Source organism: Harpia harpyja, chromosome 6 (assembly GCF_026419915.1).
Source record: "Harpia harpyja isolate bHarHar1 chromosome 6, bHarHar1 primary haplotype, whole genome shotgun sequence".
In the NCBI taxonomy this organism is placed as follows: domain Eukaryota; kingdom Metazoa; phylum Chordata; class Aves; order Accipitriformes; family Accipitridae; genus Harpia; species Harpia harpyja.
The window spans coordinates 20,692,888-21,131,839 of NC_068945.1; the positions used below are offsets into that span (position 1 = coordinate 20,692,888).

General features: G+C 43.5%; 6 protein-coding genes and 1 long non-coding RNA gene across 12 annotated transcripts; 1 reads left to right on the forward strand and 6 right to left on the reverse strand.

Moving 5' to 3' along the window:
- Nucleotides 1-263: 263 nt before the first annotated feature.
- On the reverse strand, nt 264-84,005 carry CREB3L2 (cAMP responsive element binding protein 3 like 2). Of its 2 annotated transcripts, none has more exons than XM_052788840.1 (12): nt 83,739-84,005; nt 39,840-40,056; nt 25,046-25,212; nt 23,339-23,426; nt 21,321-21,499; nt 20,492-20,638; nt 18,716-18,774; nt 17,285-17,353; nt 10,049-10,148; nt 8,982-9,108; nt 8,071-8,296; nt 264-7,127 (listed from the first exon to the last, which is right to left on the reverse strand). In XM_052788840.1, the coding sequence occupies exons 1-12, from the start codon at nt 83,844-83,846 to the stop codon at nt 7,052-7,054; spliced, it is 1,563 nt and encodes a 520-aa protein (XP_052644800.1). In that variant the 5' UTR covers nt 83,847-84,005; the 3' UTR covers nt 264-7,051. The 2 variants fall into 2 exon arrangements, with proteins under 2 accessions (XP_052644800.1, XP_052644799.1); XM_052788839.1 differs by having other exon boundaries at nt 21,321-21,502; nt 83,739-84,004.
- An 8,143-nt stretch (nt 84,006-92,148) lies between these two features.
- On the reverse strand, nt 92,149-97,206 carry SSBP1 (single stranded DNA binding protein 1). Of its 4 annotated transcripts, none has more exons than XM_052788814.1 (7): nt 97,079-97,177; nt 96,439-96,525; nt 95,798-95,867; nt 94,698-94,838; nt 93,946-94,033; nt 93,632-93,720; nt 92,149-92,322 (listed from the first exon to the last, which is right to left on the reverse strand). In XM_052788814.1, the coding sequence occupies exons 1-7, from the start codon at nt 97,100-97,102 to the stop codon at nt 92,276-92,278; spliced, it is 546 nt and encodes a 181-aa protein (XP_052644774.1). In that variant the 5' UTR covers nt 97,103-97,177; the 3' UTR covers nt 92,149-92,275. The 4 variants fall into 4 exon arrangements, with proteins under 4 accessions (XP_052644774.1, XP_052644775.1, XP_052644772.1 ...); XM_052788812.1 differs by lacking the exon at nt 92,149-92,322 and adding an exon at nt 92,336-93,536 and having other exon boundaries at nt 97,079-97,188; XM_052788815.1 differs by lacking the exon at nt 96,439-96,525 and having other exon boundaries at nt 97,079-97,204.
- Nucleotides 97,207-97,536: 330 nt separating this feature from the next.
- On the reverse strand, nt 97,537-118,141 carry WEE2 (WEE2 oocyte meiosis inhibiting kinase). 2 transcript variants are annotated; one of them, XM_052788807.1, is made up of 12 exons: nt 116,792-118,141; nt 111,563-111,934; nt 108,217-108,416; nt 107,280-107,328; nt 104,588-104,760; nt 103,813-103,934; nt 102,369-102,515; nt 101,453-101,554; nt 101,040-101,125; nt 99,969-100,139; nt 99,740-99,882; nt 97,537-98,838 (listed from the first exon to the last, which is right to left on the reverse strand). In XM_052788807.1, exons 2-12 carry the CDS (start codon nt 111,893-111,895, stop codon nt 98,682-98,684), a joined length of 1,683 nt encoding a protein of 560 aa, XP_052644767.1. In that variant the 5' UTR covers nt 111,896-111,934; nt 116,792-118,141; the 3' UTR covers nt 97,537-98,681. The 2 variants fall into 2 exon arrangements, with proteins under 2 accessions (XP_052644767.1, XP_052644768.1); XM_052788808.1 differs by having other exon boundaries at nt 111,563-111,937.
- Nucleotides 115,950-133,866, forward strand: DENND11 (DENN domain containing 11). Its single transcript, XM_052788810.1, has 9 exons — nt 115,950-116,237; nt 122,337-122,436; nt 123,518-123,676; nt 124,370-124,523; nt 124,784-124,922; nt 125,395-125,526; nt 125,716-125,866; nt 126,351-126,419; nt 127,543-133,866. Exons 1-9 carry the CDS (start codon nt 116,000-116,002, stop codon nt 127,736-127,738), a joined length of 1,338 nt encoding a protein of 445 aa, XP_052644770.1. The 5' UTR covers nt 115,950-115,999; the 3' UTR covers nt 127,739-133,866.
- LOC128142637 (uncharacterized) lies at nt 121,139-128,537 on the reverse strand. The gene is made up of 2 exons (XR_008235463.1): nt 128,429-128,537; nt 121,139-126,658 (listed from the first exon to the last, which is right to left on the reverse strand). It is a non-coding gene; the product is annotated as an uncharacterized LOC128142637 (long non-coding RNA).
- A 296-nt stretch (nt 133,867-134,162) lies between the features above and the next one.
- Nucleotides 134,163-172,084, reverse strand: AGK (acylglycerol kinase). Its single transcript, XM_052788809.1, is given in 16 exon segments — nt 134,163-134,631; nt 136,367-136,451; nt 140,795-140,865; nt 143,135-143,232; nt 144,350-144,497; nt 147,042-147,099; nt 149,186-149,265; nt 150,048-150,117; nt 152,160-152,254; nt 154,233-154,265; nt 155,219-155,311; nt 156,674-156,749; nt 158,020-158,099; nt 162,700-162,739; nt 171,686-171,957; nt 171,959-172,084. Coding segments are annotated over 16 exon segments (1,548 nt in total). The 5' UTR covers nt 172,070-172,084; the 3' UTR covers nt 134,163-134,493.
- Nucleotides 172,085-190,236: 18,152 nt separating this feature from the next.
- TMEM178B (transmembrane protein 178B) lies at nt 190,237-428,365 on the reverse strand. Its single transcript, XM_052790169.1, has 4 exons — nt 425,980-428,365; nt 363,798-363,911; nt 222,077-222,214; nt 190,237-203,706 (listed from the first exon to the last, which is right to left on the reverse strand). Exons 1-4 carry the CDS (start codon nt 426,359-426,361, stop codon nt 203,456-203,458), a joined length of 885 nt encoding a protein of 294 aa, XP_052646129.1. The 5' UTR covers nt 426,362-428,365; the 3' UTR covers nt 190,237-203,455.
- Between the last annotated feature and the right edge of the window lie 10,587 nt (nt 428,366-438,952).

The window sequence follows — 438,952 nt, forward strand, 5'->3', positions numbered from 1 at the left end:
TATCATTATTAAATGCCATCAGCCTTCGCCTAATTTCCACCCATTATTGACAGATGTAATTCTCTGCTAATCTCAAAAAAGGGAATGGACAGCCAGCTTCAGTAAAAACCCACACCCCTGCTTTTAACCTTCTCTTTCTAGCAACGTGCTAAATTACCAGGGTTCTGCCATGTTGAAGACGGACACATTGCACATAGCAGTGCACTTGGGAAAGCCAAGGGACCAGATCTTTTCCAACCATCAGGAAAGCAAACAAGTTGTACTTGCTTTTTCTACAGAAAATATTTATTTGCAAGAAATGAAAAGCATAACATACTTAGCTACATACATGTTTAGGCTACAAAAACAAGTAGTCTGTTCTTTCGTAGAATCAAGCAGAAGATTTAAAAAGGAAAAACAGCAATTTCTTTCCACCCAATGGACATGTTTGCAGTGTGAACAATCAGGTGGGACCGTATCCAGATGACTGCGCTTGTACAAAAAGAGAGAGGCCATTGAACACACTTACACAGAGTTAAACAGACTTATGGCAAAAGAACAGAGACATCTGCAGTCAGAAGAGGCCCCAATGCAGTTTACCAAGGAGTTCAGGGGGATGTGCTTTTGCACTGTCCTTTTCATCTTAGATAGTTTTAAATGTTTGCACAAGTTCATACTGTATCCACATGAACGGAGGGAAAGATCAGCTGAAATGCCTTAGGGGTGTCACACGCAGAGTGACTCAGAGTCACAAGGTACTGTTTTGCACAGTCCAAGGCAATGGCTGTGGCCCTGGACGTGTATTTCTCTTCAAGAGGGTAACACCAGGTAATTTACTCTTGGAAGGCCCAGCAAATCTCAGGGAAACTGTGATGTACTTACATCACGGCCTGGCCCTCGGAGAGCAAACTGTTTCCCCTCCCTGGCATCTTACTGCATCCCTGGGGTGGTTAGGGTAGCAGGGCTCCAGGGGAAGGAGAGATCTTTAGGTCCTCTCCCAGAAGACCAGCTCAACAAACTGTGTTCCTTGAGCTGTCAGCTCCCAGGGGCCACTTTTTAAGGCTACCTTACACCATTTAAGAAGAAAAAAAAAAAAAAGCATTCGAAGACATAATTCTGCAGGACAAAAGTGACACCCAAAGATACAATAAAACCTAAAGTAATTACTTTTTTTTGTACCAACCCAGAACTGTTCTACAGAAAGGCCAGACAATTTATGCATACACACACAAAGACACAGTGCAACAACTTTCAGTTGAAAATTGCTAATAGGACAGACTTCATACAGCAATTCACACTACAGTTTTACACGTGCTCGGTGATGTGGAATGTGAACAGGCTTCAGAAACACCTGGACTTTCTGTTGCACCAAGTGGAATGTGCCCTGTGTGTTCAGGTAGATGCCTTTATTTAGTGATGCTTACTACATTAAAAAAACAACTCTGCGGGTATTTTTTTAATTGCTCACCATGAACACGTGCACAGATACACACACGCTCACACTCGTTCTTGCTAACTGTACAAATGAAGAAAGCAAGATGCTGTTACATCAGCACCATTGAATTAAAATCTGATATGGCAAAGTCAGACACGAGCAGAGTTCTGTTAAAAGAAATTGATTACTTGCCTCTGCTTCCCCCTCTCCTCTCCACTCCCTTAATTATGGGCTGCTAAAGTTCAACAAGATTTCTACCTGCTGGTTGGAAGGAAAAATGGCATATACCATAAAGGTCAAATATGCATAAACAGGACCACATAGTATGAAAGAGCAAGGGGAAGAGCAAAGCTAAAACAAGGGGGGAACTAATGAAAGAGACTATCATTGCTGATTTATTGAATCAAGAACTAGGAATTTTCCCTGTGATGTCAGGAGTCCCCTCATTGGCCATTTCTTTCATCTCTTCTGTAAGACAGGTCTGCAAATCCAGCTTTCCCATGTTTTGTTCTCACCTATTCAGTTCTGACTCTTAAAGGAAGAGTATGGAGATGGGCTTTAGGGCAGAGAAGAGACTACTGGTAATAAAAAATATTGAAACTCCATTTTAGCATCACAAATCAGAGTTTCCTGCGAGATGCACTCTTTTCTATGTTGGAAGCCTGTTCAGTTATATGCCTTGGTAAAGCAGAAAAAGGCCTGACGTGACAACCACAAAAACAAATGGCAATTTCCCTCTCAATCTTGGGAGTCTCCAATGGATGCTGATCACCTAAGCAATGCAGTAGTAAATGAGATCACACCCTCAACAAATCCCTGAATGCCCACTGTCATTTTATTGGCCATGAGAAAGCTACAATATCCTGGCCCATTGATTGAATCCTTACATCTTATTTGTAAAGACCTTAACACGTAAGCCAGTTCATTCATCTTTGCAATCCCCAAAGTTGTTTATCCTTAACACTATAGTGCAAAGCAGCAACACAGCATAGCACTACACTACTTACATAGGCAAGTATAACTTTTGTAGTTGCAAAGTACTGACCTACCATTTCACCTTCAGAATACAAAATGTTCCCTTTCTAATTAGTGACTTGAGAAAGAAATATTTTAGTCACCAAGAGTATAAAAATACTCCATATACTTCTGTTCTTAGCTGCGTGGGTTTTGTACAATGGCCTCTTGGCATTAGCTAGAATCTAGAGCCCAAATACTCAGTGGAAATCCCTCCCAACATAGCAATTAGTATCATTCATTTACTTGACCTACATTCTAAATGCGTCTAGACAGAATTCACCGCTGATAGTTTGGGGGGATGGGAGCAGACAGGTGGGTTGGTTTTTTTAGCAGGAAAAAAAACAAAGAAGAAAAGTTTTTATATTCATTTTCAGCTCTATGTTAGAAAAATCAAGAATACACTGAGACACATTGTTACACAGAGAGATATGGAAGAGGCCCCCTGCCAGTATAAATCAGACCTGCAGCCTCCAAAAGCATTAAGTATGAAGCGTGCTGCGTTGTATCAGCTAGGATCTGGCCTAAGAACCTCAGCCTAATCCATTATTAGTCTGTGCTGCTGAAAAATATTGAATGGTACAGATGAAATAAGAGAAATGCAGCAAAGAACTATAAATAGCCTGGGAAAAAAACCCCCAACATTATCTACACACTGGTAACAAGGTTAGAACTGTCACATGCCCTGTGCTTGATACTTTTAAAATATATATATATAAAAAAATAATGCCCTACATTCTTTTGTAGCTTATCTCCCTAGAAGCAAAGACCTGACAGATCTAGACATGCTTTAAAGCTATAGGCCAAAAGGTAAGTTTACTAGTGTGTATAAAATTGTCCTGACAACCAGCATAATGTTACAGCTGAAGACTCTATGGATCACTTAAGTCCTCTAGTGGAAATGGAAATTAAGTAGCACATTAAGGCCTTAGCCTACCCTGTCCACACACACAATATTATTCTACAGCACCGAGTCACTCATCACTGGAAAAAGTATACTGGCAGAAGGCTAAGACCTCAAGTAATATAGCTGAGCTAATTAAAAGCACTTATACTGGCATCCTCCCTGAATACACCTTACTACTCCTTCCCTATGCCCTTAACACAGAGCACATACAGCTGCCTCTCCATGTGGTCTGCTGTGCATCAACATTCACACTTGGGTCACCCCTGGACTGCTAAGGCTGGCAGTGCAATTGGATGTGTCCTGCCTCCTCTGTCCCCCTGCTAGGTACGTAACACGGGCAATAAACTGCCTCTGGAGATAGTGAGGTCCTTGTCGCATAACAGCCTGTGGGTAGGTGATGACAGGAGATTCTTTGGCCCCTAGTATCTAGCAGAGAAACCTATTCTATTAAGGCCCCCGAATAAAAATGATCACAAACATACCAAAGTAAAGCAAAGGTTTTCCTTATTATAAAGAAGTAATATTTAATATAATAAATCCCCAAGCAATGTGTGTGCTAGGTCAAGAGATTCCCCAAAAGAGTACCTAAAAATAACTTAAAGGATTACACAAACTAAGATTATAGCAATAGATTATCAAACATTTACAAGAAAATTGGTATGGCCATAATGGCTTGGATGAATTAGTTTAGAGGCCTGACCCTGACCGTGGCCAGTTTAAAATGCTCCAGATGAAAACATGACTATCTCCCGATCAGATTTGAACTGACATGCCCAAATTAAACAAACAAAAGGGCAAAGCTTTAATGGTGACTAGTGCAGTAGGTTTCAGAGAGGGGGGTTGTTTGGGTTTTGTGAAATCGTCTGTCTAAGTATTGAGAAATAATTCAATTTTGGTTTTAATACAGTGAAGTCAGCTTTATCTGCAATGGGAGGTGATCCATTTAACTGGTAATAGGCATGAGCTCAGGCAGAGCAGTCTCCTGCTTATGCACAGTGCAAGCTGCAAGACTAGTAAGAGCAAGGTTATGCTCCGCAGCTGGGGGCCTCTTTTGCAGAAGACTTAACCATTCGGTTGTCCTCAGAGGTGACAAACCACGGGTTCTCTGAAAAAAAAGACCTTTTAAGGAACTTTCTAAGCTATGACCTTGCCCACTTACAATGCCTAGCCATACGGTAATGGAACGGTCAGTCCCAGTTTTGTCCTGTCACTTTGCTGACCTCATGTGGCTACGGAATGCAGCCATCCCTTGTGGCACCCACCAGTGTTCATTATTTATGTGAAGCCTTAAATTGTTAAAAAAAAAAAATCATACAAAAGTTGTGGGTGGATACTGGAATGATTCAGAGGACCCAGCAGGATCACTGTGAAGGGAAAGAGACTTTAGGGAAGAGGCTGACCCATGCCAAGAAGAAGGGAACACTTGCAAAATAGACTACAACAGCATTTCTCCTCTCATTGCCACCAAAGATAAAATAATAAAAAGGCACTTACATATAAGAATAGGGCATTACCTAGAAAGCACGTCTGTACACCAAAACTCATTACCAGCTCATGGAGTCAGGCACATGTTTCACTGTCACTAATGTGAAACACCTTAAAATGGCACAGTGGGGACTGATCCACAGCTCCCTGTAATTCATCGAATTCTTTCCGTTCATTTCACTGAGTTTTGAGTCAGGCCTGAGGGTGGCAAATAGGATATTGAAGGAAGAAAGTCAAAGGAGAATGAAGAACAATAAAGGAGCTGGTGTGGCAGCTGCTGTAATAAAATACAAATCCAATATTTTACAAAATAGAATACTTGCAGGAAATATCTACTGTACATGGTAAAAAATTACTTGTAAGGCTAGGTTAAGTTTTTCCCTTATTTATCATTAGGAAAAAAATAATAAAAAAAAAAGAGCTTCAAAATTCTTTATCCTTTTTAAAAATTGACTTCTTCTGGTAAACTGTAAAGTAGCTATGCTAGCCTGCTGAATGAGGATTTTCATATTAAATCCATCCTCAGTAGAGTCTGAGTGCCCTTCTGTAGTAACCAGATAAAACCCTGCTCAAATCCTGGGGTAGGTTCGACTGTGCCACTGCAAGGACAAATTGCAAGAAGCACAGCTCGGGCAAAGGCGTGACCAGGGTAGTAAGAGAGGGAGAACCCTTAAAGGCAACAGCTACATGAGACAAGGAGGAAACAAAGCAGGGAGAAAAGTACTGGACCAGGATCAGACCTGAATACTGCTCTTGGCTTTTCCACTGAACTTGGTCCAGTCACTTCACCTCCCTATGTGCCCATCTCATCCCTCTTTTGCCTTATCTCCTGCCTACAAACGCAACTCTTCAGGTCAGAGGCTGTCTTGCCATAGAGTTAATACAGTATCTACCACCTCCAGGCCTGAACCGTGCCTAGCTGAGGCTACCTATAACCCTATCTTTTTGGCTAAGCAGCTGGTCTAAGATCACATCTCTGGAAAAGGAGGTAAGAGGAAGATAAGACACATGGCTTTATTTAGGGCAATTCAAGTCTGAAGGGAGGGAATGGGTGTTCAGTGATATTTGTGTGTCCGATTTCAGAGTCTGCCCAGACCACTTGCAGGGTTAGGGAAGCTCAGTTCTCTTCATTGCGACTGCCTGAACAAAATCTTGCAAAGCTAATAAATACTATTTACAGTAGTAACAGGAAGATGGCAAGGAAAGGAAAACACAAGACAGTCTGAGACCGGGTCTCCATAAGAAATTCCATCAATGCATCTAGAAGCCAATAAATTAAATCCATATGGTCCTCTCAGGAGGCACTTCTGGTTTAAGCCTTACATTGATTTAGTTTGTTAGGAAGGAACTGATTTAAACTAAACAGATCAGACTTAAGCAGACTAAAGGACATCCATCCAAAACATTGCATAAATTTAACAAAACCTGCTTTTTAAACAGATTTAGTTAAACTAGCATAATTCTCCCACACAAAGTGTGACAAGACAGCGACTGATCTTTGCTTGAATTCCACAAGGGTTGAAGCAGTAGGGAAGCTTACCAGGACTGCTTTCAACCCAGAAAATGATACCCCACTAAGTGATAAAGAGGCTGGAGGGGAGAAGAGAAAGATCAAGAGGAGGACAATTCAGTAGCATCATTGCCCTTCCCTCTCCTGCCTGTGCTGTTAACTCAGCAGTGTCAGGGCCCTTTCTAGTCCCTTCAGAAGCAGGCTACACACATGCTTCTCAATCCCCCCAAAAGGCTCAAGTGCTGTAGACCAGTAGGCATGGAGCTGTGGCTAGATTCTGAGCAGCATCATGCTGCATCTCCTCTTTCTCTCAAATACCTTCTCCCAAGAAACCTATCACCCACATGCTCCTATCAGTTTTGCATATTTCACTCTTCTACAGAATGTCTTTGTGCTCAGATTAGGATGTGTGCACACACACACACACACACCCCCACCAGTCACCGGCACACTGCTGGTGTCATCTGCCATCATAATTCAATCCTGTCCTTGCAGTATTAGACAGGAAAGGAATAAAAGCAAAGACAGGGACTGTGTGTGAAGTGAGGAAGGGAGTTACAAAGACAAGATATCCCATCTGCAGTCACAGCCTCACCAGTCAATGCGGAAGTTGAACTCCCTCTCTTTTGTGCTTTGGTTCACTGAGGATGACAAGTCAGGGGGACTTTGGTTGAAAATACGTGGGAAAGAGGGAAGGCAAGAAAAAAGGCCTTTTTTATTTTTAAGAGGTGGCATTGACTCTTCTATCTATTTCAATTATCTTCAGTGTTTCATTTCCTTCTAGTTCCGAGTTGACTCTGCAGGGAACAAAAAAACCAAAACAACAAAGGTTAACGCTAATAGTTAGTCATTTTTAAAAGCGCATATCCTACTTGAATTGGCTAATGCTAAAAAGGCACTCAGTATTTACCAGGTACTTGTCAGTTGGAGTATGGTAACACACTGAATTAGTCATCTCTTTGGCTCTAGGTATAACTTTGACACAAGAGCTCAGAAGGTGTGCTTGGGGTGCTATGGCTCATCCTAGCCCTCAGAATAGCATGCTTCCAAACAAAATCCCTCTCTCCACTGTTTGGTGTGCTTGCTACTGCTTGTCAGCAGAGACCAAGACCTGGGCCAACAGGACAGTGGCAGGATAAGAAAAAGTAGAATGGAAAGAAAACTGCACACATGTATTTAAACCAGTGAATCTCTCTCTTTGCAGAGGCCCCAAAACTTACATTTATGCTAAAAAAACCAAAAAATAAATTACAAAGAAGCTCTGTGTTAAGTAGTTCAGATAACTTTACAGGTCTGTCTCTTAAGACCGAGTCCTGCAAACTTTCCACCATAATGCTTTAGTAAGATCACTGCAGCAAGAAGATCCAGCTCTTCACACCCTAACCTCATAGAAAGCGCAGTGAGTCACAACTTCACGCTTCCACCCAACTGGCAAAAGCTTATTCCTTTAGGAGACACAGAAGTAAGTGCTTAAAGAAGTGGGTAGGCACAACAGGCTTACAGGGGTTAGGTTTCTGGCAGAAGCACCGAGTTTGGCAGCTGTATTACTACAATATTATTGCAACCACTTCTCCAGAGTAACAATAACTTTGCCTATAAGCTCTCCAGATGAGACCAAACTCTTACTTCATGTTTCACAGTGCCCAGCATAGCTGAGCCCCTAGTCTTACTGCTGCGCTCCAGGCACAAATGACAGTGACGCGAAACACTCATATGACAAGCAGCCCACCCTGCACTCACCTGTGCTGCTGCAGGCCCAGCAGCACCGATTTCTCTAGCCTCGTCTCGTTGGCTATTGTGAATTGCATGATATCATCCTGCTGTGTCCCTGGCATGGCTTCCAGGGACAGTGCTGTGTACTTGGAGGTGTCTGCTTGCCTGTCATTGCGATCTGCAAAGGAGATTGGGCTTGATGACTCCTCCAGTTGGTGAGGCTCTTCGTAAATTAGCAGACTCCTTGACCTCACTGCATACAAAGACAGAAGGCAAAAAGAGATGAGAAACAGGCAGCTCAGAGAACAGCCCTGGACATTTCAGGAAATGGAAACCAACAGAGCAGAACTAAAGCTGCAAAGGTCTTTTCATAGTGATTAACTGGTAATTTGATAGCTGAGGAAAGATACCACAGCAATGGTCCAGGTAAGGATCAAAAAGCTCTGAATTATTCACAACACAAGAAGAAAATGAAACAATCACTTTGATAATATACATTGAAAGCAACAGGTTCATTACGCATTGTTATAATGCTAACAGTTTCCCATGCAGTCCTTGGACTCTTTGTTGACATTGGCAAAGGACACACCAGCTGATACCAGTTGCACATTTTAACAGTACGAACATTTGCTACCGAGTAGAAATCCTGCTCCTTTTTACAGACCACTAGCTTTAGTTCCACAAACAGAAAAAAACCTGCTTTAAACAGAAGTACCAAGCAGGCTAGCAGGCAAAGGCTTTGCCCATGTCTATGAAGTCTTCTGCCATCAGAACAGTTTGCCAAGTTATCCTTTGAAAAACATAGGTATACCAAGGAATGGCTAGCTAAGGAGCAGAAAAGCAAGAGGTGCCTGAGGAGGGGGTTAGGGTTGGGAGTAGAAAACAAGGGCCGAAGCACAATCAAGCAAGGGACCAAGACTGGGATAGTTGTCACTTACCAATGGAGTCTGTGTAGGACTCTGGCGAGGAATGCTGCCTGGGCAACACCATTTTTGTAGCAGAAGGATATGGCCCATAGCTCTGAGAGAAGCTGCCAAAAACTACTGCAAAGCACAGCACCACCATCTGGCAAAGGGAGGATACAGAAAAGGTAAGTGCACTACCTCTTGGCACACATGTGCACATCAAAACTAAGAATCAACACAAAGCAGATCTGGTACTTTTTCAAAACAAATCATCTGAGGCTATTTTCATCACTACATACAGTGTCTTAGCAAAGGCACATATACAGTAACAAGTCAGTGTTTTAAAGGGTAGATTTCAATGCTGGAGTTTGTTTTCAACGTCTGCCACCATTTTGGCCTGTAGCTTTATTTACTCCCAAAGTTGAAAAGCAGACACAACCACCATATGTGTTTTACAGATGCTGTTGGGAATCTCCAAGGTTATTTCTGCTGCTGGCCCCAGTCTTTCTTCGAACTGACAGAGAGGCTGGCAGACTAGGAGAACAACTCAGGCCTTGAAAATAATTTCCATCAATTTCTAGCACAAGTATAAAGCAAACTTGCTGGCTGAGTGTAGGGAAGGAAAAGGGAAAAGTTTCATTCTAATCCTTTCCTTATCCTGACTACTACTACTGAAGTAGGACAGAGGTAGATTTACAGCCTTAGTCATATTTTTATTTGGATGAGCAAATTCATTCTTACTGGTATCAAAACACACCCTCATTTTCATTTTACAACCCTAGACACCATTTCTCACATACAATATTGTAGGAAATAATACAACAGGTCACTCAAGAGGAGCAGTGCTCCTTCTTTCATCATTGCAGCACCCAATCAAAAGCACAGGCCCAGCCTCCTCCAGAATTTAATGCCTTCCCACAACCATTAATCTTCATCAGCCAGGAGTCTCACCTACCTCAAAATTAATTGTCAAATTACGAAGAGAAGTTTCCCAAGCTGAGAATTTGCAAGTGAGGGGCTGTGCAGTACAAGGGATGTGACTTTGAGCAGTGGAAAGAGATTCTCATGCCCCTACAATTCCCAGCTTTAGGGACACTCACCATAAGACAGGTCCCTGTCTGTGTACTAGCTGCCTTACACGAACGGGACACTTTCCCAGCAACCATGGCTTGGAGTCTCTGCAACTGCTGCAGAAGTGTTCTGGAAAGCAAAGACAACAGACAAGCATCACACACACTGATCTACTTGCTGGTTAAATAGCTTTTTGCTTCAAATTCCACACCTGGCAATAATACAGCATTTATGATAAGGTACAGATAGTTAAAGTCCTCTCCTTGAAGTTAGTAGCAAGGAATGTATTTAATTTTACAAAGTTTTAACATGTATTAACACTGGAACTTTCAGAAAGATCTTTTTTCTTTCCCTCAACTGATGTCCCTGAACAATTACTTCTTTAGTACTTTCAGAAAGCTCTTATTAATAAAAATGGTGTTTTCAGTGTCTCTACAAGAAACGATTCTGGAAAGCGTACAAACAACTTAAACTGCTCTACATGCAAGTGACTAGATGCATATATAACCTGATTCTATGTCATGAATTCAGCAGGAGTTTCGCCATTATTTGAAAAGGTGCAGAAGCAAGTTTATAACTGCTCTAATTGGTGGTAGAGGTATATGGCTACCTCCTTTTTCTGAAAACCTGCTCTACAGTGCTTTGGACCACATGCTGGACCATTTTCAAAGAGAAGGTCTTAAAGTCAGACATAGGCACAGACTCCATTTCTCAAATTCATTTACTAAATAAAGCACTTTATTGCTATTTGCTAAATACTCCAGGAGCTGACAAAAATCACAGATGCTTCAAGCGGCTACTGTGACTGTGGCTTTCAGAGGTCCCAACCACAATGGCAATTCTCTTGCAGTTGGAGTCAACAGTCGCAGACCAGAAGGATATTCTTTTGTCTTTCTGGCTGATTTTCTTCTGCTGTATCATCAATTCCTACAGTCAGGACAATAGTCATTTAAATGGGAAATGATCTCAAAGTATGATTGATACAGGGTTTTCACAGCAGTTTTCATTTTGTTTTCATTAAAGCTTTTTAACAGGTAAGGAGTAACGCAAATGCCTGTCCTCGACACAAATATAGTACAATTTTGTATCAAGATGTTAAATCTGCTGTTTGTTTCCAACTTTACTTTTCACTTCTCCTGCAAGTCTCACAATCTATTGTGGAGGATAACCCCCACAAAACTCCAGGCAACAGCTTTGGAGGCTGTGACGTCAAATGCTAAAGCAAGAGGCAAGGTCAGAATGTCAGAGAAAATAGAAAGATTATTTTAAGATCAAACTGGCTAAAAGCTAATTGTAGGCCAGACCCAGAGGTGCCTTCGCAGCTCAATATACGCTCGTCTGCCTATTATTATAGATTTTTTTAATCATCAATGCTCGTTGCTAATTAGGGTTTAATGAATTCAAGGACTTCAGGAATGCATTCTGAAATGAGCACAAGGCATGCTCACAGCACAGATTTATCTGGGCCAGCAGATCCTTCTCAACTTATTAAGGAAGGATGTCTGGCATGCTCTTGAGAGCATGGTTTATTCTGCAACTCAATATTTAAAAAAAGAAAGTGATTCATCTAATTCAGTCCTTTATTCACTATTAGAGACCACAGGCAAATTAAGAAATTGAAACACTGTCCATCACGTAAATGAGACCATCCTAATTCCCTGCTCCCTTCTGCATCTCTCCCAGTTCCTCCTCACATCCACTACATGGCGTAGGGTTCACAAAGACTTGTGTACGTGGTATACATCATTTTCCGGCACAGAACACACTGCCTACAGTATTCCCACCATATGCCTCTAGCTATGTTATACAGCAAGGCCTTTTTAACCCTGCAATTTCTGTGCTCTTATAGAAGACTAAATCTTTCTCCCGTTTCAGGCCTGAGTCACTGGGCTTGACACAGAACAGCTCTACAGAGCGAGGAGGGAGCTCTCCTCCTCCCCAGCTCGGGGGTTGCCAGCAGCAGCCTTGAAATGCTGATCATTCTTGCCACTTTTTGTGGAGGTGTCAGAGAGAAAACAGCTAATGGCTGGTGAGGAAATCAACAGAGAAGAGGCAATTCTCCTGATTTTGCTAATCTCTGCCTTTTTGTGTCCCGATTTAAAAAAAACTGTTGGGCAGAGTGGGCCCAGAGAGCTGATTCCAAAACACTATTTTTGGAAAGTAAAATTAGGCAGGTATTCTGAGGTCTCTTATACACAGAGGAAGATTCATCCCCCACCTTATTTACCAATTACTTTTATATAAAACGTCTTTCTCCTCCAAGTCATTTATCTGTTTGAGCAGAGCTACTGTCGCCTCCCCACAGACAAGGACTCAGTATTGAGAGCTGATAGGCTACAGGTACATTTTCAAACTAAGAGCAAGAGCCAAGGCAAGAGCAAGAAACAAGTTTGTTCAGAAATGATACCAGTTTACCCTGCCACCACCAAAATGGGGCAGTCCTTGGTGCTTTTATTCTCTATTTGAATCTGGAATGGTGGAAGACTGGATTCCGAGATCAAAAGATCTCTCCCACACAAAAGCTGCATTCATTCTTACTGGCCAGCTGCAGGGATGATCTGGACTATGAGAGGGAAAAGGAGCAACTCTCTGCTCTGCAGAACAGGGACTTAAGTTAAACTAAGATGCTCCCTCTAAAGAGCAGCAGGAAGGCCATGAACGCTTTTAGTGAAACATGCTGCCTATGGCTAAATCCTAACAGGAGAAAATGCAATCCCAAGGCAGCATGCATAAGGGGGTTTGCACCCACAGGGATTATTTTCATTGTGTCTGACACATTTCCCAGTGATATTCAATTAGAGGGTCACCTCCGTAGGAGGTGTGAACGTGCTTTCACACTTTTCTCTGCCAATGGAAGCACCTCATAGTAAAGCTGTAAAGTGACTGAAGACTCCTGCTCTCCCTTCCACACACTGCCAGCAAATTCACTCTGCCTGTGATGTCTTGTTTTCGTGTGCACATTCACATATTCATCTTCAGAAGAGCCCCTCTCTCTACCAAAGTTAGGAACAAGTCAAGGCTTCCCCTCTGCTTCCATTGACACTTTGATTAAGAAGAGAAAATCTGACACTCCAGGACCTAGCCACCTGGGAGGCTTCTTCAATTCAGTGTCTATGTTTAAAATCCAACAGTGATTTAAACAAAAAAAGACAGCTTCTAAGGGACACCAAACACTGTTTATTTTGATCAAGATTTTTTAGAGAATTTGTCTACATTGTGAGGAACAAAACCTAATTTTGATATGGAGAGAGAAAAACTATTCTGTCTTCCAACTCTACACACAGATTCCTTTCTGTGCCTGTCCTATTTGTAGGAAAGACAGCAAATCCCAAAGTAAGATTTCCACTGAAAGACCAGAATACCACAGAGCAGAAAAAAAATCCATAATTATTCCTCATTTGAATTACAAAGAAAAAAATCCAGAAATTTTTCATCAAAGATGTTTCAGCACAAAAACCACTGTCCTGTTGCTTTGAAAACAAGGAGTTGCTCCAGGGCTGCCACACTTTGTCAACTATTATAAGGGTGGTCTGAAATGAAGTGCAAGATATCTCATTGCAACTTAAATGCAGATCCATCACTCTTTGAAAATGACTTGGTAAAATGACTTTACCAGCCTCAAATAAAGGAACAGCGAAGCAAATCAGTAAAGTCTGGCAGCTTTGGTGCTGATAAACCCTTGCGGGGGTCAGACTGATATGCAACTTGATCTTTAGATGACTGGGAGTTGTAACAATAGCTTGAACGGGAGCATGAGAAATGGAAGAACATCCCAATTGTATTTATAAAGCCATTGCCTTTAAGGTGCCTGTCAGAGTGGAGATCTACACAACTTGCTAGTCATTACTCCATGGGAGCAACTCTAGCAGCTACTTGCATGCATTGTCCATGTGTGACACACTCAACCATATGCTATGTCTATCATTTCTCCAGGAAAAGTGACCATCAATATATCTATAAATACAGACTCAACAGAAGTGAAAAGCAAAAGTACTTCTCATATGTCATACACAGTACCAGATGTTTCAATATTGTCTTTAAGCCCAAATAGCCATGGCTCCCAGCTAGACAACGCTCATGTCAGAGACCATATGCAACCCCCTAGATCACTGGCAATTTCTGCTTTCGGTCCCAGTGCCAAAACGCTAGTGAATCAAGCCTTCTTGGTGACTGGGACAAGTCGGTTCAACTCTTGGTGCCAACTTCTTCTCACACCCTTTGCTTTCTGAGACAGGAGTGCCCCACATATTCAGATGCTACTGAAACCAATGAAAGCCTGTCTCACTTGTGGCTACAAGACATAACAGATATGCATGTAATAATGTGCTTCCTTAGTTTTGAGAAAACTGCCTAGAAAGGAACTTGGATGGGTTTCTTTTAAGGGACTGAGTCACATAAGTTAGGAGAGGAAACATATGCTAGTGTTCTAATACTAAAGATGCCAAAAATGCTGCAGTCACCCACTCAGAGTAATGAGAATTAAAAACTCCCCTGCATCTTGATCCCCAGCCTCCTGCCTTGCCTTTTAAGATGCATGAATATCAAGGGAAATGCTTCTGGATGCAAATTTTTTGACCACACTTGCACCTTTTACATTACATCTTTTCAGATCCAGAATTTCAGACTAAGGCAGGCTCTCAGGGAAGATTATTCTCATTTTTTTCATGTTACTGAGAATAATGTAGGAACATTTTTACCAGAAGAAATTCTAGTGTTTCCATGGTTTGGATCCAGACTTTGAAATGCAAGCAGGGTTTCCCTGAAGTCTTAGGTATGTATCTGGGCAAATGTGTTCTATATACACAGTACCATACTTTAAAAAACTGATTGCACATACTGAAAGGAAACTCTGCTGTTCAATAGTTGTATGTTTTGGAAATTGCCCTTCAGTTCCTCTCAACTCCAATCAGACTATAAAAACATGATACTGACTGACAGCACATACATGTGCATTAACTTTTAGGTAAGCAGCTATAGCCCAATTTTCCAACAAGCTAAAAAAACAACTTTGTCTTCATCTACACTTGAATGCATGAACATTTTTACACGTAATCACTGCTCTTATTTTGCTGCTACCTTTCTTCCACCGTTATAATTTTTCACAACAAAAGAACAGCGCTAATGTTTGTAGATCTACTTTTAGTTAATACCTTCAACTACGTCTTCATTTTTTACTGCATTGAACACTCAAAATTGCAACTAAAGTCAAATGGGGCTCTGCTTTGGGCATATTAAATAAAATACATGTGTGTAACTGTGTGCTAGGTACTTTGAGAAATAAAGTCCTAAACATACAAATTTGTGCATTCAAGAATAAACTGACAGTGCATAATTTTGACCATCACTGCTTTGCACTTTGTCTCCTCACTGTACATAGGAGATGGAAGTATCAGCTATAGGATGCTGTGAAGACAAGTTCTGAAACATTTGAACAGTTTTTGGGTGCCACATCAAGGTTCTGTGCATATAGCAATGAGGACACCAGACATTTTGAATTCACCATAGGAAGTGGATTATGTACATTAAACAAGGGCCTGGAACCATTCTCTGAATAAGATAGTTGCACAATTATACACTAAATAAGAAAAGTGGCTCTTTGGGGTTAAGGTGAAAAAACCCATCATGTGTTATGTTACGTAAGTCAGGCTTGATGAAAGCAGGCACTTTTACAAATTTCTCAGTACTTCAATTTGAAGCTTTAACAGATTTTAGATACAGTTTGTATCTAAATAGCCAAAACAGCATTGCCATGAATTACAAGAATTTCTGTGCAGAGGGTCAGGAACATCTGCTTCTCTGCAGGAGATTACAAATCAATATAAATGCTATTGCAGAGTGAAGAAAACAATGCAACTCATCCCACATGCCCAAAGTATGAAGGATTTGGACATAATATCACTTAGCTAAGTATTTTTAGAGGATTTAGTATGAGAAATTAAGATCATCAAATAATAGAGAAGATGCTAAAGGTCCTGTGTAAAAGGATGGACAATACCAACACAGCTGTTCTCACATCCACATGCACAACAATTCAAGAGATGAAAACAGCTGGCCAAATTTAGCTGAACTGGGGAGAAAAACTCTAGGCTTGACAGCATGTTGTCCCTGACTGGTGCACCCACGGCTGCACCTTTCCTTAGAGCAGCTGGCTTCAGCACCTCCTGGGACAGATCCTGGGAGAGAAAACCCTACTCTACACCTACAGAACAATTCCTGGTTCTTTTATGTAAAGCCCTGAAGGAAGATACAAGAGGGACAGAAATGGCTTGGCTCTCTTCAAACAAACAGCAGATGTCTTTATGCATGAGCAGTGTGTGGGAGACACTCTACAGCAAATTACAGTGCTACAGGGTCTGGCTCCATGAAATCAGAGATTGGATCCGGAGATTAGAAACAACACATGCCACTCAATTAGCAATACACTGGCTGCCAGACAAGCTCTAAGGCCATTTTCCATGATTGTGGGTCTTATCTTCATGCTACCATCGTGTTCAATGGTAATATTCAAGCATCACTACAAATGCCTCTAACTAGAAGGTGTTAACAGTGGGCTTATCTAGTACCTACTCATAGGAATTTGCCATCATTAGAGAACACACTGAGCATAAGCCATGACTGACACTCCACTCTCAGCTAACATCCGATTAAAAGCTCAGCTATTCAACCCATATTCATGGCTATTTCTGCCATGTGTCCTTTGAGAAGCCACCACTGAGTCACCCATTTCTTCAGAAATGAAGAAACAAGAAGTTGATTTTCCCCCTCCAAATGAAGGAAATTCTGGGGTGTGAGATGGTTAGAAGGGTGCACAATAATTGCAATGACATCTAGTAGTCCAGAAGGAACTAATAATGACTCTTGAGCTTCAGCACTGTAACTCCTGGAAGTGTCATGCTCCAGGTCAATGTGTCCTGTCAAAACAGTCTTTCACTAAATAAAGACAATTTGGAGAGTCAGGCTGTAGGTTTTGTTTGTTACATATCACTATTCGTGTTTCCTTGGGCAGTGGAAGAGCTCAAAGAAGAGTACTAAAAGGTTTCTCTAGCACCCCACAGGCTAGCGAGACAGTTTAAGACCTGACATCAAAGTCTCTATGCTTTACATCACACTGTAGTCACGATAGCTGGCCTTCCTCATCTTTCTTTGACATTAACCAGATCAGATACAGCTATTCTTCACACTTCAATTGATCTCTTAACTTCCAGATTTTCAGTTTTCACTGTAGTATCATGCTACAGTTTTGTTTTATTCCCTTTGTACCTTACCTGTTAGTATTCTCCAGGACTTCAACCTTCTTACGCAGCTCACTATTTTCATTTGAACAAGTCTCAACTCTGGAGACAACACAAGAAAGAGGAACATAAAAAATCAGTTATTTATTAAACTTGCTTTCACAGAGATCTCTATCATCTTGCCTACATTTAATGAAAAGTTAAACCAATGAACTTTAGTCATAATCTTTAATCATACTTCATGGTGTAAAAGACATTGCAAAAGACACTACTGGCTGTGGAGCACCTGCTTACAGTGCTCAACTACATCCCAGCAGGTGCAGCTCATTCAGGGTGGGCTGTAACTACTTTTTGCCTCTTGAAATAGCTACAGCAAAGACCCTGCTCTGACTTTCTCTGTGCATCAGGCCATGGGACAGATACTTTAAAAGTCACAGAACGTGCTGTATTTATGTTGTTAGCAAGTATTTTGTGCAAAGGTGTTCAATGTGTGCATTTCATTGCTAGGATGAGGCACCAAGCAATTTAGTGAATGCCACTTTTCTGAAATCAGATTCTCGAATTTCAAGTTTAGGAAGGTCAATAAGCAAGGAGGATTCATTTCCAAGAGAGTGCTTATTTCCACACTGCCCCTGGAAACTCCCTAAACTAAAGTTGGTTGTCATATGACATGCCACATACGAGGTCCAAGTGAAAAATATGGGACTCCTAAAAAGACAAACATGACCAGTCAGAATAGCTTCAAGAAAGGAGAAGGTAAAGGGAAATAGCTTTGATATCTGTATGTATGTAGTGGAATTTCACAGGAGTAACTCTGAGAAAGCAAGATTCATCCATAAAGAGAGAAGAATAAAAAAAGGAAGTTACATCAAGGATATCACCAAAATTGGTACAAGGGGTTTAACAGATCCATCTGGTGAAGTGCATAAGAGAAACACTAGAACACTTGTCTGTTGAAAGGAAGATTAACTTGGGATATAAAACACTAATTGAGGGTTTGGCTCCTTCTTGCTAAAGGAAGTCGATGGGTCACATGCTGTTTTCCTAAGTCCTGCTTATTTTCCCAGGCAGTCTTGACTCACCCACTTCCTATTTCCGTCACCATCTGCACTAGAAGAGAGAATATATTCACTCTGAATCCACCTTTCCCTGGACACTGCCTACTCACTAGGCCAAAAGAATTGCATGAGGGGGAGGGCAATAGCAGATGGGTCTTGCCTTATTTAAGGTTTAAAGTCTTTGTTGGCACGTTAGCAACGTGTTGCAGGTAGACACAGTTATGAATGCAGCACCCCAGCACGCATACAAGCAGAAGCCAGAAAAAGGGGCTTTTCTCAGTCATAACCACGAGATGGCAGCTGGCACTCTGTGCACAAAACAGTCCCAGCATCAACAGCTGGATCCCTTCCCAGTCCAGCAACTAGTGCTATTGGCCCGCTTGAAACAGGAAGGAGGCTGGCTTACTTTTTTTCCAGACTGTCCATGTATTCTTTCTTTTTTCTTCTACTTTCCTGGGCAGAGATCTAAGGAAAAAGGAAGAAAAACACCAAATATTTGCACAAAAAAAAAAAGCATTGAGATGAATTAATAAACTGGTAAAAAGCCCTGATGCTATTACATTCAAGCGTCCATGCTGTTCTCATTTCTATTCCTGGCAAGCAAAGCACTGACTTGGTCTGTTTCCACATCCAGAAGCAAGACTGCTCCTCTCACTAGTAGGAAAAAGATCATTCCCTGCTCTTACAGAACTAACCTTAAAAAGTAAATCAGATTCATCTGGAGAGAATATCCCAGGACAAATACTAAAAGATGATCCCAGGACAATGCCCTGCATCTGGGAGAGGAAAAGCCCATGCATGCTTTAGAAAGCGGCTTTGTAGAAAAAGGCTTGGGGGTCCTGATAAACAAGTCAAACATAAGTCAGCAAGGTGCCCCTGTTGCAAAGGCAGCCAACCAGATCCAGGTCTACATTAACAAGATTGTCGCTAGCAGGTCGAGAGAAGTGGTTCTTCCCTTCTATTCAGCGCCTGCAAGACCACAGTTGAGTACCGCATACAGTTTGTGGCTCTGAAATAAATACTTTGGATGTACAGAAGCAAGGCCACAGGAGGACCACTGCTATAATAAGCATGCTGGAGCACATGACATATCAGGAAAGGCAGAGAAAGCTGGGTTTGTTCAGGTTTAAGAGAAGGCTAAGGAGGGAATCCTATTGCTGTCTTCAACTATCTTGTGTAGCGAAGATGATGTCAGAGTCTTCTCAAGAGGCATACAGCAAAATGGCAAGAGGCATCAAATACAACTTTCAAGGGAAATTCCAGTTAGACGTTAAGGATTTTATTTATTTGTTTTTACCACAAGAGTGGCCTAATATGGGAACAGGTTGCCCGGAGATGCTGGGGACTCAGCACCCTTTGAGACAGTAAAACATGACTGGACAAGTCCCTGAGCAACTTGCTCTGAGCAGACCCTGCTTTCAACGCAAGGAGTTTGACTAAAGGACCTCCAGAGATCCCCTCCAATATAAATGATCCTGATTATATGAAAGTGGTACATAAAATGCACAAGGTCACTTCCAAAAATTTTGAAAAAAATATTACAAGACCAAATTCCAATTCAGTGTGGGTAAATTTACACCTCTATCTGCAAAACCAGTAACAGAATGCATCAACCATCAAAGATGTGCTAATATTCTCTAGAACAAGTGAGCTGCCCAGGTCTGAATAAAAATGCTTGCCTCCCTATCACTAGGCTGGCTCTTCCCCATGTTGGAAGAAAGAAAAGACCTGTAGGGCGTTTCACAGCCTTGGTATCAACCATTCATTTAAAGGTCATGGAATTCAGTGATCAAAAGACTGGGGCACTGAAATACACAGTCAGATTTTAAACATGAAATAGTGGAAAAGAACATCTTCATCACCACAGAAAGAATACAGAGGTCTTTGCCTACCATAAGGGTAGGATTGTACTGTTTGTAAATGGAGTCAAGCAACAGCAACTTGATACCCTGCTTGCTAAATACTCCATTGTTCATGCGTTCAGGTGTTCACCTAGACAGAGGCACACTGTCACAGTGACAGAGAATTTGATGGATGTGTTTAGGAACAAAGAAAAACACTTTTTTAAAAGACATCTTACAGCACTGAACAGTACCACAGACCATTACTGCAGAATTGTTGCAGCGTTTTTTTAAAATGAAGGATGAGTAGGAATTACCCAGCAAAGCTAACTAACATTTACCTTGTTCTTTATTTTCCTGCGGATTTTCTTCAGCACTTTCTCCTCCGCTTTTGTCAGGGGCAGTTTGGTAGGGATTGGGTACCCCTCTGCTATCAGCGTCCTCTTCTCCTCCTCTGTCAGGATGAGTGGGCCAGTCCCCTGTAATTTCTGCAAGTGTCATAGAAATGAAATAACATAACAGTAAATGCACACAGCCCTAGAGAAAAGGGTGTTAGGGAGGAGGGGCAGCAGCTTTCCCGCTTCAGAGAGGACTCTGCCTACTAAAACAGCAGCCTCTTGGAATTGGGAATGCATGGAAGGGGAAGACCTTGTAGATAGGTTCCATTCAGAGACTGAACCTTTGGGACAGAATTCCCTCAAAACAGTTGTTCTTGGCCCAGCTCTGCACACATTGAGGCCAACAGTAAAACTTTCCTTGGCTCAAACAGGGAAAGAGACAAATGGAAACCACTACTGGAAATCCCTCCCTGAAGATCACCACTTGCTTTCGACAAGACAAGGGGACAGATGCAGATCTACCAGGGACAGGTTAACCCAGCCAGGCTGGGCCCTAATGCAAAACACAATCCATGGTGGGAGAAACCTAATAACACTGTTGAACCCTGTCTCAGCTTAGAGGAGAGGCACACTGTTCTCTGTGGGAACAGAACAGACCAGTGAGCAAGAATTACTGGATCTGCAGTTTTGACCAGAGATGGATTCATCTAAAGAACAACAGAAAGTTAGCAAGTTAGCAAATCCATAGCAAAAACAGTAATTAAATAAAAAAAAAAGAAAGAAAAAAAGAGAGACAGATAGATAGATGCTGGAAAAAGCCAGTCCAACTTACATGTGGTGCAGTCAGGAGAGGGGAATTGGAGAGCGCTGAAGCTGTGCGTGATGTCATTTTAGCCGTGGCTTGTAGCTGGATTGGGCTTGAAGGAGGGAGCGATCTAGCCGGGCTCTGCCCTCCTTCAGAGTCACTGCCATGGCTGCTGGGAGGGGTTGGAGGCAAATGCAGGGGATCCACTGCTAAATGGCAAGCGACACATATAACACAAGGTTTTGAGGTGCTAATTTAAATTTCCACTAGAGCCGCCACCACCACCGCCACCACCACCACCACCCAGTTTCCAAGACTAGGACTGTCTGTTAAAAAATGGATCAAGCAAAAATGGCAACTTGGAAGATTTTCAGAGCATGCAGGTCTCCAAAGAAGGAATGAAACGCAGCAGCTATCTTTAAGTTCAACAGACAAAACAGGGCTCTGCGCATATGCTCCAGTCATTTCTACCTACACTTCAGTCTCTCCTGCAAATGCTTTGAGTTTTAAGTATAACCCTGCAGTATAAGTCCCCTGTCCCCAGGAAACCACATTAACAGAGGGGCTCTGAGCCAGCCTGCTTTCTCTCTAAAAACAATAGCCTTTCCTAACTTTGCTGTGGATTAAACAAATCGCCAGTATTTTTTCAAGAGAAGGGATCACGTCCAAGGTGTTATATGAACAAGGAGGAGAGAAATAATCTGCCTCCTAAGGCCCTGGTTTGGCACAACTGGGAGGAAGTGACAACCTAATGACAGCAAAGGCTTTAATGTACTGATGGAGCAGGAGCAGCATAGGCAACCACCAGAGGTACCTCTCACACTGTGCTATCCAGGGCCATAAGCTAACTTCTACTGCACTTGCAGCCAGAAGAACCTGTGTTAGAATTGGCAAGCAAAGCGCTTATGACCAAATGGGTCTGGACAAGAGAAACAGGGCAATGTCTCACCTACTCATATTACATGGACAATTTAGCAGATGTCCAAAACAGCCATAACCAAGTCATTTTTTCTCTGAGGTAAATTTATAGCAATGAAAATTGGGAGTAGAAGATACAGGGCTGAATTTGCCACCTTCCACTTCTGTTATACCTTGCAAATTTGAGTTGAAAAGATCAGATGGGCGGTGGGGGAGGAAGGAAGAAAAATAGTGAGAAAAAAAAGCTATTATACATGAGCGCTTTTTGTCTAGCATCTTAACTCTAGTAGTTGCCAGAAGACACACGCTTGAAAAACAGCAAGGCCCTTAATCCCACAAATTGAGCAATCGAATTTATGCCCTGGGTTGAGATATAGCCTCCCTTTTTCCACCTGCTACATCACTTGCTTCTCTCCCTACAGCAGTTCTACTTACCTACACAAATGAGTTCACTAACTAATTCATTCATCAAGTGTTCCTGAGATGCAGTTATGTGCTCAAATTTCAGCCCAAATATTTGGCTCTTTCAAACTTTTCTTGGGTTAACAGATTATGTGCCACAAAAACGTGTTTAACTTTCAGGGCAGGGATCATTGCTTCTCCATCCTCATTTACAGATTAGCGCAAAGTGATTCTGGTCATTCTTAAAAACTCTCCTAAAACTAATATGCTACAAAAAGACGGACCTAACTTTTAATTTCATATCAACTCACATCCTTGCTTTTGTATCAGAGGTTAAAACAGTAAAGTTTCCGGTTATGCTCTTCATGCTTTCTATGCCTTAGTTAAGTCCCCTCAAACTGATTTCTCTTCTAGCCTAAATAATCTTGTACTTTAAGGATTCAAGCTCCCTCCAGCAACTGTACGATTAATAATATGCTACACACAAAAAAAGGGATCATTTTCTTTGTGATGAGGAAGGAAAAAAAAAAAAAAAGAAAAAACACATAAACGGGTCAGAGAGAGGCTGGCTCTTCAGCAGCCTGAGTTGAGTCCCTAGAAGGCAATAGCTTCAGCCTAAAGATTAACATGGCAAATGAGGAAGCCAAATATTTAATCAGGGTAAAGTACATTTATTGTGCATTCTGGTCATCTCCCCCTGCATTTTGAGTTGGTAATTAACAGACCTTCCTTAGAAGAGAGGTTCAGGAACTGATCCACTTCATGGGGCTCCAATTTAATCTCTGGAAGAACTTTCTGGCTCAGTGGTTTCATCTAGAAAAGAGAAATTAACAGCATGAAAACCCAAAGCATACCTCTTAAAAATCTTAATAGAAGGATACAAGGACGACTTCTCCATAAATGGAGAGGTTCCCTCTCCTCCTGCTCTGCTACAGGCAAAGCTTTAACTGCTTCACACTGTTTGCTAAATGAGGCTACAGAGAATACTGCCCTCACTACTCCCACTATGGCTTTTCTTACTACTATATTTAGCTAAATAAAAGATTATGCCTCAGAGATGACATTTCAGACTGAAAGCTAGCATACAACCCACTCAAATTACTTCTCTTAGCAACAGATCTGCTGCTAGGATTTGCCGGACCGCACAGTCTGTTTGAGTAGAGACAGAAACACTCCTGGCAGTGGGGGAGAGCCTGTTCAAGACTGTTGTCATATGGGAGCAAGAGCAAGGTGCCAGTCACTGAGCTCCAGATTATCCAACCCAAGTTAACTTCACAGTGTGGAGGAGCAGGAAAAGAGACAGTCACAGCTGACCAAAGTTTGGAAGACATCTGTCTTGCCCTGTTGACAGGGCTGGGGAACCTGGCTGCCAAGCTGTTGCTCAGAGTCTGCCTGTGTGCTACAGTCCCAGGCTTGAGGAAGTCAGTCTGGCACATCAGCGTGTTCATTACAGCCAAAACCTCTCTCAATAACCTGTGTAACTAATCCATGCAATGGTAATGATCCACCAGCTAGTCCCAATATACTCTTTGAAAATCATGGCATCCCAAGCTACAGCAGGACTCCATACCAGGGACAGCACATTCAGACTAGAAAAGAATTATGGGAAACTTGTGTTTAATTTTTTCAGTTTCTCATAAAATAATTTCTGTTGCACATATTTCTGATCCACATTCAAGTGGAAACATTTATTTTCAGCGTATACTAACTCCACCCAGCCTGGACCAACATTGCACCCTGGGGATTGAGAACAGTCATGCTTCTTCCTCCACTGACAGGGGACTCTGGTGAGCCATCAGCTGCTGCAGTTCATTCTCCTTAACCCAACCACAGCCAAACTAAGCCCTTGAGAATGCCCACTGGTTGCTCCAGCTGTGGTCAGAAAGGCATCACAAATGCTCCTTACAAGGCAGGCTGGTCTGGAAGTAGCAGCAGATCGAAATGTCAAAGCTTCACAGATCTGCCAAAAGTGACTTAGCAGACAAACAGGGAAACTCTCCAGTCATTTCAAGTAAGCAGTCTTGTTCTGATTAGGGGAAGGCACAGCAGCACTAAAGCAGGTTATTATGGAAGATACTTAACTTGTCACAGGCTCGATAGGGCAAATGGGTTAGTCAGTTCAGGTGGGACTGATTCATTAGAAACCATTTAAATATTTCTAAAAACACATGAGCCCCAGGCTTTGGGGCTAGCACAGAAGAGAAAGTTTTGCATCCAACCATTAAGACCTGAAGATGCAGGTAAGTTTTTTGAAACACAAGCTCTTACAGCAGTAGTGGGACACCAGCAAACATCAAAAACCATTAAAGCAGACTGCAGTGCGCACCCTGAGTTGACAAGTTTTGGCACCAAGGAGGCTACACTGGTATGCAGAGTCTTAGGAGAATCTGTAGCTAATTGCGCAGAGAGGAGAACAAAAAGTCTGCAAGTACCAGGGCATCTGTCTGTAGCTCAGGTTGTTCTCCCTCCAGCGACGTGGCTGTGACAGTGAGACTGACTGAGGGAGCAAGGCCTGATGTCTCGCACAACACTGGCTCAGTCTTTATTGCTGCTGGAGTAAGCTCTGTAGCCAGACACCATTCCTCATTTTCCAGGTCACCTGCCAGGGAAGGAAATTGGACACCACATGTTTAGGTCAGAGACAAAAAGACTACAAATGAAAATAATGTCATTCCTCCTCCAGAGAAGGGAAACAAACATAGAAGGCATTTCAGTCTATCAACAAAACTCTGCCCTTACTATTCAGCTCTCCATCAATGCAGACAACCATGCCATTTCAGGGCTGTAACCTAATCCTAGCCCCAGGATACAGAGAGGAGCAGTGAGGAAAGACACAGAGCACTAATCACTGTACATTGCCGAAAGCTGCTAACACATAACAGAACAAGACTGAACAAGCCATTGGGTAAAGCAGCCAGGGAGCCATGTCCTACACATGCTAATGCCTGCTGACTCAGTTTTATTCCTGCTTGTAGAGATACCATTTAGCCAGACTTCTGCTCCTTCTACTGCTTTCAATCATCAAATAGCCAGAGCGGTGATACTATACTTTTAAGAACAAAGGATTTTTCACTCTCTCAACTTCAGAATTTTCCCCCCAAGGATTCATTTAGTAAGTATAAAAGAGGATAAAGGCTTTGATGATTTCACAGGACCACCACTGCCATTGTGATCATGCTAATTTCCTCTCCAGAGCCTCTGGAAGTCACAGCACAGGATGCATATTTTTACTGGCAGCAATGAAACATGCACCACATGTTGGCAGAATTGTCCCCTAGCCCCACTTACTGAAAGCTCACTCATCAGGAGAAGTCATGCAGCTTTTCACTGGACAAAGCTGAAAGGTTTGCCTCGCACTGTCAAGAACTGGGAGAAGATTGGCATGGTAAGTTGGTAGCTCCCCATTTCCATTCACGAAAAAGCCACTGTTTGGCTTGCTGAGAAGGGACTTATTCTCCCAGGTCTAAAGTATGATAGAGGATCAAGAACTTGGGAAGACGCAAACTTTAAAACAATTCCACAAGGCTATTAACAACCCCACTTAGAAAAAACAAAATAAAAAAATCAAATGCATTTTTGGCAGTTGCAATTCTGCCTTAAAAAATTTCCCATCCCTACTGCTAGAGTTCAGTCATATAAGTTCTTTTCCCTTGCAGGAAAGTACCCTACACCAGCTGTACTGCATCCCAACAGCATACAGAACAGTCCTCTGCCACAACTTGTCAGTAGTTGTGAGAAGCACGTCCATTAAATCAAGCAGCTGAAATCTAAGGCCAAATATACATAAGAGAAGAGTGTTGATCTTTCTTTCAAAGCTTTCTCCTGTCTTCATACAGAGTATTTACTGCATATATGGAATTAAAGCAGAAAGCACGCACGTACACCACACAGCTAGTAAACAACAAGAGAGCTTTGAATTAACTGCATGCTGCATCAACACCATGGGAGGCAGCCACGGTGCTGTGGCTGTGCCACCAGCAGTCTGCAAGGCTAACGCAAGACCCTTACACATCTGAGCATATCAAGGTGTTGAGATGCCAACAGAGTTCAGCTGCAAACAGGTAACAAAAATAAGAGCGGGCTTACAGCCTCCATGCTGCTGTCTGCCCTTGCTATTAAGACCACACACATATACAGCACACAGGCACTGGGCAGAAGCTGGGTGACTGGAAGAAGGGAGAAGCATGTACATCTCCAGTGCTAGTAATTACTTCGTGGTGGGACCTAACCTCCACCGCTGGCAAGGAAGGAGGTAATTTGAGTAAAGATACACCAAGGAATTAAAAATGAAAAATACCATTCCTGTAATCAGAAGCTCAAGAACAGTGAGCCCAGCTTTGCCAAGAGAAGTAACTGTACAGCAAGGGCTAAACACCGTATTTAAGTTTTTAGAGAGCTTAGTCCCAAAGCTTTCTGGGAAATGCAGAAATACAAAAATAGAAGTATTTATGAAAAAAGAGGTAGCATTGTCTAAATATTAACTCAGGAGAGAGGACATTGCTCTCTTTCAACCCTCCCTGAGCGTCTCTACTCACAAACACGAGAGCACAGCTCCCTCCCTGCTGACTGCAATGAAATATTCAGTGGATCCCTAGCTTTCTGTGTGTGGATCATTTCGGGTAAGAGCTTTAAAGTGGTATCTTTGCCTGGAAATCCAGAATCCCTTGGCAAATGCAACTTTCAAATGCTTGTTTGGATAACTTCTGCCAAAACCTCCCCCACATCGTGTTGTGCAGAGCCTCCGCTTGCTGCCTGTTGCACCTCTGGGTCGAGCTATACCACGGCAGTGCTATCATCTGTAATCTACTTCAAACTCCCTTTGGGAGGGAAGGCTACATATAAATGAGACTTACCAGTGAAGCAAGTAATTAGCCCTGAACTTTCTGAGATTTGTATCATCATGCAAGTAGAAGAGAAATCTAGCCATGGGTGCCCAGCGAAACAGGGCATGTCCTCTAAGGCTGCACTTTCTGATGTTTATAACCTCTAATCCCCATACTCATCATGAGGATTCAGCTGCTGTAAGACAGCAAGATATGCTGGCCTTCAGCTGGTCATTTTACTCCTCTGGAACCTGACTTTGCTGATTAACCTGACATCCCCACCATCACCACTTAGATCCGCACAAACTGCTCGGAGTTATTCTAGGCTTTAAAGCCAGTCTAACCAGTTTGTAGGGTTACAGACGGTTTTCAGCAACAGCAACATGCTGCATTTAACACTGAGATAACTTTGAAGAACTGCATCTAACACTTTTTTGACACTGCCTTTTATAATGCATGGTGACAGCTGTCATTCCAGATGAACAACCGTGTGAAAGCAAGAGATGGAGCAACTGGTCAAATCCCACCTTGATACTCCCCTCTCCCCACTTTTTCCAAGCCCCTGTTATGCATTCACTATCATGGTCAGCGCTGTGCAACAAGTTACTTTTTTTTGACACATTCCAGCTTCAGAAGTCACCAACAATCTCTCCTCTGCTCCAAGAGAGAGCTGCAAGGACATTTCCCAACAACTCTCCTTTCTCCTCTTCCTGAGCACAGTGGGTTGACATTATCTGAAAATCATTCCTAGTTTATTTTTATAATAGCCCCTTAGCACCTTAGTCTAGTCTGCCAAGCACTGTACTAGCAGAACAAAGTGGCAGCCCTTCTCCCAAAGCCCTTGAGAATGTTGCACAAAACCAGAAAAATTTAGGCAAACAGGAAAAATTGAGCAGGCTACAGAATACTGGTCATATTGAGAGGCATGGCACACCTGCCAAGACAACAGTATTTCTGACAGAGGGGTATGGGAAACCGTGAGAGAAGTTTCATGGAATAATGAGAACAAGCAAGAAGGTGCACATGAAATACCGAAATGAAAGGACAATGGAGGCTGTCTCAAGGGACCCACTGGAGGAAAAGGGAGGTGTCTTCTCCAAACCAAGCAAGACATGCTGTAGAAAGAGCAGATGACTGGTGTCAAGAAATTGAATGTGAGTGTTTATATTTATATTTGACATGATCCAGGAGGTACACCTGAACTATTGAGACAGAGTCCAAAACAAAAGGCTGAGAAAATTATCTTGGTGATGGTATTCTAGACAGATATGAATAGGCAACACTGCATTGCTAAGGTGAGACAAAATATGCTGCAAATCATTCATATATAGAGAGAAGAAAGCCTAAACAAGAGATTTAGCTATCCAAATGGCTAGGAAAATCCACATCCTCAAGATGGTCACTTTGGCTGTTAAAAATCTCTTCTCAGGCTTCAAAGCACTGATTCCAAAGTTGAACAAGGGATATTGGCTGTCAGACCCCTTTCCCAGCTGAAATTTCCTATAAACTTCAGAGCTCTATTGTGCAATGACTGTTTAGATGAGAAGCATTCCCCTTCACCTACCCTTTCATAAATCCGTGAATGCTAGGCATTTTGGCATGCAAAATATGTCTTTTAAGGCGTCTACGCAGTACTTAGCAAAATCCCAGCTAACGCTTCTGTATGCAATGCACTAGCACTGTTAAATTCCACATGCAATGTTAACTGAACATTAATGTTGCAAAGCACCCAGGTATTAAGAAATACCTATGAAGGTTTAATTCAGTGTACTTTTGCACATTATATACACCTAAAAATAGGAATGTTTTAATAATGTGTTCAAACAATTTCTCTGCAGAACCTGTGCCATACCCAACAAGCAGAATGCACAGCGCTATTCCATGTTTTGTTATTCTCATTGTCTCATGCACAGCCTCATCTGTCCTTTACCGAATACAATTCAACTTCTGTTCCCACAGAGCTGTTTAATTCCCTCCTAGGGAAACGCTCCACCAACCTGAATGAATTTCCATAGCGGTCCTGAAAATTCAAGTGAGCCATGGAGAGATTAAAGCCAAAAAGTATCTAGTAATTTAAAATGGCCAACTGGAAACAACTAAAATTGGATTTTCCAGATGATTTAGCACTGTTGTTATACTTTATCAAAATACAGTATGCATTGAGTTTTCAGGTGCGGCTGTAAGCATCTACCACTTCTGCAAGTTAAACGTCAGTTTCAAATCAAGCATCCAAAAAACCCATTCATCACAGCAACCCAGAGTTTGTGACACATGCATCTAAGATTTTATCTTCTGTGTCCAAGACTAAAATTACATTTCTTCAGAAAGCTTTTATGTGCTGCTTCTGTCATCAAGCTTGTCCCACTCTTCCTGCAGACTCTTGTTTAGCAGGCATTTTCCACTTTCTTTTTTAAAAAAACAAGGCAGGAGCCTTACAAAATGCCAAAGTAAGTTCAATCAGTGTGCTAAGCAATGTTGTCATTGATAGGAAAAACTTTAAACATGTTCTCTTCTTTCCCAGCTGCACTCATCACAAGTCCGGCTTGGTCCCAGATACAACATGCAATGTGTTGTAAGATGCTGTGTACGTGATAATGCAAGAGAGGAAGCTCAAAATGGGATATAATTCCCTCAGTACTGTAAGTATAAGCACTGCATGTCATGCATACCTACAGCAAGGTGTCCAAGTAGCAAACAAACTCTTTCTGTCCTCTGTCTTTATTTCAGAGGCCCTAATCCTGCCCCAGGTTCCATCACCTGCAGTTAAGATGGGCAATGCTGGTAGCATCTATTCAACATACCACAAGTGGACTTTCCCTTTTCACTTTCCTTTTTCCAGATGACTACACCTGAAAGGGAAAAGGCTATGCAACATTTTGTACAATGAAAGCTTAAGATCTTTAAAGTCCATTATGAAGACTGGGTTACGCACAAGTGCTTAGTTTTGGGTGCACAACACACCCAAGTCAACTTCTCTCTATCCTGCACACCACATACATTATGATGATAGTTTTCAACAGAAATGGATTTCAGTGCTCCTCTAAGCATCACAGCTGTAGTAAAAATCAGTATGTGTGATTTAGGCATACATGAAAAACACACAACCAAGAAGGGCTGTGTTTGTACATAGCAGAATTAATATATGCTACTGCTGTGTTTATTAAAAAAATTTAATATATCTGTATTTATATAGAGATATAAAAAAAATTAAACATAGTCTCTTAATGACACCATGTGCAGCTTTCTAAGACACTCATATTTCTCTGAAGAATGGCAACATTTTGCTTCTTTCCTTGTTCCATATAATATTATGGGAAGGCAGGGTAGGAAAAGTGGAAAATAAGGTCAAAAATGCTTACTTCAACTGTACAGTTTTTTTAATATCAGAGTTCCCAGCGAATTTTGCTTTCCTTTTTTTCATTATTTCTATCCAACATTATTCTACCCAACTAATTCTTCAATCTTGTCCAACATACCACCTCCTTTCCTGAGAAAAAGTAAATCTTCTCCAATATAGACTAAATTTCACCTTCTGTGATAGATGTACAGAGGAAACAGAGCTTACAAAATAACTAAAAAGATCTCCCTTGCTCCCCACATTCATTTCAGCGCTATTCATTACAGAGTTTAACAGAGGCACTTTTTGCATGGATAACCAAGTTGCATCAGTGAGTTGCTGTGTATTTTTAAATAAATGTAATTAGAGATGCACTCTGTATCTCTCCTCACCGCTCCCAAGTACAGAGAATGCAAGTATTCAGAGAAACAACATGATTTTCACCTTTTTTTCCCCTGCAGTAAAAAGGAAGACAGCACCACTAGGTAAACAAACATGCATGAGGGGTGTACCACTGGACCTAGGGGAAAAAAACAACCCCATACCACCATTACCACCATGACAGATGGTAGTCACACAGAAAACAGATGCATGCACAGCATGTCATTTGAAAAAAAGCCTGCAAATAAGACCTGTAGAAGCATCAAGGGATATCCTTATCTGTATAAGCAGAATGAAGAGGCAGCTCTCACCTCCTCGAAGTTCACTGTCCAAGCAACAGATAAAACAGCTAGAGAAACTTAAGAAGACCACAACAGACTACCAGGCAAAGCGAGTTGCATGGGTATCAGAATAGACATCTCTGGACAGGGTAATGCAAGAAGATCCCTAATGACTCAAACTGTTCTCCAGCCAAGAGTATTTAAATAATACCGCTCTTCAGCTGCGTCATGGATTTGAGCAAAAGGGCTTCAACCAATTCCTTTTGATCCATGACAGACCTTGTACTGCCATCATGGATGCACAGCCCGCATGGCTTCTGTACAGCCGTGCCATGTACAACAGTATGCAGTCTCAGACTCGGCTCATCACATGTTAATAAGACACTTTGACTCAGATGGTGCTTAAACTTGCATCAAGGGTCCACATTTATAAAGCTGTATTTTGGACAAGTGTTTGGTCCTTTCCTGGATCCTACCTCTGAGGTTGCCACCTCTATACAGCTAGCAGCAGGATCCAAGGGTGCTTACTAGCTCTACACCGCAGAAATACAGCTGCAAACCGGGAGCTGGCTAACTGCAAGGGAAAAACAACTCCTGGAAGAGGCTCACAACTTGTTTGCAGGGGAAATGGCTGCTCACTCTCTGTCGGCAGAAACACCTCACCACGAACCCGAAAGGGCCTCTGCTGATACACAGGTTCTGGGCGTGCTGCTGGACATGTTGCTCGCAGGGAAGTTCAGCATCCCCAGCTCTGCAGTCTGAGCCTTTCCAGCCTCCCAAAGGCAAGTCGAACCTTTCTGGAGGAATAACTGCTTCCTTGTCTTCCCCCTGGGCTTGCACCATTCCCAGTGCCCAGCTTTGGGCTCACATAACACCCCATGGCAGACACAAGCCCCATTTATCATGCCTGAAATGCTGAACTCCAATGCCACTGCTGCTACCCCCCTTCTCCTCCATGAGGTGAGAGCCCACATTCATCGACAAACAGTTTCTCTTACAGATTTTCCAGATGGCATTTCCCCCTCCCAGCATGCACACACACTCCCACCGCAAATAATGAAACCGAAGCCCTCGAAACAGCCTCGACAAAGGAGATACTGTTTGACTACCAAACATTTGGGTCCTTTTTAAAGTGCCAGGAAGGGAAAATTAAATAAATGGGCAAAGATGAGCAGCAGCGATACACAGTAATCACAAAGCACAGCAGAAGTAGCCTTTCTCCTAACAAAGAATCACCAGTCACACCGGCACCCCCCACTTTGAGTGGCACGGAGTCCATCTAAAACCCACAGATTATTTGTACCACTATCAAAGTTATTAAGATAGAAACAAGGACACATTGTTCTCCCATACCTAAACAATCAGGGTCAATACCCTCTTTCCTGCAGAGAATTTGACAGTTTTCAATCAGAATCATCTTGTCACATACAACCAGCCAGGAGATGTCTTGGGGTTACAGGTTCTGCTTTAACCTCCCTTCAGACTAAGACTTTACACAAGCTTAGCTATCAGTTGGGATACTGTCCCTGATGTTCTTAATTATTTTGCTTAGGGGTAGAAAAATGTTATTTTTATAGCATCGCCCTTTATATATATGGGAGTGAGGCACAGACTGAGATGGTAGCTTGGATTTACAGCCTTAAAGCTTGATACTGTTAAATGTCCTGTAAAAGACTATGTTTTGTGTTTTGGGTTTGTTTTTTTTTTTAAAGATATGTGAAAATTATCCACAGAAGCACTGTGTTCAAATAAAACAGTTCTCTCTCGCCTATCTGTATTTTTCTCCCCACACCCCATGTGGATGTTGTGAAGGCATATATCTATTATGGCAGCAATCAGGCTTCAACACACATTAAAAGGACTTGATGCTCACAGCACATAACTAAGTGAGCATGAACTCCCAGTGCAACACTACGGAGAGAATGAGATCACTGGTTTCAGAAACAGCAGGACTGGAAGTAGGAGGAGCATTCCCCTAATATACATCATTAGGGAAACTATTCCTGCGAAATCAGCTCCTGTGGTCACTTGACACAGAGTTTTGAAAAGGAACTGCAAATGTCCCTTTGTTTAGAAAGGAACTGCAATAGCTCAATGTCCAGAAGAGAGCCCCTGTAGGGAAACACCAAGGAAGTGCAGTTCATTTAAACTGTATCCAAGCAGAAATCAAGAGGGAACTTAATCACAGCCTACAAACACCTGGGGAAAGAGGTTTCTGAGAGCAGATGGTTCTTTACTCCAGCAGGAACAAAGGCCATAAGGAGATTTCATATGTGGAACTGGAAGCTAAACGAGGTCTGACTGCAAATGAAGTTGTCAATTATTAACAGTAAGCATAAGTAAGCACCAAAATGCCCACCTCTAAATCAAAACTGACATTTTTCAGACACACTGCTGCCCAAGTAGAAGTTACAGGCCTGATTCAGAGTGACGTACTGAGATTTTGGACCTTGGACGTGTAAAAGTTCAAAAGTCTTCTCATCCTTTAAAACTGCAGATGCTGACAAGGACTGACTGCTGCGCTTCCACATAAAAATCACCCACATACAGGCTATCATGACCAAATGGCTTCCTCCTCATTTCCTAAATAAACACACAAAAATAAAAAACCGACACAGAAAAAAAGTTGCATTGGAATGTGCTCACAAAAGTTATTAGTATGGCTTTGACAGCATCTTTTCAAAACACAAGTGAGTTTCTTTGTCCAGTTCCATTTTCTTTAAAGTCAGGGCAGAGGAGGTTCCATGTTCATTGCTCACATTTCACTGATTCAGTATTTGGAGAAAAACAGACAGAAGCAGGACAATGCAACCCTCTCTATATACAGAGCCTATATAAAAAAAATAAAATTAGGATATAAAATATAACCTACTGTACATAACAAATATATTATGACTTATATATATACACACATATATTATATGTTTGTATATATATGTATACATATAAAATATATGAAGACCATCCTGAGCCTCAAGCCCACAGGTGCCTCTACATGAAGAGACAGCACATGACATTGATTACTGCTTGTGGACTCCATACATAAGCAAGCATTTTCCTGTACAAAGCGCTGCCTGAGATGAGGGCTGGATTTATCGTTGACAGGCTACTTGCCCTGGAGAAGTGGGAGCCATATACAATGATTTTCGGGGTTTTGTTTGTTTTGGGTTTCTTCTTTGCTTGTTTTTTTCTTTTTCAAACCATGTAGGGAGATAAGAGTTGAAGCTTAAAAGGAAAATTTGGGTTTTAAAAGCACATTACAGGAAAAAATAACCTCAGCAGTAAAAAACCCAGTAACAATACAGGTTATATTCTGGGGCCAGTCCCAGTTTTGGCACAGCTAAGCATAAAATAGAAACATACCATTTCTGCAATCAGTCTGTCAAACCTTTAGCCAAGACAAGCCGCTTCAAATCCAACAGTAACTTCAAAGCATTCCTGAGCAGGAAAGCAGGAACAGGAGGGGACCAAGACTAGTCTCAAAAGCAGAGCCCTCAGGGGATGGGGAAAGGAACGCACCCAGCCACCTGGCCACATTTTGAGGAGAGAAACCATACAAATGACTAGTCGGCTCTCCACTGTCTGAGCCCCACCAGGCTCACAAGCTAAAAAACACACACAAAAAGCAAACACATGTCCACTGCAGACCAACCTCTATCACTTGAGCTGATCCAGAGGATGAAGAGCCTCACGCAGTTGCTGCAGCCTCTGCCTCCACATTCCTGCTGCACACCAGCCCCTCAGTATTACTTGTACTTGGTTCTCCCCTGTGGATCTCACACATCTCTCACAAGGAGCAGCCACCGTCCTAAAGTTTGTGCCTATGGCTGACAAGATGAAGCATCGGAGGGCAGGCAAGGACCCTAAGCTCACATCTCAAGTCACACAGGAGGCTAACCATAGTCCCTGCTGAAACTTGGTTCTTGCCTTGCTCCTGGCTGTCTGATCCACAGGCCTCCCTTTCCAAAAGGCTACAAAGACTGGAAAAGTGAAGACACACATGCACCAGCTGTAATAGAAAATAAAGCTTTTTTCCCTAACCATTTACAACTGTCAGAAGTGAACCTGTGCCCCAAAAGGCCCCGATGTGCAGCAGAAGGTCTCCCTTACCCATCAGCCCTATTCCCAGCCTCCCCTCCCACCTTCATTTGCTTCCAGGAAGCATTTTCCACTTCACAACTACCCACTGTGCTTCTTCGCAGCTACTCTGCAGTTGTCTCAAAAAACCCAGGGCTCACAACTAGAAAGTGGAAACCTGCTGTGAAAGAAACGGCAGCGCAACTGGTGTGGCTCATCGGTACCTGGGATGCAGCCTCCTTTTTCATGTTCCAGCCTGGAGTCCTCCCCAGGCCAGGTGCCTTATTCACCAGTTCAGGCAAACAAAAGCACATGATCAGCCAGCTGCAAGCAAGCAAGTCAGGCCTATAAATATCTCTCTCTAGTATCTTTAGTCTTAAAAGTTTATGCAAAATTGAATATAAGAATAGATTCTCAGGAGGGAAAAAAACCAAACAACTAAATGCCAAACATCTTGCTCACATCTGCTTTAAAATAGTTACTCTTGCCAATGCTTTGGCTGGAGATTTAGGGACTGATGCGTTCAGAGACCCCACACTAGCAACAACCTGCGACTATTCAGAAAAGTTCTTCTGCACAAGGCTGGGGAAATACCCTCAATACAGTGAAGTCAGAAGAGCGAATAACTGGGGAAAACCAGTGGTGGGACCTTGATCTTACGGCAGCACACCGGTGCCAGCACCACAGGGCTGGGACCAACAGCTGGGGTCACCCTGGGCCCACACAGCCAGCAGGACCCTGCCCCAGGATGGGCCAGGCGCCCCCAAGCATCGCTCCTGCCCCTCCAACAGGCCTGTCACCACGATAGCAAACTTCAGGTTTTAAGGCTATTTTTAAAGGCAGACAAGTACGCTTCCCTTTAGGACACCAGACTCGTGTGGTACAAGCCACCCCCTGTCCCCCCTCATGGCAGGCGGCCTCCGTCTGGCAGCGTACCGCTCACCGGCAGGCCGGGCCGGCACAGAGGTCGGCAGCCACCTGCCTGCTCCTGGCACAGAAATGGCACCCGAGGGCTGAGCAGCTGATTAGCGTTACACAATTAACATGCACTGAGTTAGAAGTGACACGGGGGGCCAGCTTGCATCTCAGTATACACCAGCACATGGCACCCAAAAAGTTGCCTTTGCTGAAAGGAGTTTGCAGCTCCAGGTCACGCTAACAGAGTAACTGCTGGTGTGACAGCGACAATAAGACCTGTAACAGCCGCCATTTCCCAGTACGCAGTATCTAGCCACATGGGCTAAGGGGCCTAGCCCTAGAAAATCCTGGGTTTTCCCTCTCCTCACATTTCCCCTGCCTTTGCCTGCCCATAAACGCCTACTGGCCTGGGAGGGGATGGCATTTTTGTACACTCTGGAAAGCAACCCGTCAGCGCTCATTGCCAGGACAACCGCCAAGAGTTACAAAGAAGAAACATCACGTTACTCACTTCACTGCAAAGCAAAAACAAAGCTTGTTTGCCACGTGCTTTGTGCACACCACCAGGCCCTTAGTCCTCTAGAGCTAAGCGTGAAGCTCTGAAACAGCATTCAGAATGAGCTTAACTGCTCTGTGCCATCCTCTTCCTCCTCGCACTGCTGCTGACTGCAGGCACGCAGGTCCACAGCACGTGGGTCCACAACACGCATGCACACACACATGCAAGTGTCATACATGTGCCTCCTCACTAGCCTGCTTCTACTCCCAGTCCTGCGACTCCAGGGTCCTGCAGAATCATGAAGCCTCGCCATGGAAAAACCATCAAAACACAACAGCTGTTAAGAGCTCACCAATCTGCCCAGTGCGGTGGTTATTTGGAGAATGTAAATTTTTTGCACGTTCTTTACCTAAGTCCCTCAGCCAACCTCATTTCTCAGCCCCTGCTACTCCACAAAACCACTCCCAGTTCCTCGGCAGTGGGAGATCATGCTGGAGCACATGGACCTTCCCCTCCACGCCCTGTACCTTCTGCTCCCCAAAAGCACTCTGATGCTTCCAGCATCTGTCCCCTTACTCCACCAAGGGGACTGGCATTCACCAGAGTTGTCAGGAGCACTGTGTACCTCCACTGTCTAACAACAAAGATGCTTTTAATCTCCAGTGTCAAACCCTGCAGTACTGCCGCCCACAAAATCCCCCTCTCCTGCTCTCACGGACTCAAGGACTGAAAAATCATCAGGGTGATGCCTTTGAATATCTATCAACCAGCCATGTTAACTGTAATTCTGCAATTTCCTCAAGTATTTCTCTGAGCTTCACTGTTTTGAAGTCAATAGATATTGAAAGGTCATGAGCGTGATTCCAGGGTTAAGATTAAATAAAATCCCAAACACCAAGCACACCTCCTCCTCCTCCTCTGTTATGAAACACTCTGCAGAGTGAACAGAAGATGAAATGCTTTCCATTCATTTTCTATTTTTAAACCCACTTGTTAATGTTTCTTGGCTTTTTAAAACATCATTTGACTAGAGCTCTATTAATTACCCAGTGGTCTCAGCAGTATGAATTTCTTCAGGATTTTTCCCCAAAGGAAACTCCCCTCACTTTTAACCTAGTTTGAAGCTTCTTCCTGTTAACTTCCAGAGAAGCTTCGTTTCCGAAGTTTCTTCTGCTTGTTTCTCCTGCCACAATTAATATCTTCTGTATGTATTAACTTAAAAATACGCACATAAAACAGTTAGGAAATATAAAATGGGAAGGCTTTATGTAGATGATGTTTCAGGAACATCTCCAAAAACCCTGCCCCACATTGAAAAGCCTTCTCACAGGTTTTTAGTTGTCCTCTTGTGAAATCTCTAACAGACAGCATCTTGTTTTAATAGAGTGCTTTGGACTACAAAACTGTCAGCCTTTGAAAACTCATGTCCTGGTGGATCTTCATAAACAGCTTAGCTTGTTAATGCTTAGACATAAGCACTAATCTCTTTCCCTTTTATTGTGATGCAGCTTAGTATTCTACTGCTTTTCACTGTAAAGCTAATGTTGAAGACATAAACCAATTATTAGGAGTCAAAGTCTGCCATGGTGATTATTCCTAATAGCTACCAGATATTCATGGCCTTGCTCCTCCACCAACCACTAGCTTTTACCTTGAACTCCCCTTCCTCCCAGCAGGCATCTTCACACCAGAACAAGCAGGTTGGATCTCTTCCTCCCACCATTCCTGCATTTCCCTTTTTTCCCCCTCCAGATGTTTATAACTGCTGAATTAAAGATAACTGCTAAAAAATGCTGTTGGTTTTCATTATTTTCTATGCATCACCATTTCCTACAACCACAGAATCTATAAAATTGCAATTATGTCTTTAGAAGGTCACCGATAACTTCTTGATGGGCATTATTTTTTTTCTTTGCCTTTTTATTTTCTAAAAAGGAAAAAAACCTCTAGGACTTCAGCAAGACAGGTTCAGCAAGACTGGGGCAGCACCTGAAGTTACATTCCTACGTGTGTATTTAGAAACATAAACACGATGACCTGATTTTCATTTTGGGATACCAGAAAGCTCCAGATACTCCCTACTGAAAAATAAGTGTAGTTTAAAAGGTTGGGTGGTTAGTTTTTAATAAACCTGAAGTTATGTAGCTTTGAAGGGACCTCTGGAGACCATCTTGCCCAACTCCTCATTCAGTGTATGGCCAATTTGGATCAGGTTGCTCAGGGCCTCGCCTAGCTCAGCTTTGAATATCTCCACAGATGAAGACTTCACAGCCTCTCTGGACACCTGTTCAAATGTCTGACCCACTCTCATGGTGAAAATGATTTTCCTAACAACCAACTGGAATTTCCTTTCTTGCAACTTGAAACCATTACCTCTTGTACTATCACTGTGTATCTCAGAGGAATCGAGCTTTGTGTTTCTCTGCACCCTTTCATCAGATAGCCATAGACAGCAATAAGATCTCCCCTTTGCCTTTTCTCCAGAAGACCAAACAAAACCCACCTCACCCTTTCCTTACATGTCACGTTCTACAGTACCCAGACTTCACGGTGGTCCTCATTTGACTCATTTGGTTTATCAGTCTCCACTTATCTTCAACAACCACAGATTCAGGTACATGTGTATTTCTGGCCCTTCTCCCATTTCTTTTTGATGGGCACTTTACTTCTAATTCAAAATGTTTACAGTGCAAACCTAGTAACTTCTGCTGAGCGCAGTTTCCCTGTCTATAGACAAGTTTCTTTATTCACAGTGCCTGCAGAGTTAAACAAATCTCTTCTGTGATTTCATTGTAGTTATATCAATTGGCAAAGAGCATTCACATGCAGCCCTTGTGCATCATCATGCCACCAGGAACATTTCATTACTGCATCATCACGACAAATGAACAAGGGCTCAGTGCATAGTACCTTCATTAAAGTTGTCATCGGTCGAGATGTGGGTCAAGGGAGACTGGGGTCGAGAGTCCCCACAGAGGGAGTAGCTGTGTTCTGCCTGGATGAGGGGTGCTGGGGACGCTGGAGACAGTTCCACCTCCATTATTTCATTCTTCTCAGACAAGAAGGGATCATTCAAGAGCTGGCCTAGGACATCGGGTGAAAACTCATCCAGGAACTCTGTGAAGTGCTGTGGAGATAAAAAGGGGGGAAAAAGTTTATCTCCTTGCCTGTCTGTCATGCCAACAACAGGAGAGCATTGATCAGAACAATTCCAGTATCTGCACCGGGCATCTGTGCCAGTCAGCAGCAGGATCTACCAGCCCTGCCTAACGACCTCCTACTCCAATCACTACTTCAAGCTGAAGAGCTAAAGCTAGACCAAAAGTCCTCTCAGAGGCATACATTATAACAGAAGAGCTTGTGATTAACTTGCAATGAAAATGGAAAATAGAAGCATGGTAGTCACGTCCTGAAGCAGCCTCCTCCCCGCCCCCCCCCCCCCCCAAAAGGTACTCACTACAGCATGCCACTAAAAATGGGAAAGCACATTTCACTCAGACAGTGTGAAAGATACTGCAGGATTTATCACCAGAAGACTCTGTGCATAGGATAGAATACATTGGGTTAATGTTCACTGAAGCAGAGAAGAAAAAGGAAATGCACTCAGACACAGACTCTGACACCACATATGACTATTTTAGCTGAACAGAACATACAGCACACTCTTAGGAAAACAGGTCCATGCACGTCCCCAGCCAAGCAATTAACGCATTTGCTATAAAATGGGTTTCCTGGTTGATTTATCTATTTTAGAAGTTGCATTCCACCTAGGACTAGAGCCCATATCCAGCTTCTAGGCCACAGAGCTAAAGCTCCTGACAGCCAGTACTAATTACCACTTTATCTATTACACTTAATTCATTACACTGACAGCGCATGTTATGGCTGTGTGTAGTAGGATAACTTTATGTTTGTTCCTTATTCAAAATGAGCACAAACCAAATCTTGTGATCTACTTCCTTGAGACTCCAATGCAGTTCCCATCAATAGCCAAAAACTCTGCATCTCTTTTTGGTTTTGTTTCCAATGTCAGAAGACTACATCTTTGACAGACCAAGAAACTGCATTGCAAGAAACCATTCCTGCTCATCTCGTTCTCACAAAGAATTCTATTTTTGTACAAAAATATTTGTACAAGGAATTGTAACGAGCTTTTCCAAACAATCAGGCATTATCTACCATCTTATATAGGAGTCTTTGTCGATTGGGGCATGATCCTACAAAAGTCTAAATCTGTTTGATTTGCTCTGTTTTTGCAAGCAGTATTGATCTTGGCTCTTCCTCTTGCTCTCTCCTGCAGAAACAAACACTGAATTCAAGATTTGGCTTCCTGTAGGCTAAATTAAGAATCAAACAAGTCAATATTGTATAAACCCATGAGGGAAGCGGTGTGCTCGCAGCCCCATGCACACATATTTCACAGCTCCAGCAGCACCTGTGGCCTTGAAGCCTGATGCTGGAAAACACCGAGCACAGCCGGCTCTCACAGTCCCCTGGAAGTTTGAGCGCCTCTTCCAAGATGCTCACGAACGCTAACTGTGCCTTCTTTCAAAATTAATAAGGCTTCAGTCAATTCTGACTGACACTCAGGAAAAGAAAATATTTACTAAACATAAGGCAATAAAAAAAGGACCACAGTTGCTATGCTGGAATAGCAAGCTAGCTCAAGTAAAGCCTTTACAAATGGCAAAACAGATTTGTAGCCTCATATTTACTTACTTTAAATGATAACACTACTAAACAAACTCTCTGATGACTCAGCAAGAGGGTCATGACCACCTTAGAAAGCCTTGTTTATTTTAATTTTGATACCCAAGGACTTGCTAGCACTTCACATCCAGGGCTGCCTCCCAACATCTGCAAGGATAAACATATAAACTGCAATTCCCCACTATGCAAAGAAGAAAGAAAAAGGATGCTCAAGACTAGTTGAACACCCTAGTGCATCAATAAAGACACTGAGTAAAACAAGGTAGGCAGCCATTAAAGTGTAAACAAGCACAGAAATGCTTCCCAACCACGACAGAAGTCAAGGATGAACTTATTAAAAAGCAGTGCCTTTCTTAGGCACAATTTTTCCCCCACAGTCTACATACTTCTTTTCATTTGGGCTAATGGTGAGAGTCAATTATATTTGTTTGCATATTTTCCTAAAGCTGGTTAGAACATTTCCCTCTTTCTAATTCTTGCATGCATTATTCTGACTGATGACTAGCAGATGCTGAAATAGGGCTGCTACAATATTTGTACCCTGGTTTCTACACACAGCTACTTCATCACCAGCGTCATCCAATCTGAGGATGTCATCCTTGAAAATATCATACCTAAGTGTTGACTTAGTCTGACACTACTTAGATGTTCTAATTTAACAGACTCAACTGAAAGACAAAATGACCACAGGCTACTCAGCTATTTTTGGCAAATTCACAAATAAAGATTTCTATTAGCCTTCTGTCTATTACTGCTTTGATATGGAAGAAATTCATATCAAATGTTATTTTACTTCTTCCGTTTGATTAAAGTTAGGTAGATTAGATTTTTTTTTTCTTTTTTTTCCCTTTCTGAATGGGAAATTTTCCTAAAACCACTTGAGAAAAAGCAAAGAAGGAAACAAACATTCAACTTCCCCAAATTAGAGAGAAAGAGGACCTTGGGGTGGAAAAGGATGTTCAACATGTTCATCAGCATTTGTGCTTTCTCCTTTCACATGCAGCTGCAAAGCAGCAAGCTGTGAGGAAGAAAAGAATTTGCATTTACAACAGAATTGTCTGATAGCAAATAAATGGTCAATCAGTTTTTAAAATTATTCTCTAGTTTCATTATAATTTTTAATCTTTTTTTTAATGGTCTGTGATACAAATTTGAATACCAGTCAATAGAGAAGACTCAAATGATTGCCACAGGTCAGACTGCACAGCTACCTAACTCTGGAAACAGAGAATTTTAGGGATCTGGACTTCTTCTCACCCAGTGATTACAAAAACCACCACCACTTGATTTACAGGAATCTTTCGTATGTTATACACACCTCTAATACAGTGAATGCTTAAAGCTAGTTTGCTTTATTTTTTTTTTCCTTAAGAAAACAATTGTCTCATTGAAAGCGGCTCCATTTGCCTAGAGAATTAAAAAAGAAAAGGCATCTGAGCAGCAGCTACAGCAGAAACCATCCGAGAGCAGTTAGGCCCCCAGCTCCTCAAACTTCCCCCTACACCTAAGCTGTTCCCTCTGTCTTTCCAAAGCACGTTCTCCCATTGCCAACCGTCCTCCTCCTCCTCTCCGTGCTCCCTTCTCTGCTTCTGCAGAGTGGTCATCAGCCACTTTGAGAGCTGGAAAGCCACAGAATAACCTTCAATTCTGATATGGCAGCAACTACTCCTGCACTCAGGAACAGGAAAGGGCAATTTAGGGAGGAAACTGAGAATTTTACCCATAGAACCTGTATACATATTTGCTTGCAAAAGAAAGAAATTCTTTGTCTGTGGCTTTCAGCTTGGCATCTTTCACACAGAGAGTTCACCTTTAAAAACAAAAGAGAAAAGAGCACTTGCATTGAAAATATGCCTTTTTTTTCTTCTTTTCTTTTTTTGTTTTTAATACCTCTGTAGACAGCTCTGTTGCCAGCTTCCTGCTAGCCTCACATCCCGCTGGCAGTCACAGCACTAACTGCAGACATGTGTTGGTACAAGGAGTCTGCTTGAATTATTAAACTATTCTCTCTACATAGCAAAGGGATGTGTTCAGCTGGGATTTTAACCTCTGTAAAAAGTCACGGATTTAGGACAGATGTAACCTTATCTTCTGCTTCTCCTTTCCCCAGAACCTTGAAAAGACAAAAAAACCAGCAGCACTCCTGTTTACAGAAAGTACGTTGCAGCCCCACAGAGTTTCACCACCAATCTGGTTGGACATTTGCTCCTGCCTATAACCTGGGTGCTTTTGGGGAACACAAAACACCTACAGACATCACCCCACGGTAAGCAAACAGAGGAGAGCTCTCCTATCCTGGTGCACAGCGGATTTTGGATAGCTCTTCGAAAGTAGTATTTGGCTGCAGACCAGCTGGGCCACGGGCTGTAGCTCTCCACAGCATCTGCCTGTTCCTGCCACACAAAGGCCCTTTTCTCCAGCTCCGCCTAAGGGATGAGGTGGGTTTTTTTTTTCTTTCTTGTCTGATGAAATGAACATCTCTGAAGTAAAACAGAGACTCAGGCTTTGCTAGGTGCATGGCAGTGCTGACTTCTCCACCAGATGACTTGAAGCCAGATGAGAGCAGCACTAGCCCCAGTTGTCTAAAGATGTGACATTATCATGACTAAAAATGAAAGCCATGTTCAGAAAATTGACTTTCTAAGAACTCACAAACAAAGGAATGAAGAAAAGTCAAGAGCCCCACATGACACTTCATAACTATATTTAAATTATTAAACAAGTGGCAGGCTTTGCTGAGCCTGTAAAACACACTGCATCAGCTGCAAGTCCTACACACTGACTGTAGCAGCACAACCCACCCTTTCCAGCAGAGCCACCCCAGAGGGCAGCTGCAGCAGCAGCACCCTGGCACACTGAAAAACAAGCCCTGCTCTCCAAGCAGCCTACATGCAACATGCTGGGGTGAGAACCACCCACAAATTCAAGATATTCCCCTCCTGGAAGTTAATAGCTCCCTCCTGGCTCACCCTGAGGTCTCCCCATCCTGGAGGGATCAATCCTCCTCCACAAGACGAACTGCCCAGGTGGAAGCACCCCTTCTACCCAACAGGCACTCATGGGATAAAAATGAAGCCCACCATCTACCCATAGGGACAAAACTGCCTGATACTTATCTCTTGTTAGGTTTGAGTAGCAATAATGGGGGGTGGGGGGCAAGGGGATCAAAGGAATCAGAGTCCACGTAACGTGTAAGGCAGTGCTCCTGAAGGAGATGAGGAAAGAGGGGAGAAAGGGGAGACCACAAACCAGCCCCCATCCATGGGGAAGTAAACATGCACCACAGGCATGAATTTGCCCCGCCCTTCCCCCCCTCAATTTCCTCCCGCATTAAGATAACAGGGAGAAAAGCTAATAATTTCTTCAGCAGCTCTTTGTCGTTCGCATAAACAAAGGTGCGTAGGAGATAAAAAACCAAAATATCACAAAAGATAGCAGCATTTCTAGTTAATAGCATCAAACAGATCAAGGAGTGTGGCTACATGGAGATACCATCTCCTTTTCAAGGAACCAAGCACACGTTTCATAGACATCTGGCAGCTGCTTATATGGTAGCTGAGGAGGTCTCAGTAGGAGTCACAGCTGCTATCAAAAGGCTTCAAGCTCTGGGGCATCCAGGCAAGGTGCCAGTTGTTAAAGATGGCACATACGTGCTGGTCAACCTTCATGGGTTGAGCTCTAGACTTGACTGCATGGCAAGAGCTGTAAAAGGCATCACGTGCCTCACTATCAGCTCTGCCTGGGTTTGCAAGTGCAGCATCTACCCCCTAGGGGCTTGGAGCAGAGACCTGCCCTTTTTAGCTAATGAAGAACCGTGCCTAAAGATGCTGCTCATAGAGGACTGCACACACCAGCCTACCAATGATGACAACACAGCAGAGAAATCTGTGACTTTCTGCGTGCCCAGCCCCAAGGTTAAACCCCAAGGCACAGGTTAAAAAGCTTTCTCAAGGCAGGTGTTTTCTTCCCAGACATGTTGCTGGTGGTGCTGTTGACTTTCCTGTTCCAAGTTCATTGGTGATGGACTGGAGGTGTCAGTGTGCGCCAGCTTCCAACAACCAAGACAACTGTTCTTAGTACTCACTGGCACTCAGGAATCAGCTAATTTTCAGAGATTCAAACACAAATTGTGCAGATTTTCAGGTACATCACTTCTCTCAACTTCTTCCCATTCCAGAAATCCTTTATGTTTGCAGCAGACAAGCTGGCCACCACTCACCCTTCTCCAAACTCAGCCACGGCTTGTATCGCATGGTACCCATCTTTGTCAGCTTTGAGAAAAGCTACTGATGGAGCCTCACTCTGCAATTCACTCACATATGCCCTGCAGGGGACAGAAGAGCTGGCATGGGGTGCATTGATACATCACTGTTATGAGGCACAGATCCAAGCTCCTGCTGCATTGCTCTTACAAGGGTGAGAAATGAAGGACAGCCTGGCAGCAATACAGTATTTTTCCATAAGATTGATTCCAAAGATGGGGGCTGAAAGAGAGATAAGACCAAGCCCACAGAGTCATTCACCAACATCCCCACAGGGAGAAAGAGTGGAAGAGCAGAAGGCTGCACCCTATACAGTTTGATATACCAGGGTGCTTACCTTTATTAATTTGGGGGGGGGGGACACCAACTGTATTTGGCAGTGAATATTTGAAAAAATTAATGCAACCACACCTGAAATAGCTGAAATCTGATTTGCCAAGAGACCCCTTGGACAGACCAGAGCATTAAGCATGTGACTGCAGGCACATCTGACTGCTTACTCTTAAACAGGACACAGAGATTCTCACTCTCAGCCTGATGGAGGACCAAAATAGCTGGAAGAGCTTTCTGATGGCAGGAGAAAAGTCTTAGATGCAGCCACAGCAGAGAACAGAGAGACTGAGGACTGTAAACAGTCCCCCCAAGTCACACCTAAAACATGCTAATAACACAGCAGAGAGATTTACACGATGCTGGCTTACGTACCTGCCAAGGGCAAACAAAGGGAACCTCAGATTTCTAGGTGTTTATCTTCTATAGTGTAAAAATCAAAACCAAGACACCAAGAAATAGTTGCTCAATTATTTTACTCCACTGTAAAATTCTTTACTCTCTGGTCATTAACTACACTGAAATTGCCTCATTTGCGGGAGGGTATGAAGAGTAACATGAAATTGTTATTTGAAAACAGCAAAGAGATCCACCATAACAGCAGATATGATCATTTGGAGTCTCACACCAGCAATTACTCATTTTAAACACACAATCCCCCCCCCCCAAAATTGGACAGATTAAAAAAATCCACAAAGTTAATAACATTCAGGTTGTGTCATCACCAAAACAAATGCCAGGAAATTCAGAGCTAATAGATTTACATGGTAATTAAATCTGCACATCTTCCCAACTTGCTCAGGTTACACAGCTGGAAATGCTGAAGTTCATGCTGAGCAAATCTTATAATCCACTCCATTATGCACACATGCATGCACACGCTTCCATTGCAAACACTCAAGTATTTCCAGCCCACAACCAACAAAGAAGAGATGTATTTATTTTTAACTAATCGGGGGGAGTTTTCAAGGACTGTGGCCCTTCCAAGGCCTTTCCTCGTTCCAAAATATTCTTTCACTTTCCTTAACACCACCCCCATCTCCACCCCCCCAAGAAAAAAGTATTTGGATTTAAAAAGAGAATTAAAAACAAAATTAAACTCTACAATAACTAGGACTAAATATGGGTTGAAAAAAAAGAAAAGAAAAAAAAACCAACAAAAACCAGAAGCCCTTGTGCAGTTGAAGCAAGGGTGAGAAACAACCCTGAAGTTCAGTGTCTCTTAAGCCCACTGTCTGCAAGCAGAGAAAAGGATACCATTGCTCATTCCCAGCCCAAGCCTCTTTGGAGTCATATAAAATAGGAAAATCCTTCTCACATTCTCCTGCCCTTCCCCCAGTGCATAGTTCTTGGATCTAGTCTAACTTTTCAATAGGCTAGGCACATGTTTTGCTATTTCCCACCCTCTCTCCAAAAGAGCCAAACTCTGAGAGGAGTGAGTCACGGGGGCCAGAGCACCAGAACGGTGAGTCAGCTAGCTGGAAGCTCTTCAACAAGGCTCCCCCCATCTGGGTCCCTGGCTGAGACCTCAAAATACATTATTAATTCTGTGTTGCAAGCAAGCGTCTGGATTATGCTCTCAGGTCAGATGCATTCATTCTTTTGTCTCGGCTACTTTTTTTTTCCCCCCTTATTTTTTTTGCCTCTTACACCAGGCTTACTGGTATGCACTTCATTTGTCTTGTACATCAGCTCTCAGGCTGCCAGCTTGAGCAGCAGAACCATAGAAAACTGAAACTCTCCATCACTTTTCCCCATGCCCTTCTCTTCACCTGGTGAGCAGCAGGGTCACAATTCTTTACCACCAGTGATTGCAGAGGCTGCAAGACAAGCCTGACTGACAGGTCTGCCTTTCACGAGCTTCCAAACCACCAAAAGTATGGGCAAGCCTCTCCCCACCACCTCCAGTTAGCATGACTCACCCTAGACAGAGAAGGTAGCTCATCTTCCAAAACTTAGTCATTGGTGTCTCTGATGATTTTTGGCACCCAGGCAAGATACTTAAAGAGAACAGTTATGTTATTAAAAATTATCTAGTGAAGAAAGGAATAGATGCAGTTGTTTGGGGGTTTTTTGCCCCAGCTATGCTCCAGGCATGCAACGCCAGTCGTAAATATTTGTTGTGAGATAATACTAATTTGCTGGGTTATGCCCCAGGTACACCTACAGGCTCTTTAGAAGGAACTTGCATTTACCGCAAGTTTTACATCTAACTAGTGTCTTCTGGGTAACTACCCAGTGTTTAGCCAAAAAATAAGCAGCAAAAGAAAGTTTTCAGACAAGTTGAAACCTTTGTGTACAAATTTTAAAATTCACCAGTGGGCTTTTATGGTCTTGTTTGCTGCCCAAGAGCTCGGCAGCAGGGATAACACATTTTGTTCTTGCACAGCTGGTTTAACTTACAGCCACTTTTGAAAGAAAACAGTTACTCCAGTTTCTTCTTGAGTGCATGCAGATAGATCTTAACATTACAGCAGCGTTTTACAACATTTGGGCGCACTGCACTTGGTTTCATTTATCTTCCCTCACCATGGAAATGGGAGGGGAGGAAAGCAAAGAAGATTAATCTCAGTCCTCATGTAACAGCATCCCTTGTCAAAGGACACAGAAAGGGCACAGCCAGCACAATTCCTGTATTTTAAACATAATCCACTAGTCTTGCACCCATTTTAGAGATCAAAGAATATCTCAAGTTGGAAGGGACCCATAAGGTTCATCAAGTCCAACTCCCAGATGACTTTACGGATATAACAGAAAGGAGGAAAGGATAACCAGGGACAGAAGTCTGAAGTCACAGGGGCTGTCCAGCTGGCCTACACAGAGACAAAACCACCTCCCCATGGATGGCTAGCAGCATGCAATTCAGGGATGGTTACTTAAAACAGAGATGCTGTAACCTGCCTTGCAGGCCAGCAGCAGTTTGCTCATCTGCTCACCCTACAAGGTCTCATCACAGCTCCCACATGTTAATCAACACTTGAAACTGCCAGCCTCTGCCCATGGGCACAACCTCCCAGAAACAATAACCATCCCAGTGGGCATGCTGTGCCAGGATGCCATTAGGAGAGCCCAGCAAAATCGTGATTTCTCATGTAAGTTCCCATTAGTGCAGGGGACCTCCTGCAGAATGCAGATGCTCTCCAGCTCAGCTGTTTCATGTTTAAAGCGTTCGCAACAGCCTCCCTCCCTGAGGACCAAACCAGTATCTTTCAAAGGAGGATCTTAAATTAGTCCGAGCAGCGTAGGTAGGAAACAACAACTTCTGCTCTGTCAGCAGAGCTCGCTGCATGGTCTGGCTTGCCACTCCTGACTGACAGGACACTTGACATTTAAAATAAAAGTCGTTGCTTTCTTCTTCAACAATGTTACTTCTTTAATTTTATTTCATTTTCTTTCATTTTATTTCACTAAAGAGTTAGTAGGTTTTGTTTTGCAGATTTATTTTTAGTACTGGGGGGGGTTCTGCTGGTTTTTTTGTTTGTTCATTTAAGAGTAGAAACATGGAAGCTGAGGCTTGAAAAGAAAGGACACAAACTTAAGCTCCTAAATGTTTATTTAAGTGCTCTTAATTTCTGAAGAGTCAGACTATCTCTTCAAGTGCCTAAATGAAGACTCCCTGAGTTGATTATGGAAAATAGGAATTAGCTTTTATAAATGCTGCCTAATATTGATAGACGTAATGGTTAAAATTGCAGATGCATGTAAAGTTTTAAAAAGAAAAAACACACCACACATATATAACCCTTTCTTGAGAGACAGGTGCTTGAGCACAAGAGAAGGTGGAAAAAAAAAAAAATAGAATGCTTTTGCAAAACAAATGTGAAGAAATCCATAGGTCATATCACCTTACCCAGGAGATTAACTCCCCTGCCTGATTCAGAGCTCAAGGATCAGCAGCCTTTGGCTAGCAATGACCGACCTTAGCTGCCACGGGTTTTAGACCCTGCCCAGCAGAAACTGCTGCCCCCTCTATCATACAGATACCTACTATCAAGGCAAAAAGAAAAACAACACTGGCAGGACTTTGTGTTCAGTGCTGCTGTCACCGAGCGTTACACATTAAGCACCATGCACTAAAAAAGTTTGATGTCAAATTCTGTTCCAGCACGTGATCTCAACAGATAGTGGAACAAACAACTACATTAAAGAACCCCATTCCAGTAAATAAGTCCTATACCTTGCTTTCAGTAGAAACATCCTGGGTTTTGATCTGGATCTGACATCTCTCTCATCCTTCCCATAAACTTGCACTAAGCCCAAACACTGTGTATGCATACAGAGCTGACACTTTGCCAACAGCCGGTACAATCAAAGACTTCTCATCCCAAACTGTCAAAACGTTTCCAGCTTGCAACTTTGCAGCATGCTTCATGTCAAACCAGCTACTGCCCCAGAAAGCTAAGGAAGAGCAAAGCAATAATACTTGATGATGACAACATCAGGGAAGAACATTCCTACTTTGTACCTCAAGCTGTGACACTAGAGCTGCTTTGGATGAGCCAGCCCTGCCCAAACCCATTCCACAGCAAAAAGCCTTCAGTTTTGAAGTCGCCTCCAGTGGTCCTCCATACCACGAGACGGATACTTCCATGTTGCCCACGCTGCACTTGTACAGCCTTAACTCTGCCAAAATTCACACAAGAACCCACAGAAATCATTTTGGCACCTCATTTTGTATGGTCCAGTACCTCCATCAGCACTGGTACTTTGGCACCTTCCCTCTGAGGAAAGAGGCATTTCATTTTATGTCACCACAAGAGTGGTGGGGGTCACTTGGTTTTTACTCTTGTCAAAGGCAGACCAGTTTGTTTTGAAGCTCTACTGAAAGCTGTAGAGAGAAAGGAAACAAGACAACAGGATGTGCACAAGATCAAATAAATATATACTCGAAAGTATGTGTAGCATTCGTCTAGACAAATTATTTTAAGATACCCCGTACTTGAGAGCCAGTATTCCAATTTCCTGTGACAAGTCTTTTGTCACAGTGCCAGAAAACATTACTTCAGTCAACTTTATAAAAAAAAAAAAAGAAATAGGAGTGGTACTGGATTAAGGTTCAGGACCTAAAATAGCAGTAGATAGAAACATCTGTATCCTAAGACCAGGTCTTAAACAAAAACAAAAAACAAAGTTGTGTGCTTACTTCTTCTCTATGCTTCTTTCCAGAAATGCAGGGACTAGTGGAACAGCTTATTTAGTAACATGTGTGCTGGCTCTCTCCCCTCATGAGTCCTCGTAATACAGGGGAGACTTTCAAACTGGCGTTGCCTTCATTTACCTGTGAACAGGCATTTCAGCTTCTTTCGTCTCCCCCATTGAGAGCACCCCCTTCCTTCATCTGTACCTCCCTCTGTACCTTCCATTTCCAGACCTTTGCTCCCAAGCATGTAAAAGAGCGGCCTAAGCTCCTCATCACCTTGCAGGACGTAAAGATCAGCAGAATCGGGAAGGAAGCCACAAGCTGCAGGCGAAGACACTGGAGGAGCAGACCCAGAAGAGTAAGGGTGCAGAGGAAAAGCAACAGGAGGAGGAAAGTCATAGTGCTTTGGAAGGGATAAAATAAACCTACGACAGATAAACAGCATATTAAGGTTGTGCAAGAACTTCCTCTGTCCCCAGTTGCACATTTTTGCCAAGTGTCACTGACTTTTGTGCCTTGTCTTTTAAAACTGCCCATCCTAAAGTGGTCATTCTCGCGACTCCTACGGACTTACCCTCGTTTATTCTTCCCCACCCAAAAGGCAGGTTCAGGAAGGAAAGGAGACTCAGTAGAGGCCGGCACTAGACTCCTGCGCCCCCGAATCAGCAAGACAGAGGCACGCCGCTGCAGGAGCAGTGCCAGTGTGCCATCGCACAGTGCAGCCCTACCCTTCTCCTGCAACAAACATATCCCCCAGCCCATGCTCTGCAGTCCTAAAGACATGGTCAAGCTCTTCAAGCTGCCCCCATAAAACAGAGGATCAAGGGAACCTAAGAGAAGGTCTTTAACCAAGAAAGCATCAATGTTGATTGTAAATCATTCATGAACATTTCAGCACATGCCTAAAAAACAAAAATGAAACCCCTACCATCTCACCACAGCAGGTGAAGAGAAGGCCACACTGGCAAACAACCCTGCTTACATAACCCCACTTGAGTTATGGCCAAGACACAGAATAAAAAATATAGAAATAAAAGCAGAAGTGAGATGTAAAGCTCTTCCCCCTGGTATTACATATTTGGGCTACTGGAAGAAAGGAAAAATTGTTGAGAAATAACATAAATCAGAACCTAGAAAACAAGAAAGAATTAATAGAAAATACAATTCAGAGGAAAAAAAGATTGCTTCTGAGTTTCTCAGGACCCAGAAGAATGTTAATTACAGATCAGGCCATTGCTTGGCTGCAGTTATTGGGGGGGGAGGGAGGAAGATCAAAATGTTTAATTGAATATTCCTGGGAAGGGGTGGTTCTGAATTACTTGCTCTTTACATGAGAACAGATGATATAGCCATCCCACAGGATGGTAATGAAATGATTTTCATCCCAACAATAATGGAAGAGAATCTAAAACCAACAGCTACTCAAAGCTGGACATTTTAATTAGCAGACTTAGAAAACCTCCATCTGAAAAGTCTAAACAGAGAGTCTAAGGAGCTCTTGAAACTATTTTCCATAGGAGACAATACTAATGGACTGTAAAAAATAGCATGAAAATATTTAGGTGTAAACAAGGCAACCAAAGTAATAGCAAGTTAACCTACCTACTGTTCATTCCTAAGGGAAGAGATGGAGAAGGGAAGAGAGTAGTTAAGAGTCCAAGAATAAAAGGAAGAGAAATCTAATTGGTGCTTATAATTCCACAATAACTGATAATCTAGGTTCCCAAATTTTATCTCTTTTTGTAATAATATTACAAGATTAATACACCTTGTCTCTCGTAAGACAACTGACTTGGTGCTGTACAAAACGAAGCTGGTGATATGAAGTCAACAGGCCACACATTCAGTGTGATAAAGAAATAAGAAATCTCCAGATGCAAAATGCAAATCAGCTTGTTGCACCACAGGTTTTCAGTGGGTTCCCACAGGGAACAGTTCTTGGCCCCAGACTCTAATATGTAATCAATGACATGAGAGGAAAAGTCACTACTGCTGAAGTTTGCAGATAACACAGCATCAGCAGGAGCAACAAGTAATAAAAAGGTCCGGTCACAAAACCAAAACACAGAGTACTTGGTAAGCAGCCATAAACAAGTGACATGTTTTAAATAGAGCTGAAGGTTAAAAAAAAAAAATAAAAATCTTATTGCTGCAAACAAAAGGCTGCAGGTCATGCTCAGGTGACTGACAATCAGAAGCAGAGATCTCAAGAAGGACTTGGGACCCTGGGAGAAATATGGCTGAAGGAGTATCTGTGGGACAGGTACCACAAGCGCTGGGTGCACAAAGGAAGTCCTGGGGAGGAATTACTGCAGATGCGTGCTTGTGCTCCGAATGCAAGAGACCCCTTGCTACACCCCAGGTCGAGCCCCTCAGCCAGAGCATCGAGGTCTCATGCAGTCCCAGGAGCAGATGAGTGCTGGGGACCCTCGCACAGCCATCCCATGCTTTGAGGCCAGTGCTGGGCTTACGCAGCCAAAGAACAGCAGGGAGGTAATGGTATTGCAGAAATTTTGCCTTTTTTTATTTATTTCAGGGTTGGGCTTTTTGTTTGTACTTGTTTCTTAAATTGAGCCTTCATATTTAAAAGAAGTCGCCCTGTAAAGCTCAACCCACAGCTACAGCTTTGTACTACAGCCTCATGCCAATCGCACAACCTGCTGCACAAGCCTGTGTCCCCTGCACAACCCAGAGTACATGGGTTTGAGTACTTCAGAAAACAGAGGGGTGTGAAGCAGGAATTCATTTTCTCCATGCTCATGGTGGATGCAGCTGCTACTGGCCACAGCCAGGTTCCAATGCTATACTGCCAAATTCCAAAAAAAGGTGTTGAACAACTGGAGAAAGTTCAGAGAATCACAAGAATCACTATGGAGCTGGAAATACTGCCTCAAAAATAAAATCAAATAACAAAAGAAGAGACCAATATATTCAGCTTGTCAAAGAGGAAACGAATGCAGAACATGAACTTTTTTAAGTACCGAAACAGGGAATAAGACTTAGAGAATGGCTCTACCAGCTTGCAGCTAAGTTTACAAGCTGAAGCCAGATCCATTCATTGTGGTTATAAAGGGCCACTATTAAAAAAAGGGAGAACAATCAATCATGAAGGAACAGTGTGAATTCTTCGACTCGAGCCATTTTTAATTGAAGACTGGAGGTTTCCCTACAAAGGTATGCAGGAATTCAAACAGGAAACAATCTGGGGAAGTTTTATAGCCCACGATTTACATAAGGTTAAACTAATTAATCATAATTGTTTCCTTTGGCCTTCTTGCAGCAAAACAAGCCTGTTTACTAGAGCGGCAGCATGTTCTGGAGAACCCGATACAAACCCAGAGTTGGGAAACCTGCTGATGCTGCTTTGCATTCCTATATTCCAGGTAACTCAATATCCTTATCAGGAAGGCAGCTGGTGAACACAGTTCAAGAATCTAGGTTTAAGACCAAAGGTTGTTCACGTTAGACACAACCCACCTGCTCACAAGCAAGCTCCAAACACAGCGCTCAATAAACTTGAAGTGGCCGGCACATCCTGCAGCACTAGCCCATTGAAAGCCTTTTCCTTTCGTTTATTTTTAAGGCTGGGTTCTCGAGCCCTACTGCACCAGTGAGTCAGCTTTCCTCCCCATGTCCAAGCTGGGCTGGTAAGGGCTGCGGACTCCCCAGCACTGGCTGGGAGAGGGAGCCCCTACCGCTTGCCATCACCCCAAGAGCTGCACTTCAATAGAGAGCTGGGAGAGGGTCACAGAGGAAAAATTTGGCAGCCTTGCATTGGACTTCAGGGTTTCTCAATCAAAGAGATTGAAAACACAAACACCCAGCAACACCCACACATGCAAACTATACCCTATCCTTTTGATACTGATCTGTTCCTCAGGAACAGAGGGGCAGCTGCAGTCATGCCAAGGCACAAACAAATGCCTGCAACAAACTGCAAGGACTCACAAGCACACAGGGTTGTGATTGTTTTCAGAGTCCACGTTTAGTTTCCAAACAAACCACATCCGGTAGATGGCTGATGTCAGTGGTGATGGAAGATTCCCCACGAGCTCAGGCAAGGGGAACGCCAGGGCGCATGGTGGAATTAAAAGGGAGCTTCCATGCGGAGGGACTGACTTCAAAAGAAGTCATTCAGCAGTTGCTCATTTCCAAGTCTCTTTTACAAGGTCTCCTAGTTAGCAAAGCTGCACATGTCTGGGCATCTCCTCCATGGCCTATCGTCCTTTCCAAGATTGCAGCAGCAGAAGGCTGCCCATAGCAGAGACAGCAGAGGCGAGTGGCTTTATTCTTGCTTTAAGCCTGAGAAAAAGCACAAACACAAGCATGTAACATGCAATCCCATTCAAATACATAGAGAGAACAAGGTAACTTGGACTCCTATTTTATGTTAGAAAAAAGCTCCTTGTTTTTTTTAGTTTGATAAACATTAAAAGCAAACAGCTGACAGGAAGGAGAGGGAGCATTTAAAGGAAAGGAGGAGTTTCATCCTGTTTTAAAGATTAATTACAAGATTAATCCCACCAGGCAACGCGAGTTCCTGGCACTAAAGCAGAAGGGTGCTCTAGGCAATGCCTCCAGCCAGCACATACACACGCACCCCTGCGCAGCGTCTTCCCAGTCTATATCCCTCAAACGCTAATGCACAAACAAAGCCGCTTTCACTTGCAGCACTGCAATTTAATTAATTGGATATATTGAGCGAGTGCGCTGTGCGGCATGGAAGACGACTCTCCCGAGACTGCCAAAAAAGCCTGCCAGCGTCCTGGGGATAGAGACAGGCGGAGGGAAGTTTCAGACATTGCATAAGCACAGGCACACGTAATCACTCATTCGCGCTATTCCGGCCAACGCTAACTCAGACCCCTGCGAGCCGCAGCCAAGATCTACTCAAGCTATTGAGAGGCGACTGGGTGCCCGGTGAGCAGGCGGAGAAGGGAGGGAGAGGCCCAGCCGGGTGTGTGTGTGTGGGGAAGGACACAGGGCCTGCTCACAGACGCCTGGCCTGTCCCAGCACCGAGCTAGCGCGAGCCCCGAGCCTCCAGAGGCCCCTCGGCTCCTGCTTGTGTAACCGTTACCCCAGAGATTAAAAGAAAGAAGAAGAAAAAAAAAGTGTTTTTTCCAGGCTCTGTCAACATTGCTGTAAGGAAAGAAATACAGCCTTGTGGTTAGAGGGCCAGGCAGAAGCCGAACATGCCGTGTGCTGTCCCACACCGCCTGAGCGGGCCGGGGCCTCTTGCCACCTGGCGCGAAGGTGCCCTTTGCCTCTTCATTCCACATGTCCAAGGGCAATAACAAAGCGATACTCTCCTGTCACGAGGGATTTCGAGGATAACGGCACGGAAGATTGCATCACATTCAATGCCAAGATTATTGGGATCATAAAAAAGCCGAAGAGGGAGCCCCTCACAGCCGGGCTCGGTGCTGGACGCTGTGCCGAGGCCTGGAGGGAGGGATCCACACAGCCACTTCAGGCTTTGAGGGCTATCAGAGGTAAAGAGCAAGCTCAGGAGCTCAGAAAGCATAATTTGCATTCAAATGTCAGGTTTTGTGATTTCTTCTGTACAGCCTGGAAGCCATCTGTGGTGCGTGGCCACGCGAAACCCGGGCTGCTGAGCACCAAGCCAGTACAGCCCCCGCATTACGCAGCTCAAGCGGAGAGCACCTGAGTGGGGGGGGAACACTCTCCCAAAGCTAAATGAGTCTGTTCAGCTCTAAGGAAACACAGGTACATAGCCAGAAAAATAATCGCGGAAACCTTGTACTGCTTGTCAGCAATGAATAACTCCAGAGCTAGTTAAGGCTATATATACACAGAGATATATACGTGTCTGTGTGTGCATGCTTGTGTGTCTGTGTGTATTAAATATAGCTCAGTTTTTTAATATGGCGCCATCGGCCGCGGAACAGTTCGGATGAGCATCTGCTACAGACCATCTGGACCAGGAGGGAGGGAGAGCGAAACACTATGGGACTCTTGAGGAATTTGAAACTTGCAGCGGATTTTACACAGAAAACTGTTGCCTAAAGTACACCGACAAATGTGTGATATCAGGAAGGTCCTTTAGCTAAAAGAAGAAAAAAAAAGAAAGAGGAGAAGTGATCCTGAAACTGCTGCTTCCTGCAGGGGTCGGAGTTGTCTACAGGCGACAGTACTAACCTCATGCCGCTGAAATACAGCATCATTAAAAGAAACAAAACCAAGTTCTCAGGACATGCATCAGTATGGGAGAAGATCTACCACTGGATTGGTGTTGCCTCAATGAACTGAAAGTGGTACCTGACTTTCAGTGCGTTACCATGGAGTATCTTAAGCTTCCATCAAAAAACCAAAAGCTCATAAAAGCCACAGAGAGTTTTTGTTCATTGAATTAACATACAAGAATAAATGGTTCATGTGTAAAGCACTCGGACATCCATCTGACTAAGATGGCTTCATATTCCTAATGTATATGCACACATGGAGATATTATCAGTATTCTTCTCCAAAGACTACAGCAAAATTCTATGAACTAGAAGATTTTCTAAATCAAGGCTCACAACGACCATGTCTTACACAGAACCAATACAAACACTCAGCCATACCAAAACTAAAATCGACAGTTTTTCAGAATTGCTGAGCACCCTCTCCTCTATTTTTTTTTTTTCTGGTTGCAAGATCTACAAAGGGTAACAAAGGAAACTACAAAACAGGAAGTAAACTCAAGTTTGCAGAGTCTGCAAGCTTCCCTAGAAAATTGTTAGGTGTGCAAAAAAGACAAGGGATTGAAAATCACTGCTCTGATTCTACCGACAAGTTGTGGTTCCAGATGGCTCAGGAAGATCTGGTCTTCAGCAAGAGTCGAAATGAACATGGCTGGCACTAATGCCAAATGGGAACTCGGCACTTCTGGGATTTCCATAAGCTGAATTGTACCTGTTCTGTACCAGTAGCAAGTTGCTAGCATGCACACACTGGGAACTCAAGCATAGGACAGACAATATGGAGAAATAACAACTCTTCTTTTGGAAAAAACAGCTGTCCTTTTTTTCCCCACTACCAGTCATCTTTATTTTTCCAATGCTGCAATAAAAAAGTATCTAATAACACTTCAAAAGGTCCAGTAGGGTAGCATTTTGTAAAAGGAGCCCACTAGAAAGTTTTACAGAAGGACCTAATAGGTCTGTTCCATGAAAGGATCCAGTTACACAAGCCTCCAGTTAGCACTTTATGGGGACAGCCAGCCACGCTCAGGAAAAGCCTGCAAACAGATCAAGGTAATAGAAATTTAAATGGACCATCCAGCTTTCTGTATAACCACCGTATGTGGTATTTTATCAGTTGCCAGGCAAGTGGGAGAGGGGGGAAGGAGAAGAACAGATCATCAGTCTCCCCATCCTGTATACATTGCTCCAATCTCTGGCTCATGTAGCAGCAGTTAAAACTATTCCCCTTTTGACAGGATTTGTTAAGCCAGTCGGGAAAGGTCAGGACAGAAAATGGAAACGGATTTAGACCAGATGCCCATGCTAATAGTAATTCAAACTGCATATTCTCCCCACCTGAAATGAAAATACTAAATAAAAGCACTGACAATCTAATACGCTTTTAAAGTTTTAGTGCTCTAGCCATTTTTATTTAAGCAGATGATTTGTCTGATCCTGATGCAAATCCATTTTTAAAAGTTCAAGGAGCAAATAGAGATACATGTTGAGAAGCAGCCTTTTTTGATGTGTAGAAACTTGTATTCATGGCTTTTTTGCTGGTAAGATAGAGGCCATACACACAGAGCTGTAACTGCAGGAATAAAAGCTTGATAGGACTTCTCATCATTGTAAATAAAGCTCCCTATTATTAGACCACACTGCTACCATACACCTCCAAGAGGGGCAACCAGAGCAATAATAAGCAAATTGGCTATAGACCCAGCCAAACAGCGTGAAATCTCTCATTGTTAAGGGATGCCCACACGCATATTCAGATGCTCTCCTGGTACAGTCTGAAGTTGGTGTTTTGTTTAGGGAAGAAATCACGCCGCTAAGGACTACAGAGAGGCTCCCTGCCAGGACTTATGAGAACCACAGCAGTGACCTGCTAAAGCCTTCAGTGATGAGACAGGCAGAAAAGAGGCACAAAGACACAACTGGGGAACAGGAGAGGAATGTACATAGCTCCTTATCTTGCTTTTCAACACTTAAATTCCCATGGCAATGACTCTTTTCTTACCCCAAAAACAAGAGGACGCTTGTGTAACCAATGCGGGAACAGCCACAGGCAAGCCTCCTCTGCTGATATACCCAAGCTTCGCCCTTGGCAAAATAACCTGTAGCAGCAAAAAGGTCACACGGTCATTCACCTCGTTCAGCCTCTGCCGATAGTGGCACAAGAGCACGCTGCCTGTGATGGGAAGAGCCCTGGGGATGTTCAGGAAAGGGACAACATTTCGCCAAGAGCCATCCAGAGCACCCCAGGTGCTTTTTGCGTAAGATACCCATCTAGCCCTGGGATACCCACACCCTTCAGTCACTGCCCAAAAACTCAGACAAACAAGTTCTGGAAAAAATATCCTGAAAAACAGCCCTGGTTTAAGACGACGTTGCCCTCTGGCTCCCTGCAAGACTATTGCTCTCTCACAATGGGAAGAGTAGGCCTTCACCCCAGCCATTTCTGTTCACAGGAGGGGACAAGGTGCCCAACTCGCCATCCTCAGCAGTGTAAGCTAAAAGACCGGTGCATAAGGCCTGGGCACCTCTTCCCATGGCAGCCACCAGCAGAGACGCAAGACAGACAACTGCAGGCAGCACCACGGGAAAGCAATGCTGCGCGCACAGCTCCCCCGTCACAGCTGTCACTGGGCACGCTTTAAAACACGTATTTTAAATTAAAAAATTGTCAATGCCCAAATGATACAGTTGTTCACCTTTCCTCAACCATTAGAGCAACACCAAAAGCTGTTCTGTTAAGCCATTTATTTTAATAAATTAAGTAAATACAGCTTCTCTCATACCCAAAACCACTTGGAAGAACCTGCATTTTGGAAACCAGCAAAGAAAGACCAAATATGTGCCCAGAGCTGCTTCAGCCCTAAGCACAGACACAGAGTTGTTGTCCTCAGAAAGAGGCAAGAGCATCACTACAATTCACCCCCGCCAAGTCCCAGCCCTGCTCTCACACTTTATGTTTAACTGCTGGTAACCAACGTGTTAAATCCCCCCTGGATTTACATCATCCCTTTGGTAGAATAAAACCATATGGATTCAATGGGTTTTGGTTAAAAGTTACACACGCATGCAAGGCTCAATGGTCCCAGGGTCTCAAAAGACTGACTGTCGGCAGCACTGACCCCTGCGCCTTCCCCACCAACCCAAAAAGAAACACAGAGACATTTGTTGTAAATTGCTCCACCACAGGCGCACAGAGCAGGAACTGTGCAGACAGGGTGTAAAGCAGAGGTGGGCTCCCCACTGGAGGGGAGCTGTGCTCGGTTTCCCTTTCAGACTGATTTCTGAGGCTCTTTCTTCCTTCAGCACAGCGTGTCAAAGGCATATAAACAGAGAAAGTGAGACATTTCTGAGCAGAGGCAGGACCTTGGAAACCCCATCGCCCTGTGGAGACAGAGCAACAACCCCAGCTTCCCCCCATCTGTTAACAGCTCCCCGGCAGAGCCCCTGACCAGAGAGGGGGCTGGCGGGGGTCCAGCCCACCCGGATACCACGCCAGGAGCCTGCAGCTGCAGGAATGTCTGGGACTGGGCGCACGCAGCTTTTTTTAATTGCACACTTCTGCTTTCACCATCTCAGTCTGTCCTGGTTGGGTATTTTTGGGGGTTGGTTTCTTTTTTTGTCGTCTTTTTTCTTTCCTGCGTTCAGCTTTTAAGTGGACGGGCGAGAGGAGGGGCAAGGGGAGCAATTATAAGGCAGGCTATTGCGATGGCAGACTCCCCTCCCTATTCTTAGGCTTTGATGGGACACCCTCCAGACTGCATGACCACAGTCTTATCTTACTCTCATTTTTGTCTAACAGTTGGGTTTTTTCAGACTCTGAGAAGTCAGCTTTCTCTGTCGATAGTGGTGGAGAAAGTAGGGCTCTCAGATGACACAAACCAGTGCGAACAAAACTGAAGGAACACATTTCAGAAAACCCCGACATGCTTGAAAAACCAGCGTGCGGGGAGGACTGTTATAACAATATCAAGCTATGAAACATTCTTTGGCAACTTATCTTTCACAGCTCAAGAGGCTAAATGCTGCCCATATGCAATGGATGAGAGCACATCTTGAAAACCTAGCAAGTCCTGGCAAAGTCACATGCAAACTACTCAGATACGCCAGCTCTATCATTAAAACTCAGACTGAGCACAACAAAGAGGCACGTTCTAACTGCAATACTGAGTTTGAAGCCATCACACCAGATTTCAAATGCAAAAGGATTTCAATAAACACGCAATCTCTAACACCCTGACCTTACGTCCTGTTTCACCAAAAGGTGTCATTCGGCTGTCTCAGCCTCTTTTCAGCAACCTATGGCATCAGTACTGCACACGAAGGAGCACTGCCAAGAAAATCCTAGTGTTGCTGTGCCACTAGGAATTTTGAAACAAAAAATGTTTAACAAGCATAACCTGCAGAGACGTGTGCCTTTCTGCCAGAAACTGTGTTGGATTATTATTCATGTTCAACAGAAGTCATCATCCTTCCCAGAGGTCACCGTTCCCTCAGAGAGGATGGCTTAACTCCACATCTGCTGCTCCAACCCAGTTCCATCAGGATGGATTTGAGGTCCACTGTTCAAGCTAACACAGACCACCTTGGCAGAGCAGTACGAGAGAGCTACTCCAGGTTCAGTTATGCTAGCAGATCTAAAGGGGCCAGCCAGGGGTCTAGTGTTCTCAGCAGAGCACACCAAACCAGAGCTAAAGTCACTTGTTAATTTCTTGCTTTCTCTCCCAAGGGTGATTCCTGCCTTATTTCTGACCTGCCTGGCCGATCAGGACAAACTCATATAAGAGGTCAACTAGGTTCCACAACATTATAAGAGTTGCTTATCAGCAGCCCAAGCATCGAGCCCCGCACAATTCAAGCTCTCCCAGGAAAGATGGGATTTTTTTTCTACCCACCTCTCAAAACTGCACTGCTTACAGCAGCAGCCTGCTTCACAGAGAATTTCTTCTTGGACCGTGCTGCATCCAAGGTCTGCCTTTTAGCTGTAGCACTCCCCCAAAGCTTGATCCCTCCAGCAAACCTTCATTACAAAGTCACCGAATCCAGAAGATGCCAAAGAGGTTGCTTCATGGGAAGTGGCGCAAACACCAACAATGGGGTAAAATCTAGTCAAATCCTGCGTGGCTTGTTCTCGAGAGCAGATGCTCAGCCATATCTGCTTACAAACCCACCACCCACACAAGCACTGCCTCTGCACCAATGGTGCTACCAGATGAGACCAGCTTCCATGCACAGAGCTGCCTCTGTCTGCTCAGGCTTTGGCTCCCACCAAGGCAAACCAATTAGCAGACACTCTTAACAGGAGTGTCGTTTGAGCAAAAGGAGTTTTCCTCCAAAAGCAGAAGTCAGATCAGTGGATGGGAAGAACTTTACAGATGTCCTTGTAGCTGCTGTCCCCTACAAATAGCACTACCTTGCACAGAGCACTGCTCCCTTTACAGGTATTATGAATGACATAATTTGTGATTTAATTGCAACAATTAGCCTATTGTGGCTGAGGTCAGGTCCACAGAATTTCACTGATGTGAAAAATGCACTTCCATTAAGAAAATAGAAAATAAGACCCATATTCTTGCAGCACATCATTTTCAACAGTATGGGCGTCTCTTCATTTTCTGTAATTATTCCATAAAACACAACACTGAGGCATGTTAGTATTTGTTTTCCAGATAAGGCAATGCAAGATGTGACATCCTCAAAATAGAGCAGCGTTTGGCATTGGAAATGGAGCAAGAACTTAAGTATTCCTGTACTGGGATATGTAAATCTACCTATCCGTATGTGTAAGGCTGGAACACAGATGCTTTGTCTTCAGTCCCAGGAAGAAAAAAAACTAGTATAAAAAGTAGACAACTTTAAAGGTTCCCCACAGTGAATAAATTCTTCTTACATTCATGGCCTGAGCGATTTGAGCTCTGTCAAAGACTTCACAAAATTTCTTTGTGTGAAGACGCACTTTAAAGAACAATTCCACTGAACTGTCATCCCATGATCAAATGAGGAAAAAACGCAGATTGACTTGGACATCTTATCTGAGTTTGCATTGCATACTTGTAACATCTCCAGGGTGAACAGCTCTTCCTTAGAGAAGACTGTGTGGTTTCCTATCCTTATGAGCTCATGGATCGGCTTGAAATGTCTCAGGCTACAGTGCATCCTGATGAGGACGTACTGTCTCTTATGTTGCAACAACAAAATTTAACCGCCTAGTAGGATTTTGCAGGCTACTTACCACAACCCTGAAATCCCTGATGGGTGGAGCTGTCAGAACTACCATAAATTGGCAGAATCAGTCCTGCAGGCTCTATTTACAAGACTGCCACTGCAAGCCTTGGGAGAGCACCAGCAATGCTGCTTGCTCCAAAGTGTGTGCGCCTGTGTGTGTTGGGGGACGCACACACATGACTATTCAAGCCTTCCTACTGAAGGGAACATCTGCTTCTGGCATATGATGTTCCTAAATGCCATCAAAAAAGACAACACTAGGTAGCAAAGTACTTTATGATCGTTTATGATCACCATGGGCAGCCTCAAACTGAAGTACCTACTTATCTCCAGACTATTTGCCATCCATCAGACACAAAGTACCCGACTTGTTTCTTACCACAGAAACAACCCAGACACGCTGAAGCAATTGGAAAAGAAAATTCAGCTGAGGTTCTTTTGGTAAGCCACCTGACCAGTGCAGTGTTTTTTTCTGGTCTTCCATATATAGTTGTGACAACTGCAGTAAAATATTCACTCAGCCACCCTCCCATAGCCAGCCGAATCTGTAACCACCCACCCACACCACAGATGTATTCCGAAGTTACGAATCCGTCCCTCCCTATTTACACAGCATGACAAGCTGGGATGCCACTGCTGCAGCAGCATTAGTGCTCCAGCCCTCTCACAAGATACCAAATCTGTGTCTCCTGAGCAAGGGAGCATCTATGCAATGCCTAACGAATAGGACGAGCGATGTGGATGGCATCTTAGGTTCAGCAGCAGTGTACTTCCCACATTGTTCAAGCTCACTGTAGAATCAGAGCTGGCTGGCAACAACCAAAAACTCGTAACAGAAATGATTTTATTTTAATAGTTAAGTCACATTTTAAGCACCACATATACAGGGGTAGATTGTAAAGTATTTCACGCTTCCATGTTTTCTTCTTCACATATGCTTCCATCTAGCAAAATCCCACAATATTAATGAGCAAGATCTTCACCTTCCCTTATTGCTATGCATAATTATAACTAAGCAAAAGATGCACCTTCCACTTACAGCTTCCAAAATTTCTTAAAGTTACCTAAACTACACTATTTAAACATTATTTTGCTAACATGCAAAGTGCAATATTCTGATATATTCTGCTTTGGACAGTACACTCCCACCCTTTCCCCAAATTACAGAAATTGTCTCCAAAATAATGGCGCACCTCCAACAAAAACAACACACCAGTGGACAGATCAAGGTTTCTTGCCAAGGCTGGGTGCACTCCTTCCCCTGGTGAAGAGGGAATCAATTTGGATCGTCTGAGGTTTGCATCACTTTCTGGTAAAGGCACATTTTATCTTCTTTTTTTCTTCCTTTAATCCTCCTTAACACTATAAGCCCAGCCAGAATCTCAGCCAAAGCAAGTGGCTGAGCCAGCTTGCACTACACTATCAGTCAGCCTTTGACCAAAGCAACGCAGACTTCCTAGAGGTGCCTACAACCAGCAGGCCCAGTTTTCCAAAGTGGCATTGATACGCACAACTGCATGATGTCTGCCAGAGAAAGATAAAAGAAAGCACAATTTGTAGATAAAGATTCTGCTGTTAAATTGCAGGTTCATCACGCGTATACTAGAAATATGGAGTAAGAAGAATCCAGCCTCATTTACTGATAACGCCTGTTTTAAATGAGATTGCAGCCAGTTTCTACTTTCTTAAACCTTCCTGGTCAGTCCAACTAGTCTTTATTAAAGTTTTAAGCTATGAGTCCTCCTCGCTATTTTTTTCCCCCCAAATTCCATCACTGACTGTTGTCCAGTCCTTGCCCTTGCCCTGTCCCTCAGTCTGAAACCCCTGAAGAGCTCTCCAAACCTTAATTCTTAAAGGTAGGAGGTTCTCCTATTTAAACTTAGCCAGCAGCAGCTGGCAGGCCTGGGTCAGATACATGAAAATTTAACAACATAAGCTCCACAAGACAACCATTATCTACCAGCAAGGTAGGGAGCAGAAGCAACACCCCTCTGCAGTAGTCTTGAGCATCCTCCTGCATTGCATGGTTTCTAGGTATCATGGTTGAACCCCAGTCAGCAACAAAGCACCACACAGCCGCTCACTCGCTCCCCACCCCTACCCAGTGGGATACGGGAGAGAATCGGGGAAAAAAAAAGTAAAACTCATGGGTTGAGATAAAGACAGTTTAACAGGACAAAAAATAAGAAAATAATAATGATAATAATAACGAAATTACAATAATAATAATAACAGAATTGGAATATACAAGTGATGCACAATGCAATTGCTCACCACTCGGCAACCGATGCTCAGTTAGTTCCTGAGCAGCGATTCTCCCCCCCCTCCCCGGGCCAACTTCCCCCAGTTTATATACTAGGCATAACGTCACATGGTATGGAATACCAGTTTGGGTCAGCTGTCCTGGCTGTGTCCCCTCCCAACTTTTTGTGCCCCTCCAGCCTTCTTGCTGGCTGGGCATGAGAAGCTGAGAAATCCTTGACTTGGTATAAACACTACTTAGCAACAACTGAAAACATCAGTGTGTTATCAACATTGTTCATGTACTAAAATTCAAAACATAACACTATACCACCTACTAGAAAGAAAATTAACTCTACCCCAGCCGAAACCAGGACACTAGGGCAGGAATTGGCTGAAACAGCACACATTTGTCAGTTGCTCTTCTATTTCCTTCTGCCTTTCCCTGGACTCCCTCAACAAACCCTACAGCTATATCCTTTCCAAATAAAATACTATAAGCCCTTTTTACTCTCCAGAGTTGTTACACTCGTGCCCTTTCATATGAGCCTGTCCACCAGTTCAAGAGACTGTGCACTAGACAATAGTGGAGAAAAGACCTAAATGAGGCAGAGCTGCTCCTCACATAAAAATATAAACAACATTTTATAACCTTGTTTTCCCTCACTGTCAGAGAAGGATGGAAAAACTCTCTCCTTTCTCCCCCCCCCACCTTTTTTTTGTTTTTTTGTTTTTAAATGAACACTATCAGGACAGAAAGATTATTTGCTAAAAAGACGACTCTGAGAAGTTAACACTGATCTTGAGCATTTATACTGTCAGTACACTGCCCATAAGGTCCTCGTATAGAGGCCCTACCGTTCATTCCCTAGGCAGGGAACATCCCTGTTTGGCTTGGCTCAGCCTCCTGAAGCACTGCGTCACTAACTGGAAAGAGGCGGGTTTGCACAGAGCTTCCAAGAAGAGGCTCAGAGGAGCAATGCAACACGGGCACCCCCCCTCAAACCAAGCCAGGGAGAAACAGGGAACGCTCAAGGAATCAGGTCTTTGCTGGGTCTCCAGCTAAACCAACTTGCAGCATGTCCTGGGAAAAGTGATATAGTTTTGTCTGTATGTGTACTTAGGTGTGTTTGTAGATTGCAAATGGGACTACTGAGAGGCACGGTTAGGAGCCTGAAAGCGCTGGTTACATTAATCATGCCCTTGTACTTTACAGAAATCCTTAACAATCTGTTTAGAGACAAGAAAACGATGATGGCTTCCTCCTCCCTGTTGCTATGAGACACTGCACCAAGTTATATGTAACCTCAGGGCTATTTCTACACCAGGCGTCTCTCCCCTCCAAGGTCCTGAGGAAGGTATCAGCATCTGTATGGGTACAACCTGTCATGGGGAAAACCCATTCCAGTCTGAGATGTGTCAAATATCTCTGCTTAATGCAAGAGGTCTGAAGCAAAGCATTGCACAGACACATTTTAGATAGCCACAGCGCTACCTTAAAGCTCACAGACATTGTGGCATCTGCTAGTGACTCAGCTTTTGAAAGAGCCCTTTCCCAGCACCAGTCCTGCACAGCCATTTCTTTTTGGTACATATTGCAGACTACTGAAGTCACGGCCTGGTTTGCGCACAACTCATTACACTTCCTTGCCCCATCTGCCTCCAGGCTTCTTCACATCCCTACTTGGTCCAGATTTTCTCTGGCATCCACTCACTCGCTTCGGATCACCTCCTCAGCCAGGCCTTTGACTTACATTCCTTCCCTGCTGCTAGACTAAACTGACAGAGCACAGCCTGCCTGGCTCAAACACCAGACCTCTTCTACAAAGCGTGAATCAAGATTTTTGGGACACCTGCCTGAAAGTGCCTTAAAAGGGCTCAATTAAGAGAGGACATGTAATTGAAGAAAGTCCCCTCCAAGGCATTCTAGCAGTACTCTGAAAAGTCAAAGTCTTTTAAAAACCACTCCCTGTTGGGGGGGGGGGGGGGGAAAGACCTTTACATCTCACTTCTGCTTTTATTTCCATATTTTCTATTCTGTGTCTTGACCGTAACCCAAGTAGCCAACTCCCCAGCGGCTGCTTCAGGGGTAAGGGCAGCAGCTCAGAACAGCAGAATGGCCCTGCCACGTGGTTTCTGTATGGGCACACCTGGTCCAAGCAGAGATCTGTTCCTCATCTGCCAACTGCACGCTGCAGTGCCTACTGTCGTGAGGAGCTCAGGTCCACTACATATGCCAAGCAGAAATGAGATGAGGCAGCTCTGCAAAGATAAACTGCTGTGCATCAATCACAGGAGTGGGCTAAGCACACATCCAGGCTCCAGGCACCTAGAGCAGTTTAAGGCGTTGCATGTCTTGTACTATTGCTCTGCTGCCGCAGGTTATCTTTCTGCAGCAGAATGGCAAAGGCAGTCACAGGAGTATTCCTCTGCTCCACAAATTAACTAGTGCCGAAGGACCAAGGCTGCTCATCTATTATGCCCTCAGACAGGCATGAGTGGTGACTCCCAGCAGCACGTGTAGCCTCAGCCTCTCCTGGCAGACCCAGCAGAGCCTGACCAGCCTGACAGGATCATAAAGCTGAGGAGCTTCATTCCCAGCCAGACCTGTTGTCAGTGCTTCTCCAGGAGGCACCCGATGCTGAGCAGCAGGTCAGGAAGAGGCCACTTCACAAGCACAGCAGCTCACACACACGCAAACACACAACAGGCGCGCTGGGAGCATTATGCCAAAAGGAGAAGCAACACGGCTTTAGAGAAGCTAGGCACTCTCCTGGTGATTGCTCCGTTTCCAATACAGCTTTTGGACATTTTCAAGACACATCTGCTGTCCACACTATAGCTGAATAAAGCATTTTTCCTGCTAGCACATTCCAAAGAAAAAACAAAACAGCACTATCACTAGGGAAGGTTATGCCATAGCATGGAAGCAGTTTAAGGCAGCGCCTTCTGTCTGCCAGCTACCTAAATACAGAGCATGTCAAAAAGAAAAATTACTCACCCTTTCCAAACGTCCTGAGCACTCTCTGCCTCCTGTCTCAACCTGCATGCCAAAATTAAACTTAAGTCCCCTATAAACTATGGGGAGACTGACCTGCATCACATACAAACTACGAGGCTCGTTAAAATGCCACAAAAGTTCTGGATAGACATTAATAAGGTAAGGCCTGCCACAGGCAATGGATTTCAAGCTTCCTGCAGCTGGTGGTGTAGAGAAGCACAGGCTTGTAGTATCATAGCAAAAGCAGCAGAGGGACAACAACAATCTTCCACTGTTAAAAACTGGGGTAAAAGTTGGTACCATTGGTACAACTGGGATCATACCAGCTGCCACCTTCCACTAGCTCTACCTTTAAATGAAAGCTAGAAACCTTCCTTTTTCACTTGGCTATTCATCCCACCTCCTCATACGTTCAAGTCTATTGTTTTTTCCTCATACCTCATCCTAACTGCTTTGCTTGCTTTCTTTCCTTTGCCTTCTTTCACCTGCCAGGGCTGAAGACCCTGGACAAACTGACATCGATCAGGTGTGTTTTAGCCAGTCTGTCCCAGACAGAGGTACAAGGAATGGAAGGCCATCTTTGATACTGGACTCCAAGAGGGAACGTACATAAAGGTGGCCTTATATTTTGGGACAAATGCCTTTCTCTACCAGAAACCAATTGTCCATTAGCAACTACTTTGAGTCAACCCTTTAATTTCACACATTTTGTGGTACGATTTTTTAATCAATACAATGAAATAAATATCCAATTACTTGCAAAATGTCTCTATTTACTTTCAATATTTTTCTGTCTCAAAGAATGAAATCAGGTTGGTCTGACTATATCTGCTTTTCATAAAGTCCTACCTACCAGGGTTAAATCCTATCTGTATCATTCCACTCTCTAACTATGGAATCCTACAAGAGTTTTTCTGTATTTTTACATATGTTTGGTACCAGTATCTCCAGTGCATAGTTTTTATTTCTTCCCCTTTACTCTTTCTTAATCAATTTAATGTTTTGAGACATTTCCTCATGATGTCATGACCCAACAAAATCAGTGTCAACAAACTAAACTTCTCCTCTGGGACCTTTCAGCCTATCTGGATTTCCAGTTATCCAGGTTTGTTTGTTCCAACAAGTTTTGTAACCCGATTACTGACAATGGTTAATTTTCATACTACACTATAAAAAACCTCCCCTTTCTATCCTTACACTTGCCAACATTGTCTTCTCCCCTTGGATATTTTTAGCTGATCATCATCAGCTCCTCTCTACTTCACACTGATTCTTTTTTACTCTTCTCTAAGTACTACTTGGGGCAAAAAGAGAAAAGGTATTTTCAAAGGACATTAGCAGTTTAAAAAAGGAATAGCATAATGATAGCTTAAGATTCATAATCTCCTTCGTGATAACGATAATTTTATTCCAAGCACAAAGCTCTAAAGGGATCCTGCTGCGAGTACAATGATATTCATTATCTGTGTGTTACGAGAACCACAGCTGAAACCAAAGTTTCACAGACTCTCTATTCTGGTACTGATACCAAAATTTACATTATATACATCATATGAAACTGAGAAAGAAGCCTTAATTATATTAGTGTGAGCATAACATAAACTGTTCTGATCATATCACTTCCACATCCTCTTCCAAACACCTGTCAAAGCAATACATATTTAATGTTTTTAACCTTTCCTCATAAACTAGCTACTTCAACCACTTACTTTTGCTGCTGTTCTTTGAATTCTCCCAAATCAGCCTCTCTTTCAGATATCCAGGTGTCAAGAACTGAAAAGCCCACAGCCAAACTGTAGCATACTGATATTTACAAGCCCCAGCTTTCCATGCATCTCCCCAAATCATACTTTTCAACACCTTAATCACCACTACAGCAGTGGCACAGTTAATCGGCCATCCACAGTCACAACCCTGGCTTCTCTGATATACGGACTTAAAGCTTTCTGTACTGAATAACTACTTCAGTTGTCTCTTCCCTGGCCTTCAGGAATGCAAGTCTCTGCAGATTCTAGTTTCTTGCCTATATTTCCAACCTCTTTTTCCCCCTCAAATACCTGCAAATTTGAAACAAAATCAAATGAGTCGAGGTTCCTTGTAGCTCCGTCCCAGCTACCATAGCACATAACGTCCATCTTAAACACTGAAGCCACATCTTAAAACCAAATAGGTTTTTTCATCCCCAAATAATCTTGCCAGAAAGCTGTTCCAGGCAGGGTACTGAGGAAAGGGTTGTCTGTATGCCTCTCTTCCAGATCTTTTTCATTAAAGCTAAAAAAGATGTTCTGAACATGAAATGCCTTTAATGTTAATTTTTTAGAAAAGAAATCAAGACATTTACTGTACAGTTTTCAAGGTCAGTGCCACTTGTTGGTTTTAATCTTGCAGACATGTTTGTAGTTGAGAAAAAACAGCAACATAAATTAAGTCCATCCTTCCCCTGTGGTTTTGCAACATTATTTCTAACAACCCAACAAACAAGCAACAGCAATAGGGAAAGATTCCCACATCCCAGAGCAGACTCCCTGCTGTGCTTTTTCAGCAAAGATAGATAACAGTCCATAGGAATTCAGCTGAAATTTTGCTCTGAATTAGCACAGCCAAATGAGAAGCCACAAGTCACTGCAGGCAAATACAAAAGTAAGACTTTTCTTTTTTAGTCCTTCTTGTAAGCGACAGCATCCACTGAAAGCCGCGAGGAGCAAACCAGCCGAACAGAAACAGAAGTGCCAAAGCACCAAGGCACGAGGAGGAGACCAGTTTCACATTCAGAAAGCTCGCGCCTTAAAAATAGTGCCAAAGCTCATTTCTGCCATGCCTGTTTCTTCATGGAGTCATGCTTGAGCGGTGCCTTCCAGCTGCTGGCGGGGTGAGCCGGCTGGGCACCCCAAGGGCAGGGCTGCAGCCCAGGGCCCTCACACATCTGGATCCCACCTGCAGCCGCCAGCTCCTGCCCTCTGCGGCTCGCTGGAGAACTGTTGTCACCGATTTGATAACTGTGGGCAGGAGCCTGCCAGGGAGTCTTGGCTTTGGCTCCTTCAGGGGTGCTAGGAGGGAAGAGGGCAGGCAGAAAGCAGGCATCAGTCTGGAAAGGCAAGGGGGGAAATGCTTTCTATTGAAAGGAAGGGCAGATGGCCCACAGCCAGCCAAAATGGACGTCGCTAGAGAGCCCTCAGTCCCCACAGCATCTCCCCAGGAAGCGCAGAAGGCATCAGAGCCGTATGTAGTCAGGGTCAGTTGGTTTTCCTTTCTTTTTTTTCTTTAAAAAAAGCTCTATGCTTTATGCCTCTTCTCTGAAAAATACAGCTTACCAGCCTGCCCCAAACACCACACCAGTCCCAACCCTGAATCACGCACACAGCTGTGCAGGGGGGATGGCGGAGAGGAGGAGGGGAAGGGAGCTGCGGGACTGAGGAGCTCGAGCAAGCTGTACCATCAGTGCTGATGACTAGGCCAGTTACACCCGTGATGAGAAAAACAGATGTTTTGCAGAAAGTCAGCTGCTGCCTCATATTAGGCGGTATGAAAGTGGACAGTTTAGACGTCATATTTTCCTTAGTCTTCACCCTTTGCTAGCCAGGACAGATCCAAGAAAGCCAGGTATCCGGCTGCAAGAAATAATGACCTTCTTAGTGTCGTGGTTTAACCCCAGCCAGCAACTAAGCACCACGCAGCCGCTCACTCACTCCCCCTGCACCCAATGGGATGGGGGAGAGAATTGGGAAAAGAAGTAAAACTCGTGGGTTCAGATAAGAACTGTTTAATAGAACAGAAAAGAAGAAACTAATAATGATAATGATAACACTAATAAAATGACAACAGTAATAATAAAAGGATTGGAATGTACAAATGATGCACAGTGCAATTGCTCACCACCCGCCGATCGACACCCAGCCAGTCCCCGAGCGGCGATCCCCCCCACCCCCACTCCCCCCAGTTCCTATACTAGATGTGACGTCCCACGGTATGGAATACCCCGTTGGCCAGTTTGGGTCAGCTGCCCTGGCTGTGTCCTGTACCAACTTCTTGTGTCCCTCCAGCCTTCTTGCTGGCTGGGCATGAGAAGCAGAAAAGTCCTTGACTTTAGACTAAACATTACTTAGCAACAACTGAAAACATCAGCGTTATCAGCATTCTTCTCATACTGAACTCAGAACACAGCACTGTACCAGCGACTAGGAAGACAATCAACTCTATCCCAGCTGAAACCAGGACATTAGTCTTGGTTCCTCCTGAAGATCTCATCATGTCCATAATATCACAAGTGTTCCCCAAAGGCAAGTCACATTGCTGCTTTTGCTGCGAGAAAAGCTGGAGGAGCAGATCAGCTCTTTACTGCTTTTAAGTTTTGGTTCTACACATACTCACACAAACCTCTTCTGTGGGTACCAGAACCTCCATAAATGAGAATACACATCTTTTCAGATAACCCACACAAAATCAAAACATTGCAAGCAGATTACTGAAGCCAACAGAAGTACCTATAGGAGATTGAGGAAAAAAAGCAGCCTTGGGATAAGCTTCCTGTTGTGCACAAAATTTGCTGCAGGACTGTGGGAGTGAAGGAACAGAGACCTGCTTAGTATTTTTTTTTGTTGGCTGTTTTTCAGGTTTTGGGTCTACAAAACCTCCTCAAACCTAGGCACACAAGCTACTATGCAGGGTGGTCTCTTGCTGCATCTACAGTTTCAGGGTTAGCCACAAAAAAAGAAATAACACAGGTAGTAGCCAATCCTTAGAGGTATGAGGTTGCATACAGACAAACAGCCTTGAAACAAATGGTATAGGCTCTTTTACAGTCATATCATATGACAGAAGAGCAAGTAGGTAAGGCACCCAGAATTTTATCAGGAAAATCCTGAACAAAATTACGGGTGCATAAACAAACCACAAGTCCAACACACCACTCTGCACATCATGTGTGCTGCACAGAACTAAAAAGTACACACAGAAACAAGCATTTGTTCAGGATGGCTGGAACTCAGTTCAGTTTTCCTTGTCTCCATTTCAGTAAATCCAAACCAGAACTACAAAAAAAAACCCCCAAAGCATTGCTTCTGTGAAACTGTGGTCATCAGAAACAACAGTTTCCTAACAAAAATCAGCAAAATCAAGGGGCCTCAGTCACTCAGTAGTTTAATGGGAACATGAAAAACTCAGGGATCAGACTACTGCTAGCAATGCCGTACTTATTTAAACCTGAGCAAGGCAGTGCCTTGGGTCCAGGACTGCTACGGAAGGAACCACAGCACAGCTCCAGCTGGAAGGGGGCTCGGGTGGTCTTTAGTCCAGCCTCCTGTCCAAGCAGGGTCAGCGCTAAGCTCAGACCAGGTTACTCAGGACTTTATTCAGTCAGGTCTCAAAAACTTCCAAGGAAGGAGATGGTTCAGTCTCTCTGGGCAGCCTGTTCCAGTACTCAGCTATCCTTACAGTGAAGCTGTTTTTCCTTACCAGTCTGAACCTCTCTCACTTCAGTTGATGTCCATTTTCTCTCATCCTCCTGTCATGTGGTGGTGTAAAGAGCCTGGCTCTTTTTCCACTCTTTTCTACAGACCTTCGCATCACAGCATCCAAACTTTGGAGAAGGAAAATTAAACAGAATACTTCAAATATCAGCAATTTAAAGATGCTTTCCTTGCTTTGCAAGCCAGCACATGCTTAAAAGCATTTTGCCAGAGCTGAAGACCCTGCTTACATCCAAAATCAGGGGCAGCACTCAACATCTTCGGTGCAGAACAACGGCAAGTGACCTTCCTCCTCTCTATTGGGGATTAGCCCATCTCGCACAAGGGAGCACACACCTCGCCTCTGTAGGCAACCTCAACTCCAGCAAGACCTGGGAGATGAATGCTCCACCAAACAGCCAGGGCTTGTCCTGGCAGAGCTGCAGGAGAGAGGCAAGCCCAGCATGTACAGCTCCAGGTGAGCCACTAAAGCTTATCAGCAATATTGCTCTTCGCCCCTACACTACAGGGGAGAAGTCTTCACCAACTCCAACTCACTTCCCTCCTGCATCTCTGCTCAGGACACATCAGACTTCGCAAGGAAGGAGGCCTGAAACTCCCTAAGGCGCCTGCCCAAAGCTCCCTAAGAGGTTATCCGAGCAGCCTAGTCTCTATTTCTCACTGCATATGACTAACAGATTGTGTGAAAGGACAAAGCCAGCCCCAGTGTGGCTGCAAGGGAATGCTTCTCCTTGGCAGAGAGGAAAGATGAAGTGGGTGTCACATTTTTCCATTAGATTTTTGCTTGTCACCACAGCAGAGATGGATCATGTACAGAAGATTGAAAGTCAGTTAGCAGCAGATGGCCCAAAAAAAAAAAAAAAAAAAGAGTAGTTTCCAAGACACAGCGAAGGCACAGAGAGGTCACTGACACTATTAAGCTACACATTTGGATAGATGGCAGCTATGGGGACAGCTCTAGTAATTCATGTCTATCCCATTTAACCAGCCTTTCCTTATTTTCTCACATTGCCTTCTCTGCTTCCCAACTCACCCTCACAAGAGGGAGCACTCCTTATTTGATAGAGCATTTATATCCCTCCCGCACACATTTAGCGCTGATATAACTCAATTCAGTGACTCTTCTGTGGTCGCAAACTACATTTGACAGCTCACAGACAGAGAGAATGAACCTCACCATTTTTGACCTGTCTTCTTTACTGCCTATTACTCACTTAAGCGAGGTGAAAGGGTAACATATTTGCCAGTAAAAATGCGGCCCTAAGCCAAACTTATTTTTCACACACAGCTTCTGTCACTTTTATACAAGACAAATAATTTAGCATCCTAGACAGCCTCCACTTTTCACCAACACTCGACATCATGGAGGTGTGGTGGTACCATTGATAGGATGCAACATCAGTGCTTCTTTGAACCTTGGGTCTGTCTGTTTCTCTGCTACATATCCACACTCTTCACAAACAACCCTTTTTCCTATTGAACCTTGAACAACTGCCTCCTCCAAGTAATCCTTTTTCTTTCCAGTGACATCCAAATAATAGTCCACTGGTATCAAATAAATACACACAAGCACATCAGGATTACATCTAAGCACAACCCATAAAGCTACCCAGACTATTCCCACTGCACATTCCTTTAGCCCAAAATGCAGTACCACCACCCATTCCCCAGCCAAATATTCCTACCTGCCCTCTCACATCAGCACCAGTACCTGTGCTGCTGCAGCATAAGCTGCGTCAGGGAACCGATACCCCTGAAAGCTAATTTCTTGCAAGAAAGTCATTTTACAACTGGACGAGCTCCCAGGCATCTGCCCCAACAGCCTGCGGTTACATCCAGGTGCAGAACCGCACTGTCAGGTCTCGTCACCCAGAAAAAACACAGCCAAAGGGCATCCAGATAGCACTGATTTCTCATCTCCATGATTCAGAGAGATGAATAGGGAGCAACAGCAGAAATGAATGTGTCCTCCTTGAAAACCAGATGCAGAGCTCTACTGTGGAAGAGCCCCTCGGGGACCCACACAAAACCCATCTGCCTTGGAAAAAGGAAAGCTGCTCTAGGGAATCGGAGGAGTTAAAGGGAGGACCTCGTAAGCTCAGGGTAGGCAGCCAATATGGCTGTGAAATGGCCTGTGAAAAATGCCACCAAGCTCGGTTAGTCACCCTATCTGACTGGCTATCAATAATTGCTAAAGTCTCACTCACAAAATAATCCTTCTCCACGAGGGGAGAGAAGCAGCCCAAGACAGAGGAAACAGATGACGGATGTTTAAACCAAGTATTACAAAGTGACTAGAAAACAGCTTTTGGGAATGCAGGGAGGAAGGAGTACAGCCAGTGCTAAGGACAGCGGGGCATGATAACTGATATTCGGATAGAGCACAAAAAAGCAACATCTATCAGCAAATGCACAGCCAGGAAGATAACTTGCCTGGTCAGAGACAGAGGGCTACTTTCAAAGGACCATCTCTTTGCTTTCAAAGCAACAACCAAGTATCTCAGAGGTACCTTGGCAGCTGAGGCACCAAGAGAAAATGAGCCCACAGTGACACAGACCGCACAGCTCTTTGGAGGGATGAGTAGCTAGCAAGACACAGCACGAGCTAGGTGCCTCAGTCCTCACAGTCCTGGGTAGGTCCGCAGCCCCTGCACGAGCAGGGCCATGGGAGCCACAAGGTACTAGCTCAAGAGGCAGACATCTCCCTCCTCCTGCTGTAAGAAAGCAAGCTGAGCACATCCACTCTGGCTTAGCTCTGCAAAAAAGCCTATTAAGGGAAGCTTACAAGCCCCACAAGCCCAGGGGCACTGTTTTGTGTCACCACAGCACGGTACTGCTGCGCACAGTGGCTCCTAAGGTGCTGAAGCAATTTTTTTCTCCAGTATTTACTTCCCCCCACATCTGTCAGACAGCTTGGACATAAAGTGGCTTTGCCAGGCAGTCGTATAGGTGACAGCCACACAGCAAGAAGCAGAGACAACCTAAGAGACAGTCAGAGCTGGTGGTACGTTGGTCAAAACCCTCTGCTTTATTTTTATATTTATTTTTGTTTGTCACAGCTGGCATGAAGATGATATGGTCTTACAGTGTACGAGGAGGAAAAATATGGTGCAAATGAACTGCAGCTGAAGTCAGTGCAGCAGAGAGCAAGAGGGACACAAAAAGATCAAATGAAACTGCACATCCCCATCCAGGACCTGCAGCTAGTCAGATCAACCTCCTCCACAGACACAGATGATCCTAAAAAGTGAGACTGCTTTAATGAAAAACTGGTCAACCCCCCCCCCCAGGATAGTGGAAACTTACTTAACCCCCAGCTATGAAAGACCCCAAAGAAGGGACTCTTCACACTGCGAACAAAGACCTGCAAAGAGCACAAGTTCCGCCCATCCCTGTAGATAAGTTCAACAACTCCAGACACAGGAAAACCCTGTCTGGTAACACTGTGAATGAAATTCCTTTACCCCAGCTATTGCGCACGACCTGCTCCACGCTTAACAAATGGCTTTCCAAAGTAAGGAAACATTTGCAGAGGACAGTGCAGATCAGTCACGTCCATCAGGAAAAAAAATAGAGTTTTTGTACATCAAACGCTGGCTCATTCTTATCTACCATGCTTCAAAATCAGTCCCAGGACAGACTAACATTTTTTCCAGCTCCCGTCCTCACTGCAGATCAAGCACTTCACTATACAGTTACAGCTAGTCCAAATGAAACCAGCCAGCAACTCAATACCCTTACTTTTTCTAATTTTAACTGTCAGAAAATGGAAGGGTAAAGTTTCAAAGTATCCCACTTATGTTTGTCTCAGCTTTTAGAGGAACTGTAGATCATCAAGACCCATTATGAGTACCTGACATGTCCCTTGGCAAACAGGAGTGGTTTTCTTACTTAAATTTGGGAAGAAAACAAGGGGCGGGGGGGGGGGGGATGGCTTTCAGTGCAAGGCACTGAATAGAACTAGTTCTGCTGTTCAGCAGTTGTGATCCCGATTTTTTTTTTTTTTTTAATATGGAAGGTCATTCTCAAAATTTAGCACTACTGCTTTGTACAAAGTCCATACACAATTATTTAAAAATCGCACTTTCACATTTCCCTTCTTTACTGGAGGATTTTGGCGAAATCTTCAGAAGTACTGACTTCACAAATATTTCACCTGAAGTTAGCTGTCTGGTCCTCCATATGCAGGTGACTAGAGAAGAAAGAATGAGAGATTTCAGCTTTCTTGTTAATGAGCAACAGGCCAAATGCCACTTTCAAATAAATGAAGTACCTTCCCCCCCACCAAAATAAAAAAAAACATTGGATCAAACTGTATTGACACCAGATTTTACAGACAACTACATGCAGCCATCACAAAGTAAGATACAGCCAGCTCCACATCCATACATGCTGTGGTAACCACAACTTTTATTGAAACACACACAGATTGTAAAAATCAAGCACTGTCATCCATTTAAATTAACTATTGCCACTGCCATACTCCAAAAACCAGAGGCAACCCCTGGCAGCTTGTTCAGAGGCAGCATTTTTGCAGAAGTCAGTTAGAACACGAAGTAACAGCAACCATCGTTTTTGTGGCAGAGGAAATGAGTCATGGCAAGCTCCCGGTGAGGTTCAGAGACTTCTAATGGGCAATTTTTATCTGAGGAAAGAAGGCCAGCTCAGTTTCCCCAGCTCATTTCAGATTGACAATTACAACCCTGAATTCCAGCATCACTGAACACTAACCTTCAGGGGCAGATCCCTTTGGTTTTGCTCTCACGGGGAGATAGTAATTTGGTAGCCGAGGCGTGGGATGCCTCCTCCGCTCGTGCCAACCTATGCTGCACCCATATTCCAGGGTTGAGCTATCCACAGCATCGCCAGCAACATGGCAACAGGCTGGCTGAGCTCAAACACTGCTCAGACAATGGCATCAGCAATGTGATATTTGAGGCATTTCAATTTTTTCGTATGAGCTTCAAGTTCAATAGTTAGACTCTTTAAAGAATAAGCAATTCGGGCTACTTAGCATTTGAAGTATCTTCCAGTTAACCACTCATCATCAAGACACTCAGGGCATGACATCTGGGAATGTAGACCTAAATATTTAAGTCAGCCGCTACCCCTGTGTACCTGTAGGTGCAGTTCTACACCTGCCATGCCAAGGATCACAGTCATACTTACATTCAGCTGCATTTTGCTACCACCTGGAAACACCAGCCAGCAGCTAATCTATTAAAATAACCATGAAAACGGGGGGAAGAAAAAAAGATTGCCCCCTCAGTACTAAATAAGGAGTTTTTAAATAGCAAAGGCTCATAAGAACCATCTGCCTTCCATCTCCCGTCCAGCAATGGGACAGGTAGTTTGCATTTCAGAGCATGTTTGTCAACAGACATCCATCTACATCAGATCTGGCATTTGTCACTGAAGATGCCATCCCAGCTGGGCCGCATACAACCACGGATAAACTCCAGCGGAGACCCACAACCGCAAGCAGAGCTCTCCCACTTCAAGCTTGCCTGCACATTACAGGAAGTAACAGCAGCAGCAAGAAGGTGAAGCGTTTGCAACCTGGCCATGCTTCTGCTCCCTTTGAGTAGCGGCAGGCTTTGTGCTTCCTTTCTGCTTCTGCTTGACTGCCAGGAAGGAGAAAAAGCATATAATAATAGTAATACCTTGCACAATGCCAGCATGCAGTATTACCGACGCACAATCATAACAAGCTACAGGGCATATGAAGATTATATACGCAGACACATCACCTATGGCATGAACACACCTCTGGGAAACCTTTCAGCCTTTTCTTAGATGGGAAACTAAGCCACTCTGGAAAAATAACCACTATAAAGCTATCTGGTATCCAGGTGATTACTATAAACTATGAATACTTTAATGAGCCACCTCAAGGACTGCTGCCTGCCAGCACCAGAACTGAGCTCCTTGAAGTCCCACTTTCTCCCAGCACAGCCAATGGCATCACCAACAGTACCAGCAGAGCGAGGGAACCGCTCCTCATGCCGCTTCAGGCACTAGTGAAATCATCAGCTGTTAAAAGAGAAATGTAAATCCCTGGGAGGCTGGATTTCAGTCCTGGTAATTAAGGCAGGCTGGAACAGTTTAAAATAGAGGTCAAGTTTTTAAGTGTATGCATACTTTCACACTTGTCTACTAGCTTCAAATCAACCAGACCCATGAACAGCCTTTGTGGTCGTAAAAAGGTTAAAATTTAACTTAAAATACACAAAAGGCAGCTGGCACAGAATTCTCACCCTCGCCTGTCTGCACACACGGGTCCAACTGTCGAAGGACACTGATCCTTCTTCCTGCTTGTGAGCTCTCCCCTCAGTAATCATCGTCTTCTCCCTCCTCCCCATCGCCAGTCCAGCTCACACTCCTAGGGCTGCGTGACTATCCCAGGCACCTTTCCTAAGCCCACTCAGAAGTTTGCTTGAATGCAGACTTGCACCTCCAGCTATGGGACACCTCGGGAGGGCGCAAAGACCAGAAAGTGCCGTAGGGCGTGTGTTCCTCAGCCGTGAGGATGACAGCGCAGACGGTGGGCACTCATACAGATAGAGCGTAGACAGGTCTCCTCATCACCTCGATCTTTTCAGAAATACCCTGCATTAGGTTTACAAACACAGCAGAACCAGCTGGGTCAAACCAGTCCTCCCAGATGGAAAGCATAAGCCAGGAGAAGAACAGATGTTTCATCCAGAGGGTTTGTTTTTTAAAATGATTCTATGAAGTTTTGGCCAGAGGTAAATGGAGAACTTGTGTTTCATGATATCAAGCACAGTATTTTCCTCCACACAGCAGGATGCACTTTGCAAAAGAAACAAGTTAAACAGGCAGAAACATGTGCTTTTTTTCCCCCCTAGAGAACATTAATTTCAGAAAACTTCCCTTTTTTCCTCTAAAGGTCCACCCACTACACCTACTTTATCCACAGCATTTAGTTGCTTTTATTTTTTTTTTTACTGATAGCATCTTTCAGAAGAATTCCAAAAACAACCAGAAAGGTAAATTGATTTCACACTTTTTATTTGACTTCAAGAGAGTCCCTAAAGAAGTCTTAAACTCCTGAAAAAAACCAAACAAACAAGATGACCACACAAAAAAAAAAATGGTAGACTATTACTCCCAACAAGGGGTCACAGCCCAAGTTTTTGCAGACCCAGCTATGCACTGCCTCTTGCAAAACATGTATCATAATAGCATTTGAAGCTTAAATCCCCAATAAAACTTGAAAACAGCAGAGGGAAAAGCACCACGTTTCCATCCACCAGACAGCCAGGATGTATTGTTTGTCAAGCTACACTGAAAACCAAGTCCCAAGCTCCTTGAAATAAGACAGAAAACACATATCCCTGTCACTGCAGCCACAAGTTCTAGCCCAAGCACAAGATCTCCTTCAGGGCACTAACTAAAAAAATATGAGAACACTAAGTAAGAAAACAAAAGTTAAGAGCAGCAACTCCATTCTCATCACAAGGATCCAAACAAAGCAGGAGGAAGTATCCCAGCACAACTGTAAAATCCACGCGGGAGCACTCTCCAAAGAGCCTCTCATTTCATTCACAACGTTCCTCTGGTTAAAGAAAAAATGCAAAAAAACTGCTGTTTGAAGGAAGAGCTTTTCATTGTTAAGTGTTCCTGCTGGCTCTTTAAAAAAACCAAGCCACCATAACATACGATTGCTTTTCCCCGGATCTACCAGAAGATACACATTGCGCAACAAAACCCAAGAATTTTCAGAGACAAAGAAGCCAAACAATGTTTAAAGACAGTCACGCGTGCAACAGGCTTGCTTCCTGCTGAAACAAGGTTTGGAGCTTGTGACGGACGTGATCCCGGATCAGTAAGGCCACCATGTACCGCACACGACAAGTAAGATTTTCCTTGTTTGCCTTTCAAGACTAACACCAAGAACACCATACAGTGCCACGACGCTGCCTCGCTGCACATCGCGCTGTGGAATCACCACTGCTCCCATGAGAAGAGGTCGGTCCCTCTCAGCGGGGTGACTGTATTTGCACATCAGTCTCTTAGGCACAAGAAATGCAGAGCATGTGCCAGCACCTGCCACGCACCTTTCTTTCCTCAGACACTCCACCACATGCTAGTCACCACCACCATGTTACACTGGGTCTCCATTCGAGCACGTGCTCGACAACTGCACAAACAGTGGACTAGAAGAGTCTTCCGTGCACGCTGTCCCGAAGCGGTCCAGCTCACTTCCACTTAGGATTTGCACCTACGCAGCTTTATAAAGTTGTATCTCTGTGCTTGCAAAAAGCCTCCGCATTAACAGAGAAACGACAGAGCAGAGATAACGACGCGTTTCCTTGGGACTGTGCTAACTATGTGTTTTACACAAGCAAAAAAATGGGGAGTCCAGCCAGGAAAAAAAAAAACAAACAAAAACAAAACATCAAAACCCCATGTGCTGGCCCTCAAAGCCACTCAAGCAAGGATTTCATCCATGCCTTTAAAAGACCCCCACATATGTGGCACGCCGACGGGACGGCTAACTCCCCCGACACTGGCACGACGGCCAACGACCAGGCTCCGAGCGCTGGGGAAGGAAAGCCCCTCGCTCGGTTCACGACGTCCGTCCCCGGCCGCCGGGACAAACCGGGCCCTCCTGCCGCTTCCCTCCCGCGCGGGGGCACACCGGGGAGCGGGACGGGGCCGGCGGAGTGTCGCTTTGGAGGAGGAGACGCGGCCCGCCACCCTTGAGGGAACCCCGGGGAGAAGCAGGCAGCGCTGAGGGGGAAGCGGGAGCCGCGGCCGGGAGGAGGGCTGCCCTGCCCGCGCCCGGGAAGCGGCGAGGCCTGGGCTAGGCCTGGGGCGGGGGGAGGGGAGCGGCGGGTGGAGCGAGGGACGAGAGACCCCGGCTGTCAGGAGGCGGCGGAGGGGGGGAAGCTGTGACACCGCGGCGCAGAGGGGGCGAGCCACGGCCCCAGCGCCCGCCCGGGGACACCTCGCTCCCCCCGGGAGTCGCGGGGAGAGGCGGCGGGCGACCACCTGTTGGCCGAAGGCCCACGGCCGCGGCGCGCCCACCCGCCTGGCACCGACCCCCCCCGCCCCCAAGGGAGGCCGAGGGCGCCCGGCACGACCCCCCGCCACGGCCCCCCAAAACGCGGCCGCCCGCGGGGGCCGTCTCAGAGGTCCCCCCCCCTCCCGGCGGCTCCGGCCAGGCAGCGTCCCCAGGAGCCGCCCACCCCGCCCGCCGCTCCTCACCGTGTGACACAGCAAGGTGTCGGGGTCGGCGGGCTCGCACAGCTCGCTCAGCTTGCGGTCCCAGTGCAGCAGCGGCGGCTGCTCCCCGCCGCTCTCGCACACCTCCATGGCGGCCGCAAGCAACGGGGCAGCCCCGCCGGCCGATCCACCGCCCCCTGTCTGCCTGCCCGCCCGCCTGCCCCCCTGCCCACCCGCGGCGGCCGGCTCACGCCGCGCCGCCCGCTCCCATGGGCCGCAGAGCTCGCTCGCTGCCGGGCCCGGCGCCGCGCCGAGGCCGCGTCCCCGCCACCGCCGCCGCCGTGAGTGTGCGGGCACCGGGGCGGGCGGCTCACCCCCGCCAGCTGCGCGCCGCGCCCCCACCGTCCCGCCCCGCCCCCGCCGCCGAGACCGCCAATCGGGGGCGAGGAGCGCGGACGGCCGTCGGGCCGCGCCCCAATCGGCGCTCGGCCCCCGCACGGCTCCAGCTGTGGAATGTGGGCGGGGGCTCCCCCGCCGCGTCACGGCGGGAGGGAAGGGGGAGACCCCCCCCCGTGCCCCGCGCGGCCAATAGAGCGCCGGGGGCGCCGGGAGCGACGGGCGTGCCAGCCAACGCGGCAGCGACAAGACTGCAGCCGCCGCGCGCCGCCCCGCCCCCGCCGCGTCGAGCGTGTGAGGGCCGGCGGGGGGGTGGGGGATGCTGCGGGCCGCGGCTGCCGGCCGGGGTCGGCCGGGCGCGCAGCGGCGCCTGCCGGCCCGGACAGCTGCCCGCCGCGGAGCCGCCGGGCACCGCGGGGCCTCCCGGGGGCGATGCGAGCCCTGCCCCTTCTCCAGCGGTTCGCCTGGGTCCCCCGGCGGCGCACGGCCTCCCGCCACGGTCACGGGCTCCCCGCCCGCGGGAGCGAGCGGAGGCGGCGGTGGAAGGCGGGCGAGGCCGGCCTTCCTCCAGTCACAGGGGGAGCGTTCCGGGGGAAGCGGCCGGCGCTGCCGCTGCGGGGCTCAGGTAAACTTAAGAGGGGTTACAGTTGCAGTTACCGGCCACTTGGGCTTTTGGTTTAGCTAAAGAGGAGGCACGAAAGTCAGAAAACGGTCAGGATTTGACAGGACTGACCACAGTTTACCCATTTATTAAAGACATGTGAGAACATACCTTGTAAAAACCAGAAGGTTTGCAAGGAACTGCACTTTAAAAACTCTGTGCGGCCATGAGGTTCGCTGCATCCAGTGCTCTGTTGACCATCTGATGCCATTCCCAGAGTGCTAATCAACCAGCAGCAAAAATAATCCCAGTCAATAGGAAATTCTGGTATTTTAAGACTTGCTTTCATGCCAAGTCAGGACAAGGCTGACATTTCGTCACTCTTTAAAAATGAAGGATGCCAAATCTTTGTGATTCAAGAAAATGGGCATTCTTCAGTGCTTCATTTCAGCTCCTGGAACTCAATCAAGGCATTTCACTGCAGGTCAGTTCAACGCTAATTGGCGTTTCCATGCTGCATTGTACGTGAATCATAACTGGATTTCCAGATACGTTCTCTCTTGTCTAGACCTCCCATTTAGACTTCATCTCTTGTCTGAATGCCACTTTCATTCACTCACAGAGCAAATATGCTTGTGCAGCGTAAGTGATAACACTCCTCGCCGAGGAGAGCCTAGACTAGCCCTCTGAGGAAAACAAAGTCATAAGGACTTCCCGGCACCCATCAGGCACAATGGCAACAAAAAGAGGAAATAATGGTGACCTTGTTGGGGTTGTCCCTTTAAGATTTATTAATTTTTTTGGGGTTGATTTAAAAAAAAAAAAAAATTTTAAAAGTGTAACAAAAGCTACATTGTTTGGTGAAGGATATGAAGGGAAAATCCCTAACTGCCCCAACCAAGTATCTCCTGCAAAGATGAGTTATTTTAAGTCATTGTGAAACAAGTCAGTCCAGTATCTGCCCTCAGCAGCACAGAAAACATCTAAAGCGAAATTACTAGCACCTGAATTGTTACCTACCACATTGCCAAGCCCAACCGGAGGTACAAACTTCTTGTGTCCTGGCACTGCCAGGCACTGTTGTCAAAGCAATTACATTGTACCAGTCCAGAGATGCAGATTATGAAACTTGTAAAGGTCAGTTCCTCATCCAGAAACCTCCATGTTTTCACTGGATGTGTTCTTACTGTCAAAGCTTTTGCGGCCTTGTGATAATCCATTTAACAAAAGGCTCTCCATCACTCTGTTGGCTGACATTAGATCCTTCTAAAATTACTGCTGTGACTAGAGAATTTCTTTTGGCTGGGGCACTAAATTAATGTTTTGCCCATGTGAGAAGCCTAAAGGGAGAGCCATGTTTGCCTTGTAAGCCAACAAAATAAAACCCACTATAAAGGAAGAAGGTGCTGACTGGGTGACTGCAACTTCATTTGTTGAACATGCTGAGGACGAGGGTCTCCTAAGGACTGGTATTTGACCAAGAGTACTGGGCTGAACTTTCTCGTTTTCGTGGTTTAACCCCAGCCAGCAACTAAGCCCCACACAGCCACTCGCTCACCTCCCCCACAGCAGGATGGGGGAGAGAATTGGAAGGGTAAAAGTGAGGAAAAACTCGTGGGCTGAGATAAAGACAGTTTAGCAGGCAAAGCAAAAGCCACACACACAAGCAAAGCAAAACCAGGAATCCATTCCCCACTTCCCATGGGCAGGCAGGTGTTCAGCCATCTCCAGGAAAGCAGGGCTCCATCACACCTAACGGTGACTTGGGGAGACAAACCCCATTGCTCCGAACATCCCCCCCTTCCTCCTTCTTCCCCAGCTTTATATGCTGAACATGACGTCCTATGGTCTGGGATATCCCTTGGGTCAGTTGGGGTCAGCTGTCCCAGCTGTGTCCCCTCCCAACTCCTTGTGCCCCCCCCAGCCTCCTCGCTGGTGGGGCAGCACAAGAAGCAGAAAAGGCCTTGGCTCTGTGTGAGCACTGCTCAGCAGTAACAAAAACATCCCTGTGTTATCCACACTGTTTGCAGCACAAATCCAAAACAGCCCCATACTAGCTACTACGAAGAAAATTAACTCTACCCCAGCCAACACCAGCATACTCATCCTAACACATTTCTCAGGAAGAAATACTTAATTTAGGAAACAAGTTGCACAGTGCTTACTTCTGTCATTCCCTCTTGGGTAAAGCGCTCATGGGAAATTAGGCACCCTGGGTAAACAGCACACTGCTTTTCCCAATGGTTTCCACTCTTCCTGTATCACATAAAATTGTGTCCCTCTCTCATCTGCACTTCCCTGGAGGCCCTCTTGTAACGTTGGTACTGAGGCACAGCTGCCGCTGTGGTACACAGTGCTGCTGAGTATTCATAAGCATCTTGGGAGATTTCTTTGGTGACTGAAATATTTTGAAACACAGAGACTATCCATTTCTGGGGCTATTCACCAATATAAAACATGATATTGGTAACTAGTGACTAGACATTGGTAACTGGGCATCCTGCCCAGATCCTGCCATATTACTACAATTAGTGTTCAAGGTTACATCTCATTTTTGAGCTTCAACGTTCCTGAAAATTCCCCAAGACTTTGCAAGGAAATATAACCAATTCACCCTGTATGGTGGCAACTAACAGCATATAGACCACACTGAAGTTTTTGTGCTGCAGCACCAGTTCTTCCTGGGAAAAGCAATCTGTATTAGCAAGTTTCTGCTCAAAATTGGCAGCATGTACAGGGCACCAAGAGGGAAGAAACAAAAGTGGAGGAAATTAATCCTTTCCAGAGAATATTAATTATTCAGTGTCCTGATACAATACATGGTATAGCAGTCTAATGTGTCATGTGTTGCTGCTCACAAACTGACACTACACCAGCAATCAGGCACTGTGGAAAGCACCACAAAACCAGCAAAAACATTATACAGACGCAGCTACCCTCCTAACTTTTTCCCATATTGCTTGGAGGATTTTACACTGTAGATTTCAATAGTTACTAACAAGCTGAAAATCAAGGCTGGTTTTCCGTGTTTCATAACTTTCCTCTTCGAGCAGCTTTAGTAGTATTTTTTAAGTTCCAACTCATCTAATTCTGAGAGCATTTTGTTTTCTCCTTTTGTGTAAAACCATTTCCTCACCACAGACTTCTGCACGGGGTTTGAACTCACCCTCCAGCACAGGGGGTAGTGCAAAAATTGACTGACAATCTACAAGAAGATAAAAAGGTGGAGGTTTATTGTCTGCAGAGATAGGGCTGAGGGGAGAGCTCAGCATTCTTTTACTGACCGTTCTGTTGCCTTTCTACAAGGAGCAGAAAGCCCACGCAGAAAAAACATATAGAAAACCCACACAGAAAACCAAACTAGCTGACAAAGAGGAGGCTGTTAAGGCAAAGCTCCAAACAAACACCACTTATTTTAAACATCAAAGATAAAAGCTAGCAATAATACAAGCCTAGTAAGTCACAGAAAGCCCGGCAAAGGAAAGGTGCTCTCTTTTCCTTGCAGATCCAGGTTACCAAAGCCGGGACTCCTGTGACTGCATCATTACTCAGTTCTCGATCAGGTCAGTTGCACAAAGGCTCATTAAATATTTACAGATGATATTTTTCCAACTTGTGGCAACCAGGATCAAGATAACCATCCATTTTCTACAGCCATTCTGTTCAACTAAGTTTAAAAAGTCAACCAGCAAGAAAAGAACAAATAGCAACAGAACCTATAGGATAACAATTGCTAGGTTTTTGACCAGGTACAAATGAAAAATCTTAACCCTTGAAAGCCATAGAAAACAGCTGTAGTTAGAGGTTTTTTCAACAAACTTAGCACCTCTGAAAGAGTACAGGGCCAAAAGTTCAGGACTAAGAACACAAAGAATGACCAAGCGATCAATTTCTAATCACGGTAGTTGCTGGAGATGGTTCTGAAATGGCAAAGTATGGTAATGAGCTGATTTTTCATCTGGGACATAAAGCAACAAACAGAAGAAAGAAATCTCACACACACTAACACACATATCCCACAAGAGGATGTCTCTGCAGAAACCCCGTGAAAGTTGATTTCTTTGTGTGTCACGTGCAAACACATTACTGGCACTACCCAGTACCTGGCAATGCATTAACAAAGCAAATTTCTTGTGTAAATGAGATCTGAATCACACCGCTGTGTGGAGAAGCTCACCATCGCCAAGATAAAACAGCCACCAAGTCTTAGTTTGTACATACAGAAATGCTCGACTACTTGGCAAAAAGGCTTGCACCACAGAAATTTCAGAGTTAAAAATAGAAGGTGTGCTTGAGAATAGTGAAGTTTTCTTCCCACAATCCTGGCATTATATTCCTTTTCTGACATGAAAACTCATGATTGCCAGTACTGGAGACAGCTGACTACTAAAACCACATAATTGGTACACTGACAGAAACACAAGTTCCCTTTACCAGAATATTCCTACCTCTTGTACCCAGGGACTTCTCAAAGCACTAATTCAGCTTTCTTGCTGTTGCAATTCATGGCCTCTCTGCATGGGCTTTTACCAGGCTACTACAGGCACTGCTGGTCTTCACAGCAGAGCTGGGACAGAGCTCAAACACCTACTCCCTTCATGCAGGGCACTGTGCAGTCACCAGGACGCAAGTCTTTGGGCTAGGTTAGAACCCGAGCCTGCTGGTAAAAAGCTCGAGCAATTCTATACCAGTCCAAGCCCTCGGTCATTCTTAATTCATACTGTTACTCTGTCCGCAAAAATTATGAGTCATGAAACAGAAGCAAGAGAAGATGATTCAGCCAAAGACAACAAGTCCCACTTCACTGAAACAGCCCTCATTACCCTCAGTGTTATGTGGGGTTGGGGGAATTGTGTCTGTGTTCCCAAATACAGGTCACACTTCAATTGAAGTTGAAGATATTCTTTGCTGTGTGACACAGGCACAATGCCCATGGTGTCTTCCTCAAACCAGCGCCCTACAGCCACAGAAACAAGCACAGGAGAAGAGGGTTTCCTACACCTTACACCAGACTGACAGAACTAACTGGGTGGCGTTGAGCTGTGTTGCAGACCAGAACAGCTCTAACTCAGGGCTGTTAAGAAATGCTACAAATACTTGGTTAAAATGCTCTGTCATTTTAAAAAGAAGCCATCTCTATTTTTTATCTCTACCAATCTATCTCCATAAATACGTAAAATAAATTCCTTGTTAAGGACAAACACTTCTAAATGTCCCGGTTAATGCAAGCAATCTGGGTTTGCCTAATCTAGTTTACACAAGAGGTTAACACAGACAAGCAAAAGCTGAATGCCATTTATCAAGGGACAGCATGGAAAAATACTCATTGCCTAGTTATAAACAAGGTATCACTGTATTTAACTCAGTGGATACCACTTCCATTCTTTAACACTTCCTCACAGAACAAGTACCTAGCCATAAAAAAACCAACCCAGATGCTATAGGAATGCTGATTTCACACCTGATTTTCTCATAACCAAAATTACTTAGTTATAGATTAACTTTGCCCGATAGCAACAAAGCAGACATAAGAGGTGAACGCACAACTTACCTTTGCCATTGGTTATTTTTGCTGTAACTATGTCTATTGCTAATGCAGAACCATTTGTGAAACTCCACCCTAATGAAAAATTGCAATAAACACTCAAGATGCTGCACTGCTTTTCAAACAGTGTGTTGTCAAAGTAGGTATGTGTTGTTTTTGTAGCAGGTCAATCTTTAAACATGTACTAGCAACTTCAAATAGAACAACCAGAAAAGCAAGAAAAGTTTAAGTTCTTGAGCAAATATTTTTCTTTGTTGGCACCTAATCCTATACCTTGTGTAGCTCAGCTCTGTCCTCATCCTGAGCTGGGGCAGAGATTAGCATGAGCCATTTGGCAGTCGCTGAGAGGAGTTCTGGCAGTTCTGGCCACTCCCCATGCAGTGGTGAAGGGAATCAGCGCTGCCACTTCTAGTCTTGAGTTCAGAGTAGAAAGCCAGTTCCCAAGCTCCAAAGCAGACACTGTCATAAGCTATGCTGAGCTCTGCCACCACAGCAGAGTGCAAAAAAGGAGGTAACCACTGAGCAAACAGAGGCTTAGCACATTCACTCAAAGCCTCCTAGATATGAAGAAAGTTTAAGACAAACCCCAGCTTTCAGCTAACAGGAAAAAATTTGTGTGGACCAAACACAAACTGTATTTGGATCACTACTATGGAAGTGCACCATCACAACTCCCAGCAGTACAACAGGCCCAGACTGAACAAGAAGTAGTTAAGGGAATTAAAGTCAGAACTTCCGATTTAAAAAGGTACCACAACCTCCTGTGGATAACAACCCATTTAAGTAGCTAAGCATTTCCAATACATCTAACACCTCAATATGCCAGTGACAGGGGCTAGGATACTAGTTAAAAGTATTAACTCCAACCAGAAATAAATGCTGAACTGAAAGAATTGAAGTTTTTGGTAGTACTGACAATGCTCATAGAAAGCAGCATAAACAAGATCATCATTCTGTAGGGGGAAGAGCTGCAAAAACTATAAATAAGCATGCTCTGTACTGGGCTCAGAGAGATGAGATACAAAACCCCACCAGCTTTGAAGACAGGAAATTGTCACTTCTAACGTTTTTGTTCCCATGTTCACATCCCACTATTACAGTGGGAATTTCACCACTTTTCCATGTAATAGAATGAAACACCTTTTAAGTTGTGAAATTTTTTACTAACAATGCTAATAATTCTGTCTTTCTGACAATAAAACAAAGTTAAAGCAAAATATATGCTGCTCCCACATTAACTGAGAATCCTGGACAGGGAATGTTTTTCACACACTATTTATTGCAGGCCTCTCAAAAGGAACAGCCAAGGCAGTCATTCCTCCAACTCCTCCTGATGGCAAACGATAGGCATAGCACCGTAACAAGGTACTGGGATTAGAATGTTGATGTCATCATAGAGTCATCATATGTCAAATGCCATTATAATGAAGACCTAAGCACATGACCAAACAGGGTTTGGTGAAAGACAACACCTGATTTGATCAAATGCTATGATCACTGGAGGGGGAGACGGAAATGCACAGACTCCTCCGGGTCTGTGACAGAGAAAATTCAAGCTGAGCACCAGTTGAGGCCAAGGGCTCTGCTTTAAACTTACTGTCTAACTGACTGAGTTAAGGAAAAACAGAGAATGACACCTATAGAACAAAAGTGGGCTGTTAACAGTGAGAGGTGATTAGGCTGTCAGGCCCCACAAGACAAAAGAGAGACTGTTAAGGCAGCCAAGGATATAAGGTTTGAAAACGGCTGAAGATGCAAAGGATGACTTCCATTTATATATTCCTCAGCTCAAGAATTAATATAGCTGCCTAGGTTACCTTTTCTCTTAAGAAAGAGCAAAAGAGAAAGAAATCCAAATGATGATGAACAGAGAGAAAGCACACAGGAAAACAAAACAAAACACACAGAGATACCCTACAGATAGCAAATATTTTATTTATTTCTTAAAGAAACTACAGCAGTATACATGGATTACAGAATTATGAAGCTCTGTAAGACAAAAAGAATGAAATAGCCTGGGTCCAAGCACTAACGACTTCACACCTTTTCTTTCGTACCACCATCACTGAGAAAAATTACATTATCTGAAAAGAAATAAAGAAAATTTAATCTCCAGGATTGTTTTGCCCTGTTGCAAGCCAGCACATCCACAAAGACAACCTATTTGTGTTAAAATAAGCTGCAAAGACATGTATTTTGGAACAGAATAGTTCATAAAATAAAAAAGTGTCCAATACAGGTTCTTGCTCTATCTCCCCAGAAAGCTGATAATTGAAGGTGACCATATATACTATGAAACAAGGGTGCTAAGCCTGATGAAAAGCTGCAGAACAAAGATACCAGGAACATTTTAAAATAATGGTTTAATTCTTTGACTACAGCTTATTTCCTTTCTATTTTGTCATTTTCAGTATGCGCTACCATGTCATCAGCTTATGGGACAACAGGAAGCTCATATTTCATCAAGTCTCAGTAATTTCTAAAGCATCTTGAGACTGGGGATACTGAACACAAAGAAGAAACCATTAAGATAAATAATAATTAAAAAGATATTTGCTTCTCCCCTCCAGCTATTTATCAACAGCAACCAATAGCACTGCTAGCTGAAGTGTTCACATGAAAGTCTGATTACTATTGTTTTAAAGAGCCTGCACAACAGAAACATCCAGAATTGTGGTTGGTTTTTTTTTTCCTTCTCCTCTGGCCCAGTTTTTTAGATACACCCACGTAACAGAAATGTTTGCTCTACTACACAATTATTTTAGCCCTCTCTCAAAAGCCACACAATAGTGGCTCTATCCACAGCAATGATGTAGAATGCTCACACTATTTAAAGGCTCAAGGAAAAAGTTGAGTTTCCCAGTTCTCTTCATTGTTGTCTACCCAAGGGACAAGTCTACTCCCTGTCCATTCTGTGCTCTTCTTACCACTACTGGCTACCAGACTGAGGTCTTTCTAAATTCATCAAGTTACCGCCACATAAAACATCTTTCACAAACAGAGGTCCTTCAAGTTGAAGCCTCCAGTCTTGAACAGGAAGAAAAAATTCCCTGCCAAACTGAGACAAAGCTACTAAACAAACTCTGCTTAGAGAAGAAATCTCCCTGACCTGCAGCACTACGTACCAGCGTTCTTAAAACACACAGTATCTACCTCCTGCACCAACTGGTTCGTGTGAGCAAACAATGCAACAGTTTGCAACTATATGCTCTCGTTTTCTGTGTCTTCCTAAGCAGTGCCAGAGGACATCTAGTGTTACACAGCCTATTCGTTCTCTCAAAATCCCCAAGTGTGGGTACTGAAGATGAAGACAAACCACACTCTATTTCAAAGGTCCTCCACCCCCTCTCCGTTTTAAAGGAGCAAGGTAGGCCTTGGTATGTTGTTCCTTACCTGCTATAATTGTTGTCGCCTGCCGCCTCACGTTGTTTTTATCGGTATATTCACCATAGTCTATCTTCCCTTCAACATAGAGTCGAGCACTGAAAAAAAAAAATTAAGAATTTGGTTCTGGTCAGAGAACTGTACTGCTGTTTTCTCCTCTATATATGATTTTGAATACACAGACTTTTGCATCTGTTGTTTGTAGCAGGTCTGCTAATTTATTTTATGGCACTTCTATCTTGGTTTAGCTCATGGTCACCATAATTGTTACATCAATTGATTATTAAGGCATTAAATCCTCAACCACATTCGTGGTTACTTACCCCTTCTTCACATACTGATACGTAACATCCCTGAGGCCTGGTCTGAAGACAGAGATCCTGTGCCATGTTGTCTTCTGGCTGATATCACCTAAGTTACATAAAAATAACAAAGTTGAATACCAAATCCTCTTTCTGATGTAAGCCTCAGAACAACAGGTTGGTGTTCTCAAATTATGAAGAGTGATTTGAAAATGGAAGTATACTAGCACTCAATCTCCCATTCCATACTAGAACTCAATGTTCCACTCATCTGTGTCCAAATGAAAGTATCGTGCAGAAGCACAGTTCAAACAAAGAGATCAGTTTTCCTGGAAGCCAGTGCTCATACTAGAATTTTTTTCCTCTCACACTCCACATTAAACAAGAGTTAGAGAAAGAGAGACATCTGTAGCTGCAGACTGATGGAAGAATCGAGGAGAAAATGTATCATTCTAATTTTTTTTCTCCTCTTGGAATACAAGTAAGAGTATGGAACCTGCTACACTCTGCTACAACCCCAACAGTGAAAAACTGCTGACTTGGCGCTCTTTCCTCTCCTCCAGAGGAAGGCTGACATGCAGATTTCTATTCAGTACATGCTGCTGGGGATCAGTAAGAGACACACGAATGCACCGGCATCTCTACTGACCTCAGAGGAACTTCCCAGCACCCGAGAGATTTACATGGCAGCCTGAAGACAAAGCGTGGTGCTACTGAATAGGCAAACATGACCTCGGAACATGGCAGAAGCACGTTGCTCACTGCAGACTTACCTCCCTGGGTTACATCACTATCCCCTGTTCGCCACATCTCATTGGTTGCAAGAGAAAATATGGTAACGGGATTTCTTCCATCCACTTGCCTCATGATAGGGTCCTGTCCAACCCGACCAAGTAACTGAACACGATTCATGGCTGAAACGCGAGAGAATAAATACATATACAGGTGAATCACGATGCTTCTAAATCATGGCAAGTCATAAGTTGGCAGCTTTTGTCAAGGGCCAGAACAATGACTTTCTGCACCTCCTAACCATTTTTCAAGCTCTTGTGACTTTTGGCTTATTCAGGCCCTGCAGATGGTTGACTGTGCCTGTACTATCATTATCACCACTAAAGCAGCTCATTTAGAAAGCTAAACGTTCTTTATTCTTTCTGTTCCTTTGTCATCTTTCTCACAGACACATCCGTATATCACTTGAGACTATTTTGCATTTACATATCTTGAATTCTATTTTTTCATTATGATAAAACCATAGCACTGCATTGTTTTGTCCTTAAAACAGTATCTTGAAAACAACAAAATTGCATTATTACATTGCATCCTCTGAATTAGAGGGTCACTAGTTTTTACACAGGTACCAGGACTAGGTGGACACAATTTATTCCTTCTCCTTGTTCAAGGACAGCTGGAGGAGGTCAGGGAAGCATCACTGTTGCACAATGAGCACATGAACTGAATGGTAAAGTTTGAAGCATACACCTGGAGCAAATCATGCTGGGGCAGCAGCACCCAAACAAGTCCCCCAGGCACATGGGACTCTGAGAAACAAGCACATGAGACACCTAAAGGCAGCTATTAGAAAACACAGCGTACCCAATTCACTGCCATTGATAAAACATAACTACCTGCCTTTTACAGGATGTACTCCATGTCAGGGCTTTTTTCTTTTCCCCCCTTAAGGGCTGCTTGACTTGACAAAGACCAGACAGGAAGCTACTTAAGAGTCTGTTTGTTTGAAACAACACATTAGTTACCGCATTCAGGAGCTACCACTCCTACCTGTTTCTCTCCTGGCATATTTCAGCCATTCTAAAACTGAGCTACAAACCACAAAGAGTAACAGCTAAGTTTCATCTCAGGAGCTACTTACATCTTTCGAGTACCAATGAGCCAACTGTATCGGACTCATGCCTTACAAACTGGCGAAGCTGGCGAAGGACCTGAAGGAACAGACAGATGTTAGTTTGCAAGACGCAAAGCATGAACAGTATTCATGTGCTTTTACACCTCGTTTTCTGAACACTTACAGAGGTTTTGCAAGCACATTCTTTCCCAGTGACTTGGGGTGGGGGTGGGGGGAATGAGGGAAGAAATCTGTTCAGCTAAATGAAGCTAATGGGATTATTCGAAGAATATCTGGTTAAATTGGGGTGAAAAAGCTACCTAGGAAAAAGCATGGCCTGAAGGTACATCACCAGCCGTTATTTTGGGGACATGCAGTAACTACTATTTTTCTGTAATCCATAATAGGAGGGGGAGGGGTTTGAAGTGGAGGGGTCATTTAGTTGGTTGGGCTTCAGTTTCTGGAGACAAACACAGTTTTGATAGTTTCATCAACTTTCTGTTTCTCTTTGGAGATCAACAAGATGTGCCCAAAATGTACATCTACCCACTGCCATAAGCAGTATGATGCATTAATGACCCCTCGCTCCCAAGCAAACAGCAAATCAAGGCCACAAAAAACCTGCATGCTGCAGCTAAACACAAGCGAGAAAAACAAAAGGAACTGACTTGAGGCTGGCAAATATCATGTCCTAGAAGAGGGGAGGAGAAAAAAAAAACCCAGGAACACCTCCGTAAGAGGCCCGTGCGCAGGAACTGGAAAAAGAGATCATCTCTTATAACAAGCGGTTGCAAAACTTAAAAGGAAAGTGAGACCGACCGTCCTGTGTTGAACAGAGGAGCTAAACCAGAGCAGATGCAACTCGCAGAACAGAAGTTCTTTGGCATGCCTCTGCAGTTCACTGATGTATATGCAAGTCACCCGAGACTCGTTCCACGCATAAGCCAGATCTTTCAATACATCACGTTTCCAGCGCTGCGGTAACGGCGGCGGCAGCTACAGCCGGCTGGTGTAGGAAAAGCCGCTCGCAGGTAGCACAGCCCGCGCTCTGCAGAGGCTCCTCCGACCCCTGCAGCCCGCGCTGCGGAGGCCAGCGGCTCGGGGACCCTCCGTCAGCCCCGCACGCCGTAACGCCGCGGCTGGGGACGGCGCCGAAAATCGCCTTCCATGAGGAGAAAGGTACTGCAAGCCCCGCGGCGGGCTGGGACGGGGCACCGCGGGGACGTAAGGCCCCATGAGGGGGAAGGCCCGAGCACCGCTCCCTCATGGGACCCTTAAACCGCCACCCCCCCCCCCGCCCGGCCCTACCTGCCACGCCGGTCGCCGCCACATGCCGCCGCTGCGCCTGCGGAGGGAAAAGCAGGGCTGAAGCGGCGCCGAAGGGAGTCCCGTCCCGCCGCCAGCACCCCCGTCCCACGGCACCTCTCCCGCCGGAGCGCCCGCAGCCCGCCGGAAGCGGAAGGGAACGGCCGGGGCCGAGCCAAAGAGGGGCCGGGCGGAAACGCGACCCCTCTTCCCCCGCCGGCCGTGCTGCGGGGGCCCGCGACAGGAGAGGGGAGGAGAGGAGAGGGGAGGGCAGCGCACCGCCGGCCGGCCGGCTCCGCGGCCCCTCAGGGAACGGGCGGGAACGGCGCGGCCTCGAGCGGAGGCAGGAGCGGGGAGCTGCCCCCGGCCACCCACGGCCACACCTTCGCCCACGGGTGACTGAGATCTCCCGGAGGCCCAGAGGAAAAAGGAAAAAGTCACGCCGTCTTCGGTAAAAAAGATTAAAATCTTTATTGCACGTTTCGCTTCTTAAAGGGTAGGATCTAACAGTTTAAAAAGCCAGCACTGTCCAACACCTGAGAACAAGCTTCAGTAAAATCCGAAAATAACTGAGTTACCAACTCCACGCTCTCCCGCCTAACAGCACTCCAGCTACCACAGCGAGACACGCAGCCGGCAAGGACTCAGAAAGTTACGTTAAGCAGGGGGTTGAGATTTAACGAATATTAAAAATACATACACACTTTACACGGGCAACTCCAGAGAGCTGACAAGGCCTGAGAAGCCCCTCCATATGATTTCCCTCACCGTTGCTGACAGGCTGCAGTCTGCAGGCAGGCGGTTGTACCACGTGTAAGGTAGTGGAAGGGAACCGGGTACACAGACCCACCTGCCAGCACACCGCAGTTATTCCCCCCACTTTAAGCAAGGAGTCCTTGCCGATCATTAACATAGAACAAGTCAGGCATCGGGGACTAGTCTGCAAGAGCTTAACCATGTCAGTTACATGATACCATGCTTGTCACTGGAAGTTAAGGGAGGGGAAGTTTTCCTTCAACTTCCACAAGTAAGGCCCCCTTAACTCAAAGTGTTTCCTTTTATTCTTTGTCCCCCCCTCAGTGAAATGCCACTCCAGTTGCATCCCAAGTCCACCAGGACTGCTACATAACCAGTCTGTCTCCTGATGTGTAGTTAAAACTGTCTACCATAGTCTCCATCTCCTCACTTCTAGGAGGACCCAGCTGTAGATGCTGTCTCCATGTACAGCCACTATCTCCCCTCTAAAGATACACAGGTGGCCAGAGCATTAAGTCCATAAAAACATCATCAATAACAGGGCCCAACTAGACAAAGAGCGAAGCGAGGAAATGCCAACCTTTCCCTTGTATGGCAAAGCTATTCTGAGTCTAGACCAAGACCAGTTACACAAGAAATTAAACAGGTAAAAGACTGAGAACAATAATCTTAAATCCCATGATCTGACACTTGTCAGATAGTCATTCTTCCATCAGCCAACATCTCACCATAACTAATGAGGGAACCAAAAACCGTGACAGGGAGAGCTAACATGGGGCATTGGCGTGTGCACGCCCTCTGCTTTCACAGGGCCATTCAGCAGCCAGAGCTTTTTGGACAACACAGAAGTTCAGTAACCCAAAGTAAAGCTAAATGAGCGACAGCTCTTCCCTCCCACCAAGCGCTTGCTGTTCTGCTTAGAAGATGTTTCAGACTCTTGCAACTTGGCACTTCCTAAGGGCTGGTTCTTCATGAGGGTCTGGGCAAGGCGGGCTGCTTTAAGTTCCCTGCAGGGGGGAGATGGAAGGAAGAGGAGAGGAAGAAAACCACATCATGCATGAATCCCCATCAGCTACAGAAGAACGCTATGAACAATCTTGCACAAGAGGGTTACTGCACTACCCCAGCATTGCTGGAGAGTGGTGACTTGTCACCCCAGAGGGTGACATGAAGCTTACTGTAGGTATCTCTAGACTTCAGAACAGATCAGCTTTGAAGGTTTACCAAAAGAAAGCTATGCATCACGTCAGCAACACACTGGCACCAGTATGAAGAGTCCCTAGCTCAATTTTTCTCCCATTGTTTCAGATATTTGTGAAAGGTGGAACTTAGATCAGTGCCATCTTGTGCAGCACAAATACCTAATAAAGGCACATGCTTCTTTTCCATTGCCTTTTTTCCCCCCTGATGCTTGCTGCTCTCCCAGAGCATATGCTCTCCTGTCTACATGGAAAACCTTTTCCCCAGCAGACTATTGCACTAAGAGGGGTGGTGAGGCAGTTCCTAGATCCCAAAACCTCAAAACATTACAGCCAACAGCAGCGAGAGGGACCAAGGGGAAAGAGGATGTCTGCCACCACCTGATATTTATCTTCTTTCTGTGCTAGACCACTATCTCAGTGCAGTATCAATTCCTCATCTGCCCACTAGCTCCATATTGTATTATTATTTTCCATCACCAGTGGTTGCAGTAAGCATGCAAGTTGGCTACTCTAATTTAGCCAGCTCCTCAAAGCCAGAAGTGAACCACAGCTGCTTAGGCACTGCAAGTCCCAAGCTCCAGGCACAGGAGCTGACTGGGTATTTCTGCACTTTGTGTCTCCCAACACTACCACCCTACATTCAAGCCTGGTGACCAGCACTTGTGGTGCCCATATCTTCTCCCCTTCATGCCAAAGCCACCCCTACCTTTCCAGCATGGCAGTCTTGCACTTCTCCACTTTTAGCTGCTTCTGGAGCTGCACAGCTTTTCCACATGAAGGACGGAGAACTGGATGCTTTGTAAGAGCTGTGGCAGAAGGTCTTTCCACTGGGTCAGGATGGATCATGAGCTAGAAGGCAAAGGAGTTCAAGGTTTAACACACTCTGTCAGATGCCAACTGGAAAAGCCCCCATCCTGTCAAGATTACTTCCTTACCTTGAGGAGTTCAAGAAAGCAGTGAGGAAGCTTCTGGGGGATTGGTGGGATATTGCCTTTGCGGATGTTGTGCCACATGGCCCCGTTGTGAGGCAGCGGTGCCGCACCGGCTGCTAGAGCTACTGTGAGTGCCAGGGCAAAGATGTCTGCTTTCGGCAAACAGTAGTATTGCTGCAGAAAGAAGATAAACAGTTAGGGAATATCTTGCTATACTGAACAAAGGCGGGTTGGGATACCAGCTCAGAAAGAAACAGCTGAACAAGTATATTTATGACACCCCCTTCACCATCCCAGTTAGCTGTTTTCTCCTTTTTCGGATAAAACCAGTGATAGGTAGTATTGGTAACTAACAGCACATTAGCTTTCACCCAGTCATGAGGAGCTTGCAGCCCACATTAGGATCATCACAGCAAATCCAGAGGACAGCCTAACAAGTGCCTCCAGCATTCACCACAGGGCAATAAGCTAGCCATTGCCAACTCAAACTAAAGACTGCATGTGATATATTGACCCAACAGTTCCTAAATCCACTTGCAGCACAGAAAGATACTGTCACTTAAATAACCGAGTTGATGAACATACCCAAGCTGGTTGTTACATATCGATTCCCTTTTTGTTCACTGGCCAGAGTGACAAAACTGCAGCCAGTTTAAGAGGTGTGTTGTGCCTCCCACCTCTCCACACTCCCTGATCAGTGCTTGTTGTACCAGGCATTTGTCTGGGTGCATATATTCCTCAGTAATCACATCCAGCAGTTTAATTTCAGCTGGGTGTGTAAATGAAATGTCTCCAAACTGATAAAGGTTTTGTCCCCTCATCCCTCACAGGTAGAACAGTTGCAATAATCCAATGACAAAGTTACTTATGAAGTATAATAAATATTTAACATGACAAGACCCATACATAGACTATTTTTAATGAAGTGTTAACTTCACTGATTTCACAGCCAGACCAGACACAAGAAAGAGGAGATAAGGCAAAGAATATGCCAGACTAATGATTTCAGTGTAGTTGATCTCTCCCCACTTGCTCACCACCCTGTTCTCCCCACTGCCCCGCCAGTAGCTGTACCTCTTGCAAAATCTCATTGGCCAAAAAACGTCTGTCTCCTTCCTCCACCTGGGGGTTTGTTATTGATGTCACATGGCCAAGGTCACCTGAGACAAAGAATGAGCAACTAATGGAGCAAACTGATCTCCCCCATTAATAAAAGCCTGCATTTTATAGGCACCAACACAGCAATCAGGAAATACTAATTAAGAGAGCAAGCTTGCTCCTTCTCAGAAATCTGGGCTTGGAAAGAAGCACAGGAGTTTTCTAGGACTTGTCTCCTTAGCGGAATTACTTCTGGTAAGTAGCAGAGGCATTCAGGGCTATGCCATCAGTTTTGTATGCAAGTCTCTTCAGCCAGCAGGACAAAGCAATATCAAGCAGTAATGAGCAGCCCTAATCTTAAGCTAGTTGTAAAGTGGGCTAAAACCTACCGATCTTATATACCACACCAGAAGATAATTCATCTTCACTGTCACTCTCTTCCTGCCCAGCAGGGCACACAACTGCCAGCTTGTGACAGATGAAGATATTACCTGAAAGACAGTGAAGTTTAGCAAGTGTGGTATCAGAAGCCAGACTGCAGCAGCCCAACAACTTTGTAGAAATCCCACCTGTCAAGCTAGCTAAGCTTTGCAGCCAGAGAAATTCTGCACATGCTTCCCCCCCATTAGTCTGCCTTCTGCCCAACTCACATATTCAGCAATACAGCTGACAGAAGACAGTTGTATCTTGTGCATATAATATCCCAGTGTAATCAACTTTTCTGCCCCTCCCTCTGCTTCCCAAGCTAGAAGCATGATTTCAGCAGGAAAGAAGAGCGCCACTATAAGGAGATAACTATGTGTCTGGGGGGGGAGCATTGCCCTGGAGGTGCCCATCTTCAGCTGCAGAGAGGAAAGCTCATTACTATTTTTTGCAGGAACTTAATCCCTCAGGGTAGGTACAATAAATATTCACTTCTCACTCCAGCTCTCATATTCAAAGGTCAAGTGTTGTGCAACAAAACAGCAGTAAATAAGGAAGTCCCCATCTACGTTAGCAGCCCTACTTGCTCCACCAGTAGGAAAGCGATTCCTATGAGCCAGGATTATGAAGATCATGAGACAAAAGTAAAATGCTGCCAACTATCAGAGAAGGCTCAGGTTTAGAGCAGCAGCAGTGGCAAGACTAAAAAAAAAAAAAAAAAACAAAAACCAAAAAACAACCCCAAGACATTCACCTTTTAGGGCAAGATCCTCTTTCCTTTGAAGAAATGTAATAGGTCCAGTCAGTAGGACCTATCACAGGTCCTACCCCTGGAGGGTCACTTGAAGGACCCTCGACAGAGGAAGAGAGCACTATACGTACTAGGTTTGATATCCAGGTGCACAAGGCCAGAGTTGTGGATGTATTTTAGCCCCATGGAGACTTGCAACAATATTTCTTTCAGCTCTGCTTCTGGGAAATACTGGCCAAGCTTTGCATTTTCCAACAGCATGTCTTGGAGACTCCCACCTAGGTGAAAACAGTCAGTCCGAGACCCGGCAAAGATTTTACGGAGCAGCACGTTTGAAATAGCTTAGTAGAAATTATTGCGCCGAGCACTTGCAGGCTTGCTAGTGACAAACCCCAACCAGACCAGCTATATATGCTCTAGTGATCAGATCTGGACATCACCATTTGGCTTCAGCCTTTCCATTGCCTCAGAGCACCCTGCCTCCTGCTTGCCAAAGACTGAGCAACTGCAGTTCTACTTACAGCACCAGAAGGGCTGACCTGGTGGCCATGCTGCTGCTGCTGCAAGTGAACAGTAGAATAATTAATTACTTTTGCCATGCTTACAGGCAGAAAGCAGGTATATGAATATTGGACCCAGGAAATTAAGCTCCCACTAGCAGATTTTTGATCAAAGAATGTAACATTTGACACAGAAACAGAGTTTTGTGGGTCTCCATTAAGGCACTCCAGCTATTACAGGACTAGCAAATACCATGGCCTCTCTCTCCATCAGCCTGTTTTTCACCACTTCTACTTTAGTCTCAGATGTTCATCCACTAGAACGCAAGAAATGCGTCAATGCTGCAGCAATGATCACCACATCTCACGGTTACCTCCACCAGATTTGAAGTCATTACTCCAAATAGCTATCAACACTCATCATTGAGGCCCAAGACTGCAGGAACAATTGAAAGATGAGGGCTACATATTTGCCTTCAGCAACTCTGGTAGCCAGAGGTGTCTTTTCCAAAGTCTCCCAAACAGTGGTGTGGCCAAGGGCAAATTCAAGTAAGAGTGTACCACCCTGCCTGCAGCACCCCATTTACAGTTTACCTCATTATTTAGCTCTGTTCCTCTGCAGCTGTTGAGCCCTTTCTTCTAGCCAAGATGCAAGGTGCCTTCATCTCAACCAGGTAGCCACTCCCCAAATCATTACTCCCCTTCATTAAGAAGGGTTTGTTTCCAAGATACATGGCACTGAAGTTAGCTGCTCTTGATTCACTCATATCGGGTTTTACCTGGGCAGTCCCAGACACAGCTCTAAGCATCAGCATGGGGAATACTTTTCCAGGCCAGCCAAAGCAGAGGAACAGTTTTAAAATTCCACAAATTACAGGGTATTGACTACTGGTAATACATTGGCACCATTCAGAGCTTTGTCTAAATATTATAAGCCCTTACTAGATTATCCACAGAACTGTAGCCCCAGTGAAGTTTGCTTCGTTGTAAGCCAAAATGTCCCATATTTAAGTACAAAAGAAGGTAACTGCACCCATCCCAAGATCTCAGCCTTTAACAACGTCACAGCTCTTACCATTGCAGTATTCATTCTGGATAATCATGTGGTCATCCTCCGCCCACGCCGAGTAGTAGCGCACAACATGGGGGTGGTGTCCAAGGACAGCATGAGCATAAACCTCGCGCAGTGCCAGCTGCCTAGAGAAGCGCACACAGAAAAAGCAGTGGTGGCAGGGTGCCAGGGTCCTGCTTGGAACCATGAGAGGAGCCCTGGTTTGCACCCTGGCTTGAGAAAGGGAAAGCAGAGGTGTTTAGGCCTTTCTTTGGGGCTTTGGCAGACAGACTGATTCTCACAGCTGCTGAAGCAAAACCTGCCCTTGCTCAAATGTGCTGAGCAGCTGTCAAAAAAAAAAAAAAAATCACTAAGCAAGTCTTTTGTTAAAGAGGCAAAGGCAGCTTCAAAGGCTTTGCTTTAGCATGCAGGACAACACTAGCTGGTCAATACAGATATGAGCAGTGCAGGCCATACAGCAGGGCAGGGACACACCACAAATGAACTATTAGACAGTTATTATTTTAAAGAGACTGACTGCATGGACCCAAGGAGTTCAGGTAAGCTGTCATCTCACTTTGCAATGCATGTGGCTTCTTCCCTTTCTCAGATGTATCTGATAGTCCTAAAGTGGTAACTTCCCCCACTCTCCCAGCTGTTACTTGGGAGTGCAACAGCAGCCAGTTTTTGCTCATGCCACCCCTCAGACACCTTTATATCCACACTCCCTCCTTCCCCATCACACCTCCCAAGAACATGCCCATCATTTCAACTGGCAGTTTCTAGCTAGCACACTCACTCATCCGAGGATCCTGCCAGAGGCCTTTTGGAACGTTTGATGGCATAAACACATCCATCAAGGCGTTTGATGCACTTGTAGACAGAGCCAAATTCCCCCACACCAATTTTTTCTAGTTCCAGGAACTCCTTCTTGTAGCGGGAAACCATATTGCTCTCTTTCAGAGGATATCTCTACAGGGTCACAAAAACAGCAAAGTCAAGTATGAGTTGAAAGACTTAGATAATAACATCCATCATGTTTTTAGAGCTGTGTAGCACTTACTCTCAGAGCACCCATGTTTTTCCCTCTCCCATTCTGGATGTTCATTCAGACATGCGTGCAGGTGTACTGCCAGTTCTTCTTGAAATGCTGCCTTCCCTTAGGTGTGTTGCATTTTTTCTGACCATCTAACAAAAGGCCATTTTGGCCTGGTTTGGCCAAGGTTTTTTTTGTTTTGTTTTAAATCATGACTTCCTAGCCATAAAAATTGCAGCTAAGGAGAACTGTAGTCTAGTTGGCTGTATGTGCCTAAGCCTCCTTGGGTTACTACCATCACATCTCTTCTTTCAGTAGCCCTGCCCAGTTACTAGACCGATGGCTGATGTAGTCAAGTCAGGGATGAACAGCAATAGCAACAAAACACTTATCTTTGGCCCAGCTACTGCAGACTCGAGAAGACCTTCCTTGGTAGGTAGAAGCCCAGTACCTCTGAATTAGCCAGGCTTATATACTGAACTTGTGTTTAAATAAGAGCTATTGCCTATTTTGTGCTCAGGAGAGAAGCTTGGTGTGTTGGCTTAATGTGGTCCCAGCTGTGTAAGAGCTGCTTTACTCTGGCAGCTAAGGTTGCCTGCAGCAAGGACATTCTGCATCAGTTCAGGCTCTCACCAGGTTTGAAGCACCAGCTGTTGAATAACAGCAGATTAGCAGGTCTCAGTGTATCTGTTTGTACTGCCAGTGATTTCTCACCAGGAGCCACTTTTTCACAATGGGTTGAAAGCCTGCAGAACAGCCAGAACAGCATTATTGCTACAGTAATGGTCACTAGGGAAATAGGAGCTGCTGGTACTGCTTGTAGAGTGATGCTTACTGGCAGGGGAGTTAAGTAAAGAACAGATAAGCAGTGGAGCATGAAGTGAACAACAAGAGAGTTGACTGCATGATTTTTCTTCATCCTCCTGCATCCCTTACAGGGACAGTGGCTCATGTTGCACAGTGGTTTCCACAGAAACCTCTGCTGTGAATGCTATAGTATATAGTGTATGACCTTAAAGGGTGGGGGTAAGTCACAGCCAGTAAGATGTGGCCTATATGAAACAGCAGCCCTTCACAACAGGTGGTATTTCATAAGGCAGCTCTATTTTACAGTACCTTAAAAAGCTCAGGGAATAAAGATACCTCCTAGTACACAATTTTATATCTATATTACATAATCTAATCAGCACTCGAGCAGAATAATATTTCAGTAAGTCACAAGTTATTTAACACTTTCTTCTAAGGAAAACAATAATTGTGGTAGCCCCGGATGTTACTTGTTAGCAGATTTACTCTGCAGCTGTAGTTTTTCCGTGGAGACCAGTTTTTCTGCAATACCAGTCTCCTCGGCTAGAGGGTACCATTACTCTTCCAGTAAGCCTAATTATGTCACAATTACAATGAACAATTCTACCTACTTGCACGAGACAAGATACTTCCTTCCAGGGGCTGCTCAGGAAAATTGAGATTTTTACCTCATCTGAATGCAGATATTTAATTCAGGCTTGGCTTGCTTTCCAGAAGCCAGCTGGAGGAGTAGCTTCCCCCCAGATAAAACCAGGAAGAAGGAAGGCGGCTACCAGACACGGGTTCCCACACCAGCTGCCCAGTTCTGCCAGTGCAGCTGCGGGGACATGAGACCTCGCACCCTGCCCCATGCAGCAGGCCAACACACCCCACCACTGAGGTTTGCCAAAGCACAGACATCGGCAACAGCAAGAGAACTTGGGTTTGAGTTTAGGACAGCGTTTGCTGTCCTGCAGCTACGTAAGCTGTGGTGGGACCTTCCCTTGGACCCCAAGACACACAGACACCCCCCAGCTGGACATTTTCCTACTGAAGGAGAGTACAAAATTTGCTGCCTTGCTTCAGAAGTTTGCCATTGTGACTACTGCAACTGAAACTCTGCCCTCAGTGTTTATTGTCATCGGAGCCCTTCAGCTCAGTCTTTGTGTTTTTGCAGTGCAGGTTCATATATTATTTGCAATATAGAAGCCATGTTCCATTCACATCCAAAGATGCTCAGTACACTGATTCGTGGGAACAGCAATACACCTGCTTTTTCAAACCACAAAGGTACAGTCACTATTTACACCAACTCAATAATATAGCAATACAGTTCCCCCTGAGGAACCCAAATTATACTACATTTCCTAGAAAGACCTCCTGACCAAAATCAGTGAGTTTTAGGATTACTTGTCAAAGTTTCAGATCTGCTTTAGTACAAGTTTCCTTTACAGATAGGAATAATTTCTGAGTTTTTCCTCAAACAAATGTTAACATACAACATTCAGCTTGGAATTATTCTGTCATAGGTATTCATCCTCTGTCATGATGCCATGATCTACACTCCAATAGCAGAATAAATTTCATCAAGCACCAAATCTTTACAAGCATCTTATCCTCTCGGGGGGGGGGGGGGGGGGGGGGGGGGGGGGGATATACAGACACTCACCTTTGTAGGTATCTCCTGTTTTATCCAGTTTCTTGCGTCAGAATCACTCCTATAACAGAAGTTTAGGAAAGTCTGGATGTATCATTTCAGTACAGCAATCCAACTGAGATTTGAAATGAAAACATTTTTCAAAAGAATCTCCAAACCCTGCTTCATAGCTTAATTAAAGATGTATTTTGTAGAGTGTTAATACACAACAAGTTTCTAGTTAAGGCCTTAAAGACTGTAGCTCCAGGCTAGGAAGTCTTTGTTTCCATTTGGAAAGCCTCCACATACCAACTTCAGTACTGTCCACAGGACAGAGTAGCATCGTTGAGGGGCATCATTCTCCTGGCCATCTTATTACTAGTGAAGCTACATGGGACATGACCTTGCACAACAAGCTCCTAGTGAAGGACAGAACTGCCCCACTGTGCTTTCAAGGGGGATACCCAGCTGAGCATCTGTTACAGTTGGGGCTGTGAAAGAAGTTGAACGTCACTGTAGTGCACAGGTATTTGACTAAGTTTGTGTCTTGGTTAACCCAGACCAGATCCGGAACTTTTGCAGGTCAGCAGTAGCCTGCACCCATCTTAAAATCTGTATTACATGCAAAGATGCACGTCATTTCCTCCGAGTTGTGGGTACGTGCATAACTGAATCAAGCTCCACTCTACCCATGGTTGAGAAAGAAAGAGGTACAGTTTTCTCCTACAGCCATAGCATTGAGGTTAGCTGTTGACCCTCCACTTACATTTCTGAACAAAGGAAATGATTGATTTTATTTATATTTCTATTAAATTCATATGTCTGCTAATGTTTGCTCTGTACCAATGAATAATACGAAAGTGAATGATTCATTGTTAGCAAATAAGTCCAGGTACTAAATGTCTCCATCATTACTTATCTCCTTCAAACAGTCTCCTTCCAGCCTGTTATTTAAAAGTAGTTCACTTACAGCTCTTCTCTGGTCTTCCGCTTGCCATTAGGAAGAAAGAGCATTTGTCGATATGACTCTGGTGTAAAGGGATTAATGTTGACATGAGAAGCTTGGGCAGAGTCATCCGAGTCATCACCAGGAGTAAATCTCAGATGTCGGAAGCCTTTGGGTGGGACCTTTGTCCCAGACGAAGGAAAAGCTGTCTTCGATAACAGGCTCTGTATTGAGGAAAAAAAAAAAGTAGCAGATAAACCAGCAAAATGTTTTTGTTGCTGCTATGTCAGAATAAAGTCTCTGCTCTCCTGCAAATCAAGGACAACTCAGCTCCCTTCCTCAGGACAGCTGAATCATTAAAACCCTGCATCCCTAATTTAGTCCTGAGAGTTTTCTTCTCCTTCCACAAAATACTATATTCTTCACTAAGCCCTTTCAGACTCTATTCCCTGCTCACTTAGGTGAGGCCTGCGGAGCCATTTTGGCAAGCACAGTCCTCAAGAGGAGTCAGCTGCTCATCTTTTCCACCTACAGAGACACAGAAATTGCATCATATGTTGCATGAACATGGAAGACTCAGTTCTGTCAAGCATGGACTGTTGCATCAGTTGGTCAGGGCAGGGTTGTCAGAACATGAGATAGAACATCACCCAAGCTTTCTTTTGGTTCCCCAGCAATAAGCAGCATTAGTAAAGGGGAAGTTGGTAGAAATATTCTTATATGGCTACTGGCAAAGTGACCAGAAAACAGTTCTCCTCAAGAAGAAAAACCAGAGTTTCAGAAATTTAAGTTCAGAAGGAACCTCTGGATCTTCTATAGTTCAGCTTCCCACAGATGACAGGCCATTGGGTTTCACCTACTACTCCAAAACCTTAGGCTGAGTAAAGCATAACTTCAGAGAAGCACTCAGTCTTGATCTGAACACAGAAATATCTACTTACTTTCCGTGATTTGACCCTTTTATTAACGATCAGCTTTTTGAAGTACAAGTTTGGTTTTGACTTGTTTCAGCTTCAAGAGAGTGGTGTAAGGTCTAAAGGGGTTTTTAACATACCTCTCTCTTCTAGTTAAAAGCCCTTCAAGAACCCAGAACTCTCCCTGTCATGAAGATCAAAATATTTCTATATCTTTTTGATCCAACAGTACACTCTCAAGAGTAAGACGAGATGTGGCTCCAGGATCATATCTGGAGTCCCTCCCTTCTCACTGAAAGCTTTTGAAGATAAAAACCCTAGAGCTGCATGCAGTATCTTGCGTCCACCTAACTAATGCTGCACTCATGGATATAGCTACTTTTGGACATCCCTATTTCTATATCATACTTTGAAGTTCAGCTACTGGTTTACTATGACCCTGAAAGTGCTTTTTGATCACTTTCTCAGGCTCTGGTCTGCATCTCCTTATTCTTGGATGGAAAAAGTTCTGCATATGGATGTATTAAAAGCAGTATATGTCCAAGCCCAATTTACCCAGCAGCCTAGAAGCTCTGTAGAATTGTGGCTATGTTCTAATCTAGCCACAACTCACGAAAGGGATCTAAAATACAACTGCAGCCTGCTGTTGTATCCATGCAATTCCCATCTGCTCTGCTAGGGCTCTATTTCATAATCAAGCAGACTTGTCTCCTGTAACATCATCTGAAATTAGCTGCTGCCATACAGTGTAAGGCAGCTATCATAACTAGCTCTAGCAATCTGTTCCAGGACTGGGTAAGTCTACAAAACGCAATCATCTGCCTCCTCTGCTGTGCATCCTAACTGGGGCTCCAGTGCTCATCTGTCTGCAGTTAGATGTGGCTCTGCTCTCTTACCTTTTCTCTCACCTTCAAGTGTTCCAAGATCAGTGCTCACAGCCTCATTTATAAGCAGATTTAGGCCCTTTAGAGCCCGCCTTTTGTGGCATGCTTGGAAACCAAGACCTTTCTCCCAGAAGACAGCAAAGGAAAAGAAAAGTTGATCTAGTGCAATTGCTGCTCATGGGCTACAAGGTGACAAACCACAGGCAGTGTGTCTTAAAGCATCCAGCCAACATGTTATCTACACAAGAGTACGCACTGAAAGCACCCTGCACTAGCAATAACCCATCAGGTCTGGAAGAGATTCTAGACCTCTCACATATTTTCAGGTGAGATTCAGGGAGATTTCTTATAAAGGGTCATTACAGGAAATTCTTGGAGTGATGCCATTTAGAGCCGCTATCCCCTGGGGAGCGGCAGGCCATTCCTCAGTAAATATGGCCACAAAGTTGGTCATAGGTGGCCATAGGATCATCCTTGTCTCCACATAATCAGGTTTCTGGAGAGGGACAGAAGTCAAACCCTAGCTCAGAAGTACTAAAAGGACTGATCTTCTGTGCACCACTTAAGCAAAGGAGCAGTCTATCAGTAGAGCAGGAATATTGAGAGAGGGCTGAAAGAGCTATATTTCATTGCAAGTCTTGAATGCTAGAAGCCAGTGCACACAACAGAAGTTACCTAGGAACAGAGAAACTAGCACCAAGTCTCCACTTGTGCTTACAGAAGACAAAAAGCAGCTGTATTATATTCTATACAAGAAGCTTCACAGAAGATAGGGGCTGGGATCATTCTCCCAAGAAACTAACTCAGTAGGTAAGTTATATTTTAGGACAGTGACATAGAGGAATACAGGCTAACCTTCCTCCACAAGCACACATTTATTTGTGACCCCTTCCACAGAGGATTGCTACCCTGAGAATAAAGTCCTGTTTTCTCCAAATTCACTGAACAGCACAAAAAGAGAATCAGCATCACCAGACAACAAGCTGATTGGAGGCCATCCAGACTTGCCAGACAAAGCATACCCCAGCCACAATGCCATTTCCACCTTTCTCTTTCAAGGGAAAACCCACTTGCATTCAAAAATGTGCTGAACAGAGCAGTCAGGGCAGCTGCCTGTCTCCAAGGTCCCCCTGGAATGGCGAGCTCCTTGAAGAGAGATGCATTTATCCCTCTGGGAGCACAGTGCACACTTCCTACAGAGATGCTACAGATGTCCACTCCCTGAAGCAGAGTGTGAGTGGCACGTGGGCAGCCAAGGCACATAGTTGCTTGGGCTTTTTTTAAGTCAGACTGACCCAATGCCAAGTAATTTGTTTTAACAACAGCTTGGAAAGAGTCAAGACACTTGCTCCCCCACACAGGTTTCTATTCACACCCACAGAATAACCCTTCTGTAAGCTAAGGAGCTGGTGGTCCAGGTTTCTAAGGGAAGAGTAGAAGGCTAACAACAGTAACATTGAAAAAATGCTTTCCCCAGGGCTAGCAACAAATCCCCTCACTACCCATGCATTGATGCCCCAGCGATGCTGCAGACCTTGTCTGCTCAGACACGGAGTTGATACATGCCATTACCTTGGGAGTGTGCGGGGTGTCACACAGCTGCAGCTTTTTCCAGGTGATGTGCAGTGGTGTCTCGGCATTACCCTGGCTCTTGCTCATGGCCGGGGAAGGCTTGAGGGTAGGACTCATCAAGGCTTTTGTCCTGCTCAGGAAAATCTCACTGAACTCTCTCTGAGGGGTTGCTGGCAGAGGACTGCTCCCTTGATACTTCTGGAACTCGCAGCTCCTGGGGGGGCTTGAGCTCAGGATGTCCTCCTCACTTACACTTCTGTCTTCACTCTCTTCACCACAACTGGAAAAATCCAGTCGCTGAACAAATTCCTCGCTGTTGTCCCAGTCATCCATTTCACCATATGAAACAGAAGAGGTATAGCTGATATTGGCCTGCTTTGTTAGGGGCAGATGGGCAGAGGGAGAGGAAGATAGCATTATTTACACAAGCACGTTAACCCTCCTCTTCCTTGCCTTATGAAAGGCATTAGTTCTACTCACCACATGCACTCCCCCACCCTGATCCCATATACAGAGAACCCTTGATCACTCATAGATGTCATTTGACAGCATTGGTTAAGGAAGACTGCCCCAGAATTAGCAAAGAGAAATCCATTCAGTTAGTGTTCATGTAACAACAAGAGAGTCTGCTTTTCACCTTGTTGGTGCAAGTCAGATAGATACAATTCAGAAGTCACTGCCTTTCCCAGTAAGCCTCCAAGGCAACTTCCCCACTCACCAGTACTTCATCCCCTGCTGCCATCACACATAGAAACAGAGCAATCAAATCCTAAAGAGCAACACCCACCAGCCCTCCCCTCATCCTTTTCTACCTCAAATTCCTCAACCAGGGAAAAAGAACCTATGCTACATACAGCCATAAAAGCAGAGGATGCCCCAAGCAGTTACCCAATAGCCTACAGACAGCCCTTCTGCTCTGGCACATTTATAACCACCCCACACAACTGGGCCATTGCTAATGGGAAACATCTGGAGCTTGGCAACACCTGTGCACAGTTGCCTGTGCCTAGGAAAGCTGGTGGCTGAGGGATTTTGCTGTGGATGTGGATTTGCTGTGCCTGCAACCAGCTTTGCAGGGAGCAAGGGCTCCATCTGAGTCATCTCCTTGCTTCTGCACGCTCTTCCCTCCTCCAGCTTCTCAGGGCCTACGGGGAGGTGATGTTTGCTGACAGCCAGTCTGCTCCATGCTAATCCCATCAGAGATACAGTCTTTGTGGGCTTTACTTGTATAAGTGATTAGGCTTGTGGTGATGGTGCCCTGTGCTTCCTTCTTTTAAGTCTGAATTTCACTTCTTGCATTTAGACGTGTGTTAGCTTGGACAAGCGTTGCAGCCTGCATGGAGAGGTTAGCAGCCTAATTTATAATGTGCTAGACTTCAGGAGAGAGTTAGGGACCATACAGCGGTCTTTGTATGGGTTCCCAGCTTGAGGTTTCAAGGGAGAGGAGGGAGAAGCTGGCTGCCTCGGTGAAGGCAGCCCCGCAGGTAGGGTTCCTCTGCAGCTCGCCGGGAGTGGGTCAATATCTCCTCTTGCTGCACCTTTCTGTAAAAACCAGGGATCTTTCTGTGCCTTTGTGAGCCTGCATTTCAAAGAGGGACCAGAGTGAGCTTTAACTAACTGGGAATGAGGTTATGGCAACTTTTTTCTTAGCATCGAGGAGACGCTAGAAGGAGACGCTAGAAGAACACGCAGAAATTGGACGTGGCAGCAGCCCAGAGGAGATGGGGGTTTGTCAGACCAATGTGTGCTTTCCCGTGCACGTGTCAAGGGGAATTCCCACCAGGAAATAAAGGGGCATGTCGATCTGAGGTCACTCAGTCCTCCTAACCTGGTCTTTGAATGAAAAGTATGGCCATATGGGTCTCTGAAGCTGCCTGTTAAGACCATGACTAGCAATTCATTTGATCCAGGCCACCTAAGCTGTATTAGGAGGACATGCCAGGAACTCAGTATTGGTTTTACTGCTGCATCTGGAGCAGAAGTTGTAGCGTTTCTTCCAGGCACAGAGCCTGTTGCTGCTGTGCAGACCCCCTTCCCCTGCAACGCAGCTGCTGTGTGTCCCTGAGCCTTACTTACCTTGAGTGAGGTCCAAAAGCCCAGGAGTGCCAGCACTGGCTGCTTTTTGCTATGAAAAGCTGTCTCTGCAGCATCTGGCCAGCTGAGATCCTATGACAGGACTACTTTAGTACTGCTGTGATCTGACTGTATTAATCAGATGTTTGGTACTTGGAGCCTTGGATAGGAATATTTTATTTTAAATCTGAAGAAATAATGCTTTTAACCCCCATAACTACATTTTGATTAATAACCCAGCAATGAAACTCCTTCAGATCACAGTCTTCAAACCCATCTGAAACACTTTTTTTTTTTTCCTCAGGGTTTATAAGCAGTATCCGTTTTTCTAAGGAGGAATGTGATATGTAATGGAGAAAAGTTGGACTTGCTCTGTAAAGAAGGCCCAACTTGTTCATCTTGCACCTTCTAACTAAAAGCCACCACATTTTCATTTCATATTTTTTCTGGAGGGTTACTCAAAGACCTGACGACAATTTTCTTAGCCCTCAGTTGGAGGGAAAATGTGTTCATTTTCCTTTGAAGGAGACTTTTTCCCCCTAAAAGGGTCATACTCTCTCCTGGCCTAGGTCTTTTAAATTTTGGTGAAATAATAAATTAGAAAATGTGGCCTTTGGTTTTTGCACATATCCAACAAGCAGTGTGCCCTCAGCAGGCTCAGATTGCTGGCCAAAGCAGTGTAAATAGCTCTGGTGCCACGAGGTCTCTTGTCCCACGAGGGCTTTTTCACCAAAAGCCGAGAGCTCGGAGGGTGATGACATTTCACCTATCTCAGAGCCAGCGCTGGCAGCCTCTGCTCCCCGTCACTGGCTGCTCTCCCCGCTGCGTCCCCTCCTTTGTGGTAGGGTGACACTGGTGCAACCACACAGCAAAGGGGACCAGGAACGGCTCTACACCACAAATAGCCCATGCGGGTCATGGAGGAATTTTTATTTGGGATTTGTTTTCCCTGCCTGGATTGCTGGGGGACAGACTGACATTAATGCCAGCACCACTGTGGGGATGAGGGAGAGGAGAGAAACGAGCTGTCACTTTAGCATCACTGACAGGCAAAAAAATATTCATCAAAATGAAGCTTGGCACTATCTATATGGTTAAAGTGAAGCATGTGGCCAAGTATTTGCAGAATCTGGCTTTTCTTTATACAGTAACAAAATATTGTGCAGGGTTTTTTTTTTCTTTACCAGTCACCTTCCACGAAAAACTCCATCTGCTAAACACCACCTACTGCAGTTTATAGCTCTGCAAAGTAAACTTGTGCATGGGCTTTGTGAAACGAAATGCCCACACGGAGCTGTCTGAAATGAAGCTCCCAGCAAAAGGACGCTAATGTTACAAAAAAAAGGAGAGAAAAACCAAAACTCACTGTTGAGGAAACTGGATGATGTGTTTCTTAATGGTGTATTGAACACTCAGAGCTGCTCAACAGCAAAAAAGTTAGACAATTAAGGCTTTTATGACAATATTTTCCCTTTAATTGTGGCCTGCTTAATTGGCTAATCCAATTAATCAGAAAGTCCTAGGGAACCGAGTTAAACCTAATGACACTTAATGACATTGGTGGTAGCGTAACGAGGATGGTAATTACACAAAAGTTGGCTGCCTGCTTGTGTCTCCATCTTTCAAACTCAAGCTGATTCTGCCTGCTCCTCTGAAAACTGTTTCACATCCTTCTACAGCACATATATATATGTATACACACACCAGTATATACTGGACCGGTATCACTGACTTTCAGATTAGTGGCTTGCAGCTTCCACCGCAGCAATTTGGGGGTGCGGGAGACCGTCCCCTTCCTCGCCCCGAGACTGCTCTGCTCAACTCCCTTGGCTCACCCAGTAGGATGGGCTCGACAGGGCTCCTCTCCCCCTTAGCGCTCCTGCTCAAAAAGGCAGCTGGTCTACACTGGGCTCACTGGCTTACAGCGGGGACAGGAGGCAGGCAGCCGGCTCTGCCCTCCGGGAGGAGATGAAGCACGGGGGGGGGGGGGGGGCGGAGTGCCTTGTCTTAGGGAGCCTCCCTTGCTCCTCCAGGAGCCGGCACCGGACAGGACAGAAGCCGGGACCCCCCCCCCCCGACCACCTACCCCCCGGGCAGCCCCAGCTGCCCTCCAGCCCGGGGCGGGCACTGCCAGAAACACCGCCCCGCCCCCGGCGGCACGCCCCGCCCCCGCCACTCGCCCCCCCCCCCCCCGCGATGGGGGCGTGGCCCTCCGCGTCCCCGCCCCCCGCGGCGTCCCCGCCCCGGAGCCGCCCCCCGCCGGCGGCCGGTGCGGCGCGGGGGGTGCGGCGCGGCACGGCTCGGCTCGGCTCGGCTCGGCTCGGCGCGGCTCGCTCGGCGCCGTGCGGGCGGGGGGCCGCGGCCATGGTGGAGCGCGCAGACGAGGCGCCGCTGCTTTTCTGGGCCGAGGGCCCCGCTGTGTCGGCGCCGCCGCCCGCGGCCGAGGCGGGCAGCGGCGGCGGCGGGCGGCGGCTCGGCGGCGGCTGGAGCGCGGCTCCGTGGGGCGGCGCGGGGCCGGCGGAGGCGGCGGGGCCGTCGCGGGCGGAGGCGGAGGAGGACCAGATCGTGGCCGTCTTCGTGGTCACCTTCGACCCCCGCACGGGTGAGGGGCGCCGGGGGCGGGCGGGGCGGGGGGTTGGGGGCCGGGGCCTGCAGTGGCCAGGCCTGGGGCTCCCGGTGCCGCTGGAGTAAGATGGATGCGGGCCGGGGCCGGGCTGCGGGTCCCGCGCGGCGCCCGCGGCTTTGCATCCCTCCTCCCGCGGGGACCGCTCTCCCCGCCGCCTCCGTGTCGCCGGACCCCCGTGGCGAGCGGCCTGCGGGAGCCGGGCTGCCCTCTGCCCCCACGGGAGACCGCTGCTTCACGGCACGGCACGGCTGCCGGTCCCCCGTGCCCCGGCCGGCCTCCCGAGGAGCGCCGGGGGGTTGCCGAAAACGGACTATAGAGGGGGGGATTGCACTTGATCTCTATCCCGCCGAGGAGAACTTGTGACGGGAGGAAGGAGAGCCGGTGACCCGGGCAGGGACGGGCGTAGCTGTACTCGGCAGCGGGACGTGGGACGGGGATCCCGGGGACGGCACCGGGGCAGCCCCTGTGCCCCGCACAGCGTCCAGGCCTCGGGCCGAGCCTCTGCCCAGCACTGCCGGGGGGGCACCAACCTGTTAGCAGCATCTCGAGAGCATCCTTTGGTCTGTGTGGCGTGGCATAGACCTGCCTGCAGCTATCGGCGATGGATGGCGGCGATGGTAGGTGTAAATCGGGCAGGCACGCAGGGCACGATCCCCAGCAGCAGCTTGGCTGCGTGTTTCTTGGTGACCTGTGCGTTTAGAGGCTGGCCTCTGGTGGGATCTCAGGGACTTCTAGCGCTTTGAAGTGGAGCGCTGCGATCCAGGAGGGCAGAGGAGAGGGGCAAGGAAATGTATTTTCTACCTTTCACTGCCATATCCATCTCCCTCGGCACTGTCAAACTTTGGTGTTGTATCACTTCTTTTACTGGCAGAGGTTGTTAATTTCAAGTCTGCAAATCAGCATTTCAGAAAACATCTTAACTTTGTTTTCTTAGTCTTGCTGCTCTAGCGGTATCCACAAAACAGGATGCTATGACACAGATAGAAAGTTAGCACCTGCCTCGCATCTGTTAACACAGGTACTGTGCTTAGCGGTCTGATGTCCCGAGACAGATTGTTGGGTCTTTCAGCTGCCTGGTGTCAACCTGGGGTGCAAAGGCAAGAGTGGGGCATAGCTGAAAGTCTTGGTAAGATCAGAAAGTTTAGGAAGTAGCTTGGGACATGGAGGAGCCAGCCCATTTGCATCCAGATCTGGGAGCGAGCTCCTCTTTCTTCTGTAGACAGACACTTTCTTAGCAAATCCATAGCAAAAGTACTAGAGGCAGGAAAGAGCTCTGTAAAGCATGGTGGCGTTCTTCAGTGGAAGGGGGAGGTAACTGATATCATGCTCGCAAAGAGGGCCCTGATAGTGAAGACTGAATCCCAGTCTTGAACTGAAAATCCCAAGGAAGTAGTGAAAAGAACGGAGCCCCAGGTGTGATAGGCTGTCAGAAATGCACACTGCCAAACAGCATGGCCACTATGTCCTGGAACACCAAAGGGCTTTCGAGAAGTTACCCGTTTCATACTGCACCAGAGAGAGGTGTCTTCAGTCTAGAGGTCAGAGGCTCTCGACTCATCAAAATCCAGAATGAGATTGGATGTCATCTTTCCAACAGGAGATGGAAAGGGGAGGTGTTTCTCCTAAGTATCCAAAACATGGAAGAGTCCGGATGACTGCAGCAACAGCAGGTTGTCTTTCAATCTAAGAGCATATGCCTTCTACGAAATGGTGAGATAGTCTTGGTTGGCAGAAAGCTGAGCTTTCTCAGGAGTTTGTCTGAACCAGCTGTTGCTTTGAATGAAGTCCAGGGAAAGTTGGAAAACAGCTCTTCTCACATCTGATGTGCAGTTAATGCTGGGTGTCATCAGCCTTGGAGTAGTCTGTCAAGTCCAGGAAGATTTAGCCTCCTGCTGCTACTCAACGTGGATGCTGAATGTAAGGAGCATGATCGGACTGTGAGGAGCACATCAACAAATGTCAGCTTCACAGGTGGAGGGCAAAGTGCCCTATGGAGGATGTGGACTTGGAAAAAAGATCTTGAAGCCACAGTGGTGTGAACTTGCTAGGGTCAGAAAAAGGATATGGGACTTCCTGGGTCAACCACATCAGATGGTGTGAAGGACTTCTGTAATGTTCATAAGGGTATCTGGTCCTTGTGTGTGACTTAAAGGACGTCATCCAGTCAGTGTCTGAGCTGGAAACCTGCTTGATCCTGCCCAGGAAAAGCACAGCAGACCTCCTTTGGTAGCTTGCTCAGGCGTGGGAAAGGCAGGATTTCTGGTGGTGGCTGGGAGGGTAGTTACGCCAAGTAGTGTTTACTCAAATACAGGCAAGCAATTGGGTGAGAGATATTTTACTGTAGAAGGATGAAGTGGTTACTACGCTAATAAAGAACCTAACAGCTTTCCTCCTAAATTTAGAAGGGCTTGAAGCAGACAATCTCGGTGTTACCTAGCAGTTGCATGTGATGAGTTCACGAAGGTAGGCTGCAGAGTTGCCAGGCCACTGTTACGGTTCTGGTGTCCCTGGGACTCTGTCAGTGCTCATGTGAGTGGCCGAACATAACAGCCAGAGGCAGCTTCTAAATCAGCAGTGTTGTCATCACCTCCAGAATGGTGAGCCTTGTGGCACTTGAGAAGGAGCTCTTTTCACCACTATTACAAAGGCGACTCTTGCACTAACGCAGAAAGTGAACTGTAGATTAAGTGCAGAATGTGGCAGCCCAGGAGCCAACTGTGCCATCTTCTCGTTGCTCCCTGCCCTTTGGGAGTCCCCTCCTTCAGGGAGTGATGAGTTGGGAATGCTCTGATGCTTCAAAAAGCGTGAGCACCAGGTCTGTGCAAACACTGCCCTTTAAAGAGCATGGTCACAAGGGGCTTTAACGAGGCTGCTGAATTTCCTAGTGTGGGTGTTCCCTTGGGCAGGTAGTAACAGAAGACCCAACACTATCTCAGGCAGGTAGTAACAGAAGACCCAACACTATCTCGAGCAGCAATGGGCATACATCTGGTGGGTGTGACTTACTTGGCATTAGGTTAGAGCACATGTGCTTTCCGAGCCTCATACTTGTCTTGGGTAAAGCAAGTGAAAATACAACAATAAACTTTGCTTTGGGAGGGATATAAAGAAAGATGAAGCAAAGTCCATGGCCACATCGACTGTCAGATCAGAATAGTTGAAAAGAGGCTGAACCTTCTTAGCCCTTTTTCTGTGATGGAGATGATAGTCAACCTTGTGGAGGTCCCACACAGTCTGTTGGTTTAAAGAGTGATGTGAGTAATGGAGGGAGACAAGGAGGGAAGGGAGGGAAGTAATCCGTTTTGCACCAGTGAACATGCAAATACTCTGGTTTTGTGTCCCACATTTCTTCCATGCAGGAAACGGAGCCAGTGTGACAGCTAGGTCACACTTCATGCTTCTTGTGTCCTGGCACAACATGGTAGCATTGCACAGGTGGGGACCTTAAAGATCTTGGGGAAACACCTAATGGTGAGGAGGGCCAGGCGATGACCACCAAATGCTAGTGCCATCATCACTTCTGTAAGGATGTGAAAATCCAGGGGAGAGATAATAGAAGAGAAAGAGGAAGAACATCCTTAATTGCACACCAGAAACTGAGAGTGCTGGTTCTGACCTGGCCTGGAGCTGGGAGGTAGCTCCCAAGAGATCTCCGGATCTGCAGATTTGACTCTCAGCAAAACCACTCGCCCGCTCTCTAACACTGGGTGACTCTTACTTGGAAAGTTTCCTGTGTGCACGAGAGCTCCTTTCTGCGCGGGGAAGGGCAATGCTTCCTGTTTTTCTACAACATTGCTCCCTCCTCCCTCCTCCAGTTTCTTGGGCAGGCTGGCAGTCGCTATCACGTCTGGGTGAAGTCTCTCCTTTGTTTGCTCTACTGTTTCGCCAGACTGACTTTCTTAATTTTTTTTATATCTCCGCGTTTGTTCTCAGACTGCCACGTCGCCTGTACGTTCATAGAGCAAGGTGGCGTGAGGAACGGCCAGGAGCGCAGGTGTGGGTTGCTTGTGACAGATCCCAGGAAAAAAAATAGCTGCGTGATATGCAAGTTTGCTTTGTGGTTACGTGTAGGGTAAGAATCTGTTTCAAGGCGTCTTTTCCTTCCTTACTGCTGCAGAACAGACATTGTTTGGGCCATGTCCTTTCAACACCTTTAGTGGATATTATACCTGATAGTAGTGTTTGTGACTAAACTGAACAAATTCAAACAGTTTCCTTTGCTCGATGGTGCTCTTGCATATTGATCTATTAATCTCTAGGTAATGACCAATAAGCGATTCTCTGTGATGCAAGACTTAAAAGCAGATCTGGCCTTAACCACAATTTTGTGGTTAAGAGGCAACAGTCTTAAGAGTTGACTTCCTCGCTCTTTCAAGGAAGGGTCTTGTGCCTTTAAAAAGAAAACCAAACACACACACAAAAAACCCCAAACAACAAAAGCCAACTTCTATATATAATATGCAAAACCTACAGGGGACCGCGCAGGCTGACATGATGACACTGGCTTTCTCTGCCAGCCTTTCACACGCCTCGGAGGCGAAGATGCTTTACAGCAGAGCTCTGTGGTTTCGCGTGTGATTGCACAGAGCTGTGCTGGGGGTCACGAGGCTGCTGCTGCTCCCCAGCCAGGCCGGCTCTGCGGGAGAGGTCTACTTGTAGACTAGAAGTGGTTAGTTGGATGCAAAACTTCTACTGCCATGCTTAATGCTGCTGTTTTTCTGAAGTCTTTGCCAGGCAGGGTTGGGGGAGGTCTGCTGAACGCAGTAGCAATGTGAGAAGAAAAATAGCCTATTTAAATGTCAGTAGCTAAGCCCAATTCCTGTGCGAGAGTGCATGCATATACTTGTGCAGTATGAGTAATAACACAAAAGACAGGCTTCAGAAATGAGGCTTATATTTAAATACATCTTAAAGTCTCAGCTGAGTGTAAGGCCCTTCCAAATGTACACTGGCCGTGCAAGCACAGCTGGGATGCTTACCCCAAAGGGCAGGGGAAGGACTGTACCAGTAGAAAGCATCTTCGTGCTGCACCTGCCATTGCATTATACTGAAGAATGTTTGTTTGGTTTGTTGCTAAAAAGAAGTCGCATTACTTCAAATGCTGTTGCTATGGGCAGGCTGACAGAGAACAGAAACTCAGTGGGTAAACCTGGAGCACCCCTCGGTGCAGTGAGAGCATCCAGATGAGTGGGTTAGGGTCTGAAGTGCTGGCATGGGAAAGCATAAGAAGTCCTCCTTTTTTGTCCACGGTAAACTTGCCAGCAGCAGAGCGGGATTTTATTGGCTTTAGGGGCTTTTTGTGACTTCTCTGACATCATCTGTTCCAGGATCAGGCTCCTCAGGTGGCCTTTTCCACTGAACAACTGCATGCTTTATGGCTGGGTTGGCAGGTGACAGATGTTTGCTAATCTTGATCTAGCTTGTAATTTTTGTGCTTTTTTGTTTGGTTATTCTAGCATGCACAAACATGTTGCAGTACTTTGATCACCTCAGCCTCCATATAAACCTTCAGCTAACTCCTCCTATCCTAAACAAAATACGAGGATTCCAGGGAAGTAGTGATGACTGGGGTGCTGGCTTAGGGGTTTCTCTTTGACCAGCCCTGCCGAGCCCTGCCAAAGGACAATATTGATGGTGGTATGAGCTATTGCAGAAACTCATCCTAAAGAGCAGCAGTCTATACTTTGGGTTCTTTCTATATTGGGTACTCGTGTAGACGGCCTGAGTAGAACAGCGTTAATACCATAGCTTATCCACTGTCAGGTAAAATTGTAGCTGCTACATGATTCAGCTTATAAAGGATAAACCCACAAAATAGCACTAGCCTCAGAAACGGCTCCAGAAGTCCTGCAATATCAGGGTGTTGTGCTGCAACAAGTAACTTTTGCAAGAGATGTGGAGTATAGTATGTCAGCTACTGTCTGTGACAATTTAGGGGTTCAGGAGTTGCGTTAGTGCACTGTTACTGGCATCCCAGTGATGTAAAAGCAACAACTTGCTGTTGCTAGTGTTTGCGCTTTAGAAATGAGTACTGTGTTCAAGTTTACCCAATAAAATAAATTTGCTTCTCTGCAGGCAACATGGTGGAGTGGTGTTTACCCCAAGATATTGATTTAGAAGGTGTGGAATTCAAATCCATGGCAAGTGGGTCCCACAAAATCCAGTCAGATTTCATGTGAGTATGTCTGAGCTATATTACTTCTTTCTCTAAGCTGTAAACCTACACCACCGTCCCTTAACTCAGAACATGCAAGAAAAATACCATCTATGAATTTGAGTTCCTGCATAAACGTGCTGCTAAACTTTATCTAGCTGAGCCAAAGATACTCTTCAGTTACTCTCAACATCATATCAAGTACCAGCTAGCTGTGGGTCTCTGCTGCATGACAGCTTTGGCTGTGGAGGCCAGCTGGTGAATGGGGCAGGCCAGCTTCTTGGTGTGCAAATTTTAATGCGTATCGGGCAAATCATACCGCAGTGACGCTACTGGGACTGTCAGCAGAGGCCTAGGGTGAAGGGGAAAGAATGGCAGAACTGAAACGGGAAGGATTTTGCAGGAACTGGACTTAGAAAAAGGTTCTTAATTCTGCAAGTGCTTTTGGATCCTTTAAATGTTGTGATAAACAGTCCTTGCTCACTTTCTTCTTTGCTAGCTCCTTCCTTCAGTGGAAAGACATAAGCTAGGAATTTTCTGCGTTCCCATCCTTTTACTAACCCAGTGTTGCAATGCAGCAATGTTTTGCAATGAATTGCAGTGTCACAATTCCTTTTGGTCAGGAATAACAGTTACTTTCTCAAAGGCACATGACTTGAACCCTTTTACTCAGCTAGAGTATGCTTCGACATGCTGGCACCCAAAATATGACTAGGTAGCTAGACTGTACTCAGAACTTCATGCACTGCAGGCTTTTCTTCCTTGGAAGAAGGGCACTGTGTTGGCTGGGTCCTGCATCCTCTGTTGGTCTTTCTTCCAAGTTCTTTCCTTTCTTGCATTCCAGTGACGTGGCTGGTAGGGGCTTTAGTGGGAACTCCTGGGAACTCTTGCTTTAAATGTCCTGTCTTGTTCCTGAGAAGACTAGGACACGCAAGGCCTGTCCTCAGCCCTTCAGATAGCAGGGTGGGATTTCAGGGGGTTCCTTAAAGAAGGAACTGTGTTCCCTAATCACTATTTTTTTGTGGTCAGTTACCTTTCTTTCTTTCTTCCTTCCTTTTTGCTCTTTTTAACACTAACCCTTCTGTCAAATATTTGTCTCCAGTTATTTCCGGAAGGGGCTCTGTTTTGGCCTGGCCTGCTTTGCCAACATGCCTGTGGAGAGTGAGTTAGAGCGTGGTGCCCGCATGAAGTCCGTGGGGATTCTCTCCCCTTCCTACACCCTGCTGTATAGGTACATGCACTTCCTGGAGAACCAGGTCAGGTAAGTTCCCTTGGGAATGGGACTGGCCACTCCCTGCCTAGGAGAGGTAAAGTTGCCTTGATGGAGAGCGGTTTTAGGCGTGAGTGAGAATTTGGCTACAACACTGAGCTACGACTTCCTTGAATAACTACTTCTCCAGAAAGAGTTACAGGTTCACAACGGGAAGGAGACAAGGAACTGATAGCAGCACTCTGTTCATCGCTAACAGGCTAGTCAAATGCTATCCAAATCCTACTTATTTTGTGTGGACCTAAGTGTCAAAGGGGCAGTTGAGAGGACAAGAAGTTCTCCTTTTCTCCTTCTGAAAACCATTTTACTAAGGGCTCAAAAAAGGCTTCTAAACCTATGATGGTGATCCTGGCTAGGTGTGTGCTTTAGCTGTGTTGAGTGGACTTGGCAGGGAAAATGGTGATGGTAGAATGGAAAGCTGTTCCTACCTGAGCATATTTTAAAAGAGGATCAGTACTATGGATACATCAGCTTGCTGTCTGCTTCAGTCCTGCCCGTGTTCTCTGGCTGCACTGAAAGCTGGTGTTACTCCTGACGCTTCAGCTGCGCTCCTGGATAAGTCTGTGCAACTGAGGCACCCAGGGCTCCTTTGCTAGCTGGGAAAGCAGATGTTGGCTGGGGGCAAGGCACTTAATAAGTAGAGTCTGGAGACACTGCAGATCTCTTTTTTCCTTTCTTTTCCAGACACCAGCTGGAGATGCCAGGGCACTACTCTCATCTAGAGGCATTCTATGATGACAAGAAAGGAGTTCTCCCTGATAGCAAGGGCACTGCCACCTCTCAGCAACCTGTCCACTGGCTGCCATCCATCCACAGATACATGTACCCAGAGATGAAGGTGAGGCAGGTGCTCTGAAGCTTGCAGGAGCGGGCAGCGTGGTGCTGCTCCTTGGTGGTGTCTCATACTTCTTTATATAAGCAGTCACTCCAGCGCTTTGTAGGCTGCTTTAGATAAGATTTTGTTACTTGGACTGTTACAAGCTGCAGTTCCCTGTCATTGCCGTGTGCTGGTCTTGCTCCCACATTTAGACTTAGCATCTGTGCATGTGTCCCTGCTTCACCTCTGAGCTTTTTAATTCCCTTTCCCTCCACCTGCAGATCACACACCCTGCTGGCTGTATGTCTCAGTTCATCAAATTCTTCGGTGAGCAGATCCTTGTCCTCTGGAAGTTTGCCCTGCTGCGCAAGCGCATATTGATATTTTCACCGCCCCCAGTTGGAGTTGTCTGCTATAGAGGTATGTTTCCAGGGACACCGCAGTGCTCTGATCTAGTAGGCTGAAGCACTGCAGAAATGCCTGTGGGTACTGAGGGGGGATAGACGTCATGCAGGTCTTCAAAATCCACTGCAACCATTCCTTGAGAAGATACTGTTCAGCCTGCATTTACCCATTTCCTACAAAATGCTTTTCTTCAGGCCTTTTGGGTAAGGACATACCTGGCATTGTCAAACACAGTTCCTGTCAGCACAGGACAACAGGAGTGCTGAATGAATTTGTGGCGTCTAGAACATGGGATTCCTATGGGAGAACCGATTATTTCCTATCCAAAACAGGATGTCCCCACTTGAGAAGTTCTGGTGTTCAGGGACATTTCACAGCTCTAACCGTTGTTTTCATAGAAGTGTGTGGGAGAACTGGGTAAGTGGGGCTCAGAATGTCCTTGAGGGTATACTGAAAGCATCTCAGGATGTACTTCTCTTGTCCGCAGTGTATTGCTGCTGTTGCCTTGCCAATGTTTCTCTCCCTGGTCTTGGAGGAACTGTCCCAGAGTCCAAACCATTCTTCTATGTGAATGTGGCAGACATAGAAATGCTGGAGACAGAAGTATCATATGTGGCCTGTAAGTATGATGGATTAGGCGTGACGTTTTTAACTTCAGGCTGCAAAATGTCTTGAGACACACACCAGACTGTGGAATAAAACTGATGAGAAATAGGACGTGCATGGAATGACTACGAAAGCAGGAGAGAACAGTTGTTCTGTTGGGACAGCAACATGCTGCTCTGAAAATCTTCTCTGATTTTGGCAGGTACAACAGAAAAGATCTTTGAGGAGAAACGGGATCTCTATGATGTGTATGTGGACAACCAGAATGTGAAGACGCACCATGAGCATCTGCAACCACTCCTGAAAATTAACAATGCTGACAAGGAGAAGTACCGACGGCTCAATGACCAGAGGTAATAATGGACATCTGGGTGGTCCTGGTCCCGATAGGACAGCAGTGTGATGTGGGATAAAGAGGACACTGCTCCTTTGTACTTTCCTTCTTGTCTTAGAATTGTCAACGTTTCCCACTGCTTCAGCTCATCTCTTTGAGATTCTGGTTCCACTGTAGCTGACTGGTGTGAGAGCTGCTGGGCACTCTGCACACATACAATCACTCTGCCAGTGAGCTGATGGAGCAGATGGAAGGCAGGAAGAAAAGCAGAGGTTGTGACTCACCATTGGTTCACCACTGATCAGTAGCAGAACTGAAAACAGCCTGCTTTCTAGCCCAGTGCCATATAAAGACTACCCTGTTGCCTCAGATATCGAGGCAAGTGTTAGTCTGATTGGTCTCCAAGAAATGGATGTGAAGTTTTTAGTTGTAATCCTTGTCTTCTCATAATGCTTTGAGGTTCACTGTAGGTATGTTCAATTAATCTGTCTCCCTTCTCTCAGGCAGATGTTAATGTATTCTCAAGAAGTTGGCGAGGATTGTAGCTCCTGTGAAGAGGACCTTTTCATCTTGTGAGTGGCTACCTCTAACGCTTAGTTGGTCACTGTTAGGTTTAGGGAGCCTCTTTCACTGATTCCACGTTGCACTGGTCTGGCATATTATGAAACATCATGGTTAACGTAATTGCGTAGTCGGCTCTCTTTCTCTAGGGATCCAAGAACCAAACTGGCTCTTCCTCTTCAGATCATCTTCTTTTCAATTTGAGAAGCCAAATGCAGCCATGCTAGTCTCCACTGTGGTCTCTTAAGTGCTGGGAGGGAGAAGGGAATTTTAAAAACACAATTAGAAATGCAAGAATCCCCTCCCATTTTTGAAAACATAAGCACTACAGGACTTATCATGCCAGAACATTTGGCTCAGGAAAGGACAATGTCCAGGGGAAACAGGCACTGTACCATGGTGGGGGAGGTACAGTGTGGAGATAAGACCTGCATGTGAAAGATTGGCCCATTGATGTGGCTGGCTTTGTGCTTGGCAAACAGAGGAACCAGGTGTAGAGTATGAGGTATGGAATTAGATGAAAACTACACCTCTACCACCTCTGAAGTCCTCCACTGCCTGTTGCTACTGTTCACAGTCTGCAGCAGGTGAGGAGTAATGGGATGAAACTGTGTGAAGGGTTGTTGGGGCAGAGCCCTGATCGCTGAGCTGCACACATGTAGTCAGAGTTCTTTCTGAACAGCCTTGCATGTTCCTAGGAAAGCACTAGGTAAGAAGTAGCTCCCACTGCTATGTTCTGCACCAGTAATGGAGAATTTATTTACCCAGTGGCTTACTAGATGGATGACAATGCTGTTTTCTTCTTTGCGTTATGGGACCTATAGGTCTGATATACCCACTTGGTTGCCACAAAGTACACATTAGCTGATAACGTGGCTTGCTTCTGAAGAGTGACATGCCTACCATAAATCAGCCAGACAGAAGCACCGCTGTAAATTAAAAGTTACTGCTTTATCTTTGTTTATTGTGGGTTATCCATAGCATGGATGGAAAACTACTACAACATCACCTAAGAAGGTGGGTTCTATGATTAAAGGGGGTTAAATGCAGTTCTGGAGCTCTGCTGCCTGTTTAGTAAATATGCTATCTTTTTGGGGCTCCAATGCCATCATCTTAGCTGACTTTATCCTATAGGTTTTTCATGGAGCAGAACAACCGCATATTTCAGACGCTGATGGAGGTGTCAGCCAGCCAGGACAAGACACTGACAGCTGACCACGCACGAGGCATGGGCCTGGACCCCCAAGGGGATCGAAGTTTCCTTATGGACCTACTGGAAGTGTATGGCATTGATGTTATGCTAGTCATTGACAACCCCTGCTGCACTTAAACCAAGGGCAAGAGAGATGGGGAGCAAAGATCACTTTTTAAAGACTACCAGACATTGCTTAGGAGGATCACTGGAACTCACCACAGCCACTGGACAGATCTCATTTTATTTAATAACTTTATATGGAGAGTATTTATAATTTTAAAACAAAATGTGATTTTATTTTCTCCCCCTCATCTTCCCAATGAGTACCTGCTCCAGGTTTGGGGTTTTTTGTTTGGTTTTGTCTCCCTTTCTCTTTCATTTGTGTTTTTTTTGTCTTGTTTAGATAGGACCAGTGGCACCTTTGCACCAATCCTCACTGTTGCCAGTGATAGCTAGGTTTTGGCCTAGCCTGGATACCTGAGGGCTGAAGACTTCAGGAAAGCACTTTGTCTGATGGGGACCAATGTGAAATGCTGTAGCTGAGCTCTCAAGACTTGACTGGAAAAACCCTCCTATTATCCCCTCTTCCACTTGGGGACTGAAGAGAGCTTCAGCACAGGCTGTTAGTGGCCCAGTCTCATAAAACATCTGTCCTACCATGTTTATTGGTGGGGACAGTTAAACCAATGATAAAAAACCAGGACTCCTTTAAACACCCCTCACCCAATTTTAGCAGCTGAGTTGGAATAAAGCCACCTTCCCTCATCAATGGCAGAAACAAGTTTGGGATAAGGGGGTGCTACAGAATCTTATTACTTTGCTTACCAGAGCAGCACGGTTTCACTTCCAGCATTTGAGGTGGCATAAACTGGCAAAGACTACCTATCTCATAGCTGGAGAAGAGCACCATCTCTACTTAATCTCTCCTACCACTTCCTCTGGCTTTCAGTTGCATCACACCTGCTGCTTTGGTTTAAAAAAAATCTTCAAACCAGCAAGATGGTCTCCCATTTAACAGGGACCAACATCACTGAGCCACCTTGCAGTCACCATGTTCTCCAGCCTCAGCTCAGATGGTGCTGGACCAGATTGGGTTGAATAAGTATGCTTTAACTAATGTCACTAGCCCTTCCTTTGTAGCAGATGGTACTTGTCACTCCTTTGCTTTAACAATGTCTGCTGATCCTCCTTTTGTCACGCAGCCTTCAGCATTGTCTGCTGCTGTCCTTGGCTTTCAGTGTGAGACATAGAGCAGTATGGGACCTTCTGGTTGGAACGACTTCGCAGTTTGCAGGAGGTTCCCTTGGAGTTTGGTGTTCTTAACTGGCACAGCTGCTAGAAGCAATGTCTAACAGCAAGCCTTTTTTTCCTGGTCAGAGAAGCTGTAGAACCAGATGAACAGTGTCTTATTCTTGTGCTGTGGAAAGAACAGGATTCAGTTTATGCAGGACCAGTGGCTACCTCCAGGAAGGCTAGCCCAGTAAAGAGTAATCCGTTCACCATGCGAAATCAAAGACTGGTACTGTAGGTTCTAGGTGTGACTGCTTTGCCCAAAATCCTTCAGCCAGTAGTAGCATCAGCTTTAAGCTAACTGTTCTTCCTGAACTGTGGCTATAGCTAATTAGCTGCTGCTTCTACCGTAATAGACTTTAGCACCCTTGGAGCCTTTCTGCAGTTTGTAGAAATGCAAACTGTAGCTGATGTATCCATTTATCCTAGCATTTTATAGGATGAGGCAGAGCCTGAACCACCAAAGTCTCACCCACTAATTCTTTTTAAAACGGGTGATGCAAATGTGCTCCAAGTAGATCCTCTGTGGATTGTCTCCATCTGGAAGGAAGCAAGCTGGCATGTCCTGTTTTTCCTTGAAGGCTATCTGCAGCAAAGGGGTAGTTTTGCTTGCTGTGGATTCAGAGGTTTTAGTGAGGTGTGGGGATAAGGGGCCTCACAAGGCTTATTGCACAGTTCATTGGTACAGGCTTCAGCATATTATGTTCCTGTGATCTGCCTCTCTCTGAGCAGCCACTCCCCTGCCTGCTTTTTCAGGGCTTTGGATGTTTTTGTACAGGAGAAAACATGCTGCTGCTTGTATTACCAGTTGCTCACGACTGTAATGTAATCATCCTTAGAAGGCTGGGGAAAAAAATGGGGAAAGAGGAAAAAACAGAGCTGAATATCATTTAATGGAAAGAAAAGGCTTTCCTTAAGAAAACGCTTTGTTTTTAAATTGACACCTCTAGTATAAAAGTGACCCACAATCTCCATGTTTTTTTCTAACTTCCACTTTAGTTTTAACATGCTGTCTGCAGTGAAGATCCCTGAGGAGGTATAGCTGGCATTGTATTGCTGTCACTTACTTAACTTCCTTCAGATATAAAAAAAGGAACTAAAATTAGTCTCTAGCAATTCTTCCTCTCACTTTCTTGAAGGTTTGCTACACAGTTTAGCTGTGGTCAGCTGTTAATGGCTTTCTGTTCTCATTGATGTCAGTACTTCTTTTGCTGAACTAAATAGAAACAAACCTTTGTCACTGAAATTTTACAGCCTCTGCAGTCAGAGGCTTTCTAACACCCTGCATTAGAGCACTATGTTCACAAGCTGTCAGGACATCAGGTCTACTAGACAGCACTGCTAGAGCCCACCGAGTAGAACCTCCTGAAATTACTATTTGACATTTATTAAACCTCTGCTTTCCAGAAACTAGGGCTTCAGTTGCTAGCAGTAGTGTGGGTGCAGAAGCATCAAAGCAAGCAGATTACTGTGAAAGCAGCATCCCTGCTACATCCCAGCTGGATGGGTACAGCCTATTTTGCTCTTCCTTGTAATTTTGCTTCTCTACAGCCTTTCTTGGCAGGTGACTGCTACAGAAGACAGAAAACAGAACAAAAAGACTTCTCTAGCCTAACCCTTCCTTGTTTGATTTGCTGCAAAAGAATTTTCCACCTGTACTCCCCTTTTCTAATAGACATTGCTTTCATTGTTGTCACATGTGGAAAATCCTTGATAAATGGGTACATAATATAAACAAATGGCTACAGCTTGGGCCATGAGGGCTTGTTCAGTAGGCTGTTTTTGTTTGGAACCAACTTCACTGAATCTTATCTTTCCAGGAGATAACTGTTTTACCTTGAATTATGTTAAGTGCATACATTTAAAATCCCCTCCTTGGCACTTAATAGTTGCTTTTTTGAATACTAGCAGTGGGATGGGAGACAGTTACTTGGTGTATTTTGAATTAGGGAGGAAAGTGTGGCATAAGGTAGGATATTGCCAATTACTGCAAAAATCCTCTTCTCCATTTTAAGTACTTTGCCTTTACAGTGGTGCCTTTCATTTCTTTGGTGTGATGTCTCTGGTCAGTTGCTTGTGATCAGAGCCCAGGTTGAATGATGGTTACAGTAACCATGCATATATCCCATGCCCTAGTAGACACAGTCTGCTATGTTCCTCTCTAACACTCAAGTCATAGCACAGCCATTGCAGGTGCCCAGCTGGTACTTGCTTGAGTTTCAACAGTAGAGCAAGAGCTTCATAATTGCATCTTAACTCAAGTTGCACTAGAAATGTATAATCAAGTAATGTATTATTATTACTTGTACTATCTGGATTGGAGGGTAAACCCTGAGAGAGAAATAAAAGCTAGGTTTTCAATCTGAACAAGGGATACCATGCCAGACACTTAAATCATGCAAAAGTCTTCTCACTGCAAGGTTAGGCCAAGCTGCATAGAGCCAAGTACAGCTAAAAACTATAATGGATACTAGGAGAAAGGCATTTTACTGAATTAAAGAGTTCAGATTTGTCTTGGAGACATGCTAATACCTTATTTTCTAGCATATATTAAGTAGTTACTCCAATGTAAGAGCTAATGGTCATGTCTGTCACAGGAGATGAGCTTGCCTATCCAGCATCCTTAAGGGCAGAAGAAAGTTCCATCACCTTTTCAAGGCAAAGTAGCTTACTGTACAGCTTACTCTGTAAAGCAGTACTATTGTAATACTTCTTCCATTTTAAGAACTGCCAAAGTTAATGGGCAAAAAGCTAGGAGTAGCTGTGGCCCTCTTGGTGACAGACTAGGCAAGGGACAGGCATGCTTTGCTCTGGGAAGGGGAAATGCAAGAGCACTCTGTCCTAATGCAAAAGTCTAGGTACAAAGCATGCATACTAACCCAAATTCTCTCATCATAGCTATTATTTCTGTTAGTTGCTGTCTCCTTTCTGCCCCCCCAAAGCTAGTGGTCTAGTGATTATGTCTTTTGCGAGGGACTGGAATGTACTGACTTAACAGAATGGTATGTCTGTCTAAAACAGGGTACTAGATGCCTATGAACCAGCATTTCAGGTCCTGGTTAATGCAACATGCCATTCAAATGGGAATGTTTAATCATGGTTAAAATAAATGGGTGCCTTGGGCTGGTCCATCATTAGGTTGCTATCCTTCCTTTTTATTTATGTTACAGTATTTTAAGCCTTTCTAGAATGGACTGTAAGTTGAAGCTAGGATAAGTGTTTTCATGAGTGGGACCTAGGTTTCTACTCCTGCTTCCTGTCTTGGAGTTCATACAAAGAAAGTTGTTTATCTTGCTGCCAGACAGAAACATGAGAACTGAGTCCTTTCCTCAACATTGTAGACAGCAGGTTCAGCCCCTGCTTCTTTTATGTAATGTTTTCCTCACACCTCCCCTCTGAATGTTGCAATTCAGAGGTCTAGAACTGCCCCATACTGGAAGACCTCTGAACTGTAGAGGAAGGGGAAAAAATGACTTGAATGGTATTTATACGAGCTACTCAACTTATGCTGATATGAATATTTAAATATCAGCCTGTGTCTCAGATGATACTTGGTAGTTTAACACCAGGACAGCATCAACAATACCAATTCTGAAGGGAGCTCTTGGTTACCCTCAAGCAAGGAATCATACTGCAATGGGAGCCATGCATCTCATACTATGGAAGAGAATTAGTCGTTTTCCCTGTAAACTGGTACAGGTGAACCAGGAGCTAGTTCTTACCATCTCACCCCTTGCAGCAGGCTGGTTGTAGTTCTAACAGCTCTGATGTTGTTTGCATCTTGCAGATGTGTGGTTGCTCCCATAGGCCTGTGGCTGTGTAGAAAAACTGCTTACTAAAACATGGGTATTTTTTAATACAATTAAAGCTTACCTTTTTGAAATGGCTGCTGCCTTGTCTTTCCTGCCACTTGAGAAAAAAACATTGCTGATTTTATTACAGAAGCATCAGCTTGAGGAGAAACTCAGTTGGTGAGAACTGCCCCTGACTCTGAATGAGCCAGTGGCTGCAAAGCAACGTTCAGGGTGTCTCTGTGGCAAGCAAAAAGAGCAGAGCACAGCCAACATGGTCCTTGGAGAGTGACCCAGGGGTCCACTGGGCACTCCTAATTGCTGCAGATCAAAAGAAAGACAGCACAACACAGGCCCTATCACCAGCATTAACTATTAAAAAGAACTAGCAGGCTTCTACTCCCCTAGAGCTTAGTCAAGAAAGGGATGGGTGCTTGCCCCAATAGCTTAGGTAATTAGTTTCTCCACAGTACAGTCAAGGGAAGGACCGCGTTCAGTTTGGTTCCAGCATCATGCAGAAAACCAACCCTACTTCCCCCTTCAAAGCGTTTTTCCTTTAGCAAGTCTCCAGCAGAGGATGCTGTTGCACCAGCATGCAGCCAGGATGCAGTCTTCAACAAAGCGGCTGGAAGTCAATTCACTAATGTCCTTATTTTGATTACAGCAAAGAATCAACAGATGAACTTAGACTAGATCACATACAAACAACAATCGCATCAGAAAAATACGGATCAATTTTTTTCTTCCAGTAAGCAAGGCAGATTCATGTCAACTTGTAAGTTACAATAAGAAGGGCAACACATAACCTTGCCTAAATCAGTAATATTTCCTTTCAGCAATTAAAGCAAAGCTATAAACAAAAGCTCAGAAAAGCAACAAAACTAATTACGGTGCTGAGGCTCAAGGGGATGTAGGTTGCATAAGGAGTGGTAAGCACTGTTTACATTAGAGAAGAGCAACCAGACACAATGAATAATAAAAGTTATTTGGATGCCCTTATTTGTGTTATACTACTACAGGAATAAAAGGAATACTTACGAAAAAAAGACTCATTTGGCTTGTTAAAAGAGTCTTTCGACATGTACTTCATACAGCTTTGGGTCAATGATGACATTTTCCAATTTGCTTCTCTGTAATACACCTAAACTTGATCAAAGGAATATATTTCTACTATATTATTAACTGGAACTCTGTGCTGTTGGATCTGGCAAGATGAAAAAAAAAAACCCACCATAAATATCTTACCCAGATACATACAGGGAATTTTTAAAGTTCCTCTGAAGCTTTGTATCACCTATCTCCAATTTATTTTGTGACAGAGTAGATAACCAACCACCTGTTTTAATGTGGCAATTCCAACATTTCATAGACTTCCTTAGCATTACTCCCCAAACATAAATTTCTTCAAAGATCCCAGGTTTGGTGAGATTTATACATGGGTAAAGTAGACTTAAACTCTTAAAACACAAAGACAAGTGTGCTTTCATTTTACTTTAATATACAATTGTATTAAAGCAGTAGCATCTGGCACACAGCACTCAGCCTGCAGTGCTGTAAATGGAACACTGATGACTTTTTTGGGGGGAGGGGAGATGCCATCAAGTTAACATGCATTTCTCAGAATTTTCATTTGCATTTTTAACCCCTTTGAGACTAGCCAAATCAGCCACTTCCAATGGAAGTACCTTGCACATAAAAATAGCCAAACAGTGGCTTAGTCTGGTGGGGTTAATCCAGTCAGTGAGGTCTCATGTGCCTTGAAAAGGTCCTGATAAAGCTGGTAAACACTGGCTCCTTTGACGTGAATTCTCATTGTACTGCTGCATGGAGCATCTGTTCTCTCATTCTGGGATCACAGAAGAACCAGAGTTTCCGAGGTAATAGCTTCACCTCCACAGGCATAGCTTCATACTCCTCATTATCAATGCCAAAGGATCCCTCAGTGCCCTGTGTACAGATAACAGTGCTGATCAGGGTTAAACATCAAACATGTTATTTCAGCAATGCTGTAATATTGATTACCTGATTTTGCTAATAGACTACAATTGAATACTTAGCTGAGTCTTAACCAAGATGTCCCTTTCCCTATGCCTTCCAGCCCATTTGGTCTCAACACCCCAGTGACAGCTATCCTTCACAGCACATAATATATTAAGAGTCTGTTGCATAAGATGTTACCTCACTTAGTTGCTAATTGGTGATAATTAAATGATAGGGGGCTTTAATGACCCACATTGTTTTTACTGAAGGATTCTTTGCTATTGGAACTACAATTATATGCACTTAGATCTTGGTCTGCCAATGGTGACACAAGCTAATCTGCAGAAGTGCCTGTTAAATAACACCTATTAAATCTGTGTTACAAACACCTTTTGGTATTGTTTTACTATATTGATCTGAAACGTGAGATGCAAAGTAATTCATGGGTCAGGAATTACTCAGCAGTAGAAGTGTTTTCTTTAACGCTGATAAAGTCACCAATGATTAAAACCATTCATCAAAATGGCACGTTGACTTTACCTAAACAAATTCGGTGACTGCTTTGCATGTGCTTGACTCAAGGTAGGGCTATGTTACATGGATATGCAAACTAGCTCCAAGTGAACTCATACACCAGAACAGCACAGATTAGAGAAAGTGGCATAGGTTCTGGAAGTCAGAGGTACAGCAGTCCACATGGATCAACATATCCCGCTTCTCTGCAAAGCTGGTGAGACTCATCCAAGCTGCCTCCAGTTCCTTCATCAGAGCTAGGTCATGAAGTCAAACAGCACTGCTTTATGCCATGCACACATACTCTGAAGATCTTAGCAGCAGCTGCGGTATGAACAGCTCATTTTATACCACAACCTTTACTTATGGCTCAGCTGTACTTAGCCCAGCACTCCAGAATATTCTTTCAGAATCACAAAATTGCCATGATATGAGTTTGATGCAAGTATTAGGATGCTGGCTAATCATGACATCGTAATTCATGATTTTCACTTGATAGGAACAGATTTTTTTCACCTTTTGGCACATTCTATTCTCCCTTAATATGGAATTATTTTGCTGAATGATAGATCACTTGAAGATAGAAATTATCTATGAGACTGATTTCACATCCTTGTAAAAACAAGAAACTGTCCGCCCCAAGGCCGCAATAACAGCATCTTCTTCTAAGAGGCAACAAAAGACTAATCTAAATTACATAGGTGGACACAGTTTTGGCTTCTTTTTCAACCACATCTATTCTAAGTTTTGAGACACTTCCCTATAGTGATCTGAGCCCCACTGCCTTGTCTCACCCTCCTTGGTCTCCATAAAGCTTCTAATATTTATCTTCTTCTCTACAGCACAACCCCTTCTAGGGTAAAATGTACATGTCTTCAGTACTAAGGAGAAGGTGTGCATATGCAATACACCTGAGTAAGAGACCCTTTACAACCACCACTGCTGTCTACATAAAAGGTCTGCCGCTATTTACTGGCAGAACGAAGCTCCCCCTCTGGTTTACAGGCCACTTGGGAAATTCCGGTATGTGTCTCTCGGCCAGGGACTCAGTTGCTGCACGGAGGAACTGAGCATCTCACTGGCAGCATAACCAACCTCCCAGATTTGGAGTAGGGATTTCTTAATGTGCAGCATCAACTGGTATGAGGAAATAAAGTGACAGAGTTTTCCAGCTCCCTCAGCTTCTCACCTCTGGAAGTTGCAAGATGCATCTGCTGGCTTGGATGTACTGACTCCCTTCAGGGCACATATGTGGATCACACATCTTCTGACTTCTGTTCAAACCAAAAGAGAGGTAAGGTAAGGAGATGTTTCTCTCGGAAACAGCCATCTTTAGGGATGACGTGTCATTGTGGGTTGGTAAATCACTATGTATTTGGTAAAATTAGAGGTTATGTATATATACAAATATTTGTGGGTTTAACTGTGAGAAAGTAAAATAGCGACATTCCCTGGTCTGCTACAGTCAATACATATCAGTATGCACTGACAGCCTCCAACCAGCTTCCGCTCTGAGGCTCACTGAATATATTTGAACATACAGTTTTGTATATTTGAACATATAGCACAGTTTTGGGCTCCTTGCTTACATGCTGAACTGTACAATTCCTGCAATGACTACCATCTCCTCATATCCCATGCACCCACATAACTTACCAGCAACATAAACAACTCTAAGCCAAAAAACCTGATATAGTTATATTGAACCACCAAAATTACCAAATTACCATCCAAAAACCAAACAACGCCCCCTTCCCTTCTCACATCAACACCTGTCAGCATGATGTTTCTTACCAGCTGCTTTTATATTATTCTTGTGAAGAAACCCCCAGATCATAATTTTATCTATTCCAAATAATATATCCATTTTTGTCAGTTACTCTTTCTTTTCTGGTACCTGTGAGATTCTTATTTACAGTGTACCTACAGAAGTGCTACTTTCCTACTTCTGTGGATGTCAAATGGGAGCACATAGAAGGCAGTTACCTGTCTTAGAAAGCTGGTGATACCAGTGGCATGTGGTCTTTTTCAAGACTTAGGTTGCTGTCCTGTCACTGGATCAACGGTTAAAGAATAGCGCGTTGCAATTCCTCTTCCCAACATGTGCTGCTGCAGAGTAAGCACAAGCTCTTGGGTACACTGACCTACCTCTGGCCTCCTGACTGAAAACACATATAACCTTTTGGCTGACCTCTGACAAAGGGTAAACCGCACCCTAGGCAGTAACCCCTCAGTTTGGGCCCCTCTCCAGACAGACAGCAACACACAAATAGCAAAGGGGATAGCAGAGAATTACAGTGTTAATGTATCACAGCTCTCAAGCATGGCAGAATTACCACAGATATTCCTCCAACAGGCAATGCCAGCTGTCCCCAACTTTTCTGTCTATTCTGTAGACTGATATGAGAGAAGACTGTATTTAAATATTTCCCAGGAAAAGATGTCACAAAAACATGTCACAAACTCCCTATACACCAAGCCTTCTATGCCCTGAGGAATGCAAGCGCCTCTTAAAATCACAGAAAATCCCAGAGAAAGAACACAAGAAGAGATGGTTGAAACAGGAGATGATAATCAAAGACAAAGGAAGAAAAGCTAAGATACCAAAGGAAAGGGCAGGGAAGGTTAGAAGCAATATTAACTGTGGAAAGTTTGGTTTTAATCAAATATGTATATACTAAAAGATTAATGAGTGAATGTGAGGGAATTAAACATCCTCCCAGCAATATAAATTATAAATCATTGATGGCATACAATACTGTCAGTTTATACAGTGCTGTACAAACAAGCAGCAAGATTCCCCACTTGAAGTTTAACCTGCTTTAAGTTTAACATACAAGGTCCTAGATATTGCAGTCTGGTAAGCAAGTAGATTTTTTTTGGTCCATGAAGGAAAATGAGGCTCCATATAGATGCGATTACGGGGTCAAGGTAAGCTCAAGAGAGACAAGACATGGAACTAAAGATCAGTCACAGGAGAATGGTAGAGGCAAACAGACACAACTCCACTTGCAGTGATTGTCTCTCTAGTGACCCAGTATAAAAGGATCAGAAGTCACTTCCATTTGATTCCACTCCTTACTCAAGGCAAGACAGCAAAGTGAAACAGAAGCAAGACCAAAGCCTAACAGCAACAGTTTCAATGGATTGTTTTATCCCACTCCATATGCTGAATCACAAAAATCCAGGCAGAGAAAGAACCACACCACCTTCTGCAGATAACCCACACAATTTTAACCTAGTTTTCATCTCCAGAAGCGGCCAATGTTAAATGATTCAGAGTAAGACACTCTAACCAAAAAAAACAGTCTTCTGCACCATACCTGGTAACTGTATTCGTGCCCTGGAGTGACAGCTCTCCATGCTTTCATATACAGAATCTAAGCTGGCTACCAGGATGTGCATTACCAGTGCTACACTTTCCATCCCCTCTCTCTTTCCCTCCAGCACTTCTTAGTAAGCACTAGCGTGTAACCCCCTGTTCTACCCCCGCCCTATCTTAAAGATCAGGTCTACCCCTGCTGCAGATGTTCTTGTTCACGGAAGTCTGATCCACAGCCGCAGGGCACTTTTATACACCTGGGATGACCTACTCCTTTCTTTGAAATCCAACAGCAGTTGCTGACCAGCACTCTGATGTACTCCCCACCACATACTGCCTGAGCGTGCATGGTAGTTTCCCACTGGATGTGTGGTTTCCTCTGTGATCCATCAGTTCTGATCAGCTTGTGTCAGTGCCTTCTTCAATATAAAAAAAAAAAACAAAACCACCTTGATATCTGCACTGATAAGGTATTTTCCTTAAAAACATTTTCAACTCCCCAAATTCTGGTGCAGTTTAAAACTATGCATTAAAAAAGAAGAAAATCGAAAGAGATTCTTCACACATTTCCAAAGATAAACCCTGTTGGCGCTAGGCAATGGGGAGCCCCTAATAACTGGCTTGATTCAAACCTAGCTGCCAAAGGGCATTGTGTGGTGGAGAGCTTCTCCGAAGACCCTGATTTTGCTTTCCAAAAACAGGGCACGTTTTTTCTGTTCCAACTCCTCTCTGTAGGACTAACGAGTCCTTCCTGCTGCTCCCCCACCCCATACACCCCTCTTTCTCTTTCTTTGTTACCTACAGACTTTTGGGCACTATTTAATCAAAAGAGTTTGTTTCTTTGAACTTTGCTTGAGCAGCAGCTCAAAGCTTTTGGTACTGCCTCTAATTAGCGCGAGCCAGCAGGGCATGTTAACTCTCATCAGAGGCTTTTTCTGCATGACAGTGTAATTGCAGTCAGAAAATGAGACATACTACTGTGTGAAGCATGTCCACAGTCCACATGGGAGACATTCTTTACAGTGGGCGTACACTCGAATACCGTTTCCTTAAATCACACAAATTAATCCACATTTTTTCTGCCAGCAAAGTGTCTAAGAACCCAGTATAGCATCTCCTTTGCCTCCCTCCTTTAAGAGGCCAGATTTATCTTGCTGCTAATGGGAAAATCTCCTCTTCCTTTCCTTCTGTAGCCTTCAAAGCAGATTTCAGTCCCAAGCAACTTATGGTCCACGTGGCTCATGCAATTTAAAAGCAGCTGCAGGTGGTAACCTGACCTACCACATATGCATAGATCAGAAGATCCTATACCCACTGAGGCTGGTGGGATGCTCAAAAAAAGGGGCCTGCTGCTGCTATTAGTATCATAAACAAGACATACATGCAGGAATTATTAGTGTAATGACAAGCAGGTAAAACTGTTGAAATCTTCCCATTGATTTCACTAGAGGGAGCTCTAAGACTAGAAAACAGTATTGACAAATAAGGTAACATGCAGAACAGGATTCAGATTCAGTAGGCAAATCTGTTGCTGGTAAAAACTGCACTGAAGATGCAATGCATTTGCTAGTAAGACTGTATGGAGGAGCTGGAAAAAGCAGCTCAGATTTGTCTGGTGAGAGATCAGAAGGAACAAGCGCACTACAAAGGAAGCAATACACGTTCACTTTTTCTCTCCATGCTGCTGCTTCATACCTGCAGCCTTACTCCACCTGCAAGCAGCACCGACACATTTGCTTAAAGTCCCCGTTTAAATTCACATCTTCCAAAAGTCCTTCCAGCTCAAACCTAATTTCTTACAAGAGTTATTGAGTCGAGTCAAGGGAGCTCTTCACTTAGAAGTAGGGTCTGTCTAATCAGAGTTCAAAAATTCCAGGTACCACTAGTACAAATGTATCAGCTCTGTGACCCACCTCTCAATCCACTGAGCAGCTAGGGCTAAAACATTCTGGGGATAAGTCTGTATGGCTGTCTATAAAACTCGATTATGACAGTATTACCCAAGTAGCACTGATCAACAGCAATGGGGAAAAAAGATGAAAGGTATAACAAACTCAGAAGCTAGGAAGAACTCCAGGTAGACTGCTCTGTCTCGTTTCCAGAAAGAGAAAATTAGTAATAATTTTAAAGAACAAAATCCGTAATCCTCATGAAGCATACTGACTGGTGTCCTTTGCAGTCCTCTGCTTCTGAATTGTGTAGCACAAGATCAGAGGAAAACAGCACACTTCTCAGAATTAGTGTTCCAACTCATACAGAGATTCTGTCATCTTTTTGCAGCCTTCCCATACTCACCCTCTGTTTACAAACTGTCCTTTGCTGACTGTATCTGCTTCAATGCAAATATCCATGAAGTCTTCAGTGCGCTATGCAAAAAAAGATTCAGAAATCAAGCAGTTAACATTTCAAAATGCCACACCCATGATACTGCATTATGTTCACAAAATGCCCAGTCCTTTGTCCCACAAAAGGAGGCAGAAGATGCATTTCATGCTTTTTTCCACCCTCAACTCGAGATTTGGATTATAAATTAGAGAGAATAATTTCTCATTGATGACTATTCAACAATAAATACCATAAGAAGTGAAATAATGATTCACATGTTTGGCTTCTTGCTACATTTCACACACTAAAGACAGTAATAACAGATTACTTGGGTTTACATCTGTTCACAAAGATTTCTAATCAATGGGTCTTTCATGAATTTAAGCAATAGTAAAATGATGCAACATTTGGCCCCTAAACACTACAGTAAGAGAATTTTAAACAATACAAATTGGAAGTCAAAATGTTCTTGATATCATTTCTTTAAACTCCTTAGGTAGCTTCTTTTCTATTTACAGCCTGCCCTTAAACGAAGTATATATTAAAGCTTTTGCCGGGAAAGCAACTTTGATTAAGACGCAATTCATTTTTTATTTATTTATTTTAACACTTCTGTCCTTGCAAAAGTCCTAGTGCAGATGCAATCAAAATGACAAAAGTAAAAATAAATGCATCTATTAGTATAACTCATTTTATTTCTTTGCTGTATCTGCAGAGGTAGGCTTGGCACTGTCTGAGCTGCACCTGTATGGCTTTATCAGCTTCTCTTCAACAGGGCAGCCTAGGCATGAATCTGAGGTAAGACAGAAAGACAGGAGTGGCTGACAATACTCAGCAGATACGCCCTGGTATCGATTCAAGAGAGCTGTTGTTCAGCTTTGATAGCTACAGGGACAATGGCTTCAAGAGCAGAAGTTAAAAGCAGTTACAAGGGGTCCACATCTGTAGAAAAAAAAGATGCAGTATCAAGATACTTCCAGCTCTAGAAACAGAAAGTATGACTGCCTTAACATACACTTGTCCATTTCTCTAAGCTATGCAAGAGACCCGAGAACCCTACATCACCTCGTTGTTCAATACCAGGATTAAAGTGCATCTTGAAGGCATAAAGGAGAAAAAAACCCCCCAAAACCCAACCAAATACCAAAGGATGTAAGGGCTGGTCTGTGGCAATGAGATACTTTTTCAGTTCTTGGTAGGTCTGTTTTTACTTTACATCACTGACTCCAATCCAGTTCAGCGACCAAAACCGTTCTGTTGAAGTGCCATCTAGAAACCACTGAAAAAAGAAATACCCAAATACTAGCCTCTGTCTAGCTTCTGCCATTACTAGGACACTCGTGGTCCAAATCATAAGCCACTGATGAAGAAGAAACTAAAATTTACATGGCACATTCTAAGGAGAAAACAGAAGGAAACTTTAAGACTCGGTTTGCCTGTTTGGTTTTTTTTGTCTGATCCTACAGAGATAACTTATTAATGTAACACGAATTTTCAGGTTCTTAAAGACCCTGAATTCTGAGCAGGAAACACACTGCAGTAAGTTCAACACCTCCTGTTAATCTGGGTGTAATGGCAGTGGTTTCCTGCAGCCATGAGGAAAAAACGAAGAGCAGCTCACCAGTACAGGATCACTGTGTTAGCATTTTCCAGTAAAATTAAAGACTGACATCTATCCAAATAGCTTTCACAGCAATAAAATTGCACCAAAACACAGACATAAGCCAAAGACAGGTTTTAAAACAGTGAATGAACAGCATGAGCATGCTGAGAAGGTTATGACAGGAACAGTTCCCTTGCTCCCTGGGTTCTACCCTCCCACAACCACCTGCATTTCCTGTCCTTCAACTCAGTGTAGCCTCTGTCCTTTCTCTAGTCCCAGTTCTTTTTAACATTTTGCTCTGCAAGCCAAAAGAGAGAGAAAAAGCCACAATTCCAGGCAGACATTCAGGCTCAGCTTCCTTTAAGCACCAGCTAAAAAAACAGAATCATTCTCCCATGGGTCAAGAAGGAAAGTAGTACCTATTTTGATGCTTTGTTTTCTCCTGGGCAATCCTAAAGCTTCTGTTTGGCTAGTGAAACCTTCTCATTGTACAAATTCTTCCTGATCCCACTGCATCCCAGTTTTACATGGGTCTCCAGTGCTTTTACACTAGCTTTGAAACTTGCCCATTCCTGGATTCAGTCATGGGCCCCTCCCTGCATAGGGTAGTAAGTTTTACTCATATAGACACAAAAATGGGAGTTCAGCAAGAAAAGAAAACTGTGTGGGCAGGCAGCATTTAGAATCCAGTTACACTGTGGTCTTACTGTCAGATCAAGCTGCCTGTTCCGAGTTGCAATGGAAAGCTCAATCGTGGATAGCTTCAGTTCTTCCCAGTCCTCTGGGGTTACATCCTGGGGGATTTCTGCAAATCAAGAAGAGAAGATATCATTAAGTGGAATCTAATTACACAGACCACCATTTCACTGCTATGAAGCGTGAAACATTGATGCCAGCCACAAAAATCACTCTGACCCATTGTGACCACTAGCTTTGTTTCTTTTGAACTTCAAAATCTTAAAATAGGAAAAGAGAGCTTCAGAGTACTGAAGGAAAGAAAAAAAATACCACCAGCATTCACACAGTAGCAGGAAAGACTATCAAGCATATTACATCGCAGCCCTATGAGTCCTTATGCCCAGGGATTAACTGATCTCTTGGGCTAGTATTACGGGAACATTTAGAAAACACATGAAGCACTGCTATCATAAAACCAGGAATTCAATGTTCAGGATGCTGTGGTAACATGTATTCTCTAGAGAAGGAAACTCCATGGTTCAGTTCTCATATACAGGTCACTTAGTTCATGCTTCTGTCTGAATCACCTCTGCTAGCCAAGAAGGAATGAGAAGGACTTTGCATCATGCCAGCCTGCGCAAAATACACGCTCCCCTTCCTTCTACAGTCTGCCACATGAACTGTATAGCTAACACCCCAACTCAAGAGAGGCTCACAGAGCACACAGAAGAAAATCTATGTTACAGAAACTTAATGTACTAAGAGAAACTTCAGGCTTCTGCATGGCCCAAATTTTATTGTTCTATTTTAAGTAACACTTGTTGCTCTGTGTCAGTAACTCCCCCCACCCCGGAAAACAAGGGCTGCTCCTCTCTCGCCAGCTCACTAAGAAGCCATTCTACAGGAGGAAGACTTCAAGAAGCTCACCCGTAAGTGCCAAGTATCACCTGTGGTGGCTTCCATAGCAATGGCAAGTAACTGTGAGCCCAGGGAATGCCCTGGGTTCTTTACAAAATGCACTTTTGTTCATGAGACCACAAGCACTGGCAGGACTACTCTGTTCCATTTCTGGCAGATACCACTGTAAGTATCTTGACAAAGTCACAGTTTTAACACATAATAAATAAATAATAATAATAATAATATAAAAATGAGAGAGCAGAAAAGTAAAGCAGACACCCCCCCCAATCTATTAAAAGAGTAAAACTTGCCTGTGAGTTTATGCCAAAATACACACACCTCACCTTTTGGAGGAGATGACCAGTACAACCGAAGTCGTCTGTAAAGCCTCACATACAAAGGAGGTCTGGACGGTTTCTCCTCTGGCTCTTCTGGAGGTCTCTCAGTTGGACCCAGATACATGAGAGCAGCTTGACGTTTCTGAGGCCATTCCTTGGATTTACATGGAAAGAAAAGACAGAAGATAAAGGGCCTCTTGTTTAGCACCTACCTGTTTATTCTGTTTACTCCTTTAGTCTATTTATTCTGTGCTCCCAAGTACTCCTGCAGAGCTACCCAGATCCCACCAGTGCCTCAGCCTACTTTATGGCTCTCCAGCCTCCAGATTCATATGCGAGATGACATTTTTGCAGCTTGAAAAAGATCACCCACACTTCCCAAGTCTACTCAATCTACTCCTTCCCACATAAAAGTGAGGTATTTTCCCCTCTATAAGCAGAGGGTAAAGGGATGTTTTCTTTGCTGATGATGCGTGGCAAGGTGACACAGCTGCTTCTGGCTGGCGTGAACAACCAAAACTGGCAAGGTCAACATTAATGTCTGAAAGCACAATTAGTTTCTGCATGGCACAAAGGCAACCTCAAAGAGCAATCACACAGCTGGGTCTAGTGCAAACAGACAAAGACTACAGTGCTGTGTGCAGCCAAGGGGCACTAAAACCTAGCAGGCCTTTGTTCTCCAACAACTCAAACAATCAAGATCTGATCTTATAGTCAGGTGCTTATAAACAGCAATACAACAGGTCTTAAGGCAAGTCAGGTGAGCTTTATAAAGCACCTGAGGGAAAAAAAGAAAAGAAAAGAAAAGAAAAGAAAAGAAAAGAAAAGAAAAGAAAAGAAAAGAAAAGAAAAGAAAAGAAAAGAAAAGAAAAGAAAAGAAAAGAAAAGAAAAGAAAAGAAAAGAAAAGAAAAGAAAAGAAAAGAAAAGAAAAGAAAAGAAAAGAAAAGAAAAGAAAAGAGAAAAGAAAAGAAAAGAAAAGAAAAAAGAAAAGAAAAGAAAAGAAAAGAAGCAACACATTATTCTTGGTGGTATTTCAGATTCCAGTGCCAGAAATTGATGGAATACAGAAGAGCCTTAGCTCTGAAATACTTCCAGATGCTGACAAAGTTTATTTCCTCTCATTTTGTTTTAAAAATAATTTCTGAAATGCTCAAAATGTAGGACTTATGGAGGGAATAATATGACTGTTTTTTTAAATATATATACTAAAACAACCCAGCCAAGAGCCCACATGTACTCAATACAATTATTTTTCTATGCACAAAACTTTAGAAGTAGTTTTGGATCATATAGCACAGGTTGTTAAGCTAATTCACCTCCCACCTCTCAGAGCAAGGAAAGACTCCACTATCATACCTGCATAATAAACAGGACAAACAGAGGTTGTATCAGCAGGGCAATACACAAACAGTAAGTATTAACAATTAAAGAGAAAAGCAGCAATGCTGTGATAATTTAAGCCAGTATATTTTAGAAGAGATGGTAACAGTCATAACAATGCCCCTACAAACATCAGAGGTGAGCTCTTTCCCCTTACACTGTTTTCAGCTACAGGTCACCCTGTTTCAAAGGACAGCTACAGCAAAACCAGAAAAGACGAAGTGCACAACAGCAAAGACAAGCCAGGAAGATATTAAGCTCAACAGGCTGGAGCCATTTCTTATAGAAATTAACAAAATGATAACATAAGAGGCACATAAAGCAATGAATACCACAACTAGGTGAGATCAGGTAGAAACTTTTCTATCTTAATAGCAGAAAGAGTGGGCACTTCTCTTTAATCTTCAGCAGGTTAAACAGATCTTTTTAATGTACAATGAATAGCTCACCAGTGAAATCCACTATCACTACCACTAACAGAGGCTAATGACTCAACAAAAGTGAGAAAGGGGCTGGAGAAAAGTGGAGAATAGGTTTCTACCTAGAATGCCAGCACACAGAATCATCATCTCAAATTCCATGGGGATGAGAGGGGAAAAAAAAAAAAAAACAACTTTCATGGACGCATTACAATTTAACTCCCCTTTACAGGAGCTTCCTATAAAGGAAGCATTGGCACAATCATAGACAGCATGGCTGGACTGCACAATCTGATCTATTGTACCAGCTCCTGGGTATTTCCACAGCCTTTCATGAGGCTCCTTCTATGTTCAGAGAACAAGAAAAGCATGTGAATGAAAATGCCTCACCTTTCATGCAGGTCAAATTTTAATCTTTCCAGTATCAACTTTAAGCAACAGAGAAGTTTAAGGTGAGATATAAGCTATTAATCTTCAGGTTCATTTTACTACACATGGAAGCCTGATTATCAACGTGCATGAGCAGTCTAATTATAGACACTTCTGCCAGACTAATAAATCAGAATGAAATGTTACCATAAGAGAGACTGTTGAGAAAAGGTGACAGAGCACTTTATCAACACCACTACTGCTCTCCAGTTTCAAAGGTGGTTACTGGCTCCCCCGGTGATCTTGCAGTAACAGATCCTCAGTAAAGAAATTGTATTTTTTAAGTATTCCTCCTCCCCTTCTTCTCTTTAGAAGTTAAGTCTATCAATTGGTAGTTTTTTTTAACAAGTCAAGTGTCACTCCCATTTTATATTGTTACCAGAATCTTTCACAAAAGCTTGCAGAAAAATTATATAATCATTTTTAATTTCCCAACTACAAGAACACTTTCCTCAGAAATACTCTTTACCTTAAATGTACTGAAAAAGTGAGCTGCTTTGGTTTTCAGGGGCCCAAGGTACCAGTACCTGAAAAAAGAACACACATAGAACTTCTAAGATATCCAGGGGTCAATACTGGGAAAGGGAGAAATCTTCCATGAAGTCAGAGCACACCGACTTGTTTGCCACTGGAGTTAGTGCTCCCCTACAACCTTCAGCTTTGTGATACTATTGGTTTCCACACACCACCAGCAGCTTAGGAGTGACATCCCTTTCCTGAGTTACAGGTCACCAAAATGCAGTACACAAACTTCACTACAGGCAGCGCAACATCTCAGTAGCAGAATTTTACCTAGTTATGTGACACAACTAGTAATGATCTACAGGTCTGTGGTGTAACAGCTGGTGGGATGCATCTCCAAAATATGCAATAAAGAATGATGTTGGAGAAAACAAATCAAAATCAACAGCTTCAGTGACAAAAGAACAGAGCCAGCAAACATTCATTTGCCCCAAAGGATGCTCAGATCAAAATCAATGTTTTACAAAACAAAAATCCTGCCAGCCATAGAGCATTGTATAGAATCTAAAGATGTGACTATATTTAAGCAGGCTTGGCACACATTTTGATCACTGTCTTCCACCAAAGAAGGTCAACAAAGCACATTAAATACCATCAGCTCAAGAGTACTGCAAACCTAAGTATATCATTAACTACTAGGGCGTGCAACTGACACACCACTCCCATCAAGCCATTAAATTGTCTGTAAAATAATAAAACCTCAAAAACATAAACCAGCACATTGTCTCCACCAGGACAGTGCTTAGCAGAGGCAGAGTCAGACAAATTTCTGGAACTGTGGCTTATGGCTTAACTCCCTTTGTAGTAGGTACCTTGTTTTCAGTATAAGATCAGTTGTACTGGAATACACCAAACGTTTATTTAGCCCAATAACCCATCTCTCATGGGGACCCAAAAGCAGGTGGAGAAGTATAAAACCAGGACAAGCACACATGGTTCTTGTCCCAGGCACACTCTGAGCACACATTCATTTGTGGCTGAAGTGCTTTCCCAGCTGGGCACGTTTTCTGTGCATTTGAAAACATTCATGGAAGAGAATGAGGTTTAAGGATGTTCATGCTGCTCCACGTACAAAAGGTGCTGTCATCCTCCAGCACTGAGTCCAAAAGACTCTTATGAAAGGGAACTGCTGCAGGAAAAGATGTGAAGGCTGACACTAGGCAAAAAACAGAGTATGGGCAGGAAGCCTAGCAAGAGTACAGAGGAAATAGAAGTGTACTTCCTTAATCTTGGGGCTGCAATTAGCAGGATAGCCTGCAGCATAGCCAAATCAGCACCTACACAAGCTACCAAGAATGTCCCTTGCTTCCCAGGGACAAACACCCTGACCATTTACTGCATCTCCCACATCACCTCTCAAACCTACTCAAATATCTCAAATATTTGCCAGACAGTCTCCAGTGGTCTGCTACCTCTTGCTGACAAAGACAGCTCATTCACAAAACACATGGTATTTCCTTATACCTGTGCAGCAGAGACGTGCTGCAATTCCTCCGTAGCATTTTGACAAGTGAACTGCTTTGGCCCTCCTGCTCCTTCACCAGATAGTGCTAGTCATTTGATACACAGACAGTGGCATATTAAATGTCCATTTGCAGAAAGCCCAACAATTATTAGTTTAGCATTCAGAGAACAGTCAGACAGCACGGTCCATGCCATTTCTGGCAAGAACTGACGGGCCTTTCTACTGCATCTGATGTCCCTTGTTGGAATTGAGTTACAGAGTCTGCGTGTGTCTTTTCATTGGCAGCTGATGAAAAACAATGGCCAATTACTTTACTTAGACTTTACTCAAGGGAGAGCTTTTCCCACTGATACAATGTGAATAAAGTTCCAGAAGTGGGCACCACAAGGCAAGCAGAAAGTAAATACTCAAAAGAACCGGTCAGCACCAAGTAAGTGTTTATTTCAAATGACAAAAATGCTGAAATGTCGTATACTGCCATGTGTGTAATGCGAGACCTAACAAGAGCGAGTGACTCTGCCTGTCAAATGCCTACACTCAAAATAGACTTCTTTACAAGAGGGGGGTATGTCCTTTTAGGCAACAGATGCTAAAAAAGGTAGTTTCAAAAACCAGCATTTTCTTACTTGCTAACTTTAACTCCTGTATCTCTGTAAGATCCCCATCTTAAACCAGTCACTGCAAACACAGGCTGTTCTTTTGCTCCCTGTAAAGAAAAACAAACATTGTGAAATTGCTTTCTGTTATCTTGTTTCCAACTTTGTTTTTTGTAGCTAGAAAAATACCATTTCTATAGAAACAGATTTCTGATTAATCCCAGAAGTGAAATTTCACATAAGAGGTATGATAAATAGCTAACAGCAATAAAACTAAGCAGAATTTAAGCATTACACATTCCATCTGCTCCCAGAGAGGAGTATAAGAGGTGAAGTTTTGAAGAGGTTGATTGAGTTTGACTGCACACCCAGCAATAGCCATTTCATTTTGTGGATATTGTCAGCCAAAAGCAAGAAGCTCTGCACAGTGACACTAAGTTCTCGCTGCAGAAATGTCCATTCTACAACATAACAGAAAAATAATATTCAAAAACCATATAGGGCATAGTCAAAGGTTTTCCCATTTCACATTTTTCAGTTTGTAAAAGAAAGCTATTAACTCCACAATACATATGAATGCATTAAATCAGCTCAGACAGCTATTGTTCTCTCTCACCATTTCTACAGAACTATTGGTGTTAGTAAGTTCTGTATTCATCAATATTCTCTGAGCCTCAAAAAAAGATGTTCAGGCATTCTTGTGTTTTCTCCAGTGTAGATTATCTGATGTCACAGCATACAGTGGAGAAACGACTGCCACCAGAACTGCTGATACCATAAACCAAAACTCATGACAGCATTACACAGAGAAAAAGCAGTCCATGTAAACAGAACAACATGAGAATAGTAAAGTTTTAGGAACGCTGGGTGCCAAATAAACAGATACTTTTACCTTGATCTGCAAGACATCAAGTGGAACTGTCTCTCCCTTCAAAATGGCCAGTGTAGCATTAGTAATATGTCTGCAAAACAAACAGGAAAGAAACAAAGGAAAACAACCAGGAAGGAAGGAAACAAGAAAGATGTAAAATTACACTTTTTTTTCAGCAAATCCCACTATGAGTCCAGGTGTGGCTTTTTTGCAGCAAACAACCACCTCAGGGAAAGAACTCTGACAAAGTCTGTGTCCTAACAAACAGCAAAACACCTGAAGAGCAAAAGGAAGTTCTCAGCCTAAGCTTTTCAGAGATTACTCCTTCTTGAGCTAATCTGGCAGATCACACGCCAACTCTGTTACTTGCTGCTGTTTTGGATACTTAACTGACTATGGACCCAAATCATGGTTTTATTTTATTGGTGGCAAGTGTAACAACCTGGGAGGGAAGGGGATGGTCATGACACTGGTCTCAAATCATGTGTCTGGGACTCAACTGCCTTAGTATGTTAATTTGTTTTGAAGGTTTTAATCAACATAAATCTACCTATCAGCAATGCTCATGTGGTTTTGGTCTCCATTAAGTTGTGGACAGTTGCTAATGCACTTTATCATTTCAAGTCGTAAAGTGTGGCACTAGAGATTTTGTAACCAATGTGTTCAAGTTCATAAAGCAGTCTCTATGTTCAGACCTTGAAGCATATTATTTCATTAAAACTCCTTCCTTGTTTTCAAAGCTGGGTAAAATTTAAATTCCACATTGCGCACATTTCCACTGTCTCAGCTGGACAAGGAAAAAAACCCAAAGAAAACCAAATGCAGTTTTCAGATGCTGCCCAATATTCACATCACTCAGCAGGAGAAATTGCCCTTGGCTTCATCAGGCTTGGAATACTGAGACAGAGAAGGAAGCTGTTCTTACCTCAGCCCTTCTTTTCTCCTAACTCTTACCTTTCTGTAAGACCTCTACAGTTCCTACACTTCAAAGGTAAGATCTAATAGTGCTGAAGGAACCAAAGCCCAAATATTTCTTTTTAAAATATCACTTCTGCACTTAAGTCAGGTTCTGTTACTGGTGTGGGTTGTTAAGCAGCCTATTGACCAAATTCCTTTCAACTTCACCAATATGCTGCAGTTGCACCTGCACAGTTCATTACCTTGGGACAAGAGGATCATTCATTTCAAACAGCTTCTTTAGAACCCAAACATAAATTATTATTTTAATCTTAGCTGCTGATTACAGCCTTGTCCATCTTGCCAAGCTTCAAAGCACTCTGGTAGTTTTCATGAAGGATGTTATGCCAGTTGGCTCCTGGGTTTTATGTATGATGGATACCAGCAAGGGTTCCGCAAAGAAGAATGTTAATGAGTTACTGGGAGAATCAGTGAACAGATTTCAGGAGAAAGGAGCAATATATTCATTAGTATGGGAGAAGAGGAAGGAAAAAATTGAAAAGAAATGAAGCGTGGGGAAAAGAAAGTAAAAAGGCCAGTCAACTAATCTTTAGAATTGGGCAAAACAAACTTACAACAAACTGAAATGGAGGCAACAGACACTGCCAGACTGGATCATATCCAGGATACTGACAGATTCAGGTTTTGGAGAGTTGCCAACATCACTCCCATCACAGGGATGGGCGAGAACCCTGCAGAAGTCAGTAATGGGATCCAATCTTCCCCATAAAGATATTCTTGTATGCCTTACTCTGCAGGTGCTAACCAGGTTATATGCAGTCTGGTTTCTAGAATTCTTAAACTGGAGAAGAGATGGAAAGAGGGCTTTTTTGTTTTATTTTGTCATATCCCTGCTATTATATTTCTGACTACTCCTAAGAGTTTTGATTATTTTTTTTAAACATGCCAAACCCTGAGTATCACATGACCACAGAGAAATTAGCCACAGCAAATGATTTCATGTTCTAATAATATATACATTTCCTTCTTTTAATTTTTAGTCAGTTTTTGGAAGTCATTAACTCAGGGAAGTCCAGAGAATCATCAGACTCTGCCCAGAGACTGCCAATTTCTATGTAACACAGAACAAAAAGAAAAGTATCAAGCTACTGAGAAGCACTACTTCTTGAAAACAAACAAACAAAAAGCCCCCTTTCAGAAACATGTAATACTTACTGGACTTGGTTCGTGCTCTCAGGGTAGAGCGTGTGACTCAGAGTGCAGGTCTTCCCAAGAGGTATGAATCCTATAGGGATCTTACTGAAGACAGCCTGGACACACGAGGAGAGTAAATTAACATTTGCATCAGCTGAATGAAGCTTCCTGTGTGGAGATCACAGCTGTGTCTGATATCACCCCTTTGGCATTAAGCAGCCAGGCCCTTCCTTAAATGAGGCAGTAACACATAGTGACTCAGAACATGGCATCCGAATCTGTGAATCCACCACTGCCAACTAGGTCCAAAGGAGCTTTCTGTAATCATTAAGAGCATTGTTACATGCAGGTTAGCAGCCATGTCCTAACTAATGCATGGATTCTGTCAGCAATCTGCCATCTTTCTTAATACTGACAGTGGCATCACAAGCTCTGAATCTCATTTACCATTGCAGAAATCCCCCTCTGATAAAGTAACCTTGCATGGCAAAGAGATTTTCTCAGTTAAGGAAAGGAAATTAATTGATTCCTCTGGCATCCAAATCATGAAGCAGCAGAAGGTGAATTTTTGGAAGTCATTGACCATGTTATTTTTCTGTACCACAGTTCAGCAAAAGGGCTTGTTGAAGGAGCATGTTATTATACTATACATCATAATAAACCGTGCTTCTTGAAGCGTGTCAGCAAATCAATGTAAACTACCCTATATCACAACGTACCTTCTCCCTGCTGGGCACTGCTGCTAGCAGCACCATGATACTGCAAATCCACACCGACTAAGCAATACCCCTCTCATTTCATGCCCACCCGCTCTCCTTTGCTATCTCTGTGTCACCTGCAAGTCTTAACACTTCTCAAACACCCTTCTCTCATTTTCTTCAGAATTGTTTTACAGCATGCAGATGACAGGCTGTTTGCAGCTCATGCGGTCGTGCTCTGCTCCCCTGGCTGCTAGGAACAGCGTTTATGGAGTACCTTGCATAGGCTCTTCTTAGACAGGCAACAGTGGTATGACATACCCAAGTAAAAAGGGAAGCAGAGCACAGAGTGAGGGGGCTGAACTGCAGATCTCTACTCCTAAGACAGCGATATGAAGGACAAGAAGAATTCCCTGGCCAAAGACATAAAGTAACACTACTACAGTGCAGTATTCCACCCGAAACAGTGCCAGATGCAGAATTTTCCACACTACTGCAAATCAACCCAAGCTACATCAAGATAGTAAGTCAAAAAATAGAGAAAAAAAATTAGCCAGTAAAGCCTCTAAAACTTTTCTTCCAGTATCTTTAGATTATAGTGGTCTCAGGGGCCAACTATAATAATATTAAATTTAAAAAACTGATGTCTCAAAATTGATACAGCCAGTGCCCCTTTAAAAATACTGGCTTGGTTGCAGAGTTTCTCTTGTCACATTCAGGCAAAGCAACTGCCTAAACAGATACAATTCTAGCTGCCAAGGATATCATCATAATCTTGTCTGGATCATTTAACTGAGTTTTTGCCAGCTCCTGCCAGAAGGTTTTGGGAACAATGATTCCCTCCTTTCTTCAATAACACTGTCCTCCCTCTTTAAAAAGAAAAATCACTCCCATTTCCATTTGGAGCGATCCACCTTGAGAGGTTAAAACTTGCTTTCTGCAGCCATCTGCATAGGTAGATATTAACTGCTTGAAAACATGGCAAAGCAATCATAAAGTAATAGAGGCATGGCCATAACTGAATTCGGTTTCAAGCCTGTACAAATACAAGAAAAACATGTACTTTCGCCCAATGCTTCTGCCAAACAAAGCAGCATACACAGCTGGTCCATGGGTCTTTGAAAGTTGTGCATTTGGCTTCTCCACAGTCCCTGCTCTGACACTGGAAACTTCCCAAAGCCATGGCTTGGGAGCCATTGCACTCCCTGAGAAAGGGAATGAGGAACAATGGGTAGAATTGCAGGACACTAGCATGGCTGACTTATTACGCAGCAAGCTGGCTTCAGATTAGTAAGCAACACATCTGTAGAAGACAGTGAGGCCAAGAGATCACAGTGGCTGTACAAGACACTTCCTCTAAGACATAAACAAAATTTAAAAAGTGACACTTTCTCACCTCATCTGCTCTGCGGAGAAGTCCAGTTATGACCTGAAAAACATGGGAAATGCTCAGCTCTGAGAAGTTTGTTTTTCAGTTACGGTAGAAAGCTACGAAATTCATACCCACATTTACTCTTTGGAAAAGATTCAAGGAGCAGCTACTCTTTTATGGAAGGTGCTACATGGGAAAGGAGGCATGTTCAGTGTGCAAACGTGGTGGAAACAGCAGGGTTACAAGTGCCCATGAGTGTATGCTGGCACCACAACCAATGCCAGTGTAAACGTTTTAACACTGAATAATGCTCTGCGTAATGCAAAAATAGCACTGATCAGTGTGCAATTAACAATAATCAATTCTAAGGCCAGGAGAAACTTTCAGATGTATTCTGACCACTTTCTTTTAAGGTCATTGCATTTCATTTAGCCATTGCCTTATGAGGACAGTAGTTAGCATTCCAGGAAATGATTTAATAAAATACAGCCTTCCTTGAAAAAGAGAGTATCCCCCAGTTCTGCTGGTAGTTTGCTCCTGTCATTAATCATCTTGACAATAGGCATTTATTAAATACATACCATGCTTTGTTATCACTCCCACGTAATTTTTAAATTATTTGATTCCCACTTAGCAAAACATGCATTCCTCTTGGGGAGTACAGATAGGAATGAACTTTGAAAATTAAACCATTACAGCTACATTACACAGAAAGAAAAAGTTAGAATCATGTCTCCCCAAATAATTTTCTCATTCTAGAATAAAATTCTGGAAGATAGTTATGTCACACATTCTTTCTGCCCCCACTCCCATCATCACTTTTAGACAATAACAACTAACAGAGTTTTCTTGTCCCCAGAAGATTATAACATTGACTGAAAACACAGATACTAAAATGGAAAAATCTCTAGTAATACTTGTTATGATGTTGCTACATTACACAGATGCAATCTTCTCACCCTCAGCCTGACTATGGTTCTCAACAAACCAGGACAAAGCTCCCGCAGTACCTCTTGTACTGTGCCATCTCCTCCTGCAATAATGATCAGATCCGTGTTTTCCATCAATTCCAGCAGCTTTTTTGCTTGTCCCTCATAATCAGTCTGAAGAAACAGAAATCCAAACGTGAGAAATCAAGTGACTATTTCTAGGATTTTTCTTCTACAGGAAAAAAAAAGAATCATCTAGCCATTTGCTTAATAGTTATATAGGCACACAGTACTGTATATTACTTACATTCACTGAAATTTCTTCAACTTAGAAAACAAGTCTGCTGCCTAATACAATATGTGCAAGCAAACGCACACACAAAGGCTAAATGAAATATCAGAGTAAATCTTATTCAGTAGATCTAGAATATGGCAGCAATAATAATATTTCCAGGTAGTTTTACAGTGAAACAAAACCACAAGCAAATCATGCTCTTGCAGAAAAAGTCCCAACATCTTTAGCAGCCAAAGTGCTCAAGTGCGCCTCCTGAAACACAGAATCAGCTACACAAAAGGCTACTGCCCAACAGCAAGCTGTTGACAACGGGTTTAGCAGTAAAGAGTACACTGATGTTCCAAACCATCAAAACAGTTTTCCGCAAAATGAATGTCTTTTACAGGGACATGTCAGCCTCAGTTACTGGCCCAGCCCTGTTTAGCTAACTTGTCAGGCCTGAAGCTACAAAGCATCAGTTTTAAGTCTTGCAAAATAATTTTTTCTCTTAGGGTGGGACTATGTATTTTCAATGAGCAGAGAAAGGCGTTAATAAAACAGCATTTTAACACTAAACCTTGTGACAAAGATTCCAAGACAGAAAGATACATATTAGAGTACTTCACTGTTAGGACACAGTGACTATTAAAGAATTCACATATCACAGCCTCAAAAACCTGCAAAAAGATCAGAATCCCTTCATGTTTACTTGTTCTTCTCTTTCCAAAGAAAACCTCTCTGCTAATTCACACCATTTAGAGCTCAGTGTTCTGCTTTCGTGATGGGAATGTTGAATTATGTGGGTATACACCGAGATATTTTCATTGTAAAAATAAAAGGTTATTTTTAATTAATCTGAACAGTTCCACTTCACGTCAAAGTTCCTCACTTCTGAATTCTGCAAGTTCAGGCAGAATTGACAATTTCAACAGTGACTGGCACGCACCACTAGCCAGCACTCAAATATTTAGAGAGTTTTCTCTCAAACATGAATTATAGAAGGGCTGCTTTAGACAGACAGACAAGCACATGTACTGCTTTAGCTGAAAATTAAAAACTCAGTACACAGTTTGTAAATTAACTGTGAATTAAAAAGAAAAAGATTAAGTACCAGCTTAATATCTCAGTATTTATTTCTTCCCACAGGATGTCTACAGGACAACTGAGAATTTCAAATGCATCCAGAATTTAATTTCAATTCTTCAAGATGAGAAAGCAGAGCAGACAATATATCTATATTAGCAGAACCTATCAGTTCTTACCTTAACCACAGTTACATCCAAGCCTGATAAGTGCAAAATCGGAGCAGCATTCTTTTCAAAAAGGTTCCTGGCTTTGCTAGAAATAACAGAGTAAAAACTATTTCATTAGTCTGGTGGCTAAAAAAATTAAAAAGGAAAGAAACAAATGAATAACAAGAAGATATCTACTTAAAAATGAGCATACATTCTACAAAATCAGTCACTCAACCTGCCAGTCAGGAAAGATGAGATTTCATGTGGTTCAAATGTTATTACATTTCTAGACTCATATCTCAGATGTCAGTTTTTTGTTGCAGTTTTAATAAATGCGGAAGAGGTTATCTAGCTTTCTCCAAAAATAATTAAAAAAACCCCAACAAAACAAAACAAGATCTCCAGAAAGAAATTTATTACAAAATTAATCACTTAGAGAGCACGAGGCTTTAAGACCACAAAGAAGGCCCATTTAGGTTTTCAGAAAAAAATATTTACTGTTACATGTTATCAAGTAAGTTTAGAAGCAAAATTTTATCTGACCTTTTGTTATAGGACTGATACATTTTCTGCCTGTAACTGCATAATAAAATAATTATGCCATTAACTATAAATTGCTTACAATAAGTAGAAGCATGAGACTAGAAGTCAGAGACTTAATTTATTAACACTTTGCATTTTCCAGTCACGGGTGTTTTGAACAAAAGCATGTTAAGTCCAAGCACTTCCATGTCAGATATATTCTTCCTTTCATATTGTTACTAACATCTCCCTGCCCCTCCCCAAGATGCAACTGATATGAAGCTTAACTGATCAGCAGAAGCAGACACACATCACATCCAAGATTACTGTTTTTCTGCTAAAAAGCATGTAAAAATAGCAGCCAACCTCTTCCAGGAGTCCTGCTCTGAGCCCATATTTAGCCTCTCAGTTTGTGGGCACATCCCTTTCAAGGACAGGTTCCCACAGAAGCAAGATCACTGCTGGCTAACTTCAAGTCTTGAAGTAATCAAGGTCATCTCTTATTTCTATAGTTTTTGAGGATGGAAATGCATCACATACAAGAGTTTGGAAGGAATACGAAGGAATTCCACATACGAAGGAATGACAAAGGCCAAAACACAGGATAAAAGAAAAATTAAAAATATACATATGTTTAGAAATCATTCTTTCAACTCAAGCATCCATCCACTTCTATTTCTCATCCCAGTATTTTTGGTGAAATAAAATTTGGCACAGTTACATAGCACCAGCTTGGCATCAGAGGGAGGCAAAAATGAGCTCAAAAATCTGGCTGGCTTTTATAGTGGATGGCAGAGCAAAAATACAGAAAGAGTGCCTCACATATGAATGTAGGGAAGGAGGAATTTTACCCTTTGCAAGCTGCTGGGTTGAGGAACACTGTTGCTTTCTTCAGTGGCATACTGGAAGGGATCAGCTGGTTGCCAAAAGCCTAAGTAAGAGAAAAAGAGCAGAGTTCAGTTTATCTTTTAAGCACATTGGAAACAGTTCAAAATAATGCATCTCTACAAATGTCAATAGGCTTTCAAGCCTCATGACATTCAAATGACTTCCATCTTCAGACATTGTACAGGTCTCCTATTCAAAGACCTGCACTCTTAGCAACAGCTCACGCCACTGTTACAAGTCCATTTTTACAATTCCACCACCATTTAGTTTTTGTCAACCCCTGGTTTTCTGCCATGGGCAGAGATCCAGGGAGCTATCCTTGACTCCAAGGTTACTCAATTTTCCTTCCTTATGTAGTTCTCATACGCCTGCCTGCCACCTTCTTTCTGCATCTTCTTCCACTTCCGTACTTCATTTCTTATATCTCTTTTGTTCATTTTTGTATTTTCTATACTGAATTTTTTGAATATATGAAAGATAATCACCAGAGAATCTGCCCTGACCTATAAGCAAGCTCACTGTTTCTCAGGCATTTTTTCTTCCTAATGTCTCCATATAAAAATCACTTAATTCCTCTTCCACTTTTAGCCCAATTCTCAATAGGTGCCTTGATTTTACATTCTTCAAGAGTTACTCCATACAGCCTCTTGTACATTTTAGCCATTTGTACCTATTTCCATAGCTTTTCAGCACAGAAGAGGCACGAAAAGGCAAAGCTTCCATGCTTGTTACTTCCCACTCTGTAAACCTCTTTTAGGTCACCTAAAGGCATCCTCGCTACCACACCAAACCAAACTGGTTTTGAGTACAAGGATGATGACGTATTCAGCAGTACCATCGAGAAACCCCAGAAATAAAACAGGAACAAAAGACTATTGCGCTGAACACAAGACACAGTCAACTGTCCCTGTTTCCCCCCCCCCCCCCCCTTTATATTAAAAGTTAATCCTCCTAGCAGGAATTCTTATATTGAAGAAGGTGGACACTGTACAAAAAGCACAGTAGATTTTAGTGATCATTACCTGTTTGAATTTATAATTAACTCCACTTGCCAACTTTGCTCAGGAAACCCCAATTAAAAGAAGTGTGCAGCTGGCTATGTTGCTTAAAACATTTAAATTTCTTCTTCAAGAAAGGAAAAGGATGAGAGAAGTTGCTGAGCATAAAGGAATCTTCAAAGAAAGGGAAACAAATCAATAGCTCTCAAGCTTTACTCAAAAATCAGCTGGGAAACAGACCAACTTATTTTATTGCAACTGTTGGGCAGGAATTGGCAAATATAAGGGACCTCTAGCATGTTATAGCTGTTAGAAACAATTAATTATTTGCCTGGGGAGCACAATGTGATGTATTTCTTTGTTCATAAAGAGTACAAGGCTGTCCTGGTTTCGGCTGGGATAGAGTTAATTTTCTTTCCAGTAGCTGGTAGAGTGCTGTGTTTTGGATTCACTACCAGAAGACTGTTGATAACACACTGATGTTTTCAGTTGTTGCTAAGTAGTGTTTAGACCAAGTCAAGGACTTTTCAGCTTCTCATGCCCAGCCAGCAAGAAGGCTGGAGGGGCACAAGAAGTTGGGAGGGGACACAGCCAGGACAGCTGACTCAAACTGGCCAAAGGGGTATTCCATACCATGGGACATCATGCCCAGTATATAAACTGGGGGGAGTTGGCCGGGGGGGGGGGGAGGGGGGCAGGGCAGGGATCACTGCTTGGGAACTAACTGGGCATCGGTCAACAAGTGGTGAGCAATTGCATTGTGCATCACTTGTTTTGCATATTCCAACCCTTTTATGATTATTGTAATTTTATTATTGTTACTATTATCATTATTATTTTCTTCCTTTCTGTTCTATTAAACTGTTCTTATCTCAACCCACAAGTTTTACCTTTTTTTTTCCCCCCAATTCTCTCCCCTATCCCACTGGGTGCAGGGGGAAGTTAGTGAGCAGCTGTGTGCTGCTTAGTTGCTGGCTGGGGTTAAACCACGACAAAGGCTCATAAAGAATTTATGAGCAATGACATAATCACTTCTTTATGTAATATACTTAGATATTTATGTTACAAACAGGGGCATTTCTAAAGCAAACGCTGATTTTTAAGACAGGAAATAAAAAAATAATAATGCAACATTCCAGAAGCCTTTTTTTCAGAGCACAAAATAAGAAAAGGCAACTTAAAGCCAGACATTAAAAATGGTTATTAAATATATATATGAAGGTATAATTTAGGAAAGTCAATGCTTTTTTCACTTCCTTGTCAAATGCACACTTCCAGGTACTGCATTTCTGGACTTCTAAGATGACAATCACTATTTTGCAACTACGAAAACCCCTTTATACAAAGGCTTTATATAATGCTTTATGAATACTAAGAGAGACTAAATTCCTTTACAGAAAACTGTCCCTGCTTCTCGGAGTGAATTGTTTGCCAGCTAAACAGGATCTCTTTAACCCACGCCCAGAGTGCAGTAACAAGGTCAATCAGCAAGACCACATTTGCAAAGGAAGTCCACAGTCAGCTGAGACTGGCTTATTCCAGAGAAGGAGGTGTAAAAGGTTTAAAATATGATAAATAGATTCTTTATTATAGAATCTCTCTATGATCATTTGCCACCCCAAGGCTGTCATCATAAACTGATACTTAAATTCAGACATGCATGGTGGAGTCTTTGCATGAAATACTGCTGTAGTGGATACTTCGGCATGAAGGTGGGTGCCTCATCAATTTGGTATCGTAACAGGCTTAAAAACTTAAAAATCTGATGTAAAAATAATAGGGACACCCCCCCACTTCACTCAGACTAAACTTTTTCTTGGGCAAGTCTGGCTCTGTTTTTTCCCAGTACTTACAGCGCACTATAAATGCAAGTAGCATTTTTCAAACAATTATAGATTGTTGTTATTCTGAAGAACATAGCAGACATTTAATGCCTTACTGCTGTATTGCTGTGTGTTTTCAAGCAGTAGTTGGCACTGACACATCAGTGAGAATGGAAATTACAGCAAGAATTGATTACTAGGCTTTCTGGTTCATTCCTTTCTAATGCAGGAGTCTTCTGCAGGATATTTTCCCAGGCTTTAACCACTGAAATTGTAGGAAGCTCTATTGACAGTGCTTTTGCACTTTCATTTATAAGAATAAGCCATAATTGAATAGATCCCATCATTTAATGACTTGAATTAAGAAACAGGAAAGTCAGAACTTCCACAACTTAACTATCTTCTGGTACCAATCTTTCCTTAGCAGTTACACCTTTTTGACAGCATATACACCTAGGTCTTCTAACTTCTCCTTACATGCCATTTCATCAGTGCCTTTTAAAAAAATTTTTTGATTTGGTCAGCATGCTTCAAATACTGAGGTATTAACTGCTATTTTTGGTGATATAAAAAACTTCTATCACTTTCATACTATACAGTAAAAATGAATATTGAAAACATAAAAATCAGGAACAACTGATACTATGAGTTGGAAATGCATTTGACTGAAGCTAAAAGCATGATTTATGAAAGCATATTTGCAGGGAAAGATTTTTCTTATTCTTTCATGAGACTTGAGCTCCCTTACATCTATTCTGGCATGAAGTTCCATTGCCCAAATCAAGTTGCTGTGAATATCTTTCCCTCAACAGCAGGCAGGCTAAAATTGGGATTATTCAGGTGCACCACAGAAGCAGGGTAATCTCAAAGAAAGTTCTTTAATGAGAAAAATAATTTTCACCATTCTTCTCAGGCCCCAGTATGTAGCAATGATGGGAGCAGTGTTATACCCTGCAAAATCTCCAAGATCTGGCATGGAGAAGCAGGTTTAGAATAAACTTTATTTGTGGGAGGTAGAAAGACTCTAAAAATCCTACAGCACACCACCAAGGTAATCAGAGCCAGTAAGCAGTACCTGTGCAGTGATGCCATCCATGGGCAGCAGCAGTTGTGCCCTTGAAAGACTGCTTATTAAGGACAAGATTTCTTTATAGGAATACTACAGTATGGGAATTTGTTTATTGCTGGTTGCCCATGTGGGCCACAAACTAAAAAAAGCAATAGTCAGTATACTCAAGAGAAAACTCTCTCTGAACGCCAGCTTTCTTTTCGGTGATCAGCAAACAGGTTGGCTCCATTAAGTTCCCAGGACGTTGGTCTCAAAAGCACTAGGTCAGTCATCACACTTAGTATCCTTGATAAAGTCACTCAGAATCAAATAGACAAGGGGAAGGTCTCTCCAGCTGAGCACTAACGTGAAGCGGTTTGCACTGCTTCTGCCCAGACTACACCCATTGTGGTGGATCTGAGATTTCAGTCTCCCATCTTACCAACAAATCATCTTCCTGCCAGAACTTTACAGGCACAGAGCAATTACACCTGCAGAAATGGAGGTCTGGGTAGCTACAGCAGTAAATAAGACTAGCCCAACAATAACAGTGCACCATCCATTGCAACAGCAGTGAGGCCACGAAAGGTACAGTACCCCTGCTGCAGGCTGGAGGCCTTGTCCACCCTTTGGCACTTTTAGCAAAAGAACACAGATGGCATCATTATAAGGCTTGTCACATAGAGAGGGCCCGCTGGGAAAATCTCAGGAGCCCTGCACAACCAAGATAAGAGGGAGATTTTAATCTAATTTTATCACTTTAAACGGTATTACCTGGGCTTCTTGGCACGCAGCTCTTCGTAGCAGGTTATCGCTATTAGGTAAGACAGAAAAGAGAGTGGACATTAGGTTGTGTAAGTTTAAAACAATTTGCTCATTTTTTAATGTAGGTACATACCCTTTTTACACACACTTTGAACGCACTAAAATAAGAATATACAGGTTCTTTAAGACCTATTTAACACATATTAAGGATGAAACACACCTATTTAAGCATACATGCATAATTTTTTTCTGCATATGCACACAAACACCCTTTCTATAGTAAAGAAAAGCAGAAAACAAAGACCAGGATGCTAAGCGTGCCAAGATTACATAAGCTATGGGAAGAGACACTGTATAACTGTGATTTATTTTTAAATTGCTACATAACTGTACTCCAGATCTAAGGTGTGTTTTTTTTCCAACGTTAATACTGCCTGTATTTACACTGGCAGTATAGAAGGGATTTAGAGTAGACTTAAGTGTCACTTCCACAGACTTAAGTCTTTGCGCATTATAATTGTGAACTCCCCTCTATGTCAGTTTGTCAGCTGAACACATGTTAATGCAGCATCTACCACCCACCTAGGTCTGAGCATGGCCTAAAGCAGTATCTCAGAGAGGCAAAAATCCCTCAACTCACCTAAGAGAAGTTTAAAAACAAAGAAGAAAATGTCAGTATTAGATATGTCACTGATGGTAATTTCAGAAATAAATTTGGGACTAATCCTTGTGCTTATCATTGGTGACAGACAGCGTTAGCAAGGTGACAAGCAGGGTATAGTTGGCAAGCAAACTGGAGACAGAGCTACTGAGTGAGGAACAAAATTCCATTCTTCCCCAGACCAAAAAATGCCCCATTGGCCCTTGCAGACAAAACAGGGAGTCCTGTTCTGCAGTGCCCAAAGTCTCACCTGTCCTCTAGATACCAGACACTCCCCCATCCTTGCTAAAACCAAAAAACTCCTTCGGATTGCCCTTGCCAATACCTGGCAAGACAGTATATTATTGTCTCAAATATATCAAGTACAAAAACCCTAATTATAGTCAGCATACCAAAATGAATACATTACACCAATTAAAAGGATTCAAGGCCAACCAGGAAAAACAAGTGACTAGGAAAGAAGCATACTCCTGCCACAAAGTATAGCTCATCAGGCCAAATCCTGCAATGGAAATGGCAGAAGAGAAGGCAAGGCCTTGGTCAGACCTCTGGACCCAAATACGAGTGCAATCAATTCCATGAGTTTACAGTATTTATCTGTCACTGGAGCTATATAAGCTGATCTTTTTGGCATCACCAAAGGAGAAGTAGGGTGACTTCAGGTGAGATAGAAAGTTGGGTTCTGAGAAAATAACACTACAGCAAAAAAGCCACAGATTTATTCCCGGTTATAATAAAGAGACAAAGGAAGAATTCAAGCATGGAAAAAGAAAATATGTGAATAATACCTCACCAAGATAACAAGTAACTGGAACTTCTAAAAGAATTTCCTGAGAGGCATGCTTTTAACTGTCATGTTTGCTCCTTAAAACCAAAGGAATAAGTTATTTGTATTAAACACCTGAAATATTACTTAGAGGAGTGACAGACTTGGTTTTGATTGCAGCAATATAATGAAAGCACACTAGTTGAAATAACTATCTCTGAAAAGGTTTGTGTTCCAGGCTAAACAACATTGACACAGCTAATTGCAGATCAATCAAGACAGCATGACAGGCTAAGTCCACACTGCGCTGCTGAGGGCACGAGCCCTCATATAGGGACTTTTTTTCCCCTCTGTGACTACGTGTGGCCAGAGCAAACACAAAGCAATTGCAATTTCAATACATAAACTTTAATTATGGGATATCAAGAAAATCCCACTATCAAATGATGGCTGCACAGTTGATGTACCTGAGAATTGCTGTCCTAACCTTATTAACAAATTCTAATCAAATCCATGTTATCTGTTTACTTCACATTGATGCTATTTTGTTCAGAAGTCAAGCTGTGTCACATCGTCAGCCAGTATGTTTTCCTGGTGCCCGCAACCTCATGCTGCAGTGTTAATCACCTTTAAAATGGAGTCAGGCACAACTTTTCAAATGCAAGCAAAAAATACCATGCTCTCTGTCCCAACCTGCAGAGACCCTCAAAACAACTGTCAAGGATGCAAGCTTGATTCAGCTCAACAGAGTCTTAATTATAAAAATTAGGCTTGACAGTTTAGATGTCAACATTTAAGCTTAGTTTCTCCTGCATTGAAGCACTTAACAGAAACAGAAGTCTACCCTGACACATATCATTTTGGTGTCAAAGGAAAGGTTTAGGTTCTGAGACCAGAAGAACCATCTACTGTCCAGTAATTTATAGGTTATTTGTCTCACCTCTCCAGTAGCACAGCACCCAGAACCCCATGCCATCTCAGCCATACTCATAGGATTCCCATTGATTCAACTAGGACATGTATTTCGAAGTCATCTGAGTTTGCTTAAAGATGTCCCAAGTTTGGCTTAAAGATACCAGGTAACAGGAAAACTTTTATTTCCTTAAAATATTATGTCAAAACTTAACTATCTTCACACTTCAGAAGAAAAAGCACAAGTGTGCTCACAGCGGTGTATCTGTGAAAACAGCAGTCCTCCTGTATGACAGCTCTTGCCTTTACTCATCTCATATGGCTCACCTAAAGTACCACAAGTGGGTCTGGAAGTCCTCTGCAGGTCATACCAATTGATAAATATAGCTAGAAAAGTGTTAAAAATAGCAAAAAGGTAACTTCTTGAAGTCTTCTGTCTTGGTACGTATTAGATTATCAAAAATAGCTGTGTACCAGCTCCCACAGAAGAAGAGACTTTAATAATAAACATAAGATTTTGTTGATTTTTCGTACTTTTTTGACTAATATTTTGCAGTAACAAAGCCTCTTCAATGACACTTGAACATGAGCAGGTGGAAGCTAAGGGAAATTGCTGCACTGTCTTAAAGAACACACAGAGATTTCTTCTGACTTGCACCATATCCACAGCAAACTAAAAATCAATTTTTACTTTACATTTCCCCTAAGGGCTTATAGACACAACTCCTGCCTTAAACCGAAACAGACGTGCAGTATTGCATCTGCTGGCCAACGCCAGGGCTGCCTTCCCACTGTGAGAATTAAGCATCACACAGCTTACAACTGGGCCAACTTGCTTAAGCAGTAAAAAATTGGGAGACAGAGAGGAACAAGCAGTGGCAGTGGGGTAGGGAAGAAAGAGGATGTCCTAAACTGAACCCACGGACAGAACTTTGACTGGTTCGACAAAGATATCAGTCAATCCTGCAAGGCCGGCAGCCACGGCAGTGCAGGCTCTTTGGAGAACAGAGTAGGCTTAAGCCAAAGCAAGGAACCAATGCAGAAGGAAAGGAAGAGCAACTGTCCAGACCTCACCACGCACCAGCCGTGTCGGGCTGCCAGAACACACGGGGCAATGAGAGCGCAACATCCATACAACCCGCTTGAACAAGGGCTGTTCTGATTTGTCTGCAACATCCCCAGTGCAGGACTGGTGGCCACTGCTCCTGTCCTAAGCATTCTCAGCTACAATAGGGAATTAACACTCTTACACATAAGCACACAGATCCACACAATTTAGTACGTATGCTCGCCAGCTGAGACTGCATCCTCTGCCCAAGTGCCAGCAGAGGCCAGGGTGGAAAGTACAGTTCCCACAATGAAAGGTCAGCCAGCGCAGCAATGAACTCCACAAGGAGAAGACAGCAGACACAAACCGAAGAAGCTGTCTGAGGCCCACAGCTGCAGCAAGGGAAAGCCTTCGTCTTGGAACCAACCAAAGCAACTCCTTTGAAAGTGACCATATTACAAATGTATAAAGAAACTCAGGTATGAGATCCCATTTCAAAATGGGTTATCAGCATTAAAGCTAAGACTATTAAGTATATTCAAGCAAGAAGCAGCCTAAAAACTCTCCAGTTCAGTGTCTGCATCAAAACACAAGAGTTTTGTGAGGAGAAACTTGACCAAAGCTGTGCATATAGGATCACTCCTCAAGAGCTGTAATAGAACTCCTAAAAGAGATTTTATCTTAGCAGAGAGCTTTTTGGCTGCTTCCAATACAGCAAGAGCACAGCATCCTCTTTGCTGCATACTAGCATTACTTCCAGCTTGCCTTTGGAAGGGCAGGAAAGACAAATCTTAGTTTTCATCAGCTTTACCCAAGACTCAGAATTTATACTCCGTTTTTTTTGACAAAGTTTTGATGAAATAAGTCAGCCACTAAGGAAGTATATGCAGAAAGGTGACAAAGGGAGTTATCAGCTGGCAAACGCGCAGAGGCTAACATTCAAATTATAGATAACAATAAAACTCAGATTACTGGCAAGCAGTCAAAGGCCCAGATGCCTTGCCAGCATTTTCTACGGAAAAAAGTCAATACTTTAACATATACAGAGTAAAACTGAGTATCTATCTGATGAGTCCACTGTCTCAGTACAAATATCAAGGGTCCCCATCCTGACAAAGTGATGATCACTTACCCAGTGACACCACTGTAACAGTCCGGCCAAATCTGACAATCAATTAAGCTGATGTCCATCATGCCAGAGATTAAATTTCTGCTGATTTGACATAGCTGGTGACTCACTGCACCACCTGGATACATAAAGAACAGCAGCTCAATTCAGGAAAGGTGACCCAGGACATAAAGGTGAGAGGGGCTTCCAAACTTGGTGGAAATCTTTAAACAATCATATGGTATCTTTATCTGCAATCAACCTTACGTGTATATGTTAAACAGAAGTATGTTACTGTGTATGAGCATGTATCCGACAATTTGCATACCCGTTAAGCTTCGATCTAGTACATCAAATTCAGTGTCCCTTGTACCTGTAGTATGATATGCTATAGATTAAAATGATGCTAATACATAAATTCATACAATCCAGAGAAATTAAAGGGAGACAATCTCACATGACAACACTGAGTTATCTTCTTAATTCTCCAATACTACAAGAGTATTTTCTATTCTAAATGCAAGATAATGGATTTTTAAAACATATTCTTTCATGAGAAAGAAAGGAATTTTAAGACTCACTAAGGTTTTGTAAGAATAGCAATAGGGTTTTAGTTAACAGTAGTTCAACCAGACATAATGCCTATCATTTTACACATGAAAAACCTTTGCCACCTTCTCATCAATGTCTCTTTTGAAGAGGCACCTTCCGTTATATTACATACTTAGAAGGGCTGAATCACAAATGGGCAAGGGGGAATCAGCACAAGGTTTCCTCTTTACTCTTCACGTTCATCCAAAAACCCCTTACTTTTAAATCGGTGAGTATTTGAACAAACACCTCCAAAGATGAAAGGCTAACACACTGATCCAGAAACTAAATGCTGCATGAAGAAAGTATCATACCAGACTGGGCTAAGAAGCTCCTCGACCTTTACAGTTATCGTCATCCACAACCTTTAGACTAACTCAGTGATGAACCATTACACTCCAGTGCCCCTCTTCCCTCTACAGCCTATGGAGCACAAGAGCATCCACATCAGACCCCACATCACAGTCTGCAGGGTGCAGGAGAAGGACACCCAGCTCCATTTCCAGGCAGGAAAGAGGCATGAGGAGCAAGTCTGGAAAAGGTAACATTCTTCTTGTCCACATTTGTCCACGTAGCATCCTCCAAAAGCTTAAGGAAGTACTCCAGAGCTCTTCTGTCCCTATGGGCACGTAGGGACTGCCTATAGAAGAATTGTCATTTATTTGCAGGACAGATTGTTATTTACAATAGCTCCACTTAATGCAGGCATCATAGCCTCTGCATCCAAAAGAAGAAGGAACCTTGAGAAGTCAAAAAAAGCAAATGATCTTCTCCTTGCAAGAGAAGTATCTTAGAAAATCCACAAGGATGGAAAAGCCAAGAAGAAAGATGCAGGATAGGAAAAAAAAATTTCTTCAGCTGCAAATAAATGAGCAACATCTCAGACAGCTAATTCCAAGAAGTCAGAGGCTAATCTGAACTGATGCTGTGCTAAAGCAAGCCCCTTCGTCAGAAATTCCAGTGATGCCAGAAACCGACGCACAAGACTTCGCTAAACCTTTAATCTGTTCTAAAAGGGCAAATGTAAGTCTAGTCAAGTATGCCTCACACATAGTAATTTAGCCTCTGATGTTGATAACGGCAAGCCTCATGGCTAACATAGCCCATACGTGATTCCTTCATTAACTTCTTCAAGGGTTACCTGCAACAGTTTGTGCACGGGGCAAAAGGCACCTCTCCTGCTCCCCAGCATAACTGGTACATAAACAAAGAAACTGGGAAGAGGGAATGTACAAAAAAACACCCATCAAAAGCCATTACCACATTTGGAGGCAAAACAAGCTGCAAAGGGGGATCCTGGCCTATTCCCTGATGTCCAACAGCTACAAGGTAAGGCCTTCACTGTGCACAGAGTACCATGAAAGGGCTGCTGAGACCACCTTTGAATTTTTTTACACTCTTGCCATCAGGTTCTTCTGTCACTCCTCATTTTTCTTTTCTGTGGCTAAAACAATCCTCCGCAGAGAAATGGCTAAATGGTTGTCACTTTCTCCAAGCAGTATTTAAATCTCTGAAAGCAGTACTTTACAGCTGTGCTTCAGTCTACATCAAAGTCACACGGAGCTGTTTGTCATCACAGGATTTCCTACCTTGCATTTCCCATGTCTGGTAAGGAAATGCTGTATTTTCCCTTACAGATAAAAGGGGAGATTGGAGAATAGGATGTGTAAACATTTTTTTCCCCACTACATCATCTGGGTTAAAGCACCATGCCTACACTTGGTGCAAATAACCTCCAAGCACTGAAATTTACATACCAAAAGTTCCCTTTTTGTTTGTTTGCCTTTCATATTTTCCTCCTCATTCACCACCATATCAGAACAGTAGCATCACGTTCTTAGTGATCATAACATGTTTTTACAGTTAACCGCACCGGAAATCAATACAGTTGAAACTGACAGTACATAGGCACGTGAACTCCCAGAAACAACAGATATGAAAGGGAGACTGGTTGTGTCTGACGGTGCTCCTAGGCCTCCTCAAGTGCCCACTCTCCATATGCACAAGGAGCAGATATAGTCTTTTTCTTAATGCTCTATTTCAGTAGCTCTCTATAGTACCCAGGCCCGACATGCACTCTGCTGTCATTAGTATCTGTGGCAACAGAAGACCAGTAAAGAGGCCGCTTGTGTGAGCAGGGTACCTGGGAAGGTCACAGGCTGCTCTACCCCACCAGCCAGCCCCTCATGTGAATGCCACCAAACAATTTCTTCCTCCTCATTTTGTACATTCAGTTTATTCTTTTGGCTAAGAGATATCTAGAATGATAGAACTTAAAATAATTACTTATTTACATTTTGCTATTTTTTCTGAATTCAAAGTTCAAGTCGTCAGAGGGAAAAATGGAATGCAAGCTCAAGGACCCACTGACATTACACGAAGGCATCAAAAAAACCCAATCTGCTTAGCACAAATACTTCTGCTTACAACACAGCAGTATATTATGTACTTCTTTTCTGTCTGTTGGTCCATGTAGGCATACGCATGAAACCATGACCTTGTTACCACTGCTTTCACACAGTTATTCTCCATCTTACCATAGCCTACCCTACAATCAGCAATTACAAAGAAAAAAGTATGGAGGGAAGAGTTTTTTTGCTGCTTGCCCTGCAGTCAACTGAGCCTTAGTGCTTCAGGTAGGAAGTAAGCAACTAAAGCAGATGTACCATTCAAAACAAAGACAGATTTAATGCAAAAGTCCCGAGGCAAAAGGAAATAAAGAAGGAAAGTATACCAAACAACATAAACAGATTTATTTTCCTAAGTCTTCCACCGGGGCTTTGGCAGCATTTTAATGTAAGCAGAAAAGAACACTGCTAAAATCAAGACTTAACAATTAAAAAGACATTAAGACAGTGACAGAATAAACCGCAGCACCAAAAGTAGCAATTTTAAAAAATAATCTGGCTATACTTGGATTTTAGTCAAATGTATTAACCATAATCTTAAAGGACAGGGATTAAAACATAAGCCTAGCTATTTAAAAATTGTGAAGGACGATATTGCTTACTATAAGGAACATTCGCTCCATAGATAAACAGTGGAAATGACACCCTGCTAGGTACGACTTATGTTAGCAGTACTGCTGCTGCAGCGGTTGACGGGCTCCTTCTGTGGAGCTAGGTGGGTGACAACAGCAAAGCGAGTGACGACAGCAAAGCAGGCGCATCAGGGAGGCACAGCGCACGGCTGCCGCCAGTGCCGTGCCTCAAGAAAGGAACAAGTGCTCGTGCAACAGAAATCTGGCATCTTTCATGCGGTGTATGGCACCGTTAAAAGAAAAAAGGAGGCGGGGAAGCCCACGGGCACACGACCACCATGCTGTGATGGCCCCACTCTGCCCACGAAGGTGCCTTCCCATCAGCCTGGTACCACTGGCACCATTTGCAGGTGTTGGGCCTCTGGTTCCATTCATCCTTGTAATATTGGTCAAAAGCAAGCAAGCCGATGACACGCACCTGGCTGACGGTGTTTTTTTGCAGTTAGAAGGCGTAAACCTTTCTCCACTCCAACAGCCCCCAGAATTACTCAAGCCACCCCAACAACACCTCTGTTTAAAACTACGGCCTGAACTAGCCCCAAACTTACAACAAGGCCAAGGTGGGAAGTCGCAAAAGGCACCGAGCCTTCCTAAGCTCAGGGCTGCTGGAGGGGGAGGCAGAGCCACCCCCCCGAGGCGCCGGAGCCCCTCCGAGGGGAGACCCCCATTTTAACAGCCGCGAGGGGAGACCCCCTTAGGCAGAGGGCCGGCAGCCCGGGCAGCCGAGGCGAACAGGGCAGCGGTGCCCTCACCGCCCGGGGCCGGCCGCTTGTGAAAGCCCGCGGGCACACGGCGGGGCGGGTGGGGGGGGACGGCGGCCCCGCTCTCTCTCCCTCCCGCCCGCCCCCCCGGCCCCAGCCGGCAGTTACCAGTGCTTCCCATAGAGCCAGTGCCCGCCCCAGCTCAGCAGGCAGACCCCGAACGTGGTTTTCTTCCAGTGATTCCTCAGGGTCGTCAGCGCTTTCGCCGCCCTGGCCATGCCGCCCCTCCAGATGGGCCGGCGGGAACCGACGCGTCGCCGCTCCCGCCGCCCGGCCCGGCTCGGCTGGAAACGGCTCCCCCGGCACCGGCGTTCCGCGCAGCGACGCCCTGCCGGCCCCGCGGGGAGGCCAGGCGGTCCCCGCCGGGCTCCGGGCTCCGGCCCCCGGGCTCCGGCCCCCGGCGTGGCGGGGGAGCCTTTCCCGGCCCCCGCCGTGCAGGTTTTGGTCAGCCTTCCCCCCGGCGCATCGAGCGCGGGGCTGAGGAGATCTCATCCCCCGTCCGTGTTACTGTGCCCCTGCCTCGGGCCTCGTGTCGCCCGGGATTCAGTCCAGGCACCCCACCTCAAGTTAAGAAATAAAACAAAAAAAAAGGCCCCAAGGAAAGGTGCTTTCACAGCCACCTGTGTGCCGGCCTCGCAGCCTCGCTGTGTGGTCATCCTCCAGCCCGCGGGGCGACCCCCAGCCGTGGGCTCTTGCCAGCAGGCCCCCGCCACCACAAGAAGCGAGGGGAGCGGGAGGCTTTCTGCACAGCAGAGGATGAAAGTGAAGAGGTGGTTTTTCACACTCATAGAAATATCCAAGGCGCTCCCCCCAGAAAACAACCAGAAAATATTTCTGAAGGTTCACCTGAAAGAAAAGTTGCCTAGGAAGTACCCGGGGTTTGCTGTTTAAGCCCCACCAACGAGATGACCACGAGCACCAAGAGAAATGTCTCCAGCCATGCACGGAAAAGAGACCATCCTCACAAGGATGCCATACAGCCGTGACCAGCACGAACATCCTGCCGGGGCAAGGCAGAGACACAACCGAGTGGCAAGACCTGACCTCATGACGGGAAGATCTTTGGGTGGTGGCCCCCTCCAGCGTTACCTCTAGCCATGGCTTCCCGTGACGCCCGAAAGATGGTGAACAGCCTCAGGGGTTTCACAGAGGTGCCGAGGGGATGCACGTGTGGCTAATACTCAAAGAGACCGTGTCCTGTGAGTAAGGAAGACAGACGGTGGGCCATTCAAAATGAACCGTTGGCTAAATCAGTGGTGTGAGGAAGCGACACTGCTTTTGTAGACCACTGCCGCCCTCTTGACAGGGACGCGGGCTTGCGGACTCAGGACAGCAAGGAAGCAGTCTGGCAGGGACCAGCAGGTCAGGATAATGAACGTAGCGCTGGACAGAAATTTTTCTTCAGAATGGTTTTTTTCCCTCTTGCAAAATGCCATTTTCAGCAAAATCTGAACATTTACAAGAATGTCAAAGTCAATAAAATGGCTTTTGTGTAAAAAGCTTCCCTAAATCCTTCTGCTTAATGGTGTCCAGATGGGATGTGAGTAGTAACATAAGGGGGCTGCTTGAAGCCAAACTTGGGACTCTGGGTATGCAAGAGTCTGTTCTGCAAGAATCAAGTTGATGCAGAAGACAGTCCAGAAGACACTCTGCTGTTAGTGATAAGGAAAGCAGATTAAACCCTATGGATTAGTTTCCCTGCTATGTTTTGGGTTTTTTTTTCTCTTCATTTTGTAGAGTAGAAGATTTGGGATTTGTTTTTCTAAGAAAAACATTAAACAGTCAGCTCCTGATGAATATTTCAGGCACACCCTTATCCAGTAGCCATTGCATCCCACTTAAATATTCCAGGTTCATCTGTCCAGTGCATCTCAGTGTGCTGAGTACATGCATTTGATGCGCTGCTGAATGTTCCAGGTGGCGTGGAGTGATTTAATGTCCTACTTTATTTTTTGGTCTTGTCCTACTTTTTGTGAGGATTCAGGTGGTGTGGCCGACTGCTAACAGCAATGATAGCAACAGATATTAGTACTCTCATCCTGCTTTCCTTAGCTTATGAAAAGTTTGTGTGCTGATAAATACTTTTCAAATTCATAATTCTCATGAGGTGCCACAAATAATTTATAAGCATCTGTAACTTCCTATTTCACAACCAACTCTACTGAGTACAGTTGTGTATATTAACAATGCTTCCAAAACAAGCTTTAATTTTTAAAATAAAGCCTCTTTAGTATGCCAATACACATTCGGAGCCATCAGAAAAATGCTTAAATGTATGAAAGACCTGAATATCTCTAAAATGGCTGAATGGAAATTTTCCTGAGTTCATATGCGTGAAAACACATCAAAGTTAGTATAAATGAGAAATTTTAGCTCCAATACTAGTTGTCTTTCAACATCCCTAGCAGAGGGACTTGACCCTGCTCTGAGCAGGGTGGCTGGACTGGATGAGCTCCAGAGGTCCTGTCCCACCTCCACCACTCTGGGATTGTCTGACATTATCTGAGAGTTTGGGCTGGTGATTTTGAGATGGGCTTTTTCAAAGAGAACTGCCCTTAGAAGAAAGAAACACTGTAGACAACAATGACAGATTGTGCACTTGTCTTATTAGTTGGCTTTACTTAGGATGCAGCAGCCATTCTGAAATCCCTCCTGGCAAACATGTACGTCCTAGTTGTTGGCTGTGGCTGTCTGATCACCCTCAAGGTAGATCACACCTGCCGTGCTGCTGCATGTATCAGGTACTCCTCTTTTAGCTCTCCTAGTTTTCTGCAAGTCAGATCAATAGAAGTAGGTATTAGAATATGTGCAATGGAAAATGAGAGGATAAAGCGTTGATCTTGAACATCCTCTAGATTATATACCATAGTAATTTTTTAGGCCAAGTAAAATGACTGCTACCTTTTTCAGAAAGCTGCTCAGAGGAGGCTGGAATATGTATTTTGTTTTCTTATGGTTGCTAGATGGTTTGTGTAAAAAAGAGTCATTCGAAAAGCTGCTCTGCAACTCTAATACTTGACTGGGGATGTGTCACCTAAAATTATCACACAAGTTGTTTGCAAAGACAGGTGAGTGCCTCATCCCTGTTACTCATGTCTGACCCATTTTTGAAGTGCAATTTTGTTATCATCCTGTCTCTACCATCAGAGCCGAGCCTGTTAGCAGAAGAAGCCTCAATTATGCGACCATGCTTCAGGGACATATTTGTCTGTAACTTTGGGAAAGTCACATGCTCAACCATCTCAGGTCTCTTCTAAGTGGGGGAATATGGGTGAAACAGTAGGAGATTCTTCTCTACTACTTGGCAACACCCTACAATGGACAAGGACAGAGAATGATTTAGTCTTTTCTGTCCAGCACAGTCTGTCCTCAAGTCCTCACCTCAGCTAACTCATCTGGGTTGCTGTTTTTCTCTTGTGGTTGTTTCTCTGGGAGTGGGATTGAACATAAGTAATCATTTTACTGAAGTCACTGGTTTCATCAGTTGGTATGTAGTTTTGAGCGGGACCTTCAAAATCAGGAACAGAAGTCCTGTTCACAGCCACCACTTAGTAGCAGTGGGGCTTTCTTCAAATTCATGGTCTGGAAGCTAATTCTAGCCATGTGGTCATGTGGTCTATAGGTTATCCTCATATGGCTGAACTGGATGACCCCATCCTACATCTCCAGTAAGTTCTGTATCAGCACTGTACAAGGGCAGAGGAGAGTTTTTCCATGATGGTAACATGAGGGATATGTGCCCGTGTGTCCATAAAAGAAAGGGACATCCCCAGTCCCAAGGTAGTCGTTCTGTTGTCCTTACAGCAATGGAGAATTGAGACCCCTCTGCCTGCTGGTTATTCTGGCATTTGTGACTCAGCTAAGGCTGGGCTGAGGGTATCAAATAGCAGTGCTGTCAACCACATCTCCTGCCATCATGGTGATCATATGTCTTCAGGTACTTCCTTACAAGTAAAATCCAAATAGCCGCTTGTATTGCAAAGATACCAAATTTATTTCTCTGTAGGAGCTGTGTGTTTGCCACACCAATGTGTGTGTTTGTCCATGTTCCTGCCAGACTGAGGCATCATTGTTTCTGGTTGTAGTCTGCGCTCTCCCCCTGCCGCCCCCCCCCCCCCCCCGCCTTGTTACACATGATTAATATCACTGTGGCCAGAGTGACAGGGGAGAGCATCTTCACACAACCTTCAAGCTTTTGTGCAGCTGATGAGAAAAAAAAACCCAGACTCTAAATCTCTCCATGCCTCCGGCCCACTGAGAGAGGTTATAATTTGCTTTGCTTTAATTCTACAACACCTGAACACCAAGCATGGTATAAGGTGGGGAAGAGCCCTTTTCCTTGGTGGATGGGAGCAGGACCTGTGGGATGGGAGTTCCAGCCTTGCAGGTGCATCCATCTCCAGCTTTTCACTCCTTACAAACTGTGGGTACAGGGGGGGCTGCGGAAAGAGAGAGCTCTTTCTCTCCCTGTCTGGGGGGGTTCCTGTGCTAGCTGAAATCTCTGCTGGGCTTCCCAGTCAGTATTTCTCTGCTTCTGTTCTCCAGGGTTTGTGTCCAGGGCCTGAAGCTGTTCTTCTACCCTATGTCCCAGGTCCCTCTCCGTTCCACCCCTGGCCACCATCCTGTGTAAGAGAGGGGAGTGCTGCAGCCACTGAAGCTGATCAGAGAAACTTCCTGCCTGTGAGAGCAGAGAAAGTTCATGATGGATTCTCTTGCCCTCATTTCCAGCTCTGCCTGGAGGTGGAAGTCCCCGGGGTAGTCATGTTTGCAGTCAGTGCCTGCTCCACTGGCTTGAAGAAAGATCTGAATCACACTGGCAGGGTTTTTGGTTGGGTAACTCAGAGAAACTCTGCACAAGAATAATCTCTCCCCTTCCTTCCCCTCCACGCTCTTCCTTGGCTCTTCTGTAAGCAGAACACGACATGAGCTTCACCCTCCCTAGAAGGAAATTCAGGAGCGTGCCTAGCATATTTCTACAGCAAAACCCACCACCTTTACACCCTGCCCCCTCTTCCCACGACCGAGCTATTACACAGAAATATTCCCCGATTCTCAGAGTTTATTAACCTTTTTTCCAAGGGAATGAATAGAGATATTCACAGCTTTTGAACAGCAGCAGAAACCCATTAAATTGCTCTGTGGCAATCTTGTCAGGAACTTGTTCCTTTAGCAGAGACACATTTCAGAAGGCTGTGCACTCACTCCCAACCTATTTGGGTTCAGTAAATGCAGGTGCCACTGAGGCATTAAGGTGAGCAGCCCTGGACTGTAAGCTTTAAATGTAGCAGGGCGACAGACAAAAATTTCTCTAAGCTTGTGGTCTCAGAGCTGGCCAGAGATATTATATCTTTCCTAGCACCAGTTAGATCTCCTCTGGGTCTGCTCCGAATGAAGGAACAAGGACAGTGCCCTGGGACTGGGATTTATCCATTCGCCCAGCAGCACAAACCCCTCCACAGAAAAATCTGTAGCAACTCCTGTGCTAATACTGGCCGCTCTACACTCTGCTTTTCAGCGAAGGTCTCAGCAAGATCTACACTGAGGACATCAGTTTCATTAATGGTACAGGTTCCTACCCTTAAGAAAGTCCTGCTCACTCAGGCTAAGGTCATTCATCTCTGAGCTGATGCTGTTACTATGGTGCTGCTACATATTAAGGGACTCTGCATAGAAAATAGTATGATACAGGGAGGGATAGAGAAGGGGAGAGACCAAATTCATAGCGCAGACATGCATGGGGTGTGCATGCCTCTCTAAGCAGCATCTATTTGGAAGGGAAGTAGCCATCATCCAGAGTGCAGGTAACGCCTAACCTCTCCTGAGCTTACATCTGCAAGCAGGTATTTTCACTTCTGCAGACAGAATCTGAGTGATTTAAACTATGAGAATCTCCACTGAGGCATTTTGCTTCTGGCAGAGATTAATGCTCATTGTTTACCAAAAAAAGTAAGTCGTATTCTCTCCATTTATCCCTGTTGTACAGCTGGATCAGAGAGAGAGAGAGAGAGCAGGAAATTAAGGCTTTTACACAGGTTCTTGATTTCAGTGCATCCAGAAATGTGATTTTACATACTACTTACCTATGTTTACATTAAGGTATCACCTACCTGAAAATCCAGCTGCTGCTATATACCATCCTGGTTACATCCTATAGCCAGATGATCTTATATTCAGAAGAGCTCCTGAAAACTACTAATATATCTGCAGCAATGATTCATTTTTCACTGAGGCAGTGACATCCTAATCTATGGACCAGATGGAGTGGGGCCTTGGGCAATTGTAATCAAAGAGCAACAGCCACAGTTTGAAGGAAAGAGAGATTCCCAGTTGGTTTCCTATTAAATGCTTCTATTTTCATTTTGTTTTGACTCAATTGTGTGCATCACCATGGCCCACTGAACACATCTGGCTGACATCTTAGATCACATACCCAGCACATTACTGTGTTTGCTCAAAGTTTCACTTTTTCCAAAGTCAGTGGCAGTGCTCTGTGGTGACGAGTTGTTTTATCCTTGTTCTTAGGTGGAGTTGGGGGAACAACCAAATCAGTCGCAGGCAAAGGTGGGTTGAGAAAATCCATCACTGTAGTGATGAACCACTCCCATCCCTCTTCACCAGCAAAATATCTTTGCCTCTGTAGAAGCTAGGAGACTGATTTGTTTTGGATTCTGGAGCACAAAATATGGCCACTTACAAAAACTATAATCCTGCTGAGTTACTATAAATTGGTCTAGTTCAGTCCCTGCCAGAAGGTATATCCCGCATCTAATACTGACAATGACTTTTGGTTATGAATTTTTACTGGCCATTTCATCGGTCTGTGAAATAAAGGACTTAATGTATTCAGGTGTCGGTGAATGCATAACTGTACTTTGTTTTTTCTTTTAAATCAGTTAAATTAGCATAAAATCTGATATTCTGCTTTTTCATTGTCTCCCAGCTTTCAACTATTTCAGAGGTGATCTTTTTACTCTTCTCATGAGAAAAAAGTTGCTGGAGTTACAGATCCTGTCATATATACTGCTTCCTTAGGTTTTGGAAGACATTAGAGAGTTCTTCAAACATGTTTTCTGTATAAACTGTAGCATTTTTAGCAAATATATTTCAAAAAGCTCTGTGGCTAGTTTGGTTTTTGTACAGTTTTAAGTTTTACATTGCATTTATCTTCCAGAAAGTTACTAAGTGATATGGTTTTAAAAATTGTTGTTGTTATTCTCGTGTTATTAATTGACATGCTAATTATGACACGGACATTGCTTTTGAATTCCATGTAGTTTCTTTCACTGCAGACAGTGTATTTTCTTTGAATTCGTATCACATTGTGAGCTGGTGTCAGTTCAAAGGCTGGCTTTGCTTTTCAAGCTGTTTAGACATTCTTTTCACTTAATATGCTGCTTTAAGGATCTATGATAAGATGATGCTGAGGGCAGTGTAAGACTCCGGGACTTGATTAGGCTAGATTAGAACAGCCTTGTATTTTACATTAAATGAAAGCGGTTTGAGCCACAGTTACAAGCCACTACTTGTTATCCGTGCTCTCCAAATGCACAGGAGTTAGTTATTGACTCCATTTATATGATATCTTTGCTTGCTTTGTTTTCTTGCTTTCCCTTTCTAAGAACAGATGGGAAGAGTAATTTAAGTACTGAATACCATAAGGTACCTGGAGTAAAGTAAATTAAGGAAATACCGTAAGTGAAAGAACAAAGCAGTTAAACCGCTAACAGGAGATTTACAATTAAGAATTAACAGAGAGGATAAGCTTTGCCAAGAGACAGAAGTCACTTGGTCCAGAGTGAATCTTGCAGAGGATGGACAGGGCTCTGACGTTATAGATACGTGGAGAATTCCAAGTCATAGAAAAGAGGAGACTCAGGACATCAAATGTGTAAAACAGTTTATGGATATGTGCACACTGTAGCAGGTGACATAAGTTGGGATAATGTCCATTATATGATGAAAGATGCAAGGAGTACTAGGAATTGCATCCCTTTACAAAAACATGTGAATACCAACAGAAGGAATAAATAGGGTGAGTAAAGAAAACAAGGACAGCACCACTTGTTTAGGTGAAAATTATATAGCAAAAATGTACAACACAGCAGCCAAAGATGAAATGGTCTAACTGGAAGTAAATAGGAAATTTATTTTTTAACTGTTATACAGAAGCAAATGTGTTGCCAGAAATATTTTTAGAAGCCACTTGTAGGAGGGTCACACATAGCAGAAAGTAAATATAGAAAACAGAATGGACAGTGATAAGCTTATTAAACACAAAGAAGTATGTGAACAAAACTGGAAAATAAATGGGAAATGTATTGGAAAAGGCATAATTTGTAATACTGACCCAGGAAAGATGTCAACTGAATACAGAGCAGACCTGGAAGAGTCTCCCTCCCTTAGCCTCATGCAACTACCTCCTCCCTGTAGTTCTTGTCTTTAGGAAAGATACCCTTAAATCAGAGGCAAAGAGGGGATGTTAGTAGGATCATTGGATGGAGGATGTTACAACATGTACCGTCACATTTCTTTTTGTAGGGAAAAAGCACAGTATCTTCTAGAGCCAGAACTGCCAGGACAAAGCTAAGCAAACAAAATGGAAAATTCTAGGTAATGCAAATAAGGTGTGAATAAATGACATCAACATAAAAAGTCAAATAAGTAGGTCATGGGTGAGATGACAGAGGAGGGCCTGTCCACATAGATGAGGAAAATGTGTAAAGATTCATTGGGAAGGTTGGTAACATAGAGACATTTGCCCCTAATCTAGCTGCTTGCAGCAACCACCTGGAGCACTGCTGCATGGTGATATTTAATGGACATGCAATGTCGATATTAATACAGAGTCTGAGAAACTGAAGGGATTTATTATGGGACTCTATTCCAATTGTTCACAGCACAATAGTTAAGTTATGCACTTATTTCTCCGAGGACACTATTAGTGGTGCTGCAAAGCTATGCTCAGACCTGCAAAACAATGAATTCTGTGCCACAGATGCCAATGAAATGTGATATCGGTGTGTTCTAGTAAATAAAGAGATTTTGGCTTTAATTCACAGAAAACAGCGTTTGCTGAAATTGGCCATGGCACATTCACTGAGATGGTCAAGTCAGTTCCTCCAGGGAGTTAGTTTGCAGTTAAATGCACAGGTGGCAGGCATTTTGGGGGCCCAGACCCACTCCCAGCTACCTGCATGCAAATGCAGTAGGTGCAGATTAGAATTAGATTTTGTGTGTAATAATCTGACTTAGAAAAACAACTAACCAAATATCCAAAGCTTTGTCCAACCTTGAACAAAAGACAGACTGTGATTGCCAGCGATATAGCTGTCAGAGAGACTATAGAGAAAATACATAATGTTATTAGCAGAATTACTATTAAAAATTATGTAGGAACTCTCATTAGTTAGGATCAAAATGGCTGTGTGAAAGTCCTTCAGGGACTGAAAAGTCTAAGCAAAGAGCCAGGAAAATATTCCACAGACCATTAAAAGCACTGAGAAAGCTGGTAAAAACTCACCATGTATACTGAAAATGCAAGTGATTTAGATGGTTCATTTGCGTGACAGAGGGTAAGCTGCAGAGCTGTGTAGCTGCTTGTGCGTGTACAGTAGTTGCCATCGCTTTATTAAAACAGTGGGACACAAGCAGCTGTGTATTCACTGGAGATTGTCACCTCCAGCACACGATTAGTTATGGGGTCACCTCCAAATCCATGAAGGGAGAGAGGAAGGGGGCAATGAGCCTGTTGTTTCATCCAGGAGTGGTGGGCAGCCTCAGGATCTGCAAGTTCATGGCTATGTGACTGCTTTGTCCCAAGCCAGCATCGCAGATCAAAGCAGCAGCAGCAGATTCCTTGCACTAATGCTGATCCTGAAATGTCACTAAGCATCACTTTAGAAAGGTAGACATGGTCTTAAGACTGCCACTTTGATGGCCAAGCATCCCTGTCCCTTCTGTGCTGTCAGGCTTTTGTTGCCCGTTACACGGGGCAATGGGAGCTAGACAAGATGCAAGGTAGAGCTCTTGAAAGCCAGGAACAGTTTGATCACTTGGACTTGCCAAAACCTCACAGTTCATGACCCAATGTATTTATGGGAGTCCCGCTACCAGTAAAGCTCCCGCAAATACGTTGGGTCATCTCAAGTGTGGATGCTGAGTCCCACCTCCATCACCGCATCCTGGGCTGTGGGCAACCACAGCTGCTTGCCTGCTCACACCCTGGGCAAGGCTTGGTCCCACAGCCTCACAAGTGGATGGGAGAGCCCAGACCAAGCGCCAGTCACCAGGTATTTCACCGTAATGAAATGTGTATCCTGGTAATTTGGGAATAATTGTATCTTAGGTTAATAGCCATTGATATCTTTCCTCACTGAGTTTATTTACTCCATGACATAGTTACTGTGTCTTAAACAGAAATCACCCTTAAGGTATCATCTAATTATCTTCTCGTCATTCTGCAAATCTGTTTCATATTACCAATAATCTTATTACTACAACTGCAACATTCATTAAGCAAACAGAGGACAATAAAAATACATACAATAATAGCAGTAAAATTAAGTTTGAATCTCAAAGTTAGTGATTATAATTCTGGAGCAGATTGTTGTCATAGATTTTTGCCCGTTATTTTCTCAGAAACGTTTAAACAGTTCAAGAAAATCCAATTTCAATTACAGTGTTCTTTTCTAGATTCTGGCCATTTTACGTGACCTTGTTACTACAAAATGGCACAGTCAGGACCAGAAATGGTCAGGAAGCCTTCCCCTGGGAGTGGGGAGACCTCTCAGCAGAGACAACATTGCTGGATTCCCATGGCAAACACCAGTCCCCGCACAGGCCAGCCTGGGGGGCTGCTGGAGACACGGTGAAGCTGAACTCTGTGACAGTGATCCAACATCTCTTGGGTACGTCAGATGTTTCCAGGTGACATACTGGATGGTCTTGCATGGGACTAGGAAGCCATCACTTTCTTCTTGACATGTAGTGGCTCCTGATGTCGCACTGAGCAAAGCAAAACCACAGAGGAGTTCTGAGCCATCCATATTTAAAAGATTTGGGGCCTGATCCTCAGCTCGTGGAAGTAAATGGAAATGCATTCATGAAGAGCAGACAGCTAGATTTTCAAGCTGTTGTTGCCCATCAGCCATGCCAGGTTATATTTAGCTCTGTTACACCTGCACAGAGCCACTTGAACATGTATCAAAACAATTCCCATCCCTAGCTTTGATCCGTACTGTCTAGTCCAACAACAGATGATCATTTGTCTCACTGATAAAATAACTGCTGACAAATGTAAGGGGTTTTTTTCAGCTGCAAATGCATGAAAATATATTTGGAACATTTTATGGGTACATTGCACACCTGATGGAAACATTTATGACTGCTTCCTCTCTGGGTACATCAAAACTATCCTCATCCAACTTCACTATTTTTATCAACTCTACTCTTACACTTAATGTTCATTCTGGCCTGGAAAATTTTTTTCTGAGTATCACGGATGAGTTTGTGACCTCTTTGGTACGCTCAGCCAAATGGCTAAGAAAGAAATCCAGCCCCTGATGTAAAGTAGGTCCCACTAAATCAATGAGGGGATGGTATGTTATATGCATGTGTGTATGTGCAAATTACTGTGTGACAGAGGGCCAAGGCAGAGAGAGGTGCCTGGATTTAGTTTGGACTTGGGAGAGGTTACTGGTCATTGCCTTTTTGTGCTGGCCCAGCCCCTTTCTAGTTTGTATTCCTCCAAATAATTGAAATCCCTTTTTATTTTAATATGCAAGTTTGCATTTACCTCAATAATTCAGTATTACTACTGCAAATATAATTGAAATATAGAGGTACCCAGTTACATTTTCCAGTAAAGTGGGCAAAGGGATAACAAATAAGGTTTTTTAAAAATACAGAACTCTCCTGAATCCATAAAGAAAGAATAAAATGGGAAATTGGAGGATAATATCGCACCCCTGCTGGTATAACTGCCTGTAAATCTCATGTCCTTTTCCCATTCATGTTGTGCGGCCCTCCTGTCTGGGCTACGCTTGCCCATGGCTATGTTCCTGTGGAGAAATACATCACAGATGATGTATGCAGCCAGTTTTAGGAGAAACAAGGGGGGGTCCTAGGCCACAGGGGCTCCCACTACACTGTTAGAAGCAACGCAAGTCTTCCAGTGTGTGAGGAGGAACAAGAGGTCGAAGCTTCCCCTCTGCCCAGCTCCCCCCAAAATCACGTCCTGCATTGCATGCTGCCAGCATTTGTTCTGCTGCGATGCTGTCTGGGCTGAGTCAGGAGATGCAAAAATGCAATCAATCAGCTTAAAAACATAACACAAACGAGTGCCTCTGGTTTAGCATTTGCTACGTGGTTAGGAGTGATCTGTCAGCCCAGTGGTCTGCCTGGCTGCAGGTCCCACTCAGGACCCCATTTCATCCTCCTCCTGCCTGGTGACAGGATACCCTTAGTCTGTCTGGAGCTGCCGAGGGGAAGAGATGTTTCTTTTTCTGAGAGAGGAGTTTCTGAACTCCAACACCCTCACACTGCTTAATGGGAGCTCCCCAGAAAGCAGAATTTGTAGGAGATCCCTTTCTAGCCAACACTCCTCGGGGCTGCAGGAGGAAGCAGGGACAGAGCGATACCTCGCCAGCTCTCAGTGTGGTTCGCGAGTTTGGAAATGAACTGTGAAAAACTGAAAATCAGTAATGTGGCTCCTCCTGGCCATTCTCTTGGTGAGATGGAAGCTAAACAGCAGACCTCGGGAGCAGGGTTTGCCCTCAACCTCCTCTGATCTCTGCAAGCAAAAGGCGAGTGTTTTCCAAGCTGGCAGGAGTGAATGTGACAGCAAAGGAGAAATGAGAGAGGAAGGAGAACGAAGGGCTCTGCACAGAGGTGACACCCTTGAGGGCAGAGCTGGCTAGCTGAGACCTTGGCCTGTTTGCAACAGCGTGCGGTATTTGTGACGGGATGGAGGCAGCAGTGAGGCAGTAAAAGACTTTTTATTTAAGGTGCTGACACTTCAGGAGAAAATGAGAAAAAGAGAGGTGCTAAAAGAAAAATACATTGCTTTTCATTCTTCTGTCCTCTCGCTTCTTCCTTAAATTTTATGGGACGGACTCACTCAATTTAAGTACTTGTCAGCAAAGGTCTGACAGGACAATCAAGAGCCATCCACAGTGCCGGCTGGGAAAACTGCCCGGAGGCCAAGCGCTGGCATCCACCTCGGCACTGCCTGGGGGTAGAGCACTGCTCCCCTCCGCCTCCTCCCTGCTCCCCACACACGCCGGGCGGTGAACCTGGTCCATGACCTCCTGCAGCCCCATTACTGAGTCCTGCCAGCCTCCAGGCCGCGGGAGCACATGCTGTGTTCAAGAATAGATGAGCATGTTACTAATAAATGTGCGACCCGGATCTAGCTCTGCAGAGAAGTCACGAGGCTGGTGAAAATTAATTTGTTGTTACTGGCAAAATGGCAAAAAGGCGGCTCTGGGACTGTTTTATACAGACTGGGACTATGCCACCTGGCAACATTTGCAGCAGCACTACCTTAGTAGCCTTCACAATAAGCTCTTGCAGATGTTAGCCTCCATTCCTGCTTACTGGTGGGCAAGGCAAGGCAGGCAGGTGGGTTGCAAGGTTTCCTGCACAGCCGTCCAGGATGGTGCTGTTACAGCTAGAGGAGGACGGAAGGCCTGGCTGGCTGCCCATCCTGAGACACACCTTCCCTCAGGGCATCTTCCCGTCTCTGCAGATATGTTTCAACTTGCCAGGTTTAGCCTGGGAGCATTCAGATCCTGCCTCAGACAATGTGGATCTCCGCTCCGACCATGAATGTTTCCATATTGTCCTCCCTGGCAGGCTCCTTTTCAGGGCTCAGACCCAGAGCAAAGATCCCAAACAACCGCAGAGCCTCCCAGCTGAAAGGAAGAGCTGACACGAGGCACCTTTGGCAGGAATGGCAATGTCAGCTGCAATGAGCAAAGGTGTCGCCCAGGACACTGAGCTGCTGCTGCCACCTGCGTCCACTGACTTGGCTGGGCCTCCCAGGAAACTGTGCATCTTCATGGAAAAAGCTGAACTACGAACACAATATTTTTAGCCTGGTTTCCTAAGGAAATGAAGATTCCGTCACTTCATGTCTGCCCATCTGTCCCCATCAACCTTTGAATCTGCTGGCTACTTGCAAACAAGTTTGATGAAGCATTAGGAGTCTCAAAAATATTTAGATTTCTCATTGTGAAAATCGGTAGCTGGGAAGAGATAAGTGCAAGGTAATGCGTGACTCTCCATCTGACAGAAGGGAAGGAAGGGAGGGCTCAGCAGTCACCCGTTCTGTTTGAAAGCTCTTTATAAACCTCAGCACATGGTGTTTCTTGCCACAAACATGGTGGGTAGAGAATTCCCAAAGGGAACGAGCTAAGTTAAATGAAGCAGAAACTGCAGCCTGTCAGAGACACCCCAAATGTGAAACTGAAAAGTCGAGGCTTTGTTCAATGCACAGAGCAATTTGTTTCACTCTCAGCCTCCTTTTCTCTGGCAGGTTTGCAGGAAGCTTGTAAGAAAACATAACAAAAAGGAGGAAATCTGCCTTGCTGTGAAGATGGATATTTGGGTTTGTTTTGTGTTTTACCTACCAGTTGAGGGTGCGTGTGTGTCTGCATGTGTACATGCGTGTGTATGCTCACTTAAAGTTTATTTAGCCATCAGAAGGCATTTAAGTACTAAGCGGCTTTCCATGCATAGTGGTTTCAAATATATGTGGCCAACTCCAAGTGCCAACTGTCGCTATGAAGACTTCGCCTGTGCGTTTTATTCCCTTCTCTCACCCTTTGGCTGCCTCTGCTTTTCCAAATCACATGCTCCTTATGGCAGGGTTTATTTCTCCCTTTATGTTCCTGGCATGCATTTTGAGTATCGCTGTGAAGTTAGCAAAAGCCAAAGCAAGATCCCTAGTGCCTCCAGTTTTCCTGTTTAATACCTCTTGAAATACCCACCACCACCTTTGACTGAAAGGGTTGTCTCTGGGGGGTTGAGCGGGGAGGGGGGAAAAGATGGCCTAAAGCTTAGACTCTGTGATCTCTCTCCAACTGTACCTGCTGGAAGTACGCTCTCCCGCCGCTGAGCATGCCCTTGGGCCACCAGCTCGTTTCCTGGTAAAGACCTGAGCTCTGTCAGAGGGCTCTGCTGTCACGGCCAACGCAGGCTTCACTCTGAGCAGCCAGCTCCAGGTGAGGTCCTTGCTCCCGGTGACGGCCACTTTGAATTTCAGAACTGAGAAGACCAAGGGTTTATCTGAGGATGGGAAGAAATCGCAGGGAATTAAGCAGTCAAAGGGAAAGTGCAGTTTCTTACAAAGAAGTGATCAGTGGTCAACCTTTGCAAGCCAACAGCAGATGCAGGGCAGCAGAGAGAGGGTGGTTGAGGCACGCTGGAACCCTGGGGGAAGCGTGGGCCCTGCGTGGTGAGCTCTGGGGTGGCAGCAGCCTCTGCCACTCCTGGCTGGGGACAGGCTGACTGCTTTCTTTGGCGTGGGTTAGCAGGCTGATAAAATCATAGCTGAGCTGGCGTAGTTCTTCCACTTCTGTCTGATGCAAATGAACAAGACCACACTCCCCCTGGAGCAGGGAGGGAGCGAAAATTTTAGTAAATGTAGCTTGTTAGGTGGTCTGGTTTTGGTCTCTGCAGGAAAAGAGCTCAGCCGTGACTCTTTAGAGGGTCCCTGGGGAAGAGCCCGATAATGTAATGGAATAATGAGTGTCGAGCTATGAAAGCATTTCATTACCAGGATCCTCGCCCCATGCAGCCCCAGTCTGCTGCAGTTATCATGTGCTGCTGACAAGAAAGGTCACCGTGAGATTATCCTGCCTCTGAAACAGAGCGGTTGCTTTTCAGTGAAAGGGTCCTCACTCCTGTGTGAGCACAAAACATTAGCAGATACCCCAAAGCAAAGGGAAAGCTGCACTTTGCGGTGCTGCTCAGGGGCAGAGCAAGGTATTTCACTGCTCTGAAGAACTGGAGTTGTTGCCCCCGTCCCTCCATTCAACCTGCCGAGGCCCCACTCTATTGCAGAGGAAGCCGACGGGTAGGTTTCTCTCTCCTAAACCTAAATCTCAAAATGTTCACTACTTTGCTTCCTAGGTCAGTAGTTACTTCCCTTCACGACCAGGTGGAGTCTCGACTAGGTGGAGGTATCTTTGAAGGCAATGGTGCTAATTCGAAGCGGGAGCTGGACCGTGAGAGATGAGCGCTCCTGCTACACTTCCCAAACCGTGAGCTGCCGAGTGCGGGTGCCTGGCATGGTGGGGAGGCAGAGTCCATGTAAGACAGCCTCAGCCCTTGCCTTCCTGACCGAGACAGCCTAACAAGGGCACAGCAAGCTCCTGCTCTGCCATGGGCAGCTTGTGGGATGTTGAGCTATGCAAATCCCTCTGGTCTACATTTCCTCTGTGGTGAACTACGGTTAATGAGTTTTCCCTTCTCTTGCTCACTGTCTGCGTTGTCTAGCTGGATTGCAGGCTCCTGTGCGGTGCTATGGCACTGCCTGGCATCTCCTCTTGTGCCAGAGAGCCAGACCCCAACAAGTGAGCGACAGCCTGCAAAGCACCCTGGAGCCTGCAGTGGCAGGGCTGGGTGGCTTGGGCGCTGCGTGGAACAACAGTGCACTGGAGGGTTAAAATTCATCCCTCACGTGGCTAATGCAAACCTGACGTTTTATGCACAAATCTTTCCTGAAGTCAGGCCACACTCTTTCTGCAGCGCAGGCCCTTCCACAACGGTGTCCCTAGCTCAACCTTCAAGGAGCAGCTGGCTCCTTTGGTTCATGTTCTTGTTCCCCCTTCCCCGTACAAGCGCTGAGCAGCTGAGCCCTCTGCCCTGGTGGCCACGCTCCCGAGGCTTTCTCTGCCGTCGCTGCCACGAGAGAGGGCACCTGCTTTCTCCCCTGCCACAAAACGAGCTCTGCAGACTTCCATTTTTAGCACCGATGAATCACGTTGCCTCTGCTGATGGCAGAGAGCAAAGACCCGAGCAGCCCCTACCAACGGCATTTGCTGCTAAACCAGAAAGGTTTCACTAAGCAGATGTGGATGGCTGGGTGGGTGGCTGTGGCTGGTGACATGGGCAGGAGTAGGCAAGGAGACTTTTAATCAAAAGGGTTTTAATCCCTCATGGTGCCGAATGCACCACTGTACAGCCTTCACTCCCTTCATTTGCCTTAGGGGGGGTGCCAACTTCTGTACCCCCCCGGCCAGCTCTTTCCCCCTCCTGCTCTCTGCTTCGCCCCGCAGACTTTATTTGCAGGAGCAGACAGCTCATAAGCACTAGTAATGCAAGCGATTTCACTTGAAATGTGGCAAAAGTAGGCACATCCTCCGAGTTCTGAGTTTAGTATATCACCAAGATTTCTCACTTCCTTGGCCATTAGTGACAGGGAAGAGGTCAAGGAATTTGTGCTAGTACCAGTGAGGTTTTTGACAGAGAATTCCCTTTTATGCTCCTCCATTCAGACCCTTCATTTAGTTCCTTACTGCAGTTGATGTTTTAGACAGCGCCTTTCTGGGGGCAGGAAGGACTCCACCCTGAGAACCACAGGAGATTGATTGTTGTTGCTACAACCCAAAGTCTGTTGCTAAAAAACAGTCAGCTTGGGAAGAACCATCAGCTAGAAAAATGTGCCACTTGTCAGGATGTTTTAGGTGCCTCCTTATATTTGACTGTCAGGTCTTGGTAGGTACAACTGCTAAATCAGGTAAAAACAGCCAACACAGACAATTTCAATATTTAACACCATACCCAACAAAATAATCATGTTTTAAAAATACCTTGCCTGCATTTTTTGTAATAGTTCAGTTCTAGGTTAATTAATTTAAAATTCATTGATTAAAAAATTTAAAAGTTGTGTTTTTCTCTTTGATCTACTCTTTTGCTTTTCCTCTGCTAGGACAGTTGAAAGCACTTTTGTCCATTCCTCTTAATTTCTTTTTATAAATTTGGGGTAGTTTTTATACCTTTACATTTGGTATGAATACCCTGATACTTGGGTGTTCAACCTGGGACATGTGCAGCCCGACTCTAGTTGCACACTCAAAGCTGTATAGAAAATATATGTCTGATTTGTTATTGTTGGCCTGAGGATAGAAGTGCAATGAGGAAGCACTAATATCAGTGCAGTGTTGTGCCTGCCAGGTTTCCCAAAGCCTTTACAACTGAGCACTGAAAACCCGAAAGGCTGTATTTCATATTTGGTTTTGTTTGTTTATTTACTGGTGGAAGGTGGAAGCTAAACTGCTGCAATGTCTCTATGCTTTTAAATCAAATCACAGACTTCTACACGTTAAGTGGCTCCAAAAAGGGATTAATGGTGTTAGAGTACATGTAGTTCCCAAGGCTCTAGCAGGAGTCAATCCTTTCTATGACAGGCAGAAAAACCTCCTCATAAATAGTCAGGTTGAGATACTGGTTGTGTTTGTAACGTTTTGTACAGCATTTCTGATCAGAAGCCATCTAATCATTACTATTAGTGGTTTTAAAAAAGCATTTCCAGTACCCCATAGCTCAGAGGCCACCCAACTTCCAGTTCTGCTCTTTGCCCTTCATCCTTCAGCTGGGGATGGGGATGGTGAGAGGTGTTCAGCCCTGCTCCTGACACAAGCAGACACAGCCACTTAAAACACACAACATGATTTTTTTTTATTTGTTTAATCAGTTTACATTCCACAACTGACAGTTTACTTATTTATTTTTTTAATTTTCCATGAACAAGTTGTTTAGTTAGTTACCAGACAAGATTTTAATTGATGGAAATACAGTATTCTGTGCCATCTGGATAAAACCAAAACCAAACAAAATCAAAACAAAAGGAAAATTGTAAGATGTAGCCAGTTTTTTGGCAAAGTCCTGTGATGCTTTCTGCGACTTTTGTCTTTCAAAGTTACAGGGGTTTGTTCATTCCCCCAGTTAGTTCCCTGATCTCAACCCTGCCACTAAAAAGATCCTTCAGGGCCATGGTCCTGCAAACACCAATGCACGTACACAAACACCCGTGTGTCTGCAGATTAGCACCTTGGAGTAACGGAACAAGAAGTTTGGGTTTGTTTCATGTTTAAACAACTTCTGTTCACCTCTTCTGCAACAGATTACAGGAAGAAATGGAAAAGTACAATACGCTTGATAAGATGTCGCATTACTTGTGAAATTAGCCACCACACTCACACCTTACCAGAACAACCTAACGCAATAGTCAGTTGTTGATGTATAGTTAGCACCGATGGCCACAGGAGCCACTTCGCCTCTTGCAGCAGCACAGAAGTCCAGACCTTGCAGGACGTGCCACCCTCGATTACTTCTGACAACTGGATGTTACTACCCAAAACTCATTAAACTCTGCCCGGATTGGCTAAAAAGTTCTCCACTTTGTTAAGCAGCTGCATACACAGTTCAAATATCCTTGGCAATGCCTGAAACATAATCAGAAGTGGACACATTTTGGGATTTTCAAAATATGCTAAAGATTAATATATTTTAATGTAATTCCCAATCTAGCATGTGCCTAGCTTTAAGCATGGCAATAGCATCATTAATGGGACATTCATGCTTGAAATTAGGCAAGTGCTTACTTGCTTTGTGGGATCAAAGCTCTGTCGCAGTGCTCTGATGAAGCCAGGATCCTGAGTGTCCTAATCCTGGCAGTCACATTTACAGCCACTGCAGATTTGGATAAACCAGCTACAGTCTGGATTTTCAAAAGTGTTGAAAACAGAAGGCTCCACCTGCAGCTAGTAGAAGTTGCCATCAGAGGGGGCATCAAACCACTAACATCAGGTCTTTTCCCAGGCTTTTGGCTTCCTGTCTCTAAAATGGCTATAATACCCACCTGCCTCAGACAGGTCTGATGTGAATCATACTTGTAAAATTTTCTGAAGAGAAAATATGCCAGATAAATGTTACGTATCAATGCATTTCTATTAATATGCCTAAGTATTGTGGCATTCTAGGTCTTTTCTAATCCAGCTTTGATACATGTGTTCTGCACTTAGAGGAAACATAAACATCTGGCCAAGATACATCCACATAACAAATGTCTTGTACCAGTCATATTATTTTACTTTGGAATGTCCTAGAAAAGTGCCAACACGCTTCAATTCGCAGGCATTTAAGTGAATTACTATCCTAAGCCTCCCAAACTGTCAATTAGAGAGAGTGGTGGTTGCAACTTTTGTCACCACCAAAGCATGGTTATGGGAGTTGTTTCATCTCTTCTGAGAAAAAAGATGCTTTTCTGTAAGGAAAAAAGGACCAATGAGGGAGTCAAGGAAGGGGAACCCTCCAAAACCTTTTGGCCTAGCTCATGGCTAGGGCAAATATTACTTGTGGCAGAAGAAATCCTAAGGAGCAAATACCTGCATGAGATGCACCTACTGTGGATGGAGGAGAGTCCAGTGAGTCTGATTTCTCACTGACCCTTGTGCAAAACGCTAGTGCCTTCACACAGGCGTGTTTTGCCATGCCTGCACGTATTTGCCGTAGGAGGGTGTGATGGCACAAGTGTGAGACAGCGAGGAGTCGGACCCACACTCTGAACTGGCCGAGTGGTTCATGAGCAGCACGGTGGGATGTTGCAAGGCAAGGTGATGCTTTAGCTCTCTGATGTGAGATGGCCCTGTGAGCTCCACCCATCCTCCTGCCTACCCCCTAGCATCGCCCGGCTGCCAGGCATTGCTGCTGTCCCATGGGGGGCTGTGCATTCGCTCCCTGCTGCAGGGTCGCAGGAGTGGTTATGGCTTTCATTAGGAGGTGAGACAGTTTTTTTAAGAGAAAGTGGTCAAGGAGATAATTCAAGAAGATAATCCAAGTGCAGCATGGGGATGAGGGGCCAGGCAGGCCCCTCTGGGCAAGGTACACCCTTGGCAAAGTCAGCCCAGCAAGGAGGAGAGTGTGCATGGCTGGACATGCAAGGCTGCTGTAAAGAATGGGAAAGAAAGATAAACTGGGACAGAGTCACCCTTTAGAGCCTCCTCCCATGTGATGTTGCACATCATTGACTTTATCGCCTTTTAGAAGGAGGTTTCCTTTGACAGTAAAACTCTGAAAAGTCTGCAAAACCCTCACGGAACACAGTGAGTCAACAGCTAAAAGAGCAACCTTTGAGAGTCCCATATCCCAGGAGCCTCCCCATCCCTCTCACAGAGAGGGAGGGCAGGAGGGCAATGATGAGAATTTAGGAACATTCTGAAAAGTCTTGCAGAAAATGGTGCTGCATCCTTAAATTTGATTTATTCTAAAGCTCCTCCTCATTTCCAAAGTTCACTCTTAAAGCCTTTATTTCTTTTTCACAGACATCTCAAATAACAAAACAGTCACATATGCAAGAGTTGGTATAGAATGGGATTTAGAGAAAAACGTCTTTACGGGAAGCATCTCTGTATTCTCACACAGAGGGAGGAAAAGGAAGAGAAGGAGAGAGATACATCTCTAACTCCTCAAAAAGGGGAAAGGGAGAACAGGAGAGGAATGTCAGGATGAAACAGTACAGCTTGGTCAAGGTGGTACCATGCTGAAAAGTAATATCCCTGGAATTCAGCTTTATCTTCCACTTTCTAGCTAACGTCTTTCCCTAAGTACTGGTACACAGTATTGAATCTTTACTTACAGGTCCCTGCAGGCCAGCCAAAGTCCTCTTGTCATAACCTTAACAGTATTTTTAAAAATAAAGTTGTTCTGAGACATGGGTGAAGGTTGTCAAGTCGCTGACTTAAATTTAGCTGTAGAAATAAATAGTAGTGACCATACGTTGGCACAACATCCAAAGTTCACTTAGCCCTGCAGTTTTCAGAAGTCAGTTTAATTCTCCCACTCGTCTGACTGTGTTTGTTTTATCCAGGTAAAATATGGGAATATACAAGAGCTCCAATATTCTTATACTGGATTAAATCGCTGGTCTTTCCAGACAGACTTGCTATCAATATGCGATTCCAAATTTTGGCTCTGAAAGGCTCTCACCGTGAGATGGAGACGTATGTTCTGCCTTGTCAGAGCAGCTTTCTGAATAATAGTCACAGTTCATTGTCTTGTTGAGTCCTCAGTTTAGTTTTTCTGAGGACAACTATAATCCCAACAATAAGGGATGAAATTGCAATCTCTTTAATCTCCATGTAAACTGTTTGTAAAGCAGTTACTAACATTGAAAAAAAAATATGAAGCTACCCAAACTACACTTTGGAGGAGAATTTTTTTATTATCACTACCAGCTAGATGACTTTTTTCAGGCCAGTTTGGGGATGGAGCAAGAAAGTAACCTTTGAACAGCTCAGCTGTTCAAAATTTTAGGATGTAAATTCACTCTTTGAACTGCTTCAGCAATGCCCAGGACTGGCAGAGAAAGGTGAAGAGTTCAGACCAAAGATCTCTGACCTCCAGCACTAGGACCACACAGTAGTCTGTGCCTGGAGACCACCACAAGGAACTCACCTCAAATGCAATTTCCAGGTGTTGGGGCAAGCCCTATCCTTTGCAGTCATCTTGCAATTTGGGAGTGGAAGGCTGCCATGAACATCTCCTTTTGCTCCAACTGTCTTCCACAATTAATGCCTGTCTTTTGCATGGTGAGCCAGGCCATGCAGCTGAAGCACAGGGACACGGCTGATTTCCATATGGATGCTCTTCTGCACTAGACCCCTGATTCATCTCAGCAGAATTTAAGATCTTTTAAGATCTTGAGACCACCCAAGATAGGTGAGTGGTCACTCTATGGAGCAAGAGGGAGCTCCTAAAGCTGACTTAGATGTCAGTTTTAGTGGTTCACCATCTAGAAGTGACTGTCTCTCTTCATTAACTATACAAGAAACCAAGGGAGATGAGTCCGTTAACATAAAGAACTCAGTTAAGTGCCTAAGGTTAATGGAGACAAATGCAGGTCAGAAAATCCAGACCTTTGTGTAGCTTGACTTCATCCACAAAGGTGCTCCTCACAAATGTACTCCTAGTGCAGAAGAACAGGATCATACAAAGGGCCTCTTAATAAAGGATAAGTGAGTCTCTTGAGAGAGCTAATGTGGAACAGAAATTCTACCGTGGCTTTTTCAGTCCATTTCTTTTCCTTAAAAAAGCCCTTGAGACTCAGTCCTATGACTGGATCCACGTGTGTGGATGTGCGTGCCGCTGACTTTAGTGTGGTACCCCTCCTTGACTGGCGCAATGGCAGAATGAGGATTTTCCTGGGAAATAGTACTTTTTAATTTGTTTTGATTTAAATCTGAGATACATGAGGATTGTGAAACAGTTCTTTGCCTGAAATTTTGTACATCAGCCTCAGGATATTTCAGGCAATCATGAAGCTATGGACATTTTTCATAAATTTACAAATATATATACATATATATACATATATACATGTATATGTGTGTCAGCCTATGGGCTAGATTTACCACTGTGTTATTTCAGCCACACACAAATGCTTGTTTTTTACAAAAAGAGATTGGTATAAAGTTGGAGTGACTTAGCAGTGACTGTTCCTGTGTCTATGCAAAAGATCCTTAAGTGGGCTGACATATAAGTACAGCCCCCTTACCTAAGTCCCCTCATCACATATACACATAAATAGGACCCAGTCTTACAGTTGCTAATGAAGCAAATTTCCCATTGATTCCAATGACCTGTAATCAAAGGGAATTTTACTTGAGAAAGAATTTAAAGTTCAAGCCCATTTTAGGTACAGTTTACAGCTTCTGTCATACTAGGCCTCAAAATGCTTTAAAATAATTCAAGTTACTGCAGAAAAATGTCTTCAAAAGTTCCCAAATACGCTTTTCTGTGTAAGTAGGGGAAATTTTGTTCTGCAAAAGATCAAACAAAAAATACATGAATATAAACACTCTAAGTGATGGAAATTGCCGAGTAAAAATAGTAACAGTTTAAATTAGATGTCTGTGATTGTTGTTGGTGCCCAGGAGTTATAAATAATTCAGTACACTCTAACTGAATAGTCTAAGGCTGCACTTTTATTTTACTGTTCTGATTACTTGAACCTTTTTCTTATGATCTATATTGTTAATGAATAACCCTTCATAAAAAAATACAGCCGCATGCTCTACAGACAGATGAAAACTATTCTTGAGATAAAATATCACAAGAGCTTAAGCAAATTAGGACCATATATGTTTTTTAAAAAAAATTGTAGGCACCGAAGGCATTTAGCATTTTACTCCTATTCACTGTCTAAGGAGGAACTGGATGCTGAGGCTTTTTTGTGTAGCTGGCCCCAGGAGACTGAGCCATATCTGATTCATACTCCTTGGTGACTACATCACTTTGAAACTGGGGCAAAATCCACAGGTCATGCAGCTTTCTCAAGACTTGACTCTTTATCTCATCTACTGCAGAATCACTGGTACTGTTTTGGGTATTTCTGACCAGCTGGCAAAATAACAAGGCCACTTGAAGGAATTGCCTTTACAGAGATATTCCTGTGCCCTATTGCCACAGGTAGGGCTCACATCCATGAGGACGTGAAGCTCCCTGCTGTGCCGAGCAGCATTAACTGCCGTCTTCGTGCTGCCAACAGCCCGCACAAACCCTCTGCAGAGGACAGAAATAAGACTCAGGCAGTGTCCTGCCATGGCGCTGCCTCTCAGCACAGAAGGATTTTTACACTATGGGATCATAAACTTTTCTGATTTGGAGGTGATATGGTGCAATTTTTTCTCTTGTGACTGAGGCCATCTGTGTTAGAGAAGCACCCTGCAACAGCGGGTTGCAAGAACCAGTCTTGTGAATACCAAGGCTGTCCTTCTGATGGGACTTGCTAAGGTTTTTTCCCTTAGCCTTATGCACTCAGAAAGTGACACCCGCATGTATTGCGCACGGGTGGTTAGTACCGGGCTCTGTGGCGCTAGAAGGTAGTAAGGACTTGTGGACACAACTGCGTTTTCGGAGGTAGGATGGCTAGCTCAGGGCTGACTGGATCAGAAGTAGCTCTGTAGGAACCCTGTATTGAAGAGCACTGATGGTCAGCTCTGGAGAGTCTTGCTGCAGTGTTTCAGGATGTTTCTGCCCTGAGCTGTTTGCTGCCTCCCTTTCTGCTGGATATATCTGCCAAAAGGCAAAATAGGCAGAAAGAAACACGTATTTGTGTCTCAGCTGCTTCCTTTCCCTGCATCTCTGGGATCAGAACAACACTGGCAATTCTTTCTTAAATACCCAAATACATCTTGATGGCAGATGCCCAATTCGTCCCAGTTGTATTGTGCTTCCCCACGTCTCTTCAGCAGATAGTTTCCATGCAATTTGCACGCACAACCTAGCACGGACGCAGATGGCATCTGAATTGCATTGCAACTCCTGAGTTAAGTATAAAAGAATAGAAAACAAACTATTATGCTGCATTTTGCCATGTATTTTCTCTCTATATAGTACACATATTTACAGGTTACTAGCACCCACGTCGTGGGGTGTGCATGTGTGCGTGTCTGAGGAAGGAGGGGAGTGAGGGTGTCCATATGTATAAATCCTATGCAAGAAAACTTTTGAAGTTGCTTTCTGCAGCTCTGCAGGAGTGTTAATCAGTGAAGGAAAAATATAAAAATGCTGTCCTAGAAGGGACTGACAATTCCTGCTGCTGATGCTGCGGGCGACATTGGATTGTCCTCACGTAATTCTACCAATGCACGTCAATTTTGACCTATAGCAACTGCTGTTAGGTTTCCTTTTTTTCACTCTCCCACCTTTCCCTGGAGATAACCTATCTGAGCCTCCGTTATTTTCATTGCAAGTCTTCCCTGAGCAAGGAAGGACAATTGATCTGTGATTCTGGAGTGCTTTACTAGAGGTGACTAGCATTTCATTTCCCTCTTGTGGCCTATATTGAGGCAGTCGTCTAGGCTCTTTCTCCAAGTTAAATCCTAAACACGTGCAAGGCATACTGCAATTAAATTGACAGCATTGTATCAGGCTCCAGTTCTCCTCCCGATGTCAACAGGACGCTTGTCAGAGCCCCCTGGCACCAGCAGAAGGTCATTTGTTTTAAAAAAATGTTGCAATCTCTAACTATGGCTCTGAAGAAGGCTGTAGGACTGGGGTATTAAGGGGGCAGACAGGATGGAAACCCTAAATCGGGGCGGGGGGAAAGGTAACATCTGATGACTGTTTCTTTCTACAGCCAAAGATTAGATATTGTGAGTGTGTAAGCACGCATTTCGTTTTCAGTGTTAACCAAGACAGCACTAAAATATTTTCTAAGGCACCTGATCCAAAACTCACTGGAGCCAAGGGGAAGCTTTCTATGGACTTCCACAGACTATGGAACAGGTGCATTACATTCCTGGCTATAACTGGCAACAGTGGGGCTATAAGTTTTGAGCTAAGCCCTTTTTTTATGAGTTTTCAGCTTAGACTGGCAGAATCAAGATCTTACGGATCTGGCCTGGAGTTTGCAATCAAACTTTAGGCTTTTTTGAAACTCAGATCCTGACCTTGGAAATTCATCCATCACTAATCTTTACATGTCGTTTGTGCTTCATGCACACTTTTTACCCTTTGTCTCTCAGTGGTGCCTGGCAATTGTTCAGAGCTGTCTCAGTTTTTCACCTTGAGTCTTCCCTTGCTGGCTGCATGAGCACAGCAGTATGGGCCATGAAAGAGTGCAAAACCTGGGGGCAAGGAAATGCAGTGTTGGTTTGTGTGAATGTGCCTGAGCACTCCTATAGCCCTTCTAGGCCTGTGTAGAGACACACAGAAGAAAGAGCCCAAATAATGTATGTCTTTATTTAAGCTATACTTGGTAACATATTATTTCCTCTCCATTTCACTGCCGGCAGTTAGCTTGGCACTCAAGAATTAAGGACAGATTACAGTGATTTTCTTCTGAGCTCTGCTTATCAGTGGGGCTCCAGGGATGAGCCTGATTCGGAGGAGCTGCATGGTGGGTAAATGGACAGCCATGGAGACATAGTCTTCCAGGAGCGCTTGGGAATCTGAGATACCCCTTGCATATCAATCCTCTCCCTCACTAACGTGGTTTTATTCACCATCTAATGAACTGCACAGCTAACATGCCACAGCTAAGAGTGGTCCCAAATGACTCACATCTACAGGAAAGCAGAATACTTCCACTCTCATGATTCTCTCCTGGGACGATGAGGATCCTCTGTTTAGAGGACTCTGAGGATTTTTTATTTTTTCCTTTCATTTGTTACTGCAGCTGGAATAACATTTAAAAAATTAATGGCAATTTTTCAAAAGCAATATTTCAAAGAAATTGCTCTGGTCACTGGTGGTTTGTGGTCCACTTGTGACTGTCCCTGGGGTAGAATGAAAGAAAAAAGAAAGCCCAACTAGAAGTATAACTGGAGGGACTGTACTATTTAGATCAGGGAAGATCAGTTGTGTGTTTGCAGAGAGGGAGAAGGGAGAGATGATATATACAGGTGGCCAATATGAATCAGGAATTTTAACACACGAACAGCTTTAGATTGAAGAAGAACGTGTCCTATACAGTACATAAGATACAGAGCACATGGACTCCTGCCATGTAGCCCCCTCACATATACAGTGTCCCCGGCAGGTATGGACAGCAGAACCCCCCTGCAGCTAACTCACTGCAGTCACAGGACAACTGCAGTGTACAATAACTGAGAGTCACAATACACAAAATCTCAGCCTGCAGATCACAGTGGGTTGAGCCGATTCATCCTGCATCCCTAGGACTGGCATTTTATGACGTCTGCACTCACTGCAGTCAACCTCCTCTGTGGTCTCTGGAGAATAGAGACGTGTTGTCCCAGCAATGCAACATGAAAGGCCACGTGCAGGAAAGAGCCTGCCAGCTATGGACCCCATGTTACCACCTCACAGAAAGGGAGACCAAACACCCACTGGTACATCAGGCTAAGACAAGTGTCACTTTATCTACAAGGCGGGGATAGGAAAAGAAGAACGAGGGCTGGACTCTGCTGGAAGCTGAACATCATCCAGGTAAGCACATTCTTAACTTCAAGCATATGAACAGTCTATCAAAGTTAAGGGGATTAGTCACATGCTCCAAGTAAAGCACATGCTTAGGCGCTTCGCCAGAGCAGATCTGAGCGACAGGGTCAAGCCCCTTAATGCTGGGATCACAGCTAACAGATTTCTAATTAACTACTCCTTCAACTAGAAAACCACACACTAGTCAAAACCCTTGAATCTCTGTTCAGAAAGATATTTCAAAGCCTCCCAAAAAAGCAGAAACTCAGACTAGATGAGAGTGCGCTTTGGCTCAGGATAGATGGAGGCACTAACCATTGCAAAATTGGATTTGGATGTATTTTGAGTCAGCCCTGCTCTGAAGATGAGCCTGAGCCAACAGAAAGCGTGGTGGGGCTGTGAGCCCCCTTCAAGTATATCGAAGCACGCAGGGCTCCTCCCGGTTCTGCACGTAGGGAAATTCACAATATCCCAAGGGGGGTTTGCCCTTATTTGAGGCAAAGACGACAGAACTGGTGTTTGGACAAATGGTCCCTTTGGGGATCCAGTTTGAGATTAAGGTTATATGATCATCTGCTGCTTCAGACACGTACTCCCATAGTTTTTAAGATGCTTCATAACCACGCAGGCCTTAGAGAGCGATAGTGAATAGAAAATCACAGAACTGGCCTAAAGATTCAGGGTTAACAATTTTCCGTTGTAAATAAAAATAATCATAACTCTCTGCCACCATTGCCACACACAGACAAACACACAGGCTCGTATACAGCTTGTCAACCGACACCGTCAGAGAATACTTCATCAAGGCAGAACTATTTTCATGCCAACTGCAGAAAGGAAAGCTTTGAGAATGCATGAAAGAGCAAAATTATTTCCCTTAAATCTTACTGCTATACCTCTTTCAAAACTGTATCTGTAAAAGAATACACCCTGTGACCAGTCACGGACCACACAAGACTGTACAACGTCACAGGAGCTGTCATACTGCTTTCCATGCCACAGGGCCTGATGGTGGACTCCAGCTAGATACCTCTGTGCCCTTTAGTTTACCTGGGTCAATCCAGGTCTCCGTATTCACATGAAACACCTTCCCTATCGGACTGCAGAGGAGGAAGAAAGTTTGCATTCAAAGCTGTTTTAATGAAACAATTACCATTTTTCTAAAGCACTAATCTCTTAATGAGAATTTTTTTTCTCAAAATTGTCCACATTTTGAAAAATTTCACAAAATTTTTATAGGTCTCTTTTGGTTTTCAGTTATTGATTTTCTGCTTTCAGTTTTCATTTAGCTTTCCAAGAGCTGTTTTTATTTTTAATTTCCTCCTTTACTCCAACAGTAATTCATCAGCCTCCTTACCTTGCACAGTCAAACAGTTCCAAAGCTTTTCAAAACCACTCTATTTGAAAACCTTGCCAGAAAAAAAGAAATAAACCAATCTACTTAAAAAGGAAGTTTTTTCAAAAAGGCATTTTCAACATGAATAATTAAATACTTTCTCCAGTCAAATCTAATGGAGAATGAAATGACAAAACTTCAGTTGCCAGGGATGGCACTTCAGTGGCAACACACTGGCTTGGCAGCTGGCATTGGCATGTTTAGGGAATTTGTAGACCAGAGAAAGCAAAAGCTAGGTAGTTGAGCGAGAATGAAAGAAACCCAAATCTACCCTACTCCACAATGCCCTCCAGAAACTTCATTTCTTTGGGCACTGTTAATAAAGCAACATCATCACACAAGGTGTAACGAGGAAGGGAAGCAAGGCTGGAAGGGGAACAGCTGGCTATGCAATTGTATTGCACAAGAATTATTTGTTGGTTGGATTTTTTTAACCAAGCAAAATACTGTTTCTTGCCAGCTGTGCAAATGGCATGACCTGGAAATTAATGCCTTCATTTCTGTGCAGTAGGCACAGTTTCAACAGGTTGCCTCCTTCTCCTGGTGAGTTTTTGTGGATGCAGAGGATGATTTTTATTGACTAATGAGGACTGATGGCATGCAGCTATCACGTAAGAAAGGATTACTGATACTATCCCTGAATTAAGAGCATGTTGGGTTGGGTTGGTTTTGGGGAGGACTTTTCTCTTTTCCCTGTCTCCCTTTACCTGTACAATTGTCAGTGGTACCCTCACTTCTGCATATGGCCATTCAGTCATCGCCTCTTCAGAGTCCATTTGGTTACACCCTTGGCCCTTCCTCCCTACCTTCCCCTCAGCCACTGTTCCCTTGCAAGGACCCACTGCCCTCACAGCCAAAATGCTTTGCTTCCCCTATTGGCATTCACCTGCCTCTCCAGACTTTGCTGTTCATTTAGCTCTTCTGGGACCTGTGACCTGAACGATGGGAAGAGCAGAGTGAAGGAAAAAGGAGACAACGGGAAGAGGAGTAGCAGGAAGAAGAGAAAGACAATAAAAGAGAGAGAGAGAGTCCCATTTGTGGATTCACAATTATATCATACAACGCTTGAGCTCATGGGAAATGGATCTCCGTTGTCTGCGTCTGACCCTTTCGCTTCCATCTGTACATAATTCTCCCAGATGGAGAGTGGAGATGTCCAGTGAACAGGGGCAGTTTCCAAAGACAAGATGTGGGAAGGTCTTATTTGGCGTACATGAACACAACATGAGGCATCTCTTACTTCTCCCTTACAGGAATTAGCTCCCCTTTTCTCCTTGGCAATGGCCTTTGCCCAGTTGTCTTAAACATCCAACATAGAAACTCGATGAAATCCCACTCCAGCAAACACCTGGGAAGAACAACTGCCAGGGCTCCCCCCACCTCCCTTCTCCCTGGTTGGTCTTCCCTTGGATCCACCATCCTGAACTCTCAGATGCTCAGTGAAAACAAAAAAACATCCTGAAATCCACCAGAGGAGACATGCTGTCTCAGACCTGACGGCTCTCCTCATGCTTCTGCAGTTGCGGTGCCTCAGTCTTGGGCCACAAACACAGCATGGATGGTTTAGTGGACAATCACATTGCAATGTTTTAAATTTTTCTTTTTCTTAAAAAAAAAATAAATAAAAGAAGAGGGAAGAAAAATTTATACACACATGTATCACAGCATTTTCAAAAGGCCTTCTGCTGCATTTAGGTTAGCAGTTCAGCCTCGGTTGTAAGCCTGGATGTAAGGCAGCTGGAAGATTAAAACCGCATTGTTGGAAAGTCCGCTGAGATATCCTCATGGAGTTTTTTTGTTGTTTTCTGGTTTTATTTTGTTAGATTTGTTTGTTATTATTATTATTTTCACTTGTTTGCTTCTCTCTAAAGTTTGGCAGGCAAAAAGAAAATGCTTTTCTGCTTTTCTCCACACGTTCTGTCCATTTTGTTTCTGTGTTGTAAGCAAAAAAACCAAAACAACCCCCAAAACCAATGACAGGGCAGGCTTCTGTCATTTTGTTTTAAGAAAGAAAAAGAAAGTAGGTGGGTTTCTGGTAATGGCCTTGAGGAGGTACATTGTAGAGGTGGCTCAAATGCTTGATTTGTTCCTTTGTTTGCTGTTTGCATTTTCCCTTCTGGCTGCAATGGACAGGCTTTTTGTCCCCCCCCCCCCCCCCCCCCCCATGTCCTGTACAGATTCTGGTTCCAGATCCCCCAAACGGACCCCCTGTTCCCCTTCCCAAATGGCAGTAGGTAGGTGCAACTGTATGTTCATTCAACCTCTAAGGTATGATGCTGAAGTTAAGAGTTGGATGGAAGAGCCATGTGAGAGAAAAGCTTTCCCATCACTGTGAGAAAGAACGAAGCAACACAGAGTCCGGTGGAGATGCGAGTGCCATGTTGGACTCAGCTCTACCTTGGCACTGGCATTAATTTGAGATTATATATATATATATATAATTATATATACATATATATGCATGTATAGGTATACATAGACATATATATATATATATGTATGTGTGTGTGTGTATTTGTTTGCTATTTGTTTTAGCACACTGTCCCATTCTCAGGTCTAGATTTGGGGTAGTTGGTCCTGGGGACAGGTTGGACAGAAGGGGCCAGAGTGCAGAAGAAGCCAGAGATAAGAGTGAGGCCCAGGCCCCCCCACGCACAGAACATGGACCAGCCATAGCCGTGGCTGATGTCATCGGGAAGTCCGTACAGGTAACGGGGGTAGCGGGAGAGCTCAAAGTTGATTCCAGCCACGCACGTGCACAGTGAAATGATGCAGAAGGTTCCTGGAGGAGAGCGGGAAGGGGAGAAGGAGGGAAGAAAAAAACAAAGAGAAGTTAGAAGAGTGATAGACATACCACTTTCCAAGTCGCCTAGAAGAGCTGGTGCAAGCAGTAAGGAAATACCTAAGGGAAGATGTTCGTATAGAAAGTGGCTTAGTCTAGCGGCTCCACAGGGAAAGAACTGAGTGCCACCAGAGCCTGGAATATTGATCTGATGCTGAACAGAGCTGTATGGAGAAACTTCAACAAGAACAGTTTTTTCATTACGAGGACTCCCTTGGGAACCAGAATGCTTCATGAAACCATTGATTTTTCTGGAATTTTGCTGTAGACAAATACAGAGTGAATCATCATGTTTCAGTACTTTTGGGGGGAAAAAAAAGCTTGAATTTTTTGTTTAATTTCATTTTTTCAGTGATGTATTTTATAGAAGAAAATAGTACAAAATACTTGACATATTCTGGCTCTGTTGAAAGATACATTTGAAATTACTTGGGAGATTTTTTTCAGACTCTTCTTCTATCAAAATCTGAAATCTTTCATTATACACTCCCCTTTTAAATATCACAGTCAAAATCTTAAAATCCCTCACAAAATTCATATTCTACTCTCTGCATGACTCCAGTCCCAATTTAGATGTCCTCTGCAGTGTTGAGGAAATCTTCAAAATATCCTGTTCTTGTTTTCCATCTCTGCAAGCAATATTTCATTTCTTCCTGGGAACACTGTGAGGACAGGCTTCATAACTCTGTCAGGTGGTAAGTGTTATGGAAAGACACACATATCAGATGAGAGGCTGAACCTTAGCCCACCCAGATGAATCTAATTTTGATCTTTGGCCTCCAGCTTCATCAAGGTTAAACTCTGAGCTCCTGAAATGTCACAGTTGCCACCCACACACCAAATAATGGATAACTACAGATGTTACGAGCCTGTCTCAAGAGACAACAACTAAAATCAACATAAAGTTGGTAGTTTATTTTTCCTCTCTAATTCCTCCCTGCGTGGGCCTCTCTGAATTGCCTAGAGAGCCCTGGGCACAGAAGGCAACCTACAGGACATGTGCTATAGTAACACACATGGTCGGTCCCGTGTGTCGTCCCGCTGTTCATGCACAGATCAGTAGCATGCTACGTGGGCTACCGGTGCAGCATGTCCTGCATCTGTTCACTAGCAGCTGCTGGTGAGGAATCTCCTACTCTTCCTGGTCCCATCCCTAAGATAGCATGAACCTCCAAAGCAGTCACAGCCAGCCTAGTTTTAGTGTCAAGCTCCTTTCCTCTGGTGCCCTTGCCTCCTTCTACTCCTTCCTGCCCCTGCTTCTCCTTCTCTTTGGCAACACTTTTCCTGTTGTTTCTCTGCTACTTTGCTCTTTTTAGCTGCAGTTGTATTGAAGAAATTGATTTTAGACTCCCCACTCTGAGGACACAGGTAAGATTATATGGTGAATTTGCCTGGACTTAGGCTCAGAAACTGGGGTCATTTGTAGGAACATATATACACCACCAAAAATGTGTGGACTTTCCACCATACCCACCTCCTTTACTTAGTAGGAACATCACACAGGTCTAGAATCTGCAGGCAAAACTCTATCATGGACCTGCTGTGAGACCACCGTCATGGCCCTCTCTGTTCCCTCTTCTGATCACTGCTTTGTCTATTTGGACTGTCTTTTCTCCAATGTGTTTTGGAGTGCCACTTGTAGATATTCTCTGTTGTAAAGGTCAGGGAATATGGGAACTCTGGGTGCCTCCCCTAATGCTGTATATAGCTGCCAGATGACCCAGGTTATTCATAAGTACTCGTATTATGATAGTGCCACAGGGTACCAGTGAGGACCAGCGAGCTGCTGCAGTAGGTAATATGCCTATTTAAATAAAACCAGCCTTCTTGCCTCTCAACAGCACCCAATTAGTCTACTATCAGTGCTCTGGACTTTTGCAGAAGCCTTGTGAGATCCCAGGCTCTGGAGCTGTCTTCAGAGATGTCCTACACTAATTCAAAGCACAGAGCAGGATAGATGGGGAGGTCTCCCTCCCAGAATCCCTTAGTCAAAAAATTGGGTTGTTTGATTAGAAACCACACACCCCTTTCCATGTTGTACCATGTCACTTAGATTATCCAGTAACATGACGGCGTCTGGCAAGAACGCGGTTGTTCCCTGTGTGACATGCCAACATGACTAGTACATTGTGGGATCAGGGAAAAAAGGATCCATCACAGCCACTGTGCTCTGAACCAAGCTCTGTGGCTCATTTCAAATGGCTGTGGTAAGAAAAGTATACGAAAGGCCTTTCTTTGCTAGCAAGAACATGATAATTTCAGCTCTCTCGAAGTACAAGATTTGTTAAGAGAGGTGGGTGGAAAAATCTGTGCGGCCAGACTGAAGCTGCATTTGCTAAGTACAAAAGGGAAGGAAATAACTCTGGATTTCAAATACTCCCCGTGCTTTCACACTTTGTCTTGGCTGTTTTGATCACAAACTCTTCCATGCAATGAGTGTTGCTTACTCTTTGTATTCGAGCAGTGCCCAATATATTGGCACTCAAGCTTGCTGGCGGTATTCTGCCCCATAACAAACAAACAGTAAAGAAGAATGAGTAACAACAATAGAGAATAAAGCAAATCACAAGCATGAGACTTCTTTACAATAGGCTGCCCCTGTCCTGCCCCTTCGCTGGAGAATGTGCTAATCCCACGATGACAAATAATGACTGCCATGCACGTTAGAGGATGCATAGTACAGTCGTCAGCCAGTCACTCCTCTGTGCTTCTGCAGGATGTCTTGTATGGCACAGGTTTATCAGCCTCCCTAGTGCTATTCATTACAGACACAAAAAAATGCCATTTTATACCACCTAGAGGAATCTTTATGGCCATTATACGAGTCCTATGTGTTGTTTGTATTCAGCCAAGCAAAGAAGCTCCCACTTGTAGTTAATCTGGCCTCTCACCAGGAGGGTTACTGATGAAAACTGAGTACGGTTACTACCTCACAACTGTTCAGTAGCTTTTCCTCATGAACTGGCATCATAACAAAAAGGATCATCCTTGCAAACTGCATGATTGTTGGCCATCATAGTGAAAGAGTCATGGGTGGAAGGGATGCAGAGACTGAACTTACACTTGGAAATGTAACCTCTGGTAGTTTGGGTGAGACACGGAGCTGGGATGGCAGGAGGAGGGATGCTGTCGCTCCTGCCCATGACACTGCCTGCACTATGGACATGGCGCTTCAGAGGCAGCGGGATTGCAGCAAGTCATGAGCATCTCCAACGCTGAGATTCTTTTTCTCCCCAGAAAATAAACTGAACCCTTATTCACTTTCCTGGCAGGTTCTTGCTGTCAGTGAGGTGCCCCCCTACATGTGCACTAATGCCCCAGATCCCTGGGCAGACGCAGAAACACAAACTTTAATTTCTTCGTGAAAAACACTCCCCATAACTCTGGCCCAAGCAGATGACCAGACCTGAAGGCTGGTGGTCCGGCTGTGGCATTGGCACACAGAATGTGAATGACAGGCGGTAATAAGAGCTCACTGGAGATGTGCTGCTACGCGAGCTGGACGGGGGAGATAAAGACTGTCTCCTTCAGCAGCTGGGGAGAGCAGAACACGCTAAGTTCTTTGCACTGGGATTTACACATTACCATCCTAAGCGAAACACTAATGAATGAGACAAGGCAAAAGCGTTTTTGACAAATGAAATTCATGTGTCACTGCAAAATGCTTCAGTCAGGTGAGAGATGAAACTTCATGTAAAGCTCTGTCTGTGCCACAGAAGCTGCTGTCTGACATGTAGTCAAACCTCCATCCTTACTCCTTATCAGACAGCCGCCCTTCCTCTTGGGCTGGTTTTGACAGTGCCTGTCCTGCTAACGGACTGATGATCAACAGCGGTTTGAGCACATAAGCTATTAAATACCTCATGGCTATCTTGTGCTTTTCTTCTCATATATTACAGAAAAAGAATATTAAACATTACACTGAATGTCTCTTCCATTTAGACTTGAAGTTTAGGACAGAGATGAACTTATTTGTTATATATGTGTGTAAGATTGGGGTCCTGCCATTGTTGCTGCAGAGGCAGACATGGTCAGGAGAGGGATGGCTGGGAGAGGGAATATCATTGTTGGTCAAAGCCTAATCTGATGTGGATTATGAGTCAAAGCCCTTTACTGTAGCTGTTTTTAAGCATGATTGTATCAAACAGAGCCACGGGCCTCTGCTGCTAGGAATTTTTTTTTTTTTTTTGGTAAACGTCCCTTTTCTTTCTGATCAGCCCCACTGTGCAAGGGGCTGCAATGCCTCCATTTGCAGTTTTCAAACCTCACCTCCAGGGAAGAGCAGAACTGCTTGTGAGTGAACTGATTTAAACACAAACAGGATCAAACCATCCATACCAAATGTGTTTGAATTTTGCCTTACGTTAGTGCCCCCCTGAACCATATCAGAAGCCACATCCTTCACCCACAGACCTGGCTCAGCTTCCACAGCACTAGAGCTTGAGGGATTTCACAGGGTCCGGGGTGTTTTGTGAGACAAGAACTGCTGCCTTTCTTAGATATACTGCAAACAAAGGTGAGCCTTCATGGTGCTGGTGCACAGACCCCGCTGGCAGGAGCTTCATCTAAACATCCTCCCCCCTAGTATTAGGGATGAGGTGTCTGACTGTAGCCTGAAGGAGGCATCGCCAATTTGAAGTCAAGGGAAATCCAAAAAGCCAGTAATTAAAATGATCTGGGCACCAGGCCCACCTCTGAGACCCTCCTCTCTACAAATCATTTTTCTCATTATTTGGAAAACATTTCTTCTACATCTGATGGAATGACGCTCGTTCCCTTCCCCCACAACAGGCAGAAGTGACTCACGAACTAACTGTACTGTCAGATGTACAAAGTAAACAAACAAAAAACCTCTTCTTCTCCCCTTCTGTTTTTTTCCAGAGATAGAAATGTCAAGTATTACTTATAAACACTAGTAGATAAAAAGAGAAACACAAAGGTATGGATTTTAAGATGTCCCCTGAAACTATGCAGTTCTCAAATAAATGCGAATCTGCTCCACCTTTTAAAGTATTTCTGGTAGCTGCGATTGATGGCAATTTGTGGCCACTAATGCCCTTGGAAGGAGAGCTGTTTATTTAATTATCATCACTTTTTTATTATAGGGTTATGGGGAAAAAAATCTCACAAGTGAAACAACATTATCTTTACTTTCTCTCTGCCCTACTGGCTTTTACTACTTTCAAGGTACATCAAACAAACAAATAAAATGAGGTCTGATCCTAAAGTGGAGTGTGTACCATTAGCTATTTAAATTATATCACAATCAAATGAAATTATTAAAGAATAAACTGAATTCCCTCCCAACACAGTGATGACAAAAGCCTTTTAGAGGGAGCAGCTTTGCAGTAAACTCCTTCTGTGCACGGATTAAACGCCTCAGCAGCACGCAGCTCTTGAGAACACTTTATTGCTCTGTGCATACACGCACAGAATATAAATTATTGCTTAATTATGTACTGTTCCAGCAGAAGCAGCTTGCAGCATCACCGATAGGTTGCAGAATAGCAAGGGGTTTACTGGAAAATTGCCCTTATAAAAAAAGCCGAGATGAAAAGAGAAGTCTGACTGGATGATGGAGATTCAGTGCGGTGTCCTTGTCAGACCATATACCCACCTGGGTTGGAACTTAATGCATTTTTATTTTATACCATGAGCCAGAGTAAACTGCAGGGTCTACAGTGGTGCTATGATATTGCATTATAGCCACTGTCAGAATGCGGTTTGCATTTGGCCTTTGGCCTCCTACCTCAAAATGTACCAGCGGTATCCACACCACACCAGAGCTGTACGCCTGCTGTGTGTTACTCAGCAGCGGTGCCTGTCTATTGAATTGCCACTGCACAAGCCATAATATGTTATGGCACCAGAGGACTAGGTATCCTCTGTCATGCCCGCAGATACTTAACGGGTACCATCCTTAGGCTCATGTAAATCAGTATAGTATACGGAACAATATTACAGCAGTTGAGGGCTGATCTCCAGTTTGCTATGCTGATACAACTGACGGTCAGTCTATATTGCACTTTATAGCACCCTGCAGATTTGCACGTGGTGACATTTCTGCTGCCATATCCCACAGTGCATGGGACTGTACTGGGAGTGGATATGCATGCTGTACACTACGGCAGCCAGTGAGCACCAGCTATGAGCAAGCACCCTCTCATGTTGTGAGTTGGCATGTAAGGCAAAAGCAACACTACTTAGCTAAAGGCACGTTGCTTTGATAAAATGGACTAGGGAGAAATAGAGGAGTTGATCAAAGCCTGAGTTGAATAACCCTCTGATTACTTTAGCAATAGTGATTCCTATGACCCACCCAAAATAATCTAGCAATAATAAAGTGGCCCGACTACAGCCATTAAGCAAACATAATGGCTCGTGAACTTGCAGCCACAATGGAGGAGGCAGCAAAAATTGTGCCAGTCGTAGTAGTGGGATGTGATTCAGTATTTTCCTGGGAGCAGAAGGGAAAGGAAGGAAGAGGATCTCTCAATGTCAAAATGAAGAAACATCCTAATCAAAGGTTAGTGAAATTATCCCATCCCTGAGCTGGCAAGCACCATGCTTGGCAACACGCAAAGGCTGCCAGCCGGTTTATTTCATCCCCTGCAGTATGGACTGCCCAGGATGGCCCAGGCAGAGGCTAAAAGATTAAATGGAAGGGGGCACCGGAGGTCTGGGGAAACTCGAGTGACTCCATCACATCTCAGATTTGCCAGATGACAAGACACATAAGTTTAGTATCAAACTGTACCTCAGGCGGGTGCTTCCCAGCCTAGGCATTTGCCAGAGCTGAAGAGAAACTTGTGGGGTCAGGTTGGGTTTGCCTTGTCACAGGACATGTCCCATAGCATGGGAAATCTGTGCACCACATTGCATTTGGTCTTTTAGCAACCAGGTCATTCTGCCTCTCTCCACGTAAGGTCTGTTTTCTTCCAGTCAAAAAATTGAGCCTCTTTTAGAAGGAACCTCAGAGGGTTTGTGGAATCTTTCTTTTGTAGGAAACCTTAAATTGCTGAAAAGTCTTCAGACATGTTCTTCAAGACAAGTGAGACAAGAACAGACACAGCACAAACAAATTCAGTGCAGCCTTCTTCCACGTTGCCTGGTGTGTGCCACTAAAAACACTCTTAGAGGGAATACTTTCAGGGCTGAAAGGGTAGAGTTACTTGCATGTCTTTTTAATTGTTCTGTTTGCTGAAGGCACTACTAAAGGAGACGTTGGGAGCGCTGGGTGATGGTGGTAGCTACCCGATGTGGATATTTTCCCCTTCAGGTGCTGGAGAGAAGCCTATCCATTCATTTTTTCAAGTGACCAAAGGACTTCTCGCTTGTACAACTTTCAGTTGTTTGTACTGAATGTGAACTGAGGATCTTTGCTGCAAAAGGCTCTGGGCTCTATTACTGTTTCCCTGAGCTGACCTGGCAGAAACAGCAAAATCCTTTCTGTATGTGCTAAGTGATACAGGTATTGAGATATACTAGCCAGAAATCAAAATAAGATGTAACCGTCTTGTCAAAAAGGACTACTTAGTGCAGGCCACCCCTATGAAGTTTGCATCATTCATGTGAATGCTTGCAAGCAACAAAGTACCCTGACCCTGTACCGCCTTCAAGTATCACATGCTGGAATCTGCTTTCCTGTTGCAGAGGAAATACCTCTGCAGCCTCTGTAGCCCCCACAAGTACGTTGGCGTGACTCGTCCCTGTATCCCCTGGAAGACCTGGGTTGGACAGAGATGAGGAAGGTCCCACTCATCTTGTTTCTGTCAGGTCTAGCTGCTTTCTCTGTGGAGTTTCCAGTGGCCACTTGGACTCTGTCCAGGCAGATTAGACCAAGCAAGTGTAGCAGTGATTTGTCTAAGGGGAATGTTGTTTTTTCTAAGTTGACAGCCTGAGGAGCCAAGAAGGTGAATCTAAACCTTGCTTCAGCCTCTGCATTTAACAAGATCTGCCACACACAGAAATTTGCTCCCCTTTCTCTCTATAAAGAATTCTTTCTGTCTAGCAAATCATGCCAGTATTACTCTTCCTTCTGTTGCATGTGCAGTCTTCTTTCCTCTCTGATGCCAGGCATGCAAAAAACTCAGCAAACTTTTTTTTTTATAAAAACCAACCCAATAATAAATGCCAGATTTGTTTTCATTGTCTTCCTTTGGCCTTGATGCATCTTGCCATTGGAATTCAGGAGCCAGCAACAGATCAAAGACCTGGTGACATTATTAAGGGATAAGTAACAACGAGGGAATTTTAAAATACACATAACTTGTTTTCCAGGGCTGTGGGTGGGAAAGTCTTTTGTATTTCTATCGGATCAGTCTCCCCTACTTTGCTCCTACTTTAATTCACCTTCTGTCAGCCCCCCCAAAGACCTACTGACATCCCTGAGAAGCAAACTGGATTGCATGCCCTTCATAGACTACACTAGGTTTTCTGTTCTTGTAACTCTAGAAGGTACTGATGCTTCTGTCAGTACCTCCTGTCCTGGTGAGGGAGAAATTACAAGCCAGCATAGCTGACTTAAAATGAACATGCACAGGAATATGAAGAGTTCTTTTTGCTGAAAAGCCAGAGTGAGCTGACTCCTTAATTTACTGTATGCCAAATTCAGGGAGACAAATTTAAGTTAAGGCTGGAAAACAATGAGTTTATAGGTGCACATATACTACTTGCCCTGTCTTTTGCTCCAGACTATAAGATCTCTGCACCTCATTACGAAGCCTTCCCCCTCCTTCTCCTAAATGCCAGTGCTTTTCTGTGATCAGGTACAAGGCTGCCGGAATTGCTTGTGTTGGTATTTCTCCCCCCAGCATGCAAGTGCACATCTAGGAGCATCAGAAGTGAGCCACAGAAAAAAAAAAAAAATCCAACACATTTGAAGGTTTACTTTGAAGTCAGCTGATAATGTTTCCATGGAGATCAAATGCTATGGAGTTGACAATGAATTGTCTTGTTGTGCCTTTCCTTCCAGGAAAAAAAAAACACCTCTAAATGACTACACCATACAGTACAGCTGTGTTATTGATTTGAAAAAAACCCATTTCTATATCCCACCCCCATTCTCTTATGGAGGTGTTAACTCTTAGGTCCCAGCTTTTCAGGGCTAGGTCTGCCAGTATTGACCTAAAGAATCAGCTAAATTCCTGACGTATTGGAAAAAAAATAGCATCTAATGAAAATAGTATTCTGTGAGAAGAAGGATGTAATTCTGCTTTTGTAGGAGATGCAAAGATGTCTGTTATGACTCCCCTTGAGGAGTATTACAACACAAAATTATAAAAGAGCATTTCAGTGGCTGGTACACAGTGACACACAGATGCCTGTACAGTGAAAGCAGGCAATCTTTCATATTCCCAGAAAGTCTCCTATTTCCTTTTCAAAATGGATGCCAGCATTAATAAATAAATGCAAAATGTGTTCTCAGTGCACCAGTAAGCACAGAGAAGTACTAGAAGTAAAGACGTAACATGCTACCCTAGTTCTGCCTTTTAAGTGTAATGTACTGCGAGCCTTGTCAGCCCGTCAGCTGAGCAACTGCTTTCTGGCTTGGAAATGCTAAACAGGCCACCCTGGCATCATATTAAAACCCCAAAAGATGGTGAAGGGTGTGTATGTCTGCATGGATGATTTCCTACATGTTTATTTTTGGAGTGAAAATAGGAAATCAGGTTACATGCAAAAGGAAAGTGATACCAATTTCTAAAAGCTGATTACTAATGGTTAGTTGGTCAGGATGAAGAAGCACGTCCAGTCCTATCCACGTATGCGGACTGGTCATGTATATGCCCAGTGGACCTATACCCATATATATGTATCTGGACATGTATCCATCAGTGTCCATGTTTTGAAATACATAAGAAAAGAAGGGCCACTCTTTAGGCCCCAGAAACATGGACTAAAATGAGACCAAGGAACATGACCTGTGACCCTGTCTGTGAGGGATACCACAAGCTGTGCAGGAGAGAGCTGTCTGAAAAGAGGGACTGACAAATCCTGAAAGCGATGAAAAAGGACATTTTTAAAAACAGGCTAACTCTTACTACCTTAACAGTCATGCACTTGGCCTTGTTACGTTACTGCCTGGTGGGCACTAAGGCACAAAGCCTGCATGGCCGCTCCGAGCTCTGGGTCTCATCACAGGTCCATAAAGACCTTCATCAGCTCCTTTTCTGCCTTCCACAACACCACTGTAATGTGTGTGAGGGTTTTAAACAATCAAGAGCCATAGAGAGGTTTAAACATTTAAAACCTATTAATGCTGTACATTAACTCAAGTTCATTCCAATTCGAGGCCTTAAATCACTTTAGAGCATAATGCAAAATTTAACCAAAAGCATAAGTAGGAACAGGAGTGTACATGTGTGGTGTGGGAGGCATGGCAGAGGGGGAACTGACCTTGTCGCGCTGAGGCTTGTTTCAAAGACTTTCATAACCAATTTATGGCATCTCTTGATACAACCCAGCCTTTGTCTCCATCTGGAGGTCAATCCACATAAATGAGTTCTTGCTGTGGTCTGCAAGGAGTTCTGCTAAATTCCTAAGTTCCTCTGCAGTCATCACTAATTTAGTATCTCCTGCAGGATTAAAACATGATCGGCATCTCATTTTTTTCCAGTGATCCAACTTTTTTTGAATTATAAATGCTTGTCAAACTGGCAAAATGTACAATGCCTTTGTGAAAACTATATTTATTCAAGCTTCACAGCTCAGATTACAGCCACTTATTGTAGACCTCTGTTTTTGTAAAGATCACGTGCTGTTGCTTAAGATCTGTGTGCATACACTTGTGTGCACACATGTGCATTTGCACTTGTCTTTCCATGTGGAAAAAAAGATTTTATATAAACTTTCTAATGCTATTCCTTTTAGAAAAGAAGCACAAGAAAATGGATTTTCAAAGAATAATGTTGTGGAAAAGAAAAAAATAAATATGATCACAGAAATTCACTTCCATCTTCAGTGTTGTGATTGATCATGTCACCACAAGTGAACATCCTGAAGAATGAGCAGAGACCTTGATTATTAGTGAGAAATAGAAATCCTAGGTGCTCTGTGAGACCCACTGTATTTCCAGATGAACTCCAAAGAATGTCTTTTACTTTCTCTTTTCATTTATCTTTCTCTTTGCCTCCTCTTGGCAGCTGCTATGACGGTACTTCGTAACTGCCTAGATGTCAATCAGAGAGCTTTGCCTTACACTTGCTGTATTAAATTGCTCCATTTTTGTTTCTTAAATTATTCAGCAGCGGAATGATTATTTTGAGATGGCAGGACCACAGTTGTGTGGAATAAACACTCTTATTTTCTACTGCTATGTGCTATTTTCAAAGTACAGTGAGTTAAATTTGGGACTCAAATGACTCAACAGCTGGTAACAATCCATGGCTGCAAATACACAGATGCCTCAGTTGTCATCTACTAACATATGCACAGCACAGGCGAAGGAAGCACAGCACACAGGCTTGGAGATTTTGAAGACAAGACTCTCCGTGGAGGTGGGGAGTGAGAGAGGATACAGACGTGTGCAGCGCATCCGTACCGACAACTGTGCTGCATGGGCTCCCAAGCCCTGTTTTGAAGTCCCACTTTTTGCTGGGGTTTGCATCCCTCAGTATCAGCCTGGTTGTCAACTCCTGGACACAGCGATTATTGCTCTGGCAGCTGCTGGGCTCTAGCAGGCACTGGCACAAAGCCCTGAGTGCGTCCTTGTCCCCCCGGCGCCTTGTGACAGACCCACGTAAAGCGTTGCATGGCCGGGGCAAGAGAAGGTGACCCGGTGTAAATGGTCAGTCCATCCTCTGGCTGCAGGGCTAATAAAGCAGTTTGTTGACTTACCCCTGGACTGAGGGAAGGAATATTTTGGATATATTTCTGAGAATGGAGGAGGATGGAAATGATTTATAAAAGGTTGTTTCTTCCTGGATTAGAATACAAAAGCAGAATGCACTCACACATTCGTAAGTGGGTTGTTCTTTATTTCTTCAATAAACATCCTTTCTTGCATATCTGAAATAAAGCGTTAAATTGTGCCAGCACACCTGCATAACTTTATTCTTTTCTTCCCTCTCACACATCTTTCCTGCCTGCTTATCTCTGCCGCAGCAACCAGCACTGGAAAGAATAGGTGCTCACCTCTGCTGTGGGAAAAGGTTTGAAGCTTTTGTAACCCTGACCTAAGTCCTGTGAGTATGGACGGGCTGTGAAGAGCAATGTCTCTGCAGCACTCTTAGGTGGGTCAGAAGAAACCCAAATCAGTGGCAGAAGTGGAGCTGGCAAATGGCACTCTAATCCCCCAGACTGGCAGATCATCATGGAGCTAAGGGAAGAGGAGAGGATGAAAGATATTCCTGATGTTTCTGAAAGCAAATGTAAGGACAGAAAATCAGAGAGGAAAAATTCCATAGCACTGCTGTATGTGTACAGCAAGACTTTCAGGCCTTTAAGTGCCAGTAAAAAAGGGAATTTCAGACTCCCAAGCAAAGCCCCAAGCCCAGTATTTCATGCAAAAATGTCACTAGACAAAGACAAGAAATGAGCTGCTGTGTGACACTACAGATCATTTTATTACAGATCTGCATGGTGAAGTTAAATCACATGAATAAGGGCATTTAGCAGCTGGAATAATTTTCAAATAGACTAATTAGAGACTGAATTATTAATGGTAAAATTCATAATTGGCTCAAAGCAAGGTTACAGCAAGAAACACACTTGACTTTGCAAAGAATAATGAATATTTGCAAGCCTAGTAAAATTATATGCTTCTCTAAGGAAACTGTTAGCAAATGGGGAAAAAACCCTGAAGTGATCCTAAAGTGCATGCCACAAGACAAAACTGGCAGAGACCAGATAAGAGCGAAGAGAACAGGTAAAACACTAAACAAGTGCAGAGATGATTTATTGCATTTATTTGCAGTAAATTTGGAAGAAAATAAGACAATGCAGCAGTCTCTCCCTGAAGGGCTGCCTTGTTAGGCATGCAGTAAAACCCCTAACAATTTCACTGAAATGTGTTCTCAGTACAAATTACAGACTTACAAAAGGAACATGCATGAATGTGCAGCTGAAGGACAGAGCTCTGATAAGGATGATAAAACATCATTCTTTGTGGGTCTTTTAATACATTTACAAAGGCAAGCGATGTAGCTTTGGCCAAGGATGTAATTTGGCCAGGGAGAGTTTTGTGCTGAAGCAAGTACCAGAACAAGATATTGGAAGTGCCATTCTATATTTCCAGCTGGGACAAGGGACAACAGTACAGCAGGGAAGTGCACCAGGTAGGGAAGGGGAGGATGCAACCACTGCTGAAACGCTAGGGCATGCCACCATGGGCCAGTCCTGCCACCCCTCTTTCCCCGTGGCAGGCACTGATGAGGAGGAGAAGGGTTTTGGAGCATTCACGTACAAAGTCAGCCCTGGCCTCAAAACTAGAAATAAAGCAAGCCACGTGATGTTTCAAAAGAGCTGACTGAAATAAAATCAGATCTGAACTGGGAAAACAACAGGCTATCAGAGATTGTCTTTAAAAGCTGATTTTATAAAGCAAGTACAGTAACAGAAGGTGTGGGTTTACATGGTTGTGGAAAGACAATCAACCTTGCAGAATCTGAGATGCTGAAACAAGAAAATCCTATGAATGAATGCACTGGAGAGCAGGTGGAAAACCCAATAGTTAGATGGATATATAGCTTGTCTGCTCATCATGATACAGGGAATATTCTTAAACAACTTGATGAAGAACTGTAAGGAGGGATTCCTGAAGATACAGGAATTTGCCTTGGTAGAGTTGCCAGTGTGCCAATTCATAGCATCGCAACTCTTTGGAGCTGGAAGTAAAACTGGAATTTGACCTTGACCTGGTAATGATATTAGCTGCTGTTGAGCAAGGAAAGACACCAACCAAATGAATTGACAGGCTTGCCATGATAATAAAACCAAACAAGTCAAGGGTTTGAATACTTTCAAAAGAACTTCTCAAAGCCAGAAAATGTGAGCACTACTTCCTGGGAACTGATGAGGAGGTCACGTCTAGACACCAAGAAGCAAAGGCATGGTTTTGGTGCAAGTAAATATACTTTGGTCAAAACACAACATATAAATCACCCCACATGCATTTCCTCAGGTAGATGTTTAACTGAATTCCTTTTAGACTACTACTAGGTACTTGATGAGCATGAAAGCATCAGGTTTGCCACAGGCATCTGACATTTGGAAGTAGCGCTACAGATGCTTCTAAGGTTCCAGAAATTATTATAAAATTACAAAATTACTGGGCGACATACCCAGTATGGAGCTTTTACTGATGCACAGATTTTCAATAATTTGCATGTAGAAAAAATGCAAGAAGCTGCAAGAGGATGTGCTTGGAGTCATGTATAATTTGAGTATGACCCACTTCTGTAATGGAATTAAACAGTCTGAAGTAAGATGCATAAAATGAACTAGTTTTAGTGAAACTTAAGAGCGCAATTCCAAATGGACAAACTCTTGAAAAGAGAAACTCTCCCACCTTGCAGGATAAAATCATACTGACAATACTGAAATGGAACTACAACAGATAGTGCAACTCTGGGTACAGGAGGCTATGCAATAGTACCATTGTGCAAAATTAGGTCAAAAATACTGAACATAATTTGCAGTATCCATCTGGCTCTGTACAAGATGAGGGACTGAAAAAAAATCCTACTGTGGTCAGGCAAATGCTGTCATTCAAGATAAGGAATCCAAGTACAAATTCTACAATAAATACAGAAGATTATGCAAAAGAACTTCAGAAGCCATAAGAGACCTGTGATTGCTGTTGATACAGATACATTTGGACTAAACATAAAAGATTAATTATTAATAATTTTTAAGTTGTTACAAAACATGCTGAATAACAGTGTAAAACACACTCTAAATCACAGTTTACATGTCCTGGATTCCAGATGAGCTAATACCAGATAACAGCCTGCATTTCACAAATGACTTATTTAAGCAATTTGCTTGAGAAATTAGATCAAGCACACTAAAGCAAGTCCATATTAGGCACTGCCACATGGGCTAGCAAGAAGACTGTTCAGTAAATATAATAAAGAACCAGAGGGCCAAGGAAACCATGTCTGGTCTTGTTAGATTATCACAGCACACTTCTCAGTGCTCCATTGAGATGTCCTGTTCAAAGAATTATGGGCACTAAGGGATAAAACCCATAGATATGGTAAGCCAGGAATGTATAAGCATTACAGAAGAGCTGTTTGTCTAGAAATTAAAACAGAGCAAATACTACAAACATAGCCAAGACAAGCAGCATTGTAAATGGAAGGGAAAGTTAGATTTCAGGCTGATTATATAGCTACCAATTTAACACAATCTCCTCTCATCTGCAATGAGGTCAGATGTCATAAGCCTCCCAAAGCATTTTTCCCATTATTGGATCAGAGAAAAAGTCAGGCAAAACTAAGAGGCACTCTGGCTCCATGCATTTTGAGGACCAATAGGATGATATGTTGACAGCATTTACATCATGACAGAAGTAACAGCTTTGTATTCAAACACCATCCAGCAATAAAAAGGTTCAAATCAAAAGATTGGTTGGCTGTAGAAGGAGTGACTGTGTAACATATGACACAGTCTGAAAACACTGATAGGTACTGACTTTTAGATTAGATGGCTCTAGTTGTTTATTTTATTAACTGATTGCTTCAGTTTGTAGATGTTAATTTATGCACATTTGCTGTTAAAAGAAATTGGGAAAGGTATAGCAGTTGCCACTGACTTGTGCAAAACAAGAAAGAGAGTAACCTTTTGTAACCCTGATACACCTGTCTACACTGGAGCAGAATATAAGTTTGATCTCCTCCCAACACATCTTTATTAAAAATGTCACACATCATGGCAGAATTTGGCAGATAAAATAATCTGGTGCCTCTCATTTCAATTAGTTTCAGATTCCAACTGCTGGATCTTATTATTTTGTCTACGCAGTCAAAGAGCATGCTACTATCAGATGGCTTCTCCTTGCATAGGTACTTCCACACTGTGTTCAAGTCAATTATAAACCTTCTGTTAAAAGTTTCAAGCGATTGGCTTTTTGTGGCATGCTGTGTTTTTCTTGTTTTTCAGACCTTGAGTCATTCTTGTAGCTCTTCTGCAAACCTCTCTCAATCTTTCCACCTCCTTCTTTAGTATGGACACCAGATTAGGATGTCCAGAAATAGTTTTGCTTTGCCCAGAGATAACCCCACCTCATGCTCTTATTGCATATTCCCATCAAAACTGGCACATTTAGCAGCTGCATAGCACTGAGAGCTCCTGTGCAGCTGGATGATCCCAGTAATCATGACCCCAGAGACCTTTTCAGAGCCACTGCTTTCTGAGAGGCAGCGTCTCGTTCTGTGAGGATGACTGACACTTTTTGTTCCCAGTTGCATGACCTTGGATCTGTCTCCACTGGAACGTGTATTGTTTGAGCATACCAAAAGATGGCTTTGTAAGCTATGAGTGACCCATCCCATTATGCATCATTACACTGAGTCTTGTTTCACCTGAAAACTTTTATCAGCCATCTTTCAAATCACTGACAAGCAAATAACATTAAGCCAATGAGTAATCTCTGCAGCTGCACTAGAAACTCTCCCATATATAGTGATAATTTCCAATTAGTAAACAAGACTTAGCTAGTTTCTAATAAATTTAAGTTTTCTGTATTTATTTAGTATAGTCCTAATGTTTTAATCTTAATATTGTGCTGTTGTAAGTTAAACACCACACAGATATCTGAGCATATTAGAGCAAAATAGCGCCCCATGCAAACTAAGTATGTCTTTTAATTACATAAGAAATACCAAGCTAATTTGGCAGACCCATTACACATAAAGTATTGACACCCACAACAAACTGTTTACAGACATCCACACATAGACCAGTGTGTGCTTGCACAAGGTACTAGCAGACTTCAAATGTGTTTGTGGGCACCGAGAGAGCTAATGTCTATGTCACCAGCACCAACAGCACTGGAACATAAATACTTGTTACTCGAGCACTTAACTCCTCTTCTGGGACTACAGAAGCTTTCCTATATTTTACGCACTTAGCTGTGTCACACCACAGTACAGATGAACAGGCAACCAAATGCATTGAAGTGATGATCTGCCTGGGGGGCAAAAACCCAGCCAAACAAAAACTAACAGCAGAGAAAAGAGAGAACAGAAGCAGTGCTGTTCACTTTGAGACATTCCCCCAGCGCTGTGTTTGGGACTTGACTCTCTCACCCTTCATTTCAAGTAACCGCGTGCCATGAAACCTGCTGATGACAGAAAGTTGGATGGCATCTGTAGTAAGAAAGGCTGGAACATTACACGGGAAATGTTGGATGACCTTGAGGGCTGGTGTAGTAGAAATGGGAAAAAGCTCAAAAGCACAGAGTGCCAGGGCACGTACCTGGGGAGTAATAAACAGAACCTCTGCTGTAAATTGGGAGATCATCAGTAGGAAATTACAAAGGAGGAAAAAGGCCTGGATGTATTATCCAGCTGAAGGATGACTGTGGGTTTCCAGCATGACGCAGCATGAAAAAGGCAAATACAACCACAAAATACTTCAGGTAAGGGATTTCCAGCAGAGAAAGGGAACTGTCACATCACTTATACAAGGCATTGATCTGACCTTGTTTGGGAATGGTCCTTCTCATCCATATTTGAGAAAGCCAAGTACAAAGAAGAACAGGTGGCAGAAAGGTCTGCTGGATTGATAACTGGTCTTACAGAGAAAAGTCTACAAGAAATAGCATATGTAGAGTGGGAAAAGGAAAACAGACGATACCATTGCTCTTCATAGGTACATCAGAGAAAGAAAAGAGACAGATAAACTAAAGGTTACATTTGACTCAAGAACAACTGATGAGGAATAAGTAGAGGTTAAAACTTTGAGCAGCTTCTAGTTACCAAACTGTCCCACTATGAAATAGGATAGTGGTGGGAATAACATCTGCATAATCTTCAGATTTTTATTACTAAGTTTATTAAGCTTCTTAACTTTAAGGGTGACGGTGTTACTTGCAACAATAGAGCACTGGACTAAACAACTTGGAAGGCCATTTCCAGTCCTGTGACTTATGGACACTGTTTTGTAATAGAAGTAACATGTTGCTACAGTTGGGTTATCCTTGATGTACAACAGAAAGAGCTCAGAATGAAACCAAGTCCAGATCGCCTAAAACAACTCTGATAACTTTTTTTCAGTGACTTAGAAAAGGAGGGACATACATATGGAAAGGGGGAACATGAAAACAACAAGGAAAGCACATTTCTTCAAACACTGACTTCCTTACCTCCCATGAGGAAGAGAAGCCCCGCCACATACTGCATAAGGCCTCGATCCCAACAGCACCCCAGCACCCCGATAATCCATCCAAAAAGGATGATGGCCACAGCCATGCCCATGAAGCCAGCTGTCATCCTGCGCAGATCTGCAGTTGGGAAGACAGAAAAACAAAATGTGTGTAAACAGTGATAAATTAGCATCATCAGAGGTTCATAACAGTCTTAATCCAAAATGCTACTGAGCTGCAAGGTCTTCAGTGTATGTTGGCATGGGATGATTTCAGTAAGGATGGTTCAGAGGGAGGACAATCTATAAATTAAGATACTAGCTTGGGCTGGGGAGAGACAGCAGGTGACCATTTCACCACACAATAAAGCTCAGTGCAGATGCACCCAAGTGACTTGTGACAATTTGCTCAGGAATTAGAAGTTGTAAAATGGCCTCAGTGCAATGCTGTGCCTAATAGCTCTAGTCTCTGGGTGCTAGCACAACGTGTGTTTAAATCCTGCCTTCTCATCTCCATCCATTATTCTACTGCATCGAATGGATGTCCCTGCTCAAACTGATATGCAAAGCGGTCTCTATGCTTTGCCCCAGTACAGACATGACAGGGGATTCACCTCAGTTCTGACCCCCTGTGTGATCTTGGGCAAGTCACTGAGCCCCTCTGGGCTGCGGCGTCCCACGTGTAATTTGGGCCATGGAACTTTGCTGTCCAGTGGTGGTGTGTGTGAAACTCGGTACCTCCTGGATGGTGAGGCATGCAGATATTCTGTTGTCAGAGATAATAAATGCACTGCAGATACATGGCTGGGGCATAGGACACTTTATCGCCCTCTCTTGTATCTAGATGGTGACCTTGTCAGATGATTTTTGGTAAGGACATTTTTGAGTGCTCCAGGGAGCACTGAGAGTAGGAGGAGGGCAGGGGGCTGCAGTAAACCATTCTGTGCTCTGCAAGTGGGAACTGAGTACTACATCTGATATGGGTGCGTAGGGATGACCTGTATGTACCTCATAAATAAAGGAAAAAGATCCCCAAAACCTAATGTAAGGAACCCTTAAATTAAGACCTGGCTGTATCGCCTATTTGCCTTCTGCAAAAAGGATGGGACTACTGGGATCCCTCCTCCTGCATGTGCTGGGGAAAAAAACCTTCACAGCTGTTTTTGATGTGAAATCTGGGCAGGGAGACCACCTGGCATCCGAAATAGCAAGGACTATGAGAGCTAAACAGCATCTTTACACCCTCAAATAATGGAACAGATGGGGGCATCTTCACTAACATTTGGTTGTTCCCTGTCCCCCCTCATGCATGCATAGAAAGTTTAAGCACTGATATGTCAAGAGTATATGTGCAGGGAAAATTCCAGCCAAGTCAGCTCTCCAAACATTTGTCTCCTTCTTGAAACAATTTTTTTTTTTTTTTTTTTTTTACACAGCAATGATTTCACTTTCTTTCAAGAAACAGAATGCTTATGACAGGGGGAGGAAGATTTGAAAACTGTAAATCATCCACCAGTCTCTGTGGCAGCTTTTCTCCTTGGCTGGCCTGTGTCTGTTTCTCAGTTTCTGGGTTTTTTTAACCTTTTCCCACAGTGGATCAAAAGGACCACCAATACCAGCAGTGCAGATTCAGTGAAATTTGTGAACAGTGATAGATTAGCATCATCAGAGATTTATAAAACTCCTTATCCAAAATCTACAAGGTCTATAGGTGTGTTGGGACAGAATGATTTGATTCAGTGGAAGGTAATTTACTCAGAGCTCTGTTCATTATAGCAATTCTTATGCAAGATCAAGTTGCAGAACGCAATCCCTCCCTTGAAACTGTAACTGGTTCCTGTAGATTGTCACTGTTTTTTGCAAGTAGTCCCTCTGACAACATAAAGATTACCAGGCCTTTAGTCCACCAGTGACCAGGGCCCTTTTAACAAGATACACACCTTAAAATTTGTATTTTTACCTTAGGTTTTGTGACTGTCCCATCAACCCCCCCCCCCAGCCACCCCACAAAGAATTTGAATATGTTCAAGGAAGTCTGGTGCAGAAAAAAAAAAAAAAATGCATTTTCTGCAGAAACTCACACTTTCCACAGGCAATGCTAGTCTCTGTTCCTTGGGAATTTCTCAGAGTGCTTTCTAAAACAAGCAGTAAATGCTAGTAAGCATCTCTGATGGCAGAGTGTCTTCCTATTTTTCAGTCCATGAAGGCCTGGGCTCAATTTGAACGACAGGTAAAAACATAAAATGTTTACTGTTTCCTATGTCATCTCCAATAACAGCACAACACATCTCTCAGAAGCGCTGCACAGCTGTCTGTGTCAGCTCTACAAAACCCTTCCATTTTAACTTGTGACTGCTGACTCTGGGTAACAGCACTTGCTCATCCTAATGGAAACATACCCTAACAACCTGCTTTTAATGATCTGAATTTAAATAGCTTTATTCAGCTGCAAAGTGTCAGTAACTCCTCAGACCTACCCCAATGACTAGCTGATGGAGCCAGTTTTCATAGGTCCCAGAGGGGATCACAAGCATCCCCACACCCTATATGCCAAACTAAGGAATTGTTTTTACCCCACTAAAATCAGTGTGAGTTTTGCCATTGAACAGAATAGTTAAAGTAGCAAGACCAAGATTTCTAGGCCCAACTTTGAGGTTTGTTTCACTTGACCTCTCTTCCTGATGGAACCTGAAATTCCCTTTCTAACAACACAGCAAAATCCATCAGCATCTGAACTCTGGGTTTACATTATCTCTTGAAAAAAACCAGAAAGCTAACCTTTGACAGACACTTAATACCACACATAAAAAAATTCAGAATTGCAATTTTTCATGACATCTTAGTTCTCACAAGTTCAGTGGGCTTAGCTTAAGATTGCCACTGCTGAGGCCAGTTGCAAATCTGCTCCTCGCAAGGCCATCCATTAGGGCTTATCTGAAATAAATAGAATATAAGCTTTCTTTTCTATTCAAAACCATCTTGGCTTTTGTGCTGCCATAACCATCCTCGAGCACAGCCCTTGCAAATGGCAGTACTGGGAAAGGGGGTTGCAAAGTTAGTTTCATAAACAGCCTGCGCTTGTCCAACAACACCTTCCCTGTGCTCCTCACTTGTCAGAGCCCACGTGAAGCTGAGGTCAGTCCTGGGAACAAGTCTATTCAAAGTGATTCTTTTGTGGGAAAGTACTTAATGTATGTAACCAAATCGTTACCCTCAGGCTATTTAGTGAGGAGAAGGCCAGAGAACGGGAGCCTATATTCTCTGTACACAAACCCCTATTAGTGGTACCTTTTATGATGACTGTTCTGTTGGTGTGGTGCTCGACATGGAAAGACAGCAAAAAAGCAAAGAATTGTATTGTGTACTCAAGGCAATATATAAATTCCTTCCGCTAATTTAGGAGCAATGGATGCCATATAAATAAGCAGTAGCTCATCAGTACAAATTGATGGGGTTTTGTCTGAGTTTGATCGGCATTGATAAGACCTTTCCTGAATATATCCTGCAAAGGCAAAAATGGTCATGCTTTGTCATGTAACACCACTTTATATGACATTTGAGCACATCCTTTTTATTTTTTCTGAAATTGCTTTTATTTATTTTTAGACTATGAAATGAATGGTTCTCTAGACTCTTTCTTTCTTTGAAAACCTCCCTGAGTAGCTACAGAATCTCAGGATCATGGCATGACAAACCCAGTCAACTGAAGGAGTGACTATGCCAGCAAAATGCATTGTTGAATCTTATGCAGCCAAATGGGAGCTGCAACAGCAAACTTACCTTATCTTAGCTCGCTCGTGTGCATTGCTTAGCTGGTTCTACAGCTGATCCTCTCGTGGATACCCATCCCAAGTTGTCACACTGTAGCAAAGTGCACAGATTGCAGGGGTACTATAGATCCCCCTTCTCCACCATCTAGTAACCCAAACCTATATAGAAATGCAGCTACAGGGTGCAATTAAGGAAGGTATTACATTGCTTGTTCTGTAAGACCTATAATACAGAAGTTGATTTTGAATGCCTTGCCTGTATGACAGTAGTTTCAATGATTTACTACATGGACTTAGATACCACTGTCACTTGTGGTTGAAAGTGCAATGTTATCTTTCCACTCATGTTTTAGAGACACCGTCTCCATCCCATTTTCTTTTATATATTAACAGACTAAAAGCTATGTGTGAATATCTCCCCCTTGGGAGGACTTTCCATGCCTAGCACTGCTACAGGTGCTGCTGCGTATAATAGGCAGGGAACTCAATCCTGACTCAAAACCAATGTGGATCATCAGGCAAGGAATACAGGCATCATGTTCATGGAGGCTGGAAATAACAAATTTCTTGATTGATAACATTGGAGAAGGGGCAGGGAATGAAGTAATTCAATTCCCATGACTGAAACTGAAATGGTAAATTTGAAAGCCACAAGCTTCGTGAATCGTGATGAAAAGAGAAAAATTAGCATTTTAGACAACCTCCTTAAAATAGAGACAGACTCTCATAAAACAACATGCATTTACTACAAGCATTTTAGTCTTCCGCTGGAGAATATTAACTCTAAAGGTTTTCTGAAGATAAAGAAAGGCAAAAGAGCTGATTAAGATCCGTTTATCTCCAATCAGCGTGTGGTAGAAGGTTCTCTCTGTCGGTTTGCAAATGCCCCTGCCCTTCATTTCACCCTGATATCTGTCCATCTGTATTTGTTATAAGCAATGAAGTAATTCATGCTGGCTGTCACATCGTGGAGGAAGTTTCACACCCCAGCAGCTGCAAACATAACATGTTCTGAATCAGCGTTGCTTCTTGAAAATTTCAATATGCCTTTTTGACTTCTGATGTTCTGTCCTCTTCCTTGAAATTGCAAGTCATCTTTCTAAAGCAAGGGCTCGGTCTTCCTGTTGATATCTCTCTATCTTCCTTTCCACAGAGGAGTTTAATAATACTTCCAAAATATTAGAGATTTCTTTCAACACATACAGGCAGGAAAATATGAGCCTCTTGTGAAAGATGGGGAAATCAAGACAAGATGAGAATAGTCAACCTGCCTATGGCTATGTGAAACGTTTGTAGAGGAGCATATAATTGAATCTATGGCTTTCTGGCCAGCCCTTTAACAACACAGCACTGCTTTTGCTTTCAGAACTGCTTGTTCTCAAGCGTTTGTTACCAGATCAAACTACAGTGCTTGCTATCAGACTATCAGAAAGTGCACTACTGCTGCAAATAGTGTTTCAGATAGTCCATCCTACATCTCCTTTCTTCTCCCAATAGAGAAAAGTCCATAGGGACTAAGGACCCTGAAGTCTGTATCCAGAATATCTAGAACAGCTTAGAAGACATTCTGGGTATAGCAACCTTCTTCCCTGCGATGTCCCAACAAAAGGAGAAACCAAAAAGGAAATCACAAATGTATTTCTGTGCCCCTCTAGGACCAAATGTTAGAATATAGTGTCACCACAAGCAGAAATAGACTGGGATAGCATAACTCTTTAGCATAATCCTTCATTGCAGGTCACTTTGATCTATATCCTCCTGTACTAGATTCATTCTCATTTGTCTTTACTCGTGTGGGATTAAAAAAAATTTGTACTTGAAAAGAGTCTAAATCAATCCTTTTTCATCTTTTTCCAAACAAATACATGTATTGGAAATTGTTCAAAAACTGCACACAGCCCAAGAGCACAATTTACCAGATTTCACTAAGCTTTGTTTAAATTACTTCTCTTACAAAGAATCAGCAGCACAGAGGTACCTTTCTCTGACACCATCCCTTATCTTACCTCAGCCCAAAACTACGGGGGGGGGGGGGGGGGGGCAGATGGAAAATTGGACAGATGTGTCTTTTACTGAATGCCAGCCCTAGCAGCTCCCAGCTACAATGAACAACTGAGTATTAATGCAGGCAATTTTGAGTGGCATCTTCTGGCTCTCACAATTCTCTCCGCACAGCTTAAGACTGTATTCTGGATGAGGTTGGCAAGTAGAGGGTGAGGTTTTAATCTTTTCTTTCCACTTCAGGTATGGAGAGATAAGAAAAGAAATATGTATTAGTCTACTTGAGACTCAGTTAAAATCTCTGAGTGCCTTTTACTGACTCATGTGGCAGCCCAGTCTTCAGTTTAAAGATTACTCTAATGCAATCACAATGAGTACAACCCACTTCAACAAAAGTAACAGTGGATTATATTTATATGCAAGTAGTCTGCACCAGAGAGTGACTCAGAAATATGCATGTCACAAACACATACGCTAAAACACAACACTCTCAAAGCTGAGAGAACGAGCAGCAGAAGGCCCTCACAAAAAGAGAAACTGGCACTCTGAAGGATTTAGGTGAGCCTTCATATCACAGGAGGTGCAATGGTGTTTGTAAGATACATGCATAACTTCTCCTAAACCAGAAAATCCCATCACCTTCTCTTGACTAGAGTTTGTCGGTTGTGTAATGAAGTGTCCAGTGTTTGGTTGCCAGCATGTATGAACTCACCTATATGGAAATGCTGATAGGAAGCTTCACAAACTGCTGTGCTAGTCAACGTGTCCTTCAGGACAGGGTGTAAAATGGACATCCTGACACATGTTTTATTCTTGTCAGGACAGACCATCTATCTGGATTTCCTCCATCAGAGTTAGAGATCGTAAGTGTTCTTACAGTTATTTAAAACAAAAACAATCACAAAAGGAAGGTGCCAGCTGTGCACTGCTGGCACTTCAGCCTGCCTTCCTTCATAGAAATCCCTCAACTTCAAAGTCAGGTGAGCAGCTCATCAGAGGAGGAATGAAGTCTTGTCTTCTACAAAGGCTGACACCTTCAGAGGTTCATGCTGACAAACAACAAACTCCACATGACACTGCAATTTCTTGTCTCTGGTGAACCTTCTTATAACGCACCAGAGGCGGGGAGGTGTCCCAGACCAGGTCACACACTGGTGTGCTACTGTCTGAAAGCAATTCCTCCAGTATTTGGGAAAATTACAGGGGCCTAAGAAATTCTGCAGTGGCTAAAAGCACCATCTGGAGCTTGAATATCAAGTCCTGATTTTACTCTTGCCTTTTGCTCATGTAGGGCAGAGAGGAGACAAAAGAGAACCCTTAGATAATAAGGGAGAGATTTAAGGAGGCAGTAGACAAGGAAGGAAGCAAAGCTTGTTTAAGTGCAGGGGGAAAACGGCGAGAAAAAGTGTCTTGTGAGGCTGAAAAGATGGATTTGTCTTCAAGAGTCTTTATGATATGAATATTAGAGAGGTCAATGCATAAAGGAGGCATTTGCACAGCAGAAATGTAGCACATCAGATGCAGTTCTACTGTAGAAGGCAGAAAACTTACGTTAGGTCTTGGGAGAAAGATGGCTGTGAATACCATCCCATAGAAGGGTTCAGACTTTTGCTCCAATCCTACTTCCCCTTCTGCTGAAAAAGAAACTTTGGCCAGAGAAGAAAAAGGATTTTTTATTATCTGCTGTGTTGCTACTCAGCTCTGAGTGACAGCAGGCTAGGAAGGAAACAAAAGCTTTGCCCTTACAACCCCTGTCATAGTGGGCCAGAGTAGCTAGGCCTATGCCAAAGCATTATTCCACTCTGCTCTACTCTACCATACCCTATCCTACCCTACTCCAAACCATTCCCTCCCATTCTCTCCCCTTCTCTGACTCTGGAGAGGACATTGTTTTTCTCAGAAAGTACTTGAAGTTGATAATTTCTACTTATTCAATGATGTTCAAGAACTGATCTTGAAGAGTCTTTCTCTCTCCAGATTTACTATCCAGGCTTTTAGCCCTGCAATATATGATCATCTAGGAACATTTCCAAGCTTTGGTCCCAACAGAGTACACTTGTAATTTGCCCAGTCAACCCTTTCATCCCTCCTCTCCCTCTCTCGTTCCCTAGAAACAGGGAAGAAAGTCTGAGGCACCTACATTTTTGTCCATCCTTCTTCATATTCATAACTTTAATCCTTCCTGCTCCTGCTTGGTGAGGCCACACAAAGCAAACATTTCCCAGTTGCAGCCATGCCAAGAGGCTTTTCGTTACACAGCTTTCACGGATTATGCAGGTATTGAAGAATTTGAGGCACATATAATAAAATGGCTTCTGTTCAATTTCAGTGTGAACTTTGGGACTTCATCAGATCAGAGCTGTGCTTTTTTCATTTTTCTCCCTTCCTGTTCCCTTGAAGTACTCAGGGAGTACACGCTTCTTTACATTGGTCACCTCTTACTTTAAGCGACCTCTCCTTTGAGCCACCACACCACAGGTACGATCTTGCTGGGGAGGAAGAACACCACAGTCCCTCAGGACCATGTTAGCCCTGCCAGAGGGATCATTCCTGAAGGATGTGAGGTACCATCTCCCTGTGTCCAGCACCTCCAGCCCTGGTGGCAGTGGGAGAGGCCAGGTGGAAAGCCCAGCTTTCTAAATGGAAGTTTTCCTGCATTCTCCAACGGTCTGGAAGAAAGCTGCGGTGGGCTCTGGGTTTCAGGGCAAAGGTGACACCCTTCATTGTAAAGTGCTTTCAGTGCTGGTGAGAAGCGCTGCTCTGACACCGCTGAAGACTGACCTACTCCATTTACCCCCCCACCAGGTACAGTGCACAGAAGGAAATGCAGAGCAGGGCATCGGGGCAAGCTTCACCGCGCAGCCCTGCCAGGGTGTCACAGGCACCTAGAGACGCCGTGGGGGCAAGCGGTCTCTGCAGCACCCCTGCCTGCAAGGGACTGAGCATCTAGAGAGAAGAGTCCAGTGAGCTCTGCTTTCCCTGATATCGGTGGGAGGGTTGGGTGCTCCAAAGCTTTCCTCTGAAAATCAGACTCTCTCTCCTGTCTCCCAGGGGTGCCATGGAAGCCAGTTCACTACTTTTTCTTCAGAGGCATTCAGATAATAATGATGTACAAAGTACAGTAACAATTGTGTGAAAATAATCTGGATACAGAAAACCCTATATCCTATTATACATAGTAATGTCTTTATTGTCTAGTTTACAAAAGTCTCCTTCAACAGTAAGCAGACTCTGCCCTGTTACACTCTGCTTTTTATCTGCCAGCCACCATCACAGTCCACTAAATACATGGAAGTTTATTAAAATTTAATCTTCAGTTAGTATCTCTTGAAATACTTCTTGCAAAAGTGGCCAGGGCTCATCAGGGCCAGAAGGAAGCAGAAGAAAAAACAGAAACACTTTTTTTCCTCCCATTTTCTTTCAGTGAGGAGAGAAGAGAGGACAAAAAGAGATGGAGAATGGAAGAGAGTGATGAGGAAAATTAAAGAAGTTTGTATTAAAGATGACAAATGGAGTGTGACAAGAAGCAAGGAACATAATTTTATGTAAAACCCCAGTATCAGGCAGTGTTAAGGGTCTTTTGTAAAACACAGATCTACCCTAAGCTCCTCCTGAAGATAAATGAAGTTGGAGGTATGCAGGAATGGACCACAGGAGGAGCAGGAGGGGTAATACAGAGATGAACTTGGTAATGCCTCCTCTGTTTCACCTTCTTCCCTCTGCATCTGACTTCCCTCCTCTATTGCCCAGCCCAGCACCAAACCTTGCTCCCACTCAGGAGCAACTAAAACATCATCCTAAAGGTTTTTCTTCCCTTTCAACCCCTGCCCCAACCACTGGTTCAATATTATGCAGCACAAGCCTGAGAATAATCCCATCATAAGGTATTCAGAGCAGCAGGTTTGATAAATGGCCAGCATGAAAAAGGCTGGAGGTGGAGGGGTGGTATCTCTGCTTTATCAGTGCCCCAGCACTCTGTTCAAACATACTCATTCCACAGACCCCAGCATTAAACATTTTAATTCAGGAACTCTGAAAGGTGCATTCTTGTTTTTAAAAAAGACCATTTAATGCAAGTGAGGCTGGGCTGCGGGCTGGGAAGAGAGGAAGGAGGGTGGGGGAGAAAGAGGGAGGAAGTATAGAAAGACATTTAAAGCTGTGAGAAAACACTCTCCCTTATGGAGAAATTTTGATTTTGAAGTTTACTCTTCTATTAACATTTAAATTGAAAGGCGTTTCTTCCAAGATCCACATAGGAAACCAGAAAATCTGCATTTAAATAGATACCATTTAAAAGTGGGGAAAAATATATATCAGCATTGAATGCTTCTCCATGTGTCTGAAAAGAACTTCTCTTATAGATGATTATTAATTTTTTTTTCTTTTTTCTTTGTGTGTGCTAAAAAGAGAAATTGGAAGTACATTAAAATTCTCCTTGGCATGAGGAGGCGGGGGGGTGGCTGCTTAATTGCCCAAAACCCAGGTTTTGAGCTCAGATATTCTGCGGGAGGGCCTCTGGAGCCTGCAGGAGGCAGTCCAGCCTGCTGCCAGGGATGAGGCCAACAGAGTCTTCTCCTGCCACAGCACCCGTGCTCCAGGGGCTGCCCATTCCCACTGAAATGCCCACCTTGCTGGGGTCATCGCCAGGGCCCCCAGTCCTGGCTGGAGAGTCAGCCCTTTCTGCAGTTTTGTTAGACACCTCTGTACCTTCAGGGCACCATCTAGAAACAGGGCCATGCACCTCCCCAAAAGGCACCTAAGCACAGCTGTTATGTGTGGTGTTAACCGGGGTGTCACAGGAGGAGAGCTCACTGCCAAGGAGTCAGTGGAGCTTGGGGAGGCAGCGCTCAGAGGGTTTGGAGGGAGGTCCTGGGGCTAGAAGAGATGCCCACACATTGATCCACATTTCACATCACGCTTTCATCTTGTGCATTGGCACCTGGGGCTCTGCACAGCCCATAACAAACCCAGAAACCTCACAGGACATTTGGATCTGGTGTTTTGCACAGTGCTACCTCTCTCCTGCAGCAAAAGCAGCAAAAACAAGAGAGCGCAAGAGCAGCTTCCTGAGCAGGGGAGAGCTGAAATCCCCGACGCACACACGGTGAGGTGGAAAGCTGGAAATTAATAAAGGCAATATCCCTAAGTTGCATGCAAGTTCTCCCTACCTCCTGCCCTCACCTGTTTGTCCCTGCCTCCTCTCTGCCTGAAGTGACCACTCTGAGGCTCAGCCTTGCCGTGTGCCCAGGCCCCACATCCCATATTTTGGCCATCAGCTTGCATACACAGGGATGGGCAGGAGCGTGGGGGGAGCAGGGAATTTCCTGCCTTGTGAGAGAGGGGCCTCTCACTGGCTGTGTCTGCTGCAGAATCCCCATTTCTTGGTTTTTGTTGCGAGCAGTGAAATTAAATTTCACCTACCGGCAGCATTCAGGGAGCAACAAAGAGCCACATGTGCATGGTGCTCACTCTAATTCCAGGGCACAATGGGTTTTGTCGCCAGTGAAGAATCCCCAGGACAATCCGATTATTAATATTCATTCCCTTTTTTTCCACCTCATTTTCAAGCTCATTCCTACAGAAAAGGTCAGACACATACTACCCCCCAGCAGTACATTATCCGCCACCTCAAGGGCCTTTTCTGCCATGTCAAAAAGGGAATAATCAGGAGCGAAGGAGGTTTGGTGCCCCAGAGGCTCAGCAACAGATTCTGGTGGCTTTCACCTTTAGGTCACTGGTCTGAATCTAGGTCAGGCTGGCACTGGCTGCAAGCTACAGTCCAAAAGCCGGGCAGTGGTTCCTGTGAAATAACAGCTCCATACAAACCCGAAGGACAAGCACCTACACCGTGCTTTGGCTCATTTTAGAGAGTAACAACGCAACATGGATTTAACTTTTTGGCAGAGTCTGGGCACTTCTCCTCCTCCTCCTGCCTCTCTAATGGATGGGTCCAGTGCTTCCAGCTGGACATTAGGTTGACTTTAAAAAAGCAAGGTGGAAAAGCCAAAGGAAAAAATGAGGCATCAGAAGGATGGTTCAGTGATTCAGGTACTAGCAGAGAGTCTATAAAGTTGCAGATACTCATCTCTGCTGTCTCACAGACTTGCATGGCAAAAAAGTTAGCTTTCTGTGCCTCAGTTCTCATAAACTGGGATAATCTCATCTCGCCAGGTCGTTTTGAAGATTAATACATTAAAGATTGTGAGCTAGGTTCTCTGCATTGATGGTACCAGAAGCCCTAAAAACGTCTTGGACAGATAAAAACTTCGCAGTAGGGTATGGAAATTTTTTTCAGTGGTGACTTTGAATACATCTGAAAAAGCACGGAGATGAAAATAAGCAGACTGTTAGCTATCATCTGTATACAGGCACCTGTAAACTTGGGGAGAGCAAGTGAACTATTTCTTGGGCCGAGATGAAATCAGGGAACCAGGACCCACAGTCTCCCAGTTTGACACTGGGTCCCCATCAGACCCAATTTTTGCAGCGTGAACTTGTCTCTAGTCACTCGGTCAGTGAAAATTGAACATCTCCTGTCACTCAACACCCGAACAAATTTGGCCAACTTGCTTTTATTGCCTCTCCACCTCCCCCTCTGAACTTGCTGAGATCTCACAAGGAACAGCCTCATTCTTCCTGGGGTCTCTAGCTAATTTTTTTCTATGTAGATGGCAACCACTTTCTGAAAATACATACATGACAAGAAAGTCTTAGTAGAAAAAGCAGGTGCCTGGAAAATGGATTCCCATTTGTCCTTCCCTCCCCCTGTCCAAAACCCAATCATTTCCCTGTTAATAAGCTCACTGACTGTAATGTGGCACTAACCTTTCACAATTGATGCCAGTGACATTTTGACAGTTCCACATATGGGCCTGCTGAAAGCAGAAGGAATATAAATTTGCATTTTGGTAAAAAGCTGGGTGAGCAGCCAAAGCAGCTTGGGGGAAGGAGGAGAAAACCTCCAACCAGCCAAACAAAAGCCCACTGCACAGATGTTACACACAACAAAAGGGAAAAGCACATCCACAGCTGGATGTACCCCAGCAAATATGTGCTTGGAAAAAAAGCCTTAGGCACCCTTTAAGACCAGTCTAGCCTGAGATGCCTCCCAACAGATTCTCTTCACGTGGCAAATTTAGGGAAAGTCTTTCCTAGCAGAAGGGATATGGGACACAGCATTCAATCTGTGCAAACTATTTGGTTAACATCAGATGTCACAGGATTCGGCAGCTGCTCTAACAAGGAACCTTCAGTATTTCCGCCAATGTGATTAGCCGTAGGGAAACAACTATTTTCTAACACTGTTTTGTGGAGTATCTTTGAATTTACTTTTCAAGGTATCTCTGCACAAAACATCACTGACAGTTCACAGATTGGCTCAGCTACTCGGTGCACGTATCACACACCATACATCTTCCCAAATTACATCTATATTGAATCCCATAACATTTGGCTAAAGACTAACTTCCAGAAAGTGGTCCAATCATCATGTTACAAGATGAAGATAAGAAAAATGTTGCACTTAGTGGTTTGTTCAGATGGTTAATTAACCCCCACTGTTAGAAAGACAATCCTATTCTTTCATTTGGATATGTCTGGTTTCTGCTTCCAGGCAGTTATCATTACGTGGTGAGGTAAGTGGTGCTGTAATTACTCCCTTTCTTTCTGATCCCCATTTCAGCAACACTGAAATAACTTTTTTTGCTGAAATCAGAAGACTGTGGCTTTTACCACGGTTTACTGATGCCTTGGTGGAAAATGTGGAGGTGGAGTCACTGTATATGTGTATGTAAATAGTCATGTGTAGTAATGGTATAGCTGTTGTACGTGGCTAACCAGTGATGCAGAATTACTATTTAAATATAATGGTTTATTTTAATTTTGTTTCTGATGATGTGGGTCCTCTGGGCAGACCAAGCAGGGTCCAACACAAGGGTCCAAATAAGCATACCCCAGCTTGCAACTGAGAGGCAATGAGGCATGTCCTTCCCATCTCCAGAAGCACAGAGCCAAATGTGGAGCCCAAAAGAGCTCTAACAAATGTCAAAATGCTCCCTAAGCAAGGGTAGTGGAGCCACTGGTCAGCACCTGTTGATGGACTGACACTGAAAGCACAACCTCAGAAAGCTGGGCCTTTGACTAGGCTGGGAACAGTAAGCCTGATGAAAAAGTCAGATCTACTATTTTTGAGACATTTTCCCTGAAGTGTTTTTTGTGTGGAAGAAATAATAGTAGGGTAGCTGCTGGATCACTATATTAACCATGCTCATGGGGAGTGTGAAGCCTAAGACCTTTCTGAAGTAATGTCACTTGATAGGCAGGGGACTGTGGCCAAGGCTGGACCACGCGTGGGTGTTTCATGCGATTGCAGGATACAGATGACTGCTACCAGCATGACATTTGTAAAGGGTTATGTCTGATGGGACTGGGAGGATGATGGGGGTCAGAAGTGCAGGTTGTCCCGCAGTCGTGACAGAGAGCACGCTGGATTTCACCATGAGATGCTTGTTCCGAAGTCATTCACCTGTCAGACTTCAGGAAACAGCATGAAGTTGCTTCCAAAGCCAGTATACCATATTTAGCTCTGACCGCTTCTGGCGACACATTGCTTCATCTAAAATAACTGGTAGGATCCAAATTGGCATGCGAGACTACCTGGTCTCATCAGATAAAAAGAGTGGGACTTAGTCATTACTTGGCCACAGCTCAGCAAGCAGGTAGTGGTTTCCACACATGGCACAGGACAGAGCGAGCCCCTGCCTCGTTCCAGCAATGCTGATGACACAGAATAGCCCATAGGTGTTCATCTGAAGCTTTCTGCACAAGTCAGCTCATTCCCAGTTTTGCAGAGGGCCTCCCTGACCCAGCACCCAGTTCCCACCCCCCAGAAGGCCTCATTTGCTTCTCTGACTTCCTGAGCCATTAACAAGCTGTGCTGCTATTTGAGCTTTTTTTAGGAAAGACCTATCCTTGCACAGGCTCCCCTGATGGCAGCCGCAGCGGAAGCACCGGTTAGCAGCAGATTTTTCTACGGCAAGTGTTAGCACTCCTGCTGCTGGTATCATTACAAAAGCCTACGCCAAACCGGTGCAACTGTGGGAGATTTTCTGAGAAATGACCGCACATTAGTGGAAGTTGGCCAGTTTAAACAGCCTCCGCGCACTGACTGACAGAGTAGGAGGATGAAAAATCTTGCAGCTGTATGTGGTCTTGTAGGACCTGTTACCTTTTCATGGAAAACACCCCTCGATCTTTGCTAAGGAAAACAGTGAGTACTGCTAATGCAGCGGAGTCCTGCAGGCAGCACTCTGCATATAGCTCCAGGGTCCAACAGTGTGGTGTGAGGCCATGAGGTATGGCTTGAGGTCTCTGAAGGGACTGATGCTTGCATGGTAAACAGGATAGAAGGGCCCCAATTTGTGAGGATACCACTGTATGTTCTACAAGATTATCTAAGATCACCCAAAACCAACAAACAACTCCCTCAACACCACCAACAGACCCTGGTGGTATTCCTTCATACCATGTGTTATTCAACTGCCATCCCAAACGGTTGGATTATTATCGCTGCCATATACCCACCAACCCAGAAGTCTGCAGGGTACACAGCAACATGAGGACGAAGGGTCCTACCTGACTTTACCCTACCTATCTCATCAATCAGCCAGGAGCAGGGCTGATTATGTGTTTGGAGACGTGCAAAAAGAGAGACAGGGAAAGAGCTGACAGTTACAAATGTTTTGCAACCTGAATGTGACGTTAATGTATGTATGCAGTGTGTTCACAACATTAGGTATTTGTGCACAACCCTAATAAATACCATGCTTGACAGCAGTTTCACAAAACTACCCAATGATCTAGAAGAACTTGCCATGAAAGACTCTCTAGTTTTACTGAGAAAAAAGAAATATCCCTGTACTTAGTCAGATCCCTGACTTAGTGGAAATCTAGAGCAAATCCAATGAGCTCCGTATCAAGTTTAATTAGTCACAAGCATATTGAAATGACCAGATAGCTAAGTGATCAAAACCTGCTCCATAAAACACATGCTTGACTTCCGTGCCCCAGAAGAGAGTTTTAGTAAGCTTCCAAGTCTAGAAATACCGATATAGGATGCACAGCATTGTAAAATCTCTACCCAGGGGGCTCTTCTTTGCAGAAGGCGCAGCTATCCTGTTTCTTTCACTGGCTGATGGTCCGGCAGCTGCACTCAGAAAGTTCACCATACTACCTGGCTTTCTTTATGCATTCACCTTAAAGGCCAAGTCTGTGATACTGATGTAGATCAGAGATGTTTTTAACACAAGTTGGAAGCTGACTGCCAAACTACCTTGACATTTTCCTCACGCTGGCAAGGTGCTGTGGTGCTGCATGTGGAGACATGCACATATGTAGGTGGTCCATTCCCCCTTGCATGGTACCAGAGCAGCCTTGAGGCTGCTCTCTTTGTTGCAGGGCTCAGCCATGGCCCCAGGCTGGTAGCATGCAAGTCAGGACTGGCTGAGGCCAAATTCTCCATTTGGCCAGACATACCATCTCCTGTCCCCCATGACAAAAACTTCTTCAAGAACTAGAGGAAGACAAGGTCCTATGTTAAATCTACCTGATCAGCTCAGAAACAGTGCGGTTGGTGGTGGTGGTGAGCAGGGAGATGCCCACCAGGGATGACTCCCTGCCCTTGGGAGCTGCTTTTGGCCAGGGTGACAGCCCCAGTGCCATGAGTCCTATGGTCTCACCACATCACAGTCAGGCCTAGGCCTGGCCAGGGACACCCCAAATCTCAATCCAGACCCTGGCCCTGAGCCAACTTCCCAGTTGGCTGTCAGACCTGCCTGGCCACTGCAGACCTGCCTGGATGCTGTCATCCCCAGGGGGCAGCTGGCCCCCGTGGCTCCCTGGCAGCAGAACACCCCAAAAGCAGTGCAACAAAGCGTCTGCGTGGTTATCTGCTCAACTCTGGTTTTCTACTGGTTTTGAGATGTTACAAAAGAGGGAAATTTAAGTATCGCTTAAAAAATGTTGATATGCTCCATATAAAAAAACCAAAATGTCTCATATGAGCATTTTCTTATAATAAAACTTCTGACTTTTCATTTTAAACAACATTTTTTAAAATTGCACTTACATTAAAAAGAAAAAGGAGAAAGGATTTGAAAGGGTTAAGAAAGACAATCAAAGCATCTCAATTCAGCCAAAATTCTCTTGGCTGCTCCAAAATAAATTGTTGTTCATTTTGCTGAAAAACTTCTAAAAGCCACCTGCAACCCTTCCACCATGCTGTTTTATTCACTTTGCCTTTCCAGCCAGAAAGGCCTTTATTTCAACAGCTCTGTCCATCAGTGTGGCACCTGAGCAGTGGCAGAGGGCTAATAATATCACTGGCAAGAATGAGAAGGCTAAACTTGGAAGCCGGGCTTTGACAGGTGGGTAAAAATGGAATTAATTCTCAAATATTTTGTTTCTGAGATAACATATGGTTTCATTTTTGTGCCTACCCACGAGTGAGTCAATTGATTTGGGATCTGAAATCCTTGTAGCACATTTTCTCACTTTTAAGAAGCTTTTCAGCTCGCCTGTATTGGCTGGTTTGCTCATTTCCTAATGGGTCTCTCCAGATCTGATGCAGCGTTTGAAGCTGTGATGGGTACATATGCGAAGGAGGGGGAACAAATGGAGGGAAAGGCCCACTGTGCATTGCTAAGTCGCACGTTTCCAAAAAGCTGTGGTTAGGAAGTTCCTAATTCAGTTAACCTCTTTGATCTCATCATGCAGTATGAAATATCGAAAGGTAATGAAAAGATTGCAGGCAGGTCTGCTACGTTTGTGTATCAAAACGCATGCCTCAGCCAGGTACAGAGCAGGAGACAGATACTAGTAAAAACACTAGTGATAGATGGAAAAAGCATCTTTTGATTGGGAAAGAACAGCCTGCTTCCTGCTTGTGTAGTGCTCACGTATGTGCAATAAGAAAAAAAAATCCAGAAAACTCGCATTGTATCAGAAAGTGATGCACACTGGGGCCAGGATTCACTTCTGCTGCACTCAGCTAGGCTACAGGCATGATTTATCTCCCTTTTTCCCTTAGTTATTAGCAGTAGAGCAGAAGGCAGACAGCTATGCCTCAGACAATGATATACCCCTTAAAAGTACCTATGCTGCCAAATGCTCAGTCACCAAAAGATGGGATGCATTTTATCGGGGTCCAGGATCCCATTCTCCTTTTCTTTAACTGAGGCCTGTCCACCTAGAGAGCCGAGACACATGTCCAATGCATCCAAATATCTGTATTTTAAGAAAATATACCACCCTTCCCATTACAGCTGCCAACCTGCCCCCTCCAGCTATCTCCCTGCCTTTCCTCCTATCTGTCCCTCTCTCCCCATCTCTGGTGTAAATCCCCTCCTTTTCTCTACATGCTTTTCTCTGCCTCGTAGCACTCTGGTTTTCCATCGTCTTTCACTCCTCCTTTCTTAACACACACCTCCCTTCCCTTTCTATGTTCCCCTATAATTTCCTCCCATCTCCTTTCTCTCTCTCTCTAGATTGACGTGTCTTAACACCCTCCCAGTGACTTTTAAGACATCTGAAAAGCTGTAGTCAGGTATCAGATTCCTTATCAGGTCAAAAGAAAGTATTAGGGAAGTCAGTGGCCAGATGCAATGATTATGGATCAGTGTGGACAAGAGTGACATCAGTCTTTATGGTCCCGGATGAGATTTAAGTTGTTGGTAAAATGCAACGTCATTGATTTTCCACTTTCTCCCTTTGTGGTATCTCTCCAGGGCTGAGGTGAGAGAGCTTGGGTGCCTTAACTCTGCATTTCTTACCTTAATGTAGTTGCTTTCCCTTATGCATAAACTCAAGCTATGAATATCCTGGATTTCTATATAGGATTTCTGCTGTTTGATATTGTCCTCCACTATTTTTACCCATAAGTTACTGATACTCTTAACTGTAACACTACTTGATGTTTTGCTTAGCAATTTTCTTACTGTGCTTGTTTTAATTTAATTTTTTTTTAAAATCACACGTAACGAGCTACATAGGAAAGCCAGAGTGAATCCTACCTTCTGATACTTCTAATGGCTTGATGACCTGAAGTACCAGCTTTACATCACTCCTCCTAATTTAACCTTTTTTTAGGATATGTTCACTGTGTTGCTGTGGTGTCACACACCCAAAGCACGCTACTGACTTTGGCTTTTCACCTTTGATCAACATTTTCATCTAGGGGCTCTATAAATGAGCCTACCACTACAGCGAGGGGTGCAGAGGATGCTCAGCCGATCTCAGTCTCTCTGTGCTCCAGGCTCCAATCTCCCAGCAGCCATGTCCCAGCCATGGGGCTGCCATCCCAAAGCCACAATGGGTTTCTGGGTCCTGGCATACCCCTGCCAACCAAGACCTCTTCCTTCAGGGGAGGGACATCCCCAGTGCCACCGAGTCCCTGCAGCCCACCATCCCACTGTGTTCAATAAGCCACAGAGGAAACATGGTGACTGCTTGGGCTCCTTTGTCTGCACCTCCAAGTGACCTGAGTGTGGCACAGACCCTGGTAACCACAGCATCTAGACACAGCAATCATTAACAACTTAGCTTAATTACATCCTAATTTCTTTATGTAGAGCCTATGAGCAAAATTTCAATTAACTTTATATATAAGTTTAATGCATCTCTATCATTCCATTAAGATGATTTGGGACAAGACAAAGATAAACATAGATGTTAACATTCTATAAAGTATGAGATTTTTAATTAATTTTAACAAAAAAATTAATTATCAAGTTATTTATAAAGGCTCATAAAATTCATTTCCTAGTCGCAGAATATACTTTCTGTATGTTTGGGATAGGTTTGTTGTCTCTCAAACAAAACAGACATCCTGAACCCCTTTTGATCTAATCTGGTCTTACCATGGAGTCATAATCAGCAATTCTTATTAAAAAGAGCTTTGGAATCCTCAAATCAAAAATCCACCTAAGTGCAAAGTCCTATAAGGGTTTTCAGTGAACATTTTTATTAGCATGTGAAGAGCTAAATAAGGTTTAGCTCAGGCTGTAGCCTGTTTGGCTGAACCAAAACTCTTCTTGCTCGGAGTAACAACTGGAAATACGCCAGACCCTTAAAATGAAGCCGCTTTAAAGTCAAGCTCTGCTATGGCCCATTACAAAGTGACTGCATCCCCAAGACAGGGTTTGAAGCTCTGCTGGCACATAATTAAGTAGGCATTTTCAAGTGAAGAATTCCAGATGATAAATCTGAAGATGAATCCGTCTGTAGAAGAGGATGTGTCCTGAGTCGAGACTTTGGATTCACTTATTAAGCAGGCAGCTCGGCTTCAGGAAATGCCAGGTCAGGGTTTGCTAGCCATTAAAGCTTCCCTATTTGCTGGCTATTTCTTAATTTTAAGCATGAGTGCATAAGCAGCCAACAGCCTCCCATGTGCTGTAGCACTATCCGCTGCTGTTCAGCCAACAGCCAGGTTTTCTGGCTGCAGAGCTGTCACTTGGAGGGATGCTCAGAGCCCGGGGGTGGCATCTCATGGGCCCCACACAGGGAAAGCCATAGCCCACCTGTAGGGCAGAGTCTGACTGCACCCACCTGCAATTACATTTATGGGGATGTTTGTCAAAATGTGGGCATGTTTGTTAGTCCCTGCCATCTCCCCACAGATGGTTTTGAAAATGCCTAAAGGATTTGCTCCAGAGGAAGCTCTAGAGGAGCCAGACTTCTGTCTCTGGCACATGGCAAACACACTCATACCACTGGGCTTGGTGCACTGAGAAGCCCCGTCACTGAATCTTCTTCACCCCCCCAGACGGGCATCGTGATAGAGGGGAATGGCTAGGCTCTCGGGTCAGAGGCTGGGTGCTGCCTCACAGCAGCCATGCTAGCTGCCATCCCTGTAATTAGTGCCATTAACGGGTTGCTATGGAAGTTCCCTCTCCCTGGAGAAAGTGTCGGGGCACTGCTCAGAGGAGACGAGAAAATTAAGGAGGAGGAAGGGAAAATGCAGATGACTGAAGGAAAAACAACATTGCCCATTGAAACTCCCCCCAGAGCGTTATCTCCTTGGCCAGAGCAGACCACGCACTTTAAAGTCAGGATTCACTGACTGTATATTTTGTCTCTGGTGAAATGTTTGCCTTGGCATGACTAATACAACAAGCAAGCCCAGCACAGCAGAAATGTCACCAAAGTCCCTCCCACACAGGACCTGTGATTACCATAAGCGAGCACTCTTAACCTGCTTCATCTTTAATTGATAGCTAAAGAAACCTGAGAAGGAGGAGAAAACTATGCTGAATTTTGGCATCTTCTTGCCTCCCACTAAAAACATGGCTTCTGAAAAGAAAAAAACAACACCAGGCAAGTTCAATTCCCTTTGTACTACTGATTCCCAGCTTCCAAGCGCTGGAGAGAAACAGAGCAAATCCCTCGCATGACCATACCGCCTGATTCAGAGGAGAGTGCAAACAAGACTGAGGGAGAGATTTAGTTTCCAGCCCACACCAACTGCTGCACTGGTGGGAAGAAGCAGCTGGGGGGAGAAGCTGGGAACCAAAAGTCTTTAAATGGTTTTTGTTCCTCTGGAGTCGCAGGGGGTGAGAATCCGTAGTCTAGGTAAATCTGGATGTAAAACGAGCAGGGACCCAGCTGGAATCAGTTTAGTGATATAAAGACACATAGTCTTAATTAAGGGAATTGTGATTTGCCAATGAAATCCCAGCAGGGCGTCTGTCTGCCTGATCAAAGACTCGACTTTCTGATGGAATCTTAAGTGCATGAGCCATGAAATTACTTTTTGAAAAGGGAACATGCGGCACAAAGAGGCAGAGCGAGAGGGGAGGAGGTGGGGGGGGAGGAGGGAGGGACGGGGGGGAGGGGAGCGGAGCTCCAAGTGATGCTACTGGGAGCCTCCATTCCCTCCTTCCAAACAAAGCTAGAGTGGGGCAGGCTGGAGAAAAAATGATGCCAAACTGCCAGCAGAGTCAGCATCTAAAATCATTACCCAGCCTGCTGAATAAAGACACATTCCTAATTTGCTCTTCAAAATTATTTTTTAAAGTGATTAGCAGAATTTTGGGGAAAATGTTGACTTTTCTAAGTCAATTCCTTTTTCCCCACTCCCATGCCCCTCCTTATTTGCCACAGAATAGACAAAGGCACCTGCTATTTCTGCTCTAAGCCTGATTCTCTAACAACCCCAGAGATCAAAAAAGCAAGGCTTTCTCCAAACATTTCCCCCCACTTTTTTTTTTACGGCAACACAACGGATTTCCCTCCATTTTGTTGCAAAGGAATGAATCAATAAGAGAAGCTTTGAACTATCTGCTCCAAAAGATATCAAGCTTTTCAGTGTACATGGGAGGAGTTTTGGATCAATTCCCAAAGCAGGCAAATCCTGCACTATCTGGAATTATAATGCCGTGGGACCCTAAAACACTGAAAGCTCTGTAAATCAAGACACAAAGTTGACAGAAGAGACACAATCTACAAGCTTCATTTATCATGTCTGTACCACATGAGCATTCCCACAGCACTCAATAAACTTCCTGAATCCCATCTCCTCATGTAGCAGACTCAGCACAAAGGTACATGGGATTAACCCGGGACAGCCTCAGCTCTGTTTCTGAAGGTCTGGTGAGGGACCCAGAGGACATCACGTTTCCAAACATCTTACAAAGGTCTTCTCTGCTCTGACATTTAAATGTGTATTTTTTAAAAAGCTCGCTCATTGCCAGACTAAACCCCAATGTAGTGATTACGGAAACTATTATATCAGAAAAAGCCAACTGTCACCTTGCCATGCCATCTTCCTCAAAAGGGACTAGAGCAAATGCTTCAAAGGAAGAAATAAAACACCCATATGCACCTGCTGTGCAGGGCAAGACTTCGTTTAATGGAGGAACATTCCCAAGCAAACACACTGGGCTGTTTTACTGGTCAGGCAACAGCATGGACCTAATAAATCACAATTGGTGTACTGACGCCATGCCAGGATCTAAAGTAAAAGAGAAAATAAGCAATCAAGCCCTATGAATTTCTAGCTGTGTTCAAAATATCTGGATGAAAGCAATGGATGTGGTAAAATAAAAATAATAAAGTAAAGATTAAACCAGTTTGGGAAAACACTCCATTTTCAAGCATCTCCAACAGTTTAGGGAGCAAAAAGCCTAAGGGTTTCTGACAAGTGGCTGCACAGAACAGAGTGCAGCTCTGATCCTAGCCAGTGGCATGAGGAAGATGGTGCCTCCACTGCTCCCCAGTTTGCTTGGTTCTTACTAATGTTGCTAGATCTAAAAGGAAAACAAATCTCAGCATCATTCACTGAGTCAGCTTTAAAGCTCTGCTTCGGGACTGCATAGCTCTTGAGAAAAACTGCAGGTTGAACAAATAAATAAGTGGGTCAGAGAACTCAAACATTTACCTTAATTACCCTCTTTCAATATGTGGGTATCTCCCTTCATGCCCCAACTCGGTAAGTGTCAGTCACCCAATTTATTTAGTAAGGTATGGTTAGCTATGCAGTGGCTGCATACTGCCCAGTTCTTGAGCCTAGGGGAGGCTTCCATAAATCAGAAGTGGGCCTCCTGGGCACGGGTGCTTTGCTTGCAATGGTGGAAGAACGTCTGAAACCTGCATTGGTGAAAGAAGTATTTTCCTCACTGCTTTTTTCCCCACAACATCTGCTATCACCAGGCTCCTCTCTGCACAGCTTCACCACCATGGGATGAAAGAGCCTCCTTCACCTCAGCTGTGGCCACCAGCTCCCTTTCACTCAACCACCTTCTCACTTCTCGATCTTTTCAGATCTCAGGGAAATGGATTTTCTCTCTTACCTCTTCTCTTTCTCCCCTGCCTCTCTTACTGCATGCCAGCTGTTCCTGTACTCTAAAATTTCAAAGAGCAAGTTTATGTAAAAAATACAGCTCGAAGTATAAAGGAAGGTGTTTTCCAGGAGACTGTAACAAAAAATGTGGGCGTTTTAAGGAGGATTAACAGCCATTTCATATATGTGGCTTCTCCAAAACACTTTCTTTCTCACTATCAGAACAGGATTCACAGCAAAGCAGCAATTCACAAGGTTGGGTTTTCCAAGCAGGTTCTGTGCTGTGCTTGAGGGGCTAATCAGAAACACCAAAATACACTATTAATATGTGTATCTTCAGTCATAAACTGCTGGCTCTGCTGTTCACCCCCAACCATGCTTGAGATCTAGAGGAAAGTATCCCAACATAACAACTCCACCAAGTTCTCATCTGAGTTGCTCACACTTTATTTTCCAAGCCAAAGAGCAGTGGGTGGCCGCTCAGTGTCAGGAGGAAATCTGAGTTTCAGGCTGCTTTGACAGACAGAATTCCCTGTGCCTGGGATTTCATGTTTTCTCAAGGTTTCTGACTTGGGAGCGCCCAGCACCAGCTGTTGAGCCATACACAAGCCCGGATGCTGCACGTGGCTGGTTACTAACACTGTGTGTGGTTAGACCCTGAGTAAGGGCAGATCAGCACGGCTCCACTGACTCAGCGGACTAGAATGCTTTACAGCAGTCGAGCATAAGACTCATGACACACAGCTAGGTCTGTGTGCATGTGTATGTGCATACGGCAATTGCGCACATATGGCTATTAATGCTGAAATATGAGACTGCAGACTACGCAGTCTTTCAGAAGTTTCTTTGAAAGGTTTCCTTTGCGATACTCTGTATTTCCCTGGAAAACCTAAGTGGTTAGAGTCTTGTAATGCCATGCCAAGTGCCCTCCATCACTAAAGGACCAAATCAGCAGGAGGATGGTTTTCTAGTTAAGGCAAGGAATGAATACTTGGGAGTGATGAGCCCTGCTCCTGGACTTCAGCCCTCCACCCAGGAAAGTGCACTTCCCTCCATCCATCCCTTCTTCTCTCCTTCCCACTATCCCATGGTATGAGGCTTATCTCCTTTTCAGATGCTACAGTTACACCAGACAAAAAAAAAAAAAAAAGGAATGAGGTGCTCCTGCCCTTCACAGACCATGGTTTTTTTCTGCTCTCATGGCTATGTATTTCTGAGTGCTTCTGCTTTCTCAGAACTCTATCAGTTCAGACAGCAATTTCTCCTCTAAAGGAAAGGGGCTGCTTTTAGAAAAGATGTGATCAGCAGTTGCTCCCTGCTCGCAGCTTCTAGCTCTGCTGGAGTTCATACCTGTTTTTCTCATCCACAGGGACGTCCTCTACAGCAGATTCCCCCTCCCCTTCCTTATATAATGAAAAAGTCCTAATCCATCCCTCCCCACAAACACTCTGCTTAAAATCAGTGCTCATTGTAGTTAGTCCCCAGTTCTCAAAGGGCATTAATTGCTTTGGGCTTCACCTCAGAGCTGTTGAATACTGATAATAACTGGTTTGCCTGGGATAACTGCCTAAATAACTGATAATTACAGCCCAAGAACAGCAAGGAGCATGTTGTCTTTCTGCCACAGCCGTCTGTCTATCTGGTTTGCTAGGCATCTGTCCACCTGTCTCTAGGCAATTGTTCCTATTTCTACTTGAGTTTCTTCTCCTTCTCCATGTCTCTTTCTCTCTCTCTTTTTTATGTTTTGCTTTTCAATCTCTCTTTTTTGTCTTTTCGAGAGCTCTGACATCTTTGATCTCTTGTCGACAGGGAACACAGCATACTGGCTACACATTCAGAGATCCAAACATTTTATCACCCCCCAGAAGCAGCTCAGGATGTGACAGGTGAAACGTCAGAAACAATTACAGAAATAGAGAGGCTTTCCAGCCCCACGGGGGAACCATCCGGTCTGCATTCTGCACTTCACCTCCTGACTCTGCGGGAATCGGAGAGCCGAGCTGCCACAGCACCCAGAGAGACAAGTGGAAAGAGATACAGACACGCAGGCAAGATGTTGAAGGTTTGGGGGGGCTAAAGGTGGGGTGTCCTGCAAGGGAAACCAGTTGGATCCTCATCTAGCTTCCTCTTTAGCTGTGACAAGATGCAGTCATCTCTGTGCATCTGAGACAAATGTGCCCCCATCAGAGGCAGTTTTCATATAACCTCATTAACCTCATTAAGCTATTGTGACCATCTGCTCCCCCACCCTTGCCAGGCTCCCACGGACCATGAGGATCACCACATACTGACCAGGGAGACAGGCATTGAAACAGAAGCACAACGTTACAAGCCAGAAGGACGATGCGGGAATTCAGTCTCTGCTGTAGCCCACTGCACTGGAAACCCAGAATGATAAAAAGAGCATGGAAGCCTATTAGGAAAGAGGCCCAAAGCCCAGGGTTGACATATTGGTTTGCAGACCATGGTATGAGGCCCACAAAAGAGCAGAGGCATGTGTAGTGGCACATATCAACAGTGCCTGAGGCCCCTATAACTCACAAGGATGCAGGTGAAGACACCCATGAGAATAAAGGCACACACAGGAATCAGTGGAGACCCTGATATCTCCAGAGTCTGCTAGGTACAGCTGAGAGAAGAAAAGGTTGCATTGACACAGCTCTGTCACAGCGTCTGAAGAGTCACCAGCCATGTGGGACTGCCGGGACATGTTTGCACAATCCAGAGCTCCCCTACTAGGACTGCCACATGCTGAAGGCTTTTCTAGCAAAGGAGCTTATGGACCTTTCCATTCCCTCCTGGTTGCCCAAACAGTGGAGATGAGCAGCAGAAGGAGCCCCAGACACTGCTGCTGCCAGAGAAGAGCTTACAACGTGTTTATGTATTGTGACACACTTAGGTATTTTGGATGAGGAGCTGGATGGATTTTGAGGAGCTTTGGGTGGAGATCTCCCTTCCATTATTAACCCCAGGCCAGAGCCTGTCTGTGAGAGACCTTGCTGTTCTGCACTGCTTCCTATCCTGCAAGAAAATCACTGCCTCCTCCACTGCCCTCCAGGACAAAGAGACCTCAGGCTCACAGCAGTGCTGCTTTCTGCTGAGGCAGTAGAAGGAAGACCCACCACCAGCTCTTCCTAATGGCTGGTGTTGAGTAGCTGCCTCAGCTCTGGGAGGATGGGCAGAGACCCATCCAGGTCACTCTGCATCAAGTAGGACTGAGCTATGCCCCAAACAGTGACACAGAGCAGGGTGCAAGGTTAGCGCTGACCATACAGCAGAGGCTTAGTTGTACTGGTGTTTCATAACGGACTACTGTGGGATACTGCGTACCTCTGGAAGTGTGATGCAGCTGCAGTGTCACTCTGTCAGTCTTCACTAGTGCAAACAGAAAGACTCCAGGCTGGGAACCCACAGGCATGTCAGGGGAAGTGATATACCCACAAGGAGTCAGCCAGCCATACATGTTGCATATGTATTAGCCACGAAAGACCAGGAAACACAAGTGTTCATTAAATGGGCAAATACTGAAAGGAAAAACTAGCTCAAATCTTCCCAAAAATCTAAAAAAGTTGTCATTTAAATTCTCTGTCAAAGTGCAGCTCCTAACTCCACTCCTGCCTTCACCTCTTCCTCTCATGCATGGCTTCTAAGCAGGCAGCTGCTGGGTCCTGGAAGGAGCAGCTTACCTCTGCCCTAAGAAACTATCTCACCCAGCTCCTGTTCCTCCCAATTGTACAAAATGGTTTTCCTGCACCCTCTTCTTCCCTCTCTTTTCTTCCGTAAAACCGATCCAGAAAATAATCCTTTTGCTTCCTGACAACTACGCTTTGCTGGGTAAAAAACTGGCTGGATGGCTGAGCCCAAAGAGTTGTGGTGAACAGAGTTAAATCCAGTTGGCAGCTGGTCACAAGTGGCGTTCCCCAGGGCTCAGTATTGGGGCTGGTTCTGTTTAATAACTTTATCAATGATCTGGACGAGGGGATTGAGTGCACCCTCAGTAAGTTTGTAGATGACACCAAGTTGGGCGGGAGCATTGATCTGCTTGAGGGTAGAAAGTCTCTACAGAGACAGGCTGGATCAACGGGCTGAGGCCAATTGTATGAGGTTCAACAACGCTCAGTGCCGGGTCCTGCGCTTGGGTCACAACAACCCCATGCAGCGCTACAGGCTTGGGGAGGAGTGGCTGGAAAGCTGTCTGGAAAAGGACCTGGGGGAGTTGTTTGACAGCCGGCTGAATGTGAGCCAGCAGCGTGCCCAGGTGGCCAAGAAGGCCAACGGCATCCTGGCCTGTATCAGAAATAGTGTGGCCAGCAGGAGCAGGGAAGTGATTGTTCCCTCTGTACTCAGCACTGGTGAGGCTGCACCTCGAATCCTGTGTTCAGCTTTGGGCCCCTCACTACAAGAAAGACATTGAGGTGCTGGAGCGTTTCCAAAGAAGTGCAACGAAGCTGGTGAAGGGTCTAGAGCACAAGTCTTATGTGGAGCAGCTGAGGGAACTGGGGTTGTTTAGCCTGGAGAAAAGGAGGCTGAGGGGAGACCTTATTGCTCTCTACAGCTGCCTGAAAGGAGGTTGTCGCGAGGTGGGTGTCAGTCTCTTCTCCAAGCAACAAGTGATAGGACGAGAGGAAATGACCTCAAGTTGTGCCAGGGGAGATTTAGATTGGATATTAAGAAAAATTTCTTTACCGAAAGCTTTGTCAGGCATTGGAACAGGCTGCCCAGGGAAGCGGTGGAGTCACCGTTCCTGGGGGTATTTAAAAGATGTGTAGATGTGGTGCTTAGGGACATGGTTTAGTGGTGGACTTGGCAGTGTTAGTTTTATGGCTGGACTCAATGATCTTAAAGGTCCTTTCCAACCTAAATGATTCTATGATTCTATGAAATAGCACCATTTGCATCCTGTGTGTGTGCATGCTGCCAGATGGCAGGGTGAAACAACTATCTGCAAAAGGAAGTGTTCTGGCTCTCTATGCACGGGAAACAAGCCAAAAGGAAAAGGAAAAACGCTTTCAGATGATATGCATCCTGACACAGACTGATGAAAATCCAGGAGACTGATAGTTCAGCCTCTTTGCACTTGTTCCTCATTTAATTTTTTCCTGTGCTTTGATCTGCGGAAGTAGAGGACTGCCAATCAACAGAGGTTGGAGGAGAAGCAAAGGTAAAGGTCCAAGCTCTTCTGGACACTGAACTAGTGCTAGAGTTCCATGTCTCTGCTGCTGTTTCCAGCCCACGGCTGTTTTAACAAATGGATGGGGGAAAAGAGAACCTTTCCCACTCTGGCTCGACAGGCCTTCTCTGTAAGTCATGCACCAATATCCAGAGGTGGGATGGAGGATGCGTTTGCCTGAATATTTGTTGCAATGTCACGGACAGTAATTCCTTGTTCCCTAATGTCACTTGGATATCCGGGACATGAGAGACGTTTAATCACGTTCTCATCACAACACTGTGGTCCTTTGCTGCAGCTAACTGTGATGACATGGATCGTGTCTTCTAGGTCTTCTGGTGAAAACAGCCCCAGCAGAGCCTGTATCTTCATCCAACCTGACCTTAAACACTTTAGCCCAGATTCAGACCTGGATCCACATCTTGTGGAAACACGCATTTAAGCTGATGCTGCTCAGTGCGTATACAGCAACATCATCAGTGTGGCCTAAGGGTAGGCACCTCAGTCATACCCTTCAGTGTCCTGATTTAACCAGCTCTCAGTCAGCCTGCAGAAAATATTCCATATTTGAAATCCACCTTTAAAAATAAATTTATGGTCTGTGTGTGTATTCAGATAGGACTTCTCCCTGTTTTTACTGAAAGAATTTAATCTTGAAAGTCTCCTTCAGTTCACACTGTACCTAGGAGGACAAGGGTGGGTTGCTTGGGGAGTGCAGATCTCTCTATTCCTAGGCTGTTTGGAGAAGAAAACAGCCTGGCGACATAAAATTTTGAATGATTCAACCTTTAACATCAGTGAATGCAAAACAAAATGAGCCTGACACCATTTTCTCCGGTGATGTGCCATGGCTTATTAGGAAGGGGTTATAAGCTGCTTTCCAGTGAACTTGTTCTCGGAGAGATAAGCTGACTAGTGGGAAATCAATCACTATGAATTTTGATAGCACTGCCTGCTAAAGTAATTACTTCAAACATCAATAATTCTGCTCACCTGCCTGTGCAGTTTTCAGTCATGCTGAAGGTTAGATTAACGCCACGGAGCTCCTGGGGACTTTGTTTTGTTTTGTTTCTGTTTTCCCTATCCTTTTCCATCTACTTCCTTAAATATTTTTCTTTAAACGCTGATGTAATTGAAATGTCACACTGTCCATTCCTCTCTTTCTCTGTCTTCTCACCCGAGTTATCAACATGAGTTTGCTCATATCAGTGAAATTGTCTCTGCAATTCTGTGCGTGCAGGAGCTGCTGCTGATCCTTCCTGTCAGACTTACCAAGCGTTGAACGCTCACGTCACATCTCTCGTCAGTTGTTTATGCCCCTGTTTAAGTTAATACATATTTAGAGAGAAGGTCAAAACAACTTTGGTGCCAAACACTCTTGAATTGAAGACCCTCACAGTGGCCTCTGTACAGTGTGATTTTAGTTCCCACGCAGATAAGCATGTCAGTTCAGGGTTTGCCACACAGTATACAGACTGGGTGCACAGACAATTCCTAATTTAAAGCACATCCTACAAAAAATTTAAGGTGATCCAACATCACCTAAAACGCCCCTGACTCAAAATTAATTTCCCTTGAAAGCAAAAAGAGAATAATTGGTACAACATGTGTGTACATGCTTGCATGTTCAGCAGATGGTAAATTAAAGAGGGTATTACTCCACAGAGAGGCCAAATATTTCACCCAGTTACTAAACACCACGATAAAACTATAACATTATCCAAAACATGTATCATTTTTGTTTTAAATATAATGTATGATCTGAGTTTTGGACTACTGTGCTTCACAGACTGCAACCTCCTCCATTTGCCCCATCTCCTAAGCTCTTGGATATCTCCTGCTGCCTTATACTAAGTATCCTCCAGGTCTCCCACTGCTGCCCCTTTTATACCCAAATTTCATGCAGCCCCAGTACTTCTGCTCTCTCTGCTGGAGCAGCAACATATTTATTACTATATTATTATTGTATTTCAGCTCCCAGCTATAGTAAATTTCATACTGCTGTAACCCCTACCTCCATCTACCATTAGACAGCCTGGGATTCCCACAGACTTGGCAAATTTGATAGATTTGTTTATCAGCTCATCAGAACTGAAGCATGCATGGACTTACTGCCTGACTGCAGTTGAAAGCTGGCAAAGGTGTGCCAGGGGGTACTTTTCTCACTTTCCTTATCTTTCTCCATCCTGTGTGGGGAGCAAACAATGGTGATACTCCACAGACTATTTATTTGCATGCAGGCTTCATTCCCATTAACAGCCCACTCCTCTCAAATTAAACATTTTTAAAGTTCCTTTTAATGTCAGTTATACTGAGCTGTGAGGCCTAGCTTATACAGATGTCCTTTGTTTATAACAGTGATTGATCAAATACACGTCATGGCTTTCAGCAGAGAAAGCCCTCCGCAGACCCAATTTCAGATCCAAAAAGTGTCCTGCTGACAATTGCCCACATAAATCCAAGCGAGGAAAGAATGAAGCCTAAAAGCAAGTGCTTTCCTGTCTCAGTGACAATTCACACTCCCGGCAAAGGATGACATCCATCACTCCAGCACCACTTAGCCGATCACTACAGCCACAGTGGGAAGGGGAGGGCAGAGCACGGAAGAGCGCTCAACACCATGGATAATCAGGACTTTTTCACGCAGGCTCCTTACTTGTCACTTAGCTGAAGGCAGCCACATGGGAAAATAATAACTGCACCTTTAGCTAAATTCTACTCCCATTATCTTAATATGGCTTTGCTGAAGTCAGGTAACCGAGAGCTGAATTTGGTCCATATTGTCCATAATGACAAATCCATATTTGATGACCTCCTGTGAGAAGGTCTATTCAGTTTATTAACAGGAAAGTGCTCTTGTTTGATCTGACACTGTTTATCTCATTGTTATCAAAACTCCTCTGAAATTAACTGTTAGGAGAAAGGAGGATGTCTCTCAAAAGAGAAAATGAAGTGAAGAAGGGAAAGGCTTTTAGTGGCTGAGGAGAAGGGGATTTCCAGCGAACAACAGGTCAGCAGAATGATTCTTAACTCCAGATTCTAAAACAGAGTTTACACTGCTCCAAAATACATTTTGGAATCTCAGAAATTTTCATTTCTGTCTTTGAAGTAGCAGGAACATTGAATGGCAAAAGATCTGAAATTTGTGATATTTGTTTAGTACTTTACATAAACATGTTTACTAAGGATCTATGAAAAGGAATGAAGAGGGAGGTGATTAAGCCTCCAAACAATGCCATTTATTTAGTTTAATCAAGAGTGAAGATGATAAAGACTTTCAGCTGAACCTGGCAAAGATATGTGAACGAGCACAAAGATGAGAAATGACACTTAGTGCTGAAAAATGGAAGGTACCAGAAGGAATCATTTGATGTCATTGCACACATTACTGACTTCTAAATTATCTATGAACTCCATGGACAGTTCAGTGTGTAACAAAGGCAATCTTCAGGACAAATTAAATATCAAGATGTATGAAGAAAAGAGCAAAGAAGAACACTTGAAATATTATAATTTCATTATAGAAATCCATGACATCCATGCATGGGGAAGAACTTAGTAAAAAAAAATTTGAAGGGTATGACTGGAAGAAAAAAATAAGAGGGGTCAGTTCCAGAAAAAGCGATTGTTAGAAGATTGGAAACACTGAGGGGAAAAAAAGATATTTTAAAGACTGAGAGAGTCTATGTTCAGAAGAACAACCCCCATCCCGGAGGGGAGAACAGCATGAAAACATGAAATGGTGAAGAAAAGTTAAATTAAGAGATTATATTTCTCTCTCTTCTTCCTATGAAAAGAAGATAAATTAATCACTGGATTGAAAAATGACAGTTGCCTAGAAACCCACTATCATGACCAGATTACAATCAATAAGGGCAACAAAAGGTCATTACCTACTAGTAATATTTATGTATACATACCCACACACATACAAAGTACACAAATACCTACAAATATTCTTAAGGCTTCAAGAGAAGGTATTTGAAGAAAATTTGAGTGAAACTGAGAGGCACCAAAAATTAGACAGGTAACATGACTGATGCACTTTATACAAGAAGAGTTCATTAACTAGTCAAAATGCTAGTCTCACAGTCAAGAAAGCTTACCACCTTGGATAAGAAAACAATGCTTCGTTTGATGGCAATTAAAGCAGTAATTAGAAATAAAAGCAACATATGGCAAAATGTAAGGCAGCAGTTACAGGTAGCAGTCAACATAAATGAAAGTTATGGGGCGTAAGTAACTGATAAGGGAAACTGAAGACACTAGGGGAAAATGCCTGGCTGACAGAGTTAAGAATGACAAAATGAAGGTGTCTGAAAATACTCTGTGAACAAAAGAAATCTGAAGAAAAGTGAAAGTGTGATACTAGTTTAAAGTGGTAAAATTGTTAATGCTGAGGTAGCAAAATGTCTTATAACAGTTACTGTAGCTATTTAATATACCTGTTCTGAGTTGGCAATAATTAATTCCATTAGTAAATAACGAACATATTGGGGACCAGGGACAAGTTCTGCAGGCCAGACAGCCTATACCCACAATTCTGAAAAACCTGGCTTACAGACATCCCTGGCTTCCTGATGTTAGTTTTTAACACACTGTAGAATATCAAGGAACTCAATATGACCGTGAGACTCCTGATGTTGAGTCAATAGTCAAAAAGGGCAGGGGAAGAAGGAAGCGTTCTCAGCCTGACAATACTCCCAGGAAAGATCACAGAAATGCTGACTCAGTATTAAATACTTAAAGAATGAATCAGCATCAATAAAGTTCATGCCAAGAAACAGGATTATGGGGACAAAGTCTTTTTAAAGCAATATGGTTTCATACTCTAAATTACAAACTCAGTTGACAAACGTAAATGAATACCTACAAAAATTTTGGCTTTTGTAGAGCTTGTGACTTACTACCTCATATCATTGTGATTTAAATTGCATTATACATTAGCAATAAAGTACCTATTCAACAGATTGAGGACTGTCTGAGGAATCTCAAAAAGGAACAATGAATGGGGAATCATCATTCAGTAGGAGGATTTGGTTTGAGGTTCTGCATAGATCGTAAGTAAACAGAACATGATTTTACATCTCATCACTGATGTGGAAATAAATGCAAAATACTTGAGGTGAAGTTTGCAGAGATTGGTAGAGGAGCAGACATATAAAATAAAGTGGATCACTTCTAAATTATACCTGTTCAAACTGAATATATTTTAATTCAGCCCAATACAGAGTAATATGTCAAGGACCAAGGAACGCAGACCACATCTACAAAGCAAGAGATTGCAACTGGGAAAGTGAAGCCTGAGCCTTTTTCACAGCTTCAAAACAAGGACCTTGAAGAAGATTAAGGTTCACTGTGGATAAGCACAGCTATGGAAAAATGGGTGAATGCAAGCCTGGAAAGTGAAGCAAGATACCTTCAAACTAGAAATGAGACACAAATTACACTGCAGGTGTTTAACTACTGGAACAAACTACCACGAGAAGCAGTAACTTCTCCATCTCAGTCTCCTTACATCAAGAGTTGATGCCTTTTTGGAAGATATGCTTTCACCAAACACAAATTATCAGCCTCCATACAAGTAGAAGTCAATGAAATGAAATAGCCTGTGTTCTACAGAAGGTACCTCCATACAGTGTCTTGACTCTTCTGGCCTTGAGCTCTTTGACTTTGCAAAAGGAGGCTTTTCAATGAACCAAAAGGGTAGCAAACTAAAAAATGCAAATAGGAGAGATTTTCAAACTCAGAATGTGGAAACTTTTTTCCACACACTGTTGTCTGACTATGCTATAAGCTGCTGAGTTCTTGGTCTCAGCAAGGATGCTACCTGCAGAGTCAGTGCTCCCCACATTCTGGTTTTTTTGTGGGCATCCAGAAAAACTGCTGGCTCTGTGCAAACCCTGACCTTCTGTAACCTGCCATGACTCAGGTATTAGGGCTGAGGTAAATCGAGCCTTCTTGCCACACCATAACAGACCTTGGGTTTGATTGCGTTTTTGTTTTGGGCAAGAAAGAAGTGTGGTGGAAGGCAAAGGAGAAGCACTGGTACTCTTGTGACTGAGTCTGTACCCTCACAGCAGTGTGGCCTACAGAAAGGTGCTGAGGGCGTGGGCCATCTGCGGCAGATGAGTGGGAAACAGGAGCCACGGGGCAGCCGGGAGAGCACATCTGTCCCACAGTGGAGAGCTCAGCAGGATGTCAGTGCGTAGTCCCATAACCAGAGAAACTAATGGACCCTGGCTGGCAGCAGATGTATGTCTCAGGGCAACTTTCCCAAACAGATTTTCTGATGTTCAAGAAGGTGTGGCCCCTGCAGCACCCTTCTCCACAGAGGGTTCTCTAACCAGTTTGGCCAAAGAGGTTCAAACTTAATTATGAGGAAGAAGAGGCACTAACTCTCCCTCTCCCTCCCTCCGTCCCTCTCTCTCTCTCTTAGCATGTAAACCCTGTTTCCTTACAAAACCAAAGTAGAAAAGATTCAGTATTTATAGTCTTGCTTCACACCTATACTAAGCCCCCAACAAAGTGGCCAAGGAGTGAGCATAGATGTAATTTACTGTAAATGCCTAGAAACAACCTGTGTCTACATACAGCAAATACAATCACCTCAAATACAGATTAAGCCATCTACATGCAGTTTTCACAAGTATAATTCAAGGTAGAAAGCATCAAGACACACAGGCCTTGAGCACATGTGCTAAAAGGATGTCTTATTTGCAGTACAGAGAAGAGTTATCTCTGTTGTTGGGTGTGAGGGCAAAGAGGTTAGTATGACGAGGGGTGGGCAAGAGGGAGGAGTAGGGCTGCAGTGAGTGTCTGAAGCTGGTATGGTTCATCATGACAACTTACACTGCCCTATCCTACTAGGATACTACTGCTAGATCCACTTGAAAACCTTTATGCTGGTATTGCACTCATCAGCATAGGGCAGCTGGGTTTCAGGAGTCCTATCTCACGATGTTAGTGCTGAAGTAAACCAAGCCATTCCCATAAGTCCATCCTGCCAAGTCATGGGCAGTTTCTGGGCATGAAAGGAGTATTGTGAGAAGGCACTGGAGAAATGTAACCATGTCTTTGAGTCTGAATCCTCACATCAAAGCAGGCAGCTCGTCAGCTACAGTAAGAACAGTGCCCAGGCTTCATCCTACACCCAAGGACAGATTAACTAGTCCTAGTTTGGAATAATTTTTAAACATATATATAACGTAATTATTATATACATATTTATATACATTATATCTGTCTGTGTGTACATATAAATAAATACATGTGTATGTGTAACAGTGGGACCCTAGCTATGGAGAACACCAGAGCAAGAACCTCTAATAGCTGGACAATGAAGACAAGTCCAGGAAAAGAGCATAATGGGTAAGAAAGAGAAGTGTGAGAGAAAGAGAAAAAGGGAGTAAGGGAGAAAGGGAGACATTGGTTATGTGCAGAGAGCCTGTGAAAAGACAGGAAGGCTATGTAAGGGGAAAGGGCTTGGAAAAGGGCTTTTGTCTGTAGCAGAACATGGGGAAACAGAGGCAAAAGGAAAGCACAGAAGGTGCTGAACATAAAGAAATGCCAGGGAAGCCAGAGAAGTAAACCAACAAACATCAGAAGGGAATTCATTGATGAAAAGATAGGAAGGGAAGAGGACATCTTTCCCTCCCTGCTCCCTGGTTATACTTCTCCATTACATCTCATGTCTTTTATTCTCTCTCATATACTTCCTTCTATTCTTACTAGTCCCTTATAGATGTTTCTCTTTAGAAACATTAATCTGCACAGATTCCCTCACTATGCCCCTACCCCTCCACTTCCCTCCCACCCCAGCACACAAGCATGATAAGAGGAAAGACCTCTCACCTCTTCCTCTCCCCAGCGTGAGCTTTTGTCAGCTTATGAATCACTGCCAGGTACACGACACAAAGACAGAACACTTTACCTTCAAAGAGAAAGCCTCATTCTGACAAACCCAAAGTTTGTTTCCACCAGAAGATGTCCCCCAGGGGATGGAATTTAGCAAATCATATGCAGCGTAATATTAATTTTTGTGTGTTATTTCAAGCTGACATGCTGTCTGTTAGATAACTGGTTTTTTCCTAACAGGCCTATTCCACTGGGAAGAAAATTAACTCTTAATAAGCATTTCTCCTGTACTCTGTCAGGTTCCCATTTTCTCTTTTCAGTTTCCCTCATATACTCCCTCCATCTGCCTTCCTCATCCTCTTCCCTGATCTCTGTATCCCACTTCCATCTTTGTTATTCCTACCTTCATTATTCTTCTTCGTTTCTCTTTTTTCTTCCTCCATCCTGCTTCTTTCCCCTTATTTTCCTATTCTATACTCTCCTTCTTTTATTTTTTCCTTATTCTTCTATTTTGCCATTTTTGCCTGCTACCTCTTCTGTCCCACTCAATCCATTCCTCACAGCCTGCACACAGAGAAGTGCATGAGAATAACGTTCAAGGTATTTCTATAGCCACAGAGCCATAACGGGAGCCAGCCACCCTATTTAAAAACTCAGCCAGCCAGCCCTATAGAGCCTCCAGCGTGGCACGTTATTCTGGAGGCCAGTAATTTCAGCTCCCACAGCCATAAGAGAACCGGAATAAAACCCAGCACCCTCTGGCACCAGGTGTTCAGCATCTTGGGGGACCTAACGCAAGAATCTGGCTGGGGATACACAGTGCTCCAGGCTTTGAAATAGATGAGCAGAGAAGAGATTGGGCAGGATTCATTGCCCCTAACTTCAGGTGACTCTCAGGTAGCTGTCTTGTCTAACCCTGCTGTATTTTTGTGTTATAGTCAATGGGAAGAGACAGTGGGGGGAGGCATTTCAAAAGAATGAATTATTCCATAATAAATAGTTGTCTCAGATGTGGTGGCTGTCAAGATAGCCTCAAAAAAAGCTTAAATTAATAGCCTAACTTTCAGACAGTAAAAGCTAGGTAACATGAAACACCTGAGATAGAAGAGAAAATGGAAGGGGAAGTCTGCATGAGGGCAGAAAAATGGCAGAAACTGGAGGAAAAGCAAGAAAGATGGGAAAGCTACCTCGTTTACCAGTGGACAGACCAAAAAAAATCTTTGCTAAATCAGCAGTACATCAAGGGCCAGAGTTGCAGACAAGCTGAAGCCCCACAGCTCCCATTGATTTCTCCCGCGTTTCAGACTGCTCAGCAATTCTAGAAGCCAGAACCCTAACACCTCTCCTGAGCTGGGGACTAATCTAAGAGACTTGCCTTTCATGGCTAATGCTCTGGACATGTCACCCCCAAAATGCTGACTTCATTACATTTTGCACCTAACTGCTACTGAGGAAAATACTGGAGTGAAAGAACAGAGAATTAACACTAACGGGTCTCTCAGAAAACCGGTCAATATCTGAGAAATCTGTCTCAGGCTATTTCCCTCACACCATTTTCCACAAGTATAATTTAATCTCCTGACAGCACGGACTGTCAAGTCCCGGAAGGGAGTGCATGTGCGCACACACATGCTTGTGCATCTGGCTGCTGAAGCGTCAGTGATTTAGCTCTACAGAGATGCATACAGCAAATTGCCTCTTGCCAAAACTGAGAAGCGCAGTGTCCTTTTCTGGGGGAGGATCAGTGCTGCCTTCTGCAGCTGGTGGGATTTGGCATCTCCATGTGTTTATCCACTGCGTATGAAGACATAGGATTTAAATCACCAAACATGGAGCAAAGCTGAGCACAGTGCTGCTTAGCCAGTGGTACACTCTGCTCAGGTTCATATTCAAAGCTTCTCTACCAGGGCGGGTACACGAGAAGCATGTAGGAGACAGGGTGACAGGCAGGAGATGGAAATTTCAATGAAATTAAGGAAGGAGGAGGCAAACATAAACCTACAGTATAAGCTACCAACAGTTCTTGGAATAATCAAGGCTTTCTATGTGCAGCATATCCCAAACCATTGCAAAATTGGTGGGTTTTATAAATGGCTTAGACTGAAACTAGTGCATAGGAATGATTTTCACTTATTTTTTGGAAGTGAGGGACCAAAGGCAGTGAGAGTAACATGCTGTTAAAAATGTTGACTCTGACTTAGAAACAGCATGCCTACATGCTGACTGTATCAAGCCTTTTGGATATGAACAAAATGTTTGGGGCCTATAGCCTCCAGAACTCCAGATCCTGCCTTGAGGATGGCTGGGAAGAGAGCTCAACGGAGATACTCTTTTCAGCTTTTTTGGTCTACAGAGTATTTGCTGCACAGTGCCTGGGATGTTAAAAATTGAACCTCTTGTGAAGTACAAAATGTATCTACAGAAAGAAAAGACAAGCAATTTCCAGCCTGAACATTTTCATGAAGAAAAGGCGGTGTAAAATGCAAAAGAGAATCAGTATAGTGTGTTTTTTGGTTTGGTTTTTTTTTTTACTTCACTTGTGTAAAGCAGCTTCAAAATAGCCTGTGGGCTAGTAAATCAATACAGCCTTTTGCCCAGGAGTGCTTTTGGTTTGGTTCCTCTGCCTAGCCTCTAAGCTAAACTGCCTTTTCACTGGTCTCTGACAAGTGAGAACATCAGGACTTTTGAGCTGACTTCTTTAGGACATAATTGGGGATGCTGGGAGAGGGCATCCCAACAATAGACCCTCAGCCCCGGAGCTCATCTTCTTCCTTGGCCCTGCCCAACCTGAATTTGATCAGCATTCATTTACATGATTTATAAGAAATTCTGGAAATCTGATTTTAGCATAATGAGAAGGTCATTTCCATTTTCTAATATTAGCTGGTGTGTATAACTGTGTGCTATTCCTACCATAGCCTTATTGATCAAAACCAAGTGACTTTTCTGTAATTGTATATTAATCCCTGCTTGTGACTTTATTATGTTCTCATGGGTTTTCTGCCGTAAAAGAGATTGCATTGGAGATACTTTAGAAAACAAAACAATGAATTGAGTATTTGAGAGTCATGGATGCTGCTAACTACTCTGTGGTCACATGTAATCTATCAAGTTAACATGTAACTAATTTGGAACATTAATACAATATTTCTTTCTATTAATTCAGTGTTAATAAGTTGGTATAGGAAATGTTAGTCTTGATTAAGAAGAACCAGGGTTTGAAGGAAATGCAGTGGCTGGAAAATATCTCGAAGGAAGGAACAAGGGTGGGACAGTAAACATTTGCCTCACAAGCATTGCGCACGTGCAGAAGCGCACACATGCACAAGCCAAGAGACACACAGAATCATAGAATCATAAAATTATTTAGGTTGGAAAAGACCTTTAAGATCATTGAGTCCAACCGTAAAACTAACATTGCGAAGTCCACCATGTCCTTAAGTGCCATGTCTACATGTCTTTTAAATACCACCAGGGATGGTGACTCCACTGCTTCCCTGGGCAGCCTGTTCCAATGCTTGACAACACTTTTGGTGAAGAAATTTTTCCTAATATCCAATCTAAACCTTCTCTGGAGCAACTTGAGGCCATTTTCTCTCGTCCTATCACTTGCTATTTGGGAAAAGAGACCAACACCCACCTCACTACAACCTCCTTTCAGGTAGTTGTAGAAAGCGATAAGTCTCCTCTGAGCCTCCTTTTCTCCAGATTAAACAACCCCAGTTCCCTCAGCTGCTCCTCATAAGACTTGCAAGACATCCATTCCAAGTTTAATTTGTATTTCAGAGGAAGTGGTAAATACAAACAATAGCAGGGATTTCTCTATTATATGTGCCTTTCTGAAAAAATTTGGCACCAACGATGAGCAAGTGTGAGAGGGAAGAGTTAAAAAGAGACAATGTTTGGGCTGGATCACCTTGCTGAGTGAAAGGAGCCAAACCAACGTATATGTGTAGATAATTTAGTGTTTCGTGGCAATTTTTTCCCCATTTTACCTTTTCTCTCTCAATTTTAAGGCAAGGGGTGATGCATGCTTTAGCAGCTATGCTGACAGCAAAAGGTGTTGTCAACAGCCAGAGAGGCAGGCGGATAACCACGCAGCCAGCAACTGCCTTTGCCCTGAGTCATCACGCCTGTGCTCACCAGCCAGTTCCAGTAGACGGGGACAGCTTACTTCTACCATGTCAAGGGCCATGTTAATTAATTAATAACGCATAATCTGTACTGATCTGCTGATTAAAACACACGTCCACCGCAACCTTTAAGAATAACATGACTCAACTCTGAACTTGCCAAGTCTTGTCCTCCAACTCATCCCAGTCACCTCCAATGAAGAGGCAATAGAGATCTAACATTCCAAGCCATGTGATCTTTTTCCCGATGTATAGCTTCAGAGAGGTGTTTCAGCAGCAGAAGAGACCATTAAAACAATTTTTCTTTCTTCCTCACCCATGTTGTATATGCATGTCCTACTATAAATACAGGTAATGGAGTAAGATTCTGTCCCCTCAAATTTCCCCACATGGTACTGATTATATTTTTTCTGGAGCAAATGGAAAATGAAATTGTTACAGAACAAAGAACACAGAAGGGCAGGTACTTATTGAAGCCTGACAGAAAGTAAAAAGGTGGTGGTAGTGGGGAAAGTAGCGGTGGAGTAGGAGCAGATAGGAGAGGAGGAAGCTGAGCAGGTGACCCCAAGGGGAAGGAAGCAAGAATAGAGACAGGACGAAAAGAATGAAAAGCAGGGAGAAAAGCTGACGGGAAAAGGAGTGTCAATAGAGAGAAAACACAGAAAGCAACACTTGCAGGTGGCATTCAGGGAAAACACAGTGGAAGCCAGGCATGGATTTACCTGGAGAGGCTGAGGGGACTGAAACCTCTTTGGCTTTACTTCCCTCTGTGCATTTCCTTCCAATTAAAGCTACTGGTTGTGGGCCAAGCTCTCAAGTCTCTTGTCACGGATGTACTGACACAGCTGAACAAGACCTCTCCCTGCTCCTCATTCAGATCAGGGGGAGGAATGCGAGGAGACAGAAAGAGAAGAGGTGACACAGAAAATGGGAAAGAGGGAAAGATGGAAGACAGGATGATAGAGTGACAAAGCTATTATGCTCAGGTATAGAGTGCTTCACTCTCAGGAAAGTAGGTAATTTGGGCCTGTTCAATAGAATGATTAAGGAAAGATAAGGACTATTACCTAATCTAATTTATTTCATAGGGAAAACTGGAAAAGCTAAATAGGATGGCTAAATAAGGAAAACCAAAAAGGTATGTGCATAAAGAATCCTTTGTACAGCAGGATTACAGAGGATGCTAGTCAGGTACCTGGAGCCCACTGTGCAATATCGTGAGACACAGACCTCAAAATGCTCTACACAAAAGGTGACCACCTAAAAAGTATGTGGGGAGTGCAAAAGACAAGCAATGGGTGGTGGAGGATAAGAGAAATTCCCCAGATGGATACAAGGGGGTGTACATCTCTCTGCATGATTTTTTTCTACTGTGTGCACTTAAGCAAATATTTAGGAACAATGGGATGAAAATGAGCATAATAAAAACGAGAGTGATTTCCATGGAAGCTATTCTGACTCTGAAGCCTGCCTCTGACCCAGGCAGAAGCTCTCTTGCTTCCATATGGACATTGAAACTAGAGTGAAGACTGTACTTGAGGAAACAATCATGAAACACGTATTACCTAGGGAAAGGACATGCGGTGATCACTGGCCCTTAGAGAGGAACCTCCTAGATCTTGCTAGTTCAGCTCTGATTGGCAGTCTCCCTCTCCTCCTCCTTTCACACACAGGCTCATGAATGATGTTGAGGCTATTAATCAGCTTCAAGTCCCCAAAGCACCCCCTGCTCTGGAATGCCACTTATGAGCAGATGGGATTTTTGGCAAGAAGTGACCTGGCATGAAAATGAACAGAGGAGGAGAGTATTAGAGGGGAGGGGAGGGGGAACTGCCTGAAGCTCTCCATTTAAAAGAATGGACGAAAAGACATTTTTCTTCTCTGCTGATACTACATTCCAATCTACAGTCGTATAAGGAATTATCAGAAGCCACCTGTGCACATCAACATGAGCCAATTTCCTTCCTTAAGAGCCTGGTATATCTACATTTGTGTAGACATATCTAACTTAACTTGGGTAATGCTAGCACCTACCTACAGTAGCTCAATACGAGTTAACTAAAAAATGTTTAGTCAGCCTCTTCGGCAGGCTTTGCAGCTCACACTGATGTCCAGGCAGATGCCATGCTAGGAAGAGCTTATCTGGCTATTTTAAGCTAGTGTGGCCACATCTGTATGAACTGCAGCGATAGCAGCCTAGAAAAAATGCCTGACCCGAAGTCTTTTGAAGCCTATTGCTCATTGCCCTTTCACATATTCTTTTGCTCAGAAGATAACAGACAGGCTTACCCCCTGACACTCCCAAAATTCACATACAGGAGGTATGGACTCAAATCCTTGTCGTGGTTTAACCCCAGCCAGCAACTAAACACCATGCAGCCGCTCACTCACTCCCCCCCACTCAGTGGGATGGGGGAGAAAATCGGGAAAAGAAGCAAAACCCGTGGGTTGAGATAAGAACGGTTTAATAGAACAGAAAAGAAGAAACTAATAATGATAATGATAACACTAATAAAATGACAACAGCAATAATGAAAGGATTGGAATGTACAAATGATGCACAGTGCAATTGCTCACCACCCGCCGACCGACACCCAGCCAGTCCCCGAGCGGTGAATCCCTGCCCCCCCCCACTTCCCCGTTCCTAAACTGGATGGGACGTCACATGGTATGGAATACACCGTTGGCCAGTTTGGGTCAGGTGCCCTGGCTGTGTCCTGTGCCAACTTCTTGTGCCCCTCCAGCTTTCTCACTGGCTGGGCATGAGAAGCTGAAAAATCCTTGACATTAGTCTAAACACTACTGAGCAACAACTGAAAACATCAGTGTTATCAACATTCTTCACATACTGAACTCAAAACATAGCACTGTACCAGCTACTAGGAAGACAGTTAACTCTATCCCAGCTGAAACCAGGACAATCCTTCAGTCATGAAATGGGCAAAACACCTCCAGAAGGTTTTCCGCATTAAGAATTACAGGAATTAGTGTCACTGTGAATGCAAAGAAGATTCAGTTCTTACAGGTCAATGGACACCCAGTTTGAACTCTGTAATTCTCACTGGTGGTAGTGGAAACTGGGGAGATATGTACCAGGTCATAATCTGCACCTTTAGAGTGCTACAATGCCGAAAATCACTGTTACACATCTTGGATTCAAATGTGAACATAATACTTGAAACAGCAACAAAGACTATTTATCTTAGTCATATTTCTTCTTTCCTGAGAAATCTTACATCTGGTTGCAGTTACTAAATTAAAAACACAATGGCAAAACACAGAGTTAGTCTGGCAACAAAGCAGTCTGCGTGCAGGCAGCCTAGGAGATGAGCACCTGCCTAGGGATCATTAGTGAATGGAGATGGAAATACTTCACTGCCCCACACTCTCACTTCACACGCACTTTGAAGAGACATGTGGTGCATCGTTTGGTGATGCACATGGCATGGTAATGCTTCTTTCTATAGTTCATGCCATACAAGGCTCGCAAGACAGTTTACAAATACTAACAAATGAAGCCCTGTCTCTACAATATCAATGTTATCAACTCTCTTGATTTTATCATAAGTCTCGTAACTTTACTTGTTCTACTCTTTTTTCTGTGAAGCCCTAATTCTCAGAAGTCAACTGATATGCAAGATCCGTAGCTATATAATTGGCTAGGGGCTGATGAAAATCAAGTTTTATGATTCAAAAATCTGAAGGTAATTGAAAAACAGTTTCCACTTAAGGAAAAAAAAAAAAAAAGTCTTGCTTCTTAAGTGAATTCTCTTATTGCATGGCTGGCTTCTGATTTCTAATTCTTGGGCTGGTAAATTGGAATGTTTCTCCATTAATGGGCAAGTACTCTTATCCCTAGCTGGCAGATCAGAAAATTACAAGGCAGCACTAAACCTGGCTACAGTATAAGTGAGTTTTCAACACAGCTAAATTCCTGTTACATACTGCAGGGTTGAATTGTGCCTGTAAAAAGGGCAAATGATGCATTTAAGAACAAAGCATAGGCAAAGTCTGAAGTAAAATCCAACTTACTCTCAGTCCAGTGTCTCAGCCAACAAACATGCTCTTTGCTAAACACGGAATTCAGTAAAAATCATCCCATTTTTAAACAAAAATCTGTAAGCCCACCTGCAGAGCTATTTGAGGAAAGTAAAAAAAAATTGGAGGTTCTCATATCTAATTAGGGAGCTGAAGAAGAAAAGGAGTACATTTTTAGAGCACTTTGAAGAAATTGCCTCCTATTTAGATTGCAATAAACTAGGAACGGTTTCCTAGCCCAAGCAGCAGCAAGAACAACAGCAACAGTTAGAGACCTTCATGCTGCAAGCCAGTTCAAAAGACAGGAGCAGACAACAGCAAGAGTAGGGAGCTGCCTAGGAGCTAAAGAGTTAAGCAGTTTTCATTCCCATTCATTGCACATCCTTAAAAAGTCATTATAGATACATCTCTAGCATAGCTGGCACCCGGAGGCCTTTTGTTTAGCTTGCAGTGTACGACACGAGATGGAGCCCACACCGTGTTGTTTAGTGCCCGCTGAACAGGATGATATGAGCTGTTTCATGCAGTGAGAAGGTTGCACATCATTCCCGGTGAGCAGATGACTACTGACTTTTCACGGACAATACCTTGCTGTACAAACAAAGCAAGAATCATACATTCTCTCCTGCCTCGTCCTGCTGTCCGCCTCCATCCCAGTTCCCCCTGCATAGGACTGAAAGCTGGAAATCTGGAGGAACAGAGCAATTGGTTTACACCATCTGAACATGAAGGAAAAGAAACAGCAAAACAAAAATTAAGCAAATGCAAAGAATAAACAATCTCTCCCTAAAAAGGCTTCAAAAATAAAGAAGCCTTTGCAGGCAATTTAATTTCAACACGTATCTTAAGTGAATAAGAGGACTGGATGGCGCTAAGGTCCATAAAGCAGATTATAAACAGTTACACAAGAGCAACACCATATATTGTAACATGCAATTTTATAGAGGCCTTCAAATGAAAATAAAACATTGGGTAGTTGGGGCTCTCTTATGTGCCTGCAAAAAGTCAAGAAAGGAGAGATTGTATCAAGAATTTATAAACTGCAGAGGAGAAAGAAGGCGCAAGAGAGAAAAAGCTAGCAAACTTTTTCTTTTAAAATATCATTTTATTTGTTTCAAAAATAATTTGGTGAGTTACTTCAATTTATTTCCTGGTTAAACAAGTAAGTAGGGCTTCTGTGAGCTCTCTTCAAGGCATAGCTGTTAAGTAATGGAAAACACCCCTTGAGTAATATGTAATCAAGGCAGGAAATAGGGAGGGATTTAAAAAACAAAATACCCTACACAAATTAGTTACTAGCCATCTCTCAGATGTCTTCTTTTCTCTTTTTAACCCTGGGGAAGAGAAGGGGTGAAAGAGATAAAGAAAACAGGAACAAAATTAGAGAGAACAATGTTTTGCCCTTCCTTGCATTTGTCAGGCGAGAGTGAAAGTTTTTCTTGGAAGGTGAAGGTCAGGGGAGACAGCTAAGACATACGGGTGTGCAAGTCCAGGAAACCAGAGGTCCTCAGACTTCCCATGATGGAGGAGCTTGACCTCACATACCCTGCATTGATCTGCTGGCTTTTCCACACATAAAAAATGATCAGATTGAAACTAGGCAAGCTCACCCAGGGGATTCTGCCTCTAAGCCACTTCTGTTTGCTCCCAGATCGGCAGATGAGGTAAGTAAACTTGTCAGAGCAACAACATGGACACTATGGCCGGGGCTCTTGAGCTTGCTGCTGCAGTGCCTTTTGAACTGGGATGTTCACACATCGCACCTCCTCACAAAACAGAGCTGAACCCATGAGAACAAGCACTGAGTTTCCGCCAGATAATGAGGACCTTTACAGAGTGTAAAAACCTCTGTGTGAGCACAAAGTACCCCTCCCAAACAACCTATAGCTCCCTGGGATGTCACTGTTATCACCAACACTACACATATCAGCCACACAAAACTGTGCAAAGTCACTGAGGACAGACCCCAGGCCCTTCTGATGCCAGAAGCGTAGCAGCTTGCAAACTAAGCCAAAGAAGCTTTCCCTGAGACCTACAAAAACACAGATAAGCAGTTTAGCCTGTCTATAGTAGTTAGTGGCACCTACAGGCACTTCATTACAAATGCATTACTGGCTGTAAAAAGGTGAGAGGCTGAGTCAAGCACACCACTTTATTACCCTGGGCTGTGTGACCTCCCCATCACCAGCAGCATTGGAGGGAACTGCAATGGGAGAGCTAAAGGCTGCTGAGGACACGACGGGATGGAGAAGACTCCTACAACAACCAGCGCTGTCCCTCATTCCTTCTTGGACTCCTCCTCCTCCTCCAGTTAGATCAGCAGTGCCCACTGGGATGTGACACCAGGAGGGGCCCCATGCCCACAGCACTTTGGGACATGCACTGCTTCACCTGGTGGCTTTGTCTCCTCCATGCAATCCCCAGCCACTGCCATGGGGCTCAAGCTGCACAACCCTTAGAGCAGGGGCCTTTTCTGGTACCTCTGTGAAGAGCCACATATGGCTACAGTACAGTACCGGCATGATGGTGGCACTGGCACTGGACGACTGAGAAAAGACCAGAACCATCCAAGTACTTTAACCTGAATCCTGTTTGTCGTGGTGCTTTCTCTCTGATGTAGTTTCATTACCTGCAGATCTCAGTACTGCTGAGCTCTCCGCTGGCATGGGAGCACTCTGCAAAACTTGTCTTTTAGAACCTTTTGAGACAGGGAGCAGATGTAGGAAAAGGGCATTATTTTCTAGAGGAAATGTTAACCCTCAGCTGCCTCTGAATGTAGCAAAGGAAACAAAATACAGGGTGCTGACTATGGCCATCTGGAACATGTGGACCGGGTTAATGAGAGGACAGAAACCATCCATGCATGTAAGGAATAAAATCTGTCCTGCAACTGAACAGTTTCACAAACTGAATCCCTTTTTAAGAAAGTTTATCGCTTCCCCTTTCCACAATGGGAAACAATAGTCTGTCTTCCTTTTAGCTTCTCTTTTTCTCCCCATCAGTGGCTATTTTGTGGCTGTGTGGACCACATTCCTGCCTAGTGTAAAATCCTCTGACTGCAAAACAGAAGGTTGCAGCAGAAATACAACCGGCACCGAGTGCCAATTCCCTCATTTCCTCCTCTGCTTCTTTCTCTCCACGAGTCAGGCTCTTGCTGCCTGCTTCCACACATGCACACAGCACGGCACAGCACACTTTTGCGTAACAGCAACATTTTGTTAAAGCAGCCCGAATTCTAAGTGAATTCCTACTCCAGCTTTTAACCTAACGCTACTGTCTTGTCCTAAAACGTGTAGCTTTCATGTAACTTTTCTCTAGGCAGCTCCAAAATAACAACACTTCCTAACTGTACCATATGGCTGACAAGGGACAGCCAGCCATAGGTTACACTCAGACAAATTCCAGTAAAGGCTTGGTCTCTGCAAAGAAGCATTTGAGCACCTTTTATTAACACTGCTGTTTGCATTAAGCTATCGGGTCACAACCTCAAATAACAGGAAACATTTGCCAAGGAGGCAAAGACAAGACCTAGCTGAGGTCTAAATCCCCACTGTTTTACTCTGGGTTATGGTTCTGAAGCCTTCATGCCCCCTTTTTAACTAACTAGCTTTAGACACCTAGTAGTCCTACTACTAAGATTAATTTCCTTTCTTCAGTTTTAACCACCCAGCTCAGTATTCCCAAATGCACTTGCATAGGAAGAGGTAACTATGCAATGACAAATCTGTCCTTTCGTTGTTCATGTCATTTCATCTTTCACACATGCCAGTCCTAAATATCATATGGAAGATAAATCATCATCTCCCAGGAGTCCATATGAACAGAGCCAAGAAGCTTATTCACTTGAGACCTTGTTTATCTCCAGTTCTGATGATTAACACGGTGAGCAATGCACAGCAAGGAGGGACTGATGCAATCTGGGTTAAAACCAATATTCATTAGGTGACAGTAATGACCCTCACTCCTTCAACAGAAGTGTACAGATGCTGTGGGTCAGAGTGTTGCTTTACTCGTGTCTTTTGTTTCAAATGAGATAATGCTGATGAAAAGTGCTATGCTGACAGCCTTAGAGAGGGAAGCCCACCATCTGCATATCACAGGTAACACAGGAAAGCAATAGTGGTGATCAAACGTCTGGAAAACATGTCCGAGGGAGGCAGAGTTCGAAGGGAATTCAGGGTGTTTGGTCTCCAGGAAGCCGAAAGGAGATACAGCAGTCTTCAGACATGTGAAAGGTGACCGCAGAAAGGCAGGCAATAAGCACTTCTCCTTGTTCACAGGGAACAGGACAAGAAACAAGTTTGAATTGATTGTGGTGAGCAAGATGCGGGTTAGACCTTAGGAAACTGTCTCCAGTGGGGGGTCACCATGGGAACAGACTGTCTAGGCTGACTGCAGAGCTTCCAGGGCAGAACAAGTCATGCAAACATCTGGCAGAACGGGTGTGAGTGTGGCTGGGCCTGCCTCTGTGCAGGGCGATGGCCTGCCTGGCCAGCAGAGATCTGATCCAGGCCTTTTTCCTGTGACTCTCAGATGTCATCATTATAACCTTTGCCTTGCCAATGTGCTTGTACCCTCAAGTGGAGACGCCAGCACCAAAGTTTATGGGCTATCTCCCTGTCTGTACCATTCAGTCTGTGGTCATACTGCTAAAAGTGCCAGCAGAAATGCTAGCCAGTGCAATTTGCACTTCAGTGTTGCTGGCATCTGTCTATTTGCAACTAATGCACAATATGGCAAGTGATCATTACAAAAAGCCTGAAAAAAAACAGAAAGGAAGGGAATCATTTCCAAAAAAAGGGCTCATGATGCAACAAGGGAGTGTTAATGGACACCTGGACTCCAGGGGCATTCAATCCATAGTTTTGCCCAACAAAATTGGTGTGCACAGCTGAGAGAGAGGCTTGCCAAGAACTTCTCTGAATCTGTCTATAGCCATATCATAATCCTGGCAACTCCAAATAGCTCTGAACTGCACTTGGTGCCTATGGACCATAGTCCTTCCCTTCTGGTTATGTCCCTTGTGCCTAAAATATGAGGTGTAAATACCTACAAGCCAGCAACTCAGCTTTATACCAGTGGCTTGGTTACAGAGACTTGCTGGCCCCTTTCCTCTACAGAAGTAGTTGGAGAGACTTTAGTGATCACTTGCAGCTGGAGGAACAGTGGTTGGCAGTGGAAAAACTGGGTACACCTACCCATGCATTGTGTGTAATGGAAAAAAACTGATGAGAACACAAAAAAAGAGGAATTTGTTGGAGCTCCCATTTAATTCCAGAAAAGTTACCATCAGCCTCAACAAAGTAAAAAATGCCTTTATTTTCACCAGTGCCACCATCATCCCTGCAGTGATTGGCTCTGGGACTCAGTGCTCCTGAAAGCAGAGTGGTAGGAATAGTCTCCGTGATCTCTGGCCCAAATTCCTCTGGCTCCCAAATACCATGTTCTGCCTTCTGACACAATGTGTTGGGAGAAGCAGGAGGAAAACAGAAAGATGTTGGTGTCAGTGACAATGGTCTCTTTGCCAAGAATGATGAAAAATAAAGGAGATGGCATTGACATATCATGACTACAGTGATGGTTATTTTGCCTGGAGTTAAACAGAGGAGGGAATAAATCAGTCTTCTGTCACTGACAGGCATGACAAAAGGAGTCTGTAAAGCACATGTAAGTAGCACTCAATTTTCCATTTTGACTATTTCTCCTCTTCTAAGTTCTCCACCTCCGAAGTTGTCTGTGAGTGCAAAGAGAAGTGGTACTCTCCACTCAAGGATAAGCTGACAAAGTTAATTTGCTTTACTTGCTCCCAAATCCCTGATTCATCCACTGCATCTTAACAGGCAGTTACTAAGCCACTGGTCTAACTAAGACATTATTGTTATTAAAGCAGAGTCTTTGGCATTGTGGTGCAAATTAGCATAACGGCATCACACCCTGTGGGGGCATTAAAACAACTGCTTTTATCATTCCAGTTTAGGTCTTCAGAGATGGAAGCCTCTGATTGTGAAACTGCTCTCAAATGTCTCATTGAAGTTATCCTGCTGTGTCCTATTAGGATGAACCAAACTCCAAAGACCAAATTTGTGATTTTCTTTAGATAATACTGAAAAGATCCAGCGTGCCCTACCTCTCTTAAAACGTTAACTCCTTTACAACTACCTTGGTTTTCCGGTTCTGTAAATACATTCTATCACGAAATGATAATCTGGTTAGTTACGATGACTGGCAGCAGGCAAAAGGCCAGTATATAAGTGCCTGGTCCTGCACTTTGTAAACTGCATAAAATGCAAACTGAAATTATTATTGTACACAACTGCAAGAGAGTAAGTTCCAAATCAGCAATTTTTCAGTTGCTAAATAGCTATATATTATGCACACACATGCTATCATTAATTTTTTTGCAAAGAATAGGAATTCCCTCCTCTGAGTGCATGAATGTGAGGATCCCTGCTACACAGTGAGACTGAGATTTCCTTGCTTACAGGAGGGACCAACCCTATGGAAATGCCCTAACTAGACCTTACAACTGGGGAAGGAGTTACAGCTCCAGTTCTTTCTAATTAGAAAGGCATGGTCCACTTTAATTACCTGCAAGCAGACTACTTGGTTTGTGAACATACTGGACAACGGTGCAGAGACACAAGCTGGCTCTGTCTAGCTCTATATAGATCCAAACAGCTTACCAGCAGGGGTAACCATCATGCAAACACACTGTTCTGCTTCCAGACCAAGGCTGAATCTGTGTGTGTGCTCAGCACACATTTGTTATGTGCATAGCTCAAAACAAGGTTTTTCTTTGCCCTGTCAGCTGTGTGGAGGATCCTTCCTTTCTGTGCAGAACATGTCCCTGCTGGTGGAGCAGCCAAGAAACCTTTAAGCACAGTTCACGCTGCAGGATGAGGCCAGTCCTAACTGCCTTCCCAAGACTCACTATGCTCTTTTTGGGCAACTGTCCCAGCCTAGCTGCTCTGGGAATTCCTGCCCAGGGGTGGGATAGCCACCAACAAGCTTCCAGTTTCGCTGCGTCTGCGCATCTCTAAGCACTGGCTCATCCCTGGGTAGCAGGTACTGAGCAGGACAGACAAACAAGCTTGGTCAAAGACACCCAAGCCGGGTCTGGAGCTGGTTTGCTTTTGAGAGTGGAAATGGTAGTATGGTCTGTGGTTTTCCATACCTGGAATTCATGTTAAACAAGAAATTTGGGAGTTTTCAGTATACAGTTAGCATTGATACATTGGTGCAATTAGTAGAGTAAGCTTTCAGTACAGTTCCCATGACTATTTTAGCTGTATCCACTTTAAAACAGTTAGTTCTTTTTCAGGCCAGACCAATTCAAAAGAGAATCAGGCCCTTCAATGTAGGGATTTCTCTTGAAGCCTGGCTCTTGGATCTTGATAAGTTTAAGTGGTTAAGAATAGCAGCCATAGCATTTCTAACTCTGGCCTGGGGACTCCCTTTCCACCGCAATGGTCCACTTCTCAGTGCTAGAGTGGAATATCGCTTCTATTCCTGGCTTTTGAGTGAGTCTCCCCAAAACACTGAATTCCAGCTGTGACACTACTGTACAGGGTGGCAAACTCCAGCACACAGGTTCCCCAGAGATGTGCCACAAACCACGCATGTCTTGCTGAGCATCAGCTCTTTGTTTGCAAAGAGCTGCCTGTTCACAGAGTACACATACCCCCCCTGCCTACAAATACATTGCATGCCCTCTTAAAATTACCTTTTTCCTCGGTAGGCAGTTGCTGCTGCTGTCACACGGAAAAAATGTGTTCTTCAGCAATTGAGGGAGCTTACGCAGGATGGCAAATTAAAAGGAGTCGTCCACAAGCCACTCTCTTTACATTAAAATATGGCTTACAGTCGTGAAGGAGACTGAGAAGACCTGTAGTGCAGTAGCTGAGAAGTGGTCGATGTTATGAATTACACCTAGTCCAAGATGAGTAACAAGTCCTGCTGTAGTCCAGCTCAAGTGGACCACAACAGAACACGTACCACAAGAGGCTAAATGCCATTTCCACTCTAATTTGAGTGTTTGGATAAGAACATCATACTGTGTGCTTTCTAACCTGGAAGGTAGGTTATACAAAGTCACCTTTATGCTGCTTGCCCCTGCTCTCCTTCTGCCTTGCATTTATGTAGCTGAAATATACTGTTTTCCTGTTTCGACTTTGCCAAAGAAACCATGAGCAGCTCCAGTTTGCATGTGCATCTTGCAGCCCTAACAATTAGCCCCCACAAGAGCCAAGGAGGCAAAGAGGCAGTATGTCCTGTCCCTTTCTTCAGCTGTCCTGAAGACAGCTTGAGCACACCAGAGAAGCTTCCTTAAGAAATAATACCTCACAGACTAGCAGCAGACCTACTACCCAATACTGCTAACGTAACCTAAAATCCATGATCAAAACAACAAATACTGGCCTGTGGTGTCAGCTCTCCAGCTACTGTAATGACAGCTCAGAATGAGCTGGCACCACACACAGCCTTGATATGAAGGTAGAATAAAATATGAGGCGGGAAGTGAGAATATCAAAAGGAAACATGAGAGGATGCTATGCAAGGCAAGGCTCTTTGAAAATATGCTGAAGGACTGCGTGTGAAATAAGAAAGGTTTTCAGCTTCCTACTGCGAAACCTCTCTCTTGCCCTGCGATGGGGGCTCCGTAGGGACTGACCCAAGCTGAGTAATTTCCATCCTATTGACTGAACAAATCTCTCCTAGAGTCTGACAAATTATATTTATGATAGCCTTGCAAAAATAATGACAAATGAAAAACAACTGCAACCCAGCCGAAGCAGCAAAATCTTAAATTCCTGTGAAGCGTCGTAGGCAGCACTAGCAGGAAAAAGGGCTTTGCAAAAGGAAGTCAAACAGAGAAGACCATGGGCAGAGAGCTGAATGGGGCAGGTGAGTTGGGTGGAAAGAGTGAAGGAAGGCACATGGCTTCTAGAAGTGAAGAAAAAAGAGCCGGGTAGGAGGCAGGAGAACAAGAGCAGGGCTGATGCAGCCACACAGCCCAATTCACTTAAATGGTAGCTACAGTGGCATAAACCTGAGCAGTAATGGAGTGATGAGTCAGTCCCTTGTAATTAGCCCTAATTAGCAACATAGCTAAAGAAGGAGGGTGCTAGAAATAGCAGAGCAAATTCTGTCCTATTAGCACTGATGCAAATCCATAATTCGTAGTTTTAAAATTTATCTTATCAGTGTTTTGTTTAGAAAGACTAAATAAACCCTATACTGTATAGGCAAAGGGCTTTTCTAACCACATGGAGAATTCTACAAGCTTGCCATTTTCCTTTTACAGTACAGCCATTTTCAGATCTTCAGGATTAATATCATGGGAGTTTCCATATTTCTAGTAGTATTGCAGGAGGCATCACAACTAGAAAGGAAGTTATTTCTCATGGCACAACACAACCACTAAAAAACAGCATCAAACTATTTTCCATTCAATACAACCTATTTACTTGACAAGTTAAATGTTTCAGTACAAGTTGAGAACTATATTTCTTTGAACACAGATAGATTTTAGTGGGGAATTTTCATCAACAGCTATTTTACAGAAAAGAGATGGCCCTGTGAGTCAGGACACTGGCCTCTGGGAACCTGAATTCACACTTTAACTGAGCACAATGAGTTTGATAATTTCATTCTCTGCCCAAAAGAACATCAATACATCTCACAAACACACATCCTTATCCAATGTGAATGACAACTTCTCCTCAAGACCTAGGAGTGGAGCACAGAAGCAGTTACTGTAAGTGAAATTGCCTTGTAGATTTATTATATTTGCAATGGGGTCTTTCACGGGTCTACCACATGGTAGCATATCAGTGATATCACCTCGGTTCCCTAGCTAATTTAATGAGAACTAAATACAGTCATGTTGTACTAGCCAAAGAAGAGACACCTTTCATCCCTAATTGGTGAAAAGGCCATTCAACATCTATGATCCTTCATGGAAACTAAACTACAGTCCATGTTCTGCTCTCAGGAGTAATGGGGGAGAGGTTGGGTTATCCCAGATAACACAAAATTAGTCTTGCTAAATCGGTTAGGAATGTGATACAGAAACATCCCAGGGTCTCCGTATGGAGCCAGCTTAAGTCCAAATAGGCTTATTAACTCCAGATGAACATTACTGCTCCTGGACTAGATTACTTGCCACACAGACTCTGCGGGTGGGGTGCACCTCCGTCATGGTTTGTAGTGTTCCAGGTGCCAGGAATCGTTGTACTGGGCAGAGGGCAGAGCCTCTCCATGCCTCCAGTATCAGCTGCGTGTGGAGCCTGGCTGGGTCTGGAGTGGCTGGAGCTTCTAAAACCAGCTGGATCCACAATTGTTCCATGCAGAATCGCTCTCTTGCCACTGCTCCCTTCCCCACTACCCCCAAGTCCAAGAACAGCCCAGAGACACCCAAGTGATTGTACTCTTGGTGGAGGTGATATGGCCCTGGATGTAATGCAGCTTCATGCACACAGTACTGTGCCTCACTTAATAACCTTTCTGGGTTCAGGCTGCCTCTACATCCAAACCGCGAATAACGAGGCAGCCAGGAAACACCTTCCCGCATGTTCACTCTGCTTCTTGCAGCAACAGAGGCAAGGCTGGGCTCTCCCAGCCACTGAACTCACAAGGGGAAATGGGAGCCTTCCCAAACCACTCCATCCATGCTGACAGACCCCAAACAATGCCCGCCAACATGCAAAGCTGAGCCCAAATTTCTCTCAAAAGTGCAAGAGAGAAGCAGAAATGACGCTGATGTAAAGGTAGAATTTATCTCTTGGAAAGTGGAAAAATCAGCACAGTGCGTTCCTTGCTGTCAAGCTCATCAGTGCTGGGAAGGTATCTGTTCCGGAGATGCTACCCAAACGCATTTATCTCACAGTTATGAATACAAGCCAGTAGCCTATCTTTGGATGACAGTTTTTTTACAAAAAATACGCCCATCCTAGCAGAAGGTCAGAGCAGAGATGTGAGGGGAAGGAAAGGAACAAGAGCAACAGAGAAAGGGAGGCAAGTGAAAGGGCAAGGACAGGGAGCAGGGACTCATTGTTTCACTCCCACACTTCCCATTTGCAAGGACAAAAACGTGGGGAAGAACTTTTTTTTTTTTAAGTCTTCTATCAGTTATTCTTCCTGACTTAAACCCTTCAAAAATCAAATGGGCTTAATGGCGCAGGCCACCTGCTGAGCCAGAGAACGTCACGCCAAACTGACCTCCAAATGTACAGGTTATTTACAAACTAATGGAGGCAGCAAGCAATTCCACTGCTGCAAGGGCTCTTTCTATCAAGAAGCAGATCAGAAGACCATACAGGCTGGTTTAATAGATCATCAAAGGCCAGCGACTGAATTATCGCATCAGATATCAATCTTACTCCTCGGTCAGTCTTTATTACAGAGAAACAGTTATAGAAGGACCTCTGTGAAGAAGCCAGAGAAAGACCTGCATTTCAAAGCAGTGGGTGAGTCAAGGTGAAGAAATTATACCTGTGATTCACTAGAAAAGAAAACTGCTCATTTCACTTGGGAGGAATTACTGACCAACCTAGGCAGAAGGGAAGGCAGGAGAGCAGGCTGGTGAGGGGAGCAGTGCTTAACTGCTCTTTGGATTTTTATTGGTGTGTAAATGATTTCCTTCTCCTTTACTAAAGATTCAGCAGCGTCTTTGGAAGGACTTGTAATGGGGTCTCCTGCTGGAGAAAAAGGAAACTTAATTCCATCTGAAACCCGTCCTCCTCCTTTCTAATTCCCCTCATTAAAACGAGAACAGATGTCAATAACAAATGCATCTCTGTCTCTTAAAAATACTTATTTCCTGCTTGGGCCCCAAGCCTGGGAGATAACAAATGTTCACTACTGGACAGTGAAGCTCAGAGGAAGGCCTTGGGGAGGATTAGACACCAAATGTCACCAGTCCTGATTATCTCCCTACCACCAACTGCCACAGAGAGCTTGCAGAGAGAACGTTGGGATTGGGATTCCTGGGAGTGGGTAGGAAAAGGCAGACTAACGAATGCAAAAACAAAGATCTCAAACAGATTAAGGAAATCTTTCCTCAACCCAGATACAGTATTTTGATAGGACTAGAGCTAGTCCCATCAGAAATGGTAAAAGAGGAAAATTAGAGACATTTGAGGGCCTGGGAAAACAGGGCAAAACTTTGAGGACTTCTGTTTCTGACCTTCTGTATTTCACCTTCTTGTACAACAATTTTCCTGTCTCCTTGGTCTTTTAGAGCCAGGGCCTACAGGGTGGTTAAAATGATGTGTATTAATGCAGCATTTACTCTGTATGCTACCAATCAGCTACCTGAAGTACCCAGAGATGTGTAGGTGTGGGGATCGAAACAGGAGAAGCAGGGTTTGGGGGAGTGCATTTGGTTGAAGCTGTGGGTGGGAAGTCTGAGCCTGACTTTCGGCAGAGTGCAGCTTCAGGAAAGCTGAAGTCTTCAACTAAAAATCCTTTTCTATGGGATGCTGCATGCTAATGAAATGATGGCAAAGCGTGGTATTCGGGGGAGCCTGGTCACAAGTCAGTAACCGAGACTCTCCACCCAGCACTAGCATTCAAGCACCAAGGACAAACCTGGCATATTCTGTGGTAAAGGAGTAAGTATAGAAAGGTCTAACAGTATAGAAGCCTATATGAAAAAAGAAAGCATGATTTTTACAGAACACTGAAAGGTCACTTTGCCCTTTTGCCTGCTGTTTTTGCAACTCCTAGCTCCTCCTAACCCTGACAGCACAAGACAGAAGAGGCACACATGTAAAATACATGCGGTTTTAAAAAAAAGCAAACCAAACTAAACATCAAGAACTTCTCTAGAATAATTAGAAATCTAGGATAAAGTTGAAGAGATAAAGGTTAAACACACCCTGTTCTGCATCCCTCCCTCCTCTTCCCCCAAACACACCCGACAGGAAGAGGCAGGTAACAGACTTTGTCAGCTCCTGATCCACACACCCTTTTTTGATGGCAGAGAGAGAAATTAGAAATTCAGCTCTCACCCACCTCCACCCACCTGCTGGAGCTGAAAGCGATAGTTCAAATTAAAACAATGATACTTCCTTTTAGTCTCCAGGGGGGGTAGAGAGTTTTGGGGGTGGGAAGAGCAATTTCACAGTCTTTTTTTCTCTTTTTTTTTCTTTTTTTTTTTTATTTGGACCAAGTGTGAGACACAGAAAGCTGTATTTGTTTTGCTGGGTTGTGAAAGGTGTGGAAATAACCACCCCACAGGATAAGTAAAGAGCTGCCTCCCCCTTTCCATCAAAGCTACTACACCCACAGCCTGTGAAGAGCAGAAACCAGCAGGAACTGGGTTATGGGAGTGCGAAGGGCAGGAATACCCTGTTTTTAATTCAGAAGTCGTCGTCTCCGGTCTCCGGCAGTCTTTTGCCTCTTGTCTCTGCTGGTCACTATGGCAACAGCAGCCCAGCAGAAGCATCCTTTTCTCCCTGGCTCCAACACAGATGAATTCGACCAGGGGTCAAAAGCAGCCCCTGCTTTCAGGAAAGCAAGAAAACGTGCTGTTTTCCTTCCTCTTCCTTTCCACTGCCATCCTCTTTTCCATTTTTTTTTTCCTTTTGGTGCATTGAGGCGGGGGCTAACCTATCACACTTGTTTTTCTTCAGAAAACAACAGAGTGAAATGTGTTTTATTTTCAGGCGTCTCTCCAGACAGCCCCATCGGCCATATTGCATACAAGTCGGGGTGTTTGTGAGAGAGACATGCCAAGAGAAACCCAGACCGGGACAGTGGGCTCCAGCCTGGCTGCCAGGACACGCATGCCATGCGACACACTGTGGGAGGGCTGCCAAGCAGCACCCACACTGGATTTATGAATAAGAGCAGGGGATGCACTGCTGAGCTATTAATAAGTGCTGCATTGTTATTTGTTGCCTTGTTATTTAAATACCTTGTTTGAAAACCCAGGAAGCTCAACTGACATTGTCCAAATTGACAACACAAGTTTGTTATTCTCTATTCTCCCTTTGCATTTCTTCTACTGAAATTGTTTCAGACAGCTGGTTAAAGAGCAAAAGCACTACTGGAAAACCTATTCCAGGGATGACTCAGTCGTGCAGCAGATAGCAGCAACCTTCATTGAGCGAAAAGTCCCACACTACATCGACAATACTCAGAAAGAATGCATTAGCCATAATCAGAACCAGTTTGCAAACAGAAATGAACCATATCCACTGAATATTTTATCTGGAGCTAAAAATTCTCCCAGTTCTTTTTCTGATTTCTTTGGGTTTGACAACAAGCTTTGCTTAAGACTGCAGAGACATAAAGATAAATGGCTAAATGGCTCAGTGTTTTCTGAACACCTCTGTCACCACAGGGCACTCATGAATATAAACATAAGGAAACAACATTAGTCCTACATCCCAAACACATCACCCTGTGCTGTATGCTGATCAACATCTTGCTTTATCTGAAAGAGTCCTGGGAGACACGAGGGTGGCAAAATTGCACCCCTGCTCCTCCACCCCTTCCCTCTCATTTCCACTTTGCCTTTTATAAACTCACCAGCCCTCTTAATCCCTACCAAAGCCTCATGCCAATTTTGAGTTGGTGCTACAGAGAAGGCTGGAGTTAGAAGATATGTCCCAGTCTGCCCTGGCTCCAAGGCCAAGCTGTTTTCTGTCCCACCCTCTATCCTTGCTTCCATTTCATGGTGGGCAGGAGAAGCTGGTGCTGCTGCTGGGAGTCGGGAGAGCCTCAGGCCAACTAACTGTCACCCATCCACATGACAGGGAACCACCCCCGGGCAGCGGGAGACTAAAAACTGTGAAACAAACATTTTTAACGCTGTCACCATACATGATGCTGCGAGGCTCTGCTGCCAAGAAGCGTGGTACCTGACGGCATCCCAGTGTCGGTTCCTTGCTGGAGAGCAAAGTATTTAAATGCTTCTGAAATGTCTCCTGCCCTCTCCCCTTTCCAAGCTGGGAGATGCCGCCAGCTGTCTCACCCCATCCTCTCATCACCTCTAGATGTGCTCCAGAGAGGACACTGCTCTCCCACACCAAAAAGAGAGGAAAGCAGTGAGAAACATGAATGTGGTCTAAGCGGCTGTGGGCCCTACCCACACTTGCTCCATTCCCACTCGTTCCATCCGCTCCAAAACTTGTTTTCATGTCAGAACCACTCCTACTCCACTTCCACAGGTCCCGTGTAGTTTTCCTTAGCTTCCACCTGCCTCCCCCTTGCTTCCTCTGTGTCTCCACTCACCCGACCCACTCCTGTTCCACTTCCGTGCGTCATCCCACTTCTGGTGTGGGGAAGGGTTGACAACCTTAATGCTGAGCTATTGCAGACTCTCCCCGCTCCCCTCCCTTCTCTCTTTCCAGCCTTGCACATATCTATTTATATTGATGATATACTTTAATCTCCCCTTAAGTACTGTCTTGATGGCCTGTTTCTCTAACAAGCATGCATAACTCCTGATTTTGATTACCCGTCTGGTCTCTGCTTCACAAGCAACCGTCATGGCAGAGACTGCGAGAACATTTTGGAAAAGCTTTAAAAGAGCCAGTATTTCCTTAGCCCAGAGGTCACTGCATGAAGCCCCAGGGGTACCTTTACATCACTGAAAACAAGATGACCCCAGAGCTAGCATGGGTTTTCAGGTTTTGGGTAAGAGCAGTGATGCCGCTAGAGAAAGTAAAACATAGCTTTGGTTTTCCGACATAACCGATATCAAACAAAAATGAGGTGGGATGAAAGGGGACATGAAGGATACGAAGGATTGTGACAAGCTGGCAGGACCTTATTCCCTCTCTGTACAGCTACGTTTGTGCATGCTACACTGAGGTAGCATGTGTGTGGATTTTGATTGACATCTAGCATACCAGTTAATAACTTCAAGAATAGGAACGCTTTGGACATTTGGTCAGTAAAGCTTTCACTCATAGGCATCCTCAAGCTGCAACGGAAACAGATGTCAATTTATCTCAGAAGGTTTTATTGTAAGAGACCCTTGAGGTGTCCTGAGAGGGTGTACTGAAAGACAGGAACACACACAAACACACGCAGTGTCACCTTTTGCTTTTAAATAATCACAATGATATGGTGGTGGTTTTAAATCGTCCTGCTGTTGAAAGGAGAGGTGAGCTGACTGGAATGAGGTTGACCCAGGAGATGAATTTAGAATCAGAAGCCAAGATTAATATGTCTGTTCTTCTGATTTCCAAAGTAGAAAACAAGGTGGAGAATGAAGAAAGAGGGAGGCTGGAAGAGAAGTGGAGTATATAATTGCCTAATTAACAGGATTTTCTCCACTGATTATAATCACTTTCAAATTAAAGAGGGTTTAACTGCATCATAACCAAAATTTTTCTTATGCTTTTTTGCATTAAAGAAGTGCCAGCAGTGTCAATAAGACCACTGCAAGGTTGGAGCTCCAGTGACAGAGCTCTCATTAGTGACCTGGGGCCAGATTTTCACAGCTGACCTAACCTGGCATGACTCCAGTGAAGTCAGCAGATTAAATATGACCTCACGACTCATTCGCCTACTGTGCTGTGGAAGAGGGAGAGTGGAAATGCAAATCTTATCCGAGTTGCTTGGCAGCATCCAAGAACGTTCAATCAAACTGCAGAAAGTATTTCAGCAATTATTTTGGAAAAAGATACTCAGTAAAACATACATTATTATGCTATGAGATGGAAGAAAGGGACATGCTCTTCAAGGCAACAGCTCAAACTTCATGAGATGAGAATTTCATGTTACACTCCAAACTACAGCATTTTCATGCATGTTCCTTTGCTGCTGCCAACTGGTATTTGGGCATCCAAACTTTAGATTAATTGCATATTCAGCCACCATTTATTTATGTAACTAAAAACATGCTCCAAATTTGCATGCATTACCTTTCAAGCCTAGTCTGATGTTGCTTAGTTTTCAACCGCAAGCAGGTAATACTGACAAATGTCTTCAAAAGTGTGTCTTTGTGAAACTTCACCTTAGTTTTGGAAAAATTAAAAGATGTTCCAAAAACAGTTAGACATTTCTTTGCACCACATCTCTAGACATTTCAAAGTGGAGAAGAGCCCCCTTGGATACATATATCCATGAAAGGGGCAGTACAGAAGTCTCCCTGCTTGCCCTGGTTCATCTTTTTCTTATGATAGCCACAGAAAGATCCAATAATAGCTCTTTTCCAGATGAGGAGAGGCACTGGGCACTTTAAATTAAAATCTTTATGGGTGAAATGGAGTTTCATCATTTAGACGTGAAATGACCTTACGCTGCAAAATGAAGAGCCATCTTTAAATAACAAACTGATGGCTCCCTGCAGAGAACATAATACCATACACTGTATTACACTGGATCTTTCTCTTCCTTTCAGAAACTATCACAAACATTATTAGCTTCCCAGCAGAAAAGAAAATGAAAACAAGCTTAGGAAACTATACTCGTATATCTCTATATTATACAATAAATATTCACCTGTATGCATAATAATATTTTTTACAACTCCACAATACATGGCAGGTTGCCCCACCTAAGCACTTATCTTTGAAAAATACAAGAACACGTGAAGACACACATGTATGTAATGCATAGTGTAAATATGTGTATCTTACGTGCAAAATTTTTACCTATAACACAGACACCTACAAGCACAGACTCGGACATATCTACACAAGCATGACTAATATAAACTCCTGTTTCTGCAACATATACCTTACCCTAACAATCAGCAAATAAGACAGTAAATGTTCCACATGCTTATACAATAATACATTTGCCCTCCTGCCTAACCCCACACATGCATCTGTAGTACACCGTGTTGTGATCACAGAGCTGTAAGGTGAATTAGCATCATTATGCTGTGTGCACCACGGCCACATACAGACATACGTAGCATTACATTCCTACAATGCCGTGCAAGGATTCTGTGCCCTTTGCTAAAGCATGCACGTGCAAACAATCCCCAGGGAGTAAAAGTAATGTATTACAAATAAGAAATCTATTCAGGTTACCTAACCCATTCTCTGCCAGTGTAGCATGACTTCTAGATTTCTTTCTACTTATACCGTAGATGACCGACAGGCTCATCTGACCATACACAGAGATGTGATCAACTCTGAGGAGCACTGGGAGCCCACAAACATCAAAAAGCCAAATGCACCTATCAGCCCAGACAGAAGGCAATGTACAAAAGTACACCACCTAAGTCTCACATATAGCGTATCCCCTCGGAATAAAGAGCTATGATGAACGTCTGACTCTGGTCTCCCTGGGGAGCTGAAATGACGTCTCTAGCTGCCCATTTATCGCCTCCAGTCCTTGACAGCATTGGCAAGGCCATCCATATTGCTGACATTTATCTCCGCCCTCCCCTCACTGCCACCCCTGCTTGCTATGGCCGGGTAGTCCTGCTAATGTTGCCATTTACAAGAACAGCTGAGACAGTAGTGCTGATCAAGCATTTCTACACAACCATTATTGATTCAACAGGCGTACGAAAAGCCAAGGGGTGCTCACAATTTTTCTGTGCACTTGCAAAAAGAAGGGAGAGTCACAGAGCACAGAGCAGCCTCCCCCTGTGCCGATACGCCCAGCTGGCTGCGTCTCCCGAGCATGCACCGTACCCAGGCTTGCCCTGGATGCTGAACACGTCTGCCAACCCCATCAGCAGCTTGGCCCTTTGCCATAAATCAATAAGCTCTCTTTAGAATTCCACCTTCCAAAAATATTTACTGTACATAATTTAATACAATACTCTCCTGGATAAAGAGCTGACATGTTTAATTACCTGGCTCAAGTGCTTTCCTTCTACAGAATACTGTATGCCCAGCCAGGAACATGGACAAACACACAGCAGATTTTTAATCTGTTGGGACCTTGGGGTGGGAGAAATTTCAGTCCAGAGACTCTCCTCTGACAGTGTCCTCCCACTCCTAGGTTGAGTTTGGGTTTGACCCTAGGAGGGAGCAGCCTCCTGCTCACACGGCTTGAATAGGCTCTGTCTTGGCCTTACCAACACCTGACGGGTTTTCAGGAAAGGAAGAGATGCTGAAAAGAAAGCCCATATCTTAATCAGCTCAGCAGATTGCTGTTGCCATTGATTTAATGGTAGGACCACTTATCCTGGAGGGACTTCTTGACCAAACAGCACTGGCAGCGTTGTATCACCCACTACTTCTTTATAGATAGGAATGTCCAGGACCTCTGTTCAGAGGGCAGCCTAATTACACAGAAGCAATCCACCATTTTTTCCTCACAACTTTTAGGCTGTAGTTGTGTTTGAAAACAATTTTTGGTGTCTAAACCCGCATTTACTCTTTGTTTTTATCTTCCATCTCAGCATGTACGTTCTGCCATTTGTCAAATGTGTCATCCTTGCCAAATGCAATACATCCCCTCCTGTGCTTAGTATGCCATCCTACAGACCACTGCCACTAACTGGGACTTTAGTTTAGCCTTTCTGCAGTCTCCTTATGAATACACAGCCCAACCAGAGAGTTTTCATTTCAAGGTCAAGTTCTTTGATCACTTATTCCATGCTGCCTGCTCCATGTTGTATAATCTCAGTGAAAGGTGTGCTAGGAATCAGTATGGACCGCTGAATACAGGTATGTGAAGTGAAGGCGGCATGTAAATGTGAGACACTCTTAGGAGTCTCAGCAAGTACAGTTCACACAGCTTTGTGCAGACTTTGACTTTTGAATATCCAAAAGCTCCAAAACTTAGGAAAACTCACCAGTGCACACAGATATAAATTAACTCATATTCAGATTTCTGGGAATGAAAATATCCCGTTTTGTATACGCTACTGAGAAGCTCTGAGTGACTTCTGCCAACTGTTTCCATTTGATGACCAGACAAAATGACAGCTCTGCACCAAAAGCTAGAACCAAAGTCAACTGAAGCTTAGTCTAGGTATGTTGAAAGAAGTTGTCCTTTCTTCCCTGCATGATACATGTCAGCAAAGTTTTCCTGAGAAATATGTATATCCCAGTTGAACTAGGTTTGTCTCACATTTTCATGAGGAGGTCCCAGTGATCAAGGAACATCACTGCCCTAGTTTTCATTTACATCAGCTGAAATATTTGTGGCTTTTTTAATGACAAAATATTTCTTCGAGGCTTATTGCTATACTGAGTAAAATTTTCTCTACAGTTGCCAGGAACAAGCAATCCAGGGGTACAAGCGTTTGAAGTGAAAAGTTGAGTGTAGATATTATCAAAGCTGTTCTTTTGTATGTTAATGATGCTTGTTCAGCAATTCAGAATGGCAAAATACCCTGGATTGTTTCGGGGTTTTTGAAAATAGAGCCAACTTATTCCTTCAGCTAACCTGATGTACGTCCCCTATTTGAAACAGAACCCAAATTCCATCTAGTTCTCATAAGAACCCTTTTACCTAACCCTCAGTGACTTCTGATCTCACTCAGATAAAGCTTGATGATCACTTCCAAATGCAAATCAAAACATTCTACAGAGGCGGATGTGTACTTTGAACAGAAAGATATAAATTTAGACCCCAAATGTTTTCACAGTAGGGGTTTTGTCAGGTTTCCAGACCTGACAAATTTACTCCCTCTCTCAGTAATTCAGGTAGGTTCTCAGCAACGTTTGATTTTTTAGTTTGGTTGCTTTAGGGGTTTTTTTGCAGCAAGGCAGGTCTTGGTTGATCAGATTGATCCCTAGCTTGAATACAGTCTAAATCAAAACGCTAGTAAAAGTCTCCCTACCTCCCTTGTCTCTGAGGAAAGTAGAGTGTCTCGCACAGTAGTGTGGTGGATCTGACACCTCATGTGCAGCGCTGCTGTGATGCTGCGTTGGGTGCAATGTTGTCACGCGTGACATCCCATGGTGACGGCAACATGCCTGCCCACAGCTCACAAAGCTGTGAACAGGAGTCTCTATGTAGCTCTTAAAATGCAAGAAATGTGGAAGAATTTGGAACTCTTTCTGCTAAAAGCAGAAGTCTGAAACCTTTAGAATTGTCTCCAAAATGGAGACAGAAGCTTATGTTACATGCTCCATCCAGTCATGCACCATGCAATTTTTCTACATGTAATAACAAAACACTGTCAATGTACCTCAGTCTTCATCTGCAGTGTTTTCTGCTATTCTTGTGCTCAGACTGTCTTACACAGAGACTGCCTATCACGCCAAATTTTCTGCTAGTGGAGAACACCTCACATGTAAAAATAGCCCTGAACCAACTATCCTTTTTCTGGCCAGTTCCAAAGGGCTGAGAGAATACAGACTGAGAACAAACATTTGGATTTCACAGCTGAAGTTAGAAAATCCTTCTATCTGAGCACTGTAAAAATCTAGTACTCTTGTAACCTAGATTCAGATCTGTTGTCACCAGATTATCTCTGATGACCAGGTCTACAGAGAAGCTACAGATTTGTTTTGCTTGTGACCTAACAACAGTCACCGAAAGCAAAGAGTGGTTTTCTGTTGTCTTCAGAGGTCTGAATCAGGCACTATATCAGATCATAAAACAGATCTAAGATGTAGCCAATGTGTTCACCGCTCTGTATTCATGTATCCTTATCGCTGGTCCCTCTTCAAAGAAGAAATCTTTGCTCCTCCATGACATGCTGCGTAGCAGCTCCCTGCTTTTCACGCAGGCTAACTCCTACTCTCCCCAGGAATAGCTTATCAGCGTCTCCGGCATTGTTTAGCTGGCTATAAACCAGCAAGCAACTTCTGTCTCCATGGTGAATGATTCTTTGTCATCTTTTCCTCAAAGCTTTCTAATTAGACATCCTGTAATTTGCAGCTTTTCTATAACACATTTGCAGTGGTGTGTATGTGCGTGTGTGCGCGTGGAGAATAAAAATTAAAATGTGGCAGTGAATCAGCAGTCTGCAAATAATTGCAATAAATAAACAAACAATTTTTTTTTTTTTTAATGAGACATGGACTGGATCTTCCTTTCAGGCAAGCAGCTGGTCATTTTATTGCTTCATCCTTAAATCCCCAAAGCCAATCTGCTGTAACAAAGAGTGACATCAGCTTCCACCTATTCTCAACATTATGGGATGACCCGTCTGATTTTTGGTGATCTGTCCCACGGTCTGTGGGTGAAGCAAAGAATGGATGCAGAGAAAGCGAGAGCACAATAAAATAACATGCCATTTACGAAAACATTCACCTCCAGTTTAGCATTTCTTCTCTAGTTGAGAGCTGATCAAAATCTGTTAGCATTTACTAGACAACTAGCATCCTTTGTGAAATGAGCTGCTGACTTCATTTGGTTCCTGCTGGACAGGTATTTACCTCACAAAAGCAGTCTTTACAGCAGGTATTACTTATCAGGCCATGGAGACATGCCAAAATAAAAAAGGAGCTAAAAAAAACTACTTGGGGGGGGGGGAAATGTAGTGGGACAAAGGAGAAAAGGGAAAAAACAGAACTAGTGATTCAAACTACTGCTTTTCCCACTAAAGAACCAAATAGCTAAACTGCTTATGGCTGTGTCCCTGTTCTCGTCACGACTACTTGGCCACCCAAAACACGGAGACCTGAACACTGGTGCAGTCTCCACTGACAGACCTCCTGGGCTGCACCCAGGGAGTGAAGAGTGCACTGCCTGGCATACCTCCTTGGGAGTGTCGAAGCATGAAGCTACTTCGAAACCGAGACCTTCCCCATGGCATACTCACTCCTGACAGAGGAATACTTTCTACTACCCAAATGAATCATTGAGGGGTATTCATCCCTTATTCAAAGCAACGAATAAGCTCTCTACGACTGCCTTCTGACCTCCTCAATAAAATATTCACGTAAAAAATAGTGCTTTTTTTATATATTACATAGGCTCATACATACATCACATATGCTCTCTCAAACTTATTTGACATTGCTAGGAATACTGCAAAAAAACCCTGAAATTTCCTCAGTGTCTTGCTTGTTCCCTGGCTGAAGTTGTAAACCCTTGCTTCTAGTAACACAATCAACTCCACAGAAATATATTGCATTGTCACAAAGAGGGGCTTATGATTTCAATTTGGGAATAATTAGATGGAACAGATGTGAATGTCAAGAGTATCTGTGTCTGCAAATTCCTCCAATAATGCATGTGATGACCACAAAATGTTTTATGAGGTTCAAGCCTCATCCACAGCTAATGGCTCCCAGTTAATAGAACTAGTCAAAGGGCAAAGAAAGGAGAGGGGAGTGTTCATGAATATTTATGAAGCTAAACAAGCAGCAGAGATATTCCCTTTTAACAGGCTTCATAACTTCTTCCATTCTCCTGATGAAGTAACTGCATTAAAATCCAGGCATTTGAGTGTTTCTCAGCTGCTATTCAAAATCAGACTCATAAAATCATTTGAACATATATATATTTATATCTACAAATGAAAACAGGAAGAATCAGACACAGTCTATTCTTTTTAAACAATTTTGTTGCTTGAGGACAGGACCAGATTGACAGACAGCCCTCTTCTGTGCTTAATTCTGCAAGCTGCTGAGTGCCTCCTGAAAACACTTGAGCCTTCTTAGAGCCATGAATGGAAGATGAGAGTGCTGATCCTCTCTGAAGAGATGTTCAGCAGTTTGCAAGATTGCTCCCTTCATCCTCAAACCAGAGGTAGTCTGGGAAGGCTTTACCAACGTGGCTTGTGTCCATACCCTTGGTCAGCATAGCTAACTTCTAATAGAAGGGTAATTCCTTGTCAGCCTTGTTTGCTCCTTAACAGTTATGGTGAGAGAACTGATGCGAATGGACCTAAATGTCTACAGGCATGTAAAAACTTAGTAAGATCAAGGCCTACCAATATTACATCTGCCTACCAACAGCAATGACTTACTACTCTCAGCAGGTTGGAGTTGCCTGTAACTGTATCAACCTACTTGGTTTAAGAAGTAGGCTCACACCCAGCAAGCAAATCTATAGTTGCATTTTCTAAACTTGGTATGGTCCCTGAATGTCACAGGTTAGAGGAGGACTCTCTCTACCTAGGTGGGATGCCAGACGGCCATCAGTGTACTGGAAGGCAGAAAGTGATGGGTATAGGAGTGGGCAGGCCATTGTGTGATGGGGTTTCTGCACGGCACCATCATAGTTCACCACAGACTGCTGGCAGAAACTGGAAACACACCAAATCAGGCATGAAGTTCTGAGTTCCTTCCCAGGTCTGCAAGACTCACCCTACATCTCTTGCAGGCATGCCACAGACTGTCAGACAAGTCTCCATGTAGAAAACATACTCCATGCACCCCTGCAAGACACAGCAATGTACCTAAGTTTGAACCGTAGCACACGGAGATTTGTCATGATTGTTACTGCAATGTACACCTTGTCCTCCCTACTGGTCTTGACTGCCCGCTAAACAGAGGACTGGCTCAGCAAAAATTAATTTTTGCAAAAACTCAAAGGATAATATTCATAACCAGTAATCAAAACAATCTAATTGATACAGAGAACATTCCCTTGGCTGAAGTTCAACCCCAAGACCTTGGGAAATGAAGCCTGGTCTTCCAACCAGCCCTTCTCTGCCTTCCAAGCAGTCCTTTCACAGTCTTGATCCCGAAAACCTGTGGGAGGAAGAGGGTAACATGAGCTCCGTATACCCAGCCACGTCCTTGCAGACCCTAAGGACCAAACACAGGAGGTTTAACAGTACCAAGAGCCTCTGTATCTTGAGCTTTAAAAATAAGTCTTAGTTGGGTCTGATTCCAGACTCTCAACCTTGTGGATGAGATGAGACAGGAGGACCTCAAACTAAGACCCTTGATAGCAAGATGGTTGTAACAATCATATAAAATCCCCACATCCTGACCTCGCAATGTTAGTTAGTCCTACCAACTCCATCCTATGAAGACAAGTAAGAAAGAAGACAGAAGAGGAGACAAAGACCATAGCATCTTGTCTCTTGGTTATTTCAGTGTCTTGGTTCCCATGCTGAAATCCAGGTGGGAGACAACACATTTATGCTCATTTCCCCAGAGAGCGCTGCCTAGATTAGAGTGTCGGTGATGCAGAAGGTTTGAAATGGCATCCTGGGAAGATGCTGATTTTTACATAGTTCAGCAGCATATGCACACACAGTCTACTAGCACAGCCTAGTAGTTCCTCCATACACCAAGCCTTCAAAAGCTCCCAAAACTGTGGTGTCCCACAGACACGTTGCTTATATCAAGGCAAAGCTCCTCACTCAGTTCTTTAGCCTCCAAGCTCTACAACACTGCAGGAGACTGAAACATGGTTTGCTTGCGGTTTTTGCTATGGACACTTTTAATTACAAAAAAAATTACGTTCTCATCAGAAACTTCTAGTAATGACTTTCATGAGAAAATAAAACTTTAAAAAATTTAGTTTGGGATTAAATGCTTGTCTACATGTTCTTAGTTTTGGCTAAAGATTTGTAAACAGAGATATTATTCTTGTAAGGAAGTGTATATATTCTAGAAACAAAAACAAAAACATAGGTTAGGCCAAAATCAATTTTGACATCAAAGAAAGCCTTTGATAGAGGGGTTTTTTTACCCAGCTCTGCCCAAAATGTTGTGCAACAGATAAGCATTTTTGGCAGCTCTTCCACATGGGGATAAATTGGTACATCTTTCTAGCACTATCCAGGGCAGCTTCTCAAGCAGATTTCAGCATCCATGGCCATGTACCTGACTGTTCACACCTTCTGTTTGTAAATCTTTCAATCTTAATTGCTCCCGAATTATCAATGCCTATACTTTTTCATAAATGTACCCAGCCTTTTTAACAGCTTCCTGACCTCTAGCCTTTACCTGCACATGTAAAACACATTAATTCTGGAGATTTCCAGCAAAGAGTAGACAGTTAATGAACATGTTAAAATTGAGCATGGATCAGCAAGTCTATGTCATTTTAGCCCCCTGCCGTTAAATCTGCAATGCCTCGCAGGATGTATACCCTCAAAAATCCCAGAGGACCATGTAGGGTAGAACCAAAATTGTCCTTCCCGCAGTAGGAAAATGGTCCTTCTTTCTTTACAACTCCCTTTAGTACATCGTATTTGCTAAATGTAAATTTTTTTGTTCGAAACAATGAATTTTATCTTCGTCTTGTATTAACATAATAAGCGTGAGACTCCCATGATTTACATGCAGCTATTTTTAATTTATTCCAACAGAAGAGAAAAGGCAACTAGGTTTTCATCCTGCACTTATTTTCATACACAAGAGATATTTTTTTCCACCTATTCATCACTCCTGAAAGCCAGTTCAATCCTGATAATCAGATTATATCACCTATTTGTCTAACATGGAACTTTTTGCCAAGATGAGAGGAATAAGCAACAACCTTTGCTTCAGTATAAATTGGGATAGATTTGGCATTAGCAGTACACATCTGTTACACTACACTCAATACTGCAATATTGCAAAACGCACGTAAGTCATTAATGAATTCTGAAATATATACACATGGTCTAAACTAGAGTTCATCCATAAAGTTTTGTTCCCAATAGCTAGAAATATTTGGGGTCAAGTAAAGGTGAAGGTTATTAGTCACTTCTAAGCTCTCAAACAGCTAATTCCAGTCTGCTCCCAGTGATGCCTACTTGCAAGCAGCGATGGCTTCTCAAGTATTTGTGCTATTGTCTGTATTGATCTCAAAATTGCCTGGAACCTTTTTAATGCATTTAATAAAAGTAAAAGGTTTTGTTAAGTAAATTCAAATGGATGCGTTGTAAAGTTTCAAAGTACAAAGAAAACCTTAAGATTTCCTTTTGACTTGCGGTAGTACTGGAGCTTATCAGCAAACAAACAATTTCCCAAATTAATAGAATACTGGAAGTCATACTTCTACAGGTTCATTTCTGAAGGACTTTTACAATGCTCAAGCCCAACGGAATTGTTTCTATGGGTTATATGTTAATTAAATAAAGAAACATAACAGTGGAGACATTTTAAATATAAATTAACAATCTGCTCTGGTGATTGCATCTCTGTGATGCTGCATAAAATCTAAAATTGAAACTGAGCAGAAAATTACTATATAGGCAAAAATTAAAATCACTAGCACCTCGTTAAGGGAGGAAACTGCATCGTGTCAAACAATATGAATACTGACAAATGAAAACTACCATTTTAATCTTCAGTTTTAATCTTCTAAGGTTATTTTAAGTAACAAAGTAAGTACATTTGTTTTATTATTACTTTTAAATACAGAGACAAATTATTTGCTGGAACAGCTCTGTGGTGTACTAGCAGCCCCACAATTTTTACCCTGACCAGACCCTTTTATATTCCTTGTTCGCAAGGAAATTCTGCCCTCATTTTGACAGCACCCAGTCCCTCTTTAGCCTGAAATTGTAGGGGGTTTTGTGGGATTCAGTCTAGGACACAGTTCAAGAAATAAACTATTTGGAGATCCAGAAACTGACTGTGAGAAATCTAAGGTCAAAAGTTTCTGTCAGAGCTTACTAGATGATGTATCCAGGGCACTCCCCAAATAGATGTCTGAATTTCTTTTGAGAACTTCTTTACTTTATCAGAGACTGTTCCTATTAATTCCTTTAGAAGTCTGTGACATCTGGACAAAAGTGCAGGAGAACCATTTCCCTACTTAACTTCTTATTCATAAACCCTTTTATAAACCTGGGCTGCCACCTTTCAGCTCCAGAAACTGGAAAGTGCCATTGCAAGTAGTTGTCGTATTTCATGAAGAGGGTCACAGCACCCAGAAGGGCTTCATGGACTAGTCCAGAGGACAGTGGCGAACCATGGTCACCGTCTGTGACTTCTGCTAGCTGGATGGGAAGGGAGAATGTATTAGAGGTCTCTCCCAACAGAGATGGTGGATACCTAGTTTAGCGACTGAAGAATCTCGTATTAACCATTAGGCAACTGGGTACCACAGAAACCATACTCCACACTAGCGACCTCTCAAGCCACCAGCCTCCCTTTTCAAAGCAAGTCAGTTGAGAACCTGGCACAAACGCAGACTTCTGTCAGGGTGCTGAATGCCGTTTGGTCACCTTTGGACTGATGCACAGTCCAAAGACAGGACCTGCTGCACTGTGGAATGAAGGACAGGCAAAGAGCACCTCTGTTCTTCTGGGTTACATTGTCCTGTGAGAGGTTGCAGGAGTGTGCAGGGCCATCCTTGAAGCAAGGTTTATAGAGAGAGATAATATCTTTTATTAGACCAACTGATACAGCTGGAAGAAACAGAGGCAAGCTTTCAGCCTGAAAAACCTGTTTGTTTTTTTCCAGCTATACCAGTTGATCTAATAAAAGATATTCTCTCCCTATAAAATTTACCATAGTTATGTATTTTAGACAATCATGACTACAGAAATCCTATCACTGCTTATTTTAACCACTCTGAAATGGCCCAGGGTGCTTCCTCCCAGATCAAAGACAGATGGTCACTATGGTTAATTTTTTCTTCCACCTCCACAGCCCCTTTGGGTCCGTTCCTCCTACCCAGGCTGCTGGTATTAGTGATAAAACCATATAGCACGAAATGCAGATGACTCCAAGGTGTATTATCTTCCTTATAACTAAAATAAATAGCATTGTTCCCAGCTTTTTCAACATAGGCTTGCAGAAGGAAGGAAACACATCAAAGACCTTTCTTCTGCTAACAATGCAAGTCTTCTACCAACCTGTTAAACCCACATGATCTTGCAGTCCACCTCCACAACAGGCAGCCTTGCCTTCCTGTCCCCCAGCCATTCATCCCCTTCACTGACCTCTCCCTGTTGGCAGGGGACAAGATTGAGAAAGAATCTCGATTTAAAAATATGCATTTTATATATCTTAGGGTCACTGAATATCAAAATAATGAAGTCAGGAAAAATGTAACCTATGTCCTTTTGCCGCTATAAGGATTACATCCCATCTCATCAGACATATCTGGCTATTATGATTCTGGTATCCATGATGTCAATATTTGACTGTGACAACTAGTTGTGCTTAGTTATCCAGCCATATAACTAGAAGAAGATTCAGCGCATGTGAAATGAATCTGCTTACTTATTATTAGTTATATCAGGTCATTGTACCCATCGAAGACTCCTCGTTAAGTTTGAGGCCATTTCAATTTTTCTGTGTTCTGCCTAAGTTTTTTTTCACCGTACTGACAGTAGCTACTCAAGGGACCTCACTGCAACCTCCAAGATAACTGCACTGCACCTAAGCAATTACACCACAGACTAGCAGTGGGAAGCTCATGGGATACAACTTTTGCACACTATAGCCATCACTCATGTATTCGTTAAAAGTGCAGGTCTACCCACATTCAGGGCTGGACACAAAACACATCTCTGTAACTGCCTTTCTCTCTATAGAATTGCAGGTTGTGCCTTTACCTACATACACATGTATATGCACAGTCTGTGAAATGGGAAAAAAGATTATTAATAGTTTCACTTTTAATGACTTAACAGAAGTTTGCACACATTATTTATGAGGTCATATAAACATTCATGTGATAGCTTGATCAATCAACAGATAAATAGCTCAACTGATCATCTGTCACCTTTAATTCTTTCAGGATTATATCTCTTAAGACGAAAGACACATCTTTCAAATACCTTACAAAAAAAGCAGATGTATCAGCTGTTTCTCTGGACTAAATGAGTATTAATGATCCCAGGATCCTTATAAGCCTCTACTTGTCTTCTGCATCTTTCTTATTTCTAGCAGCACATTCAGTTACTGTATGGAAATAGCTGCATTCACATTGTTCAATACAAACACCAAGGATTTGAATGAAGCCACACTTAAGGTCTGTGAAAGATGCTCAGCTCATGTCTCACTGCTTTTTATTGTAGTTCATGTGGTAAACTGAGTTCTTTAGCTGGGTTACTTGACCAGAAAGCAATCATCAAACATTGATGCTTCCTAAACTACCTCAGATCTCTCCAACCATGAGTCAGTCTGGCAATTACAAGAACAGTCTGGATTCTCAGGTCCTCCTCTTCTTTCTGCAATTGATTGCCATACATCTTTGGAAAAACTGTCCAGCCTTACTCTGTCCCAGTTATTCAGCCTGCAGAATGGATGTGTTAAAGCACAATATGCGCAGCAGACATTGCTAACCAGCATCAATGAAATGCAGGATGCAGCAACCTGCATGTGAAAACCTCATGTCTGGCTTGCAGCAGGAACTGAAAGAGGGTCTTGCAAGCACTGAAGGCATTAATCCTTCTGAATTCAGGAAGAAGAGAGGTTTCCTATAGTGCCATCTCACCCAAATTAAGCACGGAGAGAGGATGGACTCCAAACATGCTGCCCATTGATCACCCTGGCAGGGAAAAGCCAAAGCTCCTGCAGTCTTCCGTGGCTATAAAGGGTCCTGTCCCTGGAGAACAGCAACATAGTGATGCAGAAGCAGAGGTACAATTTGAGGACATCTTTCCAAAGGCAAGTCACGCTCTGGGGAATCTCACAGAGTCAGGAGACAGGTGGATCTGCAAAGGGCAGGGGTGCAGAGCAGCAGGAGCTGTTAACACAAACAGTGACATAAGACCCTTAATTCGCAATGAAAGAAGAGCACTTGGGGCAGAGGCTGGCACTTCTCCAATGCTAGAAGAAGACTGAAACATAGAGAAGTGATACCAGGTCCATCCATAATCTTTGGATTCCTAACCACTACATTCAGTGTGGAGGGGCCATGATGAAAGAGGCTTACCACACTTCAAGTGGAAACATTCAATGACAATGGTCCTTACAACAGAAACAGCTGCTTCTTTGGTTGGGATCACACCTTGACATGAAGATCAGTGAGGTGAGGCACCACAGGAAAGAGTTAAAGTAGTGTGGTTCATTTCTAGGAAAGTTGTGTACTGCACAGAGAAAGCAGTAAGGATAGCAAGGGAATCCTATCCAATAAAACGTTCTCACTCCTGCCAAAACAGCTATAGGTTGTGTTTTTCAGGAATTCATTTAGTCTGAATAAACTTAAAGCAGAATTGGCCAGATGCTCAGGTCAGTGTAAATTGGTGCAGCTCCCCTGACTTCTGGGTAGCCAAAGCTCAGCACAGGGTACACCCAAAGTGCCAGACATTCATCATTACTAACATAACACATCGCTGCTCACTAAAGGGTTTAGTGCTGCTTCAAGACCCACCCAACTACAGTACATTTATCTTCCATGCTGTTCAGTTGTTCTCTGCCTCCTTGAAATTAACGTGCAGATTTGTTAAACTACTGTTGTAGTAATGTACCTTACTTTTACTTACTTCTGGAAAAAGTTACACTTTTTTCATTTGTCTCACAACAGACACATACAGACACTCAGAGTGTATACAATCAGTTTGCAAAATGTTGTGTGACCTAGCTGGCTGAAAGGTGGTCTATGAGTATCATAAATCATTCTTTATCTGCCTTGGCTCTTTTTATAAATAGCACATCTTGGCTTTCTATGTCTTAAATGCTTTGAACCATTTCTTCTGTTTAGGGGGAAAAAACAGTGATAAGGATTTGTTTTTTAACAGGGAGAGAAAGACAGGTATTAATATTTTTGTGCTGTTGCTGAAAGCACAGTCCCAACAGGGGCTGAATTTCCAATCTTTTGTATAAAAGTCATTGACAACCTTTTTCACTAGGCTACCCAGGATGTTGTTTAAAGCTCAACGCACAACAAGAAATTTCATGTAAATTAGCAACCTGAGGGTACCAACACGGACCCATGATTGTAATAGAAACATATTGACATTGGCATAAAAAAGGCTAATGAACTGCTTCCTTTCTGCCAGTTGCACACTAGATGCACGCCGCTGCTCAGCATCTCCTGGGCTGCTGCAGATATGCCGGCCAATACTCTCGTTCCACGGAGCTCGGCACAGCAGCTGCTTGAAAGGTCTGCACAGAAGCGTAGGGGAACAGCAATATGAGGGGATGAGTGCTCCACAAGCAAAGGGATAGAGAGTTCAAAGTGTATCCCCTTCCTTCATATGGAGCAAAGCTCTCTTCATGCATGCACCATTTCTGGAAAATCAGACTTGACTTCGTATGTTTTTCTTCCTCAGTACAAAGAGCCATTGAAATGCTGTAGTCCTATGCAGCATGTTTTGGGCTGATAAGAATAACAGCATGTGGGGAATTTAGTCCTTCACACAGAGGGAAACAGACTTAGTGGCATATTCTGACTGAAAGACAACCCCAAAGAAGGATGTGAACTCACGCTTCTAGAGGATAAAGTCAGACAATTCATACAGGGAGTTGCACACTCTGATTAGAGGATCTTAAGGTGTTAAGTAAAAACCTGTACACTTCCATGAATGCAGCTGAAATAAACTGTGAATTACTGAAGTAATTTTCAAGTGGTACAGGGCTTGATTGCCTTGTATAGTGATTTGCACCTACACATTGTGAGTATCAAGCAGGTGTAAAATGCCTGCAGTGGAGGAATAGGGAATGCTGATTTAAGAGCTTTTTATACACCCATTGCCCTGAATTTAATAGGTATGAAAGTGTCCTACAAGGTAAAGTGGAAAAAATTCAGTCCCCAGAACTCAAAATACATGTCCTTTGTGGCTATTAAGCCCTTTATATTTGCAGATGTCCTGATATTGATGCTTATTCTTACAATGCACTAGAGAGAAGTCCATACCAAAACCGTGTTCTAAGTCCCACAAGGATCTGGAATACCTCCCAGGCTTTCCTGTTCACCCCAATTTTTTCAGTTTATAATCTTTTCATTCTTCTGACTTGCTTTTTTTTTCCTGTTATACACAGCAGAAGATGAGCTCATGCTCAGCATTTTCCCTGTAACCGTTCTGCATCCACAGCATCACCTCACACAAGGAAAACCTTTATCTAGCCATGAAGATGACGTAAGAATGAGTGACTGCACAGGTCGGGTGAGTGGTAATGGGACAGTAAGCCTTTCATCTAAGGTCACTGGAAAGAATCTAAATCGTCTCAACACAAAATGAAAGCAAAATGAAAGTTGTTCCACTTTAATGACCTTTTGGTCAACTGTGAGAAAGGAGTTAGCAGTTTCACAACAGACTGAGCTCCGTTTCACAGAAAACAAATAAGTAAAATACGTAAATAGCAAATAATGCAGTCATCTGACACCAATGCTACCACCCAATAATGAAATCAGGTCTGAAAGCCAAACTAGCTTCTCACCTTTTATCTTCTAGTTAAGGATGGAAGTGCTCTGGTCAAAGGCAGAAACATGCATTTCTGTTGCCTGTGCTGTCCTCATTCTGAAGAAAAACACAGGACTCAGTGTCTGGGGCTGTAAAGCCCATATAAAGCCACCACAAAACAGGGGAAGAGATGAAGGGAGTGTAGGGTACTAGAAAGAGAGATTATCTGTTTGCTCCTTATACAGTTGCAGCCCAAGGAGGAGCAGAGGACACTTCCCTGTAACATCAGCTCCTGCCTACTATTTTCTCACTACCAGATGGACATGCACACTTCTAGGGTAAAGCTCTTTACAAGTCAAAGAGCACCAGAAGCAAAAAGAGTAATTTATAAGCAGCCAGTACCCCTACAACACTAGCTCATTTCACATTTTTACATTCTCCAAACTCATCTTAGAGACAACACTTTCCCCTCCGGCTAGAAATTAAAACATCTTTTTTCTCTCCCTTTTATTTCACTGGCTTCAAAAAAAAGCATTGCAAGGAAGATAGATACTGTGGCAAATGCACACTGAAAACATTAAGAGTTAACAAAAACACCGTCTAGGAATAGGAGATAAGGTTAAGGGCAATGACCTTCTTTTTGCTCCTGAAAATGTAGAACAAAGGTTAGCTGTTCTACTAACCCTGCTCTCTGTTATTTTTTGACTCCTCATGGCCCAAAGAAGGCCTTGAAGCAAAAATATTGCCTCAAATCTCACAGCCTGTTTGAGGTGTGCATTCTTTGAGAACCTCTTCCTTTCATCAGATACAAAGCAGCCGATGAATGAAGCCAGCTATCCCTGCAGAAACAAGAGCACACTCGAACACGCTGGGCTTGGGGTGCTTGGAGCACTCTGGCAGCCATCAGAAACAATCAGGCAATTTATTTCTTCTGTTACATCCCTTCACATTAACCACTGCATGCCCAGTTGGACTGCTCCGAAGAAAAAGGCCAGTGCTTAATTCCATTAGCCATCACCGACTAAAATTCTGATAAAACAGGACAGGAGAATAATGCTGGAAGGTGTACTGATATGTCACTATCCTAAAGAAACCCTGTAGTTGACTGTAAAATAGAAAAGGAAGCAAATCTCTCGCATACCACCTTCCCTAGGCCTCCAGACTCATTCAGACTGGTGTGGCCTCTCTGAATTGTTCTCTTATTTTATTAACAGCAGCAGTGACGATCTGCTTCCTCTGTCTCAGAACTCTGCTTGATATTGGAGACTCACTTTTAAACTGCAAACAGCATTTGTGTGAGAGGCTTCCTTGCCTCTTTTCTTCTTAGATCTCTGTCTTTAAATGAAATTGTAAGGCTGGCAGGACTGGACTGAAAAAAGAACCATTAAACCTTGATAATTTTCTGCTAGAAGAAACACTTTAAGCCAAAACGACAGTCGGATCAGGAAAAAACATCCACTTTGATAAGCTGGTAATTAAACAGCAAGCAAGCTGGTGAGGCAATGTGATCAGTCAACCATGCCGGCCAAGACGTTACTGTCAAGTGGGGCAGCAAGTTTTAAAGGCAAATTTTGCTCATCACCTACTTAAAAGAAAGACAGAGGATGCCACAGATACTCCACTGCAGAGGAGAGGTCATGTACAGAAAAACAGGAAGGATCCTGGTCTTACAAGAGAACCCAAAACACAAGGAACATGCCAAAGTAATGAGAGAACTGAAGCAGAGAAATGTTTTTAGTATTTTATTGATTTGCTCACATGTCTTGTGATGTGTGAGCTGAAGGGTAACTGACTTGGAATCCCTCAGACAGTGTATTAAGTATTTCAAATGTCCCAGGGCAATTAGCTGACGGCTGGAGCAATCATAAAGCTGAAGATTTGGGAAAAGATGGGTTTACATGGTATATTTTGTGAGTACCAGAACTGGCCCTGGAGGCCTCGGAGACTTGGAAGTGATATGTGCCAGAGGAGTCAAAGAAAAAGACAGTACAGAAATCTATGCAGAGGAAAGGGTTTAAAATCACATCAGCTCAGCCTGTGGAAACTGAGCAAAGGCAGGAGGGAGAGTCCATAAGATTCAGGCTTGTAAAACCAACCAACTTGCATTAATTTAGCTGTTAAGCTTTACAGAGCTCTCCCACCCCACTACGTTTGCTAATGCTACTGAAGCTGTTGCTACCAGTCCCTCCATCTCCTTCCTCGGTGCCAGTCCCCGACATGAACAAGAGACATGTGGGGACCCTTTAGTTCAGGGCTGAAACACCTGCTTAGGAAGTGGCAGTGTGCTGGCCACCGCAGAGCCCCACATCTCCCACATCAGGGAGGAGTGCAGGGTCGAGAGATGCTACACATCGGTGGTGTTTTGGCACACCACGTGTTCAACCATGAAAGAGGCCACAGCAAAGCCCTAGTGGTACAATTGAGGAAGAATGTTAAAATCCAACCTTTCTCCAGTTTTACTCTTTCTCTGCATGTCCAGCCCTTCACCGCCCAACAGAGACTTGGGATGCAAATCACCCATCAGCGTGCATGCCAAAGATTCCCCATTCCTGGCAGGTTTGAGTAAAAACCAGATGTGGGGCAACTGCAACCCCCGTGACATTACAAGTTCAGTATGTGGCTACCCAGATATCTCAGTTATCACCTGTCAGACAGATGGAGAGATCAGCACCTTTAGCAAAAAAAGACAATTTTTTATGGTACAAGGTGAAAATATAAAATTCCATTCCCTGTAAGAATATTAGGGCTTACGAAGTCTATGTATGCAATAAAGACCATCACGACCAGTCTATTCTTATTTAATACAAGGCACAGAGCGTCCAGAACAGGTTTCTCAGAAAGCCCAAATGATGGAAAAATACAAAAACCCCACTGAAATCACTAACAACATTAAGCAATGACCTCTGACATCACCAGAAATTTGTATTAACTCCAATGGATGCTGGATTAGACTCTTATAGAGTTATGTGACTTATTGAAAGTAAATAATTTATTTAAAGGTTGATACTCTGAGATTTTTTTATTTTTTTGTGAACAGACTAACTCCTAAAAATATGTTTCCTAGTCACTACTGATGAGCAAAGTTTTAGTGCTAACAAATCTGACCTATGAAGTGCTTATTAAATGCCTTTCCTGGACAGTTGTTACACTTATATGACTGATCACTTTATTCCCATGGAGCTGCCTCAGTTCTCTGAACAAAATGAACATAAATGCTAAAAAGAAACAAGGGTGTTTTAAAGACAGAGATTGAAGAGAGCAGGAAGTCTGTCATTCTGGAGGTCTGTCATTCCAGAAGTCTGTCTACTGACAGATTGCATTGTCTTTCAACATAAAACTAATTTTGTAAACAGGTACCAAAATCATACTTACAAGGAAAAAAAACTGTGTAAAGCATGGAAGAGGAATAAATATAAACCAAAATAAAATTTTCCAAATTGTTTCTGAATATTTTTTACTACCACTCAACAACTTCTACTCAGAAATTAGTAGCATTACGATTCCCAGACCAATTCAAGAAAAGAACAAAATATTTTGAAGAGTATCCTTAAAAGGCACTATAGTCATATGCAGTGTGTATTTAGAGAAAGAGCATTTTAGAGTCTTTGAATATCAACATAGCATGTTTTGACTCCTGTCGTTTTATGTTATAACAAATTTCCATAGTAGTCAGCCAGACCAGCCATTGGAATAGCAGCGCATTAAACAGCATCCTCCCAGGTGTAGTGGTCTTTCAACCAGGGTTCAATACTGTACAGAGAATGACAGACCGGAGATAGTATCTGAAAAGAAAATTACTGACATAAATAGGGACATTCAGGAAAATGAAGATCTGTGATAAATAAAACCAAGCTGCCACTGTTCTCAGTTATTAGCACAGGAATGAATGACATTCAGTTCCTTCTCCTCTATGATTTGCCATCTCTGGTCAGGTCACTGGTTCTTTGAGCCTTGAACCCCACTGCTGACAGACGCTTCAGAAGAAGGTAATAGTGTACATGGCCAAACAAATAATAAGCTGTGGTGTGGAATGGGAGTAAAAGGACATCTGTACTGGTTTCTGCACACGATCAAAGATCACAGGTTGAACGAATTTGTCTCAGAGCCTTCTAACATGCTTAGGTCAGATTCATATGTTGAAAAAGATCTCAGGGGAGAATGAGGATGGACCTATACACCTGTTCCCATCATCAGTGTCAGTGTTCCTTTACCTTTAATTCACACACACACCATCGCTAGTGTATTTTGCTACAGTATTTCATCAGGGCTGTAATAATAGTAATTCTGACTAAGCATTGGAGCTAGCCAGTACCAATCTCTATTGCCTTCTTAACTTCTGTTTTCCTACTGTAGCTACACAGTGGGGAAACAGTCTCATGACCTCCCTCTTAACATACTATTAAAATGTCAAGTGCTTTTGCAGAGCTCTTCCCAAACCTATTGTAGTCCAGGATGTTATTCTGACTTACACCAAATACAGTGCAAAGCATATGGCAGAGCCTGCTGCAGAACCATAGGAAAGAAAAGGAACTACTGATGGATCGCAGGGCAGGGGAAACAGAAAAAAAACTTTGCAAATGTGTAAGGAAGCTTCAAAGCTACAAGGTTCAGTCTTGAGTTTTAGACCCTTCCAAATGCACAGGGATTTGATGTACAATGTAGCTTCAAATTCATAATCTAAACTTCTCCAAAACGTCTAACGATTTTGAGATTTAAGGTTTGTATTCAGGCATATAGATTTCAAAACCGGTAGAAGTTTCCTTGTCGCTCTGAATAGTCTGAAACATTAACAACCAATAACATTTTCATTATCACTACTACAGTTTGTCCCAGAGCAGGGAGTAGTTTCTCACTCCCTGCTCTTAGATAAGCCACAGAACTGCTTCAGTGTTGGCTGCTAAACACTTGATTATTATCTTGTGGGCTTCTCCCCACCTTTTAATACGCTCACTGTGTATCTGCACAGAAGACAGGATGTATATTTTGCAGCACGGTGTTTTAGCACACGGCTCAGCATGCAGAATGCACACTCTCTAGTCTGATTGTCAGTGTTCCCAGCATCACGACATAGCTAAATAGCTCTCAGGATAGGGCTTATTAGGCTTCACTGAATAGCCAAGAGGAGCAATAGATTTCACAAGTGAAAACATTCACCAGGTGGAAAATACTCGTCACTGGATTTGAGCAAGGACACATATTGCTTTTAAAATACTTCCTAGTAGCTATAAAAAAAAAAAAGGTAGAAAACCACATCTGAATTAGTTCTCTCTGGCTTCATCTTCTCTGCAGGGAAGGTGTATTCTCACCAAAGTCCTGAGTCCACCTAAGCAGGGAAACCACTGCAGCCCTGTCATTTCCATCTGCCTGGGTTTACTCCGCAAGGAAACAGGAATGTATTGGGAAATGACATCTGCTCAGGCCCTACCATGACAGACAGGTTTAACATCAACAAAGCACCCACTGCAAACAGCTATGAAGGGTTCCTGATCCCACTGTTTAGATATATGGGACCAAATCTTGTTCTTTTTACATCGAGCTTTTCATCTGCACTTCAGAGGCCTGAAAGTGGTCCTGCCAAACCACCAGCTGCACATCTTGACTCCCAAGATGCACAACTAAACACTTGAATCTAGCGAGTATGTTGGAAAGCATAGGTGGAAAACAAAGGTGATGACCAAGCTTTAGGATAGACTGTGGCTGTACAACTCAGAGCTGCTTCCTGATGGAAAGCTATTTCAATGTCTTTACTCTTAAAGAAGAGTTTTCTGGTACTTACACTAAATTTGAGAATCTTTCATGCCCCACTGAGTAAATTGCATGACACAGAACTAACTTATTAAAGGCAGAATTGTCCTACAGAATATTTTTTCTTTGGTTTTTTTTTGTTGTTGTTGTTGTTTGAAACCTTCTTAGGACCGCTTTAGCACAGAAACACATCATTTTGTAGACCATGAGGCTGTTGAACTGAATTTCCATTTATTGCCAGTGTGAGCACTCGGACAAACACCAACAGGCAACAGGAGGAAAGCTGTAGCGATCTTTTCAGGGCATCTAGTGGATGTAGATTGAGGGGTACCTCCTGCAAAAAACAGTTCCCAGGACAGCCCACATTTGCAGGGTGAGTGAGCGGCTAGCGAGTTCATGCTGGAAGCTCCTGCACCAGTGGGACCTGCAGCTGCAGGGATGGGGGGCTCAAGGAATTTGCCTTCAGAAAGAGCTCTACCCAAATGGAGCCGGAGCAGAGAGCTGGCTCCTGACAGCGAGGGATAAATAATAGCTTGCAGACAGTCTGAAGGAACCACTGAGAGTGTCAGGTCAAGAAATGAAATCTGTGAGGAGACTGTGAAGTGACGAAAACCACTGTGCCAGAGGCCATGTCATAGGCACCTTCTATCTCACCCCCGCAGAGGAGGCAGCACCGGTGCCCCAGCAGAGATGGCACCCTACATCCACAGGGAGAGGGACCGAGGGAGAGGCAGCCATCACTGCCTGGCCCTCTTCGCTGCCATAGTCAAGGGGTTGGCGTCAGGGCTGTAATCAGCCCTCTGACACCTCAGTGCAGCACTGCATTCCCAGAGGAGCCTTTGCCCTGCTGTTGCCAGGGCAGAGACACGCCCGCAACGCGTTTACTGAGACAGGGAATGACTTTTTTTATGCTGTCACTGTCCCTACCTTGGGCTTTTTATCTTTTTACTGCTGATACCTGCCCTTGCTAGGACTAGAAGTCCCATGTTCATATGACAGTGGTTTCATTTCAGGATTTATTAAACACGTTTAAACATTAAATAGTCAATAAATGCCAAATCAAGACAAATATTCATTTAAAATGTAAAAAAGAGGTTTCAAGTCAGCAAAAGCCAATGATACATGAGCTCCCACTCAGGGGAGTGCACTGGCCAGATAGCACCAGAACAGAAGTCCCATCCCGAAAGCATTGTTTCAGCTTCTCTTGGCACTTTATGATTTCTTTATGTTTTTTGTTTTGATTGCAGCCCCAAGTTTATCCTTCCTTTAGGAAAAAAAAAAAAAAAAAAAAAAAAAAAAACCAGAATCACACACATACAAAATGCATTTTACCCCCCTGGGTCCTAAGGAGATTTAGAAATAGCATGTAAGTCATCCCAAACCAAAAGCTTTGAATGACTAGTATTTTGTGGATGCACAGAATGCGGCAGGGCAGTGCTGAAAAGGCCAGGTTTTGCCCTATCAATACCAGCTCCAGACATGACTTTAGCACGGCAGGAGAGTTCAGGCTCTGCAGCTTGCCTGCAGGCTGTGCTGAGCCTCTGCCACCTCACAATGGATGCGGTCGATACCAGGCATCACTGAAAACCCCACAGCTGATGTGAAAATGCTGAGCACAATGTTCACTGCTGAAAAAAAAAATCAACACTTTCCATATTGCTCTGCCTGTAGTGTTCGAGGTACTGTGGTGCCTGCTCTTCACTGTTGCACTCCTATATATATGGCAAAGCTACAAGACCCTTTAGATTGCAACCATGATTATTCATGCCATACCTAGCACTTGGCTGCAGCTAGGTTTCCTTGAGAACATATGGGAGGCCTAAAAAGGAAAGATGCTGTACAGAAAAGTGGCATGCCAGAGAAAAGCCCTTCTATGAAGGCAGCCTTCTCTGCAGAGGAATATGGTTAGCACATAGCCTGAACCAATCGCTGGAGATCCATGGTGAGACTCCAGTCACAGCTGCAGTTAGAACCCAACACCAGGGTGAGGAGAGGGAAAAAAGCATGCAGGGTCTGATTGAAACCCCAGAGGACTGACTTCAGAGGATTTTGGCTCAGGATCTTGCTTTACAAATCCTCTCAGGCATGATTTCCACACCAGCCAAGTCTGCATGATTTTACATCGTTATGCAGCATAGTGCATGAGTCAGAACGCGTGCAGAAGCTTCCCAGAGGTTTTCTCTTAAGGTGTCTGTAAAGCACCATGTATTTAAACTGCATTTCCTAGATCATAAACAAATAAATACATAAGACATCCTGATTTACGTTCAAGGTGGGGTTTTTTAACGTGAAGGTCACCTCAAAAGCTGCAGTGTAAAGAGCTAACTGATTTTATCTCTAGCATCACAATCCTGCCTCTGCCTATAGTCGCAAAAGATCCTCACCACATAAAAACCTAATTTTTAACTCTTGTGCAAAATTGACCACAGATTTTTAATATGCAGCCATGATCAAAGAGCACCTGCCTGGCCACGTCAAAGAGCTGGCTGGATAGAAAAGTGCAAGATCCCTTGGCACTTTGCATACTTCTGAAATAACTTTGGAGAGGCAATATGGTTTTGGAGATATGGTGGTGGCCCCAGTGTTCAGAAGACCTGGATTCTATTTCTGGCTCTGCCACTGACCTCCGGAATGACTCAAGACAAATGACTTCAACACATCTGCCAAGTTTCACAGTGCAAGTATGAGACTCGCACTGTCCCATTCCCCTCCAAGTTGTCCCTTCACAGCACCTGCATCCCACACATCTGCAGCATAGTCATGGCCTCTCTTCTGCCTCTTGATCCCTTATACAAGCTACAGCTTACCAGCTCCTGATGTACCAGCCTGCTGCATCTGGGGCACAGATTCCCAAAGCAGGAGGGAGGGTTCAGTGCTACAAGACACATTTGCCAAAAGCACCTACCTCAGCTCTCTCTCCATGTCTCAAGGCTTGATGTGTCCAGGAGGGCTTCCTTCATGGGGCATAACTTATGGACTATCATCAGCTGTGCACACTCGGTGTTGACCTGCCTATATCTCACAGAGGTGTTGGAAGTCAAGAAGTCCACTTCTATTTGTGGGCCTCTATTTTTCCTTCTACCACTTCCACTGACATGAAAAACCGCTTGGCACAAGGATAACATTTCCCATGGTCTGCACAGCACAAAGAGGCTCCAGCTCTCCCGAGGACCTCAAATCCTTCCTGTGCCTTCATGACCACAGATTTGTTTTCCTGCCCACTAGACCCTTCCTCCACAAAACCATCTCTGTAACCACTGAAGTACATCACTAGTGATCCCATTTCCCAGGGTTGGCACTGATTATTTTCTGAACGACTTTTGAAAACTGTTTTACTGTCCTGGGCTTATTTATCTTCAAAATGCAAATACATCAGTAAGAAGGGACCACTGTAATCTTTGAATGAAAAGAAAATTACATGTGAACCAGCTATTACCATTATTGTTAAATATTATGATTATTTCATTAGTTACTCCAACAGAGGAAAATATGTACTATGAATAGGAGTCACTAGGGGATTCTCTGCCCAGCCTGATATCAGCATCTTCTCTGTAAACATGGACTGCCTGCAGCGTGTTGATTTTTGTTTACCTTTCACAATGGAGAGGTAGAACTCTAATGCATCAGTTTCTTGATTTTTCCACAAAAAGGTGTTACAAGGAAACATACCTACCTGTACAATTTAAATTAGGCTTCTGTGCATAAATTCATTAATGTTGCTCTGCATCTGGTATCGCTTGAAATCAGCAGAATTATTGGTGGGAGAGAGGGGATGGAGATTCTCTCTTGTTTTGAGGGGAGAAAAAGCCCACAGTAAGCAGCAGGATGACCAGCCTTTTCTGAAAGCAACTTTAGCCACTGCTTGCAAGATATAGTAATACGTCTGCTTCTTAAAAATACACTTCAGTTTAAGTTACCTTATGCAAGTGTCTCCCCACAGCCCCCAGATAGTAACAAAAGAAAGGAAAAGGTGTTGCACAAGGTCATCAGCAGTATGAATGGCAAATACACAGGGGGAGAGAGGGGATGACAGAACACACCTCAGCGGGGGAGAAATCTCAAAGGGGACCTCAACCATCAGTGAAGAAACCCTCACAGACTTCTCCCAGCTGTACTTTTGTTCTATATGTAATAACTGAAATGCCAGCAATAGAAAGGATATCACTGAATGGGCACTGTACTTACACACGGAGAGCGAGGAGAGTGAGCCTGAAAAGTCTGAAAATGACATGATGAAGAGACAGAAAAGGGAAATGGAAGGAAGGAGCCATCTGACAAAAGAAAAACTGGGGCCAAGAGATAACAAGTTCAACATCACAGAGGAAGCCTGTTTCAGAGGCAGGAGTCTGAGACCCAGGACAGTGCCCTCACCTGGACAGTGCCCTGACACAGGAAACACAGGTTGTCTCCAAGTGTCCTTCAGCAGGGAAGAAGTGGGAAGCCGGGACAGGCTGAGGAAAAAAGTTCACTTGGCTCTGTTCAGGAACACCTGCACCCAGGAAACAAAGAAAATGAGAATTTTCTCTCCTTTTAATGAAGGACACAACTTCAAGCAAAAGCTCAAAGGCAAATACCTTGACAGAAAAGAGCCAAAGCCCTATAATTGAGAGGTTGCATCAACCGCTCACACAGGCTTCTCTTAAATCCTTGTTGTGTGATTCTTATCTCTGAGAGAAGAGTAGCTTTTTATCACAGTTTTTATCAACCTAAATAACCTCTGGTATTTGAAAACTGTGAAACATGTAGTTCTCCACCCTGGTTTTAAAATAGGGTCCACAAGACTATTGAATAGAAACCGCTCCTCCCACTGGTCTTCATTCACAGGGAAACCAATAGCAAGAAAACACTCACTCCAGCCCAAGCCTTCTTCCTCAAGCTTGCATGCACATTTCTTTGAGAGGACTGTTCAGTCCACGCTCATGCCGGCCCAAGTAGCCAGGACTTCCTCAAGCCTGGAGCCTGAGGTCCCACTCAAGCTTACTCTGTGCAGGAAGAGTTTGTGCCTCTGTCTGTGAAGCGTGTGTCAGCAAGGATCCAGCAGCCCTTCTCAGCAAGCTCCCACCACTTACCAACAGGAAAATCCCATTCACTGCTTCACCCAGTCCACCAACTTGCAGCTGAGTGCCAGCGCAGTGGTGCTCTCTTGAGCATTCATTGAGGCATACGTACTGTTTAACTACTTCGTATTTCATGATCTTCTATTTCTGTAATGCTGCCAATCCACAATCACTGCAGACTGTCCTCAGTGGACTTGGAGATTTATCTGGGGAAGCTTCTGGCTACTCAGTGCACAAATCTTAAACTCTGACCTTGGGAAGGCAAAGAATTGCAATGTTAACTCCGTCAATATTTCAGGTCACTAACATAACAGAGGCTGTGGTCTTCCTCTGGGGAGCACAGCCACGGAGCGGTGAGCAAAGGCTCCTGTGGCTGCATTATTTTGAGGGGTCAGGATATGGTTATCTGTTTACAGATAAAGACCTGTAACCAGGTGAGCCATGCACACCTATAAGAAGAGGGGAGAGCAGGCTCCGAGGTCCCCTGAGAAGTGAGAGCACTGTGCGTCTTCCCTGGGAAAGGCAGCATTTCCCTCCAATGAGCTCAAGGCTTCAGATTCCTTACTCAAAGGTGAGCAAGTAAAACACAAGCACTGAAGAGATGGGCATGACAGAAAGGAGAATGGAGGATTACCTGGCTCTAGCAAACCCACAGGGAACCCATCCACTTGAAATGTGAAATGAACAATTCACAAAAAAAATGTCTTGTAGATATAGGGTCTTGTTGTCAGTCCCTTCACTGCTAGCTATTGATTTTACAGTATTTGTAAGATTTATTCCCTTTTATTTTCACCAGGGGAAATTAGGCTGTCAGGATCTATTAACCCAAAACAAGCCATTATCCCTCTCATGATTATTGCCTTCCAGGGCTGGCTGCAAAGTGCCCCCAGGCTCCGTCCACCAGGGAAGGAGGCTGCTAACTTTTACATGCCTCTCACAGCTGCCCTGCCTGTCCTGCTCAGGGTGCGGGTGGATCCAGCTGACTAACCTGCAGAGGACGAAGCCAGCAATGCATGCCTGAAGTGACACGTGTCCCCCTTCCCCACTATCGCCCAAGGCCCAGCGACAGCATGCCAAACAGCTCATGCAATGCCATGGAAAAGCATCCCCCTTTCTCATCCTTGTAACAAACCATGACACCCCCGGGGCAGTGTGTGCCCCCTGCCAAGTGGCAGCACTTGGACCAGAGGTATGAAAGTGTGCATGACGCAAGACGGCGCATGCATTCAAACTCAAATTCAATACGTGTTTCTCCGTTTACTTTCTTACAGTCTTTATATCTGCTTGCTTTACGAGAAAGAAGCAGAATATCAAGAGATAATCTTAAATCTGCAGGGATATAAAGCTCCTAAAAAACACAGAAACTAATTTGCTAAACACCCAAATGGTGCTATCTCTCACCAAATTTTGTTTGAAAAGTGTGTGCAGGCTCGTTAGTGGCACTTCTGAGGAGATCAGGGACTTTAGTCTGCGCCTGACCGCAGTCGAGGCACTTTTGTGGAGCACAGCTATCCTTGGGGACCGTGTTAATGTGCCTACTAAAACCTCTGCTCCACACGTTCAATGTGGGATTTTCAAAACCCCTTAAACTGGTCAAATAAAAATCATTCGCTGTTGGATCAGAGCCATACGTTGTTCCCCAGTGGCAACTATTTCCATAGCGAACTGCAGCTCTCAAATTCCAGCCGGCTCAGCACCAGCCAGACTCACTAAATAGGAGTTGTGAAGCACAGACCTGGAAATAAGATTCATGCCCTCTCAACTTCTAGAGCTGAGTGCATTTCCCCAGGCAACAGAGGCGTTTTGACTGGTGGAATAGCAGACACTATGGGACACAATTTTCTTACCTTAAGATTTTCAAGCCATGTGAAAAGCAGCCTGTGCTTTTAAAGCCCTTTTGAGGCCTACTCAGTTGACTGCAGAGTGAAGTTATTCACTCACATACAGTGCCTTGTTACTGAGATGCACACTTAAGCCCAGGAAAAACACTCTACAGTACAGGCTCAGTATGTGATAAAATCAAAGCCAATTTCCTCTGGAAAAAGGCCACACATCACTCTTCAGTGAGGAGCATTTCCACCTTAAACCACAACTTTCAAACATCTGCCATTACTGCTGAAGAAACAGCCCAAGAAAATCACCAGCACCTAAAAGACATTTCCCATCCTCCCCTTTTATTTTTCTCAGGAATAACTAAATTAACTTTGCTCTTATTTGAAAAGATGGAACAGGAAAGAAAAAGGAAAAAAAAAGGCAAAAAAAAAAAAGGCAGGTAAAAAAGCTTTATTTCAGACCAGAAACCAAGTATGACAAATCTTTGCCAAATGCAGAATACCTCCCAGGTTCAGTCTGAAAACAGGACTTTAAAATTTAAAGCACCTTGATAATCTTCTAACTGCACTAGCCCCTGCTAAAAATGTTTGTTCTCTAGCATTTCTATCACTTAAAATTCCTGGTGGTTATAGGAAGAGGGAATGTGGGAAGTACATCAATGCATAAGTGTGTAGGCCACTGCTCTGCTAAGTGAAGAACAGCCAGCTTCCTCCTAACAGCTGGTTACCAGACCTGGCACTGCAAGCAAGACCAGATCCAACTGGGGACTCAACCACTGCAGCCAGGCCATAACTCCTTGGGAAAGGCTGAGCTGCACCATCTGGTGTCGACTCGCAGCTCTCCATGGGACCATCTGCATTCCTCTGATGTTCAGCCTCGCTCTGCAGAGACACATGCAACAAGTGAAAATAGAGACTGCATGTCCTGTGGATGTAGTTTGGGTTTTCCCTCCTGAAAGCAAACAGTGATCAGCCCTGTAAGTTCTGTCCGGGGGCAGGTATATTGCCAAGCAAGCCACCAAGATAATGTGTTTCCATGCATGGGATAGCAAGCAGCGGGGAACTGGATTAACAATAAAACTCGTAGAGCAAACTCTCATGACGCATTTGAGGCTCTATGAGCTGTGAGCATTATAGCCATGCTCATGATCAGAATTTGACTGCTTCTGCAAAGAAAATGGTGTCCTGGAGTCACTTGTAACAAGGCACTCCCAAGTGCAGCCCTGATGGCATGCGAAGTGTGTAAAAGCCCAGCTGGGAACCTCAAGGGTAGCCACCACCCCCAAAGCCACTTTGTCTTGGGGATGTTTGAGCTAGGCCTAACATGTTGTGGAGCTTGTACCACTGAAGTGCTCTGGGGAGATTGGAAAGGAACAGTCTCTGACACACCATTCCTCATTTAATTCCCTCTGGACCAGGATGGTGCCAGAGCTGGCCAGAGTAATTAAGCACACCATCTGGGCCTCAGAGTCTCATGGATGCACAGACTAAGCCTGCATCTTGTTAACCCTTCTGCATCCATAGTCATTCACTAAGTCACTCACTAGAATGAACAAAAATTTGGGGTAGGTGTAAAGGATGCAGCTGCAGAGCCTTAGGCAGGCACACTCAGCACTGCTGGGCTGAATTAGACACTCTCCAGTTCAACCATGGTGTATTGGGTTTGCATGGCAAGGTTTTGGTAGCGAGGGGCGGCTGCAGGGGTGGCTTCTGTGAGAAGCTGCTAGAAGCTTCCCTTATGTCTGACAGAGCCAATGCCAGCCAGCTCCAAGATGGACCTGCCACTGGCCAAGGCCATCAGCAGCAGTGGTAGGGCCTCTGTGATAACATATTTAAGAAGGGAAAAAAAAAGTTGCTGGGGCACAGAAACTGCAGCCAGAGAGGTGAGTGAGAACACGTAAGAGAAACAGCCCTGCAGGCACCCAGGTCAGTGAAGGAGGGGGAGGAGGTGCTCCAGGCACCGGAGCAGAGATTCCCCTGCAGCCTGTGGGGAAGACCATGGTGAGGCAGGCTGTCCCCCTGCAGCCCAGGGAGGTCCACGGTGGAGCAGATATCCACCTGCAGCCCGGGGAGAACCCCATGCCAGAGCAGGTGGGTGCCCACAGGAGGCTGTGACCCCGTGGGAAGCCCGCGCTGGATCAGGCTCCTGGCAGGACCTGTGGCCCCATGGAGAGAGGAGCCCACGCTGGAGCAGGTTTACTGGCAGGACTTGTGACCCCGCAGTGGATCCATGCTAGAGCAGTTCATGAAGAACTGTAGCCCGGGGGAAGGACTCACATCAAAGAAGTTTGTGGAGGACTGTCTCCCATAGGAGGGACCCCATGCTGGAGCAGGGGAAGAGTGTGATAAGACCTGCCCCTGAGGAGGAAGGAGTGGCAGAGACTATGTGTGATGAACTGACCCCAACACCCATTCCCTGTCCCCCTGAACCACTGGGAGGAAGGTAGAGAAAATCAGGAGTAAAGTTAAGCTGAGGAAGAAGTGAGGGGTGGGGGGAAGGTGTTTTAAGATTTGTTTTTATTTCTTATTATCCTACACCGATTTTGATTGGTAATAAATTAAATTAATTTTCCCGAAGTCAAGTCTGTTTTGCCTGTGATGGTAATTGGCAAGTGATCTCTCCCTGTCCTTATCTCGACCCACAAGCCTTTCGTTATATTTTCTCTCCCCTGTCCAGCTGAGGGGTGGGGAATGATAGAGCAGCTTTGGTGGGCACCTGGCATCCAGCCAGGGTCAACCCAGCACACATGGGAAGAAGCAAATGATCTAAGGGTAGACCAGGTGCAATCTGAAAATGATCAGCCACAATGCTAAAAACAAGGGTTGTAATCTTTCAGACTTGTCAGTAGAGGCAGGCAAGCCTTTTCAGAGTGAAATTAAACCAAAAAAACAACAGAAGGGAGCACATCAGCAAGAGCAGGAGACTAGCCAGATCACAGCTGTCTCTACTGAAGGGTCTCCTAGGTTCAAATGTTGCAAGTCAGGGGATGAGTCAGTGTCCAGATGGTGTAGGAGATAGAAAGCAGCAGAAGTCCTCACAAGAGAAACCCTGAGTGGGGGCAGCGGATGGGCCTCCTTGGGCACAGAGCTCATCAGAAGGAAAAACTTTGGGGACTTCTGATGAAAAAGCTTTGAAAACTCCTGCTGTAATTTGTTTCACTCTAGTCAGAGAAACAGAATTTGGTTTAATTATCTTAAATAGAAATTAGGTTATACCAAGACTCCTCTTAATTTATTCTACTGATTTCCCATCCTACTAGGAATAGAGTCCTAAAGGGCCAAACATCAGGTAGCCACAGAAGAGGCAGGACACCATCACCCAGATGATGCAGGTGGTCTTCAGGGAAACCTCAGCTAAAGAGAAGATCAGAGGTGCTGAAAGATTTGTTTATTAAAATATGCACATTTGATCACACAGAAATGTTTGTGAGATTTTCAGAATGACTGGCTGGATTCAAGAAAGTGGAGAAAGCAGTCAGATGTTGTGCTTACAAGATTATGCAGCGATTCAGGACTGAGGATATGACATAGGTCATGTTAAGAGACTATGGAAAGATTAAACAATACATAGGTAACATTCAGGACTGAGGAGAGGAAGATTAGATTCTGACAGAAAACCCTACAGAGTCTGATTTGTGATATGAACTGTCCTTGAATGTGCAAATACCATAGCTCATTCCAGCAGTAAAGGCCAACCCATGATAGTCTTAGGTGAGAAAAATACCTCTTTAGCCCTGAGTCAGAACAGTGTTAAGACTTAAGGAACAGCCCTTTGCTTTACCCTCAAAAACGCTTCACTGAAAAGTATGTAGAAGCATCTTGGCACTGCCCCAAAAAACAAGTGTCCATGGTGAAAACGACACAGCACATGGTAAGCACACAGAGCTCTTCACCGGCTGAGAAACCCTGCTGTCCTTTCCACCTACCTTCAGACAGGCAGCAATGGACAGGCAAAGAAAAGGCAACCGACCAGCTTTTGAGTGCACCCACAACATCTCCAGGCCATGTCATACGCTTTCTGGCTAATCAAATATTCCTCAGTGATTCTGGAAGAGGAGGAGTTATAATAAAATACTGGGTTTATGTTCTGTTACCACACACTGCGTCTGAGCAGCTTAGAAAGTCAGGCAGCAGCTTCCTCCAAGGGTCTCCAGGAACACAGCCTACATATGCAAAGGAGGGAGAGCACTATCTTGTTTCCTTCTTCTACTGCCAGGGCACACATTAAATGCATTCCTTTATTTTAATAAGCCAAGAAACTGCATCCTATTCCCTTACAGTCTTGTTCCTGAACATGTGCTCTGCAGTCTTTAACATGCTTGGGTGCCTTGACGAAAGGGAAGAGAAAAGGAGGGAAACATGGAGCTTTGAGCAAGGGAACCAATAACTGATGTGCAGTGGCAGACACTGCTGAGGTTGCAAGGAAAAAGTAGAGCCTAGTGGATAAAGCAAGCAAGGTCAGAAGTGTGCATTCTTCCCAGCTTTGCTACTGGCTTATGATGCAGTTATGGAGCATCCCACCTTCTTCGCCTATTAAAGGAGAACAATAATGCTAACTTACCACAGGGCAGCATGAATATGAGTGATTAGTCTTTGGAGAGTGCCTTGAGATCTTGAAATGGAAGTTATTATGAAACACATCATTGTTTTCCACAGAGGATTGTATAGATGAATTTTAGTAGGGACAGGTATGTACATTGCCTTTGTGTGGTACATTCATAGCATGCCAGGATCTGTTTAGATCTATATTTTATTCCAGTAACATGAGAAGGGAGATTTAACAGTGGTAGCACAATAGGAACAAATAAAATCCCAGGACCTTTCTTCATCACCAAGTCTTCCTCTGAAATTCCTCCTATTTATTGTATTTTCCCTGCAGCAACAAAACCACAGCAGCAGTAGCTCTTACTGTTCCCATATACAAACCATATTAGACAGCATTTACAATATTAGCTGTCAAATAATATCCTTCCCCCTACCACCCACTCCTTAATATACACCCACTGATGTGAGATAATGCAGATTTGTGTATTGGGAAGGGGGGGATCTCTCCAGGCAGAGATACTATCTACAGGACGTGTGGGGAAGAAACTCAGAATTGAAAAGGAAAGATAAAAGGGCAAAACCTGAAGTATTTTCTGCGGAGATGACTGTTCTTGAATTTTCTAAAGTATTTTTCTGTCAAGCTGCTACCAACTGCCTCCTTCAGATTATGTGAAAAGCTGTGATCTTTATTTGTATTCCTGCAAGAAACTGATTGCTCAAACAACGCACAATTAAAAACTTTTTTTTGTTTTGCAACAACATAATAATATATTTTATATTTACGTAATAGCTTTCAGTCTGGAATCTCAAAATCATTTGCAAATAGTAAGAAGAATTTGGCCTCTTAGTATCAGCACAATACAGCAAAAAGCTGCAGTCCCTTTTTATCAACAGGACAACTGAGGCACAAAGATGTCATGCTACCACGTTATGGTCACAGAGGATGGTGGCAGGATTAGGAGGGGAATTCAAGTTTCCTGACTCCCAGAGCCAAGAAAAACAGGACTGCATCCCTCGTCTTCTATGTGTTTAGCCCCAATCAATCACACACCCCTAAGCCTTGTCTGCTGCCACAAATATGCCAACTCCAGTGCATTCACAGCTAACCTTGGACACTCACGCACCTCAAAACGTGCCTGAAGTTCCTCATATGCCTTCACGTATTGTGCAAGCACATATCTGCCTTCCCTTGTGCACAACCTTTTGCCGAGAACTTTCCTATGACAAGTGAGTGCACGAAACAGCTACAACATCATCTACAGCAACAAGAGGGGGAAAGGACCACCTCTGGCCTCTCAGACCACACAACAAAGAAGTCCTGTGCCACTGCAAGGACCATGCGGCAAAAGGGAGACCAAGCTGAACCGATGGCCCCAGCCTGCAGTGGCTCTTACTGACTATTAAAGGGGGGGAAAAAAGAGAGTGATCTGCATTACTCAGCAGCTCTGTAGGCTGCAGAGTAATGCTTACTACTGGAGCCATGTCTGAACTCTATTTTTCATGTCTGATTTCTCATGGAGTCCTGTGGAACTCTTTCTTGTATAACAAAATGCTAAACTAGTTTGTTTAAAGAAAACCAGACTGTCTCCAGCACCGTGCAGAGCCATTCACATGGGCACGCAGTAACTGCAGCATGCCACCAGATCAAAATGGTGGCACTTTGAAGTCCCTTTTGCAGTGATGCAGATGACCACACATGGCAGCAAAGGATTAGATTCTATCCCCCAGATGTTTTCCCTGGAGAAGATAAATCTGATATCAGCCACCGAGAAACCTCTCACATCTAGAACTACCAAAAAACGGGAGTCTGGCTAGCTACTTACAGGCATTCCTGCAGTCCTGTATGTGCCCATGCTTTCACATACACCAACCTACATGAACATACATGGTCAATAAAAAGCTGATACCTTCAAAAAACAAAGCTTCTGCATGTGAACACACACGCTGAAAGACACCTCTAGTTGTGCTGACAGCTTTTACGCTCTCCCAAATTGCTTCTGCAAATGCAATTGTTCATCTTCTGTCAAAACACAAGGAAATAAGTTTGCTCTTTGGTGGCCATTTCTTAATGGGGAAGAGAGATTAGTATCAGCCTTTAATACAAAATGAGGGTCCACTTCATCATCGCAGTCAATTCCACCGAGGACTATGAGGCCTAAGCAGCTACCTGTCCTCAGTCCATTGATCCAGTTCCTACATCTTAATGAAAAACTGGATCGGGGAGGGGGGTGGGAAGCAAAGGCATAAGGTCAGAAACTATGTCAAGTAGACATTATTTCAGGGGACTCTTCCACTGTACTGGGATTATTTTTTTTTTTTCCCCTTAACTGTTTCACTGCTGATGTTTCTACAGCATGCTGGGCTACTATTCTACAGTACAAATAAAATAGGATGGTGTGAACTAAAAAGGACAATTTAATATTTAGGATCTTAACCACCCATCCAGATAACATCAGTGTCATCATTATTTTCATCTCAGGAATATTAAACTGGAAGGAACTTCAAGCACAAGATTCAGCTCCATGAAGGGTAAACATGTGACACTCCCTGTGTTACAAAGTTGCAAGGGTACAAAGAAATCAGTATTGTTAAAACCCAATGAAGTTAACATTTTAATTTTACTGGTAACTATAACATCAACATTTGAAATAATTCAAAAAATAGATGTAAAGAAAAAGTTTTAAAATGAACTTTTCACTTAGAAATGAAGTTCTCTTCAAAATTTCCGGGGGGGGGGGGGGGGGGGGGGGGGGGGGGAACAAAACCCTTTCAATTTATAAAGTAATGCTTGCAGGAATTTCCACCCATACATGATGTTATTAAACTTGTTTATTTTGCTCACCAGGGCATCTTTTTATAGCAATTTGGGGGGGGGGAGTCCCCCCAAAAAGCTGACAGCCAAATGTCCAGGACAAGACTGCAGGATGCAGTGGGGAAGAAGCAGTTTTGGTGACTGGAAAGCCGGAGCCTGTCCATAAAGCCTTTGCATGAGCGAGCCAGCAAAGGGGAGTACCTTGCTTTGGGTTCAAAAGCTGAAGCTGTGCCTTGGACTGCTGACCCTGTGCTCCAGTCCTGGCATGGGCTGAAGACTTTCCACTCACTAGTGGTGCAACCACTGTCTTATCAAAAACTGCTTGAACTCACTTGTTTAAAAAAAAAAAAAAAAAAAAAAAATCTGTTTTCAATTTCCCATAGCTAAATGTCACTGAAAGGAACAAGTTAAAAAAATGCTTCATGCAGGTCTATTTAAAAATAGCATGAGTTTTTTTTATTATGCCTAGGTCAAAGCACAGCTCTGCACCATGTCCCAGCACTGGGAGCTGATCTCAGTGAAGGGGCCACCTGGGGAGATGACCACCAGCATAACCACTGCCCATCTATTCCCCAGGAAATCCTCTCCTGATTGTATCACGTCAGGAGAAGGTATAGAAAGTCCTAAAGCCTCCAAACTTGCAAAGAAACCACTGAAACCATACCCCGAGTTGAGGTGAGTGGTAGCCACGTATGTCTGCAGACAGCCCGATGGGCACTAGCTGGGAGGTGTGTGGCTACCACTGCTCTCAGCTCTGGGGATCACACAGACAGCATACAGCCAGCATACAGGAGGAGGAACATGGCACAGCCTGGGCCAGCCAGGCAGTTACTCCCCTAAGCAATAAAATAAACCCTTTTTCTCCATTTTGCAGGTGATACCAGTACTTCCTTCACTCGAAGGAGAAGTGTCACAGTGGGGAAGAGGATCCAGCGTTGCCACGCTCACTGCTGCAAAACAGGTGGGGATACCCGCCAGGGACATCCGAAGTGGGGGCGGAGGGAATTAAGGCGTGAGGGTACAGCTATGAGTCACAGCACTGCTATTGCCCCAGCTCTGGTGTGGTTACAGCCCTAGGTTGCTCAGTTTTAAGTAGCTATATTTTATATCTTCCTGCAAAGATTTTTTTTTTTATTACCTGTGTCCATTCCCCATCCCAGTTATATAGCACTTTACATTGTAATGTGCCCACCATAACAAGTCACACCAACTCCTCCAAGATAGCTTCCTTGCTGTTTTTTAATCCATGTACAGTCCCTGAATATCATAGTGATAAGCACTTTATAAAGGGCAATAAATAGAATCTATGGATTTTGACACTTGCTAGTGTAACAGGCACTTTTCAAGGATGAGGAACAGCAAAATGTTTGGGAAATTGCCAGTATCTGAAAACCTAACATAATTCTCTAAAACAGAACCTGATGTAAGACAGACAAGGCATATATTTTTGAGAGCCATTATCACCCGCAAATCTGTTCTTTTGACCAAGAGAAAGATACTGGGCTAATGGATCTTTTATAGAATACAGTTTCACTAACAGATTTTTTTCTGTGACAATTTCAAAGCCATTACAGGTACATCAAAGTTGCTTCCAGAAATTGCTAGTTTAGACTGAAAGACTCGATTCTTAAACTGAATTACTATTTAATAATTTTTTAAAGCACCACTGTCTCTTTATTTATGAACCAACAAAAAAAGAAATTAAATGCTTTATAGAATATTTAAAATCTTGGAAAATTATACAACAAAGACATTTTGACTTAAGCAACAGCTAACATTGCTAAGTGACAATGAAGTATTTATTCATCCATAAAACATGGATATCAAGGGCTGAACTTGGGACAAACAAGCAGTGCTATTTTCTAAAGCATCACTCACAGAGTACAATACTAATCTCACTTGGAACTAAGTACTAATGTACTTGAGACAACAAAGCAAAGCATCAGCCACAAATTCTGCAGCTGTTAAAACTGCCTGCATACATGTTCTGTCAGGCAGCTCCTGGGAGACTTTCAGAGACGGGACCAAAATTAAGGAATATTTAAAACTGGCCTGTGTGTAGGAAAATTCCTCTCTGGGGTGCCAGGTGATCCTGATACACCAGTTGAAATAAACAACTTCTACTCCTCATTGCAGAGAAAAAAAAATAAGAATGACAAAAAAGCATCTGTTTGTAATATGTTCATTCCTTTACCGCACCACACACTGATCAGCAATGCAGCAATTCACGATGTTACCGCTGAAATTACTGTTACCAGGCACCAGACTTGCATGCTACCAAGACAGCTCTTGACATGTCCACAAGCTATGGTTTCAGGCTGCCTGCAGACTCAGGTGAATGCTGCTGACTCATTTTCATAGTTTTCTTCACAGATAGGAAGATCAGTGACTTCCTTTAAAAAAACAAGGGTGCAAAACTGGGGAACAAATATGACCCAGCTCAATTCAAGCCCCAGGAAATAAATAGCTAGGAAACTCATAAATTGCATTCTGCCCATGCAATCAACACATTGTTGTTATCAAGTGGGAAGAAATACCTTTCATCATAGCTTAACAACCCTGAAGGTGACCTGTAAAGGGACAATCAGCTTGGGTTTGAGCTCTTTTTTTTTTTTTTTTTTTATTGCTCTATGAACTATAAGAAGATAATTTTTTTATGCATTTACATTTTACAAGGTATTTTCCTGCTGGTATCTTATATGTGAAGTCTGGATATTTTCTGGAAGATGTTATAATGACTTGAGAAACTGTGAAATGTTATTTATCACAAGTCTAAAGCCAGGGAGATTATAAGAGTGATTAGTGGAAGGTATTGTAATCAGGCTATTTAAAAGTTTGGGGACTTGGGGGTTTGTGGTTACGATATTTGGGTTCAGATGTGCAAAGGAGGTTGTTTGCTTATTAACATACTTCCTAGAGCTATATAGCATTTGAAGGAAAGCAAGCCATTTTTAAAGATTCTGCATCCTTCTCCATTCAGTTATATAAAGCAGCTAGTATGCTGCTGGCCCACCAGATCATGTACTAGGTCATGATGCAGGCTGAACTCTGAACATGGACCAGTGTCCTTAGAGATCAGAACTTACATTCCTCATTTTCACAACAGCTCCAGACTATCACAGGTAAGTTTGAACACACTTCTAATTTATGTGAATTGCCAGTGGTCCCAAAAGATTAGTCGGACCGTCAAAAAGCAGCACTGCACAGGAAAGAGACGGTAATATCCATTTAACATTTACCTCAACACTGCTGGCATCAAGAGAGATCAGAGAGAGAGAAGCCAAAAGGCTGGTATCATCCAGCACAACAGATACTACACTTTCTGCTGCAAAACATGACCAGGTGGCAACAAAAAGCATGTATGCTAAAGCATGCAATTTAGGCCATTACTACTTTTCAAGTTCTTAATATTTGTTTCCTTCTGAATGCCTGCATTTTGTCTGCAATGCAGGAAACGTGCTTTCTCAGGCCTTAACCCATTGCAGGAAGCTTTTTGGTTTTGATATGTTTTGCATACCCAGCATTACAAACTTAGGCACTTGCAAGGCAGAGGTTTAAATAAACTTTATCTTTCCTAAACAGAAGTTTGCTAATGACCATGCTTTCCCCACCAGAGACCTTACACATGGCTCAGAAGTCAGGAGAGGAAGCAAGTCCATGAGTACAACTTTCTAAAAACCACAGTGCTGTGACATGAACCATAGACACACAACACAGAATAGAAAGAACGATGTTTGGATATGCATCAGGCCAGAGCTTGTTCAAAGGTTCTTGGCTTTGTAGGTTGAATTTATATTTTGATCAGCAACAGAACAGGTTCTGGGTTGGGGAGTGAAAAGCAGTGGATACCACTGCTGGTAAAGAGTGCTGGGAGTGAGCTGAAGGGTCTCAGGAGATGGTGGATCTAGGCAGGGGCCAAGAGAGAAGAAAGGAGCTTTAGGGAACCTCTTTATTCATACACAGTCTGCTGTTCCTCCTTGGCCCTCTCTTCCTATCCCCATCCTCTGGGATACAGCACTTCCCTTAGTCTAACCCGAGACCCCTAAGCTGTTGCTTCCAACCCACTTCTGCAATAAAGTCTCCTCCTTCAACCTTTTTCCCCACACAAACCTCTTTTTACTCTCCCCTGATTCCATAGTTGCTACAAAGGGCTTAAGAAGAGGAAAGGGCAGGGCTGGACATCAGCTCCACTCTTTCATGATACAGGGCAGAGAAAGGGCAGGATCAGGATGGGCAGGGTCCCCACAGCACAGGGATTTCTGCTCCTCTTGTGCCAGGCATGGGGTAGTAGCAGAGGTGGGGGCTGTGATTCTCTGCAATTAGGAGATGTGACATCTCACAGCAGCTGTCGTCCCCCCTCCAACTCCCCCGTCCATTCCCTGGCAGCCCAAACAGCCTGGGCTCTGCTTGAGGGTGGCTTCTTGGAGCAAAGGGGCTGCTCTGCTTCAGGGCTGGTGGAGCAGACTGCCAGGAGGGGGACGAGCCTAGTGACATAGAGGACTAGGAGCTGTTGCTGGAGTAAAGTATGGCAAGGCAGTGGCTGGATGTGCAGGGGAAGGAGGAGCTCCTAAAAGCTATTGCAAAGCAGAGGCACAATGGAAGAGCTTCTCGCCCTTTCTCCAGGAAACCAGGCCAGCTGCCATCCTAGCCAGCTGCCTGCTCGACCTCTGTCTTCAGTGAGCTCTGGACAGGCTGACTCTGGACAGCCTTGTTCAATATGGATTTCATAATACTCCAGCTCCGGGGGAAGTGCTGCTTCTGCAAAGTACCCCACAGTGCTGCGTGGGACTGATGCCAAGCACACATCATCATGTACACTCCAACCACCGGGCTCAAGAAGTAACAAATCGTGAAAGAGTGCCAAACAGGAAGCATCTCCACAATGGGGACTACACAGTGCAGAAGATAAATGGGCAACATATTAGAACAGAATAAATCCAACAAACTGCAGCTGGACTATGAGGAACCTATTAGAAAACAGCTATTAGCTGCTCTGATTGAGCCTGGCCAAATAGTGCTGTAAAGCAATCCCTCCTTGAGAAACAGATATGTAGGCAGACCGAGCTTGCTGTGAGAAATGAAAAGACAAGAAAGGGTAGAAAGAAGATAGCCAACTTTTCCAGAAGCTCCTCCAAGTTTTTTTGTGTGTTGAGAGAGAAAATACCAAGTGCCATATTCTAGAGCTGGGAGCTAGGGATCAACTGTCATCTTGTCATGATCACAGAGGAGCTAGCATCAGCCATGCAGTCACCTTAGCTTCTAACTGCTGCTTCTTCTACCTCTACAATTGATCTGTTCTATGAGATTGTGCAAAATGCCTAAACTATATATAACTCAGTTTCCCTAGCTCCAAAATACAGTTTTTGCTTCTCTTCTTCACTGGGACTTTTTAATTAATGTTTGCAAACTGCCTTGGTAACGTAAGTGCTAACCATCAGTACTCACTGCAAATGTACCCAAGAGAAAAACATTCCCACTGATGATGACATTACATCTAAGGAATCAAAAGAGAACCATGTAGTACGTTCACCACAAATTTTTCTTCACTGTTTGGCAGGCCATTCTCTACCTAAAGCCACTAATCTTAGGAAGGTTGTACTTTCTTTTTTGTCCAGCACAATGGGCTTTTAAAAGGGCTTCTTTGTCACACATTCTTTTGCTGAGGGATGCAGAGGCCAACTTGTGGGTGCCAAGGCACAGTGGTTGAAAAATCCAAGAGGAATGTTACAAGGTCAGTTACACTGTGCACTACTCTGCAAAATCCACAGTCCCTGGATGTTTGTAAAAAAAAAAAAAAAAGCCTAGAAAACAAACAAGAAATACCCAGTTTCATTCTAGGAGTTCATATAAACTGGGAGAGTTTCCTACCTTCCCCTGCCTTTATTTAAAACAGAGAAGTTGGAAGGGAAGTGCAAAGGGTTTGGAAAGCTTTCAGCAGGTCTGGAATGTGCATGCTTGGGAGGGCCCATGACCCATTTCTAAGCCAGCAAAACCCCTTCCCAATCCCTTCCCACTTGGTTCACCTGCCTTTCTGTTTCCTGCAGTTGACTTAATTAAGAAGGAGAAAGGCCTCCCATGGCCTTTAAAGCTCAGGTCACAAAGTACAACAAAAACACTCTGTTGGTCCCCCAAAGGGAAGCAGAATGCAGTGGCTTAAAAATCACAGTACAGGAAACAAAAGCAGCCTGTGGACACCGTGACTATTAACAGCGTACCAGCTTGGCTACCTGGAACCAGCCTGCACAAAGCTGGGTCAGTAGACAGAGGCTAAGTGAAGAAAAGGAGATTTAACACTCTTCCTTCCTTTCTTTCCTCCCTCGGAGCAAAAGATCAACAGTGAAAAATGACATTTGTACCTGCCCTTTCACTGCAGCCTGTTCCCCCTGGCTTTCCTCTAGTGCATACATGTGGCAGCTTGAGCCCTGTCTGCTACCCCCTGCTGAAGGTTCAGACTTCTGTCCATGCTGCTATTCCCAAAAATGGGAAAAGGGAGTAGAAAAATGAGAGAAAGCAGCTACTTGCAAAGTGAGCCAGTCTGGGAGATGCTCCCACTGCTCATGGTCCAGGGGTGACCATCTCCAGGAAGGGAGAAAAAAACTAGGGGAAGAAAAGAAGGAAACCAGAGAAGAAGAGGGGAGAAGGCTTAAGACAGGTGTGGAAAGACAAAAGAACAATAAAGAGATGGAGATATGGAACATAGAAGATGAAGAAGAAAAAGGGAAAAAGAGACAATAGAGAAGTGGAGTTATCTACTGAACTGAGAGTATGAGTATGGCAGTCCTACTCATTGTGTCAGTGCTTTTACCAGTGAACATCTGTGGAGTATGTGCAGGTCATATTTTAATATGGGTGGTATACCCCTTAAAGGGATGCATCTCATAAAGGACTGAGCACAAGACCAAAAAGGAATCAGTTTCAGCACTAGTTCTCTGGATGCCCCTGAGCAAGTCATCTAACTTTTGTACCTCAACAGGAGAAAATCCCGTTAACCTCACAAGGGGGTAGTGAGCCCAATTTCAACTTTTTGTTCCCGAGGAACCTGGAGATGAGTTCTTCACCTTAAACTTGTTTCAGAACAGCAAAAATGTTCTGTATTCTTTGCAGGAAATGGAGAAAATCCTGTTAACCTCACAAGGGGGTAGTGAGCCCAATTTCAACTTTGTTCCCCAGGAACCTGGAGGTGAGTTCTTCACCTTAAACTTGTTTCAGAATAGCAAAAATGAGTTGACCTGTACTAAAAATCAAGGGACCTACATTTCCCAGAACTAATACAGTCATACCATTAGGTGGCCTGAAAATTTAACAGATTAGCCCTGGGTAATGCTAACAGATGGCATAGCAGGGCACACACATGGCAGAGCAGGCAGGCACCACTTGGTAATCTCCCTGCTCTGCTGTTACACTTGTGGTGCTCCAAAGTTGTATTCAGCGATGGGCATTGTCCCCAGTTTGCTCCACTGGCAAAGTCAGCTTTGCCTGGGAATAGGACAAAGACTGAAGCCCTGTGCTGTCAAGCAAGAGAACACAGCTCAAAAGCCACCCTGGGACTCCTTGTTATGGTTCCTGCTAAGGGGACTGTAAAGTGAAATCAATTAATAACCAGGAGCAGCAAAGAAACTGGAAGAGACAGGGAACAACTAAAGATGCCAGTCAGAAAGGGGCAGGGAAGAAGGGAACAACCCAAGCCATCATTAAAGGATCACAAGAATACAAAGAAAAGAGCACAAAGCCCCTTCAAAAGGGGACTGCAGACAATTTCCCAAGACAAAACATCTGTTGGGAAGACACTGCCTATACGTTGCTGGGGCAGCCTTGGAAGAGTGCCAAGGGAAGGGAGCACCTTCTCTTTAGCCAGCATGGCATGGTAACCTGGCAGTACAATGAACCAATATTCAAAGCAATGTTTGCCACCTCTCAATTTCCCTCTGCAAACCCTCCCCTCCTCTCCACCTGCACCCTAGCAGAACAACCTAGCACAACAAGCCCTGCTAGTGGGCAGATTCATTACCAACTTTCAGGGGAAGCAAGAAGATAGTCTTTTACTTGGCTCTGAAGCAGTAATACTGTGGGGATGGGGTGGGAAGGTCTATCAACACCACTACCTTGTGAGTGAAGCGCGTTGACTTTCCTTTCAGAAGAGGTTTTTTGTCATTGCCTGCAGCAAAGCTAGTGCAGTGCCATCTCGTGGTGCTTTTGAATGACTCATGCTAGGTAAAAAGCCAGTCTAAAGCTAAATAAACAGATGTCAAAATGGAGCTCATAACACCGCATTTGTGCTGGGGCCTAAACAGTAACACCAAGGACCACGAGCAAAATGCCAGTGTAGGTGAACAGTAAGACAACCCCTGCCGTTGCCATGAGCAGTGGTACAAGGCTGTGGAGACGGCTGGTTTCAAAAACATCTTGTCCCCCCTGGTCAGACAGCTCACCAGGGAGGCACCTAAGCAAATGTAGCCTTCCATTTCACACAGAGATCCCACACAGACCAGGACCAACAACACGAATTCGGGCAGTAACATGAGGTGGAAATGTCTGACAGCACAGGGCAGGCTGTATTTATCCCAGATAGTAAGCAATGCTTGGCTCACTGCCCACCTGCCATAAAACTGACTTTGTACTACAGTGTGGCACTGCATTAAAGCTGTCTCTAATCATCTCTGATTATAGCCCAGGAGCATGTGCAAAATCTAAAGTCCTAGAACTGCACTTATACCATGGAGAAACTTTTTTTTTTTTAGACAAGCATCTTCCTTATCTGAGATTCTGAAGATCCAGAGAGTTAATATAAGCCAGCAGCATCAGGGAACAATGATCATGCATATAAATATCTCATCAGTACATAGAAAGACAGCTATGCAAAAGCATAAGGAAGCAGCCTTGTACATGTTATTAAATTTCATTCAGCAAAAAGTATTTTTAGGGTACAGTGGTGATCCCAAAGATTTTATAGAGCTACTTTTCCTCTTCAAGATCAATGTTGGATCAATGGGTGCACAGGAACCAGGCTTACACATATGCTTTGGTTATGCTCTGTTGTTTTAAGCTACTGGAATGGTACTAAATCCCAAATTAATACAGCCCTAGAGACTTCATTTCACCTTCATACAGAGACCTGAATTCTGAGTCTCACAACTAGCAAATGGAGTTCATTGCTGCACCTAAGGCGAAAGCCTCACAAGGCCTTTACTGCCTGCACGATATCTAGTTCTGCTTCCGCAAAAATACACCTGCCTGCTCAGCACTAACCCTTCTATAGTCTCATCCTTTTTGTGGGTCAGCAGACTTCCCTACAAAGGAGTGAAGGTAACATTAACTGAATATCTGTGATCAGTGAAGGTAGATGGCAAAGCCTGAAAAGCAGAAAAAGTTTTCTTCAGTTATCTGGGACTAGGCTATTAATTCTCCAGAAAACCATAAAGAACATGAACTATGTCCCCACATTTCCTCCTTTTCCTGCTATATGCCTATATAATCTTTCCTAGGTAGATGCTACTTTTTTTTTTTGTCCATACTCAGCACAAACATGGCTCCAAGCAAACTTCAGGGATGCAAAGAGTGAGCCCACCTGACTCTACAAAAGGCTGTATAGATGCACTGCTTGTCTCTTCACCCCCTCACACACATTCCTCACTCCTAACTCTTGTTAATATATTCATATACCTATTGTTTCAATGTGTCATAGAAATCCATGTGCTAGTAAAACAGTGATCAGTCAAGATCTATGTAACTCAGATTTGAAAAAGCTTGAAAAGATAATAAACATAAAATATGAAATAATGGCAGCACTGGCATATGGTTGAAAAGGAAAATCCTAAACTAACATTTTAAAGGACCTTCCAAAGAAAATTTCAAACTGTTCATAAGCCATAATTTTTTTGTCCCTTTTATAAAAAAAGAGATGGAGACAAGAAAGAAAGAAAGAGCAAGAATCTCAAAAAACCGGTGGAGGAATGGGATGATTGACAGAATGACCACGATGTTTACAGGAACACACTCACTCCCCCATACACACTGTGTGAGGGATCTCCACATGATCTTGAGCTTACCAGATGGAAAATCCTACATCTGATCTCACATGCAATAGGCTTCAAGAGTAAGGATTCCCTAGATTTTGTCCTGGGAAGAGACGCAAAGCCTCACATACCTCAAGGGTACAGGCAAAAGGTTACAAGAAAAAATCCATACAGCCTCCGAGTCTCATCAGGTTTGCAGCTAGAAGAGGGAGAAGAGAAAGCTGTAATGACTTTCATTACAGTTATTCTCTTCCTTATTGAAAGCTATTTAAAAAAAAAAAAAAAAAAATCACCAAAGGGAGGATGAGGATGGTGGCAAAGATTGCCAAAATTTACAGCAATCTTAGTGCCTAAATCAAGCTCAGGGCTCTTTCAGCTCTAAACAATAGCTTAAAAAAAAAAAATCTGTAGAGTGCAACAGTAAATAAAACCCTCTTCTGGATGTACGGCACAAGCTGATCTTTTATTACACATTGTCTCTCCATTTACATTAGCATACATGTATGCTATATTAACAAATACATTTATGTACACAAATGCCTGTATATACATATATGTACTTATGAAATTATTTCAAAGCTTTACAGTGAGAAACACTGCAAACAGTGAGAACACTATGAAGTTAAGTCAGGTGAAGCTTATTTCAGTGTCTCTCACCAGAGAAAAACACTTTAGATGACTCCCTACAGAAAACAGGCAGTATGGAATATCTACAGATTTTGTCAGAAGTTTGTCCTAAGCACGGTTAAGGCTTAAAGACCAAGTCTCCTGGTAACCCACAAGACACAGATTAGCCACCAACAACTGGACATGTGTGAGACCTACAGGATGGTGTTCCTCTTCTGCAACCTTAACCAGACTTTCGCTCGTGTCACAGAGGAAGGACATGATGCTGGAATGAAGGCAATGCCTTGCCCTAGCAGACTTTGTAGCTTTGCCACTTCTGAAGATTGGAGGATATGGACTGGAAAACACCTCAAGTAAATATGTCCCTTCATATTTAATAGACACAAAGGAAAGTGTGGAACAGACATAGCTTCAAGGAGAAGATTAAATTAATTTATTGTCTGCCTGGCAGAGGGTATACAGAAGGCTAAACTGAATTTTTTTGCGTCTTACTGGCCCATAGGGATGAAAGTAAATGTGTTGGTTTACTGGGAATAAGTGGCTGTAATCCTTTACTGGAAGCAGTTCCATTATGTGGGCTCAACATTTCATTTAATTTAAAACTGTCACATTCTGATATGGCTCTTTATACCTTCTCCCTTGTTCATCTGAATACATATCCCAGTGCAAAACAGTATGCAGATATGGCAGAACAATACTGATTCAGAGGCCAGTGTGCATGAGCAGCCCTATCCTGATGCCACAAAGCCACTTCCCCCTGCTCTCACACCGCTGCCCCGTTGCACATTGCATGGGCTGTGGGCCTCTGTAACAATCTGGGCTGGGAAAATGATTCAGAAGAAAAATAAGTGTTTTCCCCCTCTCTGGGTCTTTATGAAGGGGGATCAGCTCCCTGATCTAGTTCACTGGACAGACACCCAAGGTTTTGCACTGGCACAACGGAGGAGATGGTATAGAGGTAGGAACAAGTGGACGGGAACAGCACACTACTGATAGAAATATGCACATCACAGGACTTCTTATGTGACAAAACCATGAACTGCACACTATCTCTATTCTGTATCAAGTAGACTTCATAGCCTACTTCCAAAACTTTATACTATCGTATATTCTCTGTACGCTACATGTTGAAAAAGGTCTTTTTGGAACAATACAAAGAGCTTTTTAAAGTCCTGCTAGGAACTGTGTTACTCATTTTTTCAGCTTAAGCACCAGGTGCCTTAGTTACAACTACCCCAACCACAGAGGGCTCAGAGGGAGCCGTTAAAACTGGGAAGGAAAAAAAAAAAAAAAACAACCCACCCTTAAAAATAGCTTTCCTATATCTAAAAATACCTTAACTCTTATCTCAGACCTTCTGAAAGCTGTAGGAGTTTGTCCCACTAGAAGAAGAAGGTGACTTCCCAGTAGCACAAAACTCTTAACTTGCAGCTGTGAAGAGCTTGAGATAATGATATGACATGGTGCAAATCAGGTATGTCCAAAGGATCAAGGACAAAATGATAACCATTTTAGGCCATGTTAGTAACCCTGAAGGAAAAAAAAATATAAGCTCATGGAAAGAGAGGAAATACTACTCTGCCAGCCTGATTATTTTTTATTTAGTGTCATATTTATTTTTCAGGATGCTGGAATACACTCAGAAAAATAAATTACTGAACAGAAGCCAATTGACCTACGTGTTTAATTGGTATCACATGACTTCTCAGTTTAATATCACCTCTACATCTGTGAGGGGACATCCATGTGTATCTAATCCACAACTGCTGCCAAGAAACATTGAAAGAGTAATTTTCTCTGTTTATGTAGGTCCTACCTTGTGTTATCTTTTCCAGCTTCAAAACAAGCAGAGGGAGCATCTGTTAACTGAAAAAAAAACAATTCCCAGGGCAGAGAGGACATTATCCAACATTGTGCAGGTGTTTCAATAATGCACTAAAAGCCAGGTTAATTTTATACCTATTGGAAACAAAGGGCTGTGGAAAAGACTTTAAACAGCACTCATATAATGTGTCTCTATCCCACATACACCTTGCAACATAATGGCAAAGGATGGAAAAGTTATTTATATCCCTTGAGAAAGTTCATAAATAGGAGAAAATATAAAAACTAAAAAATAAAAAACAAAGTGAAATTTTAATTTTCATCCCAAAAATCTGACTCCACTTCATATTAGCTTTTTTACAGTTAGTTATACAGGCATTTCAGAGCTCCCTTTACATTCAAGAGCCAGAATTTCACTAGTGCCCATAAAGCTGCTATTTAGAGCTTTTTTCTCCGGCCATCCAGCCATAATCCAAAATTCAGTCTGAAGTGCTGCATTTTTACCATCACTGCGTATTATATTAATGTAGGTAAGAAATCAGACTGAAGAATATGCTAGCAATTTACCACTGGGATTAAAACTGACTCTTATTTTTGTTCTTTCAAGATTGCGTTGCTTGCAGGGAAAAAAAGCAGCGCTTCTGCCTCTATTGTTTTTTTCCCTTTGAATAGCTGGCAAACACAGCTCTATTTCCCTGTTCTTCTAAAGCCTTAGATGCCAATGTAATTCCAGTTTGGTTTCTGCTATGTCCATACATAAGTATTACTGATCTAACTAGCTGTTCCTTGGACTTTCTGAAGCGCCTGTGACAGTAAAAGGGCAATGAAAACTTTAATGGAAAAGGCAGTTCTTTTTGTTAGAGCAACTGATAGAAATACCAAGATGCAGTCAGGCACACAATCCCTTCTCCAAAGTGTAGACATTACCTCTTCCTACAAGACTTGATGCAACTATATCCTGAAACCATCATACCTAAAACAACATTGTCAAGAGTATTTGGGTGCTGTTCATAGATTATACTCAGATCTCATTCACATAGGACTGCTATGGTTAAGCACTTGCTTCTGACTTTATACTCGCAGCTACATCTTTCCAGCTTCCCTTTAGGGAAGTTTTCAATGAAATGGCAAGTCCTGCAGTGAAACATGAAAGTAGCAAAACTTGGATCTCTTCTTGGTGTACCACTGGAAGCTTTCACAGAGGATGCTTCCCACTGTCACACGTCATATACTGCATCTACATGACAGAATATGTTTATCTCTCGCAGGTTTATAACCAGGCTTTATCTGCTGCAATACCTTGAACTACTGCAGCTTTCTTGCTAAGTCCTGGCAGGCTTTGAGATTATACATCTCCCCCTTCAATACAGGACAAAGCTTGTCACACCACCCATCTACTTCCTAAGCAGAGCTGTAGCTTCAACTTGAAGTTGGTGCATTATGGAGTATTTAAGTTCTTCAGTCCTTGAGTTCACTCAGCAGAAATGAGTGCATTATCACTGAATACTGTTTCTAGTCAACAAAAAAAGAACAGACTTCTAGAATGTTATTTTTAGAAGTCTGCCACTATGAAAAATATACTAAGTAGCGAATTTAGCTCTGCAGCTTCAGTTCTCACCAACAGCCCAGAGAGATGTGCTTATGTACCTGACAGCAGAAATTTAGTCCCTACAATTTAGAAGCAGGCCTAGATCAAAATACAGAGTTTGAACCTAAGGCATACCCTTAAAGACATATTTCTTAAATAACTACTCAAATGTCAGAAAACTAAACTGAACCAACTAGATAAATATTTCAAATGATTTAGTGCTAGAGATTTATGTCTAACCGACTAGCTCTACTCAGAAAATAAGTACAGTTTATGGACTATCCATAATATATTCACTAGGCAGACTGGAATTCTGCTTCTGGTTGAACTTTTCATTCTACTCATCTTCCCCCAGTTACGGTCATCTACACTTCTACATTATTTACGGGACCTTCATTTACATAGTATTTAAGTACCTTATAATTTATGACATCAATCAGGGAAGCGATATTTATCCCAATTTTACAGATAACAGCTGAGGTGCTGCAGTTACATGGCTTGCACACAGCCACATCAGCAGGCACCAGTGATGAAATCTGGAACTCAAGACTAAAAATCAAGCCTGCACACTGCCTCCCCTTCCAGCTAGTTTCTATGAAGGTAATTCTTTTTTATGCTCCTGGTTCCCTAGTTTCTATCCTGATTGTCAGCAAGGTATGTTATCAGCATGGTTTAAAATGCAGTGGATCTGATAGCAACGATATCTGTCCAAGTTATCAAGTGGTAGTGATTGACACCCATTACTTCTGGGCTGGACGTAAGCTAAAGGCTTAGAGATGAAAGATCTTCACCCTTGAAAATTAAAGAAAAAGACGGAATCAACAGCTGACCTTATATTTCTACTATACCATCTCCATTCATCAAAGGTCAAAACCTATCCCACTGAAAAATGGGGAACAGGGACCTTCTTCCAGAATGCCCAGACTGCTGCACTGGTTTGCTGGAGCCATGGAAGAGGAGCAAAGGAGCTGGAGGCTGATTCCCCAGTGCCAGACCAGTGGGTCAGCAGAGGAACCAACCCTTTCTAGTCCCATCGTAAGGCCTGTGCCAGGGACATAAGGAGCTGCAGTGGAGGTGGCTTATGGCGTGAAAGAGATTCAATAGCCCCAGAGCAGCTTCTAGGGCTGCCCTAAATCATGTCAGGCTACAAAGTCATCTCCTCTGCTTTTTCCTGGTTGAAGGTTGTGTGCTGCACCCTTCCAATTCACAAGTGGCTTTGATAGGAGTGGAGTTGATCCCTGGGACTGCACTGCCTACTTACAGCAGCAGCAAACACAGGGACCACAGATGACTGCAATACCTACAGCAGGGAAATGGAAGTGCATGTTACCTCTTGCAGAGAGTGTTAATGAGCATGACACAGAGTGGGACTGCAGCAGAGCATCAGAGTAAAAGGAGATTTTGTCCAGAGAAATCCCTCAAGCCTCCAAAGGTGTCAGTGTTGAAGGTAGCTTAGAGGCATGAACCAAACCCCTTATGCCTCCCAGATGTGTAAACAGAGATGTGCTGTGCAGCATGTAGGTTTTGGGGGGTTGTTAACAAATAAAACCAATTAATCAAGCAACCCACTCCTAGGTGCTTCCTACGAGCGTTTCCAGTGCTTGCTACATATTGTCCCTTTTGGCATGGATGAGACGCCCACAAGGGATTGCATAATACTAGCATCTAGATGATGAGTGTGCTAGCAGCTTGGCTTGGATAGTGGAGAACCAGCAGAGAAGCAGGAACTGCTCCAGCACACAGGCAATGGAAGAGCAGAAGGCTGTCTCTCTTAGATCAGAAATCAGAGTAATTTCCTTACCAATTTTTAAGTAGAGATTTGCATGGAGCAGAGTAATTGCTGGCTCTCAATCAGGCAAGTTTTGCACCACTTTCAATACTGTCAGATAGAGATAAACTCATTTTCTTCCTCTCCTCTTTATTCCCTGACTCACTCTCCCTTGCCTTCTCCTGCACTTTGACATTCCATCCTTTGTAACCAGTTTTCAGTCCCTTCACTGATTATTTTTAGCTTGTGCTACTGAATCTGTCTTTCCTTCTTTTTTGTGCTCTCCTTTCCCCTCTACCTCACTCCACATACTCATTGGCTTCTTCTCTGTCCTTTGCCATCCTTCCCCTCCTCTTATCTCTGCTCACCCCTATACTGACAAAGAGAGACAAGTCTTTTCCTCTCACACTTCCACTGGCTCTTCTAGGAGAGACTGTTAAAAGTGAAGGATATAAGTAATTATCTGAACAAAACCTTGACATGCTAAATTAAGAAAACAACCTGCAAAGCTTTTGGCAGGTGCACCTCACGGGCAGTAGTCATCTTCTCTCGTTCACTTATGTGCTGAACAGTTCAGAGTGACCCAGACATGGGAGACACTTCAAGGCCTGTCACTCTCCCACTATTTCATCTACTTCTGTAATGCCATAAGACATCAGCTAATCCAGCTGACTGGAAAGCAGGGTCTTTACAGTGTTCTGGTAAAGCTCTCCTTTGAAGCAAAAAGCAAGAATTTTGTTTCTGTTTCAGAACATTTCTTGCTTTGCATTATTAATAACGTTTGGCATGCTATAGCCCTTAGGTAACAAATCCTTACAACCACTTCTCGCCTCCAGCCCGTCAGGTGGGGAAGTGTTATCTTTTCAGCTTTAACATTACAGACACTCAGTCAGAGATAGCATCTGAGCTGGTAAGAGCCACTGGAAGAGCAGTGTCGGTACTGGCGGGGAGAAGCCAGGAGTCCCTGCTTCCCAAAACCATTATTCCATCCAACTCTCTGGGGAAGAAGACGGCACTAATAGCATCTTATTAGCATATGCGTAGGAAAGCTCAGTGGGAGGTATGGCTTGCTCTACTCTCCCTGGGAAAAGCAAGGAGGTGACCTAGAAGAGGGATCTAAGGGCTCTGACAGGCCCAATATGTGGCAATCTAATAGCAGCCTAACCGGAGGAGAAGACTTAAGGGTAAATCCCTCCCAGGGATAGAGAGACTCAAGCTGAATCTCCACATTAAACCCAGAAATAGACACGCTGCAGAGCATCATGCAGAGATTTTGAGGCAGCGGGACACAGGCTAGCTCAGGTGTTAGCAGGCTCTTTAGCACAGGCACAGTGCCACGGGGAGGCAGTTCTGCTGCCTCCAGGTGCAAGGTGACACACCCACTGGGTTTGCACTGTGCTGTACCACATGGAATAAGTAGCATTGGCATTGCTTGGGGGATCCTGCACCATACCCCAGCACACAATGTACATATGATCTTGGATTCAGGCTGGTGCTGTATTATCTTGACCACCTTAAAACCAAATCCCAGGAAAAGGAAAAAAAAAATCATCCTAAACAAAATCCATGCAGCCCATGTTAGCTCTTCAGAGCATCTGGTTGTTTATACATGCCATTACAGCTTGCTGGAAAGTACTGTCAAAAAACTTATTATGTTTTAAAATGGGAGCCTTTTAACTCAACATTAGTCAAAGATTGTCAAAAAATTTCTGTTGAAACATCTTTTTAAATAGATAATTAGATTTTTGACAAAAAGCAATGTGGAAAGCATTCACTTTCCTTGAAAAAAAAAAAAGGGGGGGGGGGGGTTTGTTGGAGAAATAAATGCTAAAGACTTTTCAGCATTTGTCTGAAGTTTGGGAGGTTTTAGCAGTTTGTAGTTACAAATGATCAAGACCCAAAAAGTTTTTGCCTGAACACCATAAAAGAATTGCTGGGAAACAACAACATTCTCCTCAAAACAAGCACTTTTTTTTTTGTCAGTACTTCTAATGAAAAAACATTCTCAAATCACTCTTATTAATCATACTTTGAGCAGCTATACCTTGATTCATTTAAACAAGCAGCTTCAGTTCATGTTTTCTCTTGTACATGCTGTTATGATACCCACTTGTTTTATTCATGCAAGCAAGTTTTGTTCTACTACACTAACACAAAAATGAATAAACTGAACAGTATTCTGCCTTGTACATCAAAGTAACTATTAGCTAACCTCTTTCTGGTAACTCTCCTTCGTGTCTTTCTGCAAAACAAGAAAAATCACCCACCCTGTATTTCAGAACAAAGGTTTGTGTTAAAGATTTTTGCAACTGGATTATATCTTAAATAAATTCGATAAGAAAAAAAGAGCAGGTAGGGAACACTGATGCTTTTTCCACAGATATTTTTCTGTCTACAGATTCCCCCTTTACAACTCTTTCATCCCCTATCTCATTGCCAATGACCTATGTGGAACTGAGGAACAAAAACCTGGTATCAGGTTTTTTATGAATAATAAGTGTTTGTTTAAAAAAAAAAGGTAACCTTAGAGGTGCATTTCACACAAAATCAGCTTAAATATGAAATTTCAAAAGCTGTGGCAGGAGCAATTTTCTATTCAAGTGTATTCATTAATAATTGTTGTTCTCTCCTTGTTAATGTAGTGCTACTGAAAGTTGCCAGGTTGAAAGCTCTAGAGGCATAAGTCCTATTTATTCACAAAAATAGGTCAAAAATAGTCACTGAAGCAAACACTTTCCCACACACACATCTCAGCCAAGAAGGCACTGTAGTTTGTGCAGATTCAGTGATGCCAGTTTTCTGTGGTCAGTTGCTAGCAAAGGTATTTGCTCTGGTTAACTGTGCTATGGACTTCTCACTCCTGTGAACTATATTTGCATGTCAAATCTTTAAAGAGGCATCACATTGTTAAAGATTTTCATTAATTTATTACCTGGCGATATACCTTGAGGCTCAAACCCACCCCCCACACACACACCCCCCAGGAAGATGGAAGATGTACCAGTCTTCCACCCCTCACATTTAGTTCCAAACCTGTCTGCAATTTGAGTTGTTGGGGGTTTTGTACAAAATAGGTGTACACATGAAACAAGAAGATATCCTACTGCTCTTTCTAGTGTACACCTTAAAAAAGCAGAAGAAAAAGTATGGTCATCTAGGACCCAGGTTCCTCCATAAGAATTCCCAAGCACTAGTAGCATCCTCAGTCTGCAGCTGAGAATGGAGACTAGCCTTCATTAGAAGACATTCACTTCCATTGGTCCTCAGAACACATCTGGTTCAACACAAAAATACCACCCTGCTCATCTAGTATTTCCACACTCACCCCTTCTTTCTCTGTGTATCTTTTATAAGTATGTATGACATTCAACAACTGTAAATTAGGTTTGGCTGTGAAATTGCAGCAGGAAGCATTAAAGTCACAGCAGAAAAGAATTCAGCTCTGTTTAAAAAAGCCTGACAAAAAAAAATCTACTGGCAATAAAGAAATTAAAAGGGAAGTGACAGCATAGCAGAAACTGGTATCCTCCATCAAAGAGCATGTGTGTCAAAAATGGAGGCAACTTCTCCACAAAGATCATGGCAGTAACAAATATCCTCATCTGTACAACGATGAAAATGCAAGGCAACTTTCTGCCTGCCATGAGACAACTTGGGCTTCAGCAAGCTTGCAGGGAGTGAGGTAGGGATTACAGAGCAGCACGAGACCATGCTGTGCTGCTCTCCTCCTCCCTGCATTTGGTGAGCTGTATCAGTTTTCAGAGACTGGTGAAAAGCCAGAAGGATCTGTCACATTATTATAAAGGCCCAGAAACAGTTTACAATGAATAGGCTTGAATGAGGCACATTAAAAAAAAAAAAATTATGTAATTCGTTGCACATGTCTTTTTTTAACAGTACTAATCAGAATGCCTGCCAAAAACTTTCAGACAGATGACATGCTTTCTAGTTGCAAACAAGTGAAAAGATGGATGATGCCTTCATGCCATGACACTTATCTCTTAAGTAGTTCCTTCAATACTGCTGACTCCTCATAATTTAAAAGCCTCAAAAACTGCAACCGTTCCAGGATCGTGCACACAAGTACTCATGAGCCAAATCCAATACGTACAGCATACACACGCCCAAGCCTGTTTTCATCAGTCAAACTGTATTTTAAGAGGATTAAAAAACAAGGTATGTGGAAAAAAAGAGAAAAATCTGATTTTCACAAGACATTTTTCATATAGCCATATAAGGGGTGCCTCATATATGCCACTCAGGTGGCACAGTTTTATTACAAGTTCTATTTCCCAACTTGCTCAAAAACACTATGTAAAGAAAAGTCACTCTTCCCTCCTGCAATCTGCAGAGGGGCAGGGGTGGAGCACACACAAAGCCTCAAAATTAAATTCAAGTTCAGCTCAAGCCTGCTCTCTGCATTTCAGAAGGCTCAGGAACCCTCTTCAGAACCCAGTTTCGAGAGTACATCTCAAGCAAAGTTGTCCCAAGCCCAGTCCCTTTTTCTCTTTATGTTAGAAGTCTCTTTGAGCCAGCAGAAGAAAGATAACCTCTCCTAGCAGCATAAATACCTGAAAAACGTACAGGATTATGCCAAAGAACATTGTCAAGTAACTGCTATTTGTGAAGTTTAGTGTGGGTGAACATTTGCTGTACTGAAGTCCCCAGTTTATTCACACAGCAGAAACAGCTCACAGAGTGGCAGCTTGCAAGCACAGTTAAAAAGAACAAGAACTCGTCTTAGCTGTGACCAGGAGGGAGCTTACCTGCCAGACTGAGAGCAGTACAGTCTCTTGATCTATTCAGCTCTTGGCCTCTGAGACTGCTAGAAGGTGCCAACTGCATAGGTAGTTGTGTGAAATGGTTGGGGAGCTCATGGAAAAAGAAGGAAGAGTACCTGTCTCTCCACACTGAGGCCCTTGCTCTTTCTGTCTGAGCAGAGGGTAACTCAGGGATGTTGTATTCTCACTGACAGCATTTGTATATCAACGTTAAGACACTCATTTAAGGGCACTAAACCTCGAGAAGGCATAGAGAAAATGTGCAAGATGTCAACATACATACGACAAAAGGTATGGATACCATCAAGCTCTCAGACTATCCAGTTGCATTGACTTCCACAGTTTTTCAATGCAGACAACAGTGCAGTATTAGTAACTGCATAACAAGATGTTTATTTATATTCACCTCTTGCACACATGGGACATCTAGGCAACATGAGTTTGCCCTCAGTCCCATATATATGCACATGTATGTGTGTGCTACAGATACAAGGGAGGCAGTAAGCAAGAATAACTGGAAAGGGACACATTTATCAGGAATGAAAACTGAAGACTGTAGTCCTCGGGGCAATTTATTAGCTACACTTCAACTCAGGCAATCACATCACACGGAAGGAAAAGTTGGATCATTTTGGGTTCTTGCTTGAAACAACAAAATACCAGCAACACAGTCCTGTGATGAGCAGAGCACTGGGGAGCAAACACCAGGAATCCTCTTGGTATGAGTGTCATCCCTCAAACTAGAGGCTATTTAGGACTCGAGGACCTGATACAGCAGAAACGCAGGAGGAAGGGCAGCCTCATTCTGCATGGATTAGTTTAGGTAAGTTCTGTGGGAAAGGCAAACACCTCCTCTAGAGATGAAATGGACGTGAACTGTGAGGAGAACAACCCAAGTGAATATCCTTAGATATCAGTATGGTTCTGCGCTCACTGCCCTGTGAGAAATCATGTTTAAATACTTGCAAGATGAAAAGGGAGTACTGAAGAATAAATAAAAGAGGGGAAATTCTCCTGTAGAATATTTATGGCATAGGGAAAGCTAGACAATTGCAATAGAAACTGAAGAGTTTATTCAGACACTATAAGACTCCTGTCACTGGTAGAAGGGCAACATCAGTCTGTGCCCAAAACCACCGAGACTATAGCTAAAAATTTCTGCCTGAATAGATCAGAAATGCCTCAGCCAGACTGTTTTTAAGAACACTTAACCCCCCCACACACACTTCTGAAGTTGAACTGATGTCTGCACATAAGGAGCTATACTTCTAAATTTATCTCTAGCCACTTAACTAATTCCAAATAAAACACCTTTGATATTTTGTGCAAGCAGCCTGTTTAAATCAAGTGTCCTGAAGAAACCCCTGACTACAGATTAATCCCTTGGGCACTCCCTGGCTAGGAGATGTTGTTGCTTATGCATCCTTCATGGATTTTTAATGTAGAACAAGATCTGTCTTAATTTACCAAAGGGTTAACAAAAATTCCAATAATTAAATTAACAGCAATCAGCTAAGGAGCTCCCCAGTGCAAAGTCTAGTAAATATCAATTTCTTTTCTCCTCCAGGATAATGGACCAGCCAAGAAAACTTCCAACTGTCCCCTGCAGGGCTGTAGCTAACAGGCACAAATATGTACATGTACTGCCCCATCTCTCTCATTCCATCCACAGCATGACTCCAGCTCCCTGTGGCAGTGACATTGCATAAAACGGGCCAACTTACTTCTGTTTTTCCTGCTTTCTCCAAGGCTGAATCTGGTCTAATATGACAACTGCAGCAAGTGATTAGAAAGTGAGACTTAACAACATGTTTTAAAAGATCCAAAATACATGCTGGTCTCAAAAAATTAGAACTTACACATGAGCTCAGCAGAGCACTGAGAACAGCTCTCAAAATCCTCCTGACTCCCTGGCACATGCTTTGTTTTCACCATCCCCGATGAGTGAAATCCCTGGGACAGACAGTCTCTCTCAAATGGTCAATGTTCTTTCTAATTGAGCAGAGAACATCCCTCCCCTCTCCCGATGTTAAAAAGCCAGTTAAGACTCTAGAGTTGGCAATAACCACCACAAGGTTACATCAGCCACAGAAACTTCTCTTACATCCTTTGGATGATGCATGATGTGTCTTATTCCGATTCCCCTTGAAGGAGGGCCACAAGTTGGGAAACAGAGCTTTCAAGAGAGTCACATCGTGCTGGAGAGGCATCCATGACAAGATCCCAGTGCGGCATTTACTGAACAACGCTGCCAAGATGTTCTTGATCAACAATTAAGGGAATCGTGCTGCATCCTGAGCAACTGCAACGCCAGTCAAATGTATCAGACTATTTAGGACAGAGCAGGATGCAGTCCCAGAGGAAGAGGACAGCTGCTTCTTTCCCCAGAGAGGGAAACACATGGGGTTTTTTCCAACCAAAGATCCATCAGCTCGCTGCTGCCGAGGGCTTCCCAAAGACATACTGCATCAGCACATTCACTCATCAGTTTGGTTCTGTTGCTGCCCAAAATAGTCTTGTTTATTTGTGAGCAGCCACAGCTGGAACCAGGGGTATTTGTGTGGCTTGTGCCATTATGTCTTAATCCTGGCAGTGAATAAAATCCACCGTGATTATGAAAATAATTTGCTCTTGTGATGTAAATTCATAAAATGCAGCGCATGCTATTTGGTTTGCACTAGGGAGTCTATATTTGTTACAGAAAATATGAAGGTGAAAAATTATTTGTTGATTTCAGCATTTACAGGTTGATTTAAATTTTACATCAAATGTTTACTGTAGTGATTTTTTGAAATTTGCAAGTATCAACAGCAATAATCAATAGTAGCTGAGAACATCCACCTTGCCAGGTACTTAAAGGATATTAAGAAACTGAAGCCTTAAATTTGTCCCTAAGGGAGTGTGAGGTGACACGACACACAGTAACAGCACACTAACTCAATCTTTATCATCAATATTTTTAACAAACTGAAAAATACAAGCTTTTTTCAATATTAACTATATCAAAACAGAAGCACAAGCATATAAAGAGTGAATTATCTGTGCATTACTTAATAAATAAATTCTGTGCACCGTTAATAAATATGCTAATAACATGCAGTTCATAATGCTGATATTCCTCAGATACTAGAACTGTGTGACAGCTGTGTCTGAATTTTATTCTGTGATTCAACTAGAATAATAACTAGTTATTTTCTTCTCTTTTGTAAGTAGAATGTAACAAAAGATATCCTTGTGATAAAACCAGCACAAGGTTAAGGAAATTACATCAAAAGATTACAAAAAGTAATTCCATCATGCAGGTAGCCTCCTCCTTGTTAGACTTTGCAGCAAGCATGTGTCAAAAGCTCTCTCTACAGTTAATGCACCTTTAAAACTGAGGTTCATGAACTCAGACAAATTTTCCTACCCAAGAAATAATTTGCAAGAAATTAAAATTCAAATCACGGCTTGCTTTACCACCCGCTCTGTAGGATGTTGTGACACTGCAGTACTGGACTTTCTGCAGCTCTAAAGATAGAGCCATGCAGTCAGAGCCCGAGAGCTGCTAAAGCAGCGCTTGAAGGACCTGAGCAGCCCCAGCAGGAGCGCGTGTGGAGTAACTGCTGCCTGCAGGATCCTGAGGCTGAAAGCACGGGGACAGGGGCAGGATGCTGACATTGTACTGCGTGCAACATGATCAACATAAGCTCAAAAACTTATCTCGTAATCAAACTGTTGAAGAACAAACCTGTCATAGGTGTGCTCTGGAGCTTACTGATAAGAAAGCAGGAGCCCAAGTCACCTCTCAACTCGGGCACAGAGAAGCCCTGCCTGCCCAGCCACAGCCACCACCACGTAGCTCCTGCTGCCCCCCAGAGACATCAGGGGCTCATGCTGGGCAAATGCATTGACAGCATCTCCTAGAAAATACCCCAGCCCACATGCTGCCAGTCTTATCAGCAAGGTGCTACTCTGCCCTTCTACAGAGGAAATGGACATGGAGAGAGGACGTAAGGGAAACTGAGTAAAGACGAGGTGTACAGGCATGTTTCATCCACATAATATAAGGAAGCTCACAAGAACTGTCCCATTACATACCTTCTAGTAGCAAATTGCTGACTCTGTGTCCCTTAGGGAAACATGTTCAGTAAAAAAATACCCATATCCAATGGATAAATATCCAATACCCAAACACCAGAGAAATTATGAAGTCAATGAAAGCAGAGGAACAGGGCTGACAGGAAGCAGTATGAGATTTTAATAAGCATATTGACTATTATAGGAAGGATTCACAGTAACTTTTTAGGAAGGATTTTAGAGTCTGGTTGCTGTGACTTTTGCATGGTAACTTCTAAATCCTATTAGGGAGTTATAGAGAAATTTGTTGTTGTTTCTTTAATTGCTATGGATTAGAAGTCAACAATGGAAAAAAAACAAACTCTGAGTACCAGTTCATGCTCCAGTTTGGAGAAAGGACAACAGATGAGTACGGTTTCCTTTTAAACATATAAATTTGAAAATTCAACTCATTGCAAGTACGTGGCTATTTTGTATAATTATAATCCTCAATCTTCTCCTGAAAGACAAGTTTTTTCCTATGTTTGGTCTACAGGGAGTTCTGAAAATAAGTAGTCATCTCTTTCTAAAAATTCTGGATTATCCCAGATTTCTCTAATGTGCTTTCATAAAAATGAAACTCAAGAACCACATTTTTATACAATAATGGTGTGACTTGATGCCACTGTCAAACATCTTGCAAGGACACATAAAACATCCATGTGAACTCAACAAGACAGTAAGGCCTATGTTGCCTGAATAAATGAGACTTTGCCTGCAGTATAATCATCTTCCATTTGGAGCTAAACTGGAGTTTTTCATTACTAACCCACCCCAAAATCCCAAACAGGCCTGTGCCAGTAATCATGGTAGTCTGAAAGAGGCTGTTTCAGGATTGAAAATGGGGAAAGGGCACAAAAATATTCTGCACAGCCCAATAGGAAATATTAAGGTCTGTTAGTCCTTCTACACTTGCTAAGAGCTGATACCGGGCAGGCTGCTACCTGGAATAGCAGCCACACACTCCAGCAGCAACTGCTGCCAAATGTTGCTCCCAAGCCCTCTGCCAGCCCCACTAAGGGCCATCACCATACTCCAGGTTGTCCCCCATATCCCTCTGTGAGATATGCCAGCAAGCAATTGAAAAAGGGACGATGTGCTTTTAGTTGAACGTTGCCTGCCCAGCTCCAGCTGGTAGTTTAAATGGTTCATAACAAGAATTATCTAGAGCTCTTCACCCATTCATCCTGCTGAGAAGTCAGCTTGCTACTACTCACCTCTCAGATCAAAGGAAACTTAATCTCTTCTCTATCCTTTGACTGTCACCCCAGGCAGAAGCAGGGAAATGAACCCAAGTATCTGAGATACCATTGTTCAAATAACTAAAATTTCTCTTATCAAGAGGTACCTGGCACCAGCCTCATTGCTACAAAAAAAACCCATGAGGGAAAGAGAAATCAGCTGGGAAATCATCCAATAGTTACATACTGAAGCAACAGGGATATGCATATGGATACTAGATAATTTAAAGCAAGAAAGAATATAAAGTTGATGCATTTGGGAAAGAAGGAAAGAAGCAGGAAAGGTGAAGAAACAATTCAAAATGTTTATTGGAAGGTGGGAGGGAAAGGGAATTCTACCTAATAAATGACCCACTCCCCCAGACTTATAATCCTGATATTCAAGCTTGTGCTGTGAAATCATTATTTCAAACAGAGTTTCTGAAGGAATCTTAGGTTTTGCAATACGAGCTACAGATGTAGCTATAATCATGGCTATTCATCTCAAGACAAAGTTGGTATTCAGGAGGTCCTTTGACTTCAGCTGCCATTTGCCACATGTCTCCCAAAGCCAGTTCACACCAGGATCACCAAGACAGTTTGCATCCATCCGTTTTTGTGCTGGTTCATCTACTCTGGGAACAAAATATGGTATTTTCAAGATTTGCCTGTGACTTTCAGGGTCATTTGGGATCCCAAGCAGTCTGAGTGCTTTTAGAGATCTCCTGCTTTTGAGACACGAACATCCACTGTATGTGTGGAGGAAACTTTTCACATGTAGCAAAAAATATCCAGTACCATGGTGCAATTTTGCACACAGCTTTTTCTCCATGAGTTGGTTCCTAGCCAAAGTTCTCTCGTCCAGTGAGAAAGCAGCATCTTCACTGGAAATCTCAGGTCTAACGCAGAAATAACAAATACTGCCAACTCTGCCACAGGGACACCTTTGTTGGGCAACCGCCCGTACTAGGAGATATTGCTACACAAAAATAGCCAGATACTGACAATCTTACTCAGGCTGCTGAGGAATGCTGAGCCCTTTCCCACTGACCATCAGGCCCTTTCAAGTATACTTCATGTCAGACATCTCAAAATCAGGTATCCCAGTTCATTTCCCTCTGAAAAAGCACATGCTTTTGTAAGTAAATAACTCACTGATGTCAAAACCATGCTCCAGATACAGGACTGCTATCTATCAAAGCTAACAGGGCAGCTTTCTCCGTGTGCTTTCTGATGGCTGCCTAAAGGTCACATTTTCCTCTACAGCCACTAATTTTGCACGTGCAACAGAGGGTGTCAAAGACATTTATAAGGTTTTTGTTGCTCCTTTGTAAATATAGCCTGAAATTCTAGTATACACACCTGCTTTTGGCACCAAAGAGTTCAAGGACATGGAAAAAAGACAATCCTGCCTTCCCATTTCAAGGCCCAGGGCTCAGCAAAATGTCATGACTTAGAAATGGATGGAAACCAAATGCCAGCAACATAGACAAAAGGATTTACGAAAGAATTAATAAACAACTATCACTTCTCTTGCCTCAGGACTTTTCTGGGTAAATTATTACTCTTTAAAGCAATGCACTAGTAAGCTGTCTGACTCCCATTAACATTAGTAGCAGTGGCATAGCATAAGCTTTACGTGCCAGTTCTAAGGATTAATCAGTCATATCTGTAGGGCACTCCCTTTGAACTCAGCAAATCTGCAACAGAACAACTCTTCTTTGTCAGACTCTTCTTTGAAGAAAAATCACAAGGAAGTGGGTGGGCTGCTGGCTAAGCCTCTTCTTCACCCACCAGCACATCCTCCATAACTCTAACAGAACAGTAAAGCAACAAGTGAGCTCTCTCTTGCTGCATCTCCAGTAATGTTAGCCAAGGTAGGGGAGCAAGAAGGGATAATTTTTTTGGAGCAGGAAAAAGAAAGGATAAAAAGAAATCATACAAAATAATGCAATAAATGTGCTATCAAGATGAGATTGGGGGTTTTTTTTGTACAGGATAAAAGCTGGAACACTTGAGAATAATTTCCATGTATGGATTTGGAAGTCTAAAAATAATACCTCATTTAATACAAAAAATGACAACAACTGACCCTAGAATAGATGGTGATGAATACATTCAACATCAAATTTTCTCTATTCTCTCTTCCCTTCTGTGCTTGCTGGCACCTTTCCCCCAGACCACCCCTTGTCATTTCCCTAAAGAGGGAGAAGAGGGAGGAGCAGCCTCAGAGCAGCTTTGGCAGAGCAGGACAGCTGCGATGGCTAAGGCTTTGCAGGAAGGTGGCTCCATCAACTTGGGGCTTGTTATTGTTTGCCTGAGGTACCGGCATTTTGTCTCACTTGATGCTACAGTGAAAGATTTCCACCTCCCGTGGTTTCTACATGATGTTGCTCTATAAGCTTTTAGACCTCCCTTTTTGCAGCTCTTTTGTTCTCCCCCACTCACCAGCAGTACATCTCCCTGTCACAGGCTTTCGGTTTGGTAAAACCCCCAGGAGGACTCACACAGGGGCACCACCAGGCAAAAGGGGAGTACGAGAATGCAGCCAGCTCTTGAGCCTCAGCCTTCCCCTCCCAGGGGCTGGAGGCAGGCCCACGGCCCCTCTGCACTCCTCCAGCTGCACTGCAGTAGCACCTTCAGCACACGCCTTCAGCTAACAGAAAGCCAAAATCACTGACTACACGCTAACTCTATTTCTCCCACTTCACAACTGAATAAGAGCTGACCAGTTCCCTCCAGGGAGCTCTTGCTCTCCAATGAAATCTACTGGTGCAACAAGTTCTCGGGGACATGTCTGTCAGGCCCAGTTACAATACACATGCATCAGGGGCCAAAGTGCTTCTAGATAACTGTATGATGAAAAGCATATAAATGCATCACACAGACACTCTCTGCCCCCAAAATAGGGGCTGGATAAAGCCAGGGACCTAAAGATCAGCGCCATGAGTTGAACTCATACCCTATAAATGGATGCTAGTCTACAGGATCTGACCTCCTCCAGGAAGAGCATGACACTGAAGCAAGACATGTTCTGACATGAGCGGCAGCCCCAGGAGCAGAGCTTGCAGCTGCAATAGTGCTATGTGTCTGGAAAAGCAGGGCAGTAGTGCAGGGGAAGACTCAAGATGCAGCAGCAAAGCTGTCTGAAGACAAGAGAGTACACCACACCAACAAGGGATCAACTCTTGATAGAACAACAGTTTGTACACAGTGATTAAGCACACCAGCACGGCTGTAACTGGGAAAAGTGCCCAGTCCTTGCCTGCAGTATGCCTGGTTTTAGCCAGTGCTGTCAAGTCTCTTGCTTTCACAAGCAATACATTATTTCAGCCTTCCCCCACCCCCCCCAATAAAGAGAAAACTCATCTTATTGCAGGAGCCAATGTTCTGCTCCTGCTGTCGGTTCATTCACACCAGAGGCCCACCAGAACAGTCACATCAAACTGCATCTCATTTACTTTTATTGACGATGCCAGCATTGTAGCAAGAGAAACAAAACAACACATTGAATTCAGGACAACTGAAAAATCAGTTTTCCACTCCTTCATAAGAGTCAAGCATCAGCTATTGATATTTTCTAGCAGTAATATTCCACTTACACTGCTTTCTCTCCTGTGCCACCTGTTGTATATCCAACCCAGACGTTCATGTACAGGTGGGTATAAGATGTGTATATACAGCAGTGCCTACAAGAACATTTTTATAACTTGGTGCTCTAAGTAGCCAGTGATCCTACCAGGACAACTATTTTCTTGACAATACTCTGTACTATCAGACCTTTTAAAACTACTTCACCAAAACCTACATTTTGATACTTGAATGCAACAGTGAGCAAGCCTTTCAGTACACAGCAATCGGTCAGGAAACCAAGTCCAGTGAATCTCACACACTGTTTAGTCACACTGCCTTCAAGCTATACCTGTAAGGTTTGTTGGCGTTCAGTGCACTGGTGTGGCTATGTCCCACATGGTTGACTGAATGATCTAATGACACCTAAATGAATTAACTCATCCCACTCCCAGACTTTTATGTAAGTCAGTGCACCAGATGTGCTGTATCACTGGACAGCACATGATTTGGTACCAATCTACATTACAGATATTGACTAACACCAAAGTAAAGTCTCATCTTCATGTGACCTGCAGCTCTGCTCTAGACGCTGTGGTCTAGGACATACGTATGCCTAAAGCTGTACGGCACTTCAGCCAGTGTCATGGACCACTAGTAAATAACAAAATAACAAACCTAGCCCTAGTCAAATACCTTGGCCAGGATCCACCATGCACATGCCTCAAGGCACATCTACCTGTTGTGTGATCCTCATGTCTGTGCTAACATCATCCCTCTGATGGGGTCAGTATAAATAACATGCAGGCAAGAGCTCTCCTATGTGTCCCTTGCTACTTTGGTTTTGGGAGCTGCCTGGTAGCTATCAGCATCAAATATACTTAATTGCTGTTTTTGTTTTGTCATTCTGTCGAAATGAAGAGATTGATCTCTATCGATCTGTGGAAAGGCTCGCTTTGTTTGCTCAACCTTTCTGTTGCTTATCAGGATTGTGCCAAGAGCTTGACACACACAGACTGAGAAGTAAATTTCAAAAAGTAATGAGTGAGTGATGGCAAGCTCATGCTGGTCTCATTCGCTATCAGACTTTGCTGCAAAAGGAAAGTGACAGAGGCAACAGCTTTGGTTATTGTCTCAGCAGTGCCAGCGATGTCAGGAATTTGTTTGATTTTCACATGAATCTAATGCATCCACATTGATGCATAATAAACAGAGGAGAGAGGCTCACTAGAGCGCAGAAGAGCATCTAGGCATTGCATTTTTATTTCCCCCAGCAGCTTTTCCATTTTTCTCTGTTTTCTCTTTTAGCTTCTCCCCAGGTGTTTACACACATCACCTTGGCTTCCTTATTCATATTCTTAAAGGCACCACTAAAAGCTCATCCACCTTCATCCTCAGAAGAAAAAAAAAAAAAAAAGAGCATCCCAGTCATACAAGGAGTTCCTCTCTTCACTCACCACTCTCCAAGGCTGTAAGAGTCCTGCTCCTACACCTGGGAGTGTTTTCTCTACTCATGCCTACAATACAGGAATAAAAGGCTTGGAAAGCAGCAGTGCTCCTCCAGTTGCCAACCATGCCACTAAACAGCCACCCACCAGATGTCTTTCCCCTTGTATCAACATCAAAATAAAGGAAGCTGTCAAAGCAGGTGGCTTTCTGCCCCAAACTAGTTCCCCCCAACCCCACCAAGATGGGATTGCTGTGTGGGTCAGATCCCTCTACAAATAACTTTGGCCCACATCAGCATCCTGCCTATATCCTCTTTGACTGAAGGTCCTGCCAACTTCATAGCCAAGTTTGCAATTCTTATAGACCATTTCTGCCTGAGGATTAGCTCTCCCAAGTCCTCCACTCAGGTGGAACCCTTTCAGCTAATGCATCTCTTCTGGGGACTACACCACCAGGTTTAGGGGCCTCCCAGACCTTACTACAGGGTCTTAGCCCCTACAACAGTATCTACTATGCCTTCTATAAGCATTTCTTTTGTACAGCAACAGATTAACTGTTCTGCTCTGTGAGAAGAGGACAGCAAAACACTCATGAATCCAATCAGCTGATGACAAATAGCCTCTCTTTTCTGGCTAGTAAAATACTGAGTCCCCCCCCAACAGTGATAAAAAAAGAATATCCTTAAATTGCACTTGGTGTCATCTGACTGCCATAAAATGGCGATTCATTTGCCTCTGGAACTCTGCTCTCTTACTTGCATAGGGGTGCCTTCCCATGGAAAGCCAAGGCCAGAACCATTAATCAGAGAATCCTACAAACTAGCAGCCAACAAGATACATCAAATGATCTAATCCATCTATGCATCAAACAGATTTTCAAAGTGCTCCTACCTATGCTATCCTTGGTCCATCAAAAAGCTTCACCTAGCAGAGCTGTCAGTTCACGTCTTCAGAGAACCACTGATTCCTGCTGGAATACTTTGGGAGCTCTGAAAAGCTAACCCTATTGCCATATCAAGTAGTTTTTACATTTCTTTGCCCTGTTCCTTGTTACAAGAGGCTTTTGCATGAATTGTCTGCTTCTTAAAAAAAAAAAATCCTCAATTCCTTCTACATGAAAAAAATCTGGTCCTCCCTGGAAGTGATGTCACCACAGGTTTTAACTTCATCAGCTAAAGTCAGTACAGAGGGCTAGCGCTCCAGAGAAGGGTTAAGTGTCAGAGGCAAGGCTTATTTGCTGAATAAAAATCCTGCTTTCATGCAAAGACCTAAACAGCAATAAAATACATCAGAAATAAGTCAACACATAGATCCTGATAATGCTGAGTTCCATGAGGGATGAAGATACTCCTGAAAAGAGCCAAAGACCAGTTCAACCTAGGTTTATGTTGGAATAAATCACAGGTAGCTCTAATATGCCCTGGCAGTGGATGGTTCACAGTTAGTAATCATGGTACAGGGCTATACCTGTCAATCGGTTTCATGGCTCACCCATGCCATTTTGGGATGAGGTGCAGAGCTGGCTGTGGCCACTCTGCTAGCCAAGGAGGATTCACCATACAGGACAGGTTCTCCCCAGGCCATATGAGGAAGACCATTTTGAAATTATTTGCCTACAGTTTTCCATTCAGTGTGCATTTCTTCTTCCAGATTATTTTATGGCTCAGTAATAGGACTGATAATTATTATTTCTCAAAATGTACTCATTTAATTACTTTTCAAATAAAATGACAGTTAAGATTACTTGCAGGTAAAACTCTGAGTACCAGTATGTTATTCTTGCTGTGCATATTAGTTGTCATGACAGTCAGTGAGGACACTGGTTTAGAGTCCAGTTCATATGTGGCAGAAAATCCACACCACCTACACATATTCTAATGGAGATAATTTTTGAAGTTATTATTGATTCTAGTTTCTCACCCTCTGATATCTCCGAGGACCTGGTTTGCAGCAGGTGCTGAGGAATCCCCACTTTGTATACCTTAATTCACTACCAGACTTTGATGGTTCTTTTGCCATTATTTCAGAGAGAAAAATCACCACTAATGTATGTAATGGATTCTGGTTTTGCCCAGTAAGCTTTCACTTGAAAAAAAAAATTTTTTTTTTTTAATACATTTAGAAAAACCGTTATCCTTGATATAGGGTTTTGCAATGGTCTTTTCCAGGAGATATGCTGCATAATCTCTGGCACTATAGGAGGCAGCATTGTCTAGCACTTACAGCAGTGGGAGTCCAAAGACCTGAGTTCTGTTTCTGGCTCTCCCACTCACTCTCTGCATGACATTTAGCAGGTCAATTAACTTCTCTGTAACTCTTTTTCTGCATGTGAAATGGGTGTACTCGGGTTGTATTCCTTCTTCAGCATCCTGTTTAAGTCAGAAGGATACTGAGTGAAAACCATTGCCCAAGTGTTTCAAAATGCTAGGATAGAAGGTGCACTACACACTATCAGCAGCAGCATTAACAAAAGTGTAATTGTGGAATCTGTTCATTTTCACTCAAGTATCAAAAAGTCTAAAATCTGAAGAAGCACTTTTCCTGAGTATTTTGTACCCAGATGCTGATTTCACATTATTTTTATCTCAGAATATCTATTCTTGTTTCAGTAGAATTATTATTCTGGTAAAATATAAGCAGAACCAAACTTTTAGTCCCCAGCTTATTGCTCCCTTCTGATTAGGATCTTTGTGTATATGGATTCATGCCACTACTGACTTCCTCCCGATACTGGGGGGGAAGAAAAAAAAAAATTAAGCCTTGCCTTGGCAGTTTAACACTTTTCTTCCCACGGCAACACAATCAGGCATGAGAGTGAGTTATAAGGAATGGTATTACATCATGTTCAAATACGTGATTATAACATGCTGCAGAATGGTTTCTACAAGGAAGACTGATTTAATACATGCCTATGATCATGAGTGAAAAGCAACTAGTACCAAGCTAATGCATTGCTAAACATTGTATCAGATAAAACCAGTAATTCGGCCACCTCCATGTCCCCTCCCATAAAATTTTAATAAACCCAATCTTATGGGAGGAAAGAAAAGACAGGGACCCTACTGAATTATTTACAGCCTTAGTTGTGTATGGTAAAGAAGCCCCTCTTAGGTCAGTAACTGATATTCTTCCATTGATTTCCTTCTCTCAGAATATCTAGGTGAGAATCAAGTTTGGGGGAAAAAAAACCCAAAGAAATAGGGATGCAAAGGGCAAGCCAGAAAAGACAAAGCTGATGGAGGCAGAGATGAGAGAGAGTTTGTATTTATGAAAGAGATATTGATCACTGGACACACTAGCAGTAAATAGATTCAAATTAGCTGTCATAATTCCAGTGATGTAGAGGGACATGCAGGCTCAAGCTCCATTAAATATAACCTACGTCCAGAGCAGCCAGATGAGATTTGCGAGACTGAACTCTGAAGTCCCACAGGAGATACCTGCAGTTGATTTATATTCCTGATTTCCTATTCCCTCACCAACTGTGCAATCAGTTCCTGGAGGTGGGCAGGGAATAATTGAACAGCTAAACTGTGATTCACCCAGCCAATTAAGGAGTCTTGGGATGGGCCCTAGAACAAATCCTTCAGCTTCATCCAATCCTCCTGGGCCAGAACTACATTCAGCTCTGACAACATGGCCAAAATAGTCATGGCCCAGTTAACAATTGAAGAATCTGAGGATGTAAAGCTGCATTATAGTTTTCACACATTAATATGCACACATTTTAGACCTTTGCAAAGTAGCAAGTAGGAGGATATCCTGGTGGTACATGAGGATCAGGTTTATTCTGTAATTCAATGTACAAAAACATCACTGCAAAACAGTAATTAAAATGGCAACCACTGCCTAGTAGCTATCAACATATAAAAATCATCTACATGTTTCAGCCTGCAGCTTCTGTCAGGGTCAAAGCCAGGTTGTTTGACACAAAGTTTGTTGGCATCTCTCTCATGCTGGCTGCAGTGATGTTTCCCTGTGGATGGTGGGCAGCTCTCTGAACAAATCACAATAATCTCCTTTCCAAAATGTTCCACTTAAGTCTTTCTTCTTGCACTGAAGCAAGGAAGCATTTACTTCTCATTACTAACTCTGTGTGTGGCATGTGGCATATAATCACCTTGAAATATTTAACTGGATGGCTTTCATCTTGCTAACAGTGTGGGGTGGGGCATCAGACCGGGGTATAAATAAACTGGGATATAAATCATCATAAACCAGGTATTAAATTGGTATATAAATCAAAAATTATAGAAGTCAGATGGAAGAGACCCATTAGATCATCCTGTTTGTTCTTTCCTGTGTTCTCACCCTAAGAATGCACAAGGCATCATTCTTGATTAGCCAAGAGACATAGAAAAACGCCCATCTCTCCCCCACTGTGTCTCTCAAGAAGGAAAGAAGGGAAACAGAGCGCTCTGTATGCATATTAATAAAGCTATATTTTGACTGGCTGAATGACTGGAAATGATTAGAGATGGTATGTTTTACCTGTCAACATCTCCACACTGCAACAGGCAAAATGTCTCTAATACTCCTTTGTAAAAAATCACCAGTAAGGCTTGAGGGGGTTTGCTCTCAATTTTCTTGCACTCAGAACATCTCCGTAAATACCCTAAGACTCTTTTCAATGATCAAGATAAAAACATGTCGTCTTTTTTCCAATATAATAGTGGGAGACAACATAAAACATCGCCTAAGCCAAGGTGAATCCAAGTGCCTGCAATTACAAACATAACAAAAACCAAAAGCAAACAGAAAATATCAAAATATTATAAAGGCTGCCAAGTCAAACATGCCAGTGTTAGGAAATACAAGAATGTGACCCTTTGAAAGGGTCCATGTAAAAGGTGAGAACACATGCAACCCCCCTAGCAAAGAGCAGTTGGAGCCGACATCAGTCAGCTGACACAGCTCCTCCTCCCTCTCACACAAGCACTTTCCTCTACATTTACCCCCAAAGTCCTTGGTGATATGTCGATTAGTCTAAGAAATCTCTTTAGAGGTGGTCTCTAGCCATATTTTCCTCATTTACTCTGACCCAGTGTGAGTTGGGTGACCATTTGAAGTCTGATTTACAGGGTGTGGAGTGCTCAGAGTTGCTCTGAAAGTCAATGTGAACTGTGCTCTGAACATACAAAAAGCTATTTAATGTTAAGTACTGTAAAACCCAAGTCATCTCCAACTGGACACCCAAAAAAACCCTAAACCAGCTAACTTTGATTGCCAGACCTAAAATGGAAAAATATAGCCCACCTCAAAAGGTTATTAGATATTAATATCTTTATATTTACACACCATACTTCAATACAATAATTAGAAGTGTGACAAAGCTCAAAGTGGTTAACTCTGTCTTTGGAGCAGGAGTTGGGTATTCTGTAATAGAGGCCAGCAACCATACATTAAGCAATAAAAAAATCAAACTTTGAAAACATCATTGAATGGAAACAGAATATCCCAAATGTATGGAAGAAGGCAGGGGTCCTGTGGAAAACACAGTATGTGATTACAGTAATTAAAGACTTGATAATGAGTGTGCTCAGAGGAGATAAATTAAGGCCATGTATGCAGCCTGAACTGTGTCATCTCCTAACTTTACATGCTTCTGTTTGCAACCTTAAAAATATTCATCTTAATTTCTTAACTTTAAAACAAACAACAAACTGCAAAAGCAGGAATTCTAGTGTGGGGTTCCTTACTGATTCAGAAGAGTGACAAGTAGCTCATCAGCAGATTAAGACTCTTCTGATTCACCTCTGAGCCCCCTGTTACTTGAGCTGGCAGAAGAACCTGCCAGCTGAGGAAGCAGGATGAGACCTCCCCTCTGCCAGTGTTTCACAGGTGTGTTAGCAGCAGATGTACAGTAGGACTCCTGACTTGTGCACTTTGAACAAGGCTTTGGAGGGGATCCTTCCCTGTTCATTCCCCAGCCCCCTCCACACACAAACAACACAGACCTTGGCCATTTTTTGCACATCCCCTTCCAAATTGTTCCAGCCCACCACTCCAGCCCTTATCCCAGTCTCAATGTTCAGTAATCCCTTGTCTCACCTCTCCCAACTCACCAGCACAAAGTTTCACCCCTTTCCTCATTTCCTCCCTTCCCAAATCTTAGCCATGTTTTCTGCTTGGACACCCCTGTCAACTCAGGACTGGGAGACCTACTGACCCCCTCCCTTACTCCTTCCCTGCTTTTCTGTCTCTTAGAAGCAAAGGTAGTATTGGAAATAAAAAGTAGTAAGCAGTTGAGAAAGCTATTCACTAGTGTAGGTATTAAGGTCACAGCCATATTAGCAGATCCTAAGATGAAGCCTAGCAGAAGGCAATAAAATCCCTTACAGATTTCAAAATAGGTCTTAGATTTTGATGCCAAAAAAACATTTTTATATCTTAGCTTGAAATAGCAGGATATGAAGAAAACCCTACAGCAGAGAGAGGGAGAGAAATGAGAAGGTCTGTCACTACCACCTGGTCATTAGCTATGGGAACAACAAATATGGTGGAGATCCAGCAACACTAGACCTCCAGGCATGTGAGCACCTGCCGCCTGACTAACCTCCAGGATGGCTGCCCCGTCTGCTTTAATAACCAATGCATTAAGGAATGACATCATATTGTCAGCCAAATGGCACTGACCAGCAGGACGGTGTCATACTTCAAGGTGTACCTCCATCTGGGGGTCAAGGTAGCTAATTAAAAATGAAACAGCATTTCCTTGTAGAGGAAGATAGGAATGGAAGGAGACCCAAGGGAGTATGGGAGAGAGAGTGGAAGAAAGGAGCAAGTAAAGTGGGATGCTGCTGCCTATTTATTTCAAACACTGCTTTCAGTAGTACCCAGGAAAAAAAACAAAAGCAAAAATTCTCTCGGGTCAGCACTCAATACAGATACAACAATGAAATATTTATTGTTGCTTATAAAAGCAGAGAGGGTCAAGCCCATGAGCCTATTGGTGTTACTAATGCATTGTCAAGCTATCAACTGAGCTTCTGTGCAAACCTCAACATCTTGTTCCATGGAATGAGAAGGCTTGGGAAGCCTGTAGAAATTAAAAGTATAGACATTATAGTCTTTTCCAGAGTGCTAATTGTTGCCACTGCTATCAGTACCATAACTGACCTCCACAAAAGGAGATTTTTCCAGCCCCTCCCCAGTAGTTTTACTGGGTATAAGGAGGTATTTGAGCGCTTTGTAGGCCTAAATGAGGAATCCTTAATCTCCTGCAAAGTTCAGACCATTAAGGCTGATAAAATCCATTCAGCTTTCAGCATAGATGTTATATGAATTAAAATATTACCACTCTCTACATCCTGTAGAAATCCTTCATTTCCTCCAATACTTGCTCCTCTCAGAATGTGGCAGGCTATTACTTTTGACTTTACAATTCATTTTTTATGCAAATGGCTTTCAGACCACCACAAACACGGGATTATTGCAGTTTTCAACAGCACAGACAAACCTTATCATTCCACTTAACAAAAGGCATTATGCTTCCTCTTCTCCTGATAATGCAGCTCCCCATGCCAATGCTCTAAATTCAGAGCCCATATCCTGCAGTCTCACAGTAGAAGTGGAGAAGGGGTAGGAGAAAGGCAAAGGAGAACCCACAGTACCAGACAAGGAATATTTCCAAGAAAAACCCAGGAAATTCTAACCATTTCTCAGGAAGCATCAGCTACCTGTTTGTGAACTGGTTCTCTCTAAAGCAGTCTGGTGAGACAATTTCTAAGCTGTGCAAGAAGAGATCAGTTTCCATAGCAATTTCAGCCACTTTCCACCCAGATGCAGCACTCTCCATGTTCCTGGACACAAAACACAGCTGCTGTGGAAGACAGGCCTAGGTGGCAATGGCAAGCTGGAGAAGAACAGACAAATTCCCTCTTTTGTGGCCATGTTTAATCCAAAGTACAAATTCGGGTTTCTGATATATAGGGAGGAAGGAAAAATAACAGACTTAAAGACACAGCTATCTACTTTGCATGATAGGCTCTGTGAGTCAGCAAAATAAAAGCTTTTGGAGAGAAGGAAGAATTTTTCATCTCTCTTCTGGTGTTGAGACTTTCATGTGATACAGCACAAGCCACGGGGACCTCTGCCATACAAAGGCTCTGAGCACCATGCAGCATTTGTCCCATTTCAGCTACCAAGGCAGGAGAACAGAAAGAGACAGTGGTTTGACTTGTTCTCTAAGAGAAGAGTGAGATTTCTTTTCCAAGAACACACATTGCAAATTGCTTGTTTGCAGCACTTTAAAGCCACAATACTTTCTTCACCTGCCTTGGAGAGAAGGTGACTCTGGAAAAGTCCCCTTTTACCCTTCCCTTGCCAAGACCACAGTGAGGAAGAATGAGGAGTGACCCACAAGCATCAGCCCTGTGAGGCTCCAAGCAGCAGTTAGTCTGCTGAGCCCACAGCAGAGTAACCCACAATCCTGTAGTATCTACACAATTGTTCTTGTTGAAATCATTCAAGGAATGGATACACAAAAAAGTCCCACAGCAAATGCAAGTATGTTCAAAGGTAACAAATGAGCAAGGAAGCATAAGGTCTAAACAAAAGAAGCTAGAGGCAAAAAAACCCCATCATCATGCTAGCTAGACTGGCTCCAAAAGTATGAAGGCAATCCCTCTCTTCGTATCTGCATCTTCCTCCCTTTTCTGCACTATTTGGCTTCCTCAAAATAAGTTTCTAATCCTAACTCTCCCAGCAAGACAATGAAATGTAGATAGCTGGCTTAAGCATACTTAGAAACTCCTCTCTGCATCTATCTTCTATGCTGTGGTTACCCTTTTTCACAAAACAGTTGTTTCTTAAAGACTGCAGCAGAAGATCAATTTAGAGCCTGAGTTATCTATAGCTTATTTGAAAAACAAAACAAAAAACCTACCAAACAGGACCTTCTTACAGTCCTTCTGATGGCATAAAACAGCATCAATCCAACAGGTGTCTGTTTTGTTCCAAGGAGTAAGCTAGTAGTCCAAATAATCCCCGGGCTTTGAGTGCCTTACCCCTCAGTGGCTTTAAGGAACAGCACCATTGGTTCCTGAAGATGCCAAACTGAATATAGCACATCCCCTCATTGCCTTGGTGGTACTACCATTTTCAAAGCAAACACAGCCTTTCACCTTCTTTGCTATAATATACCAGATAATGGTTTCCTGAAGTTTTGGGGACAAGAGAAAGAAGTTAGCATCAACTTAGCCTCTTTCTATGGTCATCTTTCTTAAAGTACAAGCATCCAGTTAAAGTGCTTATTCCATCACCTGAAAATGCCTCTCACTGCCCCCCCCCCATGCCTCTACCATATTCTACAGCTCAAACCCCTGCCATGATCGCTTTCTCCATGTTTTGTTAGCACAAATCTGTAGTACACTGAAAGTGAACCTATGAGAACAGCATAAAACACATGGAAATGCATATGTGAATAAATACAGAGCTGTTCAGAGTTTCTTGGATTTTTATTCAAATAATATATACCTCCACTTCTAAAAGCATCAGTGATGCTGCTGGAGTTTTTCAGAAGCCAGAAATATAGATAAAATTTCTGTGCACAAGGCTGGGGCCAAAATGTGACAGGGTAAATGCCTAATGGTGGCAGTGACTCAATCGTATCATTACACTGGCATCTTCCATAAAGGGACAGTTACTCATCCTCAAAGTTGTTGGACACAGCTTTCCTTCCCTTCTTCCTTTCCCTCCTAGCTCATCTAGATACTCATTTTGTCTAACTAGATGAACATTTATCTCCTGACAGGTGAGTGCTGGCAATACCGCAATCATCCTTCCCTCCCTGTTTTACCAGAGATAGTTGAGAGGAAGTGATTGCAGGGAAGTGAAGTCTCATTTCCCCAGCTCATGCTGCCATAGACAATCAGTTTGGAGCAAAGGTTCCAACTTGAAAACGTCAAGTAGAATGAAAAAAATATTAAAAAAAAAATTATAAAGTCAGCTCCAAACATTCCTCTAGGTCCAGCTGCTCCCCTGGGTTCTTCTAGCACAGCTGGCAGCACAGGTAGAAGAATATCTGCTTTCTGTGCTGACTGGTGCCATGGGGTTCTCAGCCTCAAATTAATTGCCCCTCACCCACTCCTGCAATTCAAGAGAAACTGGTGGAGCATCAGTCCTGCCCACCAGTTTGAAAAAAAGCAGTCTGCTGGGCACAGCTGGAACCCTTTCTCCTCTGATCACCCACCCAGTAAACAGGCAAAGCAAGAGATTTCCTTTCCAGGCACCAGTTTGCTACCCATGCACCAGGGAAGGAGAATAACCACTACAAAAATACAAATATGGCAAAGGACAACAGTGGCTTCAGTGTGGAATAGGCATTTTTCTTTAATAGGGTGACTAGACACTCTGGTTTTACCTTTCTAGTTCCTCTGAAATTCTCCAGGATGCCATTTTGCCCCAGTGTTTCATCAGGAAATACTTTTTTTCCATTTCCATTCCAAGAAATTACCCATAGCAAGAGCAGGAAGAACAACAGGCCTGGGTCCTGCTCCTTTTGCTGTTTGTCACAACACTCAGCAAAAGGGCAATTCTGAATAGGAAATTGTTCAGAGGAAAATAACAGCCAGGCTGACTCAGAAACACTATTCTAACCTCAGGATGAGCAGTGATGAGCTGAAGTAGCTGTGCTCTGGGTGAAGCTAGTCTAGAGGTATAGAACCAGATCAGCTGCTAAGGCAGGGACTAAAATTACAGGGACTTTCTGAAGAGACTTTACCCCACTTTATGTCTACTCCACTGCAAAGGGAGAACATCCCCCTCAACCAAAACACAATTTGAAAAGATTGGTATTGCCCTTTTCTTTTAAAAGAAAAGATGTTTTGAAGAAAAACAGCAAGGTTGCTGTTCTTACACAGAAAATAGTCATATAGGTTCAGTTCATTCTTAAATGCAGTCACCTCCAGATCCTCCAGTGGCTAACCCCATGTATCAAGCACTCACCATTGCACCTAACTACTCTGAAGAGAGCACTTTAGCAAAGTATTCTTCTTCCTCTCTGTCTTTAAATGGGGAGATTCAATCTTCAGTTCTATCTACATCTACCTACACTTATCTGACTCATGAACCAGCAAGAAAATCTGGGTCAGAAATATGCATGCACACCCACACACTCAGAGTACCCTCCCCAGGGAGGGAACAAGCAGCCTCACCCTGAAAGAGCCTCGGACCAAATCAGATATGTAAATGTGCGAGCACAGTATGTCTAGACTGCCACTCTGGAGACTGACGAATGCCCTACCGAAGGCTCCTGTCAGCTGCCAGCACACCAGGCTCAGGAACTTGCTGATCCCACCAAGGGATGCACACACCAAGTGTCTTACATGGCCAGATATATTAGTAATGATATTTGGGGGGGGGGGGGGGGGGGGGGGGGGGGAAGAATACAAACACAGCTACAGAATAACCCTTTATTTCAGCCATTGCTGAGATAAAGATGAACTCCTTTAAGACAATAATTCCTACATTAAATAGTGAGATTCCCAGTGGATGGTTGCAGAAGTCATTGTTGCTCACAGTAGTGGCAAAAGCACACATACACAAACAAAAGCATAAACCAAAGACCCTTCCTACTGTCCTAAAAACCCTAACAGAAGATGTCTTGGGTGGGGAGTGTGTTTCTTTTTGCCCACGGATGAGCAATGTTAACATAAAACTGACACCAGCAGAAATGACAGGTGGTAGTAGAAAACCTAAAGGGAACCAAACCACCTGATGTTCTGATTTCAAGGACAAGTGAGCACAGCACAGTATTTTGCAAGACCAGCCTCTTATAACCTTGAGAGGCATGAATTCGATATTCCTTTTATTCATCATGTCACGACAAAAATATGTATTTATCCACACAGATACATTTCAAAAAAGTCAGGAGTTTAGCAAGACCTTCTAGAACTTCCTTCATGCTTTAGCATATTTGACCAGGTGGGCCTACAAGCACCAATGAGTCTCAAACCAGGCCCGACTTGACCAATACAGGAAATCAACTATATCATTACATCATCTCCTCCCCAGAGCTTAAAAAGACCCTCCCAAAACAAGAGCCACATAAGGCAGCAGTGAAACAGAGACTGAAAGCCCTGGAAACACCAGAGATCTTACACATTTCTCAAACTGAGACAGTCCGGACAGTAGCTGCTCGCTACCACATTTCTGGGTTTTCAAGCAGAATCAGCATCCCTCAACCCCTGCCATCTTCAAGGAGCTGTTAACTGCTTCCACTGAAACATTGGAGCTCAGGACATTCATTAATCCCCATGACTATGTAGTAACAAGAGCAAGTTGCAGTGGCATCCTTCCTTGTGAAATCCTACCTCTTCCATTTTATCAGTGAAAACCCTTTTCCATCTCCAAGATGAGAAAGAGAAAAGCTTTAAGGCCAGCCAATACATCCCAAGGCAATTCCATCCCTGTCAGATCTTGTTGCTTCAGCAGATGTTACAAGTTGGTGACCACTGGCTACAATTATCACTGAGGGCTGAACTCCTTCCCTGTGCCTTAAAGGGTGCAGCATTTCTCTTTCTAGATCTTCAAAGCAGAATGATGCCACACTCACCCAGGAGCTGCTGGCAGCAGGATGTATTCTACAATAAAAGCCAGCAATGAATTCTCCTGGAAGCAGGAAACTCAGCAGCAGCATGAACTGCATGAGAATATGCTCACATTCAGAGCATCTACTGTATTAAAAAATAGGGCATTGATTTTGTTATTCGTTTTTATCTTTATATTAATCTCTGCATATGAATGCCTCTTCCCCACTGCCACTTTCTCATGCCTCAGCAGAATTTCTAGTCAGCAGCAGAAACAGAGATGTAGGTCCTAAGAACAAATCCATCAGCCTGCTACAAACTGTATGTGAGAGGAGGACCCTGAGTGGGTTGCCAGTCAAAGCCTCTGTTGTCATTTACCAGTGAGTACCTCCCTTAGACTACACATGAGGAAAATAGAGAAGAAAGCCAGCAACACTTACGCAAGGCATGCCACTCATCCTGGCGGATTGTCTTGGTGATGTTGTAGGTGAGGTTCTTGGGAATGGTCGCTGAGGAGTAGTGGTACTTGATGTACGTGCACCGCTCAATTGCTCCTGGGAAGGACAAAATGCAGAAGAGAAAGTGCTGTTAAATGAATGCAACATGTCCTCCCAGCTGTAGACCAGATGGGCTTGACAACCAAAAACAAAGGCTAGGAGCAAAGCAATCCCTACCATCAGTCGACTGTGACAACCAATGCTATCTCTAGCCCATGACAGGCACAAGTTACCTGTAGGGTAAGGTCAAATCCAAAATTAGGATACACCAAAGGCCCTGCAGTAGCTGCCAGTGTCTGCTTTCACTATCCGATATATATGTGGCAAGTCACCCCTTCTTTCATTTCTTCTCTCTGAACTATGAGCTAGCAGTAGGTATACCAGCATTTACTGTGCAGAAACTGTAAATTCACATCTTAGTTTATTGTGCAGTAATGTGTCTCAGTGCCCATACTCCAGGAGACAAACAAAGCAAACAGCTTTGATCCTTCCTTCAGTAATAAAGAACAGAACAGGAAAAATAATATATATAAAAATAGTAAACAACTTTCCTGATCCCCTTAAAACCCACAGCCAAGAAGCAAGACAAGCAGAAGGATACGTGACAGGCTATGGTATGTCTCTTGAAAGTACCGAGACACTTTCATAGCAGGCTAAGAAACAGAATTTATTGGCACCCCTGAATAATGAGCCTCAGATGGCAACACAAATGGCTGAAATGGGCAATTTTTTTCCCCTGTAGTCAGGACTTCATCTACATTCCATGGAAAAAAGCACCACGTGCTGCTTCTGTTTGTCTTCTGGTCACATAATTACATTCTCCTTTTACAGCCACTTTCCTTCCTCTACAATAATCACACCTCCAGGCCCTGATCTCCTGGCATCTCTCTGCATAGTTAATGTCCTTAGAGGACTGGGTCTGGCATAGCCTGATGCTTTCCATGGATTATAGCCTAGCCAAGTTTCACACCTGATCAGAAACTTGTGATAGCGCAACCATTCTTGCATTGATGAAAACCAGTAAGTTTTCCTACATCCCTTTTGCCTGCATCCTCAACTAACACTGGCTTTATTAGACCTTCTCACTAAGCAGTCAGATTCAAAGCTCAGGAAATTCATTTTTCCATTAATATTATGGTATTTTGGATCAGGCCTTTAATAACTAAATAGGCATCCTTAAGGTGGTTGGACACACTGTTTGCTACTAGCTACCACTGGTCAGAGAAGCAGCTATGCTGGAAATGCTTTTATGTATTAAAAATACATTAAGACAGGCACTCAATAAAATAAATTAAATGAAGCAATGAATTACATAAATAAGAAAGAGTGCTATACCAAGAGGCAGGTAGAGAACACTTACTGTCAGCCTGAACTGAAAAGGCAGAGCCATTAGCCTTATATCGACAGCTCCAAGGGGTTAAATATGCTTTTACACCACTAGAAATACTAGTTTCTACCTCAGGTTGTAAAATATTGGCATGAACTTAGATCATACACCATGAATTCACAGCATGAGTAAGAAAAACCATGAAACAAAATTATTAGTTACATCTCAGCCTTCCAAAGTCAGTGCAATACAAACATTTGAGGTCCTCATTGTTTGCTCCTCTTAAGCATTCTTCACATTCTGCCTCTGACAGCAATTAGATTAGACAAAGCCAAATATTATAGGGGGAAAAGGCAAAATATTTACATATGTATCCGCCTGCCCTGACAGCGTGATGGGCTTCTGTGTGAGTCTGCACCATCTGGGCACCAAATGTACGCCCAGAATTAAAGTTTCAAACCAAGAACAGTATTTAAAAAAAAAAGACAGCTAGTGTGTAAAGAGCTTTAAAAAAGCCCCAAATCGCAATCTTGCCTTCTATAGGTTTCCCTGTCTCCTTTTGTGGGGGGATCAGAAACTTTCATGGATCAGAAGCATTGGCAAGAAAATGGAAAATGCTTATTTGTCAGAAAATAATCTTTAGTTATCAGATACCTGCCCAGAGAAGAGATTTATATAGAATAGCAGACAAGGACACAGAGCCAAGATGCAAAATAAAAGCATACAGAAGGAAGGAAGAAAAAAAATCCTGTTCCATTTGCTATAATTTCTGCTATAATCAGCAGAAAGCACCTCCTCTTACACCAAAGAGGCTAATTTCTAGCAAGGTCCATCAAACTTTTTATTCTTACTGCAGATAGTGTTAGTAGTAATGCAGTGAGCTGTTCGCTATCTTATATGACCAAAGCCTAAAGCAGAAAGAGAGATTATGGTCTGAATTCAGGTCATCACTTCACCATAAGTATAATTTTGGTCTTATGCTTACATCCCTATGGCTTTAATGAGACTTAAGTACATGTTTAAAGACTGTCTAGAACTAAGAGTACAACTGCAGTGGCAATGGTTCAATGGTAGCTGAAGTACAGGCAGATTTGAATGGTAAATTCCATGATGATCTCCTTTCCAGCCACACAATGTATTTCAACACTGTTCCCACCTCTGAATGACATGCTATTAGCCAACAAACATCACGATTCCAGCCAAGAGTTTGTAGGGACCAGAAGGTAAAGTGCTCTTCAGTGTATATTGTGAGATACATTCTCCTTTGTCCCTACATGTCTGTAAAATATCAGGGCTGGCCACTGCATGCACTTGCCAGGGCTGAGCAGAGTACAAAAAATTCACTTGTATCTGGGAATTGTCCCTGCTACTTGTGTTACACAGGGAAACAGACCCCCAGGTCAGACAGACAAGGATGCTGCTCCTGGATTTTCACCCTTCTCTGCAGCATTAAGCATAGGTCCACTGCTAGAATGGGTAAGCCTAATTAATTTTTTGTTACAGGGCTCAAGATACTTCAGTCTAATCCAAGTTACTGGGCTTAATAAAGGGATAAACAGGTGAACTGTAATGGTCTATGATATACCAGAGGTCAGTCCGCATGAGCTAATGGGGCCTTTTGGCTTTCGGTTATTAGACTCTGAACTACACTATCCTGAAAGTATTAAACTCCATGTTCACAGGACAGTTTTTCAGAGCTGTCTTCTATCAGCTTCCAGCACTTCAATTACTTCAGACTCTAGAACAGCAGCAACCACTGGAGAGAGCATGCAGCCATCTTTGTCCCCATGGCCACTGCTGATAGGAGAGGCAGGTAGGCTCTTACTGGGAACCTCAAGCTTTTCATGGCCCAAACTGACAAGGTTTGCAATTGCTTGGCATTTAAACATGAGCCATTTATCTAAACCTGCTCTCACAGGTGCAGAAGAGTGACCTTGCTGAGTTAATGCAACTGCATCAGCATATATCTAGCTAGAGATAAGAATTAGCTTTTGAAACTTAGAAAAAGACTTTCATTTGCCTGGACTTGCCAATAAAAATTAGGAAAAGGATGAGTTTGTAGCAGTAACAATTTCATACTTCATCAAGTTTCCCTATTTATCCCACACAGAAGAAAACTATGTTCAAGACTCCCAAACATCCAGTTCCTGGAGGCTTCTGGGAGAGCAGAGGCAGGGACCGCAGCAAGGATCAGAACTACTGCTCTCCTGGAAAGTCGTCTCAGAAAAACCCTAGGAAATCCTTACCTTCAGATGAATGAATAGCTATGTTCACTCCAGTCTTTGGGATGGGTGAGGAAGCAAGAGTATAAAAAAACCCATACACTTTCCCTTCCCTACCTTCAATAGGGTAACTGCAATTTACGGACCATCTCCAGCCTTCAGCACTGACTTAGAAAGACCAAATGTAACTATGGGTGAGCTTTGCACTTTGTTCAAATAGCTAGGAACAGTATTTATAGAGCAAACCAGTGAGTGGGTTTTTTCACCTATGCAGCTGCCATAGCAAGTGTTATAGCTGGCCACAAGAAACATGAAACAACCACAAAGCTGCTCTGCTGGCAGATGCAGTATATTCCATGTTCCTCTGATCAAAGGGAAGTGTTTGCTGAAAATCCTAAAGAAAAGTGGCAGACATCTTCAAAGAGAGTACTAGAAAAGGGATCAGCAGGAAGATGCAACTAGAACCATGCAGAGCAAAACTCTGCCATACCATCCTCACACAAACACAGATGCTCAGAGGGGATTCAGCAGCTGTAACTCAGTGGTTGGCAACCCCCTGTTCCAGCAAAGTTCAGATGCCAAGTAAAACTGAGATAAGGAAATTAGAGAGCTTCATCCAGAGCAGCTAAGTATTCACAGCATCAAACATGCCACTCTTCTTACTGATCCACTTCCCTGCTCAGTTCCCCTCCCATATTTGTTGAACATTGCTCTGTGCTATCACCTTATTATTATATAATATTTCCTCTTCTCTCCATTACAAGGAAAATTCTTAAACTGTGCTATAGCAGAAATATCACCTGAAAACATTGTGCAATTCTTTTCTATTCAATTTTCAAAACTATCCCAATATCCTGATGTTAGCTCAGCTGCTGGTGAAATTCAGCTCCCACTACATTACTAGGGCTGCAAAGACTACCCCAGTAGAGGCCCCAAACTGTTTGGTAATGCAGGGGGCAAGTAAACCATTCTCCCATTCTAAGCTGAACAGGAAATTGAAAGGAAGGTCATACTGCTGGTATCCATATTGTATTTGTCTGATGGGTAAACAGAAAACTTTTTTCAGAACTTTCGGGCCAGTGTTTTTCTTCATCACCAAGCCCCCCCCTTAAATATAATAATATTTCAATACTTTCAAACTGCTCCAAGAAACCGTCTTTACCCATTGTTAATTTAAGAAATAGAATGAAAATTCAAAATGCCATCAGGGTATTGGTCACATCAGTCCTACAGTTCGGATCTCAGAAGTGCCCAGAGGCATTTGCCCTGTGAGGTCAGCTTGACTTTTGCAAAGGTGGTTGTCAAGTTTCAGGAATTTACACTGTCACTGTGATCATATAGTTTAGTCTGCTGCATAACACAGACCAACTCATATGAAAGCTGGCAACACAAAGTAGTCCTTCAGATGGTCTTTCATGAAACGGGTAATCTGTGAGAGCAGTTAAGTAAGTGTCAGTAACATCACTTCAGATCCAGCCCAAGATGACACACAGAAGACTTACTTGCACAGGTTATCTGACTATACTCCCCTCATGTCAGTGAGGGCTACAGGATTTGACATTTTTTCCCCCTACCTTTCAGGGCTGCAGGTTGTGGAACCATCCTTAAGGTTCAGGTACAGATTAACCCAATGCCTGTGAGCAAGTTACCTCTGGTAGCTGGAGGGCTCACAGCTATGCTCACTTGCTCTGGATGGACTACGGCACGGCCATTCCAGACTTTACAACAAGCTAGCACTGACATCACAGTCACCTTGCTTTCTGTAACATGCAGAGATCTGAAACCAGGTGGTAGCCATTCTTCTCTTGTAGTATGTATGTTGATTTCTAAGAAGGATCCAGCTGTACACTAGTATTTGTTTTATTACATTTCCTGCCAAGGCTTTTGATATGATGAGCTTCCCTGAAAACTGACATGGATGTTCCGAGCCTTCGCTACCTCCAGGCAGCTTTTCCTTCTTCTGTGTTGTAGATACCTCTGGATGATGTTTGTAGCAAGCAATTTATTCCACAAAATTCACCCTTTGTGCTAGCTCTAATTTTTAGAAATCTGTTTGAGAATTACTACACAAACATTTCCTAGTAAAAGGAATCTTAGCCTCTGGCTTGCAAACTGCACTCACTACATATATTTGCTATTCATTATGAGAAACTGCCTTCTGTATGAGATTGCCTTAATCCCATGGTTTGGTTACTGTTCCCTTATTGGGTGACTATATCCACACCAAGCAGACAGAAGATGTAGATTGTTCATTTAGCCGTCTAATTCTTTTACATTATCTCCAGAAAATCTGTATAGTGGAGAAAGTTTATATTTTTTTCTTTGCATAACATTTCAGTAAGTTTTCCAGGGGCTATAATCATAGCTAGGACTAGGATCAGGTTACACAAAGCAATTGCATGTGGCATATATATCTGTTAATGTCTTAAAAGTCTTGTCTCCCTTGGAAAAGTTCATTGTTAAATCATGCTAGCAGCCTCCAAACCAACCCTGGCCATTCAAGAATAGCAAACTTAAGAATTATTGCCCTCAGCTGTATGTGCTGCCCTCAGTCTCTTAAATCATTTCACATGAATCATCAGAACTCATCTGGGAGGTACCTTAATATAGACAAGGTTGTTGTTGCAGTTTCAGCATGCATTGACTGGTCAAACTAAACCCTGGAGGAAGGTAGGAGGAGAAATTAGGCTCTACCTTGACCAGCTGCTATGACAGAATTGCAATCAGATATGCTGACTAGTAATGAACTTGTGATGAGTAACTATCATCTTAATGAAGGCAGAGACTTCATTGGAAAGTATTCCAACACACTTGACAGGATTATTTCATTAACTCTGGAGTAATACTAACCATGAAAGTACTGGTTACATATTTGTGCCCATCTATAAGTATATTAATGCAAAAAATGTAGGAACATTATTCTTCTGCATTAACTGTACAATTATTTATGTTAGAAGAGTCCTCTAGATGTCAACCAGCCCAACTCCCTGCTCAAAAGAGGAACAACTTCAAAGTTAAAATCAAATTCAAAGACAGTTCACATTGCTTAGAGCCTTGTCCAGTCAAGTTTTAAATACCTTCAAGAACAGAGGTGCACAACATCTCTGAGCACCTGTTCCAACACCTGACCACCTTCATTACAAATTTTTTTCCCTTAATACCTAATCAGAATTTCCCTTGGTGCCACATGAATATTTTGAATACGAGAATACCTAAGGGTAAAGGTCTAAAAATCTAGGAAGAATATGCAAATATCATCACCTTAATCAACACATCTAATGAATATTCATTAACTTATACACATAAATAGAAGCTAATGTTCTAATTAATGGAGCTCCAGATAGATTTTCAGCCACAGCATGGGCCAAATTTTTAGAACAGGAGATCACATTTGCTCCTGGCTGGCTCTGGCATCATCCTGAATTGAGGTTCAGCTTGGTTCTGCCAGTAGGACTTGTTGCTACTTGCTTTGCTAGATAAAGCAAATCAACTTCTGGTACTGGTTGTTGCTTGCTGTGTGCTGCAAGGAAATTGGGCAGATGCCTCCCTTCAGTTGACAGGTTGGGGTTTGTGTCTTTTGGGTTTAAGACTAAGTTTGTAGCCCCTAGCTGCTACCTCTGTAAGTGGGTAGAGGTGCAGTATCAGCTTGTCATGGTTTAACCCCAGCCAGCAACTAAACACCACACAGCCGCTCACTCACTCCCCCCCCCCCCAGTGGGATGGGGGAGAAAATCAGGAAAAGAAGCAAAACCTGTGGGTTGAGATAAGAACGGTTTAATAGAACAGAAAAGAAGAAACTAATAATGATAATGATAACACTAATAAAATGACAACAGTAGTAATGAAAAGATTGGGATGTACAAATGATGCACAGTGCAATTGCTCACCACCCACCGATCAACACCCAGCTAGTCCCCGAGTGGTGATTCCCCACCCCCACTTCCCAGTACCTATACTAGATGGGACATCACATGTATGGAATACACCGTTGGCCAGTGTATTGGCTTTGTGTGGCAAGGTTTTGGTAGCGGGGGGGGTTACAGGGGTGGCTTCTGTAAGAAGCTGCTGGAAGCTTCCCCTGTGTTCGAGAGCGCCTATATCGGCTGGCTCCAAGACGGACCCGCCGCCGGCCAAGGCCGAGCCAATCAGCGATAGTGGTAACGCCTCTGTGATAACATTTTTAAGAAGGAAAAAAAAGTTGGGACGGAGGTATTCGGCAGCCAGAGAGAAGAGTGAGAACATGTAAGAGAAACAACCCTGCGGACACCAAGGTCAGTGAAGAAGGAGGGGGAGGAGATGCTCCAGGCGCCGGAGCAGAGATTCCCCTGCAGCCCGTGGTGAAGACCATGGTGAGGCAGGCTGTCCCCCTGCAGTCCAGGGAGGTCCATGGTGGAGCAGATATCCACCTGCAGCCCGTGGAGGACCCCACGCCGGAGCAGGTAGGTGCCCACAGGAGGCTGTGACCCCTTGGGAAGCCGGCACCAGAGCAGGCTCCTGGCAGGACCTGCGGATCTGTGGAGAGAGGAGCCCACGGAGCAGGTTTTCTGGCAGGACTTGTGACCCCGTGCGGGACCCACGCTGGAGCAGTCTGTGCCTGAAGGACTGCACACCGTGGAAAGGACCCATGCTGGAGCAGTTCGTGAAGAACTGCAGCCCGTGGGAAGGACCCACGTTGGAGAAGTTCGTGGAGGACTGTCTCCCGTGGGTGGGACCCCATGCTGGAGCAGGGGAAGAGTGTGATGAGTCCTCCCCCTGAGGAGGATGAAGCGGCAGAAAATAACGTGTGATGAACTGACCGTAAACCCCATCCCCGTCCCCCTGTGCTGCTGGGGGGGGTTGGTAGAGAATCCGGGAATGAAGTTGTGCCCAGGAAGAAGGGAGGGGTGGAGGGAAGGTGTTCTGAGATTTGGTTTTATTTCTCATTACCCTACTCCAGTTGATTTGTAATAAATTGAGTTAATTTTCCCCAAACTGAGTCTGTTTTGACCATGACAGTAATTGGTGAGAGATCGCTCCTGTCCTTGTCTCGACCCACAAGCTTTTTGTTATATTTTCTCTCCCCTGTCCAGCTGAGAAGGAGGGGGAGTGATAGAACAGCTCTGGTGGGCACCTGGCATCCAGCCAGGGTTAACCCATCACAGCCAGTTTGGATCAGGTGCCCTGGCTGTGTCCTGTACCAACTCCTTGTGCCCCTCCAGCTTTCTCGCTGGCTGGGCATGAGAAGCTGAAAAATCCTTGACTTTAGTCTAAACACTACTTAGCAACAACTGAAAACATCAGTGTTATCAACATTCTTCGCATACTGAACTCAAAACATAGCACTGTACCAGCTACTAGGAAGACAGTTAACTCTATCCCAGCTGAAACCAGGACACAGCTTCTACTCACCATTTACATGTTCATGTAAAAGTCAGAGAAAGGGATGTGAAACAGTCCCCTTCCCCATTCACAGACAGACCAAAGGATCACATACTGGGAGAGACAACGAATGTGTCTATCTGTGGTAACATTTAGCATGTATCAGGAGTGCACTTCTGAAAATGACGTCCTGATCATCTCTAGTGACCATGCTTTGGTTCATAATGTGATGTGCTGTAAGACCATGCCAACTAATTTTTCACAAATAAAACTAAATTGGAAGATGAGCTAATGGGAATTCAACTAATAGTACAAAAGCAGAGCTAGTCTGAAGTAGCATCCCTTCCCCAAAAACACAAAGTGAGTGTTAGGTCCTAAGCACGAATTGTTTCTTACAAATCTACCTCCGTTGTACCATGCTATTTACAAATGTAGATCTAACCTATGTTGCATGCTGTGTCTCTGCAGTTAAAATCATCCTAGTAAGGACTGCCAAAGGAAATTCAGCTCTGAGTGACCATAGCTCTAGGAAAGCTGCCTGGAAGGATGCCTTACCTACCTAGATGGTTGATCTCCAAGACCAGAAAAGCCTATGGAGCAGCCACCACAGCATGAACAGTACCATAACAAGAAGCATAGGTCTGCAGTCAAGTTCTGTAGAACTGTAGTCATCACTGATATGCTCACACCAGTCACGCTCACAAATACAGGTGGGCAAATAGTTTGTGTTTTGGGTTCAAACTCCAACTTGAAAAATTGTGGGGGTACAGGGGAGGGGTCACTGACACAACCAGAAATAAAACAAACAAACCAGAATTTCAGATCAACTGAAAAATTTTGTACAGCCACAAAACTGTAGTCATCTAACTTAACTTGACACCTTTAAAGAATAATTTAAAATGTATTTCCATTGAAAGTCAGAAAAATGTATTTTGAGAATTCTAAACCACTGACATTTTTCTTAATTTCATAGTGTTTTTTTCCAGCTGAAACCATCAGCCATATTAGATCAAGTTTCACAAGTGGTTCTGCTCCCTTGCAAGGTCTTTGCTTCAGAGCCAGTTTTCTGCATGAAAATAAATAACGATTTGCTAACCGTACTTACTATAAATGTACTTACAAGCACAATAGGCACCTGTATCTTCCCTGTTGGGTAAAATGCAGCAAGCCTGCTAGGCTGCCAGTGGCAAAGGGATATTTCAATAGCCAGAAATCTACGATATCACCTAAACTTTCTTTTTATATGTAGATGTCTTTACTGACCACCAGAAAATGTAATGAACACAGAACTTCAGCAAAACATACTCAGAAGATAACAGTATCCTCTGTTTTACCTGAAGGAAAAGCTTGCTTGTATTCACCAAGCCACTGAAAGAATGAGACATTCGTAAGATAAATATTACTTCATCCCTGAAATGGCACATACCCAGCAAATACATTAACAGAATGTACAGCTTAAAGTTTTTCATTAGGAAAGTGAGCAAAGGTTTTTTCAGAGTGACAAGCAGAACCTTCCTGCTCTTTTTTCCTCCCATTTTTCTTTTACAGTTCATCTCACTTGATTTCCAAATAAAGGTTCTCTCAGAGCCTCTAGCTTAGTAAAACTTGTCAGACAATGCTCAGCTGGTAAAGAGGTCTTGTAAAAACCCAGTGAAAACATAGCAGGGGGGATGGTTGAAAGAATCTAATATACTGTACTATACTGTATTATCTATACAGAAATGGGGTAATAGATTACAATATGCTATTCCTATTCTTCGCAGGTCATCTGGGTTGAAAACCTGCCAGCTCACTTTCAGTAGTGATCCATTAGATCCCTAGAGATATGGAAAAAATTCAGATACAAAGTGCAAGTGAAATGGAGGCAATCCATGAAGCTTATGGGCCTGCAGAGGCACACAACAGCTTTGTGATGTGTGGGCTACAGGGTGACCAGATTCCACATAGGGACTTCCAAATATTTCAGACTGAAACACCTACATTTCATTTCAACTTCTGTTTCCACACCAAAATATCTAAATTTCTTTTTCAACCACTGTGTAAGTAAAGATAGAGGTGCAGACGTTCATGCATGCACTGAGCAGACAGCAACATTTTCAGAGTAGAGGCAAAAGAAAGTGCCTGAACAGCTTTTGCCAGGCCTGTTCCCCACATGCTCTCTGGATATCCCAGCAAATAGCAGCTTGCTTAAAACAACCAGCTGGCAGAAGATAAATATTCCACCCATGATAAGAAAAGAATCCAAGTATGAGACCAAAAGCTGAATTTGCATCAGAAAGTGATGAGCTCACACTTTCTCTCCAGGGACCAAGGAAAGGGGGCTGGCAAGGAAGCTGGTTACATGTAAGCAAGAGGATGGTTATGAAACACTTTTTTTACTTCAGCTATTAATAACAGTCTCCAAGCCACAGGGCACTTGAGAGGAGGAAGGCATCTCCTTGCTTCTATTAATCTTTTTGTCCACCTCTCTGCATTGGGCTGGCCACAGGGGAGAGGGAAGCACAGCACAAATGAAAAGTTAAGGAGGTTAAAAGGGCTGAAAAATATTTGCTCCTACTTGTTTGGAGGCAGAAATTAAATGATCAATAAAAAGTCACTGAGACAGCAATTACCAGTAAAAACTCACAGATGACCCAATAGCTCATGGAACAAAGCATTATCTCAGCAATGCTGTCAAGCCAAAGAAAAAGCATAGCAAAGGCTAGGCCATTGACAGCTTTCTTTTATTTCAATGTACATCTTCTAATTCTCATCATAAGATACTCCCATGAAGCTTGGTATTTATTGAACCATCTCTTTCAAAGAGATGTGTGGGAAGCAGGGTCCCAGATTGCCAAGAAGAAAATAAGGATGGGTCCACTGACACTACTAATTCTGCTGAGGATCTGCAATCACATGCAGCGAAGGTTGCCTATCTCTGTACCTTGGAAAGCTATTGTATGTGCTGCTTTACAACGTAAACGTGCCTTTCTATACACATTTACTACTCTTCAGTTCTTAAAGTGAGAGGAACATAAGCCCTTCTCTGTGTCTCCATACTGTTAGTTTATAGCTACTTCCACAAATTGCTGAGCTGGAGAAAGCACTTAGCTTTCTTGTAGCACTTCAAGTTCTTGTAGCACTTCAAACTCATGTTTAAACAGAAGAAATCACAACATGACAAAGAATCATTCAGATGCTTTGCATCCCACATTAGAGAACTTAAACCGAGACCTAACAGACTAATCTCTCAGAAGGTCCCACTTACAGTCTCAGCCTTATCGGGCACCTACAGCAGTCTCTTAAGAACATCACTTAAATGAAAGGATTTGTGGGCTATGCAACATATCTATATAACACTATTTTCATGTAGGTTTTGTCCCTCAGCTGAGTTTGTGGGGAGAGGGGGATGGTTTCACAACTTTCACTTGAACATAAATTCTGGTGAGAAAAAGGAGAGAAAAGGACAAAGTTCTTGACAGGACTCTTATATTAGGGATTCACAGGAATCAAGCTAAGGAGACCAATTTTTAGAAGAATAACTGTATTTTTGCCCTATCTTAAGACTGTCACATAGTCAAAAAGCATTTTGCTTATACACTGAAGTTAAGATGTGGTTTTCTAACTCACATGGTTACATATAAGAGGTGAATTGGCTTGCCTTAAATTTTGGCAAGTACACCACCATCAGCACAGATCTTGTTTTGCACATTTTAAACAAAAGGTAACTATGAGAAACCACAGGATTTGAAAGGATTGCAGTTCCAAAAACACTACCAGCAGGCAACTAGCCTATCAAAGAAATAAGTGAGGAAGGAATCCAACATCAGCTTTTCAGCAAGGCTGGGGTTTTTCCCCCATGAGAAGACTACAGCATGGATAGACCAGAAAGGGTGTGCTCTACTATGCCCATAAACTGTTCTCAATCTACTGTGCACTGAGCTTGTAACCTCCTTTGCTGATACGACAGACTGTCTCCATCCATCAAGGACTCTATTGAGACTTTAAAACTATGCAAACAGAAGACTGTGGACATATTCTGTCTTTGGTGGAAAGATTTCTTTCTTAATAAGTACATCCTTATCTTCTGGATTCCCTAAGATTCACTAGCCTTTTTTTATGCTGTCCCTATTCTAGTTATTTCAAATAACTGTTAGGGTAGTATGGTTGAAAGAAAGGCATTTTCAAGACATCACTTCATACACAAAAAAGTATTTCCCAAAGGTACCTTGCAGTTAAATGTATGTGCAGTGTAAAGATAACAGACAAGATTATCCCTAAGTGAGCAGAGTTTCCCCTGCAAGTTCATAATGTCTTTTGCCCCATAAACTCTACCAACTGAATATCTACTCAGATCACGCAGCCCGATGGACAAAAGCTACTAAAACTACCTTGAAATAAACCTTGGGACTGTTTACTGGCAAGTAGAGACCACTAAACTATAAAGATAGTATGTATAACGGCTCTCCAAAGTAAGGAGTAGTTTCATGTTTGACCATGCTCTTTCCCTGTAAAGTCATTGCCTGGATTGTCCTTGTTCAAATTATTAACTGGCGAGTTGCCATCACTAAATTACAAGGATGCTCCATCTTCCTTTGTAAAGGAGTATGGCATTCAGAAAGACAAGAGATGTCACAGCTGACTGCCCTTTCCTTGCAAGGCCACTTGCGGGACTCTTGTAACTGGACTGATTACTGTACATAAGGGCTTGAATCAAATAAAGGCCTTAAGAAATTAAATGTTGTGTAGATATTTAAAAAGTAGTCCTTGAATAGTCAAACTGAAAGACACAACTAGAAGGAAGGGGAGAAGATAAAGATGGTGGGGAGAAGATCAGACAACTGTGCTGTGAAATCAGAGATGAGCCGAAGCACAGTTTGGTCATTCTAAAACCTATGAACCACATATATTGTTAATCTCTCTGCAGCTGTCTGAAATAAGTGGTTTCTCCCTTACAGAAGTAAATGATTCTTGAAGACATATTTGAAATAGGAAAGGTTGGTAGATGTGATAAAAAAATATTTTTCCAATTGACTGGACTGTGCCCTTACTTATCCGGTGATGAGTTTTGCAATACCATCGTATGCCCTTATGTCCAGAAAGCTTAGACATTGAGTGCCTCTTCACAAATGCTACAATAATTCATTTTTGGTGCTAGCGTCAAGTTCTGACTGCACTCAAATGTACTTAGGTCAATAACTTAGGACTAGAATCTCAACATTGCTGCAGACACTCTGCACCAAATGAGCAACACATGTTTCAGAGTGGCTGAAAATATTGAAAGGATAAATGCCCTTGTATAAGGGTAGCGGGGGCCAGAAACTGAGAAGGCATCAACTTATCTCCAACCCCAACCTTCCCTTTGCTTATTCCCAATACAAAACTGGGAGCACCAGGGTATGCCAATGTCTGCCAGCTACAGGAAAGTTAGGAGTGAGAAGACCTATTCCCTATGGTCTTCAACTGGGAATTAAGTTGCTCTGGTCAAATCCCAAAGGCATCTAGTCTCCAAGCACATTAGCCAAGATTCATCACATTTCTTTTAAGACATGTGTAAAATGTGCCATTTAATGCAGAAATAAAAAAATGGCAGAAGCCAGCCCAGCTTATGTAACAGGGCAGCAAAACAGAGTAAAGAAAACCCAAGTATCTCCAATAGCATGTTACTTTTTTTACATACCAAAGTTACAGGTGGTTGTAAAACCACATGTCCCTAGCTTAGACCCAGAGCTGGTGTATATTTAAATGTAGAAAGACTACTGTGGGATGAGAATTTCTCATCCAGTAGACACATCTACTGCTGGGTCAGTGCAAATTGGGGAGCAGACTGGGCTTTTGCTGCTGGTTTGGGTTTTTTTGCAGGGAAAAGTAGATGTTCCTTTGCTTTGGGAGAGTGTTGTGGCATGATGTTCCCTTGCCTATAACATCCTCTTGTCATTTGGTAAAAGTAACCTACCACTTCTTGCATCTTCCTGTCTGAAATGTCAAATCAAATTAGAGGGTCACAGTATAAAAATCTCCCACTCACTGCAGTGTAAGATGTTCTGGCCAAGGCAAGCTGGACTAAATATGTCTGCTGCCTGTCAAAAAGGATTCATAGCTTGAAAGACATGATTCAAAATGCACAGAGCACCATTAGTTAATATAACTCTATTGATGGCAGCAACAAGCATTATCTGAAAGGTAAACATTGCACCTCTGAAGACTTTTGTCACTATCCATCTCTTCCCACCACACCCATGCCTGAAAGGCCAGCAGAATCCCACTGGGGCTTATAGACCCAAGTGTTATTCAGCCCTTTACAATTCAAGAACCTGCTTTATGATCCTCATTCTGACAGGGGAGCATCAACCATGCCCCAGAATACCCATCACCATACATGGGACCAGAGAAGAAAGCACTTCCTAGCACCACTTGCAAGGTACAGAATAGCCCTTTAACTCCACATTGGAATGTCACCAGTTTTGATCATTGCTTCACATTTGGAGGGGAGGAGCTATGAAAACAGGCATTTACTCAGACACTGTCAGCTCAGGATTTATTTTCTTTTAGTCTTTACTCTTAGTCTGAGCTGTAATAAATGCCTCTGTCTCAGTAACATCTGATAACACCCAATAGGACAGAGGTGCTCTTGAGGCAGAATGCTGTACAAATACAGTGAACAGAATCTGTGCCCTGGAAGACTTTTGCTGTTCCTCTGTTTTGTACCTTCCCTCCCCATCTAGTTGTTCATTTTGTTTAATATGTAAAGTTAAGTCTTGAACTGCAATGTTTGATTCTAGAAATTAACTCTATGTTTCAGCATCCTATGTGCTTCTGAACTCATATTTTTATCTGTACAATTAATTCTAAACCAAGTGTTATTATAGACCTTTGCATTCTATTAATGCTTTACTTTCTATTCTAATTACTACTCTAACAATACCTTGCACGGTATATTTCTTAATAATATCTCAAAACATTTAATAAAGACAATATTGCTACCCAGCATTGTTACATATTATCCCCCCCCCCGAAAAAGTTAAGCCTTCTGTTTCCTACCTTTGTTCACTAACTTGTGGACAGTACAATCAATCCCCTCTGCAATAGGTCTAAAAGCAGACTTTAATCCATCATTCTATTAACTATAAATTAAAGAGACAGCAGATCTCTATTTCCCCCCCCTCCAAACATCCCAATTATAAATTAAGGCAATAAAAACATGGATAGCAAGTAATCACTGCTTGTCCCAAGTTCAGGACCAACATCTTATTACAATATGGAATTTTTCCTACACTAAATTACAACATGGCTTAAAAGAACGACTGAGCAGATGCTATCCTACCCCCCTAATTTTCTTTCCTCTTATTTTGTCAGGGGCTGTGTTCAGCCTCTCAGACTCCAAAAGCATGAGGCTTCAGTTCACTGACTGCAGGATCAGGTGAAGAAGGTCCAGGATGATTCTTAACATGCCTCCACTAGACCATCAGCCACTCTGATGAAGGGTATGAAGAGAACATGTCAGCTTAATGAAAAACATATTCTTTGGAAAACATCCAAACCTTTAAGAAAATACACCATTATCTTTAGTCTTATCCCCTAGGGTTCTGCAATATCAGGTTTAATTACAACAATTGTGACAAAAATCATAGTAAAGAGATGTAGCTGCAAGCCGATCTTGCCCAGAGATTCTGCCCACCAGGGTAACAACCAAATGCAGCACTAGGAAGAGACTGCAGTACAAGCTCAGTGAGCAAACTACATTCAAATCACTTCCAGCAAAAATATTTCTAAGTCTAGCCTAACTCAAAGGGAACAAGAGATTAAGGTGGCAGGTACGTGGCTGAGATTCAGGGAAGCACTACCAGGACAAGGAGACTTAGGAAGAAGCAAAAAGGTAGTCTCATACTGCAGTAGAAATGCAGTGAAGGTAGACAAGTGCCAGACTCACTGGCAGAACAGTCAATGCCCCAAATTGTCATACAATAGATTTGGGGTTTGTCGCTGGAATCAGCTGAAGAAACAAACACTTATGTGGCCTCCTCCAGCAACTGATTAGCATGATCATGCCTAGAGAAAAGAGCACCCAAGCTTACATGGTTAACAGGATGGGTTACAGCACTTACACTTGTAGCTACCCAACTGTGCAACAGGCAAGAAAAAGGAGCTAGCAGCACAGAGCTCTAAAAGAAAAGGGGAGAGGAATAAAAGACAAAATAGCCCAATTTCTGAAATTGATATCATCATCCTACATGTTTGTAGGACTCATTTGCAAGTGTGGTGGATTTTACACCTTAAGGATTGAACAGCTTTTCTGAAGATATCCACAGCAGCTGCAGGATACAGGGATAACCATTCTCAGTACAGGGACACAGTTTTGGTAAAATACTCCAATCCTGGGTTACCAGAAAGTGAACAGTTTGAACTTGCATGAATGTTACTTCATCCACACAAAAGAGAAGCCTTTGCCAGGAACATGCACAGGGGTGAGTCTGGATGTCAGCACTTAATGGATTACATTAAAGAAAATATATCTCAGCAATATAGAATCCCAGAGGTTTAATAATTATTTTTCCAAAACGAGTGAGCAAGTGGCCCAGAAGGGGAGAATCCCTCAGCAGGTAGAAAACAGAAATTTCTAGGTAGTATTTCCCACCTTCCAGCAAATATCTTTCTAGAAGAAAATAACCAAGTTATCTTAAGGAGTGAGAAATAACAGTATTCAACCATTCCTCCACAGCCTTTCAGCTATGGAAGTAAGATTTGGCTATGAAATTGCATGACAATAAGTTACTTCAAAGAAAAATATGCAGCACTCCATCTCATATAGACTGTAATATTTAAGAACACTTAGGTTGTCATCAAAAGGAGGGAGCAAGAGAAAATACTTTTATTCTCTATTTAGATTTCCTACAGACTTGGTGACATTTACTGTATTTTAGCAGTGCTGTGGCAATGCCTAGGAGCCTCAGTCTTGGACCATGTCCCCATTAGGCCAGGCACTGTGCAAAATTGAAATTAAAACTGTCCCAGACCCACTTCCTTTACCATTTCATAAAAATTTCAAGTGTTTCTAAATGTCTCCAATACCATACCTATTAAGCTGATTTTGTACCAGGGTGGGGAGATGCACTTTAAAAAAAAAAAAAATCAGTGAAAGAAAATAGCTGTATATATTACTAACATTCAAGGTCCAAGAAAAGACATAACCAGGTGGAATGGTCTCATTATGCTAACCATACATCTCACCTACCCACACAGCCTCATTATGCTCAACTATACATCTCACCTACCCACAAGAGTACTTCCTTGAGGACAAGCCTGTAATTTTTTTATTCATATTATACCAGGGCAGAAAACAGAGTTTTAAACAGTGGTCATGCAAGCTGCAGATTGCCTCTGCAGCCTTCTTTGAGTCCCAATATGCTCCTCTGATTTAATCAGATGCCTTTTGTCCGATTAGGATAAACTAAGTCTGAGGTTTTGATCATTCCATAGCCCTAATTCCATGCCATGAAGTACAAAATCAGTAAGGGGTTTAATGCAAATGATTGCACATGACCCATGGCACTAGCATAACACTTGAAGCATTTCAGCACTAGACAGCTCTGCAGCTTCTCACCACTGACAGTGCAGAACTAGAGACCCACATGTGCTGTCCTGGGCCTCAAGCTGAGCACGATTTCCTCTCAGCTATTACTCCTAATTCCATAAAGTGAATTCAACTAATACCAATACCACGTGGCCTTTGTGCATGATAGCTGAAGGATGCCAGTCTCACTTCTAACAGGAGAAGAGCAGACTCCTGTCACAGTTACTCTTAGGAGGAGATTTTTAGGAGGAGATTTTTTTTTTTTTAAGCTATGCTAGATATAGTCTGTTACTTGTCTCTATGTGGAGAATGATGGTGCCTGCTGGATCCTCAGCCTACTGTTAAAAAAGGAGAGGGATAATCACTAGAGTGCCTTGTCAAAAATGGGTACCCTCATAGTTGCAGGAATGTGCATACTTGCAGCTGTGCTGCATCAGGGATGCAGTCAGTCCTAGGCAGGGAGATAAGATATTCACACATGTACTGCTCTGCCACATCACATAAAAGCATGATGAAAGGTTCTGAGAGTATCTTTCATCAGGGTTAGGGCTATGCTGCTCCCATCAGTCAGAAGGAAAGCAACAGGAAAAGTCCAAGTAATGTCCTGCCAGAGACTCCGTAGTATGTCTTGGCAGGCAGACTCAGTCTCCTGTGTCATAAATTACCTGACCAGAGGAAGTACAGCTTGTTGCAAGATTAAAAACAAATATCCCTTTCATTGGTTTAACCTTTGGTTCCTTAGCTCTGCAGTTCATCTCTCTGAACTACAAGCAGCAATCACAAGCCATGAGTATTTAGGAGGGGACAATAGCTTCTCCCTATTCCGGAAAAGGAAGTTTAGTGTGAACTGCACTATTTAGCATGAACCCACACCAGATGATTATGAAATAAATTAGCAGTAAAAATTTATTTCAAGTATAAAAGCCTTTTAAAAGAGAAATAAGCCAGGCTCCAAATTACCATTAAAACTAACTTCCATGGATGCTCTGCCAGTGCTGCTGAGCTAAGTTCTTTGCAGAAGCCGAGCAGATTGTTCAATGATTGAGTGATATTAATCAACAGGAACTATTGTGCTAGTTGCTTCATCTGGAGATTAAAGGGTTTTGTTTTAAGGAGAACAGAAAAATGCAGCACCACTAAGGGTTCCCCTTTCTGCATCTCTCTCCATTTCCAATACAGTCTCTGGCACGACTAGCATTCTTTCCGAAGCAGAACTACCTGTATTTAGGTAACCACCAACCATAAAGGCAAAACAAAAATTCCCATCCTCTGAGAATTAAAGCTCTGAATAGAACAGCTCACAGACCACAAGCAACTGAACTGTTGTATTACAAAGCTATCACACAACTAGCTATGGCTGAGTGATGTTCAGGTGAGTGGACGCAGCTTGCACTGGTTTCTTTCCCTGTGGCACCCTGGCAAGATGACAAATCTCTTTTCGAGGTGGCTGCCTGTTTCTTTCATACATTTACAACCAGCGCTATTAGGTCTTTTTCAGCTCTCTTCCTTGTCAAATATCAATTTGAGATAGCATGATGCTTATGTTTTCCTCAGCTTATAAACCATCCAATTTTTTGATCCATGCCAGTGAGCTGCAGCTGCAAGCAGTTAAGCAGTGAGCTAGTTGTGACATCAGTAAAGGAGCATCAAGAAGGGGAAAATTACATATGAGAGAATTCTGGCTGCCCCAGAAAGTCTCACACAAACTCTCTCAGGTCACTCAAACACTCCCATCAGTAGTCTAAACTGAAGCAAGTGTCTGGGTAAACAGTTCAGGAACTAGCCTAGCCTTTGTGATTTGTGCCCAGACATTATCTGAGTATTTTGCCTTTGACTTGCACATGCTAGGAGACATACACAGGCTCCATCTCAGGCCTTAGCATCACCAGAGTTTCTCTGTACTGACTGCAAGTCCCACTGTAGTAACGAAATTCAAATAAGTGGTCTGCCTTGATTTCAAAGCAGTCAAAGTCACTACAACACAACCCAAATGTAACATGTTAACATACACATCTACTACAGCCACAGGAAACAGGTTCTTGAGATTTGTTAATATTAGCATCTTAATTGGCACAAGAGTTATGTCTGAAAGGACTGGACCACTTAATACCTAAAGTGCATCCATTACTTCTCTTTGCTTTTTAAGGCCAAAGAAGGACCTACTCCTATAGCTCCAGTAGCTGTAGCAAAACATGACTTCACTTGGCTATAGCATGCTCTCCATGCTAAATCCCAAAATACCCTGTAGAGGCTAATAAGTAAGAGCAGGTATGAAAAGGAGTTAAGGACAGACAAAGGGTACATTGTCTGCTGTGTTTTGAGATGAGGTGGAAAGTCAATGATGCAGAAAAAGCTCATTCTGATGGCAAGAGCTGCAAAGGAGAAGACTCACATCAATGGGACAAGACTATCAACTCTGAAAAGACAGAAGGTTAAGAACGAGGCCAAACCTAGAAAAACCATAGGTGTAGGCCTACATTTTGGGAGGAGCTAAGAAGAAAGGGCAAAAATTCTTTTTCACATGTATCTTAAGACATTTATGGCTGGGATTATACAGAGCAGTTGCTTGCAATAGCGGAGGACTAGACTGATTCAGCAACTCACCCTAGTCCTACACAGAAATGTCAGAAGACAGTAGGAATGATCTGGATTTCTTGGAAGTGAAGAGGGAAAACACATGAGTAATGAAACATTTTAATTCTCCTCTGTATATTCTGCAACTATGACCACAATACATCATTCGAAGAACTCCCTACTCAGTTAACAGTTTTAAGAAGGATCAACAACCTCTAGCTTCCATTCCACTATACCCACCCTTCCCCACCCATAAGACTAGCTCAGTACAGTCATTCAAAGCCTTCTGTACAGTGCTATCCTGCCTTTTACAAAAGATCAGCAGGGAATACTTTAATTAGTATTTTCTCCTGAAGGGTAAAAAATGATTCTGAAATTACTTTGCCTGCTAACGAACTGCATCTTCTTTCACACTACTGTAGACCTAGAACAGTAATTCCTGCTTCACATATTTGCCTTAGTTTAATTTTTTTGTTGTTGTTTTGTTTGTTTTGTTTTACAGATTTGTTTCTATCATGATGAAAGCTAGACAAAATATTACAAAAGCAGGGGAGAAGGGAATGTCAATATTAAGGGAAACTGAGTTTTCTCTTACCTTGCTAAAATAAGTTAGTCAGGATGGGTGGGAACAATCTCAGTGGAAACAGAAAACCTGTAAACTATTTTATTTTGGGGGGAACTGAATTCATTGGTATGATTAGAAAGTACCAGGGTAAAAAAAAAAATCAATATATTTCACTAGTTGAATGTTCCCTGCCCCCTTATATTTAACATAGGTACTTCTAGTAAGGTAACACTGGAGTGACAACTGACTTTTGGAGTGGAAACAATTGTGTTTAAAATTACTTTCTTATGTTTGATAAGTGGATAGTGCAGGTGAAATCTGGGCAGCGCTGAGGACCTGACTCAGACTATGTCTTCTCCATGCCCAACTCACTCCAGGTAACAGTAGAGATCTGTGCTAATCTGGTTTGTTTCCCTGACAAGCATCAAGAATTTAGCAGGATGGGAGCTGCTCAGGTTTATATTCTCAATGTGACTCCATAACATCTTAGGAGGCAGAATTCATGCACTTTTATCATTAAAGCCAACCTCTTCTGTTTATTGTTTTTCCCATACTCATTTCTCCCATGTAGACCTTTCTCAATGTTTCCATTGCCTCATTCACCAGAGTTCATTGGCTTTGAACTCAGAGTGAAGCAGAGGCCACTTCCAGCTTTCAAACCAGGTATGGCTCACACACACATGCCAACACCAGAAGTTCTTACATGGGTCAGGTTCTGAAGACATTCCCCTGCCAGGCTGGGTAGCCATTCACCAGCCATCTCAGTTAAAAAACATGAAGAGCAGTTATAACCTTAGATGCTGTGTGAGGTGCACGTGCAACTAACATTCCTGAAAAGATGCCCAGCAATTACAGAAACAATTAAATCCATCTTTTCCTGTTATGCAGTGAAGTGCATTTCAGTAACACTCCTGTGTACTTACTAAATTTTTTCCCCTGGAAGATCTCCAGAATGATAAACATTCATTAATCACCACAAGGTACCTGTAAGATACCAAACTACTTGAAAACTACATCAAACAGGTGATCAGAGACAGAGCTAGAGGCCATTTTATATTAGGACAACTCCATGCTGCTCTGCTGACACACAGCCAACTTGCTGTGAGCCGTTGCAGCCCCAGAAGAGTTACTTTTCTTGTAAGAAAACATACTTTGGCCAACAGCACCCCTGCATTTGTCAATCATCCCAAAAGCTTCATCCAAGAGAAGGGAGGGGAGATCCAGGCATCCATGAACTGAAACTAACCCAGCAGCTGAGCCAGACCACAGGCTGTCAGCACAAGTGACCTTCAGCCACCTCTAATGAGTTCTCATGGGCAAAGGGTGGAGAAAAGCAGGGTGGAGGGGAAGGAACAACACAGCCAGACCCCACTTTTTCCCACAGGCCACAGAGTTACAGTTTAGGTAGCTGTCACCCACATCTCAGGAAAAGAGGACAGAGACCCTTGCCATTGTAGCAGGTGGCTCCCACTGGCCACACCTGACAAAAGCTTCCCAGTGGATAGCCCATAGCATAAGACTTCACTGGAATTGACAAAATCCCCCTAGAACACAGGCTCAAGGGGTAGTCTGTATTTAAATAAGGTTTTCACACTATTATTGCAATAAGGGTAAGATTTCTCCCAAAAAATCATACTAGTAGAAACTCCAGGACACTGTGTTAGAGGCAAACCACCCGGTACTAATACAGCTTATTTTCATTACAGAACTTGAACAATCTATTCTATTGGAAAAGTTGAAGGTTAACTAAGAAAATCCAGACACCAACATTTTTTGCTTATTTCTCAGCACAATTGCTAACACATCACCAGGCTGTTTTAAACCTGTACCAATGTAGAAAAAAAAAAAAAGAGTTCAAACAAAGTTTACAGAGCATTTGTACTGCAGAGTACTACTGTCTCTGATGCTCAGTCAGAAGAGCATAGAAGTTTTGGTACTTTCATTTGTATACATGAGTATGTGTGCATATACATGTTTTAGTTAAGCCTTATTAATGTACTTGCTCTATTTTCTCACTGTAATTATACAGTTATACAGAAAAATATTAAAAAGTCTAGATGACTCAGGAGTTCGACAAGATACAAACTGCCAAATTTAGCCAATAGTACAAACCCAGCTACCCAGTTTAAGTCAGTAATCTGGAGCAGACTGAACCAATTAATTACAACTTTGACAACTCTTGTCCTTTTTTCTTTGTTAATTGTCTGCTAACAGGCTGTAAAAAAGCTGAAATTTATTCATTATTCAAAATGACTCATAAACGTCTTCACTGACTAACTCTTGGCCTACAAATATCTTAAGCTATGACTGTCACAACCAAGTAAATAATTTGCAATTCATGGTGTAACTTATGTAATGAATTTCTTCACCTTATGTAACTAGCCTGAACAGTTTAAACAGCTGACAAACACAGCATACATTTTTAATTGCACACTTGCAGTTAACAGTTGGGTGGTTACAGGAATCACCCTCCCAGGAAACAAACAACGGCATGTGATTTAGGTTGCAAATACCAAATCTTTCATTTGAGGATGTGCTGTGAAACTCACTTTCTTTGCCCACACTCAATGAATTATGCAAGCCTTCAAGCTATAAATGAGTTTTCCACATATCCTTATGCTGTAGTAGTAATATTAAAAAGCTTCCAATTAAGCATGATTTTGTCAAATTCAGAAAATGACACTTTTCTTTATTCCATCTTCCCTGTAGTACTCCAACATTTGGAAAATGCACATTTACCAAGAAGCTGTTGCCTTTCTCCTAGCACCACAAAGCGTGCACAACAAATTCTGTATCAAGCATTGGGGTTACACTAACACGCTCTCTTCCTGACACTCCACTCCAGGAGTTTAAGATAAATACATGAAACTACATAGCAAAAGAGAGCTTTAAGCAGTTTCTCAAACAACTTAAGAGCTTCAGGCAGCCAGGGTTTACCATTTATCTCAGAATCTAATTCCACAGCTTATCACCCCAGTCAATTCTGTCTTGTATTGAACTAAAATTTTACATTCCATTTACATTTAATTATTAATTACTTCCTCTATGTGTTTCCCTAAACTTTCCTCTCACTAGAACCATGGAAAGTTTGATGATCTCCTGTCTTTCCCTTCATTTTTTGTGTCGAGGTACAAGCTGGATTTTGATACCATTAATCTGGCTCTCAAAAGTAACCCTTTATATTGTGCATAAAGTCAGGAGAAGGAAGGTGACTTTAATGGGGCTACTACTGAACATGAACAGAAGCTCTGATATCTGGCCCTACTGATTTAGCTTTGAAAAAAAAAAAAAATTGACTCCTAAGCCAATCATCCCAGTGTCCCAGTTTTTACTGTTCTTTGATTTCCCCCCAGTATTATTCTGGTAGCAGGGTGAAATATTTCTGTGCAGCCAGAAAATAGCTATCAACAGTTTTGGGGTATTCTGATGCTTCGCCCTCTTCTACACTTAGAATACATTTTAAAATCCTGTCAGTTTAATATCTCTTCTCACACAGGTTACAACTGTTCATATTTTTTCACTAAAAGGAACTGTTCCCAGACAGGACTCTGCCCACCAGCAGCAAGAACTTTACAGAGCCCAGGCTTGAAACAGCAAGGACCACCATGAGGTCTCTGGCATTACATCTTGTGGACAAGCATAGGGCAGTGGTAAATCAGATCCTGGGATCATTGCCTTGAAGAAAGGTGTTTTTTCTTGACTAAATTATTTAAGTGTTGCATGTTTTTTATTTCTGCTACTTTCCATGGCTATATACTTTTATGGAAACATTATTGAAAAATTCAGTTGAACAATTAGAAAACTAGGACTTCATTATAACAACTTTAGAGATTATATGAAGATGTCACTGAAATTTAATGGAGAAAAGACAAAACAAAATAAGCCTATCTTGAACCACCTAAAAAACCCTACCTAAAAGACTGGGACTATCTTTCCACAACTGTCTTCTCATTTTGCAGACAGATCTCACCTCTGGGACTTCATCCGTCCTCAAGACTTTCCTTTACCAGTGGTAACACATTCCTGACGATTTGCCCTGAATGCATAAGCAGCCATGTGTACCCCCCTCACACACAACACACACATTTGTCTTTTGTTCCTTCCTGCCCATGTTCCACCATGCTATTTTAGTCTCTCTGCTTCTGTCTAGACAAATTTTACAGCTATTCATATTACTGCTTTTTCCTAATAAAAATACCCCTGTGCAATCTGCCATCACAGGGCCTATATGCCATTTAAGATAAATTTAAACACCCAAAATAAAGCTGAAAAGGCGCATGGGCCTCATATCTTTTGGCTATGCAAGATTCACACAAATATGAAATCCAAAAGCAGGTTATTCCAGCTTCAGAGTACGCTTTATTAGATTCTTTTCTGAGAAAGCTCCCACACTATAGATGATGGCCCCACCAACCCCAACTTTAACAGTATATCCTAAGCAAAATGATCTTTTTTGATAAAGACTATAGTACTTACAAAGAGTAGCATCAAATTCTGTATTATGCTCCAACTGCAAATCAATAGCCAACCTTTTATATTTTACCACTATTTCCCACAATATTTTGACTTTTAAAGGCTCAGCTCCAGGAATCTAGCAGTTATACTCATGGAGGACAGCTGAAAACATACCCTGAATATCTGGTTATTGATCAATAACCAGAAGAAAATAAAAATTAAGCCAATATTTGTCAGCCATGTATTGTTTTTAAATCTCAATTTTTTTTTTGATTGACTTTTTTGCACACTTGATGTGTATGTTGTCAAGTAATGCATTGAATAAAATTCAGATATGAAGTATTAAAACCTAGACCTTAAACATAAATCCTGCATGAAAGAGACAGCCTTTCTAATACTTTCCCCATTTATAATATTCCTCTCAGCAACATTTGGCACAAAGTAGCAGTTATACCCCAAAATCTCACACGATTATGTGATACATATTATAATAGGGTTCATTTAATATTTTCACTTATAATACCTAAAATGTCAATTCAATTAGGCTGCTACCATTATAGCTTCTTGGTGATAGTTTGCTCTACAGATATGTGACCTAGTGCTCTTGCTACTTGTTACTCCGGGGAAGAAAATTGTTGCTATTGCATTATGTAAGGGACCATCAGAAGGTAAGAAAGCTGTTAAGAGCTGCGGGTTTCAACCTATTTAAACTCATGGACCTATAAAGCATCTCAAATAGAGGTATGGATCCCTGAATAATGAATTTAAGCCTAATGACAATAGTCTCACTTTTCTCATTACCTTTCACAAACCCTTAGAAATAGTCCCTGGACCATTGGTCAAAGACCATTACTTTAGGGCAGCGAAGAATTACATGCTGACACATACAGTACTGCTGACCAAGTAATATGCTGAATAATTACACATATTGCAGCAAAGCAGAAACTCCTGTGACTGGCCAGTTCCAGGCTCTGTGCCAGCGTACAGGTACCCATACAAGCAACTGTCCCAGTAAGCCGTATCGGTGCAATAAAGGAAACTACACAAAGGTGTTAAACTGCATGCAGAAGTATTTGCTGGGTAAAGACCTAAACAAGGATGCAGCGTAAGAACTTTTAACTCCCACTCCCCCTCAGCAAGTCACCAACCCTACATTCAAAAACCCCAAACTGGAAAAACAACACATACCTAAAGAACACGATCAGCCCCACTAATTCAGTTAGACCCATTTTTCCTGATCCATTTGGCCCCTGAACTAAGACCTTTCTTGGAAAGTGTTGATAAATTCCTTGCTTGTTTAAACCTATTTCCACTTACTCTTAAGTAAATGCAGACAAGACATACATGAAGCACTTCCCCTCACTGCTCAACCAGCAGCTCCACTGGCCCAGTCACACTGGGTCCTGGTCCCCTTCAGGCCCACAAGCTCAGAGCCATCGTGGCCTGCCAGCGCTGGGACAGCTTCAGGGGAAGCTCTCGGGCAGATGGAAACCCCAAGCTACAGCCTCTCCAGGCTGGGAATAAAAAAGTTTAAGAGCCAGCTTATGTGAGGACAACCCTCTGCCCCCCCCCACCCCACTGCAGGCACCCACCAGGCAGGGGGGCAGTGCTATGCCTCCCTCACAGGCAGCCAGTTTCATTACCAGGATCACACACAGCTGCTTTACAAGCCAAGCCTGTGCTAGTGCGTCACCCAGCCCAAGCACCAGCACTGCTCAGGTGGGCTTCACCACCTTAGGTGGCTCATGCAGGAAACCCCCCACAGCTCCTCCTAAGAGGCGACGATGCCACAAACCAACGGCAAAATCTCCCCAGGCCAAGGGAAGAGCCAGGAAAGAAGAAGATGCCATGTCACCCCCAAGCTAACGTCACGTTTCATTTTCTGGGCACTGCACAAGCCATGCAGACACAGGGGAGGTCCCTGCAGCACTAGCAGGTCCCTTGCCACGTCCCAGACCAGGGGAGCTCCCCACCTGAGGGAGGTGTCCCATCTGTACCCACAGAGCCACACGAGCAACATGGCCCCTTGCGCTCCTGCCTCGCTCACCACCACAGGGTCTTAGCCCGCTGCTGCTTGCCTTCACACAACCTGCCTGCAAGGAGAGCTATGCCCAGTCCTGGACACTGCTGAAGCCCACACTGCTGGTTCTGCCCGCAGGGGCCACAGCACCCTGGTCCTCAACCCACAGGGACACCCCAGCACCAACTCCCACCAGCCACAGGGGACTCCAGGTGCACAAAACCAGCTCCTACATGCACCACAGGGCCCAGCCAAGCACATACCTTGTTCAAATGCCAGGCAAAGCTTCACGAGGGGCGCAGCCCCACAAGACTAAACATGGTGGAGCTGGTAACAGGGTCCATCAGCACAGCAAGGAGTGAGCCAGGACCACAGCACACCCCAGAGATAGGGCTGGAGACCCCCACCCCACAGCAGAGCTCAGGAAAGGCCTAACGGCCCCAGGGCTGAGCTGAAATGGCCTCCGGGCATGAGTGTGGGGAGGCCCCAGGTGGGGCCAATTAGGGCCATTAAGGCCTCTTGGTGCCCCGGGCCAGCACTGCATCTGCTGAGGGGGAGCTGGACCTACCATCAGCCCCATGTGGTGTGTGGGGCTTGTTTTCCCCACGGAGACATGGAGGAGCCCTACCCAGAGCGGTGCTCCCCACCGCTGCCTCAGCGGCCGCCCGCAGCAGGGATCAGTGGGCTGAGGGATCACAGCTACTGCAAATGGTACCACCAGTGTCTGGTCAGGAGCTGGCCCTGCGATGGCAGAGCTGGAGTGAAATGTGGTGTTTCCTTTTCCCTCAAGAAAACTTCAAACTGGTAAAAGGCAAACAAATCCCACCATAAATTTTCTCGGGATTATTTACAATGTTCTCTTGGCAGAAGCAATTAACATCTAGGGGCCTTATGTATCTCCCCCTCCAGTAGTAAACAGCCACTGAAATAAATGAATTGTCAAGCAAAGAGCAAGAGAAAAGCGCCCAAAGTTTCGCCCCCTGCAGCAGTGCTCGGAGGATGCGCCCTTCTGTCTCTCTGTCACCTCGCTCCTCCAGAAACTGCCGGCACCTGCAGCTGGCTGAGGCATCCTCCTGCTCGTCTCCTTGACTTCTTGTCCTCGCCCCCAGACACAGCCCTGCAGCAGCGCCCAGGCACGTTTCATGCCCGCTGAAAATGCCCTCCAGAAATATTTAGCAAGCAAGGACCAAAGGCCTGATCCAGAGCTGCCGTCTTCAGATGTAAGCAGTCTGCCGTGCTGCAGGTGAACAAAATGAAAGCAATCTGAAGTTTACTTGGGGAAGAAACCAAAATTAAAAGGAACACAGATCTTGCCCCCGAGCACGTGGGGGCTTCTGCTAGAGGCTACACTGCAGGTAAAGAGGAGCTGGGCCTCAGGCAATGAAGAGATTTGTGAAGTGGCACAATGGAAGAGTTTCACCTTTAAGGAATAAAACAACTTTTGCTCTTCTTAACTGTGTGGCAAGGCACATGATGGGTTAACTCACCAGATTTTAATGTGTTTAGATATTTAGATAAAACATTTGCAAGATTGGGCTACGTTAGCAAGATTCCTGAAATGTGTATACTCACTGGGAACATAATATGGAAGTCATAACCATGTAGCAATAAATTAATATGCAAATTAGATGTGTTGGGTTAGAAGAGGACAGGCTGAGTGAATGGTGCATTCGCAAAGATGTTATTTTTAATATTTCTTGATCATCTTGTTCTGTCAGGCCAGAAGTTCACAAGTGTGAAAGGGATAACAAGCCGCTACAAGTTTTGTGGCATTAGAGGGCTTTGGTGGTACTAATGAAGCAGTTGACTGACTGCCGTGAGTTTCCATTATGCTTGTTCTCATAAAAGTAACTAGTATGGATTGGTGTCTATAATCTCATATCTGACATTCAACACTTTGGCCTATTTTTGTTTGGCAGAATATATGGAAAAGAAACTAATAGTGTGGAAGAAACAAAATGTGTGGTAGATAGAAGTTGTGTCAGACAGGTGAATGGGTAATCTCCAGTTCACCTCTCTTCTGGTGCAGGCTGACTCTATGCAGTATAGCCTCCAAAGTTTTGCCTCCGGGGCCTGTTACCTACCTCTGTAGATATTTCACTGACAACAAAACCTGAAGAGAAAGTTAGTACTACGTATTTTGACAGCAGAAAGTTCTTTGTAGTTTTCAGACTAATTTGTCACTTCCTTGTGTGTCACTTCTCGTGATATACCCCTTTGAATCACACAAAGTAATTCTTCTCCTCTTAGCATTAACACCCGCCAAATGTTTGTAGTCTCTTAGCACATCCCCGCCTTCATCATCTCTTACCCACATTTAGCACTTCTAATCCTTCCACCTAAATCAATCCTGAAGCCATCCTGATAATTTTTATTGCTCTTTGAACTCCTTTCAGTTTGTGGAGACACTGCTAGTAAAGTTTTGTGCAAGGCTGGATATGATGATTTTAGGTGTGAATGCATCAGAACTGTATAGAGTAAATCTACTACCACCTTGAGCTGAGGTACAGTGCTTCCATATATGCAGCTCAAAACCATATTGCCACTTTTCTGCAAACACGCTGCTTTACAAATTAATGTGTAATGTCCTATCCCAAGTCTCAGAGCTGATCCCCAGGCTTTTGCTTCTTTCCGAGTGGCATGAGTTCCAGATTGTTTTCATATCTTGCTTTTTCCATTAGTAGACAGATACAGAGCTCACAGGCTCAGAAAATCTCAACAGGAGGAGCATCAGAATACACTATAATAATCAGAAAAGAAGGCTTCAACATATTTTCCAAAGTCTCCATGGCATTTTGCCCCAGAAGAAAAAATTGGTTTGGTTAAATCCTTGTTTAGTTTCCGTGTGCACAGAGATTACTCCTGGGACAGCAAAGGACCACTAAATCCCACAATCACAGTCCTGAGACCACTGTGCAGCAGCATCCGTTGCTATATACAACCTATATAGCCTCGGATTACGTATAGCTGTATTCCCGTGGTGAAGGAAGCTGCTGAGCCTCCAGTCACAGGATCACAGGGAGACACATGGTACAAAATCTTGCTGATGGATGGACAGGAGATTCAGAAGACAGTGAGGAAACAGTACTGGAGCGGGGGACTCAAAGTCACCCAGCTCACGCCCAGGACAAATCAAAGAGTATACAGAGGAGGATGCCCCCAGCCCTTTATAAAAGCCTCTCAACCTTGCCTTGCTGGTAAGGTGTAAGTCTCCTCTCTTACCCTGGACTGACTGTTGCCCACTCGCTGTCCTGAGGCTCCCTGAGAAACCAGTTACCTGTGTGTTCCTGCTGTGGGAGGCCAGGACTGCTGCATGCGGGCTGTCTCTGGCTCTTCAAAGACAGGGAACCTTATGAGTTACACTGTACAATTCGCATGGGAAGGCACGGGGTCAATGCAAAATGGGCAGGGGATGAAGGCTGGGTTAAATAACAGGCTAACTTAAAAGGACAAGCATAATAATAACAAAATGGGACTAGGGAAAGGGACAGAAAGGAAGCAAGCAGAGAAGAGCAGGATCAAAGGAGCAGGAAGAATAGCAGTATGGAGGCAGAGAAGAAAGGTTGCTCAGCCCCAGAGGCCCCTTAGCCACAGGGCAGCAGACTGCATCAGGCCACGAGTAGCACAATGTCGTGTCACTCATGAATGCGATGCAAAGGAAGCCCTGGCAGCTTTCAAAGGGACACCCTCCGCATTTCAAACACTATTGATGCAACACGGAGGAGCCCCAGACTGAGCTGCTAGTAGGTGAGTAGGTGTTTGAAGGCAATAGCCAACACCCATTTCTACTGAGGTAAAACCTGGCCACATGTCTGTTTGAGAAGTCAACAAAATCTCATCTTTCTCCAAACAGAAACTGAGTAACTCTAATAGCATTGTGACAGTAATACTCCTTCCTTTAATAGCTCACTCTTTACTAGCAGATTTCCAAGCACCCTACAAATGAGGTATCTCCATTGCCAATAACAGGTGAGTGGGCCAAGGCTCAGGGGAGTGAAGTTACTTCCTAAAGCAGTCTAGCAGCAGATCAGGGAATAGAGACTGGCCACTGCTCTCCTGCTTTAGTGCGCTAGTTGCAAAGCAATGCTTCCTATAAGCATGATCTGCTCCCCTCTCTACTTAATGAGGATCACTTCTCCTTCAAACTGAAGAATACACTTCCTCTGGTTTCTTATGGTTACCCTGGTGACAGGATAAAAGCCAGGTGACATCCACTCTTCCCTTTAACATTCATCATCAGAAATGAGGAAGGTAGGTGTGGTTAAAGGGAAGGACCAGAGCCCTCCCAAGCAGAGAGATATCCCGCTTACCCTGTGCCAGCCCAGCTCCCTCCTCCTCGCCCGACTGCTCAGCATGCTACGTACATGACAAGTGGATTAAAATAACATTTAAGACAAGACTTAACACTCATTAAAAAGAGGTGAGATCTCAAAGCAAGCTCAAACTGCATCCTCACCTCACCCTGAAGAGATGGAAGATGGCAGCTTGCAGCACAGATTGCTGGCGGTTTCCGTCACAGGCCGTGTCAGGCTGCCACACACGTACATTAAATACAAAAATGCACATGTCAAGGAGCTCGGGAGGGTGTTCAGTGTCGTGTGCCAAACCCCATGCGGTACCATGCTCAACAAGGAGAGCTCTGGGGCTAGAAACCCCAAAATCTGACCCCATCTTCCATTGGCCAGCTGAGCACTTTGCAGAGCAGAGGCCCCCATATTCCTCTCTTGCGCCCCCGACTTTTGATCTCCCAAACCCATTTTGCTTTGGAAGCTAGCGGATGGGCACAAAGGTGGGGGGAAGGAAGACAAAAGGGATTCCTCCCAAGCTTAGTATCACAGGGGCCCACCAGTGGGTTTGTCTGGGAAATATTTTGCTAAAAAGAAATGCGTTTGTGGTGGGGGAAAGCACTACATAAAAACCCCTCCATCTTAGGAGATCTGCTGTTCAGATCATCCTGTTCTGGCTTGCTTTACAAATAGCATGCATTTAACCAATTAATGATGAAGAGTCAGCCTAGCTATGGATGAATGGCTTGGATTAATCTTTTTTGTTTTGTGTATGATAAACACCAACTTGTCAGCTAAATCCTGTCCATAGAAACTTTATTAAGGATGATTATGCATGAGTCAGAAAGGACACAGCTTGACTTTCAGATCCCAATTTGAGTTTAAGGGCTGGCTGGTTAGAAACATCACCTTGAAAACCTAGTAAATTTGATCTGGATGCCACTGAAGAGAATAAATATGCAGCCTGGTGATGTCATTTTTTTCCAAAGTCACTTTCCTGTCTGCAGCAGGATTTTACCTTTGTTTGAATGAAGACCTTCCTTCTGAGTTTTCTTGTCTTTGCACTTTATAAACTATTTAAGAAGAAAAAGAAAGCAAAAGAAAAAAAAGGAAAATATAATTTTCAGTTTTGTGCAATGACATTCTTAGCTGTGACACTACATATAGCTGCAGAGGACAGAAACCAATAAAAGTTATTTATAGGGGTTTTAAGTTAAGTAGATAGAGGTCAAGATGTTTACCTGACCCACTGCTACAGTCAATGGGCTGGAGGATGTTTTAGAAGAACCAAAGTGGGATGAAATACTTACAGACCCATAATAAAGTTACACACTATGAAAATTTAATGCATTTAATTTTCAAATTATTTTTTACTTTTTTCACATTCAAAAATATAAATTAGAAACTGTCAACCAAAAAGATATTTCATGTCAAATTAAGTGTGCAAGATCGAGCTAGCAAGAGTAAAGATGTTGTTTTAGTAAAGAATGATCCATCAGATACAGTTGGCTAAATGGAAAAATCAGGAAAAATTAAATTTGAATCAAGCTGAATAAAATTTTTAAAGCTTTTCAGTGAAATGTTAAGGCAAAAAATTTCATTTTAGGTCAACCCAGAATGTTTTGGTCAAACCATAAAGAAATGCTCTGATTTTTAATATTTTTAACTGGATCAAGTTTTCCTTGAGAAATGTTCCCTAAAAAATGAAAGTCCATTTTAAGAATACTAAAAATTGTCATCTTTTCCACAATGATATTTTTCATGCTGAAAAAAAAATTACTTTTTCACCCCTTTGTTTCCCTCGACCCTTGCTTACCTTCTAACACTATAGTGACTATTTTGTCACTATACTTGACAAAAATTCACAAGAGCCTTTGTTTGTCCCTCAAATCGATAAGCTTATCTTTTATGAAAAAAACATTTGACCAGCTCTGCAATGCCAGTAATTCAACCACGTCATAGAGACATCATCCTTCTTTTTTCCATATGTCTGATTATGTTGACCTGAAGCTTTATTCAGTTTTATAATACTGGAGACAAGAGTCTACATTTCTCTTCGTTCCCTGGGTAGACCATTATTTGAGCTATTTAGGAAGGAAGGATGCTTTTATAGCTAAGGTATAAGACTAGGAGTCAAGATATTTGGACACATTTCCAGCTCTAGCTCAGATTTTTGTGCAATTGCAGACAAGGCATCCTGAGTTTCTTGGCAAAATAAGGAAAACAGAATATCTCAATAATTCTTTCCCTGTTTAGATTTTATGCTTTGAGGCAGTCTTTTTCCTTGCCACATTAGTCAACCCAAAATTAGATACACAGTTCTTAACTGGGGACTATGCCTTCTGCTGGGACCCTTGGTAGAAATCTCATTCTGAAGCTCAGTTTTAATGCTTTGGAGGTGGATTTGTTTTATTTTCGGTTCTGCTTTTTGGAAGGTGGAAGCCGCATATTTTTTCCCATCAGCAGAGCTTACCATAAGCTGGCAGCACCATCCCTGGCAACCTGTACTCCTCCAGTTTGGTGATGCCCTTCTCATTTACTGAAACCACCATTTTCTTCAGCTCTCCCAAGCCCCGGCTGCCCGGACAAGCTGCACCTCGAGGGTTCACACCTGGCACCACACACCAGCGCCACGCTGGCCACATGCTGTGTCAGCAGATGCTAACGGAGGGCAGCGGCTCCTGTGGGCTCCCCCGGTATATCTACGCCATGCTGCAGCTCCACTGAGGTCCGTCAAGATACTCCTGCCACGTTTTCTGCCCCTTTTGGAGAATCCCTTTCAGTAAGCCCCATTGCCACCATACCACCTCCCTTGCTGCACTACCATGACGCTGACGGTCGGGGGACACAAACACCTCTGTGCAACCCATGTTCAGCTACGACAAAGATGGCCTCACTCTGAAAACCCAGGTAGCAAGAGCAGCAGAGCCCTGTTGGCCTCTGCTCAGCATTGCTGCACGGGGAGGCACACAAGGCATTTTTCACCCCAAATCACCCCAATGAAGAGCATGCAGCGCACTGGGCAGAGGCGGAGGGAGACCGGACAGCAGGATCCAATTCATAGCCATGACTGCAGGACTGCACACAGCTGCAGAAGTAGCCAGAGTGCAGGCATGGAGCAAAGCATCCCCCTACTGTAAGGAGAGCTATAAAGACATGATTAAATAATAGCAAAGGGTTGGCCTCCAAGAAGGCACTTTCCACTGCTGTTTTCCTATAGCTGTGCACAGAGACATTTCAAGCATGGTACAACTGTCAGGGCTTGGGGAGAGGAGAGTGATGGAAGCGGGGGGCTCTGGGGATTTAGCAGCAGGCAACGGACAATATGTGCTTACCAAGATAAATGAATCAATAAAGCAAAATCAAAATTAAATATCTCAGTTACTAACACAGGGGCTTTCAGCTGATTCAAACTGAATGTCTACTTTAGTGTTTTGGTTCTGAGAAAAATGAGCTATTTTGACTTTCCAGATCAGTTCTTGCAAGCCTTCCCCAGCTTGGAAATCTGTTGCCTGTAGCTTCAAGCAAAATGGCCCAACTGCTCTCCCTCCTCCTGGGCCATGGCTCTGGCTCTGCATCTCACCCCATCTGTACCCCAACGAAGCCAAGTACCTCTGGGTAGTCACAGCACGTCTGATGGTGCTCTATGGCTCGGAAAGACCTGGCAGACAACAGCCCTATTTGTCCACAGTGTGACACCCTGTGTAGACCAAGCCTAAGCATGTTGCCGCATCGGCACACTAGGTAAAAAACGATGTGCTGGGCACAGCCAGGGCTGCTGGTCTCTGCCCTGCCTCAGCAGAGACGGGGGCAGAGGCTTTATGCCACCTTTGTATCTTCTGAAGATGGAGGCTGTCTGGGGAGTGGGACTGTCCCATGTGTAAGTCAGAGCAGCCCCAGAGACTGCTCTGATTTATGCAGGCCTGAAATAGCTTTTACAGCTATTTTACAGCTTCTGTTATTTTCATTCTCTTGAAAGTGAATAAGCACAAAACTTAAAGCCTGTTCTCCTTGCACTTTTGCTGAGGTTTCAGTCCAGCCGTACTGACCCTGGGTCTGCTTAAGACTTCCCAAAAAAGCACCATTTGTGATGGTGGTTTGGTAATGCAGACAACTGTCTGCTAATAATTGACTGAGACCAATACATTTCACATAAGCCACTTATGGTAATAACTTTTGGTCACTAGTGATGCGAGCAAGGTCAAATTAAAACCCATGGGTGAAAGACTGCATAGTCCGTTCTGAGTCCCTTAGGACATCCATTCTCCAGTGGTGATAACTGAAGTAGCAGGGTGGTTTGCCGAGAAAACTTAATTTGCAAGCAAGGAAATATCTTGGAGCTTGTGCAGGGCTGTCAGCAATGTGACTCTGCTGGACTGGAAATATTCTGAGCAAATATGATAAGATGAATTGGCCAGCACTGAGGCCTCAGCGCCATGTCACTCCCAGAGCTCTATTTTAAGGGTTTAAGAGATATTTAAGCGGTGTAGAAAAGTGAATTTCTCCCTAGAGACAGAAACTGCCTATCCCAAAAGCAAAAAAAGAGTAATTTTAACTTATTTTTCCCTTTTACCTGCCTCCCCTCCTTTTAACTGTTTGCATACCTTGCTTGCTCTTCCAAAATGAAACAAGTCTGAACCACATGTCCCATAGTGTCAGTATAATAGGAAACAAAAACTGACCACCCATGACCTGAATTGTAACTGAATGCCCCCAATCATAAAGCAAAGGGTTCAGCTCATCTGTGTTTAAGGGATTTTTCCCTCCCTTTCACGTCTTGCAAAGCACAACCATGACACTACCTTCTCCAGAGGCCACTGGCTCCCCATGCAACAGCCTAGAACCTGCTTCTGCAAAGGAGGTGCCAAGGGCAGGAGATGTAGGCGCTCAGGAACTAAATATGGAGCCCAAAAGGGCTTGTTCTGTTATACGGGTTACTTGAGAGGGGCTGGGCAGTGAACACTTCTGAAGTTTTGGCTGGTAAGTGCTGATTCCCTGCAAATTGCATCCTGTGACTATCTGCAGGTTAGGGAAAAACATAAATGAAGTTCTTGCTTTTTAATTGATATACGGCAAATCTCTGGTTTTTTTAATAGTCTGCTTTCCCATATGTTATAACGTCTACATAGGAATTTTTAAGTGACATGATGCAGCATGTCTGTGTTTAAAATAATAATAATAATAATAATAACAATCTTATCTCAAGCCTGCAGGATGCTGAGGGGTTCAGTGTTGGGTGAAATGTCACCCTTGCAGAGGATAGGCTGAGGAATTTGTGTACAGCAGGAGCTTGTGATCTGAGCACAGGGGTTTAGAAGAGGGCTGCATTTCATGACCTACAAAAGAAAAAAAAATGAGATTTACATTCCAAATGTGCTGAGCAGCCCTTTCCCTTTAGTTATTAGAGGCACTCGGCATATAATTCATAATCGCCTAATGGCAGGGTGGTGGGGGGAGGTGCACCATTGCTGTTCAACATCAAAATCCCTCCAGGAACAGCAGTAACGGGGTTCTGCTCTTATTTATATCATGACACTAAATGTCTGGCAGGAAGATACCAGCAAATATCAGAATAAATAATTCAGTAAGTGTAACGGAAGGTCACGAAGACTAACAAACATGTTTCTGTTTCCTCTCCTTTTCTCTCTCCCCATCCTTTATTTACATGCGCTTTCTCTTCTGGTCTCCCCCTCCCAAATCTCCCTTTTTTGAGCAATACTTCTCCCCCTTTTTTTCTTATGTACACAAAAATATGGCTTAAAATGCAGCTTTACCATTTGCTTTCCAGCCTCCATCATGCTCCTGATGGTTTTCCTCCATCTGTCCTCCCTCGCTATCTTTCTCTTATATTCTTTCCCTCTTTCATTGCCTGCTCCTGTCATCACCCACCACATCCCTTCTTGTGGGACAACTGGCAGTGCTGACTTGCCAGGGTAAACTCAGCTCTGAGTTACACTACAGTAAAATGCTGCCGAAGTTGACAAAATCCTCTTGGCTTGATCTCAGAGCAGCAGCAGAATATGGCCCTGCGTTAAGAGCACTCCTAGGTTATTGCATTGCTACGCTACCAGATCCACTCAGTTACCCAAAGTATGGCGAGGATATGTGCTTTGAAGTGGATGCATTGATGGCTTTGTGTACTTACACACATAAAATACTCCAAGTTTTGATCTACATTCAGGAAAGCCAGAAAACCCCTTGGCTGACACAAAAAATCTGAATTCTTGGTGTCAGGCACTCGTTTTCCAGTGCCACAACTTCAGTATAATGTTACATCATAAATTGTGAGCCCAGAAGACAGCTCTGATTACGCACTCAGATACCCAGTAGAGTACAGGCCACAGGATGGTCCTGAATTCGTTTCTGTCCAGAAGATACTATCTAAGTTTTCAAAGTGTTTTCAATGGAGAATTTGCCACCTCTGAGAGCAAGATGTTCCTGGGGTTAATGCCTTCCTCACTAACTGGGGAAGGCATTAACCATTGTTGGCCTTATATCTCATTTGAATTCAGCTGGTTTAACTCCAGCCTTCCACTCGTGATGAACCCAGTATTTGCCTGTAGATACAGAGTCCTCTCTGAGCAGGTTGTCTTTCCATATGCAGTTTTATAGCCTATGATATAAGCCACCCCTCAATCTTCTCTTTGTTAAGCTTGGCTGGTTGAGCTCCTTAAGCCTTGCGTTACGAAGCGTGCCCTCCTCGACGGCACTGCCGCTTCTGCCCTGAACTCTCTCCGCTGTTTCAACCCTTCCTGCATTTGTAAGTGCCAAAAGTGGAAAAGCCACAAAACTTACATCATTGCAAAGCAAATATTATCAGTCTTATGAACTTTGTAGCCCAATGGAGTGCTGTGCAGGGATGATGTCTGGGCCAGCTGTACCCCAAGACATGTCATCTGAGGCACAGCTGAGGTACATAATTTCCTTCCAGTACAGACACTAGGATAGATCAGCTATATCTATATGCCATCTTACTGTCCCAAACACACGTACCTCAAGTACACATTGGTTCTGTCCACTTTGCAAAGAGATCTAATCCATTTCCAGTTACCTGGTTTTCATTATTATTTATCACTCCCCAAACTATTATTAGTATACTTTATGGATCACTTTGTCATGGTTTTTTTCTAGTTCTTTAATAAAAATGGTAACTAGCCTAATGTAAAAAGCTGTTACCTTTAACGCCCTGTGAAGTCTGTTTTATGTCTATAGAAAATTTCATTTTAAACTCTATAATTTAGCCAGCTTTTTAATCCATTTAATGTGCATCATGTTGGTTTCTGTAGCTTATTAATCAAAATGTCATCTGGTACTAAGTGCCTAAAAGAAGAGAAGGAATATTCAATCAACACTAGTGCCTTTATCAAAAAAATTAGTTTAATGAGATCTATTGTTATAAATCCATGTTGATTAGCATTAGTTAGCATATCTGCATTTAATTCTTTATTAATTTATTAATTAATTACATTAGCTGCCACATTACTTTTCCTAGTATTGCTATATTTACACTTTTCAAGAGTTTGAATAATACCAGCTTTCTCCTAGGTCTTTGATATTTCACCCATAACCTGACAAATTCTAAAACCCACTATTTATATGAATTAAGTCTGGAAATTTCCTTAGCCAGCTCTTTCAAAATGCTTGGTATCAAATTATTCAGATCTACTAAATTAAAATGAGTGACTTTATTAACTATGCTCCACCAGTCTAAATTACTGCTGGAGAAGAAAGTGTTTTGTTGTCATCATATGGCAAGAATAACTCATCTAGCTTTTTTTCAAAAGAAGAATAAAAATAATTATTAAACGTATCCTTGATTTCCACTTTTTTTTAATCATTTCCACTTGGCAAAAGACAAATACTATTGTTAGCATTTCTATCACTAACATGCTTTGCTATTACAGAGTATATAATAATAATTTACTTGAAGTGTCTGGGTTTTAATAGCTTTTGGAGCTTTGTTTCCTGTATTAGCTCAGCTACACATAGCTTTCCCTTCTTGTACTTCTTTTCCTATCTAGCTTTTACTGTTCCTAGTTTCTAATTTCCAGATACTTCAGTATGTTGCCCTTTCTTCCTGCATGTGAGAACAGGCACATTAACAATTTTTATTTCCTGCCACTTTTACTTCTTCTCATAGCAAAGTTATTGTAGTTTTTAACAATATGGTCTTCTTTCTCATATGTAACACCACAGCTTTTTGCAGGTATGTAGTAAAATGTTGTCAATAAGTTCCGAATTACCTGTTAAGATTGTTTAGATTTTATCCCCAAACTAATTTGGTCCTTCATTATTTTCAGCTTTGTGAGATGTTATTCAGTTCTTTCTCCTTTTGCTTTCAACCTTCAGGGCTTTATTTTCATTAGTACGCTTGCATAGTTCAGTGGGATCCCTTTCTCAATTGGCAAATATCTACAACTATTTGATATTTGCTGTCTCTGTATGGACAGTTGCAGACATGCAGGGCAGGGAGATGCTCATGCAGAAGGGATAGGAATGCCGGATCTACTCTTCCAATGCCAGACCAGCAAGAAAAGACTTCACAGGCCTGAACGTGATGTGCCGTCTTGTCGCCATACGGTCTGACATTCCCCCCGTGCCTTTAACACCGCGCTGACCCGACAGTCAGCAGCCTGGCTTTAACTGAAATCCCCAGTACACAACCATAGAGTCATCAAAGTGTACGGAGAGCTATGAATCTGTGCTGAAAGGAACAATTTAAGTGAGTTAAGCAGAATGATTTAAGTCACCCCTAGCTATGCAGTGCTCTGCCACCCATGGGTAAAGCAGGCAAGTTTTGTAAGCAAATCCTTTCCCAGCACACGGGCTTAGTCATCAGTGAAAGCTGCTGGCTCGCTCCCATCCCAACTGTGGTTCAGCTACTGCTTGGAGGTCAGCTCTGCAGGCACTTGATAAAGCTTCAATTAAGTGCTCTTCTTGCAGCACTCGCTGATTTACACATCTTCTGCCCGCATCGGCCATTTTGCTGAATAAGCCCGCATAACGGCAAGGACCGCATGCACAGAAGAGTCGAACTTTCCCTGCCTACTGCAGGAATTAAGCTCCTCAAGCCTGGGCGTCACCAGGCAGCTTAAAATAAATAATAATATTCAAAAAAAGTTTTTAAAAGGGTGGGGGGAATAAAGCTGCAGAGGGCATAGTACAAATATTACTATAGATACTTCAACTGGGTAATTAATAATACATGGCATATCTATTCCAGACAGTTTCTGAGCTGTATTTCCTTGTGGAGATGTGCACATCTGCATTTAGATGCTACTGTGACGGGACAGTATAAAAATTTCAGTGACATGAACATCATGGTATGCTTCTCCAGCCTGTGTAACAGCCTGGCAGATCAGCCCCCCCAAAGAGGTTATGATCGAAAGGCCTGACCTTACCTGCTCATTAACGGGGGTCGCACTTAACTGCAGTGAGCAGCTCTTACCGAAGCCTTGCACTCTTGTTCAATTGCTTTGGCTACAAGTCAAAATGGAAAGTGACTCGTAATGATTGCAAATCCCTCTGGGAAAAATGAAAAAGTAACAAGCATAAGACGATGGAAATTATTTGGTCAACACAACGTGCATCAAGGAAGATCTGTGTTATTTATTTGTGAGTGGCACTGTATGAAAGGGAACATTTACATTTGCAGCTTTCACAGAAAGAATGAGTTCTGCAGAGACAGCAATGTTAGAGGCATATTGGACTATTCAAGGAAAGACCCAATATTTTCATTTGTAAAGGTAGTTATATGAATTGATATAAAGTCTCAAATTATTTTTCCTTGGACTTTTTTGGGCAGTGGTTCAGAATAACAACCTTAAAAAATTCGCTTGAAAATTTATCAGCCCAGGCATGAAATCTTCTTCCTTGCCAGGAGCATAGTAAAGGAACTAACAAACATCATTTTGCTCCCTCCTCGGGAAAAAATACATATCCCAGCCAAACAGGCAAGTGGAATTTGGCAAGACTGAATTGTTGACATGCTTTTATTATACCAACAAATAAAACGTTAACTGCAAGTGTTACACTGCACTTGCCTTGTATGTAGGTCATTTTCTCTAGGCAAACCTCCTGCTCAACTCAAGGAAATATTTCAGGGGACTCACATGGCAGTGAACCTGTACAAGAAGGAGTGATTAGTAAGCGCCTGGGAGGTTTGGTCTAGAAGGCCTTTCTCCATCTTTTCCTCAAGTCTTTTCAAAAGCAAAAATTAATGCTGGGCAAAATCTGTGTCCCACTGAAGTCAGAGGCATGCTTGCTTCCAACTTTAGCAAGACTGACTTTGCTCCCCTGGACTTAAAAGCAGTTTTGCTTGAGCAAGAACAGAGTAAAAGCTATGTGTGATCTTCAGCACATTGCCCTGGGCTAACTCCAGGGAACACCATCCTCTCAAAGCCCAGCTGCAGACATGAGAGCTTATTTAAGACTACTTTAAAATGCAAATTACATCAGCATGCTCATCATATGCCTATGGATCCACTAAAATGGAAATATGCACAGTCCAGAAATATCCATGATCTGAGGAGGCTCACCAGAGCCAGGATGCTGAGAGTTAAGAGCGAAAATCCCAGATAAGGGTCCATCCTGAGCTTACCCAACAAAGAACAGACTATCAGCATGGATTTGCTCTCATTTTTCATGCTTTTCTCCGTTTAAGTCAGAACCCCTAACCTTGTTTTAATATGGATTTTCTACAGGCTCACCGACAGAACAACTGAAAGGCAGCCATGAATTGCAAGGATATAAATACATCTGAGGGCTGTGGTGGCCATTGCTGATACAGTAAACAACTACTCTAACAGATTACTTCTTGGCGCTGCATTTTGTAGAAGCAATCTGATCGCTGATTATTCCAGGTAGCAAGGAAAAAAAAAAAGGCACCGTGATTACTCTCACTGAATGATTTTGGCAACCTGAGCCTGTCCTGTCGTGTCGGTGCCACCCACAGTGCCAGACCCACGGCGACATCACAGGCCTTACACGCAGGGCAGTAACACAGGTCCTACAGAAACGGCTGTCAGCAAAGCAGGAGCAGTTCTCCCGTGGGCAGCGAGAGACCACACATGCGTAGCATTGCAGGGGCTTGCTGTCCGCACAAGGCGGAGGTGGGCAGCTGCCTCCCCGCCACGTGGCACGGAGCAAAGGAGGCACTGGGCAGCGCAAAAGGAGCCGCCAAGCCAGTCTCCCTCCGCAAATGGCCCCACAGCGATGGCTGGGGAAGACCTGCATTTCCAAACACGAGCCTGCAAGGGCAAGGCCAGCAAGGAGACTTTGGCAGGTGCTGGTGCTGCCCAGAGGCTATGACCTGTCTGTCTTGCTCTGTAACCCTGGCCCTGCCTCCTCTTCCCCTTCCCTTTCTTCTTGGTGCAAGGCAAAGCTGCAGAGACCACAGTCTCCTGGAGGTTTTGCCCCTGGCCTGAGCTTGTTTGAAGGGGTTAATGCCAACAGACTTTTGCATCCTCTCACATACGCCTCTGTACACATGCCCCATGCTAGTCACAACCTCCTAGCAAAGCTGTATGCTGTGATACAGGCTATGCTCAGCCCATGACAGCAGAAGGGAACTGTTCAGTTGTCTGTCCTCACCCCTGATGGAAACAAGCTGATCTCTGCTGTATTTTCACAAGAGCTGTGTCCCATCTAATTTTAAATGTCACTTGTAATAGCTGTTTTTCCTTCCCCAAATAACTTCTGCAGCCCTGCAGTTGAAGCCATCTGAAGCCACAAGACTGGAGTTTGAATGGCCCTTGATATTATCAGTGAGCCGAGCCATTGCTCTGCACCTCAGCCATCATTTTCCCTCTCCATTGTTCACTGAGATGTACGCACAAATCCAAAGGAACCAGTCAGTCAGACGTGGTGAAGCTATCAAACATACCACTCCTCTTCCTCAGCAGAAGAAGCCTCACTAAAGCTGGGGGGATATCTAGGTAACCGCAGTCGGTAGAGGGATTTAGGACCTCCACAATGCGTGACAAAGCTGTCATTAAAGCAGTAGAGCAGTGCTGGGATCTTGAAAAATGCAAAGATAGTAGCATAAACAGTGAGGAGGTCTTGTTTTATTATAAATTATTCCCAGCATACCACAGTACGGTCTTGAGCCTCCTGAATTCACTGTCATCTGCAACACTCGTATCCCCTTAGAGGAATTGCTGTGTTATCCAAAAGCTCAGTTACGCAAACTTATTGAGGGTCCCTTATGATGTTTGGGCTATAAGGCTCATGCTGTATATTGATTTGTCTTCTCCTCCTCCCTACCCGCCTCGGGGCCTCCTCTCCCATTTCATGTACATTGGCTTCCTGGATTGCAGAGGGAATTGTCTCAAGGTCATACCAAAATACTTCAGTATGGCTCAGCTATGAAAAATGTATGTAGCCCAAAATATTATTTAGAAGCAATAGACTGAAAATAATGCCTGCAGCCTGAAGAAGCCCTGATTTATTTAAGGTACAGGGGTATATATGCACACTTTTTAAAACTGCCTGTACTTCGCCAGTTAAAACAATGAGAACAAATGAGGCTGTGATCTGTCAAGTGATCCTTCGTCACTCCCAGCACAGGCCCATAATCCTTCGGTTGTGATTATGCAAAGGAATATTACACTGATCCTGTAAAATATCTCTGATTGGATCAACGTTATTTTCTCTTGCATTGACAAGGTCTTACCAGAGAATGACTATAATTCCACTGCTAACACTGTCTTAGTGAAATCCCCCAATAAATCCTCCAAGCAGCACTGTTAGTAATACCTTTATTAGACTAACTAAACAAGATATTTATATGCAGGGCTTTCCAAAGGACTCTGGCTCCTGCTTCAGTTTCTGGAGGAAAACTTGACGAAAATTGCTCTGCTGGAAGACTTGCCCCCAAGGAGGCTCTGCATGGACGTAAGTAGCAGGTGAAACTACCCTTTCCAGACTCACAAGGTTGGTCACAGATTTGCCCTTGTCCCGCCCATACTACAGTGAGGACCCAAATGCATCTTTGGCAGAAAAATCTCACAGCGAGTCTGGTTCACAGGCAGGATTGGAGTTCAGGATCTCCCCACACCTTCCACAAACATGCTGTCAGTACAACAGTTTGCTAACAGTCAAAGGAGAAACATGGTCTTTATGTACCTGCTATCGTTTCAATATTTGTTCAAGGCCAAATCCTGGCCTTCATACTCAACAAAAGACCTGCTCCCCTTCTAGACACTGCTGTCTCTGCTCACCGGTGCTTCCATCCTCCTCCTCTCTTCCCCTTCTCTCTCTGTGTAAGTAAGTCTCCTCTAATTTTGTCTCCATTTTCTTTCCTCCACAGCTCCAAGCTTTCAGTCTCAGTGGTTTCATTCCCACACTGACCTCTCCTTCATCACTGAAGTTGAACTGTCACCTTCTGGCTTGAAACACGATGCTCCAGTGAGATGAATGGCAGGCTCCAGTGAGATGAATTGCAGACTCCAGTGATTACCTTGCCAAGTCATTTTTTTCAGGCTGCCTGAGTGCTCGGGTACTCACTGCATCTCTGCTTTCCCTTGGTTCATTGCAATAAAGTTATCTCTAAAGCCGTGAGAGCTACAAACGTACCTCTGTCTTATCTTCTTAAAATTTAAATAGAACCATAAGAATCATGAATGAACAAAGTACTGTGTCTAACATAAAACTCGAGCACAGCTGAAAGACCAGTATATACAGCCATACATCAATTAGCAGAGGAAAAAGCTACAAAGACAATATATCAACAGAAAAATATCAAACAGCATGGCAGACATGCCATGCCTTCTTAAATCCTTTGAAACCAGGTTGGCATCTGTGATAGGTAAACTCTGGCTTTTATATGTTTCATGTGAAAACTTTCTCCATATTCTTTATAGCAATATACTGAAATGTCAGAGGAGTCACTTCTCAGCTCCCAGGCCCTTAGAAACAAAGGAAAAATAATTGATATTAGCCTTTGAAAAGGAACAGCCTGATGGTAAAAGAAACTTTTAATGACTATAGAGAGGACTCCTGATCTATTTCCTTCATCCACATCCAGTGTTTTACACGTTGCCTCTACCTTCTGGTTCAAATATCTGTGCACCAGATGCCTAAACTGTGATGTCAACTTTGAAGGTCATTGCCATAGCTGTGATGGATAGCAAAACTTTCTCAAATTAAAACTTAAACTCAGGACCACTGACCTGCCTTAAGGGGTAGCTTCTGTGATAAATGCTATGTCTGTGAAATTGCACCGTATAGGCAGCCCAGTCTGCGGACTCTGATGGCCTTGATTAATACATTGTCACATCGATGGGGTCCAAGATGCATGAGACAAGCTCAAGGACTCCCGCCTGTTCACCAACCAGGCTCCTCCAAATCTACCAGAAAGTTTCTGTGGCCTCTTCCAATGCCATGCAGAATGATACGCTCCTGCTCTGGAAGAGGGGTGCAGGTCAAACCGCATTTTAGCACAGACTGAAACCCTGGAAAGAAGGTGTTGTAATGAATGGAGAAGTGCTCATATGCGATTCCTAAGTGTTAGACCAAGTCCTACCCTGGTATCAGGGTGGATAGAAATGGGACAATTTGTGCCCTCTGAAAGCTGGACGGCTGGATCTCATTTCAAAACATGCCTCTAAGGACATGCAGTGAAACATTATCACAAGCGGCCTGAAAAGTCTTAGTCCTCAGAGGAGGTACTTCAGCGCCTAACTCATGTGTCCAAGATGAACATTCAAACAACTTAATGTTCTAGGTGACAGATACAACATACCATCCCATCACAGCAATCAAGTGCAGGTCACCTCAAATTGCAGGTCCAGGAACTCCCCAAACGCCATGAACTACATTCAAAGGGAGGAGAATCTTTAAAGAAGACATGTCCTTCCAGTCATCTTAATGCCACCAGCCAAAAACTACACCCTGGCTGAAGTATGGTAACACTACCAAATGGACGCCATGAGCCCTTCGTTCAAAGGAAGGCTCGCAGCAGGCGAAGCAGAGCTTGGGCCCGAAGACTTGCCCACGCCTTAGCACTGAGGGCAACTTTCTGCTAAAAGAAATCCTGCTTCTTTCCCCTTTCTCTCTCTTTGTACTTGTATTCTTAGAGACATGCACAGGAAAAGAAGACTTTGATGCTGAAGAGTTCATCTGCTCCTGCTGCTTCTTCTTCATTTGAAGGCATTGACAATGCAATTAGTTGCTGTGTCACAGGCAGGATGCTAACAGTAACTGATGAACAAGAGGGGGAAACATGTGCCACCAGTTCTGGTGTGCCACAGAGTGCAGAGGACACTGATAAGGACAGGACAGGGTTCCTAACTGCAGGGTTGAGGGAAAGGTTGGGGGGAAGGCAGAAGCCATCCCTCTAGTGCCATCGCTGTCAGTGTGAGGCCAGACCTTAAGCTGACATACTCCTCTCCTCCCTCCCACCATTCAAGTAGCCTCTCCCTCCTTCCCTTGAAGACACTTAAACAAGTTGCCCCACTTTTCCCCATGAAACCTCCTGTTTAAAAACCTCTCTCCCATATTTGAAACAAGTCCCCATGCTTTCCCCAAACAGAAGTTTCCAAATCCTGAGGCCAACATGCTGCGCAAGCCCATTCTGCAGCCACTGCATCACTGGGAATCATGGAGTGGTCAGTGTTGAGATGGTGTTGTCATGCTCCTGTCTCCACAAGGTTGATGACACTGCTGGGAGTCTGTGGCTACCTCTCCCAGTTTCCCACCAAGATCAATGAATTACAAGGAATAGCATTTGAAAACTGGAGGCTCCTCAGGACACCAGGTTGAAAGGATTCTTCTTCCCTCTTGGATATGAAAGAATATCCCATAGGAAAAGGATGGCTCAAGTCTATATAAATGAGCACAGAAAACCGTTTATCTCTGCACTTGTTCCAAACTCTCAGCAGTGTACAGTGGATTAGCATAGTGTCCCTCTGCCATAGATACATGTCTCCTAAAAAGCAGCTGTCTCACATTCACACAGCTCAGCACACAGGCAGAAGACCTCACATCCCGCTGCTTCCACGTATGTGACATGCCCATAGAGGCAACACCAACAACCTCCAGTCTCCCTCCCGCAGTCTCACCCTTTCCTGTTCACCCAGAGCAGAATGGGGACTGCTCTTCATAAGGCTGTGGTCATTCCTCAACAAAAGTAGAAAACAAAAATTCCTTCTCTGATCCACCTTAGATACAACCCTCCTTCTCCAGGTACTCAGGAGCAGAGCTGGGTAACATTTCTTCCAGTAACGCAGAAAGCAGCTTTGCTACTCGGAGTCTCAGGCAAGGTTCTCCCAACATCCAGACAGGCAGAGCATCCCAACTTGTCTTGCTCCATACCAACTGATGGAGCCCTACTTCCACCTTTTCTGGGAGCTGAACTATAGCCCAAAAGCCTATCCTAGACTATGCTTTCCTATCTTTAGTGCTGTGGAGCCTTTCTGTTCCCTGTAAGACCTTTCCCCAAAACTTTTGTGAGAACTGTGGTCTGCTGCTGCTGTGCACACAAGTGAACAAAGCCCAGGAGTGGGCGCCTGAACATTTTGTGAACTGAAATACACATCTCATGGTAATTTAAATATGTGCAAATAAGAGTTTAATTCCACTGCTGCCAGCCATCCCGAATGTTTAAATATAGTGCGGAAATTCTCTTTTATTTTATATAAACTATTTTAATGAAGAAGTTGAAGGCTCTGCATTCTCCTGGCTTATGAATACAAATGGCTGAAAATCTAACAGGCCTTTGCTGTCGTTGAGCTAAGGCAATATGAAATGAAAGCAGAAAAGGGAGCCAGGAAACAAAGACCATATTAACTGCATTATCTAAAGGAAAGCTATGTAAAATGTGCATTAGAGTGCACATGGTCCTCATCCCCAGTTCTTCCTGGGTGTGGGGGGTATCACAGGAAGGAAGCAAAGTGCAGCTCAGATCCAGGTGAAAAAGACAAAACAGCTGGGATGGTGCAGCTGGATTTGTCTTAGGTCCCTTCCCTCTCACCAGACACCTGTGGCTGGTATCAGGCAGCCTGGTGACAAACACTCCTTCCATCAGGTCCTGCTTGATACAGAGTGGAATATGCACTTCCTTGGGGAAAAAAAGAGGAATTAATAGTAATAATAAATTAATCCTTCACAGTCCTATGGCATGTTTCACAAGGACACAGCACTAGAAAGGACCGTGTTCATTTTTCTTACATAGCAGGCAAGTATATCATGTAATCCCTCTTCCTAAATATAACCATCTTCATCCTTAAAACCTGTTAGAAGTGCTGTGGCCTCATCACTCTTTCCAGAGGCCCACTTCAGCACAGCTTCCAGCCTACATATATTCATGGCCCTCACACATGCTGTTTTCCCTACTAATGACATCCTTAGCTTAAACACATCTTCCCCCTCTCCTGTGTTTAACCTCATTTCTTCTGGATAACAATCATATTTGTAAAATAGATTTTCCATTCCTCTCCTCACACTAGTAACTCCACTCTAGACCTGCTTTGAATTCATCTTTCTCAGAGGTGGTTGACAAGAATAGCAAAGAAGGCGGCTTGATGATAACAGAGAAGATAACAGAGAAGGCTTGATTAACACCTTGCCCATGACATCAACTTTTGTCTACTTGAAATATCTGGCCAACTCTGTTCTTCAATCACATCCGCCTTTCTCCTGGTCATGGCTCTGCCACTCTCTGTCTGCACTTCAAGATAGGTGCACCTTAGTGAACCCCTTGTCCCCATTGAGGTGTGCTCTGTGGTCACACCCCAACTGCACGTTGGGTGAGATTCAGGCATGCACCTTTCCCACCCTGAAGGGAAACCCCTGCTCCAGTACCTGGGCAGGGAGGAAGCCATCTGAGCCCCAATCTTCTCATAGCCTGGATGTCTGGGGGACCAGAATTCCAGTGTGCAACACAGAGGGTATTTGCCCAACAACGTAAACACACCCTCCAGGACCAAAAGTTCACACTGAAAGAAATTTCACTTCTTTCCTATCACCCAGTCCTCAACATTGCCCAGTTTTTTGTATATAATATTCCAGGCCTTCTCTCTCTTGGCAATGTCTCATTCTTGGGACAGCAGTAAATGTTTTAAGTTCACTCCTTTGTGCCTAGCCCAATGAGAGCTATCACCTCCCTTTACAGACCCTGCTCCAATATCATTAATGACATTATTAAATAAGGTTGGTCCCCTACTTCAGGAACTCTGCTGTTGACCTTTGTCTTGATACTGCCTCTCTCAGCACTTCCTGCTTTCCTTTGGTCAGTTCCTTAAACACATTGTAAATTGTTTACTAATTACCTTAACATTGTAACAAACCATTTCTTTAGGGGTGGAATATAAAACGCTTTACCAAAATCCCAATAACTTAGGTCTAAGGCATTTCCTTGTCTTGAAACCCAGTTATCTTCCTAGCAAAATATATCAGGGTAGTTTGGCACACTTCAAATAGAAAAACATATGTTGCATGTTTATTTCATTTGCCCCTGTGCATTTAATTAATCTTTCCTTTAAAACTTACTTTAAACTCTGCTTGGCATTATTATGATCAAACTAAAAGGTCCACTGTGGCCCAGACAATTTTTTCTCCTTTCTTTAAATATAGATTTGCTACTTTTCATTCCTAGTGTACCATCCTAATTAGACAGATTTATTGAAAATCCTTTTTTACTGGACTTGCAATGTCACATGCCACATCTTTCAGAAGTTTGAGATGGAAATTATCCAACTTCCCAATTTGAGCTCATTAAGCTATTTGAGTTTTTCCATTTCCCCTGTTCCTGTTAGCTGGCTCCTTTGTCTCTCCGATCAGTGTAACATTCCTCCCTATCTCTTTAACCATTATGGAATATCATATGAGCAGAACTGGGTAATCTTGGGGACTGGTAAATAGAAAAGGGATGAAATTTAACACAAAACACTGTCTTATGCAGTTAGGGACTAACAATGAGAAATTTCTTTCGAATGTGAACTTTTGTCTTGCAGGATGTTTGCATTGTTGGGCAACTGTCCTCTGTGTAAAACGCTTCAGAAGTCCTTTACGGTTAAAGATCAAGAAGTACAGTCTTCAGATACTGTCTCAATGGGAACCACCTAAGTACCTAAGACAAATCTATGCGATTGGATCATCAGCTACCATAAACCAGTATCACCCCTTCAAAGTCAGGCTAGTGACCTTAGTTTACACCTTTAACATCTGATTGAAAAATGATTTTGTTTCTTTTTTGTTTGTTTCTGTTATAAAATCTATGTCATTAAATGACCACTGGGCAGAAAGCAAAAGTATCTACATTATAAAGGCTCTTTTGCATATTCAGAGATAGGTACTGATTAATGGAGACACAGAGACAAGCATCATACATTCATACTTAAGCAGAAAGATCTTTTCAAATAGCTTCTGTTACCCAATAAAATTAGCATAACTGTTTCAACCTATTAGTCTAGAAATACATTTAGGAAGCTTTTTTTGAAATGTCTGCTGTTAAAACTCAAAACCATCAAAAGGTCTCCGAACTAAACAAGGTCTGCGACGAGAGATTCTCAGGGACTTTCACTCGATCTGGTGAGATACCTTAATGGGACCCACTTTGCCATATACATGGGACATCCTGGAACATCTGTTCCTTTACATTGTTTCAGCTTGCATGCTTATGGTAAGAAACAAAAGAATCACAGGGCACTTCTGAACAGGTAGGTCAGACACTTACACTGAACAGAGGTGGCACAGGGGGATGAAGGGGTTTCAAAGCCTCAGCACATTCCCTGTCATCTGACAAGAGATGCTGATAATCACCCAGTTTGGGATATATAGTTTCCTTCTCAACTTTGAGTGCAGAGTGCCTTCAGGGATGACTGAGGTATAGCTGCTGGAAAAAGCAGGTGGGGATACTGGAAAGATCCTCTCAGCTCTGCTTTAAGTGGGTGTGAGTGCCAGTTTTCCAGCTTCTCTGGCACCCCGAAAGCATGTTAGGCTACTGCAGCTTGTTCCAAGGTTACATCTTCACTGGAGTCAGAAACAGAAGTGGGCACAGACAATAGCAGGCCACTTGGTAAGGACCGTGAGCCCAGCAGAGCAGTACCCAGCATGTGCCAGATTGCCACAGGGTCTGAGCAGTTACTTCTGACCCAAGACTCCTTAGCTGGCCTGACATTTATTTGAGAGACTGCAGCGCTTTAAGTGCAGAAGCACTGGGATAGGGTATAACAGGCTGAAAAGACCTTTTCCATAAAAGCCTCTCAGCTCTGTAGATACGTTTCTTCACCAACCCACCCCCACTTTGTGGAAAATATCCTGAATTTGTAGTTAACATTTGTTTATCTACACTGCAGGTTCAATCTGAGACTGGAGCACGGTTGTTCCAAGCATTGGACAAACTTGCTGACTTCTTCTGGTGAGAACCATGCTGACACCTCTGTAAGGTTACACAGGATGAACCCACAGCATGAAGGCAGGGTAGTCAGTGGTAGTGACCTCTCTGCCCCTTAAGTTCTATGTTTTAGTGTCTCCTCCATTCAGTCTACAACCCTGTTTGAACCTGTCAGTCACCAAAAAGACAGGGCTTCATACTGGGCCCTGCACTCTCCCTCCATCCTCCTGCTCCACTGCTTGGACCGTCCCCATGACCTTTCTGCAACAACCATTGCCCACCACCTTCATGCTAAGCTTGCTTGGCCTTTCTGTCACCTCAGATCATCAGTATTAAGGACTTCTTGTCTGCTCTCCATCTTTTATCACTCTCTTTATCATGTCTTTCCTTTCTCCACATGCTGATATTATCCATGCTGCACTCTTTCATTCATAGACCTTTTGCCTTGCATTCCCCTATCTACTCCTGCCCTGCTATCCCAAATTCCAACTGACCCATACCAGCTGGTCTCTGCTATGTCTCACAAAGCAGAGCATCTCTAATGGGAACCCTGCTCCCTGGCTAACTTTCTCCAGTATAAATGCATTGTTCTCCCATTCAGTTCTGCTCATTTCCTAGACTTACTACTCCAGTTCAGCTCAACTAAACCTCAGACCCACAGTCATAGTCATCTCCTTGCCACATTTGGCTCATTCCTCAGACCCTCCCACCTCCTCCAGCCCCCACTTCAGCTGTTACACAGGATCTCACCCAGTTCTTTCATGAGAAAAATGACAAACTATGATATTCCTCTTCCAGTAGCTTTGCTTTGTTTCCTCTTCCCCTCCTACAACTCCTTCCTCATTCTTCTCTCCCACAGATGAAAAACCTCCTATGCAGGTCTCTTCCTTCATTTCTTTTATTTGCCACTGAGCCAGTCTTATTCTATCCCCTGAATTCCATATGGTCATTCTTGTCCTCTTGTTCCCTCTTCTCCTTGACCTCTCACGCCCCTCTGTCTCTTTACTTTCACAATGCAAGTGCCATTCAATCTCTTTCCTCTTAAAATATTCTCATCTTGAAACATTCTTTCATCTTGAAACATTTATTTTCCTCTCTAAATACCATGTCTTTTTCTCTCCTCCCTTTCATCACCAACCTCTCTGAATACGCAAGGTACAAACACCACCTGGAGTCCCCCCCACCAGTTCAGTGCAGCTTCCTCTCCCTTGCAGCTGCTGCTGCCAAAGTCTCTACTTGACATACTGGGCAAATTTCAGCATAGTCTGAATACTCTGCTCTCACCTGCTGCAGCATGTCGACCACCTTCAGTAGTCTCCTGTGCTGTTTTAACCTGAAATAGTGTCTTTCTTCAGCTACCATGACATCACTCACTTCTTTTGCACCACCTGTGAGTCTACGCTTTTTGCATGTCCTCCAGAAGACACTTTTCTTCTCCCAGCTCCGCCAGAAGTCCATGGGGCTTTTCTCTTTCTGTATTTTACTCCTTGGTAATTTCTGTCACAAACATAGATTCCACTACCATTTCCATGCAGCAATTTTCAGATTCACTCCTCTAACACAAACTTGTCTCCCTAGGTCAAACCCACAGCCTCTCTAATACTCCCTCATAGACATACGGATATCAAACTGAGCTTATTGTAGCTAAAACAGAGTTCCTAATGCTCTTCTCTCTTCTTTTCTATATGCTCTCTTCAGTAATTCCCCTCTTGATCATCACAGACAACACTATTACTTTCCTTGTTGTTCTAATCAACATCTTCATCTCATGTCTCTCACTACGTCCATAGATCCAGGGGATGTCTACAGTTCGCATATTCTTTCTCCATCCAGGCTCTCATCTCATGCCTTTATTACTACTATAGTTCTTTTTCTGACCTTCACAAATGTGATCTTGCCCTCCATGTATCCATTCAGGATGCTGCTAGGAATATCATTTTCCTAACACATCACTCTAACCACGTCATTTCTCTTAGCAGCTGTAGACTGCTGTCGCAATATCTATCTCATTAGTGCAATCTACTTGTCTTCATTAAGGAAATGTCAACTTCTTCCTATAGTCAACCAAAGAGGTCAATCCCCATCACCTACTTATTAATTTTTCAAGCAGACATGACCCATGATTTTTCTGGTGCCATCCCTCCATCTTTGGAAGACCATCTTGTAAACATCTGCACCTCTTATTCATTATCCTTCTTTACAACTCTTCTAGGAATCGTGCATTTCGCGGTGCTTACAGAAATGTGGTTAGCCTGCGGGTGTTTTAAAACCACTACCGGTCACGCTGAATATAATTACCTTGTCGTCTCCTTGTACTCTCTCATAAGGCTGCATTACTCGCCAATATTTAAAGTGCAGCAACATGTCAAAAGGACGGGGACATTTTTCTGATCCATGATTTCTGATCCATGATTAAGGCTCATAAATCTTATGGTAGAAGTCTTACTGGTATTAATAATAATGAACAAAATCCCTATTATACTGCTACTGAGCTGAGGTACAAGAGATTAAGTCACTTGCCTCAGGTCATGAAGAAAAACTATGGCAGAGCTTGGACTGAATTCCAGCTTTGTAAGCCCTGCCCTAACTGCAGTACTACCTTTCTTCCATCTACTTTGGTAGTTATCTACAAAGGATTATGATTTCAGCAGGCTCAGCTGGGCAGTTCTGAATATTTATTTGTGGAAGAATTAGGCTTTATGAGAAAGAAAATGGGGAAATTTCCATTTTATAGTCTGATTTCTTTCCTGCAGAGAAAATATGTTAGTTTATATTCTTTTCTTTTAAGTGAATTCTATTCTGAATGGTCTGTTAAGGGCACCTGGATTCTAGAATCCACATTTTTTATATTTCATTCCTTAAAAACTGAGAAACACCATTCCATTTCTTTCTTTTGCTCTTAAAGAGGTGAATATGTACTCAAGGGTTCCAAGCAACACTTTGTTAGCAATGAGCCGTTAAGTAACTTACATTGTAAATGACTGTCATTATTTTTGCAGAACCTACAAAACATAAAGTCGTCTTCCTCATTTACTGGCTCTGCAATAGTTAATGAACTCATTCCACTCTTGAAGTTATTCTGAGTGCAGAGGAAGACTTTTTCAATGAGAAAAAGCAATATTAATACGGATTTTTATTGCTGGAGATGACAAAATAATTCAGATCATTTCATCTCTGTTTAAGTAAAATAATCTTTTGTATTTTTATTTTTACAGTAAACAGAATACATCTGCACTCATATTAAATCTTTCCTCCACACTTCTTAAAAAGTTTTTAAGCAATAGGCAGGAAGGATAAAAATGCTGAGATTTCTCAAAAGGATTTGGATGCTCAATTAAATGAACAGGAATTAAGCATGCCGTCCTGCAGGCAGCTCTGCAAATATCAGTTTCTCTTGAGAAGGGCATGATCCCGTCATTTTTACTCAGGCAAAATTTCCATTTGTCTTCACTGGCAATTTTGCTTGAAAGCCACCAGCTTGATTGAAATTTGCCCTTTAAAACAGCATGATTAAAACCAGTTGCAGCTCTGTTAAATTACATATATGTTCTTAGTATTTTTAGCAGATATATATTATCAAACTAATTATCTCAGATGTGTCAGAGGAACACGTCAGGTTCTCATTATTTTTGGTAAAGATACTTTTTAATGAATTGCTATTTAAGTTTGATGTAATTAAAATATTAAAATTGCTTATTTAAAACATGATGGGCCAAATCCTCCTGGAACTCATATGCATGAAACACCAGTGATTTCATCCCTTAAATGATTTTAGAAAATCTCTGAACAAGCGGGTGTCTTTGCCGTATCTTAGAAACATGCAGTTGTTTGACTTCCAATTGACATTGATAGACTAAGAATAATTACAGCATCGAAAATGGTGAAGGCTAAATACCTGGGTAGCCTAAGATTCAACTCAAAGGCTGTCTACTGCTTAAATTTCACTGGATCCCTCCAGCAGAACTCTGCTGTGACAGAAGGGAGCACAGACCTTGTGTTGGCCTTTCTATCCAGGGACAATTTTAACCTCAAAGGAAACACTGAAGGCCTGAACTTGCTGCATCACCACGTTCAATAAAACATTTGCTATTGACTTCACTAGGATCAGAATCAAGACTTCAATAAAGGCTCTTTTATAAGGAGTCCATTTGGAAAACAGTTGGGATTTCAAGCACACATATTAAACAAAGCATTTGGATTCTTTAATGTATGAAGGATACATGAAAAAATGGCTGTCCAAATTTACCTGGCAAAACCATTGCATTTTAAAAGTCAAATCTACAGCATTGCAAGGTATTGCAAGTAGTTTTACAAAAATAAATCTTTTTACTCCTAAAGATAGCTGCAAGTGGCCTCTCTTCAGGCTTTTCCAATTGTGTGTAAATAATCCCTAGCGACGGCCAGAGTAGTCCTGTTAAGCCTTTCTTCCTCAGTTGTGCCATGCATCTGACAAACCAAAACAGAGAATGCTTTCATCCCAGAAATCTTGTATATTATTTGTGGTGAAGGTAGGCTGCACAGGAATTAGTTGCTTTTTTTTTTTTTCTCCAGTGGTGCCATGGGCTAAGTATACTCACAATAAAATGTTTTAAAAATAGGATTTACTATGACTTCCATGGATCTTGGGGGAAGAAGGAAGGTAAAGGGGGGATTGAAATAATAAGGTCAATTGTAAATTTTTTTTTTAATATAAAATTGGACTCCGATGGCAGGCAGCAGAGCCCCATCCAGACAGGTTTAACTGGCATCCTTCCAAAAGTGAGATGAAAGGTCCTCTGAGTAGTAATTGTCTAAATGGAACAGACTCTCGTTATTGTGCAACTTCTTCATCTACTTTATTGTACCTTTATAATTAAATGATGTAATTCCTTTTTTTCCTTTCTTGTTTTCCTCTCGACTAGTGCAGGAAAGCATCTGAGCAACGTTGTCGTAGGATGCAGACAGACCCTGTGGCTTCCAGGGTTTTTTGTGGGTCTCTGCAAGTCGTATACAAGATGTTGTGAGCTGCTGGTTGCCAAAGCAGGACATAAACTCTGCCTTCTCCCAGCCACGAATGGACACTTACCTGCATTTCAACTCTCTGCTTGCTTAGTGGTGGAGGTGGTTGCTTCACTGGGATTTTTTGATAGGGTGAGGGAATGCTGCTTTTGCTAGAAACTCGGTGGTAAACAGGCAAACAATTGATCTAATAGGATATAGGGAACACCATATCCAAAGGGGTGTTAGGCAGCAGGGCTATTTAATTCACGGAGGACACTGGACAGACACCTGAGAACTGGAAGAAGCTTAGAGTATTGTGCTAAACAAACCCAGAGCCAGTGTTTCCTGACTCTGCAAGGCTTTAGGGATCAGGAGTGACACTCCGGTCCTGAGATGCTAAAAGACTAGATCAGATGCAAAAGCAGAATCAGAGGACCAGCTTTGTAAGCTCTTTCTTTTTGACCTGTCCTTCTGTACAAGACTGCTTTCCCTCAGTCCCAGTAGCCCATTTGCAGGAATAAAGATTATTCAGGTGAGTAAAAGTTAGCAAGACTGGGCCCTGGGTTTGCATGTTCAACTCCAATAATTTCTTTATTGACTGTAACTTCTGTTGTTTCTGGTTTGATTTTTTTTTTTCATTCATGATAAGAAAGCGAACAAATTAACTGCCTGATTTTGATGCAGCTTTAGAATATTCTTCAGGCCTTTGGTCTCATACCTGCCTGCCTCTCCCTGAGTATGCTTACTTGTGACAATCTGTTTTAATTCATTGCCTATTTAGCTAATTGTATTATTTTGAAATATGCACCTGGATTCTATGGAAATATAAAAAAGGGATAGGAGAAATATAAATAGGACCAACTATTTTATATATGCATTAGTGTCTATTATATCTATCCATAAGAAATCTGAAGTAACAGATCTCCAGTTTTTCTAGAAAATTCCAACATAAAGGTTTTGATTTATTTGCCAGAAAGTAAAAGCTAATAAATACAGAATAGAATTACAGAAGTGATCCAGCCTATTCAGAAACAAAACTGTTTTTCAAAACCACTGGCATCAGAATACTGCCAAGTACCATAGGGCCTGATCCTGCCACAAGCCATTGCCTACAGCTTGTATTAATTTCAGCAGAGTTCATAAGCAGAATAACTGCAGGGCATTTGCAAAGCTAGTTTGGCTCGTAATGACCATTTTTTGTTATCCTTTGATAGACAAACCTACCATCCTCAATAATAGAAGTTTCGCCTAGGGAAAAATGTAGGATCTGTATCAAAATAAATGAATCACTCAAATCCTGTCCAGCTTAAAAAAAAGAAAAAAACCCCACACCAACCCTTAATAGTATTTACATTCAGTTACATACAGCATTACACACAATATTTGGGGCCAGAACCTGCATTAGTTTATCCAGTTCCGGAAGAGGTGTGCTGGATTAAATTAACAGCTGGCAGAGGAAGAAGAGTAAAAGGCCTATGTACCAATAACATCCTCTTTTATATGGTATTTGCCCTGGAGCTCATACAGAGAGAGATTTCATCTGTGCGGGAATATGTACCCCAGAGAGGGTATTTGATTACTACAGGTAGAGAACATCTGCAGCTCTTCACACCTGCACAGGGCATGCTCTGCCCAGGCACCCACCCCTGCAACCTCTAACTCCAGACAAGTGTCTGCCACAGAAGAAAAACTAATAAACCAAGGTGGTGCTGTCGGGATGAACCTAGAATACCTGCCTTATTTTGCACTCGTAGCTGTTCTCAACATCGGATAGCGATGGCAAATGTGCTTATTCCACTTTCATTGTATAGCTGAGGATCATAAAGAAACAGTCTAGTAGCTGGCCTTACATGGGAACAGGGACACTAGTTGACTACTCATGTAAAGCTGGTTCTTTCTAATTCAGTGATTCCAGCACACAAGGATTTTTAACAGATGAGTATTTTACATTACCTTTTGGTAAGGGGGGAGAAAAATCCATTAGTTCTTTTTGATCTAACAAAACATAAAGCGGACAAGCAATCCTATAATATCTCCAGTTCTATTTCTGAGCCAGTCAAACACTCTATTTTATCAAATTGCCATTACACTTGCTTTTCTATGTTTTAATCTGGAGCTGCCAAAGGAACACACCTCTATGGCATTAGTGCTAATGTGTGTGACTTCATCATGGTTGAGAGTTATAGCGTAGGTAGATCCTCACTCCAGAAGGACCATCAAACAAACCAGAATGTTGGTATTCAGTGTTACAAGTCTCCCTCCCTTAACACTTCTCTCAATGTACAATGAAGTTGGTTAAATGTGTATGAAAAAAAACTTGAAGTGGGCAAGGAGTGACACGCACCGATATTTGCACATACCTCCCTTATGTACACAATTTGCACTTCTGACCTTGGGGCAACGACTCTGCGAAGTGGCTATCTGGCCATCTGCAGACACATATGTCCAGGAATATGTGTGCAAGAATGCATGCTGTACCTGAGCCCGGGAATCCCTTGCTACCAGCTGAATGGTGTTTATTTAGAGTTAGTTCACTACACACACATGCACACTTATATGCACACACAAACACACACAGCAGGCTCTTTTGAAGACTATCTTCTCCTGCATTTAACCACCTCGGCTTGAGTTGCCACATTTTCTCTATAGTTAACACTTAGCAGAGCTGCCGTTACACATAACCCAGTGCGAGGCAATTTCAGCAGTTTCTGACAGGGGAAACGGACATTCCTGAACCCTGGACAAGGCAGGTGGTGAAAGAGGAATGAGTCTCACTTATTTCAGGATGAAAAACCTCTCTAATAACTGAAACTCCATTTGCCAAAGGTGAGCTCTGGTGACATGTTCGCCCACTGCCAAGGTTGAATTTCTTTGTTTATGCCCCGAGCACAGCGAGCACACGTGGCAGAGTGATCCAGCCCTCCGCGGCCAGCACAGCACGTCTGCGCCCTCACCTAGATGGAGAAGAGGAATCCCTCCCTCGGCACTGAAACCGGCAGCAGGGTGCCAGCGGGCTGACAGGCTTTGGACATGTTCACTTGTCCATTACAAATGGGACCGAAGCCACCAGTTCGTTTCATAGGGGTCATTAAATAGCAACTAGACATTAAGGTCACTAGCAACACAGACAGGATCCCAACTAGTGATCTAGGTTCCCTGCTACACCACCTGTTTGTACCGTTCCAGTGCAAGTCTACACCATGCTACTCACCTCTACTGCTCACTTTTAAAACATACGGAACAAAATGTATACATTGGCAAACACATGTGAGAGTACATCCCTTGTGAATAATTAGCTTTAAGCAGTAATTCTGCTTGCAGTGTCTGAAGAGGCAATTAATGCAGGCTATCAAGGGAGTTTGGGACAGAGAACACACTTAGAAAATAAGTATTTTTAAAGATTGCACGGTGTAAGAGGCAATGATTTCACTGCAATGGAAATAAACCGCTGGGGAATCATCTGAATGTAGCAGAAGAACCATGGGAGGGAAATGTTATTTTGTTGTATGGAGTAACCATGCCGTGGGTAGCAAAGATGCTGTCATCCTTTACTGAAACCCTCATCATCCTGCAAAAACATACATCTTCTGCAGACAGGATGTTTAGGCTGGGTTTTATGCATATCTCCCCTTCTTATACTTCGGATCAAAGAAACATTTGAGGCAAAGTGACCATCACCTTGAACTGGTACCTTGGGGGAAGAAAGAAGAAGAAGGACCAAAAGACAAGAAAAAACATAGCACAAAAATGCTACAGGTAAGCAGATGCATCTCCACCCCAAGAGGAAATTATTTCTTTCTAACACTCCTAATAAATTCATTTAATGTTTTGTAGACATTGAAAATACTCCAAAACATAGCTCAGTGTAAACAGCAAGCTGGGTTTCCTCCTGCTCTTTAGCATTTCTCTTTGTTTACTCTCCATTTGAGGATAGAAAAAGCCTACATGTGAGCACTGCAAATGGTGTATTTCGGGACTGATGGGGCATTCGGTAAGGGAATGATGAAATACAGACATATGTAGCCTCCAATAAAATAATATGTACTTTGCCTGAGTCACCAGGGTCAAAAAAAATAAAAATAAAAAAATCCAATGTCTGCTTTATTAATACTTTTTATTTGTATGTGGAAAATAATCTGATACCACGGTGATGGGCAGACTATATCAAGCTTAGAAAGACAGAGACATGAGAGAGACATTCTGGGGTGTGTCTGCTCTCACCCCCACTGCCTTTTTGCTCCCCAAGCCCCACGCCTCAGCAGAAGAGACCCCGTGGGAAACTGCCCTGGCAGTGCTTCAGGAAGCGATGCCCAGCCAGCCCAGTTCACCCATCGCAAGGAGAGGTACTTGGCTAGAGATGCCAGCTCCCATCTGTGAGCCCAAATGTCTCTGCTCAGCCTCTGCTCAGCTCGGGAAGACTTGGCACGTTCATTTGGTAAAAAACAGCCCTTACCTTTGGCAATCAGCTCCTCCAGCTCTTGGTCGAATCCTTGTCGGTGGCATTTCCTCCAGAGCCCCATGTTGGTCGAGTTGTACTGTCTGTTGCACTCATCGACTGCACTCATAGCAAAGATCTGCCTCCTGTTTCTTGCCAAGAAGAGTTTCCCTTCCCAGCGGTCCAACCTAGACCTGCTGGCCCTGAGAGGCAGGTTGTTGTTGGAGTTATAAATGAAGCCAGGATCATTTCTCTTAGTGGTGATGCTCTTGCACCTCTCTCTGTGCTTCCTGGCATCAGTTTCGTACCAATGGTCAGAGCAGATTGCCACAGCCAGCATGCCCAGGGCACACAGAGCTAAAGAGAGGCCAGCATACAGCAGTAACCTTCCAGCAGCCATACCTCAGCTTCACAGAAACACCATGGACATCTTCACAACAGGCAAAGCCCTTGAGCGTGAGACCACGCAAAAGCCTCCGGAGCAGCTGCTAGGTGTCACTTGGCAGAGACTGCCTCAAACATCCCCAACTCCCGTGGCTCACATCCACGCTGCGGAGCGATGCTGAGAGCGCTACAAAGTTCTGCCCTGGAGGCAGTCCTGGAGTCTCATCTGCCTCTTCTCCTCTGCAGAGGAGACCTGGCGAGGAGAAATGCAGCCTTCCACTTCGAACGGGAGCGAGCCAGCGACCCACCTATACAAAGATGTCCTGCTCCCCTCACCAGGAGCACCCGAGCGGCAGGGGCTGAAGGAATATATCCCCCTGAAGAGACCTGAAAGCTACGGCTGATCAGTCCATTAATCTCTTTCAATCTGGCCAGCTCAGAAATCCAGAAGAGATGGCTTTCAGATCAGCAGGCTCACCACAGCATCATCACAGGACAGAAAAGTTCAACGGCTAGAGACCTCCCGCTTGCACGCAGCCGGTTATCCCCGTTTCAGGAACGGGTGACTCGCCTTCTCTTTGTCAGTGGCTCAGCAAGGGCATCATCCTCTGGACGGTCGGTCGCTCGCTTGGGTTTAAAGCGGGGTCGAAGGGGAGGGAGCAAGAGGGGGGAGCAATCCGTTGTCGTTGCTGCTGCTGCTGCTGCTGTCTTAAATCGCGGCTAAAATACAACCTCCCCGGCAGGATCTGGAAACGCGGGCACGCACGGGTCTCTCCCTCAGCAGACTTCGCCGACAGTCACTGACATCTTGCCTTCGCCGACACCTCGGCTTCTCTCTGCCAGCCTCGTCGTCTGCGCTGTCATCCAGGCAGCGTAACGCCCCGATCCCTTCCCCCGGAGCGCCCCAGCGGCAGCCTCCCCGCTCCCGGGCCGGGGAGAGGCGGCGGGGGCAGCCCCGGCCCCGGCAGGACCCGCCGCCGACCGCGCACCTCCCGTTAGGCAGCAGTGGAAGCGGTCCTCGGCCCCGGCATCGTTCTTCCACACACACGCACACGCCCCCCCCGCCGCCACCACCGCCACCACCGCCACCCCCCCTTTCCGCTGGGATGGGAAAAGCTTCCTTCGTCCCCGGCGCTGGGATGTGTTGTGCACAGTTTTGCTAACACGGCGGCACGTTAGCCATCTGCAAGATGAAGGCGGGCGGGCTGGGCTACGGCTGGCTGAAAAGGATGCTAAGGGATGGGGAGGGGAGGGAGGTCGGGGGAAATCAAACCAAAACAAACAGGGGCGGCGGGGGGGGGGGAGGTACACACCTTACACGGGGAGAGGAAAGCAGCCCCTAACTGTTGTCAACAGCTTTTGGTCTGCACCATTTCTCTGCCATATGGCCCGATCTTCACGACGGAGCTGAGATTTTTAGCTCAGCAGCTTCGTACGAATCGTATCCCCAGCATCAGCAGTTATATATTCAGACATTTTTTTTTTTCTCCTTAAATTTCCACTCCCTTTCTCTCTAATGGGAATAACTCACCCATCTTGTAGAGATCAAGTGCAACAGAAGGCGAGCTGGAGTCCCCAAGCTTTAGAAATCTCATTTCACCGTTTTTAACCCAAATAAGAGCGAATCCAATCTTCTGTACACCTGGGAATCTTTCCTTGTTCAAACACCGAGCCCTGCAGCCTTGGCTAAAGCCTACAGACAGAGAATACAGAGCGCTGAGCCAAAAGCCAGTGATGTCACCCATGCAACGTGAGACTCATTTCTTATTTCTCTAGCCTCCTTAAAGATAAACTGCACCACTTCCCAGGCAGGAAATGTCGAAGCCTTACTTTTTTAAGACGGGAAAATGTAAAACCTGGATTTAACTGGCTCCTGCTTATTCTTGGTCACAAGCCCTTACATTGTGTCGACCAAATCCAAGACAAGCGGAGCCGTTTCTTACTGCACGAAAAAATACCAACCTACTACGTAACACAGAGCATGAGCTTGGAAAAACCCTGGATTCAAGACTTTCTGTGTGATCCAGAAAACCGAGGCCTCCAGACTCTGAACTGTACCGTTTAAAAAGGAAATAAGCACGGGCATTTGCCTTGCATCAAAAAGCTCCAGTTCCTGGCACATCCTGGTCTGTGAGTACCACAGCATCCTGGAGCTGGTGGAGGAACCTAGTTAGTCCCATGCAATATTTGGCTCCCCCACACCAGCAACTCCACGGCACGAATAGCAAACAACACGGTCGCTCCTACTGCACCAAAATGTCCACAGCCCGATGCATCTCCACAGACAACTGCCGCCAAAATCTACATCCACGCTGGATCCCACCAGCTTTTGGCCCCTGAAGCCCAAGCTGTGTTATATGAACAGAAAATAAGCACAGCCTTTATTGGAGCCCCTGGGTTGGTGATAGCCCTTGGCCCCAAGAGGGGAGTGCTGGGATTTTGCTGGCTTTTAGCCCTAGCTACACAAATTGTACTTGCTCCAGTGGGGAGAGCAGAGGGGGGACATAGTAGCTCTTCATGTATCAGAAGTACATGCTTGGACTTTCTTGTGGAATACAGCTGCATCAGAAAAAAACACACAGCTGGATCCTACTAGTTTTGGCCCCAAACTAAATTGTATAATCAAAAAAGGCAAGATGTCTCTTTCCATTTTACCTGGCAAAACCAGGTCCCAAGTCAGCTGGGATTTTCAGCTATGGACAGGCATCTCTCCCATTAAACAATTTTTGGTTTGAAAGGTACTGTATTGTCTAACCCCCTTGCATGATTACAAAACTTGCAAAGGAAAGTTGGTCATCCAAACCATAGACATTGTGATCATCCACATCCTCTGAAACAGCTCTATTGCAAAATTTCAATGTTATGTTACGAATATTAACTGTATCTGGAAAGGTCTAAAGTTAATTGTTTTATAGAAACAAGGCACTGGTTTAAGTTTCTTTTTAGCAGTAAATTCCCTTTGTTGTTCATAATAAAGGCAATTATTTAAGGATCTAAGGCTTTTTAAAAACAGTTAAGCACAGGTGGATCCACTTCTATAACTGGATTTTTCAAGCAACTACATGTCAGTACATAAAAAGAATTAAATTTTATAGTGGGCTTGGAGTAGCCATACTTGCTGTCTGTTCAGAGATAAAATTTAGAGGTTTGTGGTCAAAAAGCTGCTGGCTCCTATAAGAAGACAGCAAACAGGTTTCTTGTATTGCACCCACACAGAGATGAGAGTGCACCTGGATTTCTTTGTCAATTTTTAGCATCAAGTCTCAAGCTGGAGGATGAGAACAGGGAACAAGACTAATTTTACCAAACGTGTTTTTTGGCTGATAGGATTGTTGGATTTTTGATTTAAGCACAAGAGTCTGCTACATTTATTCCCTATTTAGACTGAACTGGAAGACAGAACTGTTTTCTGTCTAAACTGGAAGTTTAGGCAGAAATGGAAAACTGAGGGTGAGAGCAAAATGGAGGACCCAGCTACTAGAGCTGTTTTTCTCATGATATTGGCCAAAGATATGTTAGGGGACAGGAAAATCATATAATGTAATCATACCTACATTTTTTTTTTTCTAGTTTAATATTAGGATTACAGTCCAAAGAGCCAAGATTTTGTTGGACCCAGGCAGGTCCAGGTGCCGGGTTTTTCCATCACACTCCAAGGCCGTAAGTGAGTTTGGGGCAGGGGGACTTTTGTCCCTGGAGAAGCCAGACTTGTTCCCTCTTCTTATTCTTAAATATGGGTTTGAAAGCCAAAAATTGGCATGCAGTTCCAGGTTTTATCTTTTTCTCTGAAAAGACATTTCAGTGGCAGTTTCTATGCATTTTTATTTTTTTGCTTGCATTTGTAGCTTTATCAGTTGGCAATCTATATCCTCCTGCAAGTCACCTTAAATATATAAATGTAGGAGAAAGTGTTGGATTTCAGATGAGCTCCACTTTGACTCTTAGAATTAAACATTTCTCTCCCTCATGATCATTATCTCCTTTTCTTTTCAGGAGGGGCAGAATATTGCTTGCTGCAGGCGTTAGGAACCTTTCCTCTGTCTCTTCACAGGATTATTACAGACAGCCCCTTCTCAGCGCAAACAGATCATTATTAAAGTCTCTTCCTCCCACCCCCGCCTCACCACAGGGGGAAAAAAACAATCCTTGTCGATCTTCAGATGAATGTAAGCTGGGAGAAAGGCATTAAAAAAACTCCACGCACACTTGGGCACACTACATGGAAACTATTGCCTACAGTGAATTAAGGGCATCTTGGCAAAGGAAGGTAATTCATGGGTCTTAAATGAACTGGGGAGTGAAAATGCAGTTTTAGTAAAGGATTGAAAGCTGAGGCTTTCCTTTCTGCAGGTTACGATTTCAGTGATCCAGAGGGAAAGCTAAAGCACATGGTTGCACAGGAAAAATGTCTGAAGGCATGGGACAGAGAAGTGGAGCCCGGCGAGTCTGTTCAGAGCAAATTCCTTGTGACAAGCCCTGTGCACTGCCTGCTAGACTTCACCACGCATGTTATCTTACAGACAGGGCCGGTCTCCTCTCCATTCTCTCCCAGGATCGTTTCCGCTTTCCTTAGCATCCTCCAGCTACCATCTCCCACCGCCTTCCAGGAAAGCTTCAGACACAGAAGCAAAGGGAGCGCCTATACGAAGCAAGGTACACACAGGCGGGGTGTTGGGTTAGAAGGGGGGAAGGGCAGAGTTAATGGACAACCAATTGCAATTTGCTTTTCTTCGTTTTTTTTTTTTACATCAAAATGACCTCCACCATATTTTTCTTCTTCCTCCTCTGTTTTTTTTCTTTTAAAGAAAAAGAGTTCAGTGCCATCTAGTGGGGGAGGGGATTGAGCAATTCAATGTTCTTCCCATTCCCAGGGATCTGTACCACTAACTGTTATTCAACAGGGAGAGATGGTCCTCAGTATTTCCATTCTCTCTTTGTGATCTTCATGTCCCAAGAGGTGATGTTTAATTTACATGGGCTCCAGCCTTCATTCTTTGTAATGAACCACCTACTGAAGACAAAGGAACTCATACTAGTGTTGTATTACTTGGAGTAGCACTGGCTCTGGAGGCAGTTCGCTGCTCTAATTACACGATTTCAAATACAAGGCAGTAATCAAACCAAACACAGATATAACAAATTATATCTACTAATGCTTTTTATCATTCCAATGCACCTTGGATACTGGTGGGGGTGAATCCTCAGCGTGCCAACCCTTCTACTAACACAGACATAAAAGATGCTGCCTATCCCATAGAAGCATCTTATGATAACTCCCACAAACACTTGACCCATCAGTCAAACAGATTTTGGGGTGTTCAGGTGACTCAGAACCAAGCAGATGCTCTACAAAGGAAGATCTGGACCACAAAACACCATATAAAAGTTTGTTGACTAAAACCTGGGCATCTAAACTAGCTGTTAATGCTCCTTCTATCATTTTTTTTTAATAGAAAAAGGCATTTTCAGAGGGAAACATCAGCCAGCTGCATAAACACAACCTAGCCGTACACACACACACACAGAGACACACGGAGATTAGGCACACAGCTATGTACACACTAGTTTTTAGCTGTGCACACACTAGTATCTAGCTGCACACACCAGCACCTAGCTGGACATCTTCTGCCCTCCCCCCTGCCAACTCCCCAAAGGCATTTGTTTTGCTCTCTCTAAAAAAACCCATTTTGATTGCAAAGTTAAGCAAGTTCGTGAATGCCAGATTTAAGATCACCCATGCAACATTAATTCACCCCTTATGCAAACACATTATGATACAATCTTTAATTACATGATTTTTGTTTCCATGGGTCTCCTGCTTTTTTCAGCACAAAGGATGGATGTTGCTCACTTAATGAACGCTATTCAAATTTTCTCCTATCCTTATCATCCAATGTGTGGTGCATGTACTATTTACTGCAGAGCATCCAGAACTTCTATTGAATACAGAATGATTAATTTCCTCATGGGCCTTTCTATAGTGGTGTTCTCATTGTAGTGTTTGAGGGCTGTTTTTTTTACAAACATCAATGAATTTATCTTCACAGCTCCCTGCTGAGGAACAGAGATAAAAGCCAATATTTTCAAACATGTCAGTATATTTTGGGTGCTCAATTAAAGAAGCTTAGAACCAAAACTTTCAGAGTGCTTAGCACTTTCCTTCCTCAGAGAACAGCTCCCAGTTACCTTGGCTCTAGACACAGTGGGCAGTATTTCTACAAATTAGTGTATGGGTGACTGAACCTGGATACACAGAAAATGGGGACCACATGGACAGTAGTTGGGAGGAATGTCATTTATCTGAGCCACCTAGCTTCATAACAGCAACTCTCACAAAGGGTGAAATAAAATCCGATTTTCAATTTCAATTCAATTGCCTGAACCATGTGTCCATGATTTTTCCTACCTGAATTAATCTGCTAGGCTCACTACACAGCCTCCAAACTCTTCACCAAACAGCTGCCATCTCAGGACTGCAGAGTCCTCGTTCATCCATCATCTACCATGAATGGAAACAGAATTTGTGTAGAAAGTAGGATCCGATCGTGTATCTTACTTCATGAACACAAGACACAAGTGAATGGCAATTCATGGGCAATTTTTATTGTGGTGTTTTCTTAGTCTTGATTTAGTGACCTGAAGTTGTGACAAACAGGAGAAGCATGCATGAGCTGACACAAAATTAATCAGGGGGTCAGCGGCTGAATGGAGTGTAGCATCTAAAGAACAGATCTGTTTGGAGAGGAAGCAAAATGAATTGCTGGGCAGAAAGTGGGAAGACATGTAGGTGAGCAGTCCTATGTCATCTTTTTCAATAAAGCTGAGGGAATGGCCAACCCTAAATGGCCTCACACAAAGACAGGTAAAAGACAGTACCCAACTAAAAAGAACCACAGTATGATGCTGTTTTTCCAAAGACAAAACAAAACAAAACAAAACAAATGACTGGGAGCTTTCCACTAAAATTGCTTCCTCCTGTGAAAACTTACTCTTTATTATTTAGCTGTCAACTGTCAAAACCACATCACTGTTAACAACCTAAGGCTACACTGTGGACACAGCTATGTATGATAACCACTGCTTCTCATCAGAACATCTCCAAGAATATTTTTAAGCTCAGGCAAAACAAGGATGAACTTTTTTAAAGCAAATTATAATTAAACTTTCCCCCAAACTGCCCAACGTGAACATCATGCTTGCAAAATGTCAGCCCAAGCAGTTAAAATTTAGCAAAGCTATAAGCTACTGAAAATAAGGCCTGGTAGGCAAACTTAGTCAACTGAAGACATTATCCCTGCACCACCTCCATGCAGACTGAGTGTTCATGCGCACTATGGTAAACTGCAGAATAACTTGGAACCTATCGCTCCACCTTTAAAGGTGTTGCCACGAGTTTTATCTTTTTCAAGGAGGTGTTAGGATCCAAATGTGTACCACACTCGCGGGTGAGCACTAGAGAGACTCAGGAAAGCCAGCCTTGTGCCTGTCTCTGTTGAGTCCTGAGTAAACACTCAAGCTCTTGCAATGTCAGAGGAGCACCAAGAAAATATTTAAGAAAAATAAAACACCGAAGTTGCACATGTGTAAGTCTCTGTTGATAGAGGGAGTTCTTCTGGGCTAGGAGACAACTCAGCCAAAGCATAGAGGCAATCTTTAGCGCTCAGGGCTATTTCAAATCCACTCCCTACAACAGAAAACACATCTCAGACCTTGCTTTCACAAACAGAGATTCAGCTTCACTCTGGTGCACTCTGTGATCCCAGCAGCCACTCTGTTATGCCTCCTGCTTATTGTCTTGCCAACTTGGTAGTCAACATCTTCATATTCTACAGCTTCTTCTCTGAGTTGGACTAGGTTTCACATGAACTCTCTCCTGCAGACCTGTTTCCCCAAATGCCTTGCTAAGAGGACTACTGTTTCATACAAGCCCCACTGTGCTTCCCCCAGTTTACCTTACAGATACATCAAGCCCAGCCTCCTACCCGAAATCCTGCTGCAGGAAAAACCCATTGTCTGCTGCAGTGATGAAGGTGACATTGCTGGGAATGCAGGAGTTAGTTATATAGCAAGGTTACTTGCTGCCTAAAGCCAGCTACAAAAGGAAGATGGCTCTCCGACATCACCATCATTGGGCTCAGCTGAAAACAGGAGATATTGCTTCTCATTAAAATTCATAGATCTTGCGACTTTTATAGAAATAGCAAGAAGAATCCAGGATGGCAATGATGAGATATTAGGGCCAAAGAGTACTGACTCAGAGCAAAAACTCAGACTTCTGGCTGCCAATAATAAGCATATTTGGTAAGAAGTTACTTTTATTCTTAAAGCTACATCTAACACATTGATCTTCAATACACTAAAGCCTGAATAATTCCGATTTTGCTGTAGTGCATCAATATTTAGTTCATATAGGCAGTCTTATATGAAGGTGCATCAGTAGTACTGTTAGTTTGCTTGACGTGGCAAGTCACACTACACAACCTTCCCTAAGCTTCTGACAGATTTCAGAACCCATTGTTCATTCCCAGAGAGATTTCTGGACATGGATTCTATCAATGAGCAGTGTTTTGTGAACTAATCCACTGAAAGACGGAGCCGCAGTCTTTGTAGACCACTAACACCATCTTTGGTAATGAATGTATCACACCTGTGATTGGCTCCCAGCTGCCAATTCAATTTGTTGCTTCTTTTAGTCACAAAAGAAGAACAAGGATTAGTTAAAAATCAGAATTCATAGATCACAAGAAATCATCACAGAATGGACTGGAAAGAAAACCAGTAAGCAAAACCAAAAATAGCACCTGCTTAGAAAAACTATGTTCTCTAAAAACACTCAATTTTGGAACATGACTCAGAAGTAAGATCTCAATCTTCATGTATTTCATTTGGCTGTGAAGTCCTAGCAGAGTAGATTCATTTAAAATCAAAAAAGAAAAGAATGTATATACATATACATTGTGTGTCTCTCTGAAAGCAGCTGACATCTAGGCTGATAAACTCTCTATTTAGACATAAGTATGCTGCTATCTTCAACAGTTTTGCATTTACCTCTCCTCATTTATTATCACCAACGATATTTGCATGAAAATAAAGTATCTGGTTCTTCAGAGTTCATTCATTCATTTCCCCACACGAAACTTTAGCACTGTGATATCGCAATTGGTTGTTGAGGAATTGATTAGATCACAAAGAGAGGATTAGAGCTCCAGGTGGGAAACATGCAGCAGGAAGAGATGAATGCCTAAGCAAAAATACCTAGTTTCCATGCAATTGCCATTGGTTTGTTAGTTTTAACAAAGAATAAAGGAAAGAGGAGGAAAGAAAATCTATACATTTCAGCAGAATTGCTACCAGTGCTCATTTTCTAAGAGATGGCAGCAGCTCCTTAAGGACTATTCTTCTTCTGTCAACACTGAGTTGAAATCACAACAACACTTAGTTTCATATGCCATTGTTATTTTTCATTGGAAATTGCAATCCAATAAACCACTAAAAATACCACTAAATCTGATACACCAAATGAGGCATTTACAGAAACATACAGCTTGATGTCTCTCTTCTAGAGCACCTTTCAGAAGCTGGGCATCTCAAAGTGCTTTACAGCAACAACGTAGACGATTACAGTGCAGTGAATGGATGCAAACTCGGTAGGTACAACGTGTTTGAGGGAAGTGCCTGTTTGGAGTGTTGCCAGGACAGTGAGTCGCTTTCCTTCCCCCATATCTGACTTAGGGCCAGAGTGATCCCTGCAGTCCTGTAGTCAAGAGGATTTATGGTTGGAGACCCCACGCAGCAGCTGACCATTTGCCTGTGACTTGCATGTTGGCAGCAGCAGCTGCAATTGTGAAGACCTCAAAGCTCAGTTCTGCAGGCACAGTCCTGTGCTGCCGTTTTCCGAAATCCTGTTCAGAGCAGAATGGACCCATTACTAGGGCAGACTGGGGCCACTGCAGCCAGGCTGGACACAGTTGGATTTTGAAGCTCAGTAGTAGTTAGCTCCTTGTCTGCTTAACTGATGGAAGAAGAGCACTCCAAGGCATCTCCAGCACTTCCAGTAAGCTCAGTGTAACAACGGCTTAGCAGGAGGACATCTCTAAGACCACGGCAACAAACTTGGCCCTTCTTTGAATATTGGGTTAGCACTGAGTACAACAGGGCCATTCAGAGAGCAGGATTGAGCCTGAATGACTCAGGGCAAGCAACTGACGACAAAAGGTCTTAACACCTCCAGAGAGTAGTTTGTGCAGACTACCCACCACAGCAGAGCAAAATGAGGAGTTTGATATGCTTTTGACAATTGAGGTATTCAGTCATCTGCAACATACTCATTATGGCTCATATTCTGAAGTCGTTCCAGTGAGAACTGCTGCGCCACAGAAGACATGCATTTATTCACCTTTGCTGTAAAGGCCTCAAGTAAGTACCCACAAAACAAGAAACAATGGAGAGTACTAAGCCTTAATGACCGTATGCTGATTACCCAACAGGTATGTTACAGAGACTGGCCTGCAAGAAGCTAATTCTCTTGATTGTTTCCAGAGAAATGGACTAAGGAACAAAATTTCCCACAGACAAAAATGGAAAAAAGGAAATTTGGGACTCATAACCATAAAATCTGAAGAAGGAATTTTTCACAGGAAGAAGGGAACAGATGCCCAGAGAGCACATGTAGGAGGTAGGAGCAGGGCTCATTCAGCCTGAGTACTGGCAAGGTCAGAGAGAATGAGATGAATCAAAAAAACCTTTGCAGCTAAAAAGACAAGCATAAGCTGCAAGAAGAAAGACCCTGAATACTCCCCAAAACCTGCCCGCCAGACAGAAGAATGCTCCCACAGGCTGAAGAAACTGAGGCTGGGAAGTGCATGCAAGATTGATTATGTTTCTCTAGGCAGGCAAATTCTAAGGCAAAGAGCAATGCTGGTTACCAGTGCTGTGCAAGGTCGCTGCATGTATCCTGGGGCTACCCTGACATAGTAAACGGCAGCTTCATGTCACCCACCAGGACTGAAGAACTCCAAACTAAAACCAAAAAATTACGTGTTTCCATGGCTCTGCCTCCAAAAGACTACAGAAGGGAGAAAGGCTAATGAATGATGTTTAGGTCTACAAAGAGTGCTACTGAGATGACTGGGTACCTGGGAGTCCAGCCAGATCTTGGAAAACCTGCTGACTTGCAAATAGAGGCAGTCAGAGAGTGGATGGGTATCTAGAGTGCTCTGAAAGACCTAATGATGTATCCTGTGGCCAGCATTGTTTGAGATACCATAAGACAAGAAGGGACCTAAACCAGGAAAACATGGAGAGAAATCTCCATTGGATTGCACCATGGAGGTCAACAGGTATATACAATATCAAAGTCTGCCGAAACTCAGGGGACCCAACAGCTCACAAACCCAAGAGGTCTAGATCCAAGACAGCATCTTGACAAGAGTTCAGCATGCAGAAACAGAAACGTGAACTCAAAGAGACCTTACCAATCTCCTTGGGTTTTCTGTTTAAGAGATTGATGTCTTCCTGAAAATTTTATTGCTGGAACATTTTTATTCGCTCTTTGTTTTTACACTTGGTCAAACAGAGTTAGAGATGGACAGCTGTTTTGACCCCACTTGAAAACCTTGATGGATGTCCTTTCAGATGGGTTCTGCAAGGAATAATGGAAGAGAAACTGCAAGAGCTTTTATCAGCAGTGAGTCAGATGTCTCCATTATTTCTTCTCTCTTCAGCTGATTCCATCATTTTAATATTTTTCCTTTTTTCCTCCCCCTGCAATACTTTGTTCCAGCCAAGAAAGATGCGTCTTTGTTACTATTACCTTTTAAAGTATTATGCTCATGTTGTTGGTAAAGTAAAAATAATACTTTACTTCTGTAGTATGTTTTTCGTTAGGGGAAGCTGAAGCATTTTCTAAGAAACAATTATTCTTCACAACCCATTTCTGAAGCAGACATTATTATCCCCAGTTTACAGAGGGATGAAATGGCAGATAGGTTAATTAACTTGCTTAAGGTCATCCAGTGAGTTAGTAATGGAGCTACGAAAAAACAAGATTCAACAATTCTCATTCCCAGTCCCTTGATCTAACCACTAAGAAATATTCCTTCTCTTCAGTCTTAAGTACTTCATTTAAATCACTGATCATTTATTCTCACATATTGTTGAACTACAAATTAGCCAGTCTAAATGACAAGTATGTAGATGTGTGGAGATCTACAGCATCCTCCCCTCGCTTGCCTGTTCAGCTTCATGCACCCCCTGCTATGCTGAACAGCTCGCCTGCCATTAAAAATGGATGTGCTACAGTTCTTCTGGAGAGCTGTCAATACCATTTCAGGCATGAGTCCGAGGGCATCGCAAGAGAGAGGAAGAGCACTTGCTCTCTTTCCCCAGGAGGTAAGAAAGCTTCCTCAACAGCCCAGCTGTCCGGGAAAACAATAAGCTCAAGATGCCAACTGGCTTTGAAAAATAATTTCTATTTTTCTCTTATGCTGCATCTCACTCCCAAGTGTTTCCAGTGTTAGATAGCTGGAGTGGCAGTATTTAATAGCTGCATCTTTGTAGATTTCACTCTCTGGCATTAGTTTGGTGAGTTATTTTAAAGTCAATATAT

Excerpts from the sequence above, each read along its gene's own strand:
- CREB3L2 (XM_052788839.1), bottom strand. The coding sequence starts at position 83,846 with ATGGAGGTGTGCGAGAGCGGCGGGGAGCAGCCGCCGCTGCTGCACTGG. Across the intron at positions 18,775-20,491 it reads GCAGGAAAATAAAGAACAAG|ATCTCTGCCCAGGAAAGTAG; the intron begins GTAAATGTTAGT and ends CTTTTTCCTTAG. Across the intron at positions 8,297-8,981 it reads GTCCTACACAGACTCCATTG|TGAGGTCAAGGAGTCTGCTA; the intron begins GTAAGTGACAAC and ends CTTTGTATGCAG.
- SSBP1 (XM_052788812.1), bottom strand. The coding sequence starts at position 97,102 with ATGTGGCGGCGACCGGCGTGGCAG. Across the intron at positions 95,868-96,438 it reads ATGATATTTGCCAGCCTCAA|GTCCTTCGCCAGCTTCGCCA; the intron begins GTCAGTTCCTTT and ends CTGTTCCTTCAG. Across the intron at positions 94,034-94,697 it reads TAGTGATGTAACCCAGGGAG|GTGATATCAGCCAGAAGACA; the intron begins GTAAGTCTGCAG and ends TATGTAACTTAG.
- WEE2 (XM_052788807.1), bottom strand. The coding sequence starts at position 111,895 with ATGGATGACTGGGACAACAGCGAGGAATTTGTTCAGCGACTGGATTTT. Across the intron at positions 108,417-111,562 it reads ACACCCCGCACACTCCCAAG|AGCCTGTTATCGAAGACAGC; the intron begins GTAATGGCATGT and ends TCCTCAATACAG. Across the intron at positions 104,761-107,279 it reads AACAGGAGATACCTACAAAG|AGATATCCTCTGAAAGAGAG; the intron begins GTGAGTGTCTGT and ends GTGACCCTGTAG.
- DENND11 (XM_052788810.1), top strand. The coding sequence starts at position 116,000 with ATGGTGGAGCGCGCAGACGAGGCGCCGCTGCTTTTCTGGGCCGAGGGC. Across the intron at positions 122,437-123,517 it reads AAAATCCAGTCAGATTTCAT|TTATTTCCGGAAGGGGCTCT; the intron begins GTGAGTATGTCT and ends ATTTGTCTCCAG. Across the intron at positions 125,867-126,350 it reads CGACGGCTCAATGACCAGAG|GCAGATGTTAATGTATTCTC; the intron begins GTAATAATGGAC and ends CCCTTCTCTCAG.
- TMEM178B (XM_052790169.1), bottom strand. The coding sequence starts at position 426,361 with ATGGCTGCTGGAAGGTTACTGCTGTATGCTGGCCTCTCTTTAGCTCTG. Across the intron at positions 363,912-425,979 it reads GGAGGAGCTGATTGCCAAAG|GAGCAATTGAGCGGTGCACG; the intron begins GTAAGGGCTGTT and ends TGTCCTTCCCAG. Across the intron at positions 222,215-363,797 it reads GGATGAGTGGCATGCCTTGC|ATCTGCGCAGGATGACAGCT; the intron begins GTAAGTGTTGCT and ends TCCCAACTGCAG.